This window comes from Aquarana catesbeiana, linkage group LG01, assembly GCF_042186555.1.
Source record: "Aquarana catesbeiana isolate 2022-GZ linkage group LG01, ASM4218655v1, whole genome shotgun sequence".
NCBI lineage: Eukaryota > Metazoa > Chordata > Amphibia > Anura > Ranidae > Aquarana > Aquarana catesbeiana.
Window position 1 is genome coordinate 92,089,325 of NC_133324.1, and position 576,716 is coordinate 92,666,040.

General features: G+C 42.3%; 3 protein-coding genes across 3 annotated transcripts; 1 reads left to right on the forward strand and 2 right to left on the reverse strand.

The window, feature by feature from the left end:
* Positions 1–41,037: 41,037 nt before the first annotated feature.
* C7 (complement C7) lies at positions 41,038–142,586 on the forward strand. Its single transcript, XM_073621727.1, has 18 exons — positions 41,038–41,185; positions 53,617–53,663; positions 62,618–62,693; positions 68,741–68,882; positions 75,147–75,288; positions 79,536–79,677; positions 85,547–85,684; positions 88,430–88,673; positions 93,856–93,969; positions 96,756–96,922; positions 111,678–111,906; positions 114,809–114,986; positions 119,075–119,162; positions 122,293–122,425; positions 130,129–130,320; positions 134,334–134,421; positions 139,276–139,457; positions 142,186–142,586. Exons 1-18 carry the CDS (start codon positions 41,180–41,182, stop codon positions 142,356–142,358), a joined length of 2,481 nt encoding a protein of 826 aa, XP_073477828.1. The 5' UTR covers positions 41,038–41,179; the 3' UTR covers positions 142,359–142,586.
* A 16,361-nt stretch (positions 142,587–158,947) lies between these two features.
* On the reverse strand, positions 158,948–284,546 carry C6 (complement C6). The gene is made up of 18 exons (XM_073621741.1): positions 284,392–284,546; positions 281,463–281,617; positions 276,469–276,625; positions 266,936–267,080; positions 254,663–254,795; positions 252,266–252,413; positions 246,708–246,908; positions 233,978–234,218; positions 228,502–228,624; positions 215,348–215,514; positions 211,090–211,315; positions 206,643–206,814; positions 178,870–178,981; positions 171,608–171,740; positions 169,227–169,418; positions 166,289–166,379; positions 163,140–163,378; positions 158,948–159,917 (listed from the first exon to the last, which is right to left on the reverse strand). Exons 2-18 carry the CDS (start codon positions 281,603–281,605, stop codon positions 159,742–159,744), a joined length of 2,799 nt encoding a protein of 932 aa, XP_073477842.1. The 5' UTR covers positions 281,606–281,617; positions 284,392–284,546; the 3' UTR covers positions 158,948–159,741.
* A 27,362-nt stretch (positions 284,547–311,908) lies between these two features.
* PLCXD3 (phosphatidylinositol specific phospholipase C X domain containing 3) lies at positions 311,909–523,005 on the reverse strand. The gene is made up of 3 exons (XM_073621754.1): positions 522,574–523,005; positions 403,462–404,170; positions 311,909–316,940 (listed from the first exon to the last, which is right to left on the reverse strand). Exons 1-3 carry the CDS (start codon positions 522,674–522,676, stop codon positions 316,787–316,789), a joined length of 966 nt encoding a protein of 321 aa, XP_073477855.1. The 5' UTR covers positions 522,677–523,005; the 3' UTR covers positions 311,909–316,786.
* Positions 523,006–576,716: the final 53,711 nt, after the last annotated feature.

The following is a 576,716-nucleotide window of genomic DNA, read 5'->3' on the forward strand; positions in this document are numbered from 1 at the left end:
GGCCTCCCATATAAGCTGGGGTCACATGCTGCTAGGAAATTCTGACGGTGCAGGAAAAAGGAGAATTAAGTTTTAGGTAGCTGCCGCAGGGCGTCCCCACGTGGGGGGCACGCCGAGCACGGAGGAGGGCTGGAGGAGCTGATAGGATGTATTCTTGGAGAAAGATCTTCACCGTGGAGTTGGTGTCAAGCTGCTGTGACCGGGGAACACAGGACTTGCACTTTGGAGAAGGTCAGTGAAGGAGAAGCAACAGTAAGACTGATGAGCGTAGAACAAAGTTCTGTGACCGGGGAACACAGAACTTACCCTTTGGAGAAGGTCAGTGTGAAAGAAGCAAAAAGAGAATTGTTGAGAGTAGTGCAGAATGCTGTGGCCGGGGAACGCAGCGTTTGCAGTTATGGACTGGCTGGGAACAGTAGTCCGCTTATTACCGTGTGCTATGCCGTACAGGAGAGGTATCGAGTATCTCTGGCCTGGTAAAGCACTTTGGTAATACCATCCAAAAGACTGTGTAGCTACCAAATTCACTGAGCCGTCGGGGAGAGGTATTGTATGCCTCTGGCTTATTGATTTGCTAAAGCAGTACAGTAACAAAGTACAACCAGCAAACTGGGGTTATTCAGAGTGGTCCCTTTTTGTCTTACTGGAAGTGATGAGACAGGAGTCTAATGCCCTGTACACACAATCGGACATTGATCGGACATTCCGTCAACAAAATCCATGGATTTTTTCCGACGGATGTTGGCTCAAGGAGGAGTGGAGCAGTTGTGCATATTATGTCCCAAGCGCAACATACCCACAGCTGGAGTCAGCGTCTGGGCCCGGTGCGGAGACTGTGGGAATCCACTAACCCGCATAGGGCCATTGCAGCAAGAGACTAAGTACTGCTCTACAAGCCTGCTGACAGGACTGTGCATGCCGCAACTGCAAGTGACCCGGAAGGCCGGAGAGGGCCATGTGTCACCTACCCCAGCAGTGAAGGAACTTTCACCAGGCTCGTCCATCCCTGAGTTCCAGGACATAAAAGGGGAAGAGGATGTCGGGAAGACCTGTGGCCTGGCCAGAGGCCCAGAGGTTGCAAGTGCTAGTGTGTGGCCTTCGGTTGATCTCTCTGAAGAGCCTGCTCCGAGTAAGACCCTAGCTGTACCCATCCAGAAGGCACCGATGTTGAAAGAGGGGGATCCCTCAGGTGAGCTGGATGAGGTGAGTGAGAGCCGGGTTATAGACTGGGGATCGCCTAGAGTGCTGTAACGAATTTGGTTCTCTGGAGAAGTTGTTTGCTTGGTCCTCCCCGGAGGAGCTTTCTTCCAGTGATGAGGAGCCATGGGTTACAGAGGACTCTCTATCCGCCAAAACCCCAGCTGAAGTAGTGGAGGAAACTTGGGTGGTCTTTGTGTGTCGGTGGCGCCTTCCCACCGTAACCCTATAGAGGTACGCTTGATGAAAGCAAGAATTGGCCTTGCTGTAAAAAATTGCAATGATATGCACCTGTCAAACAGGTGCAGAAACATTGGTCTTTGGGTGTTAATTTTGCCCATGAAACCTATACCAAAAACATTCTTCCAGATGAAATGATTGAACACCCTCAAAGCTAGGCAGCCTCGAAGTCCTGCAGAGATTCCACATCCCAAAAAGACTTAGTCAGTGACATCGGCATCAGGGGCTTCATAGCTGGTAATCCAGGACTGATTCATTTTTATAAAAGTCAAATGGTCCACGGAGACCGTTCTATGATCAGTAACAAAACCTCCTGCAGCACTGAATGCCCGTTCTGAAAGCACGCTGGATGCAGGGCAGCCCAACAACTCAATAGCATACTGAGCAAGTTCTGGCCAGTGGTCTATTCTCATGACCCAGTAAGTCAGTGGATCGTCAGCTGGAAAGCTCTCCATCTCTGTTTTGGCCCTGAGGTAATCGTCCACCATGTGATGCAGACGCTGCCGATGGGATGTGGAAGCTGACAGCCCTGGGCGGCGAGGACTAAACAAATTCCGAAATGCCTCACTTAGACGGACGCCTTTTCTAACGCTCCTCTCTTGACCAACAGAAGACTCAAAACAACGTTTTCCACCACACTATAACCTACTGGAGTCAGGAAAAACATTCAGTAAAATCCTCTTTAACGTGTCCTCAAGAGATTTTATCTTCTGCACTCTCTGTGTGGATGGGAAGAGTTCTGAGACCTTTCCCTTATAATGGTGGTCATGGAGGGTTGCCAACCAGTAATTATTCTTCTCCTTTATGTCACGTATTCTTGGGTCCTTTCGCAGGCTTTGAAGCATGAAGTTGCCCATGTGCCTCAAATTTGCAGAGGCTTGAGAAGCAGACTTCTCAGGGTCACTCAGGATGACAGCATCTGGAACTTCCTCCTCCCAGCCACGTGCTACTCCCAAGGGTCCTGGGGTTGGAAAGCCATCGCTTATAGATTGACGCATGTCTTCCTCTTATTCGAAGCCTATGAAAGTGCCAGGTTCCTCCTCCTCCCCTCTCTCCTCCTGTGTGTTCTGCGACATAGGAATGATGGTGTCTGGATAAAGTGGGCCTTGAAAGGAAAGGAAGTCCTCCTCTTCCTCCTGCTGCTCTGCCTCCAGTGCCCTGTCCATAATGCCATGCAGAGTCTGCTCCAGCAGAAACACAACAGGGATTGTGTCACTGATGCATGCACTGTCACTGCTCACTATCCTTGTGGCCTCCTCAAATGGTGACAATACAGTGCATGCATCCTTAATAATCAGCCATTGGCGTGGGGAAAAAAAGCAGAGGTGGCCTGAGCCCGTCGTCGTGCCGTACTGGCACAGGTACTCGTTGACAGCCCTCTGCTGCATGTATAGCCGCTGCAGCATTGCCAAAGTCGAGTTTCACCTGGTGGGCATGTCACAAATCAGGCAGTTTATGGTCTGGTGGAATTCCCGCTGAAAACAATATGGCGTTAAACTGGCAGTAACGCACACAAAATGATATGGCGTTAAACTGGCAGTAACGCACACAGAAGTAAATGGCGTTAAACTGGCACTAACGCACACAGAAGTGAATGGCATTAAACTGGCAGTAACGCAATCAAATAGACGTGTTCAACTACACTGACGCTATCTGAACTGTCCCTACTCTAGCTATACACTAATGTCAAGATTACTGACATGGTCTCACTACACTACACTGAAACTATATGAGCTGTCCCTACTCCACACTAATGTATGTATGAATGACATGGTCTCACTACACTACAGTGAAACTATCTGAGCTGTCCCTACTTTAGCTGCACACTATGCAAAGCTGAATGATGGTCCTCCTCACTACACTCACACTTTCCCTAGACTGACACTAAACTAATATTCTACACTGACAATTGAAGCAAAATAGCACAGTATACCACACTAACTAACTGATAACACTGAACAGAGCCCTGTTCTATCTCTCTCCACACCAAAATCACACTGAAAATGGCTGGCCATTGAAAGAATACTTTTGTACTGTGGGGCGGGAATGAGCCATGATTGGATAAAGTCATGATGACAGTGTCCAATCATGACTCTGACAGTGCTCTGTGCCCTGATTGGCTGAAGCTTTCACTGCTTCAGCCAATCAGGGCTTGCAATGCACTGTTCAGCACCGCAATGCATTGTGGTTAGCATGCCGAACCGTTAGCCCATCCCTACTCAGGACCTGGTAAAGGCGATCTCTCATGGAATCAGTGATGCCCCTTTTTTCCAGCTTACTGGGTTTCTCTAGCAGCTGTACCCTCCACGCAGACATGGCAGCCCCGTCTCTCTCTCTGACACTGCAGCAAACACTAACAGCAGGTAACCCTCCAACTCAGCAGCCCAATCATTGGTCACTTCTTACATGCCACGTGAGACTGCCCAGAGCCCAGCCCCCCCCCCCCCCCCGCCCCCTGCAGGGCCCTGTCCATCTGAAACTTGTAGTCCCAACCAGTCCTTACACTGAAAGAACTAAGGGTGACGGTTAAGGTTCCTGTGTGTCCTAGTCTTGACTTACGCTGAGGGTGAAGGCTGGGGGGAGCCTGTCCTGGCTCAAATACATTTAGTATAAAGGAAGGAAACATCCTAGAATGCAGCACACCTTCACATGTTTCACCCCACCCACGGGGCTTAATCCATGACCTCCATGATTAAGTCCCATGGGCAGGGTGAAACACATTGGGGGGGGGGGTGTGGCCTGGATGGAGCCAGGATTAGGCTACTTCTACTATACTGACTGTCACCCCATCCAGTCCATGGCTTGCCAGAGAACGTCTCCTGGGGACTACATCCCTCATAATTCCAGACAGCTCCCAGCAGTCTGTTTTCTCTCCCAGGCTGTCCAGCAGCCAATCACAGTGTCCTCTGCTCTACCAGGCAATAAGCGGGGCTTCCTTCTGGCTCACTGTGATTGCATCACAATATTACCAAAATGTCCTCTTTCTCCTTCTCTCCCCTAAACGACCGCTCATCTACTCACTAGCGGTTGGGGAGAAGAATAGAAACTGTGTGGGTGGCATCAACATTAGTAATCACACCCCAGTTCATGCGACGATGGGCGGGAAGAGCCAGGCAGAAATTTCTCCTCTGAACAGAGCCTGAATTCTATCAGATCCAGGCACTGTTTGGGTATTCTGACAGCCACAGCGCGGGATTCGTCCTTCCTTGCTGTTAATATGAATGGGGGAACCTGTTACATTTCTTTCATTCAGCCCGCAGGCTGAACAAAAGGAATCAATGGGCATGGAGCCAGCTTACCTCTACATGGACTAATGTGGAACCAATGCATTTATTGAGTAAACAAGACTATTGTATCAACTGGGCCATTTGGGACAGCTATGTTAGTATTAGTGGAACCAATAATCCATTTAATTTCTGTTTTATAGTAACTTTTGTACAATTTTATTTTATGTAAAAAAAATCTTGTTTTAACAATAATTTTTATGGTTGATGGTGTGACACTGTCAAAGTTACAGCAGCCTTTCTCCGAAATAGACATTTTGTGCTGCCCTGCCTATTTCCTTTCCTTCTCCTACAAATACAATTTTATATTTTTAAAAAAGAATTTGTGCTGCAAAGCAGAACGTCAGCAAGTCTCACCTAGGTGAGAATTTCTTCCCGCACCTTGCTCCTGGTTTCCTGGGAATGTGTGCATCTGCAAGGGTTTCCCATACACAGGCAAAGACTACCAGGTTAGTCTAAAAATTTGCCTTTCTTTGTGCAAGCACGGTAAATGCGGATGTCTCTCTCTCTTGCTTGCGTGGAGGTCATTTGCAGCCAGGATCGGCGCGGGCCACATCTTAAAGGTCCCACATATCAGAGGTCAAGTGAGACTAAGAATTATTTGTTTATGGGCATCTCTAAAAAGGCAGTCTCTGAATAACAGGATTTGAAGCCCACTTGGAATTTATAATGAAAAGCTCTACCCTAGGTGAGCCCTCACTTTTTGGCTGCATTATACCATCTGGAGCTGACTGCATCTCCCTTACTCCCCTTCCACACTGTGGTTTGAGCATTCCATGCCTTCTGTTCTGGCCATGTACCAATAGGAATCCCCTGAAGAAGCTGTCGACGAAATGCATAGTTATTCATCGGTGTTGGTACAGTATAGTCTGTTAAGGTCCCGGTTGTTCCAGTTGAGACAAAAGTCTTTATTACTGGGACATGGTGTCCAAATAAGAGTAGATAAAAAGTAATAGCTGAGTGTTGAAATCATGCGCTGGGAGAATACTTTACTTTCATGGAGAAATATCAGAACACATCTTTTCCGCATGAAAAACAGGAACTAACCACAAACAAGTGTACTGCACTTAGATGGACAGTACATCCTGTCATATCATAGAATACACACTATAACACTATAATACTACAGTGCCATCTGCTGCATAGATAGGTATAATGCATACAGTATTTCCAGTTTATTAGCAACCATGCTGTTGTTCGTTCAACATCCCTTCTCAACAACATGTGCTTTGTCAAATTACATTCAGCCACTTCTGGATATAATTATGACGTTCCTTCAACAAAGGCTTGGCGAGTGCATCAGCAGTCATCTCCTCTGGTGGGCAGTATTGAATGTCAATAACACCTTGCTCTTAATTGTCCCTCGGTAGGTGGTTGGTTCTGGGATTGAGCCTTTCTGATTGCGTAAGCTTTATACATCCCTTGTTGTCTTCAAAAATGGGAATTGGTTTTGACATGTCTATCCCAATGTCAGTTGTTTGCTTTCTGCTAGACCAACTTATGGTTCCTTCACCGTACTGGAAGTTGAATCCACTTGTGGATTTGCGGTCTGTGCAGTCCCCAACCAATCAGCATACACATATCCGACCAGTTTTGGAGTGGATGTTACTGGTAACCGTACCTTCATCTGCATTGTTCCTTTGAGGTATTGCATCACTCTCCTTATTGCGTTTCAGTCATGCTGACAGGGCGCTGAGACTTTGCTGCATAATATGCCCATTGCCCACTGCTGCGGCTATGTCTGGTCTTGTCACAGTGGCAACATATAGCAGTTTACCGATTGCTCTGCGATACATGTCATTGTTGGGTAGCAAGTTTTATGCTTCATTGCTCTTTTGATAGCCTGGTTTCATAAAAATGTTCACTTCCTTTGCATCTTGCATATGGAATTGTTCCAAAATTTCTGAGATTTTCTGAGATTGGTTGAGAATATAACTTCCATCTTCTTCTCTTTCTATTTGGATTCCCAGATAGTATCTAATATTCCCAAGCTTTTTGATTTCAAAATTTTCTTTCAGCTTGTGAACTATCTGATTGTAATCCCCTTCTTGTTCAAAACAGGCTACAATGTCATAGACATAGATAAAGATGTATATCCATCTGTCTTCTTGATTCTTGGAGTAGAGACAGGGGCATGCTTTACTTCTGGAGAATCCCTCTCTGGTAAGTACTTCGTTCACTTTCTTATTCCACATCCTTGCAGATTGCTTAAAGCGGAGTTCCACCCTAAAGTGGAACTTCGGCTCATCGGATTCATCCCCCCCTCCGGTGCCTCAATTGGCACCTTTCAGGGGGGAGGGGGGTGCAGATACCTGTATAATACAGGTATCTGCACCCTCTTCCGGGAATAGCTAGCCGCAGCTAGCCGCAAATGCCCGCCCGCCCCCGTTGTGTTCTGGGAAATACACAGTTCCCACAACACAACGGGGACCAGTGTAGACGCGCAGTGCAACCCGTGCATGCGCAGTAGGGAAAAGTCAGCAGCTGCAGTATTTGTAGCTGCTGGCTTTTAATATTTTTTGTTTAAGTGCACCTCCTCTTTAAGACTGTAGATGCTCTTCTGAAGTTTACACACAAGGTCGTCTCCTTGCTCAAACCCTAGTGGTTGCTTCATGTAGAGATCTTCCTTAATGTCTCCATACAGAAAAGCAGTTTTAACATCTAGGTGTTTGACTTGCATGCCCTTCCCGGCTGCAACACTTATGCCACATACACACGATGGATTTTCCGATGGGAAATGTTGCATGTGAGCTTGTTGGCGGTAAGTGTGTATGCTCCATCGGACATTTGTTGTCGGACTTTCCGCCAACAAATGTTGGCTAGCATGCTTTCAAATTTTGCACCAACAAATATGTGTTGTCGGATTTTCCGATCGTGTGCACACAAGTCCATCAGACAAAAGTCCAAAGTACAAACACGCATGCTGGGAATCAAGGACGAGCCGGAAGTGCTCGGTCTTGTAAAACTAGCGTTCATAATGGAGATGTCACATGGCTATTGAACTTCCTTTTTTTTTCAAGTATAATTGTTTTTTTTATTAACGCCCAACGTGGGCAAAGACAATGCAATACATGCATACAACGTCACCATAATAAACAACATTATGGAGAGAAGGAATAGCAGGTTTCATATGCACATTTGATCATATAGTTTCGTTACAGATATTGCATCTTTGTTAGGTTGATATGAGATGATGAAGTATACATTAATACGAACATTACATATGTATATTTATCTGTCCAAGGGATAAGGTAAGGAGCCCTAGGGTCCTTTCATCTTCTTACACATTACACATATTGCTTTCCTATTCCCTCCTCCTTTTTCCATCTCCAACCTCCAGCTGGTGTACTATTTGTGTGCTTGCATTAACAACCAAAAGAAGGGAAAGTAAGAAGGGGGGAAGACACAAGGGAAGGGGGTGTGTGGAATGAATGAAGGCGAGCGGGGGGTAGATTATTAGGGTGGGACAGGTTAGGGCCCTGGTTGATTCAAAACGACCCCAGGGTTTGGATGTACTAAGGTGTCTGTTCAATTAGGAAGCTCTGAGGGCAATGCCCTCTGAGGAGAGAATGAATTGTTTCCATATCGCCCATGTCTTGTTATATTTTTCCTGTTGGTGTCTCGCCGAAAGCACCAGGTCTTCCAGCTTACTGATATCTTCTATCCTCTGAATCCAGCTTGCCACTGTTGGCTGTGTTTGGTTTTTCCAGCAGAGTGGAATACATGCTTTGGCAGCATTTAATAGGTGACACACAATTGACTTCTTGTATAATTTTGCCGACATGGTAGAGACGTGAATTAGGAAAAAGGCCGGATAATCCGGGATATTGTACTCTGTAAATTTCTGACTGATTTCTCTAATTTTGGCCCAGAAAAACGTAAGCTTAGGACAGGACCAAAACACATGTAGTATCGTGCCTCTATGTCTCAGACATCTCCAGCAGATTTCCGTCTTCTCTGGGTATCGGATATGTAAACCATGTGGGGTGAGATACCACCTTGTTAGGAGCTTGTAATTTGTCTCCTGTACTTTGGTACAGATTAAGGTGAACATAATTATGCGTTGAACCTGGGCCGACGTAAAAGTGTGGTCCAGGTTTTTTCCCCACTTACTGATAAGTTCAACGTCATGTCCCCTGCTGGAGAGATCAAGAGGCTATACATCAGGGACAACACCTTCGGAAGGGTGTCCTCTGTCGCACAGAGTTTCTCAAATGTTGTTAATGGCTTATTAAAACGTTGTGGGTTAGGTATAGACGTGAGGAAGTGTCTTAATTGGAGAGCGGTCCAGAATGGCAGCTTAAATAGACCTGTGGCGCCTGTAAGTGTTTCTATCGAGGCCCAAGATTCGTTTGTCAAAAAGTGTTGTGCCATTGTGCGGTTAGCTGTGTAAAGCCTGTCTCTGATTTGGGGATCCATCCCGGGAGGGAATTGAGGGTTTCCTATAATGGTAAATAGTGGTGATTCAAACGTGGAGAGCAAGTGTGTAAAACATGCATGTGAGCCAACGCGGATTGTTGTACCTATAGTTGGGTTTTTCTTCAGATTTGGTGGCAGGTGTTCACAGCACCAAATCGCACTTCCTAGCGGGACTTGTGTTTGGGCTTGTTCCAAACATGTCCATAGTTTACATTCCTGGTGACGGCACCAATCAATGACCCTGCCCAAATGGGCAGCCTGATAATATATCCGCACATTGGGAACCGCCAGGCCCCCATTTAACTTAGGGAGGGTATTTTGCTTGCGTCTATCTAGCAAGGTTACTCTGTGGTATAAGCAAGGAAGCTGAGATTTCTGCAGTGTGTAAATGTGCTTTTACTATACAAAGATGCTGTACATACAAAACTATTACAATCTTAGGAATACAGTACAAGACTGACAGATATCTATAACAAGCAAAATGCCTATCAAATGAACAGCCTATAGTCTATATCGGTACAAATACACTTAAAAGTTACTTATCTTCTGTTATTGTATGTTCGTGATCTCCATTGGCAACGATGCTTCTTGGACACCAGGCAGTGTTCTTGTATCATGAGTGGCAGCTTCTGATCTTCAAAGCATGATGGTGTGTGTGTCTGTGTGTCCCTACTCACCCCTTTTATGTGTCAGGCTGTTTACCATAATTACCAAACAACAGAAAACATACCTGTTTACTGTAGCTGTAGAAACAATTAACTGTTGCAAACTGTCAATTCAATACACAAATGATATCTACGTACCATTGTCTAATCAAGCCAACACCTGACAGTAATCTAACAGTCATTATTTCAGTTTGAGAGCTGAAAGAACCTCAGACAAGTACATTTCTTACTTGTTTACTGTAGCTATAGAGACAATAGTCTGTTAATTGAACTGTCAATTGAATACAACAATGATATTTATCCCCATTGTATAAAACAGCATTTGTTTGAGAAATCTACTTAAGCCAAAAACTGACAATATCTCTATGACCAACCACTATTGTGTAATGTTATGTCCCATGTATCGTAAGTCTGATTAATAAAAAAAAAAATCATATTGTAACAAACGCAACACAGAGGGACAGAAGGGCACGGGGTAAGCGTGGTTTCTTGTTTGCCCAAATAAAGGTATTAAATTGTGCATGTACCTTTTTAAAGAACTGTAAGGGGATTGAGATTGGGAGTGCTTGTAGTAAGTATAGAAATTTGGGTAGGATGCACATCTTGATCAAGTTCCATCTGCCAAACCATGAATGCAGGCCTTTTTGCCACGAGTCTAGCAGGGCCTGGGTCTTGATCAGCAGGGGTGGGAAGTTTAGGTCGAAAGTGCGAATTAAATCAGCTGGGACCGAGGTACCTAGGTATGTGAGGGCGGAGGATGTCCATTTAAAATTAAAGCTAGATCGAAGAGTGGGCATGAGGGTAGGTGGTATCCCAACCCCCATCGCCTCTGATTTAGTATAATTCATTTTCAGATTAGTTATAGTTCCATAAATGTCGAATTCACGGAGGAGGTTCGGGAGTGAGATAGATGAATTTGCGAGGGAGAAAAGTAAATTGTCAGCATATGCTGAGACTTTATATTGATTGTCTCCAACCGTGATGCCTTGAATATCTGGATTCAGTCTGACCTTGCATAGAAATGGCTCTAGGGATAGGGCAAATAAGAGAGGTGATAGCGGACAGCCCTGCCTGGTTCCGTTTGTAATCTGAAAGGGGTCTGATAGGATGCCATTCGTTTTCACCTGTGCAGTAGGAATTGAGTAGATTTGGGTAATCCATTTAATCATAATTTCCCCTAGCCCGATGTTCCTGAGGACCGCAAACATTTAGGGCCAGTGGACTCGGTCAAATGCCTTTTCAGCGTCGGTGTTGACAAATATAGATGGTGTATGGGTCTGATTAGCTATATGAATGAGGTTCAGTACTTTCGTTGTTCTGTCCCTGGCTTCCCCTGTGGGGATAAACCCCACTTGATCTAGATGAATTAGGTTTTGCATCTGTCGGGCTAGTCGGGTCGCCAATATTTTAGTGAACAGCTTAAGGTCAATGTTTAGAAGGGAAATGGGTCTGTAGTTACTACTTATGGTCGGGTCTTTGCCGTCCTTCGGTATCACGGTAATATGTGCCTTTAAAGTGTCTCTGGTGAGGGCCGCTGTCTGTCCCAGGTCATTATAAAAAGTTACCATATGGGGGCTAAGAGTCGGGAGTAGGGTCTTATAATATTGCAGGGTGAATCCGTCTGGGCCTGGAGCTTTACTTGGTTTGGTTGAGCTGATTGCTAATTCCAGTTCTTCTGGAGTGATCAGGGTATCTACAGTAATTCGGCTTTGTTCTCGGAAGTCAGTGTGGGTATTTGAGCGGAGGTTATGTAGTCTTCTATTATTGAAGGGGTACTTGATGGGGTTTCGGCAGATTGTATAGGGTTTCGTAGTAATCTCTAAACACTTTAGATATTTGGTTTGGTAGGCTGACTTTGAATCCATTCGGGGTCCTTATGTGAGGGATGTAAGTTTGTGTTTTAACGTCTCTGACTGCGCTGGCTAAGACCTTCCCGTATTTGTTCCCAGATTTGTATGCTGTAAGGCGGCATCTTTGTAGCGCCGCTTTGGCTCTGTAACCAAGGAGGTCATTAATTTAATTGAAGCCAGTTCCTCTTCCAGGAGGGGGCTGGTGGAGAGTTTATGCTGTAATTCTACTGTACTTAGTTTGGATAGAAGCCACTCTAATTGTCCCTCCCTTTCCCTCTTAATACGGGCCCCATGCTTTATAAGGATTCCCCTTATTACTGATTTATGGGCCTCCCATAGTACTGCTGGGCTACTGTCTTCAGTGGTATTTGTTTGAAAGTAACAGGTTAATTCCCTGTTAACTTCTTCTAGTACATCTGGCCTTTGTAGGAGACTTTCATTTAAGCGCACGTTTTATGTGAGGGGGTATTAGATAGTGCAGACCACGTCCGAAGGCCAATAGAGGAACTCCTCGTGGAGTTGGCTGTGAGGGATTAAAAAGTAATCTATTCTCGTATAGATTTTATGAGGGGGGGAGTAGAACGTGTAATCTCTTTCTCCCGAGTGTTGAAGACGCCAAACGTCAATCAGCTGGGCCCCGTGTAGGGTTTGGGCAATGCGTTTTCGGGAGCTTGTTGGGATTGAAGAAGAGCCCAAGGAGGTGTCTACCGCTGGGGTTAGAGGGATGTTAAAGTCTCCCCCAAGGATCAGTAGACCTTCTCTGAAGTCAGAGAGTTTGGAGAGGGTACATCTTAGAAAAGTGTCCTGATGCTCGTTGGGGGCATATATAGTCGCTAATGTCAATTGTACGTCACCTATAAGACCCTTGATAAATGCAAAGCATCCCTCCTGGTCTAACATGGAGTCTTGTAGGGTCCAAGGTATTCCCCGGACAACAAGATGGAAACTCCTCTGGATTTAGTTTTGTTGGTAGAATGGTATGTTAAGGGGAGAATGTATTTTTGAGGACCGGGAGTTTGTCTTCCTTAAAGTGAATTTCTTGAATGAAGGCCACATCTACCTTTGCCTGTCTTAAGTCATTCATTAGCATGCGTCGTTTCTCTGGTATATTTAGGCCTTTTGCATTAATGGAGTATAGCTTTAGGCCGTCCATCGTCAACCAGGGCTGCCGCGGGATACAAAGAGGGGGGGGAGGGAACTAATAGGGAAGGACCGGGAGGGGGGGGTATGGGAGAGGGTATAAGTGGGAAAATATAGTGAGGCGTTACTCAATAAGGGCCCTCAGCCCTGTCTCTATTGGTGCGTCTTTTTCGTGGGCGCCGCTATGTCACCGTAAAAAGGTGTTTAACAATAACTGAAAAGCCAAAAAGATTAAGAATAAGGGAAATAAGAACTAACGGAATTGGGGGTGTTGGGGGACAATAGTACTATTATTATTAGCAAGTATCACGCTTGCATGTGCACAACTCATCCGTTTCTGGACTAGAGTTGTGCCGGCCTATTTGAGAGAGTGACTGGTTCAAGCGGCGAGGAGGTGCTCCCTCCCCCGGCCCGTCCAGCCCAGCCTTACGATCTGCAGTTTCAGGGTTGCTGTATTTCCCCCAATAACGGGGCTCCACCCTTCATACCACCAACCCCTGGTCAGGTCCACTCCAACCCTCTCTTCCAAACCCTTGAAGGGGGGGTTGACATGAAACCAAGTCCATTTCGTGGCTGCACCTTTGTTCCACCGGCCTATAGGAGTGTCCCGACAGCCGGGAGATACAGGAATAATAGGCATATAAAACATTTCTAACATTTCTAATCTGTCAGTTGATCCCATTAAGCTTCCTATGTGGGTCATAACCAACAGGAAGTCGGGAAGACCTGTACCAACAGTTATTTATCACTTCAATAAGGCTTAGGTTTAGAGGTATTGGATTACATTCAATAAAAGGCATAACATGGCAACATTTTTTCAAACTTGGACAGAGAAACTTAGGAACAAGAGATCCGCTCCCCTTCTTAATATACAGGGAGTCAGGTCCCCCATCCCAACCCCTACACCATCCAATGCTGTCTGAGCCACACCGGACAGGGGCATAGGCCTCTCTCACCTCTGTGGGTCCCATGTCCTTCTTAGATACAGTTGTACCTCCGGGACTTCTCCACATACCTAGCCTCAATGTGTGTGGTTCTCGGTGACCCGTCCTTCTGGTGTTGTCTGTGTAATAGACGGAGAGGACACCCTTATGTGGCAGTCCTTTAAGAGGTAAATGCAATAACTCTGTTTGCGGCCATTATCGTATAGTGTCCATCTATAGTGTTCCGGCCGGCATCTATGGGATCACTTTTTTGAACTTCCTTTTTTGAGCTCACCATATGTCTTGTACGTCACTACGTTCGTAATTGTTGGCCAACATTTGTGTGACCGTGTGTATGCTAGACAAGTTGGAGACAACAACCTTCGAACAAAATTCTATGGTTTTGTTGTCGGAAAGTCCGATCGTGTGTACGGGACATAAGAGGCGCTCTGATGGTGGAGTGTTTTATGACGGGAGCAAATCTTTCATTGTAATCTTCACCAAATTTCTGAGAGTAACCCTTGTGGATATTCCCTTCTGCGTCTGACTTTATTTTGAAAGTCCACTTACTTCCTTTAGTTTTGCGGTTAGGAGGGAGCTCTGTGAGTGCCCAGGTTTTATTTTCTTAAAATGAATTTAATTCTTCTTCTGCTGTCTTTCTCCATTTATTGGCTTCACGTTTTGGCAGTTTTTTCTATGTCTTTCAAGGATGTTGATTCAAGTATGCTGTGTGTTTTGACAGTGTGTGATAGCTTACGGGGTGGTATCCCCTTGGTATTCAGAGTGGATCTTCTGACTTCAGGTGGTTCAGCAGGATTGGGTGGGGAACTTGATTTAGACATTGTGAGTTCCACCTCTTGTTCTGACTCCTGCAAAGGTTCGCTTTGGTTGACCTTTTCTTCTGGTTTGCTTGGCATATTCACTTCACAGCTTTCAGGGATCAGTGTTTCTGGTGATGGGCTCTCATCAAAATAAAAGTATGACTTATTGTCACTTTGTCAGTCTTTGGGTGTAGGATTCTGTAACCCTTAGTTTGCTCACTGTAGCCTACTAGAATGCCCTCTATGGCTCTGTTCTCCAGCTTGGATAACTTTTCACTTGGATTATAGGCATATGCTTTACATCTAAACACTCTGATGTGCCCTATGCTAGGCTTTGATCCATGCACATTTCAAATCGAGTACTTTTAATGGCTCTTGAGGGTAGTCTGTTCTGTATGTAGGTTGCAGTCATGACTGCTTCTCCCCAGTGCTTGTGAGGTAGGTTGGCATCCAACAACATGCATCTGGCCATTTCTATAAGATTATGATTTTTACTTTCTGCTACACCCTTTTGTTCAGGAGTGTATGGTGTGGTTGTCTGGAGTACTATTCCTTGTCCTTCAGGTATGAGGCCAATTCTTTGCTTATGTATTCTCCCTCATTTTCGGTGTGTATTATTCCTGGTTTGCGTTGGAACTTGTTGCTAGACATGGCAACGAACTCTTGAAGTTTCTCTGATGTTTCATCCTTGTGTTTCATCAGATAAGTAGTTGTGTACCTGGAAAAATCATCAATGAAGGTCAGTAGATATCTGTTCCCGCCTGACGTGGGAGTTTTCATTGGACCGCATACATCACTGTGTATGAGCTGCAGGGGGTGGGTAGTTTTTTTTTTTAGATGCCTGTGGAAGGGGAGCATGTGTGGCTTTTGCTTCAATACAGCATTTGCATTTCATGAGCACTTTGCAAGGTGCTATTATCAAATCTTCTGATAAGCCTCTCTTTGTAATGTCCTGTTTAGCTTCTGGACTTCTGTGCCCCAGCCGCCTGTGCCATAAGTAAATACATTTGCTGTGTAGGTCATCAGAGACTCTATTGGTTTGCTGGTCTGTGGTGATGAGCCTGTATATGTGATCATCCAGTTTTCCTTTTGTGAGGAATCGCTTATTATTGTGAATTGTGCATTCATCACCCTGGAACTTAACTGTGAGTGCATTGCTTGTAAGACTTCCAACTGATAGAAGGCTACCTTCTAGTTCTGAAACATACAGCACTTTCTTTACAGGGATACTGTGCTTATCTGCTTGTGGTGTAATGCAGTTCAGGAAGCCCTGGCCTTTACCTTCGGATGTGATGCTTTTCCCGTTTGCTAGGAAAACGTTGTCTTTTGCACTGTAATCAATGTTTGTGAAGAAGGTCTCATCACTAGTCATGTGGCTTAAATCTATGCACCAGCCGCATGGCTTGCCGCTCTGTGTTACTTTAAAGGTGCCTTTAAAGGATCTTCTTACAGCGAAAACAGGCTCTGCTTTCTTTGTTGTGCTTTATACCCTTGTACATCTTAAGAGCTTTGTCATCATGGTGCATATTTTCTTTCCTTCTGTCATATTCATCAATTAACTTGCCTTTGACATATGCTAGTGTCAGCTCATGCTCAGGTCTGGTTTCTAAAGTGTTAATGAGAGCAGAGGAGGAAGGCTGCAGAGGAGCAGAGCAACAATATGGTTATCTTTGATGTCCTCTCCGATGGTACGCAGCTGCTCTATGATCTCTAGGATAGCATTCACGTGGTCACACATTTGCTGGCCTTCTTCTAGTCTCAAATGAACAAGTAGTATTAAAAATAAATACAAATGAATATAAAAAATGTGTAATCAAATAATGTTCAAATGTTGATATAAATTTTCAATCAAGTCCAAAAAACAACCACCACCGACGATTCTTCAATCAAGTGCACAGTGATGAAATAAATTCAGTGACAGGAATGGAAAGTGCCATCTCCCACCGGTTTAGGCAAACATCCTACTCACCAGATTCATCAGACACCCATGACAGGTGACAGATAAGCAGAAAGATGTATCCATCCATATAGATGCCTCGAAACCAGCGAAGTAAAGATGTTGCCACCAATGCAGACACCTCTCACTGAAGTCTCCACATAAGTATCTTGTAGGAACATGCAATCATTGACTAATGTTTTCCGGGGCTCTCAGGGCTCACAGTTCACACTGTGTATGCTCCGCCCATTTCCTCTTCTCTCCACTAACATCACTTTCAACTGCCCTTAGTGGAGTAGAATGTTTGCCTAAACCGTTGGGAGACGGCACTTTCCATTCCTGTCACTGAATTTATTTCATCACTGTGCACTTGATTGAAGAATCGCCGGTGGTGGTTGTTTTTTGGACTTTATTGAAAATTTATATCAACATTTGAACATTATTTGATCACACATTTTTTATATAATTATTTGTATTTATTTTTAATACTACTTGTTCATTTGAGTGCGGTATGAAATTAATTATTAATTTTCTTTTTTACCATTTGACCTTTGGTTATACTACGAGCTGCTCTATATTTGGTTATATTGATAATTGTGGTGTCCAGGGTGCACGGCTTAGAGGTTTTCACCTTTATTTTACACCTTCTTCTAGACTCATCTTATACAACTTTCTTAGTAAAAACAGCTTACTGTTTAGACTTGAACGCTCATGCAGTTTCTGTAATGAAGTCCACATGCCTTTGGCCGTTTTCTCTGTTCTTATGTGGATAAGCTGGTCATCTTCCACTAGTAAGCTTTTAATTGCTTTTGCCTGTCTGTCCTTCCTATCCCATTCCTCTGTCTCTCCGTCTGTGGGTCTGTCTGTATTCAGCACTTGCCACAAGTCATCCTTGGTGAGAAACATTTCCAGTTTAAACTTCCATAGCTGGTAATTGGCATTGTTCAGCTTTGCAATTGCAAACTTCACATCTGAACCGCTTGCCATCTTTCATCTACTTGCATATAGTACTGACAGACTTGCAGTATCCTCTCCAGTGCCTGCTGGGTGCGCTGGGTGCCTGCTGGGTGCTCTGGGTGCACTGGGGGTGCCTGGACCCATAACCTATTGGCTGAGTATTGAAATCATGTGCTGGAAGCTTCTTAGATGCAGAGAATACTTTACTTTCATGGAGAAATATCAGAACACATCTTTTCAGCATGAGAAACATGAACAGGAACTAACCACAAACAAGTGCACTGAACTTAGATAGACGGTACATCCTGTCATATCATAGAATACACACTATAACACTATAATACTACAGCGCCACCTGCTGCATAGATAGGTATAATGCATACAGTATTGTCAGTTTATTAGCAACCATTCTGTTGTTCTTCCAACAAAAAGGACCATCTGTTGAGCTTTAAAAGAGAAGTATGGGGTTGGGGTTTTTTCCAGTACCACACTTACCTAGGTGGATGCAGCATCGGTCCCCTGGCGCCTCTACACTTAGAACCGAGTGATCGAACACAGCCGATTGCTCGGTTCTGACAGCTCCATGAGCAGAGAGCTGCAGACTGTCAGTCACAGCTCCCTGCTCTGCCCCCCCCCCACCCGTGCTCACTGGAGCACTGGGCTGTGAGTGGCCAGCTCAGGCTCTCAGCGGCTCCCTGAGAGGCTGAGCCGTTCGTCGGTCCAGGGATCTGGCGGATCCCGACTTCCGACTTCGTGATGACATGGACCCTGGACCGACTTCGGTGACGTCAGCAGAGAGCGAACTTCAGCCCACTCTCTGCTGAAAACGGGTCATAGGAGTGCAAAATGGGTTGAACTCCAGTCAACCATAGGAGAAGTACAGCCAAACTTCCCTGTTAAAAACTGCAAGATGCAAAGTGCAGTAACCTATTTTAACCAATCAGAAAATATTCTGCTGAAATAAACCCACTCCTTGTGAACTCTTACTGGTTTATTTGGATCACTGCACTGTTATGCCGTGTACACACGACAGGACTTTCCGGCAGAAAAGGACATTCCGATCGTGTGTGGGCTTCATCTGACCTTTTCTGTCCAAAAATCTGACGGACCTTAGAAATAGAACATGTTTCAAATCTTTCCGACGGACTCGATACCTATAGAAAAAAACGTTCGTCTGTATGCTAGTTCGAAGGATCAAAAACGATGTAAGGGCAGCTATTGGCTACTGGCTATTGAACTTCCTTTTCTAGTCCGGTCGTATGTCATCACGTTCAAAATGATCGGACTTTGGTGGGATCGTGTGTAGGCAAGTCCGTTTTGTCGGAACTCTGTCCGAACTCTGTCCAAAAGTCCTTCGGAGTTCAGTCCGACGAGAAGTCCGCTCGTGTGTACGCGGCATTACTGTTGTTTTAGATAATGTTCAAGCCACTCATAAGCCATGGGGGCCATCCATAAATATGGGTTTAAATTGCTTTCAACACCCAACCTACTGATTTTATATTGATCTCTTGGGCTTGCCATCTGTTTCCAAACCTTAACCACTTGAGCCCCGGAAGGATTTACCCCCTTTCTGACCAAGTCATTTTTTGCGATATGGCACTGCATTGCTTTAACTGACAATTGCGTGGTTGTGCGACGTTGTACCCAAACAAAATTAATGTCCCTTTTTCCCACAAATAGAGCTATCTTTTGTGATATTTGATCTCCTCTGCGGTTTTTACTTTTTGCGCTAATAAATATCCCAAAAAAAATTAAATAAAAAGTTTCTTCATCAGTTTAGGCCGATATGTATTCTTCTACATATTTTTGGTAAAAAAAAAAATCGCAATAAGCATATATTGTTGGTTTGCGCAAAAGTTATAGCGTCTACAAAATAGGGGATAGATTTATGGCATTTTTATTTTATTTTATTTTTTTACTAGTAATGGCGGCGATCTGCGATTTTTATTGGGACCGTGACATTGCGGCGGACAGATCGGACACTTTTGACAGATTTTTGGGACCATTGACATTTATACAGCGATTAGTGTTAGAAAAATGCACATTTAACACTAGGGGGCGATCAAGGGGTTAAATATGTTCCCTCAGTGTGTGTTCTAACTGTGGGGGGATGGGACTGAGTTATGGAGGAGACCGATCGTTGTTCCTATATACTAGAACAACAGATCATTCTCCTCACCCCTGCTAGAACGTGGATTTGTGTGTTTACACACACAAATCCCTGTTCTCGCTCTGTCAGGAGCGATCGCGGGTGGCCGGCGGCCATCGCGACCGCTGGGCACGTGCATCGGCTCCTTAGGGAGGTGGCGGGCGCGTGCACGCTCCCCCTATACTCCCTAAAATGCCCGCCGTACCGCTACAGCGATTTGTACAGGAGTGCCATTCCGCCACCATCAATCGACGGGGGGCAGTCAGCAAATGGTTAAAAATAATTTGTCTGGTGTGCATCTAGGAACAGATGAAGATGTTATTGATGTTGAGGGATCCTCTTTGGACATTTGAGGAATCATTTCATTTTGAGGGAATACGAGCCTCCCAGCGCTGGTGGAAAACCTGCATACAAAGCTGTTTGCTTGGACCTGGCTGGTTATTCTACATAGGCCAGTTTCATAGGAAGGACAGAAAAAGCCAGATTTATGGGGATACAAGGGAGAAGCTCAGATTGCTTCCGTGCTCAGGTGGCAAATCTTCCATGTATCTGCCTTGGGTACAGCTGCAGAAATTGCCTGTCTATCCTGCCTCTTTATCCAATTTAATATTGATACCTACGTAAATCACAAAATCCCTGAAAATACCTATCTTAGTAATTTTTCATTCCGTGACAATCTGGGGTCATTAGATAGTTAAAGCCAAGCTAGCCTCTAAGTTTTCACACATGCTTAAAATATAAAATAGGTCTGGTTGCTCCGCGCTTACAAAAATATTGAAATGGAAAATCTCTTGCAAGTGCAGACAGATTCAAATCATGAAAAAGAAACGTGAAAAAGACAAACCGTGTTTATATAATGTTCATTGTAATGTACCCAAGTCAATTACAATTATGTAGAAAAAGAAGTTCAAAAGCTACAAAACTGCATCATGTGCCATTAAGTTCCAGAATGGTAAGTGTTCAACAAGCAAAGTCTATAACTGGTACTGATCACCATTATGACTGTAATTGTGTCATGGACAAAGGCAGCAATTGGTGGAATTGGACTTTAAAGTAATTTCAAAAGTAATTTACAAAGTTTTAAATCTGAAGTTTCATTAAAAGAATACATGGGCTCCTGTCATAGGCGTGTGCACAGGGTGTGCCAGGTGTTACATAGTTACATGGTAGGTGAGGTTGAAAAAGACACAAGTCCATCAAGTCCAACCTATGTGTGTGATTATATGTCAGTATTATATTGTATATCCCTGTATGTTGTGGTCATTCAGGTGCTTATCTAATATTTTTTTTAAACTATCGATGCTCCCCGCTGAGACCCCCCACCTGTGGAAGGGAATTCCACATCCTTGCCGCTCTTATGCCCCGTACACACGGTCGGACATTGATCGGACATTCCGACAACAAAATCCATGGATTTTTTCCGATGGATGTTGGCTCAAACTTGTCTTGCATACACACGGTCGCACAAAGTTGTTGGAAAATCTAATCGTTCTGAACGCGGTGATGTAAAACATGTATGTCGGGACTATAAATGGGGCAGTAGCCAATAGCTTTCGTCTCTTAATTTATTCTGAGCATGCGTGGCACTTTGTGCGTCGGATTTGTGTACACACAGTCAGAATTTCCGACAACAAGGTCCTATCACACATTTTCCTTTGGAAAATCCGACCGTGTGTACAGGGCATGACAGTAAAGAACCCTCTACGTAGTTTAAGGTTAAACCTCTTTTCTTCTAATTTTAATGAGTGGCCACGAGTCTTATTAAACTCCCTTCCACAGAAAAGTTTTATCCCTATTGTGGGGTCACCAGTACGGTATTTGTAAATTGAAATCATATCCCCTCTCAAGCGTCTCTTCTCCAGAGAGAATAAGTTCAGCGCTCGCAACCTTTCCTCATAACTAATATCCTCCAGACACTTTATTAGCTTTGTTGCCCTTCTTTGTACTCACTCCATTTCCAGTACATCCTTCCTGAGGACTGGTGCCCAGAACTGGACAGCATACTCTAGGTGCGGCCGGACCAGAGTCTTGTAGAGCGGGAGAATTATTGTTTTATGTGTCTGGACACACCCTAATCACCCCATGCACATTAGTATTATCGCTCTGTGTGCCAGCAGGAAGATGGGAAAGATCTCCCTTTTACCAGCTCTGCCTTAAGAGGAGTGTTTATGCTCTTCTCTTTCACCTTACATTGGGTGATCAATGTTCCGGGGTCATATATATACTCACCGGCCACTTTATTAGGTATACCTTGCTAGTACCGGGTTGGTCTCCCTTTTGCCTTCAGAACTGCCTTGTTTGTGGCGTAGATTCAACAAGGTGTTGGAAACATTCCTCAGAGATTTTGGTCCATATTGACATGATAGCATCACGCAGTTGCTGCAGATTTGTTAGCTGCACATCCATGATGCAAACCTCCTGTTCCACCAAATCCCAAAGATGCTCTATTGGATTGAGATCTGGTGACTGTGGAGGCCATTGGAGTACAGTGACCTCATTGTCATGTTCAAGAAACCAGTGGTGAGATGATTTGATCTTTGTGGCATAGTGCATTATCCTGCTGGAAGGAGCCATCAGAAGGTGGGTACACTGTCAGTCAGACTTCTGTGTTTACAAGTGATAGTGCTGAGCAGGGAGCAAAGGGTCTGAGCCAGAGGTGGTGGAACTGAGTTCCACCAAGTTCCAGCAGAAAAAAAGCCCTGACTTTCGGCCACATTTGGAAAGGAAGTGGAGGGGAAATTTGTTGTCTGATCCCAGTTACATATTGTGAACGAAAAGAAAGATCTGGGCATCATTAACCACTTTAATGCCAGACATTTTCACCCCCTTCCTGCCCAGGCTTTCAGCTTTCAGCGCCGTCGCACTTTGAATGACAATTGCGCGGTCTTGCAACACTATACCCATATGACATTTTTATCATTTTTTTTCACTCAACTAGAGCTTTCTTCTTGTGGTATTTAATCACTTCTGGATTTTTTATTAGTTGCTAAATAAATAAAAAAAATGCCCAACATTTTGAAAAAAAACCCCGAAAAATGTGTTTTCTTTGTTTCTGTTATAAAATTTTGCAAATAAATAATTGTTTTTCAGTCCACAAACTATGGTATATATACTGTATCTGAAAATTGATCAATCCTGATGTACTGAGGGCCTATCTAATTCCTTGAGGCCCTGACAATGGCAGTACAAATACCCCCAAAATGACCACTTTTTGGAAAGTAGACAGTCCAAGGTCCATTCAGTAAGTGGCATGGTGTGTTTTTTGAAGTTTTTCATTTTTTTGTCACAATTGTTTTGAAAATGAAGACATTTTAAAATTGTTTTTTTTTCACATTTTCTAAATGTTTTACATACTGTCACTAGTGCAGTAGAGCTTTATCATATGGCTTTATATATTTTTTTAACCACTTGGCGACCGCCTCACGCAGATATACTGCGTCAGAATGGCACGGGCAGGCAAAATCACGTACCTGGTACGTGATTGCCTTCCTGTGGGCAATCGGACCCCCCCAGTGCCCGAGGCGGTCGGCTTTGGTCTGGGAGCGATGAGAGGTGAGGGGGAGACCATCCATTCGTGGCCCCCCCTCACGATCGCTCCCAGCCAATCAGAATCATTCCTCTGCTGCTGTATGCTAAACAGCAGCAAAGGAAATGATGTCATCTCTCCTCGGTTCGGTATTTTCCGTTCCGGCGCCGAGGAGAGAAGACTTCACTGTGAGTGCACAACACTACACACACAATAGAACATGCCAGGCACACATTACACCCCCCATCACCCCCCGACCCTCCCCGATCACCCCCCAATCACCCCTCCCCCCCCCCCTGTCACACTGACACCAAGCAGTTTTTTTTTTTTTTTCCTGATTACTGCATTGGTGTCAGTTTGTGACAGTTAGTGTGGTGGGGCAGTTAGTGTTAGCACCCTTTAGGTCTAGGGTACCCCCTTAACCCCCCCTAATAAAGTTTTAACCCCTTGATCACCCCCCGTCGCCAGTGTTGCTAAGCGATAATTTTTCTGATCGCTGTATTAGTGTCACTGGTGACGCTAGTTAGGGAGGTAAATATTTAGGTTCGCCGTCAGCGTTTTATAGCGACAGGGACCCCCATATACTACCTAATAAATGTTTTAACCCCTTGATTGCCCCCTAGTTAACCCTTTCACCACTGATCACCGTATAACTGTTACGGGTGACGCTGGTTAGTTCGTTTATTTTTTATAGTGTCAGGGCACCCGTCGTTTATTACCGAATAAAGGTTTACCCCCCTGATCGCCCGGCGGTGATATGCGTCGCCCCAGGCAGCGTCAGATTAGCGCCAGTACCGCTAACACCCACGCACGCACCGTACACCTCCCTTAGTGGTATAGTATCTGAACGGATCAATATCTGATCTGATCAGATCTATACTAGCGTCCCCAGCAGTTTAGGGTTCCCAAAAACGCAGTGTTAGCGGGATCAGTCCAGATACCTGCTAGCACCTGCGTTTTGCCCCTCCGCCCGGCCCAGCCCACCCAAGTGCAGTATCGATCGATCACTGTCACTTACAAAACGCTAAACACATAACTGCAGCGTTCGCAGAGTCAGGCCTGATCCCTGCGATCGCTAACAGTGTTTTTGGTAGCATTTTGGTGAACTGGCAAGCACCAGCCCCAGGCAGCGTCAGGTTAGCACCAGTAGCGCTAACACCCACGCACGCACCGTACACCTCCCTTAGTGGTATAGTATCTGAACGGATCAATATCTGATCCGATCAGAACTATACTAGCGTCCCCAGCAGTTTAGGGTTCCCAAAAACGCAGTGTTAGTGGGATCAGCCCAGATACCTGCTAGCACCTGCGTTTTGCCCCTCTGCCCAGCCCAGCCCACCCAAGTGCAGTATTGATCGATCACTGTCACTTACAAAACACTAAACGCATAACTGCAGCGTTCGCAGAGTCTGGCCTGATCCCTGCGATCGCTAACAGTGTTTTTGGTAGCATTTTGGTGAACTGGCAAGCACCAGCCCCAGGCAGCGTCAGGTTAGCGCCAGTAGCGCTAACACCCACGCATGCACCGTACACCTCCCTTAGTGGTATAGTATCTGAACGGATCAATATCTGATCCGATCAGAACTATACTAGCGTCCTCAGCAGTTTAGGGTTCCCAAAAACGCAGTGTTAGTGGGATCAGCCCAGATACCTGCTAGCACCTGCGTTTTTCCCCTCCGCCCGGCCCAGCCCAGCTCACAAAAGTGCAGTATCGATCGATCACTGTCACTTACAAAACACTAAACGCATAACTGCAGCGTTCGCAGAGTCAGGCCTGATCCCTGCGATCGCTAACAGTTTTTTTGGTAGCGTTTTGGTGAACTGGCAAGCACCAGCGGCCTAGTACACCCCCGTCGTAGTCAAACAAGCACTTCAGTAACACTTGGTGACGTGGCGAGTCCCATAAGTGCAGTTCAAGCTGGTGAGGTGGCAAGCACAAGTAGTGTCCTGCTGCCACCAAGAAGAAGACAAACAGGCCCGTCATGCCCATAATGCCCTTCCTGCTGCATTTGCCAATCCTAATAATTGGGAACCCACCACTTCTGCAGCGCCCGTACTTCCCCCATTCACATCCCCAACCAAATGCAGTCGGTTGCATGAGAGGCATTTTTATGTCCTCCCGAGTACCCCTACCCAACGAACCCCCCCCAAAAAGATGTCGTGTCTGCAGCAAGCGCGGATATAGGCGTGACACCCGCTATTATTGTCCCTCTTGTCCTGACAATCCTGGTTTTTGCATTGGTGAATGTTTTGAACGCTACCATTCACTAGTTGAGTATTAGCGTAGGGTACAGCATTGCACAGACTAGGCACACTTTCACAGGGTCTCCCAAGATGCCATCGCATTTTGAGAGACCCCAACCTGGAACCGGTTACAGTTATAAAAGTTACAGTTACAAAAAAAAGTGTAAAAAAAAAAAAAAAAAAACACACAAAAAAATATATAAAATTTAAAAAAATAGTTGTCGTTTCATTGTTCTCTCTCTCTCTATTCTCTATTGTTCTGCTCTTTTTTACTGTATTATATTCTGCAATGTTTTATTGTTATTATGTTTTATCATGTTTGCTTTTCAGGTATGCAATTTTTTATACTTTACCGTTTACTGTGTTTTATTGTTAACCATTTTTTTGTCTTCAGGTACGCAATTCACGACTTTGAGTGGTTATACCAGAACGGTGCCTGCAGGTTTAGGTATCATCTTGGTATCATTCTTTTCAGCCAGCGGTCAGCTTCCATGTAAAAGCAATCCTAGTGGCTAATTAGCCTCTAGACTGCTTTTACAAGCAGTGGGAGAGAATGCCCCCCCCCCACCGTCTTCCGTGTTTTTCTCTGGCTCTCCTGTCTCAACAGGGAACCTGAGAATGCAGCCGGTGATTCAGCCAGCTGACCATAGAGCTGATCAGAGACCAGAGTGGCTCCAAACATCTCTATGGCCTAAGAAACCGGAAGCTACGAGCATTTCATGATCTAGATTTCGCCGGATGTAAACAGCGCCATTGGGAAATTGGGAAAGCATTTTATCACACCGATCTTGGTGTTATCAGATGCTTTGAGGGCAGAGGAGAGATCTAAGGTCTAATAGACTCCAATTTTTTCAAAAAAGAGTACCTGTCACTACCTATTGCTATCATAGGGGATATTTACATTCCCTGGGATAACAATAAAAATGATTAAAAAAAAAAAAATGAAAGGAACAGTTTAAAAATAAGATAAAAAAGCAAAAAAATAATAAAGGAAAAAAAAAAAAAGCACCCCTGTCCCCCCCTGCTCTCGCGCTAAGGCGAACGCAAGTGTCGGTCTGGCGTCAAATGTAAACAGCAATTGCACCATGCATGTGAGGTATCACCGCGAAGGTCAGATCGAGGGCAGTCATTTTAGCAGTAGACCTCCTCTGTAAATCTAAATTGTTAACCTGTAAAGGCTTTTAAAGGCTTTTAAAAATGTATTTATTTTGTTGCCACTGCAATTTTAAAGCATGTCATGTTTGGTATCCATGTACTCGGCCTAAGATCATCTTTTTTATTCCATCAAACATTTGGGCAATATAGTGTGTTTTAGTGCATTAAAATTTTAAAAAGTGTGTTTTTTCCCCAAAAAATGCGTTTTTTCTTGCAAAAAAAATAATTTTTTCATGTAAACAAAAAGTGTCAGAAAGGGCTTTGTCTTCAAGTGGTTATAAGAGTGGGTGATGTGTGACATAAGCTTCTAAATGTTGTGCATAGAATGCCAGGACAGTTCAAACCCCCCCCCCAAATTACCCCATTTTGGAAAGTAGACATCCCAAGCTATTTGCTGAGAGGCATGTCGAGTCCATGGAATATTTTATATTGTGACATGAGTTGCGGGAAAAAGACAAATTTTTTTTTTTTTTTTTGCACAAAGTTGTCACTAAATTATATATTGCTCAAACATGTCATGGGAATATGTGAAATTACACCCCAAAATACATTCTGTTGCTTCTCCTGAGTACGGGGATACCACATGTGTGAGACTTTTTGGGAGCCTAGCCGCGTACGGGACCCTGAAAACCAAGCACCGCCTTCAGGCTTTCTAAGGGCGTAAATTTTTGATTTCACTCTTCACTGCCTTTCACAGTTTCGGAGGCCATGGAATGCCCAGGTGGCACAAACCCCCCCCCCAAATGACCCCATTTTGGAAAGTAGACACTCCAAGTTATTTGCTGAGAGGTATAGTGAGTATTTTGCAGACCTCACTTTTTGTCACAAAGTTATGAAAATTGAAAAAAGAAAAAAAAATTTTTTTTCTTGTCTGTCTTCATTTTCAAAAACAAATGAGAGCTGCAAAATACTCACCATGCCTCTCAGCAAATAGCTTGGGGTGTCTACTTTCCAAAATGGGGTCATTTGGGGGGGTTTTGTGCCACCTGGGCATTCCATGGCCTCCGAAACTGTGATAGGCAGTGAAGAGTGAAATCAAAAATTTACACCCTTAGAAATCCTGAAGGTGGTGATTGGTTTTCGGGGCCCCGTACGCGGTTAGACTCCCAAAAAGTCCCATACATGTGGTATCCTCATACTCAGCAGAAGCAGCTAAATGTATTTTGGGGTGCAATTCCACATATGCCCATGGCCTGTGTGAGCAATATATCATTTAGTGACAACTTTGTGCAAAAAAAAAAAAAAAATGTGTCACTTTCCTGCAACTTGTGTCAAAATATAAAATATTCCATGGACTCAACATGCCTCTCAGCAAATAGCTTGGGGTGTTTACTTTCCAAAATGGGGTCATTTGGGGGGGGTTTGTGACATCTGGGCATTTCATGGCCTTCAAAACTGTGATAGGTAGTGAGGAGTGAAATCAAAAATTTACGCCCTTAGAAATCCTGAAGGCGGTGATTGGTTTTCCGGGCCCTGTACGCGGCTAGGCTCCCAAAAAGTCCCACACATGTGGTATCCCCGTACTCAGGAGAAGCAGCCAAATGTATTTTGGGGTGCAATTCCACATATGCCCATGGCCTGTGTGAGCAATATATCATTTAGTGACAACTTTTTGTAATTCTTTTTTGTTGTCATTATTCAATCACTTGGGACAAAAAAAATTAATATTCAGTGGGCTCAACATGCCTCTTAGCAATTTCCTTGGGGTGTCTACTTTCCAAAATGGGGTCATTGGGGGGGGGGGGTTTGTACTGCCCTGCCATTTTAGCACCTCAAGAAATGACATAGGCAGTCATAAACTAAAAGCTGTGTAAATTCCAGAAAATGTACCCTAGTTTGTAGACGCTATAACTTTTGCGCAAACCAATAAATATACGCTTATTGACATTTTTTTTACCAAAGACATGTGGCCGAATACATTTTGGCCTAAATGTACGAGTAAAATTGAGTTTATTGGATTTTTTTATAACAAAAAGTAGAAAATTTCATTTTTTTTCAAAATTTTCGGTCTTTTTCCATTTATAGCGCAAAAAATAAAAACCGCAGAGGTGATCAAATAACATCAAAAGAAAGCTCTATTTGTGGGAAGAAAAGGACGCAAATTTCGTTTGGGTACAGTCTTGCATGACCGTTAGCAGTTAAAGCGACGCAGTGCCAAATTGTAAAAAGTGCTCTGGTCAGGAAGGGGGTAAATCCTTCCGGGGCTGAAGTGGTTAAATAATTTTTTATCAATTGTTTCCTTTTTATTATTTTTATTGTACGTACTGTGACCAGAGTAATATAATGTTACCATAGTAACACGGTACTACTCTAGGGAGGTGATCAGGATTTTTTTTACACACTATGATTGCTTATAGCAGTGAATTTCACTGTTATTAGCAAGCATTTTTACTAAATGAAATATATTCATTCAGCGTGTAATGCTGTAATTAGCTGTGATTGGCCACAGATAATCACATGGTACAGATGGGCTGTGAGTGGCACTGTCTGTACCATGTGATCTCTGTGACCAATCACAGAGATCAACACAATACTACACAATGAATGGCATGAATTGAAGGGACTCATTGTTTACAATTGTCATGTGATCTGCTGTGATTGGTCACAGCAATCACATGGTACTGGCAGCGGGCCGGTACACTGATCTGTGGACACAGCGGGTGACAGATCATGTTGAAGCTCATGCCATCAGGCCCACGCGAGGCACATTCTGGGGAGGACACTGTATGACATCCACCCAGAACAGTAGGGCTCCAGCTTGGGCATCATTTTACAATGGCCCAGGCGGGAAGCAGTTAAAATGTATCCATGGTCAATATTTAAAATACTATCTTAAAGTGTTTGTTACCCCAACATTTCATATTCCTGATATGTGGCTGCTGTACCATGAACTTGTATGAGAAAGTATCCTGTTCTTTTTATATTGCTTCCTTTGTGTAAAATCCCTGGTTGTTCCTGCCAGTCCCTCTACAGTCTTGGTAAAAACTGACCACACTAAGCAGGAGAGCACAACGTGGTTGGTTCTTTAGCTATGCTGGGAACTCAGTGTACTCTCCTCCAAGGATCAGACTTGTCCTGACATACCCCCCTGCACAGCCATTCATTGGAAGCTCCGTGTACTGCTGCTTCTCCTCCCCCCAGCTCTTATGCAGCTGAGAACAGAAGGAATGTGATCACTTATAAAAAAGGGAAAAGGGTATTTCTAATTTTTTTTTATATCTATACACAAATGTTTTGCATTTGATTTCTATTTTAAACTGAATGGGTTGTTTTACAAGGTGATCGTTTACAACCACTTTAATTTCCACCTTGTATTTCAATTATCTAGCTTACACCTGTTAAAAGAGAAGTGTGGGAGTAAAAAAATCCAACATACATACTCACCTAGGTGGATGCAGCATTGGTCTGATGCTGCATTTGTGCCCTGCCGCCTATAAGACTGAGAAGACTGAGAACTGAGCGATCAAAGACTGCTGATTGGTTCTCGGTCTTTAGTGAGCAAAGGTGATGGCTGTCAGTCACCAGCAATCTGCTCTGCCCCTCCAGTGCTCACTGGAGTGCCGGGCTGTGCAGGGGGTGGGAGTGCCTTGCTCAGGTTCTCAGCAGCGCACTGAGAGGCTGAGCCAGCTGCTGCTCAGGCATCTGGGTGGATCCCAACATTAAAATCGGGATTCCTCCAGAGTCTGGACCGGCTGAGTGACATTAGCCAACAGCGGACTTTAGCCTGCTGTCGGCTGAATATGGTTAATAGGAGAACAGAATGAAGTGCACTCTTGTGACCCATGGAAATATGGCCAAAAGGTTTAGAATAAGGGGTATCTACAGGTGGCTAATCCAGCTCTATACCACAAGGTCATCAACCCAATAATGTATACATAAATGAAGAAATTTGAGAAAGGTGGGTGTTTAGTGATGGCCTTATGGCATAACTGGGCGGCACAGGGGTGTAGTGGTTAGCACTTTTGCCTAGCAGCAAAAGGATCACAGGTTCAAATCCCAACCATGACACTACCTGCCTGGAGTTTGCATGTTCTCCTTGTGCCTTGCTCTCATAAATTGCACAAAGTATTCTAAAACTTCATAATTTTATTACAAAAGCATTAAAATGACATTTAATATCAGGTGAATAAAATACACCCCAATGCATATAATCAACCATGTAATTAACCGTGTTAATGTAGAGCTGTCCTATGTATTTCGAGGTCACAGCTACTTCTTCGGGGTTTCAGCCTCTCATCGTCTGACTTAATATCTGCTGACGGGCCCATCACATCTCTTTAAACCATGAGAGGCATATATACTAGAACCCAAAGACAGCAACCCCTGGAATTGGAACAAACCCGGCAACAACCTCCAGAGAGTACATACTTTGCATATAGAGGAAGACTGAGAAATTACTCCAATGTTCCTAGTGCTGAGAAGGGAGGAGGGAAGGGCCCTGGTATCTTCAATCAAAGCACAAAGGTCATACAACAAGGCTCAGGAATAGTGTAGTTCTATCAGAGAAAAAAACATCTGCAAGTCATCCAATAGGTAGATGGTAGAATGCACAAAGGGTGCCTTGGTCTCCCGAGGACCCGATCCCCCAGCTTTGTGCATTTTATAAGACCACAAGACCGTCACTAAACACCCACCTTTCTCAAATTTCCTCATTTATGTACTATGTGATATGTAGTCCTTAGAAATGGAAATTAAACAGCAGAGGAGAAGCTGCAAAGCATGAAAGGAATGCAGGAATTTGTGGAAAGAGATGGCCAGCAGACTGGTGGAACTTGGAAGGAAATTTTTCAAGAAATCTTATATTGGATTTTCAGATATAACTATTGGTTGTATTGCTATTACAATGCTGATGTCTCTATCTATTTATCTATCTATCTATCTATCTATCTATCTATCTATCTATCTATCTATCTATCTATCTATCTATCTATCTATCTATCTATCTATCTATCTATCTATCTATCTATCTATCTATCTATCTATCTATCTATCTATCTTATCTATCTATCTATCTATCTATCTATCTATCTATCTATCTATCTATCTATCTATCTATCTATCTACCTATCTATCTGCCACAAATTGTCCTGGCGTGGGGGGGGGCTTTTGGGTGACTTTGTCTACCCCTTGCTTGTGCTATCTAACTGCAAATTTCAGGGCCAAATAACTGGATTGTATGGATTTGGTCATTATTACAATTGGTAAGTTGGGTCAGGGACCCAACAATGTGCACAGGTATAGTCAGCCTAACAGATAGGGCGAAGTATAACGCTTTCATGAAATCTCTGTATCCTGGTCCTGTGTTATCTCTAGATTTATGTTAGATGACCCCTGGCTGTAGGGAATTTATCATAAGGCAAGGACATGTTCCAGCCCCCCTCCCTGTTATTCCAGTAAATGATAAAGAAGGTGAGAGGTCACAGAACTGGTATCTGTCACAGGAAACAGGCAATAGACTGTACTTCAACTGTACAGAAACAGAAAGGCAATGTCTGAACATAAGAACTGTTGTAAAATCTAGTAAATAACAAAACATTAGCTGTAATTCAATGCATGACCCTAACTGGTGTAGACTGACAATATAGAAGTAGAGGAAAAGGAATGTTGAGAAATTCCCTTAAAAATAGAAGTTGATTTAACAAATTGGCTTCGTAAATGTAAATAGGGGACATTTTTATAAGGGGACTAACAAGGCTTGGGCCCACTAAACTGATGGCTCAGCATCAGAGCATGTCAATACAGTTTGATTCCTCGATTTGTGATTTCACCTCTCTTGGATCCCAGGAATAGTGAACAAAATATTCTTTTCTAGGAAAACATATGTAGATGCTGTTCAAGTATGTGCATGAATGTGTAGTTGTATAAACAGAAACAATGCAAGGGAATGATGACTGTTAGAGACCCATTTTAGTGAAAGTGACAGCGTCACCCCCATACACCAAACGCCAGATATGTACGTATACTTACCCAGCCATACTCCTTCACTGCTTCCTTGCACTACTGGAGGATTTGCTAATGGAGTGGAGCTTCCAGGCATGAAGGAGCACATGACCTCCTCTATGTGGCAGTGCTCGGGCCTGAGCAGCCAGTCATCAGGCCTGAATACTGTCATGTGTGGTGTGTGCCATGTGGTCATCCCTATGTTTAAGTTCCGACCACTGAAGCTTGGACAGGCAGTAATGCCTCGTACACATGATCGGACTTTCCAACAACAAAACCGTGGAATTTTGTTCGAAGGGTGTTGGCTCAAACTTGTCTTGCATACACACGGTCACACAAATGTTGGCCAACAATTACGAAGGTAGTGACGTGCTAGACGTGCGACGTGGTTTTTCAGCTCTTTAACGCCACGCTTTGGGCTCCTTCTGCTAATTTCGTGTTAGAAGTTTGGTGAGTGTTGATTCGTGCATTTCAGTTTGTTTCTGAATGGCCGTTCGTCAACCAGCCATGTTGCGGAATAGGAGGAGATAACGTGTTATTTATTATTGGCCTTGGAGTTATTGCTTTGACATTATTTTTTTTGGTTGAATAATGATTTGATTTGGTTAATTTTCTCTATTTTTGGATGCATAGAATGCACTTTTTGGTTAAGTTCTATTGGCAGATAGCATGTCTAATTTTATTTGTTTTCTTTTTTTTAATGCACAATAAAAAAAATGTGGAGAATGATACTTGGCTATGTGTTTTACTTCTAATGACAGTTGGTGTCCCTTGTTAATTTTACATTGTATTTTTTAAAATGTAACTGCCTACTCCCAGTAGGCAGTTACATTTTAAAAAATACAATGTAAAATTAACAAGGGACAACAACATAGTTGTATCTTTGTTCTTAAAAACTACGGGATAATGGTGTTGTGGTTACTTGCACAAATAAAAAAAACAAAAAAAAACCCATAATAATATTTTTCTTGATATCACTAGAAAAAAAAAGCCTTTGAAAATTCGTTTGCCATAACTCCATCAGTATCACCGGAAAAGCAGCTTCAATATTATCCCATTGAAGAAGAAGAGAATGTGCGCTGCATTTGGAGATTTCATAATTTGCCACGTCACAAATATTAATTCTCCATTACAAACGCTAGTTTACAAGACCGACCACTTCTGCTTCCGAGAATGCGTGTTTGTACTTTGGACTTTTGTCCGACGGACTTGTGTACACACAATCGGAATGTCCGACAACACACATTTGTTGGCGGAAAATTTGAGAGCATGCTAGCCAATATTTGTTGGGGGAAAGTCTGACAACAAATGCCCGATGGAGCATACACAGGTTTGGACTTACCGCCAACAAGCTCACATCCAACATTTCCCGTCGGAAAATCCGATCGTGTGTATGCGGCATTATGCTACAAAAACAGTGCATGTCTGGAAGTAGATGGCCAAAAGTGACATTGGGGTTGATTTACTAAAATAGGAGAGTGCAAAATCTGGTGCAGCTCTGCATAGAAACCAATCAGCTTCCAGGTTTATTGTCAAAGCTTAATTGAACAAGCTGAAGTTAAAAGCTGATTGGCTACCATGCACAGCTTCACCAGATTTTGCATTCTCCAGTTTTAGTAAGTCAACCCCTATGTCACTTTAAGTCCCAAAACTTACATCGTATAAAGTCCACTTAGCATTCCTTTGTTACAGCTATTACATGCAGTGCAGGTCATATTCTCTATGGTTAAAGCGGGGGTCCACCTACATCAGCCTAAAAAAAAAAATATTAAAAGCCAGCAGCTACAAATACTGCAGCTGCTGACTTTTAATACCTGGCCACTTACCTGTCCCAGGGTCCAGCGATGTCGGCAGGCGACGCCGAGAACCCACTCGGTTCTCGGCAGCTGCCGCCGCCATCCTAGGTGAGGGAATCAGGAAGTGAAGCGTTGCGGCTTCACTTCCCGGTTCCCTAATGCTCATGCGAGAGTCGCGCTGCGCATCTTAACTGGTCCCCGCTATCTCCTGGGAGCTGTGTGTTTCCCAGGAGACAGCGCAGAGGGACAGGAAGAGGCATTGACACCCATGGGAGTCTATGCCGGAAGTGGGTGCAAATACCTGTCAAATACCCTGAAAGGTGCCAAATGTGACACCGGAGGGGGGGAGGGTTCCGAAAAGCGGAAGTTCCATTTTTGTGTGGAACTCCGCTTTAAGCCAACAAAACTTATCACAGAGCACCAACGCTCTAATCTGTGTATACACTGTCAGACCCTAGACAAGCTGCAGCAGGGAGAAGAACAATTTACATCTAATGTCTGCTTTGAGGTTTTAAACCATATTCCACCTTTCTGACCATGTTTCATGTTACACCCATATTTAGGGTGCAACATGAAACATGATCGCATTCCACAGCCTATTCATTCTTATAGAAGTGAATAGCATGGGAATTACCTCATCAGTATGTTACTGCTCCTTCATTGTTCAGTCACAAGCTGGATTGAGTTGGCGACAGAATCTTAGCTGCAGCAGAGAACTGTGAGGTCACTGACCTGCCAGTGCTGTCAATTAGGGGTGCTGCGAGTACAGCCCTTGCTAAATAGAATTTCAAATCCTTTGCAGTTAATAGAGTTCACATATTGGGTACATATTTCAACAGTGTATTTATGTAATTAGCAGTTGTTATGGAGTTCCTCTATAAGTGTTAACTCCCAAAGTCCTTTACCTGTAAATTCAAAGCTAAGCTAATCTTTATGTGATCCTTCAGGAATTGTCATTACTCTCCCTGAAGGAGATCCCAGTCAGGCCTGTCCTCTCTATTTGGCAGATTTACTTGGACAAGAGAGAGCACATTAGTGTGTATGGTGTGCCATAGTACCTTGGAGACCTGGAGGTTGGAAAGTCTTGTCCTTGATTCAGAGATAAGTAGTTGGTGAATGTGAACTAACCATGTAGCCAGGCTTTGTGTTCCCCCACCCTGAGGAAGTACAGTATGTACCATTGGCAGCACTCCCCTTCAAGGTCATCAAGCATGTGTTCATGAGACAAGGTCTATATTTGAGAGTTGAGAGAAAGCTTCACTCTGAAATATTTTACTTCCAGTCTGCTGAAACCATTGTCGTTGCAGTAAATGACACGGAAGATATCACTATCGGTGACATGAACAGCAGTAAAATCTAGCAAGGGTTTTATGCCTTCCCGAATCCATCTAAATTTAAAAAAAAATGGTTTGGCTAGATACAGTGCACCCAGAAATTATTCACGGCGCTTTACTTTTTCCACGTTTTGTTATGTTACCGCATTGTTCCAAAATGGATTCCATTAATTATTTTCCTCAAAATTCTACAAACAATACCCCATAATGACAATGTGAAAAAGTTTGTTTGAAATCTTTGCAAATTTATTAAAAATAAACATGAAAAAAATCAAGGTTATTTACAGAGTTGTAACGTAGCCACTCCCTTGTTATCTTGACTGTGTGCTTAGGGTCATTGTCCTGTTGGAAGATGAAGCACTCTGGGGTCCAGAGTGCTCTGGAGCAGGTTTTCATGCTCCATCCATCTTTGCCTCAATCCTGACTAGTCTCCCAGTTCCTGTCACTGAAAAACATCCCCACAGCATGATGCTGCCACCACCATTCTTCACTGTAGCAATGGCATTGGCCAGGTGATGAGCGGTGCCTGGTCTCCTCTAGACATAACGCTTGCCATTTAGGCCAAAGAGTTCAATCTTTGTTTCATCAGACTAGAGAATTTTGTTCCTCGTGGTCTGAGAGTCCTTCGGGTGTTTTTTAGCAAACTTCAGACAGGCTGTCATGTGCCCTTTACTGAGGAGTGGCTTCTGTCTCGCCACTCTACCATAAAGACCTAATTGGTGGAGTGCTGCAGAGATGTTCTTCAGGAAGGTTCTCCTCTCTCCACAGAGAAATGCTGGAGGTCTGTTAGAGTGACCATTGGGTTCTTAGTCACCTCCCTGACTAAGGCCCTTCTCCTCTTATAGCTCAGTTTGGCCCGGTGGCATGCCCTGGTGGTTCCAAACTTCTTCCATTTACGAATGATGGGAGGCCACTGTGCTCATTGGGACCTTCAATGCTGCAGAAATGTTTCTTTACCCTTCCCCAGATCTGTGCCTCCATGCGAATCCTGTCTCTGAGGTCTACAGGCAGTTCTTTGGACTTGGTTTGTGCTCTGATATGCACTGTTAACTGTGGGGCCTTATATAGACAGGTGTGTGCCTTTCCAAATCATGTCCAATCAACTGAATTTACCACAGGTAGACTTCAATCAAGTTATAGAAACATTTTAAGGATGATCAGTGGAAGGAGGATGCACCTGAGTTCATTTTTGAGTGTCATGACAAAGGCCGTGAATACTTATGTACATGTGATTTTTTTTATTTTTAATAAATTAGCAAACATTTCAAACAAACTTTTTAACGTGGTCATTATGGGGTATTGTTTGTAGCATTTTGAGGAAAATAATGAATTGAATCAGTTTTGGAATAAGGCTGTAACATAACAAAATGTGGAAAAGGTGAAGCACTGTGAATACTTTCCAGATGCACTGTATACATAAGTAATGCACATTCTATCACCTGTGACCTCATGCCAATACTGCACCATTTTTGCTAAGTCCTTAGCTGCAGAAACAATGCCAGATCTTTAAGAAATACCCATAGTAATATTTCTATTAACAATGCTTGTTTGTAATAAAGAAAATCCCTTCCTCATCAAGTGTTTTCTTGTGAAATTTCTATCTCCATTGGACTGTAGCCACGCATTCATGGCTTCTATTTTCATCTGTCATCTGTCAGCATTATTTGAAGCTGACTGGTGATTGTGTCTCCTACTGAAGAGGCTCCAGGGGTGAATAAAAGTTCTATGTTGTAGTCAGGGCCATTCATCATAATCCAAAAGATCTATTAAATGGTGACAGTTGACATGACAAAGCTGATCTCATCTAGTTTATGCATTCATCTCTCACGACAAGTTACAAAATCTTACAGTGAATTGTTTTATATTTTCATTGCATGTAAACATTAACCTGCACTGTACATGATGTCGGAGAGGCCACGACCGGACGAGCAGCAAAGAGGAGTGGCTTTGTGAGACCAGTTGTGCAACAGCTAGAAATTGAGGAATAATGTAAGTTTTCCTAGATATTCTTTACCCCTCTAGACAAAATGAGAGGGAGGGGACCCCCTGCATTGTTTAAATTGCCACCTCTACCACTTAACACCTAAATTATTTAAACTGCTTAAACTGAAGCTGATTGAATTAAATTGAAATTGTCAGAAAGTTTCTGTGTATATGGCCAATATGCATGCATTTTAGAGAGTTTTCAGGATATTTCTACTTGTTGAATTAATTCAGTTTAAGAATTTAAAGTTTTTTTGTCAATGATAAACCTTAAATAAATATTATTTCATTATTTTAATAAGATCTATCATTAGAATTGTTATTTTACATTTTTGTCCAATATGTGACAAATTAGATGTAGTACTCTGTCCCATGTTTTCAAGTGCTTTCCAATTTCTAATTTTGAAAACTGACCTGCATCTCTTCCTATCTGCAATGGCTTCTTTCTGGGTTCGCAGGCTTCAGCTATCTGTTTGGCTGAGTCGGCGATAGCATCACTCTCGCGCATGCGTGCGGGAGTCGCTGTTTATATCACGGCTCTGTAGGAACGGCATGCGTATGCCGTGCCTTCAGAGCGCATTAACCCGATACATCACCAGCTGTATCTAAACGTAAACATAAATGTATTTTATTGGGATTTTATGTGATAGACCAACCCAAAGTATCACATAATTGTGAAGTGGAAGGAAAATAATAAATGATTTTCAAAATTTTTTACAACTAAATCTGTGAAAAGTGTGGCGTGTATTTGTATTCAGCCCCCTGAGTCAATACTTTGTAGAACCACCTTTCGCTGCAATAACAATTGCAAATATTTTTGGGTATGTCTCTCTCCATCAGCTTTGCACATCTAGAGAATTACATTTTTGCCCATTCTTCTTTGAAAAATAGCTCACGCTCTGTTAGATTGGATGATTGGTCTTGCCACAGATTCTCAATTGGATTTAGGTCTGGACTTTGACTGTTCCATTCTAACACATGAATATGCTTTGATCTAAACCATTCCATTGTAGCTCTGGCTGTATGTTTAGGGTCATTGTCCAGCTGGAAGGTGAACCTCTGCCCCAGTCTCAAGTCTTTTGCAGACTCTAACAGGTTTTCTTCTAAGATTGCCCTGTATTTGGCTCCATCCATCTTCCCATCAACTCTGACCAGCTTCCCTGTCCCTGCTGAAGAAAAGCATCCCCACAACATGATGCTGCCACCACCATGTTTCAAGGTGGGGATGGTGTGTTCAGGGTGATGTGCAGTGTTAGTTTTCTGCCACACATAGCCTTTTGCTTTTAGGCCAAAAAGTTAAATTTTGGTCTCATCTGACCAGAACACTTTCTTCCACATGTTTGCTGTGTCCCCCACATGGCTTTTTGCAAACTGCTTCTTATGGCTTTCTTTCAACAATGTCTTTCTTCTTGCCACTCTTCCATAAAGGCCAGATTTGTGGACTGCGCGACTAATAGTTGTCCTGTGGACAGATTCTCCCACCTGAGCTGTGGATCTCTGCAGCTCCTCCAGATTTACCATGGGCTGCTTCTCTGATTAATGTTCTCCTTGCCCGGCCTGACAGTTTAGGTGGAAGGCCATGTCTTGATAAGTTTGCAGTTGTGCCATACTCTTTCCATTTTCGAATGATGTATTGAACAGTGCTCCGTGAGATATTTAAAGCTTGGGATATTTTTTCATAACCTAACCCTGCTTTAAACTTCTCCACAACTTTATCCCTGACCTGCCTGGTGTGTTCCTTGGCCTTCATGATGTTGTTTGTTAACTAAGGTTCTCTAACAAACCTCTGAGGGCTTCACAGAACAGCTGTATTTATACTGAGAATAAATTACGTACAGGTGGACTCTATTTACTAATTAGGTGACTTCTGAAGGCAATTGGTTCCACTAGATTTTAGTTAGGGGTATCTGATTAAAGGGGGCTGAATACAAATGCATGCCACACTTTTCACATATTTATTTGTAAAATATTTTGAAAACCATTTATCACTTTCCCCTCACTTCACAAATATGTGCCACTTTGTGTTGGTCTATCACAAAAAATCCCAATAAAATAAATTTACATTTTTGGTTGTAACATGACAAAATGTGGAAAATTTCACTATATGTAATACATTGCAGCTTACCAGTCCTTAGATGTAGTAGCTGCAATGGTTATCTTTTTAGGCTTAGAACATTTTCAGCAAGTACAGAAAATACCTGTTGACCTTTCCAGAAATGCGCCATCCTTGTCACTTGCACTGAAGACAGAAAATGTTATGTCATCTTTCTTATGTAAACTACAAATGTCCATGTAATGCAGATATATTAGTAGTAGAGACAATCGTGTCACAGTAGAGGGGTAAATGTAGCCACCAAGGGACAGGACGTGTCTTATTTGCAGGATTACCAGGTATAAATAAAGCAAAATAAGTCTAAAATAAAGAAAATGAGTGCAGTCACCATATCTATGGACTGGTAAGCTGCAATATATTCAGTTTTTGTTTATTTATCATAGGTATTTGTATAACAGTGACAATTTACGCAGCACTTTACATTCACATCAGTCCCTGCATTCAAGGAGCATAAAATCTAAGGTCCCAAACTCACATTTATACATACTAGGGTCAATATACCTACCAACATGTCTTTGGAGTATGGGAGGAAACCCATGCAGGCACAGGGAGAACATGCAAACTCTAGGCAGGTAGTGGCATGGTTGGGATTTGAACAGACCACCCTAGTGCTGCCAGACAGGCATGCTAACCACTTATCCATGGTGCTGTCTGTTTTTGTATCTAACTACACTTTGAATAGTCATAACTGTGATTATCACTTCCACCTGGCAGCACTAGGGTGACCCTTTTTAAATCCCAGGTATGGCACTACCTGCCTGGAGTCTGCATATTCTTTTTGTGCCTGCATAGGTTTCCTCACGCACTTCAAAAACATGCTGGTAGATCAATTGGCTCCTGTCTAAATTGACACTAGTATGTATATGTATGAATGTGAGTTAGGAACCTTATATTGTAAGTTCCTTGAGGACAGGGACTGATGTGAATGTAAAATATACAGTATGTGTAAAGCACTGCATAAATGGACAAATCTATATAAGTACCAATAATAAATAGGCTGTAATTTTATTGACATGACTGAAATTAAAATTCAAATGTATCATCATTGCGTAAAGTATGTCTGACCTTGATGACACCATGACTGATATGGGGCATCTCTACAGAGGAGGCACAGACAATAATAAGAACCTGACATGGGTTCTTTCCCTTCCACACTTTATCCAAAACTAAAAAAATCCATTTTGACAATACATTTGCCTTTTTACCATCCAAAACTTTTTTTTCCACTGTATATATGTTCTGAAACTCACATTTGGTGTTCTCCCATCTCTGCATTAATGGCACAGCAAACACCATACTGAGAACCTCTGGGTGGTATTAAAAACAGGGGCCAAATGGCACATCTGAGGAAAAACAGGGAAAAGTGGGTGGTGATATCAGTGAACAGGATACAACAAGGGATTATCCCTGACGGGAAACACAGCATGCACTTGAGATGTGAAACTCACATGGAAGGGAACTTCTGAAAGACTTCTCAGTTTATTCAGATTGAAGATTTCTTCCAAACATGAAGGTAAGAAATTGGACAACCAGCTTATTGTTGATGTAGATTTGTGCATGTATGGGGCGTTTTTTGTAGGAAATGTTCATAAATGAGAGACTAAAGCCAAGGCAATTCTGTAGTTTGAATATTTTTTTGTAGAGGCTATGCTTTTTTTTTTTTTTTTTTTTTTTTTTATTAGTGCAAATCATTTTCTAATGAAACTTTTTAACTATTTGTTGGGGTAAAGAATTATATTTTTAATAAAGCAGAATTTCCTAAGTTTAGTGAGTTAGTGTGTTGTATGAATGGCTCCCAGTGCATGCAAGTACTGTCCATCTATCTATCCATTTATCCATCCTTCCCTCCCTCCACGTTATCCGTCCAGCAATTTACCCATCCCTCCATCTTTCCATCCCTCCCTCCATGTCATCCATCTCTCTCTCTCCCTCCATCTGTCCATCCATCCCTCCCTCCATGTCACCCATCTATAAATTCGCCCATCCCTCTATCTTTCCATCTCTCCCTCCATCTATCCATCCATCTATCCCTACCTCCACGTCACCCATCTATAAATTCACCCATCCCTCCATCTTTCCATCCCTCCATCCATCCATCCCTACCTCCATGTCATCCATCCATTCACTAACCCCACCCTCCATGTCATCCATCCACCCATCTCTCTCTCTCCCTCCCTCCATCCATCCATCCCTACCTCCATGTCATCCATCCATTCACTTATCCCACCCTCCATGTCATCCATCCACCCATCTCTCTCTCTCTCCCTCCATCCATCCATCCATCCCTACCTCCATGTCATCCATCCATTCACTTATCCCACCCTCCATGTCATCCATCCACCCATCTCTCTCTTTCCCTCCATCTATCTATCCATCCGTCCACCCACCCATCCATCCCTCCATGTCATCCATCCATTCACTTATCCCACCCTCCATGTCATCCATCTACCTCTCCCTATCTCCCTCCATCCATCCATTCATGCATTCATCCATCTAATTAGATCTTTACCTACTGTAAATATACACATAATTTAAAGTGTCTCTGTCCCTTAAATACAACTGCTAGTAAAAGATGTACCCGCAAAGAAGAAAGAAAACTGTGCACACGTTTTTTTTTTTTTCGCATCTCAGTACTACAGATCTCCTGCAACATCTTTGCATCAACTTTATGTCTACATGTATGCATTCCAACAGCTGCTGCATGTAATAGATCAGGGCAGGTTTTCTGATAGTGTATTATGCGTTGACATGGCTGTTTACATAGCTCCCAACTGTCCCTGATTTGGAACAATGTCCCTCTGTCCCTCATTCCTCCTCATGTGTCCCTCATATTGGTCTGATCTATATAGCTATATATAAAATGCACTATTTATCTTTCAAAAAGTTTCCCAGTGCTAAATCTTTCATCCGATTTCTAAATTGCTGCATTTGTAATTGTCAAAAGCCAATAAAAAGGAATAATAGTGGTTAAAAAAAGCACTTGTGGGTTTAACAAATAATTTTTTTTTTGTAGAATTCTCCTTTAAGGCTGGCCCCTCTCTTCAGGCTGCCTTGCGTATTTTTGACAGTTTTGGTGGACTCTCGGGAGTTAAGATAAATTGGACCAAATCAGTCCTATTTTTTATAGATGATGGAGTTAACTCTGGACCCCTCTCCTCCCCACTACAAAGGGTTAGGGAATTTAAATATCTTGGAGTTGTGATCACTAGGAATCTCTCTGATTTTATTGTAAGAAACCTGGCCCCTGTTCTGAACACCCTACGTTCGAAATGTGCTGCCTGGGAGAATCTTCCTCTGAATCTTCTGGGTCGCATTAGTCTCCTTAAAATGGTGATATTGCCCAAATTTAACTATCTGTTTAGGAATTGCCCGGTCTGGGTCCCCGCCTCGTTTTTTAGGGAGATTGACCGTATAGTGGGTTCCTTTATTTGGTCGGGGAGAAACGCTAGGTTGGCACGTACTACGTTATGTTTACCTACAGATTTGGGCGGACTTGCCCTCCCAAATTTCCAGTTATATTTTTGGGCAGCCATGTTGGTGACGGTGCACTGGTGGTTCCAGGGTTCTAGAATTAATGTGGCAACCTGTCTCGAGGCGAATATTCTGGGTTCCCTGACGGACCTTCGGAATTTTCCCTATAGAGGACCCAAGGCATATTGTGAGGTCCCTGGGCCTACTAGAGCAACTTGGAGGGTATGGGAAGCGGCTAGGCGCAGATACTTGAGACCTGGCCAATTGTCTCCAGCTCATCCCCTATGGGGGAACCCACGACTTAAACACTTCCGTATGATACCGGACCCACAGGTGTGGGCCAGATATGGTGTAACCTTGTTGGAACACGTAATGTCTGGGGGTCAACTGCTCTCCTTGCATGAGCTTACGGCTAAATTTGGACTGCCCCGTTGGATGGGGTTCCGGTACCCACAGCTGAGACATGTGGCCAGGGCTCAATTCCCGCAAACTCCCCTGTTACAGACGGACCCCATCGAAGATCTCCTATCCCCTGGAGACTTGTCTAAACCCCTATCCTCTCTATATAATGCGTTGCTGGGAAGAGATTCCCCTAAGATTAATAAATTATGGGAAAGATGGCGGGCCAATATCCCGTCGCTGGATAGGGAGGGATGGGAGGACTGTCTAGAGTATGGCCCGAAATTAGTGATAGCATCCAAGGACAAACTGATTCAAGTTAAATTTATACACAGGGTCTACTATACCCCGCAGAGACTCCATCGCATATTTCCTGAGAGAGACCCCATGTGTCCTAAATGCAAAGTCCATATAGGCACATTTATACATATGTTCTGGGAGTGCCCAGTTGTTGCACTATTTTGGACTAAGATCGTAGGTGAAATCAACTCCAGATTGCAGACCTCTATCCCGCTCTTGCCGGCCATGGCGTTGCTGGGGATACATGATGATGAGCAGAGGCCATATCATCTTAAATTACTGATTTCCTTCCTTCTTTTCTATGCCAAAAAAGAAATACTCATGAAATGGATAGATTCTTCCCCTCCATCCTTTTCAGCCTGGGAGACACAGATTGAGGTAGTAATCCCCATATTTAAAATGACATATATAAACCGTGGCTGTCCGTGGAAATTTGAAAAAGTTTGGGCTCCGTGGATGGCCTCTTAGAGAAACATTCAGTTACTACGTTCATTTGCCCCAATAGGGAAGGGTTTTGGAGGGTGGAGGGTGGACGGTACTTGTTGAGAATGGTAATATTAACCTTACGTATTGCTTGCGGGTTTTGCATATTATTTTCCCTATCCTCAAATATGTACTCCACGTATGTAATGTATTGTACTCTGTTGAATGGTATTCTGTAACTCTGATTATCTATTACAATAATAAAGCACCACTGTTTTTGTTTAAAAAAAAGAATTCTCCTTTAAGGAGGGCATGGCAGGGGGGTGTGTCCTATGCTTACATACTTTTGCTAATAGGTGTCCCTCATTCCCATCATAAAAAGTTGGGAGGTATGTGTTTATAGTCCCCATTAGGACAGCTTGTGACAGGGTGACAACACAAGAGAACAGAGTGTTGTCACCCTGTAACAGGAAGCATCTGAACAGGATCACCAGGCATTATCTTAATAAAAGCTACAAAATAAAAATATTTAAAATGACCATTGAAATGACATTAACATGTGCCCACTGTATATGGGATTTTAGTGACTAGGTTTACTTCTACTTTAGCTATTTCTTTGTACAATCTGTGAAACATATGCGGGGACAGCACTGACTGCTTATTTTGAGAAAACTATTTCTAGAAAGTAATTAGCCTAATTAAAATACTTGAACTGAACAAGCTGAGCAAGTACTTTACTTATGTATAATAGGCAATATTATTCTGTTGATGTGCCCATGTGGTATGTAAATTTGCTTTATATGCCTAAATTCAGTACAAATATAACCTGGCTGGTACCTTCAGTTTGCACACAACTGCTTAAAGTAGAATTCCGGGGTTTTTCTAACTATGCTTAAAAACTGCTCACTCCCCACTCCTAACTCCTATACCAGGGATATGCAATTAGCAGATCTCCAGCTGTTGCAGAACTACAAGTCCCATGAGTAGGGATGAGCGCGATGTTCGAGTCGAACATAAGTTCGACTCGAACATCGGGTGTTCGCCTGTTCGCCGGATAGCAAATAATTTGGGGTGTTCCCGGCAAATTCGAAAGCCGCGGAACACCCTTTAAAAGTCTATGGGAGAAATCAAAAGTGCTCATTTTAAAGACTTATATGCTTGGTATTGTCATAAAAAGTGTTTGGGGACCCAGGTCCTGCCCCAAGGGACATGTATCAATGCAAAAAAAAGTTTAAAAATGGCGGAGCTTTCAGGAGCTGTGATTTTAATCATTCTTAAAGTGAAACAATAAAAGTGAAATATTCCTTTAAATTTCGTAGCGGGAGGTGTCTATAGTATGCCTGTAAAGTGGCGCATTTTTCCAATGTTTAAAACAGTCCCTGCACAAAATGACATTTCTAAAGGGAAAAAAAGTCATTTAAAAGTACTTGTGGCTATAATGAATTGTCGGGTCCTTTAATACAGATAAAAGTCATTGAAAAAAACGGCATGGGATCTCCCCCCGTCCATTATCAGGCCCATTGGGTCTGGTATGAATATTAAGGGGAATCCCGAACCAAAATTTATTTTAAAAAATTGCGTGGGGGTTCCCCCCAAATTCCATACCAGGCCCTTCAGGTCTGCTATGGAAATTAAGAAAAAAACGGCATGGGATCTCCCCCAGTCCATTATCAGACCCATTGGGTCTGGTATGAATATTAAGGCGAACCCCGAACCAAAATTTATTAAAAAAAATTGCGTGGGGTTTCCCCCCAAATTCCATACCAGGCCCTTCAGGTCTGCTATGGATATTAAGAGGAACCCCGCGCCAATTTTTTTTTTAAAAATGGCGTAGGGGTCCCCCTCAAAATCCATACCAGACCCTTCAGATCTGGTATGAATTTTAAGGGGAACCCCACGCCAAAATTTAAAAAAAAAATGGTGTAGGGGTCCCCCCAAAAATCCATACCAGACCCTTGTCTGAGCACGCAACCTGACAGGCTGCAGGAAAAGAGGGGGGATGAGAGAGCGTCCCCCCCCGAACCGTACCAGGCCATATGCCCTCAACATGGGGAGGGTGCTTTGGGGTAGCCCCCTAAAGCACCTTGTCCCCATGTTGATGGGGACAAGGGCCTCATCCCCACAACCCTTGCCCGGTGGTTGTGGGGGTCTGCCGGCGGGGGGCTTATCGGAATCTGGAAGCCCCCTTTAACAAGGGGACCCCCAGATCCTGGCCCCCCCTGTTTGAAATGGTAATGAGTACATTGTACCCCTACCATTTCACAAAAAAAGTGTAAAAATGTTTAAAAAATCACAAGACACAGCTTGGGGACAAGTCCTTTATTCAAAAATAAATAAATAAAAATGTCCCACGAAGTCCATTCATCTTCTTCTCTCGCTCCGCCGACCGACCGAAAAAATAAATAAAAAAGATCTGCCTCCATGGGAGGCACCCGCCCTCCCTCCTATGACGCGTCCTCGCAGGTGATAGTTCTTTTATAACTGAGGGCAGGGCCACATGGTGACGTACCCGGGTGACCCCGCCCCCCTCTGACGCACGGGGACTTCCCAATGGCTTCCCCGTGGCGTCAGAGGAGGGCGGGCCACCTGCTTATGTAACTGGGTGGCCCCGCACCCCTCTGATGCCCCTGGGAAGTCCCAGTTATGATACACTGGGATGTTGGGATGCCAATAAAGTTCATGTGCGCGTAAAGGCAGGCAATACAGTGTATATGTAGATCTATCTATCTATCTATCTATCTATCTATATGTATAAAATACCTTTTTTTTCTTTATTTTTTTATAAGTGATCACATAATTTCTGTTTTCAAATGGATAAGGGGTTTGGAGACATGGGGAGGTGAAAAAACAGTTTACCGATCTTCCCAGGGAATGGCTTTGCAGGGGGGCATGTCAGTACAAGTCTGCTCATTGGAGGGCAGGCAGGCTCTTTTCCCAGCACAGCCAGACTCTGACCACACTGAGATAGATGTGCTGTCATGTTTAGCATGGTCAGTTTGAAATAGGAAAGCAGGGGGACTGGCAGGATTACCAGGGAAGAAATACAAAGAGAACAGGATACTTTTTAACACAAGTACATAGTACAGCAGGCACATTAGGAATATGAAATGTTGGGGTAACATATTGTATAAATATGTTTTCATAGATCATATTCATGATATCATGGAAGGTCAAGCCCCAATAACACAGTGAAATCAGATAACAGAGGTCTGCACTCTGCAGAAGCTTTTTTGGCTAATAAAAGTAATAGAATGCATTTTGTGATGTCTGCTTTTAAACGGGGCTTTTACTTTATAAACTTTAGTCCTGCTCTGTTCAGATGAAGATGTATGGAAATTCATATATACAGTGTCTTTACATTTTTGTAAATATTTTATTCTATCTTTTCATGGGACAACACTGAAGAAATGACACTTTACTACAATGTAAAGTAGTGAGTGTACAGCTTGTATAACAGTGTAAATTTGCTGTCCCCACAAAATAACTCAACACACAGCCATTAATGTCTAAACAGCTGGCAACAAAAGTGAGTACACCCCTAAGTGAAAATGTCAAAATTCGCCCAAAGCGTCAATATTTTGTGTGGCCGCCATTATTTTCCAGCACTGCCTTAACCCTTTTGGGCATGGAGTTCACCAGAGCTTCACAGGTTGTCACTGGAGTCCTCTTCCACTCCTCCATAACAACATCACGGAGCTGGTGGATGTTAGAGACCTTGCGCTCCTCCACCTTCCATTTGAGGATGCCCCACAGATGCTCAATAGGGTTTAGGTCTGGAGACATGCTTGGCCAGTCCATCACCTTTACCCTCAGCTTCTTTAGCAAGTCAGTGGTCGTCTTGGAGGTGTGTTTGGGGTCGTTGTCATGTTGTAATACTGCCCTGTGGCCCAGTCTCTGAAGGGTGGGGGTTATGCTCTGCTTCAGTATGTCACAGTACATGTTGGCATTCTTGGTCCCCTCAATGAACTGTAGCTCCCCAGTGCTGGCAGCACTCATGCAGCCCCAGACCATGACACTCTCACCACCATGCTTGACTGTAGGCAAAACACACTTGTCTTTGTACTCCTCACCTGGTTGCCGCCACACACGCTTGACACCATCTGAACCAAATAAGTTTATCTTGGTCTCATCAGACCACAGGACATGGTTCCAGTAATCCATGTCCTTAGTCTGCTTGTTTGCAAGCTTTCTTGTGCATCAACTTTAGAAGAGGCTTCCATTTGATGCAGTGTGCGGCGTATGGTCTGAGCACTGACAGGCTGACCCCCCATCCATTCAATCTCTGCACAATACTGGCAGCACTCATACGTCTATTTCCCAAAGACAACCTCTGGATATGACGCTGAGCATGTGCACTCAACTTCTTTGGTCAATCATGGCGAGGCCTGTTCTGAGTGGAACCTGTTCTGTTAAACTGCTGTTTGGTCTTGGCCACCGTGCTGCAGCCCAGTTTCAAGGTCTTGGCAATCTTCTTACAGGCTAGGACATCTTTATGTAGAGCAACAATTCTTTTTTCAGATCCTTCAGTTCTTTGCCATGAAGTGCCATGTTGAACTTCCAGTGACCAGTATGAGAGAGTGAGAGTGATAACACCAAATTTAACACATTTAACACACCTGCTCCCCATTCAGACCTGAGACCTTGTAACCTTAAAGAGCCACATGTGTCATGAAGATCCTGCCAGTAACAGGCAGATTAGACCCATCGGTGCACAATTGCGGGCGTCTATGTGCACGCGCACATGCACTCGTTAGTGTCTGGCGGGTTATTTAAACCTGTCTGGCACTTGCATCAGTGCTGTTTGCTCTGCAGCTCTGTGTATGTGTTCCCTGAAAACCTAATATCTGCTCCTGTTTTGAACCGGTTTGCTTTGAGACTATTCCTGTTATCCTTGGCTTTTTTGACGATCCCTCTGCCTGCTCCCTTTGTACCTCTGTTGCCAGCCTGCTTTCCGACCCGGTCTGTCTGACTTTCCTGGACTTCCATCCAGTCTGCTGGGCCTGTCTGCTCAGCCATCCAGGCTGTTCACCTGTCTGCTGATCCATCCAGTCTGCTGGACCTCTCTGCTGAGCCATCCAGGCTGCTCACCTGTCTGCTGATCCATCCAGGCTGCTGTCCCATCTGCTGAGTTGTCCAGTCTGCAGTTCCTGTCTACTGATCCATCCTGTCAGCTGTGCCGGCCATCTGATCCTTCTGCTGTTGATCCTGCCAGGCACTCATACCACTCCGCACTCCTGCACCCCTGTTACCACTACCAGGGGCCCTCGAGTCGGAGGCGTAGGAGAGGCCATCCTCTGCAATTCGGGCTCATCCTTTAGGTACGTAACACATGACACCGGGGTGGGAAAATGGCTAATTGGGCACAATTTTGACATTTTCACTTAGGGGTGTACTCACTTTTGTTGCCAGCGGTAGACATTAATGGCTGTGTGTTGAGTTATTTTTTACACTGTTATGCAAGCTGTACATTCACTACTTTACATTGTAGCAAAGTGTAATTTCTTCAGTGTTGTCACATGAAAAGATATAATAAAATATTTACAAAAATGTGAGGGGTGTACTCAATTTTGTGAGATATATATATATATATATATATATATATATATATATATATATATATATATATATATATATATATATATATGCAGTATATGTATCTCTTTTTTTTTTTGATCAGCCATCAAAAAAAAACAAAAAAAAAATGAGCAGATTCCCCCATTCACGCAAGCGAGATAGATGGAAGAATCCTCCCCTCTGAGCTATTGTATTCTGACAATGGGACTCCTCTGCTGTCAGAATACACCGATCAACACTGCAGCTAACTGGCTGCAGGCACTGATTGAATGAAAGTTTTCCAACTTTGGATCATTAGATTGACTTACTGTATCTTTAGCGGGAACGGTCATAGATGAATCAAAATTCATCCAGTCTCTGCTGAACCAGCCGAATTTTGATTAACCTTCAGCCAGTTTTAGAGAGAGAGTCATAAAGGAAGTTAATACAGCTGAGCTCTCTCTTTAGAAAACCATAATTCTCTGTAAAATTACTTTCATAGGTGCACCCTGTATTTATTGTTTGTAAAATAAAGAATTTATATTAATAACAAATATTATACAAAATATCAGTTTTTTTAGAGTTGTTAAAAGAATAATTTACAAAAATTAACCCAAAACCATGAAATTTTTATTGTAACTGCTAAAAATATTTATGTGGCTCTACATTTCATGTTAGATTTAACTCTATGAATGATTGCATTGCTTATTTTTAAACACTAGTTAAAAGGAAAGGTAGTGATATAGCCCTAAGCGAATGGCAAATGTCTGCTCTCATTTTATAACATTTCATAAACATGATAGAGTTTGTTTGCTGTGGGCAGCACAACAATTTTTTAGAGCACCCGAGTGTCTAACTTATTTATATTTTTACGTTTCCCTTTTTCTTGTCTGTAAATACGTCCAAATGTGTCTTTTGCACATGAAGTATTATTGATCTGTATGTTTTTCTTATCTCAGATGATTTAAGTATGACTGAGAGTGTAGCAAGTGCTTTTTAGCTTAAAATGTGTCCAACTCTCGTATATAAGAAAACTGGGAGGGATGGATGCAAGAATGCATTAGACTTCACTTACTGGTATGTTTCGCATGACCCATGGCTGCTATGGGGTGTGACGGAGGACTTGGCTGTCCTCTCTAAATTAAATTGCCATGGGGCTCACTCTAGAGGACAAATGATCTTCTCCTAATGGTGCTTACATAGTTCCAATACCAGTGCCACTTGGCAAAGTCAGGAGAGGTACACTTATGCAAGTCAGTAACCACTGTGACCAATACTCATGCTTTCATTGAGCCAGTAGAGGCTTTCTTTTTACCCCCTGACCATCCATATAAGAAGTCATTTTCTTCCTACTAACCACCAATGTAAGGGAATTCCTCCACTCACTGACCACTTATGCAAAAGGGAATTCCTTCACCCACTGACCACCAATGTAAGGGCTCATTTACACTTGCTTCAACTTCAACACACATTATAGAGCCTACCACTCCAACATGCTTTTTTGATGTGTTTTGATGCTTCAGCGGTGCTTCGATGATGTTTCGGTGGTGTTTCAATGATGCTTCAGTGGTGCTTCGGTGATGTTTCGGTGGTGCTTTGGTGATGCTTTTGTAAAGCTTTAATGAAGCTTGACAGATGCCCTGTGTGTATGTCGAGATCTCAAACCCGCTATACCTCCAAAACAAAGCTAAAGCTGAATTAAAGCCTCTCAAAAGCTGCAGGTGCTTCAAGCGAGCTTCGTCAAAAACTTCTATGGAGGCTTTGAAGACGTTTTGAAGCACCACTAAAGAGACATGGGGTAATATTTTTGAAGCGAAGCCGAAGCATAGCAAAAGCAAGGTGTAAATAGGACTGTAAGCAAACCATTTTATGTAGCGACAGGGGCTTTGACTGGCTTTCAGAGAGCTTTAAAAAGGTGTGTCTGAAGCCATATTTTGAAGCAAGTGTAAACGAGCCCTTAGGGGGGTATTTATCTACACACTGACCATTAACATAAGAGGCATTTTTCCACCCACTAACCATCAATGTGTGGGACACTGCCCACCCACTGACCACAAATTTTAGGAGGCAATGACTGACCAATATAAGGGTTGTTTTTCATCCACCAACTACAAATGTAAAGGACATTTTTCTACCCACTAGCACACAATGTATGAAACATGCTACCACCCCTGACCACTAATGTAAGGAGGCATTCTTTCACCCACTGAAGTGTCCAGTGTACAGGGTATTCTTCCAACCATTGGCCAACAATGTGATAGGAATTCCTTAAAGCAATGACCAACCGCCTAAAGCCTCATACACACGATCGGATTTTCCGACGGGAATTGTGTGTTGACAGACTGTTGCCGGAAAATCCGACCGTTTGTACGCTCCATCAGACAATTGTTGTCCGATTTTCCGCAGACAAATGTTGGATGACAGGCTTTCAAATTTTCCACGGACAATGGTCTGTTATCGGATTTTCCGAGTGTGTGTGCACAAGTCTGTCGAACAAAAGTCCAAAGTAAAAACACGCAGTCTTCCATCCCCTGAATGTATGTAATATAAGGGGCATTTTTATACCCACTAACCACTAAGTGGGGGGCATTTTTTTACCCACTGACAAACAATTTAAGCAACATTCTTCTACCCATTGACCACTAGTGTAAGGGGCATTTGTCCACTCAATGACCACCAATGTAAGGAGGAATTCTTCAATCCACCAACCACCAATGTATACAAGTATTCTTCCCATAGGTGTGCACAGCCTATTGCATTAGGGTGTGCACCTCAAAGCTCAAACACATACATGTGTATATAGCAGTGGACGATGTCAGTAGGGCAGTGGATGGTGTTCGTAGTTTTTATATTTATTATTTTATTTTTTATTATTTTTTACAATTTAGTTTTTTAATTTTTTTACAATTCTTTTTTAGGAGCCTCGTTAGGGGGCTTTGCTGAAATATCAGGGGTTTAAACAGGAGGAATATGTGCCACACAGGGTGATTAGGGTGTGCCCAGGCACACCTGGCACACCCTGTGCGCACGCCAATGATTCTTCCCCAACTTTGTGTGTTCCTAAAATTAGCAACTGTACATGTACTATGTGTCCTATCTATTGTTCTTAGGTGTGCTATTTTGTATATTGTATTTTGCTACTCTGTACTTTTAAATATTTGTATATTTTTTATACTTTGGTACACTTTCTTAGCTATCCCTATACCTCTCACCAGTACCCGCACAACCCCCAGGGCAGTCTTTTCCAAATTCTTCCCCCAAATGGCCAACAATGTAAAGGGGCATTCTGCCTCCTACTGATCACTAATGTAAAGGATATTTTTCGTTCTCATTGATAACTGACCACCAATGTTAGGGGCAGTCTTCTTCCCACTAACCATCAATGCAAAGGGGCAGAGAATAGGCTATAACCTTCCACTAAAGGGTTACTTTGGTTGAAGATTATTATTAGTCTCCCAACAAATAATTTTTGCAGTTTCCAACTGCCACAAGCTGGCACTTGACAATGGAGTTAAATGGGCCTGAAAAAATTACTGTGTTAGAATGCATTGTAAATAAGAAAAATGGATGGCTAATTGGTTTCTAAGCAAATTGTCTCTAATTTGTGTGTCTGTCATGCCATGTAAATGTGATGGGGAAATTGTACTGTAGACTCCATATTTTGATGTAAATGGTTCTTTATACTCTTAAAGCACTGCAAAATGTGTAGAAATTATAATAATATACATGCATGAACTAAATAAATAAACCACTGCAATGAATAAATACAGAAATGATAAATGTTTCTATTATTTACAGGGGCTGCTGTTTCTTCTCGCATCTCTGTTAATGGTCTGCATCATAAGGTATGTGATGTTCCACTAATCAAAAATAGGATTTCTTTGTGACTTTTTTTCTAAAATTACATTAAAGCAAACATGTCATACAATTAAAAAAACTGTGCTAGGCAGCCTCCGATGCCTCAAGTTAGTCATATCACCCCCATATTACCCCACCACCTCGAACCTTCCTGCAGCCCCCAGATACCGACACTAACGAACATTGTCCATGACTGCAATCACTATCATACAGTGGCAGATCCCATATTCTTGAAACGTTTTCTCCACTTGACCTCTGGAAGATTTACCCCCCCCCCTTCATGATCAGGCCATTTTTTTGCTATACGACACTGTGTTACTTTAACTGAAAATTGCGCGGTTGTGCGGTGCTGCACCTAAATAAAATATATGTCATATTTTTTTCCACAAATAGAGCTTTCTTTTGGTGGTATTTGATCATAATTTTTTGCGCTATAAACAAAAAAAGACAAACAATTTAAAAAAAAACAACATTTTTTTTTTACTTTCTGTAATAAAACTGTCAGCAACCATTAACCAGACCGAGACAGAAGTACAGTAAAATCACACTTGTTTATTAAAGTGGTGTTCCGGCCGAAATTATACGTTTTAAATAAAAATACCCCTATAATACACAAGCTTAATGTATTCTAGTAAAGTTAGTCTGTAAACTAAGGTCTGTTTTGTTAGTTTATAGCAGTAGTTTGTTATTTTATAAACTTACAGCAGGCCGTGGCCATCTTAAGTCTGGGCATCTGAAGCCAGACTGTATTTCTTCCTGGATCTCATCCTTGCAGATCTCGCACATGCTCAGTGCAGCACAAGCAGTGTAATAGGTTTCAGGTCAGGTTTCCATAGCAACGGCAGTGTCAGAGGAAGTTCCCAGAAGGCATTGCAAACAGGAAATGATGCGATGGGCCGCAGCCAGGGAAGAGGAATTGAAAAATGAATACAGCTGATATACAGTAAGTGCTGAGAAAAAAAAAATATATATATATCCAATTCGTTTACAGTGCACAGTTTAGTGAGGGATGCTGAAGAGTTGGAAAAGTGGGTGGAACTCCACTTTAATAAAAATAAAAAGGTAAATAGAGTAAGCGTAGTCAAAGCATAGCCAGAGTCCAGTAACCGGATCGGGTAATCAGCCAGGCCAGAAGTCAGGGATCCAAGTAGAGGAAAGGCAAGCAGGATAAGGAGCCGGAAGGGATGTCAGCAAAGCCAGTCTTTAAACAGGAACACAGGAGATTTCTTGTGATGTGACCAAGGCGAAGGTAGGAATGAAGTGAGCTGGAGATCTTTAAGTAGGCGGGACTGACGAGCAGATCCACAACAGCTGGTTAACTGTGGAGAGAGATGAGAGCTGGCAATTAGCCAACAGCTGAGCGGCCAGCTCAGAGAAGGAAGGGCTGAGCCAGCCCTGACAAAAACATATCCAATAAAAAAATGAAAAATAAAATAAAATGTCTTCATAAATTTAGCCCAATATGTATTCCGCTACATGTTTTTGGTAAAAAAAATCCAATAAGCATATAATTGGTTTATGCGAACGTTGTAGCTTCTGCAAACTATGGGATATATTTATGGAATTTCTATTTATTTATTTATTTTTTATACTAGTAATGGTGGCGATCAGCGACTTGTGGGACTGCCATATTGCAGTGAATAAACGGACACTAACTGACACTTTGCGGGAACCAGTGACACTAAAACAGTGATCAGTGCGAAAAATATGCACTGTCACTGTACTAATGACACTGGCTGGGAAGAAGTTAAATATCTAGGGCAGTGATGGCGAACCTTGGCACCCCAGATGTTTTGGAACTACATTTCCCATGATGCTCTGGCACTCTGCAGTGTAGTGGAGCATCATGGGAAATGTAGTTCCAAAACATCTGGGGCGCCAAGGTTCGCCATCACTGATCTAGGGCGATCAAAGGATTAAATGTGTGCCTATCCAGTGTTTGTGTTTACTATGTGTGCTGCTTTTACTAGGAGAAGACATAGATTCTAGTCCCTGCTTTTCAGGAACACAGAATCCATGGCTTTCCTCCTGTCAGAACCAGGATCTGCCTTGTTTACATCAGATCTCAGTTCAGCATAGTTTACTGTGATCGGCGGGTGCTGGAGGACATCGAGGACCCGACACCCGCAGATCGGCTTCTGCTGTGAATTTTCACAGCAGAAGTGGCCCGCTTGCATGCGCACGCCCCCTGCAGGTGGAAGTCCGGAATTACATATACAGTATATACGTGATCCAGCGCACAGCCGCCGCCTCGTAGAAGTAAAACTGCTATAGGGCGGTCGCTAAATGGTTAAACAACGCATAACTAAAATTCCTATTCATTTTGGATAAGCATTTTATTTGCAAATGATATTATATAACAAAACAAGCTGAATAATAAACAATAAGAAAACAATATGAGCAACAAATATGTAATTTTGATTAAATAGCAAACGATTTCAGCAGCAAAACTGAAAATAGATCACATCTGTTTTATTCAATGTTTCCTTCACTCGGAGTGAACTTGTGACAGCGATGGTGTTTCTGGGGATGTTTAGTCATAAACGATACAGCTAATTAGTCAGAATATCTTTTTTTGTTTATTATTGGCATGTTAGCATTAGCTCTAATTAGAAAGTATTAAGCCTGCTAATGATAATTAGTGTTGTTTTTGCAATGGCAGGCTGTTTAGAGGCAAAAAACAGCGATGTCAGTGTCAGCGTGTCAGAAAGCCATTTTATAAGAAAATATTCAGCAACATATGTTAGGTTTTTCTCTTGAGTACACTCAGCTAGCATAGCATGGTACATAATCAGCGTGTGATAATATATATATATAAAAAAAAAAAAAGTTTACATTGCTATAAATATATAACCCTAGAAAATATATGGGCAAATCACGAAAACGTATGTGGATTTAAAAAAAACCTATGACCATCAACCAAAAGACAAAAATAAATCAATTAAAACCTGCATCCCCAAGACATGAAACCCATCATTAATCCAGAGGAAGGAGAAAAAAAATCTTATGAAGCATGATCCAGCTTGTTCCAGCATGCAAAAAAATGCTTCTATTCCACCAGGGTTAATGTATTTTTCTTCTGATGTATTTTTTTTATTGAAATCAATAGATGGTATCACAACGCACATCAACACACAATGACATGTGTTAATGTGTGTTCTCCTATGTTTTTAACACGTGTTGCAATGCGCTTTCTATTGATTTTTAAAGTGCATGAAAATGTATATCAAAGCATGTTGATGTAGATTGTTATGTGCTGAAATGTGCCATGACGTACTGATGTATGTCAGCCTGCGTCAACGCATGTCTTAACAAATTCTGGTGAGTTTCTACGGCTTTCAATTGCAACTACATCAAGGAAAAATCAATTTTTGTGAACAGGCCCTTAGGCAATCGGAAGTTTTCTGGTTCAATATTCAACAGTATTGTTAATAATTAAATATTAATAGTCATTTATAATTTTTTGTATTTAGGAACACATGAAGCCTTTTTGAACAATCTGTTGATCTGTAGAATTCTGTGAAAGTTTATCCCAAATGTTCACAGGTCTTTCCATTTGTGAGGGCTAAATCCTCTTTTTCTCTATCGGCACAAATAGTGCCCCATGACATTATACCTAATGTGAATAACTTTGCACCAAGTTTACCATGTGGGCCATTTATGTAGGTAAAAATGGTAAACATAACCCCCTTTAGTCACCTCTTACCATGGAGGATACATTCAGTTTACTTAAAGAGGAGTCACCCCACCAAAAAATTAAAAGTCAGCAGCTACAAAAATTAAAAGTCAGCAGCCACAAATACTGTAGCTGCTGACTTTTAATATTAGGACACTTACCTGTCCATCGATCTCGCGATGTCGGCACTCCAGCTGATTTTCCGATCAGCTCTTGGGTGCTGCGGCCGCCATTCGTGGTTATGGAAACTGGCAGTGAAGCCTTTGGGCTTCACAGCCGGTTCCCTACTGTGCATGCGTGAAGCGCGCTGTGCTTTCTAACTGGCCCGGTGGTGGAGGAAGGAGGAAGGGTATCGAGGTTGCCGTGGCACAGTCTCCCAGAAGTGGGCCCCCCCCCCCGAAAGGTGCCAAATGTGGCACCGGAAGGGGGGGATTTAGATAAGCGGAGCTTCCACTTTTGGGTGGAACTCCGCTTTAATCTTCTCATAGCTTGAGTCATCCATGTCCCTTTAGTTTAGTTGCCCTTCTTTGCAGTCCCTCCAGTTTCTCAACACCCTTTTTTTGCGAACTGGTGCCCAAAACCATAAAAACAGTATCATTGTAACCCATAATTTGAGATTTGTTAAGCGGACCTTGCGCTGCAGCGGCAAGGTCCTCTTATATTAAAGGACTCCCTAATTATCAGGAATGTGTAGGGCTCCTGCTACTTCATAGCTGCTGGTCTCATTCCAGTATCCTGGTTTTGGCTTGTGATAATGTCACACTTACCCTTAGCGCCGGTGGTCAGGTGATATACCCATTACTCTGACCATTGGCAAATTACACAGGGTTACAAACAGTTTCTACTTGATAACATCTCCTGCCTATCCCCTTATCATAGGTTATCCTTAGCTTAGACTCCATAACCCGTACATAGATTAGGCTACAGGGGAGATTATGACCCGCCACCAGAACTGCATTAAAACTACCAAACTACTGGCCCACCTCACAGTTCCAGCTCTCCCTACCTGTTATGCTGACTTTGCTGATGTGTTCTCTAAAAAGGCTGCTTTTGTTCTTCCTCCTCATCAGCCATATGATTGTTCTATAGACCTCCTGCCTAGCACTACCCCTCCTAGAGGCCGAACTTACCCTCTGTCACTACCTGAGACCCAGTCCAAGAAAACCTATTGCAACATATTGGGGTTTTGTACCTCAGTGATAGTGTCAAAACAGTGAGTTTACTCTATGCCAGAAATAGTTTTCAGGGCTTTCCTGACGACTTTTGTTTAAAAGAAAGTCAAAAGTTCATACAGGTATGTCCAGGGGAGGGCTGTCAGCCTTAGGCCTGGGGGGCAAGTCCAGTCAAGTGGCCCATTGAACCACCGAATCAACTCACCATCCATGCCCACCTGGTTTTAAAACGGATATTGATGTTATGAAGCAAGACAAAAATTAGTGCCCATCAATGCAGTTTGATCAGTGCCCATCAATGCAGCCTCACCATTGCCCATCCAATGCAGCCTCATCAGTGCCCATCAGTGCAGCGTCACCAGTACCCATCAGCACAGCCTCATCAGTGCAGCTTGATCAGTGTCCATCAATGCAGCCTCACCAATGCCCATCCAATGCAGGCTGATCAGTGCCCATCCAATGCAGCCTCACCAGTGCACATCCAATGCAGCCTCACCAGTGCACATCCAATGCAGCCTGCAATGCAGAGAGAGGAAAGCTGCCGGATTCACAGAGCAGGGATCTCCTGCTTACCGAGCGCAGCCTCTGTCATACGAGGTCCTGCCTCCTGGACCGGCTCCTATGATAGACGTCTCCAGTGTGCTGTCTATCATAGGAGTCAGTCCAGGAGGCAGGACTTCGTATGAGAGCAGCTGCCGGGTAATCGGGAGATCCCTACTCTGTGTATTCCGGCAGCGCTCCCCCTCCCCTTCCCCTCTGAGGCAGCCCAATGGGTCCAGTGGGACCCATGGTAGGGTCAGCCCTGGGGGCCACCTCTTTTCCCCAGCTTGCGGTGCACCCATCCAGGATAGGTCCTGCAAGGTGGGGACAAAGTTGGTCCCAGGGACAGTGTCCGGGGACTGTTCCTGGAAACTGGGGACGTCTGGTCACCCTAGGCTAGTGGCCAGCAGGCCCCACATGCCATGGCCAGCAGGACCCACAGGTCAGTGGCCGACAGGACCCACAGGTCAGTGGGCGACAGAACCCACAGGTCATTGACCGGCAGGACCCACAGGTCCGTGGCTGCTCTCAGCAGGACCTACAGGCCCGCAGGACCCACAGACTATGACCAGCTCCAAGCAGGATCCACAGTGTTAAGGGGTATTTTAAGGTTACTGGGTGGGCACTGGTGCAGGCTAAATGGGGTGTATAGGGGCGATATAGATGGGATGTGGGGGTCAGCTGGTCCTGGGGATGTCAAGGTTTATCACCTCAGCGATGGCAGCTGCCAGTGCCAGCTCAGCAGATCCTTGCATGGCCTCCTCCAGTCCTGGGGGGGGGGGGGTGATGCTTCTGTCCTGGGGTTAAGTAAAATTGCAGTCCGAGCCAGTCACGTGGGTCCCAAGTCCTGACTCCCTGGTGTGCCCTGCCTCCAAGATCCTGGAGTTGTAGTTTCCTGGCTATGCTGCTTCTCCTCCTAAGGGAGCTTGAGCATGTGCGGAGTAGACTACAACTCCCAGAATACAACAGCGTGCATCAGCTAGCTGGCAGTTGGCCGCCGCGGCCGTGCCCTGCCCCCTGGCCTGACTGCTTTCAAGAAAAAAAAATTGTCAGTGGGCATCCGCTTGCCATTTTGCCATCAAGTTAGGGTGGCCTGGGGGCCCTGCCCCCTGGCCCAGTCCGCCCCTGGGTATGTCTTCCCATGCAGGGGGTTCTCACCATCAATACAAAAAAAACATAACATTCAGCCTCCTGGGCCTCTTGGCAGCTTGGTACCTCTTGGTCCTCCTGACCATCAAATTTGTCCCAGTGTTCGTGCACAGACGCTGTAACTCAGCACTGTGTCTTTCCTTGCATCACCCGTGCTGCTCTGTCTCTCATGAACTCTCTCTCTCAGGCTCGGGCCTTGGTCTGTCCTGACCTGGACAGCACGGGGCATACGAGCACCTCTGACTGCTCACTTCACACACTGCCCCCCTCGAGAAGGTGGGGCCGTGAGCTTTAGCTCTGGCTCTTATATGAAGCCAGAACACACCCGTGGCTCTAGTGTGCTTGCTTCTTACAAAATCTGGTGTAAAACACCATATTAAACAGTGGCACATGCTCGCCCTGCCACACTATGTTCAGAAAAATCTGGAGAAGGGGTTTATTTGCCTGTCCACGTCCCCTGCAGGGGCAAGGTTCTTTTTCATATACTTAACAGTGGCACGGGCTCGCGCTGCTATTTTATGTTCATGAAAATTTGAAGAAGGGGTTCATTCACCTGTCCACGCTCACTGCAGGGGCGGGGTCCTTTTTCATAAAGAAAAAAGTTGGATCCTTACAGCCCTATATTGATTACTGTGGCCTGAACAAGATCATTATACCTAAAAAGTATCCAGTACCGCTCATTACTGAGCTCTTTAGTCACATTCAGGGAACTCAAATTTTCACCAAATTGGATTTAAAGGAAGCTTACAGTTTGATTTGCCTTTGTGAGGCTGACGAGTGGAAGACGGCTTTTAATGCTCGTGAAGGTCACTATCAATACCTTGTCATATCATTCGCTCTGTGTAAAGCAACAGCTGTCTTCCAGGAATGACATTTTTTGCGAGTAGTTGGGCCAGTTCGTTCTGCATTTGGATGACATTCTGATTTACTCTTCCTGTCTCAGTGATCATTATAATCATGTCTGTGAAGTCCTGTCAAAATTCCGGCAACACTCTCTATAGGCAAAACTTTCTAAATGTACTTTTCATGTCTCTAAAGTACCATTCGTGAGATATATACTGTCCAACACTGGGATTTGCATGGATCCTGCCCAGGTACAGGTTATCACCCATTGGGATTAGGCTAAAGATATAAAAGCAGTGCTTTGCCTTATGGGAAAGGGGGCTGCTATAGGTGAAGAACACAGAAACCAGCTATAGTGCCTGACCACCTGCGCTAGGGGTAAGTATGACACTAACACAGTGGATGAACATGCATGGGAGGGAAAAAAAAATAGATGCTTACTTCACCCCTGACCTTCTTCAATGGTACCTAAGTGAAGGTAATGTATTTCCTCTTTCCAGGTCAGATCTTGGAGAATCTTTAGAGAAGACAATCCTACACTATGCTGTATACATACAGTCAGGGCTTTTTTTCTCAGAGAATAGGTACAGGAACTCCCCCTTTCCAAGTCACCCTTTGTCCACGCCCCCTGCCCACCTCCGAGCACCGTTCCTTGGTTCCACCCTATACCCACCTCCCAGTACTGCCCCTTTTAGAGAATACAAAACCAAGTACCATTTGTGGTACTTAGTTATGTGTATGAAAAGCAGTCAAATAGATTCCCTGCAGCAAGCAACAATAGACCTCCACTTCCCCAGCAACAATAGATCCCCCCCAGCAACAATGGATCACCCACAACTAAATACCCACATAGCTACAATAGACTCCTGGCAGCAACAACCAATCTACTGGCAGCCAGCATCAATAGACCCCCCCCCACAGTAGATCCCTCCCAGCAACAACTGACCCCCCCGATTCCCCGGCAGCAACAATAGACCTCCCAGCAACAATACCCCCCCTGCAAAAATAGATCCCTTCCAGCGACAATAGATCTCCCAGCAGCCAGCATCAATAGACCCTGAAGCACACCCCAGCACCCACATACATTCAGTGTTGGAGGTGCCGGAACTGCATTCCCCTGCGTTTCTGCTGAAGAAAAGCCCTGCATACAGTACATTTTAAACTCAAATATATACTGTATGTGGCTTCTGTTTGTTTTTTTTAAAAAACGCAATAAAAACTGTTTCATGGTCAAAAGTTCTAACCCATCCTCACTATACTAAAAATTTGTTTTTTTTCTGTGTCCCCTCCCTAAGAGATTCCTCCTAACTTCCTGTCCCGTAGGTTTTTTGCATGAATTCTATCTATAACGTCTTGGTGATCTATAAAGAGAAACTCCATCACAGCAGATATTTCCAGTAATACTTTGATGCATGACTATGTCAAAACTATTCATATCATGAAACAGATTGACTCCATGTATGGTCTAAATAGCATCCAAGCTGGTATTTCTTTACAGGAAGTTCTTAAAGCTTCACGACAAACTTGTTGCAAAGTAATTCCCTGCATTATGTCTTTTCAGTGGTGAGACAGCAGTGAACTGCAAATGGAGCTCCTATGGACCATGGTCAGACTGTGATGGGTGCACCAAAAAACAGGTTTGTTCCTACAGTCATATAAATTAGGTTCTGGAGCAAAAGAGGAAGTGGTTCAGTGGTTTGAACAATGGCAGCCTGGGAGGAATCCATTAAACCCCTGCTGAGCAGAAACTGTATTTTTCAAGAGGGGGTAATGTGGTAGAAAAAAAAAAAAAAAGTGGTTTTAGGAATCTCTGTAGTAAGGTAGAATTTTATAGTTCTGAGTGACACTTAACTGCATGTATGAGGTAATTTTCACAGAGTACGTGACTCCTTATATTGCAAAATGGATGCTTTCCCTCTCTATCATCCACCCAGGAACATTGTGGGAATATTTAATCAGAGAAAGCATTCTCCAGGAGGATAGAAAGTCTACAAACAAGAATAGGTATTTGGTAAAACTAGAAAACCACTCATCTAATGCATTTATTCTCAAGCCTGTGCGAACTAGACTTAAAGTGATTGTAACAATCACCTTGTAAAACAACCCATTCCATTTAAAATAGAAATGAAAGGCAAAACATTTTTGTATAGATATAAAAAAAAAACATTATAAATACCTTTTTTCCCTCCTTTTATAAGTGATCACATTTCCTCTGTTCTCAGCTGCATAAGAGCTGGGGGAGGAGAAGCAGCAGCACACTGAGCTTGCTAGTGAATGGCTGTGCAGAGGGGCCATGTCAGGACAAGTCTGATCATTGGAGGAGAGTACACTGAGTTCCCAGCAAAGCTAGAGAACTGACCACGATGTGCTCTCCTGCTTAGTGTGGTCAGATTTGTCCCCTAGGAAAGCAAGGGGACTAGCATGAACACCAGGGATTTCACATAAAGGAAGCAATACAAAGAGAACAGGATACTTTCATATACAAGTACATGGTACAGCAGGCACATATCAGGAATATGAAGTGTTGGAGTAACAAACACTTTAAGTGCTACAGGGATATCAGGAATATGAAGTGTTGGAGTAACAAACACTTTAAGTGCTACAGGGATATCAAAAAGCTAGAGTAATAACCATTTTGCATTATAACAAGGCTTGGGTTATTCAATAGTAACTTAAAGTGACACTAAACTCACATTATTTTAATAAAATAAAATAAATGCAATATGTCTAATGCCGCGTACACACGAGCGGACTTTACGGCAGACTTTGCCCGGCGGACTTTTCGACGGACTTTATGACAGACTTTCTGAATGAACGGACTTGCCTACACACAATCCACCAAAGTCCGTCGAATTCGTACGTGATGACGTACGACCGGACTAAAACAAGGAAGTTCATAGCCAGTGGCCAATAGCTGCCCTAGCGTGGCTTTTTGTCCGTCGAACTAGCATACAGACGAGCGGACTTTTCGACCGGACTCGAGTTCGACGGATAGATTTAAAACATGTTTCAAATCTAAGTCCATCCATCTTTTGAGAAAACAAAGTCTGCTGGAGCCCACACACGATCGAATTGTCCGACGAAATCCCGTCTGCCGGGCAAAGTCTGCCGTAAAGTCCGCTCGTGTGTACGCGGCATAAGTATAAGTAGACTATACCTTCTATCTCTCACTCAAAAAAGAAGCCTGAAAACAACGGTAAGAGAGTAATGCCGCGTACACACGGGCGGACTTTTCGACTGGACTGGTCCGACGGTCTATCCAATGGACTTTCGACGGACTTCCGACGGACGTTTGAACGAACGGACTTGCCTACACACTATCACACCAAAGTCCAATGGATTTGTACTTGATGACATACGACTAGACTAAAATAAGGAAGTTGATAGCTGGTAGCCAATAGCTGCCCTAGCGTCAGTTTTTATCCGTCGGACTAGCATACAGACGAGCGGATTTCTCGATGGGAACTGGGTCCGGCGGAGTTATGATGTAAAGATTTGAAGCATGTTTCAAATCTAAAGTCCGTCAGATTTTCGACTGGAAAAGTCCGCTGAAGGTCCGATGAAGCCCACACACGATCGGATTGTCCGCCGGACTCGGTCCGTCGGACCAGTCCGGTCGAAAAGTCCGCTCATGTGTATGCGGCACTAGAGAGAGTTTTTAAATAAAAAGAAAGCCTAGGTACTGTATACTTCATATTTTGGAACAATTGATGTATAAAAAAATAAATAAAATGTTTGGTGTCACTTTAATTTAACAAGGGGATCAGAGATAAGCAGTTTAACAGATAAATCAGACACATCTGTGATTTTTAGAATGTATCTGAATATAATCATGTAGATTCATTCTATTAATGACTGGAGAATAAAACCATCAACATTACCCGATTCCTGTATTACTTTATTCTCCATACAATAAATAAATCCGTCTTGCATCACCTGAATAATAACCTAAATACATTTAGGCGAATAATACGAATTTACCTGATTTGTGAATCAACTTGCCAATCCCTAATTGTAACTGAATATTAATAAGCAAATATACATGGTTAAAGGGTTTGTAAAGGTTCGGGGGTTTTAAAAAAAACTTGTCCTAAAATCCGACCGTTAGTACGCTCCTTCAGACAATTGTTGTCCAACTTTCGGCCAACGAATGTTGGATGGCAGGCTAGTAAATTTTCGTCAGACAACGGTCTGTTGTCAGATTTTCCTATCGTCAGTACACAAGTCCGTCACACTAAAGTTGAAAGTACAAACAGGCATGCTCAGAATCAATGCTCACCAAACACGAAATTAGCAGAAGGTGCCCAAAGGGTGGCGCTCAAGAGCTGAAATTCCTTGTAGTACATCACTATGTTTGTGTTTCTTGGCTGACAATTGTGTACCGTTAGTATGCAAGACAAGTTCCTGGCACATGCCCTTTGGACAAAGGTCTGATGCTCTGTTGGCCAACAATCTGATCTTGTGTACCAGGCTTAACTTGGTTTGAGAGTGTTTTGCAAGACAAGCAAATTTTTCAATAAATTTTGACTTGATAAACAAGTGATGTCTTAATATAAGAGTACCGTCATGTCACAACTGAGTATAAAAGAGAAGAGAGGTGCCCCTAAGTGTAACAATACATTTAATGACGGTACAACATTTAGCAACTCACATGGTCGATGATTAAAAGAGGCACATCTAAGTATGCCGGCATCCGGGGTAAAGCTGTTGACATAGACCGTCCTCCTCACTGCCATCGATGTCATCCCTTCCACACTGCGCTCCATGAGTGCTTCAAGCCTCACTTTCAGATCGCTCTACTGCAGGGTAGTCACCATTACAGACTGACAGCGTTGAGATCCATATTGCTACACTTAGAGGAGCCTCTCTTCTCTTTTATACTCTGTAGCTCCTGCTGGATTTTACTTCTAATGCCGTGTACAGACTGGCGGACTTTTCGGCATCAAAGGTCTGACGGTCTTTCCAATGGACTTTCGACGGACTTTTGATGGACTTCCGACCAACTTTCAAACGAACGGACTTGGCTACATACGATCACTTCAAAGCCCGACAGATTCGTACGTGATGACGTACACCGGACTAAAATAAGGAAGTTGATAGCCAGTAGCCAATAGCTGCCCTAGCGTCGGTTTTCGTCCGTTGGACTAGCATACAGATGAGCGGATTTTTCGACCGGACTCAAATCCGTCTAAATGATTTGAAACATGTTTCAAATCTAAAGTCCGTCTGATTTTCGACCGAAAAGGTCAGTCGGAAGTCCGATGAAGCCCACACATGGTCGGATTGTCCGACGGATTCCTTCCGGCGGACGAGTTCGGTCGAAAAGTCCACCCGTGTGTACACGGCATAATCCTCCTTGTGGAGGCTTCCATTTGTGGATGGACATTTTATGGTTACATAACCTATCACATTGCTGTAATATTTTTATATGGCCTATAAGCTAATGGACTTATGAATAAATGGTTGTGGAACGAATCATCTGAGTTTCCATTATTTCTCATGGGGAAATTTTTGATATACAACAAGTACTTTGGATTACAAGAATTGTTCCGGAACGAATTATGCTCACAATCCAAGGTTTTACTGTATTGTTTCTTCTAGGCAAAACATCTGAACAGTTTACCTTAATCCACTTAAAGACCGCAATATGTATATATACGTTTTGGTTTTGAAGCAAATTACCAGGGCTATGGCTGCAGCTGTCAGTCATAACCCCAGTATTGCTTTTTTCAGCCAGCAAATTCTGTTTCATTTCTGGCTAATTAATCGCTGAATCGCTTTTAGAAGCAGTGGGGCGGGCCTAGGACATGATCAGTGATTTTTTAATGCTGACAAGTCTTTTCTTTACATTCAACTGTCAATGGAGAACCCCACTGATAGCTGATGACTTATCGATTGTTAAGGACGTGGTGTCTGCCCGCTCCTTAACATCCAGTTAAAATCATACGCATTCCTTAAATACCACATGTCTGGACCTCTACCTAATTACCGCATGCATTTAATTATTTATTTCCTTCTGTGAATTGAGTTTAATGCCTGTTCATACGTTATTTACCGAGTATTTTCAGGGTTTTGCAGGAAATACTTCAAAATGGTATAGTGAATTGACAGTTTCAGGATCGCATGCGATATCTAGGCAAAATGTGTCTGGACACCTACTGTAAATACCGCATGTGAGATGCTTTCGTGAATGGAGCCCAATATTTTTGTTACTTTCTGCTACAAAACATATCCAATAAAAAATAAAAAAATAAAATTTCTTCATAAATTTAGACCAAAATGTATTCTGCTATATGTCTTTGGTAAAAAAATATCCCATTAACTGTATATTGATTGGCTTGCATTAAAGTTATAGTGTCTAAAATGATGGTATATACACTGTGTGCACAATTATTAGGCAAGTTGTATTTTTGAGGATTAATTTCATTATTGAACAACTACAGTGCCCCTGGTCAATCAAAAATGGTAATAAACCTCAAACCTGAATATTTAAGAAAGTAAAAGTGAGGTTTCGGCTTTCTTAGGAGAATATCGATGTGTGCACAATTATTGGGCAACTATTATGCCCCGTACACACGGTCTGATTTTCCAATGGAAAATGTTCGATGGGAGCTTTTTGTCGGAAATTCCGACCGTGTGTAGGCTCCATCTGACATTTTCCATCGGAATTTCCGTCACACAAAATTTGAGATCTGGATCTCAAATTTTCCCACAACAAAATCCATTGTCGGAAATTCCGATCGTGTGTACACAGTTCCGACGCACAAAGTTCCACGCATGCTCGGAATCAAGCAGAAGAGACGCACTGGCTATTGAACTTCCTTTTTCTCCGCTCGTCGTACGTGTTGTACGTCACCGCGTTCTTGACGTTCGCAATTTCCGACCAACTTTGTGTGACCGTGTGTATGTAAGACAAGCTTGAGCCAACATCCTTCGGAAAAAAAACATGGATTTTGTTATCGGAATGTCCGATCAATGTCCTATCGTGTGTACGGGGCATAAGTGTGCAGAATTATTATATAACTAAATGAAAAACAAAAATGTTTCCATCTCACTTGTTTTTTTTCCAATTTGTTAAAGTGAGAATAATATATAAACAACTCAAATTTTACAAATAATCTCTGCTGAGCAGGTGGGTGACAGGTCTGTGTCCACTCCGCTGTGCAGAGTGGACACAGACACAGTCCTGCTCTCTTCTATGGTGAAATCAGATGGAAACGGACAGGCGGTCCGTTTCCATCTGTTTTGATCTGATCCACGGGACAGATGGAAAATAGGACAAACATCCATCTGTTTTTGGCAGACAGGATCTGATGGCGGTGGGTGTCAGCGGACACATCCGCCACACCATAGAGGAGACTGGAGGGTCCGATCAGGTCCGCCTGAAAAACTGACAGGTGGACCTGATCGGCTCAACTGTGTGAAAGGACCCTTACAGGTCTTCTGTCCAGGGCTACAACCTTTTGTCACATGACTCTACTGTGTATATGGGGATACTGGCATTTATAATATAAGAATTTAGCTGGTTGGACAAAAAAAGGAGCAGTTAGTAAACATTAGATTATAGCCATATATTTGGCTGGTATGTTATGTATCCTGGGTTAGGGGAAATGGAGACTTTTATGTCTAATATAAACTACTAAAATAACAAAGTCTGGTTATTTCTTTTTCTTTTTCTGTGCAGATTCGTACACGTACAATTGAAGTTTACGCCCAGTTTGGAGGTATAGAGTGCAGTGGAAGCTCTTATGAAACCCGTCCTTGTGTTCCCACCAGGGGCTGCCCTATAGAGGATGGATGTGGAGACAGATTTCGATGTTCATCAGGTAATTTTCTTTATTTTGATCATTAAACAGAAAATGCCGTAGCTTACATATGGTAAAGCAAGACAGTCAGTGCATAAATATCTAAGGCTATAAGTTACATAAGTCCGTGAGCATGTTCCCTCATTACATCCCAGCATTGTATTGTAAATGATTCAATTGTAAGCAATTAGTATACCTTTCACGTGCTGCCTCATCTCCCCAATCATCCATGACAGATCATGTGTCCAATATAGGTTTCAACTTTATGAGACAGTTCCCCCCCACCCCCCCACAAAACACACACACACACTGCCATTAGGTATTATTGCTGCACTGTGTGGGTGGAACCATAATTTCCATAATACTTGAAAGCACCAGGTATCTCCCCAGGCTCCAGGTGAGCATATTAGGGTGAGGGGGGGGGGTACTTTCCTTACTGAACCCTATGTATTGCAAGCTTACTGCGTAGCCAAAGCTCCTGCTAGATGCTAGAGGCGAACATTGCCTTGTTCATGGAGCTAGTTCTTGCTAGATGTTGGGAAGCTTCAGAAGGCTACACAGCCCACAAGTTACATAAATCCATAATCTTCTTCCTTCTTCTAAAGCAATCTTATAGTACTTGTCTTTAACATGCTCTCTTGCCTCCACAATTCTCCATAAGAACTCCTCCAAAGTCCTATGTAAGTTTCAACTTTCTGAGACAATCAGAACTTACACAAGCCTATGTACACCCCCCTACCCACATGTGACAGTGTTTAATTATAGCTATTGGCTGCCTAGGCATTAATTGCTGCGTTGTAAGGAGGCAACCATATGTTCCCCCATGCTTGAAAGTACTAGGTATCTTCTCAGGCTCCAGATTAGCAGATCAAAGTGCAGGTGGAGTGCAGGGAAGGTAAGTACCCTCTTTCTATGGTACCTTCAGTATTTCAAACCTGTTACTTAGCTGAAGCTCCTGTCAGGTACTGAAGGCTGACATTGCCTTGCTCTTGGCGAAAGAGCTATGTCTTGTCAGACATGTGTGGGATGCTTCAGAAATGTTCTCTGCCCAAGAACTAGCTCTATTTCCAGAGGTCAGCCACTATCACCCTCCAGCACTGGAATCCAACCAAATAGACTTGGTTTAATCAAACTTGCAACAAGATTTAGGATTCTAGCTTCCTGAAAATTGCTTTTACATCATCCTAACACATTAGACTGGTGGTTTCTACCTAAGGAGACCTCTGTCTCTTGGCTTAAATGGTATTGTCCTTAAAAAATGGAAATCCTGTTTATATGGGAGCTCTCCATGTCATCTATGGCACTACACACTATGAAAATCTGATATTGGAGCATGACCACAAACTACATTGATGATCTATGAGAAGCCCTTTATTTTATTGTAAAATCCAAAGTGACAAAGAATGGCGCCAAAAAAATTACCAAAATTAATGAGTGAAGCTGCTCCTTTAAAAGTAGATATCCACTCAGGTGAAAAGTGAAAAAAGTGTGGAGCTACCTCAAAAAACAACCAATTGGTTGATAAAGTGATCTAGTGCACTCAACAAACAAATCTAATACCTCTAATAATAAAACAAAAATATATATATAGAAAACAATATAAATGGTAAATAAGGGAAGTCAGATCACCGTGATGATCCGTGAAAAGCTCAAATTCTCATAAAAGTGATAAACGGGACAGTCCACCTAGCAGTGTGCATGGGACAGTCCCTTTATTTTATTGTTACACCAAGTAGTGTAAGTAACAACTGGATGAAGAGAGGTTTCAGGAGGTGTTCCATGTTTTATATGGAAGAGTCCTAATCAAACAGGACTCAGTTCTACATTTCCAGATAAATTCAGTTTGCAATTATGGCACTATAAACATATTACGGTAAACAAAAAAAAAAGAAACACTATGTTACCATTAACTATCAAACTAAACTGATTTTCCAGCACATAGAAAAGGAAGTTGTGTTTTGATCATTCCTAGTATAGTTATAACGCAACTATTCTTCCAATGTAGAAATTTTGTGCAATATTTTTGCATTCATTTAAATTGAGAATTTAATGAGACTGTGGATCTAGGCCCAGGGCCACCTTTAATATTGATTTGACCCTGGACAAACAACATCCAAAAAAAACCCACAATACTACCCACAATACTACCCCCACCCCACAGGACCTCCTCCCCTATACTACCCCCCATTATTACACAGGACCCCTTCCCCCTACTACCCCATTGTTACACAGGACCCCTCAATACTATCCCCATCATTACACAGGACCTCCTCCCCTATACTACCTCCCATTATTACACAGGGCCCCTTCCCCCCTACTACCCCCTTTATTACACAGGATCCCTACCCCCATCATTACACAGGACCCCCTCCCCCCATACTACCACCATCATTACACAGGACTTCTTCTCCCATTCTACCCCCATCTACCTCCCTCCGCATTGCCCCCCCCAGCGGTTTTACCTTGAAAGTGTCCAGAGAATGTCAGGTGTACAGCTTGCCAAACCCTCTGGTGAAGAAGTTCTTCAGTGGGCCGATGGTATGCGGCTTGTTGGACATGGTGAGGGGGAGGGGTCAGTGTGACTGTGCCCGGGACTACCAGGTACTCTCTCTAAAATAAGGTTTGTCTTACTGAGCTGCCCAATCACTGCGTAGACTGCAAACATATCTCCCAACCAATCACCAAAGCCCCCCACCATTCAGTTTTATCCTCATCTCCTGAGTCATAGTCAAATCCACTTATCAGCTATTTGCGGGCAGAGCGGGCTCAAAGGGCAGATGCTTTGGCCCCTACAACAATGACTGGGCCTGGGGCAGCTGCCCCTTTTGCCCTGCGTTAAAAATGACCCTGGTCTGGTCTATATGAGCTTCTACTGTATATCATACATTTGTTGGAAACTATCAGTCATAGCAAGTACATGTATTTTCAGTATTTAAGTTTATAGTTTTACTTCTTGACTCTCTAACTATTAGACTATTCATAGCCTAATAAGGTTTAACCACTTCAATACCAGGCACTTTTAACTCTTCCTGCCCAGGCCAATTTTCAGCTTTCAGAGCTGTCACATTTTAAATGACAATTGCACGGTCATGCAACACTGTACCCAAACTACTTTTTATCATTTTGTTTCCACAAATAGAGCTTTATTTTGGTGGTATTTGATCACCACTGGGGTTTTTATTTTTTGCTAAACAAATAAAAAAAAAGACCAAAAATTTTGAAAAAAAAATGTTTTTCTTTCTTTGTTTCTGTTATAAAATGTTGCAAATAAATACGTTTTCTCTTTCCCTGATGGGCAATGATGAGGCTGCACTGATGGGCACTGATGAGGTGGCACTGATGGGGTGGCACTGATAGGCACTGATGATGAGGCACTAATATGCAGCACTGATGGGCACTGATAGGCGGCACTGATATGCAGGATTGATGGGCATTGATAGGCAGCACTGATTGGCACTCATGGGTGGCACTGATGGGCACTTATAGGTGGCACTTATGGGCACTGATAGGTGGCACTATTGAGCACTAATGGACACTGATGAGTGGCACTGATGGGCACTGATGGATGGCACTGAAAAGCAGCACTGATGAGGAGGCACTGACAGACATTACTAATGGGCACTGATTGGCATCTCTAATGGGCACTGATTGGCATCTCTAATGGGCACTGATTGGTACATCTAATGGAACTGATTTTCATCCCTGGTGGTCATGGGTGAGCATCCCTGGTGAGCACAGGTGGGCATCCCTGGTGGGCTTTAGTGGGCATCCTTGGTGGGTCTGCACTGATAATCAATGCGCTTATTATCAGTGCAGACCCCCCCCCCGTCAGGAGAGCAGCCGATTGGCTCTCCTCTACCCGCTCCTTGTCAGAGCAAATAAAGGAAAAGCTGATAAACTGCACTTCCTGTTTACAATGTGACCAGCTGTGATTGGACACGGCTGATCACGTGGCAAAAAGCCTATGTCATAGGCTCTTTACCAAGATTGGAGATGCGGTGTGTCAGACTGACACTTCACTCCATCGATCACCAAGCTGCGTGTGAGTGGCTTATCCTGCTTGACATCATATGACGTCCAGTCAGGATAATGAAACCACTTTGCGGCTGTCATCAGGGCCGGTGCTACCACCAGTCAAACTAGGCAGCCGCCTAGGGTGCTATGCTGCCTAGGGCGCCTGGCCACTGGTGTTCCTACTCTCTTCTCTCTGCAGCAAGCAACTAAGTCTCGGCATCAGCAGGCAGCCACAGTTCTGTTCGCACATAGTCTCAGAGGCGCAGAGGTGGCGGAGGACTGTGTCTGTGTCCTGACTCCCGAATTAATGGAAGCAAGCAAACATTCATTGATGGGTGCTAGTAGGCTGCATTGATGGGCGCTGGTAAGGCTGAATTTGATGGGCGCTTCATTAAAAAGGTGGAGTATACATGGGCATGGAAAAGGGGGTGGAGTCAGGGGTGGAGCCAAGGGGGGCGGCAAAATTAGCTTTCGCCTAGGGTATCAAAAATGCTTGCACCAGCCCTGGCTGTCATATTGCTATATGGTGGACGGGAAGTGGTTAAATAAACACAAGATTGTAGTATTGTTCTGCCAGACAAAACTGTAATGTTTTTGGGTGTATACTGTATATAAAATGTTTGTTTCACAAATAAACATTTAATACAGGTTGCACACATGACTCTGGGCTCACATAGCTTTATGGGGCTTCTAAAGGGAGAAAAATATTCATATTCAATATTATAGAAGTGAAAACATTTTTTTTTTGCTTTTAAACTTCTAAACTTAAAGACAAAAATATTGCTGCTTAGCACCTTAATTGGTGACCCTGGCAGTTAGAGGCAGCAGTGACTTAGATTGGGGGTCTCTACAATTTCTAAACAAAGGGACAGTTTACGGTCCTTCAGACTTTAGAGGGGCTGGACAATGGCCAGTGGGAGTAATGTCCTGGCGTCAGTGGTAGTGAACAAGGCCCGATTTTTGGTATTAGAGAAATAGTGCCCAGTTGTACGTGTCAGTGGAAGGAATACTGACTCATGGTTGGTGTCAGTGGAAGGAATACTGACTCATGGTTGGTGTTAGTGGGAGGAATACTGACTCATGGTTGGCTTCAGTGGTAGTGAACAAGGCCCGATTTTTGGTATTAAGAAATAGTGCCCAGTTGTACGTGTCAGTGGGAGGAATTCTGACTCATGGTTGGTATCAGTGGGAGAAATTGTGTCCAATTATTGGTATCAGTGGGAGAATTTGTGTCCAATTATTGGTATCAGTGGAAGGAATGTTGCCTCATGCTTGGTGTCAGTGGGAGGAATACTGCCTCATGGTTGTTATAAGTGGGAGAACTATTGACTCATGGGTGGTGTCAATGGGAGGAATATTGACTCATGGTTGGTGTCAGTGGGAGAAATGATGTCCCATTATTAATGTCAGTGTGAGGAAGAGTGCCCCACGGGATGAATAAAAGCAAGCAAAGGGCCACATCTAGCCCCAGGATGCAGTTTGGAGACCACTGGCTTAGATGATCTCACATTGCACATGTACAGCATATACATCTATTGCCCCATACACACGGTCGGACATTGATCGGACATTCCGACAACAAAATCCTAGGATTTTTTCCGAAGGATGTTGGCTCAAACTTGTCTTGCATACACACGGTCACACAAAGTTGTCGGAAAATCCGATCATTCTGAACACGGTGACGTAAAACACGTACGTCGGGACTATAAACGGGGCGGTGGCCAATAGCTTTCATCTCTTTATTTATTCTGAGCATGCGTGGCACTTTCTGTGTCGGATTTGTGTACACACGAACGGAAATTCTGACAAGGGATTTTGTTGTCAGAAAATTTTATAGCCTGCTCTCAAACTTTGTGTGTCGGAAAATCCGATGGAAAAAGTCTGATGGAGCCTACACACGGTCGGAATTTCCGACAACACGCTCCGATCGCACATTTTCCGTCGGAAAATTCGACCGTGTGTACGGGGCATATGAGTCTCAAGTCACAGAATTGCACTTCTGCTTTTCAGAAATTCAAGACAAATGGTAAATCTTTCAGGGCACTGTTTAGGCACAAATAACATTTTAAATGGTTCTTATAAAACAGCATTTTTTCCTGTTCTTAGTTGAGGTCCACTTTCATTTTTTTTTTTTTTTTTTTTTTTTTGAGGATGACTTTTGCTAAATGAATTGGGGAATAGTGGAGACACTTTGTGGTGTGAAGGGAATAAGAATGAAAGGATTCTATAATAATTTATGTAATATGTAATGCAATTTTTATTGGCTTTAAGGTCAGTGCATTAGCCAGGCTCTGGTATGCAATGGAGATCATGACTGTGAACAAGATAGCTCAGATGAAGCCAACTGTGATGTGCGTCACATTGTTTGCGATACTGACAAATATGCTCCAAACACAGAACTTACTGGAACAGGGTAAGGAAAAAAAATGTATTCCTTCTTTACATAGTTACATAGTTGGTAAGGTTGAAAAAAGACACAAGTCCGCAAGTCCATCAAGACTTTATGACAATGTTTTTGAATGACATTAGGCATACCTCCCAACCATAGGCGTGCACAAGGGGTGTGCCAGGTGTGCCTGGGCACACCCTAATGCTGGAGTTGGCAACCCATAAATTGTGGGCAGGTGACAGGTACGCCGCGATCCTTACTTGCCGACCCCCAGAACCTGGACAGGATAGGCGGCTGAAAGTAGAAATTAAGGGACCGATCTGTATTTTCTTCTGCAGCAGCTGAAAGTAGGCTTCTCCTCCTCTTCCTCTTGCCGATATTCAGCTGCCACGGGAGGAAAATACAGGGGATTGGTACCAATGTATGCCACCCCTCTTGTCCCAGTTCCTTTTCTTTCTGCTGCCCAGGTCCGGTTAATATGTCACAAAGGCATATGTGTTGGAGCTTTGAGGTGCACACCCTACTACAATGGGCTGCGCACACCTATGCTCCCAACTTTTTGAGATGGGAAAGAGGGGCACCTATCAGCAAAAGTATGCAGGCATAGCACACACCCCTTGCCACGCCCCCTTAAAAAAACAAGATTGGTTAAACCCACAAGTGCTTTTTTTTACCACTACTATTCCTTTATATTGGCTTTTGGAATTTACAAATGCAGCATAGATAAAAAGTGAGGAGGGGGGGAGATACAGAGGGACATTGCTCCAAATCAGAGACAGTCCCTCGAAATCAGGGACAGTTGGGAGCTATGGATTAGACAGGCTGTGTCATTTACACAGCCTAAAGTGTATATATATAAGCAGACCTGATTTTAGTTCTACAATATTTAGGATAGTACCCTGTCATTATTTTTTTTGTCTGTGGGTTCCTTTAGGGAGATTAGATCTCCCCCCCCCTCATATTCTGGCATTTAAAGTGGTGTTCCGGCCGAAATTATACTTTTTAAATAAAAATATCCCTATAATACACAAGCTTAATGTATTCTAGTAAAGTTAGTCTGTAAACGAAGGTCTGTTTAGTTAGTTTATAATAGTAGTTTGTTATTTTATAAACTTACAGCAGGCCGTGGCCATCTTAAGTGTGGGCATCTGAAGCCAGACTGTATTTCTTCCTGGATCTCATCCTTGCAAATCTCGCACATGCTCAGAGCAGCACAAGCAGTGTAATAGGTTTCAGGTCAAGTTTCCATAGCAACGGCAGTGTCAGAGGAAGTTGCCGCCCCTTCCCAGAGGGCATTGCAAACAGGAAACTATGAGATGGGCCACGGCCAGGGAGGAGGAAGTGAAAAATGAATACAGCAGATATACAGTAGGTGCTGAGAAAAAAAATTTAAAAATATCCAATTCGTACAGTGCACAGTTTAGTCAGGGATGCTGAAGAGTTGTAAAAGTGGGTGGAACTCCACTTTAAAGTGATTGTAAACAATCACCTTGTACAACAACCCATTCAGTTTAAACTAGAAATGAAAGGCAAAACATTTTTGTATAGATATAAAAAAAATTATAAATACCTTTTTTCTCTTCTGTATAAGTGATCACATTTCCTCTGATCTCAGCTGTATAAGAGCTGGGGGGAGGAGACGCAGCAGCACACTGAGCTTCCCAGTGAATGGCTGCACAGCAGGAGCATGTCAGGACAAGTCTGATCATTGGAGGAGAGTACACTGAGTTCCCAGCAAGCTAGAGAACTTACCATGGTGTGCTCTCCTGCTTAGTGTGGTCAGTTTTGAATTGAAAAGCAAGGGGACTAGCAGGAACACCAGGGATTTCACATAAAGAAAGCAATACAAAGAGAACAGGATATTTTCTCATACAAGTACATGGTACAGCAGGCACATATCAGGAATATGAAGTGTTGGAGTAACAAACGCTTTAAACTGGCCATACGTTATATGATTTCCTTGTTCAGTTTACTTTAGATTTACCTTAAACTATGTTGTACAAGGGCCTGTCTGATTGCATACAAATTCAAAGTGTTTAGGTTTGACTTCATATTATATGGTTTTGGTAAATCTAAAGGAAAATTGTATGAGAGAATTGCATAATGTATGGCCAGCCACACCACAGAATGAATGGAAAAAAAAAACAAATACATTTCTCTATCCACACAATCAAGGAATCCTCTCTATTGCAACATTGTATTCTGACAGTGGGACTCTCCACTGTGAGAATACACTGATCAGCGAGCTGCTTGCTGGTAGAATGAGGATAATATTCCGACAAGCCTATCCAACAAAAGACAATCTACGATCTGACATCTGTCAAACAGGCACAGCCATATATAGATCGAAATATGTCTGGTTCTGCTAAATCAGCTGAATTTCGATCCTTCTATGGTCAGATTTAGTGATTGGAAAAGGTGGCCCTATTAGAGGATTTCCAATCTATTCTTTTTCTGGTGACAACTGTAAGTACTGGTTCACACTGCTGCGCTGCGAATTTGTTCCGTTTTTTTGTCCTGTGTGAGGTGCGATTTTACAGCGAATTTACAGCTATTTTAACGCGATTTTACCGCAAATTTCAGGAGTTGGTCATAGCTGCGATTGATGTTCTAGCCAATGGAATCATAATGGAAAAAGAAAAAAGGTGTCCGATGTGTCCGATCGGAGCGTGTTGTCAGAAATTCCGACCGTGTGTGGGCTCCATCGGACATTTTCCATCGGATTTTCCGACACACAAAGTTGGAGAGCAGGAGATAAAATTTTCTGACAACAAAATCCGTTGTCGGAAATTCCGATCGTGTGTACACAAATCCGACGGACAAAGTGCCACGCATGCTCAGAATAAATAAAGAGATGAAAGCTATTGGCCACTGCCCCGTTTATAGTCCCGACGTACGTGTTTTACGTCACCACGTTCAGAACGATCGGATTTTCCGACAATTTTGTGTGACCGTGTGTAGACAAAACAAGTTTGAGCCAACATCCGTCGGAAAAAATCCTAGGATTTTGTTGTCGGAATGTCCGAACAAAGTCCGACCGTGTGTACGCCCTATTAGTCCGTAGGGTTCAATATTGAGTTGGCCTAACCTTTGCAGCTATAACAGCTTCAACTCTTCTGGGAAGGCTGTCCACAAGGTTTAGGAGTGTGTCTATTGTAATGTTTGACCATTCTTCCAGAAGTGTATTTGTGTGGTCAGGCACTGATGTGGACAAGAAGGCCTGGCTCGCAGTCTCCGCTCTAATTCATCCCAAAGATGTTCTATCGGGTTGAGGTCAGGACTCTGTGCAGGCCAGTCAAGTTCCTCCACCCCAAACTCACTCATCCATGTCTTTATGCACCTTGCTTTGTGCTCTGGTCCAAATAATTTGGTGTACGAGGGATTATGGTGTGGGGTTGTTTTTCAGGGGTTGGGCTTTGCCCCTTGGTTCCAGTGAAGGGCACTCTTAGGCCTCATGCACACGTTTTTGAACCTTTTTACAGCAGCTTTTTTTGGCTTCAGACGTTTTGTTCTACAGCCAATAAACTCCCCATCATGTTATCCTATGTGTCCATGCACCCATAGGCTGTTATGAGCAGTTTTTGGCTGGGGTGTTTTTTGGCTTTAAAAAAACCCCCAAAACTAGTGGGTTCTGAAAGGAGTTTTCCAGCTGATAAATGCAGATAAATGCTCAAAAACGCGGCTCACCAGTGTTTTTTAACATTTTTTAATCCATTAAAACTCACTGCAAAGCTGCTGGCGTTTTTATAACATTATTTTAACGTCCAGTGTGCATGAGGCCTAAAGTGTCAGCATACCAAGACATTTTGGACAATTTCATGCTTCCAAATTTGTTGGAACAGTTTGGGGATGGTCCTTGACTGCGCACCAGTGCACAAAGCAAGGAATTTCGAATAGAATAAATTCTAATAGATTAGAATAGAAAAGAAAATAATAGAATAGAATAATAATAAAAAAAACAATAAAATAGAATTGAATAGAAGAAAATAGAATATAGCCGTCTTCTAAAATGCCAATTAGAATTTTCCGAATTCGGTCAAATTGAATTCAATTCAATCGAATTTGGAAAATTTTCATCGAATTTGAAAACGAATAAAGGAAACGAAGCAAAACAAATTCCCAAAATGAATTTAACGAATTTAACTAAACAAAATTATTTAAATAACGAATCGAAATGAAATTAAACACATTTTTTCATTCTGCACATGTCTACTTTATGTGCATTATGACAGCTTCCTTATGTTTTTAATGGTGTACAAAACTTGTTTCAGATTTGATGTTGTCACACAAACACGCAAAACAGGCAGTGTGATTCACACAAAGAGTTTTGGTGGAAAGTGCCGGAAAGTCTACAGTGGTGATAACAGAGAATATTTCAGGCTAAGTGAGAATGTCCTCACTTACACATTTAAGGTAAGTCCATTGGGAAGTAATCATTTTTAGCAAAGTAAAAACCCTTAATACTACATTTCCCCCCAGAAAAACATGCAAAAAAGTTTTTTACCCCCCACACACCTTAAGATGGGTATTTTAGACTTAAAACTTACATAAAATCCTAAGATATTAAATATTTTCTGAAAGCAGAGAACGTGTAAAATAAAAACATGGCAGTTGCATATTTTTATGTGGCATTAAAAGTCAGGGTTCTCTCAGGGTCCAGAAGAGAAGTCTGCCCTGATGAGGTCACCACAGGAGGATCAATGGGGATCAGCGGGTGCAGGCAGATCTGCATAGCTGGATTATCAGTTCCCCCGCAGCCAGAAATGGCGCCAGCAATAGTGATGTAACATTCTTTTGCTTCCGCTGTGTTATGAGATACCTAGCTAACAGGTGAGAAGCCTCACTTTCGCATTCACTGCATGTACTGCTAGTAATACAGATATAGCGCCCACCAGTTTGGGTGAGTGCTACAATAGTGAGTTTAGTGTTAAAATAGGCTAAATTTCCCAGAATCTCACTCTGCAGTGTAATCTGGTGGGGGTCTGATTTCTGGGGAGGTTTAATAGTGTAGAAGAGGGTGTGACCCCCTGCACTCTGCTTGAACAGTTTCCTTTGTTTTCTGGGGGCTGGCCTAGAAGACAGAAGGAATATGAGTGTGAGTGACAGGTAGCTTTTGGAAGACGTCTCTGGACCAATGGTTAATTTGTTGGGACAGGGGCGGGACCTCTATTTAAGGCCTGGTCACATGCTTCCCGGGGTTCTTGTTCTGCATGGGAAGTGAGAGGGGCCTGGTGGAGGATGTAGAAACCAGGAGGCTTCCGTGTGTGCTCTTCCCCCTCGGGGGGAGAGGGATCTGTGGCCTGGTGTGGATATGGATGGGTGGAGAAGAGACCCAGGAGTCAGGATACAGACACTGATATAGCACTGACGCTCTTTCCAGTGAAAGGAGAGGAAAAGCCAAGCTATGCGGATGGAGAGGAACTGAAATACTTTCTTCCAAATCGCTGCCAATACTGACAACCAGGAATGGGTGAGGATTTTCCGTGTGCAACATGGATCATTACTCAGAAACACAAGTGAGTGTAACCCAAAGGGAAACAGTACCTAGGAGAGACTTTACAGCAGGGGTTTCAAACTGGCGGCCCTCCAGCTGTTGCGAAACTACAAGTCCCATCATGCCTCTGCCTGTGGGAGTCATGCTTGTAACTGTCAGCCTTGCAATGCCTCATGGGACTTGTACTTTCGCAACAGCTGGGGGGCCGCCAGTTTGAGACCCCTGCTTTACAGGGATCGGTGTGTGGGTTCAGGGTAATGGAGCTGGGCCTTAGAGAACTGATACCCTTGGGGAATCCAGAAGTCACCTTCTGAATGTTATTCGAGGAATCATTCAAGAAGTTATAATCATAGGTGCTGCAAAAGTCAGGAAGTGGGGGTAAAGAGGAAGAAGGAAACATGCATCGCACAAGGGAATATTATTCAAGATGGAGGTCTACTACTCGGGGCATATATAATCTGAGAATAATATTGTATTGCATATCATCCAACCCTGCTGAGAGTTATTCAGAGTGACTCTTCAGTATAATGCTGCATTATTCAGAGTGACCTTTCAGCATGATGCTGCATTTCATATGGAAACCACAATAAACTCGTATATAGTTTACTTTCATTTGACTGTCTGCATATTCTATATTGTTGAGGGGTAGGGGGATGGCAAAAGCTCCAGGGCAGAACGAACTAACAGCCGCTCCCACGGGAGTAGGGCGCTTCCCAGAGAATGTCAGAGTTTCCTGGATTTCAAAGAGGGCAAATTGTTGGTGCCCACTTAACTGGTGCCTCTGACTGAAGTTGCCAATTTATTTGTGGTGTCGTAAGGTACAGTAGCAAAGGTCATGGCGGCATATACAGTTTCCTCGAAAATGTCTTCTGATAAGCATAAGCACGGTCGACATGGTCAACTGACCGAAAGAGACAAAAGGACATCGCGCAGGATTGTGAAAGGGACTTTTACATGAAGAGTGGTAACAGATTCCATTATCCACCATCCAAGACTTACAATGTATATGTCAATTTTCAGGAGAATTCAGGCAGTCTTGGATGCCAAAGGCAGGCCAACCAGGGTCATATCTACCACGAGGCAAACAAGGCATTTGCCATTGGGCGGCATTTTTCTGCCCCCAGGCAGAAGCGACATTTTGAGCAGTGGTGTCGCTATGTGGGTGAGAGGGGTGCTGACCCAGAGGGGTGACAACGGGCCACCCATGGACTGACTGTTCGATGACGGGAGAAAAGCGGAAGCAGGAGGCGACAGTGGCTACAGCCTCCAATCCCAAAAATAGCTCACTTGGCAGAGCAGGTCGGAGTCCCAGGCTGTGATCGTTCCTAGGCAGCCTTGCTACACACGGCTGGTAAAAAGGAGCCAACAGGCTGCGGGAAGGTGAGAGTCCAGTGTAGTTTTTTTAGGGGGGGATGGGACAACCTCCTGGGGTAGTATGGGGGGATAGGGGAGCCCCCTCTCTTACTAACCCCCTCCCACCCCCTTCTCTCTCTCTGAGCCCCCTCTTTCTCTCTCATCCCCCTCTCCCCCACCTCTTCCCCCCTCTCTTTCTCTCTCTCAACCCCCTCCCTCTCTCCCCCTCTCTCCCCCACCTCTTTTCCCTCTCCCTCTCACCCCCGCTCTTCCTCTCTCTCTCACCCCTCCTCTCTCTCAACCCTCCCTCTCTCTCTCACCCACCCTCTCCCTTCCCCCCACCTCTTTCCTTCTCTCTCTCTCACCCCCTCTCTCACCCCCACCTCTTTCCCCATCTCTATCTCTCTCAACCCTCCCTCTCTCTCACCCCCCTCTCTAACGCCCCACCTCTTCCCCCATCTCTCTCTCTCAACCCTCCCTCTCTCTCTCACTCCCCCCTCTTTCTCTCTCTGTCAACCCTCCCCCTCTCTCTCACCTTCCTCTCTCTTTTTCCCCCCACCGCTTCTCTCTCACCCCCCTCTCTCCCCCACGTTTTACCCCCTCTCTCTCTCACCCCCCTCTCCCCACACCTCTTTCCCCCTCCCTCTCTCTCTTACCCCCTCTTTTTTTGACCCGCCCTTTCTCTCTCACCCCCTCTCTCTCTTTCTCACCCTCCTATCTCTCTCTCACCCCACCTTTGAAGAGATGGAGCTCTAATAAGCCGAGGTGGAGCCTAAAGAGGAAGGTGTGGAGTTAAAAAATGAAGGGGTGGATCTTAAACAGGAAGTGGTGGGGGCACGATTTTAGTCTTGCCTAGACTGGGTCCAACTCCATATTAGGTAACGATTTAGTTCTTTTACCATACTTGTTTCCATAATTTTGTCCAACCCCTGTATTTGACCATAAAGAAACACTAAATGGATGAGAAAATGGAGGTGGTGGTGGTGGGGGGGTTAGGTTTTAAATTCATTTACATAGACATTTATTATTTAGGGTATGTTTATCAGAGTCAGAGCTAATTACATCAGAACAAATCAAAGATATACCTACTACTTACTACTACTTATACCTACTTAATGAAAGGTAGCAACAAAAAACAAAAGGAATGTAAAATGATCAAAGATCATAACATACTAAGATTTAAAAAAAAGCAGCCTTAATATGAAATGCTAATAATACAATTGTGAGTGAAACATATTTATTCACATATAAATATGATTGCTAATCCACATAGATGGACTCACAAAAGTCTAACTAACAAATTAGGTGATCCATAAACAATTGCTGAAAGTTACACCAAGAACTCAGGACACATGACTGAAAGTATGATAGAACCTTCACCCTACAAATATAAAAAATAATCCATAGTCAATAAATACTTAAAAAGTGACTTATAATGGAAAATAAAGCTAATGACTGTTCTTAAAAAAATTCCCTCCCCCATCCTCCTACCTATCCTACATACCCTGCATAAATAAGATCTTTGTACTTATCTTTTTTAAACTGGCCTGGTCATGTGATCACAAATGGACCAAATAAAATAAATTCATTGTTAGAGTTAAAGTATTACTAAACCCAGGAGCCTGCATTCACTATATCTGGTCTCCCACAGTACACAGAACATGGAAATACTATTATTTTAGTAAATATAAACTGCTTAATACCTTTTCTCATCAGCAGTATATAGCAGTCTTGTGACTTCTATCAGTGTCTGGCTAAGCACTACTTAAAGAGGAACTGCAGTCTGCTCTCATAATTTGTAATAAAAACATCTTTGCCATTCTATAGCTTCCCTCCAACCACTTTGCATATTATTTTATATATACTGTGATTCTGTGCTTTCCAAATATGCTGCAGAAATCTCCCTTTACTGAGTCTGGCTGTAGACATTTTAACTGTGGGCAGCTGAAGCTGCTGCCTGTTCACTTCCTGGATTTACACAGACACACACAGGAACACCGCCAGCTCTGCAGCCCTGCAGCTCTCATTGGCCCTCTAATGACTTATCCCCCCTTCCTTCCTGACAAACTCTCACGAGAGTAAGAGAGAGAGCTGTGCATGATGTCATAAGCCTAGGTTTTTTACCATACAGGAAACAGGAAGTGGGATGTATAAGGTATTTACTGGCAGAAAAAAATGTTTTACTATCCAAAGTTAAAACAAATTAGGGCAGAAGATTTAATAAATGGAAAGTTGAAAAAGTTCCTCTTTAAAGCTTGTAGGAGGAGTTTTCATTCTCTCCTGATTGTCCTATGAGGCTGCATGACCCCTGACTTTCTGCCTGGACAGTGCTGTGCTGATCACATGCACCCTCCAAAAAAAAAAAAACTCTAGCAATACACACCAAACTGAGCATGTGCAGAGTGCCTCCAGGGACTCTGTTCTATCAGCAGATGGGTTGGGGACAGTAAAAGAAGGGGAGGATCAGAGCAATACACACCAAACTGAGCATGTGCAGAGTGCCTCCAGGGGCTCTGTTCTATCAGCAGATGGATTGGGGACAGTAAAAGAAGGGGAGGATCAGAGAAGACAGGATCAAACAGCCTTTTTACACAATACAGAGGACTAACCCCTTCGGTTCCACAGTGAGTATAATAAGCATGCTTTACTGCATATACAGACTGATTTTACTGTTGTGGGTTTAGTAACACTTTAAACAAAAATAAACATTCAGTTTAAGCTGTTTTAGGCCTCATGCACACTTGAGCTTAAAGGGGTTGTAAACCCTCGTGTTTTTTCACCTTAATGCATCCTATGCATTAAGGTGAAAACACTTCTGTCACTGACCATCCCCCCAGCCCCCCCCCCCCCCCCGTTTTAATCACCTGAGCCCGTTCGTTCCCAAGGCAGAGACACGCTCTTCCCCTCTGCCCGTTGTCTTGGCCCTTGATTGGATAGATTGATAGCAGCACAGCCATTGGCTCCCGCTGCTGTCAATCAAATCCAAGCCGTGTTTAACACTTGAACATTTCAGTAGCCCTTATAAATTAATATTCTAGCCAATGAAATAAATGAACGCCTAAGGATGGGTTCACATATGAGTCGTATGCGGCTCACAGCAGGGGTCCGCTGTGTCCTCGTTCACCGTTTCGGACCTGAAACGGACCAAAAGACGCGCAGCGTTTGTGTGTAAAACGCACCGGACCCACTGCAGAGATATGTGAACCAGCTTCATAGAGAGCCGCTCAAAATTTCCTACTATTGCGAATTGGATGCGGGGATCCCGCATCCAATACGCAATGGTGTGAATCCAGCCTAAGCGCATCACATGCCTAAACGCATTTAAGAAAGCCCCAGTGTGCATGAAGCCTTAAGATAATTGGTCAAGTGCTCCTTTTTCATTATTTGTGTTTCACTTTGTATTTTGTAACTCTTCTTGTTGTTGATCTTTGACAGGTGGAAGCAAAAAATGATTTTTCTCATGACTTTTATGACAGCAGCTGGTCCTATGTAAAAACGACTGAGTCCCATACAACATCTAACTATGGATATAAAGCAGATCACTCATCTAGCTTTACCTATTCAAAAGAAAAGGTAACAAACCATAAATATGAACTGCTGTACATAGATGCATTTGATATCTTAATGTGGCTTTGTAAACAGTCCTCACCAAGTTATCCTACAAATACACAAGAGAGACAATATTTTTTTTCTATGTATCGAGATAAAGGTTCTAACTGTGTAAAACGTAAAAATTAAATAATAAATACATTTATGAGGACTATCCTAAATATTGCCCTGCCCCTCCCAGGGAGCATTTGCTTAGTTTCTATGCCATTTTACAAGTGGCTAGCCTAGCTGCTTACATCAGGGTAAATATGGCGGAAGGAATGTGTGTGTGTGTGTGTGTATGTTAGGGGGGTTAGAATATATCTGTTTTTTTCCACTTCATAACTACATGTTAGTATAGTACATTTCATAAAAACAAGAAAGGGTCCACTTTATTACGTAAAGTAGAACCAAAGGCATACATTTTTTTTTCAGCTTGGGTAGTGTAAGGGAGGGTTATAACCCCTGTCAGTTTTTTGCCATCTGAAGATCTGAAGGGAAGATTTTCCTTCACTTCCTGTACCATAGCTGAAACAGGAAGTGAGAGGAAATCCCTTGAGGGAATCCTTGGTTGTCTCCAGGGTCATCAAGACTCCATTGGAAGATTTCCCCTCCACTCTTGTGCTGGGGACAATCCAAAATGTACAATTTTCTTTTACTTTCACTTTTGGTGATTACAGTAAACATAACAAATAGGGAGGGAGAATTTCCCTAACGCACACAGACAGCATTAAAAACATTACAAGTGTTCTAATTCCTCTCCACTCTACCCAAAACTAGCAAAAAACCTTTAGGCCTTTCACACGGGCGATCCGATTTCTTCATGTGTTCAGTCATTTTTTCTGTTAAAAAATCAGATGAAAAATACTGAGCTCCTCCTGGCATGTGGCCTGGTATGGTTTAGGAGCAGAGAAGGATCTGGTATGGAATTTGGGGGGGACCCCACGCCATTTTTTAAATTTATTTTTAGTGCAATTTTTGTTTCACAATTTTTAATTTAAAGTAACCCTTGAAAGGCCCCCCACTACAAATGATAAATGCTTGTCTTAGCTATACTTCCTCGCTCCTGCAGGCTTCCTCCCAGCTGCATGATCAGTCCCATGGAGTCGCTTATGTTCCCCATCCCATCGATCGCAGGCAGTCTGGCTTCATCATGTACAATGCAGGACAAGTAGTCCATCGTTGTAAGTGAGGACACTGAGGGTCTGCTAACAACTCATAGTGCTGGAGAGAGGTTGCTTCTCCGCAGTCCAAGGACCACGGTTATGGAACGCTCTACCTACTCACATCCGCATGGAAGAAAACCATCAGGCCTTCAGGAAGAAACTCAAGACCTACCTCTTCTAAGAAGCTGGACAACACAGGAGAGATCTAGCGCCTTGATGCGATTCAGTTCGCATGTGCAGCGCTATACAAATCATTCATTCATTCATTCATTCTCTGTGCCCCTAGACAATCGGAACATTTAACCCTTTTAGTGCCGAGGGGGCCCTACTGCAAGGGTAGTTTTTTTCGCAGAGTTCAGCTTTAAAGTAGAACTATAGGCAAAATTGTTTTTTTTTTTTCATTTTGGATAGAGCAAGGGGGGAGTTTATAACCCATGTAAGGTTTATTTTTGCCATATTTGTCCCATTGGGGAGATTTACCTTCACTTCCTGTCCCATAGCTAAACAAACAGGAAGTGGGAAGAAACCCCTGCAAATCAAGGGAATCCTTTGGGGACCCCCAGGTCACCAGGACTAGTGTCTTTACTGGAACATTTTTACATTTCTAGGGCAACCCAACATTTTCACTTTCAATAATAATGGAAAACAGGACAAATGGGGAGGATGAATCTTCCCTACGGGGACACAGGCAGCGATAAAATCTGACAAGTGTTCTAACCCATCTCCACTCTATCCAAAACTAAAAAAAAAAAAAGTTTTGCCTTTAGTTATACTCATAAATATGTTTTGCTGAGATGGACTGATTGTCGTTGGGATGTGTTGCTATAGATATATATAGAGCAGAATAAACATCTGCAGCAGAGCCTCTCTGAAGGTCTGAAACACAGCCATAGTTCTACAATTCTTACTTCCATTGCAAAAACATCTACCCTTGGCAGCCAGTCACATAATCAAATGCCTAGGTCTTGACCGCTGCTAAAGGGAAGGGTCGCAAGTTCTCACTGACAGATTTTCCTCATAGAGGACCAAATGCCTGGACCATTGACCATGTGATCAGCTACTGTGAGATCCCCAATCTGACCAGAAGTCATTGGAACCCAAACCAATTTTGCATTGTGTCAGTTAATTTGACATTCATTCTATGCCTATCTTAATACGTTTGCATTGTTTTGTAAGAGCATATAAGGTTTTTATCAGGTACACTGTTTTAATTCACGGTATTTCCTGCTTATGCCATTAGTGGCTGCCATCATTGCTACAGGAGGTAGTAATGGAAAACATCAATAATGGCTAGGCCATGCAGACCATTGCTCCTATAGTTCCAAAATAAAATGCAAATTAACATTCTCTCTGCAGAAGCATCATACTAGGGGGGGGGGGGGGGGTTAATTTTCTACATTCTGCTGTGTTGAACTGTGAAATATAACAAGGTGGGCAATATAGTGAGGGGTGTTTTATATGGTGAATAATCCACTTTAACTCTTTTGTTGAGAAGCAAGGAGAATTCTACAATAAATTTTCTGCCAATATTTGTTATAATTTTATTCATGCTTATTCTCTACAGAGTTACCAGCTCCTGGTTATCAGGAATTCTGTAGAAGTTGCACAGTTCATCAATAACAATCCAGAATTTTTAACACTTGCTGAACCATTTTGGAAAGAACTTTTCAACCTCCCCTCAGTGTATGAATACAGCGCTTACAGAAAATTCATAGAAGATTATGGAACACATTTTATGCAGTCTGGATCTTTGGGAGGAGAATATGAATTTAGATTCTTCATGGAGACTGAAAAAATTAAACAAAATGGTAAAGTTTAATTTACATTACTATTCATAATAAAGTTAGTGAGGCCAGAATAAAGTTGGGCTACTTTATTACTGTTATGGGTCAGTAACTCAGAGCATATGAAGACAATAGCTTTGCAGGACAGTCAGGCAGGTAACATTTTTAGAAGGAGAGGTCAGCCATAATAGCATACATATTGCCCTTACTACATGTTTCCTTTAAAGCAGTGATCGCATTTTGGACCTCATGGACAACTAAAATCACAATTCTGAATCCCGTGGCTCTCTAACATGAATTTTACATGCCTTATACACACACTATTTAGTCTCTCTGTCCACCTCCCCCTGTATCTCACTGCTGCCTTATACACACAATGCTCCGTCTCTCTGCCCCCCACCCCCTGGATCCCACTGCTGCCTTATACACACAATGAAACAAAATAAATACAGTGCTGGCAATGTGACCAATATTACCAAAGTGGACAAATAAACACTGTACAATGACATTATGAACATGTATAAGTGATACCTATTATATAAGTGTTAAGCATATATGAGTGAATTTGTAGATAATGCAAAAAAATGAATAAAAAAATAAATAATTAACAAAAAAATAAAAAACAAAAAACACACATGTGTGAATAAACAAAAACAGTCCCCGCTGGTCAATAATGTTATCAATCCTTCAGCCTATGATATCAATCAGTCACCTGATATGCTGATATGCTGTGATTCAATGAAGGCGAAGGGGATGACTCTGAATCATAATCGGATAAGTAGGATAAGTGCTTCAAGGTGCAGGATTTCATATTCACCCAAAAAGACAAAAAGAAAAAAAAACCTATGGTGAAGTACTGTGGAGACAGGATATCAAATGCGCATAACAGCGCTACTCACGAGAGCAAGGTGGTAAACAGGCATTCAGAGAAACTTCTGCATTCGCCCCGCTGTAAGCGTGCGTGCCACGGAGACAGGAAGCTGGTTTAGAACGTGAGCCGGATATTGGGTCGATGCGTTTCGTCCCTCCTCCAGGGCCTCATCAAAGACATTGTCTTTAATGACGCCCTGGAGGGGGGGCAAAACGCGAACAGGAAGGAAGCAGACAGGAAGCAGCGTCACTGGTTTAGAACATGAGCCAGATATTGCGTCGATGCGTTTCGCCCCTCCTCCAGGGCGTCATTAAAGACAATGTTATGTTGACATAGTGTCATTGTACAGTGTTTATTTATCCACTTTGGTAATATTGGTCAAATTGCCAGCGCTGTATTTATTTTGTTTTATCTATTAAGTATCAGTACTTTTTTACAGCAGAGGCAACACAAAAATATTTTTCCACTTCAGGTTAGTCGCTAGCTCTGCATATATTGTTCATTATACACACAATGCTCCGGCTCTCTGCCCCCACCCCCTGGATCCCACTGCTGCCTTATACACACACTGCTCTGTTTCTCCTCCCCCGCCCTCCCACCCCCCCTAGACTCTGCATCACACTGCTGCCTTATACAGACTCATCATTGGATCCCACCTCCTTATCCAGCCATGTGCTCGAGCTCTGTGCTCCCTCCCACAGTTTGTGATCAGTGCTGCCATTGGAAGTCCCCTCCTTCTTTACCACCCGCTCTCTGCACTACTCGCGGAGCCTCCCTCTGAGTTGACAGAAGCTAGAACTACAGAGGAGGCAATGGTATCCATCAACAGTATTGACTGTCAGAGCACATTAAGAACAACATGTAAAACAAAATTGTGTGGTATACATCCACCACAATATTGATTTGCTACTTAACCCCTGGGAACCACCAAATTTATCTCGTGGACCATCAGTGGTTAGCATTAGGGATGAGCCGAACACCCCCCGGTTCGGTTCGCACCAGAACCTGCGAACGGACCGAAAGTTCGCACGAACGTTAGAACCCCATTGAGGTCTATGGGACTCGAACGTTCGAAATCAAAAGTGCTCATTTTAAAGGCTAATTTGCATGGTATTGTCCTAAAAAGGGTTTGGGGACCTGGGTCCTACCCCAGGTGACATGTATCAATGCAAAAAAAACTTTTAAAAACGGCCGTTTTTTCGGGAGCAGTGATTTTAATGATGCTTAAAGTAAAAAAAAAAAAAGTGAAATATTCCTTTAAATATCGTACCTGAGGGGTGTCTATAGTATGCCTGTAAAGTGACGCGTGTTTCCCGTGTTTAGAACAGTCCCTGCACCAAATGTCATTTTTAAAGGAAAAAATCTCATTTAAAACTGCTTGCGGGTTTAATGTAATGTCGGGTCCTGGCAATATGGATGAAAATCAGTGAGACAAACGGCATGGGTATCCCCCAGTCCATTACCAGGCCCTTTGGGTCTTGTATGGATATTAAGGGGAACCCCGCACCCAAATTAAAATAAGGAAAGGTGTGGGGCCACCAGGCCCTATATACTCTGAACAGCAGTATACAGGCTGTAGGTTTGTTGTTAAGTAGAATCTCTTTGTAATTTTGAACGGGTACATTTTTAACGTGTTTAGCTCCAGCCAAAAAATCTTTTTTAAGCTTTTTGGAAAACATAGGGAAGGGTTATCACCCCTGTGACATTTGTTTTGCTGTCTTTCCTCCTCTTCAGAAGATTTCACCTCACTTTTTGTCCCAATGGATTGGAAAGCATCAGTGGAAAGGAGAAATGTTTTTCCCATATTAACTCTTACAGGAGAGAATTTCCCTTCCTAGGGGTAGATTTATTCTCACTTCCTGTTGTCTCCTTCCGTTTACTAATAGGATCAAAAGAACACCAGCAATTTTCTTCAGGTAGCTGTATTTACTGTAACAAGACAAGCCTGCCTGTCAGTAATAAGATAACAGGAACGGATCTAGCTGAACACTGTGAGCAGGACACACCCCACTAGCTTGTAGGTTTAGCTGAACACTGTGAGGTGGACGCACCTCACTAACTTGTAGGTTTAGCTGAACACTGTGAGCAGGACGCACCCCACTAACTTGTAGGTTTAGCAGAACACTGTGAGCAGGACGCACTGCACTAACTGAAAATAGTCTAGCTGCCTGACTGTGGTACTAATAGGATCAAAAGAACACCAGCAATTTTCTTCAGGTAGCTGTATTTACTGTAACAAGACAAGCCTGCCTGTCAGTAAGAAGATAATAGAAACGGATCTAGCTGAACACTGTGAGCAGGACGCACCCCACTAGCTTGTAGGTTTAGCTGAACACTGTGAGGTGGACGCACCCCACTAACTTGTAGGTTTAGCTGAACACTGTGAGCAGGACGCACCCCACTAACTTGTAGGTTTAGCTGAACACTGTGAGCAGGACGCACCCCACTTACTTGTAGGTTTAGCAGAACACTGTGGGCAGGACGCACTGCACTAACTGTAAATAGTCTAGCTGCCTGACTGTGGTACTAATAGGATCAAAAGAACACCAGTAATTTTCTTTAAAATACTGTAACAAGACAAGCCTGCCTGTCAGTAAGAAGATAACAGGAACGGATCTAGCTGAACACTGTGAGCAGGACGCACTGCACTAAATGTAAATAGTCTAGAAGATAACAGGAACGGATCTAGCTAAACTGAATACAGTGTATATATATATATATGCAACACCTGGGATGCATATATATACACAATACACTTTAAGTGCAGCTAACTGACTGACTGTCCTGCCTAATCTAGCTAACTCAAATGAAATGACACTGTCTCTCTCTCTCTCTAAGCACACCGGAACACACTGCACAGGGCCGCCGTGCAGGCGGCCTTATATAGTGTGGGGCGTGTACTAAATCCCCTGAGCCATAATTGGCCAAAGCCTCCTTGGCTTTGGCCAATTATGGCTCTCTGTTAAGGCGGCGCTGTGATTGGCCAAGCATGCGGGTCATAGTGCATGCTTGGCCAATCATCAGCAAGCAATGCACTGCGATGCCGCAGTGAATTATGGGCCGTGACGCGCCACACGAATTTGGCGCGAACGGCCCATATCGTTCGCAATTCGGCGAACGATCGAACAGCTGATGTTCGAGTCGAACATGGGTTCGACTCGAACACGAAGCTCATCCCTAGTTAGCATCAAGTGCTCTCTCCCAGCATGCAGATAAAAATTATGTTTAGGCATGTTTTATTAAATGTAAAGAACTACTGTAATTAACCTATGGTTGTCTGATGTTTATATAATGTATGTCCTATTATCAAGCGCTGATCTACAGGAGTTGCTGAGTGTTCAATAACAGTAAAAGAAAGGGTCACAAAATTCCTTATTATATTCAGGATAACAAGACCCAAGGGATAAAGATGAATGAAACAGTTTTAATTTCCCTTAACTTTTAGTGAAAATCTGGAGATTTTGTCTAAATTTAGCAAAAAGGAGTCAATATGAATTTGGTGTTTGGTGGTCGTTAGGGTACAATATTCTTTAAATGGCTTATAAGGGTTATGGAAGCTCCTTTGAACAAACCCGGACCTGTTCTTGTGCCGAAACTAAAACCAAAACCTGAAAATTTAAATTTTTTCACTAGAAAAAACAGACAGCAAAAAAGCTATAAAAACAAGTAATAATACTTAATTAACAGTGCACATATTATTTATCAAAAACACAAAAAAGGAAAGAAACACAAATGCAAAGAGAAAAAAAACAACACGTGTTTTTTTAAAGTGCCAAAATCTTTTACCGTAGCTAATCCCTGTTAAGGAACAGGGATATCTAATTGAGTGGGGAATAGATTACAATGGGTGTATAGGAGGGCAGAGAGTTTAGAACAGGATTTCTCAACTAGGGTTCCATGAAACCTTAGGGTTCATTCAGAGGTTGCAAGGGGTTCCTTGAGAAATGAGCAATTTCTGCCTCTCAGATAAGTTCCCATTGACACCATTGATTTTTTAGCTACCTGTAAGGTGGTAATTCTTCCCGATGACCACAAATGTAAGGAGCATTCTTACCACTGACCATCACACTAATTTACTGTATATGAGTTGTAACCCAACACCATCCAAATTGTTTTTCTACTTTTGGATAGAGCGAGGAAGGGTTAGAAGCTCTTTCAACCCTGTATTACTACTTCAATTCAAGTATTGCGCATAATTAAATTAAATGTTTATAACTCAATACTCAAGGTGTATAGGGGTGACTGTCATCCACAAAAGACTTAGAACTGTTTTTGGTTTCTTTGTCTGATTTCATTTTTTTATGGAGTTCTCCTCTGTGTTTCCTCTTTCCCCAGGTGTGACAATGAGTGATATGACTAAATGTACTTCATCCAAAGGAGGATTTTTCTTCTTTAGTTATTCCACATCAGAATGCAAAAGGACAGCTGAAGTGATAAAATCTTCATCTGGTGCGTATATGTATCAAAACATGGATCTGAGTTCTCATTTTTATATGCACATGAAATGTCTGTTTTTTTGGGTAGATACAGAAATTTATCATGAGTATCTGGCACAGACAAAATGTTCTTTCACAACAGCACTTTTTTACTGATATTTCCTGTTAGTAATCACGTACGGCTTAGTGTCAGCAGTTCTTCCTGATCACTTCTGTGGGTGGCGGAAGGGGGTCCCACCCGGTGGCTTCCCTGAACAGAGAAAGAGGAACTGAACAGAGTAGTTTGTCACTTCCATTTCCGCCCCTTTGTTTACCTGACCACCAGTAGCCAGAAAATCAGCTGATTAGACCGATCTGTGTCTGATCGGCTGCATGGGAGGCTAGAGGAAAGATTTAGGATTTAATAGACCCCAAATCTCTCCATAAAGAGGACCTGTCACAGCCCATGATGTCACAAGGGATGTTGTTCATCCCTTGAGATAGCAAAAAAGTTAGCACAAAGAAAGTGTAAAAAAAATTTTTGTATAAAAAAAAAATTAAAGTACCCCCGTCCCACCGTGCTTACATGCACATGTGAATGCATACGTTGCTCTTGTGCGCATATGTAAACGGTGATCGCACCACACATGTGAAGTTTTGTCGCAAATGTCAGAGAGAGAGTAATAATTCTAGCACCAGACCTCCTGTGCAACTCTAAACTGGTAACCTGTAAAGGCGTTTAAAGCGTCGCCTATGGAGATTTTTAAGCACCGTAGTTTGCCGCCATTCCACGGGCAGACGCAATTTTAAACCATGACATGTTAGGTATCTATTACTTGGCGTAACATCATCTTTCACATTATACAAAAAAATGAGGCTAACTTTTGTGTTTTGTTTTTTTTTTAATTCATGAAAGTGTTTTTTTCCCCAAAAATTTGTGTTTGAAAACCTGCTGTGCAAATACTGTGACATAAAAAAATTTGCAACACCCACCATTTTATTCTATAGGGCCTCTGCTAAAAAAATATATATAATGGGGGTTCTAAGTAATTTTCTAGCAAAAAAAAGTAGATTTTTACATGTAGGAGTAAAGTGTCAAAATTGGCCCAGATGGGAAGTGGTTAAATCAGTATCTTTTGCTAGAAAATTACTTACAACCCCCAAACATTATATACATGGTATTTGCGCAGCGATTTTTCTAACACAATTTTTTTGGGGAAAAAAATACACTTCTAATGCAAATAACGCAATATATAACTCAATTTTTTGGTAGAATATAAAAGATGATGCAAGACATGTTAGATACCTAACATGTCATGCTTTAAAATAGCTCACGCTCGTGGAATGGCGACAAATTACAAAACTTAAAAATCTCCATAGGCCACACTTTTTACAGCTTACCTGTTTAGAGTTACAGAGAAGGTCTAGTGCTATAATTATTGCTTTTGCTATAACGTTTGCAGCGATACCTTACTTGTGCATGCATATGTGTGAAAGACTTACGTATGCGTTTCAATGGAGGTGCGTTACATTTTTTTTTGTAACTTATTTTATTTTTTATTTTTACACTGTCCCTTTATTTTTCTTAATTTTTTATCACTTTTATTCCTATTACAAGGAATGTAATCATCCCTTGTAATAGAAATAAGGGATGACAGGTCCTCTTTATGGAGAGATCTTTATGGATAGGTACAGCAAGGGAGCACTGCCATAGGATAATGTAAGTTGAATTGTAATGTTGAAGCTGGCTATACACCAGTAGAGTTTTGTTTGAAAATGTTCATTTTCAGAACATTTGTGCATTTTTGTAATCATTAGTGGGGTGAAATCAACTCTTGTTTTTGACTATAGTGATGAGAAAATACGAAGAAGCAGCATGGATTTTTTCTCTGGAATAAACACACTTTTAACAGTGAATATGTTTTGTTTCGGAAATTCCATTCATTATAAAATCAAATGTTAAAAGCAAATAAAATTTTGAAGTACAGTACATTGGAACACCCATTCATCAAATCTCTGATGGATTTATCAAATGTACTGAGGAGGTTTATTCACCCAGCCATTTGTATGAAAATCTACTAGTGTATGGTCAGCTCTATGCTTGATTCACAGTTCAGCAGTTACTGGCTTCTCTGACAAGACCCTAATTCTCATGACTGCTGAGGCGCAATGGGCCTAGGTCCCAATTAACGTAATACAATGGGATCAAATCCCCCACCACCCTTGCCCTTTACCCCATTAAATAAGACACTTACAACCATTAGGTTGGAAAGGGCAAGGCTACAGCTTTATTAAATTCCAACACATAACATGTGAACACATTTAACCAGTGCCAGTCACAGTCGTACTGTGAGCACTCACCCACAAGAGGGAAGTGGGGCCTGTCCTTACCATAAGTGCTGGACAGACAGCCTACTTCCAATTTTCCATCAAGGGCATAGCCCATTACAGCAACTTTAACTGCTGGCAAGGTCAAGAAACCGCAGCAAGCTGTGGCATACTATATCAGATGAAAAAAGGGGGTGGGAGGGTGGGCAGCTCTTCCAAACGACTCTTCTGAAAGACCCAGAATTCCCTGGGGCACACGTTCCCTGAGCTCAGGCCCATCCCATCCCCATGTTTGAACCAATCGTTCCCCTTGCACCTGGCTATGCCCCCCATCAGTCAAGGCTCTCTTTCCCCAGGGAGGGGGATCAAGAGGCCTTCATTTTTGGTTTGTTAGAAAAAAAAACACTCTTCTTCTTTGCTGTATTCCATCACACAACATGCATTGACACACTGACACACAAGTGAATTGATATTGTTGCTTGTTGTTTGAAGGTTCCAGTGGCCAAGAAGTTCGTGGTCAAGCAGTTGTGAAAGGTGGGGAGCCAAAATTTATTGGTGGCCTGGAATATTTCTCCATGAACAATCCTGCAGACAATCAAAAGCGCTATGCTGCCTGGGCTGGCTCTGTAACAAATCTTCCAACTGTTATTAAGTATAAGGTCAGTACTATTTGTATGCATTACCTCTCAACCTAACGCACTGCTCATATTAAGACATCATCTTTTATCGAACCAGGCGAACATCATCATTTAAGAAGCTCAGACAACATAATTTTTCAGAATAAGTGTTATGGGTGAAAAGTAAAGATACAGTAACTATTGATGTATGGTCATTTTAAGACGGCAAACATTGATAAATAACTTGAGGCTAGCTTAGGCAAATTAAATATTAATCGAGAGATCGAGAGACTCAAGAGTGATGAATGACAAGAATGACTGATGAGGCAAGGAAAAAAATGAGTATGAGCAGGAGAGAATGAATTCAGAAGTGCTGAAGATTGATGATTGACAGGACATGATTGGTGAGGAATGAAAAAGGAGTGTGTACGAATTTAGAGTACTAAACAATTTTCTTTCTTTGAACATCATCAAAAACGACTGCTTTGGTCAGCTTTATTACAGCATTGTTCATTGTGAACAGTACAAGTTTGCAAACTTTTAATGTTCATAAGCATTCTGTACCAGGTCTTCTGCTTGTAGTTCCAGACCAGAGTGATCAACACAGATCCGGGAGCAATATAGTACCTGTACAAACTTTGGTACTTCTCAAGTTCCCAGAGTTTCCAGAGTCATAAACAGTATTATTAATATTATATGGCACCCCTTTCCCCCAGTGACTTAAAGTGCTGTTGGAACAAATGGTGAGGTAGCCATCTTGGGCAAGCTCAATAAAATATTATACTACAGCTAATTTCAGACAGGAGCCAATTACTATCAGCATGTCTTACGGTGTGGGAGGAAACCAGACCATTGGAAACGCATGCAAGCACGAGGAGAATATGCAAGGCAAGGCAGAAGACCTGGACCCATGAGAACACCAGACTTACTTGGCAGTTGTAGACCGCTACATACCAACCAGTTCCTAAAGAAAAAAAAAAGAAACTCATTGATAAATAATAAATGAATATGAAAGGACATTTCATTAAAAGAATCCAGTGAGCACAAAACAAATGCCCTCCAACACTCAACTAGTGATCTAGTTTACATTGGGCTTATTCTTGTTCTAAAATTGTAATAAAGGCTGAGGTCTTGTCTACTGTCCAGCAAGAAAAAACACAGCTGTGGCACCTGGGATTCGTGATGTGAAGATCCTCTTATGCCGCGTACATACGACCGGACTTTCCGGCAGAAAAGGTCCAACAGAATCATTCCGTTTGACATTCCGATCGTGTGTGGGTTTCATCTGACTTTTTCTTTCTAAAATTCTGACGGACCTAGAAATAGAACATGTTTCAAATCTTTCCGACGGGATCAGGGAAAACTGCTCGTCTGTATGCTATTCCGACGGACCCAAAACGACGCAAGGGCAGCTATTGGCTACTGGCTTTTGAACTTCCTTTTTCCCGCAGAATGGTCCCGCAGCCTTCTGGGACCTGTGATGTGTCACAGAAGGTTGCAAGTGGGGAGAGAACTTCCAGTGGATCACTGTGGTGATCCAGCTGGAAGTGAGAGCGGGTACCAGTCAAAACCAGGCACCCACTCCCCCACCCCCAAAAAAGTGCCAAAATTAGAAGAGGAGGGCATAGAGTGGAACTGCCCCTTTAGGGTGAAGTTCTGCTTTAAGGTTAAACCACCCATCCAAACATTACTAACGATCTTCCTTTTTTGGCATCATCAAAGAAACTTTGATGGTGTGACAAAATTACAACATGCCCCACAAGTCCCCCATCCTCTTCTTATACTTCAATTCCCCAAGCGTACCACATATCATAGCCATACCACACTACTACCAAAAGGGCGTGGGTTGGCCAAATTGCTCACCTCTCTGTCTTTTCTCCCTTAGTTGTACCCACCTCCTCCTTGCTTCCTTAACCTTTTTCCCACCCATCCATGCTTTACCCTTTTCCTACCTTCCAGCCCACCCTGTGATGTGCCCTTTCTCCTATGTGCTCGGGGCAGTCCTTTCTCTACACATGACAATGGTCTCATATATACATCGTGTTTTCTCATTCCCTTTTTGCTGGACTATTTCCAGAGTAAATTATTTATGTAGTGAATGAGGTTTTTTTTTATGTGGGATTCAGGAACAATGGAGACAATAGAAGATATTTTAAGCCATACACCATCACGCGTGCCTTCATTTCAGCAAGCGGCATATGACAGTACCATTTATCATGCCTTACATAGCCAGACATTTCAACACCTTTTGCATTTGGGAATATTGGAGACAAAAAGTAATTAGGGATCTGACAGAAATAGTGATGACCTTTCTGTGTGATCAATGATATTGCTTGAAATATGTTTATCAATGTTATTATCATTCCATTCACATCTCTTGCACATTGCTTGCTTGTCTTGTTGAGCCTGATATAATCTGTGAATGGTTTAGGCCTGACAATGATTTTTAGTGACTTGATTTAGTCACCCTTGCCTCAGTTAAAGGGAAACTATACAACAGTGTCAGTGAGCACACAATTCAGGTTATCACTTTACAGATTTACTGCAAGGAACTTGTTAATGTACCATTCACCTTTGTATGTGCTTTCGGTGTCATATTTTTAAGACATTTTTCTATATACAAATTGAAACCATTCCCTCTAGTGGTTATCTTTATATTAGTGTGATCAGCATCTTTGCCGAAAGGCTCCAAGATTAGACATGTGCAATTTGTTTCGGTCCGAATATAAATATGGTTATTGGGAGATTCGGATGTATCTGAATCTCCGAATGAAATTGTAACACATTTAGTTGAAATTCATTTAATTTAGTTTCATATATTCGTTTTCTAACAAATTCCACATTTTTGGAATGATTTGAATTCTGATCAGTTGAAAAATGATCAAAGAAGAATAGCTGGTTATTAAGGAGCGGGCCGGGAAGATGGCTTATCAGCTGTCAGCGGGCTTCCTCACTGACAGCTGAAATGTAAACAAAAGAATGCCGGCAATGAAAAATTCTGAAAAAAAACAGCGTCCAATCCATACCAGGCCCTTGGGGTCTGGCATGGTCTTTAAGGGCAACCTCACACCAAAATTTAAAAAAGAAACGGCATGGGGTCCCTCCAAATCCATACCAGACCCTTATCTGAGCAGGCCAGGAAAGGGGGGGAGGAGCGAGTGCCCCCCATCTCCTGAACCATATCAGGCCACATGCCCTCAACATGGTGGGGGCTTTTGCAGAGTCCCCCTTACCCCAAACCACCTTTTCCCATGCTAATGGGGACAAGGGCCTCTTCCCCACAAACCTGGCCTGTGGTTGTGGGGGTCTTCGGGCAGGGGGCTTATCAGAATCTGGAAGCCCCCCAGGTCCCAGCCCCCCCAATGTGAATGAGTATGGGGTACATTGTACCTTTACCCATTCACCAAAAAAGTGTAAAAAGTGAATAAAGACACTACACAAGTTTTGACAATTCCTTTATTAAAAAATAAAAAAATAATATCCCCCAAAGTAGAGCCAATGTCAATCATGAAGCCCGCCCACTGCTGGACCGGAAAAAAGAAAAAAAAACCCTCCGGTGTCATCAAAGGTTCCCGCTGTCTGCTTTCTAGGCCGTCTGACAGTTCTTAAATAACTAAGGAGCAGAGTCACCTGATGACGTAATTGAGTGACCCGCCCCTTGTGACATCATTAACCCAGCATGCCCCGATCAATGACTTTGCAATGGGGCGGGGGCACCAGGTGGCTATTTAAGAATGGTCAGACAGCGGGCTTTCCGACCTGCTCCTTAACAACCAACTATTCTTTACACAGAATTCAAATTGGTTAATCATTTTTCAACTGATCCAAATTCTAATATGAAAATTTGGAATATGTTAGACAATTAATAAACAAAATGAAATGAAATGAAGCCAAATGAATCAGCGAAACAAAATTGGTAACATAACGAATCTATCTGAAACGAAACAAAATACATTTTTCTGTTCTGCACATGTCTATCCAAGATAAATTTAGTTACAGGATAACCTAGAAATTGTGTTTTATTAAGTAAATCATGGGCCTGATACATAGATTAACAATGAGAAAAGAGAAACGGCAAATCACATTCTCTCTACTGAACTAACAAGAAGGAACTACAGCAAGCTGTATTACCGTGTTTCGCCAAAAATAAGCTCGGGTCTTGTGTTAATTTTGGCAATCAAAAACACAGTAGGGCTTATTTTAGGGGTAGGTCTTACCATGTAATGTGTTGTCTTCTCCCCCCCCTCACCCTCCCTGCCTGTCAGTGTGAACCGAGTTAAAATGCTTCTAAAATCCTATAATCCACTCTATTACAGTAGTATATATTGTACAATATGTGTGTTTCTGTAATATACTTGTGCCAAATACCTTCATTATAGCGCCGCTCAGCGCTTCCATGACCCGCTGGAGTTCTCTTTCCCGCTCTAAGCACTGCAGAGGGGGGGTAAGATCCCCTGCTAACAGCTGGGAGAAGAGGAGGAGTGCAGCGGGAGGTCAGCTGAGTGCTGAGTGGCGCTGTTCCGAAGGTATTTGGCACAATTTTATTACATATTAATTTTATTACATATTAACACACATTGTACAATATATACTTCTAAAATAGAGTGGATTATAGGATTTTACAAGCATTTTAAACTAGGGCTTATTTTCGGGGTAGGGCTTATACTGCATCCCTCCTGGAAAATAACGCTAGGTCTTATTTTTGGAGGTTGGTCTTATTTTCGGGGAAACACGGTATTGTGACTACAGTCAATGGAAGCCTGTAGAGAGCTCATATTTATAGTAATGCAATGTGCATATGAGTCTCACTGAGCAAAACCTTTCCAGGTTAGGTTTACAGGCTCTGGAGCACAAAACTTCTCCCAGAAGGCTTATTCTGTAATTGATTTTCTTGCAGTAGCTGATTAGCAATTATGCAGAGTGCACTCCGTGACCAACAGATGGCCACAAGATGTAGCAAGTTCTCTATAATAAAATAAGATCATTAAATATGACATGATAAGTGTTCAAATGTAAAATCCATGTCAAATTAATGTAAGCTAGATTAATTACAGAAAATAAGTCATATAATAGTTCCTTAGTGAAGAACTTTACAATAATACTCAAAAATGTGGTTATCAGTCATGCCAGTGGGCCACATCTTTAAATTATAGGCTGTTAACATACACAAAAGTTTGTGGACACCTGGCCATTATATCAATATGAACATGTCAGACATTCCATTCCAAATCAGTAGACAATAAGAAGAAGTTTAATTACTATTTGAAACTTTGCGCTAGATAACCATGAGCTAATATAGGAATGAAAACAATTTACATGTTGCACGTCCTTAAAAAGGCATTTAACAAAGTGAAGAAATCCAAACACAGAACAGTGCAATTGGTAACAACCAATACAGTGAAAAAATGTGACAAGTGACCTCCTTAAACAAGGCAGTGACAATTCTAACATAAAAAGTCCAACTCCAGTTGACATTCTTTGTGACCAGTATTCAATTGTGCCATTTTCAGTAATCCCCCCACCAAAGCAAATCCAAGACTCTTACCAAAAACCCTGGACCTCCAAATATTGAGGTCACGAGTGCATATGTGTCATCTAAGAAATCCAGCCAAAGCCACTTTAATGCCCCATACACATGGTCGGACTTTGTTCGGACATTCCAACAACAAAATCCTAGGATTTTTTCCGACGGATGTTGGCTCAAACTTGTCTTGCATACACACGGTCACACAAAGTTGTCGGAAAATCCGATCATTCTGAACGCGGTGACGTAAAACATGTACGTCGGGACTATAAACGGGGCAGTGGCCAATAGCTTTCATCTCTTTATTTATTCTGAGCATGCGTGGCACTTTGTCCGTCGGATTTGTGTACACACGATCGGAATTTCCGACAACGGATTTTGTTGTCGGAAAATTTTATCTCCTGCTCTCCAACTTTGTGTGTCGGAAAATCCGATGGAAAATGTCCGATGGAGCCCACACACGGTCGGAATTTCCGACAACACGCTCCGATCGGACATTTTCCATCGGAAAATCCGACCGTGTGTACGGGGCATAAGCTTTCCATAAGATTTTGGAGTTTGTGTAAATGTGTTCCATTTTAGCCAAAAGAATATATGTGAAGTCATGTACTGATCAGTGGCAGCTGTTTTTTTTTGTTTTGGGGGGGTGGCAAACACCCCCCCCCCCGGGCCACCGGTGGAGCGGCACTAGCACAACTGCTATCTACCCCCCCGGCGCGGCACTAACACACCCCTCCCACCACCCCCACCACCCGCTGTCCTTACCCTGGATGTGAGAGCAGCAGTCAGATGTGGCCACCTTCCAGCGTGGCGGGCTCGGGGGAAATCTGCTCCGGTGTCCTCTCCTGGAGAAGCTTCCACGGTGTCTCCTCTCTATTCCTCTCCGATAGGCATCCAATAGGATCGCCTGACATCTTGGCCAATTGGGAAACAGGTTTCATACCTGCTTCCCGATTGGCCATGAGAAGGATCTGTGTTGCAACAGGGAATTTTTAATCTGTTGCAACACACCTGGGTGGGCTCCAGACGCAATGCTCTGCGTCCCTAGTCCATCCTATTTTGAATATATATTGAACAGTGCAGCGCTGGACACACAAACAAGTAAAGTGGTAATCTAAGTAGTACTGATATAATCAATGTGTATAATAAAGTATTATTAAAGCAATAATAAAAATCCACCAATATATTACTATCGATCAATACATATGTTAGTGCCAAAACTAAAGAATAGTGAAAAAGTTCAAATGAAGTGAAGAAATAAAAAAAAAGTCCAAAAATGATTGTGTGAAAAATGTGAAATCCAAATGCGATACTCCACTTGATAGTGCTGCCCGTCACCAGGTGAAAAAAATGGAGGCTTACCAGAAAGCCCGCGACCGCCCTTACTCAGGGGGGTCAGTACAGGCTTAGTAGATCACCGTGGATGTGCCGACAAGATCACAGCTGATGGCCCTCTTTGCTCCTTCCTGGATAGCTCATCAATGGCAGCAGGGGACACTCAGGACAAAGGTGGTCATCGGATGACTCCAGCAGTGAACGCTTCAGCGGGGGGTAAGTCATATCAAAACAAAAAAGGGGACTCCCATAGTGCAGAAAGCCAAGTAGCATTTATTTAAAAATGGACATACAATGCATAAAATCGCATATACGATGCGCATAAAAAGCCCTGCTGTCATACTGCTACTGCTCCCGGGACAGATGTTTTATAGGACCCTCAACCATGTGTATTGTTTGATTTTACTTGGAGCTGATTTATACGTATTGGGGTTATTTGTTACATCTGGGGAGCTATTTATTTAATTATATGATATTATTCTGTTATTAATTAATTTATAGACATGTATCTTGCATCTACTCCTGAATAGTGGTCATGAGCCATGAAACGCATCGAGTTACTGGATGCAATGAGCTCTTGGATACAATATGGCATACTACCATGCATCAATATTTGTACTGCATATGTTAAAACAGTTGTATGACTTTGAATGAATTTATATTGTTACCATATTTATCTATTACATATTATAAATCAGCTCATTACTATTTTTAACTTGTTTCTTCGATTGTTAATTCATTGCTCCATAAATAACTACAATCATGTGCATCCATTACAATTTTTATATGTGAAGCGGCTCATTTAAAGTCCAGAACCTTTTGAAATTGTCTACATATATACAGTATCTCACACAAGTGAATACACCCCTCACATTTTTGTAAATATTTTATTCTATCTTTTCATGTGACAACACCAAGAAATTGCACTTTGCTACAATGTAAAGTAGTGAGTGTACAGCTTGTATAACAGTGTAAATTTGCTGTCCCTTCAAATACACTCAACACACAGCCATTAATGTCTAAACCGCTGGCAACCAAAGTGAGTACACCCCTAAGTGAAAATGTCCAAATTGGGCCCAATTAGCTATTTTCCCTCCCCAGTGTCATGTGACTCGTTAGTGTTACAAGATCCCAGGTGTGAATAAGAAGCAGGTGTGTTAAATTTGGTGTTATTGCTCTCACTCTCTCATACTGGTCACTGGAAGTTCACCATGGCACCTCATGGCACAGAACTCTCTGAGGATCTGAAAAAAAGAATTGTTGCTCTACATAAATATTGACCTAGGCTATAAGAAAATTGCCAAGACCCTGAAACTGAGCTGCAGCACGGAGGCCAAGACCATACAGCGGTTTCAGTCCATGACTTTGTTTTGTTTGTTTTATTGAGGGATATGAACTTGGATAGGGATCGGAAATGATGGGATGCCCACTTGACTTCAAACTTCAGGGGCAACTTCTATATACAGTCCTCTATACAGCTCCTCTTCTTCCTCCAGTACTCACTTGCTTGCAGAAACCCAGCTGTGTCACCTTGTTACAATTTGGTAGTAAAGGCCCATTACAGGCAGGGACTCGCAGATCCTATACTTGAAGATAGGGTGACACAGCTCACACTTTCCCAGCAATTCCTCTCTGTGGTCACTGATCCCAGCACTACCAACCTGCCTGGCTGCAGATGCTCCTTTAACTAGCCCTCCTGGATAACTTCTCTACAGTCCACCAAGACTAGCACTCTCTTCACAGTTCTCCCAGACTGAACACTCAACAGCCCACCCAGCTGACTACTCAGGAGATCTCCCAAACGTGCTGACCTGCTGCTGCTGTCCTCTCACTTGCTCCTGTATCTCCAGGAAGGATTTCCTCCATGTGTTGTGGGGGATCCTTCCAGCACCCGAACCCCAGACCCGAGTTTACTCCCCCCAGACTAGGGGGCACCATGCGGGGGCCTCCGACAGCCTCCTCAGCACTCCATCTCCATATTCCACCCAACTGCCCCTACTGGCATGACTCATGTCTATTTATGAGGTGAGTCTGACCCCTGCCAACCCATTTGCTAGGGATTGGCTGAGAACCATAAATCATAAATATGCATGGAAGCCCCTCCTTACTCTCACCCTCCAGTTCTGGAAATTTCTACCAATTTTCAGACCAGGGGGAAGTGTCAGAGAGAGCTGCCCGATGAGTTATTCAGCCTCCCTGAGTCACTAAACCCTGACCCAGATTCGGTCCAGGCCTGGCTCTCAGGCAAGCCAATTTGCCTACTCTAACAACTGAACTATATACACCTAGAACACTAGCTAGAGGGTACTACATAGAAAATAAGTTGGATAGTCAGATGCCAAGCATTTAAGATGCCACTATTCAACAGTTCTGTCCATACCACTGTCCTGGGGAGTCTGGCAGATGGATGCAGTAACCTACGCCTAGTAAAAGTGCTTTTGAGACCTGTATATTCATTTATATGGGTCCAGTATTCAGGTGAGCGGGTATTTCTACTGGTTGTGGAGCACTCTGATTATGGTGGAGCACAGAATATAGGATCATCACATGATGCATGGATATTTTATCAGAGAACTCTTTCTGATTTATCATATTGGAAAATACACTATATTGTCAAAAGTATTGGGACACCTGCCTTTACATGCACATGAACTTAGTTGGCCCACCCTTTGCAGCTATAACAGCTTCAACTCTTCTGGAAAGGCTGTCCACAAGGTTTAGGAGTGTGTCTATGGGAATGTTTGACCATTCTTTCAGAAGCGCATTTGTAAGTTTAGGTACTGATGTTGGGCGAGAAGGCCTTTTCTCGCAGTCTCCCCTCTAATTCATCCCACAGGTGTTCTATCGTGTTGAGGTTAGGACTCTGTGCAGGTCAGTCAAGTTCCTCCACCCCAAACTCGCTCATCCATGTCTTTATATCTTATATCTGCTGTGACTTTGCCTTCACTAGCAGGAAAGTTGTTCTAAAATTTGTCAGCTTGTATTTTTGCGCATCTGTCTTGACATATGGTGCTGGTGAGTTCATCTGTGGAAGGCAGATATGATTGTCAGCTTCCTTCTTAAGGACAATCACAACAAAGTGAGATGCTGCAAGGTGATGGATTTCTTGGTTAATCATTAAAAATAAAAATAGCAGCAAATCCTTAAAGGAGTTGCGTAGGCAAAATGTAAAAACATCTCAGTACATTGCAGAGAGCTAGTCATTGTCCATTGCTACCTAAAGAAGTAAAGCAAAGGCTGAATGTGTAATGACATTTTTTTCTCCTCTGTGTAAATTAATTTCTAATTGTGAGTGTTAATTTCTATCTGCACATATAACTAACATGTTGAAAATATTCACGTACATTTTTTTTACAGTAAAGTGACCCTGTCTCAACCAACATCCCCCTGTAAAAAAACACATTGGGAGGGATTTACTGAAACGGATGCACATAGAATCTGGTGCAGCTGTGCATAGTAACCAATCAGCTTCTAATTTCAGATTGTTCAAGTAAGCTTTGGCAATAAAACATAAGGCCGGGTTCACACTGGTGCGACACGACAGCCGTCCTACTTTGGAACCGACTTTGCCCTGCGACATACGTCTGACTTTCAATGAACGGGGATCCGACTTGGAACCCCGCCAATACCAGGCACTGTGTTTGGTATGAATCTTGAGGGGAAACTCCACTCCAAATTTTAAATAAAAATCCGGCATGGGTTCCCCCTCCAAGAGCATACCAGGCCCTTGGGTCTGGTATGGGTTTTAAGGGGAACCCCCCTACACCAAAAAAAGGCGTAGGGGTCCCCCACAAATCCATACCAGACCCTTATCCGAGCATGCAGCCCGGCCGGTCAGGAAAAGGGGTGGGGACGAGCGAGCGCCCCCCCCTGCTGAACCGTACCAGGCCGCATGCCCTCAACATGGGGGGGTGGGCGCTTTGGGGCAGGGGGCGCCCTGCGGCCCCCCCTCCACAAAGCACCTTGTCCCCATGTTGATGAGAACAAGGGCCTCTTCCCGACAACTCTGGCCGTTGGTTGTCGGGGTCTGCGGGTGGGTGGGCTTATTGGAATCCGGGAGCCTCCTTTAATAAGGGGGCCCCCAGATCCTGGCCCCCCACCCTATGTGAATGAGTATGGGGTACATCGTACCCCTACCCATTCACCTAGGAAAAAAAGTGTCTATAAAAAACACACTAGACAGGTTTTTAAAGTAATTTATTAGGCAGCTCCGGGGGTCTTCTTCCGACTTTGGGGGTCTCTTCCTTCTTCTCTGCGCTCTCTGGCCTCTTCTCCGCGCTCTCCGGTTCTTCTCCCAGTCTCCGTTATCTTCTGCCAGGCTCCTCCGCTATCTTCTGCTCTTTTGCCGCTCTTTTGCTTCTCCATCGTGTTCTTCCCTCCGGTCTTCTTCCAATGTTGACATGACGCTGTCTCCCGCTGTAATGCCGTCTGCGAGGTGCGCAATGATTTATATAGGTATGGGGCGTGGTCACCGGGTGATGTCATTCTGTGTCTCCGCCCATGCCCCGGGTGGTAACGTCATAATGGGCGGAGTCACCAGATGATATCACCCGGTGACCACGCTCCATACCTATATAAGTCGTTGCACACCTCGCAGACGGCATTACAACGGGAGAGAGCGTCGTGTCAACATCGGAAGAAGATCGGAGGGAAGAAGACGACGGAGAAGACCGGGCCACCGCTAGTAAAAGAGCGGCAAAAGAGCAGAAGATAGCGGAGGAGCCCGGGAGAAGAACCGGAGACCGGGAGAAGAGGCCGGAGAGCCCGGAGAAGAGGCCGGAGAGCATGGAGAAGAAGGAAGAGACCCCCGAAGTCTGAAGAAGACCCCCTAGCCTAATAAATGACTTTAAAAACCTGTCTAGTGTGTTTTTTTATTGGTGAATTCTAGGTGAATGGGTGGGGGTACGATGTACCCCATACTCATTCACATAGGGTGGGGGCCGGGATCTGGGGGCTCCCGGATTCTGATAAGCCCCCCGCCCGCAGACCCCAACAACCAATGGCCAGAGTTGTCGGGAAGAGGCCCTTGTCCTCATCAACATGGGGACAAGGTGCTTTGGGGTGGGGGGGCCCATGTTGAGGGCATGCGGCCTGGTACGGTTCGAGAGGGGGGGCTCTCACTTGTCCCCACCCCTTTTCCTGACCAGCCGGGCTGCGTGCTCGGATAAGGGTCTGGTATGGATTTGGGGGAGATCCCCATGCCTTTTTTCGGTGTAGGGGGGTCCCCCTTAAAATCCATACCAGACCCAAGGGCCTGGTATGCTCTTGGAGAGGGAACCCATGCCGTTTTTTAATTTAAAATTTGGCGTGGAGTTCCCCCTCAAGATCATCAGAGCACAAGTCGCATGCACAAGTCGGATCATGCATGCAAGACGGCGATCCGACTTTGATCCAACTTCAATGATAGTCAATGGGCTGAAGTAGGATCAAAGTCGGACCAAAGTAGTACAGGGAGCATTTTCAAAGTCGGACCGACTTGTGTCGGACCAGTTAAGACGGCTCCCATAGGGAAACATTGGTTTTCACACATCATGCGACATGAGCTCCCAGTGTTGGAGCATTTGTCACACTAGTGTGAACCTGGCCTAAAAAAGCTGATCATTTACTATACACAGCTGCACCAGATTATGTGTGTGCACCAGTTTAAGGAAAACTCTCCCATTGAGCCCAGATTCACACTGAGCTGCGGGAATGAAGCTGAACTCGCACGATTTCACTCCCGCATGTCAGTCCCGATTTCGGCCACGATTTTAGAGGCATCTGTGCAGGTTTCTGCACAGATGTCAATGTAAAGCGCAGCCCGAAATTGCAAAAAGTAAAACAGAAACTACTTTTTTTTAAATCCGTGCGGCGCCGCAAATGCAGCGTCGCACCGATTAGGACGGTGCCATTGCCGGCAATTGCCGCCGATTTGACATGCGTTTTGACATGTCAAATTGTACCAATGTGAACCAGGGCTGAATACTTTTTATTATATCTGGCAACAGGTCCATTCTTTGCTGTCTTGCATAGCGATGAGCACTGTTCCTATTTCTTAGGTTTGTTAGATATCATGTCACCCGCTGGGCACTGTGGTTGGTTTCTCTCACTGGCTGCCACATCATCACAGAACAAAATATACACCCTATGAGGGTGGATCCCTCATGACTACCGCTACACGATTTACATGCTATTCCTATCTTCTGACAATGTGAGTTTGTTTTTATTCTTTATTTTAAATAAATCCAAGTTTAAACGTTATCACGCTATGTGAGTGTTTTTATCCCTCACATGCAACACAAACTATTCGCTTGGCTTATGGTGTATCCATTGATGAGGAAGCCGTGCTGATTTCTTCCCCCTTTCTGTGTGGTGATGACATCTGACCAGATATAAGCCCTTTTGACCTGTATGGCATATGCTATTTCAGGCCACTATTTCTGGTAAGCCTCCATGATTCCTGGTGACGGTCCTGGCACTGATTTCAATCTTCTGTACACTTCTGGTCTCCCTACGGTCCATTTATCTACTAGGTTGCCGGGTCTAAACAATCCCTCTGCATGCTCAGGAGACACCTGTTTATCATCGCCTATGCACTGTTACCACAGACTTTTTGCTTTTGTTTTTTTCACTTATTGTGATATGGACTTTATATTTAATACCATTTTGTGATGTTTTTTTCACCTACCATTTGATTTAGTGAATGTTTATAAGTGTTATTATTTTGTTCACTAGTTACATTCATTCACCTGGCACTTTTTGGTTCACACTGAAATGTTTGCTTTGAAGTCACTTAATATTTAAGATTTTTCCACCATTCTGATTTATTTATTCATCACTTATTTACGGAGCTTATAGCGCCACACTTTTGAATTTTCTATATACACCCTATGAGCACAAGTGTGTGTACATCCCTCCAAATAATTGAGTTTAGTTATTTCCAGTAAAGGTTACTGTTAATGCTACAGCAACACATTAGACAATTGTGTGCCTCCAACCTTTTGACAACAATTTGGGGAAGGCCCTTTTCCCTTCCTGTATGACTGTGCACCAGTGCACAAAGTCAGCTTCATATATATATATATATATATATATATATATATATATATATATATATATATATATTGTGGTAGTGTAGTACCCCACCAGTGTATGGACGCAGGATTCTCAACCAGGCAGGTTGAAGGGCTCCAGTTTATTTGCTTATTTGGGAGGAAACTGGCTTTTCAGTTTCCTCATTATTTACTAAAGTCCAAGTCCACTTTGGGACCTGGAGATCGGGGATCCCAAGTCCTGGGTCCGGGTTTTGAGATCCACCAGCATACTGACTGGTCAGGTGTGTGCTGGGCTATTTTTAGACACCTGACCATGGTTCTGGGATCCACCCTCCCGAGGAGTCCAGGCGAGCAAGGTAGTCCGTTATAGAGCCAAGAGGGCTGAAGCATAAGCCTGAGCAGCGGTGCTGCTCGAGAGCCAGGTGGCTTGGTAATTTTTGTTTATTATTACATTACTGCTGTGAAGTTGAAACCCCTATGTGGGAATTCTGGATGGACATTTTCTTTCTTTAATAAAAGGGGGCCTAGAAGCCCTTAAACGGCATATCTGGCATGGACTCCACACACTAGGGTAAGCACTACACTGAGCTAAACAACCCCCAATGTTACTATATATATATATATATATATATATATATATATATATATATATATATATATATATATATATATAATTTTTTTTTTTTTTTTTTTTTTTTTTTAAACTACTAAAGAGTTCTACTAAAGAGGGGGTTTCATACATGATTAATAATTTATTTACGAAACTATAGATTTACTTTAAATGATAAGGATATATTGGGGTAAACTGATTCATTCTTTAAATGATAAGGATATTGGGGTAAAATGATGAATTCTGAACATATAGATGGCCATTGCACAGAATTTATTTCCATTTGTTTTAAAGCTTACTCCCTTGTACGAGCTGGTAAAAGAAGTGCCTTGTGCATCAGTCAAACGAATCTTTTTGAAACGAGCCATTGAGCAATATATTGGAGAAGCACATTCATGTCGCTGCAAGCCATGTAAAAACAATGGACAACCAGTCGTCAATGGACGAAAGTGTGAATGTTACTGTAAGCCGAACACCTATGGACAGGCCTGTCAATATGGGACCCTGACAGATGAAAGCCCAGGTATGAAAATTATAGTGTATAGTCAGTTCTTGGCTGTAGTTCATTTTTTAGATTAGTAGATTCTTTTTCTAGTGGTTGTCTGTATGGGTGGCCATAGATAAGCCTAAATCTCCACAAGAACCATGGACAGAACAATATGAGGCCACCCTAAGGGCTTGTATAGATGGGCATATGCATCACGCTTTCTGGTGCATTCTTCTTGCATTTCAGATCAGTTTGAGAAACTACTTTGTTCCATATTATTTCCTTCTCACGTGAATTTGACCTGCAATACACAGCTCACAACATTTAAAGTCATTCTGCAATTACCAGCCAAACAAGACACAGATCCAGATCTGGCCTGTCCGCAGGTACCACAATATCCATACAGTAGAAGACAATTCAATTATTAAATTCAAATAAGGACTATTCAATTAAATAAATATAACAGCTGAGGAATTCAAAGGAACAGTGCCTCTCAAAGCTGTTATGCGTGCCTTTAATCTGTGGTAAACCAGGTGCCTTCCGGAGAACCTTCAGGAGAGCTTGTCTTTACTCAGCAAGCACCCCTCTGACACTTTTCATCCAGGATAGGTTTAATCATAGAGATAGGGTGAAATGTGCCAGAGGGGCATGCCCATAGCTAGGGACCATCCAGGAAGCCAGCTTGGCTGAATAAAATACTAACAGAGAAAATTAGTTCTAGCATGAACAAAAGCCAGTGTACACTAAACCCTAATATAAACTGCTTAAGAACCTGCACCTGCCATGACATTAGCCCAGTGATGACAGCATGGTATTTTGGCATAGCCTCTAGACAGTTTTTCCAACATTGCCTCTTAGGAGCTCAGAAACAGCCCTATAATGGCAAGCTAAGCTGGAAATTGGGAGCATCAATTATAATTGCTGGGTTGTCTACGCTACATATTGAAACCCACATTGTAGCACCATACTTTCAGCATGCATGGGTGTTCCTATTACTGCTAGCTGCGGGGTTTCCTGTGGCACTGCTCTTTAAAAATCTGGGTTTTAAACGTTAAATTAAACCTGAGATATGGAGCTGCCATTGCCGACCTCCTGAAAATTCTTGTGTGCTACTCTGGCGCTCCGTTTTTATTCCTTTGTGAGCCACTGACCCTTATCAAATATGAAGATCAGGAGTATCGTTGTCTTATCTGCATACTTCTGGGTTAGTGACTCAAAGTACTAATTGGGGTCAGCATGACAGCCAGGAAACAGGCATTAGCTCAATCAAAATTAAACAATTGCAGCCTCTGTCTCCTTCAGGAAATATTTCCCTAAAGCGGAGTTTTCCTTAAAAAAAAATAAAAAAATTAAAGTCAGCAGCTACAAATACTGCAGCTGCTGACTTTTAATAATTGGACACTTACCTGTCCCAGGGTCCAGCGATGCGGGGGAACGAAGCTCCGCTCGTCGTGACTGGCCAGGCAATCATCTGGGACCTGTAACGTGTCCCAGACCATTGCCGAGAGGGAGAGGGGAGAGGTTAACTAGCTTCTGGCAAGTCAGGGGTAACCTTCCCTTAAAGCGGAAGTTCCAGTTTTGGGTGGAACTCCGTTTTAAGGAAGTTTTCAAAGTAATTATTGAGATAGGATACAACGGTCACATGGTATTCTAGGACAGTATGATACTGTGGGGTTGATTTACTGAAGGCAAAAAGACTATGCACTTTGCAAAGTGCAGCTGCACTCTGCAAGAGCAGTTGCTCTAGAGCCGGGGTCAACAACCTGTTGAACGCGATCTACCAGTAGATCATGGACAGGTGACTGGTAGATTGCTGTCTGGACTTGCTGACCTACCAAGAGGCGCATAAGCCACTGCCTCCCATGTAGTGCTGGCTCCTGTCCCATGTGGTGTGATAACAACTGCACTCCAACTCTTATCCCTGCTAGCGGTCTCCAGAGTGGTACCAGCAGCAGGAAAGAAAAGATCTTCAGATCAGTGTGAAGCAATACACTGGGCATAATAGTATAGGGCTGCTTTCACACTGATGTGCTGCAGTTGGGGGGCGATTGCAGAGTAGCCCCATTTACTTGAAAATGTCAGGATTGGCAGGCGGTAGCACCCACCAAAAACAACAGGGGGTTTAATTCCTGCTGTGGCATGTGTAGACTTTTGGCTGCTGCCTCAGCAGCTAAAGGGGGTGGGGGATTGGGGGAGGCCAAACCGTGATTAAACAATACCACCCCCCCAACTTTATGTGTGAATGAGCCCTAAGGTTGCTGCTGCCGAATGCAACTAAGGGCTCATTCACAAGTGAAGCAAGCATTGCTCCTCCTCTGAAAAGCAATCTGAGTGTGTTAAACAGGTGGCGGGGAGGTAATATGTTACTTCCTCACCGCCTGAATTAAACCCATGATTACGTTACGTGTAATGCATGCGATTGCGACACAGTAGTACGGCAATTAAAGGTTTAAATCAGGTGTGAGGAGGCGACACTGTGCCCGGTGATCTTGACTTCTCCCATGTTGTTCAGATAGATCTTCACCTCTTTAAGGTTGCCTACCCCTGCTCTAGAGCTTAAATGAGCAACAACTATGCTGACTTCCATCATCCAATCTTGTGCAAGCAAAAATGCAGTTTTTTTTTTCTTGCACATGATTGGGTACTCTTTGCAAAGTGAAGCTTTACCTTGTTTACTAAGCTCTGGAGCAACTGCACAAGTCTATTTGCCTTTAGTAAATCAACCCCTGAATTTGATTGTCTAAGATTTAGTGTTCCTAGAAATGGTTTTGAAAGGATAGTAATTTGTAAGTGCAACCAGTTTGTACACGCAATCAAACTCAAACTCATATACTGACTCATACATGATATATATATATCATATATGACTCATACTTATTAAGTATGAGTCATATACTCTCAATTTCTGTATATCTCACTCAACGTCCTATGATTGAAGGAGTTGTTCATGGTAGCTGGAGCTGCTGGTCGTCCTGGAACCTCTGTCGTGGAACCTCTGGAAGAAGAGTCCGGAACAGGGTCTGTAACAATCCAGCACCCAGCGGAGGAGGGAAGAGCTGTATCGGAGACTCGATAGAAAGCCAAAAGTGTGAGGAGGATGAGCTGGAGCACTTACGGTTCGTTATATATGTAATTCTTTGTTCATCATCTCAGAAGAACACTGGTACCTGACATTTTCTAACCCTTCCAAAACGTAATCGGTTAGCATTGTTACAGTAACAATAAAGTAGAATGGGGCAAAATTTAAAGGGTAAGTTCACCTTTTCACAAACAATGAAAAAGTGAAATAACACTGTACACCCTAACACCCCCCCCCCTCCACTTACCTCCATTTACCTCCATGATTATTAGCGTTCACTGCCCACTTAGCTGGTGCAGGTCCAGGGATTTTAAAGCTGTGGTCTTCTTCCAGGACAGATCAGAAGGATTCTGATTGGTCATGTGCCTGCACGTGACTGCTTTGACCAATCAGAATTGCTCTAATCTGTCCTGGCGTCCCTAAGGAAAGATAGGGAAGAAGACCGTGGCTTTAAAATCCTCAGAAACCTGCACCAGTTAAGTGGGCAGTGTAAGCTAATTATCCACAGAGGTAGGTGCAGTGGGGACTGGGCAGAAGGTGGTGGTGGGGAGGGGGGGGGGGTGTACGGTGTTAGTTCAGCCTTTCTCTTTTTGGGTAAAGGTGAGCTTATTAATCAACACAGCATATGCCTTAAAAGTATACTCTTTATAAGTACTCTAAAAACAAAGTGATTGTATACGATCACCTTGTAAAACAACCCATTCAATTTAGAATAGAAATTTGTGTAGATATAATAAAAATTATAAATAACTTTTTTCCCTTTTTTTATAAGTCATCACATTCCCTCTGTTCTCAGCTGCATAAGAGCTGGTGGGGGAGGAGAAACAACAGTACACTGATCTTACCAGTGAAAGGTTGTGCATGGGGGGGATAAGTCTGGTCATTGGAGGAGAACAAGGCTGAGTTCCCAGCATAGCTAGAGAACTGACCACAGTCTGCTCTCCTGCCTAGTATGATCAGTTTTTAATAGGAAAGCAGAGGGACTGGAAAGAAAACCAGGGATTTCCCACAAAGTAGGCAATACAAAGAGAACAGGATACTTTTTCATATAAGTACATGATACATATCAGGAATATGAAATATTGGGTTTACATACTCTTTAACCAGAGGAAAAAAAATAAAAAATAAAAAAAATATCTACTTTTTGTCAGTGCACTTCCCTTGTAGTACTATGTTTACTACAAAATGACAGGTCCACTTAAATTTTATTGAGGAATTCAAGATGAAAGGTAGATTTTTTTGGAGTACTGCTTAGGTGCAATTACCATTAATGACATAGCAAGTCTTCACTTTTTGATTCCAGGTCCACTAACAGATTCCCTTCAGGGATAATTGTTAGCACCAGCCGTTGCTGTGCATGTTATATGTCACATTAAAATATATACCTAGGTTCACGTTCTTCATTGCCCTGACCAATGGATGTGTATTGAATGAATGATGTACTTGCCAAAAAAGTGTAAAAAAATAAAGCAATACAAATGTGTTAATAACAGAAACATGCCTAAAATCTGATTACAGCTCTCAGACGATCAGCCTGCATCTGCCATGTGCTAATATTTGTTCTTTCCAAATGTCATCTCCTTGATAAAATGCTCACCTGTTCTGACAACTGTCATTGTCACTTTGTCAGCAAATGGACGCTGACTTTTATCATCTACAAAATTAGGAGCTTGCTTATTACCGATGAATATTAGGCAAATTTATACAAAGGTCACTTGTTCTCTCTCTGCCAACCTAGCCTTTGGCGTTGAATATTTTATTCTTGGATCCTGATGTATTAGCATTTTTTTTTTTTTTTGGTCAAAAAGTATTGAACAGCATTTCTTAACATAATTATAGTTATATTAGGAAACATTTTTATAACAAAAGTCTGTCAGTTCATAGGGAACATCGTGGTTTAGCCAAAATTTGTTTCACTGCAAAATTATCAATTTTAGCTTTTGTGGAAATTTCACCATTGTTAACCTCAAATTTTGTCATGTAGTCTGCAAAATTTGCTTAAAATACCCACATTTCCTATCAAAGCCATGTGATCATCATGTCTTTACTGACATAGTGATGCAGTTCTCCGAGAAAAAGATTTGGTGAAGCACAAACTACCAGGGTCGCAAAGGTCGCACTTGCGACCGGGCTCTGGTGCACCGCCACTGTTGGGGGGCCCCAGCGAGGTTTCTAGCCGCAGGGCTCTGAGCTGAGAGCGTCTCCCTCCCTCCTCCTTCGCACAGATAGGAGAGGAGAGAGACGATCTCCTCCACCCACCCCCCTCTCTTCCTGTGTGCACCACTAGAAGTTTGTGAAGCTAATCAGCTGAATATGATCAATCAGCTGCTGGGCTTCACACTTTCTGCAATGCAGACAGGAGAAGAGGGGCGGCAAGAGAAGGAGCAGATCGGCTCTCTCCTCTTCCATCTGTGTGATGGAGGGGGGGGGGACTGTCAGTGCAGGCTCTGGGCTGTATTAGGGAGTTGCTCTCAGCTCAGAGCCCTGCTCAGGAGGCACTGGTGAACAGCACTGCTAGGCTACACTGATGGCTACTGATAGGTAGCACTGATAGTCGGCATTGATGAGCACTGATAGGCGGCATTGTCGAGCACTGATAGGCGGCACTGATAGGCAGCAATGATAGGCAGCACTGATAGGTGGCACTGAGAGGCGGCACTGAGAGGCACAGATAGGCGGCATTGATGAGCACTGATAAGTGGCACTGATAAATGGCACTGATAGGTGGCACTGATAGGCAGCACTGATAATCAGTGCTATGATTATCAGTGTAAACAATGTACTGACAGTTTTGCCGGTTAACAGCTCTCCTTTCCTCACACAGACACAGTGTGGAAGGAAAAGACTGCTGGTAACTGGCAAGTCTGTTTACATGGGATCAGCTGATCACATGGTACAGGGCAGCTGTGATTGGCCCTTTCCTGTGATTGGTGATCAGCTGTGTCTGAAGGGCACAGAAGTCACAGAGCATGCTGGTTGCGCACCCGAGGGGGCACGCAGGAGGCAGAGTTATTTTAAAGTTTACGATTTTGTGTTGGGCTGCATTCATAGCTGCCTTGGACCTAATGCGGCCCATGGCCGCAGGATGGACACCCCTGCTATAGGGGGTCCTGTGACTCCTCTAAACGGGCTGTGAGCCTCCTCTCCAGTCAGTTTAGTTGGTCTCTTTCTTATAATTTTTTTCATGCTTTAAACACTGAAAAATTGTTTTAACTTGCTTTTAACACATCTTCCCTTGTTTAACCACTTGCCGCATGCCCGCCGTCAAATGATGGAGGGGCGGTGCGGCTCTCGTTCTGGGTGGGCGTCATATGACGGCGCACCCGTATGGCCACATCCGAGGGGGGCGCACAGCGTGGCGGTCACGCCGTATGGCCGTGACGCGGCTTTTTATTCATGTGATCGACTGTGTCCAATCACAGCCGGTCACATGTAAACAAGGAAGTGCTGATAGTCAGCACTCCTCGCCTCACACTGACAGAGTGTGTGGCGAGGAGAGCCGATCAGCGGCATCTCCTTGCAGGGGACAGTAAGAGATGTAATTAGGGCACTGATCATGGCACTGAGAAGGTCATTCTTCTACTCTGCTCTTTTCTTCTATCAGCATGTTCCATTTCAGCACATTCTCATGTAGCACACATGATTGGCTCCCAGTCCTGACCCTTTTTTCCACAGTATGAAGTCTGCTGCACAGTGAACAGTGAACTGCAAAAGCCTGATAGCACATAAATACTAGATAGATAGACCCCCCGTTTTTGGTCTGGATGGGCGTAGAATATAGTCACTTTAAGCAAATTAATGTTAGCGCTGGCATAATGTTATATAACAGGGATATGCAATTAGCGGACCTCCAGCTGTTGCAAAACTACAAGTCCCATCATGCCTCTGCCTCTGGGTGTCATGCTTGTGGCTGTCAGAGTCTTGCTATGCATCATGGGACTTGTAGTTCTGCAACAGCTGGAGGTCCTCTAATTGCATATCCCTGCTATATAATAATAATACTGCTACTATTACTACTACTACTACTAATAGTAATAAATTGTAAAAGTAATTAATCATAATGAATTGCTTGGTAACTGTAAGTAATACAGTCATTATACCTAATGTGTTTTCACTTGTCTGCAGAACTATAGAGCCTCACTGCTTTGACATCAACATTTTACCTACTCAGTTCTGTCCTCCTCCTCCTTCTCTGTGGAATGGCTATATCTTGGTAAGTACAGCTGTTTTGTGTACTTTTAGGGCTCACTCACATGGGTGGCCAGTGACGGTAAAAACAGGCCCCTCGACTGCTTGCCTTATGCTGCAACAGCAGCCGGACAGAGTTGTACACATGCCGTGGCTGCAATGCTTTGTTTTGTGGTTGGGCCAAAAATTATACTCCATTTCCAGTTTGGCAGGCAGTACTACTATTAAACACGACTCATTCAGGTGAAAGGGGCTGCATAGCAACTGCCTTGCAACAGCACGCAATGCATGCAGTTGTGGCATGGTGGTGTGGGCTTTCCAGGGTTAAAACAGGCAATGAGGAGGCAACATATTACCTCCTAGCTGTCTGTTAACTGAGACAGCAAGGGCAGTGGACAAGATGTGTGAACAATGTCTTTGTTCCATTGTTTCTGTCAAAAAGGCAACTCTACTTAAGTCAAAACCAGCCATCACTCTTTTGCTGAGAAAATTCTCTTCTTCATTATAGTTAATATGAATTAATTCAATTGGAGTTTTCTTTTCTGGGGATTTTCAGAGATTTGAAAATTTTGTTGAAATGTTTCTTGTGTAGCACCCTGGTGTTTAGGTAGGGTTGCTCTTAAATTTACCTCCTAGGTTTAGCTACCTTGGCTAATTGTTGAGGATCAATTGATTTTACTGTAATGCCCCGTACACACGATCGGACATTCCGACAACAAAATCCATGGATTTTTTCCGACAGATGTTGGCTCAAACTTGTCTTGCATGCACAGGGTCACACAAATCTTGTCGGAAATTCCGAACGTCAAGAACGCGGTGACGTACAACACGTACGACGAGCCGAGAAAAAGGAAGTTCAATAGCCAGTGCGGCTCTTCTGCTTGATTCCTGGTGGCTTTAGATATGAGAAGGCCAATGCAAGGTCAGATTATGGGTATATGGGGTATCTCAGCCAATGGGCAGGGGTTTTCTTAAATCCCTTGGCCTGCTGAGAGAGCCTATATATTTGGGTGGAGTCAGGTGATCGGTGTTCTGTGTCACCTGGATGGCTGTCTGGGTGGACTTGTGTTGTACTACCCGGGCTGCTAGGCCAGAGATTGGGCCTATCCCGTGCACATCTGGCTTCTAGTCTGTCTGAGGGCCTATCCAAAAGTGAGAGAGCAGCGCAGAGTTGGGACTCTGGCTTGCAGTCCAACCAGAATTAACGGTTCTGCCGGCTGGAGAACCCATCTGGGACAGAGGTAGAAGGGAAGCTGTCGCCACTTCCCTTCTACCAACCACCTTTTTACCAGGGACCACAGTGAGTAACTGAAGCAAGTAGCGGAGCAGCATTCTCACCAACCGGGGATGGTGAAGAGTCAGGAAACTTCAGTGGGTATCAAGCCAGGGACCCAGCCAGCGGAAGTGACACTTGCAGAGCAGCATTGTGTGTCAAGCCAGGGACCGAGCAGGCCAGTGGGGTGAAGCTTGAGTGGTATCTTGAGTGCCAAGCTAGGGATCCAGCAGGACTAGCAGGGGTGACGCTTGGGGAAGATACCACCGTGAAGATTGGAGGAGCTCAAGGGATTCAGTGTCAGTGAATCATCTAGTCTAGTGAGAGACTGGGAGCTCAGTGGGCTGAAGAACTACAAGAAGTGATTGTAGTGGAAGTGAAAGAACTTTTACCCTTTGTGTTAGAAAATGTTAAAAACTGTTGCCATAGGAGACAGCATTCCTACACATGCAGATGTGGTGTCTTGCTGGATGCCTTTCCCTGCATAGGTGTCTTCCTGTTGAAGTCTCGGAGTCTGCCAATTAGTCTTGCAATTACCTAAGGGTGTCCTGGCCCTAACCCTCTCTCACCCAAAAAAGTTTAAGAGAAATAAACTCTCTTTTGCATTCAAGAAGTGTCTGTTTTTTTTACCTCTTAAAAAAGAGGTCCATAATTTAATTTTATAATGCCCTTTTGTATTAAGAAATGTCAGAATGAAGTTGAACTCCAGGTTCATTTTTGTCTTGGTTACCTTTAAATGCAGTTTTCCATTCCTCATCTCGCAATCCTTCAATCTTCTTCCTCTCTGTGTGACCAGTCCCCTAAAGCTGATTCTCTTTTGCGCTCTCACACTCTGTCTGGCGTCATTGCATACAATGCAGGACCAGCAGTCGTGCATTATGAGTGAGCACTAGAGTTGGGCCGAGCGTCCCCGGTTATGTTCACACCAGAACTCACGAACATGTAAAAAGTTTGGAGCCGAGCCACAAACTCTATTAAAGTCTTTGGGATCTGAACTTGAAAAATCAAAAGCCCCCTTTTTGAAGGCTTATATGCAAGTTATTGGCCATAAAAAGGTTATGGGGGCTTGGGTACTGCCACGGGGGACATGTACCAATGCAATTTCTTTTTTGAAAAAAGATTGTTTTTACAAAAGCAGTGATTTTAATGATGCTTAAAGTGAAACAATAACAAAAAAAAATTCCTTTAAATATAGTACCTGGAGACCCCCTTAGTCTGCCTGTAAAGTGGCGCATCTGTACCATGTATAGAACCTGCTGCAGCAAAACGAACATTTTTAAAGAAAAAAAAATGACATTTAATTAGCCAGCAATACAATACCATTGCCGGCAATACAAAAAAAACAAAACAAAAAACGGCATAGGGCCCCTCCCCATCCACACCAGGCCCTTTGGGTCTGGTATGGATTTTAAGAGGAACCCTATGCCAAAAATGTTTAAAAAACAGTGTGGGGTCCCCTCCAAGATCCATACCAGACCTAAGGGTCTGGTATGGATTATGAGGGGAACCCTAATGCTAAGATTTAAAAAGCGTGCAGTGCATTGTAGGGCCCTTGGCGGGCAAACATCCCACTGAACGCCCAGCAAATGAGGGTAAACGGGCGATATTTGGGTCAAACTTATGCTTGGTCCGAACAGCTCGCCCAACACTACAGCCCAAAGTGCAGAGGGGAAGAGGTGAGTGCTACCTGTTAAGATAGTGAGGCATAAGGTAACTAAAGCTGCTCTTTAATGGTGCCCTGGACAAAATTGAGCATTTAATCCATGCAGGGCAAGGGGAGTGTTGAATTTTTCCTGAAATACAGTTTTAAATTCCTAGCACTCAAATCACGAGAAAGCAATGACTGAGCCTCAATATTCCTTCTATCTGGTTCTCCCAACAGGATGAGGACAATTCGCACTATGTTGGCAAACGTATTGTGTACACATGTAATAGTGGTTACACACTGGAGGGTGAGGCTTTTGCTGAATGTAAAGAAGACCTCCAGTGGCATGTTGGTGCCATGAAATGCCAAAGTAAGTAGATATTGAAAAGAAGGGGGGGAATTTGGGACTTTATATGAAACAAGACACTGAGGTAGATTAAATCAATCAAAATGGTAAGAATAATTTATTGGCAACATGAGAGGAGGTAGTAGAGTGGATAACATTAATAGTAGATAAATATGTAATTAGCAGAATTAAAAGGCATGATACAATCATAGCACAATAAAATTCATAATACAATAGCATTGTTACATATAATTAATAATGAACCAACAGTACACTCCAAAGTAGCTATATAATATTAACCAATATATTTTTTTGATGATTTAAACAAATCAAACCCATATTGGAATCATGGTTATTGTGGCATAGCATCCAATCGTGAAAAATCTCGACGCGTTTCGTGGATCGTTTCCACTCATCAGGAGCAAATATATATTGGGGGTACCTATGATAAACAATGAATCAATAATCAATGGTAATTGATTATAGTAGGAAGAGAAGGAACATAAAACAGTAGTCCTAACAACTCTTACCTATAGTATACAAGAGGATAGATAATGATATTGTTGATAAAAAACGTAGATATTCTGAGGTGAAAATTCATCCCCCCGGGAGCTGAGGTAACAAACAAGACCGATATGCAGGCCAGGTGGAAAAGTGAACGACCATGTTGGAAGGGGGTCACCTTACCATAACCGAGGTAATGGGGGTGAGCCCAGGAAACTGGTGAAGAACACAATAGAAGAGGTGGTGTTAATAGGGTAGAGCGTGGAGCAAAGCTAGAAGGTAAGGAGTAGGGGAAAGGAAAAGGTGTGTGGACACTGGGATAAAAGCCAAGGTAAAAACCCCAAGGTGAGAGTGGAAAGGACTGCCAATGTGACACATGAGAGGTAGCAAACCACCCTAGGTTGAGAAAAGAACCTAGAAAAAGAATTAACCTAAAGTGCCGTAATAGAATAAGAGGTGAAGGATTACCATGTGGAGTGAGCCTTGGTGAAAAATGAGGCAGGGAGCAATCTCCGGAAAGGGGTGTAGTGGTGAGGGGAGCCCGCAGCATCGTCAAGTATGGATACCAACGTCACGCTGAGGATTGCGCAACTCATGGGAAGAGGGCAACCCCGTCCGAGCGACCCGCGCTCATAAGAAGGCGCCCGGCATCCCACGTGTTGTGCGCCGATGAAAAAAACAGACACGTAAGCGTATGGCGTCACTGATGACGCCGGACGTCAAGCGTGTGGGCGTGGCGTCGACGCACAGCGGGAGCGAGCCAGCGATCCCATGACCAACCGGCCAGGAGATTGGAGGATAGCCGCGGTGTGCGTCGCAGCTCCCGGAAGTGGATGGGATCACCCCCTTCTTAGAGGTGGTTGCCTTACTGGAAGAGTACAACAACCCAGGAATGATACCAGTATAGCATGTATCTATACTGACTGCATTGGATGATATGACAGAAAATAACCAAGTGGTAAAATAAGATAGACCAGTGGGTTGTTTCCATCCCTATTAAACTTAAGAAGAAATTAAAAATAGGTGGGACTTTATATGAGCCGTGACCATCCAGTACACCGGTCTCCATCCCTAAATATTATTGAAAAGAAGGGGGGGAATTTGGGACTTTATATGAAACAAGACACTGAGGTAGATTAAATCAATCAAAATGGTAAGAATAATTTATTGGCAACATGAGAGGAGGTAGTAGAGTGGATAACATTAATAGTAGATAAATATGTAATTAGCAGAATTAAAAGGCATGATACAATCATAGCACAATAAAATTCATAATACAATAGCATTGTTACATATAATTAATAATGAACCAACAGTACACTCCAAAGTAGCTATATAATATTAACAAATATATTTTTTTGATGATTTAAACAAATCAAACCCATATTGGAATCATGGTTATTGTGGCATAGCATCCAATCGTGAAAAAGCTTGACGCGTTTCGTGGATCGTTTCCACTCATCAGGAGCAAATATATATTGGGGGTACCTATGATAAACAATGAATCAATAATCAATGGTAATTGATTATAGTAGGAAGAGAAGGAACATAAAACAGTAGTCCTAACAACTCTTACCTATAGTATACAAGAGGATAGATAATGATATTGTTGATAAAAACCGTAGATATTCTGAGGTGAAAATTCATCCCCCCGGGAGCTGAGGTAACAAACAAGACCGATATGCAGGCCAGGTGGAAAAGTGAACGACCATGTTGGAAGGGGGTCACCTTACCATAACCGAGGTAATGGGGGTGAGCCCAGGAAACTGGTGAAGAACACAATAGAAGAGGTGGTGTTAATAGGGTAGAGCGTGGAGCAGAGCTTGAAGGTAAGGAGTAGGGGAAAGGAAAAGGTGTGTGGACACTGGGATAAAAGCCAAGGTAAAAACCCCAAGGTGAGAGTGGAAAGGACTGCCAATGTGACACATGAGAGGTAGCAAACCACCCTAGGTTGAGAAAAGAACCTAGAAAAAGAATTAACCTAAAGTGCCGTAATAGAATAAGAGGTGAAGGATTACCATGTGGAGTGAGCCTTGGTGAAAAATGAGGCAGGGAGCAATCTCCGGAAAGGGGTGTAGTGGTGAGGGGAGCCCGCAGCATCGTCAAGTATGGATACCAACGTCACGCTGAGGATTGCGCAACTCATGGGAAGAGGGCAACCCCGTCCGAGCGACTCGCGCTCATAAGAAGGCGCCCGGCATCCCACGTGTTGTGCGCCGATGAAAAAAAACAGACACGTAAGCGTATGGCGTCACTGATGACGCCGGACGTCAGGTGTGTGGGCGTGGCGTCGACGCACAGCGGGAGCGAGCCAGCGATCCCATGACCAACCGGCCAGGAGATTGGAGGATAGCCGCGGTGTGCGTCGCAGCTCCTGGAAGTGGATGGGATCACCCCCTTCTTAGAGGTGGTTGCCTTACTGGAAGAGTACAACAACCCAGGAATGATACCAGTATAGCATGTATCTATACTGACTGCATTGGATGATATGACAGAAAATAACCAAGTGGTAAAATAAGATAGACCAGTGGGTTGTTTCCATCCCTATTAAACTTAAGAAGAAATTAAAAATAGATATACTTTACTTTCTACATGTTCTAATCAAAGTTATTCTTCTTGATTGGCCAAGGCATTGTAATTACTGTTTTTACTTGATGTATTTAGCGTTCAAAAAAATATTACACGGCTATGTAAGCTCATGAGGGTGACTGGTAACATCTAGCTGCCTAACCAAGTCTTAAAAAGACAGTTCTGCAGGGTGAAAATTATTATTATTTGAATGCTGCAGAATAATGCCCATGTATCAACTACAGGCTTCTTGAGACTCCCTATGGGCATCAGATATCAATGAGTGGTTGGCAGTAGTGGATGCAAGCTAGTCATAATGGCACTGTCCTTTACTGTGTGCTCATTACCACGTTTATATTCCGCGACTGCTGCTGAACTATTAGTTAGGAAACCTAAGAAAAAAATCTTGAAACAGTTTCAAAGCTAAGCAAAGCACTTTTTTAAAATAAAATTTGAGATGAGTATGAAATGGTTAAAACACAATTTTTTTCCTGTCTGTGTGCCACTGGGGTCCCAGAGTCACAAAAAATCAAAGGAGATCTCCGCAAAGTAAGAGGCAACACAATGACATAGTGGCTGGCTAGGTTAATTGGCTCCTGTCTAAACTGGCCTTTGTATGTGTATGTATGTGAGGGAAGCTCCTTGAAGGCAGGGACTGATGTGAAAGAACATTATGTAAAGTGCTGTGTAAATTGACAACACTATGAAAATACCTGCAATAAGTAAATAATAAATCCTCTGTAGAATAATTGTAACTGGTGTTCCCATTGGAAGATTTCCACTCACCTCCTGTTCTGGCAGCAACCATAAAATTTTTGATTTTTTCCATCACTTTCTGTCCTGGAGACATTGGTCGTGAGGACAAATAGAGAATGTCACTCTCTCCAGTAAAGACTCAGACAGCAATAAAAACCTGACAGAGGTTCCCTCAATATTTTCCACCCAAATTTATTACAACTTAACCGATTCCCGACCGCGGCACATCGATGTACGTCAGCAGAATGGCACGGGTGCCGGTAACCGTAAATCCCTTCGTAATTCCAGGCTAGCGGGCGTGCGCCTGCCGCGTGCCTCAAGAGTGTGTCCGTGGGTCACATAGTTACATAGTTAGTCAGGTTGAAAAAAGACACAAGTCCATCCAGTTCAACCATAAAAAAAAAACAAAAAAAAAATATCGTACAAATGTCCACCGATGACCCGCGATCACGACGAGGAGAGGCAGAGCAGGCAAATGTAAACAAGGCATTTCCCTGTTCTGCCTAGTGACATCACAGAGATCTACTGTTCCCTGTCATCAGGAGCAGTGATCTCTGTCATGTCCCTGCCAGCCCTTCCCCCCTACAGTTAGAACACACCGGGGGAACACATTTAACACCTTGATCACCCCCTAGTGTTCACCCCCCTCCCTGTCAGTGACATTTATACAGTAATCAGTGGCTATTTTTAGCTCTGATCGCTGTACAAATGTCAATGGTCCCAAAATAGTGTCAAGTGTCCGATCTGTCCGCCACAAAGTCGCAGTCCCAATAAAAATTGCAGATCACCACCATTACTAATAAAAAAAAATTAATAATAAAAATGCCATAAATCTATCCCCTATTTTGTAGGCGCTATAACTTTTGCGCAAACCAATCAATATACACTTATTGCGATTTTTTTTTTTTATACCAAAAATATGTAGAAGAATACATATCGGCTTAAACTGAGAAAGAAATTTGTTTTTTTAAATATATTTTTTGGGGATATTTATTATAGCAAAAAGTAAAAAAGATTACTTTTTTTTCAAAATTGTTGCTCTTCTTTTGCTAATAGCGCAAAAAATAAAAACTGCAGAGGTGATCAAATACCACCAAAAGAAAGCTCTATTTGTGGGGAAAAAAGGACATCAATTTTGTTTGGATACAACATCGCACGACCGCGCAATTGTCAGTTAAAGCCACACAGTGCCGAATCGCAAAAAATGCTCTGGTCATTAAGGGGGTAAAATCTTCCGGGGCTGAAGTGGTTAAAGGAGTTTTTTGGTCACAGCATACAGCATTGTAATAACAATACAAACAATAGTTATATTTGGCAATCCAATATAAACTTACTTGAAAAATCTAATTTCATGTTGTGAGTGCTGCTTGTCTGCTGGCCTTCTTTCAACATTTTCCTGGATTCCCTGAATGCTTTACATCTTCTCCTCTGTTGTTTAACCGCTTCTGAACCGGCCCACGTACATTTACTGCGGCAGGGCGGCCCGGGTGCGTAAAATCGCGTACCTGTAGGTGATTTCGTGCACAAGGTTTAGGGAGCGCACGTGCCGCTGCCAGAGTGCTGCTCCCGCTATTATTGGACACAGCGGGAGCCAACCAGCGGGTCCGGCGGCCGCGACCCTCCGATCGTTCACAGGAGAGATGGATCAGCGGTGTGCCGATGTAAACAAAGCACACCGCTGAATCACGATTTCTCTTTCCCTCCAGTGTATCCAATCCCCCCACAGTTAGAAACACCTCCCAGGGAACACATTTAACCCCTTGATCGCCCCCTAGTGTTAGCCCCTTCCCTGAAAGTGTCATTTATACAGTAATCAGTGAAGTAATCAGCGCTAAAAATCGCTGATCATCGCCATTACTAGTAAAAATCTATCCCCTATTTTGTAGACGCGATAACTTTTGCGCAAACACACCAATATACGCTTATTGGGATTTTTTTTACCAAAAATATGTAGAAGAATACATATTGGGCGGCACAGTGGTGTAGTGGTAGCACTCTCGCCTAGCAGTAAGAAAGGTCACTGGTTCGAATCCCAACCATGACACAACCTGCCTGGAGTTTGCATGTTCTCCCTGTGACTGCGTGGGTTTTCCTCCGGGTACTCCGGTTTCCTCCCACACTCCAAAGACATGCTGGTAGGTTAATTGGATCCTGTCTAAATTCTCCCTAGTATATATGAATGTGAGTTAGGGACCTTAGATTGTAAGCTCCTTGAGGGTAGGGACTGATGTGAATGTACAATGTATATGTAAAGCGCTGTGTAAATTGACGGCGCTATATAAGTACCTGAAATAATAATAAATATTGGTTTAAATTGATGAAGAAATTTGTTTTTTTACATTTTTTTTTCTGGATATGTATTATAGCAGAAAGTAAAAAATATTTTTTTTTTTTTTCAAAATTGTCAGTCTTTTTTCATTTATTTATTTATTTAATTTTTACCACTTCAGCAAACTCTATCAAGAGACTTATTCAACTTTACGTTCATTTACTGTCTCCATCTCGGTTTCACATCATTGTGGTATTTTTCCCTAAACTTTATTCATTTTTCAGTTTCTTCTATTATCAAACTATAAAAAAAAAAACCTAATATTAAATCTTGGTTGATAGCGTTGCCCTTTATATCTGTCCTTCAGAGATTCAATTCTTATCCCTGCCCCTTTTCTCCATCCTTTTCTCCATCCACCCAAGGGGGTGGGAAGATGGAGTCTTTTTTTTTGTTTATAGCGCAAAAAATAAAAACCGCAGAGGTGATCGAATACCACCAAAAGAAAGCTCTATTTGTGGGAAAAGGACGTCAATTTTATTTGGGTACAACGTTGCACAACCGCGCAATTGTCAGTTAAGGCGACGCAGTGCCATATCGCCAAAAATGGCCTGGTCAGGAAGTGGGTAAAACACACCACCTGCCACCTCCCCTTAAAATGAGTTTTATACAAAAAAAAAGTGATCAGGTAAACCCACAAGGGCTTTTTTTTACCACTACTATTCCTTTATATTGGCTTTTGAAATTTAAAAATGCAGCAATTTAGAAATTGGATGAAAGGTTTAGCACTGGGAAACACTTTTTGAAAGATAAATAGTGCATTTTATATGCAACTATATAGATTAGACCAAAATGAGGGACAAATGAGGAAGAAAGAGGGACTTTGTTCCAAATCAGAGACAGTCCCTCAAAATCAGAGACAGTTGGGAGCTATGCTGAAACCTCTTCCCTCAGAAACTCTGAAGTTCAGAGGGCAGGCTCTGTGAAATGTGTGACACAGTAGTGCCTACTTACAGGACATAATGAACATGAGAAGTTCTGGACAGCCGCACTCAAATAGAAATCGCCTTTATTCAGTAGAAACAATAAAAGTACATGTATGCCACAGCAAGAAGAGGGAAGCTGACGCGTTTCACACTGCAGTCAGTGCTTAATCACAGCTATGTTAGCTATGATTAAGCACTGACTGCAGTGTGAAACGCGTCAGCTTCCCTCTTCTTGCTGTGGCATACATGTACTTTTATTGTTTTTACTGAATAAAGGCGATTTCTATTCGAGTGCGGCTGTCCAGGACTTTTCTCATGTTCATCGTTGCAAGCATTGCTGGCACCTGAGGCTTCCAGTCTGGTTGACCTCCTTAGAGCGGTGATTTTTTCCTTCCTTACTTACAGGACATAGTGACTACATATCACAGAATTCAAGGAAGTAAATGTGGGGGGATCTTTACAAGGTAAGTTTATAAACTTCAAGATCATTCTGATTAATAGGAAGGAGTAGGCTAGAGCTAATTGAAATGTGATGTGGAAATTAATATATGATTTGAAATGACCATAGATGGATTTTTAGGGCTCTCTTGTATCTGTCCAAACTATTTTCAACATAGTTATAACTTTATTTAAAACCATTTTTGCAGGACTTGCGTGTTCTTTGCCTCGGCTTCCAAGTGGCATGTCGGTTGCCCCGGAAAAGGGTTCCTACCAAGTCGGAGATAAAATAAAACTCTCATGCCAACAAGGCCTGAATTTAGAAGGTCCAGTGATCGCTTCATGCAGTTCAAGCCTGACCTGGAATCCTGATATAAGAGACATCCAGTGCACAAGAAAAGGTTAAGTGTGATGCAACCTATTGGTGTCATTTGGCCTGACATTCCTTAATTAGTTTAAAGTGTACGTTATGACCAGATACAGTTTGATAGGGAGTGATAGGTGTCCCGGGAGCTGCACATCCAAAGGGGGAATGGCCTGGCGGGGTCCAGGCTGAGACCGCCATTCACTATCACATAGCAGGCTTTGACCTAATGTGCGGCTCTCAGGACACCTATCACACTATACCATTGCCTAGAGCCATAGACAAGCTCCCTTCCCAGCCAGCACTCACAGCGGTGGGCACATTCCCACACAGCATGAGTGGCTCACACACATATCTTGGTTACCAGATAAACTTTGCTACATGCTAGTGAACACAACTTTAACAAATGGTAATATGGTAATGTAATAATGTAAACCGAGCTGAGACATTTCCTAGCTTCCTCAATCTCCAGTTCTGTTACTGCTCTCCTGATATTGTAAGGGTGGGCCTACTCCACTATTTGCATTCTGAAATAAAATTAAAATCCAGAAGTAAGAGTGGGCCATCCTTATAACCAGGGGCGTTGCTAGGCCTACTAAAGATATGGGGCTAGAGCCCATAGCAGCGAAGTAAAGAAAGTCATACGCTTGGGCGGGCATACACATGTATATAATAAAAATGTGTGTGTGTGTGTGTATATATATATATATATAGATAGATAGATATATAGATATCTATCTATATATCTATCTATCTATATATATATAGATCTATATATATATAGATATATATATATATAGATCTATATATATATATATCTATCTATATATATATAGATAGATATATATATATATATATATATATATAGATATATATATATATATATATACAAGAGGTGATGCAGAGGCTGCGGACATGGTACAGAAGATGTCAGAGGCTGCGGGCATGGTACATGGGATGTCAGAGGCTGCGGGCATGGTACAGACCACCTCCCTCCATCAGTACAGACCCCCCCTCAGTACAGACCACCCCTCCCTTAGTATAGACCTCCCACATCAGTAGAGACACCCCCTCAGTGCAGCCACCCCCCCTCAGTGCAGACCCCCCATCAGTATAGACCCTCCTCAGTGCAGATCCCCATCAGTATAGATACCCCCCTTCAGTGCAGACCCCCCATCAGTATAGGCACCCCTCTCCCCTCCCATAGCCCCCTGCACATGTCCACCTACATACTGTATAGTAAAAATGTACAGACCTCAGAACAGCGCTGACGGATATACTGTACACAGTGGTGTGTCCCTCGTGATCCTCCTCCTCCTGTGTGGATGTAAACAGAGAGGAGGGGAAGGCGCCCCCCCCCCCCAGCGACACCACTGCCTCGGGCTCCCACTGTGTCACTCAGGTTACGTGACATCACGGGTTGCTAGACCTTGGCTGGCTCTAGTAACCAGTACAGTGGCAGAACAAAAGTAAAATGGCTGAGATGTTAGTTATCTGCACGGCGCCCATATCCGCCACTGATGGCATCGCTTCCCCCAGTGAGAGACTCGGGGCTATGGGCCCCAGATTCGGGGCTATAGCCCCAATAGCCACCCCCTAGCAACGCCTCTGCTTATAACCATCTTAGAAGTTGTGCAGACCTGAGAGTTAAAGAGGAAGTAAACCCTGATGGGTTTTACTTCCTCTTTTGCTCGATGCAAAGCCTGCAAATAAAAAGCATAATGGGCCAGTATGCATCCCATACTAGCCCATTATGTGCCACTTACCTGCAAAAGAATCCGGTGATGTTCCCTGTGTAGGCAGCGTCCATCTTCTGGCCCCTCTTCCTTCTGGGCCACGGACTCCGGCTCTGTGATTCGCTGGAGCCGCGTGACGTCACTCCCGCGCATGCGCACGGGAGCCGCGATTAACGGCACAGGCTAGGGAAGAAATGGCACTTAGTTTCGTTTCTTCCTCGCGCCTGCGCCGTTGGAATTTTCGGCGGACTACAAGTGAAATAGCTCCTATACGGCGCACGTTTAGGAGATATTGCCACTACCTATAGGTAAGCCTTATTCTAGGCTTACCTATAGGTAGAAGTCCAAAAAGTGGGTTTACAACCAGCAAACTCACCCATTCCTCCATGTCTCCATGCTTTATTGGGTTGAGAAATCACTTTGGAAAACACCCACTTAGCATTTCTAGCTGCAGCCATCTTGAGTAAGGACAGATGGTTCTTGAAGAATTTACTTCCTGGAATCCATCTGTCCTTAGCTCAGGCATGCAGGCAGGAGGTTGTGCTCAGCTGAGAAGCCCCTTCTCCCCTCCTCCAGATGAAAGAAACTAATGCTCATGAAGGCTCCTGAAATCTAATGCCGCGTACACACGACTGGACTTTCCGATGACGAATCATTCCATCGGACATTCCGATCGTGTGTGGGCTTCATCGGACTTTTTACTTCAGAAAATTCTGACGGACCTAGAAATAGAACATGTTTTAAATCTTTCCGACAGAATCAATTCCTATTGGGAAAACTATTCGTCTGTATGCTATTCCGACCGACCAAAAACGATGCAAGGGCAGCTATTGGCTACTGGCCATTGAACTTCCTTTTTCTAGTCCCGTCGTACGTCATCACGTTCTAAACGATCGGACTTTGGTGTGATCGTGTGTAGGCAAGTCCGTTTCAGTGGAACACCGTCGGAGCTCCGTTGAAAAAAATGTCAGAGTTTCTTTCCGACGGAAAGTCCGGTTGTGTGTACGTGGCATTAGACATCATTTTGGCCTAGGCCAGAAACCAGGAAGCAACTGAAGAAATTAAAAAAAAAAAGTTTAAAATATAACATGCCTTCCTATCTATTTACTAATGCTACCAGCATAGGGATTAGAATACTTAATTTTGATTGAGAGTGTTTAGTTCTACTTTCCACCTGCTTTAATGGGGGTAGGACCTGGACCCTAAATATGGGTGTAACATGTAACATGCTCCAAAAGGTGAACTTATCCTTTAAGGCTAGGTTTACACCTGCAGTTAGGGACAGTAAAATCATGCAGTGTAGCCACTTTTTTAATGCCCACCAACCACTCCCCAGAAGCTGCAATAGCAGTGGATGGGGGTGTACACATGCTGCGGCTGTGATTTTTCTGCATCACAGCATGGCAAAAGTCATTCACACCCCCCCCCCCCCCCCCCCCCCCGTTCAACTATGTGGCGCTGTGCTATGTAAATGAGCCCACCCAATCAGCTCACCAAAAAGTATTATTACAATTACAGTTTGCAAATTATATAAAGTTATCTATGGCCAATCTTAGCCTGTTTAAAGTGGTAGTAAATCGCATTAAAAAAAAAAAAAAGTCAGTTTAAGTCATAATGTGTTAGTGTGCATCGTATACTAGCACAAATGACAGACTTACCTGAAAACAAAGCCCCCCCAGCGGCGCCCTGTCACAGCTGAAGGTGCTGCCATCTTCACCTGGTCTTCCTCCTGGGTTCATGGGCTTGGGCGATATGAATTGGCGAGCCGGCGATGATGTCACTGTGCATGCGCACGGGAGTTACTGTTTACAGCACGGATCTGAAGGAACGGCACGGGTGGCCATTACTTCAGAGCGCACGCCCCAGTGACGTCACCGACTGCATCTAAAGTAAATATCTACTAAACGGCGCATGTTTAGGAGATATTTACTGTACCTATAGGTAAGCCTTATTATAGGCCTACCTAAACATCATACATGGGAGTTTACTCCCACTTTAAGGAATAATAAAGAATGGGGAACAGAGGGGATTGTGTGAGGTGGGTTCTCTTTCCTTATTAAACTATAACACTGCTAGGGGGTGCTGGAGCCATTGCAGCAATATTTTGTTACAATAAAGTGTAATGTAGGTGAATAAAAGGTGACTGATTCGAGTACCCCTGGCAGTGTTCTAGTTTTTCTCAATACCTGTCATTGTCACTTTTCCTGGATCGCTTGACATGCATATAAACGTGAAGACATATAGAAAGACATAAAAGAAATAAAGTGGTATTTGTTGATAACCTTTATATGGCATTATATTTTTACTCCTGCAGTCACCCCAAAACCAGATGAAATAAAATGCAAGCCATGGGAAAAAGTCCAGGAATCTAAGTGCACTTGTAAAATGCCAGCTGACTGCGGGTAAGATTACAACCTTTTCTGGGACCAAATTGTCTAGCAGTAAAAAGGGTCGCTGGTTTGAATTCCAACTTACGACACTACCTGCCTGGAGTTTGCATGTTCTCCCTGTGCCTGCGTGGGTTTCCTCCGGGTACTCCGGTTTCCTCCCACACTCCAAAGACATGCTGGTAGGTTAATTGGCTTCTGTCTAAATTGGCCCTAGTATATGAATGTGAGTTAGGGACCTTAGATTGTAAGCTCCTTGAGGGTAGGGACTGATGTGAATGTACAATGTATATGTAAAGCGTTGTGTAAATTGACGGCGTTATATATGTACCTTAAATAATAATAATAAATACCAGCCTTGTGATATCCTTCCTATTAATAACACTGACCTCCTTTTTACCAGCCTGGCCAGTAAAATGCTAGCCAGTGGTAATCCTAAGGCCCTTTTCACACTGGGGTGGTGGGGGGCGTCGGCGGTAAATCGCCGCTATTTTTAGTGGTGCTTTACCGTCATTTTAGCGGCCGAAAAAGGGTTAAAACCGCCCGCAAAGCGGCGCTATGCTGGCGGTATAGCCGCGCTGCCACGTTGATTTCAATGGGCAGGAGCGGTGTATACACCGCTCCTTCAGCACTCCAAAGATGCTGTTTGCGGGAGTTTTTTTTCCCTCCTGCCAGCGTGCTGCTCCAGTGTGAAAGCCCTCGGGCTTTCACACTGGAGACACAGCAGCGGCGGTTTCAGGTCGGTTTGCAGGCGCTATTTTTAGTGCAATAGCGCCTGCAAAACCGCCCCAGTGTGAAAGGGGCCTTAATGCATACAATATGTACATTCCATTCAGGTGTGACTGGATAGTTTGTGGTCTTTATTTAGCTTTAATTACCTTGTCCAAGGCCAACACCTAACAGGAAGGTTAGGGGTCAGAGGTCAGTCTCTCATGGTATCTGGGGTTGATTTACTAAAACTGGAGCATGCAAAATCTGGTGAAGCTCTCCACAGCAACCTATCAGCTTCTAATTTCAGCTTGTTCAATTAAAGCGTTTGTTAACCCAAAAAAATAAAAAAATGCTGCTCCTGTTCCTTTAATGTGCTTGCTGCAGCATGGTGCTTTTGCTTTTTTTATTACTTCTCTGTATCTCCTAAAATACCTGTTTGATCCTACCAGGTCCTGGCTTCCTCCCTGAGAACTGACTACGATTATCATGGCTGCTTAGCCAAGATACCGTGGTCAGAATGTGTGTCTGCATCATCTGCAGGTCTCCTCTCTCCTCTGTGCCTGTCTTCATCTCCCCCCTCCTCCAGGAATCAAAGTTATGTTTTAACAACATAGATGTGTGGTTGTGTACTGTCTGCAATGTTTCTGGTGGGTTTACACATCATTTTTATTTGTTGTTTTGTCGCTGCACGGCCAAAGGGGGAAAGATCACAGATTCCTCTTCTGACGTATCTTCCATACATCAGAAGGAATCTGGGCACCTCCTACTCAGCTCCCTCGGTTCTGAACTGCAAATAACAGGGGACACGTTACAGAGATTATAACTACAGATTACAGGTATTTAAAAAAAAAAAATGACATGCTGCACTGCTTAGGTGTCAAATGTGTGATAAATTTAGGGCAATTGGGTTAACAACCACTTTAAGCTTTGAGAAACAAACCTGGAAGCTGATCGGTTACTAATAGAGCTGCACCAGATTTTGCAGTTTCCAGTTTTAGTAAATCATCCCAAGGTCAACTTTGGCTCCATGTCAAAATGCCACATTACACGTAAAAAAAAAAAAATAAAAAACACTTATAAGTCTGACAATTGGGAAATGTCTACTCCCAGATGGCTTTACTTTTGGATTTTACAATATATTTGCCTCCCTCCTTATTTTCCTTCTGGCACACACTTTCACTTCCATTGATGCAGTTTACCCCTCACCCCAAATGCTAGCTGCTGGCTGGCCTGGTGGATCAGGTATATCCTCCAAGAGTAGGGGTCAAGAGGCTTCCCAGTAGGTCTGTGTTGTTGAATACAGGGGTGAGGGGACTGGGTAAAGTAAATAGACATAGCTCCCAACTGTCCCTGATTTCGAGGGACTGTCCCTGATTTGGAGCAATGTCCCTCTGTCCCTCATTCCTCCTCATTTGTCCCTCATTTTGGTCTGATCTCTATAGTTGTATATAAAATGCACTTTTTTATCTACCAAAAAGTGTTTTCCAGTGCTAAACCTTTCACCTGATTTTTAAATTGCTGCATTTGTAAATTCCAAAAGCCAAAATAAAGGAATAAAAGTGGTAAAAAAGAGCACTTGTGGGTTTAACCAATCTTGTTTTATGTGTACAGTTCTACTTTAAGGGGGCGTGACAAGGGGTGTGTCCTGTTGGGAGTTATGAATAGATTATGACGTTCCATTCCATCAATGCAGTTCACCCCCCTTTACCCCAAATGCTAGCTGCTGGCTTGCCTAGTGGATCAATGATATCCTCTACAAGAGTAGGGGTTAAGAGGCTTTCCAGTAGGTCTGTGTTGTTGAATAGAGGAGTGAGGGGACTGGGAAAAATAGATAGATTATGAGGTTCCAGTCCATTGATGCAGTTCACCCCCTTTACCCCAAATGCTACCTGCTGGCTGGCTGGCCTGGCAAAATCCTTCTTTCTGCAGCCACCCTTAAGCTATATAACTTCTATATACTCCTACCTTAAATGGTAAGGTCACCTTTGTACACTTTTTTTTTCTAAATTCCAGCTCCCCTATGCACCAATATAGCATTTGTGTACTTTTTTTTGCAAAAATATCAAAGCTTTCCATTAAATCTACAGTCGCTTACTTTTCTTGTCCTAATCCATGTTTCCAGACGTTTCCATTCGTAATGTCTTCTTCCTGATCAGACTTTACGTCATGACACAGGAAGGAGTTGACCAGCTGACCTCATTAGCACACACCCTGCATCATCCACCCTCCCATTCCCAGGTGCACATTTTTAAAATGAAATGCAATCAATCAGTGATCACCCTTCTCACTAAATACACTATAGAATCTGATTGTATATTGTGTATGGCCATGTTTATACACCTAAAATTACTAGTTGTGCTTTCAGTGCCATTAATTGTTAACGGCACACCAAACACAGAAGCAAACACACATTTTGCCTTGTGGAAAAACGAAGGGCAAATGCTGCAAAACACACAGTAAAAAACACACAACCCACAAAACGCCAAAATGTCCCATTAACCACATGTAGTGCAGCCAATTGAAATCAACAGGCTGCCCTATGCGTGTCACAGGAAAAACGAGACACAAAACGTTCGCTCCCACTATGCTAGATGCTAGGGGCACGAAATTGGTGCGGTAACACAAGAACAATGAGGCTCCATTCATATATGTGCATTTCCTTGCATTTTAGAAATGCGCTGCAACAAAAATCACAGCAAAAAACGCACCAAGCTCCACTCTAAAAAAACGTTCTGAAGATTCTTTGGGGGGATTGTTGTGTGTAGGGTAGCCCATTCAGGTGGATGTGCTGCCCTATGTGTGATGAGTGAAAATGCTCCTAAACGCCTCCCTTCCTTGCTAAAAAAAAAAACAAACAAAAAAAAAAAAACGTATGTGGGAATGCGAGTTCCCGCTATGCAAAGCTGTGAACGGGATTTGACAGCTGAGTGTCTCTGTCCACTCCCTCCTATGTACTTGCATAAAGATGGGCATACACTATGCAACCTAATTGTATATTTAGTGAGAAGGGTGATCACTAAATGATTGCATTTCATTTAAAAAAACGTGCACCTGGGAATGAGAGGGTGGATGATGCAGGGTATGTGCTAATGAGGTCAGCTGGTCAACTCCTTCCTGTGTCATTACCTAAACTGTGATCAGGAAGTAAGACATTACTAATGGAAACATCTGCAAACATGGATTAGGACAAGAAAGGTAAGTGGCTGTAGATTCAATGGTAAGCTTTGATATTTTTGCAAAAAAAAAAGTACATGAATGCTCTGTTGGTGCATAGGGGAGCTGGAATTTAGAAAAAAAAAGTGTACAAAGGTGAACTTACCGTTTAACTGCAAAATCCTTTCCAAAACACTACCCAACCACATCTCCCTTTTATTACCGCACTTAACACATAAGAAACAGGTGGGTTTTGATGTCATGGAACACTTAAAACAAGCCATTCACAAGAATACATATATATAAGTTATATTTAAGAGATCAAACATATATTGTTCCATCACAAAATGTCTCTTTACACAGATGAACTGTCCCTCTATATTCAACAACATCCCCAGTAGCCTACCTTTGATCTTCACTGAGTTTTAAAGATTCGGCAAACTCACGCATTTCAAAGTAAACATATAAAAAATGGAAGTCTTAAAACTCTCTCTCCTGTCACAATCCCTTGCTATTTAAAAAAAAATTTCTCTATTCAATATAAGACTGAAAGCATTACAAAGATTTGCAGAGACTTCAGCTCCTGGTGTGCACAAAATAAACTTTGGTTTATATCCTAAAAAAATGCACACTCTTTCTAAATGTTTATACATATTTTAGACAATACCCATCAATCCACCTAAAACCTTCTTTCACATCTTAAGATCGCTGTTCATTAAATTTATCTGCAACTTTGTTTTTTCTCGATTACATCATAAACTTCTCTGCAAATATACTGTATACTAGTCTTGGTTGAGATACCGGTTTTCTACTTACTGTTAGGTTGACTATGAAGTTTGCAGCCAGGTCATTTAATGCTGCAGTATGGGTCATGCAGGCTGCCTTAGATATTAGCTAGTGTGACCGTCCATAAAACTGGGACTTGTTGAACTTAAATTTTAACACCATGACATTGATGACAGCTGGAATTGTGTGACATTTATGCATTATCTGTTTGCTTTCCAGCTCCTCTCTGAATATATGTGCCATAGATGGCCGAAACAGCAGGAACGTTGCACTCACAGTCTGTAAGATGCATGCACTGGAATGCCTGGGGAGGACATACACGCTGACCACAGATGATAACTGCAATTTCCCCAAAACAGATAAGTCATGTGGCTCATGCCACCTATGGGAAACCTGCTCTGGTGAGAATTTCCTAATTTTTTCACTTTGTACGGAAGCAAAAACAGCAAGCTACCAAGGGAGAATTAAAAAAAAAAAATACAACAGGACACAAGAAAAAATTTCTCCAAAAGTGAGGAAAAGATACACCTTTGACATTCATTACTGGAATAGCTGTACCCATTGTGGGATATCCCCTCTGCTTCTGTGACAACTCAAAAATTTTCGGTTTACCCTTACTTTCTTTTGTGTGACAGCAGTCACCAGTAAAGAAATTGCAAGTGAATTAATTACCTTAGTGGGGACATAGCTATAAAAACCTGGCAGAGAAATGTATTTTCTGATATAAAGCACATTTTGTCTAAAGTTCCACTTTAAACCTCCAAGTGCTGATCTTGTGTTTGCACACCAGACCCAAAGGGTCTAATATGGATTGGGGGGAGGCTCACACTGTTTTTTTTGTTTACATTTTTGTATTGCTGGCAATTGTATTGTTTTGCCGACAATTTAAATGTAATTTTTTTTTCCCCTTTATATATGTCATTATTGCTGCAGCAGGTTCTATACACGGTACAGATGCACCACTTTACAAGCAGACTAAGGAGACCCCCAGGCACTATATTTAAAGGAATTTTTCATTTTTATTGTTTTTACTTTAAGCATCATTAAAATCACTGCTCCTGTAAAAACAATCTTTTTTTTTTTTTTTTTAATTGTTGCATTGATACATGTCCCCCAGGGCAGTACCCGGGCCCCCATACCGTTTTTATGGCAAACAACTTGCATATAAACCTTCAAAATAGGGACTTCGGCCCAAAACTATTATTGGGTAGTAAATATGCCTGCCTGTATTCATGTACACTTATGAACAAATGGCTGTGGATACCTGACCATTACACCTATATGAGCTTGTTGAGCATCCTATTCCAAAACCATGGACTTTTATATATAGTTCACAAAAAAAGATAGAAGATACCCTGTGCCAAATAATTAAAGAAAACTAGAAAATAAGCTGCCACTTTACTAAGTGTGACCCACTTGTGTAAACAAAACAAAACCAATAAAAAAGGGGCTCTGTGCACATACATCAAACACAAAAGCCTATGCGTCAAATAATCAACAGATAACTCATAAATAAAGGTGCAATGTGTTACATGTAATCCCATAAAAATATTTTTGTGAAAATCCAATATCAGACTTCTTATAGTGAAAAAGTCATTTTTAGAAGATAATGCCACACCGTGTGAAAAAGGCAAACAATGTTTCAGCAAAATGTTAACTGGATAGCTTCCTGATGACGTCAGAGAGATGAAATGCATAGAGGCGGATAATTCCGGTCATCGGTTCCAGTATGTCACATCTGGTGTGGGAGATCCAGTCTTTGGAAAGCACGTTGGCTGCATTAGCAAGCGGAGCAGCGACATTGCATGCTTTCTGTTATATACAAGCTGGACAATTTGGTGCCGAGCTGGGGCACTTTTAAATGTGAGAGCAATATTGATATGTTTTATTGTATGGTGATTTTTCCTATATGTGGATGGTGCATTGAGGAGATTTAAGTGGGTGTGTGTCACCAAAAACTGAACTCTGACCTATGAGAAGAGAGCAATCCTGGTTTATGAATAAAGCGCTTATTGACCATTTAGTGATAAGAGGTCAAAGAGGTCTGGTGAGTGAGCATTGTTTTCCCATGTTACGTGGTATGGATGCATGGCAGTGGAGGATAAGATTTCATATGTGGCACTATGTTATATACTAACTTTTTTTTGAAACATAAATATTTAAATCTGTGACCACGTGAAGAAATAAACCGTGGCGCTACCTACAAAACTATTTTGTGTTTTTTGTGTTTGATGTACTGTATGTGCACCCCTTTTTTTATTGAGTTTTTTTTTTTTTTTTTTTTACTATAGAGCCCCCCCCCCCCCCCCCCCAATCTGTATCCATACAGCCAAAAAACATTTATGAAGTCATGTACCAATGTTGGATGAGAAGACCAGGCTCACAGTTGGCATTCATCTCAACAGTATCGTACTCTGTGCAGACCACCTGAGTTCCTCCACACCATCTCATAAACTTATGGGGCTGACACAGCCATGTGGGAACAGAAAAGAGCCTTCTCTAAATTGTTGTCACAAGGTTTGGAGTGCTTCTCCTATGGATCAGAGGAGTGCAATTCCTTTGCTCTCCTATGACCCGTTTTCAGCAGAGAGCGGGCTGAAGTCTGCTTTCTGCTGACGTCACGGATTTCGGTCCAGGCACCGACCACGGAGTCTGGATCTCCCAGGTGCCTGGACTGACACCCGTCTCAGCCTCTCAGCAGTGTTCAATCCCTTGGTTCTCAGTGCAGAGGCGCCGTGTGAGAGATGCAGCATCGGACTGATGCTGCATCCACCTAGGATGGTATGATGGAGGGGGGGGGGGAGTCCTTTACTTCTCTTTTATTTTCCAAATCATCTGTGTATGCTGTAGCCTTAACAGTACCCTTCACTGTTAATGCTGAAGAGACATTTGGAGAGGTGTCCCCATACCATAAGCTATATAGTGTAAGTGTGGGCAATATGCAAAGGAAGAGTGTGGCTTGGGTGGTTCCTAAAACATCTTCCACGAAACAATTCTTTGCAAATTTTCTGTAGATTTCCACAGTTTATTTTTTATTTTGTTAATATTTTTTTTACCTTATAGCACTGGAAATCTGGTATTTAGTCTAGTTTACATTGTGTTAATTCATCCTTCTCCTTGTGTGTCCAGATGAAACAAAAATATGTGTCTGCAGAAAAGCTGGGAGCTGCCATGATCAAGGAATCAGCATTTGTGTCCTAGTGAAAGGCAGGAAGCAAACTCTGAGTGAATGTGACGCTGGAATCCTCAGATGCCAAGGGCAGGATGTGGAAGTTGTCAGCACGAGTCCCTGTGATGAGTAGAGGAATCTCAGTACTGTGTCGCTGCGTTTTTGTCCTGCTAGAGAAAACGTCAAAGCAACTCAGCACTTCAGCCGCTCTACGGCTCCTTCATGCCTACAAATGCCATTGAATTATGATATTGCTAATATGAAATGTAACATCAAATTCAAGCTGTCAGGTCTTGTGTTTGTGTTTTGTAAAACAAATGAGTTTTTTGTACCAGCTAAAAATAAAACCCTTCCGTTTGTATTCGGCTTTTACCTAAATAATAAGCACAGAGCGTTCTGTTTCTAGTCTCCAGCATCATCAAAATGGCTGATTTCCATTTCCAGCAATATCTTTTTGAGAGATAACTTTACACTATGAAATCTGTATTTTGGCTTACTGCTTGGCATGCTTCATCACTGGCTGTCTATCAAACAACAGGTATGAGAGATGTGAGAGAGAGGGCCAAGTTGGTATTAAAGCAGTTTGGGTTTTGGGACTCCTGAGGTTCTCTAGAACAGCTGTTTTCAACCAGGGTGCATGCCTAAAAATCACCCAAAAATTGTATACAAGCCGGCGTGTGGATGAAGCCTACCTTTTAGTTACACAAATTTATGGGTTTTCATTGTGCATCATTACAACCTTTTAGCTGCCGGCATCCTAACGACCAATGGCATCATCAGTTGATAAGGAGGATCTCAGTCGCCTGCATGGCATCCTTGTTTGACCTTCCTGTGACCCTCTCCATCAGCTTTGGGGTCACATTAACTGAGTGATGGAGAAAAACTGAGGGAGAAGAGAAATATTGGAATATTAGTCAGTACCACTTTGCAAAAGTGTATTTGCTTTGGAAGAATAAATCACCTCAAACGTTGGGTGTCCTACGTGTATTGATGTTGCTGCATTATGTAAAACTATTAGAAAAGTTTTTACATTTTAGAATGGGGTGCTTCAAAACTGTCCATAATTTGTAAAGGGTGCCTTGATTGTAAAAAGTAGGGTTGCACTGATACCGATACTAGTATCGGTGCCGATACCGAGCATTTGTAAGAGTACTTGTACTCGTGCAAATGCTCCGATGCTTGACCCGATACCTGGGCAGTCAGGGATGATCGGTGCGGCGGAGGGAGGAGTTACAAGCACCGATCTCCCTGTATAGATTTCAATAAAGCAGTAGACAGCCACTTCACCGATCACCCCTGACTGCCCCCTGTGTCCTTCTCCGTTCCTCCTCCAGTCCCCCCCCCTGTCCTCCGTGCTCCTCTGGTCCCTCTCCGTGTTCTCTGTGCTCCTCTGGTCCCCCTCAGTGTCCTCTGTGCTCCTCTGGTCCCCCTCCGTGTCCTCCATGCTCCTCCGGTCCCCCTCCATGTCCTCCATGCTCCTCCGGTCCTCCTCCATGTCCTCCATGCTCCTCCGGTCCCCCTCCATGTCCTCCGTGCTCCTCCGGTCCCCCTCCATGTCCTCCGTGCTCCTCTGGTCCCCCTCCATGTCCTCCATTGCTCCTCCGGTCCCCCTCCATTTCCTCCATGTTCCTCCGGCCCGCCTCCATGCTCCTTCAGTCCCCCTCCATGTCCTCTGTGCTCCTCTGGTCCCCCTCCACGTCCTCCGTGCTGTTTTGGTCCCCTTCCATGTCCTCCATGCTCCTCCGGTCCGCCTCCATGTCCTCCATGCTCCTCCAGTCCCCCTCCATGTCCTCTGTGCTCCATCGGTTCCCCTCTGACTTCCTCCGGTCCCCCCCTGTCCCTGATCTGTCAGGATGAAGAGTGGAGGAAGGAGCCGGTGTATCTGTAATTTACCGGCTCCTTCCTTTTCTAAATGCACAGAGTCAGTGATCACTGACTGTCCATTCATAACTGAGCATCGTAAACTGTGTTTATGATGTCTCATTTTATGGATGAACAGGAGCCGCTGTCTCCTCTCCATTCATTTTCAGTGCAGCTGAGGCTGTAGTGAAAGGGACTGGGAAACTGTGTCCATGTCCTCCACTGCTCCTCCAGTCCTCCTCCATGTCCTCCATGTTCCTCCAGCCCCCCTCCATGTCCTCCATGCTCCTCCGGTCCCCCTCCATGTCCTCTGTGCTCCTCTGGTCCCCCTCCACTTCCTCCGTGCTGCTCTGGTCCCCCTCCATGTCATCCATGCTCTTCCGGTCCCCCTCCATGCTCCTCCGGTCCCCCTCCATGTCCTTCATGCTCCTCCGGTCTCCCTCCATGTCCTCCGTGCTCCTCTCGTCCCCCTCCATGATCTCCATTGCTCCTCCGGTCCCCTTCCATGTCCTCCATGCTCCTCCGGTCCCCTTCCATGTCCTCCATGTTCCTCCGGCCACCCCTCCATGTCCTCCATGCTCCTCCGGTCCCCCTTCATGTCCTCTGTGCTCCTCTGGTCCCCCTCTATGTCCTCCGTGCTGCTCTGGTCCCCTTTCGTGTCCTCCATGCTCCTCCAGTCCCCCTCCATGTCCTCCATGTTCCTCCAGCCCCCCTCCATGTCCTCCATGCTCCTCCGGTCCCCCTCCATGTCCTCTGTGCTCCTCTGGTCCCCCTCCACTTCCTCCGTGCTGCTCTGGTCCCCCTCCATGTCCTCCATGCGTCTCCGGTCCCCCTCCATGTCCTTCGTGCTCCTCCGGTCCCCCTCCATGTCCTTCGTGCTCCTCCGGTCCCCCTCCATGTTTTCCGTGCTCCTCTCGTCTCCCTCCATGTCCTCCGTGCTGCTCTGGTCCCCCTCTGTGTCCTCCATGCTACTCTGGTCCTCCTCCATGTCCTCCATGCTCCTCCAGTCCCCCTCCATGTCCTCTGTGCTCCTCCAGTCCCCCTCTGACTTCCTCCGGTCCTCCCCTGTCCCTGATCTGTCAGGATGAAGAGTGGAGGAAGGAGCCAGTATATCTGTAATTTACTGGCTCCTTCCTTTTCTGAATGCACAGAGTCAGTGATCACTGACTGTCCATTCATAACTGAGCATCGTAAACTGTGTTTATGATGTCTCATTTTATGAATGTACAGGAGCCGCTGTCTCCTCTCCATTAATTTTCAGTGCAGCTGAGGCTGCAGTGAAAGGGACTGGGAATCTGTGTCCTCAGTCCCTTTCTCTGTCTCAAAAGGAAGATATCAGGGGTCTGTTTAGGCCCCTGATATCTCACCAAAGCCACCCCCCAACAGGGCTGATTAAAAAAAAAAAAAAATAATAATAGTAATAAAAAAAAAATTATAAATATTTAAAAGGCAAAATTGTAAACATTTTTTTAAATTAAAAAAAAAAAAAAAACCACTGACACCATCCACCCCATCCCTAAAAAAGAAGGCATTGTAAAAAAAATAAATAAATAAAAATTTAAATAATTTAAAAAAAGGATCGCTAGTCAGTATCGGTGAGTACATAAAAAAAAAGTATCGGTACTTGTTCTCGGTCCTAAAAAAGTGGTATCAGTGCAACCCTAGTAAATAGGTTGAGAAACACTGCTCTAGAACATGGGATCTTGACCTTTTTATGATTACAGACTCCATTGGCTTATCTGAAATGTGTATATACTTCCTTCATCAGATGGTGTTCCCGTTAGGGAGATTCACCCTCTTTATTTGTCCCATTTACCATTATCATTGAAAGTAAAAGAAAATCACAAATTTTGGGTTGTCCCCAGAGACATAATAGAGGGGAAATCTTCCAATGGGGACACTAGTTCTGGTGACCTGGATGTCCCCAAGGAATTTCCTTAATTTGCAGGGATTTCCTCTCAAGGGAAATCTTCGCAATGGAACACATATGGTGAAAAAAAAATCTGGCAGGGTTATAACCCTCCCTTACTCTATCCAAAATGAAAAATAAAGTCTTGCCTATAGTTCTGCTTTAACTCTATTGGGTACCATTATAACTTCAAAAGACGTCATTAGCTTGATTTTACTTTAAATATGGATAGCTTGGAAAAGAAGAGCTGATAATAATATAATAATCGTGGGGATTTGATCATATTTATAGATATAAAAACGATGAATCTGAAATAGTCTAGCAACAACTAGTAACATTTGTGCTGTTTTTGCACAATCAATCGGCAGGGGAGTCATTCAGAAAACATTTTGCATTTGAACGCACTGTTCTCTGACTGGACAAGATGGAAATAGTGATGTCACAGCCCCGCCACTCCGTCTCTTTCGAACAGAGAGCGCTTTGCAAAATGCAAACTGTTCTCTGAATGCCGTCTGTACCGAGGAAGCAGCCTCCTGTGTTTACAGCATCAGGGGGGTACCTCGGCACGAGACCTGGAAGCTAGTAGATGCAGTGCCTACTACAATGATTTCCATCTTCCACGGGGATGCCCCCTTCCACAGGGATGTAAAATCTGCCATGCCTAAACTTCAGCTTTAAGTGACCCAGTCAATCTAGGAAGATATGAAAAAACAATCCCCTAAGCTAAAGATACTAATTAGTGATTAGGCCTGCCGCTGCTGTACATGACATAAGTCAAAACATGGGGAAAAAAAGTGTTTAAGTACCACAGCCTGAATAAATACAATAAAGTGCAACTGTAGTGCATACAAAATTAAGTGCAAAATTTATCCAAAAAAACAAACAAAATATATGACAAGCATGTAGCCAGTGAAAGCTTAACCGCTTGCCAACCTGCGCACACAGATGTACGTCAGCAGAATGGCACAGGCAGGCAAATGGGTGTACCTGTACATCCCTTTAAATTTGCCGCCTATCGAGTGCGCGCCCGCCGCACCCTGCGGGAGCATGCCCGCGGGTCCCGGGAACCCGATGTTTGCCGACGGCCCGCGATTGCGGTGTGGCGAGGCAGAACGGGGCAATGCCTTGTTTACCTGTACCCATTTTTTCCTTGTGACATGACAGAGATCCACTGCTCCCTGTCATCGGGAGCAATGATTGCTGTTATGTCAGTGGTAGCCCATCCCCCCCACAGTTAGAATCACTCCCTAGGACACATTTAACCTCTTAATCGTCCCCTAGTGTTTAACCCCTTCCCTGCCAGTGTCATTTACACAGTAATCAGTGCGTTTTTATAGCACTAATCGCTGTATAATACACTTATTGCGATTTTTTTACCAAAAATATGTAGAAGAATATATATAAACTGAGAAAGAAATTAGTTTTTTTATATATTTTTGGGGGATATTTATTATAACAAAAAGTAAAAAATATTGTTTTTTTTTCAAAATTGTCGCTCTTTTTTATTTTTGTTTATAGCGCAAAAAATAAAAACCGCAGAAGTGATCAAATACCACCAAAAGAAAGCTCTATTTGTGGGAACAAAAGGACGCCAATTTTGTTTGGGTACAACGTCGCACCACCACGCAATTGTCAGCTAAAGTGATGCAGTTCCGAATCTCAAAAAATGCTCTGGTCAGGAAGGGGGTAAAGTCTTCCGGAGCTGAAGTGGTTAAAAACGTGCAAATATCTATAAACTTCTAGTTGGAAGTTTTCTTCCACAGGTGCTGCTGTGTTAAAACTAGTGCAAATCAGTATTAAGCATGTGACCAGTGAAAGTCCAAAAAAGACGTGCCCATAAACATATAGCAGTTCTCAGTTGATAAGTTCCTTTCTCAAGTTCCTTTCAAAAGTGCTGCTGTGCTAAAAAACATATGATGCTGTAAACAGGTGCATACAGGATCCACACCCCTCCTTACGGTTGAACTCACCAGATCTAATGGACCCCCAAGCAGTACTGCGTTGCGGGTCAAGTAGGCTTAGTATGGTGAGCGGGGTGATGGAAACGCCAACTCCTGGGTGCGATCCTTCCTGGGGTGTTTTTAGGAACAAACATATGGAGAAATAGCTCGCATAGTAAAGTACGTCTTGTTTAATTCATTAAAATCAATCTTTACAGAGTTCCAATCATAAAATCAATCTTTACAGAGTTCCAATCATAAAATCAATCTTTACAGAGTTCCAATCATAAAATCAATCTTTACAAGGTTCCAAGGTGGAGGGCAGTCGGATGAACATCAATTACCAGTCCAATAATCAGTAGGTTCTCTCACAATTGCAGTTAGGTTGTATGATGTTGTATGAACTGGTATTTGATGTTCATCCATTTGCCCTCCACCTTGGAACATTGTAAAGATTGATTTTATGAATGGAACTCTGTAAAGATTGATTTCAATGAATTAAACAAGACGTATCATGACGAACTTCACTATGGGAGCCTGTTTCTTCCTTTTATTACCCCATGGATGTTTGGAGATTTGACGACACGATCAGAGTCCGGAAAAACTTCCGTATTTGTCTGACTCTTCTGCACACATTGATTACCTGTAATGGGTGTCATGGTGATCTGGTGAGTAGGATGTGTGACAGGTGTTGGTGGATCACGAAGATTCACTTTCATTACTTTAAACTGATTCATCACTTTATTGCTTGGACGTTGCACTATTTATCTACAATTTACAATTGCAGATAATCTTTTGTAGATTATATACAATTTTTTGGACATTTTTTGATGGATATAATATTCGATTTATGTTATGCATTTGTACTTTATTGTATGAAATCATTTGGTTATTGTCACTTTTTGGTGACATCCTATGTTTTGTTGATATCACAGATCACATTATGGTATAGCATGTAGCACTTACCTTATGCTGCGTACACACGAGCGGATTTTCCGTCAGAAAAATCTTGGATGGTTTTTCAGACGGGATTCCGCTACGCTTGTCTTCCATACACACGGTCACCAAAAGTTCGCTGAACTTTCGACCGCCAAGAACGCGGTGACGTACAACACTACGACGAGTCAAGAAAATGAAGTTCAATGCTTCCGAGCATGCGTCGAATTGTTTCCGAGCATGCGTAGGAATTTTGCACGTTGGAATTGCTACAGACCATTGCATTTTCGGATACAAACTTTTTACGACCGAAAAATTGAGAACATGCCCCCAATCTTTTGCTGGCTGGAATTTGGCCAGCAAAAGTCCAATAGAGCATACACACGGTCGCATTTTCCGACCAAAAGCTCTCATCGGTCTTTTGCTGGCCGAATTTCCGATCGTGTGTACGCGGCATAAGAGAGCGCAGTTCAATTAATTAATGATTTTCTTTCCTAATTACAGCTGTCACTGTGCCTCTCTGTGCAATCACTGTGCATAGAGATAGAGAAGCAGGCTGCAGCTGTCACTGTGCATTAGAGTGTGTAAGGAAAAAAAATGTTAAAGTTGGTCGGTGAGATCAGGGTGATGGGGAGGAATATTTGCCCAGGAAAGGACTTTAAAGTGGTGTTCCGGCCAAAATGATACTTTTTAAATAAAAATACCCCTATAATACACAAGCTTAATGTATTCTAGTAAAGTTAGTTTGTTATTTTAGAAACTTACAGCAGGCCGTGGCCATCTTAAGTGTGGGCATCTGAAGCCAGACTGTATTTCTTCCTGGATCTCATCCTTGCATATCTCGCACATGCTCAGTGCAGCGCAAGCAGTGTAATAGGTTTCAGATCAGGTTTCCATAGCAACGGCAGTGTCAGAGGAAGTTGCCGCCCCTTCCCAGAAGGCATTGCAAACAGGAAATGATGCGATGGGCCGTGGCCAGGGAGGAGGACATGAAAAATGAATACAGCAGATATACAGTAGGTGCTGAGAAAAAATAAAAAAAATATCCAATTCGTTTACAGTGCACAGTTTAGTGAGGGATGCTGAAGAGTTGTAAAAGTGGGTAGAACTCCACTTTAACCACTTAGTGACCGCCCAACTGTTCCAGGGCGGCTGCTCTATGCCAGACCACCTAACTAGTACGTGATCTGACACTTCTGAGTCTAGGGCACGTGTACGCTGCCAGCAACCTGCTCCCACTGAGATTGAACACAGGGGGAGCCAATCAGCGGGCCCAGCAGTCTCGATGTCCGCCAGGACCCGCCGATCGTTCTGGAGATGAGCAGAACGGCGGTCTGTCCACGTAAACAGGGCAAATCACCATTCTTTGAGTAGGGAAGGTAGAGATCCTGTGTTTCTGCTAAGCAGGAACAGGGATCTCTGCCTTCTCACAGTACAAGCACATCCCCCACACAGTTATCAGGCACTACCTAGGAACGCATTTAACCCTTTGATCGCCCCTAATGTTAACCTCTTCCCTGCCAGTGTCATTAGTACAGTAACAGTGCATATTTTTAGCACTGATCACTGTATTAGTGTCACTGGTTCCCAAAAAAATGTCAAAAGTGTAACATAGTGTCTGATTTGTCTGTCACAATGTCACAGTCCCACTATGAGTCACTGATCACCGCCATTACCAGTAAAAAAAAAAAAGTAGGCCATAGTTTGTAGACGTGACAACTTTTGCGCAAACCAATCAATATATGCTTATTGGAATTTTTTTTTTTACCAAAAATATGTAGCAGAATACTTATTGGCCTAAATTGATGAAGAAATTAAATTTTTTATATTTTTTTATTGGGTATGTTTTTTAGCAGAAAGTAAAAAATATTGTTGTCTTTCAAAACTGTGGTCTTTTTTTTATTTATAGCGCAAAAAAATAAAAACCGCAGAGGTGCTCAAATACCACCAAAAGAAAGCTCTATTTGTGGGAAAAAAGGACATACATTTTATTTGGGTACAGCGTTGCACGACCGCACAATTGTCAGTTAAAGAAACGCAGTGCCGTATCGCAAAAAATGGCCTGGTTAGGAAGGGGGGTAAACCTTCCGGAGCTGAAGTGGTTAAGGCAACCAGTGTCATCAGATTTTTTTTCACTTGCTGTTCTTTATCAAATAAAGTAAGAAACATTCTCCCAAAAGGGAACACAGATACCTTACTAAATGTTTGGACTTTTAATATCCGCAGTAAAAACTGAATTTCTATGTCATTATACTTGTTACATTGATATCAATTACTTTTACTAATATAGCATTGCAGAGTGTAATAGCATATTGAAAATTACAGGATTAGCATACATATTTTCTAAGATACTGTAATTATGGAAAGTTAGATTTACTGTATCCTAGGACTAAAAAGCAGAACAAAATAATAATATAATAAATAGAAGTAATATTTATTGATCTTTCGAGTGAGAAGCTAGATTGTATCAACAGATGGCATGGATAATGCACGCTTATTATTTCTATTGAATAAAAAATAGTTATAAAGTGTGACCGGCTTAACACAAGCTGTTTCAAGCTAAAAAGCAGCTAATGTGTATTATTAATCTCTATAGAGAACATTTTTATCCTTTCCACAAGGCTTTTTTTAAAATAATGTTCCAGAGCTTGTCTGCATTAAAAAACACAGTTACAAATCAGATAAAACAATTGGATTTGGTACTTTCAGTGAAAAGACAGCTTGTGTTAAGGTGGAAAAGCCTGAATTGTTATCGTTGTTGGTTATCAGCATAAATACACTAAATTCATTCCAGAGTGGCAAAGAAAAAGCCATATCTGAGACTGGCCAATAAAAGAAAAAGATTAAGATGGGCAAAAGAACACAGACATTGGACAGAGGAAGACTGGAAAAAAGTGTTGTGGACGGATGAATCCAAGTTTGAGGTGTTTGGATCACAAAGAAGAACGTTTGTGAGACGCAGAACAAATGAAAAGATGCTGGAAGAATGCCTGACGCCATCTGTTAAGCATGGTGGAGGTAATGTGATGGTCTGGGGTTGCTTTGGTGCTGGTAAGGTGGGAGCTTTGTACAGGGTAAAAGGGATTCTGAATAAGGAAGGCTATCACTCCATTTTGCAACGCCATGCCATACCCAGTGGACAGCGCTTGATTGGAGCCAATTTCATCCAATTTCCAATTTCATCCTACAACAGGACAATGACCCTAAACACACCTCCAAATTGTGCAAGAACTATTTACAGCAGAAGCAGGCAGCTGGTATTCTATCGGTAATGGAGTGGCCAGCACAGTCACCAGATCTGAACCCCATTGAGCTGTTGTGGGAGCAGCTTGACCGTATGGTACGCCAGAAGTGCCCATCCAACCAATCCAACTTGTGGGAGCTGCTTCTAGAAGCGTGGGGTGCAATTTCTCCAGCTTACCTCAATAAATTAACAGCTAGAATGCCAAAGGTGTGCAATGCTGTAATTGCTGCAAAAGGAGGATTCTTTGATGAAAGCAAAGTTTGATGTAAAAACAATGTTATTTCAAATACAAATCATTATTTCTAACCTTGTCAATGTCTTGACTCTATTTTCTATTCATTTCACAACGTATGGTGGTGAATAAGTGTGACTTTTCATGGAAAACACAAAATTGTTTGGGTGACCCCAAACTTTTGAACGGTAGTGTATATATATATATATATATATATATAGACACAGTATCTTACAAAAGTGAGTACACCCCTCACATTTTTGTAAATATTTTATTATAGTGGTGTAGTGGTTAGCACTTTTGCCTAAGCAGTAAGAAGGGTCGCTGGTTCGAATCCCAACCACGACACTACCTGCCTGGAGTTTGCATGTTCTCCCTGTGCCTGCATGGGTTTCCTCTGGGTACTCCGGTTTCCTCCCACACTCCAAAGACATGGGGGTAGGTTAATTGGATCCTGTCTAAATTGTCCCCAGTATGTATGAATGTGAGTTAGGGAGCTTAGCTTGTAAGCTCCTTGAGGGTAGGGACCGATGTGAATGTACAATGTATATGTAAAGCACTGCGTAAATTGACGGTGCTATATAAGTAACCCCTTTCCGCCGACCGAACGCATATATGCGTACTCGGCTTTCTGGGGTTATACCGGGATGATGCCCGCAGCTGCAGGCATCATCCTGGTACCGTTGTTTTCAGCGGGCGATCGGCTACCCGAATATAACAACCGATGCGGCTAAAAGCTGCTCGGTTGTTATACCGGAGGAGCGGGAGGGGACATCCCCCCCCTCCCGCCGCCTCCCGCCGCCTCCCGCCGCTGTTACCGGGCCTCCCGTGCGATCGGGAGGCCCGGTGTCCGTTCCGCTGCCTTCGGCGGCTGGGGGCGGACTGGAACGAAGCTGCGAGCGGCTTCGTTCCAGCCTTCTTCTTGTAAATGCGGAAGCGACGTCATGACGTCACTTCCCGTTTACTCGGCTGCCAATGGCGCCGAATTTAAAAAAGTACACAGTATTCAGAATCGCCGTTTTCGGCGATCTGAATACTTTGAAGTGTAAAGGAGGGATGGGGGGTCTTTTAGACCCCCCATCCCTCCATAAAGAGTACCTGTCACCACATATTACTGTCACAAGGGATGTTTACATTGTTTGTGACAGCAATAAAAGTAAAAAAAAAAAAAAAAAAATTTTAAACACAATTTATAAAGTACAAAAATAAATAAATTAAAAAAAAAAAAAAAAAAATTTTAAAGTGCCCCTGTCCCCGCGAGCTCGCGCAGCGAAGAAAACGCATACGGAAGTCGCGCCCGCATATGTAAACGGTGTTCAAACCACACATGTGAGGTATCGCCGCGATCGTCAGAGCGAGAGCAATAATTCTAGCCCTAGACCTCCTCTGTAGCTCAAACCTGGTAACCGTAAAAAAATTTTAAATCGTCGCCTATGGAAATTCAAAGGTACCGTAGTTCGTCGCCATTCCACGAGTGCGTGCAATTATAAAGGGTGACATGTTTGGTATCTATTTACTTGGCGTAACATCATCTTTCACATTATACAAAAAAATTGGGGTAACTTTACTGTTTGGATTTTTTAAAATACATGAAAGTGTCACTTTTCCAAAAATTTGCGTTTAAAACACCGCTGCACAAATACCGTGTGATAAAAAATATTGCAACAATCGCCATTTTATTCTCTAGATTCTCTGCTAAAAAAATATATATAATGTTTGGGGGTTCTAAGTCATTTTCTAGCAAAAAATACGGATTTTAACTTGTAAACACCAAATTTCAAAAATAGGCTTAGTCATGAAAGGGTTAACTGAAATAAATAAATAAATAAATAAATAAATAAATTATATCTTTTCATGTGACAACACTGAAGAAATGACACTTTGCTGCAATGTAAAGTGGTGAGTGTACAGCTTGTATAACAGTGTAAATTTGCTGTCCCCTCAAAATAACTCAACACACAGCCATTAATGTCTAAACCACTGGCAACAAAAGTGAGTACACCCCTAAGTGAAAATGTCCAAATTGGGCTCAATTAGCCATTTTTCCTCCCCCCGGTGTCATGTGACTCGTTAGTGTTACAGGGTCTCAGGTGTGAATGGGGAGCAGGTGTGTTAAATTTGGTGTTATCGCTCTCACTCTCTCATACTGGTCACTGGAAGTTCAACATGGCACCTCATGGCAAAGAACTCTCTGAGGATCTGAAAAAAAGAATTGTTGCTCTACATAAAGATGGCCTAGGCTATAAGAAGATTGCAAAGACCCTGAAACTGAATTGCAGTACGGTAGCCAAGACCCTACAGTTTAACAGGACAGGTTCCACTCAGAACAGGCTATAGTCAACCAAAGAAGTTGAGTGCACATGCTTGCTGTCATATCCAGAGGTTGTCTTTAGGAAATAGACGTATGAGTGCTGCCAGCATTGATGCAGAGGTTGAAGGGGTGGGGGTCAACCTGTCAGTGGTCAGACCATACACCGCACACTGCATGAAATTGGTCTGCATGGCTGTCATCCCAGAAGGAAGCCTCTTCTAAAGATGATGCACAAGAAATCCTTCAACAGTTTGTTGAAGACAAGCAGACTAAGGACATGAATTACTGGAACCATGTCCTGTGGTCTGATGAGACCAAGATAAACGTATTTGGTTCAGATGGTGACAAGCGTGTGTCTCGGCAACCAGGTGAGGAGTACAAAGACAAGTGTGTCTTGCCTACAGTTAAGCATTGGGGTGGGAGTGTCATGGTCTGGGGCTGCATGAGTGCTGCCGGCACTGGGGAGCTACAGTTCATTGAGGGAACCATGAATGCTAACATGTACTGTGACATACTGAAGCAGAGCATGATCCCCTCCCTTCGGAGACTGGGCCGCAGGGCAGTATTCCAACATGATAACAACCCCAAACACACCTCCAAGACGACCACTCCAAGAAGCTGAGGGCAAAGGTGATTGACTGGTCAAGCATGTCTACATACCTAAACCCTGTTGAGCATCTGTGGGGCATCCTCAAATGGAAGGTGGAGGAGTGCAAGGTCTCTAACATTCACCAGCTCCCTGATGTCGTCATGGAGGAGTGGAAGAGGACTCCAGTGGCAAGTGAAGCTCTGGTGAACTCCATGCTCAAGAGGGTTTAGGCAGCGCTGGAAAATAATGGTGGCCACACAAAATATTGACATTTTGGGCCCAATTTGGCCATTTTCACTTAGGGATGTACTCACTTTTGTTGCCAACGGTTTAGACATTAATGGCTGTGTGTTGAGTTATTTTGAGGGGACAGCAAATTTACACTGTTATACAAGCTGTACACTACTGTGCTCACTACTTTACATTGTAGCAAAGTGTAATTTCTTCAGTGTTGTCACATGAAAAGATATAATAAAATATTTCCGAAAATGTGAGGGGTGTACTCACTTTTGTGAGATACTGCTAATATATATATATATCTAGAGATAGATATAGCTATCTCTAGATATAGATATATATCTATATCTATATCTATATCTATATATATATATATATATATATATATATATATATGTAGTTCCTGACAATCCCCTGTAACATCATTGTGGCCTCTGATAGTCTCTTAGAAGACCAATCTTCAGGAGCAGTCCCTATCTTATTTTGCATAGTCAGGGGGAAGGGGACTATACAAAGAATAGGGCAAAGGATTGAGTGCCCTGCCCATGAGATTTTTGCCTTGGGCCTCTTTAAAATGGCCCTAATATATCAAGGGGAGAGAGTTGAAGTGGGGTAAAGATATGGTGAGCTCAGCCATGAGATCTTTGCCCTCAAACTACATAAAATGGCCTGGGTGAAGAAACCTAATAAGGTAGGGGGGCAGGATTAAGGCTGGGTTCACACTAGAGATCACAGCAGGCGTTCCGGTGCGTCTCCATTCAACATTTCAGCCCAAAATTTTGGGCTGAATTTGGACCTGAAACAGACAAAAGACGCACAGGACTCCTGTGCAATTCACACTGGAGCCGCTTCGGAGATGTGTGAACCTGCTTCATAAGCATAGGTGTGAACCCAGCCAAAAGGTGGGGTAAAAGATTGGGGACCCACCCATTAAAAATTTGCCTTAGGACCATTTAAACTAACCCTGGCTCAGATACGTAATATGCCAAGAGAGGGATTAGAAGCATGGTAAAAGATTTCAGTGCCCACCCATGAGATGTTTTCCTTATTCCTACTTAAAAAGATGCTGGCAAAGATATCTAATATGGCAGGGGGCATGGACAGAATGTGGGGTAAAGGACTGGCTGCAAAACTGGGGGGTTGGGATTAGAACTGAGGAAAACAATAACTGAATATGGTGCAGCACTGGTAGAAAGCACAGAAAGTTTTCAGCACACTGGAATTCTAGCCTTACCAAAAGGTAAAAGGGAGTTAATAGTGAGCTAAGTTCATTGTTAAAGTACAACTATAGGCACATTTTGTTTTTCATTTTGGATAGAGCAAGGGAGGGCTATAACTAGTGTCAATTTTTTTTTTCACCAACTGTATCCCATTGCAGAGATTTCCTTTCACTTCCTGATCCAAAGCCTAACAGAAAGTGAGAGCAAATCCCTCCAAATTAAGGGAATTTCTACAGGATCCCCAGGTAACCAAAACTAGTGTCTCCATTGGAAGATTTCACCTCTATTACTTTTTTGGGGACAACCCAAAATTTGGGATTTTCTTTTACTTTCACTTTCAATGATAATGTAAACAAGACCAATACAGAGGGTGAATCTCCCTAACGTGGGCACATGACAGTAATAAAAAATGACAGGTGTTCTAATCCATCTCCACTCTATCCAAAACGTAAAAAAAAAGTTTTGCCTTTATGTATACTTTAAGGTTTACATTTTAAGGCGAAATAATGTAATGCCTCCCCCAAAGCAGCTGGTTGTTTGGGTTTTTCCATTCCTGGTGTTGATGAGCCCCTAAATGGTACCACACTCCCTGATAAGAAATGGGTTCTTTACCCTGCTGGGGTACAACATTCAGCTGGTTGAAACAAAAGCAATAGCAATAAACAACATCAATTTATACAGCATGTACCAGTAACACAGATTGCAACAGATTTATGAACTATGAGTTTACCGAACCCCTGGAATAAGGAGGCAGAGTTTACACCTCTAGGTCTCTGGCCTAAGGAATTGCCCTAATGGGAGATACACAGGGTCTTTTAAAACGTATAGTCCCTGCCTACCTCCACTGGCCACTGGTCTGTCCTTGGCTGGCGTTGGAGTCCAAAGTCCTTGATGTAGTGCTTCAAATGGATTTTCTAATTTCAGAAAAATGGGAAGGAGCTCCCTAAAGGAACGAGTTCCAATTATCCTGATATGAGGACAGCTCTATCTCTTTAACTAGGTAGAAGACAAAACCAGCGGCCAAGAGGCCTCTCACTACTCTGGAAATTTTGTATGGCAATATTATTCCTTCCTAGGAGTTCACTTATCTCCTATACATAGTTCCGGCTGTCATACACTTCTCTCCTGTACATAGTGCCCACTGTTATACCCTCCACATTCCTCTGCTGTTCATACTACCCACTATTATACACTCATAGGAGTTCACTTATCTCCTATACATAGTGCCGGCTGTCATATACTTCTCTCCTGTACATAGTGCCTGCTGTCATACCCCCCACAATCCTCTCCTGGCATGGAATATAGGGTGAGTACATGGATTGAAAACTGGCTACAAGGGCAAGTTCAGAGGGTGGTGATAAATGGGCAGTACTCGGAATGGTCAGGGGTGGGTAGTAGGGTCCCCCAGGGTTCTGTGCTGGGACCAATCCTATTTAATTTGTTCATAAACGACCTGGAGAGGTAAACAGTTCAATCCCTGTATTTGCGGACGATACTAAGCTAAGCGGGGCAATAACTTCTCTGCAGGATGTGGAAACCTTTCAAAAAGATCTGAACAAATTAATGGGGTGGGCAACTACATGGCAAATGAGGTTTAATGTAGAAAAATAAAGCATTTGGGTGGCAAATATATGAATGCAATCTATACACTGGGGGGAGAACCTCTGGGGGAATCTAGGATGGAAAAGGACCTGGGGGTCCTAGTTAATGATAGGCTCAGCAATGGCATGCAATGCCAAGCTGCTGCTAACAAAGCAAACAGAATATTGGCATGCATTAAAAAGGGGATCAACTCCAGAGATAAAACAATAATTCTCCCGCTCTACAAGACTCTGGTCCGGCCGCACCTAGAGTATGCTGTCCAGTTCTGGGCACCAGTCCTCATGAAGGATGTACTGGAAATGGAGCGAGTACAAAGAAGGGCAAGTATGTACTAGCCCCACCAAAGCCTCATTGAAGTCGGTACAACAGGGATGGTTGTACTGCCTTATCAGTGGCCCTATACATACCAAAGCATTATATGACCTTAATTTTTATGTGGAACATATAAGAGAGGTGAGAGCATTGAGGTGGCACATGTGGAAGTCCATTCATTTACAGCACTAGAGTTCTGTTGGGTTCGTAGCATGTCCGGCGGAGAATATGGGGACATATTTGCACTTGATTTATTTATATATATGGAACACACGATTATTATAAGTTATAACGAAAGGCAACACAGAGACTATACACCTGTACAATAAGGATTGTATTTATTGTTTATTTAATTTTCTTTTGATTTATTTGCACATATTGATTAGTTGTATTATATACAGGTATGACACAAAATAAGGTACACCACACATTTGGAATAGTATAAGTAGTGGTTTATTGGCTATATTTGATATTTGCTTATGGTGGCGATACTCGCTTCAACATTTTCATCCAACCAATGTGTGATCAAAATAATCGAAAAGCCATAACTTCCCTTACAATGGATTCAGACTCAATATCGTTAGATCAACCAAGTTGATTGGTCAGGATGGAAAATTATCATTTTGCATCGATCAGAAGCACTGAGATACCTTACTCATAAATATGATCGTATTTTGATCAACCTGATTATGAGATTGCATGGTGGAAAAAGAGATGTGATCAATAACGTACATTCGTAAGTTGCGATTATATCTTAACTATTGATCAAAATCCACTTTCCCATAAGTAGCATATCGGTCAAAATGCTTTGTAAACTATAGAACGATTATTCCTACTGACAGAGATGAATCTGAAAAGAAATGAATCATTTATGGAAGCGTGAATGGCCACCATTAAAATAATTTGAATCCCATCAACTCAATACGGCTACAATCACATCAAGTAATCCCATCAATTGAAAGTATTGTTTCTCAGAAAGAATCACAGGTTTTCTGTAATTGTTCTGGAATAATGTTTAGTGGTCATCTTAAGTAGAAATAGTGCTTTGTAAATTTTTCTTTAATATCATTACTCATAAGATGTTGTCTTAGGTGGCCTACAATACATATACAAGTATTTACTGGTTACTGAGTACATGCCCCATTGTGCACTACATCAACTTTCAGCTTTGAGCACTTAATGGTTCCCAGTCCACATAGGTTGACGGTTTTCTTCCTCCCAGAAGAACCTGTCTTGATGCAGAACAGCTGTTCATTATTTTCAGGGCACTGATACGGGAGCAGGCAAAAGCACTGTGAGTCTGCCAAGAAAAAATGAGATTGATTAGAAGTTGTCCAACAGTAGCAGAAGAACGATGAAGCACTGCAATAAGTCATGTTTAAATATCTGTCTTAACAAACTGGGAATATTCCAGAAATGTACACCTCATGAGAAATTAAATGCATCTGTCTGAATAATAAAATATTATGATGAGATTACATAAAGCGGTGGTCCTCAGCCAGTGGCTTGGGATCACATGCATCCTTCAGCTACCTTTAATTCTGATCCCATTTGCTCCCAGCATCTGCTCCATGGCATCTGCTGCATTGGATTATAAACTTTCCATAAGCATGAAGTCAAGCAGAAGTTAATTTAATTAAAGACTTAACAGTATTAATAACTTCAATGTTTTGAGGGCTGTGTTTTTACATTTAGTGTAGATCACCACTGCCTTTTACGTTGAAATGTTGCTAATGACATGATAAATGGAGGAAACCACTTCAACAGAGTATAAAATAATATACGTAGAAGCATATACAAAATTCCACTATCAGATGTCAATAAATGTTTATAATTTCATTAATTGGCCATTAAAAACTGGACACCTAGATACTCAACTTTTCTTAAATCAAAAAATGACAGCAATGTCATACCTCCTCAATGAAAAGCTAATGTGTATGACTTCATTATCTACAGCAATAGAATATAATTAGTGATTCATTGTAATGTAATGTAAAAGTTTATGGACACCTGACCATCGCGCCTATATGAGCCTGTTGATCATCCATCCTATCCAACCCCATAGACCCATAGACATACCAATTGTGCATTAAAGTGGAATTAAACTCCACTACCAGAGTCCAAGGTTTTTGCCAAGCTGTGCATACTTGTACATTATGAAAAACTTCCCTGCCAAAGCATCTCTTTACAGCACTGCAATGCTTGCCATGTCCCTCATTACTCTGCCACGGACATTAAAATCTTTACCCAATATTCTTCTGGGTTCGGCCTTTTCAATCATCTTGATTGGGTAGCCCAGAATGACGTAACCACCGTGTATATACCAGTGGCGGCTGGTGCTCAAAAATTTTGAGGGGGAGGGGCAAACAAACTGAAAAATTCTGAAAAAAAAAACATTAATTGCAGCTTCACAGTGCTCATCAAACGCAGCCACTGTGCCCATCAATTGCAGCCACTGTGCCATCAAACGCAGCCATTGAGCCATCAAACGCAGCCACTGTGCCCATCAAACGCTGCCACTGTGCCCATCAAATGCAGCCACTGTGCCATCAAACGCAGCCATTGCGCCATCAAACGCAGCCACTGCGCCCATCAAACGCAGCCACTGTGCCCATCAAACGCTGCCACTGTGCCCATCAAACGCTGCCACTGTGCCCATCAAACGCTGCCACTGTGCCCATCAAATGCAGCCACTGCACCATCAAACGCAGCCATTGCGCCATCAAACGCAGCCACTGTGCCCATCAAACGCAGCCACTGTGTCCATCAAATGGTGCCACTGTGCCCATCAAATGCTGCCACTGTGCCATCAAATTTTGCCACTGTGCCCATCAAATACTGCCACTGTGCCATCAAATGCCACCACTGTGACCCCCCCACCTGCCTGCCCGGCACTTACCCTGTCTTGGTGGGGCAGCGGGTCACGGCTTTGAATGGTGTCCTCCATGCATCCTCTCCCATCCTCTCCTCCCATCCTCTACTCCTGATAGGCGTCCAATCACAGCGCCTGTCGTTTCAGCCAATCAGGTGACGGGTAACAGACCCGAGCACCTGATTGGCGGAGAGGCAGTTCAATGTTAGGAAAGCAAATATTCATTCGCTGTTCTAACACACCTGGGTGAACTGCGAGCGCCAAGCATGGCGCTTGCAGGTCACCTTTTTTGACGCCTATTAGAGACTATGGCTCTAATCAGGTGCTTCAAAAACACCCCCCTGCTATGCATGAATCTATCCATTGGTCATAGAGGGGGTGGCTGGAGAGAGGGGGCGGCGCCCGTGCGCCCTTATGGACGCACTGCCACTGGTATATTGTGTATATGCAACGGTGTTAATATTTTATTATTTAAAATTACAGGCACTTATATAGCACCATCAATTTTACGCAGCACTTTACATGCTGTATATATGTAATACATCTCAGCCCCTTGCACGTGCTGGGATTGTACACTAAGTTCTACATGCACAGTGTACATGTAGAAAAAATATTGCTGGGAGGCAGGTAAGATGTCAGCAATGTTTGCTAAATAGCGATCTGAATAGCTTTTTTTCCACTTTGATATGGAGTTGTGTCCACTTTGAAGGTAATATGGTCTCCACTCCTTTGGGAAAGCTTCCCACAAGATTTTGCAGTTTTGTGTGTCTGCAGGAAGGAAGTTGTGCCTATTCAGACATAGGAACATTTGTGAGGTCAGCTACTAATGCTGGATAAAAGACCTGGCTCACAAACAGTGTTAAAATTCATCCTGAAGGTGTTCAGTAGGGTTAAGGTCAAGTCTGCATGCAGGCCATTCAAGTTCCTCTACACCAGTGGTTCTCAACTCCTGTCCTCAGGGCCCACTAACAGGCCAGGTTTTAAGTATTACCTTGGGGAGATGCAGACTAGAATACTGCAATCACTGAGCAGCAAATTATATCACCTGTGATGTATTTCAGGTATCTTGCAAACCTGGCCTGTTAGTGGGCCCTGAGGACAGGAGTTAAGAACCACTGCTCTACAGCTAGCTCATCAAACCATGTCTTTAGGGAAATGGTTTTGTACACAGGGGTGCTGTTGTGCTGGAAGAGAAAAGGGTCTTCTCCAAAATGTTATCCCAAGGATGGAAGCTCACAAATGTCTAAAATGTCTTTGTATGTTGTAACATTAACAGTATCCTTCACTGAAAGTATCTGAACTCAGTTTGGATGGGTGTCCACAGAAGACTTTTATAATGTAAATTTTAGAAAAATGTGGTTTTCTATAAAGCCCAAGCGTAGCCAAATCTTTTTTTTTTTTTTTTTTCATTTTGAATAAAGTGGGGAAGGGGTATAATCTCACTGAGGTTTCTATGGCGTCCATGGTTCTGTAGAGGAGATTTCAACTTCCTGTCTCAGTGACCACACCAGAGGTAAACACAAATTCCCTGGCTACAGAAACAACAGCAAACCTGTCATGAGTTTTCACCTTTCCCCACTGTGTCCAAAAAAAAAAATTGGCTGGAATTGTGCTTTAAAGTGTGAACTGATATATCACATTGAACTGTACCTGTACATCGCTCCCAGTCATAACAGAAGTCATATCCACAAGCCTCCCTCTTTATGCTGTGGCTAGACAGTGATATCCTGTCTCGCATCCAGTTTAGGTTGACATCGTTGCATGGTCCATTATCTAGAAAGTGAAGCCTTTTTCTCCCCAGACACTTTTCAGCCAGGAAACGGCAACGTGGCATAGTGACATCACTATCAATATCTTGATCGTAAAGGCAGAGATCTTCTGTGTAGTGTCTAGACAAAGGAAATTTGGGTTTATAAGGCTTTGTGCACGATTACATCCCATCCTACAAGAGACATGATATTTCCTGTTCCCTATTTACCCATTAAAAAAAATTAAATGTTGGACTTTTTTTTTTTTTTTTAATATCTTGTTATATCTTGTCCAACATAAATTCTTTGACATTTGGGAGTCTTTTATTCAAACCTTAACAATTGACACCTAACAGTCAATAGCACAATGCTTTTAAAAGACCCAGTGGTATCAAACTAGACTAATAGCTAAAAACCCTCCAACTGAAATCCCACTCCCACCTTCACTTATACCTTGTGCCTTGTTGAAAGAGCCCCCCCTTCTTTTTAAAATGACAGACATAAAAATGACCACCACCTATGCTCAGTGTTTAATACTAAGTCCTGGACTCTGTGTTATTAGCTTAAACCCTCCCGTTATTTCACCTTGATGCATCCTATACATTAAGGTGAAAAAACTTCTGACACTGACTGGCCCCCCCCCCCGTTTTACTCACCTGAGCCCTTCGTTCCCTCGGCGGAGATGTGCTCTCCCTCTCACCTCTCTGCCCAGGGTTCACGGCTCTTGATTGGATAGATTGATAGCAGTGAAGCCATTGGCTCCCGCTGCTGTCAATCAAATCCAAGGATGTGGTTGCTGGGGGCGGGGCCGAGTCCGGCATTCTGTGTCTATATGACTCTCCCAGGGGGTTTACCGATTCGAGGAGGAGCCAGCAGAGCCGCCGGGGGACCCCAGAAGGCAATGATCGGGGCCACACTGTGCAAAACGAACTGCACAGTGGAGGTAAGTATGATATGTTTGTTATTAAAAAAAAAAAAAAAAAAAAGGGTTTACAAACCCTTTAATCACATGCTGTACTGCTAAAGTGACTGTTGAACAATACTGCCTCCTTGGCCAAATGTTGTGGCCACTCTTAATGTTATATGCATTCTTGTTTAATTTTTTTTTAATTAATTATAAAAAAATAAGGACATTTTTTTAACAGACCTAGGAGTTTGGACAATCTTTACCTCAGATTGGTACTTTTGAGAAGTATGACATAGAACCAAAAATGATTTACTGATTTAGGGTAATTCATTTAGCAATAAAACATCTCTATTATTTTTTATTATTAAATGATTAATATCTGAAAGGTCATAGTATTATGCCCCCCTGATCCCCTAATACTATTTCTGATAACCTTCCAAAGACTAAAGTAGAAAATGAATTATGTGACACATACAACAAGGACATAAAAAAAAAAAACCTGATTGCCCCTCTTGACATAATACCTGCTTACCAATTAGGAACCCTTGTGATGGCCTGGGTCCCCCTGAATCCTGCTGCTTGTGCTCACCCTCTCCTTCTTTTTTATCCCCCCACCCTTCCATGTAGCTTCCTTCTTCCCGGTTCTTTGTTCCTCTTTTCCTCGTTGTTTTCCTTCCTTTTCCTTCTCTCTGATATTGACCACTGGCTGGCTCCAAGCTGACATCACTTTATTGACCATTAAAAGGTTTTCACTCTATGCCATTACGGTACATCGTCAACTTGTATACACCCATGCTGAGGTTTAACAATTTCTCTGCTGTATATTTCAATATTTTATTATCTGAACCTTTGTTGGGGCTGTGACCCAATATTCTTCTGCTATTCTGCTTGCTTGTTGTTTTGTCAAGGTTAAAAACAATAATGTAGTGGTCTCCCTGACCTCTAAGGACCTGATGGTAACCCCCAGAGTCAGGGAGAGCTGACATTCCTCCTCAGAGTGCAGGTTATTAAGAATAATGGGTGTTGTGCAAGATGGAAAGATGGGCACCAGTCACTTTTAAAAATGAACAGAGTTTTTATTTCTCTTAACAGGAACAGGGGAGAGAGGGTTAGGGCACAGGATACCCTTAGGCAAATGCAATAGCGACTTGGCAGACTCTGTAGACAAAAATAGAACTAGGCAGACAGCAATACAGAAAAAGGGACTTTAAGCTGATTGCAGCGATCTGTATTTGTAGCAGCTGTCTCCTATAGCAACAACTTCACTCACAGTATCCCCCTGTAGATCTTCAAGCTTAGCTCCCAGCTGCCTGCTGGACTTCTCAAGCTTCACTCACAGCTACCTACAGTATTCTTCAGCTCAGCTCACGGTCTCCCACTGGACTTCTTGGATTCTCAGCTACCGGCTGGATCCCTTGAGCTCAACTCACAGCTACCCACTGTATTCTTCAAGCTTCACTCACGCTACCAACTGGGCTCCGGGACTCACAACTACCCACTAGATCCCTCAGACTTGACTCACAGCTAACCACTGTACTTATCTCCAAGCTTTACTTACAGCTACCCGCTGTACCCCTTTAGGCTTTGTTCACAGCTACCAGCTGTATTCCTGGATGAGTCTCTACTGAAGCTTTTCCACTTACTTCACTGTCCCCGGCTAGTGAAGCATCTGCTCTGGTACTCCTTCAGAACTCCATCCCTTTACACTTGCCTCCGGCAACAGGAGTGGTCGCCCTTCTGGCAACTGCTTCTCCTTTACCTCAACTAAGGGAAAGGACTTGTGTGTTTGCCTGCAATTCAGCTTTTAACAAGTGCCGCTGTCAATAGCAACTATCCGGGATTGTCAATATTGCTGTTCCTGCTACCCAGTTACCCCAAACCAGTGCTGGGGCAGACACTTGTACCAATTCTGCAATTCAGTGACTTTAAAATATGTGCCGTCCCCCGTGGCAACCACGGCAGCCGATCGCGCCCATGGATTACAAATATGTCCAGCCCTCTGTACGGCGCTCCATGGGGCACCGAAAAAAAAAAAAAAAAAATGTATATATATATATATATATATATATATATATATATATATATATATATATATATATACATATGTATATGCTCTAAGATCTAGCAGAGATTGTACACCTTACCCACAATCCTCTTCTGGGGACATGCAGACACATTCAGAGCCAACTTGCTTTTGTCCTGGTTTACAGTTGTCTTGATTTACCTTTGGCAGTGCTGAATAAAACAATACACATTAACGTTGTTAGTAAAACTGACACGTAACATGGTTAAGGTTGTCCTAAACGGGGAATTCTGGTTTACCATTTTACAACACCAGAAACGTGTCTGAACTGTGATTTTGTAGCATGTGCTTTGCTAAAGTAAACTAGTCACAAATCTAGGCAACTCTAATTATGAATATGTTTAAATATATTATTATATATTATTAAATATATTATATTAATATATGATCAAATAATGAAATAATGAAATAAGATTAAATGTACATGTAGTGCTCACCCCCGATAGGGCTGATTATTTTGTCCCAGATTCTTTTCCCAATATTTACAACACCAGCCAGGCACTCAGCAACATCCACACTTCTGGCTCAGTGAATAGTCTAGGACAGGGGTCTTCAAACTACGGCCCTCCAGTTGTTCATGAACTTCAATTTCCATCATGCCTAGTCATGTCTGTGAATGTCAGAGTTTTACAATGCCTCATGGGAAGTGTAGTTCTGCAACAGCTGGAGGGCCGTAGTTTGAGGATCCCTGGTCTAGGACTTGCCTTTTTTAACGTTTATTTCTGAATAACTTCGATAGGGCACAGGGAGTTGTGGGATACTCCAGAATGCTGAAGAACAGCGATTGGACATTTTTCTCTCTGCAGTTATTTCTCAGAACAGCCACTTTAGCAATTGCTATGGGAAAAGACAGCACTGGGGCACCATAAGCAGTGTTCCAGGACAGGCAAGCCTTAGTATTAGTCCAACCTTAAAAAAGTCACGTGTCGGGTGACACAACGCGTAGGAGGAGTCAGTGACGTACAGCATTGAGGCTGTTTAACAGCTCAATACTAGTGGTGTGAGGACTCACCGCGCCCCAAGCGGCTGATTGTTTCTATCCATGCAATTACTATCCAGGTTCATGTGAGTGTATCCAGTGAAGTTTTTCTATTCTAAAGCACTCCATACTTCGTTCATTGCGCAATGATGTCTCTCTTTTTCTGATTTATTTCATGTACCCCTGGTAATTGAGAACATTCATCTAAACGCCTTTTTCATCAGTATAAGGGAATTTTGTAAACAGACTTATTATTGGCATCTATGGGAATTTTTCAGCAGCCTATACAAGTGCAGCATATAATCCTCTGTAATTAAGAAACAGCTATCAATATATTGCATTAAGCTGTAACAATATTATAAGAGGAGTTTTCCTTGAACAGACTAAATACTGGACGGTATATATAGTAGTCATTCATTTTTTACAGGTGGAAACCTGCGGATCATTTATTTATTTATTGGTGGAGCCTATGATTATGATTAAGTGGCTATATGTCTTCTGACCACACTATATTTTATGTATGTCTTTTATTTTATCACTGACAATGAGGGATTGATCCATTAAGCATTCTGCATGGGATTTAATATTGATTGGAAGGTAAATTTTAGCGCAATACAACATTTCATCTAAGTTACTCACTACAGTTGTCTGAACACTTTTAAGTTTTGCAGCTTTTATTATTTGGTTTTCTTCCAGTCACAACTTGAACTTGAACATATTCACAGTTTTTGCAGTTTTCAGCAATAGTTTATTTAGTCACATTTAAATCCATTTCAGCACTTTAGTACATCATTGAAAGCCTTAGTATTAAAACACCAGGAGCTAAGAGCAGCCACAGTCACTCAGATCCTGTACTCAGGTCTGTGTTCACAAGTCCTTGACAACTTGGATCCCTCCCTCTAGTGTCAGGCAGACATATCCTTAGTGGAATTTCCAGACCAGATCCCTGGTGAACTCCCCTTCCTAGCTACAAAGGATTCTAGCAGTATAGGCCTCCCAGCTTTGTCACAGCTGGAACCTCGATGACAGCAGGTCGAATTTGTATCTGAGCTGCCCAGAAGGGCAGCAGCCCCTCAGGCTGGGAACTTCTTCTCACGGACAAGAACAGGGCAGCTCTAGTCTTCCTGTTAATTATGCTCACTCCCAGCCACCATCTGGGCACCCTCTCCCAGGGATGGGCGAGATGACATAAATATTCAGCTGCTGATTTGCTTCATCCAGTCCAGTTAATTTTTAGAACTATCCAGAAGACAGGGGAAAGCCGTCACACCCACAACCAGTGAAGCCCAGAGCAGATAAGAGCAATCACACACTGCTCTACTGAGAACAGAGGAAGAAAAGAACTAAATTACCAAACCAATCTAGCAACCTTTGTCGAGAGTGCTACATAAAGAAAAAGTAGATCCAGCAATAAAGGCACTTTTCCTTTAAAAGTCTTGCTTCTCATACCTCCCAAGTATCCTGGTCAAGGATGCTGTCTATAAAAATAGGACCAATAAAAAGTTGATAGAAGCAGAAGCGAGATAGAATAATAGAAGCAAGGGGGTGACAAAGCTCAACTTTTACTAGAAAGGTGAAGATTTGCATTTGAATTATTTTAGCAGCCTGTATCTTTAGACCACTAATCATTTTGACATGTGGTTATCATTGAAGGTAATCTCTGCCTATGCATTTTCCATAAATGTTCAGTTCGAATTACCCAGGTTTATGACTGCTTTACATTCTAATTTTGTAAATCTATTGCTGAACACTGTGTCGTTTTGCTAATTTTCTGCCATTTAGGTCTATTCATAACATAGGCTATAGAGGCAATTCTCAGCATTGCAGTAAATCAAGCTTTAGAAAACCTATATTTGTAGCCTACAGTTTGCGCCTACTACCGGTAGCTGAAAATGGCAAATTTAAAAATCCATATGCAATATTTCCTATCTGCTTGACTAGAATTTTTTTAAAATTATATTTCTTGACCAAAATACGTAAATAATGAAAATATACAAAACATATTACTGTCCCTTTTTACCTTTTTCGCAGTTGAGTTCCCCCTGAATAGGTGGACTCCACTCGTAGTTGCTTCCACATGTGTAGCGAGTTTCACCAGTGACAGTAAAGCCAGAAGGGCAGCTTAAATTAATCACTTCACCGACTTTATAATCTGACTTAAATCGGGATATTGAAACATCAAGAGTGGCTGCTGGTCTAGGACATGTTGTTCCTGAAAGATCAAGTTTTGAAAATGATTAATAACTGACAAAAGGGTACCTCTTGGTGTAAACAATGAGTCAGCTTGGAGTTGTACATGAAGGGGAGAGACACTCATGGGGGACATACCAGACAAGTTTTCATCTTTATCAGTGTAGAAGAAAAAAACATACATTATATGTTAAAGTGGTAGTAAACCGCATCCAAAAAAAAAAATCAGGCCCCGGGCAGTTTAAATTATAATGTGGTAGTTTGCAGCGCATACTAGCACATTATGACAGACTTATCGGAAAACGAAGCCCTCCAGCGGTGCGCTTCCCCTGCTGAAGGCGCTTCCATCTCAGCCAATCAGCTATCTGATTGGCTGAACCGGCGATGACGTCACTCCTGCACATGCACATGGAAGTCGCTGTTTACGGCACGGCTCTGAAGGAATGGCATGGATATGCCGTTCATTCAGAGCACATGTGCCAGTGACGTCCGTGGCTGCATCTAAAACTCAATATCTCCTAAACCGTGCACATTTGCCTATAGGTAAGCCTTATTATAGGCATACTTATAGGTAAAAATCATACATGAAGCTTACTCCCACTTTAAAAAAGAGGGAAATTGAGACATGTGAAGGTGTTTAATGTACTATCTGATGTGTATAGGGAAAATAAGGATGGACTGGTATAACTGGGTAATTTTTTACACTGACATCCCACCAGCAACTGGAACACTATGCAGACAGGGTATAAGCTGACCCGATTCCACAAGTCCCTTGGATGACTGAGGCATTGTTTTTGTAGTGATGTAAACTGTTACCAGAAAGCATTGTACCATTCAGTATTTCTAGACAATATTTATCCCTTTGGTTATTCTTGTGGCCAGTGACCTCATATTTGTGTGCCCAATGAAGTGAATTATGGGGTGTATAGTTCTCTTTGAGCCTACTGCTATGCATCCAGGTACCCTAAGACTACACATCCCAGGGATCATTACGGTGGCATGAAGGTTGCTGGGAGTGATGATAAAAGAAGTGAGAAGCCCGCGCAGAACTCTCTTTCTCCTGGGCCTGACGCAAGACGGACCTCTCTGTGTAACCGAGAGAGAGGTCGCGGCCTACCACACGGAACACTACTTGCACCTCGAGGCCTAAGAGGCCTAGTTCTGTTATCCGCTGTCGAACATCCTGTTACTAACATAATTTGGATTGCCTGTCCATTGCAGTGGTTGCGTGGGGAAAGTCACTACCAAAGACCGAGACCCGCTGCCCGAGTGTCGCTACAAGTGTTCCTGTCCAGAAGACCTCAGATCGATTTGGGTCGATATATCATCAGGAGATTTGCTCTTTTGTTAGAATAGCATAGGCTGTCTATATTACATCTATCTCAGTGTGGCCACATAAGTAGCTAACTGAAACATCCACTAGGAGGTGACTTTGAATCTGAATATATTGTACACTTATGTATAAAGTATTATTCATTGTTTAACCATTGTTGTGTCTTTGGGAGGAATTTGTTTGCTGAGTGGGCGCTGTTTGTTGCTGATGGATACGCTTCAAATTGTCACTCGCCTCACCAGAAACAATGTGCTCATCCAGACAGCAAGGGAGCAATATGTGATACCAAGTGAGTATACATTCTGCTGTGTACTCTATTGCTGATGCATTGTCATTGGCGAGTCACTAGTACGTTGTTGTAATAGTATTACTACTGTGACATTACCCTGAGTCTTCCTGTGCTATATTTATTAATGTGCCTTGAATGAGTGCATGGTGCGACTGTCTCTTTTAAAGGGACAGATGAGAGGCCCTCCACTGTCAAAACCGCCATGCGAGTTGCTGGGCTGGAGCCTAATAGCATGCATTTTCTGTGAGCTCTCCCCTGATTGTTATCAGAGTATTTTAAATCCCCCCCCCTTTTGCTATATTTATTAGTGCTAATGTGCCTTGATTGTGCTTCCTGGTGACAGTGCCTCTTTAATAGTTAAGATGATATTTTTGTAACAAGTATGTTATGTTTAGAATTTAAGTTTTTCCTGTATGGTGAGCATCATTTCCTCTTATACATGTCCATTCATTCTACTTAGCTATAAAATTGTAAGTCATGGATTAATGAAATGGCAGTAAAACGTGTACAATGTAAGTCTTTCTACCCTGGTCTAAATTTCCATATAAATTAATACAATAAATCCCGGACAAGAGAATAAAGCACTTACTAACACACTTGACACGTTCCTGCTTCCATGTTCCATCTGGAAGACATCTCACAAATTGATACCCCGATAGTTCATAGCCAGTGAAGCACATTATTTGAATCTCCTCTGCAACTTTGTACCACCTCTTTTCATTCTGTCCAGAAAAAAAAAATTAAAATTCAATGTATGTATTATTTTCTACATTTGTTACTTATTTATTATGTATTATTTTATTATTAACATTTATTATTTTATTAATTATTATTATTTAATTACTAACATTAAGGTAACATTTAAGGTCATTGCAGAGGACAATGGGGCACTCTTTACATCTGGAGGAAATGAGAGTTCATCTCCAAATATGGAAAGGTTTTTTCACATTAAGAGCTGTGAAAATGTGGAATAGACTCCCTCAAGAGCTGGTTCTGTCCAGCTCAGTAGATTAACAAAAAGTGTGGGATATCCCACCCTACTTTATAGGTAATGATATGTAGCTTGTCTTGTGATGGATGGCTGCATACAACCTAATTGTGTTCCCACAATGTGAATCAAATAATGAGAGTGTATGTTGTTGCACCTAGTGCCCTTAGTAGTGTCAGTAAAAAGAATTGTGTTTATTTATAAAGTTCAAACAAAATCTGAACCCTTCCTCCTTAGTGTCCTTGGCGAATAGTATTGGTGAATACACAAATATAAGTGGATCATATATAAATATCAATATAAAATCAAACACTGGTTCCTGGATATAATTTAATACAGTGAATAAAATGTGAAACCCAATGTGTACTGTGAAAAAAATCACAACAAAATGGCATAATCACAAAATCACAATATCGTAATATAGTCGCATAAACTGGAAAAAGTCCTTAAAAGTGCAACATATATATGCAATTTATAAGTGAGTCCAAAATATTACCAAGCGCAAGTCCAGAGTCTGAAACCTTCCTCCTTAGTGTCCTTGGTAAATAATATTGATGAATACACAAATATAAGTGGATCATATATAAATATTGATTTCATAAAATCGAATACTAGTTCCTAGATACAATGCCTTGAAAAAGTATTCATACCCCTTGACATTTTCCACATTTTGTCATGTTACAACAAAAAACGTAAATGTATTTTATTGGGATTTTATGTGATGGATCAACACAAAAGTGGACATAATTGTGAAGTGGAAGGAAAATGATAAATGGTTTTCAAATATTTTTTTACAAATAAATATCTGAAAAGTGTGGTGTGCATTTGTATTCAGCCCCCTTTTCTCTAATACCCCTAACTAATATCTAGTGGAACCAATTGCCTTCAAAAGTCACCTAATTAGTAAATAGAGTCCACCTGTGTGTAATTTAATCTCAGTATACAGTAAATACAGCTGTTCTGTGAAGCCCTCAGTGGTATGTTAGAGAACCTTAGTGAACAAACAGCATCATAAAGGCCAATGAACACACCAGACAGGTCAAAAAATTGTGGAGAAGTTAAAAGCAGGGTTAGGTTTTAAAAAAATATCTCAAGCTTTGAACATCTAACGGAGCACTGTTCAATCCATCATCCGAAAATTAAAAAAGAGTATGACAGAACTGCAAACCTACCAAGACATGGCCATCCACCTAAACTGACAGGTCGGGCAAGGAGAGAAATAATCAGAGAAGCAGCCAAGAGGCCCATGGTAACTCTGAAGGAGCTGCTGAAATCCACAGCTCAGGTGGGAGAATCTGTCCACAGGGCAACTATTAGTCGTGCACTCCACAAATCTGGCCTTTATGGAAGAGTGGCAAGAAGAAAGACATTGGTGAGAAAAAGCCATAAGAAGTCCCATTTGCAATTTGCGAGAAGCCATATGGGGGACACAGCAAACATGTGGAAGAAGGTGCTCAGGTCAGATGAGACCAAAATTGAACTTTTTTGCCTAAAAGCAAAACACTATGTGTGGCGGAAAGCTAACACTGCACATCACCCTGAACACACCATCCCTACCGTGAAACATGGTGGTGGCAGCATCATGTTGTGGAGATGCTTTTCTTCAGCACGGACAGGGAAACTGGTCAGAGTTGGTAGGAAGATGGATGGAGCCAAATACAGGGCAATATTAGAAGAAAACCTGTTAGAGTCTGCAAAAGACTTGAGACTGGGGCTGAGGTTCACCTTCCTGCAGGACAACAACCTGCTGCACTAGGCGCAACAACATACAGCTCAGTAGATTGTTTTTAGAAAGGCCTGGATTCTTTCCTAAATGTACATAATATAACTGGGTACTAACATTTAAGTTGATGCAGGGAATATCCGATTGCCTCTTGGGGATCAGGAAGGATTTTTTCCCCTGCTGGAGTAAATTGGATCATGCTTTTCTGGAGTTTTTTGCCTTCCTCTGGATCAACTGTGGGTATAGGATTGTATATTTTTTTTCCCCTTCTTTTGGTTGAACTGGATGGACTTGTGTCTTTTTTCAACCAGACTAACTATATAACTATGTAACATTTATTATTTTCTATTATTTTATAAGAAAATTATACAAAAATTCTATTACTTTTAAAGCAAGCCCATTGTCATATTAAACCTACCAAGCTAGCTTTACCTTCCCAGCTGAACTCCGCTCTAATTCTGAAAAATGGGCCCCAGAAGTCCACTTTCGAGGAGTTCTGGGTTTCCAGCAGCTCCAACTGGTTCCCCCTGCTGACTTTCACATGTTTACTGCATCCTATAATGGGCGGAGGTCAGCAGGAGAAACCAATGAGAGCTGCAGAGGACCCAGGACTCCAGAAAGTGGTGGGTTTCCTGTGGACTTTACAAGAAGATTTCTCTGGATCAGAGCGTTGTTCAGCAGGAGAGATAAGTATGTTTTCTCTTATTTTATAAGGATAGTTTACTTTGGCATGTTTAGGAAAGCAACAGGGCCACTTTAATTGTTGTGAGAATAACTTTGAATTGTTGTCCTAGGAAAATGTGTAACATTTCCAATATTTCTAATGTTCAGCCTAATGCTGTTCATAAGACACAAGACAAGTAAAAACTAAAGAAACCGTGAAAAAGCATTTGTGTGTTTAAACCTTTTTTGCACATTAAAAGGTACAGAAATCTTAAGGGGGAATTTATAGTTTGCCATTCTTGTGCATTATGTTAATGTGCGTTGCATCAATTGATCAATTGTTATCCACTTGCCTACAGGGCACTTTCACCCTCTTGCTGCCCAGGCCAATTTTCAGTTTTCAGCGCTGTTGCAGTTTGAACAACAATTGTGCGGTCATGCAACACTGTACCCAGACTAAATTTTTATCATTTTTTATAGACAGATAGAGCTTTCTTTTGGTGGTATTTAATCACCAGTTGTTTTTTTATTTTTTGCTAAACTGACAAAAAAAGATCGAACATTTTGAAAAAAAAATGTTTTTATTAGTTTATGTTATAAAATTTTGTAAATAAATCATTTTTCTCCTTCATTGATGTGCGCTGATGAGTCTGCACTGATATGCTGCAGTGATGGGCACTGATAGGGGGCACTGATAGGCGGCACTGATAGGTGGCACTGATGGGCCCTGATAGGTGGCACTGATAGGCATCACTGAAAGGCGGCACTGTTTGGCACTAACAGGCATCACTGATGGGCACTGATTGGCAGCACTGGTGGTCACTGTTGGGGCTGCACTGATAATCAGGACACCGATGGTCAGTACCCTGATTGTCAGTGCAGATGTACCTTGTGTGGATTTGCCGGTTTTCGACTCTCCTCTCCTCGCGCTGTCAGCGTGAGAGTAGGATTGCTGATAACCAGCAAATCGTGTTTAAATTTGTGATCAGCTGTGATTGGACACAGCTGATCACGTGGTAAAGAGCCGCTGTGATTGGTTTTTTACCCTGCTCTTTGATCACAGATCACTGCCGATGTGTGTCAAAGCCCTCATTCGTTGAGGCAAACTATTAATTTTGAATGGACTTTCAACATGCAAGAATGGACCAAAAAACACTAATGCAGCATCTTTTTGAAGCAGTGCACCACAACACATTGTAGTGCATTACTATAGAGTTGAATTACTAAAACTGAAGAGTACAAAATCTGGTGCACAAAAGCAGGAAAATACATATCTGGGGGGCGTTCTGTAAACCATCTGTGATAGCCATATTGCATTGCATTTTACAGAAAAGGACAGCACTGCAGAAGAACTGCTTCCGGACTGCCCGACGTACATTTACTGCGGCAGGGCAGCCCGGGCGCAAAATCATGTACCTGTAAACAGTGGGAACCAATGGCCACCGTGACCCACCGATCGTTCACAAGAAAGACGGATTAGTGGTGTGCCTATGTAAACAAAGCACACCGCTGATCTGTCAGTGTGGAAAAGTGAAAGATCACGTTTCAGCTAAGCTGAATCACGATCTCTCCTTTCCTCCAGTGTAACACTACCCCCTACAGTTAGAAACACCTCCCAGGGAACACATTTAACCCCTTGATCACCCCCTAGTGTTAACCCCTTCCTTGCCCGTGCCATTTATGCAGTGACCAGTGCATTTTTATAACACTGATCACTGTATTGGTGTCACTGGTCACCAAAAAGTGTCACTTAGGGTCAGATTTGTCCTCTGCATTGTCGCAGTCCAGATTGCTGTCATTACTAGTAAAAAAAATTATAAATAAATAAAAGTCTCTAAATCTATCCCGTAGTTTGTAGACACTATAACTTTTGCACAAACCAATCAATATACGCTTATCGGGATTTTTTTTTTACCAAAAATATATAGCAGAATACATATTGGCCTAAATTGATGAAGAAATTAGATTTTTTACAATTTATTTTTGGATATGTATTATAGCAGAATGTAAAAAATATTGTTTTGTTTTTTTTTTTTCAAAATTGTCGCTCTTTTTTTGTTTATAGCGCAAAAAATAAAAACCGCAGAGGTGATCAAATACCACCAAAAGAAAGCTCTATTTGTGGGAAAAAAAGGACATTTATTTTATTTGGGTACAGCGTCCCACGACCGCGCAATTGTCAGTTAGAGCGACGCAGTGCCGTATTGCAAAAAATGGCCTGGTCAGGAAGTGGGTAAAACCTTCCGGGGCTGAAGTGGTTAATAAGGAAAGGGAATTTTTAATAACAGTCAATTACATTATGATGTTGTGTCACAATTCTATACACTATATTATTTTCTTTTCCATTTGCTACATTTTTCCCACGAAAGTGTAATTACCCTTTAATTGAACAAGCTAAAAGCTGATTGGCTACCATGCACAGCCGCACCAGATTTTGCACTTGCAATTTTAGTAAATCAAACCTTATGTGTTGTGATGTGCTAAAACACATGTGGGGGGGAAATGTACTAAAACTGGTGCAGCTGTGCATAGTAACAGCTTCTGGGTTTTATTGTCGAAGCGTAGCCTCCCTGGCGGTTTTCCCGAGTGTGGCTCGGGGTTAAAATTCAGGACCATTAGCGGTAACCCCGAGCCACACTCGGGATTACATCACAGGATCCTGGTGTGGCTTTACTTACCTTGTCCCCGGGATCCTGCGATATCCCCCGCTGTGTCTGCGGGCTCCGTCCTCCTCCGAAGCCTCTCCGTGCCAGGCTCCGTTCCCTGCGAGCGGCGTGACGCACGGGGGCGGAGCCTGGCGGCAAATTCAAAAAAGTGTAAAATCGTAACACATACAGTACTGTAATCTTACAGATTACAGTACTGTATGAAATTATTTCACATCCCTTTTGTTCCTAGCGCTTTGTCCAATGCCCTGCATACAGTTTTATGTTATATATACTGTTCTTTCTGCCTGGAAACTGGAGATTGTCCATAGCAACCAAAAAGTGTCCCTTTACATCAAAAGTGGCTTTAGACCAGCTAGAAAACAGTGATAGTAAATTAGAACACTTGCAGAATTGAGCGATAGTGAATCGTGGGGAAATTTTATTTATTTATTTATTTATTTTTTTTAATTATTTATTTTTATTTATTATATTATAATTTATGTTTTTGTGTTACAAACTTTATCATACCCGGGATATCTACTAGACTCTTGTTTGGACAGATTTAAGTGTGTTATTGTTAAGAATTACAGACCTACAATATAAAACGCCAAATTTCCATGCAAAATAATTGTACCGCTTTCAGCACCTAAAATCTGAAATAATCATATCGCCAGGGAGGTTAAAGGGGTTGTACATCCTATGCATTAAGGTAAAAAAACTTCTGACAGTGACCAGCCTCACAGCCCCCCGTTTTACTCACCTGAGCCCCTTCGTTCCCTCGGCGGAGACACGCTCTTCCCTTCTTCCTGGGGTTCTCAGCTCTTGATTGGATAGATTGATAGCAGCGCAACCATTGGCTCCTGTTGCTGTCAATCAAATCCAATGACGCGGGCGCTGGGGGGTGGGGCCGAGTCCGGCATTCTGTGTCTATAGACGCAAATGCTGGACTCGGGAGCGCGCCCGCAAGGTAACTCCCGGGAGAGAGCTTCTACTGGGGGGTTTACCGATGCAAGGAGGAGACACGAGAGCCACCGGGGGGACCCCAGAAGATGATGATCGAGGCCACACTGTGCAAAATGAACTGCACAGTGGAGGTAAGTATGACATGTTTGTTATTTAAAAAAAAACAAAAAAAAAAAACGAGGGTTTACAAACCCTTCAACTGAACAAGCTGAAGTTAGAAGCTGATTTGTTACAATGCACAGCTGCACCAGATTCTGTGTGCACCAGTTTTAGTAAATCTCCCCCATGTATGTTGGATCTGTTTTGCCCTAATGCATTGAGGTGCCATTTAAAATGAATGGCAATACAACATGCACCTCGACACACTGCATTACAAAAAATGTTTTGCACCCTTCTGCTCTCTTAAATATACAATTGAAAGCATTTTGTTATATCTGTTTGATCAGTGCAAAAAAAAAAAAAAAGCTTGCAATTTTAATCCAGAAAAGGCTCTGTGTTGCCAGTACACAACAGGAAATTAGGAGCTGAGTACATTTCTGGCAGATCAACAGGTATTTTTCTGTAATTCAGGGTTTTTAATTGAAAAAAGAAAAATGGAACAATGTGCATGTATTAAACAGATGTACAGCATATGTTTTCTTTAGTTCTGCCTTTACATACACTTTAATTTTTCAAGGTGTAAATGGGGGAAAGGCAGCAGTGTGTTCTTTGCCCTCCTACTTCTCAGCGCACAACATTGGTAGGTATGCTTGCTGCGTTAAGGTATTGTCCACTTGAGGCTGGATTATAAAACTTTACATTTTTTTCCAAATCATTAATTTTAAATTTAAAAAATGTGATTTTATTGTACGGATATATTATCTTACCACAAATAGTCCATTCTCTGGTGGCTCTGGCTTGGGACATCCACTGTCTGGATCTGGGTGAGTTTGGTCCACTTCCTTTTTGTCCTCATCATCATTAATGCACAGAGCTCCTCTAGATAAATAATAAAACACATAATATTAAATATTAACCGTAAAGTGTGTCTATAGACAAAACTTTTTTAGTTCTAGATTTTGCTAACATTTATTGAATGCACCAACAAAACTATAAAAACCACTATTGCGCTACAACTGTACTTATTCCACCAACAACCCCTTAAAGTGGGAGTAAACTCACTTGGTTGATATCTACCTATAGGTAAGCCTATAATAAGGCTTACCTATTAGGTAGTGTAAACATCTCCTAAACATGGACCGTTTAGCAGATATTTATTGTACATACAGCCAGTGACATCACTGGCACATGCGCTCTGAAGGATCGTGAACTTCGGCCCCCACGCACATGCACGGGAGTAACGTCATCGTGGCTCCTGCCAGTCACACAGCCAGAGTCCGCGAACCCGGAAAGAAAGACAGGTGAAGATGGAATCGCCTGCAGCTCTGACATCTCGGCGCTGGAAGGGCTTTGTTTTAAGGTAAGTTTAACATAATTATTATGACATTACTTTGCAGGGTAAAAAAAAAACCTCCAGTGGTTTACTACCGCTTTAATCAAGAGCTGCTGCAGCCACCCAAGTGTGCTCCCACATCAACCTAGATGGAAGCAAATAAAAATCATCCTAAAAATATTTGTGTCTCATTAAAACCCAGTATATATTCATAAAAATACTCATAAATAAACATAACTCATAAATGCAAACATAAACAATCTCTATCACAATACTCATGTAATCAGCGCAGCAAACAAAATACAAATTTTCACCAGTGTCGTTACTGTTAATACAACACCAGTGCAAGAAATATATTCTAAAAATGATGTGTAGATCACAATATGTAAAAACCATACAATGTACCCCTACTCATTCACATGGGGGGTGGGATCTGGGGACCAGGGTTGTGGAGAAGAGGCCCTTGTCTCTATTAACATGAGGACAAGGTACTTTTGGGTGTGTGGGGGGGGGTGTTTTGATATGTATTTTGGGGGGGACCCCACACCATTGTTTTTTAAAAAATTGGCATGGGGGGACCCAATCCTGTTTTTTTTACTTTATTTTTCATTCTTTTTTTACATTTAGCTGTCAGTGGGGAAACCCGCTAACAGCTGATGAGTCATCTTCTGTTGTTATGGACGCAGTGGTCAGTTTCCCAGTTTGCTCTTTAACAACCAGCTATTCTTCACACAGAATTCAGATTCTGTCAATACATTTACGACCGATTTGAGTTCAAATCGTTCTGAAAATTTGAAATTCTTTAAAAAAATGAATAAAATAAATGAAACTAAACAAAGTCCAAAATGAATTCATGAAACAAAATTAGTAACATAATGAATTTATCTGAAAAGGAACAGATTTTTGCATTTTGCACATGTCTATGCCACGGTACATATCCTGTGGTGGGGGGGCACATGTAGGCACTGTAACATACATGTATGTCATGTGCCTGCTCTGGCTTTAACCACTTCAATACAGGGCTTTTATACACCCTTCCTTCCCAGACCAATTTTTAGCTTTCAGCGCTCTCACACTTTGAATGACAATTACTCAGTCATGCTACACTGTACCCAAACCAAATTTTTATCATTTTTTTCTCACAAACATAGCTTTCTTTTGGTGGTATTTAATCACTGCTGTTTTTTTTATTTTTTGCAATATAAGAGAAAAAAGAGAGAAAATTTTGAAAAAATAACACTTTTTTAGTTTCTATTGTAAAATTTTGCAAATAAGTAATTTTTCTTCATAAATTTGGGCCAAAATGTATACTGCTACATATCTTTAGTAAAAATAACCCAAATTAGTGTATATTATTTGGTCTCTGTGAAAGTTATAGAGTCTACAAGCTATGGTGCAAATCATTGAAAAATGATCACATCTGATCACACCTGATGTACTGAAGGCCTATCTCATTTCTTGAGGCCCTAACAAGCCAGGAAAGTACAAATACCCCCCAAATTACCCCTTTTTGGAAAGCAGACATTCCAAGGTATTTAGTAAGAGGCATGGTGAGTTTTTTTAAGTTGTATTTTTTTCACACAATTCTTGGAAAATTTTTTTTTGCACAAAATTGTCATAATAACAAGTTATTTCTCTCACACAGCACATGCATACTTGCAATGACACCCCAAAATACATTCTACTACTCCTCCTGAGTATAGTGATACCACATGTGTGAGACTTTTAAACAGCCTGGCCACATACAGAGGTCTAACATCCAACTAGCACCGTCAGGCGTTTTACGAGCATAAATTGCACATCTCATTTGATGACAACCTATCACAATTTTGAAGGCCCTGGAGCACCAGGTCAATGGAAACGCCCACAAAATGACCCCATTTTGGAAAGCTAACACCCCAACGTATAATCTATAAGGCATAATGAGTCTTTTGAACGGTTCATTTTTTTCCAGTAGTTTTTGGAATATGTGGGAAAAAAATGAAAACGCATTTTTTTAATACAAAGTTGTCCATTTATAAGATATTTCCAACACATAGCATGTACATAGCAAAACTGACACCCCAAAATACATTCTGCTTCTCCTCCCGAGTATGGCAATACCACATGTGTGAGACTTTTACACAGCCTGGCCACATACAGAGGCCCAACATTGAAGTAGCACCGTCAGGCGTTCTACATGCATAAATTACACATTTCATTTCTCAACCACCTATTACAGTTTTGAAGACCCTGGAGCACCAGGACAATGGAAACGCCCAAAAAATGACCCCATTTTGGAAAGCTAACACCCCAATGTATAATCTATGAGGCATAATGAGACTTTTGAATGGTTCATTTTTTTCCAGAAGTTTTTGGATCTGTGGAAAAAAAATGAAAACGCTTTTTTTTTTTACACAAAGTTGTCCATTCATAAGATATTTCCAACACATAGCATGTACATAGCAAAAATGACACCCCAAAATACATTCTGCTACTCCTCCTGAGTATGGCGATACCACATGTGTGAGACTTTTGCACAGCCTGACCACATACAGAGGCCCAACATTGAAATAGCAGCTTCAGGCATTCTAGGAGCATAAATTACACATCTCATTTCTCAACCACCTATTACAATTTTGAAGGCCCTGGAGCACCAGGACAATGGAAACGCCCACAAAATGACCCCATTTTGGAAAGCTAACACCCCAACGTATAATCTATGAGGCATAATTAGTCTTTTGAATGGTTCATTTTTTTTCCCAAAGTTTTTGGAAACTGTGGAAAAAAAATGAAAACGCTTTTTTTTTACACAAAGCTGTCCATTCATAAGATATGTCCAACACACAGCATGTACATAGCAAAAAGGACACCCCAAAATACATTCTGCTACTCCTCCTGAGTATGGCGATACCACATGTGTGAGACTTTTACATAGTCTGGCCACATACAGAGGTCCAACATCCAAGTAGCACTGTCAGTTGTTTTAGGAGCATACATTACACACAAATTCCTGCCAACCTATCACATTGTTGAAGGCCCTTCATATTTTTAACACATAGCATGTACTGTACATACCAATTACAAACCAAAATACATTCTGCCGAGTAAAGGGTAAAGAAAAGATTACTTGCGGTTTTAGTAGTGCAGTGGTCCACAGAGAAGAGCAGCAGGCAGGAACGTGGACAGGGACAGCAAAACAGGCAGCAGGCAGGAATTGTCAGTACAGGTAGAGATGTCAGCACAGCCAAAGCATTAGTCCAGATAGCAGGCAGGGATGTGGTCAGCAGCAGCAAAAGGATCAAAGGATTGTCCATGCAGCAGGCAGGAAATACTGTCCATAGTTAGTACATGCAGCAGGCAGAGGTATGGTCAGCACAGCCAAAGTATTTGTCCAGGGAGCAGGCAGTACCATCAAGCTTAGGGCATTGGTCAGGAAAGAATGAGGACAGGGGTAGAGGCTTCTCCCACCCAAATTGCTTTGAAGCCTCCGGGCAACCAGACCCTGTTATGGGAACACAGAAAACCAAAAACTGGCTTTCTGAACTCCGAACACTATTCTGGAGCCCCTCACATATGTGAGACCCCTGTGTAGCAGGGTGAAAGATCAATCCAAGGGGCAGGCAAAAACATGGTCAACAGGCCGAGGTCAGTGCAGGTAAAAGGCAGAAATAGACAGCAGGCAGAGGCATTGGCGATACAGTCCAGGGTCAGGTCACATGAAAGGCAAAAACATGGCGGAAAAACAATGCAGACGGTAGGCAGAGGCATAGTCGAGAAACAGGCCAGGGTCGGTTCACATGGAAGGCAATGATATGGTTGGTTGAGGAAGGGAAATATTCAGGACAGAAATTAAAAACAGGGAAATGGCAGTATTAGAAATATGGACTAATAATTTTCCAGAGTGTGATATCGCCTGAAGCATTCTCTGATGCAAAGGCCAGGTTGGGAGGGACAGTCGGTACAATGGAAGCTGGTATCTTTCCTAATTCCTTTTTTGGTGCACACCCGACATTTTTTTTGGCGTCGTCTTCCAGATCCTGTTAGTGGAATATGGTCTTGGAAATGGCGCTCATGTAGTCTGCTGACAGAATCGGAGCAAATGCTTTCTGGGGTGATACTTGCTGATAAATGAGGGCAGTGACAATGTCTTCAATAAACTTTATGAAGGTGGTGGGTGTTTCTGTTGATTTTTGGTAGATTATGAAAGAATTTAAAAGGGCCAAATGAAAAAAGTAAATTGCGACTTTTTTGTACCAGAATAGGGATTTTCTTGTTGAAAGATAGGGCTGCAACAACTGATTGTTTAAATCCACCCCCCCCCCCCCCCCATGTATTTATTGTACTCAGTGATACAGGTAGGCTTGCGAATGGTACCGCGTCTTCTGTGAAGTTCCACCGAGGTGTCATCGTGGATGGTGGACATGATGTACACATCTTTTCTATCCCTCCACTTCACAGCCAACACTTCTTCGTTCCTCAAGCTTGTCGATTCCCCCCTTTGAATGTTTGTGGTGACAAGACCCTGTGGGAAGCCCTTTCATTTTTTTTATTGTTGTACCACAGGCCAAAGTTTGTTTGAGATATAGGTGGCGGAGAAGGGGCAAACTAGTGTAATAGTTGTCCATGTAAATATGGTACCCCTTTTGGAGGAGTGGGAATGCCAACTCCCAAACAATTTTCCCACTTATTCCCATGTACGAGGGACACTCAGGGGGCTGGAGCTGGGAATCTTTGCCTTCGTACACGCGGAATGAGTGCACATAACCGGTGGCGCTTTCACAAAGCTTGTTAAGCTTCAAGCCGTACCTCGCCCTCTTACTGCGGATATATTGCTTGATTCCCAGCCGGCCTGTGAAATGCACCAGGGATTCGTCCACAGATATGTTTTTGTCAGGGACATAAACTTCGGCAAACTTCTGGGAAAAAAAATTAATTAGGGGGCGAACTTTATATAGTTTGTCAAAGTTTGGGTGATTTCGGGGGGGGCACTGTGAGTTGTCACTGAAATGCAAGAAGCGCATTATGATTTCATATCGGGACCTGGACATGGCTGATGAAAAAACTGGCATATGGTGGATGGGTTTGGTAGACCAATACTTATGAATTTCATTTTTTTTTTTGTAAGCCCCATGTTGAGGGTTAGGCCTAAAAACAATTTTAGCTCCACTACTGTCAGGGGTCTCCATTCAAAAGGGCGGGCATAGCTGGAGCTGGTTGCAATGAATTGTTGGGCAAAGAGATTAGTTTGGTCCACGATTCCTTAAATGAATTAGTCGGGGCTGTGCTGTAAAAGGGGGGATCGTGGCTGACCCTGTGGTAGAAGGCAGCCACAATGGGTTTGCCAAGGAATCTGGAAGATGGGTTTGGGACCTACTTCTTTGGCGTGAACTTGTGCTGGGCCTTTCCTCCTGGGGTCTAGCAGCGCTTGTACTGGGCCCCTTCTCCTGGGGTCTACCGCCACTGGCACTGCTGGTAGCTGCCTGGTGTTCAGACCATCGTCTTTTTGGACGGACTGCTTCCTCCTCTGATTCGGATCCTGATGTGCTGCCTTCGGGGGGCTCATATTCCGGACCAGAACCAGAATCTGAACTGAGCGGTGAGAGCTCCCCGTTGCTCTCACCGGTCAGACTTAGTATTTGGTATGCCTCTTCTGGGGTGTACACCTTTCTGGACATAGTGGCTGACTGGCTGGTGGCAGGTACTCTGGTGGCAGGTGGTGAGGTGGCGGGTACTCTGGTGGCAGGTGGTGAGATGGCGGGTACTCTGGTGAGGTGGCAGGTACTCTGGTGGCAGGTGGTGAGGTGGCAGGTACTCTAGTGGCAGGTACTCTGGTGGCCGGTGGTGAGGTGGCAGGTACTCTGGTGGCAGGTACTCTGGTGGTGAGGTGGCGGGTACTCTGGTGGCAGGTGGTGAGATGGTGGGTACTCTGGTGAGGTGGCAGGTACTCTGGTGGCAGGTGGTGAGGTGGCAGGTACTCTGGTGGCCGGTGGTGAGGTGGCAGGTACTCTGGTGGCAGGTGCTCTGGTGGTGAGGTGGCGGGTACTCTGGTGGCAAGTACTCTGGTGGCAGGTACTCTGGTGGCAGGTACTCTGGTGGCAGGTGATGAGGTGGCGGGTACTCTGGTGGCAGGTGATGAGGTGGCGGGTACTCTGGTGGCAGGTGATGAGGTGGCGGGTACACCTGATGGACAGGTACTCTAGATGACAGGTACTCCTGATGACAGGTACTCCTGATGACAGGTACTCTTTATTTAGGGGGGGCAATCTGGGCACAGTAGTACATATGTAATAGGTAACTCACTGTTAGCTGATCTCTTCTCCTCACACTGGATCGGTGTGTGAGGAGAAGAGCCCAGCAACAGCAGTTACTCACAGTGTTTGTGTTTACATTAGTGACCGGCTGTGATTGGACACAGCCGGTCATGTGGTGAAGAGCCATGTCATTGGCTACAGTGATCGGGGCTGAGCTGTACCCAGGGGAAAAGCCTCAGCCCTGATCACTGCTCTGCGCGCCACCGGAGGCACTAGGAAAGATGATACACGCCACTTCCCAATGCCGCTCTGCATTGACAGATCCGCCGCTCCGCTGCCCGCCGCTGCCCGCCGCCGCCGCTTCAATACCACCATCAGGGGGCTTTGTCCCAAGGGACACAACGGCCCGACTCCGGGGGCCCGCAGTAGCGGCGGAAAGCCGAGGCTGTCATATGACGTCCACCCAGGATGGGAGATCCCATCTGTGGACGTCATTTGACTATGGCCGGGTATTGAAGTGGTTAAGGGCTCACGGTGTGCCCCCTGCGATACTTGGGGCCCGGTGATCATGTGATCGCTATGCAATCATATGGTTACAATGTCAACTAAGTTGTTAACAGCTGTGTTACCTATGCTGTGATTGGTCCACGGCCAATCACAGCACCCCTGTATCATGTGATTAGCTGTAGCCAATCACAGATCACTAGTGATCACAGCTGTCATAAATTTAACCAATTCATGACAGTAGAAAACTTTGCTGTTACAATGATCTTCATTGTAACAGCAAAGCGTAAAATAAAAAAATTATCCTTGATCATCCCCCCAGAGTAGTGCAGTGGAACTATGGTGACACTGAACTACTCTGATGAAAGTATGTAAAAAAAAAAAAAAAATTCTAAAATGTAAAAAAAAATAAATGATCACTGCCACATTATTATTATTATTATTATACAGGGTTTATATAGCGCCAACAGTTTGCGCAGCGCTTTACAACATGGGGGCAAACAGTACAAATTACAATACAGTTCAATACAGGAGGGATCAGAGGGCCTTGCTCATTAGAGGTTATGGTCTAGAAGGGAGGATCAAGTGAAACAAGAGGTAACAGCTGTGGGTGATGATCAGATGGAGAAAATTAAAATAAAGTTTCTAGGTGTTGGTAGGATAGGCTTCTCTGAAGAAGAGGGTTTTCAGGGATCGTCTAAAAGCTAATAGAGTAGGAGATAATCAAAGAGCCAGAGAGCAGAAGGTCTTGAGAAGAACGAAGAGAACAATAAGGTTGGTATTTTGAGACTAGGTCAGTTATGTAGCTGGGGGCAGAGTTGTGGATAGCTTTGTAAATAGTTTATAATTTTTTTGCATATGATGATGATCTACTGCATTAGTAACTACGGTATATGTAAAATAAAAATTGGGAAAACATTTTATTCAATTTCTTAATTTTCAAAAACAGTGTCACAAAAAATTACAACTTCAAAACACTCACCGTGCCTCTTACTAAATGCCTAAGGCTGTCTACTTTCCAAAAAAGGGTAATTTGGGGTCAATTTGCACTGTCCTGGCATTTTAGGGCCTCAAGAAATGAGTACATCAGAATCAATTATCAAATATATACAGTGCCTTGAAAAAGTATTCATACCCCTTGACATTTTCCACATTTTGTCATTGTACAACCAAAAACTTGAATGTGTTTTATTGGGATTTTAAATTAACACAAAGTGGCACATAGTTGTAAAGTGGAAAGAAAATGAGAAATGGTTTTCAAAATTTTTTACAAATATCTATCTGAAAAATGTGGCGTACATTTGTATTAAGTCCACCTTTACTCTGATACCCCTAACTAAAATCCAGTGGAATAAATTGTCATCAGAAGTCACCTAATTAGTTAAAAAAGTCCACCTGTGTGTAATTTAATCTCAATATAAATACAACTGTTCTGTGAAGCCCTCAGACGTTTGTTAGAGAACCTTAGTGAACAAACAACATCATGAAGTCCAAGGGACACACCAGACAGGTCAGGGATAAAGTTGTGGAGACGTTCAAAGCAGGGTTAGGTTATATAAAAAATTTCCCAACCTTTGAACATCTCACAGAGCACTGTTCAATCCATCATCCGAAAATGGAAAGAGTATGGCACAACTGAAAACCTACCAAGACATGGCCGTCCACCTAAACTGACAGGCCAGCAAAGGAGAGCATTAATCAGAGAAGCAACCAAGAGGCCCATGGTAACTCTGGAGGAGCTGCAGAGATCCACAGCTCAGGTGGGAGAATCTGTCTACAGGACAACTATTAGTCGTGCTCTCCACAAATCTGGCCTTTATGGAAGAGTGGCAAGAAAAAAGCTATTGTTAAAAGAAAGCCTTTGAGAAGTCATGTGGGGGACACAGCAAACATGTGGAAGAAGGTGCTCTGGTCAGATGAGGCCAAGATTTAACTTTTTGGCCTAAAAGCAAAACGCTATGCGTGGCAGAAAACTAACACTGCACATCACCCTGAACACACCATCCCCACCATCAGTGGCAGCCTGTCCATAGGGGGCACCTAGGCGCCGCCCCCCCCTCCAGGCAGTCACAAAAAAAATAAAATAAATAAATAAATAAATAATTTTTTTTTTTAAAGCTGGCCCTTTTTTAAAAAAAATACAAAAAAAGTCCTTAAGTGCACTGTGTTCAGATGCCGGACACAGTGCACTTATGGGAAGCACCACGTCTATGCAATCACAAGATTGCAGATGTAGCGCTTCATTTTCGGGCATTTAGCCCACCTTGCGGCACTTTCTGAAGCGCCGAGTAGCTTCCGCCCGGCGCTAGTATCTATTACTATGGCCGAGTGGTTTGATTGACATCTGAGTATGATGTCACTTCCTGTTTCTCTCTCCAATTGTGCCCAGGAGAGAGGAAACAGGAAGTATGAGAGGAACGGACCTCTCCACAGGAGACACCGCTGGAGAGGACAATACACAGCAGGGTAAGTAACCGGGGGAGGGGGGTTTGATGGTGACACATGCTGCTGCAATTGGTTGGACACAGGCTGCATTTTATGTGACACAGGCTGCATGTAAGGAGGGACTCCGCTGGGGGCACCTGATATAAAGAGGGACTCCGCTGGGGACACCTGATGGCATCTGGTGGCAGGTGACGTGGCTAGTGACACACTTAGGGCTCCCACTGATTCTGCATTATGTTGAGTTGAATGATTTCATTTTATATTACAATGTAATAATAGAAATAATGCGCTTCAATCATCCTGACACCATAACAACCATGGGCTGATTGAAGCGCTAACACCAGGTGTTTGGAGTATCTTTATCTGCTGTTTGTTAAACTTTCTAGAATACACATATATCTAATGTTATGTAGGATCTGGGCCTGCTGTCCCTCCATCCCTCTCTCCCTCTCCCTCCATCCCTCCTTCATCTCAGACACTAACCACACCACCTTAGAGCCATGCCCACTATTTCGCTGAAACCACACCCATTTTCACCAAGTGGGAGGGGTTAAAAAGGAAGGGTGAGGTCTGGCGCCCCCCCATCCTAAAACTTCACCAGCCGCCACTGCCCACCATGAAACATGGTGGTGGCAGCATCATGTTGTGGGGATGCTTTTCTTCAGCAGGGACAGGAAAGCTGGTCAATGTTGATGGGAAGATGGATGAAGCCAAATACAGGACACTCTTAGGCCTCGTACACATGGTACGAAAATGAGAAGGGAAAAGCCTGAAGACGAGCTGTCTGAGGATTTTCGGATCGTTAGCACAGTGCATTCGACAGACAATTTTACTTTTTTATCAGACAAAAGCTGGAAGTGCAGGCTATAAAATTTTTGTCTGATGTGAACTCAACGTCTGATTTTTGGATGGTCAGTAGAGAAATCCGTCACAAACATGCATGCTTGGAATGACTGGGAAATGTTCGGTCTTGTAAACTACTATTCGTAATCTAGAATTAACATTCATGGTGCGGCAATTGATGAAATGTCAAAATTCTCATCGTCTTTAACCACTAGCTGCCCGCCCACTGTCATATGATTGTGGGACGAGGCAGCTGTTGTTCTGGGCTGCCGTCATATGACGTGATCACCTTCCCAGGCCACTAGGGACCCGAAGCGCGTGCCCGGCGGCTGCAATGTCTGCTGGGCACCCGCGATTGCCCAGTAACTGAGCAGGACCATTGATCTGTGTGTGTAAACACACAGATCCACGTCCTGTCAGAGGAGAGGAGACCGATGGTGTGTCCCTCACATTTATACAGTAATCAATGCTTTTTCATAGCACGGATCACTGTATAAATGTGAATGGTCCCAAAAATGTGTCAAAAGTGTCCGATATGTCTGCCGCAATATCACAGTCATGATAAAAATCACAGATTGCCGCCATTACTAGTAAAAAAAATAAAAATAAAAATGCTATAAAACTATCCCCTATTTTGTAGACCCTATAACTTTTGCACAAACCAACCAATATAAGCTTATTGCAATTTTTTTACCAAAAATATGCAGAAGAATACATATTGGCCTAAACTGAGGAAAAAATTTGTTTAAAAAAAAAAAAATTGGTTATTTATTATAGCAAAATGTAAAAAATATTGTGTTTTTTCAAACTTGTCCCTCTTCTTTTGTTTTTAGCACAAGAAATAAAAACCACAGAGGTGATCAAATACCACCAAAAGAAAGCTCTATTTGTAGGGAAAAAATTATAAAAATGTCATATGGGTACAGCATTGCATGACCGCGCAATTGTCATTCAAAGTGCAACAGAGCTGAAAGCTGAAAAATGGCCTGGGCAGGAAGGGGGTGAAAGTGCCCAGTATTGAGGTGGTTAATGGGATAATAATGAAGCTGCTTTGCATGTAGTTATGCTAAACGTATAGTAAAAGGCATTTGTTTTGTACGATCTGAAAATCGGGAATCAACGCTCACCAAACTTCTACTAACATGAAATTTACAAGAAGGGGCCCAAAGGGTGGTGCTTGAGAAATGAACTTCCTCTATATACCATAGTACGTCACTACGTTTGTGTTTGTCAAACGACAATTTGTGCATAGTTAGTATGCTAGACAAAATCCTGCACACGTCCTTTTAACAAAAATCAGATGCTCGGTCGTCCAACAATCAGATAGTGTGTGCGAGGCTTTAGAAGAAAACCTGTCAGAGTCTGCAAAAGACTTAAGACTGGGGTGGAGGTTCACCTCCCAGCAGGACCCTAAACATACAGTCAGAGCTACAATGGAATGGTTTAGATCAAATTCATGTGTTAGATTGGCCCAGTCAAAGCTCAGACCTAAATCCTATTGAGAATCTGTGGCAAGACTTGAAAATTGCTGTTCACAGACACTCTCCATCCAATCTGACAGAGCTTAACCGGTTCCCGACCGGCTCCTGTACATTTACGTCGGCAGAATGGCACGGCTGCGCAAAGTAACGTACCCGTACGTTACTTTGAATTTGCTGCCGGCGGCGCGCGCCTGCCGCGATCTCCGTGAGTCGGGTCACGGGTCCCGCGGACTCGATCGCCGCGGGCATACCCGCGATCACCTCACTGAGAGGATGAACGGGGAGATGCCGTTCTAAACAGCATCTCCCCGTTCTGCCTAGTGACAGTGTCACTGGATCTCTGCTCCCTGTTACCGGAGCAGAGATCAGTGACGTCACACACACAGCCCATCCCCTTGACAGTTAGTAATCACTCCCCTAGGACACACTTAAACCCTCCCCGCCCCCTAGTGGTTAACCCCTTCACTGCCAGTGCCATTTATACAGGAATCAATGCATTTTTATAGCACTGATTGCTGTATAAATGACAATGGTCCCAAAAATGTGTCAAAAATGCCCGACATGTCCGCCATAACGTCGCAGTCACAATAAAAATCGCTGATCGCCGCAATTACTAGTAAAAAAAAAATTATTAATAAAAATGCCATAAAACTATCCCCTATTTTGTAAACGCTATAATTTTTGCGCCAAGAAATCAATAAACGCTTATTGCGATTTTTTTTTTTTACCAAAAATATGTAGAAGAATACGGATCGGCCTAAACTGAGGAAAAAAATGTTTTTTTATATATTTTTTGGGATAATTACTATAGCAAAATGTAAAAAATAATGCGTTTTTTTCAAAATTGTCACTCTTATTTTGTTTATGGAGCAAAACATAAAAATCGCAGAGATGATCAAATACCACCAAAAGAAAGCTCTATTTGTGGGAAAAAAAGGATGTCAATTTTGTTTCGGAGCCACGTCGCACGACCGTGCAATTGTCAGTTAAATCGACGCAGTGCTGAATCGCAAAAAACGCTCTAGTCAGGAAGGGGGTAAATCCTTCCGGGGCTGAAGTGGTTAAGCTATTTTGCAAAGATGAATGGGCAAAAATTTGACTTTCTAGATGTGCAAAGCTGGTAGCGACATCCGCAAAAAGACTTGCAGCTGTAATTATAGTGAAAGGTGGTTCTACAAAGTATTGACTCAGGGGGGCTGAATACAAATGCCCCCCACACTTTTCACATATTTATTTGTAAAAAATGTTGAAAACCATTTATCATTTTCCTTTAACTTCACATTTATGTGCCACTTTGTGTTGGTCTATCACATAAAATCCCAATAAAATACATTTACGTTTTTGGTTGTAACATGAGAAAATGTGGAAAATTTCAAGGGGTATGAATAATTTTTCAAGGCACTGTATACCATAGCTTGTAGACTCCTTACCTTTCACACAAACCAAATAAAATACACTTATTGAGATTTTTTTTTTACCAAAGACATGTAGCAGAAGACATTTTGGCTTAATTTTGCGACATAATTTGATTTTATTGTATAAGTTTTAACAAAAAGTAGTGACTATTATTTTATTTTTTTTTTAATGTTCAGTCTTTTTTAGTTTATATTGTAAAAAAAAAAAAAACCCAGTGGTGATCAAATATGACCAAAAGAAAGCTCTATTTGTATGAAAAAAAAATGTAATTTGGGTACAGTGCTGCATACCCATGCAATTGCCATTTAAAGTAGAACAGTGCTGAATAGCAAAAAATGGCCTGGTCATGAAGGGGGTAATACCTTCCAAAGCTCATGTGGTTAAGGATTACATTGTTATCTGTTTAATTGTACAGTCAATAGAAATAAAAACCTAACAGTAGTTTTAACCCAGTGGCCAAACTACCAGGGTCGCAGAAGCCGCACTTGTGACCGGGCCCTGGAATTCTACCACCGTGGGGGTGGGCATCAGGCAGTGTTGTCAACCTCCCATTATTTTAGTTACAGTCCGAATAAACAGCTTAATTTCTCCCATCCGTAGGACAGGAAAAATAGTCTGTAAATGTAGAGAGCAGTGGCTGCAGCTGAGCCCAGTGTCTATGAGAACCCAACGAGCACACCCCCCCTCGCTGCATGGACAGGAGAGCAGAAAGGTATACCACCTCCTCCTCCTCCTGCTCCTGTTCCTCCTGTGTCTGCCTGGCCCGCCCACTCTCCTATCCCCGGCGTGCAGCTCTGCCAAAGAGAGGAAGGATGTGTGGGCTGGAAATATGAAAAACAGCAGCCAGCTACCCATTCCCAGCTGTATCAATAATGCCTGAGTCACTAGCTACCAGCCTCGGCCCTTGGGTGAGTGAGCACTGCAGTAAGCTGTGATTCTCATTCCAGTTCAGAGGGGTAGTGATAAATGGGGAGTACTCAGAATGGTCTGGTCTTGAAAGTGGGGTCCCCCAGGGTTCTATCATGGGTCCAATCCCTTTTGAATTTATTCATAAACGACCTGGAGGATGGGATAAGCAGCTCAAACTCAGTATTTGTGGACGATACTAAGCTAAGCAGGACAATAATTTCTCCACAGGATGTGGGAACCTTGCAAGGAGATCTGAACAAATGAATGGGGTGGGCAACTACATGGCAAATGAGGTTCAATGTAGAAAAATGTAAAATAATGCATATGGGTAGCAAAAACATGAATGCAATCTATACACTGGGGGAGAACCTCTGGGGGAATCTAGGATGGAAAAGGACCTGGTGGTCCTAGTAGATGATAGGCTCAGCAATGGAATGCAATGCCAAGCTGCTGCTAACAAAGCAAACAGAATATTGGCATGCATTAAAAAGGGATCAACTCCAGAGATAAAACAATAATTCTCCCGCTCTACAAGACTCTGGTCCGGCCGCACCTGGAGTATGCTGTCCAGTTCTGGTCTTCAGGAAGGATGTGCTGGAACTGGAGAGAGTCCAGAGAAGGGCAACAAAACTAATTAGGCAGGCATGTCCAAAGTCCGGACCACGGGCCAATCGCGGCCCCGCATTCCGGTTTCGGACAGCTCGCCTGGTAATTTTGACCTGTATATCTTTTTGTGGCCCCCAACGAATCCCCAAGCACCGAGGGGCCACAAAAGTTTTATATGCTGGCTTCCTTGAAGGGGACGGGGAGGGGGCGGGATGAGTGCCGTACATACAGGAGTATTTCCTGTTTACATGGCGGCCTCTGTAAAAGGAAGTCCTATCTCCTGCGTTGCCATTGGACGACTGTTCTGTCCATCATAGGAGGCGGGGCTTTCTATTAAAAGGCTGCCGAGAAAACAGGAGTTTCTCCTGTATGTCTGTTGGCACTCGTCCAACCCCCTCCTTGTCTCCTCCAAGACTGCAGATGGACATGAATCAGGCTGCACTGATGGCAATGTGGGTGCTGCATTCATGACAATGGGAGTGCTGCATTCATGGCAATGGGAGTGCTGCATTCATGGCAATGTGGGTGCTGCATTCATGTCAATGGGGGTGCTACATTCATGTCAATGGGGTTTGCTGCATTCATGGCAACGTGGGTGCTGCATTCATGTCAACGTGGGTGCTGCATTCATGGAAATGTGGGTGCTGCATTCATGGCAATGTGGGTGCTGCATTCATGGCCATGGGGGTGCTGCATTCATTGCAATGTGGGTGCTGCATTCATGTCAATGGGGGTGCTGCATTCATGGCAATGGTGGGGCTGCATTCATGGCACTTGTGAGGCTGCACTGATTAGACTACATTGATGGGCACTGACCCTTATTTTGCTTCACAGTTCTTTATTTAAAATTTAAGATTTTTTCCTGAAACTTCCTTTTTAAAGAGAAGGTGCATGTTATAAGCCGATAAATACGCTATATACAAATAACACGCCCAAGCTCATCTCTTCACCACACACAGCCACAAAGGCAGGAGAATTCTTGTTGGGCAGTGTATTAGTGCTCGGACGAACACACTTAGACCGAATTCTAATGGTTTAAAGAATGTCAGGCAAAATGGTCGCCCTCACGCATGTTCACTTCATCAAATCTGGCCCTCTTTGAAAAAAGTTTGGACACCCCTGTAATAAGGGGACTGGAGGATCTCAGCTATGGGGAAAGACTGCAAGCACTGAACTTATTCTCTCTGGAGATGAGACGATTGAGAGGGGATATGATTTCAATGCACAAATACCATACTAGTGACCCCACAATAGGGATAAAACTCTTCCGCAAAAGGAAATTTAAAAAGACACACAGCCATTCACTAAAATTAGAAGAGAACCTTAAACTGCATAGAGGGTTCTTTACTGTAAGAGCGGTAAGGATGTGAAATTCTCTTCCACAGGCAGGGGTTTCAGCAGGGACCATAGATAACTTCAAAAATTATTAGATAGGCACCTGAACAATCACAACATACAGGGATATACAATGTAATACTGACATAAAAACACACACAGGTTGGACTTGATGGACTTGTGTCTTTTTTCAACCTCACCAACTATGTAACTTTGTATAACTGAACTGAACTGTCCTTATCTCCCTACTTCTCCCCCCCATCTGTCTCCCTCCCCTTCTCAAACTTCACTTCCAGTTACAGTAGCACTTAGGCAGCCCATGCATTAATCACTTTTTTTTGTTCAACCATTAGGCCCCTTTCACACCAATGGACCAACCGGGTCCGCCTGTCAGTTTTTCAGGCAGACCCAATCGGACCACCCATTGCTCACTATGTGTCTGCTGACATGCACTGGCATCCGATCCAGTCTGCTTAAAATAGATAGATGGAGATCTGGATGACAGTCGGATGGAAACAGACAGGCAGTCTGATTCCATCTGACCACCCCATAGAAAACAGCGGGCTGTATCCGTGTCCATTCTGCATAGCAGAGCAGACATCGACCTGTCACCCGCCTACTCAGCGGAATTAGCAGAGAGATTCCCTGCTGAGCAGGCAGATCCACTTGATGGGGTCTGCCCCGTCTGAAAGAGGCCTTAGGTTGAATGAAAAAAAAATATGATCAAATTCTCTACACATTCTAGATGGATGGGGGAATCCTCCCACTGTGGACCAGTGGCGAAACTACCAGGGTCACAAAGGTGGCACTTGCGACCGGGCCCTGGTGTTCCACCATCATTTGGGTTTCCAGCCTCCTCTTGCTGTCCTGTCCCTGCTATTGACATTGCTGGTCTCTGTCCCCGTGGCAGCGGCGGCAGCGCATTAGGATACAGTGCTGGTTACTTTATAAGGCTGATGGGCCCATCTGCAGGAGGGCCAGCACAATTGGTTGTACACAGCTGAGCCTCCTGTAGATTTCCTAGCAGTGGTAGCGCTACATAACCTTCTCTGATGACTTACTAATCAGGATGCAAACCAGGTCTATCTAATAATACATATGAGAGTGGTTTTACTGATCAGAGCCCCCACCTTACTGGCAAGGAGCCCACATGGCTGCTGAAAATATGGTTGATATAAATGTGATTGTACTCTTGATTCTAATAAATACTGTGTTTATTAGATCCAACTGGAATCATCACCTTGACATGTCAACAGAGAAGGCTATGCTTCATAACTGCTGCTTGGTGACCGGCAGGGGGGCTCAGCTGTCTACAACTAATAGTGCTGGCCCACCGCCCGCATGCACCCATCGGCCCATAGTGTAGCACGGGGTCCTAATAGACTGCCACCACTGCCATAGAAACAGAGACGCCAGACCAGCGCTGTCAATAGCAGGGGAAGGACAGCAAGAGGAGGCTGAGGACCCCCATGGTGGTGGAGTGCCAAGGCCCGGTGACAAGTGCGACCTTTGCAACCCAGGTAGTTTTGCCACTGCATTGGACTCATATGTTGTTCCCTGGTGTGCTGGTGACATATCTCTTACTTTCTGCCACCATGGGGGGCCCCCAAGATGGTAAGAAGGGGGTCCACTGCAGAACATGTGAAAGGGTCCTGCTGTGGAACTGTAATAAAGGGCTCTGCAACAGGACTAAAGGGCCACGGAACCAATGGGGGGGGGGGGGGGGGGGGTGTCAGGGGGGCTCTTCAAGGTTTCTTGCACCAGGGCCCTGAAGGTTCTAGTTACGCCTCTGTTCTAACTCTTCCCCACCTGTAGCCTGTAAACCAAGCAGATACAATCTGACAGGAAGCATGAATGAACTACCAAGGCACTCCACAGCGCTTGGGGAGGGAGAAGAACCATGTTAACTGTCACAGCGGGGATCGGGGAGGTGCGGGGGCTGGTCCATTTGCAACATCTTACATGTTACACCTTGAAAATGGGTGTAATATGTTTTGAAAGGTGAACTTGTCCTTTAAAATTCTGTCAAAATTAAAAAAAGTATCATGGACAATTTGCAACTGTGTTAAAACTTTAATATAACGTATTAGCAGGTGTTAGGCTTTCATTTATTTTCAATGATAAAACAAAATTGTGCTTCCAGGGACCAAAGCTAACATACTGCTTTAAATTACCCAAACACTGCTGATTCTAACCAGTACATGCACTCGTCTTTCCAAACACTGAGCGGGCAAGAAGCCAAGCAAAAAGGAAGCAGAGGAACCAGATGTAATAAGTTTAATCTTTATTCATGATCTCTAGCTGATGTTGGTCCGATACTTTCCAGAACAGGCTGGAGGGTGCAGACTTCAGTGTATGGATTTTATTTATTTATGGATTTCAATATAAATACTGCCTCATGTTGGCCCCCTGGGCATTTAAAACCCATAGAACTACCAAGTTCAGCTACTATCGTATTGTTTTGTAGATCTAGATAATCTAAGATGATTTGAAAATGTGCAATGAGCGAGGTAAGTTAAACCCTGCTTAATACAGAGGAGAACACAAGATTAAAAGAAGAATCCACAAAATTTAAAATAAGACAAAATTTACTGTCTAGCTGCATGATGTGTCTACTTTATCTGTTAAAGAGCCAAACCAGGCAAAGTCAGTTTGTATACTGTGCACAGGGCTGGGACAAGGAGGGGGGCAGGAGGGGAAGCTTCCCCAGGCACTGTGTTCTTATGTGGGAAGAAGAATGCCACCTCCCATACAGCTTGCAACTGGCTGCCAGAGACCAGGCTGAGATTGTACTGAGTGTTCTCAGCTTTCTCTGTGGACCACAGAAATTCCTCCCCTGTGGGAAAGATGGAGAGCTGAAAATGTTATTTAGTCCTGTCAATGCTGCTCCTCCATAGATGCAATAGGTAGTAGGGTGAATGAGCATTGTCACCCTAGGACAGGTAGTGTGTTACTGGCAGAATCACCAGATGACAATATATATATATATATATATATATATATATATACACAGTATCTCACAAAAGTGAGTACACCCCTCACATTTTTCTAAAAATTTTACTATGTCTTTTCATGTGACAACACTGAAGAAATAACATTTTGCTACAATGTAAAGTAGTGAGTGTACAGCTTGTATAACAGTATAAATTTGCTGTCCCCTCAAAATAACTCAACACACAGCCATTAATGTCTAAACCGCTGGCAACAAAAGTGAGTACACCCCTAAGTGAAAATGTCCAAATTGGGCCCAATTAGCTATTTTCCCTCCCCGGTGTCATGTGACTTATTAGTGTTACAAGGTCTCAGGTGTGAATGGGGAGCAGGTGTGTTAAATTTGGTGTTATCGCTCTTACTCTGTCATACTGGTCACTGGAAGTTCAACATGGCACCTCATGGCAAAGAACTTTCTGAGGATCTGAAAAAAAGAATTGTTGCTCTACATAAAGATGGCTTAGGTTATAAGAAGATTGCCAAGACCCTGAAACTGAGCTGCAGCATGGTGGCCAAGACCATACAGCGGTTTAACAGGACAGGTTCCACTCAGAACAGGCCTCACCATGGTCGACCAAAGAAGTTGAGAACACCTGCTCAGTGTCATATCCAGAGGTTGTCTTTGGGAAATAGATGTATGACTGCTGCTAGCATTGCTGCAGAGGTTGAAAGGGTGGGGGTGGGGGGTCAGCCTGTCAGTGCTCAGACCATACGCCACACACTGCATGAAATTGGTCTGCATGGCTGTCGTCCCAGAAGGAAGCCTCTTCTAAAGTTGATGCACAAGAAAGCCAGCAAACAGTTTACAAACAGTTGGCTGAAGACAAGCAGACTAATGACATGGATTACTGGAACCATGTCCTGTGGTCTGATGAGATCAAGATAAACTTATTTGGTTCAGATGGTGTCAAGCGTGTGTGGCGACAAACAGGAGCACAAAGACAAGTGTGTCTTGCCTACAGTCAAGCATGATGGTGGGAGTGCCATGGTCTGGGGCTGCATGAGTGCTGCCGTCACTGCAGAGCTACAGTTCACTGAGGGAACCATGAATGCCAACATGTACTGTGACATACTGAAGCAGAACATGATCCCCTCCCTTCGGAGACTGGGCCGCACGGCAGTATTCCAACATGATAACAACCCCAAACACACCTCCAAGACGGCCGCTGCCTTGCTAAAGAAGCTGAGGAGAAAGGTGATGGACTGGCCAAGAATGTCTCCAGACCTAAACCCTATTAAGCATCTGTGGGGCATCCTCAAACGGAAGGTGGAGGAGCTCAAGGTCTCTAACATTCACCAGCTCCGTGATGTCATCATGAAGGAGTGGAAGAGGACTCCAGTGGCAACCTGTGAAGCTCTGGTGAACTCCATACCCAAGTGGGTTAAGGCAATTCTGGAACACAATGTTGGCCACACAAAATATTGACACTTTGGGCCCAATTTGGACATTTTCACCTAGGGGTGTACTCACTTTTGTTGCCAGCGGTTTAGACATTAATGGCTGTGTGTTGAGTTATTTTGAGGGGACAGCAAATTTACACTGTTATACAAGCTGTACACTCATTACTTTACATTGTAGCAAAGTGTCATTTCTTCAGTGTTGTCACATGAAAAGGTATAATAAAATATATACAAAAATGTGAGGGGTGTACTCACTTACTTTTGTGAGATACTGTATATATATATATATATATATATATATATATATATATATACAGTATCTCACAAAAGTGCATATACTCCTCACATTTTTGTAAATATTGTATGATAACTTTTCATGTGACAACACTGAAGAAATGACACTTTGCTACAATGTAAAGTAGTGAGTGTACAGCTTGTATGACAGTGTAAATTTGCTGTCCCCTCAAAATAACGCAACACACAGCCATTAATGTCTAAACCGCTGGCAACAAAAGTGAGTACACCCCTAAGTGAAAATGTCCAAATTGGGCCCAAATGTCAATATTTTGTGTGGCCACCATTATTTTCCAGCATTGCCTTACCTTCTTGGGCATGGAGTTCACCAGAGCTTCACAGGGTTACCACAGTATGTGTATATACAGTCAGGTCCATAAATATTGGGATATCGACACAATTCTAATCTTTTTGGCTCTATACACCACCACAATGGATTTGAAATGAAACCAACAAGAAGTGCTTTAACTGCAGACTTTCAGCTTTAATTTGAGGGTATTTACATCCAAATCAGGTGAACGGTGTAGGAATTACAACAGTTTGTATATGTGCCTCACACTTTTTAAAGGACCAAAAGTAATAGGACAATTGGCTACTCAGCTGTTCCATGGCCAGGTGTGTGTTATTCCCTCATTATCCCATTTACAAGGTGCAGATAAAAGGTCCAGAGTTAATTTCAAGTGTGCTATTTGCATTTGGAATCTGTTGCTGTCAACTCTCAATTTGAGATCCAAAGAGCTGTCACATATGCAGAAATGTGACTAATTTTGTCATCTTTAGCTTTAGTAAATAAACACCTAACAGAACAAAAAATCAAGCAAGTTCCATAACTGCTACAGTTTCAGGCTAGGCATATTAGCCCCCTTCCTCGGGCTGAAACAAGTCAAATTCATTACAGAAAATCTTAAACATATAGAAACATACTCAAAAGGAACCAATTAAATCATTAACACATAATTACAATAATCAATATGTCAATCATATGTCAAATCTTGAGTCTCAGGGTTTTATATTTGTAGGTGGTGACTTTTGCTATTGCCCATTGTTGTAATTGCTGTGTTTTTGCACTTTAAATAAAAATAGAATTTATAAAACAAAAATAATCTTGATTCTCAGGAGTTCTATTCCTTCCCCATTAGTAGATGACAAAAGGCCACCTATTAAAAAATACAATATAAATAATTTATATCTAAAATGATACATAATAATATATAAATAAATAGATAACTATATAAGAGAGATATTATAAAAACCTTCCTATATATAGCAAACCAAACTCTGAATTTAGTCTGCCTGGCTGTAAAGTACCCAAATGATTCATCCAATACAACTCTTGTTTATGTAATTCCCTATCTCCTCCTCATCTATTGCAGGGAATATCATCAATTACCATACTTTTACGTTGGGCCTCAGTATGTCATTTGTCTAAAAAATGCCTAGGTATAGGTAATTGGACCCATTTGTCTTGAATTGAATACTTATGTCTTGCAATCCTATCCTTAATTTTTTTGTGTAGTTTCCCCTACATATAACAATCCACATGGACATTTGATGATATAAACAACAAACGAAGACTGGCAGGTGTAATAAACCCTCATTTCTATATTCATACCTGTATGTAGATGTGTAAAATGTTTTCCTTTAATCATAGAATTGCACTGTATGCAGCTCAAACAGGGATAGGACCCATTATTCCACAGTCCCAAAAAAGGTGGTGGAGGGTACAATAGGACAAAATTGGTCAGATCCGGAGTTTAATATATAGGAAAGGAAGATTTTTATATAACCGCTTGGTTAGATCTGACTAATTTTGCAATTCTATGATGAAAGGAAAACATTTTACACATCGACATAGAGGTATGAATATAAAAATGAAGGTTTATTACACCTGCCAGTTTTCGTTTGTTGTTTATATCATCAAATGTGGATTGTTATATGTAGGGGAAACGACACAAAAAATTAAGGATAGGATTGCAAGACATAAGTATTCAATTCGAGACAAATGGGTTCAATTACCTATGCCTAGGCATTTATTAGAGAAGCTGCATACTGTGGTAAATAAAAGAAAAAAGGCGCCTCTAAGTGCAGAATTAACATTTTTAATATCCCCAAACAGGATTAAAAACACTTACAGAATCAAGGATAAGAAGAGGCATAACATGGATGTATGAAGCAGGTGATCCAGCATCAGGAGGTCCCAGTGTATCACAGCTTTCCAGGGATAATGATATGCAGCAGCAGAAGGTCCCGGGATAACCAGCAGGTGAACACCCGAGGCTCTGGGAACACTGGTGAAGCAATCGTGTCATCTGAGTCAGCGAGGAGCATAAATTCGGGAAATGATATCAGCGGGAGGGGACAACAACCAGCATGGACCGCAAACAGGAAATAGGTCATCAAAATGGGACGCGTTTCAGAACTACTGACTGGTTCCTTCTTCAAGCCAATGGCCAATGGCTTGAAGAAGGAACCAATCAGTAGTTCCGAAACGCGTCCCATTTTGATGACATAGTTCCTGTTTGCGGTCCATGCTGGTTGTTGTCCCCTCCCGCAGACGTCATTTTCGGGATTCATGCTCCACGCTGACTTAGACGACGCGATTGCTTCACCAGTGTTCCCAGAGCCTCGGGTGTTCACCTGCTGGTTATCCTGGGACCTTCTGCTGCTGCATATCGTTATGCCTGGAAAGCTATGATACACTGGGACCTCCTGATGCCAGATCACCTGCTTAATACATCCAGATTATGCCTCTTCTTATCCTTGATTCTCTAAGTGTTTTTAATCCTGTTTGGGGATAATAAAAGTTTTAATTCTGCACTTAGAGGAGCCTTTTTTCTTTTATTTGTTTTCTATTAGCGATTGCTCCCCTCTTTGAGTGCAGCCCTAAGTTTTTGAAGACCACTTCATCCGTCCAATAAAGACATTATCTGCCTGGTCCTGACATTCTGAGCGCCCTTGACATACATTTTATCTGCATACGGTGGTACAACTTGAATTTATGGTAATTGATGGTATTCCCCACAATAGATGAGGAGGAGATAGGGTATTACAATTAAAAAGTAGATGTGCATTGGATAAATCATTTGAGTACTTTACAGCCAGGCCGACTAAATTCAGATTTTAATTTACATCTTTTTTTGTGATAAAGCAGTATAATAAACACGATGGGGTATTTTGCTATGTGTAGGAAAGTTTTTATAATATCTCTCCTGTATAAACGTATCTATTTATTTATTTATCATTATGTATCGTTTTAGATATAAATTATTTATATTGTGCTTTTTGATAGATGACATTTGGGAACCTTTTTTCATCTACTGATGAGGAAGTAATATAACTCATTAGCTTTCACTACGAGAATAAAGATTTGACATGTGATAGTATTGATTGATGCAATTATGTGTTGATGATTTAATTGGTTGCTTCTGAGTTGCCGATCGCCCACAGTAAATATATACGTCATTACTTTGATGTTAAGTACTGGTGTTATGGCAACAAGCTAGCTATCATTTTTTACTGAGGACGATTCGGCGTCGGATAAAAGTGGTCCCGCAGGCGCATTCACCATGGAATCACTTTTAAAGCTTTGTGAGACAGGTGTCCCCCCTCTTGCCGCTTCCCGGTCGTTTCCGAGCTTACCGGAGCCATCGATAAGCCCAAAAACTATCCGATAAAGCTGTTCGCTGGGCAGGAAGTTGAGTGAGGGCAAGATGGCCCGCATTTAGGGGCGTAACTACCACCATAGCGACCCATGCGGGCGCTATGGGGCCCGCAGCCGAGTGGGGCCCAGTGAGGATAAGAGCACCGCCGGCACAGTCTCCCAGCCAGGGGAAGAGAGAGGAAAGGAAGAGGCGAGCTGTCCGTATCAGCAGAGAGCTGAATTGCCCGATGTAAGAGCTTTCATTAGAACTTCCAGTGTTCCCGGGGCTCACGTCACATAGCTCCACCTTTTGGCCCGGTGCCTTTGATAGACAGAACGCCGATCCAATGCAGGACATGTGACGTCATCAAAGGCGTCGGGCCAAGAGGTGGGGCTATGTGACGACGAGCCCCGGGAAGACAGGAAATTCAAATGAAAGCTATTACAGCGGGCAATCCCGCTCTCTGCTGATCCGGGTGGCTTGCCTCTTCCTCTGCATAGGTGGGGCTGTATGGGGCACAGGCAGACCAGGCTGTATTGGGCACAGGTCACGCTGTATGGGGCACAGGTCACGCTGTATTGGGCACAGGTCACGCTGTATTGGGCACAGGTCACGCTGCACTGGGCACAGGTCACGCTGCATTGGGCACAGGTCACGCTGTATGTGGCACAGGTCACACTGCATTGACACTAGGGCAGCTGTGGGGGGGGGGCTATTTGCAGGGGGGCCCCATACAACATTTTGCTATGGGGCCCTGCTATTTCTAGTTATGCCCCTGCCCGCACTCATCTCTATGCCCTTGGAGGACCGGTGGAACCTCTAACGTCACTTTTAGTTCTCAATCAAAATCAAGGTCAAAATGTAAAAAAAAAAAAAAAAAAAAGTTTTTTTTCTTTTGCTTTTACAGGTAAATGAGAGCAGGAATAGAGTGAAGCCAAATTAAGTCCAGCATTAAAATCAACAGTTTAATAAAGTAAAGACAAAACTCACGAAATAGATGATTAATACAGGCACAATTCATTAGGGGTGGTCAGTCTCAGAGCCTCACCGAGCTGTCTAGGTATCGTAGCAGCCGTGTACACTGGCTGTGTCATTGAGGTAGTAGCAGGAAGCGGCTGGACGTCACCGTAACCAGCGTGGAATGCAAGATGGCGTTGGGCCAGATGTGACGTCACTACGGAGGGCGGGCTAGTGGGCTGACCTCTACACATGATTTTTGTGTAGAGGTCTGTGCAGTCAAGCGCTAATACACAAAAATGATGTGCTCACATTTACAGCAGAAGCTTTGAAATGCGTTACCGCCCACTAATATGTCTGTACACCAGCACTCCCTTCGTAGTGACGTCACATCTGGGCAGACGCCGCTGTAACCAGCGTGGAACAGAAGATGGCATCTGGCCTGACGTGACATCACTATGGAGGGTGTGCTAGCGTGCTGAAGTATTGGTGGACTTCCTACTACTACCTCAGTGACAAGGCCAGTGCACAAGGCTGCTATGATACCTAGACAGCTCAGAGAGGCTCTGAGACTAAGGACTCCCGATGAATTGTGCCTGTATTACTCATCTATTACCATTTGTCTTTACTCTATTAGACTATGGCTATTAATACTGCACTTAGTCCGGTGCCCCTCTGTTCCTGTTTTCACTATACAGAGTTGTCTGCTTCACTCCGAAGGTGTTGCCACCAGGTGCTGTTTGATTACCTTCCATTCCATGGACTTTATTATAGACTTTTAATGGACTCATTTCCTATATTATGATGTCTTGTTGATTTATTGCTTGTAACACATCCCTCTACCACCACTATACACTTTTTTACTTTGATACATTTTTAAGGTAAATGAGAGCTCTGGGGTCTTTTTGACCCCAGATCTCTCAATAAAGAGGACCTGTCATACGTATTTCTATTACAAGGGATATTTAAATTCCTTGTAGAAGGAATAAAAGTGATAAAAAAATAAATAAATAAATAAAGGGACAGTGTAAAAATAAAAAGTAAAATATTAGAAAAATAAAAAAAATGCTTGCACACAGAAGCAAACACACACACACGTAAGTCGCGCCCACCTATGTAAACGGTGTTCAAGCCACACATGTGAGGTATCACTGCGATAGTTAGAACGAGAGCAATAATTCTAGCCCTAGATCTCCTCTGTTACGCTAAATAAGTAACCTGTAAAACATGTTTAAAGCGTCGCCTATGGAGATTTATAGGTACCGTAGTTTGTCACCATTCCGTGAGCGTGCTCAATTTTAAGGCATCACATGTTTGGTATCTATTTACTCGGTGTAATATCATCTTTCACGTTAAACAAAAAAATTTGGGTAACTATTGTGTTTCTTTAAATTCATTAAAGTGTATTTTTGCCAGAAAAATTGCACTTGAAAGACCGGTGCGCAAATACTGTGTGACATAAAATATTGCAATGATCGTCATTTTATTCTCTAGGGTCTCTGCTAAAAAAATATATAATGTTTGGGGGTTATAAGTAACTTTCTAGCAAAAAATACTAATTTAAAGCAGAACTGTGGGATATTCAAGATTTTTTGTAATGAGTTTGACTTGTTCCAGCCTGTGGAAGGGCAAGGGCACTAATATGTCTAGCCAGGAACTGTAGCAGTTATGGAACTTGCTTGATTTTTTTTGTTTTTTTATGGCTATTTAAATAAATCTTTAAAGTGCAGCAATCCAGGACTGTTTCTTCTATATAAAACGGCCATGGGAAAGCCTTATTGCATTTCACTAGGAAATTCTATTGAGGCTGTTCACTGCAAATTATATATATATATATATATATATATATATATATATATATATATAAATTTCAGAACCAGCCCATGTTCTACCTTCAATTTAACACCTTAACGTCAATAAAAAAGTGTATTGCACGAATTACAACTGAAAAAGCACCCTCTTCCCCATTAAAGTATTGTGCTTTGAAGAAAACAAGAAGATGAGACTACTTGGAGGCCAGGAACCTAGACTGACATGCATGGCATGAATCTTTGTGTGTGTTTTATGAAGGTTTAGTGTTTTCTGTAGAGAGAAGGGCGACAATTTTACAAAAAGTTGGATTTTAGTTCTGTAGTGCACTTATTGACTTACTTGTCTTCAAACAGAGAAATAGTGCATGGATCTTCTCCAGTCTGTGGGCCCTCGCATGGTTTTCCTCCATTGCTGGGAACAGGATTGTTACATTGCCTGGTTCTTCTTCTAACTCGTGAAGAATCACATTCACTCCAAGATGACCAGCAGTTCCATGAACCATCAACTGCAACTGTAGGAATTAAAAGATCAGAATGAATCACTAATGGTCAATATATCACAGGTTTAATGCATGAAAGCACATCTTAATTTACAAACAATCCAACTTAAGGGGTCATCTGTCTCAACAAACCACAAATGAATAATAATTACAAATGATCATAAGTAAAAAATTTAAAATTTAAATTTAAAAAAAAAGAAGAGCAGTAGAAAACAAAGTATAAATTATCACAAGAAAAATAAAGAATAATTTCCAAATGTTAGTTAAGAGACTAGACATAAGGTGCTGAAGTGGCTGGAGCAAGGATGCCTCCTCTGAACAGGCTCGGGAACCTGAAGCTACAACACACAAAAGGAGGATAGAGGGATGCCAATCAACCTTATAATGTAGCATATACATTTAATTGGAGAAGTTAAAGTGTTACTAAACCCAGGAACCTGCATTCACTATATCTGGTCTCCCACAGTACACAGAACATGGAAATACAAATATTTCAGTAACTATAAACTGCTAGATACCTTTTCTCATCAGCAGTATACAGCCGTCTTGTGACTTCTATCAGTGTCTGGTTAAAGCTTGTAGGAGGAGTTTTCATTCTACTCTGACTGCCATATGAGGCTGCGTGACCCCTGACTCTCTTTCTGGACAGTGCTGATTGGCCCTGTGCTGATCACATGCACCCTTCCAAAAAAAAAAGAAACAACTCTCTAGCAATACACACCAAACTGTGCATGTGCAGTGTGATTCCAAGGCTCTGTTCTATCAGGAGATGGATTGGGGACAGTGGAAGAAGGAGAGGATCAGAGAAGACAAGATCAAACATCCTTTTTAAGACATGGGGAGAATTAACTCCTTAGGTTCCACAGAATGCTTTACTGCATATACAGACTGATTTTATTGTTGTGGGTTTAGTAACACTTTAATAAAAGCAATGGTAATGCACTCACAAATGTAGGTGGATTTGGGCATGTCAAGTACTGAAGATGCTGGATCGTGGTATATGCTACACTATATGGTTATTTGGCGCCCCGCTTTCCTCCTTTTGTGTGTAACCCAAAAACAAAAACTTTGCAGCTTTCCAGTGGGAGGTGGGAGCAAGCTGGAGTAAACTCTCTCCTTTTTACACCTGTGGTTCTCATCATGTGATTATAGCTGGCAGACCTTTAAGCCTCATTTACACTAGCTCAGCTGCGTTGTTTTACCACCCCTTAACCACTCTCCTTTTAGCTGGAAAGACAGCGAACGGGTAACTACATATGCCAAGACTGTGATGCTTTGCACACAGTGTGACAAAATTATCCCTGTTGTCGCATTCAGCAGGCGGTACTGTATACTGCATTCAGCTGTATGGCTGTGCCCTCTTTGCAGCACCCTAGTTCTGGGTAGTGCGATAAATGCTTCCTCACTGCCTGTCAAATGCTCTCTGAAGTGCGATCCGCCCTTCAATGCTAAGTGTAAACTAGCCGGTACCGGCTCACGCCGATATACGTCGCCACTTTGAAGAGGAATATCGTTGTTATGGCAGCAGCTAGCTACCATAACCCCGGTATCCTCTTCTTCAGTGAGCGGTCCGGTTTCAGATAAAAGTGGTCTCTGCGGCGGATTCGCCGCAAGATCACTTTTATCGGTGGCGAGAGGGGGCCCCTCCTGCCGCGCTCCGGTGCCCCTCCTCTGCTTACCAGGGCCCTCGGTAGCAGCGGAGGCGATCGGGTCCTCTGCCTGGCTTGGAGACGAGTGAGGGGAAGATGGCCCCCACCCGTCTCCATACCATTGCAGGGCGGAAGCAACGTCAAAACGTTACTACCGAGCATAGCTCTTAAAGCAACATTTTATTTTTTTTTAATGACATTTATTTATTTATTTATTTTTTTAATTGCATTTTAGTGTAAATATGAGATCTGAGGTCTTTTTGACCCCAGATCTCATGTTTAAGAGGTCCTGTCATGCTTTTTTTCTATTACATGTGATGTGTACATTGCTTGTAATAGGAATAAAAGTGACACATTTTTTTAAAAAAAGAACAGTGTAAAAATAAAAAAATAAAAGGTAAATAAATAAGAAAAACAAAAAAAAAGTTTTAAACGCGCTCCATCCCACCGAGCTCACATGCAGAAGCGAGCGCATACGTGAGTAGCGCCTGCATATGAAAACGGTGTTCAAACCACACATGTGAGGTATCGCCGCGATCGGTACAGCTAGAGCAATAATTCTAGCCCTAGACCTCCTTTTTTAAATGTCGCCTATGAGATTTTTAATAGTAAAAGTTTGTTGCCATTTCACGAGCGACCGCAATTTTGAAGCGTGACACGTTGGGTATCAATTTACTCGGCATAACGTTATCTTTCACAATTAAAAAAAAAAAAAAAAAACTGGGCTAACTTTACTGTTGTCTTATTTTTTAATTTAAAAAAATTTTTTTTTTCCAAAAAAAGTGCGCTTGTAAAATCGCTGCGCAAGTATGGCGTGACAGATATTAATGCAACGACCGCCATTTTATTCTCTAGGGTGGTAATCATAATGTTGGTAACATCGGTAAGAGCATAGAGTTGCTGCATCCAAAACGTGATGTTTAGCCACTTCTGAATACAGCAAACTAGACGCAGATTCGGTCATCTGAATGTAGCTTTAGTTATCCCTTTGAGTTAGTCAGTGTAATGACCCATCATGTATCTTAGAGAGCAAAGCCAAGTACAAATTGGCAATAAAGTTTTCTAAAGTATTTGAACAAATTTACCTGGCCTGGAGAGAATTGTTTTTTTTATTTTATTTTTTTTTTTAGCATGAAGCTGATATTTTCCCACAAGCAGCTTCCAACTGTCATTCCTTTAATACAAATGATAAAATCTGCCCCAGGAAGACTTCAAGTGAAAAAACGCTTAGGGCGGGTACTGGAGGTGTCGTCACCACGCTAGGCCAGGTCTCTGCTTGCAGTGATGGCGGTGTTGGAGCGAGCCCGCTTAATTGGTGGTGGATATTTCACAAGGTCTGGTGGAACAACATACTGCATAAGAAGATACAAGTACATTAACCACTTGCTGACTGCCTAATGTACATATACTGCGGCAGGTCGGCTCTATTGCGTGAAATCACATACCTGTACGCCATTTCGTGCAAAAGCCACTAGGGGGCACGCGCGCGTCACCAGAGACGCTGATTGGAAAGAGGGGGAGCCAATCAGTGTGCCTGGCGGACACGATGTCCACCGGCTGTCCCTGATCATTCCTGAGAGAGGCAGAACGGCAATCTGCCTTTTAAAACAAGATAGATCGTCGTTCTGACAGGGAAGAAGATAGAGATCTTGTGTTCCTGCTAAGCAGGAACAAGGATCCCTGTATTCCCCCAGTCAGAGCAACCCCCACACAGTTAGCAAGCACCCCCTAGGGACACATTTAATTCTTTGATCGCCCCTGGTGGAAACTCCTTTCCAATCAGTGTCATTAGTACGGTGACAGTGCATATTTTTACCAGTGATCACTGTATTAGCGTCACTGGTCCCCAACAAAGTGTCAAAAGTGTCAGGTGTTCGATTTGTCCGCCGCAATGTCGCAGCCCTGCTAAAAATCGTTGATCGCTGCCATTACTAATAAAAAAATAAATAAAAATGCCATAAAAATATCCCATAGTTTGTAGATGAGATAACTTTCGCGCAAACCAATCAATATACGCTTACTGGCATTTTTTTCTACCAAAATTATGTAGCAGAATACATATTGGCCTAAACTGATGAAGAAATTAGATTTTTAAAATTTTTTTATTGGATGCGTTTTATAGCAAAATGTAAATATATTTTTTTTTCTTCAAAATTGTCGCTCTTTTTTTGTTTATACTGCAAAAAATTAAAACCGCAGAGGTGATCAAATAAGAAAGCTCTATTTGTGGGGAAAAAAAGGACATCAATTTTATTTGAGTACAGCGTCGCACGGCCACGCACTTGTCAGTTAAAATAACGCAATACCATATCGCAAAAAATGGCCTGTCATGAAGGGGGTAAAACCTTCCGGGGATGAAGTGTTTAAAGACAGCCTGTTTTTTGGATCTATTATTAAGTTACACACGGAAATGAGTTTGAAATTCATTTGGGACTTTTTTTTTTATTACTATATTTTTTTTTATTACTATATATTTTTTTATTACTATATTTTTTTTTACTTTTTTTCGTTAAGGCTGGGTTCACACTGATACGAATTGAATGCGGCTTTCATTTCACAGATATAAATGATAAAATAGCCTTTCATCTGAATAGCTTCTATAGACCATAAATATTGCAGAGTATTTACTACCACCTACCCGATTTGTAATCCGGTGCCTTTTTCTCACAGCTCTCCCCGTATGTACCAGGCTGACAAACACACAGACACTCTGTATCTACTAACACCGTTCTGGCATTATTAGGGCACGGGATACACTTGCATGGATCAAACCTTTCCAGATACTCATTAAAAGCCTTCAGCAGATTGCGACGTTTCGTCACCGCACAGGGAAATCCAGCAATTAAATCCACAATGGGCATCAGCTGTAAGAATCATTAAAATGTTGTGAATTACCAAATTTGTTAACAAATAGTAACATCTATACAAACTAAACAAATGGAAACGTTATTAAATACAATTATAGACATGTGCACTGCCAAAAAATGTGTTCATTTTCGTTTCATTCGTTTTTTGCGTTTTTTTTTTTTTTTCGTTTTTTGGGTCATTCATTATGATCGCAATTCGTAAATTTGAAAATTCGTAAACTTGTAAATTCGAAAATTCGTAAATTCGAAAATTTTTAAATTCGAAAGTCCAAAAATAAGAAAGAAAATCCTAAAATTCAAAAGAACGAAATCTGAAAATTCTAAATAATAACTAACTAATAATAATTAACTATTAAATGATAGGTATTGGAATTTCCTTTCAAACTTGACTGTTAATGAACGTAACAAATACGGATTTATCTGAAGTTACGAAGCATCTGAAAAAAAAACGAATGCCGCATCTAAACAAATGGAACGGAACGAATTAATAATAAATATTAGTAATAAAAAGTTTTAATTTTTATTACTATTGTTATTTATTATTAATAATGCGTTACGTTCCATTTGTTTAGATGCAGCATTCATTATTTCGGATAATTCGTAACTTCAAATAAATTCGTGTTCGTTATATTCACTAGCAGCCGAATTTGAAAGGAAATTCCAATACCTATAATTTAATAGTTAGTTATTAATTCAGATTTTCGAATTTTCGGGCTTTCGGGTTATCGAATTTAGAATTTACGAATTTTTGAATTTATGAATTTTTGAAATGACGAATTTATGAATTTTCAAATATTCGAATTGACAAATATTTGGAAAAATTCATTGAACGGGTTTTCGTTAATTCGGATGTTTCCGAATTAATGAATTTGGTCAAAATTCATTAAAAAACTAATTCGGAACAAAACGTATTGCACATTTCTAAATTTGAATAAAATTGAAAGAAAAGAGTAAAAACACAATACTAATACTCTTTGGCCTTGTGCACAAGGATGCTTAGCAGCTGCTATGTGCTAAAGTGTAAGCTCCTGGTGCTTTCTGGAACCTAGGGAGGTGAATGTGCCAAAAACAGCTTCCTATACAAGGGAATGGCTGTGCACGGCCATGTTTGGGTAAAGGCCGATGGTTTATGCATGTGCATTCACGTACAGTGCTTCTCTCTGAATGCCCACTTTCATCTTCAGGGAGAAGTGGAATGTGCGTACGTATGGGTAAATACTGATAGTCTTTCTGCAGAGGTCTGACATGACCTCTGCTCTGTAAGTACCATAACTCTCCAATCAGCAGGGAGTAAGAAAATTGCTAAATTTCAATTGTATAGGTGTCAAGCGTGTGTGGCGGCAACCAAATGAGGAGTTCAAAGACAAGTGCCTACAGTCAAGCATAGTGGTGGGAGTGTCATGGTCTGGGGCTGCATGAGTGGGCTGCAGGGCAGTATTCCAACATGATAACAACCCCAAACCCACCTTTAAGACGACCACTGCCATGCCTAAAGAAGCTGAGGGTAAAGGTGATGGACTGGCCAAGCATGTCTCCTCAAACCTCAAAACCTCAAACAGAAAGTGGAGGAGCACAAGGTCTCTAACATCCATCAGCTCTATGATGTCATCATGGAGGAGTGGAAGAGGACTCCAGTGGCAACCTGTGAAGCTCTGGTGAACTCCATGCCCAAGAGGGTTAAGGCAGTGCTAGAAAATAATGGTTTCCACACAAAATATTGACACTTTGGGCCCAATTTGGACATTTTCACTTAGGGTGTACTCACTTTTGTTGCCAGCGGTTTAGACATTAATGGCTGTGTGTTGAGTTATTTTGAAGGGACATTAAATTTACACTGTTATAGAAGCTGTACACTCACTACTTTACATTGTAGCAAAGTGTAATTGCTTCTGTGTTGTCACATGAAAAGATGTGAGGGATGTATATATTAGACATGTGCAATTAGTTTAGTTACGAATTAGTTTTTTAACGAATTTTGACAAATTCGTTAATTTCCGAATTACCGAATTTTTCAGTTTCCGAAATTCCAAAATTCAAAAATTTGGAAATTTGAAAATCCAAAAATAAGAATGAAAATCTGAACATTCGAAAATCTGAAATAACTAACTAACTAATAATAAATATTAAATTATAGGTATTGGAATTTCCTTTCAAATTTGGCTGTTAGTGAACGCATTTGAACAAATTATCTTAAATAACAAATGCTGTATCTAAACAAATGGAACGTAACGATCTAATAATAATAAACAATAATAATAATAAAACCTTTTTATTATTATTATTTATTATTAATTTGTTCCATTCCATTTGTTTAGATGCGGCATTCATTATTTCGGATAATTCATAACTTTAGATAAATTTGTATTCGTTACATTCACAAACAGCCAAATTTGAAAGGAAATTCCAATACCTATAATTTAATAGTTAGTTATTATTAGTTAGTTATTATTTCGAATTTTACTGATTTTCTTTCCTTTTCAAAGTTTCAGATTTTCGAATTTCTGAATTTCCGAATTCCGAAAATTCGGAATTTGAAAATTCGGAATTCGAAAATTCAAAATTCGGAAATTTGGAAATGTGAAAATTCGAAAATTCGAAATTCGGAAATTCAAAATTCGGAAATTCTGAAATCCAGAAATTCGGAAATTCTGAAATCCAGAAATTCGGAAATTTTCGGATTTTAGAATTCTGAATTCTGAATTTTTGAATTTCTGAAAAAAGCAAAAAAAAAAAACGAATAAAACGAAAATGAAAACAAACTAATTTTTTGTCAGTGCACATGTCTATTATATATACACACTCACTGGCCACTTTATTAGGTACACGTGTTCAATTGCTTGGTAACACAGATTGCTAATCAGCCAATCACATGGCAGCAACTGTATTTATTTAGGCATCTAGACGTGGTGAAGACAACTTGCTGAAGTTCAAACCACGCATCAGAATTCGGAAGAAAGAGGATTTAAGTGACTTTGAACGTGGCATGGTTGTTGGTGACAGACGGACTGGGCTGAGTATTTCAAAAACTGCTGATCTACTGGGATTTTCACACACAAGCATCTCTAGGGTTTACAGAGAATGGTCCAAAAAAGAGAAAATATCCAGTAAGCGGTAGTTGTGTGGATGAAAATGCCTGGTTGATGTCAGAGGAGAATGGGCAGACTGGTTTGTGATGATAGAAAGGCAACAGTAACTCAAATAACCACTCTTTACAACCAAGGTATACAGAATACCATCTCTGAACGCAGAACACTTTGAACCTTGAAGCAGATGGGATACAGCGGAAGATCACACCAGGTGTCACTCCTGTCAACTAAGAAAATGGAAACTGAGGCTACAATTCGCACAGACTCACCAAAATTGGACAATAGAAGATTGGAAAAAATGTTGCCTGGGCTGATGAGTCTCGATCTCAGCTGTGACATTCAGATGGTGGGGTCAGAATTTGGTGTAAACAACATGAAAGCATGGATCCATCCTGCCTTGTATCAACGATTCAGGCTGGTGGTGTTATGGTGTGGGGGATATTACCTTGGCACACTTTGGGCCCCTTAGTACCAGTTGAGCATCGTTTAAACACCATGGCCTACCTGAGTATTGTTGCTGACCATGTCCATCCCTTTATGACTACAGTGTACCCATCTTCTGATGGCTCCTTCCAGCAGGATAATGCACCATGTCACAAAGCTCAAATCATCTCACCACTGGTTTCTTGAACATGACAATGAGGTCACTGTACTTCAATGGCCTCCATAGTCACCAGATCACCATTCAATAAATGACCTTTGGGATGTGGTGGAACAGGAGATTCGCATTATGGATGTGCAGCCGACAAATCTACAGCAACTGCATGATGCTATCATGTCAATATGGACCAAAATCTCTGAGGAATGTTCCAATGCCGAAAATTTGTGGTGAGTAATACCTCATGAATACTGCACAAACAACTATCAATATCTTTTCACTGTTAAGGAGTTTGAAAGTAAAGAGATGGCACATTGCTACAGTAGAAACCCCTCTGACTCTCACCTTAAAATCCACTACAATTGGGTTGTCAGCTACAGATGCTTTCCAGTCTTCATAGCTTTGATTCTCAGGGTAGGAACCTTGTTTCTCATAACCCAGCTTAGCTGTAAATTTAGATTTGCCGCCTTTGACAAAGGAGATAGATTTCTCGGATGACTGCAGAACTGATCCTAAAAATGGTGAATAGATTTGCAGAGTAAATTAACAGGTTTATAATATTAGAAAAATGCATATATGCCATGTCCTCCGACCTGACTCAATCCACCATGAAGAATTGTTACCATACATGAAAACTATCTGACTATCCACATCAAAAGAGGGACTTTAATTCGCCCTCTGATGAAGTTTGAATGCTTATGCAGATCTTCAGCAGCAATCCCTGGGCAATATCGAAGCTTTATGAAATGCTAAGAGAGATGACCTACAGAGAAAGCCCCCCCCCTTTCCCCTTGAACAGGCTTGAGAACAAGCTCTGGGAAGGCAGCTATTGGAAGATGAATGGACTAATTTCGTAAGGCATATATTCTAATGCACTCTCTATCCCTGTCAAATCATTATCAGGAGAAAAACGTAGGCAGCAAGGTCCCAGGCCTCCAGAAACCTAATGGTAACCTCCAGAGTCAGGGAGAGTTGACATCCTTCTTTGTAGAGTGGGTTACTAGGCATAGTGGGTGTAATGCAAGATAGAATGATTGGGCGCCAGTCACTTTTTGAATGCGAACAAAAGAAATCTATTGTCTCTTAACAAGAACTGGGGGAGAGAGGGTTAGGGCCTGAACACCCTTAGGCAGATGCAATAGCAATTGGTAGACTCCGAGACAAAATAGGCAGACAGCTATACAGATTGAGAGGTTGAGGGCCTTTAAGCTGGTTGCAGGACTGTATTTGTAGAACTGCTGTCTCCTATGGCAACTGAACTTGTAGGTTGACTTCAACACAGATCTGTACACATATCAGACTTGGTACCCTCGTTGTGTAGGACCTGGCTTCCATCTCTAGGCCTCTCGCTGTAGCTTATCTCACTGAGCTCCCAGTCTTCTCACCAGACCTTCAGATCCCAGCCGTCCGCTGGATCCCCTTAGCTCTTCCACAGCTAACCCGCTGTACACTCCAAGCATCACCCACGCTAACCCGCTAAGTACCTGGCTTGGCTCTCAGCCAACCCGCTGAATCCTCTTCTAGTGTCACCCACGCTCACCCGCTGGGTCCCTGACTTGAACGCTGAAGCTTTCCCAACTTGTTCACCATTCTCGGCTAGTAAAAAAGGCTGCTCTGGTACTTTTTCAGACTTCACAAACCTGTAGTTGTCCCTTACTGGGGACGGTGTCCCCTTTATCTCTGACCTCTGGTTCTCACTTGCCGCTGGTAACAGGAGTGGTCATCCCATGTGACAACTGCTTCTCCTTCACCTCTGGCAACACACGGTTCACCATCCGGCTGAACCTCTGCAACGATCAGGCTCCCTTCGGGCTGAGACTCTACACATGTGGCTAGGCCTCAGGCTTAGGCCTAACCTTCAGCTGCTGCTTCACATACAGCCCCCAGGTCTCAGTCTTGAGCTAAAAGAACACTGATCACCTGACTCATTCCCCTTAAATAGACTCTCCCAGCATGCTTAGCAACAAATATGATTGGCTGAGAAATTATGTCTATTCACAACCTGAACTCACTGTGGTCTTGTCATTCTAATGCCAAAGACAGCAGTACCACCTATTGACAGAAGAGAGAAATGCATCCGATTCAGGCTTAGGGCAAAGAAGTCAGTGGATACAACTAACAATTAGCCAGGCTAATTACCACCTAGGATAACTGAATTTGTTAGCAACCCTGCCTAATACCAGGGTGCTACATCCTCCCCATGCCAAGGAAAACTACGTCTCGGAGTTTGCAGAAAAAAAAAAAAATACTCTCAAGCCTGAAAGTGGATGTCCAGGCAAAAACTGGGATAGGTGGGGTAACAGGGAAGGACAAACAAAGTATCAATACATGTGGCGTACCACATGAAGTAGGTATACATAACATATGTGCATAGGCAAGTGGCAGTTCACTAAATAGAAGACAGTAGTTACAGTTTTACTTGTGGCGTACCACCCGAAAAAGTGAGGGAAAAATACAATAACAGTAGCCTTATATCCTAACTATCTATCTACTATATACACCTGTAAAGAAAAGAAAGTTTAGCATTGTTATACAAGCTGCGGTCATTGTCTCTCCTTAGCCAAGGAAGACGCGATGGGTGCCGGAACACCTGAAAGAGAAGAAAACAGCATAGAAACACATCCTATTCCTATAGCAATACAGTACAAACACATCCTATTCCTATAGCAATACAGTACAATATGTACATAAGTAAAGTTTGTTCACTCTCAGCCAAGAGCAATAAAGTGGTGCAAAAATGAACACAGTAATATAGCTCAATATACATTTTTATACTTTAGCAATGACTATACCTAAACGTATGTACAGTTGAAAATGGGCCCCACCCCCTCAAGGGTGCCACCCCTTTTCCATAGCAATACTAAAAAATTAATTTTACTTAGCAATCTACATTAACCCCTTCCCGCCGACCGTACGCAGATGTGCGTACTCGGCTTTCCGGGGTTATACCGGGATGATGCCCGCAGCTGCAGCTACCGTTGTTTCGAGCCGGTGATTGGCTATCCGTATATAACAACTGATGCGGCTAAAAGCCGCTCGGCTGTTATACCCGAGGAGCGGGAGGGGACGCCCTCCCGCCGCCTCCCGCCGCTCTTACCGGGCCTCCCGTGCGATCGGCAGGCCCGGCGTCCAATCGGCTGCCTCCGGCAGCTGGGGGTGGGCTGGAAAGAAGCCATGAATGGCTTCGTTCCAGCCTCCTAATTGTAAACGCGGAAGCGACGTCATGATGTCACTTCCCGTTTACTCGGCTGCCAATGGCGCCAAATTTTAAAAAATACACAGTATTCAGAATCGCCGTTTTCGGCGATCTGAATACTTTGAAGTGCAGAGGAGGGATCGGGGGTCTTTTAGACCCCCGATCCCTCCATAAAGAGTACCTGTCACCACCTATTAATGTCACAAGGGATGTTTACATTCCTTGTGACAGAAATAAAAGTAAAAAAAAATAACTTTTTTTTAACACAATTTATAAGTATAAAAATAAATAAAATAAATAAAAAAAAAATTTTTTAAAGCGCCCCCGTCCCCGTGAGCTCGCGCAGCGAAGAAAACGCATACGGAAGTCGCGCCCGCATATGTAAACGGTGTTCAAACCACACATGTGAGGTATCACCGCGATCGTCAGAGTGAGAGCAATAATTCTAGCCCTAGACCTCCTCTGTAACTCTAACCTGGTAACCGTAAAAAAAAAATTCAAGCGTCGCCTATGGAAATTCATAGCTACCAGAGTTTGTCGCAATTCCACGAGTGCGTGCAATTATAAAGCGTGACATGTTTGGTATCTATTTACTCAGCGTAACATCATCTTTCACATTATACAAAAAAATTGGGGTAACTTTACTGTTTGGATTTTTTAAAATTCATGAAAGTGTCCCTTTTCCAAAAATTTGCGTTTAAAACACCGCTGCACAAATCCCGTGTGATATAAAATATTGCAACAATCTCCATTTTATTCTCTAGATTCTCTACTAAAAAAATATATATAATGTTTGGGGGTTCTAAGTAATTTTCTAGCAAAAAATATGGATTTTAAGCTGTAAACACCAAATTTCAAAAATAGGCTTAGCCATGAAAGGGTTAAAATATTAGCAAAGCTGCAATCAAGACTCACACAGGTTGGCACTCTCACACCACCTAGTGGTCAGTATCAAAGAACAGTCCTTGTGTGAATTTAATTCGGTAATCCGTGTTTCAAGGTGAGAACCTGACTTTTTGCCACAGAATATCCTACCTAACTAACTAAACACCCCCAGTGTCCTTGGTGCCCCAAGTCCATCAATCTTCCCACTGGATGTGCAGATACACAGCAACAACTTTGCCCAGCAGTTTCCCTTCTTCATAGGGACAGGGTGCATGGCTGTATACAAACAGCACTTTAGCCATGCCAACATGCAAGGGATCGTAATTCTTGAAGAACTTGTCCATCTTCATGGTCAACAGGGTCCCCTTGCAATTTAAGGATATCTCAGTCTGTCCTTAGCACACCCGGGGACTGAGAATAATTATTTTTTAGATGGCACAGATGGAACAAATGGTACCACCTTGTAAAAGATGTTCTGTCGTCTTCCAATACCTGCTGGAGATGCCACCTAAAATTGCAAGAGCTAGCTCCATATCTGGTGGAGCTGCACAAAAAAACATTTTTGCGTTCAATATTCCAGATATATAATGAAATGCAATTAACACATTTAAAAGGCACACAGAACTAGCTTCACACTCCGTTCTCCTGGACTCTGTGATCAGTAAAAGGAGATCTCTTGAGACACTGTCTAGTAGCAGCATGCACCACAATATCCAGACACTGGAAAATGGCCATCATACCACTGTTCTCTGCCTGAGCTGCAATAATGAATGACCTCATGCATATAGAGCCCAACAGCAGGTGATTTAGATTGCACCGCAACACTTAGTTGGGCTGGGCCATTTTCAGATCCTTCCAGGTATTACGAGACTGCTTGATATCTTAACAAGCTTACTATTTGGTGTCAATGTGGTAGTTATACACCTAGCACAAACAGTGATCTCGGTCACGTCTTCAGCCCCTACACCCACAGCCGACGTGACCTATAGGCAAGGTAGGCGCCGGCTTAGAGCACACATCAGTTGGGGGCACGGCGCTGGCATGCCGCTGGCGATGGGGGATCATGCAGGAGCTGCAAGCTGAGATGGAGGAGTTCAGGCGTGGGGTGGAGAGGCAACTGGAGGATGTGCTGCGCCTGGCGGGGCCCCTCTCCTGGTCCATCACAACCTGCAGTGTGAGAACTGGACGATGCAGGAGCAGATGGACAAACTCACCTGCCAGATGGAACTGTAGAAGTACTGAGCCGAGAGGCGGGACTGAGCAGGAATGGACAGACCAGGTACTCAAATCCGGCAAGGCAGCTCAGGTCAGTTCAATGAGTGGGCAACGCACATCAAAGGGGGGTATAGATAGCGCTAGACTATTTTGCGCTCTTTCTATACCGTAAAGAAAGTATATTTCAGAGTTATAGAAGTGTAGAAGCTTTTTTTTTTTTTTTTTTTTTTTTGGTGGGGGGGCGCAAGTAGCTGGTCTTGCCTAGGGCGCAAAATAGTCTAGCACCAACACTGACTACACCCCTGTTACTGTTACTGTTAGGATTGCGGTCACCGGACCACTAGGAATCCATTGGAAGGGTTCATCCGGTAGGCTAAGATAATAGGCTGGGGTATGGGGATGGAGGATTTGGAAATGTATGGAAACAGGAAGCGGGTTGGGAATGGGAAGCGCGGGCTCAAGGAGCTTGTGATAGACCTATCCGTTGTGTGTTGTTAGTAAAGAAGAAGAGGAGGGGGGATGGGGAAGAAGAGAACTGTATAGGGGTAATGTGGACTACAACTCCCCTGCCTCCTGCTATGCTCTGTGTGTCATTGTGTAACCCTAAGACAAAAGATGGGCGTATTCGTCTGTTGTTTGGAAATGTTGCCAACAAGCCCAGATTTCCCGAAATTTAGTGGACGTGTCCTTGGATTGATGTATTAATTCCTCCATTTCTGCTACTTTAGCTATATGCTTGAACCAATCAACGTTGGTTGGGGGTTTGGAGGATTTCCAGAGAGGGGGGATGCACATTTTTGCGGCATTCAATAGATGTAGAGTTAGGGAACGGTGGTATTCTTTTTTGGGGATAGAGGAGTGGTGCAAAAGCATTTGTGCTGGGGTAAATTCGATCTGATAGGTGGTTATGTTAGAAATGATGCGGTGGACTTCCTTCCAGAAAGGTTGGATAGATGGACATGACCACCATATATGGACTAAAGAGCCTTCTCCCTCAGAGCATCTCCAACAGTTGGAGGGTATGGTGGGGGAGATTTTGTGTAATCTGGTAGGAGTTTTATACCACCTAGAGAGGACTTTGAAGCCATTTTCTTGTGCCGACACGTTAATTGTTCCCTTATGAATATAGGTGTATATGTTTTCCCATGCTTCCTCTGACAGGTCAATTGATAGATCCCTCTCCCAGTTGCGAGTTGCTATGTTGGATTTAGAGTTGAGATCAGAAAATAGGAGAGAGTATATTTCTGAGATTACATGTCTTTGTGGTTCTGTCTTGGTACACAAGATTTCAAATGGCGTGCGTGGTCTGGAAAAATCGGAGCGTTTATGAGTATGGTTGAGAAAGTGTCTAATTTGGAAGTATATCCATTGTGGGAATGTTCGTCCAGACGTTGGTGTGGGTAAATTGGGAAGGGGCAGAAAGGTATTTCCAGAGAAGAAATATTCCGCATGAACATTGGAATGGGGCCAAAAGTCTGCAATGAACGTGTCCGAAAGGCCGGCTGGAAAGTCTTGATTATTTCGGATGAGCGTCATTGGTCCTTGCTTGGAAGAGATGCGGTGATACCGGCAAGCCTTCTGAAAGATTTGCAAGGTGGTGCCTATTAATGGATGTTGTTTGCAGGTCTGAGGGACAGTGCTTGGGGTGGTCCAGGGAAGCTGTCGGACTGGTATTGGGGAGAATTCGTTTTCAATTTTTGTCCAAGCTTTCGTGTGGTTGTGGACGTTCCAGTCGACTATTCTCATCAGTTGACAAGCTATGTGATATTTGGCTATGTGTGGGAGCCCAATACCACCTTTTAGTTTGGGTAAGGTTAGTCTTTCGAAACTTAGTCTAGGACGGCCTTTGCCCCACAGGAAGTCACTACAGGCTCTACGATAGGAGGAGTAGAAGGTTCGTGGAAGATTTATGGGGACCGTTTGCAACACGTATAATAATCTCGGGAGGATATTCATTTTAAGTATGGATGCCCTACCAAACCAAGAGAAGATTCCTGTCGACCAGGCCTTTAGGTCTTTCTGAATGCGTTGGAGAATTGGGAGATAGTTTTTGGAATATAGTTCGGATAAATGAGATGGAAGATTAATACCGAGATAGGTAATTGCATCCCGATTCCATTTGAAAGGGAAATTAGATTGGCAAAGTGCAAGTGTTTCTTTTTGTAAGGAAATATTTAAGGCTTCTGATTTAGTGAAGTTGATTTGAAGGTTCGATAAGGTGTTAAATGTAGTAAAGTCTTTAAGTAAGTTGGATAAGGTAACGTGTGGGTCAGTTAGGAAGAGGGGGATGTCATCTGCGAAGGCAGCGAGATTGTATGTATTACTTGAAATGGGCACTCCTTTAATGTCTGGGTTAGACCTAATTCGCTGGAGTAATGGTTCTAGAGTCAGGACAAATATTAAGGGGGATAGTGGACATCCTTGGCGGGTCCCGTTTGATATGGAGAAGGCATTCAACAGGCAACCATTAACCCGGACCCTTGCGGTTGGAAGGGCGTAAAGGGCCATAATGAACTGTAGCATGCGGTTCCCTATTCCAATCATTTTTAGCACTTCTGACATGTAGTCCCATGCTACCCTGTCGAATGCCTTCTCCGCATCCAGGGAAAGGAAGAACCCTTGCTTTTGGGAGGAGGTCAACCATGTATGTATGTTAATTGCCTTGATTGTGTTGTCTCTTGCCTCTCTTCCTGGTATAAAGCCAACCTGATCTAATGAGATGATATCAGGCAATAGAGGCAGGAAACGGTTAGCTAGGATTTTGGCATATATTTTGAGGTCAACATTTAGCAAGGAGATTGGGCGGTAATTAGTCACTAGTGACAGGTCTTTATTTGGCTTAGGGATCACCGTGATGTGTGCTGTCAGAAGGTCTCGTGGAGGGGGGTTTTCGGGAGATAGGGAGTTGAATGCAGTCAGAAAGTGAGGTTTAAGAGTGTCAATGAATGTATTATAGTATCCCGTCGTCAACCCATCTGGTCCTGGACTTTTCCCAGGTTTCAGTTGCTTAAGAACCGTGTTTAATTCCATGGATGAAATTGGTTGCTCTAGGTCATTAGCCGTCTCAGCGGACAGGGAATCGTCCTTCTGTGGGCTAGTGGGGTGTAAGTTGTACAGTCGAGTATAATAGTGGACAAACTGAGCCACTTTTTGGTCATTTGATATTATTTTATGGCCCTTCTCGTCAGTGAGGGAATGGATGGTCATGGATGCCTTCTTTGCTCGAAGAGCTCTTGCAAGATGCTTACCGGACTTGTTGCCATATTCGTAGAACATTTTCTGGAAAAGTATGTAGTTTCTCTTTGTTTGTTTGTTTAGTGTCTCTAGAAGTTCATTTCTAGCTTGGATCAGGTCTGGAAGGGTCCCTAGTGCTTGGGATGATTTTTGAGCACGTTCTAACTCTTGTATACGGATGGTCAGTTTTGCTATGTGTGCTTGCTTTTCTTTTCTTCTTTTACTTGAGATCGCTATGAGTTCTCCACGTATGGTACTTTTATGTGCCTCCCATCTCATCATAGGAGATATGTCTGGGGAGTCATTCTCTTGGAAGTATAGTGCAATGCGCTCACTTATGCGAAGTGTGGTGGCGTTATCCGTGAGAAGGGATGGGTCAAGGCACCAAATTTGGGATCTGGGGGGGCTGTCTGTAAATTCTAAAGTCATGGATATGGGGTGGTGATCCGAAAGGTACATGGGTTCAATGGAGGCAGCGGTGAGTAATGGTAGGTCTCTTTGTGACAGGAAGAGATAATCAAGTCTGGAATGTCGGTTGTGAGGAGCCAAATAGAATGTGTAGTCCTTCACATTTGGGTGAAGCGTACGCCATGAGTCGTGTAGTGCTGATTCTTGTATTTGTGTTTTAATTGCCCAAAGCGCTTTGTACGGCATGAAGGAGGTGCCTGCCGATGTATCGAGTAGAGGGTTACGAGGGACATTGAAATCTCCTCCAAGAACAAGAAGGCCATCTTGGAATGAGGAGAGTTTTTGCAGTGTGGATCTGAAGAATGAGACTTGTCCTGAATTGGGGGCGTATATATTGGTGAGGGTGATTCGCTTGCCATATAAAGTGCCTTTTATGAATATGTATCGAGCTTCCTCATCGGTGCGCGTATCAGTAATTTGAAACTGACAATGTTTCGCAATGAGGATAGATACCCCCTTAGTTTTTGCAGTGCGATTAGTTGCATGAAGGGAGGTTGGGAATCGTGAGTTTGAAAGTTTAGGGATGGAGTCTGTACTAAAGTGTGTCTCCTGAAGGAAGACAATGTCAGCTTTATTTCTGTGTAGGTCAAGTAGCAGCTGAGAGCGTTTTTCTGGGAGATTAAGGCCTCGTATATTTAAAGATACGATCTTGGTTGATGATTTGTTTAGTTTATGTGTCTGTCGCGGCATTGTATGGAGATGGATCAGGTCTCAACGTGTTAAATATCCGGTATAGATATTTGTTGTGGTAAAGTAGAGGCACTACGGAGGAGGAGGATTGGGTCTAGGAGGTAGAAAAGTGGTGTTTGGCGTCGGGATGTGTGGAATAGTCTGGTAAGGAAAAGAAGCGTGGGGAGAGGGAATGGGAACGTCTCGTGTAGGAAGTTCAGTAGGGGGTAGCCGTGTGAGAGTGTTGAAAGAGCCTATGAGTATAGGCGGTCTTTTCCGGGGAAAAGCAAGATCCTGCTCGCTAATCCTAGGATACTATGTAACCGTATCCAGGTATGACCGGAGTGGTTCAGTGTTGGGCGGTGAATATAGAATTATTGGTCAGGAGGAATATTGTTAGTAGTCACTGAGTGGGGAGTAACCAGAGATGGCGGAAGGTGTTGAAATCTAAGGAGGGGTTGCTACCCGCCGACAGAGAGGGAAGTATAGTATGTGAAAAGAGGAGGTCAAGGAAGTGTAGCATTTACGTTGTGATGTATCATGGAGACCATGCGATTAAGCAGTTGCGTGATAGGTTATAGGATTGGGGTGAGCTGACACAGTGGAAGAGGATGGTAGTCCCTTTAAGGGGCATGTTGTAGGTCTGAGAGTGGGGGGGTATTCTACGATCTTTTGCAGTATACATGTGGTGTTTGAGGATGAAGTAGGGGCCCTCAAGAGAAAGTAAAACCGCGGAACATAACTTTGCATTAAACTCATTAAATGTATCAACAGGTTATAACTATAAGTCATAAGAAGCAGTGCATGACAAACCGTGGAAAGATAACATTGCACTACCGATTAAACCTTTATCCCTTAGGGTTGGTATGATAGGCATCCGCCTATCTTTCCCAACTCGCTGTAGTTCCTACCTGGGTGAAGGAGGGAAGGAATTTTGGCCCAACTTATGGACCCATGTTGGCACATGTAGTGTGCATATCATCTAGGGCTGATAGTGCTCACTACTGGTTGGGGCAGTGGGAAAGGGGAAGCGGAGAGAGGAGGCAATAGGTGGGTGTGATAGGAGGGTTTCTAATCACATTTTCTGTGAATTCCAAAGGGCCCAAGCTTTATAGCATAAGTGCGCTATGGCTATATTGTGATGTCTGAACCATCCATCAAGTAGATTACGATAGGTTACCTGTAGATACTCAACATTGCCTAGAGCATACCCTCTCATATGCTTTTAACCAATCGTCATGGTATTTATGTAATCCATTGTCATTGGGTGAAGCACCACGGCAGTATGGGGAGTGATTGTGGTGCTTCAAAATGACAGGAAATATATATGTTTTATCGTCGGGGTACATATCTTTTCGTTTAGAATGTAGGTACTAAGGTGGTATGCAATAATTCCCCCTCTGTATGACATCTGAGGTATGAACGTTCACACACCAGTGGAGGGTCGGGTATTTGAAAGAACGCGGTCACGTGAGGTGTAGACTACGTCTTATGAGTTTCAAGGGGTCATTTCACTCGTGTTACCATTTGGTATAAAGTGGTCGATGTGATGATCTGCTAGGGTTGTCCAATCCCATTCCTTATTTCAGGAAATGGTAAAAGGATCGTGTCCCCACAGATCATCCCCCCCCCCATTTCACCCAACCAGGGTGGGCAAGTGGGATATCGGGCAGGTTGATACACTGCTGATCACCGACGACAGTGCCTACATATATTATTCTACACTGTATACCTGTATATCCATGTACCCATACATACACATACTCACCAATATCGATATACATATACCTATATATATATATATAGATATATATATATATACACACATACACACATATATATATATATATATATATATATATATATATATATATATATATATATATATATATATATATATATATATATATATATATATACTTATATATACACATTTACACACATATACATGCACACATACACACACATATACAAATACATACATACACATACACGTACATACATACACACACACATACACACATATATACATAATGAAAGAGAGGGGGGAGAGGGTTAAGCAGGGGGAAGCACCTAGAGAAATGTGGAAAGGAGAAATCAGAGAAGAAGATAATAAGGTGGTGAAGGTTATTTGCAGGAATGACAACCTTCTGCTTTGAATGGGATTGAATATATATATAGGATCGTTCCATCTATAGTCAACTCAGTACTCAGCCACTATTGTTTAGAGAGTCCTGGGCTGATACGATCACATCGGCAATGTCAGGTGTGATCCGTGCGTGCAGACTTAGAGGCAGAGAGTGGCACAGTTATGTGCTTTATGCTTTACGGTGGCAAGAGAGAAAGTTCAGCAACCCAGCTAGGACCGATTAATATGGTAAAGGGCATGCAAGTCGGTGCAGAAGGCAGGAAACAAGAAACGCAGTGGGAACAAGAGAATTCTTGAGGGTCAACTTAGATGAGCTTGGTGGGATCCGTCTTCATCGATTAACAGTCACGACGTGCTCTCCTGGATTGCGGTGCTTTAGTTGGGCTGAATCCATGATTCGGGCCCGGAGCTGAGTGGTGAGCCCGGGTGTCAGACGGTGAACGTCTTCTTCTGAAGCGCTGTGCCTGGGTCTCCATGGGTTCAGTGCTGGTTGGGGCATTTCTTGTCCCAGGGGGACGGAATTCCGCATACCATTCGGGAACTTCTGTGAAGGGGATCTCCAGTGTGTCGCAGAAGTGGCGTAGATCTTCCAGCACTCTCAGAAGTGCTGATCGGCCTTGGAAAGAGGCTGACAGGGCAAAGGGGAACTTCCATCTGTATGGAATCTCCTTGTTGCGCAGGACTTCCAAGAGGGGGCGCAGTTCTCTTCGGTGTTGCAGCGTGATGTTCGACAGGTCTTGGAACAACCGAATGTCTGTGCCATTATGTGTCAGCGGGGTCACATTACGAGCTCTTCGTAAGATTTCCTCCTTAAGCTGGAAATCAATGACCCAGCAGACCACATCTCGAGGTGGATCTGAATCTCTTCCTTTTGGACGGAGGGCGCGATGTATGCATTCCATACCTATTGGTGTAGTGGGGGGTCTCTCCAGTAAGGTGTTGAATAAGCCTGTCACTTCTGCTTGTAGACGGGCTGCATCAATTGATTCCGGCAGGCCTCGTATGCGGAGGTTATGGCGTCTGCCACGGTTATCCAAGTCCTCCATGTGGTGCTTAAGATCTCTTAGTTGCATAGTGTGGGTGTCTAGGACTTGGCAGGAACAGCGGAGCATGGATGTATGAGTCGCAAAAACTTTTTCTATGTCTTGTACCCTGCCTGCAATCGATTGAATGTCAATTTTAAGGTCTGTGATTGCAGCTGTGAGTGCTGCTGTGAAGGTATCCTTGATATCCGTTGCCACCGAGTGTAGATCATGCAGGCTGGGTTGTGGCTGTGGAGTGAGGATTACTCCACCCGCGTCTGAGGAGATCTGCGGGCTTGGTCCTGTCACTAGGCCTGCTGACTGAGACGAACCGCGTCTGGGCGCCATATTGCCGGCTTGTGTCCGGAACATTTCCGGGATATTTTGGCCAATCCTTCCAGAATTGCCTCGAGGAGACCTAGAGCAAGAGGCGGAGGAGCTGCGGGAAGAGGTCCCCGTGAAATACGAGAGCATATGGTGTGAGAAACCTCCGTTTCTGTCAGGTAAATCTCTCTGTCAGCGGGAGCTCATAAGTTATGCTGCCATCTTCCGCTGAAGCCAGGCCACACCCCCCCCCTTTTTAATAAATTAAAAAAAAAACCTAAATCAACTGGTTCATATGAAACATACACCTAAAATGTTTTTCTAAGACTTTATTTACCTCCATAGCGCACTGACATCTTGTTTGTAGTGCAGCTCTCCCTCACCGTCGTCCATCTCCAAAACAAGACCCGTCTAGTTATTTCAGTTCGCAAACACTCCTTTGATTCTTCATCTGTCATACCTAGAAGAAAAATGGAAACAAATAATATATTGCACTTGAGATTAATCTGCAAGCACCAAATATGAAAATATAATCTAAAGATATATAAATAGAAAATTTAATGCACTGCCAAATATTATAAATAATTAAATCCAACAATAGATATATATGTGCACATGAACCTATCATATTTGTATCCACGTAAAACAACTTAGTGCCTATGTGAACATAAGAATACAAAGTTGTGATTGTAACCTGGACTGTAGCATATAACTGCTGCAAAACATATTCCTTTGTTGCTGCTGTATTATCCTTCTGCAGTGTGGGCAGGGTTAAACTGAATTTTTATTATTGCAGACGTGCAGCAGCTATCATTGAGGAGACAACTTTGCAATGCTGTCTATAGAGTGTCTCCAGTGCAGGGGACAGCCATCTTCGATGAGTCTGTATCAATCCTGGAGGATGGTGATTGGTTGATGCAACAAAGCAAGGAGAAATATGTTGAGACTGCCCATCACACAGGTCCTTGCCTCAGAGACCGGGAATCTTCTCCATGAGAGGGTGTGAAGTGGATGCCTTGTGAGATCAGACTGTACTCGAGAGTACTCGTACCCAGGGCTTTTTTTCAGCAGGAATGCAGGGGAACGCAGTTCCGGCACCTCCAGCAATGAATGTATGTAATGGCAAGGAGTACTGGGGTGTGCTGGAGGGTCTATTGATGCTTGTTGCTGGGTAGATCTATTGTTGCTAGTGGGGGGGTCTTATATTTTTAGGGGGGAGCAATTGTTGCTGGGAGGGATCTACTGTTGAGGGAGAGGTCTATTGTTGCTGCCTCCTAGAGGGTCTATTGATGCAGTCTGCTGGGACATCTGTTTTTTGCTGCTGGGGGTCTATTGTTGCTGGGGTGGTATTTTGTTGTGTGGGGGCTCTATATTTGCTGGGGTGAGGTCTATTATTGCTGGGGGGTCTACTGTTGCTGGTGTAGGGTCTATTGTTGCTCACTGCAGGGGATCTATTTTACTGTCTTTCTTTGTTACTATTAACAAATTCTGTGCAAATCACTTAGTAGCAAAAATGATACTTGGTTCTGTATTCTCTAAAATGTGCGGTACAGGGGGGCTGCTAGGAGGTGGAACCAAGGAACGGTGCTCAGGGGCGGGTAGGGAGGAGAAACGAAGGGTGAAGGTCAGAGTTCCTGCACCTATTCTCTGAGAAAAAAAGCCCTGCTTGTACCATTTGTCAGGAAGGAAAAGAGGGTCTCGGCAAAATTAAAAGAGAGACTTCACAGCCACTCCTATCCATGTCTGAGGACTTGAACTAAGTCAGAGCACATGTCTGTACACCCAGAAGAGTGCGTTCTGGGTTTGGTAGGGGACTAATATTGCACAAGTTAATCTGTTGTCTGCTGACACCTGCTATGTTTTCTTCCAGGGCCCCAACTTTGCCAGCCAATGTTTTTTGTCATTTACTGGCCACTGGGATAAAATGGGGACTGTTATAGCAAATTAGGGCAGTCTTTAAGTAAAGTAAGTAAAAGCAATTCAGTTAAGTTAATAACTGGTAATCAGAATACTGTAGGTGTTTACCATAACTCTCAGAGTATTGCTGTTGTCTTGACCATGATGGACCCAGTCACTGCTGCCAAATGGTGTGAAAAGAAGAATGACAGGCTAGGGCTATGTGTAGTTTGGGGCCTCACTGGTGTCACCTGGACAAACAAACAGATCCAGCAAGTGGTATCGACCTTGGTACCTGACTGGAAAAAAAATTGTGGTGGATATGAAAGTTGATCAGGCAACCTGTTGCACTTTTTTCAGAATGGAGGAGAGGAATCCCAACAGGCTTTCAAGGTGATAGCTTAAAGCTACAGGGGGATCTTAAAGTTTAGCTTACGCCGCCAAGTTTGCCAAACAGACACCCAGAAAGTTCCAGCTCCATAGTGTCAGAATCAGGAGTACCAGCTACTGCTCTAACCCCATCTTTAGGGTTCCCCCCACCTTATTTTTCACGATATGGAAAGGTTAGTAGATCTATTCTGTAAAAGTCCTTGGTAAGTCACTCAGTCTGAGAACTCCTGCTTCTAACGTTTTTCGAAACTTAAAAAAAGACAAGCCAGGCTGCACGGTGTCGAGACGGCACTGGGAGAGAGAGCGGCAGGAGAAGACGGCTTGGGGGGGGGGGGGGGAAACAGCTCAGAGCTATTTTACAATAAAGGACTTGTCAAAAACGACGATGTACCCGATACCCATTCACATGGGGGGGAGGGATCTGGGGGCTCCCTTGTTAAAGGGGGCTTCCAGATTCCGATAAGCCCTCCACCCGCAGACCCCGACAACCACCGGCCAGGTTTGTGTCGGGAAAAGGCCCTTGTCCTCATCAGCATGGGGGCAAGGTGCTTTGGGGGGACCCCAAAGCACCCACCCCATGTTGAGGGCATGCAGCCTAGTACGGTTCAGGGGCTCGCTCCCCCCCTTTCCTGACCTCCAAGCTGCATGCTCAGATAAGGGTCTGGTGTGGATTTTGAGGGGACTCCAAGCCAATTTCTTTTTTCATTTTGGGGTGGGGTTCCCCTTAAAATCCATACCAGACCTGAAGGGCCTGGTATGTACTGGGGGGGGATCCCACACCGTTTTTTTTCATTTCTTTACATCTATATTGCCGGGAGTTAGCAATACATTACAGCCGTGAGCAGGTTTAAATGACAATGAGCACAGCAGGGTTACAGCCCCAGGAAGTCAGCACAGCACAGGGATGGTGGGAGCCCCTCATAATGAGCACAGCAGGGGTACAAACCCAAGTCAGGGCAGCACAGGGATGGTGGGGGCCCTTCATAATGAGCACAGCCAGGGATGGTGGGAGCCCCTTATAATGAGCACAGCAGGGGTGCAGCCCCAGGAAGTCAGTACAGCACAGGGATGGGGGGGAGTCCCTCATAATGAGCACAGCAGGGGTACAAACCCAGGAAGTCAGGACAGCACAGGGATGGTGGGAGCCCCTCATAATGAGCACAGCAGGGGTACAAACCCAGAAAGTCAGCACAGCACAGGGATGATGGGAGCCCCTCATAATGAGCACAGCACAGGGATGGTGGGAGCCCCTCATAATGAGCACAGCAGGGGTACAGCCCCAGGAGGAAGTCAGCACAGCATAGGGATGGTGGGAGCCCCTCATAATGAGCACAGCAGGGGTACAGCCCCAGGAGGAAGTCAGCACAGGGATGGTGGGAGCCCCTTATAATGAGCACAGCAGGGGTACAGCCCCAGGAGGAAGTCAGCACAGCATAGGGATGGTGGGAGCCCCTCATAATAAGCACAGCAGGGGTACAGTCCCAGGAAGTCAGCACAGCACAGGGATGGTGGGAGCCCCTCATAATGAGCACAGCAGGGGTACAAACCCAGGAAGTAAGCACAGCACAGGGATGGTGAGCGCCCCTCATAATGAGCACAGCAGGGGTACAGCCCCAGGAGGAAGTCAGCACAGCACAGGGATGGTGGGAGCCCCTCATAATGAGCACAGCAGGGGTACAGCCCCAAGAAGTCAGCACAGCACAGGGATGGTGAGCGCCCCTCATAATGAGCACAGCAGGGGTACAGCCCCAGGAGGAAGTCAGCACAGCACAGGGATGGTGGGAGCCCCTCATAATGAGCACAGCAGGGGTACAGCCCCAAGAAGTCAGCACAGCACAGGGATGGTGGGAGCCCCTTATAATGAGCACAGCAGGGGTACAAACCCAGGAAGTCAGCACAGCACAGGGATGGTGGGAGCCCCTCATAATGAGCACAGCAGGGGTACAGTCCCAGGAGGAAGTTCCTCCTGGGGCTGTACCCCTGCTGTGCTCATTATGAGGGGCTCCGCCCATCCCTGGGCTGTGCTGACTTCCTCCTGGGGCTGTACCCTTGCTGCGCTCATTATGAGGGGCTCCCACCATCCCTGTGCTGTGCTGAGTTCCTGGGTTTTTAACTTCATCATAATGAATAATCGTAATTATTACGACAATAATAAAACGATATTAACGAACATTCTTATTTTGTCCGATTCTGAATCTCCCATCGACTACCAGTACCAGTCTCCCACTCCCATATTAAAAAAGGTAATTTTCCCAACCCTCACTCAGCAGCAGAAAAAAACCTCTGATTGGTCAACAAAACAAAAATTCGGAAGCATAGCAATTTGTGTTTCGGATGCTTCCGAATGTATGAATTTTCGGAAATTCGTATGAATTTTCGATTCGTACGAAACGAATCGCACATGTCTATCAGGAACCTCTCCCTGCCTCTAATCACTGTCCCTGTCTGACGGGTGACATGTCCCTACACTAGCCACACACAAAATGCACACCAAGCCTGTTTGCCAGGGCTTTAAATAGGCTCTGCCTGACCCAAAATGGCTGCTAGAGTCACATGGGGTGATAGGATCTTATTGGATAGCTTCCCCAGTGACCCTGGAAACCATAGAGGAACCATGCTCCTCCTGACTTGGGCCATTCCACTAAGCTACAGTTACTTGTGTATTTCTAAAGACAGTTATTGGTTGTTTGTTAACCCCAACATTAGCACCCTTGCAAAGAAGGAGCCCCAAGACAGACACCCATGAAGAATGTAAAGGGGAGAACCATATGGCATGAGAATTAAGAAGGACTCTTCAATCCATGGCTGATCATCCAGGAGCATCTGTAGGGGAATTAGACCCCAGTAAGGATAGGAGTGTTTCCATTAGTGCTGATTGTTGTAGTAGTGAAGATGGCAAGAGTAAAGGAGCAGGTAGAAGAATGAGGCAGTGAATGTTAGGAGAAAATAGGCATCTTTGCATGCGTGTTAAAAATAATTGCCTTAATGTATTAATTGACTGGGCAATTCATTTTTCAATAAACTGTCCTTAGTAACTAAGGACAGTTGTCAGTATTCACTTGAATGCATATGAAATACGGAGTGACATGGAGTCTTGGATCACCCCTATATATTCCCTTCACACCTTCATCATGGGCTCATCCTTTTATCCAAACAATAGAAGGCAATTGGGTAGAAGAGCAACACCCATTTACATGTTCTGCAAAGAACAAATAGGTTGGCCACATGGCACAATCACAAGACAATGTAGGCATGAGTAGAGTAACAATAGTGAGCATCAAAAAAGACCAAAACTGTTTGCTTGCCTAGGAATACACAATAGTCTGTGCCCTTCGCTTCTGCTATTGCTTAAATCAGTTGAATTGTCAGCAGAAAACTATTTCACAACAAGCAATAACTCATTCCTGGGCAGTCTTATAAAAATCAATATACTTATATTTGCATCACAAAAAAAATATAAGTCTTTTTGTACAGTGTTTCATCAAGGTAAGAACTTCCATCTCCCAGCTGCCCTGTAATTTGATTACCTGAGTTTTTCAGTTCCTCTGAGCTGTACTGGAAAAGAAGGTCATACAATCCGCCCATTGAGCCCTGGCTGATGTAATGGGTGCCAAAATTATCAAAGATCCTGCTGTAGAGAGGATAGTTGTATTCCAAGGGCAGGTGATTGAGAGCCTTCAGGAAGACATCCGATAGCCAGAGATTGTCTTTCTTCAGAGCAAATTCTGACACTGAGATGACTTTATGAATCCTAATAAATTTGGAATTCTATGAACAAAACCAGACCAACAATAAACATATCTTCTTAAGATGAACTGTCAATTTTATATCATACGGACAAAGAATTTTACATTGTTAATGAGCAACATCAGCCAACAGTTAAAAAGAAAACTCTGCCAAAAGATGGCTATATATGCTTTTCATAATTTTGTGGTGCAAGGAAGGGTATGAGGAACAAAAAAAGTGTAGGGCTGGCATGACAGGGTGGAAGGGGAACCAGACAGCACAGAGTTAACATGTTCAAAAGGGATGTAAGAGGTTTACTTATGTGATTGGTGATAGGGAAGAGTGTAGGAGATTAGACTGCAGGGAGGGGTTGGACTGTAAGAGTCAGAGTCTGGAAGCCATCAGATGAACATCCTCCCCTCCGTCCCTGGTATTGGCTATGAAGGCAGGAGGTGTGTAGTTATTATGGTGGCAGTTGGGACCCCTTGAGTGGAGTTTTAAAATCTGTTTGTGGGATACAAGTGGGGAATGGTTGCTATGGTGTCCTCTGGTTGGGTGTGGTCCAATAATAGGGACCAGGTAGTGGTAGACCTGTAAGGTCCATGGGGAAGTGTGGTGTTTTACAGCTGAGGGAATGTATATTTTCTTGTAATGTTACATTTTAATTTATTTGTTATTTATTGTTATTTTTGTTTAATAAAAAGCCTGACAGACATTTAAAGCCTTTGTAACCATAAAAAATTTTTAAAAAGCGGATCCTGTTCCTTTAAAGCATGTTATACAGCACAGTGCTTGTGCTGTGTAATTTGGTCCCTTGTATCACCTGAAATAGCTGGCTGAGGGAAGCTGAGGGTTCTGCCTCCCCCTATAAACTGACCATGGTTTATCATGGCTGCTGAGTCCTGACACCATGGTCAGTTTTCGTGCCTCCATCATCCGAAGCTTCCCTCTGTCCTCCTCTCCCCCCTCCCTCCCTGCCTGTCTGTTCCCATCACTCCCCAGCCCTCCCCTCTTGCTGGTAAAATAACTGACCGTGTATACAATCCCCTCTGTTATAGTAACTGATGTGCCCCAGTGTATGTTTTTTTGAAAAAATATGCCGCTATATACCTTATTTTATAGCGCAGCTCGGCGCTCACATGGCCGGCTGCCTCTTTCCTCCTCTCCTCCTCCTGGCTGACGTCAGCGGGGGTTTCTCAGCCCTGCCTGCTGTAGATGTCATACCTGGAGAGGTGGCCAGTCATGTGAGCACCGAGTGGCATTCTGAAATTAGGTATATAGTGGCGTATTTAAAAAAAAAAGAAACATACACTCGAGCACATCAGTTACTATAACAGAGGGGATTGTAGCATACAGGCTCAGTGGCTTAACAACCACTTTAACTCCACTTTGTGTTAAGTGTTTTATTGGGGTTAAGGGGTGGTGGAGTTTTGGAGGGTTGTTTAAGAGTTTTAGGTGGTGACTAGGAATGGGCTTTATGTTCGGGTTGAACATGAGTTAGACTCGAACATTGGCTGTTCGTCCGTTCGCCGAACAGCGAACAATTTGGGGTGTTCGCGGCAAATTTGAAAGCCGCGGAACACCCTTTAAAAGTCTATGGGAGAAATCAAAAGTGCTAATTTTAAAGGCTTATATGCATGGTATTGTCATATAAAGTGAGGAGAGCAAAAACCCTCATTGTTGTATTTAGTATTTCTCTAGAGAGGCCAAGAGGTGGAGCAGTGGCATACAGCCAGAAGTTTTGCAGGTTGGATAAGTAATGGCACCTATGCAGTCATGACTAGGGTAGCTCAGAGGTCACCACTAGGGATGAGCCGAACACCCCCCGGTTTGATTCGCATCCAGAACATGCGAACAGGCAAAACAATTTGTTCGAACACGCGAACACCCTTAAAGTCTATAGGACACGAACATGAATAATCAAAAGTGCTCATTTTAAAAGCTTATATGCAAGTTATTGTCATAAAAAGTGTTTGGGGACCTGGGTCCTGCCCCAGGGGACATGTATCAATGCAAAAATACGTTTTAAAAATGGCCATTTTCTCGGGAGCAGTGATTTTAATAATGCTTAAAGTGAAACAATAAAAGTGTAATATTCCTTTAAATTTCGTACCTGGTGGGTGTCTATAGTATGCCTGTAAAGAGGCGCATGTTTCCCGTGTTTAGAACAGTCTGACAGCAAAATGACATTTCTAAAGAAAAAAAAAGTCATGTAAAACTACTATCGCTACTATCACTACTACCTCGGGGGTGTCTATAGTATGCCTGTAAAGGGGCGCATGTTTCCCGTGTTTGCAACAGTCTGACAGCAAAATGACATTTCTAAAGGAAAAAAAGTCATTTAAAACTACTATCACTACTATCATTGATTAAAAACGGCATGGGATTCCCCCACAGGGGAACCCCGAACCAAAATGTAAAAAAAAAATGCATGGGCGTCCCCCTAAATTCCATACCAGGCCCTTCAGGTCTGGTATGGACATTAAGGGGAACCCAGCACCAAAATTTTATTAAAAAAATGGCGTGGGGGTCCCCCTCAAAATCCATACCAGACCCTTCTGGTCTGGTGTGGATTTTAAGGGGAACCCCGCGCCAAAATTAAAAAAAAATGGCATGGGGTCCCCCCATAAATCCATACCAGACCTTTATCTGAGCATGCAACCTGGCAGCCCGCAGAAAAAGAGGGGGGATGAGAGAGCATCCCCCATCCTGAACCGTACCAGGCCACATGCCCTCAACATTGGGAGGGTGCTTTGGGGTAGCCCCCCAAAGCACCTTGTCCCCATGTTGATGGGGAGAAGGGCCTCAACCCCACAGCCCTTGCCTGTGGTTGTAGGGGTCTGTGGGCGGGGGGCATATCAGAATCTGGAAGCCCCCTTTAACAAGGGGACCCCCCAGATCCCGCCCCCCCGTGTGAATTGATAATGGGGTACAAATGTACCCCTACCATTTCACAAAAAAAGTGTCAAAAAGGTTAAAAAACACAAGAGACGGTTTTTGACAAGTTCTTTATTAATCTCTTCTTCTTCCATCTCCTTTCTTCTGGTCTTCCTTCGGTGTTCTTCTTCTTCCTCCATCTTCTTCTTCCTCCATCTTCTTCTCCATCTTCTTCTTCTCCATCTTCTTCTTCCTCCGCTCTTCTCGTCCCGCATCTTCCTCCGGCTTCTTCTCCGCTCCGTCCGCACGATCCACCTCAGTGGGAGTCTTCCGCTGTGTGACGCTTCGGTTCTTCTGACACTTCTTATTTAACAGAGGACAGGGCCAACCGGTGACCCTGCCCTCCTCTGATGCACGGGGACTTCACGGAAAATTCCCTGTGAATTTCCCCGTGTTGTCAGAGGGGGGTGGGGTCACCCGATTACGTAAATGGATGACCACGCCCCCCCTCTGACAACATGGGGAAAGACACAGGGAATTCTCTGTGAAGTCCCCATGCGTCAGGGGAGGGGTCACCGGGTGGCCCTGCCCTCTGTTATATAAGAAGTGTCAGAAGAACCGAAGCGTCGCACGGCGGAAGACTCCCACTGAGACGGATCGTGCGGACGGAACGGAGAAGAAGCCGGAGGAAGATGCGGGATGAGAAGAGCGGAGGAAGAAGAAGATGGAGAAGAAGAAGATGGAGGAAGAAGAAGATGGAGGAAGAAGAACACCGAAGGAAGACCAGAAGAAAGAAAATGGAAGAAGAAGAAATTAATAAAGGACTTGTCAAAAACCGTCTCTTGTGTTATTTAACCTTTTTGACACTTTTTACCAATTCACACGGGGGGCGGGATCTGGGGGTCCCCTTGTTAAAGGGGGCTTCCAGATTCTGATAAGCCCCTAGCCCACAGACCCCCACAACCACGGGCAAGGGTTGTGGGGATGAGGCCCTTCTCCCCATCAACATGGGGACAAGGTGCTTTGGGGGGCTACCCCAAAGCACTCTCCCAATGTTGAGGGCATGTGGCCTGGTACGGTTCAGGAGGGGGGGCACTTTCTTGTCCCCCCCTCTTTTCCTGCGGCCTGCCAGGTTGCGTGCTCGGATAAGGGTCTGGTATGGATTTTTGGGGGAACCCCACGCCATTTAAAAAAAAAAAATTGGCGCGTGGTTCCCCTTAAAATCCATACCAGACCTGAAGGGTCTAGTATGGATTTTGAGGGGGACCCCCACGCCATTTTCTTTAATTTTGGCGCGGGGTTCCCCTTAATATCCATACCAGACCTGAAGAGCCTGGTATGAAATTTAGGGGGATGCCCACACATATTTTTTTTAAATTTTGGTTTGGGGTTCCCCTGAGGGGGAATCCCAATGCCGTTTTTATCAATGAACTTTTATGTGTATTGCCGGACCGACAATTCATTTTAGCCGGCGCTAGCGATAGTAGTTTTACAGTAGTTAGTAGTGATAGTAGCGATAGTAGTTTTACATGACTTTTTTCCTTTAGAAATGTCATTTTGCTGTCAGACTGTTGTAAACACGGGAAACATGCGCCCCTTTACAGGCATACTATAGACACCCACCAGGTACGAAATTTAAAGGAATATTACACTTTTATTGTTTCACTTTAAGCATTATTAAAATCACTGCTCCCGAAAAAAAACATCAGTTTTTAAAACTTCTTTTTGCATTGATACATGTTCCCTGGGGCAGGACCCAGGTCCCCAAAAACTTTGCATAGATGCCTGGACATCCTCAAATATACATTTCCACCCTATTCTGATACCTGCTGCCGTTGTCACAACTCTAATGCCGTGTACATACGACCGGACTAGTAGTTTTACATGACTTTTTTCCTTTAGAAATGTCATTTTGCTGTCAGACTGTTGTAAACACGGGAAACATGCGCCCCTTTACAGGCATACTATAGACACCCACCAGGTACGAAATTTAAAGGAATATTACACTTTTATTGTTTCACTTTAAGCATTATTAAAATCACTGCTCCCGAAAAAAAACATCCGTTTTTAAAACTTCTTTTTGCATTGATACATGTTCCCTGGGGCAGGACCCAGGTCCCCAAACACTTTTTATGACAATAACTTGCATATAAGCTTTTAAAATGAGCACTTTTGATTATTCATGTTCGTGTCCTATAGACTTTAAGGGTGTTCGCGTGTTCGAACAAATTTTTTGCCTGTTCGCATGTTCTGGATGCGAACCAAACCGGGGGGGGGGGTTCGGCTCATCCCTAGTGGTGACCTCTGAGCTACCCTAGTCATGACTGCATAGGTGCCATTACTTGTCCAACCTGCAAAACTTCTGGCTGTATGCCACTGCCCCACCTCTTGGCCTCTCTAGAGAAATACTAAATACAACAATGAGGGTTTTTGCTCTCCTGAGAGCCCACATTCTCCACTTACCCATGAGAAATAATCTTAATGGTCACTCAGCATCAGCTTAACTTTTGGTGCTATTTTATTTTCTCTGATTTTAATAAAAAGACTTCTTAGATGAACTAATGAATGCTTTTTTTTAATCTCCAAGGAATATACAGTTGAACTTGAAGATATTTCACATATTTGTTCAGGGTTCCTTTTTAATATGAAAATTGTGTAAGGAAAAGAAGCCTCTTATCCTCTAATGTTCCTAGGACTACAGGCCCGCTTAAAAGTTTGATAAGTAGTGGTTGTGTGCTCTGCACTCTTGTTGGGAATAGATAAGAGGCTTACAGTCAGTGAAGGCCACCTTCGACTTCAGTTTCAATCTACTTAAAGAGATTGGACACCACAGACATAATACAATACAGCTAGGATTTATAAAGCACTTTTCCTCCCTTAGGAGTCAAAGCTCTTTACACTTTCCAAGTTTATATGATCAGTATAGTCGAGATGTAAGATTATCAGCTGTGTGTGGCAACTCAATACGCAGACACATTTCAGGAAAGTACAATGCTTGAATTGAACAATTATTTCATGACTTTTCAAAGAATACATTTGTGAGCTAAATGTAATTTTATAAATCTATCTGGATTATCACTTTAAAGTGGTACCCCAGCTATAGGTTTAATTGGTTTTGACTTTTTTGGGATATAGATATAACCCCTGTCAATTTTTATTTATGTATTTCTTTTGCCATCTGTGCCTCATTGAGTAGATTTCCTTTCCCATCCTGTTCGACAACCACAACAGGAAGTGAGAGGAACACCTAGCTGTAACCAGAACTAGTGTCCCCATTGGAGGTCTCTCTAGTGCTGTTCTGGAGACAACCCAAAATTAGCTATTTTATTTTACTTTCACCCTTAGTTATAATGGTAACCAGGACAACTAAATAGAGTCAATCTCCCTTCAGGGATACAAACAATTACAGGCAATTGAAAACTAACAGCTGTTCTGAAAAAAGGGTTCAAACTTTGCATAGATGCCTGGACATCCTCAAATATACATTTCCACCCTATTCTGATACCTGCTGCCGTTGTCACAACTCTAATGCCGTGTACATACGACCGGACTGGTCCGACGGAACGAATCCGTCGAACAATCCGACCGTGTGTGGGCTTCATCGGACCTTCAGCGGACCTTTTCTGTCGGAAATCAGACGGACTTTAGATTTGGAACATGTTTCAAATCTTTCCGACAGACTCGAGTCCGGTCGAAAAATCAGTTCGTCTGCATGCTAGACCGAAAGACTAAAACTGACGCTAGGGCAGCTATTGGCTACTGGCTATGAACTTCCTTATTTTAGTCCGGTCGTACGTCATTGGGTTCAAAACAAACGGACTTTGGTGTGATCGTGTGTAGGCAAGTCTGTTGTGTCGGAACTCCGTCGAAAGTCCTTTAAAAAGTCCTTCGGAGTTCAGTCCGTCTAAAGTCTGCTCGTGTGTACACAGCATAAAGGGAACATGATGCTTCTATTGTGGGAATGCCCTCCAATTGAGGCTTTCTGGGCTAAAATCTTGTAGAGAAAAATCTTATTGTAAGAGCATGATGACACAAATACCTTTCTTACCTAGAATGCTTTGCTCTCTATGATTCTAGGCTCAATCTCGCTAGCCTAGGAAGATGTTCTCTGTCTTTTTCTCACTGCTGCAGAGCCGTTATTCCCAGATACTGGAAATCAACAACCATGCCTTGTGGAATGGGTCTGAAAACTAGGTATTATCTGGGATTTGGAACACCTGCTGTCAGAGGATAACGATAGATCAGAACAATTTATGGGCTTCTTGGTCTATGTTCTTACTTGTACTTTGATTTATCTGCCCTCTTCAAGTAATACAGTGATGCTTTGTGCCTCTTTGCAGCCTTGCAAACTGCCTCTATAATGCCTCAGAATTACAGAGATGTCATTTGCAGGCTGAGGTTTACGCAGACTGGTCTGTACTTGGAAAGCCACATCTTGCCATTGTGTCTATTCCACAGTATTATGAATATTTTTATTTTCCTCTCAAATTCAATTTACTGATCCAACTCATCAGTTCTGTATTAAACCTACAGCCTGCATGATACAACATCTAATATCAATGCATATCTACATCCTATACTGTTTTGTTCTGTACTGTTCCTATTGCATTGTCTAAAATGTCAAAAAAAGGTATGTATAAAAAACCTAAGAGGGATTTTTATCAATCACTACTCTAAAACCAAAAAAAAAGTTTTGCCTTTAGTTATACCTTAAGTCTGAATTTTGGGTATATTTAAAACAGTAAGGCCCCTTTCACACTGGGGCGGTAGGGGGTGTCGGCGGTAAAACAGCGCTATATTTAGCGCTATTTTACCGAGGTATTCGGCCGCTAGCGGTGCGGTTTTAACCCCCCGCTGGCGGCCGAAAAAGGGTTAAAACCCCTCGTATAGCGTGGCTATAGCCGCGGTATAGCCGCGCTGTCCCATTGATTTCAATGGGCAGGAGCGGTTTAGGAGCGGTGAATACACCGCTCCTTCACCACTCCAAAGAAGCGGCTGACAGGAGATTTTTTCTTCTCCTGCCAGCGCACCGCTTCAGTGTGAAAGCCCTCGGGCTTTCACACTGAACAAACAGCGGAGGCTGTTTAGGGGCGGTTTGCAGGCGCTATTTTTAGCGCAATAACGCCTGCAAACCGCCCCAGTGTGAAAGGGGTCTTAGTGAGCAATTAGAGACATAGGATAAAGGTATTAGACCACTTTCACACTGAGGCGCTTTTCAGGCGCTTTCACGTTAAAAACAGCGCCTAAAAAGCTCACAAAAACTTATTTCCATTAAAATCAATGCATGTTTTCACACTGGGGCAGTGCACTGGCAGGGCTGTGAAAAAGTCCCCTCTCCATTGAAATGAATGGAAAGCTCTTCAAAAGCGCCTGAAAAGCTCTTCAAAAGCGCTCAGTGTTTTTACTGGCAGTTTAGAAGCGCCTCAGTGTGAAAGTGGCCTTATACTGGCCTTTATGTAGACATTTAGAACCTGGATGAAAAGGTAACACTGTGAAACACTTTTTTGAAAGATAAAAAGTGCATTTTATATACAACTATATAGATCAGATCAAAAAAAGGGACAAATGAGGAGGAAAGAGGGACAGAGGTACTTTGTTCCAAATCAGGGACAGCTATGGATAAATGTACCTGTATGTCATAACAAGGAGATCTGGAGACACTCTGATTCTAGGTTACATGAGCTAATGCCACCACAGTTGGAGAACTAACATCACCTAAATCTTTATTTAGAATTATTGAAGACTCAATTGGCCTGGTGCCACAATGCAGAGCTGCTACCCCTATCAACAGTCATCTGTATTAGTATCACAATTTCAAACATAATAACTACATGAAGTACAGTATGTCAGGCTGCGATGCAATAAGATACCATATGGCAACTATTTGTCAATGTGCCAGTTATATTACCTAATGTGTAATGAGTTAACTTGCAAAGCATTGCCTGCTGCGCTACCGCTACGACGCCAAGATGCAACATCTAGAAAAGTATAATAAATATTTTCCCTTTTGTGCCAACAGTTTGATTCTAGGTGTACTCACACAACACACTATTCCACGAACAAACATTCACAAGATGTGCAGGGGCAGCACTAATTAGAATCCAGCTAAAATGCTCTAGCAAGTGGTCCAAAACATTTTATTATATTCTGGAAAGCATTACTGACAGCTAGCAGTGGGATGTGTGGGTGACTGTGTGCCACCTTGGCCATGGCTTATTTTGGCAATCCAGAAACCCAGCCTTGGGTGTGCAATTTGGGCACAGATGGGTCTTTTGGAGACAGCAGACAGTGGCACGGTGCACCTATATACTGGGGGGGGGGTTAGTATCAAACAGCATGATGCATAAAGAGGTTTGATCCATACTCATCAGCCTTTAACAGGGCTTTTCATCCCCCGTTTATTTTTCTGCATCAAAGTAATAATGAAGACACAGTGGTAAGTCCCACATAAAGTTCATTCAGGACTTCAATCCTCCTCAACTTCCCATCAGCTAGTTTTAAAATGTATATAAAGGCATTCAATTGAGGTGGGAACTAGATGAGGAGATAATTGTCTGAGCAGCCACCCGTCAGGGCCGGTACAAGGGGGGGCAGAAGGGGAAGATGCCCTGGGCGGGACCATTTATTGGAGGAAGAGGGCGCAATAGAAGCGCCAGTGAACTGGCCGCACTAAATAGGTAATTGACAACATGTGCTGAGTGCGCTCCTGCACCCAGCACAAGCCTGAGACCAGCCTCACCCCGCCTCTCACTTCCCTATCAGGCGGAGTTTCTGTCCTGCATTGGAGGTCCGCTGCGATTTACCCTCAATCGCCGACAGCTGGCGCCTGACGGGTAGATCAAGATGCATGCAAAGAAGCGCAGGAAGCATCTGTGATAAGTTCGCTCTGATGTCACGCTGCTCCCCAGCGGCCCCTCCTCTCTTCTCGGCCATCCCTATTTGCTTGTGACATCATCTGGGATGGACGAGAAGAGAGGAGGGGCCGCCGGGGAGCAGCGTGACATGAGAGCGAACTTATCACAGATGCTTCCTGCGCTTCTCTGCATGCAGGCTAGTAAACAATGTGCCCCTTAATGTGCTATGTGCCCTGATGTGCCCCATGATGTGCCCCATAATATGCCCTGATGTGCCCCATAATGTGCCCTGATGTGTCCCATAATGTGCCCTGATGTGTCCCATAATGTGCCCTGATGTGCCCCATAATGTGCCCTGATGTGCCCCATAATGTGCCCTGATGTGCCCCATAATGTGCTCTGATGTGCCCCATGATGTGTCCCATGATGTGCCCTGATGTGTCCCATAATGTGCCCTGATGTGTCCCATAATGTGCCCCATGATGGGCCCTGATGTGCCCCGTGCTGTGCCCTGATGTGCCCCATAATGTGCCATGTGCCCCATGTGCCATTATGTGCCCTGTGCTCCGTGCCCTGATGTGCTATGTGCCCTGATATGCCCCTGTGCCCTGATGTGCTCCGTGCCCTGATGTGCCCCATGCCCTGATGTGCTATGTTACCTGATGTGCCCCATGCCCTGATGTGCTTGGTGCCCTGATGTGCCCCTTACCTTGATGTGCTCCGTGCCCTGATTTCCCCCTTTCCTGATGTGCTATGTGCACTGATGTGCCCCGTGCCCTGATGTGCCCCGATGTGCTTGGTGCCCTGATGTGCCCCTTACCTTGATATGCTCCGTGCCCTGATTTCCCCCTTTCCTGATGTGCTATGTGCCCTGATGTGCCCCCTGCCCTGATGTGCTATGTGCCCTGATGTGCCCCATGCCCTGATGTGCTATATGCTCTGATGTGCCCCGTGCCCTGATGTGCCCCATGCCCTAATGTGCTTTATGCTCTGATGTGCCCCGTGCCCTGATGTGCCCCATGCCCTAATGTGCTATGTGCCCTGATGTCCTATGTGCCCCGTGCCCTGATATGCCTTGTGCCCCGATGTCCTGTGCCCTGATGTGCTGTGCTCTGATGTGCCCCGTGCCCCGATGTGCCTTGTGCCCCGATATGCTGTTCCCTGATGTGCTGTGTCCCGGTGTGCTGTGCCTTAATGTCGTGTGCCCCGATGTACTGTGACCTGTGCCCTGATGTGCTGTGTCCTGATGTGCTGTGCCCTGTACCCTGATGTGTTATGCCCTGATGTGCCCTGTACCCTGATATGCTTGGCTCTGTGCCCTGATGTGCTGTACCCTGATGTGCTGTACCCTGTACCCTGATGTGGCCTGGTGTGCTGTACCATGATGTGCCGGGCTCTGTAACCTGATGTGCCTTGTGCCCTGATGTGCTGGGCTCTGTACCCTGATGTGCTGTGCCCTGATGTACTGTGACCTGTGCCCTGATGTCCTGTACCCTGATGTGCTGTGCCCTGATGTGCTGTGTCCTGTCACTCCGATTAGAACAGTTTAATTGCACTGAATAGGGCGTGACAAGTTTCCCCAGTGTGAACCACGTCTAAGTCACTGATCGCCACCAATACTAGTATATAACAAATTCCCAGTATAGATCCCATCGTCTGTAGGCGTTGTAGCTTTCACAGCGGCGGGGGGGGGGGTGCAGTTTTCCATCTTTGCCCTGGGCACCGGATGACCTTGTCCCAGCATTGCCACCCGTATCATAGCAATGATGAGTATTGCAGTCCACGTTTGGTTCCCATTTTGTTGGCTGTATGGGGATACCAATGTTTAAAGACAAATCTAATCAAAGCTTTTTTTATCAAGCTTGTATTGGTTTTCTATGCTTCAATTGTGGAAATATTGGGATTCATAGGAAATGTTACCTTAGCTTGATAAATGAGGTGAAGTTTTGATGATTTCTATCATCTAGTCATGTGTATGCAAAAATACAGTCTTTAAAAATGTTTCTTTCAAGTGATTAAATATTTTCTGCAAATGCTTTTTTATCATTTATTCAGCAAGTTAAAATAAAATTCCCTTGCAAAGTGAACAACCTATTTGTCTTTAGTATGCCCAACCCCACTGTCTCACTTTCTGTCCCTGTAGCACTCATATAGTATTCCCAGTTCTATTGCTGGCATATACTCAATAAACCTGTACTATGTTTTTATTACTGGCTGTGTGGCGCTTCATCTAAAGTCCCAATGGGCAAAACTCTGCATTTGTTCATACAGTATAAGAAATGAAAAGGGGGGGGGGGGTGGCAGTCGTCACCAGGACAGAAAGACACAGACTGCAGTAAAAATCTAAACTTTCCTCACTATGCAATTTTTTTTGTATTTTTGGTTTTGTCTGTGTCCCCATTGATAAGATTTTCAATTATTTCCTGTATTGGCAAGTGAGAAAACTCCCTAATAGAAACAGATAGCAGTAAAACCCAACAGAGGTTCAAACGTTTCCCTGCTTTATCTGAAACAAAATTAAAAGTTTTTGCTGGAGTTAGGCTGAGTTGATGGACTATTCTTTGGAATAGGAGCAATTTGATTAGTATCTGGGTCAATTTACACTTTAAATCAACTACATCACCCTTCTTTCCTTTTATGTCTCTGAGAATTCTGACCATCCCGGGTTTGATAGAATAGCACACCTCCACTGGAAAAAAGCTTTTCTTAATATCATTTTAGGATAAAGCACCATCATTTCTAATATGCCAAGCCATATACTGATGTCCATATTGTCGTGTACCATATAAATGTTGTATACCTTTTTGTAAGATGACGTGATAGCTTCCTTAAAGGATGAACTTGAGGTCCTCCTTGAGTTACGTTTGCTACTAAACAGGATTGGAATTCTAAAAGTGCTACCGCTAGACGCCTGGTTATGGTCTTGAGTTCTGATGTCTTTGTTAAAATCATTCAAACTGTTGTAGAAATCAGATACAACGTCATCTTCCTCATTTTTCTCCTGTGGGAAAAATAGTACAGCATATTTACTATCATTTAAGAAATGTTTATCTCATTCCCACTATAGCTGCATCAAAGGTCTCACCACCCCATATTTCAGCTGAAGGTAGATGTTCATGGTTTTAATTACCATGTTATTATAAGCATAATTAAACCTATAATTTAGTTTGCCAAAGCACTATGTATTATAGACATTTTTTCATAAAATACTATTTTCTACCTTTTCTTCAACCTTTTTTAAATCTCAGTGCTGATATTGGCCTGCATCCTCTTTCAGCCACTTCCAGTCTACATGCATGCACCCCAGAGCTAAGTTTTGTGGAAAACTATCAAATGACAGCGAGCTGCAGGCCTAATCAGCTGTAACCACACGTAACAAATGGGTGGGGAAGCCAGTGATATCATTGACCTAAGATGGCCACATGTCCATATTAGGTCAATTATGTCATCAGCATCTCCCAAGCTTTGTAAAATGTACCTGTGTGGGCATTGAAACTACATGACATCAACTGATTGGGCCAGCTGCTTGTTGTCATGTGAGAGTTTTCTTTAGGTTCAGGAACCTTAGCTCATCCTTACCCAAGACCAAATTTCTGGCAGCGGGAATGGAGAACCATGCCTCTGTAATGTCCACCCACACAGTTGCCTTTAGTCACCAACAGGGGTGCATGTGAAGAAGTAACCAAGCTGATGTACAATTAGGGACAGTTTTCACCCCGTAACAGGAGGTGCCTGAACAAGAACCTTCAATGAAAGCTCTCCAGGAATTTTTTTAATGTAAGCTGCAAAATGAAAGTTGTGAAGTGCACCAAGTTGACACTTTATCACTGTAAACCTTCAGTATTAGACATGTCACTATGTTGCCAAAAGCAAGTGGACGACTGATCATCACACCTACACTATATGGTCAAAGCATGTGGACACCCCTCAAAAGTATTGAGTTCAGGTGTTTCCAGTGAAAGATATTGTTAAGCCTAGAGCACACAAAGGCAATTGAGAGCTTCCAAAGTTGTGTTAACAGTTCAGGGATGGCCCTTTTTTGTTCCAGTATAACTCTGTGCGCAAAGCCAACTCCATAAAGACATTGCATGAGGGGTCTTCAAAAAGTTTCCGCACTTTTTTATATTTAATAGAGTTAAAAAAGGTGCAGAAACTTTTTGAAGAAACCTCGTATAATGAGTTTGGTTTGGAAAAACTCAAGTACTGAACACTTTTGGGACAAACTGAAACATCGATTGTGAGCCACGTCTTTCTGTCAAACATCAGTACCTGATCTCTCAAATGTTCTATTGACTGAATGGGCAAAAGTTCCCACAGACACATGCCAAAATCTTGTGGAAAGCCTTCCCAGAACAGTGGAGGCAATTAAAGCCACAAAGGAAATTGACTTTGTCAGACCTGATTTGATTGGAAAGGTGCATGTTAAAAAGCTGTCATACTGATACAAGCTGAAGTCCCTTAAGCCCCGTACACACGGGCTGAATATCGGCTAGTATCGGCCAGTTCAACAGAATGTGCGCCTTCTGTTGAAGGGGCATGCCCAAAAACCTTCTGCCGGTCGGTATCAGATCAGCACTGGCAGCCAATGGTTGCGAGAGCTGACCAGTGTGTTTTGGCGTAGAGGCTGCTCCCCTGTCAGAACACAATAGCTCAGCGGGGAGATTGCTGTACTAACATCGAATAGTTAGTACAGGGAGCTCCTCCCAAGCTCTTCAGTTGTTTTTTTTTTGTTCGGCCCGCTGGGTTGAACGAAAAAGGAAAACTGTCAGTGTGTACCAGGCATTAGTCACTGACTTGGAACAATACATACCTTTACTGCATGCTTGTTCCAGGTCAGGTCAAGGGGCATTGAATATTGCAATTTATTGTACATTGTAATTACTAATTTATTCATATGTAGATCAAAGGGGTTACCTTTGATATGCATATGACATCACTTAAAGAAATGTTAAAAGTTTTAAAAAAAGTTGTTTGAAATGCAATGGGGTTGATTTACGAAAACTGGAGGGTGCAAAATCTGGTGCAGCTGTCCATAGAAACCAATTAGCTTCCAGTTTTTTTGTCAAAGCTTCATTGAACAAGCTAAAGTTAGAAGCCGATTGGCTACCATGCACAGCTGGACCAGATTTTGCACTCTCCAGTTTTAGTAAATCATTCCCAATATATTCCTATTTATTAACCCTAGTAACCCTCAGTTAATTTTAAACAGCCCTTATTATCTCTCTTTACCCCTTTTCCCCTTAGCTATTACACAGGCCAACACATGATTTGGTGCTTCGAATTTTAGACCTGTTCCTTGGTATATTTGACCCGCTGAATGCAAAAATGGAACCATTTTTTCCCTGTGTTTTGAGATACAGCATAAATGCTATATACAACTCTTCACTATGGTCGCCCATCAAAAATAGGACAGGATATTTTAATGTAGTGTTTTATTTATTCTCCTTCTAGATCGAAAGAAACACATAAAAAAGCAGCCATAACCTCTACAATGCTTGATCTGCAAAAATGAAACGATGAGTGGTAATATGCACATACCTCCTATATGATCATAACTATAATACAGTAATAACTTACACTTCCGAATCCAATGTTTCTGATGTAAAATTGCAATTAGAAGTACATAAACACTCACTATATCTGCCAACTTATATGCAAAAACACAAACTAGGTAACAGAAGAATAAGTTAATCAACAAGATCTTTTCAAAAACTAAAGTAAAAAAATTATATAAATTCGACTATATCTAAGAAACTAGAGCTAATGCAGTCTAGCCAATGCAATTTTCCGAACCAAATAACCCCTAGGACAGGTCTAAAAAGCAAGGCACCATGAAAAAGATTTTTTTTTGGTAGGGAGGGGATGAATTAGGGAGGCTGTGTTATTTTTCTGCAGAATTTTTTTATTTACATTTTTTGCCATCAACATTTAATTGATTTTTTTCATTTTCACTTGTTTTGATAATTTTTTTTTTTTTGCAGTGTTGCAGTGGGCAGCAATGTAGCTTAGTGGTTAGCACTTCTGCCTTGCAGCACTAGGATCACTGGGTCCAAGTCCTGGTGAGGACCCTATCTGCATGGGGCTTGTGTGGGTTTTTATCGGATTCCCCCTACACCCTAAAGACATGCATATAGGTTAATTTGCCTTAGTACAATGTTTTACTGAATGTGCCCAAGATGGCTGGCTTACCATTTGCCCCAAAAGCAGATGATGTGCTTTGAGACCCAAGGGAAAAAAAAAACTATTGAAATAATGAATTTAATTTACAAAAAAATGATAAAAATGTTAATTAAAACTAGAGAAGATTGGACATAAAAAGATTTTTACGCTTATTAATTAGGAAGACAGGTCTCGGGGTTTCAAGATCTCCAGCTGTTTTAGAGCATAAGATTGGAATCTATTTAAAGTACAGTAATATACTGTACTTCCATATGAATAATTAAAGTACACTACAAAATCTGCATGTAAATATTTAATTCTTTGTAACTAGCTTAGCCTTGGCTAGATGTGGGGTCAAACTGACACATCAGGTCATCTCAGCATTAGAGTTGGGTGAGCTATTTGGGCTGAGCAAAAGTTTGCTGCAAACATTGCCCTGCAATGCACTGCGCGCTGCACAGTGAATTCTGAGCACTAATTGCTCAGTAAATTCTGAGAGCCCCCCCCCCCCTCCTGAACCATATCAAGCCACATGCTCTCAACATGGGGGGCTGGGTGCTTCGGGGCAGGGGGCTCTGCTGGTGGTTGCGGGGGTCGTCAGATCCCGGCCCCCCCATCTGAATGAGTATGGGGTACATAGTATCCCTACCCATTCACCAAAAAAGTGTCAAAAAGTAATAAAAACACAGACAGTTTTTGACAATTATATTAAATACAAAAAAAAACAGTGTACCCCAATGTCCCCTTGTTAAAGGGGGATTCCAGATTCCGATAAGCCCCCTGTAAGCATACCCCCACAACCATAGCCCAGGGTTGTGGGGATGAGGCCGATGCAGGTAAAGGGATGCTTACTATTTTTAATTGGCTGTGATCACCCAGACTGTATTTACCATTATTATATTTGTGGCCCAGTGCCTAAGGCAGCAGGGTTAGAGAGGGCACCACCAAGCAAGTGAGTCAAAAGACCCATGAGACCCATGAGAAGACCCATGTGTAGTGGACCTGGATTGGGCAGGTGTTGGCACCAAACTGTGCAAGTACAGTCCCAGTTCTTCATGGATAGTGCATGGATAGTGCATTCACATACCTGTCTTTGTAGCAACCATCTTGGACACATTTCTCCCAGCTAGAGGCTTGCTCACACATTCCCCGGCCTTAGGCCTAACACTTGAAATGTCCACAAACATTTTCAGCACTTTACTGCAACCTCACGTTTCTTCCATGACATATCACATTAGACATACTGACAGGACTTTGACGAAGAATGTCACTAGCATCAATAAACATTCTTTTGCAGTAGAGCACAACTCACATATTATAATTCTCTTCTTTTTTTTCTCTCTCCTTTGGAGCACCATAGATTTGGGACCACTTTCCCAGGGTATACTAAATTCCTCATCCTTGAGCTATCCACCGTCGAGTCACAGGACCTACAGATGAGAGCCAGGGGTGACAAGGGCCACTCACATTAAAGGAATCTGTTGCAGGCCCCCCAAGGCCATACACATTACACTGCAGGACCTGCTGTAGCAGATCAGGGCTGAGGAGCTGACTCCAGCTTCCCCCCACATGTTCTGTGCCACTTGTCCCTGAAGTTCAGCCCTGCAAAGGGCCCTTTAAATTAGCATAGAGGACTACATCTTTGCAGCTCTGGAGTTTCCTACTCCCATACCCTAACTGAATGGACCGCACTCATGGCTGGGTTTTATATGGGCACTAACTTCATCTATGACATAGCAACAGGAAGACATTTAATGTTGAAACGCGTTGACGTACATTTTAATATGTATCTGTTTTTAAACATTATGTACCAATAAACTTTTTACATTTTATTTTGTTGTAATTTTTTACTTGGTGCCCATCCATTAACGTCTCCAGTATTGCCAGTATTGCCAACATATGAAGCATTAAACCAACCCTACTTGCTCATGTCCATGGTCTGTACAGTTCATCTGTAGACCACATGCTGCCTCTAACAGCCATATTATACACACACACACACACACACACACACACACATATATATATATATATATATATATATATATGCACTTGAGGTTTGCATACATGTGGCATTAATTTAAAGGGTTTTTGAAACCTTAATGCATTCTTCAGATAGAGTGGTACTCCGTGGCAGGGGATTGTCAAAGCAGGAAAATATAATCTTTTACTGATTATTTGAGAAAATGCACATCTTACCTGAAATTTGAAACTTTCCAGGTTGAATGCGAGCCTATAACCTTTCCGGTTTGGCCCTGTGTCGTTTACATAAACTATGTTACGCTGTCCACCATAGAATGAGTTGTCGAAAATTTCCCCTGCACTCTCACCGGAGAGGTAATTATATCTATAGAAAAAAAAATTAAAGAAAATTAGCATAAGTTCAATGCTGAGTATAAATGAACTTATAAAAAAATCAATTTTTACACAATTCATTTAATGTTTGTTGGAGGATGATTATGGTAACTTGTGTTTGAACCTATAAATACAACATAATCCATATGTAATAGTCAGTGACATAATCTTATTTCTTTCACCTCTAGAAATAAGGTGCTTCTAAAATATTCTGTGTGGTAAAGATTTTTCCTTCTGCTGTGCTTTGGATTGGATATTTTACCTGTATTGCTGTACAAAAGCCATGTGCTAGAGTGTAAGCCTATTACACAGAGTCCTTAAATGACCTGTGAGTTGGTGGTTCCTGAGAAGGAAAGTTTAACATTCTTGCCCAGGTTTTCCCGCTATTTTCAGTAAGGTTACTGCTCCCTACAGGTCATATCATATATATAGGTGGTAAACTTGCAGGAATGGATGGCTCCCGCGCGCATGTGTGGCCGGAGCCGCAAACCTGGAAGAAAGGCTGAGGGAACATGTCAACTCCCTCAGCAATGACGAGGCAGCCCTGTGGGAGCCTCGTTCTCATGTATTTCATAATGAGCTAGTATACAGTGCCTTAAAGGTTTTTGTTTTCTTTTTTTTTGTTTTTTGTTTTTTTGGACATACAACCGCTTTAAGAATGTGTTGAAGATGCTATCAAGTACTGCTCAAATGTCTCATCTAACTACTTAAGTACATATTTTTGATGTTCATCTATTTAGACTGGTCTGAGGTCTCTAAAGGGGTGCATATATGGAGTATCAAAAGAACAGGGCTTACAACAGGGGACTGGGAGGTTAGAGAAGATACAGTAAAAATGTCTAACATGCAGAGAAGCTGTCCTTAGGAGGCTATATTGACATTCATAATGACTACAATATTTGTGCCATATGCCATATGCCAACGCAGCCAACCACCCAGGAAATGGGTGACATGGTCATGGTGACGGATACTCTGGTAATGAAGGGGTGTTATGCTTGATCCCCTCACTAGTGACTGCTTCCCTTCCTGTTGGGATCAATCTTGTGGCACAGAGTACCTAGGGACCTAGCCTGGAGTCATGGTGGAAGATGTAGTGAGGCCCGGTAAGAGAACAAGCATGGAGCTATGGAGAAGTATGTTTCCTGTATCCAGTAGTAACATGCAGAACATTGTCACTGGGAATGAGGTGACTGGACTGCTGAGTTGGTGGAGACCAGTGCATGCTCTGCTGTACCAATTCAGAAATGCTGCACACCTGAGGAGAGGTGATACATACATAAGTTGTGTCCATAGTGCAGTAGTGTCAACAGTGTAAGAAGTATTGCCATGGATTACAAAGTGGTAACTATGCAATTTGTCCAGCTTTCTTCTAAGTTTGGAGTGCCTCCTTAATGCTGAATTCACATGACTGCGGCTCCCGCCTGCTGTACAGGCATTAGCGAGTGATGTTCCACAGTGTCCCCACTAAGGCACTTTAACTACGGTTCACAAGCCTATATCTTTTGAAATCTGAAAAACATAAAAGGTTATGTATACAACAAGGGGTAGATCTTCAGTACATCTAAAATAGGCCAGTCCCTCTTCAGTGCTGGTTGGTTAATTGGATGAAGCTACTAGTTCCAGCACACAGTAGACCTAAGCTTTTTTTTTGCAGAGATGTGTATGCACTGTAACTGCTTCTTGGAATCAACAGTTTGAACTTCTGGGACTGGATAGATGCCTCAGCTGTCAGAGGTCATGGCCTTCCTAAAAACTTATGGGAGATGTTGACTTTTTTGAAGTAACAACTGAGGGTAGAAGGGCGACTTCAGAGGTATGCAGTGTGAACAGCTTCTAGTGGAACTGAAGGTGGGGAAGCCCTTGCCAGAATATTCACAAAATATATGCCCCCTCTAGCAATGACAACTTTGCCTTCCCTAGTGCTGCTTCATTGCTGCTATCTTCTCTGCCTCTTCTTCTGCGTTTGGCAACTTTTTTTGCAGACTGGAGTTACATTATGGCTCTACTCTTTACATCTTACAGATGTGCCACAAGTAATGTACACACAAAATTGCTAGAAGAAAGGGAAAACAGTTTTGCTTGCATCGCAAACTGATTTATAATATATTTTAAAACTGGTGTATCATCTTTATACCACTTTCAATTTAAAAGCTTATAAAGTGAATTAATCTTTCATAGTTTACAGCAGGCACCCGTTGCTAAATCCACTTAAGATATCATTGGTTGTAGATTCTGTATTACCCATTTCCCATAATCTGAGCTCCAGGTACGGGTTCAAAGGTCCTTCCTGTTTTTTTTGCACATCCCCTTTCATCTGAATTATCTCCACAGTCATTATCGCCATTACATTTCAGTTTTGAGTCAATGCAGCGCCCTGTTTTAGACACAAGAATGTCAAACATTAAGACAGGATTGTTTTCTGAAAAAATTTTCATCTATGCATATTTTTTATTACAGGTACTTATATAGCGCCATCAATTTATGCTGTGCTTTACATATTTTTATTATACATTTACATCAGTCCCTGCCCTCAAGGAGCTTTCAATCTAAGGTCCCTAACTCACATTCATACATACACATACTAGGGCCAATTTTCAATCCAAAGCATGTCTTTGGAGTGTGGGAGGAAACCCACGCAGGCACAGGGAGAACATGCCAACTCCAGGCAGGTAGTGCCATGGTTGGGATTCAAAATGACAACCCTAGTGCTGCTAGGCAGAAGTGCTACAGAGTGCTCAACCTTTTTTTCCCCTTAAAAGCAAGGAATAAAATTATGTTTAAACTCTTTATTAAGTTTCCAAAAGATTGAGGTACAAAACAACAATATCCATGATGGACCAAAAGGTACAAACATTTCCAAAGAGGGCAAACATATGCATACCCCGGACATACATGTCACATGGAACTGGTGCATCCGAGCTACTACCCCCTGTGCAATGCCTGGTGAGCCTCAAGAACACAGCACTCAGTTTGTGAAGTCTCTGTAAACCTCCATATAATCCATGCAAAAAAGGAGAAAGGCTGGTGCCATGGAAGTCAACTAAAACACTGTTTTATTATTGAATGTGAACAACAGTCAAAAAGGAACCAACGCGTTTCGGACGTTTTTGAGCCATGATTAAGGCCTGATGGCCGAAAAGCGTTGACTTTCTTTCTGACTGTTGTTCACATGCAATAATAAAACAATGTTTTATCTGACTTCCATGGCACCAGTCTTTTTCCTTTTATACATGTCATATACATTAAAGCCAGTAGCAACCAATAAATAAATAAATAAGTAAATAAAAAATGGGCAGACTCAATGGACTACTCAGTCTTTTTCTGCCATCACTTTTCTAGGTTTCTATGTTTCTAACCATAATATTTCAGTTAGAACATAAAAGAAAGAAAGAGGAGAGACAGCAATCCTCATTTCGGAAATAATCAAAATGCATACTGGGTAAGATAATAAAAGCTAGGCAAACAGAAAACAATGTGTTTCCCATATATAATATAAAGGAGGTAGAGACTGCATATGTGAATGTCCAGAAGTTAAATGACCTCTATGTCCGAGATGATATCCCTAAATTGTGGACCCCAAAATGAGACAACCTGAGGAGTGAAGAATAGCAAAATATGTAGGAGAAAGAAGAAGAGGAAAGAAGGGAGAGGAAAGGAAAGGAAAGGAAAGAGAAGGTGGGGGGATGGGGATAATGACCAGTAAAGGATAGTAAAAGGTGGCCTATCCTTATAACAGAAATAGAATAAAGTTATGAAAGCCAGAAGAGAATTTTTTATAATAAATGTTTAATTTGCAGGAATTATTATATTTTGAAATCACAGTGAAATTATATTAACTTTACACCATTTATAAAATCTTATTTTTGTCACAAAAACTACTTATCTATATAAAGTCAACTTAACAAACTTGTAATTATTTGGTTGGGATTTGTTAAATCCTATTAGTCTACTGAGGAAATCTGATTATCCAAGGCTATACTATCTCTGAAGGATCTGTCTGTTCAGCATCCTTTCCAAGAAACATCAGAGGTGATTGTAGTAATTATCGCAAAAGAAACAGATGAGAATGTGCCTTCCTTGTGCTGACCAGATGTTGGCACCAGTCTCTGAGGGTTATCACTTTGTAATTGCTCCAAGTAAGCAATTTGTTTTCTAAAGCCACATATTTTAGCTAAAATAAAATTGTGTGTAAAGAACATTGTGAATACACACCTCTTCCAAGAGTGTGGGTCTCCTGGTCCCTCACAGTGATTTGTGGGACACCAGGAGGTTGACTCTTCCGACTGTCCTCCTGCTCCCACACCAATTCCCCCTGCAGCCCCTACATAACTACTTTGTAGGTAGGGGGTTGCAGGAGGTTTGTGAGGTAGGGCAAGTCCCAAACTTGCCAGCTGAAGAAACCAGTGCTTGTGGTTCCTCATGCCAACCCCTATGTCACTACAAGACGTGTTGGGTGATGTAGGGGCCAGCAGGACTAATCCCAAGGCACTGTGGGGGGATCCAGGAGATCAGCACTCTTGAAAGTGTTGGTTTATAAATAGTCAACTGGCAACTACTTTTCATTACATTGACAACGGGCAGCAGGAATGTATTAACTATGCTCTTTGCAGGGGGACCTTTTATTCACAATTAGATTTTAATGATAGGGTGAAGTAGTATTAAACCCATAAACAAATATTTTATACTCTGCAGCTTACTAATCCTTAAATGTGGAGGCTGTGTTAGTTGTCTCTTTTCCCTCTATTTACACCTGGTGATCCAACCAGTAAGGCTGGCCATACATTATACAATTTTCTTCTACAATTTTCCTTTAGAATTACCAAAACCATATAATAGTAGGTCAGACCAAAACTCTTTCACTTGCTATGCAATCATATGATTTGCATTACATGGTTGAAGGTAAATCTAAAGGAAATTGAATAAGACAATTGTATAATGTATGGCCAGCCTAATACACTTCCTGTCTTAAGGTGTCTCCACTCTGAATGGGAGAACAAAGGAGACACCATTGGACAGCAGCACTGGCAATCTGTGGAGAGGGTGGTGTTAGATTAGCAGATTTAGATGGACTTAAAGTGGTGTTCCACCCAAAAAAAAAAAAATGCATGAATGTGCCTAAAAAAAATTTTTTTTAAATTTCGAAAAAAATTTTTTTTAACTTACCTCTAAATGCCTGTTGCTAGGGGGTCCCTCGTAGTCTGCCTCTTTCAGTGCCTGGGCTGGTGACATCACTTCCCCTCGGCGCAGGAAGGGCTCAGCTCTGTTCCCTCCCTCTTGTTAATCATCTGGGACACATTACAGGTCCCAGGTGACTGAGCGGCGCCCACAGTTGCAATGCCGGCGCCGCCGAACGGAGGGGGAGACGAGCGGGGCTTCTATCCCCCCGCATCGCTGGACCGTGGGACAGGTAAGTGCCCGATTATTAAAAGTCAGCAGCTGCAGAATTTGTAGCTGCTGACTTTTAATTTTTAAAAAAAAATGGGAATTCCTCTTTAAAGTGGAAGTAAACCCTCCTATCGTTTTCATCCAAGGAAGCTGCCATCTTGGCCTCTGTTTAATCTCCAACTGCCATGATGCTGCGCATGTGATCAGTTATGACACCAGCCACTGGATGGTTTGGCAGTTTGGTTGAGAGCACACCCAATGTGACAGTTACGTTCCCGGCATGTGCCGCAAATGTAACAGTTTTTTTACACTGTTAAATCTATGGGTTTACTTCCGCTATAACTGACAAATTAAAGCTGAACTCCAGCTCACACTTTTTAACCACTTAAGCCTTGGAAGGTTTTACCCCCTTCATAAACAGGCCATTTTTTGCTATTTAGCACTGTGTTACGTTAACTGGTAATTGCGCAGTCATGCGAGGCTGTACCCAATTTAAGTTTTTTTTACACAAATAGAGCTTTCTTTTGGTAATATTTGATCATCACTGGGTTTTTTATTTTTTGCGATATAAACGAAAAAAAATGATAATTTTGAAACAAATACTTTTTACTTTCTGCCATAAAACATATCCAATAAAAACATTTTTAAAAATCGAATTTCTTCATAAATTTAGGCCAAAATGGTTTTTGCTTTGATAAAAAAAAACCTCAATAAGTGTATATTGATTGGTTTGTGTGAAAGTTATATCATCTACAAACTATGGTATATACAGTATAATATATATATATATATATATATATATATATATATATATATATATATATATATATATATATATATATATATATATTAGTAAACAGCAAGTTATAATGGGACTGCGATAGTATGGCGGGCACCGCCCACACGGCCACGTCTTTCCTTCACACAGCTCTGTCTTTGCGACTGTTGGCTTGTAGTTCTCAGTGAACTTCCACAGCGCTAGTACATTGATTCTTTGTCAGATTGTATCTGTTTGCCCGTACAGGATGTACGAGATGTACGGACACACAGATACACTGGCAGATCTGCTGGAGACCTGCATGGCACCAGCAATCTTCTGATCGCCGGTGCAGTGCTTTACAGGCTCAAAAAAAAAAACAAATAATAAATGCACTTTTTTTTTACCTGCAAAAACGTATTATATATTTAAAATATTATTTTTTTTCTAAAAAGTTAACTTATCCTTTAATAGCCATGTAAGACACAGATAAGATCTTTAAGCCGTTTTTCTTGCCCCTTTTTCACTCAAAGACAATGAAATAAGACTTGCTTAGTCTGAAGTTGCTGATAATTGACATGAAAGAATAATCTGCTTATTTCTGATGAGAAAGATGTAATTTATCAATCACCTACAGGACATAATTGTTGTACAAATGATGTACACACTGTTGAAATGTGATGATAGTTTAATTAGAGAATGTTTCAAGCTTATTTTCTACACCTGTAAGTAATTAAGAAAATGTGTTGTTTTAATTAGTTAATGATTTCTTATAGAATAAAAAAAAGATTATCTATTTAAAAGTAGAATTGTGGCCCCCATTAAAAAAATCTCTGCTGCAGCACTTACACTATATTGCTAAAAGTATTGGGAAGCCTGTCTTTACACGCACTTGAACTTTATTGGCATCCCAGTCTTAGTACATAGGGTTCAATATTGAGTTGGTCCTCCCTCTACAGCTATAACAACTTCAACTTTTCTGTGAAGGCTGTCCACAAGGCTTATGAGTGTGTCTATGGGAATGTTTGACCATTCTTCCAGAAGTGCATTTGTGAGGTCAGGCACTAATGTGGATGAGAAGGTCTGGCTCGCAGTCTCCGCTCTAATTCATCCCAAAGGTGTTCTATCGGGTTGAGGTCAGGACTCTGTGCAGGCCAGTCAAGTTCCTCCACCCCATACTCGCTCATTCATGTCTTTATGAAGCTTGCTTTGTGCACTGGTGTACAGTCATGTTGGAACAGGAAGGGGCCATCCCCAAACTGTTCCCACAAAGTTGGGAGCATGAAATTTTCCAAAACGTCTTGGTAGAAGAGTTCCCTTCACTGGAAATAAGGGGCCAAGCCCAACCCCTCAAAAACAACTCCACACCATAATCCCCCCTTGACCAAATGATTTGGATCAGTGCACAAAGCAAACTCCTAAACCTTGTGGACATCCTTCCCAGAAGAGTTTTAGCTGTTATAGCTGCAAAGGGTGGGCCAACGCATTGAACCCTATGGACTAAGACTGGGATGCCATTAAAGTTCATGTGTGTGTAAAGGCAGACGTCCCAATACTTTTGGTAATATAGTGTATGTAGGAAACCTGCTTTAGCTTGCATGTCCCTACTAAATTCTGTTTTTGCATTAGTAGTTGCCTGGGCTTTGTTTAACTTTTTCTGAGCTCTGCAGGTTTTTCCTAAGATTGGGGTGTTGGTTGCTTATGCCTGCTACTATTGATATGTTTCAGCAGTAGACAGAGAGGGAAGAAATACAGTACCTTGAAAAAAAGTATTCATGCCCCTTGACAATTTTCCACATTTTGCCATATTACAACCAAAAACATAAATGTATTTTAATAGGATTTTATGTGATAGACCAACACAAAGTGGCACATAAGTGGAAGGAAAACGATAAATGGTTTTCAAATTTTTTTACAAATAATTATCTGAAAAGTGTGGCATGTATTTGTATTCATCCCCCTTTACCCCTAACTAAAATCTAGTGAAATCAATTGTCTTCAGAAGTCACCTAATTTGTAAATTGAGTCCACCTGTGTGTCATTTAATCTCAGTATAGCTTCAGCTGTTCTTTGAAGCCCTCAGAGGTTTGTTAGAGAACCTTAGTGAACAAACAGCATCATGTAGGCCAAGGAACACATCAGACAGGTCAGGGATAAAGTTGTGGAGATGTTTAAAGCAGGGTTAAGTTATAAAAAAATATCCCAAGCTTTGAACATCTCATGGAGCACTGTTCAATCCATCATCCGAAAATGGAAAGAGTATGGGACAACTGCAAACCTACCAAGACATGGCTGTCCACCATTGACAGGCTTTGAAAGGAGAGCATTACTTAGAGAAGCAGCCAAGAGGCCCATGGTAACTCTGGAGGAGCTGCAGAGATCCACAGCTCAGGTGGGAGAATCTGTCCACAGGACAACTATTAGTTGTGCACTCCACAAATCTGGCCTTTATGGAAGAGTGGCAAGAAGAAAGCCATTGTTAAAAGAAATCCTTAAGAAGTCCTGTTTGCAGTTTGCAAGAAGCCATGTGGAGGACACAGCAAACATGTGGAAGAAGGTGCTCTGGTCAGATGAGACAAAAATTGAAATTTTTGGCCTAAAAGCAAAACGCTATGTGTGGCGGAAAACTAACACTGCACATCACCCTGAACACACCATCCCCAGCATGAAACATGGTGGTGGCAGCATCATGTTGTGGGGATGCTTTTCTTCAGCAAGGACAAGGAAGCTGATCAGAGTTGATAGGAAGATGGATGGAGACAAATACAGGGCAATCTTAGAAGAAAACCTGTTAAGAGTCTGCAAAAGATTTGAGACTGGGGCAGAGGGTCATCTTCCAGCAGGAGGACAACACCCCTAAACATACAGCCAGAGCTACAATGGAATGGTTTAGATCAGGGGTCCTCAAACTTTTTAAACAGGGGGCCAGTTCACGGTCCCTCATACTGTTGGGGGACCGGTCTATAGTTTGCAAAAAATATGAGCAAATTCCTATGCACACTGCACATATCTTATTTGTAGTGCAAAAAAACAGGAAAAAAACAATACAATATTTAAAATAAAGAACAATTTTAATCAACATAAACTTATTAGTATTTGACAGAATCCCCTCATCACAGACCCCCCCCATCACAGACTCCTTTCCATCACAGAGCCCCCCATCACAGACTCCTCTTCATCACAGAGCCCCCCATCACAGACTCCTCTCCGTCACAGAGCCCCCCATCACAGACTCCTCTCCGTCACAGAGCCCCCCTCACAGACTCCTCTCTATCACAGAGCCCCCCCATCACAGACTCCTCTCCATCACAGAGCCCCCATCACAGACTCCTCTCCATCAAAGAGCCCACCATCACAGACGCTTCTCCATCACAGAGCCCACCATCACAGACTCCTCTCCATCACAGAGTCCCCCATCACAGACTCCTCTCCACCACAGAGCCCACCATCACAGACTCCTCTCTATCACAGATCCCCCCATCACAGACTTCTCTCCATCACAGACTCCTCTCCATCACAGATTCCTCTCCATCACAGAGCCTCCTCATCACAGACTCCTCTCTATCACAGATCCCCCCATCACAGACTCCTCTCCATCACAGATTCCTCTCCATCACAGACTTCTCTCCCTTACAGAGCCCCCCATCACAGACTCCTTACCATCACAGAGCCCCCATCACAGATCCCCCCATCACAGATCCCCCCATAACAGATCCCCCCATTACAAATCCTCCCCCATCACAGATCCCCCCACCACAGAATTCCCCCACCACAGTCTCCCCATCACAGATCCCTTCATCACAGACTCCCCCGCATCACAGAGCCCCTTAATTAGAGCTCCTCCCATCACAGATCCCCCCATCACAGATCCCTTCCATCATAGATGCCCTCCATCACAGATCCCCCCATCATAGATGCCCCCCATCACAGAACCCCCCATCGATATTACACTGCCGCCCTTTCCATGAGATTGCAGCATTCATCCCTCCCCTCTGCTAACTTATTCACACAAGACAGGAAGCATGACAGGTCCGGACTTTTCAAGTGAAAGGCAGGTGATTGATTGTTGGGACCGCCCCTCTGTCAAGTAATCAATCACCCGCTTCTTAACTTGAAAAGTCCCACCCTTTGTCTGGACCTGTCATGTTTCCTGTCTTGTGTGAATAAGGTAGCAGAGGGGAGGGGGAGTGCTGCAATCTCATGGAAGGGGCAGTCGGCGGGCTGGGTAAATCACCCTGATGGGCCATTTCCAGCCCACGGGCTGTAGTTTAGGTACCCCTGGTATAGATCAAAGCATAGTCATGTGTTAGAATGGCCCAGTCAAAGTCTAGACCGAAATGCATTTGAGAATCTGTGACAAGACTTGAAAATTGCTTTTCACATCTTATCAGCGGAAACTTGCCTCCTTCCTATTTCTGTCAGCCAAAAGAACAATTACCCAAGCCTAGAAAAAGCTATCTGTCCCCTTTCAGGGGGTGAAAGATCGCATGACCGCGTTGATGCTTAACGAAACAGATGTCGAGCATCCGCGGGGACACTCATGTGCCAAGTTCCTCAAAATTTGGGAACCATGGCTGTCATATGCCTTTCCTACCCCCCCCCCCCCCCCCAGCTAGTCTGGACCGCCTGTGACGGACAGTCCAGATGTTCCCGAGCACTTCCCTTTTTCCCATCTCCTGGTCCCCATCCTTCTGGCCTCCCTTTCTTTCCCAGGCTTCCCTATGCCTTCTCTAGCTCCCTACTCACTAGGTGAGCAACCTCCCTCTCTTTAGCTTCACCTTTCTACCTAACTTTCCTCTTTTTGCTGCTCCTCTTGTTAGTTTATCCTTGTTAGGGGTGTTCCGTAGTTATGGTGGGACTCCTAGATCCTGACGGTAACATTCACACTTAAATTTACTACTGTTGTGTTAGCTCTCATTTTTTTGTTTGCGTCGCTTTATTTTTGCCCTTCTTATGAGCTAATACCTGTTCCAACTTCAATGCTAGCCCCTGCATGGGCAGAACTTTTTACATATTAACCACTTGTCAAAAACGGAATAAAAAACTATTGAAACAGAAAATTGCTGTTCACAGACGCTCTCCATCCAATCTGACAGAGCTTGAGTTATTTTGCAAAGAAGAATGGGCAAAAATGTCACTCTCTAGATGTGCAAAGCTGGTAGAGACATCCCCAAAAAGACTTGCAGATGTAATTGCAGTGAAAGGCGGTTCTACAAAGTATTGACTCAGGGGGGTGAATACAAATGCACGTCACACTTTTCACATATTTATTTGTAAAAAAATTGAAAACCATTTATCATTTTCCTTTCACTTCACAATTATGTGCCACTTTGTGTTGGTCTATCACATAAAATCCCAATAAAATACATTTATGTTTTGGTTGTAACATAACAAAATGTGGAAAATTTCAAGGGATATGAATACTTTTTCAAGGCACTGTAACCTCTGAGATATGAATACTTACCCTTTCCAGCCAATAGCTAAGAAATGTATTCAGTGGTGTGAGCTGAGGGAAGGTTATAAATGTTTGGAGCAAGCTTCCAGGGTGTTCTTTTCTCTTCTGGGCTCTGCCCCATATGGAGTCAGTGTTAAAGGAGATGTATGGTAATTGAAAAAAAACAAACATACTCACCAGTATGGCTGCAGCATCGCTGTGATGCTGCAGTTGTCCCCCTCGGGCTCTCAACCCGAGATTTGAGAAATCATATGACTGCTGATCGCTCAGTTCTCGGTTCACTCTGAGCAGAGAGTGGTGACTCTCAGTCACGGCTCTCTGCTCTGCCCATCCAGCGCTCACTAGAGCACTGGGCTGTGGAAGGGGTGGGAGCGGCTGGTTCTCGCTCTCAGTCTCATTCTGAGAGGTTGAGCCAGCTGTGGATCAGACACCTGGGTGGATCCCGACAAAATGGTCGGGATCCTTTCAGAGCCTGGAGCGGTTCTGTGACGTCAGTTGACAGCAGACTTTAGCCCACTGTGGCTGATTCTGTATGTACTTTTGCAATCCTGTGGCCAACAAGAGAGGTATGGCCATTATGGTTTTATTTACTACCTGTGTCTCCACTGTAGAGACTTACCCTCTCTATCTGGTGAACATTGTCACTAAGACAGAAACGTGATAGAAAATCCAGAATTTTACAGTAGAAGCGAGTATAGGGGGAATTTCCAACGTGGACATCTGCTTCAGTGACAGCTGTCTAAAAGGGAAGTTCCCTGGGAAATTTTGCCAGGAAAGGGCAGAGTGTGAACCATTCCATAAAGAGACATTAAACCACAAAACAAAAATGTAATATATTACAGCTTCCTAGATGTGATGACTGCACTTGTTTTTTCCGTTATTTTTTACCTGGTATTCAACCAGTAATGCCCTGTACACACGGTCGGAAAAAGTGCGATCGGATTGTGTTGTCGGAAATTCCAATCGTGTGTGGGCTTCATCTGACTTTTTCCGTCGGAATTTCCGACACACAAAGTTTGAGAGCAGGATATAAAATTTTCCGACAACAAAATCCGATCGGTTAAGTACCGATCGTGTGTACACAAATCCGCCGCACAAAGTGCCACGCATGCTCAGAATAAATTAAGAGACGAAAGCTATTGGCTACTGCCCCGTTTATTGTCCCGACGTACGTGTTTTACGTCACCGCGTTCAGAACGATCGGATTTTCTGACAACTTTGTGCGACCGTGTGTATGCAAGACAAGTTTGAGCCAACATCCGTCGGAAAAAAATCCATGGATTTTGTTGTCGGAATGTCCGATCAATGTATGACCGTGTGTACAGGGCATAAGTCTGAATTTTTTTCAAGACCACTCTGCCCAGCAAAAGTGTCAGTTGAGGGTTGACACAAACCATTTACCACTGACAGAGGTACTTAAAATGACCACCTTTTATTCCTTTATCCCCCAAAAAAAGTCTTAACAGGAGCTTGGCCTTAGTATGTTAGTCAAGTACATCTAAATCTGCTAGTGCATCAAACACTACCCTCTCCTCAGACTGAAAATACTGCTATCCAAAGGTGTTTCCATTGCTCCTCCAGTGAAGTGGATACACCCTAAGACAGAAAGTGTGTTATTGGCTGGATAACGAGGTGAAAATAAAGATAAAGCATGCCTAAAAAATTAATCTAAGGCAGCCACCACATTTAAGGATTGGTAAGCTGCAATATATAAAAGTCAGATTTTTGATGCTCAAAGCGATACATTGTTTTGCATAGAATTTTGGACTTTTTATATTGTAGGCCTGTAATTCTTAGGAATAACTCACTTAAATCTGTTTGAAGTTTGAAACATGAAATCATAAATTATAATATAATAAATAACTATAAATAATTATAAAAAATAATAATATAATAATAATACATTTTATTCAATAATGTAATCAAATCAAAAACACTGAAATTTGCTCAGTTGCAGAATTGTCATTACTTTCAGTGTCTGATGACGAATTTCCCCGCGAATCACTATCGCTCAATTCTGCAAGTGATTCTAATTTACTATCGCTGTTTTCTAGCTGCTCTAAAACCGCTTTGATGTAAAGGGACACTTTTTGGTTGCTATGGACAATCTCAAGTTTCCAGGCAGAAAGAACAGTATATATATCATATAAAATTGCATGCAGGGCAAAGGACAAAGCACTGGGGACAAAAGGGAGGTGAAATGATTGGATACAGTGATGTAATCTTACAGATTACAGTGTGTTATGTGTGTTATGTATTGTGTACATTTTTGAATTTGCCGCCATTGCTGCCAACGCTCTCAGGGAACGGAGCTCGGCACATTGATAGATCGGGCGGGTTATCCGGTGGAGGTACAGTGGGGGGGACATCGTAGGATCCTGGGGACAAGGTAAGTAAGCTGTACCAGGATACTGCGATGCGATCCCGAGTGTGGCTCGGGGTTACCGCTTTTGGTACTGAAAATTAACCCCGAGCCCCACTCGGGAATACCGCCAGGGAGGTTAATACCACTTTAATGTGACACTATCATTAAAATCTAATTGTGAATATAAGGTCTCCCTGCAAAGAGCAAGAGTGCATAGTTCTATAGGCTCAAGGTTTTTTACCTTCAGGCATTCTAAAAGGGTATGATTACTTCTGAAGGATATTTCCATTTATATTTGTTCAACTTTAGAACTAGAGGGAGCAACTAAAAGGTATTGATGATATTAGAATCCAGAAGTGCTCAACCTGGAACCCTCAAAACCATTTCCCAATAGATTACTATCAATTACATATAATGGGTAATAATCTAGGAACCCAAAATTTGTTTTTAATAGGAAACCATTTAAGATCCTGAACTAAAATTTGCCTACCTACTGTTTACTCCATGACATTTTCAAAAATGTACAAATGATAAAAATACATGCAGGCTTACCTGTGCTACATTTGAACTTTTTGGTGCAGTCTGTTTCTTCAAGGTGGCAAAGTTTTGTTGGGAAGCATGGACGGGAATCTGAGAGCAGTCCCTCACAGCTCTGTCCTCCAAACTGGGACGGCTGCTCCAGGGAACGGACACGAAACTGAAAATGCAAATTTTTTTGTGGTGAAGTACAAGTTAGCCAAATGATCCTAGTATAATTCTTAAATAAGGAATACAATAAAACATTTAATCAAAGACCTGTAATCGTATTTTGATTATGTACAAGTGTGTGATGTAGCACTCATATGTGATTGATACGTTGTGTAGGTTCTCCTCGGTCACTTCAGTTGGAGGCAGGTCATTACAATGGATGTTTGTTTTGCTACTCCTATGAAAAGGATCCTTGTGCCGGCCCATTGTAAATGCTATTTAACCACTTCAGTACCTGGCACTTTTACTCCTGCCCAGGCCAATTTTCAGCTTTCAGCGCTCTCACACTTTGAATGACAATTGCGTGGTCATGTAACACTGTACCCAAACACATTTTTTATCCTTTTGTTCACACAAATAGAGCTATTTAGTAAGAGGCATGGCGGGCTTTTTGAAGCTGTAATTTTTTGTTATAATTGGAAAATGAAGAAATTAAACAAAAAAGTTTCACTTTTTTTTTTTAACATACTGTCACTAGTACAGTACAGCGTCATCATATAACTGGTGTGGCAAGGATTAGGGACATTGACTAGTGACAGTATGAAAAAAAAAAAAAAATATATATATATATATATATATACATATACATTTTTTTTTTACATTTTTTTTTTTTTATCAGACCGTGACCAGAGCAATATAATGTTACCATAGCAACATAGTACTGCTCTGGGGAAGTGATCAGGATTTTTTTTTTGCACATTTTGTTTGCTTATAGCAGTGCATTACATTGCTATAAGCAAGCATTTTACTGAATGCAACTGATTCATTCAGTCTGTTTTGATTAGCTGTGATTGGTCAAAGGTAATCACATGGTATAGATGGGCTGTGATTGACCCTGTCTGTACCATGCAATCAAATTAACCCATCACAGCTAGCGACACAATTGTGCATGAAAGGAAGCCATCCATTGTGTACAACTGTCATGTGACCTGCTGTGATTCGTCACTGCGGTCACATGGTACTGGCAGCAAGCCGCTACACTGATCAGTCATTGGCTATGTCCCGTGGACATGGTCGGTGACAGATCGCACTGATGCATGGCCCCGTGGCGATCGGCACTTCCCAATAGGACGCCATATGACATCCACTCAGGATAAGAAAGCCACCGCCCGCCTCTCATTTGTCTATTGGCCACGCGCTGAATTTCATTTTCCCAATCAACATTGATTACTTTTAATCCTCATGCTGCTAGCATTAGTAAATAGACAAGGAAGTATATCGTGTTTACTTGTTTTAAACATTTATTTTTACACTTCAGTTACAGTGCCTTGAAATAATATTCATACCCCTTGAAATTTTCCACATTTCGTCATGTTACAACCAAAAACGTAAATGTATTTTACATGATAGACCAACACAAAGTGGCACATAATTGTGAAGTGGAAGGGAAATGATGAATGGTTTTCAAAATGTTTTACAAATAAATATCTGAAAAGTGTGACACAGTAATCAGCCCCCTGAGTCAATACTTTTGTAGAACCACCTTTCACTGCAATTACAGCTGCAAGTCTTTTTGGGGATGTCTCTACCAGCTTTGCACATGTAGAGAGACATTTTCGCCCATTCTTCTTTGCAAAATAGCTCAAGCTCTGTCAGATTGGATGGAGAGTGCCTGTTAACAGCAATTTTCAAGTCTTGCCACAGATTCTCAATTGGATTTAGGTCTGGACTTTGACTGGGCCATCCTAACACATGAATATGCTTTGATCTAAACCATTCCATTGTAGCTCTGGCTGTATGTTTAGGGTCATTGTTCTGCTGAAAGGTGAACCTCCTCCCCAGTCTCAAGTCTTTTGCAGACTCTAACAGGTTCTAGGATTGCCCTGTATTTGACTCCATCCATCTTCCTACCAATTCTGACCAGATTCACTGTCCTTGCTGAAGAAAGGCATCCCCACAACATATTGCTGCCACCACCATGTTTCACTGCAGGGATGGTTCAGGGTGATGTGCGGTTTTCTGCCACATATAGCATTTTGCTTTTAGGCCAAAAAGTAAAATTTTGGTCTCATCTGACCAGAGCACATTCTTGCACATGTTTGCTGTGTCCCCCACATGGCTCCTCACAAACTGCAAATGATACTTCTTATGGCTTTCTTCTTGCCACTCTTCCATAAAGGCCAGATTTGTGGAGTCCACGACTAATGCCGCGTACACACGAGCGGAATGTCCGACAGAAAAAGTCCGATGGGAGCTTTTTCATCGTGTATTCCGACCGTGTGTATGCCCCATCGGACTTTTTCCGTCGAAAATTCAGACGGACTTAGAGAACATGTTCTGTATTTTTCCGACGGAACAAATTACTATCGGAAAAACCGCTCGTCTGTATGCTGTTCTGACGAGATTAGCAGAAGGAGCCCAAAGGGTGGCGCACTGGCTATTGCACTTCCTTTTTCTAGTGCCGGCGTACGTGTTGTACGTCACCGCGTTCTTGATGGTTGGACTTTGGTGTGACCGTGTGTATGCGAGACAGCTTGAGCGGAATTCCGTCGGAGTTTACTCCGATGGCAAAACCGCTCGTGTGTATGCTGCTTTATAGTTGTTCTTTTGACAGATTTTCCCACCTGAGCTGTGGATCTCTGCAGCTCCTCCAGAGTTACCATGGACCCCTTGGCTTCTCTCTAATTAATACTCTCCTTGCCCAGCCTGTCAGTTTAGGTGGATGGCCATGTCTTGATAGGTTTGCAGTTGTGCCATACTCTTTCCATTTTCGGATGATGGATTGAGCAGTGCTCCGTAAGATGTTCAAACTTGGGATATTTTTTTATAACCTAACCCTGCTTTAAACTTCTGCACAACTTTATCCCTGACCTGTCTGGTGTGTTTCTTGGCCTTTTTGATGTTGTTTGTTCACTAAGGTTCTCTAACAAACCTCTGAGGGCTTCAGAGAACAGCTGTATAAATTACACACAGGGGGACTCTATTTACTAATTAAGTGATTTCTGAAGGCGATTGGTTGCACTAGATTTTAGTTAGGGGTATCAGAGTACAGGGGCTGAATACAAATGCACGCCACACTTTACAGATATTTATTTGTAAAAAAAATTGAAAACCATTTATCATTTTCCTTACACTTCACAATTATGTGTCATTTTGTGTTGGTCTATCAAATAAAATCCCAATAAAATACATTTACATTTTTGGTTATAACATGACAAAATGTGTAAAATTTCAAGGGGTATGAATACTTTTTCAAGGCACTGTACTGTAAATGCTACCTGAATCATCTGCCCTCACTCAAGATGGCTATGACCTGAAAAATGCTAGGGGGTGTTTTTCTAAGTGATTTTCCAGCAAAATAAAGCATGGGGACATGGATGGAGGGGGGGGGGGGTGCTTTGAATATTAAAAATTAATTAAATTGTGTTTTTGGTTTGTGGTGCTCAGATGCAGTGAAGATTTGCTTGAGGCTGGGTTTACACTAGCTGCGGCCACGGCTCACAGCAGGGGGTCTGGTGTGTCCCTGTACAAATCAGGTCTGAATTTTTGCCTAAATTTGCAGCTGATTCAGAGCCAAAGATGCACAGCACCCTTTTTTTTGTTGACCATGGTCGCCCCAGAGCTGTGTGAACCGGCTCCATTGAGAGACGGTCACAATCTCCTGTCATGCCAATTGGATGCGGGGAAAACCACATCCAATTCGCATAAGTGTGAACCCAGCCTTAAAGGATATGTCCAGATATCACCAAAATTTAAATCCAAACCTACTTCTCCCCTCTAAAGCATGTCAGTGCAAATAGAAGCGAAATGGCCCTGAAAGCAACCTGCAACAGCCCATCTACACAGACCTCTAGTGATATCTGATGTGTACAGATGTTGTGTAAATGCACTTTTGGTGTTGGTTACAGTAACTGCTGAAACAAGTCTGTTTGTGCAATTCTATCCATTATAAATTGAATTGTAGAAAGGCCTGTACAATGTATATAATTGTGTTTTTCTATATAGGTTTGATGACATGGAACACCGCAGTACAATGTTGGTATAGTGGGTGCTACCATATAAATCTAAATCTATATGTCCACCGTAACTAACTTTGGTAAAGGTAAACCTGCAGGATCTCTGTAAGCAATATTCAGGAGACAATGAAGTAGCTTTGTAGCTTCTACCAAATGAGCTTGTGATTTTACTAAATCAGCAGGGTGATATATATTGGAGAAGACACAGCAGGATATAATGCAGGCAGGCAGTGATGGAACACCCTCAGACTTCTTGAAACAGAAGTTTGGGAACATATGGAAGTTTAAATCCTGCTGTTTTACTATATGTCATCCTACTAACTCAGTAAAGCCATAAACCTGATTGGTGAATGCCAGGAGTGTTGCCATTATCTTCTGAAATTCCAAAGTTCCTATGGTTTATATTCTCGTTGAGTGCTAGCCATAAACCTTTAGGTGACCTCCTTGTTTCAACTTGGTGCAGTGAGTGTGGCATAATAAATCTTTGTCGATTTTTTAAGACTTGACTACAAAGACAGCACAACTGTATTTTTGTTTGTATTGTTTCATTTTTAAGTGTTTATTTTAAATTGTTAATGGACAGCTTAGAGTGTCTTATGTTTCTGTAACCGTTATTGCTATTGTAATATACATCCCTGTAAGAAGTCTTTGGTGGTATGAGATTGTTAAGTTTATCATTGAGCACCTTTTAAATCTGTTACTGTCTTGAAATTATTAAAGCGGTAGTAAACCACGACAGTAAAAAAAAAAAAAAGACACCTGCAAGGCATTTGCATAGTGCCTGGGGACTCACAGCCTGTTCTCTGTTACAGGAAGCGGAGCCAATTATGTCTTGGGCTCAGAAGAATCGAGCCTACAGCTCAGCGGTGTATGTTCCCAGAGACGGATTTTCTTACCAGAGTCCACAACAAATGGTCTCTACATGTGGAGGTTTTCAGGTGAAGATGCCCCGATGAATCATTGGAAATGCATTCCTTCCAGTCCTGGTTTTCTACGAAGACTCCGAACAGGGGTTGCGGTGTTAGTGGCAGTGATGCGTTATCAGCCTATTAGGTCATTGTTCCCCTTGCTGGCACAGTTCAGCTTCTGGAACCCAGTTCACCTTCTCTTCAGGCCAGGCCTTCTGTCACTGAGTACAATTCTACATCCATGGTTGTATACTAGAAGAATGAACGCAGACAAAGTTAATGGGAGTATCTGGTCAAAGTTGTTCAATACATGTCTGCTGCTGACAGATCATGTGGTGATCTAGAAGTTTTAGATATTCTAGGCTTCTTCCAGTTGGATTTAGTTCTGGCTCTATCGATCAGCTCCCTCAGAGTTCAAGTGTCAGTTTATCGGCCTCTACAGGTGTTTTCCAGTCTAGGCATCTTTCCTGTCCAACAATTCTTCAAGGAAGCAGCTAGGCTCAGACCTCGGAGTAAGCGGAGATTTTCCAATGGAGTCTCCCTCTTGTTCTCAACTCCCCCTTGGGAATTGGAACAGAGTGTTCTAGGTCTGTCCGTTAGAGTCCCTTCTGTCAAGTTTGCCTTTTCCCAGTTATCACGTTGGCATAAAAAGCCTTAGAGATTGGTTAACTGGTCATGGAGAACTTTCTTACATTCTTTCCAGTCGAGCGGTGCTGTTACCTATGCCAAGAAATTGTTCTACCAACCTTATGCTGCGTACACATGGCAGAAAAGGTCAGACGGAATCATTCCATCGGAAATTCCAATCGTGTGTGGGCTTCATCGGACTTTTCCTTTCGAAAATTCTGACGGACCTAGAAATGGAACATGTTTTAAATCTTTCCGACGGAAACAATTCCTATCGGGAAAACCGTTTGTCTGTATGCTATACCGACGGACCAAAAACGACGCAAGGGCAGCTATTGGCTACTGGCTATTGAACTTTCTTTTTCTAGTCCCGTCATACGTCATCACATTCTAAACGATCGGACTTTGGTGTGATCATGTGTAGGCAAGTCCCTTTCAGTGGAACTCCGTCTGAACTTCGTCGTAAAAAACGTTAATTCCGGCTAAAAAAACGGTCATGTGTATGTGGCATTGGAGTTCTAACTTGCGTGGGAGAAGGTGCGCTGTGGCTTAGTTGGTTAAAGCGCATTTCTAGTAAACAGGGAATCTTGATTTGACTTCCAGCAGTGCCTTCCTTCAATTTTAGGAATCCCCCAGATATTGTAAAGTCATATCTACATACAGCTTCCTACAGGCTTCAGAATGCCTGTTCATTCTTTTGCAAAAAAGGACAGAGAAACCTGCCTCATCTAGGGCGATTGTGGCACGGATTGTCATGGATGTTGTGTTTCTTTAAATGCAACTCTATGGTGCATCTCTGTTGTGCTCTCTTCCTGTGTGGTGTTTCCTGTTCCTGCTGGTTATTATTCAATGAACATGACTTCTGTACAGTAATGGCTTGTGCTGAACATAGCTTCTGTACAGTAATGGCTTGTGCTGAACATGGCCTCTGTACAGTAATGGCTTGTGCTGTCTTTACTTATATCACATGAAACACAAATTTCCTAGGTCATTCAACAGGCTCACAGAGCCAAGGGCTTGGCTCCTTTGGAGGTAGTGTCTGCTCACTCGTCCAGGAGTGGGTCTACATCTTGGGCAGCTTTGTGTCATGTAGCTCCCGAAGTCATTTGCAGTGCGGCTTCCTGGTCGTCTATGAACACGTTTGTGTCCTATTACTGTGCTGAACCAGCTGCCCTAACTTCAGTTAATTTTGGTTTGCAAGTACTGTCTGTTGACGGTGTTAAACTTTCCTTGCTCAACATTGTTGGCTGTCTCTGACAGCTCTCGGTCATAGATTATGAGTGGGAACCAGCGGGATAGGCTCCCGATCATGTGACTGCTGTGAAAGCCAAGCTGTGCCTCAGAGGATTAAAGCCCAATTAAAGAACCGCCAGGAGGTGGCATGAAGAGGTTAAGGTATGGCTAGAACCCTTGTTAGCTTTTTATTGCATTCTGTGTCCCTGTTGCAAATTTCCCCTCACTACTTGACTGGTAAAACCATTTTTACCGTAAGAGTAGGTGTGGGGAAATCTCTTACAGAGTCCCAGATAGCAGTAAAACTCCAGAAGAGGTTCCACCATCCCTCTCACTTAATCCATTTTTTCGGCTGGACATACACTTTATTCCACACAAGAACATTTTAGACAATTGTACACTTCTCTTCTTGTTCCATCATGACCATCCCTGTGCACCAAGCCAGGTCCATAAATATTTGGTTTGATGAGTGTGCTGAGAATATACTCTAGTGGCCTTCAGAGAGCAATTTCCTCAACCCTGTTGAACACCATTGGAATGCCAACTGTGAGCCAGGCTTTCTCATCCAACCCTTGACCTCATAAACGCCTTGTTTGGCTAAATGGTCACATCTTCCCATAAACACTCTCCAAAATGTTTTGTAAAGTCCCCCCCCCAAAAAAAGTGTATATATACAGTAGGTGTGATGGTAAGGTATCCCCAAAGTTTGGCCATATAATGCACTGGAAAAAAATGCTGGAGAGTTTGTATATTCTAGAAAAGTTATCTGCAAAATGTATTTTGTGGGAAACATGTGCAACTTTAAGGAAAAATTGCCCATAATTGCTTTGTAAGTGTGCAGAACTATTGTAAAGATATTTTTGATAAAAGAAACAGTTAAATAGCCATTTCATCCTTTATAAATAGGTTTCTTAGTATAGTCTGAGAAGGTGCTAAAGTTGCGAATAAGCAAAGCAGATATTTCCAGTGTTGTTGGGGAAAAAGGGTGTTTATCCTAGAGATGACATAGTCTACAAACCAAAAAAATAAAATAAATGAGAAAGCCACAAAATCATCAGCCTGTGGCTTGCTTTACCCTGGCCTATAGAGCTCCTATATATTTTAAGAGAACTTTTGCACCCCAAGTTTCAGTTCCTGCACAGTTTGAGATGGGTAATACTGGGAGAAACTGGACAAACGTCATTAAAAGGTGCTTAGCCAATGACCTGTCTGTTATCATTTAAAGAACAGGTCCACAAATATGGTATTGTCTACCGATTTAACATATCTATTGGACAATCGTGTTTTTTTATTGTATCACTTTTCACTGTTTTTCTGGCTTGGTTGGCTCACTTTGTAATACATATATATGCAATACTGACACATAATCACACACATAGGTTGGACTTGATGGACTTGTGTCTTTTTTCAACCTCACCTACTATGTAACTATGTAACTATATACTGGGTGCAGCAGGCAACCTGCAAACACCTATTAGACATTATTGTTATCATCAAGTGGAACATAACTGTATCTGCCCACCACAATTTCAAAACGCTATTTATGGTAATTCATTTTTAATATTCAGAGCACACTAATTCATCCATGTCTCCTTGCTTTATTTTGTTGTGAAATCACTTTGAAAAACACCCCTCTAGCTTTTCTTGTTGCGGCCATCTTGAGTAAGGGTAGATGATGTATGTGGGATTTATTTCCTGGAATCCATCTGCCCTTAGCTCAGACATGCAGGCAGGAGGGTGAGCTTAGCTGAGAAAGCTCCCCCCCCCCCCTGATAAAAGAAAAAAATGCAAATGAAGACTCCTGGGAAGTATGACATCTATGACATCCTTTTGGTTTAGGCCAGAAAGCAGGAAACAACTGAAGAAATGTAAAACAAGTAAATATAATATACCTTCCTATCCATTTAGTAGGGCTAGTAGCATAAGGCTTAAAAACAGGTAATGATGATTGAAAGACCTTAGTTCTGCTTTAAAATAAGGATTGATAGGAGTTATTGTAAACTAACATGCAAAAACATGCAAAAACAACAGCAGTGTGTGAGACATCTATGATTTTTTTGTCATTGTTCGGAGAGTAAAAGTAAGACTACATTAGTAGTAAGATTTAGTTAAAGGAGAAGTCCAGCCTGAGCTTTTTAGGCTGGGCTTCTCCTCTGGGTAACAGGAGTGCAATTTGTTTTGCACTCCTGTGACCCATTTTCAGGGGAGAGCAGTCTGAAGTCCGTTCTCCGCTGTCGTCATTGCCATCATTCGAGGCAGCACGTCATTCCGACTTAAGACGTCTGGATCCGCCAGCTGCCTTGACTGATAGCAGTCTCAGCGAGCCGCTGAGCCGCCGAGACGGCCACTCTCCACCCCTCCACAGCTCAGCGCTCCAATGAGTGTGGAGGGGCAGAGTGGAGAGCTGCTGACTGACAGGCAGCAGCTCTCCACTTGGGGAGGTGAGATAACCGAGCCATCAGTGGTGTTCATGGCTCGGTTCTCAGTGCAGAGGCGGCAGTGGACAACTGCAGCATCGGTTTGATGCTGCATCCACCTAGGTAAGTATGAATATACAAAAAAAAAGAAAACCCATACTTCTCTTTTAAGATGTAGAGCTTTTCAAGGGCCATACCTGCTTTTTGAGACATGGGTCACAATCAGACCAAGGTCCAAAGTCGCCAAGTCGACAATTGATGGCGCACGGTTCTTCATTACAAGATCGGCTTTCATATTTTGTGCAAATTTGTTCGCAATTATTCTTCCTGTAGTGCTCATCATAGACTATATTTCTGTAACCAAAAGCAGCATATTAATAACTGGCTTTGTTGCAAACACATATGTAATTTTTTACAGCCATATATGATATAAGAATATTTTATTATTTTTGGTATATAAATACTATTTTAGGGGGTGGTGGGTTCTGTTGTTGTGTAGTGGGACAGAGGAGGTGAAGCTGAAGTTATTGTGTGGGGACAGGGGAGGTCAGTAGGAACTAAAGACGTTTCAATGGGAAAAGTATAAAGCTAATAATATAAGGCTCAAGCAGTAAACTAATGAAATTCATCAATTGTAACACAAACAGAGGTTTCAACTAGCTAGAATCCGGGAAAAATGTTTTCTGTTTCCTGGAATGCGTTTATAGAAAAAGCCACACATGATAATTTGAGCATACACAATTGTTGGGCATTCCTGATCTTTCTAGAACAAAATATGGGTGTGTGCAGAGCTACTAAAGGGAAAGAAGGCCCTTCTCGGTATTGTTCATTTTGTCTACAAAAATATTTTCGTCTACTTAAATATGACTAAAACTAAAACAATTCAGATGACTAAAATATGACTAAAACTAAAATGGCATTTTATTCAAAAGACTGACTAAGGCTGAATTCATGTATGAGCCACATGCGGCTCACAGAAGGGGTCCGGTGCGTCCTGGTTCACCGTTTCAGGCCTGATTTCAGCCCGAAATTTGGGCAGGATTCGGAGCTAAAACGGACCAAAAGACGCACGGACCCGCTGCGGAGATATGTGAACCGGCTCCATAGAGAGCCAGTCAAAATCTCCTGCTATTGCGAATTGGATGCAGGGATCCCGCATCCAATTCGCAATGGTGTGAACCCAGCCTTAAACGTAATCAAAATTTGACTTCAAAATTAACACTGCACTACCACATAAGACTATGTAGAGGGCATCTACTAAGCTGATGAAAAAAAAAAATAAGAAAAAGACTTTTCCTATTTGTATTTAATGTTGGTAATATATTCAGGTAATATGTGCAATGGCATTATAGCCAATACAGTTTACTTTTTTTTTTACATATATATTTTAAAGTTGTCAAAAAAAAAACAATATTTTTGTTTGTTTATGAAACTCGGTTTTAATTTATAAAGACGATATATATCAGAATGGGTAAATCTGTGTCTGTAGTGCATGTTCAAACTTTAATACCATAAATAATAACATATTATTAGATTTTTACTCCAGGAGTATATATTGAGTTTGGCAATTCTAGAGAAATGCTTAAATAATGCATTACAATTTAACTAAACCCATTAGATTTTAGTTGACCAAAATACAACTAAAACTAAAACAATTCAAATGACTAAAATATGACTAAAACTAAAATGGCATTTTAGTCAAAAGACAATTAATAAAGCTAAATCGAAATTTGGCGTCAAAATTAACACTGCTTCTTTGCGCTTTGCTCACACCAGTTGTTACAGATCCATTTTAGTGGGCAACACTTCAGGGACTCCAGGAACCATTGGTGTAGATGTAGAGTTTTCTTTCCTCATTGGATGAGAGGTCACAGAGAGGGATCAGATGAGACTGAAGGATGTCATCATCTGTACTTTGCAGTTGTACTGTACAACCCTTGCTATATGTAGTGAGTGGCTGAGTTATAAATACTTATCAGCCCAGCCAATCGCTTGACCTAGTGGTGTGAGTTGTGGAGGTGATAAATATTTAGAACAGCCTCAACTGAGTTCTTAGCAGTGGTGGCCGCTCTATTAGGGGCATGTGCTTGGCCCATAATCTACATGCAGGGCGCTGGACATATGGGTTTCAATGGGTTTTTTTTTAAGCACATGATTGGCTTCAAAAAAGGGTGTGGTCGGGGCACAGAGCACTGCACCCTGAGCCCACCCAGTTGTGTGACATTAGCAAAATAAATATTCGCTAATGTCTTCCTGCTTCTCCTCCCGAACAATCAGGAAGCAGGTCCTGAGACCCGATTGGCCATGGAGTCTTAGGACACCCAGCCAATCAGGTCTCAGTACCCACTTCTTGTTCGGTAGTGAGGAGAAGCAACAGTCCCTCGGCAAGCTGGAGCAGGAGCAGCATTGGCCTAAGACTGATCGCCGCCTTCCCGGCTCCATAGAGCTTGCACTGGGCACCATCCTCCTAGCAGAGCCCATAGCAGCAGATTGCAGTAGCCCGAATGACGAGGATGAGCAGTTTGCTGTGCCCCCCCCCCAAAAAAAAATATTGAGCACCAGCCGCCACTGGTTCTTAGTTATCTGGGCTCCTAACTATAGGGACATAGTGCTGAGTTCTGTATCTCCTGGTCTTTGGATGACCATACACGGTTGGAATCTTGGACGGTTCAGCAGGAACTGGCTGAGAGTCAAACCATTAATGGGCAGGCTGAATGTTCCAAGGTGATCGATCGATTAACTTGGTTACAAACAGCCTGCCAGATTCATTTGCGATGATCGTAAGCGGTGCTATAGCCGCTAGCAGAAATCACTTTCTTCTCTTGGCCCAATGGCATCCCCTGCCCCATGAAACGCAAACTGCGTCAAAGCTACAGCAAGTCTCTTATCCCCTACTGCAGTGGGGTTGATGGGAACCAACACTTAGAGGAGCATTATTTTGCTTTTCGTATTTTTTCCTTTTGTTTATGATATATATATATGCGTATTTCCATGTCTTATCAATTTTAACCTGTACAACAATAAATATTTTTTGATATTTTTTTACACCATTGGTACCATCAAAGTCCTTCCAATTTAGTATGTTAGAATTTTTTGTGTAGTCTAATTTCCAGGATGAGGTACCGGACATTCACTGTCCATTATTTGAGGGCTTTCCACTGAGGCCCTCCCCCCTCCCGTCTTTTTCTGGTACAAGATGCTGGCCTACTAAATGATGAGAAGTGCTTCAACATAGAGGAAGCACTTGTGCCTTTTCCCCAGTTGAAGAGAGGTGGTGAGTGACTAGCAGAGGGAGGGTTTATTCTAAGCTGTCCTGCTACCAAGATACTCCAAGAACCTTTGACACCCTAGTAGCTTATAGTGATTATAAAGGCTTGTTTTTTTTTTTTTTTAAATAACTAACATGTTATATTTAACTCCTCTGTGCAGTTGGTTTTGCACAGAACAGCCCAGGTCCTCCTCTTCTTGGGTCCCTCTTTGATGCTCCTAGCCCCTCCCTCCTTTGAGTGCCCCTCAGCCAGCAGCTTGCTACAGGGGGCACCCAAGCCAAGTCAGAGCGCTGTGTATCCATTCAGACATGGAGCCCGACCTGGCCCTGCCCCCTCTCTCCCCTGATTGGCTGACTGACTTTGATTGACAGCCACGGGAGTCAATGGCACCACTGCTCTGTCTCAGCCAATCAGGAGGAGTGTACTGGATGGCTGAGGGGATCGTGGACATCACTGGAGAGAGAAGGAGCTCAGGTAGGTAATTGAGGGGGTGCTGGGGAGGCTGCTATACACAGAAAGTTTTTTATCTTAATGCATAGAATGCATTAGGATAAAAAACCTTCTACCTTTACAACTCCTTTAAGATCTGTGAGTTGACACAAGCCAGCATTGTCTGTAGGAACACAGAAAGGTTTTTTGCACATTAGCCTGAGCTTTAAGACTGGGTGCAGTTGGGTATGCTGACTATTTTCCACCATCCTTCCCATATTCTGCAGTCAGCAATAAATAAGCTTAGATTTGTTCTACAAAGTGATTGGCACCCAAGTAATTTCCCTTAGCGCCCTAGAAAAAGAACCAGCCCAAGTGGATATGCCTAGATCATTACAGCTATGTAAGAGGACTGGGACATCTCATTGAGGCCTTTAACCGCTTGTCGACCGCTTCACGCATTTATACTGCGGCAGAAGGGCACGCTCAGGCAGAATCACGTACCTGTACGTTTCCCTTTAAGAGGCGGCGCGCGCGCCCGCGGTAAGCTCCGTGAGTCGGGTCGCGGATACCCGCGATCGCCTCATGGGGAGGAAGAACGGGGAGATGCTAACCTAAACAAGCATCTCCCTGTTCTGCCTACTGACAGTGTCACTGTTCTCTGCTCCCTGTCATCGGAGCAGAGATCAATGACATGTCACATACAGCCCATCCCCCTACAGTTAGAAACACGCCCCTAGGACACTTTTAACCCCTACACTGCCACCTAGTGGTTAACTCCTTCATTGCCAGTGTCATTTACACAGGAATCAGTGCATTTTTATAGCACTGATTGCTGTATAAATGACAATGGTCCCAAAAATGTGTCAAAAATGTCTGATGTGTCCGCCATAATGTCGCAGTCACAATAAAAATCGCTGATCGCCGCCATTTAAAAAAAAAATCACTTATTGCGTTTTTTTTTACCAAAAATATGTAGAAGAATACGTATCAGCCTAAACTGAGGAAAAAAATAGTTTTTTTATATATTTTTGGGGGATATTTATTATAGCAAAAAGTAAAAAATAATGCGTTTTTTTCAAAATTGTCACTCTTTTTTTTGTTTATAACGTAAAAAATAAAAAGCGAAGGGGTGATCAAATACCACCAAAAGAAAGCTCTATTTGTCAGAAAAGTAGGACGTCAATTTTGTTTGGGAGCCACGTCACACGACCGCGCAATTGTCAGTTAAAGCGACGCAGTGCCGAATCGCAAAAAGTGCTCTGGTCAGGAAGGGGGTAAATTCTTCCGGGGCTAATGTTGGAAGTCATCTGCTGTGTGGCCTACATATCTAGCCTAAAATGTCTGAACTTTTTAAAACCTGTTTATGTCGTTTACAGTAGGTAACGCTTTATAGCAAAAAGCTAACTCTTTATCACTTGTTTTACTCTTCATTGCTATGGTGGTTAGTAAGTGACTGTAAATTTCAGTTACATGAACCATTCGGAACTTACCGAGAGCGGCTCTGTGTTCCATAAGCACATGTTCTGGTACATGCTGACCAAGAGCCCCATGGGTAATGTTCACAAAAGCATGAAGAGGCCTCTGCTACAAGGCAACTTATGAGCAAACTCAAGAGGCAGACCCTGGACGCCATCAACGATTAACACTGAAAATGAGAGATATGCAATACATAAATTACAGCATTTTCTTTAGCTTTTTCAGCATTATAATTCATACAGCGGTATTGTTTCATGAAACTAAATGTGTTGCATATTGTAACCAGTCACACCTTGTTTCTATTATTTTTCTAATGTAGAATATCTTTTTTTTTTTTTTAACCAACAGCTCATAGAAAGACATCTGAAACAACATTTTTCAAATTTCCCTACTCTCTTCTTACAAGCTGTACCTGTAAAGTCATTTTACAATAATAACTGTGGTTTGACAAACCAATGTACCATAGTTCAAAATGGCAGCTGCTCTGTTCCCGGAATAAACGTTATTGTTCACAGCACAACCTGCATAGGCTGCTTGTTTTAGCGCAGTTGTGGTCAACTTTCTTGATATAGGGGGCTTCAAGTTCAGCCTCTTACATTACAAATAGCCTGAACCAAAGCATGCGTGATGGAAAAGTTTACTTTTAAATTTGATCCTTTGTTCTGAGGTTTATGTGTATCTGTGAGACTGTCATTTATGAATTAGCAAGTAGGAGCATTTTGTGGGTACAAATTCTGTGGCATATGTGTGTAGTGTACAGAGCGACTAGGCACAGATTCTGTTTAATCATCCCCCTTTAAGCCCCTCCTACTTTTAGGAAAAAACCTGTTCTCTGCATCACCTGCTACTGACTGACCCCTGAACTCTGCCCCACTTACTACTGACCCCTGAACTCTGCCCCACTTACTACTGACCCCTGAAATCTGCCTAACTTACTACTGAACCCCTGCACTTTATGCCCCATTAAGCCATGACTAATATTTAGCATAATGGGAACCACACCCAATATTTGCTGAACACTTTCGCTTTCACAAGCAGGAGAGCTGAACTTTTGATCTTGCACACAGGCCCAGAGTTTTCAGATGACACCCCCAAACATAACCCTTCTGAGCAGGTGCAAAGGGCACCATCTTGCGTCAGTCTTGCAATTTGAGATAGCTAACTCCCACTTACGCAGGAAAAAAAAATCATCTACGGCCCTGGAGACTGCAGATATGCAACAACAAGAGATGGTCTGCGACTGTAAATATGCTCTAGGAGTTGTGAGAGATGGCGAACATGCTGTAGGAGTTGTTAAAGACTGGGAATATGCTTCACGAGACATAAACTTGACCATACCTCCCAACATTTTGAGATGGGAATAAGGGACACCTACTAGCAAATGTATGTAGGCATATGACACGCCCCCCTGTCATGCCCCTTAAAGGGGACATAACCAAAAAAAAGATGAATTAAATCCACAAGCGCTTTTTTGACCACTAATATTCCTTTATATTGGCTTTTAAAATTTACAAATGCAGCAATTTAGAATTAGGATGAAAGGTTTAGCACTGGGAAACACTTTTTGAAAGATAAAAAGTGCATTTTTATATACAACTATATAGATCAGACCAGAATGAGGAGGACAGAGGGACATTGCTCCAAATCAGGGACAGTCCCTCAAAATCAGGGACATTTGGGAGCTATGACTTGAGACACATTACATAAGACTGTAGAGATCACTGTTTATACACTGTCTGTCTGCAGGGGTGCCAGGGAATGCACAAAAAAGTGCCAAAAGGCATGAGGGGCAACAGGGTTCTAGTGTGTTTCACCCTGAAAAACCTAACGTCCTGCAATTAAGCCCTTTAAAGTAAAACACATCAGAAAGAGCAGTCTATGCGGGATGTGCTATGAGCAAAAAAGTTAATTGCAATAAAGTTTACTATGATTTGCCTTTACTCTGCACATTTAGAAAAAAAATCCCCAAGGCATTTAACAGAAGATATGCATGCTACTAAGAGTGATAACAAAAAATAATAGTAATACAAATTCCAAGCCCCAGAATCCTGAGCAAAAGACACTTAACAATAGTTTCACATTCTGCTGTCTGTATTTTTAGAGTCCTGCAATCCAAAGCATTTAGAACAGGGGTCTCAAACTGGTGGCCCTCCAGCTGTTGCAAAACTACAAGCCCCATCATGCCTCTGCCTGTGGGAGTCATGCTTGTAACTGTCAGCCTTGCAATGCCTCATGGGACTTGTAGTTTTGCAACAGCTGGAAGCTTGCCAGTTTGAGACCCCCGGATTTAGAGTTTTTCTTGATCAAGCAAATTTACCAATATCCACTACTACTCTTCATGTCATTCTAGCACATCCTTCTGATCACAAAGTATATAAATCCATGTATGACACCATAGAAATGATGTTATATGTTCATAAACAACAAACTGTACACCATGGCTGAACAGAATGTGTTGAAAAAACTAACTGTAGTCCTGACCGTGCTTCATAATTGGTGGAAAACCCTAATTAAAACAAATGTAACCACAATCATTACATCTCATATAAGTTTTAAATCGTCATGTAATTTTAAAGGTTGCTTTCATTCTTTTTATGTTTTGATTAAAAGAAGCCCCATTGATCCTGCCGACACATTATTAAAGCGGGAAGTGGTTGAAATAGGCTGGAGGAGACCAGCCTTGCTTAGATGCATAAAACAATGAAATAAGGGTGAATATGGTCCTTAGTAATGAAAAGAAAGATAAAATATACAGCATCGGGTTATGATATACAGTGTTTTAGCAAACTGTCTTCCAGAAGAGGTTAGACATACTTTATGGCAGTTTAGATAACTGTATGATACATCATACATTTAAGCCATAACATTACTGCCTACAATTTTATGAATACTTTCATTGTTCTTTAAATGTGTTTAGGTTATTTTTGTGTTAGCATCCCTTACCTTGGCTCCTGTGACTCTGCTATCTGTGGAGTAGATTCCCTTAAAGTAAAAGTCCAGAGTTTTATTTACATTGGTTAATTTTATACCAACCTCCACTCCCCTCATCCATTGAAAAGCAAATTGAGTATTTTGAAAACCATTGTTTGGTTCCATTATCTTTTAAATCAGGAGTCTCTGTGTAAAATCCAAGCTGGTTATAGACTTTAGATGACCGGGTGGGGGGTGGTGGTGTCTGATGCCACCCACAGATGGGACAGTCCTCAATAAATCAGGTAAAAATCATGTTTGTGGCTTCTATAGTTTTTCCAACTTCAGATATCTACTTCTTTAATGATATAGTAAAAAAATTAAATTTCTAAGCTTGCGTGGACATACAGGCTTTTCTGCCAAATTTTTGCCATGATGCATTTCATTAAAGTAGCATGTTTTTGCATTGCCTACCATAATGTACCATACAAATACATTGTGACATGACCAATCTAGATATTTGGCATGTAATGATCACATTCATATTTCAACCCTGCAAACATGTTGAATTTTGATTTGTTGTAGTCATATTCTGCTTAGGCCCCATGCACACTGGGGCTCCTCTAAAAACTTTTCTCCGAGCAGGAGAAAGGCAGCTTCATTAGACTAAAAATCAACAATGTATTTAAAGCCCAAAACTTTCTTTCTAGTTTTGGATGGAACGGTAAATGGTTAGCACCTCTATCAGGTTTTTATTAATCTCTGTGCCCTCCCCCACTGGAAAGATTTGCTTCACTATTGGTCCTGTCAATCATTGTCTCCAGTACATAGTCACATAGTTACATGGTTAGTAAGGTTGACACCAGTCCATCCAGTTCAACCTGAGTGAGTGTGGGTGCGTGTCTACAATTGTTCCTATCCCTGTACATTGTGTCTCATTAAGATGTTCCTCCTATTATATATTATTTATCACACATACATTGCACACTCACATCAGTCCCTACCCTCAAGGATCCCACAATCCAAGGCCCCCAACTCACATTCATATACTAGGGCCAATTTTGGACTGAAGCCAATTAACCTACCAGCATGTCTTTGGAGTGGGGGAGGAAACCGGAGTACCCGGAGGAAACCCACGCAAGCACAGGGAGAACATGTAAACTCCAGGCAGGTAGTGTCATGGTTGGGGTACGAACCAGCGACCCTTTTTACTGCTAGACGAGAGTGCTACCCACTACACCACTTTGCCGCCAAACAGTACAGAAAGCTATAGGAAATCAAGGGACAGGAGGAGAGGTGAAATCTTCCAATAGGGCAATTGTCCTAGTGGAAGCTGTCTAAGGGCTCATTCACACATGCAGCTAATATAGCCGCTCCTTTGAAAAGTGATCTGTGGTGGTCTTATTCGATAAGTGATCATGTTCGACATTGGTAGTCCCTGGCCGAAAGCGACCTGATTGGGTCAGAGCTGTGACTCATTTCCCTCCCGCATCCTATCCATTATCTATTATCCCAAAAGGCACAGGTTAGTTTATACTGAATATAGAAAAGGGAGACAGTCCAGAAAGGATTCTTCAAAAAGGAACAACTGGTAATAACAAAAATAATTGATTTTGTTGAAAAAAATTCCACCAATAATTATTCAAGTAAAAAACACCTCAACCACATGAATTAAAAATATGATAACGTTATCAAAACACAGATGTTGAACACATGGTAATCTAAGCATACAAAATATCTTTGTTATCCAATGAACAGTCCAATAGAACCTCACCAGAATCCTCCCTCTGAAGCCTCCAGAAGAGACTCTACGACTACGGTCCTGTTGGTCTATTCATTGGATCAGAAAAAGATATTTCTTATGGGATGTTTCTACATTTTTTATTGAATACAGACTTCACAAGTTTGGACTTTTCCCTGCTGTGGCTTTATAATCAAGGTTAGTACTCTTATTGAATCTGTTACTCTAAAGGAGTAACTGTTGGGAGGGTTCAAGCCTTGCAAAGACAAGGATTTTGCCACTCAACTCAATCAAAAGCAGCTGCCATCGTCTGTGTGTCATTTTACTTGGTCCCTTACATCTTGATTCAACTCTGTATTTCTGTTGTGAAGACCAATGTTTTGGGGACAAGTCTTGTATTGTCACATTGAAAAAGGGGGACCTGCAATTATAAACAATGGTCTTTATCATGAACAGTTGAAAGACAGAAGTGGATTGCTGGCCAGCATGTATTTCCTTTATGTGATCAAAGCTACTACTTGTATTAAATCTACTTTAATTCTAAATGTTTTTGTACAGGCAGTCCCCGAGTTACGAACATCAGACTTACATACGATTCACATACAAACGGAAGGAGACAACAGAAAGTGAAAGGAAATCTACCCCTAGGAAGGGAAATTCACTTCTGTAAGAGTTATTATGGGAAAAAGGTGTTTCCACTGATGCTTTATCACCAATCCTTGTTTCCACTACAACCCACAACCCCTGAACAGGGGCTCAGACAGGAAAACAAACATTCCAGGGGCGTTAACCCTTCCCTATGCTATCCAAAAAAACCTAAAATAAATTGGTTTGGCTGGAGTTACACTTAAAAAATGTATCTGTTCCAACTTACATACAAATTCAACTTAAAGTTGTAGTAAAGCCTTTTTTTTTAATTTACACCCACAGGTAAGCCTTTAATAAGGCTCACCTGTAGGTACAGTAAATATCATCAAACTGTTTAGGAGATATTTACTATGTCACCAGCGCATGCGCACTGCGCTCCCAATAGATGGCGTGTCATCCATAAAGAAAGCCGCGGCTGTGACTCCTGCGCATGGGTAGGAGTGACGTCACCGCTGCTCAACCAGACAAATGGCGGCTGCCTGCGAACCTGGAAGGAAGACCGGGTGAACATGATAATCTTGTCAGGGGTAACAGCGCTCGGCTGGAGGGCTTCGTTTTCAGGTAAGTCTTTCATAATGTGCTAGTATGCGATGCATACTAACACATTATGACATTTATTTGCAGGGAGATTTTTTTTTTGCGGTTATGTCTTGTTACTATCTTGTTTGTAACCTGGGGACTGCCTGTATCTGTATATATTACCACTGTCTACAACATTTTACCATTTCTGTCTACAGAGGAGAGTATTACAATGTCATACATATAATAATACTAATAGCTTGGGGGGAACACAGAGATACACATCCTGCCTTTCTAAAATGTTGCTGACTTCGTCCCATACAAACCTCATAGATTTATCTTCCCCTTATCTGTCTTGTTTACTTGAACTGTCCTAAACCTCCCGTCCTGTGAATTCCTGTATTCCGTCACTGGTCAGCAGTATTTCCTAACAGTTCCAGTAAATATTTGCGGCAAGCCAGGCATTTATCAGGCAAGCCATTTCCTATACTGGCTGTCATTGCCGGGCCTTGATCATCTGTTTAATGGGGCCCTCACTTGAGAGTTTGTGGAAATTACACTGATCAGGCGAACTCGCTTCTTGATACTGTTCTTCATTTATTACATTTTAGTTCAACTTTATATTTAACCACTTGCCTATTGGCATATTTTCAGCTTTTCGGTGCTGTCACATTTTGACTGACAACTGCACCATCATGCAACAATGTACCCAAATAAAATGTTTATATATTTTTTTCAACCAAATAGAGATTTCATTTGGTGGTATTTAATCACCACTGGGTTTTTCATTTTTTTGCTAAACAAACTTAAAAAACTATAATTTTGAGTATTTCTTAGTTTCTGTTATAAAATTTTGCAAATAAGTCATTTTTCTTCTTCACTGATGGGCACTAATAGGCTGCACTGATTGGCACTAATGAGGCAGCACTGATAGGCACTGATAGGCAGCATTGATGGGCACTTATAGGTGTCACTGATGGGAACTGATAACGAGGCTCTGATAGGCTGCACTGATTGGCACTGATGGGCACTGATAGGCAGCACTGATGGGCACTGATAAGGAGGCTCTGATAGGCGGCACTGATGGGCACTGATAGGCAGCACTGATGGGCACTGATAGGCAGCACTGATGGGCACTGATGGCGACACTGATGGGCACTGATAAGGAGGCACTAATAGGTGCCACTTATAGGCAGCACTGATGGGCACTGATAGGCAACACTGATGGGCACTGATAAGGAGGCACTAATAGGCGGCACTTATAGGCAGCACTGATGGGCACTGATAGGCAACACTGATGGGCACTGATAAGGAGGCACTAATAGGCGGCACTGATGGGCACTGATAGGCAGCACTGATGGGCACTGATAGGCAGCACTGATGGGCACTGATAGGCGAAACTGATGGGCACTGATAATGAGGAACTAATAGGCGGCACTGATGGGCACTGATAGGCAGCACTAATGGGCACTGATAGGCGACACTGATGGGCACTGATAAGGAGACACTGATGGGCACTGATAGGCGTCACTGATGGGCACTGATAAGGAGACACTGATGGGCACTGATAGGCGTCACTGATGGGCACTGATAAGGAGACACTGATGGGCACTGATAGGTTGCACTGATGAAGCTGCAGTGATAATCAGTGAACTGATGGTCAGTGCCCTGATTATCAGTGTAAACGATGTCCTGACAGCCTTGCCAGTTAATGGCTCTCCTTTACTCCCACAGACACAGCGCTAAAGGAAAGGAATGCCGATAACCGGGCAAGTCCAATTACATGTGATCAGCTGCGATTGGACACAACTAATCACATGGTAAACGGCCGCTGTGATTGGCCCTTTACCCCGATCTGTGAATCTGGCTTGGATTCAGTCTCATCTAACCCTCTGAACAGCAGAGCTCAGACAGTGAGAAGAAGGAGAAGCACTAGCAGTTAATCATATACAGTATGTTGTATGCATTTTTGCTGACAGCATAAGAGAGCAGAGTGAGTAGAGAGAAAACCTGTTCAGTCTGCTGCTCTTTCACTGTCCAACCACATGCTAGGGAGGTGATCCATCAGTATTGCATAACTTCAGTAAAACAAAGTGAGGCCACCAGGCTGGATATGCTTTCTGGCAGGGCTGTGTAAATCTCAGGACTGGATGCTCAGAAATAAAAAATCCTTTGTTTGCGTATTTAGCCATTTGTCTGTAGTTTGACTTTAACGAAAAATAAATAAATAAAAATAAGAAATAATAATAAAGCAAGATGATATTTGACAGCTATGTGGATGCAAAAATAACTAGAAGAAAAACAGTTGTGATGAGAACGGCCATTTTCTTATGCTGACACTTTACAGAAAGGTGGAATTCCAGCTTCCAAGGTACCCTTGCCCCTTGCCTTGCCTCTTTGATATAAAGATCTCTGTTGTTGCAAAAATACTGTATGCATGCCTGCATTTGTTCCAGGTAAACAGTGAATTAGCTAAGCTTTTAAAATGCCTTAAAATTGTTGCGTATCACAGTATCAGATCATGTCCTTGCCTGGTGTGCGAGCAGACGGAGCGATGTGGTTGCTAGGCAACTTGGGGATAACAGTGAACGACATGAGGGGACCACACTGCTACTTTGACATGATGGAGTGAAAAGACTTAATTGTCCTCATGAGCTGTTAACCTTTTCAGATTCATATTTCAGGAATGTCTAAGAAATGAAAAGGTGTTCCTAAGTATAATTAATGAATACATTAGATCCCGGTAATGTTTCGCAGTAGGCGGGGGTGCCAGATTGGTAATTACTTGTGAAATCCCATTGTTTTATAGACCATTTGAACTTTCTCCATTCTCTAATATTCATGTTTTTCTCTGTGACCTGATGGAGATTTTGTTTCAACTTCACTGAGATTTTTTCAGTAAAATTTAGATAACTAAAAATGAATAAAATAGGATATAAATGATTTAGGAAATAATAAAAAATTAGAAATGGCCCAGCTTCAGCTAAAACTGACTTTTTTTAAAATGGATAGAGTAGAGAAAAGAACCCTGTAAGTTTTTTTCTCTTTTTTTTTTTTTTTTTTTTTTGGCCTTTGTCCTCTTTAACCACTTTGCATCTAAGGCAAATTTTTAATTTTTTACATTCATTTTATAATCAGCATTTTTTGGTAGAAATTACTTAGAAGCCACAAACATTAAACCAGAGGCCCTGGAGAAAAAAATTGTGGGCGTTGCAATTTTTTATGTTGCGCAGTCGTTCTTTTCAAATTCAAAATCTAGGGTACCTAAAAAATATTCATTGATGTTTAAAATCTTTTACAGGTTATCAATTTGGAGTTAACTGTGAATTATGGCCCTAAAAAGCCCCTATGTGATAGCTTTTGTCAGGTAAGAAGTCCTCTTTATGGAGATATCAAGGGTCTAATAGATTGCCAATCGCCACTAATCTCAGCTAATCAAGCACAGATAATGCCTGATTAGCTGCTTTCCCAACTAGAGTACTTGGGGAGTGACAAGTCTCAACCTGGAAGAGAAGGAATCCTTGTCACTTCTTGGTTCATTAGTCACAGAAGAGATTGGGGAATAAATATTCCTCAATCTCCTCTGGATCTAACTATTGGTCCTGAAGGAACGGGAGAGCCCTCGAACCACCACGGATGGAGACGGGGAAAGGGGGACTCACTCACTTTTCACTTTCATACCACTTTTGTTATATAGCCGATCACCAGCTGAAAAATTATGCCAAAGTCATGAGTACAGCTGGTTAAAGAGATTTTATTTATCACCTCCTGTAGAGATGGGAAGTGATTTCAAGAAAAAAAAAAGGGGGATCACATAGTTGCATTGGCTATATTTATTGGGCTTTTGCCTCCACTATTCTCTTAAGACCCCTTTCACGCTGGGGAGCTTTGCAGGCGCTATAACGTTAAAAATAGCGCCTGCAAAGGGCCCTGAAAGAGCCGCTGCTGTTTCTCCAATGTGAAAGCCCTTCACACTGGAGCGGTGCGCTGGCAGAATGCTAAAAAAAGTACTGCTAGCAACATCTTTGGAGCGGTGAAGGAGCGGTGTTTACACTGCTCCTTCACCGCTCCTGCCTATTGAAATCAGTGGGGCAGCGCGGCTACAACGCCGGCATAGCGCTGTAGCAGCGCTTTGCGGTGGTTTTAACCCTTTCTTGGCCGCTAGCGAGGGGGTAAATGCTCCCCACTAACGGCCGAATAGTGCCGCAGAAATTGACGATAAAGCGCCGCTAAAAATAGCGGCGCTTTACCGCTGACGCACCCACAGCCCCAGTGTGAAAGGGGCCTAAAAGTGGTTGTAAACCTCAGACCTGAAATATGAGCAAAGCATACCCTTCTATAGTGTGTACTTGTCTCAAGTAATTCACTAAGTGTCAGTTCTCACTGTTGCTTTGCTTCCCTGCTATCAGCACGAATCACTTTTGATTAGTTTTTCTGACACCAAAAGAAACAAGGTGGCAGGGGAGGGCACAGTCTGTGATTGACAGACTCATCCCTTTTCCTGTGTGCGGTGTGTGTGTGTGAGTGTGTGTGTGTGTGGGGGGGGTCCCTTCCCTCCAATCAGCTCTCAGAGCTGTCCTTACTGACCTCTGCAAAGTGTAACTTCAGCTCTCTGTACCCTTATTTTCTGACAGCTCAGACAATCTGTGTAAATTCAGCAATTTGAATGGCTATAGAGAAGACTGCAGATAAACAGGTACAACTTATGTAGGAAGATTTGTTTCATCTCTGTGTATCACCTGAGGCCAGTCTCTTCACTGGGTATATGTACAGTGCCTTGAAAAAGTATTCATACCCCTTGAAATTTTCCACATTTTGTCATGTTACAACCAAAAACGTAAATGTATTTTATTGGGATTTTATGTGATAGACCAACACAAAGTGGCACATAACTGTGAAGTGGAAGGAAAATGATAAAAGGTTTTCACATTTTTTTACAAATGAATATTTGAAAAGTGTGGCGTGCATTTGTATTCAGCCCTCTTTACTCTGATACCCCTAACTAAAATCGAATGGAACCAATTGCCTTCAGAAGTCACCTAATTAGTAAATGGAATCCACCTGTGTGTAATTTAATCTCATTATAAATACAGCTGTTCTGTGAAGCCCTCGGAGGTTTGTAGAGAACCTTAGTGAACAAACAGCACCACGAAGGCCAAGGAACACACCAGACAGGTCAGGGATAAAGTTATGGAGAAGTTTAAAGCAGGGTTAGGTTATAAAAAAAATGTCTAAAGCTTTTAACATCTCATGGAGCACTGTTCAATCCATCATCCAAAAATGGAAAGAGTATGGTACAACTGCAAACCTACCAAGACATGGCCGTCCACCTAAACTGACAGGCCGGGCAAGGAGAGCATTAATCAGAGAGAAGCCAAGAGGCCCATGGTAACTCTGGAGAAGCTGCAGAGATCCACAGCTCAGGTGGGAGAATCTGTCCACAGGACAACTATTAGTCATACACTCCACAAATCTGGCCTTTATGGAAGAGAGGCAAGTGGCCACATCATGTTTTGGGGATGTTTTTCTTAGCAGAGACAGGGAAGCTGGTCAGATTTGATGGGAAGACGGATACAGCCAAATACAGGGCAATCTTAGAAGAAAAGGACAGGAGGACAACGACCCTAAACATACAGCCAGAGCTACAATGGAATGGTTTAGAATGATCAAAGTATATTCATGTCTTAGAATGGCTCAGTCAAAGTTCAGACCTAAATCAAATTGAGAATCTGTGGCAAGACTTGATAATTGCTGTTCACAGACGCTCTCCATCCATACTGACAGAGCTTGAGCTATTTTGCAAAGAAGAATGGGCAAAAATGTCACTCTCTAAATGTGCAAAGCTGCTAGAGACATCCCCAAAAAGACTTTTGTAAAAAAAAATTAAAAACCATTTATCATTTTCCTTCCACTTCACAATTATGTGCCACTTTGTGTTGGTCTATCACATAAAATCCCAATAAAATACATTTATGTTTTTGGTTGTAACATGACAAAATTTGGAACATTTCAAGGGGTATGAATAGTTTTTCAAGGCACTGTACATGTACGCCAGGGGGCGCTGTGTTCTGGTGTCTTGCCGAGAAAGTTCCCCCGGCGGATACGGACCCCCCTGTACTGCGTAGGCGCTGCGCTTGCGCAGTACGAATGACTAGGAGCCGCCAAAAATAGCCGAAGCTGAAAAACTTCAATCAGCTGTATATGGCGCCTGCGCCCTGAGTCCAGGTTCAAGCCCCACCATCCAAGTGGATCTAGAGGGAGAATAAAAAAGTGCCGAGCGCAGCGAGGCCGTGCCCGAAGCACGGCGAGCGAAGCGAGCCCACGGGGGCCCTCTTACAGGCGCCGTGTACAGCTGATTTCTATCCTATTCGGCTTCAGCTATTTCCGCCGGATCCTACTGCGCAAGCACTGCGCCTGCGCAGTACAGTGGGGTCCTTATCCGCCGAGAGGAACTTTCTCGGCAGAACAGCGGCAGCAGTATAGACAACTTCCCATCTGCTGCTGGAATAAAAGTCAGGCTGAGTGTTTATTTGCCATTCAGGAGAAGCCTTGTATTTTTATGAATGAATACAAGGCTTCCTTAGATTGGCTGATTGGTGGAGAGGTGGGCGGATGATGTCATGATTGACACCTTGGACAATCAGAGGAAACATTGTATTTATTGATAAAATTACAAGGCTTCTCCTGAAAATTGGAGGGGCACTCAGCCTGATTCTTTTTAATTCCAGCATCATTACGTGATGAAAAAGTTCAGCCAGTTTGGCCCAAATAAACTGTTTACAGGGACAGGAAAGCTGGAATGATACTTTAAATGCAGTGCAGGAATTTAGCATACTTTATTGCAGATCTTTGCTTGCTTCTGTCCAGCAACTATAGAGATAAATTAAAAAAACAGTAAAAGCTATAACAATCCGCCCCCCACCCATACAAAATATGGGTTAAAAACAAAATGGTTGTAGGTAAAATTGGGGTTAAAGGGTGCCAAGGGAAGTGCAGGAAGAGGAGGGTGTGGGTGTGTGAGTGGAGCTAAGGACATCTACATACATAGTTACATAGTTACATAGTTACATAGTAGGTGAGGTTGAAAAAAGACACACGTCCATCAAGTCCAACCTATGTGTGTGATTATGTATCAGTATTACCTTACATATCCCTGTATGTTGCGGTCATTCAGGTGATTATCTAATAGTTTCTTGAAGCTATCAATGCTCCCCGCTGAGACCACCGCCTGTGGAAGGGAATTCCACATCCTTACCGCTCTTACAGTAAAGAACCCTCTACGTAGTTTAAGGTTAAACCTCTTTTCTTCTAATTGTAATGAGTGGCCCCGAGTCTTATTAAACTCTCTTCTGCAAAAAGTTTTATCCCTATTGTGGGGTCACCAGTACAGTATTTGTAAATTGAAATCATATCCCCTCTCAAGCGTCTCTTCTCCAGAGAGAATTAGTTCAAACGCTCGCAACCTTTCCTCATAACTAAGATCCTCCAGACCCTTTATTAGCTTTGTTGCCCTTCTTTGTACTCGCTCCATTTCCAGTACATCCTTCCTGAGGACTGGTGCCCAGAACTGGACAGCATACTCCAGGTGCGGCCGGACCAGAGTCTTGTAGAGCGGGAGAATTATCGTTTTATCTCTGGAGTTGATCCCCCTTTTAATGCATGCCAATATTCTGTTTGCCTTATTAGCAGCAGCTTGGCATTGCATGCCATTGCTGAGCCTATCATCTACTAGGACCCCCAGGTCCTTTTCCATCCTAGATTCCCCCAGAGGTTCTCCCCCCAGTGTATAGATTGCATTCATATTTTTGCCACCCAAATGCATTATTTTACATTTTTCTACATTGAACCTCATTTGCCATGTAGTCGCCCACCCCATTAATTTGTTCAGGTCTTTTTGCAAGGTTTCCACATCCTGCGGAGAAGTTATTGCCCTGCTTAGCTTAGTATCGTCTGCAAATACAGAGATTGAACTGTTTATCCCATCCTCCAGATCGTTTATAAACAAATTAAATAGGATTGGTCCCAGCACAGAACCCTGGGAAACCCCACTACCCACCCCTGACCATTCTGAGTACTCCCCATTTATCACCACCCTCTGAACACGCCCTTGTAGCCAGTTTTCAATCCAGGTACTCACCCTATGGTCCATGCCAACGGACCCTATTTTGTACAGTAAACGTTTATGGGGAACTGTGTCAAATGCTTTTGCAAAATCCAGATACACCACATCTACGGGCCTTCCTTTATCTAGATGGCAACTCACCTCCTCATAGAAGATTGGTTTGGCAAGAACGATTCTTCATGAATCCATGCTGATTACTGCTAATGATATCGTTCTTATTACTAAAATCTTGTATATAGTCCCTTATCATCCCCTCCAAGATTTTACATACTATTGATGTTAGGCTAACTGGTCTGTAATTCTCAGGGATGTTTTTTGGGCCCTTTTTAAATATTGGTGCTACATTGGCTTTTCTCCAATCAGCTGGTACCATTCCAGTCAATAGACTGTCTGTAAAAATTAGGAACAACGGTCTGGCAATCACCTGACTGAGTTCCCTAAGTACCCTCGGATGCAAGCCATCTGGTCCCGGTGATTTATTAATGTTAAGTTTCTCAAGTCTAATTTTAATTCCGTCCTCTGTTAACCATGGAGGTGCTTCCTGTGTTGTGTCATGAGGATAAACACTGCAATTTTGGTTACTGAAGCCCCCTGATTCACTCGTGAAGACTGAGGAGAAGAATAAATTCAATACCTTTGCCATCTCCCCATCCTTTGTAACCAGATGTCCTTCCTCGTTCTTTATGGGGCCAATATGGTCTGTCCTCCCTTTTTTACTGTTTACATACTTAAAGAATTTCTTGGGATTTTTTTTGCTCTCCTCCGCTATGTGTCTTTCATGTTCTATCTTAGCCGTCCTAATTGCACCCTTACATTTCTTATTGCATTCTTTATAAAGTCTGAATGCTGAGGATGATCCCTCAACCTTGTATTTTTTGAAGGCCTTCTCCTTTGCTTTTATATGCATTTTTACATTGGAGTTAAGCCATCCAGGATTTTTGTTCGCTCTTTTAAATTTATTACCCAATGGGATACATTGGCTAATGCCCTTATTTAATATGCTCTTAAAGCAAACCCATTTCTCCTCCGTATTCTTTGTTCCTAATATTTTATCCCAATTTATGCCTTTTAGCAAGGTTTGTAGTTTAGGGAAGTTGGCTCTTTTGAAATTCAGTGTCTTTGTATTCCCCTTATGTTTCCTATTTGTGTGATTTATACTGAAACTAATTGACCTGTGATCGCTGTTACCTAAATTGCCCCGTATTTCCACATCTGTGATCAGGTCTGTATTGTTGGTAATCAGTAGATCCAGTAATGTTTTATTTCTAGTTGGTGCGTCTACCATCTGACCCATAAAATTGTCCTGCAAGACATTTAGGAACTGGCGAGCCTTAAATGAATGAGCAGTTCCCTCCGCCCAGTCTATGTCTGGATAATTAAAATCCCCCATTATGATAACACTTCCCATCCTTGCTGCTAATCCAATTTGTGATAGGAGATCCGTCTCCACTTCCTCCTTCAGGTTAGGGGGCCTATAGCATACTCCCAGTATTATTTTCCCCTTAGCTTCATCCCTTTGGAGCTCTACCCATAAGGATTCCACCTCCTCTCTAGCTCCCTCAGTGATGTCATCTCTCACATTCGCTTGTACATTATTCTTGATATATAGGCATACCCCTCCCCCTTTTTTACCCTCTCTATCCTTGCGGTATAGGGTATACCCTTGAATGTTTGCCAGCCAATCATGAGAGCTGTTGAACCAGGTCTCTGAAATTCCCACAAAATCCAAATCCTCCTTGTACAACAGTATCTCTAGTTCACCCATCTTGTCTGCCATGCTCCTGGCATTGGTGAACATGCCACATAGTTTAGACCGGTCGCATATTGTCCTCGTATTGGGTGTTTCAAAATTGCAACTAGGACTTGCTACTATACTCACCTTGTGTTTTTGTGCTTTGGTTAACCTACCACTAATGCCCCCAACACTACCCTCTGGAATATCATCCGCGCTGGCTATCACTGTCTCTGGACCCTCCCCCCCATCGCCTAGTTTAAAAACCCCTCTAACTTTTTGACCATCTTCATTCCCAGCAGATCTGCACCCTCCTCATTTAGGTGCAGTCCGTCCCTTCTATAGTACCGGTTACAGTCCTCCAGGAACCCAAACCCCTCCTTACTACACCAGCTCTTCAGCCACTTGTTTACTTCCCTAATCTCCCTCTGCCTTTCTGGTGTGGCTCGATGTACCGGTAGTATTCCTGAGAATACTACCTTGGAGGTCCTTTTCCTCAATTTAGCACCTAAGTCCCTAAAATCTTTCTTTAGGACACTCCATCTGCCTCTGACTTTGTCATTGGTGCCAACGTGCACCATGACAGCCGGGTCTTCCCCAGCCTCTCCCAGTAATCTGTCTACAAGATCCGTGATGTGCCGAACCCGAGCGCCCGGTAGACAACATACTGTTCGGCGCTTCAGGTCTTGGTTACAGATTGCCCTCTCTGTCCTTCTAAGAAATGAGTCCCCTACCACCAGAATCTGTTTTTCCTTTCCCTTTGCTGCCCCCCCACTCTCACTGGAGGAGTTCTTCCCCTGGCAGCTAGGAGAGTCCCTCATCTCCAGCAGTGCTGGTCCCTGACTGGTTTCCCCAATGACACTCAATGGAGCGTACTTATTGGGATGCTCCAGTCCTGGATCGGCCTCTCTGGCACTTCCCCCTCTACCCCTCCTGACTGTCACCCATCTACTAGTGCCTGCGCCTCTTTGTCTCCACCCGCCTCTGTGCTGGCCCCTGCCGGCACCTGCCGTGTACATTCCTGGCTCACCTTTAGTATGGAGGGACTACATCTAATAATACATCTGAATGCCCACACTCAGTGGCATCACTAGGGGGTGGCTACTGGGGTTATAGCCCTGAATCTGGGGCCCATAGCCCTAAGTCTGATGCCCTGTTATAAGGCCGTAGCAGGTGCCCACACAGGATGACATTTCTGGGGGAAGGATGATGATTTGTTTAACACAGCGATGCTGCGGGGCAGGGTGCTGCCCAGAACAGATTGGGGATGAATCTAGTCCCCCTGCTCTCATTGAGGACTCGTACAGATCACGCCCAGCCAATCTTCCTGAGATGCCTGTTCTCATCAGTAGGAAGTTAGCTCCGTGCTGAGTGTTTAGCCCTACCCCTCCAGGAGACCCACAGCCAAGCTACTCACACTGAACTGCTGAAGTGGTTATTGACATTCCTTTCCTCATGCTGACAGCGTGAGGAGAGGAGAGCCGATAACTTACTTGTGTTTAAGGGACATCTACACTGATAACCAGGGCACTGATTATCAGTGCCCTGATTATCAGTGCAGTCCCTACAGTGCCCACCAGTGCTGGCAATCAGTGCCCATCAGTGCCTCCTCATCAGTGCCACCTATCAGTGCTGCCTATTTGTTTCCATCAGTACCACCTATTAGTGCCCATCAGTGCCACCTATCAATGCCCGTCAGTGCTGCCTATCAGTGCAGCCTCATCAGTGCCCACCAGTGCCACCTCATTAGTGCCCATCAGTGCAGCCTATCAGTGCCCATTAGTGCATGTTTTTGGGGTTTTTTTCAGTCTTTTTTCGTTTATTTAGCAAAAAAAGGAAAACCCAATGGTGATTAAATAACCCCAAAAGAAAGCTCTATTTGTGTGGAAAAAATAGTGGAATAATCTTCCTTTAGAGACACATCCAGTGACAACTGTCTTTGAAGAGATCTCTCTTCCGGTTGTGTCATGACAGGATATGAAGGAAAATCTCCCAATTGGCACAGCAAAAAAAATAAAAAAATAAAATGTAGGGGTTTTAATCATTCCCTCAGGGTTTTAATCCCTCCCAACCGTATCAGTAATATAAAATGCATGAGTCACCAAAAAGATACAAGTACCAATTTTATTTTGACTCTTCACTGAATACAAATTTTTACATGAATGCACATTCTTCTCATAGAAATTCACATGTACGATCAATAACAGTGGCAATTTTTACATACAGTATACATCTTGTTTGAAGTTTCACATACATTTTCCTAAAGAAAAGGCACAGCCTTGTTTACCAGAGATGCACACACTCAAGGACCACTTGTAACTGAGGCCAAGCAGAACGGTCACACCACACAAGAACACAAAATGATAACACAGCAATCCAAGTTACTATTGATAGAAGGCCATATTATGAATAGGGAAACTTACCCAAACGTAACGCTTTCTATATAGCACGTTTTATTTTGGTGGAAATGTACAGTAGTTGTGCCTTGGAGAACTTTCAAAGTGTACCAAACAAAGGGACGCATTGTTCTTTGGGAAATGACATGTTATGGCCAATGGACTGTGCCAACATGAGCTTTATTCACTACCATGCATTGTACATGAGCTGGTGGAACAGGTATGACTACTAAAGATATCTCATGGTCTGAAGCTTTTGTAGCCATTTATAAACATGGCAAATTTACAAGTATCAGGGTTTGGTAATCTAATCAGATGACAAGGTCATAATAAAGAATGCATTCTCTAGTTCCCACAGCCCCTATATCTGATCAATTTACATATACAATAAGGAATAAGTATATTGCTGCAAAGTTTGTGTTAGTTTATATCTGCTTGGAGTTCAGGTATTTTTTGCACCTAACCTTATAATGTGCTGTATTATATTTTTTTGGCAAATACAAGTAACATTTATTTCCTCCTATCTGCTGATAAATACTGCATTCATCTGATGTGTTATAGCAGCAAAACGATTCAGATTCCACACAAGGCACACTCTGTATCAGTTGGTTTATTAAAGTAGTGTATTTGTAAACTGGATTAAGTGAACTTGTACTCCATTTTTAAATATTTAAAGTAAATGTCTTTTATGACCTAGAAAAGCCTCTTCTGTGCCCCTTTCTGGTTTACTTTCATTATGTCATTGTTTCATGCTGGGGTGCGGGATCCTCGGGAGACCCAGACTCATGGCATGTCTGGCTGAGTCTTTGTTTGGGGGAGTATCTCCTATGACTTTACTGCGTCTAGGTAGTCATACATACGGGAATTTATATGCCACTGTTGTCTGCTGAAGATAGCAGGATTTATCTGTGCATAGAGGTTGTTGGATCCCTCAGATACCTCGTTGAATCAGATTCCACCATTCATAGCGATGTCATTTTTGCACCTATTTTTTTCTCAAGGGATGACCTCAATAGTCTTACATTTTGGAGGCACCGTCCATACTGTGTGAACACTTCCCATCCAGGTACGGATGCCTCAGATGGCCATTAGATTTTGATTAAATTACACAACAACCAAGCCTTGAAGAAACAAATATATATATCAACCGCGAAACATGTCGGCTAATTGCTTGCTTTAATGTCTTAATTACTGTCTTTTTCCACAGGGGATTTGATCCCCTTTCCTTCTATTTATGTGTTTATATTTTGTGTGTGTATATAATATATATATAAGTGATATATATATATATATTTGTATGTCTTTTCTATCTATAATAAATTTCATATTTTTTGTAACTCCCTTCTCATTGGCCTGCCTCTCCATAGGCTATCCCCTCTTCAGTCTATCATGAATGCTGCTGCCAGACTTATCCGCCTTACCAACCGCTCAGCGTCTGCCAACCCTCTCCTCCAATCCCTACACTGGCTCCCAATCACCCAGCGAATTAAATTCAAAATACTAACCACAACATACAAAGCCATTCACAACTCTGCCCCGAGCTACATCACTAATCTTGCCTCCAAATATCACCCAAATCGTCCCCTCCGCTCTTCTCAAGACCTCCTACTCTCAAGCTCTCTCGTCTCCTCCTCCCATGCTCATCTCCAGGATTTCTCCAGAGCCTCTCCCATCCTCTGGAAATCGCTACCTCCACCTGTCCGGCTATCCCCTACTCTTGCTACTTTTAGGTGATCCCTGAAAACTCATCTCTTCAGGAAAGCCTATCACGTCTCTAACTAATCTTTTACCACTTCCATCAGCTCATTCCCTCCCTTTGATATTGTAAAGCGCTGCGTAAACTGTTGGCGCTATATAAATCCTGTATACTAATAATAATAATAATAATATATGTCTGGAGTTGACCGTTTAACACCCACAATTCTTTCTCTTCCTCCTCTACTATATAACTAGGATTGGTACTCCATGACATATTTTTTTTGTTTAAACTATATGGGTGGGTCTTGTCTACATGTTCATGGTTCTAATTTACTCCACTATATATACTTTCATTATGCCCCTGTTGCTTAAGCTTCTTGATGGACAAAATATAATCGTCTGTTGTTCCTGCCAGCAATTATTTCTCCAATTTCTGTAACAGGGTGAACAGTACAGTTACAATACCATTCAATACAGGAGCTGATCGTTAGAGCTTACACTCTAAAAGGGAGGGTCAAGTGATATAAAAACCAATAACTGTGGGGGGATAAGCTTATGGAAAAAATAAAAGTACAGTTGTTAGGTGGGGGCAGGATAGGTTTCTCTGAAAAGAAGAGTTTTCAAGAATCGCAAAAAGTGGATAGAGTAGGAGATAGTTGGACATATGGGGTAGGGAATTCCATAGGATGGGAGAGGCTCAGGAAAAGTCCTGGAGGCGGGCATGGGAGGAGGCAGAGGTGGGGGACTCGAGTCACATGACTTGACTCGAGTCAGACTTGAGTCACCTGTTTGAGGACTTGCGACTTGCTTGACAAAATTAAATAAATGACTCGACTTGACTTTGACTTGTCACTAATGACTTGCGACTTGACTTTGACTTGGGCTATTTGACTTGCAATGACTTGCAATGACTTGGCACCACCAGTTCTGTGTCTTGGCCTAGGCAAAAGCCGCCCCCCCCCCCACAAAAGAAAGCTCCCCCCGAGTCCCGGCTTCTGGGTAGATCAGTATTTTGACTTAATTTGTGACTTGACCAAAATAAATGACTTGACTTGACTTGCTTGACTTCTAGCAGGGACTCGACTTGACTTGCTTGCTTTTCGCCACAGTAACTTGGGACTTGCTTATGACTTGAAGGTTAAGACTTGAGACTTGCTTGTGACTTGCACATGTGTGACTTACTCCCATCACTGGGAGGAGGTGACAATGGAGCTAGAGAGCAGGAGGTCTTGGCGGGAACAAAGAGAACAATTTGGTTGGTATTTTAAGACTAGGTTAGTGATGAAGGTGGGGACGGCTTTGCAGAGTTGTGGATGGCTTTGCAAGTTGTTGTTAACATTTTGAATTTAATTTGTTGGGTGAGCGGAAGCCAGTGGAGGGATTGGCAGAGAAGGGTAACATATGCTGAATGATTGGTGAGGGGGATGAGTCTGGCAGCAGCATTCATGATGGACTGAAAGGGGGATAGCCTATGTAAAGGTAAGCCAGTGAGGAGGGAGTTGCAGTAGTCAAGCAAAGAGATAACCATGGATTGAATTAGGAGCCCTTGTGATGCCATTGGTTAGAAGAGGCATATTTTGGAGATATTGCGGAGGTTGAGCCAACAGGCTTTGGAAAGTGATTGGATGTGGGGCCTAAAGGAGAGTTTAGAGTCCAAGATTACACCTAGCACCTTGACATGCATGGATGGGTTGGTGGTTGTGCCAAGTCAGAGGAAGAGGCATGTGGGGGAGGAAATATTATGGGCTTGGTTCTGTATAGATTGAGTTTAATGAAGTGGTGTGACATCCATTGATATGTCTTAGAATGAACTTTAATGTGGAGCTAAACTCTGCGATACTTCCCTTACTTCACCGGTCCAATGTTGGCCAGCACAGAATGACATCACTCCTGCACCTAAAGCTGCTCAGTTTGTTACAGGAAGTGGAAAATAGTGGATCAACTGGCAGGATCAACAAGTAATAAATCATAGTGGTCTATTCATTAAAAAATTGCATGGCTATTCCTCCAGCGAAACTGCATGTACATTCGTTCTGTGCAAACTAACCAGCTGTTATGAGAATGGGACAAAATTGAATGTACCTAAGCTAGATTCTCAAGGTCCACCAGTCCCTATGTCACTACAGACCACAGTATGTAGGGGCTGGCAAATGGAACCACAGCGTGCAGTGAGATACCTTGAATTTAGCACACCTGCTGAAGAGTTACATCTTAAGAAAAATCTTCAACACCACAATGTTAGTAACCATTAGGGGTCATTCACACTGTGTGCAGTGACCTGTGTTTTTCCACAGTGGATAAATGCAGACCACCACTTAGGACACATAGAAAACAATTTCACACCATATTGCTGGCATAATATGCGGCACAGTAACTGCTTAAAAAGTGTTAGCTGGAGTTGGGCAGGATCAACATGTCATAATTTATTTTTAAAAAATGCATAGCTATTCGCCCAGCGAAACTACATGTACATTCGTTCTGTGCAAACTAACCAGCAGTTGTGTGAATGGGGCAAAAAATGAATGTTCTTAAGCTATTCTCTTCTGGTTGAACATTCTTTGAATATTATTGGCAATACTAAAAAGAAGTCTATTCATAGCGAACTAAGGAAAATACCACATTATGGTTGCACAATGGAGCTCAGGATCACACAAAATAAATACACCATAGTAAGAAGAGATGTCATCTCTGTAATTCTAGAGAATAAGGCAATTAGAAAAAAATGGGGATCACATAGTTGCAATGGTTACATTTATTGGGCATTTGCCTCCACTATTCTCTTAAAAGTGGTTGTAAACCTCAGACATGATATATGAACAAAGCATTTCCCTCTATAGTGTGTGCTTCTCTCAATCCAAAGCACTAAGTGTCATTTCGGTCTGCTGCTTCATCCCTCTGCTATCAGTATGAATCACTTCTGACAAGTTTTTCTGACACCAAGAAAAAAATGGTGACAGGGGAGGGATTTACAGCAGTTTGGCAGCCTTAGCTCTGTTACTGTGTGCTGTGTGAAGGGGGGGGGTGTCCCTTCCCTCCAATCAGCTCTCCTCCTTTTTTTTCTGAACCCTCAGACAAGCTTTAAATATTCAGAATTTGGAATGGATGTACAGAAGAGAAGACAACAGATAGACAGGTACATCTTATGTAGGGGGATTTGTTTCATCTCTGTGAATCACCTGAGAGCAGTCACTTAACTGGGTATATGTAAGTGTTTACAATCACTTTAATTATTACATTGTATCTCTTCTTACTAAGATATATTTATTTCTTATGATCCTCTGCTCCATCTAGTGGCCATAATGTAGTGTTTTCCTTGATCTACTCTACCTTCGTTATGAATAAACAGATCTGTACTACAGCCCATAATATTTGAAGACCACTCAACCCGAAGAGAAAATAGCCCAAGTTTTATCAAGTTTGCCATCCAGTTTCCCTGAAGTAATAGCTATGCAATTTTTTCAAATAAATACATCTCTATGCATAAGTAGATCATATATTTAATATTTTTTTCCCCCCATAGTTACAACCATAGCTCCAGCAACTGCCATTAATTGTCCATTGTGTCACCATTTATGGCCTTTGGGGGAGTTTCACTGGACAATAAAATGGCAGTTGGCTGAAAGCTAAATCAGAGAAGAGCACAGAAAGGTTTTTCTGGCCAATAAATAAAATAATAGGCATCATATAGTGTCTGCTCCTAGACAGAATGTTTACAACTTTAAATAAAAAAAGAGCGCAAGTTGGCTTTCATTGTTCTATCTGTTTTAACATCTTTCACTACTGTATCAGAAATAAAGACATCTTTTATCCACTGTTCATTAAAAAAAAAAATATTTAAAAAAAAAGTTTAGATATAACAGTTCACACCATTCATTATAGGTCCATTTCCATAATTTAAGGCAGGTTGAACAAGACTAACCTTTTCTTTTAAGATACATTTTATTTTCAATACTGAGGAAAAGGATATCAATAGTATTTACAAGCAAGACAGCCAACTAAATTTACAAAACTTTAACATTTGTACGGAATAAAGAGTAGTTCACTCGCATGGCATAGCTGAGGTGAGGTTTCTATTAATACAGTCAGCAACATCAACACATAAATACTGCAACATCATCATATGCATAGAAAAATAAAATCAAAAGTTACAAAATATAATAAAAGCTAAAGTAAATCAGTTTCTATTATACCTTTTTTTTGTAAATTAATACATAATAATGAGGAATGGGAGTTGTAGGTAAACTGTGCTTTAGAGTTCAGCTATCATCTTTTTACAATGTAAATAACACGTACAGTTAATAACATGTTGCTAATTACACAGGCAGGTACTGCTTCCTGCTCCCCCATCATTGTGCTGTACTGCCGTTAATGGTCAGGTCAAACGTGATTGCGAATGCTAATTGCATTCTCTGATATGCAGCTGATCATCAAATTAACAAATCTTTATATGAAATAAAATAATCAAAATAGAAAACAGCAAGTAAAAATATGATAATTTTACTTCCATTCAGGTAAAACATATAATGATCTCAAGAATGTGTACTAATGGGAAAAGCACTATGGCTACCCTTAAATTTCTATCTTAGTTATGTTTACAACTTGTGTCCTCTCAAAGGGGTGATTTACCAAAGGTACACTGGTCCACAAATTAAAAACTGTTCTCCGCTTTCATTTAAGCCTTCCTCTTTTATCACTTTATATTCATACAACACTTTTAAAAGGTTAAAGGAGGTGTTAAACCTAAACCACAAAACCAACTAAAGACCTCTGCCTATCCCCCACCCTCTGTGTTCCACTCCATGTGCATACATTGATTTCTTTGCCAACAAAACACCACCCAGTGTGTCTAGGAAAATGAGCTTTTGGAAGATGTAGTTCTGGGGGTGTGCTTATGTCAGTAGAAAATGAGCACATATAAGGTGCCCCTATAATAATCTTACAAGTCTGGTGAGGATGTTGCATAGGGTTGCCACCTTTTCTTCAAACCCAAACACTTTAGCGGCGCACAGCAATTTTTTTTTATAGTATAAACTATACATATATTTTGCAATTAAATAACATTTCTAATTATATGAAGTTAATCACAAGAGTTCCCCTTTACATCTGAATCCACAGAGTTCCCCTTTTACATCTAAATCTACAGAGTGTCCTTTTTACATATGAATCTGCAGAGTTCGCCTTTTACATCTGAATCTGCAGAGTTCCCTTACACTGTAAGGGGTGACTCTGCAAACTCTGATGTAAGGGAGAACTCTGGAGACACTAACATAAGGAATGCTCTGGTAACCCTGATTTAAGGGGGAACACTGAGTACTCTGATGCACGGTGAGGACTCTGATGTAAGGGGAAACACAGTGGCCTCTGGTGTAAAGGGGAACTGTGATATAAGGGGTGCTCTGAGAACCCCGATTTACCTTAGTGTACTCACTCAGAGGCAGGAGAGAGAAGGGGGAGACTGCATGGGATTTAATGCACTATATGCAATTTTATCCCTCCCTGTTTGTAAGTAGTTTTTACCTTTATTAAAAAGCTTTGAACTTTACTACACTATGGGGGTTATTTACTAAAGGAAAATCCACTTTGCACTGCAAGTGCACTTGGAAGTGCAGTCGCTGCAGATCCGAGGGGGACATGCAAGGAAAATAAAAAAACAGCATTTTAGCTTGCACATGATTGGATGATAAAATCAGCAGAGCTTCCACTCATTTCAGATCTACCCCTTAGATTTAGAGCGACTGCACTTCCAAGTGAACTTTCAGTGCAAAGTGGATTTAACTTTCATAAATAACCCCCTATGAGTTCCTCCTTGTCTTTCCCTCTGATTGAGCCCACTGATGATTCGTTTGGTATGTGACAACCCCCCCTGGAATCTCGGCTCATGCTATTCATCCATCCCTCGAGGTTATTGGGATAAGGTGCAGCCAGATTCCCATCCTGGAGTCAAATTAGCTGGTAAGCAGCTTGTCAGTGAGGTGTGCACTTTCTGGGTGTGAAGAGGGTTCTCAATCACGCTGGAGTATTGAATCCTGCTAAACACAGAAGTGTATTGATGAACTTTGCTGCACAAGAGCACTTTATATCTTTGATGGACTTTTTTGGATCTTCTATGAACTCTCTCTAATTTAAGTAATTGATTAATTTTGCACACATGGATTATGTATATTGATTTTTCACTTGATTGGATGTTCTGTTATGGATTTATGCACTTTTTATGGATAGCGCAACACTTTCAGTTTGAATAACATTTATTAATGCCTGGATACAAACTATAAAGTGAAACTCTGGGTTACTCTAAAACATCACTATATTACCATATTACAAAGGAATAAGATATTCCTGCTTATTAATATCCCTGTAGACAAATCGATCATTTAACCCTTGCAGTATAGGGGGGGTACACTGAGAAGGTACATTTTTTCCCTTTTGTTGGGCTTTAGTCCCACTTTAAAGTGCACCTGTGCCCAGACTATGGACAATAAATGATTTACATATTCAAAAAAGTAAAAGAGCTTTAAGTCAAGCCCTCACTCACTCATCCAACCACTAATATTGTGAAATTATTCTTTTTCAAAGATCACTACAAAGATCCAAAAGTCTGGCTTCCAAGATTTCTTCTCATAGAAAAAAATCTAAGATTTCCATTTCTGGCTGGGTTCACATATGTGCAGCTGCGGTTCCCAATATGGGGTCTGGTGCGTGTCTGTTCACAGGTTTAGGTGTGAATCAGGTCTGAATTTTTACCTGAATTCGCACCCGAACCGGACCCAAACCCGCACAGGACCCTTGTGGAATGCGGCCCGCAGCTGTCCTGGACATGTGTGAACCGGCTCCATTAAGACCTTGGAACACTCCCAAGACATGCAAATTGGATGCGGGGAAACCCCCATCAAATTCGCACATATATGAACCTGGCCTAAAAATTATATTCTGTACAATGCTTATAGATTCAGAGATGAATGAGAGAGCGTTTTATTGTGTGCCTATACTGCTTACTCAGTAGTGAACCTGGGCACAGATTTACAGCAAAGATATTTTTTTGTTTGGCTTTTACTCATGCAACATGTTTTATTAACAAAAACACAGAAACTCCGCGCTTAGGACTAAAAAAGAGGAAAGAAGGTATGCAGCCTCCCTTAATAGACCCGTAAGGGGGCTAGTTTCTATAGGTAAATAAAGGATGGGGTGGATGGCGCTCCCTTTTAAGGGGGTATGTGAACTAAATGTGCAACACCAATAGTAGTATGATAATAAACACATATACAGTATAGTATAAATAGCCCCCCTATAGAAAAAACTGATTCAAAGTAATCATACAGTGAAAAAAAGTCATTCAGTGAAAAAAAATCAGCAATAAAAATCCAATAAACAGATATAATGAATAAAACCATCAATAAGTATTAATGACAACAGCATATATGCTGATGTGATCTGCAGTGCTGAGCTAGTGCAGTCCGTGCAAAAAAATACATATATAAAAACCATGTATATAATAAAAAAACAAAAAAAAAAAAAAAAAAAGGTGAAAAAGTCTACAATGCTCCAGATAATGGGTTTAGCAGAAAAGTGTATGTTGCAACAAGTTTCAAACAGTCTGGTGACTCTTGTGCCAAAAAATAAACCGGTGACTTCTGTGCTCCCCCTATGGCTCCCCACTCACCAGCTCCTTATACGTCTCTTCGAGACGGCTCTTCCTGGTTACCACACGCATGATGTAGTGTTTTGTAGCTGCTATTCCCATGTGGGAAGTACTTTTATTTTATGGGTTTTTAAATAAAAGCATTTTTATTCAAACCTACTACACTATGGAGTGTTATCTCTTCATATGAGGACTCATTCCTGGAAATCCCTTTCCTGGATATGGTGATAGAGGCTGTGATGAACAGATGATCGATCCGGGAGTCCTGGGATAGTGGAAGCAGGAGCCATTGTCAAAGGGACCATAGGGAACCATCTGGAGAACCTCCTATGATATTCCATATTGCCTGTCACCCCTGCAGGGGTATAAGGAGCTGGTGAGTGGGGAGCCATAGGGGGAGCACAGAAGTCACCCGTTTATTTATTGGCACAAGAGTCACCAGACTGTTTGGAACTTGTTGCAACATAAACTTTTCTGCTAAACCCATTATCTGGAGCATTGTAGACTTTTTCACCTTTTTTTTTTTTTTTTTTTTTATTATATACACGGTTTTTATATATGTATTTTTTTGCACAGACTGCACTAGCTCAGCACTGCAGATCACATCAGCATATATGCTGTTGTCATTAATACTTATTGATGGTTTTATTAATTATATCTGTTTATTGGATTTTTATTGCTGATTTTTTCACTGAATGACTTTTTTCACTGTATGATTACTTTGAATTAGATTTTTCTATAGGGGGCTATTTATACAATACTGTATATGTGTTTATTATCACACTACTATTGGTGTTGCACATTTAGTTCACATACCCCCTTAAAAGGGAGCACCATTCACCCCATCCTATATTTACCTATATAACATGTTTTATTAATTAGAGAGCATTATACAGTCAGAAATGTCTACATTTTTCAAGATATTAAGATGTAAATAATGTAAATTAATGTTTTAATAACTTGTTTTTAATCCTTATTAATAAAACAAGTTTTGATTTTTTTTTTTTTTAATTTAGTGTTTTTTTTTGGGACAAGTGAACATATGCTAAATCACCACATCAATTTTGGTAATTTAAAGTGGTTTTAAAGTCACATGTATTAATTAATTTGATTATTTCTGTTTTAGGTCCCTGTTCAGTACAGTGTGTATTTTCCTAAGATTATAATGCTAAATACCTTTTTTGCAGAGCCCTGCTGTGCAGTCATGTGACCGCCCTCTGCTTTCCTTCCCAATGTGAGTGAGTAAAGTGGGAGGGGCTGAGATTTCCCTCTGATGAATGCAAGCTGGCAAAGGGAGGTCACATGACTACACAGCAGGGCTCTGCAAAGAAGGTATTTAGCATTATAATTTTAGGAAAACACACACACACTGTACTGAACAGGGACCTAAAACAGAGAAGATCAAATAATTAACACATGTTTCTTTACTTTACAAGCACTACAGCAGCTGCAGGGAATATAGTTACACAGGCATGAGAGGGGAGGAGAGGGACAGGGAGGAAATTGGCTCTCACACAGACTATGGAACTGACAGGGAGAGAGGGAGGGAGAAAGGGGGAGACACAGAGACGCTGAGGAGATAGCTGGATGACGAAGGCACATAAACTGACCATGCTATCAGAGATCAGCAGCCATGGTAAACATGGTCAGTTTACAGAGGGGTAGACAGGAACAGACAAGATCAGCCAGGTATTGTACAATATAGAAAGGGACAATTGACATGGAAAATGCACTATGCTATATCTCATGCCTAAAAGGGACAGGAGCATGTTTTTTTTGTTTTTTTTTAGGGTTACAACCACTTTAAGTATAAGTTGAAGTTTATTATTTATATTTCCTATATACATTTCTAAATTTAAAAACATTCAAAAACTAGTTTTCTTCTTTCTTTTGAAAGAATAATAAAATATTCATAGCACACAAAAGCCGAACAGCATTATTCTAAATACTATTACAAGACAATTTAAGTAAGATCTTCAAATATATGTAGCAATACCAAACTTATTTTGCTTATAAAAATAAAATTGAAAGTGAAATTATTTTACATAAAAAGGAATTTTATATTCAACTTAGAAAAAAACCTAAAAAAATGTACATTCCCATTAACTAAAATATAAAGTAAGTAATGCAAAACATTGTAATGTAAACAATGTGCACAATACAATGCATTGTAAAAAAAAAGCTAAATAAATGAAATGATTAATTACCAAATAAAAAAAAAACAGTTGTATAGTTTTGCGAATTATCACATTCCTTTTAGAATTTTGCTTAAGGCATCTAAAAAATTTAGTGTTTATCATTTTTTAAAGCAAATTTCTGTGTAGCACTTTCGTTATTTAAAATCAAATGCTCCTACATAATTTAATTAATATCATTAAAAATATGAACAAAGTTTACATTTTTTTTCTGGGTCTTTTTAATATGTTTAAAGCTGCATTAACAAATAAATAATTGTATATACACTACTGTAGCAGAATGTAAGCCTGAATGAAATCAATGCAAAATATAACTAGAAGAAACTAAACAGCCAGTTCTTGTTTTCACCGACAAAAATGTTTGACTTACAGATACAAAGAACATGAAAATAATAATGAAAATAAATGAAGCAGTCACAACCATCAAGATTTTCTGTTTTACAGCTGTCATGGAACTTTGCTCCTAAATGTTTAACTTACTATGTATTTACATGTAAGCAGTTTGTGTGTTAATTCAATTTTTTTTTTTTTTGGTAGCATATTTAAACACCAGAACAAGGTATGATCATTCAAACATAGTTTGTTCCTTTCATTCCATCAGTCTATTTATGTCCCTTTGTTTTTCCAAAGATCTGATTCTAAGTTTGTGACAGTTCTCAAATTCACATAAAGTAATGCAGTGATATATAGATTTTTGGGTTTTCAGTTTTGTTGATGTAATGTGCTGATGCTAACTGTACTAAAATTTAATTTAAATACATTAACTTATTAAACAGATTTTTCATAAATATAGTCTATGTAGCCATCAGGGAATGGTTGTCATATGAATAAGAAGGGCATTGTACTATGGTTAACCAAATATATTTTCAACCTTTGCTAAAAAGAATGTGCAGAAATGTGCATAGTAATCATATTTAGCACCTGGTGTATTTGTGGCTATTCTATATGTTTTAATAATCCAAGTCATATATGCAGTCTATGTGTAAGTGTTACTCATTTCACATTCTTCTTCCCATTTTTTCTGCATTTGTCAATCCCTAATCATGATTTAATTACTCATCAAATATTAGAGCTAGAATCTTAGATGAAAAATAAAAAGCAATCGTAAAAAAATTATAAAAATAGAAATTTATATATTATATATGTTTAATTAACTAAATTATGCATATTGCAGATATTACATTTAGAACATTATAATTTTAAATATTAAAAGTAAAATGATGTCATTTAATTTTCTGAAGTTATATGAGAAAACAATATTTAATTAAAATTCAATTCCCTGTTCCCATAATATATGTCTGTGTTTTTCACAATGTAAAAATCAGAAACTGTTACTGCAAGGCAAATAAAATAATGGCTTTCTGTATTGTGAACAATGATAATGTAATTTTTATACATTTTATGACATATCCATCCCTCCAGCAGCTGAATGCCAGTTTCTCCCCCTCTCCCTGCCACCGGCTTTCAGCTGCTGGAGGGAGAAATACAGACACATTGCATTGTTCTGTAATTGTCCTCCTGTCTCGCCGCGATGATCCCCCTCCTGTGGGCTGACCACATATAATTTGCGGCTGTGTGCCAGGGCCCCCCTCATTCCCCTGCAGTGCTGCCTTCTTTCCTCTCCTGCCGGCTGCTGCAGGTGCACAGGCGCATGGAGAGTGGGGGAGGGAGCCATTAAATATGTCATTTACCGGCCCCTTCCTTTTCTGAATTGGACACAGTGGGTGATCAGTACCGATCGCTCCTGTGTCCATTCATAACTAAGCATAGTATACTACGTTTACTATGCTTCAGTTTCTGAATGAACAGAAGCCTCTGTGTACCTGTTCATTCATCTTCAGTGCAACTGAGGCTACAGAAAAAGGAATTGAAGAATCTGTGTCCTCAATCCCTTTCTCTGTCTCAAAAGTGAGATGTCAGGGGTATGTTAGACCCCTGATATTTCCAAACCCCTCCCCCCCAACAGGGTTGTAAAAAAAAATGTAAAAATTAAATAGAAATACATTTTTTAAATTGTAAAAATGTCTTTTTATAAGTCAGAAAACATTATTTAAATTTTTTTTCATTTTTGTAACTCAGGAGAGGGTGGGGGCTGTTAGGTAGGCTGTACAGGGCCCTGTGATTTCTAGTGGAAGCCCTGAATATCCATGTTCACTCCTTTCCCTCAGCAAGTTAGAACAATGTGCTTGCCTGAAATATTTTTCACAGTTATGATAACAGGGGCAAAACAGAAGTAAAGATGACATTATTGTATTACGTGACATTTTGCAAAGTACACAAATAAAATCACAAATAATAGCTAAATACCTTTGACGCTAAAAGACAGCCAAGTTGTAGACTCGAAAAATATATACACTGCATAAGTGTTTAGTAATATGCCATCTGCCTTTCTTCGTTGAAGCTGAATTTTGGGGGGAAACTATTTCACTTTTGCCATGGGTCTCCCTCCCCACCCATATCATCCTGTACAAGGCAGGACCAACAGGCCTACCTACATTCCAGAATGGAGGAGAGTGAATAAGGCCAGGGTACCATGAAATTAGGTAAGTATATCACCTTATTCATCATCTGAAGGGAAACCCACTGCAAGTGTAAACTCCCCCCCCCCCCCCAGAGTTCAGCTTTGAGTCCAGTAATGAAACATGCTATCCTCAAAAAATAAAAACTCCCTATGATATGAGGCTTATTACATTAGTACTTATTATTTTATACATGTAAAAAGAAGAGATGAATAATTACAAAACCTGTTTTTTAACTTTTTCAAAGGATAACTTTCATGGAACCTCTCTGTTTATGTGGGATATAAAGAAGAAGTCTGCTTTTCTAACGGTATAAGTAGAAACACCCTTAAAGAGAACATGTGGGGGTTCCTACCTCTCAAAACAGTCCTCCATGTTTACAGCAGGTAAATATTGACTGTGCCCCAAAAACAGGGGTGCAAGTAGCAGCCACAGTTTTCTGGTCATGTTTCTGGTCCACCCTCCTCCTGCCAGCTACCAAACGCAATGGCCTCACTGACCAATAAGGAGAAGCAAAGAGTAGAAGAATAGTAGGCTAGACATGTGACCAGTATTTGCATGGTTTTGGGAATCCTGGTCCACAGTTAAGAAGATATAACCAATGAGCAGGGACCTAGAGGTGCTTACTCTAAGGAATGATGACCACCAAAAATCCCAAACATGTTCCCTTCAAAAAGGATAGCTGTGCTTAAGTCTTAAAAGGAACTCCAAGAAGATCCATTAAACATTTTGGGAAAAGTAATTGCAATGGGGTATTCAGACACATTACACTTATCCCCCCAAAAGATTTTGAATTAATCTTCCTAGGGTACGTGTACAGGATACCTGTATCCTACCTATATTTACGATCACCATAAAAAAAACATTATCAGCAAACTTCACTGCTAAAAACTGAGATCAGTGACATCATAAATGAGCGATTAAGTCACTTGGGACTTAGAATACCACTACAGATTTTATTACACATCAGTTTAACATCAGACATAATGCAAAAACCTACTAAACCAAGTAAGCAATTAAAAACATAAAAACTAGTAATTATCTGGACAACTACACATTAAACTACAGAAGTACTGCCATAAACGTAAAATGTTACATAGAAAAGGTCAGTTACTGATACAAGTATTTTCTTGGAGTGCCTTTTCCCCACAAAATTTGGATAAAAAAAGATGTGCAACATTTTTTTATTTTTTATTACACATATAAATATGTTTAAAATACAGAAGTTAATTGTGTTAGCAGCTTTAGTTCTGCAATCAACTGGCTGGTTAATGGTGGGTAATGTGACATAGATTGCGCATTAGCGGTCATTCTTGGATTAATCTTTTCACATAAACATGAGATATGTGCAATAACAAAAAATACAAGGAGCAGATATAAATTCTCCACAGGGATTATGTGCCTATTCCCTGTTTAGTACATAAGAGCACAGCTGCTTCTCTTCAAATTTAGGGGTGGTTGACATGTTTCCGAATCCCCTTTAAAGTTCACATCGGAAAAGCTGCAGTTGTACCTGAATTAAAAGAGCAGACATGCAAATTTTGTCATTGAATGGATTCATTTTCAGGGTTGACTAAAAAATGCTTTAAAAAAATGTAATGAAAAGTGACATAAGGGCCAGCAGCAGGAACCACAGAAAAAGGTGGAGGATGCGGGCATCTAACACATCTGAAAGTTTTTGAGGTGTGTAGTTCTTTCAGGCATCTTTTCTCAGTAACAGAGCAAAGATTCTATAAATGGGTGCCAGGACAGGTAAGTAGGAGGTGTTTTCTTTTGCAGTTTAAAAAAAAAAAATTCAGTGACCAAGATTAATTCCAAACAATAGAGATTTCTCCATTTTGAATAGTAAGACTGAGTTTAATACTCAACTTTGCCTTTACTACTCTTTAAGACCCCAGTGAGGACACCTGCTTCTACCCCACTACCTTGACTGTTAAAAATTTGAATTTTCATGTCAACTACCACAGTCAAGAAAGATGATAGCACACTAGGACCTTAGTGAGAAGACCTGCTTATAGCCCACCACCTTGACTGTAAAAAAAGTCTGGATTTTCATGTCAACTACCACAGTCTAGGAAGATGATAGCACTTTAGAACCGCAGTGAGGAGACCTGCTTCTACTTCACTACCATAGCTGTAAAAGTATGGATTTTCAGCTCAACTACCACAGTCAAGGAAGGAAATATATTAAAAACCATTTACTGATACTTCAACAAACGTACTGTAATGTAACTATGTTGAAACATCAATAAATATATTTAAATGCATATCCTGCTGGTATATGCTATTATCTTCATGGATTGTTGTATACTTAGCAGTAAGGAGATGGATTGGGTACTGCAGTAGCTGTGGTGGGCAAGAGTGGATTGATGTGAAGGAGTTACTGTTTGAACATACCATTAGCTACTATAGTCACTGTTCTTGGTGAGGTCCTTAAACACCAGGAAATTCATTAGTCACAGGGCAATGAAATTATGTATTATGTGATATCACTTTCAAAGGTGACAGTGGTAGCTTAGCTGAAAAATTGGGTTTAGCCTATTACAGGTTTGCTTTGGCATGGGATCATCCTGGCCAGAAGCAGCAGAAAAGACCTGATGGCCAACCAAACCCTGTTCTAGAGCACACAGAGGAAAACATCCTTTTAATGAAGTTACTATTAAAACAGCTAAATAGCATCCAATTGGTTCGTTTTTTAGGTTTATGGATGACAAACCAAGTAGCCTTTAGGAACGGGTATTAACATTATTTACATAATTATTACATTAAAAGTAAAATAAAAATATATGACAAAAACACTTGCTTTATCCATGAATTAGGATTGTAGAGTTTCTATTTTAAAATGTATTTACGGTATGTACACATGACTCAATTATGATCAAACTGTGACTCATACTAGTAACTATCGTATACCGTTTTTTGTATACTTTGGTTTAAAGACAAAATTCCACCAAACAAAAACGAACAGGAATTAAAGAAATGCCCTTTTGCTTTGAAGTTATTTTTTCCATTCTTATTTCAGTGGTACATATAACCACATTTCTTTTCTCAAAACTTATACCAGACTGAAATGACTATTCCAAATGTTTTCTATCTACAAGACCCAAACAGCTTGGAATCTTAGAATGTGATTGGAAGAGTTCTGTGTTTTGCAATAAAACATTTCAAAGACAAATACACTGCAGCATTTCATGTGTGTATAGCGGAATATGTATTGCATCATCAAGTAGTGCTGTCTTCTTCATCCAAGAGATAGTTCAGCTTGATGACTGTGCTGATAAAGTCACCTAACTCTACGAAGTCCGCTGTAATTATATTGATCCCACTTTCACCGGGCTTTTGCGTCCGAACCCATTGCATCATGGAGGGAAGGGCACTACAAATAAAAAAATAAAAAAAAGAATATTTAATTACAGAATAAAATACAAGACTCAGGCAGAAAGTCTGGCTAATACAGTTTTTTTTTAATTCTGCAGTTTCCAATCAATCATTTCCAGCTCACTAAACAGAGGTAATCATGTTGTTCCACTATCAAAGAAGCAGGCTGTAGGCAGAGAAATTAAAGAAGTTGCTGCATTTTTGTGACCTGTCTGGCCTTATGGGCGCAACAAGTGCTTATATTATAAAAATGGTTAGCCTCTGATTCAGCAGAGAAGTTATAATTTTTCATAATGTTTTCTTTTTAAATTGTCTAAAAAAAAAATCCTAGTGTCCTTGACTTTCTGATAAGATTCTGATCCACCCCAAGATTCCTAGTATCCCTGACTTTCTGAAAAAAAAAAAAAACCTCTGAATAACCTAAAGATTTCTAGTATCTCTGGCTTTCCGAGAGATTCTGAGTGACCCCAAGATTCCTGGTGTCCCTAACTTCGCGGGAAGATTCTGGGAAACCCCAAGATTCCTAGTATTCCTGACTTTCCGAAAAGACTCTGATTAACCTAAAGATTTTTAATGTCCCTGTCTTGCCAAGACATTCTGTGTGACCCCAAGATTCTTGGTGTCCCTAACTTTCCGGGAAGATTCTGGGAAACCCTGAGATTCCTAGTGTCCCTAACCTTCCCTTTGGACTTTTGAGGATAAGAGCTGGTGCAGATTATCAAACAACGTCCAATGTATAATCACAGGGCCTAGCAGTTTAACCTATTTGTATTATAGGACCTTCAGACACATCCTGATATCCCTATAAATATCAGGTCCAGATCCTCTTGAGGCAAAGGTTTGCTGAACTTGAGAAGATGCAAGCCCATAGCACTTATAAGTGCAGACGTTAAATTTGTTAGTGAATTGACTGTTAATTTTAGCTCCAAATCTCACCAGCTATGACCGAGTGACTTTATGCCTGGGGGCTTGCCACTGGTATCACCAGAGGGGCTATGAGTAATATTCAATAGTTATTAAATCCTATATATATGGTATTGCACTGGGAGAAGGATTGGATTTTAAATTTAGTCTGTCTTTCCTAGTTTCTCCCTCCCATCCTTCCCAATCATCATCATCATGCAAAGACATTTTTAAACAAATCCTTTCCATTTTTAATACACATCTTATTTTAGACCCAGTGATGTCACTGGGTCTAAAACAGAAAACACAGTGATGACCCAAAGATGTAGACTGCATTTCCATGCAGACCGACCTAGGTAATGTCCACGTGTGATGCTGAGTCTCCATGATTGAAACAAACTGAAATCCATTAAATGAAATGGGCTAACTAGGGAGAATAAGGCTGGGAAGGAAAGGGCTTAGGCGATGCTGGATGTCCTCCAGCCAGGAAATGAAGCGGACTCTATCTGACCTAAAGCTCAGTGTGCAATGGAATTGGAGTAAGTAGTTTCAGCAACTTACTGAAGGTAAGGCTGGGGTTTGGCTTTAAAATGTATGTTAGGTCAATAAAAACCATATTCAGGATATCTAGGTCTAATTCACATAGATGTTTGCAGGCATTTTATATGCCTAGAAAAATATTCCAGGTGTTTTCTTGCGCCGCAGCAGGCATGTACTGCCTGCCATACAAGTGAATGGCTGTATGCAGCTGTAGTCATGTAAATGCTGATGTTTCTGTGGAGCGGTGTTTAACCGCGTATGTGCGTATAATGTATTTCCTGAACACAAAAGTTTAGCATTTTGGAAGTACGTTGCACATGCAGGGGTAAATGCTGATGCACAGGAGCATTAAGCTTTACACTACTCTGTTCATGTACAGCCATTCATTGCATGCACCAGCTGACACTTCCTGGGCACAGAAAGTACAGTAATTAGGATAGCAATTGTTCATGTGTATGAGGCTAATACATGCAAATGCTACCAGTGCAGAAAAACCCCTGTTGATTCTGCCAGAAGTTTAGTGAGCTCCAAACTATCTGTACACTCAGCTGCACTGAATCCCAAAGCAGTAATGCATGTCCTGCTTAGTTCACCTCTGTTGATAACAGAACACCTACCCTCTATGTTATAGAGATTAGGAAAGGGAGGTGTTTTGTAGTGTTAAAAAATTACTGTGCTAGAGTGACAATGTTGCTCCTTAATAAAACATTGAGTGAGCGTTATCATCCTAGGACAGGAATTGTGTAGCTGATAGCATCAGTAGGTGAAAATAAAGGAGAAAAGTAAGAATAAAAGAGCAATGCGGCCACCACAACTAGGAACAGGTTGTAATGGAATAAATTCTTGTTTTTAGATTTAGATACTCTTTAATGCTCTTTTTCCTAAAGCTTTTCCCATGCACTGGGAAGTATGTGGACTGGTTGATTTACTAAAGGCAAATAGACTCTTCACCTTGCAAGGAAATTAAGGAATTAAGCTTGTTCATGTTGAATTTTCACTTAGCTTAGTAAATATGACATTGCTCTGCTGATCTCTATCATTCATTATGAGCAAATAAAAGTGCTGTTTTTTTTATTTTCCTTGCACATGATTGGGTATCCTCTGCAATTGAAAGTACACCACATTCACTAAACTCTGGGGGAAATTCCCTTGCAATGGGTAACTTCCTTTGCAAAGTGAACAGCCTATTTATCATTAGTAAATCAACTCCCATGAGTTTATAAGGTACATAGACCCTTAGTTACTAAAGTAATGGAGCATGTTCAAATTACAAAGTGAATTTTCACTTTGCAAGGGCATTTTCCCTTAGCTTACTAAATGTGGTGAAAATCTACATTGCAAAGAGTCCCCAAGCATATGCAAGGAAAATGTTAAAAACAATATTTTTGCTTGCACATGATTGAATGAAGGAAGTCAGCAGAGCAACGTCATATTTACTAAGCTAAGTGAAAATTCAACATGAACAAGCTTAATTCCTTTAGTAAGGCATTGTCTCATTACATCCCTTTTTTTGTGCTTTTTGACAAATATTATAATATAGTATAGTAGTTTATAGCCCAGTTCACATTGATAAATAACCTTTGTCTATTTACTGGCCAAACCTCCTCTCTGAGGAGCCCAATAAAGCGTCTACTGAACTTTTTTTGAAACAGTTTAGTGTGCCAAAGAATTGTTCTTCATCATATAATTCCTGATTAGAACAGCAGAATCCTTCCATTCATGTAATAACGCCTAGTCACTCCAGTGCTTCTGGCCTCAGAGCTGGCTGTCAGGAATTTGATATCATCAGAAGTGTATACTGACCGCTCCTGCCTATAATCACTAGATCCAATACACTGATGGTGTCCTCAGGGGTGGGGTATAGAAATAGAGGAGCTGCCCAACCTAGCTGCAGTCTAATCCTAGCAGTCTAGCTGCCTAGCTTGTATCTCCTTTAATTGTGCTCTGCAGAGGGGACAAGCATTGTCCTAGGAGGAAGTACCCATATGTTCTCCTAGCCAAGCCACTCATGCGAGCCCTCGGGGGCATGCAGCAGTGTGATATGTGATGGTTTTGGACACAGCGCATCACATATCAAGGTACAGGGATGCTGTGTTTGGCCCTGTACCATGCGATTGCTGTGTCCAATCACAGCAATCACAAATGCAAACAGAAGCTGCATATTGCACCATCAGCTCTATTTCTCCTCACACAGAGAGCACATGTGAGGAGAAGGTGAGCCGATCTGTGCCTGTTAGTGAAGATCTGTGCGTTACAAGTGATTTTACAGTCAGAACACACACAGTTTAAACAACTACCATGTGTGCAGCAGTAATAGAACAGAGCATGACACCAGATACTGTTGCCCCCAATGTCCCTCCCAGATTGGCTCCTGTATAGGAGACTGCTTTCCAAATCTATCACACCTTACCACAATATTAGTGAAGGTATGGTGAAGATATTTCTCATGCCTACCATTTTCATGTATCTGATGTCATATGTACTGACCATTTGCCTGTTTTCTCAACCATGTTTCTGCTTGCTGCCTGGACCGACCATTTGCCTGCATACTGACCATGCCTCTGCCAGCTGCCTGAACTGACCTTGGCCTGTTTGAGGTGTATTTCTATGCATGCCTATGCTGTGTGTTAGAAATATCTTATAACTTTAAAACTTTGTGTAAAAAATACATTTTAATTTTCTTTCCACATGTGACAAAAAAATTACATTTTCAAAAGTCTCATTATGCCTCTTAGAAAATACGTTGGGGTGTTTGTTTTTCAAAATGTGGTCATTTTGTGGGTGTTTGCACAGTTTTGGTCTCCAAGGCCTCCAAAGAATGTGATAAGTAGTCAAGAAATCAGATGCAAAATGTATGCCCCTGGAATGCCTGAAGGTACTCCTTGAGTTTTGGGCCTTTCTATGTGGCTAGGCTGTGAAAAAGTCTCACTCATGTGGTATTACCATACTTGGAGGAGTAGCAGAATGTGTTTTGAGGTGTAATTCTAAGTTGCCTATGCTGTGTGTGAGAAATAACTTGTTAAAATGACAATTCTGTGGAAAAAAAAACAATTTTATTTACTGTCATCATTTCCAGAAAATTGTGGGAAAAATTAAAACTTCCAAAAACTCACCATGCCTTTTACGAAATACCTTAGACTGTCTAATTTCCAAAATGGGGTCATTTGGGGGTATTTGTACTGTTTGTACAGCATTTTTGGGCCTCGAGAATTGATATAGGCCATCAGTATATCAGGCTTGATCAGTTTTCAAATACTGTATGTATACCATACAAGCTGGGGCTTATAGGCTCCACTATATGAGGCGCACCAATTTGTAGGCTTCATTTTATATAGGAACTGCTGTCAATGTGCCTGTCTAAGGTGGGGGTAGAACAATAATATTTCTTTAGATAACACCTTAATTACAGGGAAAAACTGTAACAAATAGCATTTGCAATGTGTTATACCATGAAGATTTAGTTGAAGTAGATGTTACAGTAGCTCAGAATGTATACTGATTGAAAATACACTATCATTTCCAAGACTAATTTCCATGGTTTTCATACTGTCTATTCATGTGTTAATATCTGTCAAACTCCTAATGATATCCGAATAAATCTTGACATGATGTTTGATTTCATGCCTTATTAAAGTAAAAAAGAAATGGAAATGTCAAGCAGTCTTAATTTTGTGTCAAGGCAGTATTCAAACACTACTTTTACCAGTAGTGTTAAACGTAGTCCTATCTCAAACATGTCCTTAACTGCACCCTAAAACTAGGCCTAATCATAGTCTAAAAGTTGAACCTCATGTAATCAGCTAAATATTCAAATAAATACCTCTATCAGACCTGTTTCACCTGATAAAGGATTTGTATTTCTGTGACTCCATTTCCGAGATTGACACAATTCTGCTCCACAGTACGGCCCTATTTAACAGGGAAGGAGACCTGACCTTTTTACTGTAGCCTAATCTTTACTATGTTACTTTGCTCTCTCCACCAAACAGCAAATTGCTCATCTCAGAAGTTAAACAAAATACATTAATGATTGCAAAGCTGCACCTATTTCTGTAATTTATAACTGTCTGGAGTTCAGCCTTAAATATGGAATTTTTCATTGCTTGTTTCTTAAGGTGGCAACACCAGAGCTCATCATTATAATTTATTCGCTACTTAGTGAGCTACTAACACAGAGCATTGCTTTAAGTCAGTGAATCAACCTATAGTATAGGGATAATAAGGATGACAGCCAAATACTGTATGTTTCAAATTCAATCTGCAATTGTAGCTCCCTTATTTATATACCAGAAGGTTCCCTTTAACCATAGCATTAAAGTGTAATTCATGGCCAGATTGTGGACATTCAAATATTTGCATACCCTTATCAAGTAGTAAATGGGCTTTAAAACAAGCCCTCACTGACCTCTTTAGCTGCGGGTAGTGCGAAGCAATTCATCCTCAAAGTCTACAACAAAAGCACCTTCACTACTTTCAGCAGCTCAGCTAATTATTTTCATTATTCTCAGCCATTGATGTGGGCAGCCTATTGCATTAGGGTGTGCACCCAAGAGCATAAACACACACGTGTGTATATCAGCAGAGCAGTGGACGGCACCAGTAGAGCAGAGACTGGTGTCAGTAGGACAGTGGACGGTGTAAATAGTTTTTATTTTTATTATTTTTAAATTATTTTTTACATTTTTTTTTTTTTATTATTATTATTTACAATTTTTCTTACATTTTTTTTTTTTTTTTTACAATTTTTTTTAGGAGCCTCGTTGGGGAGTTTGGGTGAAATATCAAGGGTCTAAACAGAGAGAAAGGGACTGAGGACAGAGCTTCCCCAGTCCCTTTCTATGCAGCCTTTGCTGCACTGGACAGTGAACAAATGGGAAGTGCTCTTTGCTGAGCGGCTTCCTGTTCATTCATAGATTGGAGCATAGTAAGCATAGTTTACTATGCTTCACGTAAGAATGTCACAGGAGCGATTAGTACAGATCACTCACTGTGTTCAATCATCCTTCCATTCTGAATCACCCTTCACAGGAGCCAGTGGGAGAGGAAGGAGGGAAGCTGGTAGCACTATAGGGGAGAGAAAGGGGACACCAGGAAGCAGGGGGAATCAGAATCACATTGGGTGATTAGGGTGTGCCCAGGCATACCCAGCACACCCTGTGTGCAGGCAATATGTTCTCAGCAGTAACTTGGCAGCCTGTCAGCCTTCTAAGCTCTAATGTAGCTGGTACACTGGAAGACAGGTGGGGAAACAGAGTGCTGAGACCCAACTTGAACGACTCCAGTGCTTTCTTTGTTAAATTTAAGGATGTATTACTTTAAAGTGCCTAAAGCTATAGAAGTCAGCGATTGCTTTTTTTCAAAGTTCATTTATGTTTTGTGTATTTGGAGGTTACGGAATTTTTTAGGTGCATGTTCAATAAATCATGAAAATACTATTAAAATATATAAATGTTATTAATAACCATTAAAAGGTAAGTGTTTCATAAGAACAACACAAATGCATTACAAAAAAATCATACAATACAGCCCTTGTAGGTATAGCATGATGATATGGTTACCAACATGTTTCTCCCTATAGCTGGGCCTTCCTCAGGGATTTCTGTCCTATTGAGTAACAGAGAAATGAAATGAAATTTATGAAATTGTTAACAATATATGTACTTGTTAGAAGGCTCTGTTACTCATTTGGACAGCATTCCCTGAGGAAGCAACAGCTATAGGGCGAAACATGTTGGGAAACATAGCATCATGCTGCACCTACAAGGAGTGTATTGTAATGCATTTGTGTTGTTTTTATGAAACACTTACCTTTTATGGTTATTAATAAAATTTACATATTTTAATAGTATTTTCATGATTTTTGAACATGAACCTAAAAAATCCAATAACCTCCTAATACACAGTTTGACTCCTAATACTGTTGGTATATTGTCCATAAGCTGAGCTATTCCTTCCTTATTGTTTTATTAAGAATATGTTATTAATTGCCCAAACATGGCCATAGGTTTAAAGCTGACCCTAGAGAAGCTGATGTCTGTCTACAATGACAGACATGAAAATATATGCCTGTCTACTGCAGTGCTGTTACTCATACTTTTCTCTCTGTGTGTTAATACGTGCTTCATACTCCCGGAGGTGTGCTGACAGCCCTGTGATTGTTTCAGCACACCTCCGTGGAGGTAGTTTAAAAGAAGCAGTTCACTTTTACCGACTGCAGCAACTACACAGCGTCCCTGCGACACACACATTGAAGAAATGGATTCTGGACAGCCGCACTCTGATAAAAGCCTTTATTGTAATGAATAGTCAATGTTCATGTGACAACAGAAGCAGGACAAACAGCTGACGTGTTTCACAACATCCTTGTTGCTTAGTCATAGCTAAGTTAGCTATGACTAAGCAACAAGGATGTTGTGAAACGCGTCAGCTGTTTGTCCATCTTCTTTTATCACATGAACGTTGACTATTCATTACAATAAAGGCTTTTATCGGAGTGCGGCTGTCCAGAATCCATTTCTTCAATATTGCTCGTGCTGAGCCTGCACCTGGCTTCCACTTTGAGCACTTTGAGTAAGTTGTTTTCTTCAGTACACCACCTGGAGCGGTTCACCCTTTTGTTCCTGTGACACACACACTTGGAACTATTATCCTACAGTGCAGGGATTGATATCACAGGCCAACTCTGGGGGACAATGGTGGGCTCTGAGCTCAGAGACTTTCCAGGAGAGCTAGTGGCACTAAAAAAAGCTAAAGTGCCAAGGTAGGGAAGGGCAGAAGTTTTGCTGGCATTAGGCTCTTTAAGCCTAAAATAACAAATGGGCACCAAAATTTGCAAATGGTGGTCTTGGCACCCTAGGCCATGGTTATGTGGCTTAGTAAGAAATCTAGCCCTGTGTAAGATCTCCCACCACCTATGTACCACCTTTCCATATATTCCTGTGTACATTCTGCTACTGGATGGTGACAATAAAAATGCCGTAATCATACATAGAGAATTTACTTGGACTGGGGAACTAGGAAGTTCAATTGAAAGGGAAATCACCAGCTGACTATATGGGTCTTCTGGACTGAATGTACAGTATTGACACTTAGGGATGCACCAATACCAGTTTTTTAAGACCAAGTACAAGTACTGATGCTTTTCCTCAAGTACTCGCCGATACCAATACCTATTTTTTGTGTCATGTGACAGTTTTCTTTAATGCTCGTTCATACCATACACGCATGAAAACTGAGGAGAACTGCAGAGATTTCACTTGCAGAGATATGAGTTTTACATCAGTTTTAATGTGGGTTTCAGTGACTTTTTACAGCCTGTTCACGTACTGTATGAGTGGTCCAGCCGTAGTGGGGTTTTAAAAAAAGTCCTATTCAATTTCAGTCCAGTTCAGATGCGATTTCTAATCCCATACACTACAATTCGAATTGGAATTGCACCTGTACCACCAAATGAAACCGCAAACCGGCCCAAGTCGGTTGAACCAAGTCTGAAGGTATCAGTTTTTGTATCAGAGCATTTGCATGAGTACAAGTACTTGTGTAAATGCTTGGTATCGGCACCGGAATCGGTATCCATGCAACCCTATTGCCATTTTATGATATACAGTGGGGACGGAAAGTATTCAGACCCCCTTAAATTAAGATTAAGATATAGACAGGTGTGTGGCTTTCCTAATCAAGTCCAATCAGTATAATCAAACACGGCTGGACTCAAATGAAGGTGTAGAGCCATCTCAAGGATGATCAGAATAAATGGACAGCACCTAAGTTAAATATATGAGTGTCACAGCAAAGGGTCTGAATACTTAGCACTATGTGATATTTCAGTTTTTCTTTTTTTTAAAATCTGCAAAAATGTCAACAATTCTGTGTTTTTCTGTCAATATGGGGTGCTGTGTGTACATTAATGAGGGAAAAAAATGAACTTAAATGATTTTAGCAAATGGCTGCAATATAACAAAGAGTGAAAAATGTAAGGGGGTCTGAATACTTTCCGCCCCCACTGTATGTGTTTAAAAGGTTATTTTTAATAAGAGAAGAGCAGAGTGATTTTGAAAAAACTTATCTAGACACAAATTTACAGGTTTTGTAGAATTTTACCAGCAGATTGCAGAAACTCTCTGACTCAAGTCCACAGAGACTAATTTGGTATCATACAGACACACACACCCTACTAACACAGACAGAAACAGATCCATAAAGTACAGATTTTGCTATCCAAGAAATTTTGCTAAAGTTTCTCTAATTTAGCTACTTAAATTAGTTTTTTTTTCTAAGGAAGGTAAAATTAGTAGTTTAATTTAATTCATTTTGTGATCTTTGTATTTGACTTTTTTCTACCTTTTTTGTGTATTTGATCTTTACTTGTGCGTTGCCTCTTTCATTTTATTTTTTTTAACTTGTTTTCATTTTTTTTTCTTTCTGGAAAAAAAATGTAAAAATAACGGGGCTAATAAGGAGCTATGTTGGCACAAGAACAGGCCCAGAGTAGATTGAAATGAGCATCTGTTCTGTGTATTCTGGGAGACCAGTGTAATGGAAATGTGTATGTTCTGTATATAATTGTATTGTATTTTGTATGTATTGCACACTGCCCTCACTGTGCACACAGCACTAATAATGTTTTCAGTAAATGTTTACATTCTTTCGAGTCCTGATTAGAATTAGCCTGCCTATGTAACGCCCCTTGTTACCATAAACGTACAATTGTAATATTAATGTGATACCTACGTAATCATGTGCATAAAAACTTTCAATTGCGTCATAATAAAGCAGAACAGTTATTTGGAAAGATGCTGAGTGTATCTTTTGTGTCTATTCCCTACTGCAGTAGTTATTAATAATTTGGAACCACTAATCAATATGAGGATAGGAGTTGCCTATCATCAATTCAGCATGGCGAGCCAGCCAGGAGGGGATTCCAGGTGACCCTGAGTATCCGAAACGAGGAGCTTGAGACGATCTGGGAATTTCTGATAATCAGCCGGCTGAGGTAAGCCTTTTGCTTACATTTGAGTTATCAGACTTCCTTGATCGGTAAGGCATTTTCGGGACAAAGGGTACCTATTTTACACCTTAATCGAACTGTATTGATTGGTGGTTATATGTTATGTTGTCCCTGTCTATTGTCCATCGGAGTGTTATAGATAAGAAAGGGAAGAATAGTGCTGTTCACAGATATATGTAGTAAATCTGCTAGATAAAGTAGTTTAGAGGCAAGAGGGTATAGGCACATGTAGAGAAGACTGGCCAGTCATTATGGGCATTGAATTAAGTAAGGGAATGAAGGGTAAGAGACCCTCAAAAATGCCCAGCGCAAGAGGAGCGCTATATATGAACCAAAGGTGCAGTTCCGCCTATACTGAGCCCCTAGATTAATGGTTAAAGTGGACAGGGTTCCACAATGGGTAACTGGGTTACCAAAGTCCACAGGGACTAAGAATCATGCAGAGTAAACAGCTAGAGAAACAGCTATCTATGTGAGCAGGATGGATCAAGGGTGACAATAACACTAGACAGAAAGGAACATTTTCATGTGAAGTTGTGGGATGAATTTGGGGTCAGGCACTACAACTAGTAAAAGTCAGAAACAGAGAAATGAGAGTTAAAACAGAATACTTTACATGTTGTCAGAGAGGGAAGATGGGATGAGCACTCTGGCTGCCTGTCTGATCATAGAAGCTAGATATAAAATATATCTGAACAAAATAAGGAAAGCAGAATTTAGGCAGGGAAATATTAAAGAGTTAAAAGAAAGTGAGAGAATGATAAGCATGTGTTGTGTACAAATGGGAAAATGTAAGCGGTTTTAGAGAGACAGTGGTGTATGTGTGTGCGAATGCTGGGACCTTTAGTTCTATTGCTTGTGTGTGTGTCATGTACACAGATGTGACCCACTCCTTTGTGCTCTCCTGAAAGAATGTCCCTGAGAGGTCAGTGATAAGCTGGAAGGACACCATGCCAATTCCAGTTTTTTAGACAAAACATGTGCTGGGTTAACGAATCTAATGATAAACAATGTGATCACAATTATTTTTTGAATCTGTTTTCCAAACATGGTAAAATGAAGGTTACATTTAACCGTGTATTACACAAATTGAATATCCTTTGATAGTGGAAGCAGTGCATTTAAAAAAGGGAAATTAAGTAAAATTAAGTAATAATGAGTATTCATTTCTAATATGAGTTTAACAATGTTATTAATATAGATATATTGAAACTGGTTTAGACAACCTTTGGTTGGAAATGAAATCCAGGTTATTGGGGAAATTTGTAAAAATGGGATTAGTTTAGATTAAGGTAACAATTTTTGTAATTTTACTCAATAAGCTCTTATTGAGAGAAAAAAAGATTAAGATGAGGTTGTTATTTGGAATACAGCTGCCATAATATTTAACAAAGCCAAGATGGATGGGATACATAAGAAGTTTTTCTACAAAAATGACATTTTAAGGTTCTTGATAATAACTTGATGTGTGGTCCATGATGTGAGAGTAATAATAAATAAAATTTAAATATAACAGTCCCATCACATCAAGTCCACACACCCTGTTAGGATAGATGCCACCTGCAGCCAGTTGTTTTATAGTTTTTGATGCTTTCTGGTCCATCATACAGATTCTTGGTCCTTTTGTTTTTATTTATTTTTATTTTTGAAATCCAAAGCAGAATGTGTGGATTGTGAAATGATGTGCCCCTTTTCCTTGTAAGTACTGTGGTATAAGCAGAAGAATATTTTGGATTAATGGACATCTCTCCATGACCGCAGGGTATTGTTATCATTTATTATAATATTGCCAGGAAAAAGTTGTCTTTTGAAACATGAAACTGGAGTTCTTACACAAACAGCGTGATAGAAAACAAGCCATTGTAATATATTTATGCAAGCTGGACCCAGTAATAAATGGTTCACCCCGATATATCAGAGCTGTAGCTTTTATGAAAAGGTGCTATTAGACAAAGTTAGATATTGTTTTGGTCAAACATTTAATTTTTAATGGTCCCACATTCTGCGCAGCAAATATACAGCTAACTAAATGTTTGTCTAATGAAAGGTTTAAAATATGAGTTTGTTTATGTACAAATCTAACAATGAAAAATGCGTACATTTGAATCAAGACACCTTATTGCCTCTATTGGAGGAGGCTGGAGACAAAGGAAGACACACGTGTTAAATTGATGGTGTAGGAATCAGCTGCTGTGAGCCCAGTGCGGGACACACTCCCTGAAGACCCAGATATTACATGTTTTGTAGATTTGAGTATGCAGTTTATCACCCAGAAGGATACTCTGTATTCAAAGTCATTGGATCCTTTTTCCCCAGGTCAAGAAGCAGAGCTCCATGTTTTAGCAAAGTCTGTGAGCTATAAAAAGAGTGTATATTTATATAGATAGTCAAGATATAGAGAGCTTTTGGTTCCATTTAAAGGGCCAGAAGTTTGTTTTTACTTCGGCAGGTAAACCAACCAAGCATGCCAAGTTAATTTGATTGGCTGTTTTCAGCCTTCCAGGTTCTTGCTGAGGTAGCCATATTAACTTTCACACATGGAAGCAGACCAGGTGACTAAGGATGCTGCATTTACAGCCCCGGACACTTGATGGGTCTGTGCAACTCACAGATTCCACCCTAGTTCTGGCCCAGTATAGCTGGGATTAATAATTCAACTTTAAGGACCCCAGAACAAGAAGAACAAGTGGTCCACAGGGGGCAACTTCTTATGAAACAGGACTTTGGAAAAGGTGATCATTTATGTCTGCCAGCCACTCTTTTCCCTTCAGCTTGACACATGGACCGTGTCATTGGTCACAAGAAGTTATGGCTGCCTTAGTAAATGAGCATGGGATAGAGCCAGGGTTCTCCACAGTTGTTTTTATAATATACCACTTCTTGTTTTACCTGTTACCAAAGGTGTTACCAAAAGCTGAACATCCCTTCCTGAGATTACAAAAAAGATATATCCAGATGCCCAAGTCAGGATCTTACAAGTATGCATTTTGTCTGTATGGACATGTTTTCTGGATGTCCAGTGGCAAATGCTACTGCAAAGGCCACAGAAAAAGTGTTATCAGAAGTAGTTTGTAAATATAGAGTGCAGAAAGTACAAAGAGTAACAGAGGAAATCATTTTTTATAGGAGAGTCCTTACTAGAAGTTTTGAGGTTTTATTTTTACACCCCTTACTGTCTACAATATAGCGGACAAAGTAGAGTAAGAAACTAGAAAACTTTTGCCTGAATGTTTTCTTATATTTTATGAAGCCCCTAAGGGGATGTTGGACTTTCTCCCTATGGGATTTTGTTTGGGTGTGTGTTACTCACTTGCTTATATTTTGTCTCAGCAGCTGAAGTCCTCCATTCGGATCTCACAGAGAATGTTGCTGATCTTTTAAGGTTTTTGACAAACTAATTTATGTGTTTTCTCCCCAATTCCAGATCCTAAAAGTTTGGAAGGATCTAAAACTAAAGCCAGGTGACTTGCGGATTGTTAAGAGACATTTATATATAAGGAAATGTTTGGAGACTCAATACAGCATCTATTTCATGTACAGTTTTTGCAAAACTTGAAGGAAAAGTCACCTGGATCCACACCAGACACTGCAAAAATGACTAAATTAAAGAAATCTCTGTTTGATTTGTTTCCCTCTTGTGATCACAGTCTAGGGTACTTTTTGATTCAATTACTTTAATTGTAAGGGATATTTATATTTGAAAAGTAGTTTATCCATGTGTGAAGTCATATTTGTCTTTTGTACGTCTTCCATTTTATGTAGAATTGTCTGTGTTTACATATGCTGATAAGTCAGCATGCCCACAATTCAGCTAGAAGGCCATTCTGGCCACAGGAGTGTACAGCCAGTACTCTGTAAATATGTCTTATCAATCATTTGTTTTTCACAATGAAAAGTCATTTTGTAATGAAAAAGTTGCTCAGCTATTATTTTCTCCACAATGGAGTTTTTTTTTTTGCCTCTTTGGCCAGGACTACCTAAAACTAAGCGTGTGGAGGTTCCAGGTTAAAGGTGATAGCAGGTATGGTTAGTGATCAAAATATTGATCAAAAGAGGGGAGACTGTAATGGAAATTTGTAAGTTCTGTATATAATTGTATTCTATTTTGTATGTATTGCACACTGCCCTCACTGTGCACACGGCACTAATAATGTTTTCAGTAAATGTTTACATTCTTTTGAGTCCTGATTAGAATTAGCCTGTCTATGTAACGCCCCTTGTTACCATAAACGTACAATTGTAATATTAATCTTATACCTACGTAATCATGTGCATAAAAACTTTCAATTGCGTCATAATAAAGCAGAACAGTTATTTGGAAAGATGCTGAGTGTATCTTTTGTGTCTGTTCCCTACTGCAGTAGTTATTAATAATTTGGAACCACTAATCAATATGAGGATAGGAGTTGCCTATCATCAATTTAACCGAGTCACCAGTTATAGTGAATGCAAGGTCCTGGGTTTAGTAACACTTTAACTTCTCCTTTACCATTGGCTACAGTGCATTTCAACAAAACGGCAAATCTGTGCTGAAATATTTTTAATTTTGCTGAAACTATCAGTTTTGCTCATCCCTTAGCCTCTATTCAGACCTATGCAGATGCAACAGTGCACGCATGTTTTTTGCATGTTACATATAGGACAGTCTATTCATTTTAAGGGCCTGCTCTATGTACGAAATTCGCACAAAAGAAGAGCATGATCTTTGTTTTTTAAATCACACAGTGCCAAAATACCAAAATTTGTCACTATGATTTTGGTGCATGTTAGCAAGGTGCATTGGGGTGCCATCATGGCGGCCCGTAATACAGGGCGCAGGAGCGCTGCCCCCCATCCATATGTCCAGTTCCCTATTCTACATGCGGGATGCCAGACATATGGATTCCAATGGGGTGGGGGTTTTTTTGTTTTTTTTTTAAGCACATGATTAGAGCCAGAGGCTCAAATAGGCTTCAAAAAAAGGGTGCGCTCGGGGCGCAGGGCACTGCGCCCGAGCCCACCCAGTTGTGTGACAAAATGCTATTGTCTTCTTGATTCTCCTCCTGGCCAATCAGGAAGCGGGTCCTGAGACCCATCACCCGATTGGCCAAAAAGGAGAAGTGATCCTATTGGCCTAGGAGGAGGACAGAGGAGACACACGGCGGAAGCCGCCATGATGCCGAGGGGGAGACGCAGGGGAAGTCACCGCCTGTCGCCCAGGGAAAGTGCTGCCCGCAATCTAGATGGGGTAAGTGGGGGGCGGGTGACCCGACTGATCGAGGGGGGGTGGTGTGTGTGCGGGTGACCCGACCGAGCGGGGGGTGTCTGTGGGTGCATTGTTTGCCCCCCTCCAAAAAATATACCACCAGCCAATAATAATCAATGACACCACTGCGTGCGTGCAGACGGCGTGCATGTTTTTTTTGTGCGTTGTACGATTTTGCAGCCTAATTCTTAACAATCTATTTTAAAATGTAAGAATGTCTTAGAAACAAATTAAACTCCAGGGTTATGTATAGGAACCCGCTTTAATTACATTTGCATTGCCAGTTCTCACAATACAATGGAGTCTCCTCTAATATTTATTATCCAAAACAACTTTTTTCGTGATGCAGATAAAATGACGTGGTTTGCGGCTTTTGTAAACAGATTAGAAAACCACTTTACTCTCAGCGCTACAGAGCAGCTGAAAGCAGAGATGGAACCCTATGCCAAAAGGAGGTTATTTCAAGCCAATTCTGAAAGCATAAAATCCTGCGGAGAATCAAATTACTGAATCCTAAAACCACAGAACCCCACTAGAGTATCGCTAAATACATTCAATCTGACATTGCACAACCTCAATGGAAGCTGACTGATTCTTGTCTCTGCATGACACACCTTTGTAATCTGCTAGGCTTTTGATTGAAAATGTTATGATGGAATAAAAAAAAAGAAATCAATGCATCATTCAAATCAGTCAGACGCAACTTAGTATTATGAAAAGTAACATGTCGTTTTGCAGCTTATTCCCCGTCAAACATTTTTCTAAGTCTTCTGTTCATAAAAAATTGCACAATCCACTAACATAAACCAGAATTTGGATATGAAAGTTGAACTCCAGAAAAGCAGCTTAAAGCGGTTGCAAAAAAATTAAAAAAATCCCTGCAAGGCAATGTGATAATGTGCTAGTATGTGTCGCATACTAGCACATTATGAGAAACTTACCTTAGAATGAAGCCCTCCCTCGTCGCAATGTCAACAGTGGGATGGCTGACATCTTCCCCCGGTCTTCCTTGCGAGTTTGCGGCCTCCGGCTGCATGAGCGTCCGGGAGCGCAATGACGTCACTCCTGCGCATGTGCACGGTAAGCCGGACCTTCAGAGCGCATGCGCCAATGATGTCATCGGCTGCATGCAATCTGAATATTTCCTAAAGTGTGCACGTTTGGAGATATTCAACGTACCTGCGGGTAAGTCTTATTATAGGTTTAGCTGTAGGTACAAATGGTAGTACAGAGTTTGGGTGTAGACAGAGCGGAGGCATACTGGAAGTGACACACCAGTGCGAGCTCGCTGCTCGTGGAGCAAATACACGTTTTATTGCGGCAGCAGCCAAAATGGCTACGTTTGACAAAATGGCTCTTGTTGGAAAGTCCCTAGAATTTCACCGCCTGCAAATAACCAGGTCACCAGCCCCCACTTACCTCCTTGTAAACAGTGTGTAACGGTAGTTTGTATCAAGATGAGTCAGATAGGTAAGGGATGCTATCCATATATAGTAAAACTGTAAATACTACTTACTAATTGGCTTAGAGTTGTATAAGGAAACATAAGTGTAAAGGAAATGTATATTGTGATGAAATTGTTGGTATATACGCTGTGACCACCCTCTATACAAGCTAGAGAATAAAAAGATTTGTTTTCCTGAAGTCTGTGTCCGGAGTCCATTACTGGTTTCCCAACACTGTTTGCTGCTACATTATCTGTACAAAAGTGAGTATTCACGCTGTTTTTTAAAACTCATTAAACCTTTTAAACGATACTGCACCACGGGGAGTTTTTTTTCTATTGCCAAATAACTTGGACTACACCGGTAGGGACCCCTAAGAACAACATAGAGGAAGCATCTACTACCATAGGGATACATCACCCTGATGGACTATAGGAGGACCCCTAGAGGCAGGACGAGTTACACCAAGGAATAGGATATCATTCTATGCTGTTACCTTACTGCAGAAGGGTGAGAGGCATATGAGCATATAGGTATCACAGCACTAGGAGGAAGAGACACCAGAGTCACTTTCCAATGGTGAAGGGATACACTCATTTATTCTTTTTCCCAATTTGCATTGAGAAAAAATGGACTTTTTACCTTCATGTGTTTGCATTTTATTAGTCACCATTTGTAATTGCACCTTTATTTAAAGCGGAAGTAAACCCATCATTTAACAGTTTAAAAAACAGTTACATTTCCGGCACATGCCAGGAGTTTAAAACTCCCAGTGGTTGGGTTATCAACCAAACTGACAAACCATCCAATGGCTGGTGTCATAGCTGATCACATGTGCAGCATCATGGCAGTTATAGATCAAACAGAGGCCAAGATGGCAGCTTCCTTGACTGAAAACAATAGGAGGGTTTACTTCCTTAAGTTTACTTAACTGCTTTCCGACCAGCCGCCGTCATTATACTGCAGAAGGTTGGCACGGCTACGCGAATTGCCGTAGGTGTACAGCGGCTGCTTTAAGAGCTATAGGAGGCACGACGCAGCAGCCGATGCGCACGGCCGGTGGCTGCGATGTCTGCCGGTGACCCGCAATCGCTCCTCACAGAGCCAAAACGGAGATCTGTCATTGTAAACAAACAGATCCCCGTTCTGTCAGGGAAGTAGGGAGAGATCTGCTGTTCCTAGTAATCAGGAATAGCGATCTCTCTCTCTCTACTCCCAGTCGGACCCCTCCCCCCACAGTTAGGAACACCTCCCTAGGGAACACTTAACCCCTTGATCGCCCCCTAGTGTGAACCCCTTCCCTGCCAGTGACATTTATACAGTAATCAGTGGCTATTTTTGGCACTGATCTCTGTATAAACTTCAATGGTCCCAAAAATATGTCAAAAGTGTCCGATCTGTCCGCCGCAATGTCGCAGATCCGCTAAACACCGCTGATTACTGCCATTACTAGTAAAAAAAAATAATAATAATAATAAAAATGCCATAAATATATATATCCTATTTTGTAGACGCTATAAATTTTGCGCAAACCAATATTTATATTATGTGTGAAAGGAGAGGTATCTACAGCAGTGGGGTTTATTTGGACTTCCAAAAATATAGACAGGGTCACTTTTAATCATAATTTTATTACTTGGAGTTCAGTTAGCACTAATAATAATATAGCAGCTTTTAGGATTTCGCTGTTATAATACGGAATATCGTTTCTTTCTATTTCTATTACTGTCTACGTTCCAGCCTGCTAAAATCGTATACTGCAAACACTAACAATAGACCATTCTTTTAGTGAAAGTATTAGCCAAAAGATATAATTTTGGCTAATAGAAAAAAAAAAAAAAAAAAAAAAAAGATGAGAATGTTTTCTATCGCTGGTAAAGGCAATGATATCCAATGTGAGCCTCAGCATACCCGCTGCTGGGTAATCTATAATTAATATCAGCTCATTATTTCCGAATGCTGGTGCCTGTGTTAGAGCATAAATCCTAAGTGCCATTATTGACTAATGCAGGATGTATTAAAAGCCACAGTAAAAAAAATAAGGCTTTATTGCCTGAAACTGACAGCTAAGGGTGAATTACAGTGGACCTCATTTATTATGGCCTACGCAAGATATCTTCTGATTCTCAGAATTCTGTGTCTTTATGCCTGAGTAGCCATCTAAGTCATTCTCGGCATAGATTTTTAATAAATGCATCATTATATTTAATTGTGACATTATTCTTTCCATGCAGGCATAAATCTGATTTTGGTAATAAAGGAACATATTACAATGATGTAGTTCTGCATGTGACCACTAGAGGGAGTATTCACAGAAGCTGCAATGTTGGCCCAACAAAGCACACCAAATTTCTACACTGTCTCTGATTTAGATCTCCCTACACAGCGTCAATTCACAAAGCATGTTATAATTATTCTATTGATGGTTATGACGTGGTGTTATGCATGTAGAAAGCAATAATACTAAAATACCTCTATATTCTGGCAGAACTTACAATTAGGAATCAATTAAAAGAAAAAAGGAGCCACAAATATGGAGATAAAATTTAAAATAATCTGAAATAGAAGACTTTCAATAGTTTAAAGTCTACTTCACCCTTGAAAAATTATGACTTTGCAGCCATTTATCATTTTGTCTCATGAATTTAGAGCAGATGTTGTACTAGGAAGCAATGCTGGCTCATTACCATAGGTGTGTGCAGGGGGTGTGCCAGGTGTGCCGGGCACACCCTAATCACCCCAAGCGCATTAGCATTATAACTCTGTGTGTCGGTGGGGAGATGGGAAATATCTCCCTCTGACCAGTTCTGCCATTAATAAAGTGCTACCATACCTCTGTGTGTGTGTGTAATATAGATATACACATACATACATACATACATGTGCATGTGTGTTTGAGCTTTGTGGTGCACACCCTAATGCAATAGGCTGCGCACACCTATGCTCATTACAGCAAGGCCCTCTCCTCTTTTATAGACCTCAATATTATACACCGATCAGCCATAACGTTATGACTACCCACCTAATATTGAGTAGGTCCCCCTTTTGCCACCAAACCAGCTCTGACCCATTGAGGCATGGACTCCACTAGAACTCTGAAGGTATGCTGTGGTATCTGGCACCAGCAGCAGATCCTTTAAGTCCTGTAAGTTGTGAGGTAGGGCCTCCGTGGATCAGGCTTGTTTATCCAGCACATCCCACAGATGCTTGAGATCTGGAGAATTTGGAGGCCAGGTCAACCTCACAAACTCATTGTTGTGTTCCTCAAACCTATTTTGAACCGTTTTTTTCAGTGTGGCAGGGTGCATTATCCTGCTGAAAGTGGTCACTTCCATCAGGGAATATTGTTTCCATAAAGGGGTGTACCTGGTCAGCAACAATGTTTAGGTAGGTGGTACGTGTCAAGTAGAAGCCACATGATGTCAGGACCAAAGGTTTCCCGGAAGAACATTGCCCAAAGAGTCACACTGCTTCCGCTGGCTTGTCTTCTTCCCATACTGCATCCTGGTGTCATAGTTTCCCTAGGGAAGCAACGCACACGCACCCAGCCATCCACATGATGTAAAAGAAAACATGATTTATCAGACCAGGCCACCTTCCTCCATTGTTCCGTGGTCCAGGTCTGATGCTCATGTGCCCATTGTAGGTGCTTTTGGCTGTGGACATGGGACAGCATGGGCACCCTGACCAGTCTACAGCTACATAGCCCCATACATGACAAACTGTGATGCCGCTTTTTTTCTGCTTTCAACACAATGTCAGGGACAACATGTTTACTTGCTGTCAAATACATCCCACCAACTTTCAGATGCCATTGTAAAAAAAATAATCAATGTTATTTACTTAACTTGTGAATGATCTTAATGTTACTGCTGATCGGTGTATATGCACAAAAATGAACTCGACGGGAAAAAGTCAGAAAATTACGCCCATTATACCTAGACAAGGGTATGATCACTATCCTTCTACTGAGATCCTAGGACTAATGAGAATCTGAGACCTCTGGAGAAGACGCTCATGCACTGTGCTGGAAATAGGACTTATGGGATTTGGTACTTAGATGTTTCCAAGAACTCATCAGAAGGACCCTTTGCAGTGCGAAGTAGGGGGAAAGATGTTTGTTCAAAGTTTTTCCCCAAGGATGCATTTTTGTATATACATCATACTGCGATTTATAAAGGGGTGGGGGCCTTTGTGTAATAGGCAAATCTTGCTTTCTATCATACACACAAACCACCTCAATTTCAGTGTTGCGGTCCCTAAATTAGAACAAAATCTTGCTGATATCAGCCTCCAAACTGCACAGCACCCGTACGAGGGAGTTGGAAAATCTATCCATACTTCCTGTTTCTGATCATGCGATGAAAAATGAAGGGGGGGGGGGTCTGATCTAGGATCTGAAGAAGCATCTAAAGAGGGGAATGATTTGAGGCCTAAGTGCTAAAGGGGGAAGATCTGGGGCTGAGTCTGAAAACTAAGGGGGGTATGATTTGTGGCTTTAGTGTTAAGGGGGTCTGATAGTTAAGGAGGACTGATTTGGGGTCTGAAGAGATGTTTAAAAGAGGGGTTGAACTTGGGTCTAAATGTTAAGGGGAGACTGATTTTTTTCCTCCAACGAACCAATAACACTAGGCATTTTTTCCAACTGACCAATGATGCTGATCGTGTTTTCTCCAAGAGACCACCAACAGCGGGGCATTTATTCTTAACCCCAATGACCACCCACATTGGATCATTTTTTCCCCCTTTCACTGACCAACAGTATAGGGGGCACTATGTTACATAATTGTAACCACTGCAATCTTTATGTTGTGCTGTATCAACATAATCCTGACCAAAATATTTGTTGTTTCAAAAGTTGCTGGCTACTAAGTAGCCCTCAAGTGTTTTAAAAAAGTAGGCTCAGGCATAAAAGGTAGGCCTAGGCATAAAATAATATGTAATGAATGAGTTTTTAGAAATTATATTTTGTCCTAAGGTGTAGGTGTGTCTGTAAAAATTCTTGCTTGTTGCAAAGTAATTACAGAATATGTATACACATGTATACTTTGCGTCGGTTCAGACACTATTAAACTATGCCCTTTCTTAACCAGTGTGAAAAACAATAGAGCCCATTCCCCCAACACCGGAGATGGCTCTCTTACATCAAAAATTAGACAAAATTCCTAAACAGTTTTGTTTTCTAATTGTTTAAATTCTTACTGCAGCCCATATGACTATAACATATCTCTGGAAAACTAATATAGCCCCTAATGTGTCAGAAACTCAAAAGAGTGCAAAATTCTGTCCAACATGAATGGACACTAGCATATGGTACAGATTCTATACAAAAAATGTTATAATAATTGGAATTGTTGGTGCTGCAGATTGAAGAGATACATAATCTGAAGATCACAATTGGATCTAGTCTCTTGAAATTCTTAAGTCTTGGTAAAATATGGTGTCTATGTTATGTTTTCTTTTCTTTATTTTGTTAACCACTTTTCTTTCTGTTACCCTTCAGTTTTAGAAAAGAATAACTCCCCAACTGGGCAAAAGAGTTATAGTTGATAACCTTTCTGTTTATATGATGATTTAATGAATGAACCAATGTAACCTGCAACTGTTCAATAAAAACAAATTAAAAACCAATAGAGCCTTCCTCAAGCAGAGGGTATCTTCATACTGTATCTTACACAAGAATCTGAAAATTAAAGGGGACTTTATAAATTGAGGAAATTAGTAAAAATTAAGGATTAAGTACATTTCTGTCATGTCAAAATACAGTATCTCATAAAAGTGAGTACACCCCTCACGTTTTTGTAAATATTTTATTATATCTTTTCATGTGACAACACTGAAGAAATGACACTTTGCTACAATGTAAAGTAGTGAGTGTACAGCTTGTATGTAACAGTATAAATTTGCTGTCCCCTCAAAATAACTCAACACATGGCCATTAATGTCTAAACCGCTGGCAGCAAAAGTGAGTACACCCCTAGGTGCAAATGTCCAAATTGGGCCCAATTAGCCATTTTCCCTCCCAGGTGTCATGTGACTCGTTAGTGTTACACGGTCTCAGGTGCGAATGGGGAGAAGGTGTGTTAAATTTGGTGTTATTGCTCTCACTCTCTCATACCGGTCACTGAAAGTTCAACATGGCACCTCATGGCAAAGAACTCTCTGAGGATCTGAAAAAAAGATTTTTTGCTCCACATAAAGACAGCCTAGGCTATAAGAGGATTGCCAAGACCCTGAAACTGAGCTGCAGCACAGTGGCCAAGACCATACAGCGGTTTAACAGGACAGGTTCACTCAGAACACGCCTTGCCATGATCAACCAAAGAAGTTGAGTGTACGTACTCAGCTTCATATCCAGAGGTTGTCTTTGGGAAATAGACGTATGAGTGCTGCCAGCATTGCTGCAGAAGTTGAAGGGGTGGGGGGTCAGCCTGTCAGTGCTCAGACCATACGCTGCACACTGCATCAAATTGGTCTGCATGGCTGTCGTCCCAGAAGGAAGCCTCTTCTAAAGATGATGCACAAGAAAGCCCGCAAACAGTTTGCTGAAGACAAGCAGACTAAGGACATGGATTACTGCAACCATGTCCTGTGGTCTGATGATACCAAGATAAACTTATTTGGTTCAGATGGTGTCAATCATGTGTGGCGGCAACCAGGTGAGCAGTGTTTTGCCTACAGTCAAGCATGGTGGTGGGAGTGTCATGGTTTGGGGCTGCATGAGTGCTGCTGGCACTGGGGAGCTATATGTACTGTGACATACTGAAGCAGAGCATGATCCCCTCCCTTCAGAGACTGGGCCACAGGGCAGTATTCCAACATGATAACAACCCCAAACATACCTCCAAGATGACCACTGCCTTGCTAAAGAAGCTGAGGGTAAAGGTGATGGACTGGCCAAACATGTCTCCAGACCTAAACTCTATTGAGCATCTGTGGGCATCCTCAAGCGGAACATGGAGGAGCACAAGGTCTCTAACATCCACCAGCTCTGTGTTGTCGTCATGGAGGAGTGGAAGAGGACTCCAGTGGTAACCTGTGAAGCTCTGGTGAACACCTTGCCCAAGAGGGTTAAGGCAGTGCTGGAAAATAATGGTGGCCACACAAAATATTGACACTTTGAGCCCAATTTGGACATATTCACTTAGGGTTTTACTCACTTTTGTTGCCAGCGGCTTAGACAGTAATGGCTGTGTGTTGAGTTATTTTGAGGGGACAGCAAATTTACACTATTATAAAAGCTGTACGCTCACTACTTTACATTGTAGCAAAGTGTAATTTCTTCAGTGTTGTCACATGAAAAGATATGATAAAATATTTACAAAAATGTGAGGGGTGTACTTACTTTTGTCAGATACTGTAAAAAGTAACACTATATTGTTTTCGAAGAAAAATATACTGTACTTTTTATTATTGAAAAGCAGGCCTTGTGTTCCAGTCAACTGTTAGGGCTCGTTAACATTTTACGTGCCAACTTTTGGGCCACATCCTCCTGATTGATGGCAGCCCATTCTTGCATAATCAATGCTTGGAGTTTGTCAGAATTTGTGGTTTTTTTTTGTTCACCCGCCTCTTGACCACAAGTTCTCAATGGGATTAAGGTCTCGGGAGTTTCCTAGCAATGGACCCAAAATTTTGTTTTTTTTTCTGTTCCCCAAGCCACATAGTTATCACTTTTGCCTTATGGCAAGGTGCTCCATTATGCTGGAAAAAGCATTGTTCCTCGCCAAACTGTTCTGGGATGGTTGGGAGAAGTTGCTCTCGGAGGATGTTTTTGTATCATTCTTTATTTCTAAACAAAGCTGGCCATACACATATTTTGTTTGAAATTTTTTGTTTTAAGAACATTTGATTCATTTTTTAATCATTAGTAGGGTCAAACCAACGTTCATTTTTGACCTCAGTAATGAGAATATCCGAAGGAGTGGGATGGACATTTTTTCTCGAATGAACATATTTCTAACAGTGTATATAACTTTCTTTTGAGAAAATCTATTCATTCCGAAATCTAAGGTCAAAGGAAACTAAATTCCACCACAAGGTCCCTGCACTTTAGCACTTTTGATGTTTAAGAAATTAATTAACTACATGAATATGTTTACACAGGCAAAAAAAGACTTTAAAAATATACACATCAGCTGTCTTTATTTTAGGCATACTGGTTTTATAGCTCTTGAGTAAGGATGAGCCGAACACCCCCCGAGTTCGGTTCCCACCAGAACTTGCAAACAGGCAAAAAATTTGGACGAACACACGAACACCATTAAAGTCTATGGGACACGGACATGAAAAATCAAAAGTGCTAATTTTAAAGGCTTATATGCAACGTATTGCCATAAAAAGTGTTTGGGGACCCGGGTCCCAGGGGACATGTATCAATGCAAACAAAAGTTTTAAAAACAGATGTTTTTTCGGGAGCAGTGATTTTAATAATGCTTAAAGTGAAACAATAAAAATTAAATATTCCTTAAAATATTATGCCTGGGGGGTGTTTATAGTATGCCTGTAAAGTGGCGCAGTTTTCCTGTGTTTAGAACAGTACCACAGCAAAATGACCTTTCTAAAGATAATTCAAAACTGATCGTGGCTGTAATGAATTGTCGGGTCTCGGCAATATAGATAAAACTCATTGAAAAAAAGCAGCATGGGTTCTCCCCCTCAGTCCATTACGAGGCCCTTTGGGTCTGGTATGAATATTAAGGGGAATCCTGAACCAAAATTTAAAAAAAAATTGCGTGGGGGTCCCCCCAAATTCCATACCAGGCCCTTCAGGTCTGGTATGGATATTAAGGGGAACCCTGTGCCCTTTTTTTTTTTATTTTTTTTTTAAATGGCGTAGGGATCCCCCCAAAATCCATACCAGACCCTTAAAGTCTGGTATGGATTTTTAGGGAAACCCTTAAAGTGTCTCCTATCTTTTTTACTATTTTTGACACTTTTTTTGTGAAATGGTAGGGGTACAATGTACTTGTTACCAATTCACATGGGGGGAGGCTGGGATCTAGGGGTCCCCTTGTTGAAGGGGGCTTCCAGATTCCAATCAGCCCCCTGCCCACAGATCCCCACAACCACCGGGCAAGGGTTGTGGGGATGAGGCCCTTGTCCTCATCAACAAGGGCACAAGGTGCTTTGGGGGGCTACTCCAAAGCACCCTCCCCATGTTGAGGGCATGTGGCCTCGTACGGTTCAGGAGGGGGGCCACTCTCTCACCCCCCTCTTTTCCTGTGGCCTGCCAGGTTGCGTGCTTGGATAAGAGTCTGGTATGGATTTTGGGGGGACCCCTACGTCAAACTATTTTTTTTAATTTTGGCACAGGGTTCCCCTTAATATCCTTACCAGACCTAAAGGGCCTGGTATTGATTTTATGGGGGACCCCCACGCAATTTTTTTTCCAATTTTTGGTTCTGGGTTCCCCTTGATATTCATACCAGACCCAAAGGGCATGGTAATGCACTGGGGGGGGGACATATTTTTGGTAAAAAAATTGCAATAAGCGTATATTGATTGGTTTGCGCAAAAGTTATAGCATCTACAAAATAGGGGATAGATTTATGGCATTTTTATTATTATTATTATTTTTTTTACTAGTAATGGTCTGCGATTTTTATCGTGACTTTGACATTGCGGCGGACATATCGGACACTTTTGACACTATTTTGGGCCCATTCACATTTACACAGCAATCAGCGCTATAAAAATGCACTGATTACTGTATAAAGGTCACTGGCACGGGAAGTAGTTAACACTACGGGGCGAGCAAGGGGTTAAATGTGTTACCTAGGGAGTGATTCTAACTGTGGGGGGAGAAGACTGACTTGGGGAGGAGACCGATCGGTGTACCTACCTGGTATGAACACACGATCGGTCTCCTCTCCCCTGACAATACATGGATCTGTGTGTTTACACACACAGATCTACGGCCCTGCTCTGATCGCAAATGCCTGGTGGTCATCGTGGCTCCTCTGTGACATGGCGCGCGCGTGCCCCCATTACTGCCGGGAAGCTGGGGACGTCATATGACACCTACCCAGGATGGGAGATCCCATCTGTGGACGTCATATGTCTATGGGCTGGTAGGGAAGTGGTTAAGCATTATTAAAATCACTGCTCCTGAAAAAACGTCCGTTTTTAAAACTTTTTTTTTTTGCTCTGATCCGTGTCCCCTGGGGCAGGAAACCGGTCCCCAAACACTTTTTATGACAATAACTTGCATATAAGCCCTTAAAATGAGCACTTTTGGTTTTTCATGTTAGTGTCCCATAGACTTTTTAACGGGGTTCTGCAGCTTTCGAATTTGCCGCGAACACCGCATAACGTTCATTGTTCGCCGATCGTCCAAACAACCAAAGTTGGGCCCGAACTTATGCGCGGGATGAACCATTCGCCCATCCCTACTCTTGAGAGTTGCCTGGCTTTCGCTAAGTGTGTACAATTTTCATATGTGAGCTAGCCTATATATATATATATATATATATATATATATATATATATATATATATATATATATATATATATATATATATATGGAAACACTGAACAAGATATAAAAAGCTGTTTCTGTTTCTCTATTCAGCTGTCATTATGACTGCTGGATTCCGATTTCTGAGCCCTTATGGTGGTCATGGAAACAGTTTTTTTTTTGTTCAGAATTCCATAATTCATGACCAGAATTTGCTGACATCAGACATGTCATGTGCAGTAAAACTGTCATAACACAAGGCACACAATTAAAAAGAAACAACGCTATCTAATTTGAAAAGACAAATATAATAAGCTTTTCTGTCACCGTGCATTGTTCTTACATGGATGTAACAAATGGATATATGCATATACATAAGTTCATGTAACATATTCTACCAACAGCTTTTTAACTATATATTGACATGGACCTTCTGTGGTTGATTTACAAATAGACTGTGCACTTTGCAAGTGCAGTTGCACTAATTTCTCCCAAGACGTAATAAATATGGGGAATAACTATGCCGATTTCCATCATCTAATCATGTGCAAGCAAAAATGCTCTTCTTTATTTTCCGTGCACCTGCCTGGATATTCTATACAAAGTGAAGCTTCACCACATTCAATAAGCTCTGGGGAAAATGAGTGAAGCTGCACTTACAAAGTGCACAGTCTATTTGCCTTTAGTAAATCAACCCCACTGTCTACTGTGTCTATGGGGGTTATTTACTAAAGGCAACTCCACTTTGCACTACAAGTGCAGTCGCTGTAGATCTGAGGGGGACATGCAAGGAAAATAAAAAACAGCATTTTAGCTTGCACATGATTGGATAATAAAATTAGCAGAGCTTCCCCTCATTTCAGATCTACCCCTTAGATTTAGAGCAACTGTACTTCCAAGTGCACTTGCAGTGCAAAGTGGATTTGCCTTTCGTAAATAACCCCCTATGGGTTCCTCCTTGTTTTTCCCTCTGATTGAGCCCACTGATGATTCGTTTGGTATGTGACAACCCCCCCCTGGAATCTCGGCTCATGCTATTCATTCATCCCTCGATGTTATTGGGATAAGGTGCGGCCAGACTCCCATCCTGGAGTCAAATTAGCTGGTAAGCAGCTTGTGAGTGGGGTGTGCACTTTCTGGGTGTGAAGAGGGTTCTCGATCACACTGGAGTATTGAATCCTGCTAAACACAGAAGTGTATTGATGAACTTTGCTGCACAAGAGCACTTTATATCTTTGATGGACTTTTTTGGATCTTCTACGAACTCTCTCTAATTTAAGTAATTGATTAATTTCACACACATGGATTATGTATATTGATTTTTCACTTGATTGGATATTCTGCACTTGCAGTAAACTTGTAGTGCAAAGTGGATTTGCCTTTCGTAAATAACCCCCTATGTATCTCTTTTTAAAAAATTGTTGATTTGATGTTTTTAATTATTTTTAATAATACAATAATACAAAATATACATTATATAGCCTTGATACTTCACAGAGCTCCAGAGAGAACAGTAAATCATTCATACGAATCTATATCTGATGTGGGAGGTCCCTAGGAGAGGCACGAGATCCCACTGCAGGAACTCTTCCATAATTTGCAATTGCAGCACTAGATTTTGCCTGTTCGTGGTCCTTCCACCTGTTCTTATTGCAAGACGTCTTTTGAGCATACTTGTCTATACTCCCTGGGTTCCCTGGCCATATTTCTTCGCTTTACACCTCTTTTAATGGTTGGTCATTTTGTTGACCCTTTCCTATGTGATGCAATGGGAGTGAGATCTTGGATGTAGTATTGGGGGGGGGGGTGACTGGAGCAATGCCTGGACAACAATAGCAAAACGCTCATTCAACACTACGGTACTGGGTCCCGGCTAGGCTTGCAGATGCTTATACTGGCAGCAGTAATAGATGTTTTCAGAATTGTTGTCAGCATGGTGATGGCCTAGATACTGTACATGGTGGTCATGCCTACGTCTGATCAGCTTCTGGTTTAGGGTCTTTGGCCTACTGCAGACATTATTTCATGTGACGGTCCATAAAGATGCCCGGCTGGCTCTTTTACATTACATATACCGGGCCTTTTTACACCACAGCAGAAACTGGCCTCATACCTTTTTATTTCTGCCAAGTGAACCATTGCCCATGCCTGGAAGACTCCATCTGTTGCTTTCCAGGGGGTGAAAACCAGGATGGCCGCTCTGATGGTTAATGAGCAGATGTCCAGTGTATTGAGGGATTTGCATGCAAAATGTTTGAAAGTCTGGGAACCGTAGATAAATGACTACTTTCTGTTTCTACCCCCGACTAGCTATGGTCGACTATAAACCTTGTTTGTACAGGTTCCGCATCCGTGGTACTTGCCCTCTCCCAGAGCCTCTCTCTCCCTCCTTCCTCTTTGTCGCCCCTTCTTTTCTTTCTTTGTTTCCTCGCTCTCCCTGATATGATGGTTATTAATTAACCTCCCTGGCGGTATGATTATGTCAGATTTTTGAATCTCGCAAAAAATTTGGCGTTTTATATTGTAGGCCTGTAATTCTAATGCCGCGTACACACGGTTGGACTTTTCGGCTACAAAAGTCCAACGGACGCCAACGGACCAAGTCCGGCGAACAATCCGATCGTGTGTGGGCTTTCCCGGACTTTCAGCGGACTTTTCCAGCCGCAAACCTGACGGAGTTTAGATTTGGAACATGCTTCAAATCTTTAAGTCGTAACTCTGCCGGACCCAGAAATCCGCTCGTCTGTATGCTAGTTCGACGGACAAAAACCGACACTAGGACAGCTATTGGCTACTGGCTATCAACTTCCTTATTTTAGTCCGGTGTACGTCATCACGTACAAATCCGTCGGACTTTTGTGTGATCGTGTGTAGGCAAGTCCGGTTGTTAGAAAGTCTGTTGAAAGTCCGCCAAAAGTCAGTCGAAAGTCTGTCGGATGGGCTGTCAGACTTTTGTAGCTGAAAAGTCCGACCGTGTGTATGCGGCAGTAGGAATAACTCACTTAAATCTGTCCAAACAAGAATCTAGTAAACAACTCAGGTATGATAAAGTGTGGAACACGAAATCATAAATTATAATATAATAAATAACTATAAATAATTATAACAAATAATAATATAATAATACATTTTATTCAATAATGTAATCAAATTAAAAAAAACTGAAATTTGCTCAGTCACAGAATTGTCGCTGTCGTCACTTTCAGTGTCTGATGACGAATTTCCCCACAAATCACTATCGCTCAATTCTGCAAGTGATTCTAATTTACGATCGCTGTTTTCTAGCTGGTCTAAAACCACTTTTGACGTAAAGGGACACTTTTTGGTTGCCATGGACAATCTCAAGTTTCCAGGCAGAAAGAACAGTATATATAATATAAAAGTGCAGGCAGGGCACTGGACAAAGCAGTAAGGACAAAAGGGAGGTGAAATGATTTGATACACTAATGTAATCTTACAGATTAAAGTGTACTGTATGTGTTATGTGTTTTTTACTTTTTTGCCGCCGGGCTCCGCCCCTGTGCGTTGCGGCTCTCGCAGGGAACAGAGCCTGGAACAGTAATACATCGAGCGGATGATCCGGCGGAGTACACAGCGGAGGGACATCGCAGGATCCTGGGGACAAGGTAAGTACGCTGTACATGGATGCTGCGATGCGATCCCGAGTGTGGCTCAGGGTCACCGCTTTTGGTAGTGAAAATTCAACCTGAGCCACACTCGGGAATACCACCAGGAAGGTTAATGAAGACTGCTGTCCTCTGGGGACAGCGCAGCGTGGCCTTTGATATCTACCTAATTTTTAACCTAGTCCTCTCTGGTAACAGTTTACTGTTATGTTACCTATTATGTCTTCACACGCTGTTTCCTTACATGTTCCTTCCTGACATCCTGTCCGAGTGTCCGATGTCGCCCCTACATGGGGAAACCATGGCTTGTTATGATTTCTTGAAATTCCAATAAAAATATTTAAACAGAATCAAATATTTGAGTGGTAGACACTGGTGTGCAAATATTAAGGCAACATTCTGTCCCCCTCCATATTACCTAATATTAACTAACCTACTGTAGTATTTTCGTCAGCTTTGACATTTCCATATCCATAAGCATGGCCATATAAGCCGTGCACTATATGGGGGATATATGCTTTTTGGAGGCAGAAGATTACACAGTCTTATTTGAAAGGTTGCACTGCATGTTTTGTGTCCTTCAACCATCATTAAATTGCACTCATCAACACATGGACCTTGGTTAATATTAGTTGGCAAATGCTAGCCTTGGATATATATCCATATGACAATGATTTACATATAGAATTTTTGGTTAACTAACTGACTGACTTTATTTCTTGTTCAGGGTTGGAGTTTTAAGACATCTCACACAGAGGTCATTATTACCCTTAGCATTTTTTACTTCCTTTATTTCTTGAGAAAGAAGGTGAAGAACAACTTCAGGCATCAACAATTCCACATTATATACACCACAGAAATATACGTATAAAAATATTCAAAAGAACCTGAACTGTTTTTATCTTGACTGGTTTTAACATTATATATTGAAGGTAATGGTGAAAGGATAATACACTATATTACCAAAAGTATTGGGGCGCCTGCCTTTACACACACATATGAACTTTAATGGCATCCCAGTCTAATGCCCTGTACACACGGTCGGATTTTCCGACGGAGAACATGCGATCGGATTGTGTTCTGAATTTCCGACACACAAAGTTTGAGAGTAGGATATAAAATTTTCCGACAACAAAATCCGATCCTTTAAATTCCGATCATGTGTAGACAAATCTGACGCACAAAGTGCCAAGCATGCTCAGAATAAATTAAGAGACAAAAGATTTTGGCTATTGCCCCATTTATAGTCTCGACGTACATGTTTTACGTCACCGTGTTCAGAATGATCGGATTTTCCAACAACTTTGTGCGATCGTGTGTATGCAAGACAAGTTTGAACCAACATCCGTCGGAAAAAATACGATGGATTTTGTTGTCGGAATGTCTGATCAAAGTCCGATTGTGTGTACAGGGCATTAGTCTTTAGTGTTCAATATTGAGTTGGCCCACCGTTTGCAGCTATAACAGCTACAACTCTTCTGGGAAGGCTGTTCACAAGGTTTAGGAGTGTGTCTATGGGAATGTTTGACCATTCTTCCAGAAGCGCATTTGTTGGACGAGAAGACCTGGCTCGCAGTCTCCGCTCTAATTCATCCCAACAGTGTTCTACCGGGTTGAGGTCAGGACTCTGTGCAGGACAGTCAAGTCCCCCTCCCCCCCAATCTGCTCATCCATGTCTTTATGGACCTTGCTTTGTGCACTGGTCCAAATCATTTGGTGGTAGGGGATTATGGTGTGGGGTTGTTTTTCAGGGGTTGGGCTTGGCCCCTTAGTTCCAGTAAAGGGAACTCTTAAGGTGTCAGCATAGCAAGATATTTTTCGACAATTTCATGCTCCCAACTTTGTGGGAACAGTTTGGAGATGGCCCCTTCCTGTTCCAAAATGACTGCGCACCAGTGCACAAAGCAAGGTCCATAAACATCAGTGCCTGACCTGCACTTCTGGAAGAATGGTCAAACATTTCCATAGACACACTCCTAAACCTTGTGGACAGCCTTCCCAGAAGAGTTGAATCTGTTATAGCTGCAAAGGGTGGGCCAACACAATATTGAACCCTACGGACTAAGATTGGGATGCAAGCAAAGGTTGATGTCAACCATGACCTTGTACCTTGACATTTCCAATCGAGAACAGCTGATGTCAAGAGAGAAACATTGTCGCTCATCATAAATCTCCCCTGCAGGCTGTGCAGAAAAGCTGGCCAAAGGTGGATCAAAAGGCTGTAGCAGCTGGGTCATTGTCTTTCTTGTATGAATTTTGAATTTTGTCTGCACATAATCTCATTTACCTTGCAAATGCAAAAAAAAAAAAAAAGTTTTAATTTTCTAATCCCAACTGTTCGGACTCTTTTTAACTTTTAGGTAATCTCAGTCAGCCTTAATTAAAGCAATATTAAACCCAAAATGTATTATATTGCAGCTCACTAATTCTTAGATGCCATGGCTGCATTTGTTTTCTTTTTAAGCTTTCTTTCCTTTATTTTCATCTGGTGATCTGGCCAGCAAGTCTGTTGTTTTTCATCAGAACAAGCTCTCCTGCAAATGTTTCAGCTGAGAGTGTTGAGACATACCATTGCTTGATCATCAGCTTTTAGTTATTCATGTAAAACCTTTATCCCAAAAGGAAAAAACTGTTGCTGTAACTGCTTGGGTAACTGCAGTTTTAGCTGCAATTTGGATTACATTTGTTAGAGTATTTAAATATGCTGGTACATCTAACACTCCCCTCCCCCCAGACTGACAATGCTGCTGTCCAAAGGTGCTCCCTGTGCTTCTTCATCCAGAGTGTAGTCACTCTAATACAGGAAGTGTGTTACTGGCCAGATCACCAGGTGAAAACAGAGGGAAATAAACCTAAAAAAACAATGCAGCCACCCAGGGCCGTTTTTAATATTGATTGGACTCTGGTCAAAACTTTTCTTGAGGCCCCCCCATGCAGTTTTGCTCTCCACCTGCTCTGAGACATACAATAAATAGCAGCTTGACTCAAAATCAGCTTACTGAATCCGATCAGGCAGCTATTGCGATTGGTTGCCAGAGGTTACAGTGTATCATTACCGCTCACTGACTGGTTGCTAGAGGTTACAGCACACATTATGGCTCACTGATTAGTTGCTAGAGGTAACAGCACATCAATTCTGCTTGTTGATTGGCTGCTGGAGATTACTGTGGATGTGACCTTGGGGGGGCATGATATACATATCAATGCCGCCAGCCGCCGCTATTTACATATGAATGATGCCGCTATTAAGATATGAATGCCGGTAATTTACATGTAAACACAGGGTCTGCAGGTGAGTCATCTGTACACAACAATAGGGCAGAGCTGGGCAGCATTAGTAGCAGCACTTCACACTGAGATATTGGGACACAGCACAGGACTAAAACCTCAAGGGACGAGGGAATTTAAACCAGGATAGTTGGCAAGTATGAGGCAGCTGCTTTGGGCCCCACAACAATGACAGGGCCCAGGGCAGCTCCCCTTTTGCCCTGCCTTAAAAACGGCCCTGCAGCCACCACATCTCAGAATCGGAAAGCTGAAATATATTACATTTTTGGTTTTGGGTTTAATACCACTTTAAAAACTTTCTACCTTTAACTATTAGTTTTTGCTGATTAAAAAAAAAAGGTTACCATGCATTTTAAGTTTTTTTAAACTTTTCTTAATTTTTTATTTTTTTTTTTATTAGCAAGTCATTACAAATACACAAAAAAAGAACACTTTATTTAATGTTTTATTAGCATTGCTTTTTTTTGTACCAGAAACGTAATTTTATTGTTATTTAAATGGGACAAATTACACAATAAATCTAGCAAATTTTACAAATTTTACCTGTAGTTAGTTGTTCTTTTAACCACTTGCTGACAAGCCGCCATCATTATACTGTGGCAGGTCAGCTCATTCTCGCAAATCTCCGTAGCTGTATGTCGGTCTGCTTTACAGCTATAGCAGGTGTTCCCGCTGCGCGGCTGGGGAGCTAATGCGCGTGACCGCCGGCCACCCGCGATCGCTCCACAAAGTGCCAGAACGGGGATTTGTCAATGTAAACAAACAGATCCCCGTTCTGGCCGGGAAGTACAGAGTGATTGTCTGTTCCTAGTGATTAGGAACAGCGATCTCTCTCTACTCCCAGTCAGTCTCCTCCCCCCGCAATTAGACACCTTCCAGTGAACACATTTAACCCCTTGATCGTCCCCAAAAAATGTCAAAAGTGTCCGATCTGTCCGCCGCAATGTCACAGTCCCGCTAAAAATCGCTGATCACTGCCATTACTAGTAAAAATTTATAATACAAATGCCATAAATCAATCTCCTATTTTGTAGACACTATAACTTTTGCGCAAGCCAATCAATGTACGCTTATTGGGATTTTTTTTACCAAAAATATGTAGAAGAATAAATATTGGCCTAAACTGATGAAGAAATTTTTTGGGGGGGAAATGTTTTATAGCAGAAAGTAAAAAATGTTCTTTTTTTTTTTTCAAAATTGTCGCTCTTTTTTTGTTTATCGCCTAAAAAATAAAAACCGCAGAGGTGATCAAATACCACCAAAAGAGAGAAATCTATTTGTGGGAAAAAAGGACTTCAATTTTGTTTGGGTACAGAATCGCAATAAAAAAAAATCCCAATAAGCGTAAAAAAACAAACAAAAAAAACCCCCTAGTTTGACCAGTATTCGTTTAACCACTTAAAGACCGGAAGATTTTCTCCCTTAATGACCAGGACATTTTGTGCAATTGTCAGTTAAAGCAACACAGTGCTGTATCGCAAAAAATGTCCTGGTCATTAAGGGAGAAAATCTTCCGGTCTTTAAATAGTTAAACGAATATTGGTCAAAATGGGGGGGGGGGGGGTTTTGTTTGTTTGTTTTTTTGTTTTAAGCTTTCCTTAGAATACACAAAATTTATAAGAGAATATTGACAAAGTAAAACCCTGTCCCCCGCACCCCCCCAAGCAAAAAAAAAAACAAAAAACAAGCATGTGTTACTTATTAAAATATCATAAGCAATAATTAATCAATAGGTTTTTAGCTGAAATGTATGATTTGATCTAGTCCACATAAATGGTGTACAGGTGTGGAAGCTGAAGTGGGTAAATTATGAGTAATACCCTTGTTTTTTTGAACCTTTATAATGTCAATTCCTTTTCTTTTAAGATGGCATTGCTATGCTTCATAAAATGCTATCTAGGAAGATTCAACCTATTCGATGCACTTGCTTTAACAATGTATTTATAACAGCCCTTTGCAATTTCTGTCTACACTTGTGCTCTAGAGATTCCTTCTGCCAAACTCTGACTTGGCATAAACGTTGCCAACTAATCACGCCGTGAAATGAAAAGCTTTTTTGTTTCGCTGTATTGGTACTTTTGGAACAAAACATGAGGAAAGCTGGCAGGACGCATCCAGATGTCTCTGAATACATTTTATAGAAAGTCCTATAAATAACCTTAGAGCAGTTCTGAAACTTGTTCAGAGGAACACTTTTGTGGAGCAATGGTATTAGAACTGGCGGAGCAGACAGTGCGTGAAAACAATTCTATTTCTTGTATGTATAAGCAGAATAGGCTTGATGACTTAAGTTCTAAATACAGAAATGTACTGTGTGCATCAGAGGCCAATCCACCCAAAAGAGACATCTTAGATGTGTGCCTGGTGGGCTTAAACTGATGGACACCCCAGCATTCAGATGTTTGTGGCATACCAGATTCTACTCCTGTGTACTGGGGGTTTTCCCATCCACTCTGCGGAGCATAAAGAGCAGTGGCGGCTGGTGGGTTCTTGTTTTGGTGGGGCGGCAAACAAACAACAAACTCCCCCCCCCCGGCAGTGCGGCAGCAATGAAACAGAACCCTCCTGGGTGATCCAGCACTTACCCGCTCGTGTGGCGGGGCTGTGGGGTCCTCTCCTGGAGTGCAGGCAGGGGCCGCGACGGCTGCGGTGTCCGCTCCTCCAACTTCCTCCGCCGTGTGTCTCCTCTTCCGCCAAAGCGCTAGGCATCCAATCTAATAATTTTTGGTGTAGTTCTATGATTCTTATTTGTCTACCAGGTCACCGGAATTGACGTCATGTTGTGTTTAGGTTTATCCAACCATTAATATGGCGTCTAGTCTCTCCCATGGATTGTGCTTTATACATGGGAGCGACATGTTTTTCCCAACCAACAAGATGGCCGCTGTGCTTTTTTTGATTGGTGGGAGCAAGGGGAGTGTACTTTCTCATTTGTTATTTAAGGCAGTTAGTTGTAATCGGAAACCAGGTCCTTAGATGACGCCCTGTGGGAGGGCGAAATGCATTGACGTGACGCCATTTCCGGTACGATTGACGTCACTTCTGGTCTCGTGGAAGAGAACGGCATCCACGGCGTTTGCTGTACTCTTCTCAAGTTTCATGCCTATTTTTAACTTACGTTTGTAAGTATGCACATTTCATGCGCAATAAATATCGGTTCTTAGCATACTTCACTATTAGTCCCTTCTCTTCCTTTTGGGTACCTGGTTTTATGGCTGAGAAATCATTTTGAAGGATTACTTATCATCAAGTCACATCATTGAATCTGCCATTATTGAATTTGCCATCCTGTGGACATCCTTTGGATATCGTTATAAGCCTGTATTGACTCCCAGACTGAAAAGCTGGGTGTCGTTGTGATCTGGTGAGTGGGGACACATGTGGGGGTGTCTTTGTATGCCTGAAAAAGTTTTTCTGCAGCTTTTTTTCTGCAACATTTTCTCTGCACTTTTTTGCACACCAGATGTGAAGAATTTTCTCAGTTTTTTATGGACTTTATGTTTTTGTTATTTTCACTTATGATGGGTTTGTGTTTGTGAGCCCTGTATTTATGTACTTTTATCCAATAGGATCACCTGACGCTTTGGCCAGTCGGGAAACAGGTCTCATAGACCTGCCTTCTGATTGGCAGGGAGGAACTTTAGTGTGATAATAGCAAAAATTCATTCGCTTATCGTTACACAACTGGGTGGGCTTGGAACGCAATGCTCTGCTCTTCGAGTCGACCCTTTTTTGAAGCCTATTAGAGCCTCTAGCTCTAATCAGGTGCTTAAAAAAAACACCCCGCCGCGTTGGAATCCATGGTCCGGCGCCACTGATATGTAGATCAGAGGGCCGGACACATGGATAGGGGACGCGGCGCCCGTGCGCCCTCCATGGATGGGCCGCCACTGATAAAGAACATTTACTTACTTTTCACTCTGCTCTATCCCACCACAAGAAGTACCTGCTACATTCAAATACAGTAAAACCTTGGATTGCGAGCATAATTAGTTCCGGAAAACATACTTGTAATCCAAAGCACTTGTATATCAAAGTGAATTTCCCCATAAGAAATAATGGAAACTCGGATGATTCTTTCTGCAACCATTTATTCATAGGTCCTTCAGTTTATAGTCCATATAAAAAGATTATAGCAATGTGATAGGTTGTGTAACCATAAAATGTCCATCCACAAATGGAAGCCTCCACAAGGGGATTAGAAGCAAAATCCAGCAGGAGCTTCAGAGTATAAAAGAGAAGAGAGGCGCCTCTAAGTGTAGCAATATGGTTACATTTAATGAAGGTGCAGCATTTAGCAACTCACATGGTTGATGATTAAAAGAGGCACATCTAAGTATGCAGGTATCTGGGATAAAGCAGTCCACATAGACCGTCCTCCGCACCGCCGGCTCTCACCACTGTCAGTCTGCAATCATGACCGGGAAGACTACCCTGCAGTAGAACGATCTGAAAGCGAGGCTTGAAGCGCTCATGAAGCGCAGCGTAGAAGGGACGACGTCGATGGCGGTGAGGAGGATGGTCTATGTGGACAGCGTTACCCCGGATGACTGCATACTTAGATGTGCCAGTTTTAATCATCAACCATGTGACTTGCTAAATGTTGTACCTTCATTAAATGTAATCATATTGCTACACTTAGAGGCTCCTCTCTTCTCTTTTATACTCAGTTGTGACATGACGCTACTCAAGTTCAAGACATCAAGACATCAAGACATCGCTTGTATATCAAGTCAAAATATATTTTAAAATTTTGCTTGTCTTGCAAAACGCTCTCAAACCAAGTTACTCTTAAACACCCGACACTCCCCCTGCCCCACTACAATGCAAGGCTTAATGCCCGAGTGGCCAATTGACAGGCCCTAGCGCTGTTACGTGGGAGCTGGTGGAGTTAGCAGAGCCCCTGTTTAAAGTCCAGTTGATTGGCTGCCAAACAAAGCTGCTCCAGATTCTGTCTGCTCCAGTCTTAGTAAAATTAGTGGTGTACCAAAATGAAAATTCTGGACTGAAGTTGAAAATTCAGTATGCACTTAGCCAAAAACTGAAACCCAAATGAACAGTTTTTACCCTTTATTTTTTTATGTAATGGATGTGGCTGGTGTTTTTGCATTAAAGTTAATGGGATGCAATATTTGCATTGACATCAATTGGATGTGATTGTGCATTGGTTATTACTGTCTTTGACAGCTCGGTCACTGGGTTGGGAGCATGCAGTAAGTAGAGGTTTATTAATACATAACTGCATTATTTGGTGTTTTTTTTTTTTACATGTGTTAAGTTTTAATGCCAACTAGACTGATAACTGTGAAAATAAGATCACAAGACTGGTAAGTCCTAATTCGTTTTTCTCCTGTTTCCCTTACTAATGCTCTTTCTTTTGCTGTTTTTGCAGCTTTGCACATGTCAAGCATTGGGTTATACATCCTTCTAGCCTTGAAGCTTGCAGCAATAAGATGAAACCCAATCAAAGAAGGAGAAAGTCCTGAAAGGCCAGCCAATAGCAAGTGAGCTGAAGTGTGCTCAGACGACATGCATCCTGTGCATTCTGAGTTCAGAGCTCCTTGGCTGCACTTCAACAAAAGGCAGAAAATTGTTGTGTAACAAGCCCAAGTAAAAAATAATCATCTGTTTCTGCCACAGGTTTTTTTATACTGCTTTTACTGCTGACATTATCCTGACATTTATTTTTAGATGCAGTCACATTTAAAATAGCAAAATATACATCAAATACACACTGATCTCCAGGATGGGAGGTGAAGAACATAAGAAAAAGTCTTCAAAAGAGGGAAATGTGGAGAAACGCATCACCAGCTAACACTTCTCAAGCTGGAGAGGAAAGTTTAAACAGCCACACAAAGGATGACAAGTCACTTGTACTGGAAAAATGGATTTGCTGGGGTATGCCTGCATATGATCTTCCTGGCTTGTTTACTCATCCTTCCAACATTTATGTCTGTTAATGGCTCGGTATAACTAATAATACAGGGGAGATTTCTTGTGTCTACAGCTTCAGAGACTGCACAGCCATCATTTTATTGTACAGCTGATTGGTAGTCATTTTTGTGTAGCCACCATGGTTATACACTAAAAATTTGCTTTAATTGATCTCAATGTACCCTAAATTTACTATTGCCTATCTGGAGCGCACTCCACTTTTCTGAGGTATTCCCAGTCTAGCATGGCAGGTGACAGTAGGACTCACTGTACTGTGATGTGCAGAGAGCAACCTACAATACACTTTCTTTAGAAGCACTAGATGGAAAAGATATCTTTAGAATTATGTGTTGACATTGACTATGTATACTAGTAGTTCAAAGATTTGCAGAGGGAAGGGTGGCAATGCTGGAGGCAATTTCAGTAATGCTGCATCAATGTTCTAGTATTCATTGCCTTTTAAGAATCCGCCTCTTGCAACTCCCTGTACAGTAGAGCTCAAAGGGGCAGGGGCAGCATCAATGACAAGGAACATGCTGGTTGAAGGAAAGAGCCAAGTGAGCCGTGGGGTTAGTTTGTCAGTCTGCTGCTCATACTTTTTTCCTCCAGTCACAGGCTAGGGGCAGGGAGGTTACCAAACTGTATTGCTTAGAAAAGTTGGGTCACCAGCCGTGTTCTGCTGTGTGGCAGGGCTAGGTAAATCTCTGCACTCGGGAGAGATTTGGGGATGGGGGGAGCGGGTACCTGATTTTGACAGGTACCCACTCCCACTTCTACTCTGACCATCCAAGGAGATCGGAAGTGGAAGTTCTCCTCCCATCTCCTTCCCTGAAGTCTTCTGGGACACGTGAGAGATCTCAGAAGACTGAGGGACCATTCACATGCACAGTGGGCACCCAGCTGTAAAGCTGCAAGCTGTCACAGCCGGGTGCCAGCAGTTAAGATGCTTGCTCCGAAGACAGAAGATGAGAGGTGAAAACGGCTGGGGTGAGCACATCGCTGGATTGTGGGAGAGGTGGGTGGCTGTTTATTAATAGTCAGTACAGTTTTTGTAGCTGCTGACTTTTCATTTTTACACGGACTGGTGCACCTCTTTAAATACCATTTAGAAACCAACCATGCACTTGTTTCATTTTAACTTGGTTGATTCTGATTGGCTGCTACAGGTTACTTAAAGTAAACCAGTCATAAGAAGAATAGGAGTGCTGACATTGTTGTCTAGCTGTGTAAACTTCAACAAAGCTTGCTGAAAGCTCTGCAAATGCTTTGTAAAAGCTTGCTGTTTTCACTGCTCTTAGGCTTCATGTACACCTTAGCTCCTAAACTTTGTTTTGCCAAAGCTCCTAAACTCAACTCTATAAAAGCCCATGTATTAATGTACATATAGGCTTTTAGGATTGTTTAGGAGCGGCTGTGGTTAGGGGAGGTTCAACCTCCCTCAACTTCCCTCTCCTGAACTTGGAAGAATAGGAAATCGCAAAACACAGCAAAACAACGTCAAAATCAAAACCGCATTTTTGCAGGTTCCTGTGGCCATGGTACATCATGGCCAAGTGTATATGAAGCCCTATACAAGCTGAAGCCTTTGTGAAACAAGCATTAGGCATTGACGGTTGTCAGCTGCCTCCACTGCTTTCAATGATAAAAGTTAAAGTATTGCAGTGTCAAAAAGCAAAAAAATTACCTGGTCGTGAAGGGGTGCAAATCTTCCAGAGGTCAAGTGGTTAACAGCACCTAATTTATGGAGTGTTGGTGAAGCCTTTATAAAAGAAAATAACTAAACCAATATAAAGCAGCTGATTTGTGAAAAATACAACCAAATTGTCCCAAAACAATTCCTGTAATTAGTGTATAGCGTATGTGGCTGCCCCATTGATGTCTTGCCTGATGGCCTTTGATAGGTCTACAGGAAGCCTCTACCTGATTGTTCGTCAGGAAGCTCCTGCATGGAGCTTCCTGAAGACGACCAATCAGGTTGAAACGCGTAGAGGCTTTGGTTATGTGAGTGTGTCGCAAATTCTGCTGATGTCATTTCCGGGCCAACTTCCGGTATCAGAAAGAGTGGCAGTCATCATCCCCTTGCACACACAACGCTGTATACACCAGGTGCCAGGTTATAGGGCACTGCAGCAAGTGAGTACATTTTTGCATACCTCATTTAAATTATAAACTTATTAGAGCGAGTTTACGCTATGAGCCCCTCTCCCTATCATCCTTCTTTTTGAGTGCTACTGTCGAGGTACAGTGTATAAGAACTGGTGGAATACAAATGGTACAGACCAACCAGGGAACTGCCCTACATGCGTTACTGACCATACTAGAGATAGTTACATAGGTTGAAAAAAGACACAAGTCCATCTAGTTCAACCAAAAAAAAATACAATCCCACATACACAATCCTCCACCCACAGTTGATCCAGAGGAAGACGAAAAACCCCAGCAAAGCATGATCCAATTTGCTACAGCAGGGTGAAAAATTACTAATAGACAAAAAAGGGGCGCACCAGCCATGTGCATTATCTTTTTGTAAAAGTATTTATTGAATAAAATGAAAAAAGAAATTACTCACAAGCGGTTGTGGAACAAGGTGCAATGTGAAGAATGCACCGACTAGCAGCAAACAGTTCTATGATGAGCGAAACCTTCCAAAGGTCGTGGAGGAACACACAAGCATCACTACCAGCTGACACGTTTCAAAGGGAACATCCCTTCTTCATCAGAGCTCAGCAGTGAACCCTCCTTCAGCAGTCCCTATATATATAGTGCCAGAAAGCAGTAAATGGGGGTGGGCATGTGGGGCCCCTCCCAATAAACCCCTCCCTCCCAGGCTCCTCAATCATATGGGCAGAAATGTAAATGAATAAAAAACTAGAAATCGAAAAATAAATAAATGAATAGATATCAAATGTGGATAAATAATACCAAAACAGGGCTGCCCATGATGGGAACATAGCAAACCCTTGGTGGTGAGTAGTGGCGTACTGCGCACATAAGGTGCAGAGTGACATGAGCCATGTAAACCTATTTAGTAGGGGGACACCACACATAGCTAGCAAACGATCATGTGAGAGTAAACACTATACCTTCAATAGCCTCTCCAATCCCAGTACATATGGACAGTCGCACCGCAAGGTATGCAGTACGCCGATCATTTACGGATAGTTTTCCCATCTTGGAACGCACGCTAATGCGTTAGCGTTCCAGGCAAGAGGAAGAGGCGGGATACGCGTCACTTCCTCCGCGTCAATCGTCGCCCGTCAATGACGTAGGCGGCAAAGGACTGCACTGCGCCATGTTGTTGGGGGCAGACTTCCGAGGAGTCATGGCTAACAATCCATAGGAGCCACCCGACGTCAGCCTGACCATGCAGCAGCCTTGCAGGCAGCACCTAAAACAAACCAGAGGCCCCTTAGGAAGAGCAAAAAAGCAAAACAAGGGGGCCTTTGCAAAATAATTATAAATAGTACGGTATAAAAAGGGTAATAAATAACAAAGGAAGGGATGATTAGTAAGTGATGGATAATTCATGGTAATGAAAAATAATAAATAATTACATTAAATAATTACCATCTGAACGCATAAATGAAAAATTGCTTCCTGATCCTCTGAGAGGCAATCTGATTTTCCCTGGATCAACTTTACCTATAAATGTCATTACCTAGTTATATTATGTACATTTAGGAAAGAATTCAGGCCTTTTTTAAAGCAATCTATTGAGCTGGGCAGAACCACCTCCGGTGGGAGTCTATTCCACATTTTCACAGCTCTTATGCCGCGTACACACGAGTGGACTTTACGGCAGACTTTGCCCGGCGGACTTTTCGACGGACTTTATAATGGACTTTCCGAATGAACGGACTTGCCTACACACAATCCACCAAAGTCCGTCGAATTTGCACGTGATAACGTACGACCGGACTAAAACAAGGAAGTTCATAGCCAGTAGCCAATAGCTGCCCTAGCGTGGCTTTTTGTCCGTCGAACTAGCATACAGACGAGTGGACTTTTCAACTGGACTCGAGTCCGTTGGATAAATTTGAAACATGTTTCAAATCTAAGTCCGTCCAACTTTTGAGAAAACAAAGTCCGCTGGAGCCCACACACGAACAAATTGTCCGACGAAATCCCGTCCGCCGGGCAAAGTCTGCCATAAAGTCCGCTCGTGTGTACGCGGCATTACTGTGAAGAAACCTTGGAGATATTTGGAGATGAAATCTTTTTTCCTCTAGACGTAAAGAGTGCTCCCTTGTCCTCTGTGATGACCGTAAAGTGAATAACTCAACACCAAGTTCACTATATGGACCCTTATATATTTGAACATGTTGGTCATATCCCCCCTTAATCTCCTCTTCTCAAGAGGAAATAGATTCAGTTCCTCTAATCTTTCCTCATAGCTGAGCTCCTCCATGCCTCTTATCAGTTTGGTTGCCCTTCTCTGCACTTTCTCCAGTTCCCCGATATCCTTTTTGAGAACTGGTGCCCAAAACTGAACTGCATATTCCAGATCAGTCTTACTAATGATTTGTACAGGAGCAAAATTATATCTCTCTCTCTGAAGTCCATACCTCTCTTAATACAAGAAAGGACTTTGCTTGCTTTGGAAACTGCAGCTTGGCATTGCATGTTATTATTGAACTTATGATCTACCAAAACACCCAGATCCTTCTCCACTATGGATTCCCCCAGTTGTACTCCCCCTAGTATGTATGATTCATGCATATTTCAGCCCCCAAGTGCATAACTTTACATTTATTACATTAAACCTCATTTGCCACTTAGCTGCCCAATTAGACAATTATATTTGGTCAAATATATATGGTGAGTTTGAGGCCATGTGGGCCACCAAAAGCACTGTGGAGTGAAGCACCCAGTTATGTCCATAAGGAGCACTGACACTTTAAATCGAATATTCACTATGGGGCTATAATATTGGATTTTTGTTTGCATTATATGCAAGCTTTACTAAATTTGCATATCTTATGCTTTGTGACATGCTTTTCAGAGGGTGGTGATAAATGGGGAGTACTCGGAATGATCCGGGGTGGGTAGTGGAGTCCCACAGAGTTCTGTGCTGGGACCAATCCTATTTATCTTGTTCATAAATGACCTGGAGGATGGGGTAAACAGTTCAATCTCTGTATTTGCGGATGATACTAAGCTAAGCAATAACTTCTCCGCAGGATGTGGAAACCTTGCAAAAAGATCTGAACAAATTAATGGGGTGGGCAACTACATGGCAAATGAGGTTTAATGTAGTAAAATGTAAAATAATGCATTTTGGGTGGTCCTAGTAGATGATAGGCTCAGCAATGGCATGCAATGCCAAGCTGCTGCTAACAAAGCAAACAGAATATTGGCATGCATTAAAAAGGGAATCAACTCCAGAGATTAAACGATAATTCTCCAGCTCTACAAGACTCTGGTCCAGCCGCACCTGGATTATGCTGTCCAGTTTTGGGCACCAGTCCTCAGGAAGGATGTACTGGAAATGGAGCGAGTACAAAGAAGGGAAACAAAGCTAATAAAGTGTCTGGAGGATATTAGTTATGAGGAAAGGTTGTGAGCACTGAACTTATTCTCTCTGGGGAAGAGACGCTTGAGAGGGGATATGATTTCAATTTACAAATACCATACTGGTGACCCCACAATAGGGATAAAACTTTTTCGCGGAAGGGAGTTTATCAAGACACGTGTCCACTCATTAAAATGAGAAGAAAAGAGGTTTAACCTTAAACTACGTAGAGGGTTCTTTACTGTAAGAGCGGCAAGGATGTGGAATTCCCTTCCACAGGCGGTGGTCTCAGCAGGGAGCATTGATAGTTTCAAAAAACTATTAGATAAGCACCTGAAAGACCACAACATACAGGGATATACAATGTAATACTGACATATAATCACACACATATTGGACTTGATGGTCTTGTGTCTTTTTTCAACCTCACCTACTATGCAACTATTTAACTATGACATGCACGGTTTATTTGAAGTTTTATAGTATAAATACATTTTGCAGAGAATTCACAAAAACATCTGCTATCCGCCTCAAAGTATATAATTTCCTCTACATCATTTCTGCTCCCCAACACTTTCATGGACATTTATCAAGCACTCTTGAAGTTTTTCAATGCTTCAAAACGCAACAAAAATATGTCAAAAACACGTCATGAATGCTATAGGCGCATTATTGAGCATTTCTCCGCTATTGGGGTACTGTATATGTATATGTGATGACAGACTGTTGGCAGAAAATCTGACCGTTTGTATGCTCCATCGGACAATTGTTGTCGGATTTTCTGCGGACAACTGTTGGATGGCAGGCTTTAACATTTTCAGCGGACAAATGTCTGTTGTCGGATTTTCCGAGCGTGTGTACACAAGTCTGTCGGACAAAAGTCCAAAGTACAAACACGCATGCTCGGAAGCAAGGACGAGCCAGAAGCGGTCAGTCTTGTAAACTAGCATTCATAATGGAGAATTAACATTCGTGACGCAGCAAATTATGAAATGTCCAAATGCAGCGCACAATTCTCTTCTTCTTTAATGGGATAATAATGAAGCTGCTTTGCTGGTGATACTGATGAAGTTATTGCAAACAAATTTTCAAAGGCTTTTTTTTCTAGTGATATCAAGAATAATATTACTATGCTTTTTTTTTTCCTTTTTTTTTTTTTTTGGTGCAAGTTACCACAACACCATTATCCTGTAATTTTGTAAAATCAAAAGATACAACTATGTTGGTGTCCCTTGTCAATTTTACATTGTATTTTTTAAAATGTAACTGCCTACTACCAAATTGTAATTTGAAGTAAAACACATAGCCAAGTATTATTCTCCACAATTTTTCTATTGTGCATTAAAAGAAAGCAAATAAAATTAGACATGCTATCTGCCAATAGAACTTAACCAAAAAGTGCATTCTATACATCCAAAACTATAAAAAATATACCAAATCAAATCATTATTCAACCAAAAAATTTAATAAAAGCCTCATGCATGTGTCCTGCTTCTTAATATAGGGAGTCAACAATGCCAAGAGTTGGTGAAATCAGGGTGCCGTCATCCGGAGATAATTCCAAAAATTATCTGGATTATTCTCCTGGAGCTCCCGCAGCAAAGGCATATGACATAATTGGTCACCATTAATAAAGCAACCAATTTTTGGTCCAAGAAATCTTCCTTCTCCTGTTCCTGGACTGGACTTGGGTCAAAGCAATAACTCCAAGGCGAATAATAAATAACACGTTATCCCCTCCGATTCTGCAATATGGCTGGTTGACGAATGGCCGTTCAGAAATTAACTAAAAAGTGCAAAATGAAAAGCGCAAAATGAAAAGCGCGAACTGAAAAGTGCGAAATGAAAAGCGTGAAATCAAAAGCACGAAATGAAAAGCGCAAACTGAAAAGTGCAAAACGAAAAATGGAAACTGAAAAGTGCAAAATGAAAAGTGTGAAATGAAAAGCGCAAATCAACACTCACCAAACTTCTATTAACACAAAATTAGCAGATGGAGCACAAAGGGTGGCGCCTGACAACTGAACGTCCTCTTTTTTGGCTCGTAGTACGTCTAATACGTCACTACGTTCGTGTTTGTTGGCCGACAATTGTGTACTGTTTGTATGCAAGACAAAATTCAAGCACACGCCTTCGGACAAAGGTCTGAGGTTTTGTCTGTGGAAAATCCGATCGTGTGTACAAGGCTTAATTCTCTTTTCTCAGCAGTAGTTCAAGTGAACCGGTCACCTTGACTGCTCATTGCAAAGTAAAAGTTTCTCTTTTAACGCTCGATTTCTCTAATTTCTCCTTTATTTTCTGAGCTGCCCAACTTCCAATATTTATGTGTTACTGTACTAGGGCTGCTCTACAAAAAAAGATTCTCTTTAAATGAATGTTCAATAAACAGTATAAAGCTTTGATCATTCTTAATATTTAACCTATAGTGAGTCAAACCCAAAAAATGTTTGATGACCCCCCCCTCATGAGCTCCTAAATATTACAATGGCAAAGTGCTCGATATTGCAATAAAATATATCACTTTCTTAAATGCACATAAATAAATGTGTGCAAAACGTTATCAGGTGACTAAGATGTATCCAATAATTCCTTTTCAAAAAATAGAATAAGCTCCAAAAACTGGAACTTGACCTGCTGGAACCCTGAGTATAATCCCCTGTGTAAGCTCTGTGTCAGAGCTTACACATAGTAAGGTGCTTGGCCTGCCTTCGGCCTGGCTATTGTCTACACAGGAACTACATAGAGAGGGAAGGGAGAAGGTAACATGTTCAGGTTTAGCCATTAAGGGAGAGTAAAAAAAGTATAAAAAAATAGTATATTGATAAAAAATATGTAATAGAATGCACATAAATTACTTTTAAGGAGACAGTGGGGTTGATTTACTAAAAGCAAATAGACTGTTCACTTTGCAGGGGAAGTTGCACTTTGAAAGTAAATTTCCCCTTGCCTAGTGAATGTGGTGAAGCGCTACTGAATTATATCGTTCAATAATATGCTGTTCTTTTATTTTTCCTGGCATGTGATTGGGTATTCTTTGCAAAGTGAAATTTCACCACATTCACTAAGCCCTGAGGAAAATTCCCTTCAAAAGTGCAACTTCACTTGCATAGTGAACAGCCTATTTGCCTTTAGTAAATCAACCCCAATAGCTAAAAACGGGTACTCACTGAAAATTTACAACATCTTCCTTTTAATTTCAAAATGTGATTTCCTTACAAAGCAGCTAATCAGCTATTAGCTCAAGAAATTTAAAAATAACAGCAAAGCAAATTACTTTCTAAAAAATCTAGAGAAATATTTTTTTTTTTGCTATCTAACTTACAAAGCACACTGGACTTTTATTTGATATTAGGTCCTTAAGCAGCCCAGATTAGTATGTCATAAAAAATAACGCTTAATGAAAAAAAAATCTATGCGGAATCTTTTCTGTTTCCTTCAGAGCGAATGCAATTTCTGCTGTTAATGTGTTTGAATTAACCCCGTCTTCGCACAAAGGACCGAAGAGCCACTGTCTGAAACGTTCAACATCTCAAGTCACTGCCCCCTATTAAAACAAGAATTGTAGATGTCTGGATGAGGTAGATGAATTAAGTGACTGATGAGCAATTATTTGATGGTTTGTTTCACTGAATAATTCCCCTGTGCCCCACCTCTATGTATGTGTTACATGTCTGCGCAATCACTGTTGTCTGATTACATCTCTTATTGTACTGACTGTCTGCAGGTCCTGCGGAGCTTTCCCTTGTAGTGGTATAATGTGTTTGTCTTCTGTAGGGCTTATAATAAAACAAAACTTTAGGGAAACATAAAAATACCTTTTAGTCCACCTACATATTCATAGAAAAAACATTAAATGTACACTATAATGTCAAAAGTATTGGAACGCCTGCCTTTACACGCACATGAACTTTAATGGCATCCCAGTCTTAGTCCAGAGGTTCAATATTGAGTTGGCCCACCCTTTGCAGCTATAACAACTTCAACTCTTCTGGCAAGGCTGTCCACAAGGTTTAGGAGTGTGTCTATGGGAATGTTTGACCATTCTTCCAGAAGCGCATTTGTTGGATGAGAAGACCTGGCTCGCAGTCTCCGCTCTAATTCATCCCAACGGTGTTCTATTGGGTTGAGGTCAGGACTCTGTGCAGGACAGTCAATTCCTCTACCCCAAACTCGCTCATCCATGTCTTTATGGACTTTGATTTGTGCACTGGGATGGCCCCTTCCTGTTCCAACATGACTGCGCACCATTGCACAAAGCAAGAATGTAAATCACGTTTGTAAACCCAGATAGCATAAGTATCTGAATCCTATTTGTAAATGCAGCTAGTATAAGTACCTGAATCCTATTTGTAAATGCAGCTTTAAAGCTGGGTATACAAGTTTCTTTTTTTTTTCGAACAAAAAAAAAAAAGAAAGGAAAAGTCAATTCCCTATTCACACAAGCGATGTGGGGACTCCTCTGCAGAACCCACTGATCAGTGCTGCAGCTGATTGGCTGCAGTGGCTAATCGCATGAAAGTTTTCCAACAGTTGATCTACAGATCGACTTCTGTCGACCAGGGAGGGCCACATATAGATCGAAATTTAGCCAGTTTTGGTTGTATCGCCTGAATTTCCATCCATGTGTACCCGGCTTAAGTAAATAAACTCATGTTTATACCATTTTTCTGTTGCAGAGAGCGACTGCTAGGTGCAGCGGAGTCAATTCAGATCAGAGGTTGTGGAGTAACAGGAACTGACTTCTTTATTGGAACATGACTAGCAAGAAGTACACAGACAGGAAAAAGAAACCAACAAGTACAACACTATATACAGGAAATACAACATATTATAGAAAACTGCACAGCACAGCATACCACTGAGCATTAGCGACATCTATTGTCCTGTTTGAGAACTGCAGTCAACAGGCTAAGCTGAAAGCTGTTGTACCTCCAACACCCTTTCTCAACAGCTAAGGCTTAGTCTGTTAAACCTATCTTCTTTGTAAGCCTTGAATGTCTTTCAGCGGTCAGGGGCTATGTAAAGATATCTGCTGTCATATCCTCGGTTGGGCAATAAAGTAACTCAAGAAGACCTTGCTCTTGAAGATCCCTAAGAAAGTGAAACTTCACATCAATGTTCTTGGTTTTTGAATTAACTCCTTCCATGTGCGCAAGTACAAGGTATCCTTGATTGTCCTCATAGATTTCTGTTGGTCTCAACTGTGGTTGACCTAAGTCTGTAGATGACAGTGTAACAGAGAGTTGCTTTCTACTAGTCCAACTGATGGCACCACCTGACAGAAAGAATAAGTAGCCACTGGTAGATTTTCTGTCACTGGTGTCTCCTGCCCAGTCAGCATCCACATATCCTGTTAGGGAGGGTGCTTTCATCACTTGCTGGTAACTTTAACTTGTAGTGCGAAGTCCCTTTAAGCGAATAATTCACTTTACAGCAATCCAGTCCTTTTTACTTTGCATCGAAACCTTTCTGCATAGGATTCCAACAGTTGCTGCAATGTCCGGCCTTTTTAGCAGTAGTAAGGTACAGCAATTTCCCTATTGCTTTTCTGTATTGAGTATTAGTAGGTAATGAGTTATCTTGACAATTCATCTCCTTTAGGTAGTTGGTTTCCATGGGAGATTTTACCGGTTTGGCGTCTTCCATTCCAAATGTTTCAATTATTTCTTGTATTTTGTGCCTTTGGTTCAGAAGAAAGCTGCCATCTTCCTCTCTCTCGATCTGGATACCGAGGTAATTCTTTATGTTGCCAAGATCTTTGGTGTCAAAGTGCTGATTTCGTTTTTCCAGTATTTCTGCTTCATCCCTTTCTTGCTCAAAACAAATCAGGATGTCATCCACATAAATGAGCATATAGACCCATCGATTTGCCAATCTCTTTGTGTATAAGCAGGGGTCTGCTTAACTCCTTAGAAAGTTTTGATGTGTAAGCACTTCATTTATTTTTATATTCCAAGCCCTGGCTGCTTGCTTTAGACCATATATACTCCTGCGAAGTTTGCATACTAGGTCTAACCTTTGTTCATCTTTGAATCCTGGCGGCTGTTCCATGAAAATTTCTTCTGTTAAATCGCCATGTAGAAACGCGGTTTTCACATCAAAATGTTTCACTTGCATTTTCCTTATGGCGGCTGTTGTCAGTAAAGTCTGTATTGTAGTGTGCTTGACTACTGGTGAAATGTCTCATCATAGTCCTCTCCGTATTTTTGAGAATAGCCTTTGGCTGCTAGTCTTGCTTTGTACCGTTCAATTGTGCCATCTGCATTGTATTTCACTTTAAAAGTCCATTTACAGCCTATGGCTTTCCTTCCGGGTGGTAATTCTGTAAGTGTCCATGTTTTGGTGTCATGCATGGATTTCATCTCTTCCTCAGCAGCCTTTATTCATTTGCTTGCTTCTTGTTCTGGAAGTTGAGATATGTCTTCCCAGCTCGCAGGTTCGTTGATACTGGCAGTACTTGCTTTGTATGAGAGACGTATAAGTGATTTACCTTTGTTTTCTCTTGTTGAACGTCTCATTTTTGTGTCTGAGTCTTCTTGTTTCTGCTCTTCAGTGCTGGCTGAGTCTGCACTTCAACTGTTTGTTCGGAAGTTACATAGATGGGCTGGTCAATGTCAGTTTTCTCTTCTATTCTCACTTCTACTGTTGTCATTACATTGTCTCTTAAATCTTCAGCAAAAAGTTATGCTGTTGCTAATGGTAACCTTGTTGTTTTTGGGATTTAGGATTCTGTAACCCTTGACATTGTCACTGTATCCAACAAAGATACCTTCAAACGCTCTGTTCTGGAGTTTGGTGTGTTTTTCTTCAGGTATGTAGATGAATGCTTTGCATCCAAAAACTCTTATGCCGTGTACACACGGTCGGACTTTTCGTCTACAAAAGTCCAACGGACGCCGACGGACTAAAGCTGGCTGGTAATCCGTTCGTGTGTGGGCTTCTCCGGACTTTCAGCAGACTTTTTCAGCCTCAAATCCGACGGACTTTAGATTTGAAACATGCTTCAAATCTTTACGTCGTAACTACGACGGACCCGAAATCCGCTCGTCTGTGTGCTAGTCCGACGGACAAAAACCCATGTTAGGGCAGCTATTGGCTACTGGCTATGAACTTCCTTATTTTAGTCCGGTGTACGTCATCACGTACGAATCCGTCAGACTTTTGTGTGGTCGTGTGTAGGCAAGTCCGTTCGTTAGAAAGTCTGCTGCAAGTCCGCCGAAAGTCCGCCGGAAGTCTGTCGGACAGGCTGTCGGACTTTTGTAGACGAAAAGTCCGACCGTGTGTACGCGGCATTAGGTGTTTTACACTTGGCTTCTCATTGTGCCATAGTTCATATGGGGTTTTCTCCACTGTTCTGGAAAGAAGTCTGTTCTGCAAATATGTAGCTGTCATGGCTGCCTCACCCCAGTATTTTTGTGGTAGTCCAGAGTCTGTCAGCATACATCTGATCATTTCAGATCATTTCAGTCAGAGTTCTATTCTTTCTTTCAGCTACTCCATTTTGTTCTGGTATATACAGGACTGTCTTTTAATGTTCTATTCCATTCTGTTTTAAGTACTCTTGTATCTTACCTCCTGTGAATTAATCTCCATTATCGCTCCGAAGTATAAGAGGCTTCCTCTGAAACTTGTTACTGGTCTTTGTTATATAGTCTTTTAATTTGTTGAAAACTTCACTCTTGTGTTGCATTAGGTAGTTACCTCCAGGTGTGGGTGGGTTTAGGGGACCACACACGTCACTGTGAACTAAGTCAAGTGGTCTTGAAGCTCTTTTCTGACTGACTTTGGGAAGTGTTGCTCTTGTCGCTTTGGATTTCATGCAACATTCACACTTACCAGTAACTGGACAAGGGGATACTGTTAGATCCCTTGTCAGATTCCTCCTTTGTAGTTCCTGTATGCATTCTGGGTGTCTGTGACCTAGACGTCTGTGCCATATATGTATACAGTCATTGTGCTTGTGTGTATATAGTCTCACCCTTTCCTTCACTGTGTCGAGGTGATATAGATGATCATCCAGCTTGGCACTTGCTATTGTCTGTTTGATAAAATTTGGTTAATAAACATTTGGCTCCTGTGGCCATATAAAACCCATGTCACTGTCTGTGTCTTTTTTTTTAATTGTAAGGACCAAGGTTGACGAATCCTTTAGTCAAGATATATATATCTATATATATAGATATATACAGTTGTGCTCATACGTTTACATACCCTGGAAGAATTTATGATTTCTTGGCCATTTTTCAGAGAATATGAATGATAATACAAAAACATTTCTTTCACTCATGGTTGGTGTTTGGCTGAAGCCATTTATTAGCAATCAACTGTGTTTACTCTTTTTAAATCATAATTACAACAGAAACTACCCAAATGACCTTGATCAAAAGTTTACATACCCTGGTGATTTTGGCCTGATAACATGCACACAAGTTGACATAAATTAGTTTTAATGGCTATTAAAGGTAATCATCCTCACCTGTGATCTGTTTGCTTGTAATTAGTGTGTGTGTATAAAAGCTCAATGAGTTTCTGGACTTCTGACAGACCCTTGCATCTATCATGCAGTGCTGCAATGACATTTCTGGATTCTGAGATCACATGACCTATTACAAATGACAGCTGTGAGGAGATCACATGGCCTATTACAAATGACAGCTGTAGGCAGATCACATGACCTGTTACAAATGACAGCTGTGGGGAAATCACATGTGCTGTTACAAATGACAGCTGTGGGGAGATCACATGACCTGTTACAGATGACAGCTGTGGGGAGATCACATGACCCAGTGCTTTGCTTCTGTGTCTCCTTAACCACTTTGCGCCCGTAGGGCGTCCTGGGACGTCCTCGACTTTGCGGGGCTATATCTGAATGATGCCTGTAGCTACAGACATCATTCAGATATCAGCTTTTTCCGCCGGCGATTCTCTACACCATAAGAATGATCATAGCGGCTGTTCCACCGCTTGATCGTTCTTACAGGTGGCGGGAGGGGACAACCCCCCTCCCGCCGCCCTCCGGTGCTTGTACCGAATCACCGCTTCCATCGGTGAGTCGGACACAGGATCCGCCAGCCCCGGATGGTGATTGTAGAGATTTCCGGCGGACCAGATGGTCGCTGGAGTCTCTATGATTGTTCGGAGGCCAGGTGCGATGTTATGACGTCACGCCCAGCCTCTGCATTAAAAAAAAACGGCGCCGCTTCGGCTGGGAAGCCGTGATCGTTTTTTTTTGTTTTTTTTTTATTTTAGGCTTCCCAGCCTAGAGGTGAGATGTGGGGTCTTATTGACCCCATATCTCACTGTAAAAAGGACCGATCGTGCCATATTCCTATTACAAGGGATGTTTACATTCATTGTAATAGGAATAAAAGTAATCAAAATTATTTTTTTTTTTAAATGTCAAACTAAAAAAATAAAAGTCAAATTAACAATAAAAAAAAAAAAAAAAAAATTAAAGTGTCCCTGTCCCCATGTGCTCGCACGCAGAAGCGAACGCATACGTAAGTCCCGCCCACATATGAAACCGGTGTTCAAACCACACATGTGAGGTATCACCACGAACGTTAGAGCGAGAGAAATAATTCTAGCCCTAGACCTCCTCTGTAAATTGAAACATGTAACCAGTAAAAAATTTTAAAGCGTCGCCTATGGGGATTTTTAAGTACCAAAGTTTGGCGCCATTCCACGAGTGTGTGCAATTTTGCAGTGTGACATGTTAGGTATATATTTACTCGGCATAACTTCATCTTTCACAATATGCAAAAAAATTGGGCTAACTTTAATGTTTTGGGTTTTTTTTTACGCATGAAACTGTTTTTTTTCCAAAAACAACGCGTTCGAAAAATTGCTGCGCAAATACCGCGCGAGATAAAAAGTTGCAATGACCGCCATTGTATTCTCTAGGGTCTTTGCTAAAAAATATATATATATAATGTTTGGGGGTTCTATGTAATTTTCTAGCAAGAAAATTATGAATTTTACATGTAGGACAGAAATGTCAGAATTGGCCTGGGCACGAAGTGGTTAAACTGCCCCACAATGGACATTGATATTCATAAATGAAGGAGTTGCACTTGCAGGACATTAGTCAAGTACCTTCTACTCTGTAAATATCTAATATAGTAAGAAATTAAGGGCTGCCACCCACAGAAGCCGTATTTTTTCCTTTTTCATTTTGCTCTACAAAGATGCCAGCTCTGACCTGACCACCTGCTATGGACAAGACTTTTCCTTTATGTTCCTCCAGTTATGCAGAATATCACTGATGTTCATAAACAGAACATATTTTAGCTGGGCACTGTGGGCAGCAAGAGGTCTTTTCTAATGTAAATAGGAGGGATCCAATCTCCTTTTATGAAGCCGGTTACTATGGATGTGGCTGACTGAGCACAAAGCTTGCAGGGTTTGCTGATTTATCTACAAAGGAGTACAAAAAAAAAAAGACAGCAAAAAGGAAATAACCGAGATATTTTTCCACAGTGATGTTTAGTAGCTTTTTTAGAACTTAATATGACACAGCAGCACAAGGAACAAAAAAGCAATATAGCCAAAGCTCTGAAACCGACAACTGGAGTGAAACATTGCCACATAATAACTCTAATAAAATGTGGAGAAGAATTTTATTAAAAAAATTTTCAGCTTTACTTTGTTACACAACTCATCCTCTCTTAAGTCTTTTATACAGATGAAATCCAGGCAAAAATGAAAACCCAGCAATAAGAAGTGTTAGTCCCATGAAGGATGTGGGTCAAGAGCTGTATTTGGGGTGTCTACAGATAGGGCACCCCCTAGATATGTACAGTATACTAACCCAACCATGCTTCCACACCACCTATCCACACAGCCAGAGCCCTTGCTAGGCTTCCAGGTTTGAGAGAACGCATGTTTTGCAAAAAAAGAGTGCATTTATTTTTAATTTTTTTTAAAGGTGAACTTATCCTTTAAGTACTGCAGCTCACCTAGCACAGGCTGGTTGGATTTTTCATTTTCGCAACAGGTTTAGTTTGGGCTCAGTTGCTGTGGTTGCTGTATACCCGTACTTGCCTGGAACTGCACTTTAAAGATAAATTATGGGTAAAAATACTGTATTTAAATATATTCCTTAATACCCATAAATTGATATAAAAATACAATGATTTTGGTTCACCACAGACACGTGCAGTTCGTTTAGTTCGGACAAATTTTTCGTTATTCAATAGTGACGAAGTTAAACAAATCCGAAATAATGAAATAAAATTTTTGGACGAAATTTGAATATTTTTCGAATCAAAGTCGAATCGTTTTCGAATCGAATAGCTTTAAAATCGAATTTAAATTTCAGAAGAGAATAAAATAGAATAGAAAATAAAGGAATAGAATAGAAAAGATTATAATGGAATATAAAATAATAGAATAGAAAATAAAAGAATTTAATATAATATTACAAATTACAGCTGTGAGGAGATCACATGGCCTATTACAAATGACAGCTGTAGGGAGATCACATGACCTGTTACAAATGACAGCTGTGGGGAGATCACATGACCTGTTACAAATGACAGCTGTGGGGAGATCACATGTGCTGTTACAAATGACAGCTGTAGGGAGATCACATGACCTGTTACAAATGACAGCTGTGGGGAGATCACATGACCTGTTACAAATGACAGCTGTGGGGAGATCACATGTGCTGTTACAAATGACAGCTGTGGGGAGATCACATGTGCTGTTACAAATGACAGCTCTGGGGAGATCACATGACCTGTTACAAATGACAGCTGTGGGGAGATCACATGTGCTGTTACAAATGACAGCTGTGGGGAGATCACATGTGCTGTTACAAATGACAGCTGTAGGGAGATCACATGACCTGTTACAAATGACAGCTGTGGGGAGATCACATGACCTGTTACAAATGACAGCTGTGGGGAGATCACATGTGCTGTTACAAATGACAGCTATGGGGAGATCACATGTGCTGTTACAAATGACAGCTCTGGGGAGATCACATGTGCTGTTACAAATGACAGCTCTGGGGAGATCACATGACCTGTTACAAATGACAGCTGTGGGGAGATCACATGACCTGTTACAAATGACAGCTATGGGGAGATCACATGTGCTGTTACAAATGACAGCTGTGGGGAGATCACATGTGCTGTTACAAATGACAGCTCTGGGGAGATCACATGACCTGTTACAAATGACAGCTGTGGGGAGATCACATGTGCTGTTACAAATGACAGCTGTAGGGAGATCACATGACCTGTTACAAATGACAGCTGTGGGGAGATCACATGACCTGTTACAAATGACAGCTATGGGGAGATCACATGTGCTGTTACAAATGGCAGCTATGGGGAGATCACATGTGCTGTTACAAATGACTGCTGTAGGGAGATCACATGACCTGTTACAAATGACAGCTATGGGGAGATCACATGTGCTGTTACAAATGACAGCTGTGGGGAGATCACATGTGCTGTTACAAATGACAGCTATGGGGAGATCACATGACCTGTTACAAATGACAGCTGTAGGGAGATCACATGTGCTGTTACAAATGACAGCTGTAGGGAGATCACATGACCTGTTACAAATGACAGCTGTAGGGAGATCACATGACCTGTTACAAATGACAGCTATGGGGAGATCACATGTGCTGTTACAAATGACAGCTGTGGGGAGATCACATGTGCTGTTACAAATGACAGCTGTGGGGAGATCACATGACCCAATGTTTTGCTTCTGTGTCTCCTTAAACTGCCCCTTCTACTCTGTAAATATCTAATGTAGTAAGAAATTAAGAGCTGCCACCCACAGAAGCCGTATTTTTTCATTTTTCATTTTGCTCTACAAAGATGCCAGCTCTGATCTGACCATCTGCTATGGACAAGACTTTTCCTTTATGTTCCTCCAGTTATGCAGAATATCACTGATGTTCATAAACAGAACATATTTTAGCTGGGCACTCTGGGCAGCAAGAGGTCTTTTCTAATGTAAATAGGAGGGATCCAATCTCCTTTTATGAAGCCGGTTACTATGGATGTGGCTGACTGAGCACAAAGCTTGCAGGGTTTGCTGATTTATCTACAAAGGAGTAAACAAAAAAAGACAGTAAAAAGGAAATAACCGAGATATTTTTCCACAGTGATGTTTAGTAGCTTTTTTAGAACTTAATATGACACAGCAGCACAAGGAACAAAAAATGGATAATATAATAGAGTAAAACAGAACAGAATACAAAATAAAGGAATAGAAAAAATGTAATAAAATATAAATGGATAGAATAGAATATAAAGGAATAGAATAGAAAATAAAATAATAGAACAGAATAGAGTAAAACAGAATAAAATAGAATAGAAAATAAAAGAACAGAACAAATAGAATAGAAACTAAAGGAGTAACAAAAAATAGAATAGAATAAAATAGAAAGAATATAGCCATCTTATTAAATTCAAATTTCAAATAGAATACATTTGAATTCAAATAGAAAATAAAAGAATATAACAGAATAGAATACAATAGAAAATAATAGAATAGAAAAGAATAGAAAAAACAATAGAATAGAAAAAAATAGAAGGAATATAACTTTCTTCTGAAATGCAAATTTCAAATAGAAAAGAAAAGAATATAATAGAGTAGAAAATAATCGAATAGAAAATAAATGAATGGAATATAATAGTGTAAAACAGTACAGAATAGAAAATAAAAGAATAGAAAAAAATTGAATACAAAATAAAGGGATAGAATAACAAATAAAGGAATAGAATAGAAAATAAAAGAATATAATAGAAAAGAATAGAGTAAAACAGAACAAAATAGAATAGAAAATAAAAGAACAGAATAAAATACAAAATAAAATAAAGGAATAGAATAGAATAAAAAAAGAATAGAATAGAATAAAATAGAAAGAATAAAACCATCTTATGAAATTCGAATTTCAAATAGAATACATTTGAATTCAAATAGAAAAGAAAAAAAGAATAGAATAGAATAGAAAATAATAGAATAGAATACAAAAAATAGAAAGAATATAACGTTCTTCTGAAAATAGAATCTTGAATAGAATAGAAAATGAAATAATAGAAAATAGAATAGAATAGAAAGAATATAAGAATATGACCATCTTCAGAAATTCAAATTTCGAATAGAATAAATTTGAATTCAAATAGAATAGAAAAGTGGCAGGTTGCAAGCATGCTGAAGAATCTGGGCACAAAATACACAGACTGCTACATCACACTATAATCAAACAGAAAATACCGCGCTGTGAATGAATTAAAAGAAAAATTACAAATAATTGAATGTGAAATAAAGAATCGAAAAAAAGCTGCTGCTAAAAGTGAGATACACACATACGAAAATAGGACAATAAGTAGCAGCGCTAAATACATTATATATTGCAAAACATACACCAGTGATATTTAACAGTGAGCAGTATAGAAACTGGAAAAACTAAAAATAAACGTCCATCATCATAGGTAGGCAGTGCTCAATGTTTAGCCAGACGTGTTCAATAAAGTTCAGATAATGAATTTCATCCTCCACCGCACCACCAGTGATAAACCGTACAAAATGCTTGCTTACCAGACGGCAAGCTATAAGAGCTTGCGACCTATACCCGGCCAGGGCCTTTATCCAATGGAGAGCCACAAGGACAGATTCCAGGCATAACCCTTCTAGATGGTCAGCATAGGGACTGCCAAACTCGCCAGTCACAGACCGTGATTAGGATGGAATATGGTGGTATTCAGATGTTCCCAGAACGAGAAAGGATCATCATAGCATAATACTGATACTGATGTTCCGAAGTATTAAAAAGGAAATCAGCTGGCCGGCTTGTACGAACACCCATCCCTCGAACAGTCCACGCGAGACGTCAGCACGTCAGCTCCTCCCAACGCGCGTTTCGTCATACAATGACGTCGTCTGGGGCATGGGCGACGCACTGACGTGTCGCGTATAAAAGCCAATAGAATTAAACCAAGCCTCGATGTGAGTCCAGACCAGGAAACCATCTAGCGTTCCACATTAAAACATGGCACAAGTCCGGATCCACCACATTAGGTGCTGGAAAAGTGATCTCCTACGGCGGGTCAGGCACATAATAAAACAAAACCTAAAGATGTTATGATCATAATCAACCATATAGAATGACTAAAAATTGGCAAGTATACGGCACCAGTCATATTTGACTTCTGTACCGAGAAAAAAACAATATTAAAACCTAAAAAAAAAACTGCTTAGGAGTACCAATAGTTTCTAAAAAAAAGAAATAAAATAAAAATTGTGTAGAGGACAAGAGAACCAAATTAGACCTAACGGATTAATATTGAATGTTTACTAGTAAATAATAACAGATAGCATATCCCTGTGAGCAATAATACAGAAAGTTATCATTCAATCATACCCTGTCTGAATGTATTGCTATAAGGCCTGTGTGAGCGGACCACATATTGCAAATTAGTGACCATTATCCTCCACTAGGGATGAGCTTCGTGTTCGAGTCGAACCCATGTTCGACTCGAACATCGGCTGTTCGATCGTTCGCCGAATTGCGAACGTTATGGGCCGTTCGCGCTAAATTCGTGTGGCGCGTCACGGCCCATAATTCACTGCGGCATCACAGTGCATTGCTGGCTGATGATTGGCCAAGCATGCACTATGACCCGCATGCTTGGCCAATCACAGCGCTGTCAGTAGAGAGAGCTGTAATTGGCCAAAGCCAGGGTGGCTTTGGCCAATTATGGCTCAGGGGATTTAGTACACACCCCACACTATATAAGGCCGCCTGCACGGCGGCCCTGTGTAGTGTGTGTTCCGGTGTGCTGAGAGATAGAGAGAGAGAGAGACAGTGTCATTTGATTTGAGTTAGATAGATTAGGCAGAACAGTCAGTCAGTTAGCTGCACTTACAGTGTATTGTGTATATATATGCATCCCAGGTGTTGCATATATATATATACACTGTATTCAGTTTAGCTAGATCCGTTCCTGTTATCTTCTATCTAGACTATTTACATTTAATGCAGTGCGTCCTGCTCACAGTGTTCAGCTAGATCCGTTCCTGCTATTTACATTTAGTGCAGTGCGTCCTGCTCACAGTGTTCAGCTAGATCCGTTCCTGTTATCTTCTAGACTATTTACATTTAGTGCAGTGCGTCCTGCTCACAGTGTTCAGCTAGATCCGTTCCTGCAATTTACATTTAGTGCAGTGCGTCCTGCTCACAGTGTTCAGCTAGATCCGTTCCTGCTATTTACATTTAGTGCAGTGCGTCCTGCTCACAGTGTTCAGCTAGATCCGTTCCTGCTATTTACATTTAGTGCAGTGCGTCCTGCTCACAGTGTTCAGCTAGATCCGTTCCTGCTATTTACATTTAGTGCAGTGCGTCCTGCTCACAGTGTTCAGCTAGATCCGTTCCTGTTATCTTCTAGACTATTTACATTTAGTGCAGTGCGTCCTGCTCACAGTGTTCAGCTAGATCCGTTCCTGCAATTTACATTTAGTGCAGTGCGTCCTGCTCACAGTGTTCAGCTAGATCCGTTCCTGCTATTTACATTTAGTGCAGTGCGTCCTGCTCACAGTGTTCAGCTAGATCCGTTCCTGCTATTTACATTTAGTGCAGTGCGTCCTGCTCACAGTGTTCAGCTAGATCCGTTCCTGCTATTTACATTTAGTGCAGTGCGTCCTGCTCACAGTGTTCAGCTAGATCCGTTCCTGCTATTTACATTTAGTGCAGTGCGTCCTGCGCACAGTGTTCAGCTAGAGCCGTTCCTGCTATTTACATTTAGTGCAGTGCGTCCTGCTCACAGTGTTCAGCTAGATCCGTTCCTGTTATCTTCTAGACTATTTACATTTAGTGCAGTGCGTCCTGCTCACAGTGTTCAGCTAGATCCGTTCCTGTTATCTTCTAGACTATTTACATTTAGTGCAGTGCGTCCTGCTCACAGTGTTCAGCTAGATCCGTTCCTGCTATTTACATTTAGTGCAGTGCGTCCTGCTCACAGTGTTCAGCTAGATCCGTTCCTGTTAAATTCCTACTGACCGGCAGGCTTGTCTGGTTACAGTATATAAAGCTACCTGAAGAAAATTACAGGTGTTCTATTTGATCCTATTAGTACCACGGTCAGGCAGCTAGACTATTTACATTTAGTACAGTGCGTCCTGCTCACAGTGTTCAGCTAGATCCGTTCCTGTTATCTTCCTACTGACAGGCAGGCTTGTCTGGTTACAGTATATAAAGCTACCTGAAGAAAATTACAGGTGTTCTATTTGATCCTATTAGTACCACGGTCAGGCAGCTAGACTATTTACATTTAGTACAGTGCGTCCTGCTCACAGTGTACAGCTAGATCCGTTCCTGTTATCTTCCTACTGACAGGCAGGCTTGTCTGGTTACAGTATATAAAGCTACCTGAAGAAAATTACAGGTGTTCTATTTGATCCTATTAGTACCACGGTCAGGCAGCTAGACTATTTACATTTAGTACAGTGCGTCCTGCTCACAGTGTACAGCTAGATCCGTTCCTGTTATCTTCCTACTGACAGGCAGGCTTGTCTGGTTACAGTATATAAAGCTACCTGAAGAAAATTACAGGTGTTCTATTTGATCCTATTAGTACCACGGTCAGGCAGCTAGACTATTTACATTTAGTACAGTGCGTCCTGCTCACAGTGTACAGCTAGATCCGTTCCTGTTATCTTCCTACTGACAGGCAGGCTTGTCTGGTTACAGTATATAAAGCTACCTGAAGAAAATTACAGGTGTTCTATTTGATCCTATTAGTACCACGGTCAGGCAGCTAGACTATTTACATTTAGTACAGTGCGTCCTGCTCACAGTGTTCAGCTAGATCCGTTCCTGTTATCTTCCTACTGACAGGCAGGCTTGTCTGGTTACAGTATATAAAGCTACTTGAAGAAAATTACAGGTGTTCTATCCCAGCTTAGTGCAGCTACAGGCCATTAGTATGTCTGGAAGGCCAAGAAGGAGAGGCAGACAGTCACAAGCCAATAAGAGAGGGCAAGCAGGCTCTGTGTCTAGTGCTGGTCGTGGAGACGGAGCATCCTCATCAGCACGTGGCCATGGGACACGCTTGGCCTTTTTTTCGGCAGCTGGCCATGTTGAGCCGCAACATGCGGAAGACTTGGTCGAGTGGATGACCAAGCCGTCCTCATCCTCCTCATCCTCTCTCACCCATGCCCAGGGTGCTTTGTCTGGCAAAGCAGCGGCCTCTTCCCTCAGCTCAATGTCATCAGTGACTCCTTCCCTAGCTCCACCATGTCCTCATGAGGATTCCCTCGAACTGTTTGACCACAGTGTTGGGTACATGCTCCAGGAGGATGCCCAGCGTTTGGAAGGCTCTGATGACGATACTGAGCTCGATGAAGGCAGTAACATGAGCGCGGACAGAGGGGGTGCCCAAGAAGGACAGCAATCTGGCAGTCATGCTCCCCCTGCTGCAGCATACTGCCAGGTTTGCTCCAGTGATGAGGAGGGAGGGGATGATGAGGTCACTGACTCAACGTGGGTGCCTGATAGGAGAGAGGAGGAGGAGGAGGAGGAGGAGGAGGAGGAGGCGGCAGCACATCACCAACGAGGCAGGATGCCCTCCAGGGGCCAGCCTAAGGGCAGCACATTGACTGCATCACACCCCAAAGCTCCACATGTGCAGGGCGCTGCAGTCTCTGCGCGTTATTCAAAAAGTTCTTTGGTGTGGGCCTTTTTTGAGACGAGTGCATCAGATCGCACCGCTGCTATTTGCAACATATGTCTCAAGCGTATCTCGCGTGGCCAAAATATCTCCCGCTTGGGTACCACATGCTTGACCAGACATATGTTGACCTGCCATGCAGTTCGTTGGCAAGCGTATCTAAAAGACCCACACCAAAGAACAAAGAGGATCTCTCCTTGCTCCTCATCAGCTGAGATTTCCAACCCCACTAGACCTTCAGTCCTCTCTGAGACCTGCAGTGAGAGGAATGAAGGTGTAGAATTAGGTGTGTCACAGCCAAGTACTTGTGGGCAATCTGCTTTTGGTACACCGACGTCAGATTGTACCAGGCAAATTTCCCTGCCCCAGCTGCTGCACCGCCGAAAGAAGTTTGCTCCCAGCCATCCACATGCCCAGCGGTTGAATGCTAGCTTGGCAAAATTGCTAGCACTTCAACTGCTGCCTTTTCAGTTGGTAGACTCTGCCCCCTTCCGTGAGTTTGTGGAATGTGCGGTTCCTCAGTGGCAGGTACCCAAACGCCACTTTTTCTCACGGAAGGCGATTCCGGCTCTCTACCGGCATGTGGAAGGCAATGTCCATGCCTCGCTGGACAGGGCGGTCAGCGGTAAGGTGCATATTACCGCTGACTCATGGTCCAGCAGGCATGGACAGGGACGTTACCTAAGTTTCACGGCGCATTGAGTGACTCTGCTGGCAGCTGGGAAGGATGCAGGACAAGGTGCAGTAGTGTTGGAGGTTGTTCCGCCACCACGCCTCCAAAATGCTGATTGTGACACACCTCTCTCCTCCACCCCCTCCTCTTCTTCTTCCTCCATGGCCTCTTCCTCGGAACCAGCGGTGCTCCGTAGGCGTTCAAGGGGCTACGCAAGTACGCAGGCCAAAAGATGCCATGCGGTGCTTGAGCTGGTGTGCTTGGGGGACAGGAGCCACACTGGGGCAGAGGTTCTGTCAGCTCTGCAGGGGCAGGTTCAGAGGTGGTTGACGCCACGCCAACTTAAGGCAGGAATGGTGGTTTGCGACAATGGCACCAACCTCCTCTCTGCCCTCCGACAGGGACAAATGACCCATGTGCCCTGTTTGGCTCACGTCCTTAACTTGGTGGTGCAGCGGTTCTTGGGCAGGTACCCGGGCTTACAGGATGTCCTGAGGCAGGCCAGGAAAGTCTGTGTGCATTTCCGCCGGTCATATAATGCCAGTGCTCGGCTGACGGACCTCCAAAAGGAGTTTAACCTGCCCAAGAACCGCCTAATCTGTGACATGCCCACCAGGTGGAACTCAACGTTGGCCATGCTGCAGCGGCTGCACACGCAGCAGAGGGCCATAAATGAGTACCTGTGCGACTATGGCACCAGGACAGGGTCAGGGGAGCTTGGTTTTTTTTCCCCACGCCAGTGGGCCATGATCAGGGATGCATGCACTGTCCTGTCACCATTCGAGGAGGCCACGAGGATGGTGAGCAGTGACAGTGCATGCATCAGTGACACTGTCCCCCTTGTCCACCTGTTGGAGCACACGCTGCGTGGAATAATGGACAGGGCACTTGAGGCAGAACAGAGGCAGGAAGAGGAGGACTTCCTTAGCTCTCAAGGCCCCCTTTATCCAGACAGTGTTCCTGCGTGCCCGCCGATCACACAGGAAGAGGACGAGGAGGAAGAGGAGGAGGAGGAAGATTGTGTCAGTATGGAGGTGGAGCCTGGCACTCAGCATCAGCAGCAGTCTTTAAGGGATCAGTCCCAAGAAACACATGGACTTGTACGTGGCTGGGAGGAGGTGGCTGCGGACCATGTCGTTCTTAGTGACCCAGAGGACTCCGGACCGAATGCCTCAGCAAACCTACGCTGCATGGCCTCCCTGATCCTGCAAAGCCTGCGTAAGGATCCTCGTATTCGTGGTATCAAGGAGAAGGACCAATACTGGCTGGCAACCCTCCTTGATCCACGTTACAAGGGTAAGGTTGCGGACCTTATCTTGCCATCGCAGAGGGAGCAGAGGATGAAACATCTTCGGGAGGCCTTGCAGAAAGGTCTGTGCAACGCGTTCCCAGAGACTGGGAGGTTACAAACTCCTGTTTCTGGACAACGTGTTGCTGAGGCTTCGGTCAGTCAAAGAAGGAGCGGTGGAGAAGGTGGCCGTCTGACCGATGCGTTCAGACAATTTTTTGGTCCGCAGCCCCAAGGTATGATCGGTTCCAGCAACCATCGCCAGCGTCTGTTTTACATGGTGCAGGAATACCTAGGGGCAAGATCAGACTTGGACACCTTTCCCACCGAAAATCCTCTGGGTTACTGGGTCTTGAGGATGGATCACTGGCCAGAGCTTGCACAGTATGCAATTGAGCTACTGGCCTGTCCTGCATCCAGCGTTCTTTCGGAACGCACATTCAGTGCTGCTGGAGGCGTGGTAACCGATCACAGGGTGCGTCTGTCCACCGACTCGGTCGATCGGCTGACCTTCATAAAAATGAATGAGTCTTGGATCACCACCAGCTACCAAGCACCTGATGCTGATGTAACCGAATAATTTTTTTTGAAATCTCAGATCCCTTCAAAGACTGCCTATGCTGATGCTGAGTGACTATCCCTGAGTAATTATCCTCTTCCTCCTCAATCATCACGCTGATAGCTTGTAAGAACATTTTTGGTTCTGTGCGCCACCACCAGTGCCTAAGGCACAATTTTTCAGCCCCTGTTTAACAGGGGCGTGTAATTACAATTTTTGATGTAATACTTTGCAGCAGGGCTCGTTCCTGCATTCCAACTAGAGTGTCTGTGAGGGGTTGCAGTGTTGTGGCACCAGCACCAGTGCCTAGGGCCCAATTTTTCTGCCCCTGTCTAACAGGGGCGTGTAATTACAATTTTTGATGCAATACTTTGCAGCAGGGCTCGTTCCTGCGTTCCAACTAGAGTGTCTGTGAGGGGTTGCAGTGTTGTGGCACCAGCACCAGTGCCTAAGGCCCAATTTTTCTGCCCCTGTCTAACAGGGGCGTGTAATTACAATTTTTGATGCAATACTTTGCAGCAGGGCTCGTTCCTGCGTTCCAACTAGAGTGTCTGTGAGGGGTTGCAGTGTTGTGGCACCAGCACCAGTGCCTAAGGCCCAATTTTTCTGCCCCTGTCTAACAGGGGCGTGTAATTACAATTTTTGAAGCAATAATTTGCAGCAGGGCTCGTTCCTGCGTTCCAACTAGAGTGTCTGTGAGGGGTTGCAGTGTTGTGGCACCAGCACCAGTGCCTAAGGCCTAATTTTTCAGCTCCTGTTCAACAGGGGCATGTAATTACAATTCTTGATCTAATATTTCACAGCAGGGCCCTGTGAGGGCTTACAGTGTTGTGGCCACAGCAACACCTAAGGCCCAAATTTCTGCTGAGTATATAGGGCAGGACCCTACTTTCAAACATCTAACTTACAAACGACTCCTACTTGCAAACGGAAGGAGACAACAGGAAGTGAGATGAAATCTACCCCTAGGAAGGGAAATTCTCTCCTGTAAGAGTTAATATGGGAAAACAAGTTCTCCTTTCCACTGATGCTTTCCAATCCTTGTTCCACAAAAAAACCCAAATTTTCAAAAAACATTTTTCATTGGGACAAAAAAGTGAGGTGAAATCTTCTGAAGAGGAGGAAAGACAGCAAAACAAATGTCACAGGGGTGATAACCCTTCCCTATGTTTTCCAAAAAGCTTAGAAAAGATTTTTTGGCTGGAGCTAAACACGTTAAAAATGTTCAAAATTACAAACAGATTCTACTTAACAACAAACCTACAGTCCCTGTCTTGTTTGCACCGCCTGTATACTGCTGTTCAGAGTATATAGGGCCTGGTGGCCCCACACCTTTCCTTATTTTAATTTGGGTGCGGGGTTCCCCTTAATATCCATACAAGACCCAAAGGGACTGGTAATGGACTGGGGGGTACCCATGCCGTTTGTCTCACTGATTTTCATCCATATTGCCATGACCCGACATGACATTAAACCCGCAAGCAGTTTTAAATGAGATTTTTTCCTTTAAAAATGACATTTGGTGCAGGGACTGTTCTAAACATGGGAAACACGCGTCACTTTACAGGCATACTATAGACACCCCCCAGGTACGATATTTAAAGGAATATTTCACTTTTTTTTTTTTACTTTAAGCATCATTAAAATCACTGCTCCCGAAAAAACGGCCGTTTTTAAAAGTTTTTTTTGCATTGATACATGTCCCCTGGGGTAGGACCCGGGTCCCCAAACCCTTTTTAGGACAATACCATGCAAATTAGCCTTTAAAATGAGCACTTTTGATTTCGAACGTTCGAGTCCCATAGACGTCAATGGGGTTCTAACGTTCGTGCGAACTTTCGGTCCGTTCGCGGGTTCTGGTGCGAACCGAACCGGGGGGTGTTCGGCTCATCCCTATCCTCCACCCACCATGCATGTAACCATTAGTAGAGGAAAAAATGTCACACCATTATTACAATAGCGAGGTCAAAGATGATTTCCTCTGGCCCACATGGAGTCTGGCTTGTATTAAACAGTTAGGTCCAATAACTGAACCTATAAAATACATAGACTAAGATATCAAATTAACATAATATCAGACAAAAATAAGAATTCATCACAAAGGATATAAAAATAAGAATATATAGGAAGTACAGGTGTATAATCCTCCCACAACCACAGGCAAAAAAACGCCCTCATGAATTATCTATAAAGGCATTTGTATCAATATCCACGTTGAGCCCATATGGGATATAACATTTCATTTTATGGATCCATAGAATCTCAAGTCTAGAGATACTCCTGACAAGAGAGCTACCCCTCCAATGAGGACGATATTTATCAATCCCCAAGAAAATAGTATTGGAGGGATCTTTGTTGTGTGTAGTTAAATAATGTTTGGAAACTGAATGTTTTGGCAATCCATTTTTAATATTGGTAATGTGCTCATTAAGTTTGACGGAGAGGGGTCATCTGGTCCTACCCACATACTGTATCCCGCAAGGGCACTGGAGCAGATAGACGACCCCCTCCGTCGAGCATGTAATGAATGGCTCAATTTCATGTTCCATATGTGTACTATGAGCAATAAACCTGTGGGTGCGTCTTTGTGTGCCTATATTAATAGAGCACACTCGATATCTGCCACATTTATAGTATCCTGTCAGATTACCAAAAAAACTTGGTTTCGTAGTAGGGGGGTCCAAGACATTGGGAGCCAGTCTGTCTTTAAGACACATCACACTATGCATCAGTTTCTGTTGATGAAAAGTCCGCCCAGAAGCAGAGCCGAGGATGCGCCCATATCTATTGCCGGATTCCTCTCTATGGCAGCAGCACATCCCTTTCCATCCCTCTCAACTTTCTGCAATAGGAATGAGGAACACCTATAAGCAAAAGTATGTAGTTATAGGACACACCCCTTGCCACGCCCCCCCCTTAGGTCCTATGCCTGCATACATTTACTGATAGGTGTCCCTCATTTCCATCTCAGAAAGTCGGGAGGTATGCTGTTGTGCCTTCCAGGCTGTAAACCTGCCCTGCACCTTGGTGGGACGGTTTAGCTCCCTTTCACACTGAGGCTTTCAGACGTTTTAGTGCTAGAAAAAGCACCTGTAAAGCACCTGAAAACTGCCTCCCAATCATTACGATGCTTTCACACTGGGGTGGTGCGCTTGCGGGACGTTCGGAAAAGTCCTGCAAGCAACATCTTCGGGGCGGGTTGGGAGCGCTGTATACATCGCTCCCAGAACGCCCCTGCCCATTGCAAAGAATGGGCAGCGCTTCCGAAGTGCCTGAAAAGCGATTCAGGAAGCGCCGCATCACAGGAGTTTTTAACCCATTTTTTGGGGTTAAAAGTACCTCGCTGGGGGCCGAAAAGCGTCGCGTAAACAGCTAAAACAAGCGGCGCTTTACCGCTAACGGCCGGTGCTTTCAGTGCGAAAGCAGCCTTAGTGAAAGTGAAAGTAAATATCCGACATATCCGAATATGTCAGTAATATATACTGGGACTTTTCGGGCTCTACATAGATATATTCCACATACACACTATGGGGTTGGTTTACTAAAGGCAAATAGACTGTGCACTCTGCAAGAGCAGTTTCTCCAGAGCTTAGTAAATGAGGTAAGGCTTCACTTTACCAAGAATACCCAATCACATGCAAGGAAAATAAAAAAAAAAAACAGCATTTTTGCTTGCACATGATTGGATGATGGAAGTCAGCAGAGCTTCTGCTCATTTACTAAGCTCTGGAGCAACTGCACTTTGCAAAGTGTGCAGTCGGGTTGACTTACTAAAGGCAAATGGACTGTGCACTTTGCTAGTGCAGTTGCTCCAAAGGAGCTTTGTGACATGGTGCATTATCCTGCTGGAAGGAGCCATCAGAAGATGGGTACACTGTAGTCATAAAGGGGTGGACATGGTTAGCAACAATACTCAGGTAGGCCGTGGTGTTTAAACAATGCTTAATTGGTACTAAGGGGCCCAAAGTGTGCCAAGAAAATATCCCCCACACCATTACACCACCACCAGCCTGAACCATTGATACAAGGCAGGATGGATCCAGGCTCTCATGTTGTTTACACCAAATTCTGACCCTACCATCTGAATGTCGCAGCTAAAATCGAGGCTCATCAGACCAGGCAACATTTTTCCAGTCTTCTATTGTCCAATTTTAGTAAACCTGTGAGAATTGTAGTCTCAGTTTCCTGTGCTTAGCTGACAGGAGTGGCACCCGGTGTGGTCTTCTGCTGCTGTAGCCCATCTGCTTCAAGGTTCGATGTTTTGTGCATTCAGAGATGGTATTCTGCATACCTTAATTGTAACAAGAGGATATTTGAGTTACTGTTGCCTTTCTATTATCTCGAGCCAGTCTGCCCATTCTCCTTTGACCTCTGACATCAACAAAGAATTTTCCTCCACACAACCTCCGCTCACTGGATATTTTCTCTTTTTCGGACCATTCTCTGTAAACTCGAGAGATGGTTGTGCTTGAAACTCCCAGTAGATCAGCAAAACTCAGACCAGCCTGTCTGGCACCAACAACCATGCCACGTTCAAAGTCACTTAAAAGGTAACTCCACTTTTGTGGGGAAAAAAATTAGCAAAAAAAAAAAAAAATAATAATAATATAGAGTATACAATTGTGACGCAAGTCATATTGTTATTGAATGTTATTAAAAATGACCTTTCCTTTTCAATCTGCAGCTCTGTCATTTTCTATAAAATGCAATATGGCTACCTGGAGGTGTTCTGTACACAGAATGTGTACAGTTCGCCTCACAGAAATATAATTTCCTGCTTGTGTGATTGGCTCACTGATCTTCCTAGAAATCTGCACTAAGATACAAATCAGTTTTTAGGCATCCCCTGCAACAAAAATGTCCTTTTTTTGGTGAGATACTCCTAGTAGGAAATCACGTCTAAAGGGATGCAGACCCAGCAACTTTCCTCATTAGAGGCCTGCAGGTGCAACAGCAAATGAGAACAGAGAAACACACAGGGATTTCTTCAGAATAACAAAAGGTAGGAATCTGCAACAAAGTTTGTTAAAATCCCCGCAATGTACAGTAGAACGTTGGTTTACGAGTAGCGCAGTTAATGATCTTTTTGAAAGACGAGCAACTATTTTTTAAAATTCTGACTCAGTTTGCGAGTGTTCTCTCACAAAACGAGCAGAATTCAAGCTAATGGGCGGTGCAGTACCGCATTTGGCCAGAGGTACGGGGGCGTCGGGGACACTCAGAATGGTTCGGAACCGTTCAGAAATACTTGGAATGACTCGGAAATACTCAGAAACACTTAGAAATACTCTGTTCCCGAGTGTTTCAAAGCCTTTCTGAGGCTTTCCGAGTTCAGCCGAGCTGTCCCTGAGTATTTCCGAGGCTCCCCGGCACCCCCCCACCTCTGGCCACATGTGGTATTGCATGTAATAGAAGTCAACGCGGAATTAATTATCTTCGTTTCCATTGACTTCTATGGGGAAACTAGCTTTGACATGCGAGTGCTTTGGATCAAAAGCATTCTCCTGGAACGGATTATGCTCGTAATCCAAGGTTCCACTGTACATAGAGGGGAGGGTTTTTTTTCTCAACAAAAGTGGAGTTACTCTTTAAATCCCCTTTCTTCCCCATTCTGATGCTCGAGTTGAACTTCAGCAAGTCCTCTTTACCAACGTCTGGAGGCCTAAATGCATTGAGTTTCTGCCATGTGATTGGCTGATTAGCAGTTTTTGTTACCAAGCAATTGAACGGGTGTACCTAATAAAGTGGCTGGTGAGTGTATATATTAAAGAAAACACATGCACAGAGGCAAAGTGCCGAAGTTGTATTGCGATGGATTCCTGAACAGTGATGGAAGATAGATGCAAAGGATATATTACAACTGCTTCCCTTATTTTAGAAGGCAGATCACATATTCACCTGCTCCGTACAGTAAAATTCTGCTCTCATTACCCAATCAACCCCCTACAGTTGATAGCAGTTGACTAGAATATATACAGCAGTCAGTATAATGAGAGTAAAAATCTAGAGACACAGCAATAGTTCTCACTGCCCTGAGGACTTCATCTTCGCAGCAAACAGAAGGTAACAAGGTCACTAAGACCTCCACACAGCTGTGAGCATTCTATATACAGCGCTTAGAAGGAAAGGAAACCAGTTACTTTTTAACTTTCTTAAGTGTTACTAAACCCAGGAACCTGAATTCACTATATCTGATCTCCCACATTACACAGAACATGGAAATACTATTATTTTAGTAAATATAAACTGCTAAATACCTTTTCTCATCAGCAGCGTATAGCAGCCTTGTGACTTCTATTAGTTCCAAGTAAAGCTTGTAGGAGGAGTTTTCATTCTCCCCTGATCCTCTGTTTGGACATGTCCGGACAGTGCTGATTGGCCCTGTGCTGATCACATGCACCCTCCCAAGAAAAAAAAACAAAAAACTCTCTAGCAATACACACCAAACTGAGCATGTGCAGCCTGTCCCCTGGCTCTGTAAATATCAGGTTCTTTTTTGGAGACAGCAGAAAAAGAGAAGGATCAGAGAGACGGGTTGATTTGCTAAAGCCAAATAGACTGTGCACTTTGCAATGCGCAATTGAACTCTGCAAGTGCAGTTGCTCCAGAATTTTGTAAATGATGTAAAGTTTCACTTTGCAAAGAATACAAAATCACGTTCCACAAAAAAAAAAAAAGCAGCATTTGTGCTTGCACATGATTGGATGATGGAAGTCACCAGAGCTTCTGCTCATTTACTAAGCTCTGGAGCAACTGCACTTGCACAGTCTATTTGCCTTTAGTAAATCAACCCCACAGGATTTATACACAATGCAAAGTATTAACCCCTTAGGTTCCACAGTGAGTATAACAAGCATGGTTTACTGCATATACAGACTGATTTTACTGTTGTGGGTTTAGTAACACTTTAATTCACTTCTTAGGAAACAGACACATATATAGAGTAAAAAATCTTCACAAGCATTTATAATAACCCCTGCCTACCTATACAAGGTAAACCACAGACTGGAAGCAGGAGAATTATTTTTGTGAGTAACAATTACAAAATATAAATTCAGGGTATCGTACAATCCAACCTACTGAGAACAGCTTTTTAGTACAAAGAATATAGTAAAGAAAACATCCCTGCCATGTCCCCATTTATGCGGACCACTAAGAATTTATATGAAAAATAACTGATTAACCACTTACCTACAGGGCACTTTCACCCCCTTCCTGCCCAGGCCATTTAGCAGCTTTCAGCGCTGTCGCACTTTACATGACAATTGCGCGGTCATGCAAAATTGTACCCAAATGAATTTTTTTATCTTTTTCTTCACACAAATAGAGCTTTCTTTTGGTGGTATGTAATCACTGCTGGGAAAAAAAAGTTTTTCTTAGTTCCTCTCAGTAAATTTTGTAAATAAGTCATTTTTTTCCTTCACTGATGGGAACTGATGAGGAGGCACTTATGGGCACTGATTAAGTGGCACTGATGATGAGGCACTAAGATGCCACACTGATGGGCATTGCTAGGGGGCACTGATATGCGGCATTGGTGGGCACTGATAGGCGGCACTGATGGGCACTGATGGGTGGCGCTGGTGGGCACTGATAGGCAGCACCGATAGACAGCACTGATGGACACTGATGGGCGGCGCTGATGGGTACTGATGGGCAGCACTGACGGGCGGTACTGATGGGCACTCATGGGAGGCACTGATGGGCATTAAAGGGCAGCACTGAATAGCAGGCACTGATGGGCACTGAAAGGCTGCACTAACTGACATCACTTATGGGCACTGATTGGTGGCACTTATGGGCACTGATTGGTGGCACTGAAGGGCACTGATTGATGGCACAAATAGGCACTGATTGGTGGCACTTATGGGCACTGCTGGGGCTTTGCTGTAATCAGGACACTGATGATCAGTGTCCTGATTACCTTGCCCAGGTCTCCTCTGCGAGGAGATGCCACTGATGGGCACTCCTCGCCACACACTCTGTCATTCACAGTTCTGTATTTACATGTGACCGGCTGTGATTGACACAGCCGATTACATGGTTATAGAGCCACGGCCACGACTCTTTACAGAGATCAGGGCTGCGCTGCGTTCGATTGGCGCGATGTGCACCCCCCTGGTGCGCAACAGCGGCCGTTCCGGTGCGCCATCATATGACATCCACCCAGAACGAGAGCTGCACCGTTCCTCTATCATTTGACGGTGGGTGGTTGGCAAGTGGTTCAACACACACATGCTTTTCTTTCACCACTGCTTTTTCTTTATACTTCCTTTTGGAAATATGAAAATTCTATCATTTAGGGCAGGGGTATGCAATCTTTTTAAACAAAGGGCAAGTTTACTGTCCTTCAGACTTTAAGGGGGCCAGACTGTGGCCAGTTGAAGTAGAAAATGTTGGTATCAGTGGAGAGAATTTTTCTCCCTCATTGATGTCGGGGGGGGGGGGAGTGATGGCCTCTCATTGGTGTCAGTGGGAGGAATGGTGCCCCCTCATTGGTGTCAGTGGGAGGAATGGTGTCCCAAGGGTGTAATAAGGGCAGGCAAAGAGCTGCACCTGTCCCTCAAGCCACAGTTTGGAGATTACTGATTAAGGCCCCTTTCACACATGCAGGCTGTTTGTCCGTATTTCATCCATCTGTTGACGTATGAAAAAACGAACATTAAAGGCATCTCTATGGAAAAACAGATGTAAATGGATAATCATCCATTTACTTCTGTTTACATTCGCTTCCGTCAACATCCATGTTTTGGATTGGATCAAAGTCCTATTTTTCTTCTGTTAAAAAAAAAAACGGACGTAAATGGACAAACGGTCAGTTTTTGCATGACGAAGTGGCTCTGAGACTCAAGTTGTTAAGGACTCTAGGTGGCAGATGTAAAATTTTGTATAAAACTTTTCCTAGTTTAATAGTAATTTTTGTTAAGGAAGAAGAACAGAGGGATTTGGTTCCAAAAGGGCAGTTCCTCCAAATGAGGAACAGTTGAGAATTATGGAGTAATGCCTTACATCAAATAAATATTTCAAGGCACAAAGGACTTCTGCCTGGTGGTTTGCCTTAACCCTCCTGGCGGTATTCCCGAGTGTGGCTCGGGGTTAAATTTCAGTACCATTAGCAGTAACCCCGAGCCACACTCGTGGGCAAATTCAAAAAGTACAAAATACATAACACATACAGTACACAGTAATCTTACAGATTACATTACTGTATCAAATCATTTCACATCCCTTTTGTCCCCAGTGCTTTGTCCAGTGGCCTGCCTACAGTTTTATGTGATATACACTGTTCTTTCTGCCTGGAAACTTGAGATTGTCCATAGCAACCAAAAAGTGTCCCTTTACGTCAAAAACGGTTTTAGACCAGCTAGAAAACAGTGATAGTAAATTAGAACACTTGCAGATTTGAGCGATAGTGATTTTTGGGGAAATTTATTTTATTATTATTATTTTTTATAATTGTTTATAGTTATTTATTATATTATAATTAATGATTTCATGTTTCAAACTTTATCATACCCGGGATGTCTACTAGTCTCTTGTTTGGACAGATTAAGTGTGTTATTACTAAGCATTTACAGGCCTACAATATAAAACACCAAATTTCTATGCAAAACAATGTACCACTTTGAGATTTAAAAATCTGACATAATCATACTTCCAGGGAGGCTACAGGGGTCTTTTGTACATTAAAAACTTGTAAAAAAAAATCTATCCAGCTACAAAATGTATCATTCTAAAATGATTTTATCTATTTAGATCCACAAAAGATCCAAACTAACTGTTAAATTCCTTTCATTTAGTCTAAAAATCATGGCTTCATCTTTAAAAACAGTATTTATTTGATAATGACCACACTTTCAAAAATATGAACAATTTGTGCCTACCAATACCCTGTGTATAGAAGTAACATTAATTTTCTGCTTTCTGTCATGTTATTGTTTAACCTTGTTTTGAAAAACTTTCTTTTTCTTGATACTAGATACCTTTACTGCATTATATTTCTATTAACCCATTATTTGGCTATACAATGCTGTTACTGTTCCTGATCTATGTCATTACCTTTTGTCATATATGATACTCTGCTACTATGGCATAGATAGTTAAGCCTGGTAACATTTACTATGTTTTCTCTGTGTATTGTTGACGACTTCATTGCATATAATGGTTGTAATGCATATTTTTTAATAAAACTTGTTATTGTTAAAAAAAAAACAAAAAAAAAAACATTGTCTTTAAATGTTAACCTGTATGCAGGGAATGGTGGGAATTTAATTGAAAAAAAAAATTCTTATAAGAATATTACATACATGAAAAAACATTTGTGCAAACTGTTCAGCTATACAGCGACCTTCTGGGCCTTAGGGGCACATTTATATTAGATGTGAAACAGACAGGTACTGGGACCTCTTCCATTGTCATGTAAAACTAGAAATGGCTCATTTCTATCTGTCAATCAATATAAATCATAAGTAAAGGGTTAGACCACTCAGGTAAGCGATTCTCCCTTAGGTCCGAGGCACGAAAGCTCCAATGTGACGTTCTATGTCTCCAATAATCTTAGTCTGTGAAATCAACAACGCAAAATATACCATAGTGAACATTTATGCTCCCAACACCAGACAACTCCAGTTCCTCTGCAAGCTATGGCGAAATATAAATAAACACAGACAAAGACATACATTTACAGTGGGGACGGAAAGTATTCAGACCCCCTTAAATTTTTCACTCTTTACTATATTGCAGCCATTTGCTAAAATCATTTAAGTTCATTTTTTTCCTCATTAATGTACACACAGCACCCCATATTGACAGAAAAGCACAGAATTGTTGACCTTTTTGCAGGTTTATTAAAAAAGAAAAACTGAAATATCACATGGTCCTAAGTATTCAGACCCTTTGCTCAGTATTTAGTAGAAGCACCCTTTTGATCTAATACAGCCATGAGTCTTTTTGGGAAAGATGCAACAAGTTTTTCACACCTGGATTTGGGGATCCTCTGCCATTCCTCCTAGCAGATCCTCTCCAGTTCTGTCAGGTTGGATGGTAAACGTTGGTGGACAGCCATTTTTAGGTCTCTCCAGAGATGCTCAATTGGATTTAAGTCAGAGCTCTGGCTGGGCCATTCAAGAACAGTCACGGAGTTGTTGTGAAGCCACTCCTTCGTTATTTTATCTATGTGCTTAGGGTCATTGTCTTGTTGGACGGTAAACCTTCGGCCCAGTCTGAGGTCCTGAGCACTCTGGAGAAGGTTTTTGTCCAGGATATCCCTGTACTTGGCCGCATTCATCTTTCCCTCGATTGCAACCAGTCGTCCTGTTCCTGCAGCTGAAAAACACCCCCACAGCATGATGCTGCCACCACCATGCTTCACTGTTGGGACTGAAATGGACAGGTGATGAGCAGTGCCTGGTTTTCTCCACACATACCGCTTACAATTAAGGCCAAAAAATTCTATCTTGGTATCATCAGACCAAAGAATCTTATTTCTCACCATCTTGGAGTCCTTCAGGTGTTTTTTTTAGCAAACTCCATGCGGGCTTTCATGTGTCTTGCACTGAGGAGAGGCTTCTGTCGGGCCACTCTGCCATAAAGCCCTGACTGGTGGAGGGCTGCAGTGATGGTTGACTTTCTATGACTTTCTTCTATCTCCCGACTGCATCTCTGGAGCTTAGCCACAGTGATCTTTGGGTTCTTCTTTACCTCTCTCACCAAGGCTCTTCTCCCCCGATAGCTCAGTTTGGCCAGACGGCCAGCTCTAGGAAGGGTTCTGGTCGTCCCAAACGTCTTCCATTTAAGGATTAAGGAGGCCACTGTGCTCTTCTTATGTGCAGCAGAAATTTCTTTGTAACCTTGGCCAGATCTGTGCCTTGCCACAATTCTGTCTCTGAGCTCTTCAGGAAGTTCCTTTGACCTCATGATTCTCATTTGCTCTGACATGCACTATGAGCTGTAAGGTCTTATATAGACAGGTGTGTGGCTTTCCTAATTAAGTCCAATCAGTATAATCAAACACAGCTGGACTCAAATGAAGGTGTAGAACCATCTCAAGGATGATCAGAAGAAATGGATAGCACCTGAGTTAAATATATGAGTGTCACTGCAAAGGGTCTGAATACTCAGGACCATGTGATATTTCAGTTTTTCTTTTTTAATAAATCTGCAAAAATGTCAACAATTCTGTGTTTTTCTGTCAATATGGGGTGCTGTGTGTACAGTAATGAGGAAAAATTAACTTACATGATTTTAGCAAATGGCTGCAATATAACAAAGAGTAAAAAATTTAAGGGGGTCTGAATACTTTCCGTCCCCACTGTATCTGCGGGGACTTCAACATTGTTCCAGATGCCTCCGTTGACATCAAAAGCCCCTCGCTGAAAAAACCACGCACATCAGCTTTATCATCTTTCCTACATCAAAATGACCTGTTTGATATCTGGAGATGTCAACACTCTCTAGAAAGAGATTTACATTTTTTTTTCAAAACCCCACTGCACATATTTCAGAATAGACCTGTTCATAGAAGACAAACAGCTCCTACAAGAGATTCTAGCCTCAGAAATACACACCATCTTGTGGTCCGACCACGCACCTATTTCCATAACACTGGGAGAGAAAGTCAACAACCCATCCTTCTCCAATTGGCCCAATGATCCTTGGTTGATACCTCCAACATCAGCGAACACCTAAGGGACTTCTTTGAAATGAATGCTTCCTTGGACATTGATCCATTCCTACTATGGTCCACACACAAGGCATCCTAATCAAACTTAGTTTCAAGGCCAAAGGCCAAAGGACACAGCAGCTGACCGAATTGTTAGACACAATCAACACATTAGAATTAACAAACAAAGCTAACCCTACGCCACACACTAGTGACAAAATATTCCAGGCTAGAAATGCCCTTAGGACACTCTTGTCAACACAACATGCCAAGTTACTACAAAAATTATGGGCTAACTTCTATGCATCAGGCAACAAAGCAGGCAAATTACTTGCAGCGTTACTTAAGCAACGTAGAACCAGACAAAAGATCCCATATATCCATCAAAAAAATATGCATTCAATACATATACAAAAGTGCATAATCATGTGCATCAGTGCAAATTTTTAAACCATATTAAGAATCCATATAATTGATGCAATGATCACCCAAGTGTTGATAAGCATTGGAAATTTGTTGATAATTGAATATGAAGTGTCAGGTCCACCGTCACCAAATATAAAAGCTGGCCGCTTACCAGAGACCCATGACCCCCCGCTACAGAGGGTCTGGGTAAGCTGTTAAGGAATAATCATTCCGGACCACCATCAAAAAAACAGGATAACTCCGCTGTGTTGAAAGGTTGGGGGCCTTGATGTCAGATGGATCAGTAACGGGGCGGCAAACCCTGCTCTCAGTAGGTAAGCTGCAGTTCCTAGTTGGGCCAGGAGTGGCGCTCTTGTGTGGACAGCAGGTAGGTGCTGAACCTCTCCCCGATCGGGTCTCCTCTGTCACTGTACAGGACACACACACACACTACATCCACGGATCGGGTCTCCTCTGTCACTGTACAGGACACACACACACACTACATCCACGGATCGGGTCTCCTCTGTCACTGTACAGGACACACACACACACTACATCCACCGATCGGATGTGTGTGTGTGTCCTGTACAGTGACAGAGGAGACCTGATCGGGGAGAGGTTCAGTACCTACCTGCTGTCCACACAAGAGCGCCACTCCTGGCCCAACTAGGAACTGCAGCTTACCTACTGAGAGCAGGGTTTGCCACCCCGTTACTGATCCATCTGACATCAAGGCCCCCAACCTTTCAACACAGCGGAGTTATCCTGTTTTTTTGATGGTGGTCTGGAATGATTATTCCTGAACAGCTTACCCAGACCCTCTGTAGCGGGGGGTCATGGGTCTCTGGTAAGCGGCCAGCTTTTATATTTGGTGACGGTGGACCTGACACTTCATGTTCAATTATCAACAAATTTCCAATGCTTATCAACACTTGGGTGATCATTGCATCAATTATATGGACTCTTAATATGGTTTAAAAATTTGCACTGATGCACATGATTATGCACTTTTGTATATGTATTGAATGCATATTTTCCATGAGCAATTATATATGCTCTATATATTCACGTGAATTTCTTTGCACCTCATGTTGGTCAATTGTCATTTTATCAGTTTGTTTTTATTAGCGCAGTTTCACATTTTTTCACTTGGTTTAATTTATGTTTGTGTTACACATAGGGATTGCAGCTATACAATTTGTTTATATTTTACCTATGTGCAGTTTTACCTTTTTTCTTTTCATATATCCATCACCCTTCATATGGTGGCAAATTTTACCACCCTAAAGACATCACAAACACTTTCCAAGCTTATTATAGTGCATTATACAATCTCAAAGATGAGCCCGAAATGACTCAACCCACAGATTCGGCCATCGCAAACTTTCTAGAGTCCCTACACTTACCTGAACTGACTAAACACCATCTAGAAAACCTCAATGCTCCCTTCACAGTTCAGGAAATTGAAAAAAGCTATCATATCACTTCCAAATGGCAAAGCCCCGGGCCCAGGTGGCTTTTCGGAAACTACTAAATATTCTATAATATTTTAGCCCCACTTACACACCAGACATTCAATGCTGTTGTGTCCTTGGGCACATTTCCAAATGAGATGCTTACTGCTAACATCATCACCCTTCCTAAACCAGGGATGAAGACGCTAACCACACAAAAGTTCCGCCCAATCTCACTACTAAATACAGATCTTAAATTATATGCGAAAACAGTGGCACAGGGACTGGCCCCCATTATGCCCCAATTGATATATCCCGACCAAGTTGGTTTCACACTAGGAAGACAAGCACCTGACGCTACTCGTAAGATCATTAATCTGCTACATTACACTGAATCAAAGAACACCCCAGCCTTGTTCCTAACAATAGATGCAGAAAAGGCCTTTAATAGAATCCACTGAGGATATCTGCGACACACTCTCACAAAGTTTGGTTTTCAAGGTAACATTCTTTCCGCTATCACGGCCTTATACACCACACCCACAGCTAGAGTTTTCTCAGATGGAGTTCTCTCAGATGCCTTCAAAAATTCCAGTGGGATGGGACAAGGGTGCCTTCTCTCCCCCCAGATCTTCACCCTATTAATTGAACCATTGGCACAAACGATACGTAACAATGACTCCATTTCAGGTATTCCCATAGGAGGCCACGAATACAAAATTACGTTATTTGCAGATTATATCATTTTGACTCTAATGGAACAGGCTTCTTCCCTACCAGCAGTTTGTGATATACTGGATATGTTTAATTCTTGTTCATATTATAAAGTCAATGATTCCAAGTCAAACATTCTCAATGTAAGATTTCAAAACTCTACCAAACTTCTCCTGCAATCCAAATTTCCCTTCCAATGGGTATCACCCTCTATGCCATATTTGGGCATCTCCCTGACCTCCTCTTCCTCAAAGTTGTTCACACACAACCATGTTCCCTTTTTAAATACATGTAAACAAGCTTCAAAACATTAGCAAGCACTACCTTTCCTGGGCAGGCAGAATGGCGGCATTTAAAATGATCACACTCCCTAAACCTCATTACCTATTCAGAGCTTTACTGATTAAGCTTCCACCATCCTTTTTTAACATTCTTAAGAAAATTCTAAGCACATACGTTTGGCTTACTAAGAAACCACGCTGCAAATACGCCATCCTTATCCAACACAAACATACAGGTGGCATGGGCTTTCCAGATATGAAAGACTACCATACAGCAGTGATATTGGACCAACTTAGACATTGGATTACACCTGTATTTAATAAACAGTGGAGGCATATAGAGCAAGCAAGGGACGACTTGAGTTCATTCCTTCTTGCACACTCTATATCAAAAACTCACACCAAACTGGACCACCCAACCATATCAGCAGTAATGTTAGCGTGGAAGCTTTTCCACAAAGACACTGATGTTGAAAATACTAGCAAAGGTATTGCTGTACCTCTGGAATTATTCATATTCATATTGCCTGATATATCCCTCAAATACTGGTCGACACTCAGACGCACCCCATTAACAACCCTGGTGCAAAACCACAAACTCCTCCCATTCTCAGCCCTTCAAATCAAACACAACATACCCTCTCTACCCTGGTGGGGTTGTTCCCAAACAGGCACCCTACCCCATATGCGCCTTCTAGAAAAAAGTATTTTATTTTATCTCTGAGGTCACAGGATGTTCAACATCTCCTTCCCCAGCTCTGGCTATACTCAGTATAGGAACCAACACTTTCCTACATAATCACAGAACCTTGGTCATGCATATATTGTTTGCAGCTAGATTAATGATCACACGTAAATCAGTCTGGCTCCATTGTGAAGTTCAATAGCGCATGGGATGCATGGCTTCAATTTCAAAGAGACATTGGTTAGACTATAACTTACAAAAATGAACAAACTTCTTACTTAAAGTGTTACGAAACCCAGTAATATGAAAATAGTTAATCCACCTCCCCACAGTGCCCACAGCTTATAAACCTTCTTTTTACATTAAAATAATGCCACGATATACCTTTTTGGATGATCTGTATACCACGGTTACATGAAAAACTGCACAGTTTCTCCAGTGCTGAGGGTTCAGGTAGGAGGAGATTTTTACTACAGTTTGTATACACGCCCACATGTGTGATGTCAATATCAAGTAACCTGGCTAGTTCTGAGAACAAGTAAATGTTCTCTCTAGCATAAAAGACACAACTGAGCATGTGCAAGTTGGCTACCCTGCCTGTGTTCCCCAGATAGACAGTGCAGGAGGGGGAGGACTTGTGCATACAGGATAAAACAGCCTTTTTACACAACGCAGAGGATTAAACCCTTAAGTTCCACACTGAGTATAACAAGCATGCTGTCCTGCATATACTGATTTTACTGTCGTGGGTTTAGTAACACTTTAACCTTAAATGATGATAGTTTGATAACTATGCTGGTTTCCTCCCCGGGCGAGTCCATACAATTACCAAAAAATGTTCTGCAACTGTGTTTATGCTCTTTCTTTTTTTAACATTATTTACTATTCACTAATAAGACTATGCAGTGTAAGTCTGTATACCATTTTGTTATTGCTACTTTCATGTTTCTGGTTTCTTTTGCTTCTCAAGAAACTCAATAAGGAATATACTACAATATAAATCATAAGTATACAATGAATACACAATCATAAGTCAGTCAATACAAATAATTTCAAAGAAATAAGTGTTTTTACTTGACAATATATGAGCCCCCAACCACTGGTAAATAGCTGGGGGCTTGAAATTGGTCCATTTGTTGACTGTCTGCCTTTGATTACACAATACTGATGCAGCGGTCTTTAGACAGAAAAACACAGCTAACACCGGTGTCAATAAAGTAGAACTGTTTAGTAGGTCATGTGAACTAACATGCTAAGATTAAATTATGTAACCCAGAGCCAAAACACCTTGGGATCTACCTATCCTTAGAGTTTAAATCCACTTTAAGAAAACGTTTAGCATAGCATATTTTGATTTGACCCTAAATCTATAAGGCATGCTACACAATGAGCATTGATAGGTTTCCTCTATGGAATAACTGTTCTGGATGCCCTCTCTGTATGGCAAAATGCTGCTTCATCTATGTGTCATTGGTTTTTACCAGTCTTCTGTTCTGAAAACTTCTTGAAATCCATATATATTTATTCGTAAATATAAACTGGATTAAGAGACTTATATAGTTTAGGTATAATACTCCTTAGAGGGAAGTCCACTGAACAGATTTTTATGGTGGGGATTTGGATTAAAAATAAGACTCTCATTTTTATATTCATTATTCAAACTGACTGGATGTGTCGCTCCTGAAATACCCACACTGATTCCTTTTAGTTCCTACCTAATATCCAGTTTTTTTTCCCAACAGCCTCAAATATCAGTGGGGTTGATTTATTAAAACTGGAGAGTGCAAAATCTGGTGCAGCTCAGCATAGAAACCAATCAGCTTCCATTTTATTTGTCAAAATTTAATTAAACAAGATGAAGTAAAAAGCTGATTGACAAAGAGGACCTATTGTCCCATTGCAGGTTCAGACAGACCACATGGCAGAAGTGATCAACATGGAGCTTTTATAGAACTTAAGAGCAGTTAAAAATCAACTGTACCCAAAAAAAATTTCACTATACTTGGTATAATGGGGAAAACTTCAATGCACATTGCAGGACCCCAGCACAACCATGACAGACCATGGCAAATGTTTAATTTCTAGAATCGTTAATGGGGTAGATAGTGCGGCATTTTTTTTTGTCTTGTTTCTCAAAACATGCCTCAGTAGTAATGCATGATTTTTAGAAATCTTAGGCAGACACTGTCATTTTAACAGCAACAGTGTCCGCACATAGCCCACTCCTCCAAGCATGTATGCTTACCCAGCTTTTCGCCTACCAAATACAGCATCCCCACCTATATATGTTTCATTGTCAAATGGTGTTGGAAATTAGATAGAGGGTGTTGTCATAGCCATGTGACTGTGTTCGGGCCTGGAGACTGGCCATTAAGGCCCAAACACTGTCACAAGGCTCATGTGTTCCACTATACATGTAAGCCTCTGGAAGTATCTTTTTAATGATCCAAGGTGGGGTTAGATTCCCATGAATGCTATTTAGCTATCTTTATTACTATCAGCAAAACATGAACTGGTGTTGGATAACATTGCTCTACTTAAGGCGGAGTTCCACACTTTTTCTAGTTTATTAAAGGTCAGCAGCTACAAAAAGTATAGCTGCTGACTTTTAATAAACAGACACTTACCTGTCCTATGGTCCAGCAATGCGGGCGCCCGGAGTCACGCTCCTCTCCCCCTCCTCTCTGTGATGCTGTCATAGCAATTGTGGGCACCCAGCCGTGACAGCTTACGGCTTCATGGCCGGGCACACACTGCACATGTGCTCTGCTATTTGCCAGGCAATCTTCTGGGACCTGTGACGTGTCCCAGAAGATGGCTGGCAGGGAGGGGCCACCTAGGGCGAGAGGAGGAGTCGCCTAGGCGGCCAAGAAGAGGAAGGAGGAAGTAGGACAGGAAGTCACACTAAAAAGAAGATACACACTACCCCCCCCCCCCCCCCCCCAAAAAAAAATGACATGCCAATAGTGGCATGTCAGGGGGTGAGGAGTGCTTAAAGCGTAAGTTCCACTTTTGGGTGGAAATCCGCTTTACCTTAAGATCTCACTTTCATGTATATATGTATAACTGGAAATGGCATTTCAAAGGTGAATTTTACGATCATCTTTAAACAAGAAATCAAACTTTTTAATCTTTTTCTTACCGTTCTGTTATAGTTTCCCTTAGTCCACTGGTAACCCCTTTGACAACAGTACTAGCTTTTGGTGTTAATACCACCTGAGAAATAAAAAAGGTGCCTTTCTTCCTCCGTTCAGTAATAGACGACTGTAGAAACTGAATTAATTTTTCTGTGTCCGTGGTATTAGCCCATGGGGCTGGCATCATCTGCCCAGGCCAGAGAAATGGAACTTCTAGTGCCACTGGACTGTGGTAGAACACCAAAATTTGGTAGTTCCGTTCCCAAAGATAATGAAGACTTACTTCCTGGGCAAAAATAGCTGGGCATGTTTTGTTCCCAAATATGTCCTTCAGCATCTGGACTAGATTTTCATGATGGTACTTTTGCATCCCATAAAAATGGTTAAAGTCCAAAAATACCACTTCCTTCGGGTGAGTGTTCAAAAAAGCATTGATTTGTTCAAGGCCTTCGTTAACTTTGGCACTAAATAATCCATGAGCGAAATATAACTCATTATCAGGGTCTCTAGGTTTCGTTGAAATTCGAAAGTCAAAATATCTTATTCCAGCTTCCATTTGGCTGGTAAAGTTCATTGTTTGGGTGGCCAACCACTTTCTCATGAGCTTTTTGGCAACTGTTCCAAACACAGATACAAAGTTCTGGACAGAGTCTGGCTGTTCTGGTCCAACTGGAGATGCCTCATCAATGTAGAAGCTGAAGGAGTCATGTGATCCTGAAATACAAAGAAAATCTGTAATTCGTAGTCAAAAGCAAAGAGTAAAAACATACCTTGAATGTTTGCACATGGCTACCATAAACCTCCCACTAAAATTTACAAGTGCAGGTTCAAGTTTGAAAGCTACTACTTGAATGTATGCTATAGACAACAGCCATACTTCTTGTTTTGCCTTTTTTTTTTTGTTTTTGTTTTTTTTGTTTTGCCATTTTTTTGATCAGCCCCAGAGAGCATTTATTTTTGCAGTTCTCACTCTGCTCTTTTACACTGACCCTCACTTCCCCCTCAAGACACTGAACTGTCATATGTTCACAAGACTCATGTAATAGGACCAATAGCTTTAGCATGTGCAGGTCTGCCCTCTAAAATTCTGTTGGACGCTTCACAATTAGCACCACAGGATGACTTCATACTCTAGCTGCTGGTTGGTAAATTAACCATTTCACAAGTGACAACTGAAGCAGCCCATGGGCCAATTCAAGACCAACTGCTGCCTGGAACATCAACTGTACTAAAATTTTAGAAATGTTACTGGTAAGCCAACTATGAAATAGATAGTACGAAATTTGTACTGAGAGAAAATCAATGAGGATGCCATTACTGCCATTGCTGCAGCATTTCGTTTTCTGGCTGCCGAGCTCATGATCTGTGACAAGTATGCTATGTACAGGGTCAGATCTCTTTACATGGTAAGTGATAAGAAAGTACTGAAGCCGCTTATTCTAATATTAATATTATTATTCTAAGAAATACAGTAAATATTCTAAGAAATTATATTCTAGGAATATAATATTCTAAGAAATTAATAGGCTAAGAAATTCTAACTGCAGCCTTGTATTTGTCTCTGTACAAGTTTATTTTAAGTACTAGTTTTGTGCCAAACCATCATGTGGTGAAATAATTCATAAGCAGGAGCTACCTGGCACAGGCAGTGGAGATTATATTCCAAATTGGGAATTTTCCTGCAAGTTTGCATGTTTTGAGGCAGTGGTTTAAAAAAATCCCGCCAGCTGTATTGTTGGTGTAGTTTCCAGCAAAATGCACCTTCTGGAGGCATAAATAGGAACACTAAAATGGCATGTAAATGCACTGTACAAAGAATGCAGACGTTTGAATGTATTCTGAAAGCTGAACTCTGGGCTGAAGAAAAAGTTACCCTCTCGGTGTTTCCCCCTACACACTGCAAAGGTTAAATGCTCATTTTGTCTAGGGAGATAGGAATAAGCACAATATTTCATTTATTCCTAATTTTCCCGGCAGCTGGAACTCTCTTATGCTCTCCAACACTTCCAGGATGTAGCTGGGCCCTCTGTATTCTCACATACAGTGCAGGAGGTTACAGAACTGCAAATAGTCAGGCAGGGAAGAGGGACAGCTTTGGAGGCTGGTCTTAGGAAGAGGTGGAAGCTTGTGGGAGCAAAGAATAAGGCAATTGTTTCATCTTATTCCTTTCCCCTAGACAAAATTAAAGGGTAACTTTTTCTCCATTTCAGAGTTCAACTTTCAAGATGAGTTTGGTTCTTTTGCTTCGTTTTCCATGCTTCACTGTTGTTCTTCTAATGAGTACATAGAAGGAGGGAACCAAGTTTGCCTTATTGTTTTGTATTTTAAGATCTGCATAAAATTTCACTTGCCTGTATCTCTGATTTACAGACCATTTTGACTGACTTAGGATATTATTTTGCTCCAAAAGACATAATGTAATCATAAATAGGCCCAAATGCCCCACATTATATGGACACCGCGTGGTAAATGGAATCTAATGTGGGACATTCAGGCCTATTCATGATTAAATTATGTCTTTTGGAGCAAAATAATATCCTATTGGGACCTTGGATTAAATGATTATGGTCCTGTAATTAAATATTATAAGTAATTTTAAGTTAATTGAATATTTTGAATGGAATTTATGTGCACGGGTCATATCCGGTTTGCCACATGATTTGCATAAATCCGTCTGTATGTATATAAGGGAGGAGCGGGTCAATATGGTGGGGAGGAGATTTATATTGAGTTAGCGCGGCGTGATCTCCAGCTTCTGATGACGTCATGTTTGATGATGAAACGCGTAAGGCTGGAACGCACGTTGTGCTACGTCACATTCAGGTGGAACGCACGCTGACTCCGGTGTGAGTCTTGCGGCTTCCACGGCCTCCACTGCATAGTGCAGTTGTTCGCACAGGAGGTTTAAAGACTACCCTTTAACATTTTATCTGTTACACTGTTGTAGCCCATTGAGGCTTTTAAAACACTATCGCTACAATTTTACACTATGAGGAGTTCGTCCTCTCTTCTTTCATTTAATACCACTGGTGACATCCAGTTTGGAGTGATATCCAACGTTGGGAAGAGGATCTCGAAGGATTTGCCTGAAAGACCCAAGGAGGATGGGGAGACCCAAAAAGCCCTTTATGATCTTTCCTGTCATAAGCCAGGTGGATCTACAATGTCTTGTGAGTGTGCATCTACACTTTATCACTTATCGCATAATCCATGTAGGAGGAAGCCTTTTCATTGGATGACTTAAAGAACACTAATTTTGTGACTTTGTTCAGTCACAATTGTTATTTATTATTCACTTTATGCACATGACTGTTTACACAAATTTTTATTTGTGGTTTTGTTTTTTGGCACTGATTTGTTTTCACACACATGTGTTGAGTGAGGGGTCTGTTTGCTAAGATAGCCCCCCCCACCGCTCAATTGCAACATTGTTTGCACATTATTTGTTTTGCATTAGGTTATGAAGTTACACATTGCCATATTATTAATTCTGTTATTTTGATGTTGGCAAGCGCTGTTTGCACATAGTGTTCTTTGTGCACAATTTTTTTGCATCCACTTTGAGGCTGGGTTCACACTGGTGCGACACGACAGCCGTCCTACTTTGGATCCGACTTTGCCCTGCGACATGAAGCCGGCATGTGTCCGACTTTCAATGTCCGACTTGGATCCCCGCCAATGCCCGGCACTGTGTTTGGTATGAATCTTTAGGGGGAACTCCGCGCCAAATTTTAAATAAAAAACCGGCATGGGTTCCCCCTCCAGGGGCATACCAGGCCCTTGGGTCTGGTATGGACCTTGAGGGGAACCCCCTACGCCGATAAAAACGGCGTGGGGGGTCCCCCCCAATCCATACCAGACCCTTATCCGAGCACGCAGCCCGGCCGGACAGGAATGGGGGTGGGGACGAGCGAGCGCCCCCCCCTCCTGAACCGTACCAGGCCGCATGCCCTCAACATGGGGGGGTTGGTGCCTTGGGGGAGGGGGCGCGCTGCGGCCCCCCACCCCAAAGCACCTTGTCCCCATGTTGATGAGGACAAGGGCCTCTTCCCGACAACCGTGGCCGTTGGTTGTCGGGGTCTGCGGGCGGAGGGCTTATCGGAATCCAGGAGCCCCCTTTAATAAGGGGGCCCCCAGATCCCGGCCCCCCACCCTATGTGAATGAGTATGGGGTACATGGTACCCCTACCGATTTACCTAGGGAAGTGTCAATAAAAAAAACCACAGTACACAGGTTTCAAAATTAATTTATTGGGCAGCTCCGGTATCTTCTTCCGACTTCTCCCGGTGTTCCGCCTCTTCTCCCGGGCCCCGCCGCTATCTTCTTCCAGCTCTATTGCCAGCGAGGGGCCCGGTCTGCTGCCACTGTCTTGTCGCCGCTGTCTCGCCGCTCCTTCTCTTCATCTCTTCTTCCGATGTTGACACGACGCTCTCCCCGGCTGGAATGCTCTCTGTGCGCTCTGCTCTGACTTATATAGGCGGTGACCCCGCCCCCTTATGCCGTCACAGTCTCTGGGCATGCTGGGACTGTGACGGCATAAGGGGGCGTGGTCATCGGGTGATGACCATGCCCCCTAAAACGTCACAGTCCCAGCATGCCCAGGGACTGTGACGGCATAAGGGGGCGGGGTCACCGCCTATATAAGTCAGAGCAGAGCGCACAGAGAGCATTCCAGCCGGGGAGAGCGTCGTGTCAACATCGGAAGAAGAGATGAAGAGAAGGAGCGGCGAGACAGCGGCGACAAGACAGCGGCAGCAGACCGGGCCCCTCGCTGGCAATAGAGCTGGAAGAAGATAGCGGCGGGGCCCGGGAGAAGAGGCGGAACACCGGGAGAAGTCGGAAGAAGATACCGGAGCTGCCCAATAAATTAATTTTGAAACCTGTGTACTGTGGTTTTTTTTATTGACACTTCCCTAGGTGAATGGGTAGGGGTACCATGTACCCCATACTCATTCACATAGGGTGGGGGGCCGGGATCTGGGGGCCCCCTTATTAAAGGGGGCTCCTGGATTCCGATAAGCCCTCCGCCCGCAGACCCCGACAACCAACGGCCAGGGTTGTCGGGAAGAGGCCCTTGTCCTCATCAACATGGGGACAAGGTGCTTTGGGGTGGGGGGCCGCAGCGCGCCCCCTCCCCCAAGGCACCAACCCCCCCATGTTGAGGGCATGCGGCCTGGTACGGTTCAGGAGGGGGGGGCGCTCGCTCGTCCCCACCCCCATTCCTGTCCGGCCGGGCTGCGTGCTCGGATAAGGGTCTGGTATGGATTGGGGGGGACCCCCACGCCGTTTTTATCGGCGTAGGGGGTTCCCCTCAAGGTCCATACCAGACCCAAGGGCCTGGTATGCTCTTGGAGGGGGAACCCATGCCAGTTTTTTATTTAAAATTTGGCGCGGAGTTCCCCCTCAAGAACATCTGAGCACAAGTCGCGTGCCAAAGTCGGATCATGCAAGACGGCAATCCGACTTTGATCCGACTTCAATGATAGTCAATAGGCTGAAGTAGGATCAAAGTCGGACCAAAGTAGCACAGGGAGCATTTCTAAAGTCGGAACGACTTGTGTCGGACCAGTTATGACGGCTCCCATAGGGAAACATTAAATTTCACACGTCATGCGACATGAGCTCCCAATGTCGGAGCGTTTGTCGGACCAGTGTGAACCCAGCCTCAGGGTTGAAATAGCAGCTGCAATCTATTTATTTGATTGATTTGGATAATTTGTATATAGGCGCAGGTGTATTGTTTAACACATTCAACCTATCCTGACTCTACTGATTTTGTCTGTGTCCCTATTGGAGATATTTGAAGTGAAATTGCCACAACAGGGACACAGACAGCAATATAAACTTAACAGAAGCTTCAACCCTTTATTACTGTATCCTAAACCAGATAAAAAGTTTTGGCTGCTAATAAGACACTACAGGAATTCTTGACTATACCGGACTCGGAAACATGGTGCAGAAGTGGAATTTTCTACCTATCACACTTACTGCCGGCACATTAAAGACATTCGATACATGAAAACTAGAATTTGCACTCTCGAATTGCATGTTTTTCTGATTTCTACAGGTCCGACATGCAATTTGCTCCCAGTTTCCAAACTCATTACCTAACCCTACTTGTAATCCTATAATGGACATAGTCAAAAGTGTAGATCCCCAGAAATTAATATCAACATTCTATAATATGCTTCATACTCTCTCATCCACTAAAATAGCTTACAATATAAAATCAAGATGGGAGGGAGACCTAGGAATCCTGGAAGACGAGGAATGGAGTGAAGCATTGGACTCATGCAAAGCTGTCTCACCCAAGCTATCTGACAGACTGACCCAAACATACATCCTACACCACGCATACCTCACATCTATAAGAATAGCAAAATTCACCCAGGGACAACCCCCTACATGTTTATTATGTAGTCGAGAAACAGACACATTCTACCACCTCCTGTGGTCCTGCCCCTACATATAGGGCTTCTGGAAACAAGTGGTAGATTTTCTTCATGACAATATGGGATCTCCGCTGACCCTAGACCCCAAACCATGCCTACTGGGTATTTTCCCAGACGCTGACACTGACAAATACACCAAAACTTTTATACAGGAGACCCTATTTTCTGCCCGGAAAACTATTGCTAAACTCTGGATGAGACAGGTTCCCCCTAGATTATCTGACTGGAAAACTGACGTTAATAGCACATTGCCCTATAAAAAATTTGTCTACATTAATAGAGGGTGCTCTGCAAAATATAACAAAGTCTGGGACCGTTGGCTTAATACAACTGACACATGTGTGTAGCACTGCAGAGCATATCTCCTTCTTTAACGTACCACCCTACTGGACCTGTACCATACAGCTCATTCTCTTCAAATCTGTAAAATACCAAATGATATATTGATACCCAAAAAGATCTACTGTATTGCCACATTGTAACATTCTTTATAATTGACTAGAGACTTCTGGCTATCACCTACGTGAGTAATATGTATAATAATTGTGCTGAACAAAAGACATAATGTTTGTGCATTGGAAAATTGTACAATTATTTTTTTGGGGAAATAAAAACGTTTTAATTAAAATTTTTGCTGTATATGTTTTTCTAAACAAATAACTAACTTAGTATTTTTTTTTTTATATATCTGTACTTTTTACCGATGTTCATAAGGCTTAGTTGCCTTTGTATTAAGGTTGCCAAATGAAAAACCTTTGAACATTTATTCTGAATTTAATATAACAAAACAAGCACCTACTGAACTCATCTAAAGTACTTACACATTTATCTGTGAAACTCCGGGAGAGATAAAACTTTCAGTCTTTAAAAGCTGAATGTGAAAATGATTCTTTAACAGTGAATTTTACCATAAGTGGTTTTATTTCTGTGTTCATCGCTGCAGTATAGCCGGCGGGAGTTTCGATCAGTAATTGCCGGGCATCAGTTATCTTGCCAGTGACTAATGATCTGTCAGGGCATGAAGACAAAGTGGGTATGTTGCATATCCCACCTCGGTAATCAGCACAGGCTGACAATGACATTCCAGATTCACCTGCCATAATAGATACAGAAGACATACTAAGCTATAGAGACAGGCAGCCCACTGTGACTGAAACTGAGATGTTCTCAGTGTACAAACACAACTCTTCCAAAGAGCGACTTCGAAAAAAAATCTTTTTATTTACACCTTTGTATTCTATCTTTCCGTGTATCTATCTAGAGCACAATTTTTCAACCTTTCAACCTTTTGTAAACAGCAACTCTTGAAATAATTTTTAGGTCTTGGGAAATCCTGCTTAAATCAATTCATTGGGAATCAGTGGAAAAGTGCCCCTTACATTGGTGGCCAGTGAGAAGAATGCCTTACAGACAGCTAAAATAATCATTGGTCTCATTCAGAAGGCTCTGCCAAGTTGCATTGGTCCCGGAAATATGCAGACACTATTAAACAGCAATCACTGGAGTAATCCAAGGGTTCCACAGAACCCAGGTTGTGAATGACTGCTTTGAAGGATTCCTAGGGTTCCACAGAGCCCTGGTTGAGAATGACTGATATAGACTTTGCAATAACATTTTTTTTAAAGCTATAGCATTCATTCTCTGTCTAAATGTAAGAACCTTACCAACCCTCATGGGTAAAGAACTTAAAGCTCAATTCTGAATTCCTTCCTCTGGTCCCTAGTTCCTTCCTCGTGGAGTGCTTCTGCCCAACCTGAGGGTGTATTTTTTTGTTTTTTGCTTTTTTAAATTCTTTGATTTTCAGTAACTTTATTGGTCCAGTCTTGTGAAATATATAGTCTTCTCCAGCAGTGGGTGGTCAGTACTGCTTTCTGCACCATGTGAATTAAGGGTGCTGTGATGTTCATTGCGCCCTGCATTTAGGACATGTCCTCAGCCTTCCAGGTTAAAGAGGAACTTTACCCCCTTTCGTAATTTTCTTTTTGTTCCCAACTTACCTTTTTTAAGTGGTTATTTTTAATTAAAAAAAAATCATGCACCCAGCAAATCCAGTGTTGTCCTGTTGTAATCTCACTATAAAAAGGCTGCTAGTAAACGGGCCTTTTTAGGTACTGATATATATGCTAATGTACAGTGTAAAATTACAATTGCATGATAAAATCACATAAAACAATAAGTAATTTCATAAGGAAATGGTTGAAGACAATTCAGCCATACACACAGATCTATATCTTTCCAGGTATCATTTATACAGCATAACCTCATTCATGAGTATATTGACAGATTTTTTTTTCCCAGGACTCAAAGTTTTCTAGGTTGTGTAACATGAGTATACCAAGAGCCTAATCTGTAAAAAGATATTTAGAAAAACATATGCAACTCTGTTACAGGAGAAGGCAAAAAGTAATATTGGGAAATATGGAGAATAAGAGCGAAGGTCCGCTTGAAATAGTTCTGTGTCATTCACCCTGGAAGACTGAGGGCATCTAGTGGGAGAAAGCTATTACTGGAAAGGACGTGAGTATTGCATGCAGAGTTTTATTTAATTATTTTCTACACCTCCAGAAGGAACTTTCCAAAAGAACATTAAGCCCAGAGTTGGGCACATCCTTCTTTTTTGGTGCTGAAAACACACACTATTGCTGCCAGACGGAAGCCTCATTCATCTGTTTCTGCTGTTTTGCTACTGTTGAACTCTAACCTACAAATTGGGGTACTAAAACCTTTCTAAGAAAATATTAGGCTGTATATTCTATGCAACATCCCTAAGTTCTTGTCTTTCCAAGTTTCCAAATAGCTCACCTCCATCATTTTCAATCACTGAGTTTCTGTTTTATTGAAGGCATTCCTCACCCCACCCCAAAATTTGAGAAGCACTGATTAAGAGAAAAAGGAAAGCTGGACATCTTTGTATCAAAGCTACATTTAGCTCTGAGCATAACACTTCAAATTATGCTTTGCAAACTATCAGCAAAATCCTGCTTATTACTGCCTATTTTCTCTCCCACTGTACGAAGTGACAGCAATCCAGTGCAGCAACAAGGCTATTGTCGAGATAATAAGCATTCATCAAAGAGTGAGACTAGGAGATGGTAAGCTAAATAGAGGAGCAAAAAAGAGTGGTTAGAACTGCCGCATTAGAGATGTGAAGAAGAGTAGGAAACAAAAATGGTACGAGAATATTTATTCAGTTCTACCAACTAGAAGGAAGAAGACTGAAAAAGGAAGAAGTCCATATGGAAATTGAAGATGATGCAGGGAGCAAAGGAGAGGAAAGAAATAAGGACAGGAGAAGGGGAAGAAAAAGCAAAAGAGTGAAGGACAAAGGGAAAAGAGAAGGATAGAAGTAAGGGCAGAGAAGGAAGCGTAATTGGGGGGAAGGGAAGAGAGAAGACTGGAGGGCAGGAATGGAGTGATGAATGGAAGGTAAGGAAAGAAGGAAGGATGTAGGAAGGTAGGGAAAGCGATAAGGATTCAGTGAAGATAGAGAATTGTGGAAGAGAAGATAGAAGAACCATGGAAAGGGAAGGAGGAAGGATGAAGGGAAAGGAATAGAGAAGGATAGAGGGAAAGTCAGAGAACAGAAGGGAAGAAAGAAGGATGAAGGGGAAGGAAGGCAAGATAAGAAAGAGGAATGGTGGAAGGGAAGAGAGAATGTGGGGGGGGGGGGGGGGTGAATAATGAAGGGCAGAAAGGGATGAGAAGGGAATGGAGGGAAGGTAAAAGAAAGAAGGGAGGGAGAAAGAAGAGAGTAGAATGGTAGAATGGGAAGAGAGAATGATGAAGGGAATGAAAGAGAAGAATAGAATAAAGGGCAGAGACGTTAAGGAAAGAAAAAAGAATGAAAGGAAAGACAGAAAGATGGACAGAAGGGAAGAGAAGTGAGAGGACTGCCTGAAAGGAAGGAAAGAATAATGGGGAATGAAAGGTAAGAAATAATGGTGAAGGTGTAAGAAGACTGCAGAACATAGGGAAGGAAAAGGAAGAAAGATGAAGGGTAGAGAAGAAACAAATATGGACAGGAAGGAAGGGTGGAGTTTTTAGAGTTCTAAATGTACTAATTTCTTGTAGTACATAATTAATTTCACAGGTGCTGCAGGATTTTACACCCCTTATCATATACATGCAAAAAAGCAATAGGTTATGCCACGTCCTGTGTAATTCTCAATTGCTATCAAGATCTCCAGACATGTTACAAACTTACCCACAAAACAGAAATGCTAACATAGATATACAGTAATAGTATACAATATCTCACAAAAGTGAGTACACCCCTCACTTTTTTGTAAATATTTTATTATATCTTTTCATGTGACAACACTGAAGAAATAACACTTTGCTACAATGTAAAGTAGTGAGTGTACAACTTGTATAACAGTGTAAATTTGCTAATAAAAACAAACACATACAGCGCTGGCAAAAAATATAACCACACCATAGATTCGATACTATATAAAAAAAAGTGCTCTGTGCAATATTCCTATAATATGAATCCAAAAATAACATGAATAAAGTGCTAAATACGTAGAATATATATGGATATACAATTAGTGCAAAACCCAAACCAATTACTAATTAATAGATTACTATTTGCTAGTTTAGCACATGTGTGAAGTGCCAAATGGATATGCAATTGGTGCTAAACACAAACCAATTGCTATTGAAAAACAATATAACTTATGTGCTAGAATAAATAAAATTAATAGTGGTTAATAGTCCCAAATAAATGCCATCAGCTAGACTGCTACACAGGGCTTTTGGTGGCGGTCTCACTGGAGAGAAAACAGCATCTCTTCAACCTATGCTGACAGTCTGTCTCCTGGAGTGCTGCAGTGTGATGCCTCTGATGTAGATGTACTAAAAATGGCTTATGATCGTAGCAAATAGGTCATATACTTGTAGGTGTCAACCATCGAATCAGACCCAAAAAGTTAAAGAAAAGCGATATAGTGAAGTATTGCGGAGAAAAAAATCACTTGCTCATGATAGCGCTACTCACAAGATACTTGGTTGCAAACAGGCATGTCAGAAAAACTTCCGCGATCGCCGCTGTAAGCGTGCGTTCCACGGGAACAGGAAGAAACATCACTGGTTAAGCGTGAGTCGGATGTTTCGCCGACGCGTTTCGCCCCTCCCCCAGGGCATCATCAAAGACGCCCTGGGGGAGGGGCGAAACGCGTCGAGTATCTTCTGAGTAGCGCTATGATGCGCAAGTGATTTTTTTTTTCTCCGCAATGATTCACTATATCGCTTTTCTTTATCTTTTTGGGTCTGATTCGATGGTTGACACCTACAAGTATATGACCTATTTGCTACGATCATAAGCCATTTTTAGTACATCTACATCAGAGGCATCACACTGCAGCACTCCAGGAGACCGACTGTCAGCATAGGTTGAAGAGATGCTGTTTTCTCTCCAGTGAGACCGCCACCAAAAGCCCTGTGTAGCAGTCTAGCTGATGGCATTTATTTGGGACTATTAACCACTATTAATTTTATTTATTCTAGCACATAAGTTATATTGTTTTTCAATAGCAATTGGTTTGTGTTTAGCATCAATTGCATATCCATTTGGCACTTCTCACATGTGCTAAACTAGCAAATAGTAATCTATTAATTAGTAATTGGTTTGGGTTTTGCACTAATTGTATATCCATATATATTCTACGTATTTAGCACTTTATTCATGTTATTTTTGGATTCATGATTATAGGAATACTGCACAGAGCACTTTTTTATATAGTATCACATCTATGGTGTGGTTATATTTTTTGCCAGCGCTGTATGCGTTTGTTTTTATTATTTAAGTACTAGTACTTTTCTTACAGCAGCGGTAATACACTCATGTATTTGTTTTAATTTGTCACGAGCGCTGCATCATATATATAAATTTTTCTTTTTTAGAGTGTAAATTTGCTGTCCCCTCAAAATAATTCAACGCACAGCCAATAATGTCTAAACGGCTGGCAACAAACATGAGTAGACCCCTAAGTGAAAATGTCCAAATTGGGTCCAATTAGCCATTTCCCTCCCCGGTGTCATGTGACTTGTTAGTGTTACAATGTCTCAGGTGTGAATGGGGAGCAGGTGTGTTAAATTTGGTGTTATCGTTCTCACTCTCTCATACTGGTCACTGGATGTTCAACATGGCACCTCATGGCAAAGAACTCTCTAAGGATCTGAAAAAAATTATTGCTGCTCTACATAAAGATGGCCTAGGCTATAAGAAGATTTCCAAGACCCTGAAACTGAGCTGCAGCACGGTGGCCAAGACCATACAGCGGTTTAACAGGACAAATTCCACTCAGAACAGGCCTCGTCATGGTCGACCAAAGGAGTTGAGTGCATGTGCTCAGCATCCTATCCAGAGGTTGTCTTTGGGAAATAGACGTATGAGTGCTGCCAGCATTGCTGCAGAGGTTGAAGGGGTGGGGGGCCAGCCTGTCGGTGCTCACACCATACGCTGCACACTGCATCAAATTGGTCTGCATGGCTGTTGTGCCAGAAGGAAGCCTCTTCTAAAGATGATGCACAAAAAAGCTCGCAAACAGTTTGCTGAAGACAAGCAGACTAAGGACATGGATTACTGGAACCATGTCCTGTGGTCTCATGAGACCAAGATAAACTTATTTGGTTCAGATGGTGTCAAGCGTGTGTGGCGGCAACCAGGTGAGGAGTACAAAGACAAGTGTGTCTTGCCTACAGTCAAGCATGGTGGTGGGAGTGTCATGGTCTGGGGCTGCATGAGTGCTGCCAGCACTGGGAAGCTACAGTTCATTGAGGGAACCATGAATGCCAACATGTACTGCGACATACTGAAGCAGAGCATGATCCCCTCCCTTCAGAGACTGGGCTGCAGGGCAGTATTCCAACATGATAACAACCAAACACACCTCCAAGATGACCACTGCCTTGCTAAAGAAGCTGAGGGTAAAGGTGATGGACTGGCCAAGCATATCTCCAGACCTAAACCCTATTGAGCATCTGTGGGCATCCTCAAATGGAAGGTGGAGGAGCGCAAGGTCTTTAACATCCACCAGCTCCGTGATGTCGTCATGGAGGAGTGGAAGAGGACTCCAGTGGCAACCTGTGAAGCTCTGGTGAACTCCATGCCCAGGAGGGTTAAGGTCAGTTAATATTACTCAGGTGCCAGGCTATCAGGGTACAGCTACGTTGGAGCCATCTATACCTCCACCCCAACAGAATTAGTGGATGACTTGCCTTTAAAGTGACAGCAAAGGATTACCTTAAGGCATATGAAATATTAACATCTGGTGAGTGTAAACCCTAAGGGGAGTGTGACTCACGTGGTGGCATCCTGGGTATGTGGTGCATGAGTGATAACAACTAGGATCACTGTAACAAAAGCTTCACCCAACTAAAGAAGTAATTTCACCTTTTTCCTATATGTTGAATCATAAAAAAGCTTGTCACATGTGGATGGACTGACATGAGCGCTGCTATAGCATTTTAAGGACATAAGATGTATTGGACTTTTTAAATGTTATTAGTTTTACTTGGATATATTTTTTTTTATAGTAGCTGCTGATACAACTAATATAAGATATTTTGTTTTATTTATCTTATTTAACATAATGGCAAAGATTTACTGCTATGTAGTTAATATCATCCCTTTGAAGAATTTTTTCTTTTGGCGCTGAGTGGCGTCAGTAGGCTGTCACTGTACACCTTTTCTGTTTTTATAATATTACAGGAAAACTGTCATCTTCTTGGGGATGTAAAATTAAAATGAAGACAGCCATTTGCCCTGAATCCACCTTTAATTACAGTTAATGGGGTAATTGATATGTTCAGTAAAGTTAAGACCGTAGACATGTTGAGTGTAGCTGCATAGTAAGGTGACATTTTAGAACCAGTATCATCTTCTGCTAGTCATATTTAACTGGCCAATCTTGACATTTAAAGAAAGACAAAGCAACATGGTTCATAGCCCCCAGCCACCCAGGATATCTAAAAATATTTTCCAGTTTAATGGTCCTTTAAATGTTTGCTGGAATAACATGAAATCTGTAATGAAAACTCTCAGGCAGCACTAAATGACAGCCATGCAAGGTCCACAGATACGTATTCTTCACTCAAATCAATTTCCAGTCAGTATTATTCAGGATTATGACCAACAGCAAGCTGAAAACATCTTCTATTTAGAGGATTCGGAGCACAGATAAAAATACTGAGGAGATTAGTCTAGTTCAGTAAGTAATAAGAAATTAAAGCTATACAAGCAGTGGAAAGGTAAGTACCAGTCCAAGACTAACAGTGAGCCTGAGTTATAATATAATACTAGAGCTTGTCACATTATTTCTAACTAAAATAAGCACAGAACCTTTTGTGTGATTAAAGCGTTACTAAAGGCAATTAAAAAAAAAAAACGAAAATAATAAACATGTTGTACACACGCGCTCTGCGCAATGGTACTGCACACAGTGGCCCCCAAACCTCCTCTTCTGGGGTCCCCTGCCAGTACTCTTGGCTCCTCCTCTTCTGTGTCTGCCCCAAGCACTTGCTATGGGGGCAGTTATGTGAGCTTGTACCCAAGCCAGGCTCTGTGTGTCCATAAACTTTGATTGACAAAGTAAAAAAACGTTTTGACTTTAGAATTACTGTAAGGTGTTTTATTTAATTTTTTTAAAGGGTACAACCCTGAAGACCCCAAATCTGTTTTTCATTTTGCTTGGCTTCATGCTTCCCTGTAAACTGGTTTCTGTAAACAGCAAATCATGGCAAGATGATAATTCTAAGCCATTACCTTGTAATTAGAAGCAGCCTTTTCAGCCTGCCACACATGCTCCTTCAGTTGGCCAATCGGCTGCATATCAGGTATTTGCATGCTTCCTATAGACCTGAAAGGCAGCCCATTGGCCATCTGATGGCGTATACAGATTGACAGCACTGCTGCTACTTATAAGCCAGTGGCTTAGCATTGTCATCTTGCAACAGTAAGTCCTGTTACTGGCAGGATTTCCAGAAAAGAGATTTTGAAACTGATGAAAAAAATTATTATTTGTGCAAAAAAAAACTGTATACAGTAAAGCATGATGCCAAACATTTTAAAAAATTGATTTGCAGAATAAATTATCGTTAATGGTTTATGAGAATTGGAAACTTTCATTTGAACTATCCTGAACCTGTTCTTGTGTCAAAACTGTCCCTCAATTGCCTTATTATGTTATATTTTTCAAAATAACAATGAAAAATACCACCTTATCTTTCCAGGATCACCACAGCGGGCCAAGAAGGGTCTAACCTGCTTTATCTTTGCCGCAGTCAGGGCTATAATACCCAGACATTGGAATGCTAATGTCATTCCCAGTAATAAAGAAAGGGTGTCTGAACTGAATTATATTATGCGTATGGAGCAAATGACAGCAAGCCCACAGGAGGAATGTCCAAAATTCATTGCTAAATGGCTTGGAAAGATTAAGGCACCTCAGATATTTTGAGACTGTACCTGTGACCTAGCTTCTCACCACATATGAATATAGGGGACAGTGAAGGAAGCCTGTAGGGAAGGGGTCTCCCCCTTTTTTTAAAAAAAAATGTTTTCTATTTTCTTTTTTTTTCATTTTTGCTATTTTTTTTAATGGTTGATGGCATGTAAATGCAAAGGTCTATGCACAAATATAGAATTGAATGGCAAACAGGCTTAAATTTAGTTTTTGTGTTTGCTGATGAAGCCAAATGAGAATTCCTGATGTTAGATTTTTATATGTGACTAAGTGTATCATAAAAAAAATGGTTCAATAAAGCTTTGAAAACTGAAAAAAAAAAGAAGGTTTGCTTTTGGGTTTAATACCGCTTTAATTGGAGTGTCTTTATCCCACCCCCAATCTTGGGGAAGAGTAGTGTTGGATGCACTTGACTAACAGATTAAAGCTGAACTCCTACTAATGTTTTTTAAGCAGTTACAGCAACAGTTTTTTTTTTTTGTTTGGGATAAAGGTTTTGCATAAATGAATAAAAGCTGACTATTGTAAGCACCCCTACCAATATTAAATGGTTTGTCTCAACCCAGTAACTTCCACTTTTTCTGGACAGTTTAGTTCAATAAAGGAAGTTAAAAATAACAGACTTACTATCTGGACTAACAGCTGAAACTAAAGGTAAAAAAGCCTAATAAAGGAACCCACTGCAACCACCACATCTGGTAAACTAAATTAGTTTCCATTTCTTGGTAAGCTGCAATTTATTACATTTTTGTTTTTGAGTTTAATGCCAAAGCTAAAGCCGCAGTATATAACAATCAAATCTGAAAACAAAAAACAAAAAACAGAAATACAAAAACACTAAATAAAATAAGATAAACCACCATAAATAGAAATTAAAAACAACCTTAAACCCCCTTTAAACAAATAAACCTTTTTTTGTCAAGCAATTTTAATCTAATTTAAAGGGATTGTAAAGTCTCATGGTTTTTCACCGTAATGCATTCTATGCATTACAGTAAAAAACCTTCTTTGCTGCAGCTACCCCAATAGCGATGTGCACGAGCCCAGCGGCTCCAGCCGCTGTCTCTGTCCTCATTGGATAGATTGATAGCAGCAGGAGCCACTGGCTCTCGATGGTGTTAGTCAAATCCAGTGACACAGGAGCGGGGGGCGGGGCCGAGTCCCGCTGTCTGTGTCAATGGACGCAGCAGGGTACCCTCATGAAAAAACGGCTCCCTATGGGGCACCCAATGAAGGGGAGGAGCACCGGCGGGGCACCCCAAAAGAGGAGGATCGGGGCTGCTCTGTGCAAAACCCTTGCATAGAGCAGGTAAGTATAACATGTTTGTTATTTTTCTAAAAAAAAAAAAATTTGAACCTTTACAACCCCTTAAATCCAAGCGGCTTGATAAGCATAATTTAATCAACAACAAATTCAGTATTTTGTAGTGAAATTCATTTCCCCCAAATCATTCTGGTTACATTTGATTTTAGGCCCCTTTCACACGAGGCGGACTCCGCTTCCACAGAGTCCGCCTCGGTCCGCCGGCTCAGCGGGAGATCTCTCTGTTGATCTCTGCTGAGTCAGCGGATGACAGGTCCCTCTCTGCTCACTGAGCGGGGAGGGGATTGTCAAGAGCCGCTGTTGCCTATGGAGAGATCGGACGAAAACGGACAGCATGTCCGTTTTCATCAGATCTCACCCGATCCGCCAGCGACGGATCCAAACGTAGAGGCATCCGTCTGCTTTTAGCGGATCGGACCGGGTCGGATGTCAGCGGACATGTCTCCACTGACATCCGTCACTCCATAGGCTAACATGGAGGGTCCGTTCAGGTCCACTGTCAAAACTGACAGGCGGACCTAAACGGTCCGACTGTGTGAAAGGGGCCTTACAATCTGCATTTTACTTTTAATTTACTGTGTCTGACTTGTCTTTCTCCCTGGCATGGCATACCTAAACAGGTGTGAGCCTGAAAAAAAAAACAGCTCAGCTCCCATAATGTCACAGAAACCTTTGCTTCTGTGGCACTGTGCGAGTTGTCAGTCCCCAAATGTATCAGTCAAAATCAGTGTGGTACTGTGCAGTGGATAGACAACATTTGTCGATAAGGGTGACTTAGGGAAAAAAGGGGTTGCAGGGGTATACCTTGCTGGTGCTTGACTTTAATGGCATGACAAGAGGCAAAAACTGTTTTGATACAAAATATATAATTTTACTTTTAGCAATTAAAATCCAAAAAGGGATATGAGAAAAAACACAATAATATAAAAACATCAAAGGGTTGTACTATGGTGTGATACAATAACACCTCTAACACCTTCTAATGTACTTATATCATATAAGCTTGAGGTGTAGAGGTAGCTCAATTAACTTAGTTAAAGGAAATGTATAATTTATAGACAAAATACCAAATTGTGTTTAATTTTTTAGTAAGCTAAATGGGATATTTAATAATTAGAGGGAGCTCTAGGTTTATATTCACATACAGTATCTGTTCACAGAGCTCAGTAGTTCAAGCTCCAATTTACAGACATACTTGTATGAGTCAGAGCAGCAACCCCTACCTCCATACTCTGTTCAGAGGAGGGCATGGAGTTTCACTCAGAGCAAGCGAGAGTATAAAGACAAACAGCTTCTGCTGTGCTCTCTAAATGCACATTATGCTATGTCGGTTATGTGTTAGTTCCGTGATGCAAAAATACACAAACATACAAACCTATACACTTAAAAAAAGCTTTACATTAAAATAGATCAAAAAACATTATAGTCTACCCCTAAAAGAAAGCTGTCATGAGATAAATACAAAGGCTGCCACTGCTGACTATTGATCTGGACTTAACTTCACTTGCTGTTTTCTTGTTCCAGGTCAGTAAGTCACATCTAGCATTTTCAGAAGAGAATCAGCATTGGTAGCTGACCTATATTCTTAATGGCAGGGCTGCTTTATAAAGACACTGTCACTTTAGCCATTCAGGGCTAAGAGAGAGTGTAATCTGCTGACTCGCAACCCAATAATACCTCCTTGGTGATCCAAAGAGGTAAGCCATTACCAAAACACCTGATGTAGGAGCCTAGAGAGAGCAATGGTGTCACCACCTCAGTCATGTGACAAAGTTTGGGTCCATCAATTGGCAGCTAGGCCCAATCACCTGCTCCCCCATTCCAACAGAACTGGCTATTATGCTCAGACTGCAATGAAGAAGGAGTGGCCATGGATCACGTGAGACCTATCAGTGTGTGGGAGTCATTTTGCCCTGAGTGAACAATGTGACTACTCCATCATTAACATTATACTCCCCTACCAACTTACAGATCTTTAAGTAGAATCCTAAATAAAACTTAAAAAGGGGGAACCAGAGTTACACCATCCTGACAAGACCAATAAAAATGGCCAAAGTTCCCGAACCCTAAAGAAGACCAAAAGATGTCAAAGCCAACAAAAGAATTTGCGGACATTGCATTGCTGAAGGGAAGGTATAGTTCCACCTTCATCAACTGGTCTAGGTGACCTGAGTGACAGGTAACTCCACATGCATTTTTTTTATCTTCCCTTTCTTTCAGCTTTACAGTCATCAACTGTTACAATCACTGCCTGTCTTAGAGTCTCAATGACAGAAGGGGAGGTGATGGGAGACTTCTTTAATGGGTACACATAAAACAGCAATAAAACTCTTAATTTTTTTTTTTGTTTTTAGCTAGTGATCTAAATATCACATGATATTACCATGCCAAGTTATTTAATGCAATCTAGTGTGATTTAATAAAAACACAGACAGTATAAAACGACTGCCATTCTTAATAAGACCAGGCGTGTCTGGATGTACATGCTGTTTAGAACATGGTGCTTACATCATGTCTGTCAATGTAATGGTACTACTGCACTACTAATGAAATAATACATGAAGTTTAATTCAATTAGATAAAAGGTTTCCATGTTTTTTGTCTATGACGCCTTAGTATCTAGATACGGATGATGATGCTAGACTAACTTCACTAGATTACAAAGCCTACTGTGGGCAGGCAGGCTATTTATTGTTGAAGACACATGCTATGTCTTCTCTGCATTAAAACAAACGTACCTGCCTGTTCACTATCTTCTTTAGAATGTACAAAGGGCTGAGCTTTACTTATATGTAACAACTCTTGTGCATGGGCGGGACTTAGTCAACCTGTGCCAGCCAATCAAGACAGTCAAAGAATCAGCACTTACAAGAAGCTGTGAGAAGATGTTGGCACCAGCGAGGAAGCTTCACTAAAGTGGAGCTGGGTATTTGTGGACTTTAGTTCAATTTTGAAGCGATGGCTAAGTGTCACAAAAAAAGAGAAAAACTTGCCCCCTGTCCTAATGAGCTAGTATGCAGGTATGGTTTGCGCTTCATATTGCCTACTCCATGGTGCCACTTCCGTCACAATTCCCGTGATGATAAATTATCAAAACCCATTAAAGCGGTAGTAAACTCTTGGAAAAAAATAGAAAAAGTTCCTTCCTGCAAGGCAATATGATAATGTGCTAGTATGCACAGCAGACTAGCTCATTATAAAATACTTACCTTGGAATTAAGCCCTCCAGTGACGTGCTCTCAAGGCTGCAGAAGATTCCATCTTCACCCGGTCTTTCTTCCGGGTTTGTGGGCTTGGCCACTTAAATGGCTGAGCTGTGATGACGTCACTCCAGTCTCGGCCACGGCACACAGCTCTGAAGGAACGGCATTGGTATGCATTCTTTCAGAACACATGCGCCAGTGGCGTCACTGGCTGCTGATCGCTAGAATATCTCTTAAATGGTGCATGTTTAGGATATATTCATTTTACCTACAGGTAAGCTTTATTACAAGCTTACCTGTAGGTAAAAATCAAAATGCGGAGTTTACTACCGTGAGCTTGACCAACCTCCGCAATTTGGTTGATTACTAAGTTGAAACTAGCCAAAAATGCATGCAGTTTATTGAAATATGAAATTTAAATTGACAGGAAGTGGAAAAACTTTGTCGTAAGTGAGCAGATTTTTCTGCCACGTTCAATTAGAGCAATTTTGAATTTGATACTTGCTGTCACTTTTTTATGACTTCTATAGCTTTGCGATTTCCACAAAAAAAATGAATCAAAAGTTTGATCATTCTATCAATTTGCTAAGTTTTTGGACAGTTTTAGGCACTTGTGTATTCCCCACTTTGACATTACACTGTTATATACTCCAGCTTTTATTCCCAAGGCCTCTCTTACTCTTCCGTGACTCTCAGGCCAGGTCCCTGAAATGTCCTATACCGCATTCAGACCCATCCTTCGCTACCAGGGGCTGCCATCACCTCCGCCAGTCACTTTTTTGGCAGGCTGGCTGCTATCTTTATTTGACACTTGATTTGTACTTTATACTTGATTTGTACTTGATTCTCCAGCAGCGGCCACACCTCCCATAAGGGTTAACTGACGTGCATGGGACACCTGTACCATATCTTTAAAGTGGTATGAAAACTGTACTACCACTTGTACCTACAGGCAAGCCTATAATAAGGCTAACCTGTAGGTACTGTGAATACCTCCTAAACTTGCACAGTTTACGAGATGTTCAGAGTGCATGCAGCCGATGACATGACCAGTGCCGGACCTTTGGAGCCCGTGCCCGAAACAACGGCTACCGTGCGCATGCACGGGAGTGACGTCATCGCGCCCTTGGTCACTCATGTAGCTGGAGGCCGCGAACCCGGAAGGAAGACTGGGGAAGATGTCAGCCGGTGACATTGCAGTGCTGGAGGGCTTCATTCTCACATTATGACATTGCCTTGCAGGGATATTTTTTTATTACTATCTGCGGTTTACAACAGCTTTAAGTAGAAGGGTCTCTCCCCCATTTGTAATTTATTTGTGTTCTTATGATACACTTGCATGCATCCCTTTCTATCTTCCGACCAAGCAGTAGTTCTCCAATACATAAAAATACCCTCACTGGTACCGATGGGAACATTTTTAATGCTTTTAGGAATATTTGTTTCTCAGCATTCTCAGTAACCCATAAAACATAAAGTAAACTACTTCTGACTACCCCCCGAGTCCTTCATCCTTAGACAGAAGAACTGTAATGGGTATCAATTTGCATATTTATTGAGCTTTCATGGGTGTCTGCAAAGATTTATGAATGTTCTGAGAAAGCTTATGAAACACTGCTGAATGCCTAGAACATGTTATATATACGCTTTTCCTAGAACTTTCATTTGAATATCTTCAAGTACCCAGGCTTTCTGTGAATGCTTAAAGCAAATGTAAAACCTTACTGAATGACAATTTAGCATGCTAAAGCACTGTGTGTCAAGCAACTTCCATGTATTTTTGTTTTTTGTTTTTTATAAACTGCTGTTTTCACCTTTTTTTCATTCCTTGTGTCATATCAGCACTGCTAATCTCCTGCAGGCTCATTGCAGCCAAATTATTTCGGCATGCACTCCAGCAACTGCAGGGTGTCATTTCTCATTGCAGATTTGGTGACAACAGTGAATCGGGCCTGTGCAACATGCTTTGGTACAGCGGCTCATAATTTAGCTTGCCTGCTAGAAATATATAAGAATAGTAGAGCATGGTTGGTTGACAGAAATCCTTGACAGGACCACTTCCCTTCTGCTGCAAGACTTGCAGTGGACTGACATGTAGGTTTGGATAGCCATAAGCAGGCTTTCTTCCCTTCCCGGTTGGGAGGTAAGGCAATCTCAATGCAATCTCTCATTTGAGAGCGGGACTGGGATACTTTCTAATGGTGCAAGTCTCTCTTCCTCTGAAGAGCTGTATACAGTTGTTTTTTTAATGTACTGTCATTTCTTTGAATGACTGTTGTTTTGTTTAAGTACGTTGCATAAAGTTATGAATATACTGTCTCGACCCTTTATTATTCTGTGTAATGGGTATAGCAATAACCCCTCAAAGAAAAAAACACAATGCAGCGATCTGTAAGAATGATCAAATAATTTCCAAAGTGGTGCTGTATGCATAAATGATGCTTGCTACCGTTAAGATGAACAGTGCTGTTTATTCCATAAAGTTAATAAGAAATAAAAATTGACAAAGTTTAAAATTGATATTGGTGAATGTTACCAGTGACCTCGGAGTGAATAGTAGGGGAAACAATCATCCGGGAGGCTTGCTTAGAGATGGTTTGAACACCAATCACCATCCAAAGGAGTGGAGGGGGTATCCAGTTCCCAAAGGGGGAGCGTACTGGCTGCTGGCTGGAACAGCTAGCTCCAAGGTGGATGCCATGGCTAGATGTTAACCAGCAGGAGGGATGGAAAAGCAGCCTGTATGATGGTAACGGCTCCAAAGGGAACAAACAAGCTGAGCAGAATCGATACTCCCAGTCTCAACTCAATGATGATATCCTAAGGATCCCAGAAGATCAATTATTCAGCCAGGTTCTACCACTGTGCGACTGCTGTTGTGTGTGGGTGTACCCCAGTTTGGCATCTGTCCTGCATACTTGCATATACACACAGAAAGCCCCTCTCAAGCTGCCTTTCCATCCCTCCTGCTGGTTAGCATTTAGCCACGGCATCCACCTTGGAGCTGTTAAGACCAGGCGTGTTCCAGCCAGCAGCCAGTACTCTCCCCCTTTGGGAACTGGATTCCCCCTCCACTCCTTTGGATGGTGATTGGTGTTCAAACCATCTCTAAGCAAGCCTCCCGGATGATTGTTTCCCCTACTATTCACTCCGAGGTCACTGGTAAAGTTCACCAATATCAATTTTAAACTTTGACTGTCAATTTTTATTTCTTATTAACGTTATGGAATAAACAGCACTGTTCATCTTAACGGTAGCAAGCATCGTTTATGCATACAGCACCACTTTGGAAATTATTTGATCATTCTTACAGAGCGCTGCACTGTGTTTTTTTCTTTGACTGTTGCATTTTTCCCATGCTGTGCTGGCTGCACTGAGTCTGATCCATTCATTTGGCTACCTCTCATCAGAGGTACATTTCTTGGCCCCAAGACTTGCAGCACTCCAGGTGTTCTGTGTGTTTTTATAGCAATAACCCCTGGAAGGGCTGCTGGAAATAGACCAGGTCTCCCTTACCTCTTCAGAGGCCAGGCCCAGAGACCAATTCCAGAGTACACCGACAAACAAAGGCTCAGTCTAGGGGTGGTTTTAAGATTTATTGTAGTATTTGAAAGAGGCAGGTAGAGAGATGAAGGTACTGGATACTTCAAAACACATGCAGGCATTAGAGGACAGATTCTCAAGAAAAGACCTTCATTAGCAGCCTTAGGTATTGCTGGAGGGACAGCCGGCTAGTCTGAGACTCTGTAAGAACAGTCACAGTCCTTGTAGCAACCTCTGACATCTAAACCTGAAGTCACATGCACACCTTGAGCACCAGGCAAAGGTCCTATTAACAATGTCCTACTCTATTTATGGACGCTTCTCACAGAAACCGGCAGGAGCAATCAAACACCAGGCTTAGGGAGACCTGACCATACCTAGAAAATAAATTGCTGGCCAGCTGGGTACAGCCGAGCCAAAAACTAGATTTATCTAGCCCAGGGCATAGGGCACAACATGGGGAATTACACTCAAGCATGTACTTGTGTCTAAAGAAAGAGTGGGACATAGTCTAAAGGCAAAGTGAGCAGGAAGGTAGACTTGAGTTCTGGTTAAACTAGGATGGACCTTTACTATAGTTTCCAGGGTTGAGGCTTGAATATTGCCATCCCATTTCCTATGGAAACTCTGGGGAAACTCCAGAGTGCCATGAGGGTATACAAACCATGCTAGGAAGAGTACAACTGGGAGAGTAAATGGTGGAGAAGGATCTGGGTGTTCTGGTAGATCATAAGCTTAATAATGGCATGAAATGCCAAGCTGGGTTTCCAAAGTGATCAAAATCCTTTCTTGTATTAAGAAATGTATAGATGCCAGAGAGAGAGATATAATTTTACCCCTGTACAAATAATTAGTAAGACCTCATCTGGAATATGCAGTTCAGTCATGGGGACCAGTTCACAAAAAGGATATCGGGGAACTGGAGAAAGTGCAGAGAAGGGCAACCAAACTGATAAGAGGCATGGAGGAGCTCAGCTATGAGGAAAGATTAGAGGAACTGAATTTATTCTCTCTTGAGAAGAGGAGATTGAGGGGGGGATATGATCAACATGTATAAGTATATAAGTGGTCTATATAATGAACTTGGTGTTGAGTTATTCACTGTAAGGTCATCACAGAGGACAAGGGGGCACTCTTTACATCTGGAGGAAAAGAGATTTAATCTCCAAATACGGAAAGACTTCTTCACAGTAAGAGCTGTGAAAATGTGCAACGGACTCCCTCAAGAACTGGTTCTGTCCAGTTCAGTAGATTGCTTTAAAAAAGGTATGGATTCTTTCCCTAATGTACATAATATAACTGGATACTAACATTCTTGTTAAAGAGGTTGTATTAGGTTTTCATAGGATAACAGTTTTTTCCTTTCTCTGGATCAAATATAGGTATAGGATTATGTATATAGGATTGTATAATTTATTTTTCCTTTTATTGGTTGAACTAGATGCATTTGTGTCTTATTTTCAACCAGACTTTATAACTATGTAAAAAGTATTGAAAGGGTTAACACTCCTGCACACGTACTAACTATACAACAATCTCTATTAGGAGAGCATTCAACAAGGTGATAATGCAGGAGAACAATTAGTAGACAGGGATAGAGCATTGTCATTGCATAACAGCAAATGCCTTAGTAGCAAGGATTTATTTTACTAAAAGCTGCAGATTAAGGCCTTATTCATGTGGGCGTATTTAAGTGTACACCAATGTGGGGGCTATGTTTGCCTGCACCAAAATGCACAGGTGTTCCATGCAGCCCTGTGCAGGCAGTCCCATCTAAGTCAGTTGGGATGCCAGGAAACATGTCATCCTGGTAACCGGCTTAGTGTACTGTTCCTTGGTGTCACTTCAGTCTACTCCAGGTGAGCGGCTGAGGACTTCAGGGTTCTGGTGATATCACTTCCTGGTTAGAGCCCCATGGAGCTTTCCCGACATGTCTAGCAGCCATCTACATTATCCCCCCTGCACTTGTTGGATGTCTGAATAGAGATCGGCACACTACATGTGCTCTCAGCCTGCTAACTTTCTATCACTGCCTGGGATTACTGCTTGGCACCATTTAAGATTTTGTGAAAAAGTGCAGTGCTACAAAATATAAAATTTGTTTTATATTAAGTTATTTAGTTTTACACTTAGGGTTGGTCAACTTTGTGCTTGCGGCTTTACCCCTGAAGCGTTCACTGTATTTACATTTGCTTGACCATGTATGATTTATTTGATAACTTCAATAAACTTGGCATCTTTCTTGGACATTATTGTTTTATGTGGAACTTCCTTTAGCCCAAGACTATGTGCATAAGCTTTGAGTTCAGCTATTACATTCTCTATACATGCTTTTCACACTGGAGTGCCTATTTAGGGTTCTTATTGCCATTTATCTGTTCCATACCCTAGTGGCCACTTTCAAGGCTGCCCAAAGTCACCTATGCACCTGGCTTCGCACCTTGTGCAGTTACAATTTACTTGCTTATGTTGGGATTCAGCACCCAGCCTTCTTTGTAGTTATTCAAATTAAAATGCAGACATCAAAAGTAAATCTCAACTAAATCCCTACAATCTATAAGCTTTAACATGATAATGTAATTTTAAAAGTTGCTTTTCTGTTTCAATCGTTTTTATTAATAGTTTTCAGAAGAGCAAAGAGTAAAAGATCACTTGGCAGAGTGGCGAATAATCCTTGCATGCTCTGTACATGTAACAAAAATGCCACATAAATGGTAGGGGGACAAAATAAAACATTGACAGTCAGGTTAGGTCTTCCATAAGGCCTCAAGTAAGCACATGAACACATAAACACATGTTAAAATGAAGAACAAGCGCCTGGCTATAAACTGAATATGGAGCATCATTAACATTGTGAACACTGGGAGGTATCCATCCAGACGACCGCCCAGTTAATCAAAATATGAAAAAAACCTAAGGACCTTGAGGTCAAGACCACATTAGAATGTAATCGCTGTAAATAGGTGATAAAGTCTTTGTCCCTTAGCCTATAATTTCTAAAGTACTACCCATTGCCAAAGAGCATAACGGCCCCATATGAGGGACTTAATTCTCCCAAATTTAAGCATAAGTAACTTAGGTAAGAAAAGAGAAAAGAAGGCTGTTAGAACGTGATGCCAAGGCTGGCAAGAATCAGGCTAACGAAAGAAGTGGTAAGAAGAGTAGAAAGGAAAAAAGGGTGAATCCGTCCAGGGATACTCTGTCGATCATACATAAAGTCAGTTCTGTACATCCAGGACCTGTAAATAAGCAATCCAGGGGGACCATATTTTGTTGAAGATGGATTGTTTATCTCGTAGGACACTCATGATTTTTTTTTATTCAACATGATCTACGTGAGTTTACGTTTCATTAATGATATGTCTATAACAGGGCTTTTCCATGCTGTCGCAATAGCGATTATGGCCGCTAGGAACAAAAAGTAAATTAAGGTTTGGGTGTGTCATGGGACATTTTCAATGGGCTTATTTAGTAGGGCGATACTTGCATCCTTAGTGATATTAACCATGGTGACGGTATGGGAAAATAAATGAATGGACCCTCATCCAAAAGTGCCGAACCTTCGGGCACATCCACTACACATGCATCATTGTGCCTAAATATCCATAACCCCTGAAGCAGGAGGCTGAGACGCCGGGTACATTTTTGACAGACTCTCCGGCACTAGATTCCATCTCGAGTGAACTTTATAGCCTGCTTCAATCAAGGCAACATTAACACAGGTAATGTTTATTAAATGTATTATACATTACACTTGAAAATGCAAGTCATACATTTTAGACAGAAGTACAGCAAAACAGGGTCTACAAATTATACTGGTAAGTTTATAAAGGCTTATATCATTTGGTATGTAAACTTCTAACACCATGGACAGACTGAAGAAACAATCCTCAAGGGAATCAGCATAATCCATGCAAGAATGAACCATACATGTTAAAGCACAATCTCACCCTTCAGTTTCAGCTTATATAAGAAGTCTTTTTTTTCCCTATATGGGGGGGGGGGAGAGGCTCCCACCAAGAAACCAAGGGAGTGAGAAGAGGTGGGGCCAATATCCACCCACTGACTCCAGTATCCTCGACCATCTATTAGCACTGCATAGCTGTTACCCCTCAATTGTTTCGGGGTAGAATTAAACCGTCAGATGTTTAGCCTCCACCCAAGCCGCCCATATCTTCTCAAACTTATGAGGACAGTTCCTACCCATGTATGTGAGTTTATACATTGGTAGTATCGCGTTCACCTGCGCCCGCCATGCTTTTGTAGTAGGGGGTCAGGCAGTTTCCATCTGAGCAGGATTTCTTTCCTGGCATAATAGGCTGCATAAAACACGAATAGCTTTGTGTGTTTAGTAGTTGCCAGGTTGTCTGTAATGCCTAGTAGAAACACAAGCGGGTCTACATCCAGGTGTAACCCTGCTACTCCATTTATATCTGACACCACCGCCCGCCAATAAGTCTGAAGGACCGGGCATGACCATACGACATGGAAGAAAGTTCCCACCGACTGCCTGCATTTGGGACAAACATCTTCTACTCCTGGGTAAATGTTGGATAACCTGTGCGGGGTATAGTACGCTCTGTGTAGGAATTTCATCTGGACAAATCTGTCCCTTGCTGAGATCATGAGTGGAATGCACTACTGCAAGCCTTCAGACCAGTCCTCTTCAGTCAGTTCAGGAATATCTAGCTGCCATTTAGTGAACAGTGGGGTCAATTTAGAGGTGTCTTTACAGGTAAGCCTGATATATATAGAAGACAGTATACGGTCAATATCCGTTACTGTAAGTAAGGACTCAACTGAGTGTGTGGCAATAACTATCCCATTGGGGAACTGAGCCCTGGCCGCGTGACTGAGCTGTACAGATCTAAAGAACATCCACGAGGGAAGATGATATTTACTTTTTAATTCTGTGAACGACATAAGGCGATCGTCTTTAAAAATATGGCGTATTGTCCGGATCTCGTATCTGGCCCATACCTGCGGGTCTGGGATAGATTGGAAATGTGGCAGTTTGGGATTACCCCATAATGGTGTATATGGTGAGACAGCATTCCGATTATTAAGGTAGCCTGACACTTGACTCCAAACCCTCACCGTCGTCTTCATCTGCGTAGTAACTCGAGGGCTGTATCTTGGTCCCCTGTACACTAGATTGCTAAGTTCTGAGTATGAACCAAGAATCGCCGCCTCTAAGTTAACCGCTGGGTTGGCTCTGTCCTGAGTAAACCACCAGCGCACAGACACTAATACCGCCGCCCAGTAATACTTCTTGAAATTTGGTAGGGAGAGGCCACCTTCCGTAAGCGACAGCTGTAAAGTGTGTTTAGCTATTCTGGGAGCTGCCCCCCCCAGACAAAAGACGTGATAGCCTGGTCCAATTTGACAAAGAAAGAGTTAGGGATGGGAACTGGGGTGTGCCGGAAGGCATACAGGAATTTTGGTAAGAAGGACATCTTAATTAGGTTTATTCTCCCTACTGGGGTCAGTGGAAGTGTTTTCCACACTGAGCATCGTTGGATAAAGCGCTGTAAGATGGGATAGACATTATCCTCTAAATACTTCTGTTGATCTAATTGTACCTGAATACCCAGATACTTGAACCGCGCTACCCTTTTCAGGGGGGTGGTTGAGCCTATCGGCCTAGGGACTCCCGACAGGGAGAACAGGAGCGACTTATCCCAATTGACCCGAACTCCTGAGAACGCCCCAAATTGGTTAATAATGGACAGAGCCGCCCCTAATGATTGCTGGTCATCTTGAAGGTATAAGAGCATATCGTCTGCGTATAACGAAACTTTTTCAGTCAGGGGAGGAAACGATATGCCTCTCACCGCCCTGAGAATCACCGCCAGTGGTTCAATCGCAAGGGCGAAGAGAGCCGGAGAAAGTGGACAGCCCTGCCTGGTGCCTCGGTGGAGTGGGAACGATGTAGACAAGACACCGTTCGTGCGAACTCTAGCCGTCGGACTTAAGTACAGAAGGCGTACCCATTTTACAAATTTAGGTCCCACTCCAAATCTAGGTAGAATATGCCATAAATATTCCCACTCCACCGAGTCAAAGGCCTTCTCCGCATCCAAGGAGGCCACCACGCCAGTCCCCCCCCACCAGTCGAGCTCGCAATCACCGTAAACAGTCTACGCAAATTGATATCTGTTCCCTTGCCTGGCATAAACCCAGTCTGATCACCATGGATTAAGGATAAGATAACTGTGTTGAGCCTGGTAGCCAAAACCTTTGCAAGGATCTTTGCATCCACATTAAGGAGCGATATAGGCCTATATGAGGAGCAAAGATCAGGGTCCTTTCCAGGCTTGGGAATCACAATGATAACAGCTCTAGACATGGAAGGGGGCAAGGAGTCAGAGTCGAAGGAGGCATTTAGGACTTCCAGCAGTCTAATGGCAAGGGTGTCAACATGTTCCTTATAAAATTCCACAGGAAATCCATCATCACCCGGGGTCTTTCCCGACTGGAGGGAGCCAATAGCCGTTTGGATCTCCTTGAGGGAGAGCGGAGCGTCAAGTCTCTGCCTAGCTGCTACCGACAGGCAGGGCAGCTCAATGGCTTCTATGTATGTCTGTAATTCATCAGCAGAATATTGTACTCTGGAAGAATAAAGGTCCTCATAAAATGAGGCAAAGCACCTGTTTATGTCTCTAGGATCAGACAGCAGCCGACCCGAGGCCTCCTTAATATTAGCCACAGAAGTCGTCGCCGCCCGCTCCCGAGACAACCATGCCAGGAGACGCCCGGTCCGCTCACGCTGCTCGAAGATCCGCTGCGACTGGTGCAGCATTATCTTCCTCGTGGCTGTCACCCGCAGAAGTGTCACCTCCCTCATTGCACACTGTAAGTCAACTCTACAGGTTTCATCCTTATTGGCAGTATACTGGGCCTCCAATCGACCAGCCCTGCGTTCAGCCTGGAGCAGTGCCTCGCCAGTCTGGCGCCGGGTGGAGCCTATGGCTTTCTGATAGTGATCCCTAGCATGAAATTTAAAATTTTCCCATGTAGAAGCAGGCGTGGTAGCAGGTGGATTAGCTGCCCAGTACTCCCGCACAGCCAACTCTGCCCCCGGAGTTATACGGTCATCAGAGACCCAATACCTGGACAATCGCCAAAAGGCAGTCGGCGGGAGCAGGACCCACGTTTAGTTTTAGTAGAATGGGGGAGTGGTCAGATATACCTCTAGGCAAATGGGAGATCTCCTGTACCTTAGTAAGAAGAGATCTAGTGGCAAAGATGAAGTCAATGCGGGACATGGCTCTATAGGAGGCTGATTGGCAGGTGTAGGATCTCAAGAGGGGATTCTTCCATCGCCAAAAATCCGTTAGGTCGAACGTGGATGCCCATTTAGAAAGCGGGGATTCCACAGACCCAACCGGAGCCAGCCTATCTACAGCAGGGCAGGGAGGCATATTAAAATCGCCCGCTAGGACTACATTGTCAGTGGAGCATCCTGCTATAAATCTAGCAATTTTATTTAAGAGTAACAGCGATGCTGGCGGAGGTATATAAAGTCCCACTATCACCATAGGCATATTTGCGATAACTGCATGCATTGCTACATATCTGCCCTCGGGATCCAAGTGCAGGTCCAGCAGTGTAAAGGTTAGGTTCTTATGAATTAGTATACTGACCCCTCTGGCATACGAGGAATAGGTGGCATGATAATAGTGTCCCACCCACGGTTTCTTTAAACTAAGGACTCGACCCCCAGTAAGGTGAGTCTCCTGTAATATGCAGATATCTGGCCGGTGGAGTTTAAGGAAGTTAAAGACTAAAGAACGCTTAACCCGGGAGTTTAACCCTCGGACGTTCCAAGATATGATTGTTACTGGGGCCATAATAATTTGGGGCAATATACGACAACCTGCAGGAGGAGTGCACTCAGATCCCTAGGCAGGGAAGTTAATCTCGTTGTCCATGACTCTACAATTGGCTTTGTATATGTGACCAACCAGTCATACACACCATGAAACCAGCATACCCCATATACCTGTGTGTAACTTAAATAACACCTCTTTTTAAACTTTAACCGAAACCCCCCCCCCCTCCCCGCACACCCCCCCAAACCAGAGCGTGCCTGATCCCAAAAACCAAACATGATCAACGATCAAATGGGGACATGAACCAGAGGGCCGGAAACAGTTAGCGCCCTCTCAAGTTACAAAGGTCTAAGTCAGTAGAAGATGCCGCCATCAACGGGATATGACGGAATTCCTTTATTTTCTCCCAGTTATCACCGGGGGCACATTCTTAAAATAACTCCCCCCTCCCCCTCAACAAAAAAGGAAGGCCCCCATTCCTAGAGTATAAAGCAGGAGGGAGCAGAGGTGACAGTGTCACGTAGGCAAAAGTAGAAAAACGGCCAGCAGGCGAAGTGGCAGCCTGAGCTTGCAGAGAATCAAAAAAAAAAAAAAACACTAAAACCCCCCATGAATGTCACCATCAGACGTCAGACGTGTTAGGATAGTTCTTGTTGTTATGTCGGCTCCTCTTGACTCAATAAAGTCAGCCAGATGGTGAAGGTCAGGGCAGTCAAGATGCTTTCAGGATAGGAGACGGGCGGCGCACCAGCTCCAATAACAGCAAGGGTTAAGCAGTGGAGAGTCTCCGAGCTAGGTCCGCCCGATATCCCGCCAAGCCCAATCCCCACCAAAAGCAAGTCCCGAAGTCCGACTGTGTGGAGAAGCAAAGGGGTTAACATAAGGCAGATCGTGACACTGTCCATGTGGCGGACAAGCCGCAGAAGCCAGAGGCAGAGTATTGGCAGAGAATAAGCAACATCAGCAGGTCATCTACCCCCCTAATTGCGGGGGAGAGTGTTCAGCCAATGTGAGGCCTCATTAGGTGAGGTAAAGAAGCGGACAGTCTCTCCATCTTGCACACGGAGTCGGGCAGGGAACAGCATACTGTACCGTATTGCTTTAGCTCTCAGGGCCTGCTTCACTGCATCAAACGACTTGCGCTGCCTCTGAGTGTCTGCCGAGAAGTCAGGGAAAAACATCAGGCGGGTCGCTTCGTGTCGAATGTCCGCCATCTTGCGTGCCTCGCGGAGTATCAGGTCCCGGTCCCTGAAGTTCAATAGCCGGAATATGAAAGTTCGGGGTGGGGTTCCCGGGGGGCCCCGGGTCGGCGGCATCCTGTGAGCCCTCTCAACGGCAAAGTGTGGCGAAAACGCTGCTTGGGGGAAAAGTGAGCGAAGTAGCCGCTCCGTGTAGGCAGAGGTATCGGAGCCCTCAGATCCCTCAGGCAGGCCGATTATCCGTAAATTGTTTCGTCTATTACGGTTCTCAGAGTCTTCGGCTTTGGCCTCCAAATGCTTCACTCTCACTTGCAGGGTGTGAAGGGAGGCCGAGTGATCCCTCACTGTGTCTTCTGTGTCTCCCACGCGGCGCTCCACCTCAGTGACCCGCTGCCTCACCTTCTCAAAATCCTGCCGGATAAGACCAATCTCTAGTTGCACGGTGTCAATTTTAGTGGTGAGAGTAGAGAGGGAGGACTGACAGCCCGTGATAGCCTGCATTAAGGCAGCGAAATTACTCTGTTCCGTAGAAGCCGTCTCAGGCCCCTCCGTCTGGGTCGCCATGCTGTGCACCGCCTCCACGTGTGCAGCCGCGCCTCCGGGATTGATGTGAGTGTTTCTCAGGCTATGTTGCTCCTGGCGCCGCCGGTTCCGTGTCCGCATCTGCAGGGGGAGATTAGGAGTCGCTTCAGATAGTTAAGGCAATTCAGAGGATGGGATAAAAGGACAAAATCCCCGCTATGGCTGCAGAGCTTCCTGACTAACCGTCCTACTCCGTCGCCATCTTGGCCACGCCCATCAAGGCAACATTAAGGATAACTTTATGGAATTGTGAACGCCATTTACGCCAGTTCTCCACCTCAGGGGCTATGGCCAGATACCTTTTCCATGCCACCTGGTAGGATAAGCTAGTGGTAGGATAATCTAGCAGTAGGATTGATAAACAATTTATTTAATATAGAGATGCCCCCCCACAGAGCAGCATCCTGCATGCACCTGTTTTTGAACATAGTTCGAACTGCCAGGTCAGATCTGTCCTTTTGTAGAGATTTAGGAAAGTGATAAATTGTATTAAAAGTTGCTTTTGATCTTTTCAAATATGCAACTTCCATTAAAAAAATGGATCCTGCCATTAAGGATATTGTTTGGACATCTGTTTTTTTAAAGGGTAACAACTATGATCCCACATTGTCATCTTATCTCATGCGCTGCTGGTAGAGTTGTGCTGATACACATTGCACAGGCATAGTCCACCATATTATTAACAGCACATCATGTAGAGAAATGATGAGCTGCTAAAGCTGGAAAGTGCATATAGACAGCAGGTTTAAAAATATGTTTCCTTTAAAAGACTCCTTTTAACCTATAAACAAACATTTGGAGGAAAAAAATGTTTTATACTCACCCTAAACACCCTGTTGTTATGTAGTCCTCGTAATCTGCCACTTCCTGGTCCGCGGAGCTCCTCGAGACTTCCTCCCTCGCCTATGTGGGCAGTACAGTACTACGTCCGCCGTTGAATGGCGCATGCGCGAGATCAGATTAAGAGGTTACCCAGCATGCACCTCTCCCAAGCTATTCCAGGCAGCGATCTCGATTGGGCTTCACATGCCCACATTCAGGATGGAAATGGCCACAAACAAAGGCATAAAAGATAATAGTAAGAAATTTATATTTTTTAACAAGCGATCCTGATAATTGTATAGTCATTTTGAAATTTCAATAATGCTAGTATCCAAAAAAAATAAAAACATTTTTTTCGCCGGAACTTCGCTTTAAGATCAGCAACACCGAGATGCAAAATACTTGTGTTCAGGAAAATACACCCATGCATGTGCGCCTGCAAGTATCAGTGTTTACATGCATATTCTTGTGTACAGCGTATTTTGTAATTCATTCCCATGGGCAGAATTACGCAGCATGGCTCCCGGGTGCCACAAATGCTGAGGTATTTTATGTTGTACGCCCATTTACCTGCAAATATGTGTATGTGCATGAGCCCTACATAAAAACACACAGAGGTCCATACAGCAGTCTGTAGTCCTCCATCTATGCCCAAATACCTGGGCAATTCTAAGGGCTTGTATATACCTCTGAAGAGTGATGTCACCTTCTCACCACCTATTTTAACCCCTAAAGGCCAAATACCACAGCACTGCAAGCACCTGTATTGCAGAGGATTGATTTTCGCATGATCCCGTTCACTGAATGGGTTTGCGTTTAGCAGGCGGTAATGCCCACCCAGCATGACAAGTAGCATACCTTTTGCATGTGTATACATGTCTTTGCAGTTTGGGAGGGGGCTTGGGGTGGCAGTAAAAACATGACTCAACTGCCTGTTTTTACCATAAACTAGGCCCAAACGCACAAAGCTCCAGCACTCCAGCAAGTGCCTCCACGCCTGTTGGTATAGTTATTAGTATTGAATAAATTATCAATTTCATGTGCATCTCCATCACCCATAAATCAAAAAACGTCCTTCCATCCTTACTTCCTTTCTTCAAGTGTCACATATTTTTTATGGTTTTATATTTGCTCCAAACAGTGCTTTACTTTCGCTCTTTGTAACAACAAAACATTGTAAAAACTGTGTTTGGAAAGGCCTGCCTGGAACATCAAAACTTAGACAGTAATAATTTGGAAAACCCAGCTGGCTCGTAAATGCTTTCATCCACATGTACCACTCAATCATAGTTACTTCTAACCTATAATAAGTGGCATACATGCTGTCCACCCACACAGTCACTGAAACTCTAAATACAGTATTTAAACCCAAATATTCTGAAAAGGGGAGAAGATAAGTCAACAGAAAATAACTTATTACAAATTAAAGAAAAAAAACACAAACAGAGGATTTCACGTTAATTAAAGGGGTCCTCCGGCAAAACCCTGAATTTGTACGACATCCCCATCTAGTCCCAACGCATATGCCTAAGCTGTGTTTTGTAACCCCCTGTAGATCAGTTGATGGACAAGCAAAGGTTGCCTTCCAATCAGCTCAGTTGTGAGCAATTTCGTGGCCTAAGTTGACTTTCAAACATCCCCCAGTTGTCAGTCTGGTAAGGATGAGCAACGCCTGAACTGCAGGGGTCTCCAGCTGCTCTGCAAGCTGGATGGCAGGGCTCTTTTTTTGCCCAAATTAAGTATTTTCATTTCAGTAAGTTCTTATACAATTGTGACAATAACTTTGTGCTTTAGAAAAGATATTTGCGGGAAAATCAGATTCCCCTATTATCCTAAAGCAGAACTCCTATAAAAAAAGATAAAATAAAAGAACCTTGTGCTTCAATACTTAAGCCTTGTACACACGATCGGATTTTCCGACGGGAAATGTGTGATGACCGGCTGTTGATGGAAAATCCGACCGTGTGTACGCTCCATTGGACAACTGTTGTCGGATTTTCCACGGACAAATGTTGGATGGCAGGTTTTAAAATTTTCCGCGGACAAATGTGTGTTGTCGGATTTTCCGAGCGTGTGTACACAAGTCCGTCGGACAAAAGTCCAAAGTACAAACACGCATGCTCAGCAAGGATGAGCCTGAAGCGGTCGGTCTTGTAAACTAACGTTCGTAATGGAGAATTAACATTCCTGACATGGCAAATTATGAAATGTCGAAATGCAGCGCACAATTCTCTTCTTCTTTAATGGGATAATAATGAAGCTGCTTTGCTGGTGATACTGATGGAGTTATTGCAAACAAATTTTTAAAGGCTTTTTTTTTCTAGTGATATCAAGAATAATATTATTATGCTTTTTTAATTTTTTTATTTTATTTGGACAAGTTACCACAACACATTATCCTGTAGTTTTTAAGACCAAAGATACAACTATGTTGGTGTCCCTTGTTAATTTTACATTGTATTTTTTTAAATGTAACTGCCTACTCCCAAACTGTCATTTGAAGTAAAACACACAGCCAAGTATTATTCTACACAATTTTTTTATTGTGCATTAAAAAGAAAACAAATAAAATTAGACATGCTATCTGCCAATAGAACTTAACCAAAAAGTGCATTCTATGCATCCAAAAATATAGAAATATACCAAATCAAATCATTATTCAACCAAAAAATAATGTTAAAGCAATAACTCCAAGGCCAATAATAAATAACACATTATCTCCTCCGATTCTGCAACATGTCTGGTTAACGAACGGCCGTTCAGAAACGAACTGAAAAGCATGAAATGAAAAGTGCGAAATGAAAAGCGCGAATTAACACTCACCAAACTTCTACTAACATGAAATTAGCAGAAGGAGCCCAAAGGGTGGCGCTAAAGAGCTGAAAAACAACGTAGTACGTCACTACGTTCATAATTGTTGGCCAACAATTCCTTACCATTTGTATGCAAGACAAGTTTGGGCCAACACCCTTCAGACAAAAGTCCATGTTTTTTTTGGCCAACAATCCGATCGTGTGTACGAGGCTTTACTGTTGTTTTGGAGCTGTGTAGAGCAGTACTTTTTTCCACCACTAGAAGTACTATGTGTTCAAAGTTGAAATACAGAGAGCATCATTCAGCCCACTTCCTCTGAGCCAAGGATGGCATGGACCTGCCTCCAGCCTGTGATAGGACAGTGAAGGAGAAGCAGCATAATGATGACCTTTTGGGCTCACATACACAGGCATTTAAAATACCACATTTAGATGGCACAGTGTATAGTTTTGTATAGTGTATAGTTTTTGTCTAAATACAGCACTATAGGAATCAATGAGGCACAAGAGAACAGGATACAACAAAGAGAACAGGATACTTTTTTAACACAAGTACATGGTACAATAGACACATATTAGGAATATTAAATTGGGGTAACATATTCTTTATTGAATACAGAGTTGCATACTTTATGTCTTTTATATCTGCCTGGAGTTAAGTTTCAAACCAACGCATGGCAGAGCCACAGGTTTGCTTTAAAGAGGAACTGCAGTCTGCTCACATAATGTATAATAAAAACATCTTTGCCATTCTGAAGCTTCCCTCCAACCACTTTACATATTATTTTATATATACTGTGATTCTGTACTTGCCAAATATGCTACAGAAATCTCCCTCCACTAAGTCTGGCTGCATCCATTTTAACTGTGGGCAACTGAAGCTGCTGCCTGTTCACTTCCTGGATTTACACACACACAGAGGCACACCTCCAGCTCTGCGGTCCTGCAGCTCTCATTGGCCCTCTTATGACTCATCCTCCCTCCCTTCCTGGCAAACTCTCACAAGAGTGAGAGAGAGAGCTGTGCATGATGCCATAAGCCTAGGCTAATGACCTGACAAGAAAGAGGAAGTGGGCTGTATAAGGTATTTACCCTCTTTATGTCACCCTAATCCCTTAATTATCAGTTGTTGAACACATGTATACTGTGTTCTATTAAGTAAAATGCTTCTTGACTTCCATTGTTCTTTTATTTGTCTACAGTATGTAGCGCCCTTTTAGCATATAATTCTAGGTAAATTCATCTTTTAGCTTCTTCTGTAATCAAGGGAGCAGTGATTGTTTGTCCTGGTCTGTTCTGGGCTTCAAATGATGGGAGTTTGATTGTTTCCCTCTGAACCTGGAAGTTTAGAAAGGAAGTTTCAAAAGAACCAACATGAATATTTATCATGCTTCAGTGGGTCCCTGGAGAGGAGTGCCCAGAAGGGGGCTGGAGAGGTGATAATCTGATAGGTAAACTAGTCTGAAGCACCGGAGAGCTGGGTTTCTTCTCCCCAGGAGGATTCCAAAGCTTGAGGGGCTGCTGCCCTTAGGCAGTCAATGGACTTTGTAGTGACTCTGTAGGCATCAGCATTGTCAGGGCTGAGGGCCTGGAAGGATCCTCTTAGACATTGGATGCAGGAACTCACAACAAGGGATCCGGTCTGTAGAAGGACTGTCTCACTCACTGGGCCATGTCCAGAGGAAGCTGGAAGCTGGCAGCTGTCCTGGAGACTTGTGAGTAAAGATCCTAAATTGAGCCCTGCGATTGTATAGTCTTCTGGAAATCGGATCAGCTACTAATACTTGTGCTGTTGTGAAAGGTAACAAGATACCAAAGATAATTGTCTCGTGGTCTTCAGCTGTGAGGCCTTAGGCTGTCCAATATTCACAGTTACCTAAGGAGAAGATTGTCCTCTAATAGATATTTGCCAATTGTTTTTGAGTATCCAACGCTCTGACCCCTCTCCCGCTTAAAGTTCTTCAAGCAATAAATCTTAAAAAGACATCCTCTAGACTTAGTTAATGGAGCTGGTGTGAATGGACTGGTGCTTGTGGTGGTGGGCAGCCTCTGTACTATTTGGGAAGGACCAGCTATAACCAGTGGACTCTACAGGGGTAGCACTAGATCTACATTTTAATTCCCTTTCTATTACAGTGCTGGTGCTCGGTACTAGTTACTAAGACACCCAGTGCTAGCACGTGGAGCAGAGGGAGAGATCTCAGCCTTGTGTATAGTTCCATATAGCAGGTTGCACCCCACACCTTCTCTGCCAGGGCTGTGTTGGGGAAGGTAGCTGCCCAAGGCAGACATTTTTACCCCCCAGTATGCTGCCTGTGTGTATGCCTACAGGCACTGTACTCACTGGCGCTGATGCTACACTGTTTACAGGATTCTTGTCACAGAAAATGCTCAGTTGCTCTGCTTGCCTTTATGGCCAGGACAGGCAGTGGCTGGGCAGGGAGCTTAGTAATGCAGAGACTGTGGTTTTATCAGGCTCAGTGTTATGGAGCTGCACTGAGGATGGAGTATTTTATGGGAACATTCTGAACTAAGTCCCCCCCCCCCACAACTATTCATCAGTGAATGCTGCCTGAGGCCACCTCCATTAGCCTCATTGGTGTCACAGCCCTGCTCTTACCTCTTGGCAGATGAACAGAGGGAAAGAGGGTACAAGAAATGTGAATATGTTGCAGATCACTAAATTCATAGTTGAGCAGTAGTCAAGGTCCATTTGAGGTAGGAGGACTCTTCCTAAACAGCTAGTGAGTGCCCTCCCTGAAAAAACAGTCTACTCCCCCCAACTTTCCCCCGGCATTGGCTCACAGCAGCAAAACTTGATGGTAAGCAGACAAAAATGGAAGCTCTTGACAGGTTTATGTGGATGTAGGCAGGTATAGGTTTCTTCCATCCAGTAGGTGGCACTGTGCCACTCTACAGATGGAGTGGAGTCTTGAGAGGGAACTGCTTTCTGAGGGACTCTGTAGGTGTCACAGAGCTAACAGCTGTCCAATCAGACGCTTCAACTTCTGGTGACCTCTGGCAGCCATCTTGATGTGGGATCTTATAAAGTAGCAAGCCCTCACCATTCAGGGCTTGCCTGGAGCATGTGGTATGTCAATGGCAGAGACTCTGCCTGTTACAGAGAGTGTATAGTTCCTGTGGAGTAGGGTCAGTACAAGGTCAACGCTTGTGAATACTGGATTAGTGGGGTGGGACTCTCCCAACAGGAACAGAGTGCCACCCCAGTTTTCTGACTACTGCCACCCCTTCAGTGGAAGGCCCAACCCAAGCCTGGTGAGACAAATTTAATTGTTCATGTGTTTGAATGCCAAAGACTACAGAAACTGTCTCATGGCATTACTGTTTACCTAAATACAATATACAAGTCAATTTACAACATCAAGAACTGTGTGTGTGATCGCTCTTAGAATGGGTATCCCAACCCTAGGCTCAGCCTCTATGCAACTCCTGGTTGTCTTATCATTAATTTAGATCATGTATTAGACGGGCAAGGGGAAGGTAGTTAGCGTTAGATTCTTTCTTCTGAAAAAGCTAGCTGCCTAGCAGTCTTGTTGATCTTCTGGCTCCAGTACTTTCTAAGTACCCTACCTGCAACATACATGCAGAAAAGCCAATGAGAAATCAGAACTGCTTATTTGCATATTTGTGCTAGTTAGTAATACGGGAAGTACTAAAAGCCCAACTGAACTTTGATTTTCTTTTCCAAAATTTTTTATTGAAAATTGTACATATCAAATTCCAAGGCAAAAGATTATTTACATGAGATAGGTATTTCTATATACAAAGTGATGTCTTAAGGTACTGGAGATATGGGCAAAATGATATATTCCAACAAATGTACTCGTATTTCTTATCTCTATATACTACAAGATAATGAACTACGAGAAAGAACCCGTAACAAAGAAAAAAAAAAAGAAAGGGTTAGCACATTCTTGGATCCCTGTCATTCCTTTAGACTTCATGAGGCTGAAGAGGAGGGATCCATAACCATGTGACCATGTGGCCAATGTCCATATCGGCATGTGATGTTACATGATTGGGGGAGAGGAGGCTAAACCATGAATCCTTGTTTTAATTTGAGTCTGGTAGAATCCCCACCATATTTCACGTACATCAATATACCATTTAGCTTACTGGTCCCTCAAACAGGATGCAGGGGAAGAAAAGAAAAGCCTGCAAAAAAGAAGGAAGAAAGGGGAGAGAAGAAGGGAGGGAAAGATAAAAGGGGGATGTGCACCCCTGTCATTCCAGGCATAACTATACGGATGCCTCATAAGCCTTCGGACAGATATTTTATCCAAGGATCCCAGACTCTATCTATGACGGGCTGCTTATCGAGTAATATCGCTGAAAGGCGTTCAGTGGTAATGATCCACGACAACTTAGTTCTCACCAAATCAAAGGGGTGAACTTTGATTTTAAATCACCAAAATACATTCAAAGTGCATCAAAAGAAAAGGTGTTCAATCTCTTATGACCTGTACACACGGTCGGATTTTCCGACGGAAAATGTGTGATAGGACCTTGTTGTCCGACCATGTGTGGGCTCCATCACACATTTTCCATCGGAATTTATGACACACAAAGTTTGAGAGCAGGCTATAAAATTTTTCAACAACAAAATCCGTTGTCGGAAATTCTGATCGTGTGTACACAAATCCGATGCACAAAGTGCCACGCATGCTCAGAATAAATTAAGAGACGAAAGCTATTGGCTACTGCCCAGTTTATAGACCCGACGTACGTGTTTTATGTCACCACGTTCAGAACAATCGGATTTTCCGACAACTTTGTGTGACCGTGTGTTTGCAAGACAAGTTTGAGCCAACATCCGTCGGAAAAAATCCATGGATTTTGTTGTCGGAATGTCCGATCAATGTCTGACTGTGTGCACGGGGCATTAGAGTTCATTTTCTTTAAAAAGTAGATACAGCCTGCGTAAAAAAAAGCCTGTTCCCTGCCAGCAGCTGCAGAGTGGGACGTCTGTGCAGCAACAGAGATCTAGCTGCAGAGATCCAACACACCACATGCTGAGACAGACTAATAGCTCTGATCTCTTTGTGTTTTTTGTAGCCCCAATAAAGGGGTATTTTTGCCCCCAGAAATGAGTTTTGTTTTCTTTTTTGCCACTTGTAGAAATAAAAAAAATAAAAAAAACTTTGAACCCCAATGACAATTGTTTGGTGCTCATTTTTGCTCAACTACCCTTGGATTTCTCAGTTTGGGTGATCCCTACTTCTCGGGGGAGCCTACTGATTTGTGGAGTGCTGCCAAACTCAAGTGGAAAGGGCTATTTCTACTAGCTGAAGATTTGAATGCAGCAAATGCCATAGAAGATGCCTATGAATGTCCATGTGAGTGAAACTTTCATGTTGCTTGCTGTATATCTTTTTATAATCTTTGTAAATAATACAAAAAAACAAACAATATAATAACTATTATTATTTTAACTTAAGATAATTTACAGGCTAAAATAAAATAAACATATCTCAGGGATTTCTTCAATTTTGCATTTTGTTTCTAAGCAGCTGAATAATATTGTAATAGCAATATACCTTTTTCAATAGCAAAAACATAATTTAACAAAAAGAAAATGCTTAGGAATGTTTCCCAAGAAATCCTGACTCATTCGGAAACAATACATTACAAAAGAAAATGGACTGTTTTTCAAGGAAGATTCAATTTATACCAATTCATTTCTCAGACCACCAAAGTACTGCCTGTACTGTGAAAATTGATTGAGACAATGTCGCGGTACAAGTACATTTATCATTTGTGATTTATTGTCCTTTGCCGTCAGAAAAGAGCTATAGAGTGAGCAATGTAAAATTACCTAAAAAACGGGGGCTGCCACTGTTGATTTCTCAACAGCACACCTCAACAAACTCGGTTTTCAGCACTTTAGAAACAAATAAATATGGGCTATCTGTGCCATGCAGCGCACTGCATTGTAAAAAATAGTAAATATCTGTTTTTGAGGTGTGCTGTCAGCACTTTAAAAATTAACTGGCTATTGCAGCAGATGAGAGATGTTAGGAACCGGTGCATATGGACAGGGCCATCAACAGGGGTACAGGCAATTTCCCACCATACCAGGCCCCTTTGGGTCAAGCAAGGAGGCTGTACAGCGCCCCATGGTTTCTTATGGCAGCCCTGGGGTGAATGTATGAAATAGCTTCTGCACAGCTCAAGGATTTCCATGATCGGTCAGGATGGAGCCCAGGAGGAGGACAAGGTGACAAACAGATGGCAAAGTGGGCGATAACGGGGCAAGGCAGGCACAAACACAGTGCTAACTGGAGGCAGCTAAGGGGGAAATGGAAACATGAGGAAACTGGGAGAGAGGTGAAGACATGGGGGTTGATTTACTAAAGGCAAAAAGACTGTGCACTTTGGAAAGTGCAGTTGCACACGGCAAGAGCAGTTGCTCCAGAGTTTAGTAAATAAGCAGAAGCTCTGCTGACTTTCATCAACCAATCATGTGCAAGCAAAAATGCTGTTTTTTTTATTTTCCTTGCACGCGATTGGGTATTGTTTGCAAAGTGAAGCTTTACCTCATTTACTAAGCTCTGGAGCAACTGCACTTGCAGCGTGCAATTGCACTTTCCAAGGTGCACAGTCTATTGGCCTTTAGTAAATCAACCCCATGGTGTCAGGTAGACAGTACAAGGCCTCATCATTTCTAATGGTGGCCCTGCACATAGCGTTTACATGCCAAAGCAAAAGCAGTAAATACCTCTCATTTTTTATTCTGTCTGTGATGTCTTTAATGTAACTAGTAACCCAGGCACTGAACCCACGTTACTGATATTCTTTCAGCTTCTTGGATAAAAGTTGCCATCGAGGGCTCCTAGACATTTTGGTATGTCATATTTTATAGGTTTCATATTAAGTGTTCATTTCATTTCTGTTCATTTCTGCATCACCGTTTGCCTGCCATTTAAGATGATAACTAGGAGATATAACACTTAGAAAAGATCACACAGAGTTAAAGCAAGTATAAAATGTGAAATGTCAGGTTCTATTTTGCTAAGATTTAACATTTTCTTCTGAGAAACATAATAAAAATGGCTGAAAATAAATACAACTAAAGCCAGGAGGCCAAGAGAGCACAAGTCTCATCTGGCATTAATTATTACAATGTATCTGAAGATAAAACATTTGCATTCCAGTTTTGGATGGAATTATTATTATTATTATTATACAGGATTTATATAGTGCCAAAAGTTTACGCAGCGCTTTACTATATAAAAGGAGACAATACGGTTACAATACAATAAAATACAAGAGGATTGAGAGGGCCCTGCTCAGAAGAGCTTACAATCTAATAGGGTGGGGCAAGTGGTACAAAAGGTTGTAACTGTGGGGAATGAGCTGATGGAAGTGGTAGGAGATTCGTTGGAGACAGAGTTTTCAGGGATCACCTGAAGGTAGCAAGAGTAGGGGTTAGCCGGACCAGTGGAGGTAGCGAGTTCCAGAGGATGGGAGAGGCTCTGGAGAAATCCTGGAGACGAGCATTGGAGGAAGAGACGAGAGAGCTTCAGAGTAGGAGGTCTTGAGAAGAGCGGAGGGGACGATTTGGGTGATATTTGGAGACAAGATTAGTGATGTAGCTCGGGGCAGAGTTGTGAATGGCTTTGTATGTTGTGGTTAGTATTTTGAATTTAATTCGCTGGGTGATTGGGAGCCAGTGTAGGGATTGGAGTAGAGGGTTGGTAGACACTGAGCGGTCGGTAAGGTGGATAAGTCTGGCAGCAGCATTCATGATAGACTGAAGAGGGGATAGCCTATGGAGAGGCAGGCCAATGAGAAGGGAGTTGCAATACTCACGGCGAGAGATAACAAGGGAGTGAATGAGGAGCTTGGTGGTTTCATTTGTTAAAAAGGGGCGAATTTTAGAGATGTTACGGAGGTGAATTCTAAAAACTTTTGACAACGATTGGACTAGGGGCTGAAATGAAAAGTCGGAGTCTAGAATTACACCTAGTACCCTGGCGTGAGGGGAGGGCCTGATGGTTGCATTGTTGATTTTGTTGGAAAAGTCATAGAGGGGGGCATGTGCAGGGGGGAATATTAATAGCTCAGTTTTAGAGAGATTTCGTTTAAGGAAGTGGTGCGACATCCATGCTGATATGTCAGTTAGTAAGTTAGTAATGCGAGAGGAGACTGAAGGAGTGAGGTGAGGAGTAGACAGATAGATTTGGGTGTCATTGGCGTATAAGTGGTATTGGAAGCCATGGGCGGTTATCAAGTGACCAAGGGAGGAGGTGAAGAGAAGAAAAGTGGTCCAAGAACAGAGCCTTGGGGGACCTCCAGAGAGAGGAACAATGTGGAGGAGGAGACAGAGTTGTAGGTGACACTGAAGGAGAGCTGTGATAGATAGGAAGAGAACCAGGATAGAGCAGAATCTCGGAGGCCAAGGGAATGTAGTTTATTGAGAATGAGCGGGTGGTCAACAGTATCAAAGGCCACAGAGAGGTCAAGTAGTAGGAGTATGGAGTATTGGCTGTTGGTTTTAGCAGTTAGTAAATCGTGAGTTTTAGTAAGGCAGTTTCCGTGGAGTGCTGCGAGTGAAAGCCAGACTGTAAGGGGTCAAGAAGGTTATTTTCACTGAGGTAGGAGCTAAGACGGTTGTAGACTAAGCGTTCTAGAAGTTTAGAGGTGAATGGGAGCAATGAGATGTTGTTTAGATTGGTTTAGATTGGTGGGGTTCAGTGAGGGCTTTTTAAGTATGGGAGTGATCTGCGCATGTCTTAGAGGGGAGGGGAAGGTGCCACTAGAGAGGAAGAGATTAAAGATGTGAGTGAGGAAGCATAGGACAGAATAAGAGGGTGACCTTAGTAGTTGTGAGTGAACAGGATCCAAGGGACAATTGGTTAGGTGGACATCTGAGAAAAGTTTTGTAACCCCTTCAGTAGTAGCCAATTCAAAAGAGGAGAGTGTTGAATGTGCTGTTAGGCCAGGTCTGTTGGGTGGGGAAGATGTACACACAGTGGAGGTGTCCTCACGAATTTCATCAATCTTGTCTTTAAAGTGATTGGCAATCTCTTGGGCAGTGAGTGAGTTAGTGGGTAGAGGGGGTGGGGGACGAAGCAGAGAGTTAAAGGTTGAGAAGAGCCGACGGGGACTGGATGACAAAGTATTAATAAGAGAAACAAAGTAGGCTTGTTTGACAGCATGGAGGCAGGAATTGTATTTTAGAAGGGCAGATTTATATAGGGTGAAGTCTTGCAGGCTTAAGGATTAAGGAAGAGTTAGATCCTTTGATACATTTTTACTGCTATCTGTGTCCCCACTGGGTAGATGCACCCCTCTGTTTGTCCTGATGACCATTGTTACTGACAAATCCCAAAAACGAAAGCCTCATACATACGATCGGATTGTTGGCCCAAACTTGTCTTGCATACACACGGCCACACAATTGTTGGCCAACAATTACGAATGTAGTGATGTACGACGTTGTTTTTCAGCTACTTCTGATAATTTTGTGTTAGTAGAAGTTTGGTGAGTGTTGATTCATGCTTTTAATTTCACAGTTTTCATTTTGCGCTTTTCAGTTAGTTTCTGAGCGGCCGTTCGACAACCAGCCATGTTGCGGAATCGGAGGAGATAATGTGTTATTTATTATTGGCCTTGGAGTTATTGCTTTGACATTATTTTTTTGGTTGAATAATGATTTGATTTGGTATATTTTCTATATTTTTGGATGCATAGAATGCACTTTTTGGTTAAGTTCTATTGGCAGATAGCATGTCTAATTTTATTTGTTTTCTTTTTTTAATGCACAATAAAAAAAAATTGTGTTTTACTTCAAATGACAGTTTGGGAGTAGGCAGTTCCATTTAAAAAAATACAATGTAAAATTGACAAGGGACACCAACATATTTGTATCTTTGATCTTAAAAACTACAAGATAATGGTGTTGTGGTAACTTTCCCAAATTAAAAAAAAAAAAAAAAAAAATTTAAAACCTGCTATGCAACATTCGTCCGCAGAAAATCCGACAACAATTGTCCGATGGAGCGTACACACAGTCGGATTTTCCGCCAACAGCCTGTCATCACACATTTCCTGTTGGAAACTCCGATCGTGTGTACGAGGCTTGAGAGTTGTACCCAGATCCAAAGGTAAGGGTAATTCTTCCAATCAGGGCACCTGTCTTGGGGATAGCTGTCTAACCCCCTAACCACTCCCCTAAGGCAGGCATACAGGGGCATTCATATGCAGTAGTAGATGTTCTGCATTGTTGATAGCATAAACAATACCCACTTTTGTGTTCAATGAGCAATGCCGCCTGTCGAACATGACCCATTTAAGTGAATGTCCATGTGAAATTGTTACTATCCTGTGCTGATTACAGTAACAACAGCTGTGGAGACACTTGCAGTTGGGGGCAGTAAAAACACAGTTGAGCCACCAGTAAGCTGCAAATGCAGCTGTACAGGGGTATACACCTGCAGTGGCCATGGTGTGGCAATAACATCCCTGCTGTTGTGTCCATTTGGAAGTACCACCCGCTGAACGCTACTCATACAAGTGAATGTCCTGCAAGTGACCCATTCAAGTGGTTGCGGCACAATGGTGCATGCTTTTAGGGGTTAAAACAGACAGTGAGGGGGTGACACGACACCTTCTCACTGCCTGTCAAAAATTCTGTGAAAAGCTAATGCTTGTGTAAACAATTCCCCTTGCTTTAGGTAATTTCCTATAACTTCTTGTTGCTTCTCTTTGACAGGAAGTGAAGGGAATATTTCCGTAAGGCAGACCATACATGGATCGAATTTTGAAAGAATTTTTCGAAAATCTTATCTAATGCGTACACACGAGCGGACTTTACGGCAGACTTTGCCCGACGTACTTTTCGACGGACTTTACGACGGACTTTCCGAATGAACAGACTTGCCTACACACAATCAACCAAAGTCCGATGGATTAGTACGTGATGACGTATGACCGGACTAAAACAAGGAAGTTCATAGCCAGTAGCCAATAGCTGCCCTAGCGTCGTTTTTTGTCCGTCGGACTAGCATACAGACAAGCGGACTTTTCCACCGGACTTGAGTTCGTCGGACAGATTTGAAACATGTTTCAAATCTAAGTCCGTCAAACTTTTGAGAAAACAAAGTCCGCTGGAGCCCACACACGATCGAATTTTCCGACGAAATCCGGTATGCCGGTCCAAGTATGCCGTAAAGTCCGATCGTGTGTACGCGGCATAAGACTCTTCGTTCAAATTTCTCACCTTTAATGGGCTGCAGCAAGAGCCAATTTTCGTGTGTCCATCGAATTTGAGTAATCGGGCATGTTGGAAATTTTTTGAAAAACAAACTATTTTCTAATCAATGATGGGAGAATCGTGGGGGAAATGTAATCGAAAAAAAAATGCATATGTGCAAGAAAAGAGAATTCAAGGAAAAAAAAGAAGATTCCCAGCCACGAAAGGTCTTTTGTGTAGCAACAGGAAGTGAAATTGAAGGCTTGGTTGGTGGAATTTCAAAATCAATGGTGGCACTATCGGATCACAAAATGCACAAAACTTTGGATTTTCAAAAGAAAATTCTTTCGAAATTTGACCATGTATGGCCAGCCTAAGGTGCACAAACCAATCCAAAACATGGGTATATATTAGCCTTTATATCCTACACTCTGAGCCTCCTCCTGGCCCTCAGTACCCCCCTACCACCACACATGGAGGTTCTCCTAGCTGTATTTTATGCTTTCTTTTATATAGTTATCTTTTTCCGATATTTCCAGGTTGGTCACAGGACCTGCAAGGTTCATTTTCTCTTTGGATATTTTCTGGCAGTTGGAAGTCATCAATGATGCATCATGCTAGCACAGCTCTCTGCATTATTACACTGTGAGTTTACGTGATTAAGCCCTGGGGGCAGGGCGAAACATGTTGGAGTCCTGGACTGGATGAATCAAGCTGAGGCTGCTTTTACCTTCTAATCACTCGGGCCCTGTGAGTTGTGCGGGGGCCGGGCTATCTCTTCCTATTTGTGCAGTATACTTTGGGTCTCGATGGACCTTTCCTCAGCCTGCACCCTCACTAGTCAGTGACATCCAACTCATTGGACCTTGCCAGCCACTGCAGGGGCCCCTAAGAATTTATTGTGGGTCACTGTGAGTTGAGGATGCCATGAGGACATTCCACAGTGGGCAGATCCATGATGCCCTGCACTCACCGCGTGTCCTCAGTCTTCTTGATTCCGCCTCCTTCAACCCAGACTGAGGACATCTAGTGGCTGAAAAGAATTACTACAAAGGACAGTGCCAGAGAGGAGGTGAGTACTGCAGACAGAGTTGTTTTTTTGTTTTACAGGTTGCTAGGGTACCATTTTTTTCATTTTTACCTAGATTTGGGCTTTAGCTTCCTTGCTAGTTTCAAATAAGTTAAAAATGCATTCAAGCACTGCTTGTTACCCAGAAAATAAGCCACTTTGCCATCCTTAAACATCCCCACAGGTACTCGTTACCTAAAATTTAAGACACAAATATGCTGGATTTTTGGGTAATCAATGCACTACGTCCTTTACTGATATCCCTTCTTTTTAACTAAAGTTATTTAAACAAGCCTGTAAAAAGAAATAATATGAAAGCCAACGAAAAATGTGCAAAAAATGATGGTAAATAACCTAACTGGAACATTTTAGCTTAGGACCTGACCGTATTACGCACACACACACACACATGCTTGCTTTACCAGCCATTTGTTACTTTTATTTGAGATTTGACTGTTTCCACAGCAACCTAAAACTTATTATATATTTGCATTCTTTCCTGGGGTCTATCTGTGAATAGAGAATGCTCCGCGCTATCATAGGAAGAAGCCTCTTGCCTTGATCCTTTGTTCTTGCTAGGGAAATACACAATTCTGAACATGAAAAGATGGTTGGATTTAACTCCTGTGATGCCTCCACCCTACTGGGGCCTCATACAGGACATAAAAAGAAACTGACAGGCAGGGGTTTATATTACAGGGACTGTAGCTACTCTAGCTGAGTCTAATAAATATATACTACTAGAATTTCCATGCATGAGCACAAATGGATAATTAGTATGTAGGCACACATAAATGCCTGCGATAGATTCAATTCCAAGTTATAATTCTTTGTTATACTCGCAGCCGCAAAAAAACGGAATCTGTAGATCTAATATAATGGGGGAACATTTAGTCTGATTTCATAGATTATAAGGCCAGTTATTCGAACTGCGGGAAAGGTACTCCAGTCAAACACGAACACTAGGTTTTAAGGATGACTTCACAGCACTCCCGTCCATTGCAGTGCTTTACTTCTCACACACAGTAACACATGTGCAATACGTTAAAGGAGACTATTCATTTTATATAGGCAGTTTATGAAAAACTAAACTTGTGTGAACGCAACGCACAAAATACTGTGCATTACTAAGAGTGGTAAATGGTAATGCATGGCAAAAAAAAAAAAAACATGGTCTCCTGAAGTTCTAAGTGAAACCTCCTCCCACTGACCACCATGTCACTACTATGTTCAGAAGTGATGTAGATGTGATTGGAGAGAGAAATCATTGAGTGTAACAGGAAACCAGGCGATCGACACTCCTGGAAGTGTCAGTTTACGAACAAATTTCATCAGGGAAGTCTTCTTTAAATGAGTGCCGTTGGTCAGTGTGGGTGACAGGGAAGGTAAGTATTTACTTTCTACAGGAAGAACTTTTTTGGCACTTTAAGATTGTTAAAATAATCTCTGTAATTGCAAAGGTGTAGTGGATAATATTTAGTTCCATATGGAGATGGTCATGTTGGGAGTGTCTGCAGCAGGAGCATTCTGATAGTAAAAAATGTTCTTTAAAGTGGTTGTAAACCCCCCCAAAAAAGAAAAACCTGCAAGACAAAGTCATAATGAGCATAGCATACTAGCTCATTATGTATTACTTACCTCAGATCGAAGCCCCCACAGCGGTCCTCGTTCACCGCTCCGGCCTGCGACATCGCTTCCGGAGTTACTTCCGGGTACCGCGGGCTCCACGAGCCGCGATGACTGCGCCAGTAACGGCACAGTCTAACTGAAGCAATGGCACGTATATGCCGTTGCTTCAGTTTGCTTCAGTGTGCACATGCAAATACAGGGGATATCTCCTAAACCGTTCAGATTTAGGAGATATCCAGGTTAGCTACAGGTAAGCCTTATTATAGGCTTACCTGTAGCAAAAAATGTGTTGTAAGGGTTTACAACCACTTTAAGATCGTACATTTTGCACCTCTCTGACCCTCATTGGCATGTGGGGTACCCCAGAGACCAGGTGGGCAAGCATTTTCCAAAGCTGACCAGTCACTTTAAGGACTTTTTATAGATTTTACTCCTCACAGTAACACATGGGCTAGAGGGTTAGGGATTCAGTACACCCTAACTAATCTGCAGGCTCACAGACCTCAATATAATCGAAAGGGCCTTTAAGCTGAAAAAAACAACCTTATCCAGAAGCAGTAATATCTCTAACAGCAGCAGTCCCAGTGATCCTCATGATGGTTTCCCAGACTCTTTTTAAGTTCCTTGTCCTGAGGATCTCCAGTGGCAGGGTCACCTCTGGTACTCCATCCCAGGCATCATTTCTCCTCTTTCCAAATTCATTTCTTCTGTGAGGCTCCCTGACCCCAGGGCTATCAGAAGCAGGACCACACTGGACAAGTACCTAGATTTCTTCTACTTCCAGGCATTTGCACCAAGCACATGCAAATCCCCCCTTGGTCCCTATCCACACAGCTGCATACAGCAAACCCTCCCCAGACTGCAGTCTGAGGGAAGAGAGAGCTCACAAGGTCCACCCCAAATATTTATGCTCTCCTCCAGAATGTATCAGTGGCAATACCTCTAGCAACCCACTGGTTAGCTTGACAGAACATACATATCCATATCTCATTACTATTGTGACATTACACTATTGCCAGAGGTACCGGTGACCGCTTTTGGCAGCAGGGAGGAACAATAGCAATACAGAGTTTAGGGCGAAATCAAATGAGTAAAGTATGGATCAGATTAGACTGTCTACCACTCAGCCAAACGAAATAATGGTAAAGAAAAGACTGCCAGCTGTGAGCACAAGGGTACTTTCAAAGGGTCTAAGAGATAGAAACTGTGTTTGGCTCTGCCAATGATAAACATTTTTAGTGTACTTTACTAAGCTATGGTTGTTGGCTGCTGTCTTTGGGCATGTTTTACAAATTTTTCCCTGTGCAGGAAATCAGGGGAATGCAATGGAAAGGTACAACACAGCAATAACAATCTGACAGAGATTCTAACTCTTCTCTACTCTACTGAAGAAAAGGTATTTTATCTTGCTGTGGCTCTGTTTCCATTGGTGAAATTTCCTATCACTTCCTGTCCCTGTCCTGGTTGTGCATATCTCTGTAATCATTGTGTGATTATAGTAAATACTAAATGAATATGCTTGTGTCATAGTTACATAGTTACATAGTAGGTGAGGTTGAAAAAAGACACAAGTCCATCAAGTCCAACCTATGTGTGTGATTATGTGACAGTATTACATTACATATCCCTGTATATTGCGGTCATTCAGGTGATTATCTAATAGTTTCTTGAAGCTATCAATGCTCCCCGCTGAGACCACCGCCTGTGGAAGGGAATTCCACATCCTTACCGCTCTTACAGTAAAGAACCCTCTACGTAGTTTAAGGTTAAACCTCTTTTCTTCTAATTGTAATGAGTGGCCACGAGTCTTATTAAACTCTCTTCTGCGAAAAAGTTTTATCCCTATTGTGGGGTCACCAGTACAGTATTTGTAAATTGAAATCATATCCCCTCTCAAGCGTCTCTTCTCCAGAGAGAATAAGTTCAGTGCTCGCAACCTTTCCTCATAACTAAGATCCTCCAGACCCTTTATTAGCTTATGTCATGAAAGACATAAGAAATTGGCAAGCTATTACTGGATGCATAAAAAAACAAAAAACGATTCCATAGTCAAAACCCAAGTTATAGCTGACAAGTTGCTTGATTTTGAAAATAAAGACATACCATACATGTGTAATGTCTATCCACATGGTTCAAGAGTAGTAAATGTGTTTTGGTTAAAAATTCACATCCCCCATTCATTTTACGGAATTTCATTTGAACAGTCTTTGGTGAACTGCATCGGTGCTCGAAATACCCTCCTGAGACTTGGGTTAAGCTTTTGTAATTGTAATATATTTACTGTAGTAATTTGTACATGCAATTTCCTATTTCTCATACGTAGTCATCCTGCTATAATAATCAGTAATGACAAATGAAAACACAAAATAAGCAAATCCCAGTACATTGCAATCCTCACATACCGGAAATCACAACAAGGATGATATATCAACATGTTCTTATTTGCCTATTCACTGCTAGTTATTTCCCTGTTCCCACCAATCAGATGGTAGGGTTGAATTTGATTGGTGTCTAGGAGGAAGCGATTCCAGTTCTTAAAGTGACACTAAAGCTACCTAAAAAAAAGTTGAAAATGAGATATTATACCCATTCATGCAGGGTCGGTGCTATCACTAGGCAAACTAGGCAGCCGCTTAGGGAGCACTGCTGCCTAGGGCGCCCAGCCACTGGTGTTCCTACTCTCTTCTTTCTGCAGCAAGCAACTAATGCCCTATACACACGGTCGGATTTTCCGACAGAAAAAGTGCGATCGGATTGTGTTGTCGGAAATTCCAATTGTGTGTGGGCTCCATCGGACTTTTTCCGTCAGAATTTCTGACACACAAAGTTTGAGAGCAGGATATAAAATTTTCCGACAGCAAAATCCGTTCGTTTAAATTCCGATCATGTGTACAAAATCCGACGCACAAAGTGCCGCGCATGCTCAGAATAAATTAAGAGATGAAAGCTATTGGCTACTGCCCCGTTTATAGTCCCGGCGTACGTGTTTTACGTCACCGCGTTCAGAACGATTGGATTTTCTGACAACTTTGTGCGACCGTGTGTATGCAAGACAAGTTTGAGCCAACATCCGTCGGAAAAAATCTATGGATTTTGTTGTCGGAATGTCCGATCAATGTCCGACCGTGTGTACAGGGCATTAGTCTCAGTATCAACAGGCAGTTTGCGCTCCGTTCGCACATAGTGTCAGAGGCACAGTGGCGGCGGAGGACTGTGTCCCGACTCCTGAATGAATGGAAGCAAGCAAACATTCACTGATGGGCACTGGTAGGCTGCATTGATGGGCACTGGTAGGCTGCATTGATGGGCACTGGTAGGCTGCATTGATGGGCACTGGTAGGCTGCATTGATGGGTGCTGGTGAGGCTGCATTTGATGGGCGCTTCATTAAAAAGTTGGGGTATACATGAGCGGGGCAAAGGGGGTGGAGTCAGGGGTGGAGCCAAGGGGGGGCAGCAAAATTAGGTTTCACCTAGGGTGTCAAAAATCCTTGCACCAGCCCTGCATCGTCTTCACTGCTGATCTTGGCTCTCTTCAAGAGCTATGGTGATTGACAAATCCACAGCTTCTGATTTTGTTGGATTTTTGGTCTCCCTGTGGTTCCTTCTGCTGTCCCCTACATTGCTACTGTGTCTGGTAGTGACATAGGGTCCAGCGGAAGCAAACACAGTTAGGGTGCCAGTGATCTGAAAGTGCATCAGATGTAGACTATTCTACGGAACCTGTAGTTCTTGAAGATTGGTTTCAGCAGGTTTTATAATAGGGAAATCTTTTTTTTCAACATTTTAGTTTAGAGACAGTGGGCTTGATTTACTAAAACTGGAAAGTGCAAAATCTGGTGCAGCTCTGCATAGAAACCAATCAGCTTTCATTTTTTTTTTTGTCAAAGCTTAATTGAACAAGCGGAAGTTAGACACTGATTGGCTACCGTGCACAGCTGCGCCAGATTTTACTCTCTCCAGTTTTAGTAAATCAACCCCTGTGTTTCTTTAATAGAAACACAATGGAGGAACTGACTGCCACCCCTAACAACTTTGAGGAAAAGCGTTAGGGAGACCCGCACTAATAGATACAGGGCCATTGATAAGGCAGTACAATTGGTCCTGTTTTTCTGGGCCCAGGCCTTATCAGCTAAACAGGGGGGCCCGGGGCAGCTTTATTGTTCATTTCTGCCTAAATGAACAAATTGATTTTACTAAACCGCCCCCACTCCTACATGCTCACCAGGGCTTAAATTACATTTCCCTGGACCTCATCATGGCAACAGTGGGGCCCAGGAGGTGGAAGCCGAGGATGAAATATTTTTTCTTTTTTGGGGCATAAGCGTATAAAATCAGTGCCGCTGTTTCACTGCACCTTGAGAAGTGGTGTAGGTGAGGTTGGGGGGCCTTGTCAGGAAGGCCTTATGGAGCCCCATGATTTCTACAGCAGCTCTGAAAGGATGTTTACATTCCATTCTGAGCCGGCCCCAAGCCAAACCTCTGATAAGTGGCGGCCCGTCCCTTAGGGGCACAGGGGCACCACCCCCCCTGTCCATGTGTCCAGCCCCCACTCTACATGTGGGGCCCCGGACGCATGGATTCCAATGGGTTTTTCTTTTGAAGCATGTGATTGGAGCCTGAGGCTCTAATAGACTTCAAAAAAGGGTGGGCTTGTTCAGGGGAGGGAGGAGGAGGGGTGATCAGAGTGTCATCTGTCCCCTAAGGTAAGAAGGCCTTCCGCCTTCCCGTCCGTCCGTCTCCTGTAGGGGGGGTGTTCCTGGTGTTCCCCGCCTTCATGTCCATCTCCCGCGGGGGGGAACGGCCCCCCTCCCCCAGCATCTCTTGCCAAGGAGGGTGGCGTTGGTTTGCCGCTCCCCCCAAATTATTGAGCACCAGCTGCCACTGCCTCTGATAGTCATTCCTATGCCCAAGGACCTTTAGTGGTACTAACTCCCTGAAGAGTGACGCTCTGGCTTTTTCCCTCGCCCTTTACTTCCCCTCTTTCCCTGCCTCCTCTTTATTTCCTCCCACAACCCTCCTGGTCCTGGTCCTTATTAGCCAATCCCACCTCAGATCTCAATATGGCTAACTCCTTCTTAAAGGTATTTCAAGTTCAATGTTATATTTTTAATAATTGGGTACTGTCAGTACAACAAAATACTAGTTTTCTCTCTGAACCTGGAGTTTATTTTCATTTATATTCCCACTGGATTAGGTATGCTTACTGTGGGACAAACTTGGTCTCTTTCATGTTTTCAGGTTATGGTAACTACTAGAATTCCAAAAAGCTTATTTGAAATTGAGCGCCACACACTTTTGGTTTTGCAGAGTTCTTCTAATAATTTTAATCCAATAATAATCTTCTAATAATTTTTTCCCACTATACTGGAAATGATGGCTTGCTGCAACTTTATCATTATTATTATTATATGTGATAAGCATTGCCATAATATATAAAAAAAATAGAAACACACAGAAATGCACAGAAACGGCCCAAAAGACATTAATGACTCTTTTTTTAAATACACTGGTATATTGCACATTACTGTAATCATGCACTGGGCGCCATTTTTAGTGAAGCTTATAAAGCTCCATTAATCTTTCAAAAAACTTCTCATTATGTATTCTTTATAATTATATATGTGCAAAGGGGGACCCATATTTTCTCACTACATACTCCAGGTCTCCCTCTTACCTTGCTATACAGTTGTGTGCTATTGCTCCTCTTTTTTAATCCAGAAGAGTTTTTAATAGTATTCAAATGTGCATAAAGTAACAATATTAATGCTGACAGACACGCACCTATGTTGAACATATTCAGTCAAAGGAATAAATAATATAATCCTAAAAGGATTACATCACACTGCTCAGCAGCAACTTCATGTGCAGGTTTAAGACATCCCCCAAAACATGTAATTTAACCACTTACAGACCGTAAGATTTGGCTGCTTAATGACCAGGCCATTTTTTTGCGATACGGCACTGCGTCGCTTTAACTGACAATTGCGCGGTCGTGCGATGCTGTACCCAAAATTGACATTCTTTTTTTCCCACAAATAGAGCTTTCTTTTGGTGGTATTTGATCACCTCTGCGGTTTTGATTTTTTGCGCTATAAACAAAAAAAGAGTGACAATTTTGAAAAAAAAAAAAAACAGTATTTTTTACTTTTTGCTATAATAAATATCCCCAAAAATGTTTTTTTTTAAAAAAAATTTCTTCTGCAATTTAGGCCAATATATATTCTTCTACGTATTTTTGGTAAAAAAAAAATCGCAATAAGCGCATATTGATTGGTTTGCGCAAAAGTTATAGCGTCTACAAACTATGGGAAAGATTTATGGCATTTTTATTATTTTATTTTTTTACTAGTAATGGCAGTGATCTGCGATTTTTAGCAGTATTGCGACATTGTGGCAGACAGATTGGACACTTTTGACACATTTTTGGGAGCTGACATTTATACAGCGATCAGTGCTATAAAAATGCAGTTTCCTGTTTAAATATCACTGACAGGGAAGGGGTTAAAACTAGGGGGCGATCAAGGGGTTAAATGTGTGTTCCCTGGGTGTGTTCTAACTGTAAGGGGATAGGATTGACTAGAGGAAGAGACATATCGTTTTTCCTACTTAGTAGGAACAAACGATATGTCTCTTCTCTCCTGACAGAACAGGGATCCCTGTTCCTGCTCTCGTGCAAGCAATCGGGCGCCGGCCACACACATCGGGTTCCCCGCCGTGAAGGGGGCGCGTGCTGCTCTTGCCCTTAAAGGTACAAACGTACCCACACGTCAATTTGCGGGAACGAATCATTATGCCGACGTTTATCGGCGTAGCCGATTGGCAAGTGGTTAAAGGATTTATGTATTTTTAATGTAGCCCTTTAACCTGGAAAAAAGGGGAACAAATCAGCGCAAATATGTATACAAATATCTGAAAGCGGCTGAACACCAGGGTCAAAAATCAAATCCCTGAGAGTGCAGCGCTAAGAATAATTTGACCCTCTATAACCTCTATAACGAAAGGGTCCTGTTGCTGAGGTGAGAGGCCATTTCTTGTGCTGGTGGAGGGATCACTTTTACCCACGAAGTTTCCAGGATGATGTCACAACACTTATGATTGCTTGTATTTCATGGACTATTTCTTTCATCATTATTATTCTTAGCGCTGCACCATCTGCTACATATAGCCCTTTAACCTGCATTAAAAGACCCTCTCCCCAATGAACATTTTTTTTTGCATTGATACTTGCCCCCATTGTGATGCCCAGCTAATTGGCCTTGAAAAAAGCCAGAAAAATTAATTAATTAAAGATTCAGCATCCATAGACTTCAGTGATGCATGATGCTCTGTTCGGGTTTTAGCAGACTTTTTGCTGGTTTTACCAATCCTCCTGCATTATCCTGCCATTATCATTGATGGCTAGATTCTTGTGTCCCTTTGACAACCGCTCCCCTCATTTCTTGTCCCACTGTCAAAGGGACAGGAGGTGACCCGAAGTTTGTTAAATGGAGTCACTGACCACCATTAAAACTTGGCAGATCTTGCTCATGCCAAGACCATCCAAAAAGAAAGATGGACAGTTATGGCTTGAATTAACAATGTATCCATGAGCCTTTGTAAGCTTGACCCGATATAAACCTAACCCCCTTAACCATCTAAATCTTCCACCTTTAGCCGAACCCTGAAAACACATCTCCTCAGGAAAGCCTTTTCAACTTGACTCTAATGCCCCGCACACACGATCGGACATTGATCGGACATTCCGACAACAAAATCCATGGATTTTTTCCGACGGATGTTGGCTCAAACTTGTCTTGCATACACACGGTCACACAAAGTTGTCAGAAAATCCGATCGTCCTGAACGTGGTGACGTAAAACACGTACGTCGGGACTATAAACGGGGCAGTAGCCAATAGCTTTCGTCTCTTAATTTATTCTGAGCATGCGTGGCACTTTGTGCGTCGGATTTGTGTACACACGATCGGAATTTCCGACAACGGATTTTGTTGTCGGAAAATTTTATAGCCTGCTCTCAAACTTTGTGTGTCGGAAATTCCTATGGAAAATGTGTGATGGAGCCTACACACGGTCGGAATTTCCGACAACAAGGTCCTATCACACATTTCCGTCGGAAAATCCTATCGTGTGTACAGGGCATTACAATCATGTGCCACTTGCCCTTCTTTATTAGATTTTAAGCCCTCACAAGTAGGACCCTCCTAACCATTTTGTATTGAATTGTATTGTAACTGTACTGTACCCCTTTATATTGTAAAATGCTGTGTAAACTGTTAGCACCATATACAGTCAATTCTGTATTATAATAATTATAAGTAATCTGAATACTCATACGGTATGTTCCCATGCTGAGTCCCTGCACCAAGAACCTACATCACCAAAATCTCAGCACTGGCTCGCCCACAGCCCTGCACACCCCTGTTTTACTTAAATCGGTCGTAGTAAGTATGTCTATTGTAGTAAAATAAAATTGTGATTTTTCTTTGATGGCAGCGGACAAGGTGAATGATTCAATGATCTCTTTAAAGAACTGAAAACTGTCGGTAGTTAAAAATGAAGAAAAGTAAATTGAATCATTTACCAGTTTGAAGCACATAAAATGCCGTTTATTTTAATCAATCAGTGTCTATTTAACTTCTAACTGAATTTTTTTTACTCTACTTTTCTCTTTCAAAAATGATAAAGAAAACTAATTACATACCGAGCAGCACTGTGACTATCTACAGACTTCTCATACCTGATTCATTTAACTTTAACGTTATCAGCTGACTATTCATTTATCAAGAAAGTCGCAACGGAAAGCTGGCTGTCAATTCTCATTTGTAAAGACAATTCCGTGCAATATTATAGGACGACTACTGCAAAACATTTGTACACAGCTAATATGAAGAGACTATAAGGTTGATTTACTAAAACTGGAGAGTGCAAAATCAGGTGCAGCTCTTCAGAGAAACCAATCAGCTTCCAGGGTTTATTGTCAAAGCTTTATTGAACAAGTTGAAGTTATAAGCTGATTGGCTACCATGCACAGCGGCACCAGATTTTGCACTCTCCAATTTTAGTAAATCAACCCCTATATACAGTGTTGTTCTAGGATTTAGTAATAGTAAATAATATTACTTTGTCTCGATCAAACCTTCCACTGTGATTGTCTTTACATTACCCGCCAACCAAGATATCCAGCAAAAGCAGAGGCAACCCTGGTTTGGAATAGCTTATAAAAGATGTGAGGGCGGTGGTCGCAGAAAGACGTGCGTATACTTTGTTCTCTTCGAGCATGCCACTTCTGTGCTCTCAATCAATTTACTCAGAGTTACCCTTCTTCGGTCACTGGGCAGCCAGTAATGATATAAGTTCCAGGTGAAGGTGCCAAGGGAATCATCATGTTAAGGCAACTTGGGCTGGTGGAGCTGAAGGAAGCAAAGCCCTGGAACCCTTAGTATTTTTGCTGGCAGCCAATGGACACTTTTCTCCTGCCAGTAAATGCCAGTAACGGTAAAAGGTTCCAAGTAAAAAATATGGCTGTGTCGCCCTAGACCATCCGACTGCCTGCTACAGTGTGTTTGGACGGTGCCAGTGGGTGTCGGGTCTGGTGGAGGAGGTGCATTACCATGTCGTGTGATGTCATGGTGCAAGGGAGCTGAGCAGAGTGGCTGGAGCCTCATGTGTGTCAATGCTGCTTCTCAAGCAGGCATGTACTGGCCATTGGAACTACCCGGTGGGACGATGGCTCAGTGGGCCAGTTTCATTGACAGCAGACCGCTGCCTCCCTCCAGTCCTCTGTTCCCCCCGCGGCAGAAGACAGGATTGAGAGTGGGGGAAGGAAAGAGCAGGGGAACGAGCGCCGAAGAAGGTTATGTTACAGCTGTGTGTAGTCGCCCTCCTTCCGGATCGTATGATGAGCTTCTCAGTGTCGACTCCTGAGCACCATGTCTGTATTCAGCCGCGCTGCATAACTAACCAGGGAAGGGAGGTGAGCGCTGCTGGGGAGGGGGGTGAGAGGAGCATATAGGGGATCAGAGCAGCATGGGGGGAGGAGCATATGGGGGACCAGAGCAGCATTAGGAGGGGGGGTAGGAAAGAGAGGAGCATATGGGGGACCAGAGCAGCATGGGGGGGTGAGCATATGGGGACCAGAGCAGCATGAGGAGGGGGGTAGGAAAGAGAGGAGCATATGGGGGACCAGAGCAGCATGAGGGAAGGGGAGATGAGCATATGGGGGACCAGAGCAGCATGAGGGGGGGTACGAAAAGAGAGGAACATATTGAGGACTAGAGCAGCATGAGGGGGGAGAGGAGCATGTGGGGGATCAGAGGAGCACGCGGGGGCCAGAGGAACATATAGGGGGATCAGAGGAGCATGGGGGACCAGCGGAGCACATGGGGGACCAGAGCAGCATGGGGGGGAATAGAGGAGCATGCGGAGCACATGGGGGACCAGAGGAGCATGGGGGGACCAGAGGAGCATGGGGGGACCAGAGGAGCATGCGGGGGACCCAAGCAGTATGGGGGGACCAGAGGAGCATGCGGGGGAGCAGAGGAGCATGCAGGGGACCAGCAGAGCACATGGGGGACCAGAGCAGCATAGGGGGGATAGAGGAGCAGCATGGGGGGACCGGAGGAGTACGGGGGAACAGAGGAGCATGGGGGAGGGGACAGACAGCTGACTTAACAGCTATGGCCTGGGAGTTTCTCACTTTCCTGCCTAATCTTGTCCCATTAGGGGGGGCACCAAACTGATTCTTTGCCCCGGGTGAAATAATCTCTAGCTTCCCCACTGGTACTGCCTATAAGAGAAATAATGTAGAACGGCTAATGGCTAGTGAGGGGGGGGCGGGTTTGTCTGGCCGGCATGGGAGAGGCATGTCAAAGTGGGCCAGTCTGGATGAAGTCCAGCGCCAAATTTTTGTCCCACTCCAGCCCTGCTCTCAAGCCATACCTGACGGTCGGGTGGTCATGACGTTCAGGTCCCAGACAGACCCTAACAGGATCTTTATTATAACAGCAGCCCAGAAGAAGGGGGAGTCCTTTGTCCCCCGAAACATGTTGGCTTTGTTCCATCACCTGCACCCTTATTAACGCGGTTTATGTCTCAAATATTGCATTTTGAGTGCTCCTTTACATTTACCTCCTCTGATCATGTGTCTGCGGGACTGTCAGTGCTGTTTGGACTGGAGTGGACTGAAGGAACCACCTGGCGTGGAGAGAGACTGTCACTGTGACTCAGGAGAGGACGTGTCGTGTCGGTGAGGTGTCATCATCATCTGTGCTGCTGCACACTGCTGTCAGTGTCACTGTGAGAGTCAGTTTCATGTGTGTGTGCCGTCCATTCTAATGTCTTGCCCTCCTGAGTCCTGTCCCTGAGCTACTTACTTACTATATTGAAAATAAAATAAGAAATATGTTTTTGCCTTAATATCTACCTTAAATCACATTGCTAATTGCATATTGCACTTGTTTGTAGCCTAAATGCTGAAGTTTGCACTTAAAACTGTAATTTTGTAACTTGTGGAAATGCCAGTAAAAACTTGGCTGTGCCAGTAAATTGTGGGTGTCGTGTAAGTAAATTACAGTCTAGTAGCTTGGCACACTGTCTGTCTGAAAGGTCTGACATATTTTTTTAATGAATGCATGCTACATACAGGTGCAACTTTACAAAATCGAATATGATCAAAAAGTTAATTTATTTCAGTAATTCAAGTCAAAAAGTGAAACTCATATATTATATAGATTCTTTACACACAGAGTGATATATTTCAAGCCTTTTTCTCTTTTAATTTTATTTTTTTTTAACATGAAGAGTTTATTCAGAATAGAAAAGGTGAAGCAGCGTACATAACACAAAGACTTTAGATTCATACAATGAAAAGTACAGGTTAATAACATAGTACAAAGCACGCCAAGAAGTATGATGATTACTCAGCTCAACAAATTATAGACTGGATATATAACTAAATGAAACACACTGTGCTGATTGAAAGGAAAATAAGAAAAGAGGGCAAGGTGGAGGCAGGGGATAAGGAAGGCAAGGGAACGGACAGGAAGGTTAGAAAAGGGGTGAGGGTAAGGAAGCGAAGGAGGTAGAGAGGGCGAGGAAGGAGGAGAAACTCAACAAAGCCCAGAAAGTTGGGTATAAAGAGCACAGCCAACAAGGAAAAGTTAACTCATGGGTCATTATCTCGTCTATAGGAGACCCAAGCATCTATCCAATCTGGCCATATTTTTTGAAACTTTCTTGGGCAGTCTCTATTAATATAAGTGGGCTTATATAGTGGAAAAACAGAATTCAACACTGTGCGCCAGGTGGAGACCAACGGTGGGGTAGTAGCTTTCCAATGGAGAAATATTTCCCGTTGTGCATTAACTGTGGCATAACAAACAATTTGGTATAATGGCTCATAGTCTGGGCAGCAAAGACATTTAACAGCAGTTTGGGATCCGAGGGTTAAGTTAGCAACCTGATTAATATCAGTGAGTGCCACCACCCAAAAGGAGCGAAGGGATGGACAGGACCAGACCATATGTGGAAGGGATGCCCCAGGCAGATCACATCTTTCCCTTCCCCTGACTTCTCTGTCAAGATCAATGGCGCAACTATCAGGCCATCCCCACATGCCAGGGTGCTAGGGGTAACCCTAGACCAGTGATGGCGAACCTTGGCACCCCAGATGTTTTCAGATTACATTTCCCATTATAATCAACTACAATGCAGAGTGCATGAGCATGAAATGTAGTTCCAAAATATCTGGGGTGCCAAGGTTCACCATCACTGCCCTAGACTCTGAACTGTCCTTTCAGGCTCACATCCAATCCCTGTCCAAATAATGCCGCCTCAACCTCCACAACATTTCTAGAATACGCCCCTTTTTAACCAATGACACCACCAAGCATCTAATTCACTCCATGGTTATCTCTCGCCTTGACTACTGCAACTCCCTCCTCATTGGATTACCTTTACATAGACTATCCCCCTTCAGTCCATAATGAATGCTGCTGAAAGACTCATCAACCTTACCAAGCATTCAGTGTCCTCCACCCCTCTCTGCCAATCCCTCCACTGGCTTCCACTCACCCAACGAATAAAATTCAAAGTACTAACAATAATTTACAAAGCCATTCATAACTCTGCCCCCAGCTACATCACTAACCTAAAATGTAAAAAATCAATCCCCCACGCTAAAGGTACTTATTAATGATTAGGCCTGCCACTGCTGTACATGACATAGGTCAAAACATGGAAAAAAAAGGGTATGAATACCACAGCACTGATGTCCTGAATAAATGCAATAAAGCGCAACTGTAGTGCGTGCAAAATGAATCCAACAATAAAAAAATATATCAAGTATGTAGCCAGTGAAAACTTAAAAAACACATACAAATAAGCATAAACTTCTAGTTGGAAAGTTCCTTTCACAGGTGCTGCTGTGCGAGAAATAGTGCAAATCAATATTAAACATGTGACCAGTGATGTTCGCCCATTTGCCCTCCACTTGGAACCTTGTAAAGATTGATTTTATTATTGGAACTCAGTAAAGATTGATTTTAATGTATTAAACAAGACATACTTTACAATGCAGGCTCTTTCTCCATATGTTTGTGCCTGAAAATACCCCAGGAAGGATCGTACCCAGGAGTTGGCGTTTTTATCACTTCGCTCACCATACTAAGCCTACTTGACCCGCAATGCAGTACTGCTTGGGGGTCTATTGGATCTGGTGACTTCAACCATAAGGGGGGGGGGGTGAATCCTGTTTGCACCTGTTTACAGTATCATATGTTTTTTTAGCACAGCAGCACTTTTGAAAGGAACTTGGGAACAACTGAGAATTTCTATATGTTTATGTGCACGTAATTTTGGAGTTTCACTGGTCACATGTTGAATATTGATTTGCACTATAACTAGCACAGCAGCACCCGTGGAAGGCACCTGTGAAAGGAACTTTCCAACTAGAAGTTTATTCTTATTTGCATGTGTTTTTTAAGTTTTCACTGGCTACATGCTTGATATATTTTTTGTATTGTTAGATTAATTTTGCACTAAATTTTGTATGCACTACAGCTACACTTTATTGTATTTATTCAGGCTGTCAAGCTGTGGTATTCATACCTTTTTTTTACATCACTAACCTAGTCTCAAAATACCAACCAAGCCGCTCTTTTCAGTCCTCCCAAGACCACCTGCTCTCTAGCTACCTTGTCACCTCCTCCCATGCTCGCCTCCAGGATTTTTCTTGAGTTTCTCCCATCCTTTGGAACTCCCTACTCCAATCTGTCAGCCTGTCCAGTAATCTATCCATCTTTAGACGATGATGAGCAGGGCCCTCTGATTCTTCTTCTACCAAATTGTAATGTACCTCTAATGTCTGCCTTCATTTTGTTAAGCGCTGCGCAAACTGTTGGCGCTATATAAATCCTGTATAATAATAATAATAATCTAGGGTACTGGATTAGAGGGGAAGATAGCCATCAACCTCTTCAGAGTGAAATAAGCCCTGTGTAAAAATTTAGGTTGGAGGAAACGGTCTCTGGCAGAGATCATTGTGGTCACATATGAAGATAAGCAATCCTCCCACTCTTCTGTCAGGTCAGGAAGATCTTCCTGCTACTTAGTAAGGGTTCTAGCTAGTTTAGCAGTGGATACTATGGACAGACCGAAATATATAGAATGATAGTTCCACGGGATCAGAGTCGAAGGTGAGAGGAGCAGGGAATTGTTGGCAGAAAGCATGACGTAGTTGTAAATATCAGAATAACATCCAATTTGGTAAATTAAAAGTAGCTTTAGGATCAGAAAAAGGACGTAACTTGCCACCTGAAACAATATGTTTTAATCCCATGACTCCTCTGGCCGCCCATATCTGAGGATCCGGAATGGTTCTCATATCCCGAAGAGCTGGATTACCCCATAGGGGAATATGGAGAGATAATGAGCCCTGGCCCTATGCCATACCGGGATGGTAGTACGCATCAAAATAGTAATCCCAGTATACAATCTCACCCCCCCAGAACACTGGACTACCAAGTGTGGAATAGAAACTCACAATGGCATCCTCCAGTGTAACTGCAGGTTTGTCATAAGGTTGAGAGAACCACCACCTTACTGTAACCAAAATAGCTGTCCAAAAATATTCTTGGAAGTTTGGTAATGATAACCCACCCTGTGTAAGGGGCAGTTGAAGGGTGGAAAGGGCTAGGCGTGGCTTCTTTCTTTTAATTTAGACGACTATTGCCGCGTACACGCGACTGGACTTTCTGGAAAACTAGGTCCGACGTTCTTCCCGACGGACTTTCGCCAGAGTTCCGGCCTGGTATGGATTTTAAGGGGGACCCCCTACGCCGAAAAAACAGCGTGGGGTCCCCCCCAAAGTCCATACCAGACCCCCGATCCTGAGCACGCAGCCCGGCCGGTCAGGAAAGGGGGTGGGGACGAGCGAGCGCCCCCCCTCCTGAACCGTACCAGGCCGCATGCCCTCAACATGGGGGGGTGGGTGCTTTGGGGCAGGGGGCGCCCTGTGGCCCCCGCCACCCCAAAGCACCCTGTCCCCATGTTGATGAGGACAAGGGCCTCTTTCCGACAACCCTGGCCATTGGTTGTTGGGGTCTGCGGGCGGGGGGCTTATCGGAATCCGGGAGCATGCTAGGACTGTGACGGCATAAGGGGGCGGGGTCAACATCACCCGGTGACCACGCCCCCTTATGCCGTCACAGTCCCAGCATGCCCAGGGACTATGACGGCATAAGGGGGAGGGGTCACCGCCTATATAAGTCACATCGGAGCACTCAGAGAGCATTCCAGCCAGAGAGAGCGTCGTGTCAACATCGGATGAAGAGAAGAGGGAAGAAGACAAGAAGACAAGAAGGCAGAAGTCCGGCCACCGCTAGCAAAAGGGCGGCAAAAGAGCAGAAGATAGTGGAGGAGACCGGCAGAAGACCCGGAGAGCGTGGAGAAGAGGTCGGAGACAGCGGAGAAGAACCGGAGAGACCCCCAAAGTTGGAAGAAGACCCCCGAAGTTGGAAGAAGACCCCCGAAGCCGGGAGAAGCCCCCGGAGCTGTCTCATAAATTACTTTAAAAACCTGTGTAGTTTTATTTATTGACACTTTTTCCCTAGGTGAATGGGTAGGGGTACCATGTACCCCATATTCATTCACATAGGGTGGGGGGCCGGAATCTGGGGGCCCTCTTTTAAGGGGGATTCCGATAAGCCCCCCGCCCCCAGACCCCGACAACCAACGGCCAGGGTTGTAGTCGGGAAAGAGGCCCTTGTCCTCATCAACATGGGGACAAGGTGCTTTGAGGTGGCGGGGGCCGCAGGGCGCCCCCCTGCTCCAAAGCACCCACCCCCACATGTTGAGGGCATGCGGCCTGGTACAGTTCGGGAGGGGGGGGGGGGCGCTCGCTCGTCCCCACCCCCTTTCCTGACCGGCCGGGCTACGTGCTCGGATCGGGGGTCTGGTATGGATTTTGGGGGGACCCCACGCCCTTTTTTCGGCGTAGGGGGTTCTCCTTAAAATCCATACCACACCTAAGGGCCTAGTATGCCCCGCGCTCTCCGCAATAGGAACATTTGTTTTTCCTGTTGCAGCGAGCGCGAGATGCAGTACTCTGCCCTTGCGTCGCATCTGGTCCGTCCAGCATACAGACGAACGGGCTTTCCATCAGGAACTGAGTCTGGTGAAGTTACGAAGGAAAGATTTGAAACATGTTTCATTTCTAGGTCCATCGGACTTTTGGGAAAAAAGTCCGCGGGAGCCTACACACGATCGGATTGTCCGGCGGACTCCGGTCCGCCAAACCAAGTATGCCATAAAGTCCAGTTGTGTGTACGTGACATATGGCTTTCAGCTAGTGAAGACCCAAAATTCAGTATCTCAGCAAATTAGAATATTACATAAGACCAATAACAAAAAAAAATTATTACAGAAATGTTGGCTTACTGAATGAAAAGTATGTCCATGTACAGTATAGTATGCACTCAATACTTGGTCGAGGCTCCTTTTGCATGAATTATTGTATCAATGAGACCTGGCATAGAGGCGATCAGCCTGTGACTGCCGAGGTGTTATAGTTATGGAAGCCCAGGTTGCTTTCATAGCGGCCTTCAGCTCATCTGCATTGTTGGGTCTGGTGTCTCTCATCTTCATCTTGACAATACCCCACAGATTCTCTATGGCGTTTAGGTCAGGCAAGTTTGCTGGCCAATCAGGCACAGTGATACCATGATCATTAAACCAGGTATTGGTACTTTTGACAGTGTGGTCCCGCTGGAAAATTAAATCAGCATCTCCATAAAGCTAGTCAGCAGAGGAAAGCATGAAGTGCTCTAGAATTTCCTGGTAGAGGGCTGCGCTGACTTTGGACTTGATAAAACATAGTGGACCAACACCAGCAGATGACATGGCTCCCCAAATCATCACTCACTGTGGAAACTTCACACTGGACCTCATGCAACTTTGATTCTGTGCCTCTCTACTCTTCCTCCAGACTCTGGGACCTTGATTTTCAAATGAAATAAAAAATTTACTTTCATCCGAAAAGAGGACTTCAGACAACTGAGCAACAGTCCAGTCCTTTTACTCCTTAGCCCAGGTAAGATGTTTCTGATGTTGTCTCTGGTTCAGGAGTGGCTTGACAAAAGGAATGTGACAGTTGTAGCCCATGTCCTGGATACGTCTGTGTGTGGTTGCACTTGAAGCACTGACACCAGCTGTAGTCCACTCCTTAAGAATCTCCTCCAAATTCTTAAATGGCCTTTGCTTTACAATCCTCCCAAGGCTGCGGTTATCCCTGTTGCTTGTGCATGTTTTTCTACCACACTTTTTCCTTCCACTCAACTTTCCATAAATATACTTGGATACAGTGCTTTGTGATAAGTCAGCTTCTTTGGCAATGACCTTTTGTTACTTACCCTCCTCGTGGAGGGTGTCAATGACTGTCTTCTGGACAACTGTAAAGTCAGCAGTCTTCCCCATGATTGTGTAACCTACTGAACCAGGCTGAGAGACCATTTAAAGACTCAGGAAACCTTTACAGGTGTTTTGAGTTGATTAGCTGATTAGAGTATGACACCATGAGTCTACAATATTGAACTTTTTCACAATATTCTAGTTTTCTAAGATACTGAATTTTGTGTTTTCACTAGCTGTAAGCCATAATCATCAAAAATAAAAGGCAGAAATGCTTGAAATATATCACTCTGATATATTGTGAATCTATATAATAATATATGAGTTTCACCTTTTTATTGAATTACTAAAATAAAATATATCCTTTTGATGATATTCCACTTTTTTGAGATGCACCTGTAATATTTAACACTTGCAGGCATCAGAGAAATTTCTGTCGACAATATTTTCATTCTCTGCTCCAGAAAGCACTTCTTCTTTCAAGCATCATCCAAGGTCAGCACCTACTTCATGGATGTCTCAACCAGTTTATAGATGACTGATGACAATATTCTGCCAGATTGTACTTCTTTAGTTTTGATCCATTGGCTGGCAGGATTGTGGAAGATGTGTATGCCTCACCTAGGTATCTTACATACACATGGTGAGGGGCTCCAAGATATGACAAAGTTTAGTTTTCTCAAATCTTAAAAAGTTATTTTCTTGGTCCTGGAGCTTGAAGGTTTTATAGATCTGTGGATAGGATAAAGCCTTCATTCCCAGGTCCACATCTTAGCTACTACCCAGACCTCAATAAAAAGGTACATTCATAACAGCTTTTCTTCCTATACAGTGATGTTGTGATTGGCCTACAGTTATCACATGGTACCTGGGACAATCACAGCACCTTGTACCACCAGATTACCGGTAACCAATCACAGATCACTAGTAATCACAACTGTTATGAATGTAACACAAACTGTAGCAAGCTCAGTAGCTGTAACCACAGCTGGTCTACACAATCTCAGGCTGCAGCGGGGACACAGACAAGGAGGGAGCGACAGTGAACAGCAGGATCAACTAGGTGTTTAGCATTCTACAGAAAATGAATGCTTTAGTGGCAAAGTGAGCATGAACACAATGTAATATAGCATGCACAATTTACACTTTATTAGGTACACCTTGATAGTATTGGGTTGGACCGCCTTTTGCCTTAATTCTTCATTGGCATAGATTCAACAAGGTGTTGGAAACATTCACCAGAGATTTTGGTCCATATTGACATGATAGCATCACACAGTTGCTGCAGATTTGTCGGCTGCACATCTATCATGCAAATCTTCTGTTCTACCACATCCCAAAGGTGCTCTATTGGGTTGAGATCTGGTGACTGTGGAGGCCATTGGAGTACAGTGACCTCATTGTCATGTTCAAGAAACCAGTGGTGAGATGATTTGAGCTTTGTGGCATGGTGCATTATCCTGCTGGAAATAGCCATCAGAAGATGGTACACTGAAGTCATAAAGGGATGGACATGGTCAGCAACAATACTCAGGTAGGCCGTGGTGTTTAAAAGATGCTCAATTGGTATTAAGGGGCCCAAAGTGTGCCAAGAAAATATCCTCTACACCATTACACCACCACCAGCCTGAACCATTTATACGAGGCAGGATGAATCGATGCTTTCATGTTTATGCCAAATTCTAACCCACCTCCCTCCATCCCTGTACGAACTGTAGCCTCAGTTTCCTGTTTTTAGCTGACAGGAGTGGCACCCGGTGTGGTCTTCTGCTGCTGTAGCCCATCAGCTTCAACGTTCGATGTGTTGTGCGTTCAGAGTTGGTATTCTGCATACCTTGGTTGTAACGAGTGGTTATTTGAGTTACTGTTGCTTTTCTATCATCTCGAACCAGTCTGCCCATTCTCCTCTGACCTCTGACATCAACAAGGGATTTTCATCCACATAACTGCCACTCACCGGATATTTTCTTTTTTTCGGACCACCCGGTCTATAGCAGAATAATGGCTGGGCGGTGGTTCGGTTATCCTAACTGGACATCATATGATGTTTTTCAGTATAACAGCTGGCGCGCAGCAGTGGGTGGTGCAGCGTGTCAATCTGGCACACCGCAACACCGATCTCGGTAATGAGGGTCTTTACCACGTGATCAGCCATGTCCAATCACGGTTGATCACAATGTAAACAGGAAAAGCCATGTATCGGCTTTTCCTCACTCGCGCCTGACAGACGCGAGTAGAGGAAAGCCGATCGGCAGCTCTCCTCTCAGGGGGGGTCTGTGTTGATTGTTTATCAGCACAGCCCCTCCAAGGATGCCCACTTCAGACCACCAGGGATGCCACCAGGACCACCAGGGACTGCCACCACTGACGACCACCAGGTATGCCACCTATGGCCACCAGGGATGCCAATCTGTGCCCAAAATCAATGCCAATCAGTGCCCACAGATGGTGCCAGTCAGTGCCCATCACTAATGCCTGTCAGTGGCTCCTTATCAGTGATGCCCATCAGTGCCATCTATTAGTGTGCATCAGTGCCGCCCATCTGTGTCCATCAGTGCCACCTATCAGTGCCCATCCATGCTCATAAGTGCCCACCTATCAGTGCCCATCAGTGCCACCCATAAGTACCCATCAGTGCAGCCTTTCAGTGCCCATCAGTGCCGCCTATTAGTGCCGCCTATCAATGCCCATCAGTACTGCATATCAGTGCCACCTATCAGTGCCCATCAGTGCCGCCTATCAGTGCCCATCAGTGCTGCATATTAGTGCCCATCATCAGTGCCCATCAGTGCCACCTCATTGATGCCACCTCATCAGTGCCCATCAGTGCCACCTTATCAGTGCCCTCAGTGCAGCCTCATCAGTGCCCATTAGTGAAGAAGAATACTTTTTTACAAAATGTTATAAGAGAAACAAAGAAAAACGTATTTCTTTCAAAATTTTCGGTCTTTTCTTTATTTGTTGTGCAGCAGTGATCAAATACCACCAAAAGAAAGCTCTTTTTGTGGGAACAAAATGATAAAAAATTTGTTTGAGTACAGTGTAGCATGACAGCTCAATTGTCATTCAAAGTGTGACAGCGCTGAAAGCTGAAAATTGGCCTGGACAGGGAGAGGGGGAAAGTGTCTGGTATTGAAGTGGCTAAATCTCCTTTCTTCCCCATTCTGATGCTCGGTTTGAACTTCAGCAAATCGTCTTCACCACATCCACCACGCCTAAATGCATTGAATTGCTGCCATGTGATTGGCTGATTAGCAATTTGTGTTACCAAGCAACTGAACAAGTGTACCTAATAAAGCGGCTGGTGAGTGTATAGTGATTTAGGTTCAGGCTGGGTTCACACTGGTCCGACAAACGCTCCGACATTGGGAGCTCATTTCACATGACGTGTGAAATTCAATGTTTCCCTATGGGAGCCGCCCTAACTGGTCCGACACAAGTCGTTCCGACTTTAGAAATGCTCCCTGTACTAATTTGGTCTGACTTTGATCCTACTTCAGCCCATCGACTATCATTGAAGTCGGATCAAAGTCGGATCGCCGTCTGGCATGATCCGACTTCGGCATGCGACTTGTGCTCAGATGATCTCCGCGCCAAATTTTAAATAAAAAAACCGGCATGGGTTCCCCCTCCAAGAGCATACCAGGCCCTTGGGTCTGGTATGGACCTTAAGGGGAACACCCCCTATGCCGATAAGGGTCTGGTATGGATTTTGGGGGGACCCCCACGCCGCTTTTTTGGCGTAGGGGGGTTCCCCTTACGGTCCATACCAGACCCAAGAGCCTGGTATGCTCTTGGAGGGGGTACCCATGCCAGTTTTTTATTTAAAATTTGGCACGGAGTTCCCCCTCAAGATTCATACCAAACACAGTGCCGGGCATTGGCGGGGAACCAAGTCGGATCCCCATTCATTGAAAGTCGGACGCATGCCGGCTTCATGTCGCAGGGCAAAGTCGGATCCAAAGTAGGACGGCTGTCGTGTCGCACCAGTGTGAACCCGGCCTCAACGACACTTTAATCACCTAGAAAGGTGACATTATATTCTTTCTTAACTCTAGCAGAAAAAGTGGTGTCACCCTCCTCATACATGTATTACAAAATGTCTAAACACAATTACAAATTCTTTGGTAGGTAACGCAGAATCAAGAATATAATCATGCCGATTTGTTACATTTCTTAAGACCAGCTTCATTTGCTTGAAATACATATTTTGTTCTATTGCAGGTTTGTTTCAACCATGTGTACACTCAGACTGCAGGCACACTGAATTATAGTACGTAATGCATTGGGGACAAAATAGAGATACTGATTTTATTGTAGTGAGATTTATCAAGCAGAAAAAAACTTTGGATCATTCCATAAAGCTTCTTTTAATATGAAAGCAGTCAAGTAATATTTGGCCTAGATAAAGGGATTTAAAACCCAATATACAGGGTTTTATTTAGTCATAAGGCACTAATCAGCCAGCACCTGGGGAATGATAATAAATTACACCAGCACCTAGGACATTTGCAATTACCATCTTTTTTCCTTCTATTTTTTGACTTGTTTGGCCACCTTTGACCAACTGAGAGCGAATTCAGCATCAAAATTAAAAGGATACAGGATGTAGATCAATAGGTATAAATATAAGCTGGTGCAGTGGTTCAAAAAATGTAATATTCATGCCTATGATATGAAGTACTTTATTTACAATTTATTATCTAAGGTAAAGATCAACTCCTGCCAAATGGCTAACTGTACAGTAAAATGAGACAGAAAAAGAGAGAGAGAAAGAGAGAAAACAGACCCTTCCGTGTTATCACTGACCCTTTGGTCGGTTCTCTGACTAATGTCCCCTTTACCAGAGCACTAAATGTTGTTGGATCATCTCCTCTAGACAAAGTTCCAGTTGTGACGTATTCTTTTCATTCTAAGAAAATACTTTTAACAGCATGCAGAGGAAGTGAGATTTTTTTTTATAACACATTCCTGACTGGAGCTTCTTCAGAATTTTATCCTGGAGTTATTTTGATAGAAGATTAAGGGGCTGATTAACGAAAGCCATGCGCCATCAGCAGAGGCGCAACGCACATTTTTATAGTTACCAAACGGTGCGCCGGGAATGGGAGAGTGCAATCAGTGCGCCACTATGGAATGGCGCACAGCATCTCCAATTCAAAATTAACAGAAGATGGAGGTGCCAATATTATAGGGTGATGTGAGGAAGTTTCGTAACAACTGCCCAAGTAGCCAAATATACCCAAAATAGAATGAGAAAGTAACTTTTTCAGAGCAAGCCTGCTGTGCCTGCAAGTACGTTTAGAACTGCGCAAGATCAATGTAAGCACTGCTCATGCGCAAGCGGCTCTTGCGCTCGTTCAAATACCCCTGAGTATGGGAACAAGGTGGTTGACTTTTGGGGTGCCCGAGCCCCTCCTGCCCCCAAGCATCCACCCCCTTTTCATGGGCTGGCTTGCTGTTTGTTTGGCTAGGGATTTGTTAGTGTGTGGGAGGGGCACAATATTTTTTTAGTTTGGGGTGGTATTTTTCCTGTGGGGGTTCTCATTTTAAGCCTTAACAGACCCTAACGGCCTAGTATGTATGTAGGGGCAGGCTATTTTTTGTTTTGGGTTAAAATCTTGCAGCTACAATGTATCTCACTGAAATATTTTTGATGTTGTCAATGTTTGTTGTTTGTAGGTTGTTAGTTTCACTTTAATTCAATTGTCTGTGCTGCATCGTTTTTCAAAATCTTCCTCAAGCTGTTGTGACTAAATGTTTAAATCCTTAAGAGACTGTCCATTTGTGGGCGCAGTCCTTTTAACTCCTGATAATTTCCTCTGCAAAATGGTCAGCCCTCAAAACCATATTCTGTTAGTGTCTCAAATTAACATACATGTGTTTTTTGATTTCCTTGCTCTTTTCCAAGTCCTGTTTTGTTGACTAATAAAACTTGGAGCAAATTTTTATGTTTTATGTGTTTTGTTAATAATTTGTTTTGCTAGGATAGGCACCAGGAAAGGAAAATTACAAAGAGGTAAGTATTCAATTTTTCATTTTACTGCAGTGGTTCTCAGCCTCAGTCCTCAAGTACCCCCGACAGGACATGTTTTGGGAATTTATCTTAGCTAAATAGCTGTCCATAATTCCAAGCCATTGATTCTGATTTAAAGCACCTGTGCAAGAGGAAGGAAAACCTGCAAACATGGCCTGTTGGGGGTACTTGAGGACGGGGTTGAGAACCGCTGATTTAGAGCACTGAGTTAAAATCTAGCTCAAGACAATCCTATTCTAATTGTGGCATTTGAGGAAAACCAAGTAAGTGTTAGAACCCCTGCTTGTCTTTTTTAGGTTGGGCTTTGTGTCCCTTTTCTGAAAATTGGCTTCACTTCCTGTCACATAGCCAAACAGGAAGTGAGGGCAAAACCATACCAATGTCTTTCCTTGGGGACACACAGGTCAATCTAACTAGTGTCCCCATTAGGCAAATTGCACTCTAGCACTTTGTTGTGTACACCCCAAATTATTAGGTATTTTGGGGTTTATTAAAGGCAAATCCACTCTGCAATACAAGTGTACTCGCTGTAAATCTCAGGGGAAGCACTGGTGATTTTATCATCAAATCATGTAGAAGCAAAGATGCTGTTTTTTTTTTTATTTTCCTTGCATGTCCCCCTCGGATCTTAACTGCACTTCCAAGTGCACTTGTAGTGCAAAGTGGATTTGCCTTTAGTAAATAAACCCCAAAGTATAAGATACCTAATAATTTGGGGTGTACACAGCAAAATGCTAGAGTACAATTTACCTAATGGGGAAACTATTTAGATTGACCTGTGTGTCCCCAAGGAAAGACATTGGTAGGGTTTTACCCTCACTTCCTGTTTGGCTAGACAGGAAGTGAATACAAAGGAGAAACTGGCAAAATTTGGGAGGTGTCTTCACCCTATCAGGGGTGCAGATATCCCCAAAAACTGGCAAGACTTCAAATCCCTCTGCACTCTATCCCCAAGCAAAAATAAGAAAGAATTTAATTTAGTTTAACTTTACAAAGACACATTCCTGAGTTCAACTGTGCTGCATGTCAATGGCCCATTTAGACCTTGTTTAATAGAAAACACCAGTTGCCTTTCACTAGAAACATTTGTTAGTCCAGTCCTGGAAATCTGCATCTTCTTTACTATTAATCTCCATAAAAATTGGGTTCCTGCAGCTAGATGTGCCAAATGCATCTAGCTGTGTGCGCGGAGGTGCTTACCCGTGGCGCATATCTGGTTCCCGGAAGCGGTGGCCATCACACAGGAATGACATCACGCCCCTCCAGGAAGTTGCTTGTACTGCTGCTAATTTCTTCGCACCACCATGCTCCACTCACTGTTCTCTAAAGAAAAGATGATCCTTATTTGCAAATTAAGATAATTTTTTATTTTTTCATGGGGTGGTGTTTGAATGGGTCATGTGTGTATATCTAAATGATTTGGCCTCAAAACACACACCTACTTCCTGTGTACAGATTCACTTCCGGGCCAATGTATATTGCTTTCTGCTTCAGTGTGTGTGCATATATAGATATATCTATAGATGTAGGTTCTTGTGTCCACCAGCAGAGAGAAGTTGGGTAGATGCCACACTCCCAATCATAATAATGGTCTAGCACAGGGGTCTTCAAACTATGGCCCTCCAGTTGATCAGGAACTACAATTCCCATCATGCCTAGTCATGTCTGTGAATGTCAGAGTTTTACAATGCCTCATGGGATGTGTAGTCCCTCAACAGCTGGAGAGCCGTAGTTTGAAGATTCCTGATCACACTAGCATGTCTTAAAAAAAGGTGTTTTTTTATGTGCCTTGTATAATGCCCAAGAAATATCGTTAGGAAAATACAAGTGGGTCGTGGCACATCTACATTCCAAATTTGGCACTTAAGATGGACATGCACTATGCAATCTGATTGGCCAATCTCTGTACAACTCGATATTTAGGCAAAAAAGGTAATAGAAAGACGCGCTTGAACAAATAATTCAAAATATAGGAAATCAAACAGGCTCTTGCACAAAATCTAATTTCTTTAGGTTCTAACTGACTGCAGTGTATGGTCACTTTTAAAGATCAAGATCGTAAAAAATGTATCAATTGGGTTTAGAAACACGTCTCTGTTCTTTGTAATGTATTGAAAGATTTGGGTAAAAAAAGAAAAAAAAACACATTTCAAAGATATATTAGAAGTGATAGGAATGAGATTAGCATCAAAAGATTTCATTAACTGAGAACACCTACTAATTGCCTAACAAGACACATCCAATGAGATGAAATGAACCAATTGTATTGGGCGTGCGCTATTATCAATGAGAAAACCGCAGTTAGCCTAGCGCCAGTTGCAGTTTACATATGCGGGTATTTATTATCGTTATTTGCGCTTCAATGTGCGCCGGTTCGCACGTTCAATTAATTACTTTTCCGGCGCACCGATTAATGTATGAACTGGTGCAGTGCCTTCTTCTAAGTAAATCAGCTTCTAAGTCTGGTCATGGGGTGAACTACATTTCTTATCCATGTGAATACACCCCATAAATTATTTTGATTAGATATATCTTAACATGTTTAGATTCATATATCTTCTAGAAAACTCTGTGGATTTCTACAAACAGGTGTATTTGTTTAACTATCATGTGACAATTTAAAACCCATCTCCTGACAAACTCTTTTTGGTTTGGGGAAGAGTTAACATATCTGTACAGAATGTCTAATAAAGCTCTTGGTGGGTTGACACTTGTTAAGCCGCGTACACACGAGCGGAATGTCCAACAGAAAAAGTCAGACCGAAGCTTTTCATCGTCTATTCCGATCGTGTGTATGCCTCATCGGACTTTTTTTTTTTTGAAAATTCTGATGGACCTAGAAATGGAGCATGTTCTAAATATTTCCGACGGAACCAATTCCTATCGGGAAAACCGCTCGTCTGTATACTGTTCCGACGGACCAAAAAAGACGCATGCTCTGAAACAAGTACGAGACGGAAGCTATTGGCTACTGGCTATTGCACTTCCTTTTTCTAGTCCCGTCGTAAGTGTTGTACATCACCGCGTCCTTGACGGTCAGACTTTGGTCGAACTTTGGGTTGACCATGTGTAGGTAAGATCACTTGAATGGAATTCCGTCGGAGTTCCGTCGGAGAAACCTTCGGAGTTTATTCCGTCGGCAAAACCGGTCGTGTGTACGCGGCATTAGCTATCAAAGCTTCCTACACATCTGCATTACATGAGAGCATCTGTATTGATCTCTCGATGTGGCGGGGTTACTGTGGGTGCTTTGGTGCCCTCTCACCATGGGCTTGACAACCAATTTTTTTTAATCCCCTCTGCTTTACCCCCATCCCTTTGTTTTTTTCCTTTTTTTCCTCTTCTCTTCCCCTTAAAGTGGTTCTAAAAGCATGAAGGTAAAAAAACCTTCTGTATGCAGCAGCCCCCCCCCCCCCATACTGAGTGTCTTGGCTCTCCGGGGACTGTCCCTCCTCATTTCCTGAGACAGCAGCAGGAACCGTTGGCTCCCGCTGCTATCAATCACAGCCAGTGAGCCCATGAGGAAAGAGAGGGGGCGGGTCTGAATGGACACGTAGAGCAGCAGCACGGGAGCATGCCTGCTTGGGTGCCCCTATTGCAAGCTGCTTGCTCTGGGGGCACTCGACAGGGGGGGAGGCCAGGAGCGCCGGCGGGGGACCCATGTAGAGGAGGATCAGGGCTGCTCTGTGCAAAATCGCTGCACAGAGCAGGTAAGTATGACATGTTTGTTATTTAAAACAATATTAATATCACTAAGGCAGGACAAGTGGCAGGACATTGTCAGTTATTCTACTACACTATATGAAGTTCTTGTTTTTGCTCGTTGTGATATAATATGAGTCATATTTTGAGTAGACGTGCAAAAATGTGTTTAGTTTAGGTTTCATTCGTTTGTTTTTGTTTTCATTTATCGGATCATTCATTATGATTGGCATTCGTTACTTTGGATATGTCGTAACTTCAGATGCATTTGTATTTGTTACGTTCACTAACAGTTACTTTAACCAAATTTGAAAGGAAATTCCAATAAAAAATGTAAATTGAATCTATCCCAAATTAACTGCTATGGCGCAGAGACCTGAATAGAAAAATTACTGACTTCAGCTATTTTACCTATAATTTAATAGTTTATAGTAATAAATAATAATAAAAACTACATGAATAGTTAATAATTTAATTACAATAGAAAATACGAAAAAAGAAATTATCCGAATGTAATCGGTTCGTTAAACTCGTAGGTTGAATCGTTTTTAGTTCTTTTGGATTTTAGTACTTTCAGATTTTCGTTCTTTTGGATTTTCATTCTTTCGGGCTTTCGTTCTTTTGGATTTTCATTCTTTCGGGCTTTTGTTCTTTTGGATTTTCGTTCTTTCGGGTTTTCATTCTTTCGGGTTTTCATTCTTTCGGGTTTTCATTCTTTTGGATTTTCGTTCTTTTGGGTTTTCAGTCTTTCGGAGTTTTGTTCTTTTGGGTTTTAATTTTTTCGGGTTTTCGTTCTGACAATTCGTTTTCGTATGCATTCGTCAAAAGAGTCTTTCATTCATTCGGATGCTTACGAATGAACAAATATGCAGAATTTCGCCCGAAAGCGAATTAGTAACGAAACTAATTGCACATGTCTAATTTTGAGAGTTATGTGCATCTATGATTTTCAGACTCGCTGTACTGTACTGCCTGTTTGTAAGCTGTACTAGGGTGGTCACGACAATTACTGTTCTTTATTTTCTTTCATTTGTGTATTTTTTGAAAAATTATTATATAATAGGTAGACAATTTTTCATTTCATCAATGACCTAATTGAAGAGATTTTCCCTCACCTCATTTCATTATTTACAGTATATATATATATATATATATATACATATACATATACATAGTATATAAAAATGTGTCTAATGCCCCGCACACACACAAATTCCGGCAGCAAAACTCCGATGTGAGCTTTTGGTCGGAAATTCCGACCGTGTGTATGCTCCATCGGACTTTTGCTATCGGAATTTCCGCCAGCAAAAGATTGAGGGCAGGTTCTCTATTTTTCCGTAGGAAAAAGTTCCTATCGGAAGTTCCGTTCGTCTGTATGCAATTCCGACGCGCAAAAAAGCACGCATGCTCAGAATCATCGCTTCGTATGGAACTTCCCTTTTCTAGTGCTGTCGTAGTGTTGTACATCACCGCGTTCTTGACGGTCGAAAGCTCGGAGAACTTTTATGTGACCGTGTGTATGCAAGGCAAGCTTGAGCAGAATTCTGTCGGAAAAACCATCCAAGGTTTTTCCAACGAAAATTCAAATCGTGTGTACGGGGCATAAGTCGGTTTGCTCCGCCTCCAAGTTAAAACAGTCTCTTTAACGCCGAGCTTAAAAAACATAGCTCAGCTGTGCATATTTCCTGTCCCCCAAACAGAAGCTTAAAAGAGGCCTTACAATAAAATTATATTATTTACTACATTTTTAAATGTATCGTTGGAAATGTTTTGTTATATCCGTTTGATACGCACAACAAAATACCTGCTGATCATGCCAGAAATCTTGTGAGCCGATAACTTCCTGTGCTTTCCGCCTCTGCGGTTATCAGTTACATTGTTCATGTTCTGTCTGTGAACTAGAGAACACCTTTCAGCCTGTGTTAGAGAGAGTATCTATGCACCTCCATAGATAAAGAACGATGAGTGAGTGATGTCACCCTAGGACAGGTAGTATAGTTATTAAGGCAGCGACCTCATCTAACGACTAGTAAGCTTCAATGAATTACATTTTTGTTCTCGGGTTTAGATATGGTTCAAACAAGGATGTTAATGGCATTCAACAGGATAAAGATGACCGGTAGGGAAATTTTTATTCTGAATATGATATGACAATATTCAATAAAAGATTCAATACAATATATGCATAAATATATAAAGAGAGATATGTAATACAAAATACATGCTATATATAGATAATATATATACACTATATTACCAAAAGTATTGGGACACCTGCCTTTACACGCACATGAACTGTGGGAAGGCTGTCCACAAGGTTTATGAGTGTGTCTATGGGAATGTTTGACCCTCTTGACTCTGTGCAGGCCAGTCAAGTTCCTCCACCCCAAACTCTCTCATCGATGTCTTTATGGACCTTGCTTTGTGCACTGGTCCAAATCACTCAGTGTAGGGGGGACTTATGGTGTGGTTTTTTTTTCAGGGTTTGGGCTTGGCCCCTTAGTTCCAGTGAAGGGAGCTCTTAAAGCATCAGCATAGCAAGACATTTTGATGTTCCCAACTTTGTGGGAACAGTTTGGGGATGGCTCCTTCCTGTTCTAACATGACTGCGCTCCAGTGCACAAAGCAAGGCCTATAAAGACATGGATGAGCGAGTTTGGGGTGGAGGAAGTTGACTGGCCTGCACAAAGTCCTGATCTCAACCCGATAGAACACCTTTGGGATGAATTAGAGCGGAGACTGCGAGCCAGGCCAACATCAGTGCCTGACCTCACAAATATGCTTCTGGAAGAACGGTCAAACATTCCCATAGACACACTCCTAAACCTTGTGGACAGCCTTCCCAGAAGAGTTGAAGTTGTTAAAGATGCAAAGGGTGGGCCAACTCAATTCATGTGCATGTAAAGGCAGGTGTCCCAATACTTTTGGTAATATAGTGTGTGTGTGTATATATATATATATATATACATATACATATACATACACACACACACACACACACACACACACACACACACACACACACACACACACACATTTTCTTGCCCTAGTAGCCCAGACTGTGAAATAAGAAATAAATCGAACTGAAAAGTACAGTTCCGGCGCTCTTTTGAAATATTCATAAGCTTAGTGACTATAATCGGGAACATATTATCTGAAACCTGTAAATGGTAAAAAGCCCATTAGTAGGAGACCTTGCTTAAAATCCTAGAACACCGGCTGAATCTGTAATGACTCACTTTCTGGATAATAGTCATAAGTTTTAGCAGATACGGCAAACAAAACGGTAAACAAAACACAAAATTGCCAGCAGTTTCTAGAAAAAAAAATCAATATAAGTTATTAACATAGAATGGTTGTGCTATTAGGTGCTCAGTAGTCCCTGTTTTAACAACGGCAGGACACACAGCAGGTCAGAGGAGTCTGCTGAGCCCATTATACCAATAGCCTGCATTTTTAGTTGTAAGGTTGCTTTAAGTAAAATTCTAGAATTAAAATGGAATATTTGTATCAGAAAAGATCACCTCTGTCTCCAGACCTCTCAATGAACACTGAATCCGAGTCATCACCTTTGTCCAATTAGCAGGGAGCTGACAACGGACTAATGGGGCGTACACACGGACGGACTTTCGATGGACTTTCAACAGACTTTTGACGGACTTCCGACGGACTTTTTAACGAACGGACTTGCCTACACACGATCACACCAAAGTCTGACAGATTCGTACGTGATGACGTACACCGAACTAAAATAAGGAAGTTGGTAGTCAGTAGCCAATAGCTGCCCTAGCGTTGGTTTTTGTCCGTCCGACTAGCATACAGACGAGCTGATTTCTGGGTATGGCGGAGTTACGACGTAAAGATTTGAAGCATGTTCCAAATCTACAGTCCGTCAGATTTTTGACTGGAAAAGTCCGCTGAAGGTCCGATGAAACCCACACTAGTTCGAATTGTCCGCCGGACTCGGTCCGTCGGACCAGTCCTGTCGAAAAGTCCGGCCGTGTGTACGCCGCTTTAGTAAAAACTGAACAAAGAAGTAGCAGAGGTGTGTATATAGTATCATAATGACAGCTGGCTAAAAGTAAAAATCTTTTGTATATTCACCTGTATATTTCCTCTGTATGCTTGGAGCTCCACCATAAACTGAATAAGATGGTACAATCAATAGCACAGCATTTTTAATAGGGCCAGGTTCTTGACTGCATAAATGTCAGAAAGGTAGGTTAGGGGGTATTTTGTTATGTTCTGTAATTTTATTACCTTCTTTTTTCACAACATATAGTATTAGTTTGATGAATTAGATCAGAATTATGATTAAAATGTATTATTATTATTCAGGTATTGTACTGTACTGTTTATAAGTACTGCAAATAATGGAGGAAGTCTTGAAATAGCTTTCCGGTCTCAGAGAACTCCTACTAAAAATTACTATATCTACAGCTGACTGTACATTAATGTAATGGTCAGTGGGAATAGGGCGGCACGGTTACGTAGTGCAGCCCTGCTCATTTAGGCTGCTGTATAGGTTCTTTATTGATGCGATAGCAAAATGCCTAAAAATTGCCCCAAGTCAGACAAAAATTGTCAATAAACCGGTGGGTGGACCAAGTGTGCTTGTTACATAAAGCCAAAGTGTTTTTTATTGATCGGCCTTACATCTTTTGACAAGGACAAGGAGCATGTTGAGTACCGTTGCATCTCCATGATTATGCCCTGGGGGGCAGGGCGAAATATGTTGGAGGCCTGGCTTGAATTAATCCAGCTGAGGTTGCTTTTATTTGGTAACCACTTGGGTCGGGTGAGGTATGCAGCGGCCAGGCTATCTCTTCCTATTTCTATCATGCTTTGCAACCTTTTCCCAGCCTTCACCCTTGTTAGCTTGAAGGAGAGGCCACTAAGTATCGGACCTTGTTAGCTTGAAGGAGAGGCCACTAAGTATTTACTGTGGGTCACTATTTGCATGGAGTTTGCATGTTCTCCCTGTGTTCATATGGGTTTCCCCTCATTCTAAAGATATGCTGGTACTTTAATTGGTTCCTGTCTAAGCTGACATTAGAATGCGTGTATAAATTGGTTATGTACATGTGTTATCACATTCTGCATGCCAGTCCCAAGCCAGGTAATTGGGGTTGGTTGAGGAAAGACCTTTGTAGCTACCTCATGGCAAATTCCACGGAAAAACAGTTTTCAGGTGTTTCAGACATGGTGCCCCAAGAGTTGGCCTGAGAGTCAGATAGGACTGAATGGATATACAGTACACATACAATGGGAAGAAAGCTCCTTACAGGTAGCCAAAATAATTGGTGAAACAATAGTCCCTTATCTGGGAGCCAGAAACTGCTTATTACTCAAAGACACTGTAACGACTAGCGAGGATCACTAGGGTTTCACAGAACCCTGGTTGAGCAAGACTCGGTTAAGTAAAATTTTTAAACCACTGTATTTCCTCTATACTGGCTTTACAAAATTACAAATCAAATAATTTAAAGGTACAATTACCAATTTAGAGCAGTATTACATTTTTGTAGTCCCAGAAGAATCCACCATTCAAAGCCCACAATCTGTTCATCTCTGTGGCTTCAGGTGCTGACTGGTGGAGCTCGCCAATGCTCCCCACATGAAATGAACAAACAAGCCAGCTACACATAACTTTATTATTCTGGGAGAAGAATACCAAGGAGACGAAGCCTCATTCAGACACGTTTTACCCAAAAAAATGGTGTTAATCATAGTCTTTAAGGATCTTGTTCTGAAGCAATAAAGCTTTGGAAAGACTAATGTCATTGGAGTGTGGCTTGCTTGTTTGTTCATAAAAGTTTTGTAGGTAAAATAGTTTTTTTTTACTTATTTTAGGGTCTATACAATGGAGGAGGAAAGAGGAACGGAGGGACAGTCCCTCCTCGTGAGGGACTTTTGGGGACTGGTATATTTGCAGAGAGTAGTTTGCCCAATCAACCAATGCCTGAGTCTGTCTTATTAAATGTGAGTGGGGTTCCCCTTTAAAAAATACATTATTGCTCCTCATGGCTTAAAACCGCTATCTATTACATGTGAGGCTGTGCCCATGAGTGCAGGACATGACACTACAGAACAATAAATACATGGCAGCAAAAAAAACTGCAGACTGTGTACATTGTCATGCAAAGCAAACAATTCACAGATCACTTGTACAGATCCATACATCTCCAAAATATACATCCAAGGAGAGCTATGTCTATGCCAGGAACACGTGCGCACAGCACAATTTATTGATGGTCTATTCTTAGCCTAAAATGAAATCAAAACATTGTATAACATTGTGGTATATTCGTTTATTTCAAGATGAATTATTGATTGTCTGAGTTACGGAGCGAATCCTTGCAGGGTTTGTAATGAGAGAAAAAGCCATTTCAAATGCAAATGTTGAGATAAATATACTAATGAATAAAAATAAGCATAACAATGGTTTTTAATGAAAATTAGATTGTTATTGCAGCCATCACAAAACATCCGCTCCCCGCCGAGACACTTTTAATCTATGCATACAAAATAGCAATGAATAGAAATGAGAGTTTATATTTATTAAGAGAGAAATTTCTTCTCCATATGAAAAGTTTGCACAGAGCCATTGCTTCTTTGGGAGATGACAAGTGTTGCATGCTCCCACTGGGGCACTGTTAGCACAGCTGTGTCTATGGAAGTCAAAGCTCTATCTATGTATGCAGAAAGCTCAACCTTATTCATTTTTTTCTGGACTAAAACTATCACTTTGTAATTTGTATATGATGTATGGAAAATCTAGCTGGCAGGACATATAAAATGAACAACTAGAAACCTATTTGTTATCATTATCTTCAGCTTTGAATCATTCTACTCTATCCATCAGCATAATCCTTTTTAATGCCCCGTACACACGATCGAACATTGATCGGACATTCCGACAACAAAATCCATGGATTTTTTCCGACGGATGTTGGCTCAAACTTGTTTTGCATACACACGGTCGCACAAAGTTGTCGGAATTTCTGATCGCCAAGAACGCGGTCACGTACACCACGTACGACAAGACTAGAAAAGGGCAGGTCCGAACCAAGCGCGGCACCCTTTGGGCTCCTTTTGCTAATCTTGTGTTAGTAAAAGTTTGGTGAGAGACGATTCGCACTTTTTCAGACTCGTGGCTTTCAGATTGTTTTCTGCCATTCAGTTTGTGCTTGTGGTTTGTATCTGCTCTTCAGTGCGTGCAGTGAGTTCGCATTGATTTATCATTGTGTTCTATCATTGTGTGCAGCCGACCGTTTTCTAGCCATGTTTCGTATGCGTACTCCTCGTAGAGTTCGTGCTGTGCGGGGGCTTGGTGTTGGGGTCCTGACCTTGACACAAGTCCAGTCCATGAACAGGGTGGGGAGGAGTTCATGGACCAAGAATTGGTTGCTCCAGCATGACCAGCTCTGTCACATGCCTTTGCTCCGTGAGATCCGTGAGAATAATCCTGATGATTTCAGGAACTTTCTCAGGATGACGGACCCCGTATTTCACCATTTGTTGGCTTTGTTGACCCCTTATATTAGCAGGCAGGATACCTGCATGAGGCAAGCCATCACTCCAGAGCAGAGGCTAGTTGCCACCCTGTGGTACTTGGCGACGGGGAGAAGCCTGCAGGACCTCAGGTTCTCGACAGGCATCTCCCCCCAGGCTCTGGAGATCATTATCCCAGAGACTTGTTCTCCCATCATCCAGGTCCTGCAGAATGAGCATATTAAGGTAAGATTTATCCTTTAATATCACATTTTATTGTATTTAATGTTTGATAATATATTGTATTTCTTTCGTCATTCCCTAATTATCATGATGGGAATATGCTGTGAATGTCCCCTTTGTCCTCATTCATGCTGGATTTTTCTGTAATTTTTTTTTTTGTCCTTCATACATATTTGCCTTCACTTACCTCCCCAGCATGGTCTCCTGGCCCTATATTCACCCCATGTAGTCACTTAACAATGTATTTTATCAGCTCAATAGTAGTGCTTTACCCCAAACTCACCCTAAAATGTTTTAAAATGTGATTTGTGCTTTAAATTCAGGCAGAGTGCCAGAGGCTTTTTTTGGGGGGTCCCCAAATCATTTGGAACCCTCCCTCCCCCCAACTGCTAAGTCAGCTGATACAAATTCTCTATCTATTCTCAATCATCTATCTGTTGACTTTGGCAAACCCATACACACTATACCCACCTCTTTTGTGGTCATATTTATGGATGAATTCCCCAAAGCATGTAGTGCAAGGGCCTGCCTGAATACTTTCAAATGGTACTGTTTAAAGTTTTTGTATCCTATTATTATCTTGATAGGTAATAGCAGAATATCCAAATGTGCTAAAATGTGTACAGTGTGTATTGATATCTTTGTATTATGACACTTCTTACCTGTCCAGTGGGCTGTCAATAGTGTAACTAAGGAGGGGCTGGCCAAAGTAATACACATTATTTAGGCATTCATCTCTCAATGAAGTGTAGAGGGTTACCTGTCCAAGAGCTCCCCCCCTAAAATGTTAGAAATGGCCCATGAGAGGGGGGGGAGGGGGAATCTGATAGGTGTACCTTATACTTTGGTCTTTAAAAACTCCCTCGAATAAATGTTATCTTGATGTTGGCCAAGAATGTTTGTGTCTAATCTGCTTTCCATGTTTATGTGCAAAATGACTAATTTTTTGTTGTTGTTTGACTCCACAGTTTCCTTCCAACCAACAGGAATGGCAGACTGTGGCCTCCCACTTTGCCCAGCGGTGGGACTTTCCTAACTGCGAAGGGGCAATTGATGGGAAACACGTCCACATCGTCCCACCACCCAACTCAGGGTCATACTATTTCAACTATAAGGGGTTCAATAGTATTGTGATGTTGGCGGTGGTGTCGGCTACTTACGAGTTCCTGTATGTGGACGTGGGGAAGAATGGCTGGATGTCCGATGGTGGAGTCATCGCCCAGACGGAGTTCTACAGGCGTCTCCAGAATGGCAGCTTGAACTTGCCACCTCCAGAAGACATTGTGGAAGGACTCCCATTCGTCTTCGTTGCGGATGAAGCGTTTGTGCTGGGGACCATCTTATGCGCTCATTCCCGATGAGGACCCTCACCCAGGACCAGAGGGTTTTTAATTACCAGCTGGCCAGAGCCAGAAGAGTGGTGGAGAACACGTTTGGAATCATGGCCAGCCGGTTCCGCCTATTTCTTACACCCATACACATGGCAGAGTACAAACTGAATCATATCATCCTGGCGTGCTGTGTTCTACACAACTTTTTACGGCAACATTCTGCCAACTATGTTGGCTTAGTTGGGCCTGAGGCCGGAATTCTAAATGAAACAACCCTGACAGCGCTTAAAAGTGGCCGTCCTGGCTTGCCCCCCCGAGTGCCTGTGATGTCCGGCTAAGATACCTTGAATACTTTGCGGGTAGGGGGGCTATCAATATGCCAGACAATGTCTGAAACCTTTTTCAAATAATACAAAAAAAATAACTACTAAAATCTTTGGTGACATTTACTGCTTGTGTTTCTTTTAGCAGACCCTGACAGAAATGTGGTGAGTCCTGAAAATGGCGTGATTGTGTAACATTACAAAGCACTGTTGGGTGTTATTTACTAAAGGCAAAGACACTTTGCACTACAAGTGCACTTGAAACTGCACTTGTAGTGCAAAGTGGATTTTCCCTTAGGAATTAACCCCCATTGTCACTGAAAACACCAATTAGAGCACAACAAAAGTTTTGGAGCGTTGAAACAATAATCCACACATTCTTGATTAACAATCTTTTTTAATACCAGCACAATCACATGTGCATTTAGAAAAGGTTTTTAAAACAAACCAACATGTATGTTGTATAACAATTTTTAGGGTTACATTAGAAAAAGTAGCAATGTTCATTTAAGATAAAACAGGCATGTGTAAAACCAACAAGAAAGACACAAATCTTGAACTTACAAAGTTCACATTTGGTAGAACTTGGAGGCAATATCAGACATGAGTACCGTATTTATCGGCGTATAACACGCGCCGGCGTATAAGACGCACCCCAAGTTTAGGAGGGAATTTTAAGGAAAAAAACTTTTAGGAGGTAAGTTTAAGGGAAAAAAACTTACATTTAAATGCCCATCATCGCAGCCTTCTCAGTGTCATTGAAGCCTTGTCAGTGCAGCCTTGTCAGTGCAGCCTTGCCCCAGTGCAGCCATGTCAGTGCAGCCTTGTCAGTGCAGCCTTGCCCCAGTGCAGCCATGTCAGTGTTGCCCAGTGTTCATTGCAGCTTTGTCCCAGTGCAGCCTTGTTAGTGCAGCCTTGCCCCTGTGCAGTCTTGTTAGTGCAGCCTTGCCCCTGTGTAGCCTTGCCCCAGTGCAGCCTTGCAATCCCCGCCGATTGTTTGCGATCGCGCCGACATACACATCCGAGTGTACAGATTTAAATATGGCGCCGGCGGACTCGGCGGAGCAGAGCGAGCGCCGCCGAGATCGAAGGGACTGGGCGGAGCCGAGAAACACATAGCCGAGAGTACTCGGCTCCTCTCGGCTCCGCTCACAGTCATGCCCAGTCCCGCCATTGGACCTGTGTTATGTCCATCATAGGGCGGGACTGGGTGTGACTGTGAGCGGAGCCGAGAAGAGCCGAGTACTCTCGGCTTTGTGTATCTCGGCTCCGCCCAGTCCCTTCGATCTCGGCGGCGCTCGCTCTGCTCCGCCGAGTCTGCCGGTGCCATATTAAATCTGTACACTCGGATGTGTATGTCGGCGCGATCGCAAAAAATCAGCGGAGATCGCCGGGGATCGGCGTATAATACGCACCCACAATTTCCCCCTGATTTTAAGGGGAAAAAAGTGCGTGTTATACGCCGATAAATACGGTATTTACAAACTGTGTTTGATATTGCGTTCAGATGGGGTGAAGTCACCCCAGAAAAAGCCAAATTTTGAAGATGCACACAAATTGCCGAATGTCAACATGTGCTAGCTGCCATCATGGGGGATCAAGGGACGTGTTTTTGGGGTGCAACCCCTTCCTTACAGCTACTTTATTATTGAGGAAGGGGTTGCACCCCCAAAACACGTCCATTGATCTCCCGTGATGGCAGATAGCACATGTTGACACACTGTGTGCATCTTCAAAATTTGGCTTTTTGCAAATATGTCAAAAAATGGTATACATTTTTGGCTCACAAAAAAACAAAGGGATTTGGATTTGTTTTAAACTCTCCCTAAAACATCAATGATGTTCTTCATTTTTTTTTAACATCATTGATGTTTTTCTGGTTGTTTTCCAAGTCCCTATTACACCCCATGATCTCCCCGATCAGGATCTGTGCACTTTCAGAGGTGATATGCCCTGGATCCACAACATCACGATCACCTAAAAAGATAGAAACAAAAACACACCATGTATTATAAATATGCCGGCATCCATATCTTACCTGAGCCTGTGGTCGCAGACACTCACCTGTTGTGGTGACAATTTCCACCACATCTTCCTCCTCCTGTTCTGCTTGGCTTGGGTGGATTTCCCCTTCTTCCAGAGGTGGGGGGTCTGTGGTCTCCTCGGATGAGGGGTGTCCTCCGAGTCTTTTATCCCCTATGTAAAAACAAATAGGTATACTTAGCACACAGATATTTGATGGCAGAACTATAAATATGAAACATTGCTTGGAAGTGGGGTACAATTGTCTATTTTGGCTGAGTTCCAAGATGTTGAAATTTTATTGTCCTTTGTCAAGCTTGAATGCTTACCTGTTTAGTACAAGCTTCACAGATGGAGACACTCCTATAGTATACACTGGAGCACCTGTGTGGGCCCCTAATAAAAAGGGTGTTCTTGTGTCCCACACTAGTGCTCCAGCGTCCAGATGTGTAAACAGCTGCTGAGTGTCCTCTCCTTACACAGAATCTAGTTTGCATTTCATTCTAGATATAAACCCATCTACACAACCAAATTATTTTCAGACAAGTAGGCCATAAAAAATGTTTTAAAATGCATATGGCCAAAACAATGGTGTGTTCTAGCTCGAACGAACAATGTTTCATAAGAACGAATAATGTGCCCATGAACATGAAAGTTGCCATTTTAAACTGGACAACAGTTAAGAAAAGCACATGGAGCAGCACGAATGTAATAAACATAATGAATAGGAACACAGGACAACTACTTACTTTTTTGCAGCACTCTCCGGATCCTTCTGTACTGCTCATGCTCCCTTAATTTGAGGTCCGACCACCGCTTCCTGAGCTGATCTTTCGATCGTCGTACCCCGAAATTCCGGTGCAGACTTTTGACCACTTTCGCCATGATCTTGGCCTTTCTGGCATTGGGGTTTGGGTAAGGTCCTTAATTCCCATCATAGCCGGCCTTCTTCAGGATGTCCAGCAGCTCCAACATCTCCCCAAAAGACATATTCGATGCCTTAAATCGTCTCCTTCTGGATCGGGACGTTTCTGGCTCCGCGCTTTCCTCCTCCTCCTCCTCGTTGGTATAATTATCTGACACCTGCTGTGTCTCCGCCATGTGCTCTTCCCCCACTGGGGTGGGGGAATAGACTAGAAAGAACGTCATGGGCGGGCGGAGTTTCACGCATACGCAGTGTCTATAAAGCGTAACGTACGATCTGTGAGCGGAGGAAGGAGTAACGGAGGCGCCGATCGTGATAGTGAAGGTAAGATTTAACATTGGGCCTATACTGCTTCTAGATTGAGGCCTGTATATGCACAAGTTTAGAAGACTTTAGGCTGACATTAGGGTTTGTCTTGTGTTGTGTCTTGCAGTGAAAATGGATCTAGTCAATGATCAGGACTTTATGCCAATCTTCATTGATATGTTCAGGGAGCTGCCCTGTCTGTGGCAGATAAACCACCCTGAATATAAGAACCAAACAAAGAGGAAGACAGCGCTGGATAAATTGCTGCAATTTGTGAAGTCGGTGATCCCCACGGCAGACATCACCTATTTGAAGATCCTAATCGGTGGCCTGAGGAGCACTTATCTAAGGGAGCACAAGAAGGTCCAGGATTCCCAGAGATCAGTAGCTGCAGATGACATTTATGTCCCCAGGCTGTGGTACTATGACAGGCTGCATTTTCTGGCAGGTCAGACTGAACCCAGGCTAGCACTCTCCACTCTTCCTTCCACGCTTCCTTCCCCCCCAGCTGAGGCTTCTGATGCCAAACCTGGGCCTTCCAGGCAGCAACATGTGGAGGAGCCCAGATTGAGCCAGGTATAGCATTCCTCTAAATATTTCTGGTTGTCCAATCAATGATGTTAAATAGATGTTAGTTAGGAGTACTAATTTATGATTGTGATTGCTGATGCACAAACTAAAACCATGCCCTTTTTTCATACACAGGGAAGTCTCAGCCAGGAGGTGGCCAGGCCAAGCAGGCTGCCTGATATCCAGGTCCCTCCCCAACACCTTCAAAGACAAAGTGGCAGGAAGAGGAGTAACCTGGAGGAGGCTGCAATAGGCCTCTTTTGGAAGGCTACTGAGGCCCTCAGAACACCCCACAGTGTGGAGGAGGATTTTGCTGGCATAACTGCCTGCAAAATGATGCAGATAGAGGAGGGCCAACAACTCCTATGTGAGTTCTTAATTTTGGAAGCTCTAAATAAGGGGTTGAGGGGCCAACTCACATGTGCAACCCACATTTGTCACCTCACCCATGGTCCTCCTCCTCCTCCTCGTCCAGGTCCTACTCCTCCTCCTCCTCTTCCAGGTCCTACTCCTCCCCCTGCCACATCTCCAACACCAGAGCCACAGCCGGGAAGGAAGCGTGGAAGGAAGACCAGAGAGTGATGACCCTGGGTTCAGTCTGGTCTGGCAAAATAGGCAGCCTCTTGTAGTACCACAGCCTGGGGACATAGATGTCATCTGCTGCTTTCCGGATCTCTGGGACTTCTGGACCAGACTGCACTCCCTTAGATAAGGACTCCTCAGGCCACCAATTTTGCCGTAAAATAATTGATGTCTGCCCTGGTATCCAAGGCTTCGCCAATTTCCACTGTTTCTTCAGCGTTGCCTCCCTCTTTGTTTGGTTCTGAGCCCTTAATAAAGGAATTTTTGTTTCAATTATACTCGCCTATGTGTGTTTTCCTTCATAAAGGACAGTTTGTTTGTGAGGAGGCAGGTACATTTCAAAAATACAATGTGAAATTAACAAGAGACACCAACACCAAGCAATCTCCTTGAGATTAAATAATACAAGATAATAATGGTGTTGTGGTAACTTGACACACAAAACACACACAAAAATATTCTGTAAAAAAAAAAAAAAAATTAATCTTGAAACAAATAAAAAAACCCAACAAAAAAATAAAATAAAAATCAGCCTTGAAAAAAATACAAAACCAAAATAAAATAACAAATAAAAAATTTTGTCAGATGTGACAAATCAAAATATATTGAGGGGATCACAATAAATAATAAAGAAATAAGTTTGTAAGAACTCTGTGTGAATATGAATAGCAAAACTAGTTCATTCTTCTAGCATTATAAAGAAGAAGAGAGTGCGCTGCATTAAACAATTTTTAACATTGCAGCCTGACGAAAGTGCTGTATCCATTCCAAACGCTAACTTTACCAGACCGAGCTGTTCCGTCTCGGAATTTCTTCTGAGCATGCGTGGCACTTTGTGCGTCGGAATTGTCCACACAAGGTCGGAATTGACGCGATCGGATTTTGTTGTCGGAAAATTTTATAGCCTGCTCTCAAACTTTGTGTGTCGGAAAATCCGATGGAAAAAGTCCGATGGAGCCCACATATGGTTGGATTTTCCGACAACACGCTCCGATCGCACATTTTCCTTCGGAAAATCCGACCGTGTGTACGGGGCATAAGGGTTGGAAAGGCACACACAGACCATCAATATTAAAGCGTATACAAACCTAAGAACAAAACTGAAAAATATTACCAGTACAGAAGTTATGAGACGAACACACCTGGGTTCAGTTCGAAGCAGGTTTGGCAAACATGGGTAAAGTTCAAGTGCCAAATCCAAACACTATTGAAATAAATCAGAGCTGAATGTTAACTGAATGTTAAAAAGACTTTATCTGGCCATTTTATAGACCAGTTATCTGCAAACCTTGGCCCGTGGGCCAGAAGCGGCCCTTTGCTTGCTGTTAACTATTTCTCCCTCTGTCATCAACAATGGGGTATTATTCCTCCCACTAACACCAATGATGGAGCATAAATTCATCCCACTGATGCCAATGATGGGGCACTGTTCCTTCCACCGACTCCAAAGATGGGCACTATTTCTCCCACTGACACCAAAGATGGAGCACTATTTCTCCCACTGACACCAAAGATGGAGCACTATTTCTCCTACTGACACCAACACCGGGGCATTATTCCTCCCACTGACACCAACAATGGGGCACTATTCCTCCTACTGACACCAACAATGAGGCACTATTCCTCCCACTGACACCAACAATGAGGCACTATTCCTCCCACTGACACCAACAATGGGGCACTATTTCTCTTACTGACACCAATGATGGGGCATTATTTCTTCCACTGACACCAAAGATAGGCACCCTTTCTCCCACTGAAATCAAAGATAGGCACCCTTTCTCCCACGGACACCAAAGATGGAGCACTATTTCTCCTACTGACACCAACACCGGGGCACTATTCTTCCCGCTGACACCAACAATGGGGCACTATTGCTTAGCATAGACAATCTGCGCTACCCTCAAACAGCTGAGGTATCAAAAAAATGTGAACAAATCTAAATTAGTGATAACCTAAAAGTGCTGCAACCTGAAAAAACCTGAATATACGGTTTTAGCAAAATATGTAAATGGGATCAGGTGCGCTACCTATGTCAGACACACTTATAAGAAGGTCAACATATAAAAAAGTCTCCTCTCCCAGTCGATGCCCCATACGGAGAAACGCAGCGTCGGGTGGAGCTTTAGAGCCCATTCACACAGGGACGACTTGTCGCCTCCCGTTCTGTGCTATGGAAAACCGTTCTAAGGGGAGCGACGCAAGTCGATCCGACTTAGAAAAAGGTTCCTGTACGACTTCGGTGGCGACTTGGGGCGACTTGCATAGACTTCTATACAGAAGTCGTTTTGCAAGTCGCCCGGGCAGTCGTGTGCAGGTCGCCTCGGTGAGGCGACCTGCAAGTCGTGTTGCTCCTGTGTGAATGGGGTCTTAGAATCTGACGTCACCACATACCAGCTGGCTGGCTTTGCCGCGGCTGTGTTGTTCGTTTGAAATTTTCTGCTCTGCTATATGATGTCAGCCATCCATCATTTGGAATAAAGGAATTTTATTAACTTGCTACACTATGGATCGCCTTTTTTTCCTCTTTCTAATTTCTCATCATACACTACGAGTGATCCCATTGAAACAAAGGTTGTAAGGAGAACACTGCAGCTTGCTGCACCGGCATTACGGCGCTCTGAACGGTCTGAGGAGGAGGGAATTTTGCTTGAAGTTTAAAATCAGCTGTTCCTGCCTGAAAGATCTGATACATCTGAGCCCTTAAGATCTCTGTAATAGAGGTCCTACATATCTGGTAAGCAGCTTTTTCTACCATTACCTGGCTTGTGGAAACATGTAATGAAGACTATATTCCTCATCTGAATGAAGGACTTTGTCTCAGTGAAAGTGTACACCACTGGGGGTCACTTAATAAGAAAGCTTATTAGCCTCCTGATGGACTTTGCACACAATTGATTTTTATTTCTTTCATTCACATTTTCACTCACTTTTCACTTTCAGCTTATACTTAAGGTTGACGTTTATATGTCGATTTTTATATGTTGACCTTCTTATAAGTGTGTCAGACATAGGTAGCGCACCTGATCCCATTTACATAATGGGGCACTATTCCTCCTACTGACACCAACAATGAGGCACTATTCCTCCCACTGACACCAACAATGAGGCACTATTCCTCCCACTGCCATCAACGGGGCACTATTCCTCCTACTGACACCAACAATGAGGCACTATTCCTCCCACTGACACCAACAATGGGGCACCATTCTTTCCACTAATACCAGTGATTGGACACTATTCCTTCCCCTCCTAACCACAGTGATGCTGTGTCATTTTTTTTTACTCCCACAGACCACCAAGGCTGAGGCATTTCCACTCCTAGTTTCCACTAGCCCTTTTTTTATAAAGTTTGGAGACCCTGTTTTAGACTAATAGGCAAGGGGTTGTCAAACAAATGGCATGGGGGGCTGGGCACTGCTCTGGTGGACATGGCCCAAAGGAAAACAATGATTTTAATGCCTAAAGTAAAACATTAAATGTGTCAAACTCAACTGAACAACATGCCTGGGGGATGCCCTAACCCTGTGAAGTGGGGCATCTGCGTGACATACAAACTACTACAGTAACACTGACATTTATAAAGAAAAAAATACATTAAATTTCCAGCAAAATGACAGCTCCTAGCTGCTTTGTTCTGTTTGTAAGCAGCTAGGGATTCCATTCATCTATACCAGACCCTTTTTCTAGATGAGGATCTGCTACAGATGTTAATGGGGGAGACTCACACCCAAAAAAAGCAGCACGGTGATTCCCCCAGGTCTAGTATGAATTTTAGGGGGACTGTATGCACAAAAAAAACGCTGTGCGGTCCCCACAAATTCATACCAGACCGTTCATGTCTGATATGGATTTAGGGGGAACCCCATGCAAATACAAAAAAAGTGTGCCCCCCCCCCCCAAAAAAAAAATCCATAGCAGATCTCTAACTGAGCAGGCAGCCTGGCTGCCCAGGAAAGGGGACAAGTGTGATGCCCCCTCTTGAACCATATCAGGCCACATGCCCTCAACATAGAGTGGCCCATGTTGATGAGGATGAGAGACTCCTTCTAACACCCCTGGCCTGGTGGTTGTGGGTGTCCATAGGTGGGGGAGCTTATGAGAATCTCAAATTTTTCGATAATAATAAGGGGGCCCCCAGGTAGAGGTACTCCTACTCATTCACAAAAAAATGCAAACAGTAAAAAAACACACACAATTTTTGAAGTACTTTACTAAGTCTCACGATGTACATCCATTATTAATCATATCATCCAACAATGTCATTGACCAAATATGGCGGGTGATGTGTTGGCAGGCGATGCCTCTTTTTTTTTCTTTTCGGCGGGCATCGAGCATCAAGATTGACGTGGATGTACATTGCTGGACGATGGATGCTTTTTTTTTTTGGGTCTTTGCTTTTTTTTGTCAGAAATTGTGTTTTTTTTTTTTAAGGGTGACGTCACTTCCCATTCATTTCACAGCTGTTGTCCTCTACAGGGCTTCCGCCGCTGGATATCGGGTCAGAGCAGATCAGATCGGCTTCCAAAAAGGTATGTATACAAATTTTTTCTTTACAGGGATACAGAGGTTAGTGTTATGGGGCGTACACCCGGTCGGACTTTTCGGCTACAAAAGTCCGACAGCCCGTCCGACAAACTTTCGACGGACTTTTGGCGGACTTGCGGCGGACTTTCTAATGAACGGACTTGCCTACATACGATCACACAAAAGTCCGACAGACTTACGTGATGACGTACACTGGACTAAAATAAGGAAGTTGATAGCCAGTAGCCAATAGCTGCCCTAGCGCGGGTTTTTGTCTGTCGGGCTAGCATACAGACGAGCGGATTTCTGGGTCCGGCGGAGTTACGACGTAAAGATTTGAAGCATGTTCCAAATCTAAAGTCCGTCAGATTTGCGACTGGAAAAGTCCGCTGAAAGTCCGGGGAAGCCCACACAGGATCTGATTGTCCGCCAGATTTGGTCCGTCGGCGTCCGTCGGACTTTTGTAGCCGAAAAGTCTGACCGTGTGTACGCCCCATTAGATCCATGTCTATAGAAGTAGGGATTTTCATTTTTGCATGGAATTCCACTTTAAAGTGGAGGCAGGGTGCTTTTACTGACACTGACAGATATACAAATACTGAAAAATGTTTTTGAAATTTCATCAACATGATAAAGATGATACTTTAGGGACCGATACATTTATTTAAATTATTTGAAAAAAACGTGTGTAACAGAATTACAAATCCTTTCACAAGTAGACCATAAGATGAGTACATAGTATAGTTTTGTATTTCGTGAAGTTGTTTTTGTCTAGAGTTTTGATTTAACATAAGGGGGTGTTTATAAAACATGCATCAGCAAAATTTACCTGCAATGAATTTTTGGTGAACATCAGAGTAACCATTAGGTGTCTGACAAGCAGAAGATTTCCTCCTTTTCTGGTTCTGGTTCCACTAGGGAATCAAAACGAATGCGCAGCTTTGAAAACATCCAAGTGAAAGAGCCTTGAGCTGTAAGGCTGGGTGATTTTCTCCTCTACATTCTACATAACATTCTACAAGGTGAAACATGCCATCAATCAGCACTGGGGCAGTCTGTAGCTCATCCGTAATCTTCTTAAACATAGGAATATATAATGTTTAACCAATCAAGCATGGGAATGGCAATTAAGTGATGCATGCAGATTTGTCTCCTGGTATTTTTTTTAAATGTCACCGAATTTAAGAGTTATGGCAAAAAAAAAAAAAAAAAAAATCCAAATAACACGCACACATGCACTGTGCTCTGCAGCTTTTCTAATACAAAATAAAACTGGTTTAAGAAAAATTATAAGCAAATGGGGCTTTTAAAAAACCAAAGGATGTCTGTATAGTATGTATACATCATGGTGCGTCTTTGTGTTACAAAGGGTGGAAATGGGTATGGCAGAGTATGTATGTATATATATATATATATATATATATATATATATATATATATATATATATATATATATATATATATATATATATATATATATATATATATATATATATATATTTATTTATTGTAGCAGAGAGTCCCAGAGAGAGCCAGAAAAAGTCCTGCATGGGGTTTATACGTCTCCCAGGCTTCTCTCATACACGTTCAGGGATCTCTGATCCACAACCCAGTTCGGATCTTGGTCCTCTCCCCCAGGCCAATTAAAACTCACCTGTGACAGACACCCTTCGCTCTACTGGAGTCAAGCCATCATTGCAAATCAGCGGTCTTGCTATCAGACAAGTTTTTTTGGTTGGATATTCAACACAGAAAAACTAAATATAACATAATGTAATATATAAAATAATGATTACACAGAGTTGTCACATATACATCACCCTCTCTAACATACAATACGGTATGATTTTACTGTGCAAATTTAAAGATACAGAGCCCCACATATGAACCCATTGGCTACAAACTGACATTTTTTGCACTACTAAATGGGTTTTAAACAAAATCTCCCATTGGACCAATACCTTTACAATACAGATGTGTCATACACACCCCCTTCTGTGATATCTTACAATACGGTATTATTTTACTGTGCAAATTTAAAGATACAGTCCCAAATATGAACCCATTGGTTAACTACTTGCCGCCCGTCCTATTACAGAATGATGTCGGCAAAGTGGTTTGAAAATGCTGCCCGGGCGTCACATGACGTCCGGCAGGATGCACCACGGTGATCGGGGATGACGCTTGTCCCTCGGAAACAGCGCATCCCCGATCAGGGTAAACAGCCAATGAAATTGGCTGTTTACCATGTGATTGGCTGTGTCCAATAACAGCCGTTCACATGTCAAAACAAAACTTGTTTGTTCCTGATGCGCGCTGCACGCCCCCCGCACGTGTCTCTTGGACATAGCCCCATCCCGATCAGGGTAAACATGAAATGGCTATTTACCCACGTGATCGGCTGTGTCCAATCACAGTCGGTCACAAATATAAACATTGTGGCGGTTTCCAGGGATCTCTCCTTCTCTCTCTTCACACACTGATCGTGTGAGGAGAGAGAAGGAGAGATCTGAGATCTGTCAGTGAAACATATTATTTTACATTTACTGTCTGCACAACACGCACCCCCCCACCAATAAAGAGAACCTGTCACAGCCCATCAGAACCTGTCACAGCCCATCTGGATCTGTCACAGCCTATCTGGATCTGTCACAGCCTATCTGGATCTGTCACAGCCCATCTGGATCTGTCACAGCCCAGCTGGTTCTGTCACAGCCTATCTGGATCTGTCACAGCCCGTCATCAGCACCGCCATCGGTACTGCCATCAGCACAGCCACCGCCATCAGCTCCGCCATCGGTACCATCTTGATATGACAGCCCATCTGTCACACAGGCTGCCATCAGTACCACTAATGTTACCGCCATCAGTACCGCCATTGGTACCATCTGGATCTGACAGTCCTTCTGTCACAGCCCATCTGTCACAAAGGCCGCCATCAGTACCGCCATCGGTACCTTCTGGGTCTGACAGCCCATCTGTCATAGCCAATCTGTCACACAGGCCCGCCTTCACTACCGCCGCACAGTCCCACCATAAGTACCGTCACACAGGCCATCAGTAACCTGTCAGTACCATCACACAGGTCCGCCATCAGTGAGCTGTCAGTAGCACCACCAGTTCCGTCACACAGGCCCGCCAAAAGTACCGCCATCATGTCTAGAAGAGTGTTTACAGATGAGGAGGCATATAACATCCTTACCATGTCGGATGATGAGAGCAGCAGGGAGCTCTCATTATCCGATTCTGGTTCGGAATACGAGCCAGTGGAGGGTAGAGGATCGGAGTCCGAGTCAGCAGAGGAAACCGCCCCTCCTAAAAGAGTAATGAGATCAGGACCTAGATCAGGACCAAGATCAGAACACCTGCCTACCACCAGCAGTGCCAGACCCCAGGAAGAGGAGCCCAGTACAAGTTCTGGGATTGCACATCCAGCCCAAAGAATCCAGGCCCAGTCCTACCTTCCCGATACCCTGGCAAACCCCTTATGGTTGCCTGCCAACTCAGGATCCGCTACAATCTCCCCTGTCACTGCACAGCCAGGTGTGCAGCCCAACACTTGAAATTTTTCACAATTGGACTATTTCTATTTGTTTTTCCCCGAAGATTTGTTGCAGTACATGGTGGACCAAACAAATCTCTATGCAGAGCAATTTATTGCTGCCAACCCCAATTCGTCATACTCCCGTATGTTCCATTGGCGATGTCTCACACTAGACTAATTCAAATTGTTTTTGGGCCTTACTTTTAATATGGGGCTTACAAAGAAAAACAAATTGTATGCCTACTGGTCAACCCACCCCATGCCCATATAATCTTCTGTCATGTCCAGGACACGGTACAATATGATTATGCGTTTCCTACATTTCAATGACAATTCGCAGTGCCCTTCCCAACATCACCCCAACCACGACAAATTATATAAGCTTCGCCCCTAATAAATTCTTTTACCAAACAATTTTCTGAAGTGTTTATCCCCAACCAAAATATTTGTGTAGACAAATCCCTTATCCACTTTACTGGCCAGTTGCATATTAAGCAGTATATCCCAAGTAAGAGAATCAAGTACGGGGTGAAATTGAATAAATTATGTGATCGAGCCACTGGATACGTGTACACATTTCATATTTATGAGGGCAAAGACTTCCAGCTCCATCCCCATGAGTGCCCCACATATATAGGAACCAGTGGTAAAATTGTGTGGGACCTTGCATACCCCCTGTTCATAAAAGGTTATGTAGATAATTACTACAGTACTACAGTAACTTGCCCCTTTTCTGTCACCTGTATCGTGAAAAAACCCTGGCCTGTGGTACCTTCCGAAAAAATAGGAAGGGCTTCCCACAGAATTTGCTATCAAAAGGGCTACAAAAGGGGGAAGTGGCATTTATGAGAAATGAGGAGGTGTTGGCCATGAAGTGGCGGGGCAAGAAGGATATTCACATGATGACTACCATTCACAATGACACCTTGGTGGAGGTTCAGACAAGACATGGCCACATAGTAAAGCCTGAATGTGTCCATGACTACAATCTGTATTTGGGGAGGGGGGGTGGATTTAAATGATCAGATGCTATAACCATATTTGTCAACCCGCAAGTCCAACTATTGGTATAAAAAAATTGCATTTCATCTGTTTCATATGGCCATGTTCAATTCATTTGTTTGCTATCAAAAATAACCCAAAAACCAACCCATCACCTACATCAAATATATTGAAAACATTGTCACTGCCCTTATTTACCAGCAAGAACCTGCCCCAGGAAGCATTCGCTCTGAAAGTGTGAGTCGACTTCATGAGCAATATTTTCCCTATAACATTCCCCCTGCAGAATCCGAGAGAAGATGCCAAAAGAAATGTTGTGTATGTGCAAGTGGAGGAGCTAGAAGAGATACAAGTTATTATTGTTCCCAATGTCCCTCCCAACCTGGCCTGTTTATCGGTGATTGCTTCAAAAATTATCACACATCCATCAGATATTAGTTCCCCTTATTAGTAACAGACTGCCATTTCCCCATTTCAATTACCTGTATGGATCATTTGCCTGTCACCATGTTTCTACCCTCCATGTTAACTGACCCTGGCCTGTGTACCGACAATGTCTTTGCATGCCATTTTAACCACGTTTCTGACTTCCACGTGCACCAACCTCAGCCTGTTTACCGATGATACCTTTGCTTGCTGTTTTATCCATGTTTCTGACTTCCACGTGCACCAACCTCAGCCTGTTTACTGACGATGCCTTTGCCTGACGTTTTAACCACGTTTCTGACTTCTACGTGCACCGTCCTCGGCCTGTTAAATCGACCATGTTTTTGCCTGCCACTTGGACTGATCTTTTGCCCTTCTACTTCAGTACACAGGGGTCTCACATATGTTAGGGGCTTCAGAATAGCGTTCTGAGTAGAGAAAATCAGTTTTTGGTTTTCTGTGTTCCAAGAACAGGGTCTGGTTGCCCGGAGGCTTCAAAGAGATTTGGGTGGGAGAAGCCTCTACCCCTGTCCCCTTGGCCCTAAGCTTGATGGTCCTTCCTGCTGCCTGGACCAATACTTTGGCTATGCTGACCATATCGCTGCCTGTAATGAACCAGGACTTTATGGACTGTGTTTCTTTCTGCTGCATGGACCAATACTTTGGCTGTGTTGACCATATCTCGGCCTGCTGCCTCTACTGACTATGAACAGTATTTCTGCCTGGACATCTCTGCCTGCTACCTGGATAATTGCTTTTGCTGTCACTGACCACATCCCTGCCTGCTGCCTGGACCGATGCTCTCCTCTGTGGACCACTGCACTACTAAAACCACAGGTAATCTTTTGTTATTTGGTATGTACATGTTATGTGTTAGAAAAATGAAGGGTCTTTTAAAAATGTGACCGGTAGTCAGGAAATTATATGTGTAATTTATGCTCCTAGAAGGACTGGAGGTGCTATTTGGATGTTGGGCCTCTGTATATGGCCAGGCTGTGTAAAAGTGTCACACATGTGGTATCAATAAACTCAGGAGGAGCAGCAGAATGTATTTTGGGGTGTAATTTTTGCTATGTACATGCTATGTGTTGGAAACATCTTATAAATGGACAACTTTGTGTAAAAAAAATGCGTTTTCACTTTTTTCCCACGTTTTCCGAAAACTTCTGGAAAAAAATGAACCATTCAAAGGACTCATTATGCCCCTTAAATTTTTCACTCTTTGCAGCCATTTGCTAAAATCATTTAAGTTCATTTTTTTTCCTCATGAATGTACACACAACACCCCATATTGACAGAAAAACACAGAATTGTTGACATTTTTGGAGATTTATTAAAAAAGAAAAACTGAAATATCACATGGTCCTAAGTATTCAGACCCTTTGCTGTGACACTCATATATTTAACTCAGGTGATGTCCATTTCCTCTGATCATCCTTGAGATGGTTCTACACCTTTATTTGAGTCCAGCTGTGTTTGATTATACTGATTGGACTTGATTAGGAAAGCCACACACCTGTCTATATAAGACCTTACAGCTCACAGTGCATGTCAGAGCAAATGAGAATCATGAGGTCAAAGGAACTGCCTGAAGAGCTCAGAGATAGAATTGTGGCAAGGCACAGATCTGGCCAAGGGTACAAAAAAATTCTGCTGCACTTAAGGTGTCTAAGAGCACAGTGGCCTCCATAATCCTTAAATGGAAGACATTTGGGACGACCAGAACCCTTCCTAGAGCTGGCCGTTCTGCCAAACTGAGCTATCGGGGGAGAAGAGCCTTGGTGAGAGAGGTAAAGAAGAACCCAAAGATCACTGTGACTGAGCTCCAGAGATGCAGTCGGGAGATGGGAGAAAGTTGTAGAAAGTCAACCATCACTGCAGCCCTCCACGAGTCGGGGCTTTTTTGGCAGAGTGGCCCGACGAAAGCCTCTCCTCAGTGCAAGACACATGAAAGCCTGCATGGAGTTTGCTAAAAAAACACCTGAAGGACTCCAAGATGGTGAGAAATAAGATTCTCTGGTCTGATGAGACCAAGATAGAACTTTTTGGCCTTAATTCTAAGCTGTATGTGTGGAGAAAACCAGGCACTGCTCATCACCTGTCCAATGCAGTCCCAACAGTGAAGCATGGTGGTGGCAACATCATGCTGTGGGGGTTTTTTTCAGCTGCAGGGACAGGACAACTGGTTGCAATCGAGGGAAAGATGAATGCAGCCAAGTACAGGTATATCCTGGACGAAAACCTTCTCCAGAGTGCTCAGGACCTCAGACTGGGCCGAAGGTTTACCTTTCAACAAGACAATGACCCTAAGCACACAGCTAAAATAACGAAGGAGTGGCTTCACAACAACTTCATTCCTGTTTTTGAATGGCCCAGCCAGAGCCCTGACTTAAACCCAATCGAGCGTCTCTGGAGTGACCCAAAAATGGCTGTCCACCAACGTTTACCATCCAACCTGACAGAACTGGAGAGGATCTGCATGGAGGAATGGCAGAGGATCCCCAAATCCAGGTGTGAAAAACTTGTTGCATCTTTCCCAAAAAGACTCATGGCTGTATTAGATCAAAAGGCTACTTCTACTAAATACTGAGCAAAGGGTCTGAATACTTAGGACCATGTAATATTTCAGTTTTTCTTTTTTAATAAATCTGCAAAAATGTCAACAATTCTGTGTTTTTCTGTCGATATGGGGTGTGTGTGTACATGTGTGTACATTAATGAGGACAAAAATGAACTTAAATGATTTTAGCAAATGGCTGCAATATAACGAAGAGTGAAAAATGTAAGGGGGTCTGAATACTTTCCGTCCCCACTGTAAGTATTGAACACGTCACCATTTTTCTAGGTAAATGTATTTCTAAAGGTGCTATTTGACATGAAATATTCACCACATGTCGATAACAACCCATGCAATTCATATATACAAAGAAAACAAAATAAATAAGTTCAGAAATTAACTTATGTGTAATAAAATGGAATGACACAGGGAAAAAGTATTGAACACACCAACTGAAATATATTTAATACTTGGTACAAAATCCTTTGTTGGTAATGAGAGCTTCAAGACGCCTCCTGTATGGAGAAACTAGTCACGTGTATTGCTCAGGTGAGATTTTGGCCCATTCTACCACACAGTCTTCAAATCTTGAAGATTCTTCTATGAACTCTGATCTTTAGTTCTTTCTTTAGATTTTCTATTGGATTCAAGTCAGGTGATTAGCTTTATTTTCTTTCTTTGAAACCAATTGGCTTTGTGTTTGGGATCAACGTCTTTCTGAAATGTCCATCCTCATTTCATCTTTATCATTCTGGTAGATGGCAGCAGATTTTTATCAAGAATGTCTTGGTATATTTTTCCATTCATCCTTCCTTCAATGACATGAAGTTTGCCAATACCGTATGCTGAAAAACAGCCCCACACCATGATATTCCCACCTCCAAACTTCACTGTTGGTATGGGGGTGTTTTTGGGGTGATGTGCAGTGCCATTTGACCTCCAAACATGGTGTGTATTATGGCATCCAAAGAGCTCAATTTTGGTCTTATCTGACCAGACTATATTCTCCCAGTATTACACAGACTTGTCTAAATGTTGTGTAGCATACTTTAAACGAGCTTCGCCATGCTTTTTCTTCAGCAATGGAGTCTTGCGTGGTGAGCGTGCATACAGGCCATGGCGAATGAGTGCATTACTTATTGTTTTCTTTGAAATTGTACCTGCTAATTTCAGGTCTTCCAGAAATCAAGGTCCATAAAGACATGAAGCGAGATTGTGGTGGAGGAGCCTGACCTCAACCTGATAGAACACCTTTGGGATGAATTAGAGTGGACACTGCGAGCCAGGCCTTCTCGTCCAGCATCAGTGCCAGACCTCACAAATGCACTTCTGGAAGAATGGTCAAACGTTCCCATAGACACACTCCTAAACCTTGTGGACAGCCTTCCCAGATGAGTTGAAGCTGTTATAGCCTCAAAGGGCGGGCCAAGTCAAAATTTAATCCTATGGACTAAGATTGGGATGCCATTAAAGTTCATGTTGCCATTAAAGTTTTCCGCTATGGGGAAATCAGATGGAAATGGACCGCCTGTCCGTTTTCACCCGATCCGATCTGCCAGATGGATGAAAAATAGGACCACCATCCGTCTGGATTCTGCAGACAGGATCGGATCGGGTAGCGACGGATGTCAGCAGACATGTGTCCGCTGACATCTGCTGCCCCATAGGGGAGACTGCAAGGTCCAATTAGGTCTGCTGGAAAAACTGACAGGCGGACCTGATCGGACAGCCCGTGTGAAAGGGCCCAAAAGGTTAAAAAATCTGCATACTAAGTAAATGATTGTAATCAGTAGCTGAATATGTTTAAAAAACTGGGGATTTAATATTTAATCTGGAAAAAAATGTATCTGATGCTGAGTTCAATTCAGTATTCTTAATGCTACATTTTATCCTAAATATTGTAGAAACTCTCTGGCACATGCAGATGCCAGGAAAGAGTAAATATTTTTAAAACAATTATTTAATTAAACCTAATCTCCAGTGAATGCAGAAAAAAAAAAATCAGCATCTTCGTCTGCAAACGCAAAAATCAACAGCTGCACCTTCCAGCTGCATGCAGTAATTTTAGGGCATCGCTCTTATCAAGCTTATTACCATATATTTATTAAACTGCAATTATCCTTCTACGGTGATAGAAGAACAGATTACGTTTCTTATCAGCCTTGGTTGTATCTTATCAAACACATCTGTCGCCTTTAGCTGAGATTTTCAACACACCTAAATATCACATAATAATTTAAAATTAGAATTACACAGAAACAATACTTGATGGTAGCGTAGCTTTTAACATATGTAAACCCAGGAGCAAAAATAAATCTTACCAGTCCTTGCATAAGTTGTGACTGCATTTGTTTTCTTTTTTTAGGCTAAGTACATTTTCTGCTAGTACACAAAATTACATTTTGATCTTCCGTGTCCCTATCAAGTGAAAAGGAATCTCAAACAATGTTGTTGCCCCCCCTGCCCTAAACAGGGGTGACTATTTAAACTTAGTTTTGTTTGGTGGTAGTCAGCCAGGCTGATTAATAGTCTGTTTCTTCATTTGGTTTTCCCCTAAGCTCGGTGGTGCTGTTGTTTCTCTCTGCTGCCAGTAGATGGTGCTGGCACCTCTGGCAATAAAGTGAGCTACCACAGTGTTCCTAAGCTATGAATATTTATGTTCCCCCTGAACATAATCTTATTGCTTTCACCTGACCATATTACATATCTAGGTACCTCGTCTATAATTAAATATTATGTACAGTAACAGGGAATGGGACTTTCTGTAGGCACCTCGAACATTAAGAATTTAATAAAAAGTATAATTCCTTATTTAATATAGGACACGATAGATTGGTCAGAGGAGATCTTATAGGCACCGCATCCCAAAATTATGAAAACAAAACACTTGGAGTGCTCTATTTGAGAGCTGGGATTTTTTAGTTGCCAATAACTTAAGTCATAATCGCAAGTTAAATTTAATCATTTTGTTTGTATATTTCATATTAAAAAGTAAGGAAAGAAATTGAGTACATTTATTGTTATGTACCACTATTTGGTAATTTGGATGTACACTTTTTATGTATATATACTTACATGTTTTTGTATTTAATTTACTTGTCCAGGTGTGGTAGTACATATTCCCTGAGGAAGCTCATCAAATGGCGAAACATGTCGGGATTTCTACACCATGACAAGCAACTGTAATGAACCTAATATGTGGATATCAAACAGGAATTATTTCCATGTTTTTAATGTGTCTATAAAAATGTATTTCCTTACTTTCTAAAATGAAATACAAATAAAATGATTGAATTTTAACTTGTGATTATGACTTAAGTTGTTGGCACCTAAAAAATCCCAGCTCTCAAATAGAGCACTCCAAGTGTCTTGTTTTCTTTATTTAATATAGATAAAAAGCTATGACATATAGTAAAAGATTAAAATAAGAATAAAGTGAGGGGACACTATACTCAAGTAAATAGTGCAATAGTAACTAAAAATATACAATATAATAATATTAAAACAAACAGATACAGTATGCTCCTAATAAAAGTGCATACAATTTATAAAGTGCAAAAAATATATAGTGCTTCATATAAAGTTCATTTGTGCTCTTCTTAAACAAAGCTTCTTGATTCTTCAATGTGAAGTGTCAATAAACCATCACCACCAATTTCATTTTCACCCAATGTGCTCTAGTGAAACTAAAAAGAAGGTCAAAAATCGATTAGATGCCAAGTTTCCTTATACTGTAGCTCTTCACATGTTACCCACACCTGTCATAGATTCATAGTAGCACTCCTTCACTTCGCCATGCCACCATAAATCAGAAAAAGAACTGAATAGTGTATTACCGTTTTATTAAAAAAATGTTCAAAAACATATACAAGCTGCTTACATAATAAAGTGCCCTCCCTGACACTAGAAATGTCTGCCGGTTGTAATAAAAGGATCACCGCAGCTCCACTGAAGCCTTGGAGTCGGCGTGCGTTCCACTTGCCGATTGCTTGGAACCAGAAGATCAGGACCTAGAAGTGACGTGACCAGAGATTACGCTTCGATGTACGTTTCGTCAAATGAGGTCATCAGGAAGCCATCTTCTTTATTTCATATAGATAAAAAGCTATGACATATAGTAAAATATTGCAATCCAATACCTCAAGGGTATACAACATATCTAAATTCCATCACACAGAGATATTTTCCGTGAAAATCTGTCAATGGTATTGAGCCTCAACCACCCCTGAACAACCAGTAGAAGGTTTCCACTGGTGTTTGATGGGTTAGAGAATAAATATTTGGGATGGACCTTGCAAGCTCTCTCTGCCCACCAGACTGCTGAGGAGATGCTGCTGAATTGTCTAATCTGCCATGCCTATAACTTGTGTGGGGCCTTGCATGTGCTCTGAGAGATGGAGTTAGGCCAGAGCTGGTCCTGCCTGGTCGAGGAGGAAGTTGAACCAAGATTGAGACACAGGAGGAGGACCCTGTTGAAGGAAGGAGCAAGGGAGAGGGTGGTTTTCTCACAGGGGTCTGGTGACTCTCTTGGGGGGATGCATGGAGGTCCTGAAGAATGCACAGAGGCATGGGAAAAAGTACACGGGGGGGGTCTGCTAGCCAGCTGGAGGTGTTACTTCTAGTGTTTCCACTGTCGGCTTAAAGGTCATTTACACTGTACAAGCTGGATATGGATCTGGAGTCTGTAAATGTTGCTCAGGGTATCTGCAGCCCTTTCCCTCTCGCTTTGTGTGTTGAGCAATGAAATCACTAAAAGACACTTAAAGTGACTCAAACCAAATTTTTCCACATTTTTTGCCATGAGCCTCCAGGGGTCAGGGTGTGCTACAATGTTATCAGCCTTTTCAGATATGATCTGCAAACTACAAAACAGCTTCCCCTCTGTAATGACAATAAGGAGAGGGAGAGATGTTTGTGTTCCAAGTCAAGAAAGCAGATTGGGAGTGGCAACTCTGCTCCTTCATAGATACAGTATGATTGAGTGTTGTTACCCTTTGACAGAAAGTGTGTTACTGGCAGGATCACCAGGTGAAACTAAAGAAAATAAAGCCTGAAAAGTGGAAACTAGTGTAGCCACTACAGATAAGTACCAGTAGGCTGTTATATATTACATTTTTGTTTTTGTGTAAGAAAAGTATTTTAAGAGTGTTCGTTTATTTTTCTACGATTAGAAGGTAAAGCCAATTTGTTATGAGAAAAATACTTAGGCTGCCATTGCTGATCTCCTAAAAAATACGAATTGCCTGGGTATGCCTGCCTTCAATGTTAGCGCCTGTATTTCGAACATGACAGGTGTACCTAAAATCAGATAATAGTCGGTTTAGGTACTCTGCTGGTAAGAATATCTATGAGCTTCATGTCTTAGCCTTCATGCCTGCATCAAGAAATAATGTGCAGTCCTACTCTTCCTGTTGGATTTTATATGTATTTTTTTTTACTATAGAGGATACAGCAGTAGGTGTAAGAACACCTATGTATCAATAGGATCGAGGCGTTGAGGTGCACAGTATCAGAGTTAGGGACTTTTTAAGAAAAAGAAAAAAGCCTTCTATTGACCAGTCTGCGTTTGAGTTACTCAATACCCTAAAAAAAAAAAAAAACAATGCCCCCTCAGCTCTTGCAGTAAACACTTAAAAGGGACCCGTGAGCTTTGTTATTATGTAAAAACTAAAAGTTCTTTCCAAAAGAAGGCAGCTGCCATTACCTATCAGTGCCCATCAGTGCCACCTATCAGTAGTCATCAATGCTGCCTATCAGCGCCGCCTATCAGTGCTCAATGCCTATCAATGCCACCTATCAGTGCCCATCCGTGCCACCTATCAGTGGTCATCAATGCCGCCTATCAGTGCCCATCAGTGCAGCCTATGAGTGCTGCCTATCAGTGCTCATTAATGTCCATCAGTGCCGCCTATAGTGACACCTATCATTGCTCATCAATGCCGCCTATCAGTGCTCATCAATGCTGCCTATCAGTACTCATCAATGCCCATCAGTGCCGCACCACTTATGCGTCCCACAGATCATTGCTCATCAATGCCACCTATCAGTGCTACGTATCAGTGCCCATCAGTGCTCATCAATGCTGCCTATCAGTGCTCATCAATGCCCATCATTGTCACGCCATGTATCAGTGCCACAGGTCATTGCTCATTAATGCCACCTATCAGTGCCCATCAATGCATCCTTTCAGTGCAACCGATCAGTGCTCATGAATGCTGCCTGCCTCCTCAGCACGGCTCTGAGCGGAGAGCGTCTCTCATACAGCTCAGAGCCAACAGTTCTCCCTGCTCCCCCTCCGTTATGGGATGACACAGCCGATCTGCTCCTTCTCCCCTCACCGCTCTACCGTATGTGTACCGCGGGAGGTGTGACAATGTTAGCTTCACACTTGACTTCCCGCAACGCACACACAGGAGAGGGGAGGGGAAGAAGGAGCAGTTCGGTTGTGTCATCCCGTGCGAGAGAGGAATTAGGGAGGGAGAATGGAGGGGGGAGCAGGGAGAACTGTCGGCTCTGAGCTGCATGAGAGATCCGCTTTCTGCTCAGAGCTGTGGGCTTAGCAACCCCGCTGGGGCCCCCCGACAGTGGCGGAATGCCAGGGCCCGGTCGCTAGTGCAATTGCTGCGACCCTTGTAGTTCCACCACGGTTATACATATTAAAGTGGTGTTACAGCCGGACTTACCTGTCCAGCGAGCCCGCGATGTCGCCCCCCCCGAGGCCGATCTGTCCATCTGATCGGCTGCCAGCGCCGCCATCCTTACTAAGGGAAACAGGCAGTGGAGCCTTGCGGCTTCACTGCCAGTTTCCTACTGTGCATGCGCGAGTCAGCGGCACTTTGTGAATGGCCCCGTTGGTTTCCGGGACACACACATGTCCCAGAAGACAACGGGGTTGCCGAAGAGGAGGAAGTGCCACGGAATAGGAAGAGGTAGATTAGGAAGACTGCCTAGCAACAGGTAAGTTAAAAAACATTTTTTTTCAAATGTTTTTATTTTTAATTTTTTTTTAAATATTGATGATGCTCTTTTTTTTTAGGGTGGCCCTCCACTTTAATTATGTAAAATGTAAAATATAATTATGCAATATCATAATGTTCCAATCTCTATTATTTAATTTCTTAGCAGTGTATTTTTTTAGGCTTTAAAGACTATTAAAACATTTTCATGTTCCATTTGGCATATCCTTTCTTAGATTCTACTTGTAGGAAATAGAATCTTGACTTGCGTGGTTTCATTGATATTTATGCCAGATTCTGATTCTTACAGGCAGAGATCCAGATAGAGATATACAGTGTTCCTTGGGAACAAATGTGTCTGGTTTGTTCAAAGCCTGGATGACACAAGACAGCATTGTAAGTTTAGAGTCACAAGAAGGTCGGGCAGATAACAATCTCCTAATGAAAGTCTACCAACCAATTTTAGAGTCCAGTGTTAACCAGGCTACAATGCACTAAATGTTCATAAACTTCTATAACCCATATTATAAAACCTTCAACTTTTATTTTAAATCTGTGAGATTTTAAAAGGTTATCTTATATGACCATAAAAAAACTGCATGGCTTCTTAGCTCTAGAGGTCCTGAAGAGACAGATGTTTTTGCAAAGGTGCCCACCTTTGCCAACCACAAATACTCTATGTTGGACTTGTCTTGTCTATCTTTTAGTAAATTATGGTTCCTCCCACTGCATGGGAAGAGGGGGGCTGCTCCCCCCACCAACCTCACTGTCCTACATAGTTTTGCCCACTTCCCATTAAAATCAGTTTCCTTCCTTGCTGAATGTGTATAGAGACCAACCAAAAGGTCATGCTAAAAAATGTCATAGCTTGAGAAAAAGGGACAAAATGTTTGAGGAAAGTTAAATGTTGTAAGTATTCTATAGAAATAAACTAATGGCACAGTGTAATTATTTGTAAGTATCCCTGTAACAACATGATAAATTAGTAAAGTAAAAATAAAAAGGTAAGTGCATATAAAAGAATCATTCCAAATATTTGCCCTAAAAATTATAAATGTAGAATTATCTATAAATAGTAATCACGAGTGACAGAGACCACCTTTTCAACTTAGCGCATGCACCCCGCAGTCTCATAGGCTGAAATGTATTCCTGTCTTTCTCTCTATTCATCTGCAGGTCAACGGGAATCAATTGTATCCTATAAGGTAGATGGGGGGTCATGTGCCAAGATGGTCTCCAGCACTCACATCTCTATGGAAACTTGATTCCTTGGCAGCTGCGTTGACTGTTGCATTGGGAGTTGATTTTTTTTTTTTGCTCTAAAATAATACAGAGGGCAGATTTATTGTTCATAGGTCTTCCTTCCCTTATTCCTTAAGCTGGGTGCTTTCTCAAGAATATAAATACATCAAAAAGACTTGACACTCGTATTGAACAAGAATGAGGAACCAGCTAAAAAACAAAAGTTCAATTTACTAGGGTATTTTCCATCATATGTAGTCGACCTTGACTGTTCCTTTCATATATGTTGCTAAACAGCGGTATGAAAACTTATTGCATACGTCATAGCAAAATTAACAGAAAAGACTATACTTAGTACCTCTCAGAAATACATGTACATTTCCTAATGTTTTATGATAACAGAAATTTTGTGTGCTCCTACCTTCTTTGACATGACAACACAGTTCTGAATTCCAAAACACATGGGGGTTGATTTACTAATACTGGAGAGTGCAAAATCTGGTGCAGCTCTGCATAAAACCCGAACGGCTTCCAGTTTTTTTTTTGTCAAAGCTTAATTGCACAAGCTGAAGTTAGAAGCTGATTGGCTACTATGCACAGCTGCACCAGATTTTGCAATTTAAAGTTTTAGTAAATCAACCCTATGGTGTCAGCCCTGCCAACTTTATTTCTGATACATTACAAAAAACACAGACCTCTTATCTCCTCCCCCCTCCTCATCTCCATAACTCTACTATGTGCACAGACATAGAGCATAGGAAATTATCAGTTCACACGCTTTATGACAAAAAGAGCAGGTATTTTTGTACTTATTAAACAGATACAGTATAAAAAACGAACTTTCAATGGCATACTGAACAGACCAAAATGGAGCAAATAAAAGAAGTTCATTTTTAGGGTTTACACACACTTACATGACAAGTAATGACCACCAACCATCATATGAGGATGTCTAAAAAGTCTTCTCCTATTAGTAGACTATTTCAAATAACTGGCGGCCCTCCAGCTGTTGTGAAACTACAAGCCCCATGAGGCATTGCAAGGCTGACAGTTACAAACATGACTCCCACAGGCAGAGGCATGATGGGACTTGTAGTTTTGCAACAGCTGGAGGGCCGCCAGCTTGAGACCCCTTCCATAGACACATTCCTAAACCTTATGGACAGCCTTCCCAGAAGAGTTAAAGCTGTTATAGATGCAAAGGGTGGCCCAACTCAATATTGAAACCTACGGACTAAGACTGGGATGCCATAAAGTTCATGTGTGTGTAAAGGCAGGTGCCCCAATGCTGACAATATAGTGTATGTATGTAAGGGATTATGTAATGCAAGGGCCTACCTAAGCAATGAATTTACACCTACTCAGGTAGGTGCCCACACAACACAGTTGTTGCTAAACCTAAAGGAAATTTACCAGGGGCAGCACGTCCATTAAGGGCGCACGGCCCCGCCCCCCCGTCCATCCTCCACCTCCCCTATCCATGCGTCCGGCCCCTTTCAGGACACCGGTGCATGAATTCCAATGCGGAGGGGTCTTTTTTTAAAGTACTGATTAGAGCCAGAGGCTCTAATAGGCTTCAATATAGGGTGGGCTCGGGTCGCAGAGAATTTTCATTCGCTGTTGTAACACTGATCCTCCTCCCGGCCAGTCAGGAAGCGGGCTTTGACACCAGTCCCCCGATTGGCCAAACAGACAGGCGATCCTATTGGATGCCTAGGAGGAGGAGGGGAAGAGCTGGAAGCCGCCACAGAGGACAGAACTCAGAGCCGAGCCGCTACATGCTGCCTGCCACCTGCCGCCATGGAGGAGAGGACTCAGAGCCAAGCCGAGCCGCTACATGCTGTCACCCGCCACAACGGGGGGGTAATTTATTTTTTTTACAGCTACATTATGCTTTGCGTCTTCATCTTCATGCCTCTCCTCTGGCCCAGGGCAGTCCTCAGATGATGCAGAGAGCTGGACTGACATTACCACCACTCTCTGATTCAATACTTTATCACTTTATGACTGAAGGGCACCTTGGTGTAGTGGGGGGGGGGGGTCATGGACTATGCTCTGATTGCCTGGTGTTAGGCCTTAAAGGAATCCTGTGCTTTGCCGCTTAGCTGAACAGAGTGGAAGGAGAGCAAAGAGAATGTAAGTAAGGAAAGGCGGGTGTGTTTTGATGGAGTGGAATAAATTTAATCTGTTTTTTTACCTTGCAATGCAAAAAGCACAGGTTCACTTGAAGGCTCCATTAGCACCTAGGCGATTTGAATTGCAGGCGGAATCACTGCGATTCTGCCCGCGCTTCCAAAATTGTGGCAAAATGCAGGACCCGTTTCCGATGCCATTGTGACATTTGTGCCATCATGGCACAAATCGCAATGCCAAATGCTCCTGGCTCTGTGCCAAGATTTGGTACATGAGCTTCTTGAAGTGTTTTTTGGAGTGGAGGGAGGCCCATTTAAATGCTCCACAAAAAAGCTAAAAAAACAAAACTTGTTGCAGCAGCTGTCGCTGCTCTACGCTCAGGTGTGAATGGAGCCTGAGACTAATGGGGTTTTTTAATGTAGGTTGTGAAGCTGTCATCCTGATCCTTGCTTCGTAAGCTAATGAGTCACTGGCATTGTACATTGTGACTCATTAGGCAGAGAAACCAGGATGAGGAAGCCAGTTAGCCCCAGACACAGCACTTTTAAATACTGTTACAAGCTAATGGGATTGTGGACCCTCTGGGCCAACTGAATATATGGTGAGAGTGTGAGTCCTGAAATGGAACAATGCATGGAGACTAAGGAGCCATCTACTAGCCACCAGTGCACCCCGCACTGTGGCTTTGCTATAGAGCAGCTCCCAGGTTGCAGCACATGGACATACTCATGCAGACGGCAGCTGATCAAGGAAAGAACCAGAACAAAGTACCAAAGTGATCAGCAATCTTGGAAATGGAGACAGGCCAAAGGCAGTGTACAAATGTAGCATGCAGGTACACTGTATTCAACTCCAATTTAATGTCAGAAGGGTGTAACCGATGGGCTGGGATCTGAGCCGAAGCCTGTCTTTCATTTACCTTACACTGGAGTGGAGTATAGTGTGTGGTGGCACCTGCATGCCATATTATATTTTGGAGCGAGATGTGCTCTATCTCTGTCAGCTACTGAATACAGTCCCAGTGTAAACTTGGGAGGCTGATACTTCAGGCTTGGAGTGTTATAGTATTAGTGTACAAATGTGGTTAGATAGGTGGCCAAGGTCGATAACCCAAGAGACAGGGACATGGGAACTCTAAGGGAGCACTAAGATGCTAGTTTAACAGGAACACATGGATAAAGATCTCTTGCAGCACTAGGGTGCTGGGAATTCAGTAGTAAGGGAATAACAGAGTCACTGGAGACACCAAGGTATAGGGATAGCTGGAGTTGCTGGGGTCACAGGAATGCTTGAGGACACTTAAATTCAGGGTCACTCGGAACACTAGACCAGGGGCCTGCAGCTAAGAACACAACCTGTTGTTTAGGAATCAAATAGGGAAAATGTAACAGTAGATTGAATACAGCAGGTAAGATGTGACGATATCTAGAGCTTCCAGTCTTATGCAGCAAGGAGATTGGACCAGCCCATATGTTTAAAGAACTAAAAGTGACAAAACAGCTTGATCTGTAGTGCTGATTTGTAGTTCCTTGAACCCAGCCTTGAAACCGATCTGTAGTTCCTCAAACCGATCTGTAGTTCCTCAAACCGATCCTCAAACCTCAAACTGAGCTGCTGATCTGTAAAACCACAAGTACCAGATCTGTGACAAATACCATGTGTGAAGTTTCCTTTTAAGGAATTGGTGGTGAAGCTCCCTATTTTATCTCCCTACAAAAAATGGGAGTTAGATCTCTTGGTATTAAACCAGTGACAGATGGGTGGAACTGGGAACCATGGGGCACAAATCTCTCCAGACCTGAAACCACTAGATGAGTCAACCAGTCTGCATCTGAGAGTGAGAATATATTCTCAAAATACAAAAAAAAAAAAAAAAAAAAAACAAAAACAAGCAATGAGTAGTTTATAACCAGCTATCCTTCTAAATGAATACTATCTAATCCCAAAGTCTTCTTTAGTAACCTTCACTTCCCAACAAATTAGTCAGCAATTTACTGCCTAATGTGTAAGTCATTGGAAGGGTTACAGAAAGTGCAATCCAGCTCTGGGCAATGGATTCACATTTAATTAATTCTACATCCATACATCATCCAACCGACCTCATACAAACACTTTCACTAGCATGCTACGAAAACCACGGCTTCTGTGTACAGTCTATTTTTCATTGTGCACCATGTGTTTTTTTTTAAAACCAATACTATTTGAAATCAATATCTCATGCCGCAGCTACATTTATATCTATTTACTGATCTGATGACTGACCTAGTGCACAAACCCAAAGGCTTTTTTTTAATAATCATTATTTGCAAGGCACCCCTTTCCTAAATAGCACGGAGCTCTATGAAACTTCAATTTACCAGGAGACTCGAGAAGAATATTAATGATTCAGGGACAGTCTGAATGTGAAGCAAAAAAAAAAAAATCATTACAGGGCTTTAGAATGTAATACAAAATGGAAATGATTTATTTCCTTTTGCAGGGTATATAAAGCTAACATCATAGCATTCTACTATATAAATTCTACACTGCAATATTCCATTTTGTACATTCAGTCCGCAAGGACATTTTGACAGGAAGGTCATAATGAATTTTACCCCAGATCTTAACTTTCTATGATCTAAAAAAATGTTGCTTGACATCTATGACAGTTACCATTTTCTACCCAGCTATATTAAAACCCATCCTTTATTAGGCTAATAGATTTATAAAGTTAAACGAATATACATTTAATGACAAATAGCTATTCATACACAGATATTGATCAATAGCTATTCACTGTTATAAATATTAGTCAATTATGGGAATGATTTATGAAAAGGTTGTTCCCCATAGCAGTCAATAAGGTAGAGGGACCATAGAGCTATCGTTCTTTATCCTAGACAAAAAAAAATATACACAAAGCATGGTGACTATGGTCAATACCTGCAGATCTCTTTCTCCTAGGGTTTAGAAACCATTGAGCCTCTTACAAATCCCCTCTAAAGTCCATTTTTACCAAACATATTTAGCCAGCCAATACAAATCACAAGGATTTTTTTCACTAAAGCAACCACATTTGCAGAAATAAGATTAAGAAAAGATGAATATGGATTAATCGTCAATGGTAACATTCTTTGCACCAACGTATCGGTCTTATTTAATATGGTAAAGAGCAAACCCACACTAGCAAGCAGCAATGATTTTGGTACCTCAAGACTGGTCAGTATTGCAATGGGTTACTGCATCCCGCACATGCACTTTATTGATCGTATATAACCCAAATGTACGAAGCCCCTCAATGTGAGGACAATGGGGGTTATTTACTAAAGGCAAATCCACTGTGCACTACAAGTGCAAATTACAAGTGCAAAGTGCATTTGAAATTGCACTGAAAGTGCACTTGGAAGGGCAGTCGCTGTAAATCAGAGGGGTAGATCTGAAATGAGGGGAAGCTCTGCTGATTTTATCATCCAAATCATGTGCAAGCTGAAATGCTGTTTTTTATTTTCCTTGCATGTCCCCCTCAGATCTACAGCAACTGCACCTCCAAGTGCACCTTCGGTGCAATTTCAAGTGCACTTTGCACTTGTAGTGCAAAGAGGATTTGCCTTTCATAAATAACCCCCAATGAGCCAATAACTACAGTCCAGTTTTTTTTTTTTGGAAGCAGAAGACTGTGGGAGCGGATACAAACCCACATGCTGCTGATAAAGTATCCAAGTATCTCAGCATAGATCACAGTGAATACTATAGCCACGTGTCTTATATTTGGACAAGATAGTGCCGTATTAAGGAGACTGGGAGTGTTAACATTAAGGGCCAATTTCCAAATATACATTGCAGGAACATATGCATTAACACAATGCATGGCATTTATTTTGAATAACCCCAGTTCACTAAGGTAATGCGCATCCGCTGTGGCAAAATATTTGTGACAATTATTTTTTTTTTTTTGTCTGTTTTAATTTTTGATTAATTATTGATTTTCACTGCCTTAATGCAACACACATTAACACGTGACATAACATGCATGAACACACCGCACACGTGAGACAAGGAAGACCTATATGTGCTAAGCCTCAAAGTGCATTAGACACATGCATTGTCTTGACAGCAAAGTTCCAAAGCCAAAGTGGGAAGTGGAAAAGGACTTACCTGGGATAGCTAAACTGGTGAGAGGGACTTTGTGGATCCTTTGTGGTAGAGTTGCCATCCAGTCAGCAAACTGCACATCACTCTTCCCTTGAGATGCAGCCATTGTGCTTGCCTGCTGCCTGCCTCCTCTGCCTGCCTGGCTCTTCTGCTTGCAGTGCTGGGCTCCAGTGCTGGTGGAGAGAGTACATGAATGTACACCACACCCACAGGATGGCGCAGACACATGCTAATTCCCCATCATTAGTCAGGAGCTTTTATTCCCTCAATGGAGCTTGCTGCTGTGTAGCTGGAAGGAGACGCTCTGTGTTTGCGAGCTCCTCTAGTATACAGTGTGCCAGGAATACAGCACTGATTATTGCAAGAGAGCCTACACTGGGCTTGTGAATGTCATATCTGCATTGCACTCTTCTGTCTCTATATTCTCTTACCCATTGCATGTAACAGAAACACTCATATTCATTTTAACTTGTAGAAACCTAAACATTATATATTTTATATTAAAAGCTAATGGGTTGGGTTACTCATAAAGCTTAAAATCTATGTAAACTCCAACAAAAAAATGTCTCTTATTTGCTGCCTTTTGGTCTTTTAAAGCGGAAGTCCGCCCACCGCTGCCAAAATTAAAAGCCAGCAGCTGCACATACTGTAGCTGCTGACTTTTAATAATTGGACACTTACCTGTCCTGGAGTCCAGCAATGTCAGTACTGCAGACAATGTTTCCATCAGCTGTCGGCTGCTGCTGCCTCCATTGCGAGTAAGGGAACCCGGCAGTTTAGCCTTATGGCTTCACGCCGAGAATCCTACAGCGCATGCACGAGGCACCGTTCCTCTCTCCTACTGGCCTGGCGGCCGGGGGAAGGAGGAGGGATCCCCAGCGATGACGCAAATACCCGCGGCTGAGGCTCCCGGAAGTGGGGACAGGATACCTGTTAAAGCCAGGTATCCTGTCCCCCCTCCCCCCCGAAAGGTGCCAAAATTGGCACTGGAGGGGGGGAGGAGTACAATGAGAAGAAGTTCCACCTTTGCGTGGAAGCCGCTTTAAATATAACATTTAAAGCATTTCATTATATCTTTTTGACACGTGCAAAATAAAAAAATTGCTGTTCGTCCAGAAAAAATTGCTGTTCGTCCATAACTTCCAGTGTTCTCTTCCTTATCAGTTAATATATTTTCCTTAACTGCGTAAAACCTCTCCCAAAATGATATAGAGGGGGAGGTGTTATATAGTCCTTAGTTACACACCCCCTTCCTAGGGTGACAATGCAGCTCCTCCTAGATACTGTATGGTTGTCACCCTAAGACAGGTAGTGCGTTATTGGCAGGATTAACAAGTAATGAGATAGAAGAAAAAAATTTCGGAAAAAAAAAGAAAACTAATTTGGCCACCACATCTAAGGAAAGGTAAGCTTCAATATATTTAAATGTTGTTCTTGGGTTTAGATGTGCTTTCATAGGCGTGTGCACAGGGTGTGTCGGGTGTGCCTGGGCACACCCTAATCACCCCATGCGGTGACGATTCCCCCTGCTTCCCGTCTCCCCCCTGTAGTGCTGCCAGCTTCCCTCTTCTCCTCTCAGGAGCAGGAAAGGGGCTGGTAAATAATTAATTAACCGACCTTCCTTTTCTGAATGAACACAGTGAGTGGTCTGTACCGATCCCTCTGTCTTCATTCTTAACTGAAGCATAGTAAACTATGTTTACTGCAGGCTGCAGAAAAAGGGACTGGGGAAACTCTGTCCTCAGCTTCTTTCTCTGTCTCAAAAGTGAGACATAAGGGCTCTGTTTAGACACTTTCACCAAAGCCCCATAATGGGGCTCATAAAAAAAATTGTAAAAAATGAATAAAAAATAATATTGTAAAAAATAATAAAAATTAAAAAAATGACTGACACCGTCCACTGCCCTGCTGACACCAATCTCTGCTCTACTGACACCGTCCACTGCTCTGCTGATATACATGCATGTGTGTTTGTGCTCTGGGGTGCATACCCTAATGCAATAGGCTGCACACACCAATGTGCCCTTTAGAGATTTTTTTGCCATTTGCCTTAAGGATTTTTAAGAGAAACATTCAACCCAATGCTTAGTTTAAATTACAGGACATTTCTGATAAAAGTTTAACCGCTTCAGCCCCGAGACATTTGACCTCCTTCCTGACCAGAGCACTTTTTGCGATTCGGCACTGTGCCGTTTTAACTGACAATTGCGCTGTCGTGCGACATTGCATCCAAACAAAATTGACATCCTTTTTTTCCCACAAATAGAGCTTTCTTTTGGTAGTATTTGATCACCTCTGCGTTTTTTATTTTTTGCGCTATAAACAAAAAAAGAGCGACAATTTTGAAAAAAGCAATATATTTTACGGTTTGCTATAATAAATATCCCCCCAAAAATATAAAAAAAATAATTTTTTTCCTCAGTTTAGGCCAATATGTATTCTTCTACATATTTTTGGTAAAAAAAAAAATCGCAAAAAAATGATTAATTTTTTTTTTTACAAGTAATGGCGGCGTTTTGCGATTTTTATTGTGACTGCGACATCATGGCGGACACATCGGACACTTTTGACACCATTTTGGGACCATTGTTATTTATACAGTGATCAGTGCTATAAAAATGCACTGATTACTGTGTAAATTACACTGGCAGGGAAGGGGTTAAACACCAGGGGGCGATGAAAGGGTTAAGTGTGGCCCAGGGAGTGATTCTAACTGGGGGGGGGGTGGGCTTCAACTCGCATGACAGTGATCACTGCTCCCGGGAGCAGTGATCTTTGTCATGTCACAAGGCAGAACAGGGAAATGCCTTGTTTACATAGGCACTTCCCCGTTCTGCGGCTCTGTGACATGATCGGTGGGAGACCACAGGACATCGAGTCCGCCGGTCCCATGGGCACAGTCACCCTATATGCGGCGCGTGCGCGCCCGCTAGTCCCGACAATTAATGGGGACGTACAGGTACGCCCATTTGCCCACCATTGCCATTGTGTTGACCTATATCAGTGTGCAGAGGTCAGCGAGTGGTTAAAGGAGTTCTATGGTCACAGCATACATGTTAATTTTATAATATCAGCATTGTAATAGCAATATAAACAATACGTACAGTATATTTGAAAATCTCCATTTATGTTGTGTTTTGCCTGTCTGCTGGCATTCTCTTTTCACAACTTCCTGGATTCCCTGCATGCTTTGCAGCTTCTCCTCTATTTTTTGCTTGCAATTTCTAAGGACTACATATCCCATGGTACATTGCTGTCTGCAAGCAGTGATTCTCGTACTGACTCCTCCTCCTGAGAAGGCAGGCTCTGTGAAATGTGTGACACAGCATTGCTACTCACAGGGCATAGTGAATTTGTGTCAAGTTGAAGAGTATTAGTAGTAGGCTAGAAGGAATTGTAATAAAAAGTGGAAATGAATATATGATTTCAAATTTTGACCCTAGATATGATTTAAAGAGTTTGAACAAATATTCTGGGCTTTAGTAGCTATCTGAGAGTGAAAGCAACCCAGTCACTATAGAAAATAAAAGTTGACCTAGCAGCAACTTGTTAGAGAAGATCAGTTGTACTTGTCTGTTCGGTGGTGATACTTTGCTCCATGATACAGCCATCACTGTTATCTGACAAGTACAGGTATGTTAGATGATGTGCCCCCCCCCCCTCAATGCTGTGGTTGCACCTACCTGGTGCTACCTCATTGCAGGTCGCAAATCTGCAGGCAGGCATGTACTGGCCATCGGGACTACCGGGAGTTTCCCGGTGGGCCGATGGCTCTGTGGGCCGGATTGAGCGACAGCCTGTCAAAGTAATGGCTGCACGGCCCGCACAGCCATTCATTTGAGCACTGCTGTACTGCAGGGGTGGACTGACCTATCGGCACTGTGGGGCCCTATGACACCTGCAACACTAGCACTGAAAGCAGCTGTAATAGGACCTCTCACAGCGTACTGTTCCCCGTGGGGCCCCTCCTTCGGTCCCATCCACCCCGGGTGCTTGTACATGACATCATCCGGGACGGACGAGAAGTGCGGAGGGGCCAGCAGAGAGCAGTGCGCCATGAGAGGTCTTATTGCAGGCATCGGGTGAGGCTGTGTACTATCGCCATCACTGGGGAGGGGGGAGCAGAAGCAGCCAGTACAAATGTAGGGGGCCCCATGATACTCTCCTGTTCCCCACCAGGCTGTCCTCCAGCCCCCACGCTGTCCCACTGTCCTGCAGCTCCCACGGTGTCCTCCAGCCCCCACGGTGTCCCCCTCTGTCCTCCACCCCCCACGCTGTCCCCCTCTGTCATTCAGCCCCCACGGTGTCCCCCTCTGTCCTCCATCCCCCACAGTGTCCCCCTCTGTCCTCCACCCCCACGCTGTCCCCCTCTGTCCTCCACCCCCCCCCAACAGTATATATACTGTTTTTGTGCGTGTTTGCAAAATTAAAGTGGGCCGGTCTGGATGATGTCCAGGGCCAAATTTTTGTCCCAGTCCAGCCCTGTCTGCAGGTAATGTCCATAGACACCATGCTTTGTGTATCATTTTGCCAGCACAAGATAAAGAATGAAAACTCAAAATCTTATAGCTTATTTCTGCTACAGGGAGTATATACTGTATATAACATAAACGTAGAAGTCATACCTGCATACACAAGTAGTATAACATATGCATCCAATAAATGGGGCGCATACAGGATTTGAGGGGTTCAGTCACAATAATTTTCTAATATTTGTTTAATATTTATAACAAAATGAAAAACTTTTTCTCTTGCTCTCTCTCTCTCTCTCTCTCTCTCTCTCTCTCTCTCTATATCTATATATATATATATATATGTATATATATATATATATATAAATATTTAATCACCTCACAAAAGTGAGTACACCCCTCACATTTTTGTAAATATTTTGTTATATCTTTTTCATGTGACAACACTGAAGAAATGACACTTTACTACAATGTAAAGTAGTGAGTGTCACAAAAGTGAGTACACCCCTAAGTGAAAATCCCCAAATTGGGCCCAAAGTATCAATGTTTTGTGTGGCCACCATTATTTTCCAGCACTGCCTTAACCCTCTTGGGCATGGAGTTCACCAGAGCTTCACAGGTTATCACTGGAGTCCTCTTCCACTCTTCCATGACAACATCACAGAGCTGGTGGATGTTAGAGATCTTGCGCTCCTTCATCTTCCATTTGAGGATGCTCAATAGGGTTTAGGTCTGGGGACATGCTTGGCCAGTTCATCACCTTTACCCTCAGCTACTTTAGCAAGGCAGTGGTCATCTTGGAGGTGTGTTTTGTGTCAGTATGCCCTGCGGCCCAGTCTCTGAAGGGGGGGGGATCATGCTCTGCTTCAGTATGTCACAGTACATTTTGGCATTCATGGTTCCCTCAATGAACTGTAGCTCCCCATTGCCGGCATGCTTGACTGTAGGCAAGAAAAACTTGTCTTCGCACTCTTCACCTGCTTGCTGCCACACATGCTTGACACCATCTGAACCATCTGAATACGTTTATCTTGGTTTAATCAGACCACAGGACATGGTTCCAGTAATCTATGGCTTTAGTCTGACTGTCTTCAGCAAACTGTTTGTGGGTTTTCTTGTGTATCATCTTTAGAAGAGGGTTCCTTCTGGGACGACAGCCATGCAAACCAATTTAATGCAGTGTGCGGTCTGAGCACTGACAGGCTGACCCCCCACCTCTTCAACCTCTGCAGCAATGCTGGCAGCACTCATACGTCTATTTCCTAAAGACAACCTCTGGATATGACGCTGAGCACGTGCACTCAACTTCTTTGGTCGACCATGGCGAGGTATGTTCTGAGTGGAACCTGTCTGTACAGTCTTGGCAACCATGCTGCAGCTCAGTTTCAGGGTCTTGGCAATCTTCTTATAGCCTAGGCCGTCTTTATGTAGAGGAACAATTCTTTTTTTCAGATCCTCAGAGAGTTCTTTGCATTGAGGTGCCATGTTTAACTTCCAGTGACCAGTATGAGAGAGTGAGAGCGATAACACCAAATTTTACACACCTGCTCCCCATTCACATCTGAGACCTTGTAACACTAACGAGTCACATGACACCGAGGAGGGAAAATGGCTAATTTGGCTCAATTTGGACATTTTCAGTTAGGGGTATATTCACTTTTGTTGCCAGTGTTTTAGACATTAATGGCTGTGTGTTGAGTTATTTTGAGGAGACAGCAAATTTACACTGTTATACAAGCTGTACACTCACTACTTTACATTGCAGCAAAGTGTCATTTCTTCAGTGTTGTCACATGAAAAGATATAATAAAATATTTACAAAAATGTGAGGATGTGAGGGGTGTACTCACTTTTGTGAGATACTGTGTGTGTATATATATATATATATATATATATATATATATATATATATATATATATAGGGCTTTTTTTCAGAGGGAATGCGGGGGAACGCAGTTCCGGCACCTCCACCACTGAATGTATGTAATTGCATGGAGTGTGGGGTGTGCTGGAGGGTCTATTGATGTTGGCTGCTGGGGTATCTATTGTCACTGGTGGGGATCTGATTTTGTGTGAGGGTCTATTGTTGCTGGTGGGGAATCTATTGTTGCTAGGGGGGGGGTCTTATGTTGCTGGAAGGGATCTACTGTTGAGGGAGAGGTCTATTTTTACTGGCTGCTGGAGGATCTATTGATGCTGGCTGCTGGGAGATCTGTTGTTGCTGCTGGGGGTGCGTCTAATGTTGCTTGGGTGGATATTTTGTTACTGGGTGTGATATTTTGTTGTGGGTGGCTCACTGTTGCTGCAGGAAATATATTGTTGTTGGGGTGGAGTCCATTGTTGCTGGGGGAGTCTATTGTTGTGTGGGGATCTATTGCTGGGATTCTATTCCTGGCTGCAGGGGATCTATTTTACTGCTTTTCTTTTTATCGTTAACATGTTCCATACAAATAATTTAGCAAAATGATACTTGGCTCTGTATTCTCTAAAAGGGGCAGTACTGGTAGGTGGGTAGTGGGTGGAATCAAGGGACGGTGGTCAGAGGTGGGTAGGGGCCAGAGACAAGGGGTGTCCTGTATATATATATATATATATATATATATATATACATACACACACACTATATTGTCAAAAGTATTGGGGCACCTGCCTTTACACACACATGAACTTTAATGGCATTCCAGTCTTAGTCCGTAGGGTTCAATATTGAGTTGGCCCAACCTTTGCAGCTATAACAGCTTCAGCTCTTCTGGGAAGGCTGTCCACAAGGTTTAGGAGTGTGTCTATGGGAATGTTTGACCATTCTTCCAGAAGCACATTTGTGAGGTCAGGCACTAATGTTGGATGTGAACATCTGGCTCGCAAGGTTGAGGTCATGACTCAGGACAGTCAAGTTCCTCCACCCCATACTCACTCATCCAGGTCTTTGCGGGTTTTGCATTGTGTACCGGTCCAAATGATTTAATGGAGGGGCAATTATGGTGTGGGGCTGTTTTTTCCGGGGGTTGGGCTTGGTCCCTTAGTTCCAGTTAAGGGAACTCTTAAGGCGTCAGCATACCAAGACATTTTGGACAATTTCATGCTCCCAACTTTGTGGGAACAGTTTGGGGATGGCCCCTTCCTGTTCTAACACCAGTGCACAAAGCAAGGTCCATAAAGACATGGATGAGCGAGTTTGGGGTAGAGGAACTTGACTGCCCTGTACAGAGTCCTGACCCCAACCCAATAAAACACCTTTGGGATGAATTTGAGCAGAGACTGTGAGCCAAGCTTTCTCGTCCACATTAGTGCCTGACCCCACAAATGCGCTTCTGAAAGAATGGCCAAACATTCCCGTAGACACACTCCTAAACCTTGTGGACAGCCTTCCCAGAAGAGTTGAAGCTGTTATAGCTGCAAAGGGTGGACCAACTCAATATTGAACCCTATGGACTAAGACTGCCATTAAAGTTCATGTGCATGTAAAGGCAGGCGTGCGAATACTATATTGTATATATAGTGTATATAACATAAATGTAGAAGTCATCCTTGTATACACAAGTATAAGTATAATTTATGCATCCAAAAAACAATACAGGATTTGAGGAGTTCATTTTAAAAAATCAGTCCCAATATTTTTTTAATATTGGTTTATTATTTATAACAAAATGAAAAGCTAGTTCTCTATCTATCTATCTATCTATCTATCTATCTATCTATCTATCTATCTATCTATCTATCTATCTATCTATCTATCTATCTATCTATCTATCTATCTATCCACAGTAGATGGATATAAATTAGCAATTGTGTTCACTTAGATGGCAAGTTTAACTTTTTTCATGGAAATTTTGGATTCTGGGTAATGTTAATGTTGACCTTTCCGTTAAAGTGTCCTTGCCGACTAAATGTAAAGAATGTAATTATAGCATGGTAAAAAATACAAATCAATGATATGATGTTAGTTTCATGCATCCTGAAAAGGATATAAATCATTCTAAAGCTCTTGCATTCTTTAGTAAGGTTTTTTTTCCTTCACATTTAGACTGTCTCTGAATCATTAATATTCTTCTCGAGTCTCCTGGTAAATTGAAGTTTCATAGAGCACCGTGCTATTCAGGAAAGGGGTATCTTGCAAATAATGATAATAAAAATAGCCTTTGGGTTTGTGTACTAGGTCGGCCATCAGATCAGTAAATAGACATCAATCCAGCCTTGGCATGGGGTATTGATTTCAAATAGCATTGGTTCATAAAAAAAAAACACATGGTGCATAATATAAAAATAGACTGTACACAGAAGTCGTGGTTTTTGTAGCACACTAGTGAAAGTGTTTGTGCGAGGCCGAGTGGACGATATATGGCTGTAGAATTAATTAAATGTGAATCCATTGCCCGGAGCTGGATTACACTCTCTGTAACCCTTCCAATGACTTGCACAGTAGGCAGTGAATTGCTGACTAATTTGTCGGGAAGTGAATGTTAGCAGAGAGGACTTTGGGATTAGCTAGTATTCTTGTAACAGTAAGAAGCTACTGATTGCCATTTTTTTAGCTTATCGGGTGTAAATACACATATTATTTTATAGACATAAATTTATATATTAGCTGTGTACAGATATTGGTTTCATGTGGGGAAGGATTTCTGTACCCCAAAATTCCCAGCTCTGCCAACCTGTTACAGGTGTTTCCAACTATTTACTGCTTGTGAAAGGGCAAAACTTCAGTTCATTGTTCTACAAAGTAAATGTAAACCCTAAGCAAATGGCATTTAGCTTGCTAAAGCACTGTGTATTATAATCAATTGCTAATTAAATAATGTTTTTCAACTTTTCTTTATCTTTAGCAGCCCATGGATTGTGTCATTTTCTTTCCTTCCACCATAGGTCAGTGTTGATGGGGCAATCCCTTCAGCTTCACTATTGTGTTCTGCAGACGGGGAGCCTTCCCTGCCTGATCACTCCTGGAGGCTTTACCTGTCAGCAGTGATTACAATCAATCTGACAGGCTGGTTGTGCTGAACTTGATCGATAGATCAACTGCAGTACAACCATGGACATATTGTCAGTTCCTTGCTGAGCCTGCCGAGATTTGATCCATCTACGGCCAGCTTTAGTACTGCTGATCTCTTGCAGCCACTTCCTGTCCACATATACTCTAATAATGGCTGTAGGTCATTTCTCCCAGTAGGTTTCCTGATAGTCACAATGGTGGACCATGCCTGTGTAATGTGTGCCACTCCACTGCAAGCCTGTGTGACAACACAGGAGCAAACTTGGCAGACAGAGACAGAATGTTGTCACTCCGGAAGCAATAGCCTAAACAAGGACTTTTATGGCAGGATCACCAGGTATTATTTTAATGAAAGCTAAAAATAGTAACATTTTTGAATATGGCTTATGAAATTACATTAATATGTTAAAGTGGATGTTACCTTAAAAAAAGGGGGGGATCCTGTTTCCTTATAGCAGGTTAAACAGCACAGTGCTTGTGCTGTCTAACCTGCCCTTCTGGAAGTTGTAAAAAACCTGGCTAATCCTGCCAGTTTCTGCCCTCCCTTCTGTAAACTGACCACGGTTTATCGTGGCTGCTGAGCCCTGACACGTGGTCAGTTTACGTGCCTCCGTCATCCCGCTGCATCTGCTCTGTGCTCCTCTGTGCTCTCCCCCTCCCCTCCCTGCCTGTCAGCTCAGGAGTCTGTGTCTCTGTCTCCACCCCCCACCCCCCTACCTGCTGCTGTTAGTAAAATACAAAAATTTTGCTGCCAGCCCCTCTCTTTTAAGCTTCCAACCAGCACTGTATAAGTGCTTATTAGAAACGATGCCTCTAAATACCTTTTTCTGATGCATCTTAAGGCTGGTCACGTGACTCCCGGCCTCTCTGATTCTCCGATCCAGGGCTACAGCAGGAGGAGCCAAGCAGGCAGCTCGGCGGTCACGTGACTCCCGGCTTACTTCAGAGGGAGAGCTTGGCTCCTCCTGCTGTAGCCCTGGATCGGATGTTCAGAGCAGATGATGGGAGTCACATGACCGGCCTGAAGATACTTTAGAAAAAGGTATTTAGAGGCTTTGTTTCTAATAAACACTTATACAGCACAGGACGGAAGCTAAAAAAAAAGGGGGCTGGCAGAGAATCAAAATGTAGGGTTACAAACCCTTTAATATCTGGGGAAAATACAGTACTGAGCAAAAGTTTTAAGCAGGTGTGAAGAAATGCTGTAAGTGTAAAAGCTGTAAATGCTTTAAAAAAATGTGTGTGTGTGTGTTTGTGTGTGTGTGTGTGTGTATATATATATATATATATATATAGTTTATTTTTTTCCAATTTAAAAACAGCAAAGTGAACAAACAGAAGAAAAATCTAAATTAATTCAATAATTCAATATTTGGCGTGACTTCTCTGGGCCCTTGGCTTCAAACCAGCATCAATTCTTACACTTGCACACTTTGTACACTTGCACAAAGTCAGGGATTTTGTAGGTTTAGAGTCAGGTGTTTGAATAACTTATTATGACAGACAGGTACAAATGATCATCAAATTCATATGTGAGTTGAAACCCAGTCATTAACCGAAAGAGAAACAGCTATGTAGAAAGCTTCAAACTGGGTAATGGCCCGTACACATGTTCTAAAAATCGGACGAAAAATACTGCTTTTGTCGCGATCGTAAAATAATCGTATCGTTAGTACAGAGCTTTCGCGAGCCGATCACGACAATTCATCCGATATTATTTGACCGGACAAGCACGAAAATTTTCCTCGTACGATACCAGATCGTACAATTTTCATTTAGTCGGTACAGTTGTCGTCCGAAAATACAATACAAATACATTACAACACATGACATCACTTCCGATTTTTTTTTCCTGTCGTACGAGAATTTTCAGGACTTTAGTAACCTATTCAATTTCTACTTGCGACTGTTAAGTAAAAAAAGTCGTACGATCTGACGTACGATATTTGGATTGTGTGTACGGGCCATAAGGAACAACCAAACTCTGCTACTAAGGTGAGGTTGTGGAAGACAGTTTCATATCACAGGTCATACACCATGGCAAGACTGAGCACAGCAACCGAAGTAGTTATACTGCATCAGCAAGATCTCTCCCAGAAAAGATTTCAAACAGACTGGTTTCAGGATGTGCTGTTCAAGCTCTTTTGAAGAAGCATAAAGAAACGGGCAGCGTTGAGAACCATAGACGCTGTGCCCTCCTTCTGCCTCTGAGTCCTATATCATCTTCATGACCTGCTATGGCTGTAGTTATGCACTGCAGTAAAGTGAATGGTTAGCAGAACTAACCAAAATATATACCTGGTCACTACAGACCAGTCAGCCTAACATCAATATGTACTGATTCAATATCAGTATGTAAACTATTGGAAGGAATCATAAGGGACCATATGTAGGCATTTGCTGATGAGAATAGTATCATTAGGAGTAACCAACATGGATTTAGGAAGATCCTTTCTTGCCAGATTAATCATTCAACAATCTATGGGAAGGTAATTTGGGATAGGCTGGTGGACATAGTGTATCTAGATTTCGCTAAGGCATTTGATACCGTACCCAACAAACAATTGGTTTACAAAAGGTCTTTTGGCATTGATGCCATGGTATATACCCAGATGGGAAACTAATTGTAGGAGTGTGTCCAGAGGGTAGTATTTAATGGCAATTCTGACCAATTCTGTTTAACTTGTTCATAAGTGATATACAAGTTGAAATAAATTGTTCAATCTCTGTGTTTGCTGATGCTACAAAGCTAAGCAGGGCAATAACTTCACAACAGCTAATAGCATCTTTACAAAAAGACCCAGTTAAAATAGAGGGGTGGGCAGCTATATGGCAAATGGGGTTCAATAAAGGAAAATGTAACGTACTGCACTTGGAAGCTAAAAATATGAATGTAAGTTACATGCTAAGGGGAGAACATGTGGGGGAATGGAGGATGGAAAAGGATCTACGGGGCCTAGTAGATGATAGCATGCAATGCCAAGTTGCAGCAAGCAAGGTCAGCAGACTGCTAGCATGCATTAAAAAGGGTATTTACTCAAGATATAAAATTATTATTCTACCACTTTACAAAACTCTGGTCCAGCTGCATCTTGAGCATACTGTCCAGTTCTGGTCACCAAGGATGTGTTCTGAACTGGATAGAATCCAGAGTAGGACAATAAAGCTAATAAAGGGGTTGGAGAACTTCAGATATGAGGAACAACTGCAAACATTAAAAATTATTCTACCTGATGAAGAGTTGCATAAGAGGGGATATGAGAGCGATATACACATTTTTTAATGGTATTTTTGAATGGCGACTCTAGCATTATGAGGACACTTTTTAATCTTAGGTCTCTAAAGAAAAAATGTGGTCAAACAATGAAGTTGGATGAGAAATGGTTCAATCTCTAACTGCGTAAAGAGTTCTTTACTGTTAGGGCTGAAAGGATGTACAACTCCATTCCACAATTGGTAGTTTCAGTGGAAAGTGTAGATAAGTTAAAATAACATCTGTATGTGTTTTTTAGCAAACACAATGTATAGGGATATGGAAAACAGTAATCTCACAAACACACACTCTCAGGTTAAACTGGATGAACTGGTGTCTTTATTCAACCTTAAAGAGGAGTTCCACCCAGGGGGCCGGTTAAAAAAAAAAAAAATTAAAAGTCAGCAGCTACAAATACTGCAGCTGCTGACTTTTAATTGGACACTTACCTGTCCCTGGGTCCAGCGATGCGGGGGATCGAAGCCCCGCTCGTCTCCCCCTCCGTTCAGCGGCGCTGGCATTGCAACTGTGGGCGCCGGGCTGTGGCTTCACAGCCTGGCACCCACTGCGCATGCGTGAGCGGCGCCGCACGCCGTGATTGGCCTCTCAGTCACCTGGGACCTGTAATGGGTCCCAGATGATTGACAGGAGGGAGGGAGGGAGCAGAGCGGAGCCCTTTCTGTGCCGAGGGGGAAGTGATGTCACCAGCCCAGGCAGTGGAAGGGGCAGACTACGAGGGACCCCCTAGCAACAGGCATTTAGAGGTGAGTAAAAAAAAAAAAAAATATCCAAATGTTTTTTTGGGGTTTTTTTTAGGATTTTTATGTATTTTATATGTATATGTATATGTATGTTTTTTGGGTGGAACCCCACTTTAACAACTATGTAACTATGTACCCAAGCTTTCCTCTTCTGTCATCCTATCCCGATTCCCTGCTAGCCTGCTCACTTTTCTGAAGTATATTATTGTGCAGCTTGAGAGCAGCATCAAGTACCTCTCAAACTATCTGATACTTGTTGGGCCTTTTTTAACCATATGGTTTAGTCATTTGCAGATTTTTTAGTCAATTCTTCCAGGATTTAGGTGGTCTCTAGCAGCCATTTTCTTTTTCCTTTTTTGACCGTGTGCTTCATCAGTAAATTTTCCAAGTCTGTCATCATCGGTTGGTACCTGGGCCGGTAATTAGAACCACAGTGCACACCTATCAGTCACAAGGGATTGAAATTGCTTGTGTGATTTAGGCTACACACACAACTGCAATATCAATTTCAGATGGAATGGCTGTTAAATATGATTTCCGTATACACGTTTCTTTCTTCAGAAAGCCACTAAGCAATATTTACCCAATTGTGCCATGTGACTTAAGATCCGTCCTACAGCAGTTTTATCGCTACAGGGTGGCACCTCTGTGCCAGAATCACACACACACACACACACACACACACACACACACACACACACACACACACATATATATATATATATATATATATATATATATATATATATATACAGTGGGGACGGAAAGTATTCAGACCCCCTTAAATTTTTCACTCTTTGTTATATTGCAGCCATTTGCTAAAATCATTTAAGTTCATTTTTTCATTTTTTCCTCAGTAATGTACACACAGCACCCCATATTGACAGAAAAACACAGAATTGTTGACATTTTTGCAGATTTATTAAAAAAGAAAAACTGAAATATCACATGGTCGTAAGTATTCATATACTTGTATAACAATGTGTAAATGTGATGTCCCCTCAAAATAACTTAACACACAGCCATTAATGTCTAAACCGCTGGCAGCAAAAGTGAGTACACCGCTAAGGGAAAATGTCCAAATTGGGCCCAATTAGCCATTTTCCCTCTGCAGTGTCATGTGACTTGTTAGTAGGTCTCAGGTGAGAATGGGGAGCAGGTGTGTTAAATTTGGTGTTATCGCTCCCACTCTCTCATACTTCTCATTGGAAGTTCAACATGGCACCTCATGGCAAAGAACTCTCTGAGGATCTGAAAAAAAAGAATTGTTGCTCTACATAAAGATGGCCTAGGCTATAAGAAGATTGCCAAGACCCTGAAACTGAGCTGCAGCATGGTGGCCAAGACCATACAGCGGTTTAAGGGGACAGGTCAGAACAGACCTCGCCATGGTTGACCAAAGAAGTTGAGTGCATGTGCTCAGCGTCATATCCAGAGTTTGTCTTTGGGAAATAGACGTATGAGTGCTGCCAGCATTGCTGCAGAGGTTGAAGGGGTGGGGGGGTCAGCCTATCAGTGCTCAGACCATACACCGCACACTGCATCAAATTAGTCTGCATGGCTGTCGTCCCAGAAGGAAGCCTCTTCTAAAGATGATGAACAAGAAAGCCTGCAAACAGTTTGCTGAAGACAAACAGACTAAAGACATGGATTACTGGAACCATGTCCTGTGGTCTGATGAGACCAAGATAAACTTATTTGGTTCAGATGGTGTCAAGCGTGTGTGGCGGCAACCAGGTGAGGAGTACAAAGGCAAGTGTGTTTTGCCTACAGTCAAGCATGATGGTGGGAGTGTCATGGTCTGGGGCTGCATGAGTGCTGAGGGCACTGGGGAGCTACAGTTCATTGAGGGAACCATGAATGCCAACATGTATGACATACTGAAGCAGAGCATGATCCTTTCCCTTCAGAGACTGGGCCGCAGGGCAGTATTCCAACATGTTAATGACCCCAAACACACCTCCAAGACGACCACTGCCTTGCTAAAGAAGCTGAGGGTGAAGGTGATGGACTGGCCAAGCATGTCTCCAGACCTAAGCCCTCTGTGGGGCATCCTCATACGGAAGGTGGAGGAGCGCAAGGTCTCTATACAACCACCCGCTGCGTGATGTTGTCATGGAGGAGTGGAAGAGGACTCCAGTGGCAACCTGTGAAGCTCTGGTGAACTCCATGCCCAAGACGGTTAAGGCAGCACTGGAAAATAATGGTGGTCACGCAAAATATTGTCACTTTGGGCCCAATTTGGACATTTTCTCTTAGGGGTGTAGTCACTTTTGTTGCCAGCGGTTTAGACATTAATGGCTGTGTGTTATTTTTCTTGTCAAAAGAAGTTTATTGAGTATACAATGTTATAAAGATACATAAAGTAAGTTTACAAGGATCTATAAAGTAAGCTCATTGTTTTACAGTAGGGTTTATATAGGTAAATATCATGAAATTTCAAATATTAAACATTGGGTTCACGTAAACCTAAATTAAAGATATATATCATTTCCTTAGTTACTTTTGTAGGTATTTAAATGATTTATACCTACTATACATATTGTTTACAGGTAGAGTGTATATAGGTCAAATAAATTCTGATAATGAGCTTTAATCGTAAGGTGGAGAAAAGGAAAGAGAAAGAAGAAAAAGGGTTGAAAGGTAGAGGTATGGTCCACAAGGTTGTCCCGCTCGTCAGTTTATTATTCTTTTTAGTTCTCTTTGAAGCCTTAGAATGGGTGTCTCTGTAAGTCATTTAATCTGTTACCATGGCAACAGGACAGAGTCATTGAAGTTTGACAGGAACTGTTGTTTTATCCAAGGATGCCAAAGTTTTTCAAATTTTGGAATTTGATTTTGATCGATGGCTACCATCTTAGCATGGGACATTGTATTATTCATTCTGTGAATTGTTTCTGCTAGTACCAATGTAGGAGATTTCCATGCCTTGGCCACTGTTTGTTTTGCAGCCGTTATTAGTTGGATCATAAGTTTGAATTGAGAGAGTGTTAACCATTCCGGTTTTAGATTAAGTAAAGTTAAATATGGATCTGGTTGTATTATTTTTTTAAATATTTTAGATGCAATCACGAAGACTTCCTTCCAGAAGGTTTGGATTACTGGGCACGTCCACCATATGTGTAAATATGTGCCTATTTCTGGGCATCCTCGAAAACAAAGAGCTGAGGTATTAGGTGAATATTTTGCCACTCCAGCGGGTACAAGGTACCAGCGAGTTAGGACTTTATAATTTGTCTCCAGTGCTAAGATGTTGGGTGAAGATGACTTAGATGTGAGCCATATGTTAGACCAGTCCGTGTCTTCTAAAGTTCGTCCCAGGTCCTCCTCCCACCTCTGAACGTAAGAGGGTCTATTAAGATTTGCTACTCCATATAATTGATTATAAAGTGATGAAATTGTACCTTTAGCAAATGGATCTTTTGTACAGATTGATTCAAAAATGGATAATTGGGATAATGGTGTATCCCCCTTTAGGAATGGTGTATAGAAATTTTTGATTTGGAGATATCTAAATATCTCAGAGTTTGGTAGATCATATTTTTCTCTAAGCGATGGGAATGAAAGGAATGATTTAGATGCTATGAAGTCATTTAGTGTCTGAATGCCTGATGTTGTCCAAGCTTTAAAAGAATTTGGGTAGATCCATGCCGGATAAAAGGCCGGATTTCTGATAAAAGAAAGGAGAGGATTGTGTGGAGATTGTAACTGATATTTGGTTTTTAGTTTATCCCAGAGAGATAAGAAGTGTTTAGTTATGGGATTATGAATTTTAAAGCGGTCTTTAGGATCAAGCCATAATAAATTTGATATTAATAGAGGGTCATTTTCTGAAGCCTCTATAAATACCCATAATGGGATTTCCTGTTTTGCATGGTATTTGGACAGACTGGCCAAATGTGCTGCTCTGTAGTAGTTAGTAAAATTAGGGTATCCCAGGCCTCCTTTATTTTTGGGAAGATGTAGTGTGTGTATAGGTATACGTGGTTTAGAAGAGCCCCATATAAACGAAGTTGCTCTTTTTTGTACTATTCTCAAAAAATAGGAAGGAATTGGAATAGGGAGGACTCTGAATAGATAAAGCAATTTGGGTAGAATAGTCATTTTGATTGCATTAATCTTCCCTATCCAGGATAAAGGAAGTTGCGACCATTGTTTTATTAGATTTGTGATCTGTCTTAATACAGGAGGATAATTGGTTGAGAATAAGTCAGAATGAGATGCTGTTAAATGAATTCCAAGATATGGGATTGATTTTTCTGCCCATGTGAATGGGAGTGCAGCCCTAGCCGGGATCAATTCCATGTTTGTGAGTGAAGTATTAAGCACTAGGCATTTCTTAGGATTAATCATAAGGCCGGATAGGGCTGCAAATCCATCAAGAGCTGGTATTAAGTTAGGACCAGAGACCTGTGGTGATGATAGAAAAAGTAATATATCGTCTGCAAATATACATAATTTGTGTGTAATACCTCCTACTTCAATGCCAGTTATAGTTTGGTTTGTTCTGATGTATTGGGCCATGGGTTCGAGTATAAGGGCAAATAATAAGGGAGATAATGGGCAACCCTGTCGGGTACCTCTTTCGATATTAAAGGCTTCAGATTTGTATCCAGCATATTTTATATAGGCTTTGGGTTTATTATATAATGCTTTGATCCATGTTAAAAAGTGGGGTCCAAAACCCCATTTTTGTAATGAATATTGCATATATTGCCAGGATACTGTGTCAAATGCCCTCTTAATATCGAGAGATAGAAAACATAAAGGGATTTTCCGTTTTTTAGCAATATGTGCCAATAACACTGCCCTGCGTATATTATCGCCTGCCTGTCTATTTGGCATGAAGCCTACTTGATCTCTATGTATTAATTTTCCTATAATGCTATTGAGGCGTTTTGCTATTATTTTTGCTAATAATTTAATATCGAGGTTTAACAGAGAGATAGGCCGATAATTCACACAGGAAGTATCATCAGAAAGGGGTTTTGAGATCATACAAACAATTGCCATTAGTGTTTCTTGCCGAAAAGAATGTCCATCTAGAAGTTTGTTAAAAGTTTCAGTGAGAATGGGAGAGAGTATTTCTGAGAATGTTTTATAGTATAAAGCCGAGTAGCCGTCTGGGCCTGGCCTTTTGTTAAGTTTTAGGTCTTTTATGGCGTTAGCAACTTCATCTATAGTTATAGGCTCATCCAAACTGCTTTTTTGATTCTGAGATAACTCAGGTAATGTTATTTTTGAGAAGAAGGATTCAGCCTCTGTAGGATTAAATTCATTGTTTGTCTTGTATAAAGTTGCGAGATGTGAGTGAAATTTATGGACTATTTTAACTGGATTACAAGTGTAAACATTTTTTGATAATTTCAAACGTATTGGTTTGAAAGATTTGTTAGTTGAATTTAATGCCCGAGCCAAATATGTACCTGGTTTGTTTGTATTCATGTAGAAATTGTGTTTGGAGCGTTTGAGGGATTTATCAACTGACTCAGTGAGAAATAGATCGTATTCCAATCTAGATTTTTCCAGATGAGATTTTGTACTCTGAGATGGATTATCTTGAAATGATATGTAGGCTGCATTAAAATTGAGTTCTAGTTTTTTTGCTAGATTTTTGCATTCCCGTTTAAATAGTGCCATTTGTCTTTGTATTGTACCACGCAAGACAGGCTTATGAGCTTCCCACAGTGTTATTGGGGAGATGTCTGTTGTATTATTAATTGATATGTATTCCTTTAAAGCTTGTTCAATGGCCATCTGATGTAGTGGGTGTTTGAGCATTATGTCCGGTAAGTACCACGTTGGGTCATGCGCTTTTGGTATGGCTGAGGCTATAGTAGTGTATACTGCATTATGGTCAGACCACGGAATCGGAATTATATCTGATGCAATAATTTCTGGTATCATTCCTATTGTTAGAAAAATATGATCTATTCTGGTGAAGGTTTGATGAGGGTGCGAGAAATAAGTGAATTTCTTTTTCATTGGTTTACTTTCTCTCCATGAATCTACCAGATTGTATTTGGAAAGAAGTTGAGAAAAAGGTAATCTAGAGGTTATTTTGGATGGTGTAAAAGGTGATTTATCTAGAAATGGGAGAAGGACCTGGTTTGAATCCCCACACATTATCACTGTTCCTATTTTGTGTGTATTAATCACTTGTAATATATGTGAGAGGAATGGTGTAGGTTGTTTGTTAGGAGCGTAGTAGGAAATCACCGTGATTGCTGTATCCATTATATAACCCATGAGTATCAGGTATCTACCTTCTGGGTCTTTAATTTCTGATGATAAGGTGAATGGTGTGGATCGGTGAAATGCAATTAGAGTTCCCCTTTGTTTGGTACAGGCAGAAGCCGTGTAAATTTGTTGATAAAAAGGAGAAATATATTTTGGAGTAGAATCTTTGGTGAAGTGTGTTTCTTGGAGGCATACTATGTGAGCCTTCTTGTTATGGAAAGTACGGAAGGCTTTGGTCCTTTTTTGAGGGACATTTATTCCCTGAACATTCAGGGAAAGTATATTCAGTGGTGCCATGGCAATAGATCAAATTGTTTTGACTTACTTTTTGTTATGCAGAGCTGACTGCGCAGATCAACCTGTGTGGACTGAAGAGATGAATAGATAGAAAAGAAACCAGTGAATTCTGGAGTAAAGAGTAAACAAAAAACATATGAGATTAGATGATACATTGTATAAATTTTTTTTTGCAAGTAATCACAATTTACCCGTGAAAGAGAATAAATATCTCTCTCAGGGGAATAAGTGCCTTCGTCACACTCCCACATAATATGGTTGGGAGAATGAGGAGGGCTAATGGGGGTACACGGATCTTCCACTTACAGGAGAGAAGTGCTATGTCAAAAGACATCAAAATGATGTTTCATTAATTGGAGTGCAGAATATAGTTTTTGTTGAAATTATTTATTCCAGGGTGGTTGTATATGGTTAGTCTTGCCCTAGGCTAAATAATTCAGTTAGAAAGGTACTGTTTATAACTTTGGTATTGATGAAGATAGTTTGAATTATTTTGGGATTTTAACCCTTTTAGAGTAAACAATTACATATTTTATTCATATGTAACTGCTTAGATATGTTAACTCATAAAATTGAGGTTGTATTGCTTCAGATTAGAATAAACAAAAACATAATTTTAGGAACTAGTTAGGTAATAATATATTTGTTTTAAGAAAAGAAAGAAAAAGCTTCCATTACTTCTGGATTATTGAACATATTTGTCCTAAAAAGTAATAAATCTATTGTTATTACCTGATAATATATAACTGAACATGAATTTCCTTATTTCACTTATATATTCTAAGGCTATATGAATCAGAAGTAATAAGAAATATAACTGGAATGTAACATGATCCCACACAGTGTGTGACTATCAGAATGCAGTTACATTCAGTTATAAATACAGGTTTTTTATAGAGAACCATCTCTTAGTATAATAAATGAAGAGATATCAGGAATTAGGATGTCAGTCCATTGAATCTTCTTGGTCCATGGATGATGTGGCATAACGGCCTCTTTTGTGAGAATGATGATTCCCATTTTGTTCTGAAATTTTCTGGGTGCTGCGTGAAGGTGAAGATGATGCCATTCTTCTGCGTGTGGGAGAGTTGCTGCTTGTGGGTTCTGTCAGATTTAATTTTAAAAGGGTTTGTTGTAGTTCATCTGCTGATCTGCTTCTGTAAATTGTACCTTGGTAGTTAAATCTGACTGAAAAGGGGAAGCCCCATTGATACATAATGTTGTGGCGTTGCAGTTCCATTAGTTGGGGTTTCATGGATCGTCTTTTAGTAATAGTAAGTTGGGATAGGTCAGCAAAAATTTGATAATTGTGTCCTTGAAAATTAAGTTCCTTTTTTTCTCTTGCAGCAATTAGTATTTGTTCTTTTGTTCTGTAATAATGAAATTTTGTGATTATATTACGTGGGGGTCCATCTTTCTTTTTGGCTGTGAGGGCTCTGTGTACTCTGTCCAGTTCTAAACGTTCAATAGGGATATCTGGCTTTAGTTCTTGTAATAGAGCAGTAATAGTAGATTGCAGGTCTGTCACAGTTTCAGGTATTCCCCTTATGCGCAAGTTTGAACGTCTGGCTCTATTTTCGTAATCTTCGAGCTTAGTTTGAAGTATTAAATTCTCTTTTTTTAATTGTTCCAATTCTGTTATATTTTCTTGGGTTGTAATTTCAATTTCCTCCATTTTTATTTCTAAGGCTGCGGTGCGGTTTCCCAGCTCTCTTATTTCTTTGGTTAGGCTTTTTGTTATTTGGTCTGAGGTTTGTTTTAAAGCCTTATGAAGCATCTTTTCAAACTGTAATAATATTACTGGGGATACTGAGGAGGCTTGTGGAGAAGTTTGTGAGAGGATTTGTTCTGTATCTGACTCAAATGGAGAGTCTTGCTGTGACATTTTCTGTCTGTGAGAGCGCCCTGATGCTGTATCTTGTGAGGTGACTGGAGCTGCTTCAGCTGCAGTGAGTGCCTGTGAGCTCTTTGTGAGGTGATTTTTATTTCTGCCACGGTTTCCTCCCAGTACCATATTTCCTGCCCAAACTTTCACAGTTTGTTCCCTGGGGCAAAAAGGTTCAAATGGATACCTTTTGAGCCTGCAGGCTCCGCTTTGTCCTTCTCTTCTCTCCTCAGCGGTGTGGAGCTCTAACAATGCATGTCTGCTCCGCTTGGCTGTGTGTTATTTTGAGGGGACAGACAATTTACACTGTTATACAAGCTGTGCACTCACTACTTTACATTGTAGCAAAGTGTCATTTTTTCAATGTTGTCACATGAAAAGATATAATAAAATATTTCCAAAAATGTGAGGGGTGTACTCACTTTTGTGAGATACTGTATGTGATCCAGTTCTTCAGTGTAGGGCCCGTAAATGTGTGCTGCCTGCTGCTCGCTCCTGCTGTGATCACACACAGTGGAAACCCAGCGGACTCCATGTCCACTGGCACCTGCCGATCTTCCAACAAAGAGGCAGAACAGTGGTCAGCCTATGTAAACAAGGCAGATTGCTGTTATGACAGGAGGTAAGGCATGGATCCTGTGTCTCTGTGAAGCAGGGACTAGGATCCATGTCTTCCCCTAGTAAAATCACCTCCCACAGTACATATAAACACTGGTTAGGCACACAGTTAACCCTTTGATCGCCCCTGATGTTATCCCCTTCCTAGCCAGTGACAGTGCATATTTTTAGCACTGATCACTGAATTAGTGTCATTGGTCCCCAAAAACTGTCAAACGTGTCAGTGTCAGAATGTCAGCCATAGACCCATTATAAGACGCTGAACCCCGCCATTACTAGTAAATAAATTAATAAAAATATCCCACAGTTTGTAGATGCTATAACTTCTGCGCAAACCAGTCAATACAGTATATGCGTATTGAGATTTTTTTTTACCAACAATATGTAAAAGAATTGATATTTTCAATTTTTTTTATTAGATGGGTTTTATAGCAGAAAGTAAAAAAAATAGTTTTTTTTTTAATTGTGTTTTTTTTGTTGTTTATAGCTCAAAAAATAAAAAAACATAGTAGTGATCAAATACCACCAAAAGAAAGCTCTATCTGTAGGGAAAAAGGACATAAATTTTACTTAGGTACATTGTCGCATGAAAGCACATTTGTCAGTTAAAGTAACGCAGTGCCGTATCGCAAAAAATGGCCTGGTCATGAAGGGGGGGGGGGGGTAAATATTCTGGAGGTCAAGTGGTAACCTGAAACATCAATGGATTCTTTGCCTTTTTTAAATATTATAAATATTGCATGCATATTTTTAAATATTGCGTTAAAATTTCAGAAAATGTAAATGGACTTGATTTTGAATCTGTAGATAAAAGGGGGTTTGAGCAGTTGCTTAGTTCTGAACACCAAGGACTTTTGCAAGTACCAACATTGACACCGGCACATCTTGTGTACTTGGAACTGTCCAACACAAACTGTCCATCTGGAAATAAGAAAAAGTGGCAGCTATGGCAAGGTGAAAACAAAATTAGAATCATGATATTGAAACAGATACAAACAAACCACAGCGGCTTATATCGATATGTTCCGAAAAAAGAACAGACAATCTCAATGTGAGTAAAGCACATGGACCAGATGGCTTACGTCTCGTTCTCAGAGATCTCAGCTCAACACTCTTTAAACTTTTTTAACAAATGGCACAGTATCAATGGACTGGAATACTTTGCTACTCTTTCTTACAAAGTGCTCAAAGTGCTTTCACAGTACCTTGGAAAATGTTTTAATGAGCAAGTAAGGGACTGCAGGAATCTAATTAGAAAATCCTATCTTAAAGTGTACCTGTATTGACCAAGAATAGAATAATGTTGAACTCCAACTTGTTTTTAATTTTTAATGCACTGCCCAGCATTACTTAAAACATAAAAAGCAGCTTTTTCTGAAAGCCTCACCTTATATCTGGGGCTGTCTCCTGCAGACTCCCTGCTCTGAGTTCCAGAACCACAGAAGAATGCTGCAGAGAGTGCTCTTACATTGCGTTATAGACACTGATACACAATGCACCTACACGGGTTCAACTGGATGGACTATTGTCTTTTTTCAGCCTTACCTACTATGTAACTATGTAATAATACCAATATTACATTTTGTTAGGCCTGGCCCTAACTAAAAGCATACGTGGATAAAATCATCATACATTTACTTTTAGTTATTATTGGAGGATTTACCTTAAGGCTCTGTTTCCACTACTGCGAGTTGTTGTGCGACTTGACACATGTGAAGTTGCATGACAAATCAAAATCCATGTATTTCAATTGTCCCAGGTCTAATTGGTGCGACTCAAGTCACAGCGACTCCCAAAAAAGGTTTTTGTACTACTTTGTTCCGACTTCGGTGCAACTTGTTCTCCCAGTCGCATGACATTGCATCAAAAATCGCATTGCAAAGTCGCACTGTAAATCGCGTGACTTTAGGGTCACAATAGTGGAAACCTAGCCTTAAGTGTTACTGAACCCATATCTTTATGGACCTTGCTTTGTGCACTGGTCCAAATCATTTGGTGGAGGGGGGATTATGGTGTGGGGTTGTTTTTCAGGGGTTGGGCTTGGCCCCTTAGTTCCAGTGAGAGGAACTTTTAAGGCGTCAGCATACCAAGACATTTTGGACAATTTCATACTCCCAACTTTGTAGGACCAACATGACTGCACAGCAGTGCACAAAGCAAGGTCCATAAAGACATGGATGAGCGGGTTTGGGGTGGAGGAACTTGACTGGCCTGCACAGAGTCCTGGCCTCAACCCGATGCGGTCATGCGATGCTGTACCCAAATAAAATGTATGTCCTTTTTTTCCCACAAATAGAGCTTTCTTTTGGTGGTATTTGATCACCTCTGCGGTTTTTGTTTTTTGCGCTATAAACAAAAAAAGACCAACAATTTTGAAAAAAAAAACAATATTTTTTACTTTTTGATATAATAAATATCCCCCAAATTTTTTTTAAAGAAATTTCTTCATCAGTTTAGGCCAATATATATTCTTCTACATATTTTTGGTTAAAAAAAAATCACAATAAGCGTATATTGATTGGTTTGCGCAAAAGTTATAGTGTCTACAAAATAGGGAATAGATTTATGGCATTTTTATTATTAGCAATGTTGTCGATCAGCGATTTTTATCGGGACTGCGACAATGCGGCGGACAGATCGGACGCTTTTTACACTTTTTTGGGACCATTGACATTTATACAGCGATCAGTGCTATAAAAATCCAATAATTACTGTGTAAATGTCACTGGCAGGGAAGGGGTTAACATAAGGGGGCGATCAAGGGGTTAAATGTGTTCCCTAGGTGTGTTTCTAACTGTGAGGTGTAGGGGACTCCCTAGAGGAGGAGCCAGATCGTTGTTCCTACATAGTAAGGACAGACAATCTGTCTCTCCTCCCCTGTCAGAACAGGGATTTGTGTGTTCACACACACAAATCCCCATTCTGGCTCTCGTGCCCGCGATCACAGGTGGCTGGCGGTGATCGCTCCCGCCAGCCATGCGCATCAGGTCCCCTGCCATGCAGCTGGCATGCACGTGCGCCTGCTACGCTCTTAAAGGGCTATATGGGTACGCCGTTTTACACAGCAGTGCCACTTTGCCGACGTATATCAGCGTGAGCTGGTCGGCAAGTGGTTGAGAGAGGTATGGACTCCAGAGAGAGAGAGAGAGATAATTTTGCCCCTGTTCAAATCATTAGTAAGACCTCATCTGGAATATGTAGTTCAGTTTTGGGCTCCAGTTCTCAAAAAGGATATCGGGGAATTGGAGAAAGTGCAGAGAAGAGCAACCAAACTGATAAGAGGCATGGAGGAGCTCAGCTATGAGGAAAGATTAGAGGAACTGAATCTATTTGCTCTTGAGAAGAGGAGAATAAGGGGGATATGATCAACATGTTCAAATATATAAGGGGTCCATATAGTGAACTTGGTGTTGAGTTATTCACCTTAAGGTCATCACAGAGGACAACTTGGACAGGACAAGGGGGCGCTCTGTACGCCTAGAGGAAAAGAGATTTCATCTACAAATACGGAAAGGTTTCTTCACAGTAAGAGCTGTGAAAATGTGGAATAGACTCCTGCCAAAGGTGGTTCTGGCCAGCTCAGTAGATTGTTTAAGAAAGGTCTGGATTCTTTTCTAAATGTACATAATATAACTGAATGCTGACATTTATAGGTAAAGTTGATCCAGGGAAAATCCAATTGCCTGCAGGGAGATCAGGAAGGAATTTGTTTCCCCTGCTGGTGCAAATTGGATCATGCTATATTGGGAGTTTTTTTGCCTTCCTCTGGATCAACTGTGGGTATAGGATAGTATACAGTATAGGAAGGTTTTCAATGTATGCGTGTGTGTCTTTTTTTCTCTAAGTTGGTCGAACTGGATGGGCTAGTGTTTTTTTCAACCAGATTAACTATGTAACTATGTAAAAAAACAAAAGACTTTCTGGCTGGATCACCAGGTGAAAATAAATGAAAGGAAGCCTAAAAAGAAAGAAAATGACTGCAACCATCACATCTAAGATATGACAAGCTGCAATATTTTAAATGTTTGCTATTAAGTTTATTACCACTTTAGTAATGAGTAAGCCAACTTACTAGGCTTGATTTAGTAGCGGAATAGAGAATGTTCACTTAGCTCAGTGAATACAGAGTACATTTTTTTTTTTATTCTGTTTATTTATTTATTTTTACATATAACATAAAAACAGTGAGATGTGCCAATGTGACACTATCCCTTCATGGCCTAACATCAGTGGCGTAGCGTGGGGGGTGCGGGGGGTGCCGTGGCCCCGGGCGCGAAATTTAGGGGGGCGCAATTTCGTGCCAGTAGTGTCACTACTGGCTGCCTCCTCCTAATTTCTTTTCCTGTGTCCCTAGCGCTCCGCCGCCATGTCTAGTGTTTTGCGCCCTGTGATTGGGCGTATGGGGGTCATGTGCGGCGTGGGGCTGGCCTATCCGCGATCACAGTCGCTCCTGAAGTCCCGCCTCCGCACTTGACCCCCATTCGCCCAATCACAGTGCGCCGGGAAAAATGAATATGGCGGCCGGAGCGCAGGGGAGACGAGAGTGTGAGCGCCGGGGCAGATGTCTTCTCATCCTCCAGACCGATGCAACACAATAAGGTAAGAAATAGATAAACGGGGGGGGGAGAGAAGAGCCAGGTGCCGTATATGTAGTGTCAGTATAGGAAGACTAGGCAGGACAGTATAGTGTATAGTGTAGTGGACAGTGTAGTATAGTGTATAGTGTAGTGGTCAGTATAGTGGTGTGGACAGTGTAGTATTGTGGTCAGTACAGTGTAGTGGTCAGTGTAGTATTGTGGTCAGTACAGTGTAGTGGTCAGTGTAGTATTGTGGTCAGTACAGTGTAGTGGTCAGTGTAGTACTGTGGTCAGTACAGTGTAGTGGTCAGTGTAGTATTGTGGTCAGTACAGTGTAGTGGTCAGTGTAGTATTGTGGTCAGTGTAGTGTAGTGGTCAGTGTAGTATTGTGGTCAGTGTAGTATTGTGGTCAGTGTAGTGTAGTGGACAGTGTAGTGGACAGTATAGTGTAGTGGACAGTATAGTGTAGTGGTCAGTATAGTGGTCAGTGTAGTGTAGTGGTCAGTGTAGTGTAGTGGTCAGTGTAGAGTAGTGGTCAGTATAGTGTAGTGGTCAGTGTAGTGGTCAGTGTAGTGTAGTGGTCAGTGTAGTGTAGTGGACAGTGTAGTGTAGTGGACAGTGTAGTGTAGTGGTCAGTACAGTGTAGTGGACAGTGTAGTATTGTGGTCAGTGTAGTGGTCAGTACAGTGTAGTGGTCAGTGTAGTATTGTGGTCAGTATAGTGTAGTGGTCAGTGTAGTATTGTGGACAGTGTAGTGTAGTGGACAGTGTAGTATTGTGGTCAGTGTAGTATTGTGGTCAGTATAGTGTAGTGGACAGTATAGTGTAGTGGACAGTGTAGTGTAGTGGTCAGTGTAGTGTAGTGGTCAGTGTAGAGTAGTGGTCAGTATAGTGTAGTGGTCAGTGTAGTGGTCAGTGTAGAGTAGTGGTCAGTATAGTGTAGTGGTCAGTGTAGTGGTCAGTGTAGTGTAGTGGACAGTGTAGTGTAGTGGACAGTGTAGTGTAGTGGTCAGTACAGTGTAGTGGACAGTGTAGTATTGTGGTCAGTGTAGTGGTCAGTACAGTGTAGTGGTCAGTGTAGTATTGTGGTCAGTATAGTGTAGTGGTCAGTGTAGTATTGTGGACAGTGTAGTGTAGTGGACAGTGTAGTATTGTGGTCAGTGTAGTATTGTGGACAGTGTAGTGTAGTGGACAGTGTAGTATTGTGGTCAGTGTAGTATAGTGGTCAGTACAGTGTAGTGGACAGTGTAGTATTGTGGTCGGTGTAGTATTGTGGTCAGTACAGTGTAGTGGTCAGTGTAGTATAGTGGTCAGTGTAGTATTGTGGTCAGTATAGTGTAGTGGACAGTGTAGTGGACAGTGTAGTGTAGTGGTCAGTACAGTGTAGTGGACAGTGTAGTATAGTGGACAGTGTAGTATAGTGGTCAGTGTACTGTAGTAGACAGTATAGTGGTCAATGTAGTGTAGTTCTCAGTGTAGTGGTCAGTATAGTATAGTGGACAGTATAGTGGTTAGTGTAGTTCTCAGTGTAGTGGTCAGTATAGTGGTCAGTGTAGTGTAGTGGACAGTATAGTGGTCAGTGTAGTATAGTGGTCAGTATTGTGTAGTTCTCAGTGTAGTGGTCAGTATAGTGGTTAGTGTAGTGGACAGTATAGTGGTCAGTGTAGTTCTTAGTGTAGTGGTCAGTACAGTGTAGTGGTCAGTACAGTGTAGTGGTCAGTGTAGTATTGTGGTCAGTATAGTGTAGTGGACAGTGTAGTGTAAGGGTCAGTACAGTGTAGTATAGTGGACAGTGTAGTATAGTGGTCAGTGTAGTATAGTGGTCAGTGTAGTATTGTGGTCAGTGTAGTGTAGTAGACAGTATAGTGGTCAATGTAGTGTAGTTCTCAGTGTAGTGGTTAGTGTAGTTCTCAGTGTAGTGGACAGTATAGTGGTCAGTGTAGTATAGTGGTCAGTATTGTATAGTGTAGTGGACAGTGTAGTTCTCAGTGTAGTGGACAGTATAGTGGTCAGTGTAGTTCTTAGTGTAGTGGACAGCATAGTGTAGTGGTCAGTGTAGTGGTCAGTGTAGTTCTTAGTGTAGTGGACAGTATAGTATAGTGGTCAGTGTAGTGTGTAATGGTCAGTATAGGAATCAGGTAGGTCAGTACTATTGTATTTGAAGGGACTTGGGGAGTGATAAAAGTCCGCAGGTTAGGGGGGGGCGCAAATTATTTGCCTTGCCCCGGGTGCTGACAACCCACACTACGCCACTGCCTAACATGGCCTAGGAATTGATCTAACTGACAAAGTCCAACTCTCTATTTCAACACTCATACAACAATCCATCCCTTACCTCCTTCCCTAAAGTCACAACTCAGTGTAATAAGTCCATTCAGTTTTCCAGGTCCATGCGAATATATGAAAAGCTATCGACACAGCTCATCCCTGACAAGTGGGACATTTAGTCATTGGTCCTCCTATGAGGTTTTCACCTTGTATGAGTCAACTTTCTATATGTCTCCCTTGTTAGCCTGCAGCATAAAGTACACTTTGAATACCAAATCATTTGCCAGGGAATTTTTTTTCTTTAAAGCAGGGGTGGACTGACAACTCATGGGGCCCCCAGGCAATAGGAGATTATGGGGCCCCCGGGCAATAAGAGAAGATTATGGGGCCCCCAGGCAATAGGAGATTATGGGGTCCCCAGGCAATAGGAGATTATGGGGCCCCTGGGCAATAGGAGATTATGGGGCCCCCGGGCAATAGGAGATTATGGGGCCCCGGGCAATAGGAGAAGATTATGGGGCAACCAGGCAATAGGAGATTATGGGGTCCCCAGGCAATAGATTATGGGGCCACACAGTATACACACACATACAGTATACACACACAGACTCACAATATACACACACACACTGAAAAGGTACTGGAAAGGCGGGGCAGCTATAATCTTGGGATTTTTAAAAAAACACAGATTTTTACATACTGTTCCTGGTTTTATTGAGGCTGGCAACCCTCATGGGGCCCCTTAGTGGCATGGGGCCCTCAGGCAGTGCCAGAGTGCCCGAATGGTCAGTCCTTCCCTGCTTTAAAGATTTTTGCTTGCACATGATTGGTTAACTGAAGTGAATACAGCTGCAAATAATTTCTTTTGCAAAGTGACCCTTCCATATTTTTTACTAAATCAACCCCACTGAATTGCATTTTGAGAAGAAGCAGCAAGCACAACCATAGTGCTGTACCGTAAAGAAGCAAGTAATCATCAAATATGAAAGTCCCCATAAGAATATACATACTGTACACAAAAAGAATTACAGAAATAAATAAATAAAGAACACACGGTGATTCCTTTTTTGAAAAATCAGTTATCAAGGGGCTTACAAAATTAAAAAAAGCGCTCTCACGGCAATACTCATCTGCTCTCATCTCCTCACTATTGCTATCCCCTGAAGGCTCAACTCTATTTTGAACCAACACCAGTCCTCTTCTAGGTTAAATGATGCATGTCCAGCACCATCCAACCGACTTTACCAGGCCATCATCTTGCCAGGCATGGCTCACAGGATTCCTGGATAGACATGTCATTAAATAGTACTCTATCCAGGAGTAAGCACTGCCGGAGGAAAACAGAAAGAACCCTTGATGTTACCGGACTGCCCTGAAGACTGCAGGAGAAAAAGGTATGTATAACTGGATTTCTAAAAAATAATGTCGGGAGAATTCAAGGAGATAACTTTAGCTATGCATAATATAATGAAATCTTATGTGCACACAGCACACAGTGGAGACTGTAAAAACCTTAGCTTGTAAATAGCCCTAGTGAACATCTGTGGAGGGGTATTGTACTCTGAAGGCGTGGATCTTTGTGGGCATGAACAAAAGTTCAAGAACAAGCTGGTGATTGTAATACAGATTTCAATGATAAATATTTGTACATACACGGCCGTTTTTGCTGCAACAGCATAGTGTACGAGTTTTTCTCAAGATGCTGCTTACAGTGCGTCCAGAAAGTATTCACAGTGCTTCACGTTTTCCACATTTTATTATGTTACAGCCTTATTCCAAAATGGATTAAATTTGTAATTTTTCTCAAAATTCTACAAACAATACCCCATAATGACAACGTGAAAGAAGTTTGTTTGAAATCTGCAAATTAATTTAAAAAAAAAATCACATACATTACATCTCAATACTCTGTTGACGCACCTTTGGCACCAATTACAGCTTCAAGTCTTTTTGAGTATGATGCTACAAGCTTGGCACACCTGTTTTAGGTAGTTTCCCCCACTCTTCTTTGCAGAACCTCTCAAGCACCATAAGGTTGGATGGGGAGCGTAACTTTCAGATCTCCCAGAGATGTTCAATTGGCTTCAAGTCTGGGCTCTGGCTGGACCACGCAATGACATTCACAGAGTTGTCCCATAGCCACTCCTTTGTTATCTTGGATGTGTGCTTAGGGTGGTTGTCCTGTTGGAAGATGAACCTTCGCTACAGTCTGAGGTCCAGAGCGCTCTGGAGCAGGTTTTCATCAAGGATGTCTCTGTACATTGCTGCACTCATCTTTCCCTTGATCCTGACTAGTCTCCCAGTTCCTGTCGCTAAAAAACATCCCCACAGCATATTGCTGCCACCACCATGCTTCACTGTAGGGATGGTATTGGCCAGGTGTTGAGCAGTGCCTGGTTTCCTCCAGACATGATGCTTGCCATTCAGGCCAAAGAGTTCAATCTTTGTTTCATCAGACCAGAGAATTTTGTTGCTCATGATATGAGAGTCCTACAGGTGCCTTTTGGTTCTCCTCTCTCCACAGAGAAACTCTGGAGCTCTGTCAACTCAGGCTGAGTGACCATCGGGTTCTTGGTCACCTCCCTAAGGCCCTTCTCCCCCAATTGCTCAGTTTGGCTGGGTGAAATAATAACAAGTATAGGCGCAACGACTCAGGAATCATAAATCTCCCAATGCAAGTCTGTTGTAAAATAAATGTTCTATATTAGAACTAATTAGTCTATACAGCATACACAGGCTAAAAAGTCTATGTAATAGTGCTGGAGGAAGTTGAAAAACCATCCAAAAAATGCAAGCAGGGCTGCCGCCAGAGTAGGACAGAAACCATATTCCAAGGGCTGTGAAAAAAACACAAGTGGAGAGGTGCCTCTGGGTGCAATAGTTTGAATTTGGCTTGAATCTCTTAATAATACACTGATATTTTAGGTGGAAGTAACAGGTATGGTATACAAATGTCAGGATGACGCTCCCAAGTTCTTTGCCATGTACATTCTTGCTGATCGCAGCTGAGGACAGTGGCTCTTCCGACAGGTGGATTCGCTGGCTCCGGAAGGCGGCCTCAGAGTGAGGCTTGAAGCGCACGGTGCAGCTGGCTCAGATGGGTGACATCATCAAATGTGGACGCGTTTCGCGAGCATGCGCACTTGAATGTGTTTACGCGCTCCTTTCTCAACAGACATCAGAGTTGCCTTTGATACTACGTTCCAATGTTTACACCTACCAGACTACTCACCAATATATTTTTGCATCTTTACGTCTAAGTAGGTTGTTTTTTTTTTTAATTGTTTATTTATTAAGTATATTCAAGTATACAGAAACAGAGTATACATTCTCATAGAAAAGTCATTGATAACAGTATATTCTAAGTAGGTTGTTTGTGACAGAGGGTTATATTTTTTATATTTATTTTTATTTTTGGATATATCCCAGGTTTCTCAGCTGGTCTATTCACTGTTGTGTTTTTGATTCCAGGTCCTTCATACTCCGGACCCCAGTACACACACAAGCGCTGTGCCTGGGCGCAGGACACAGCGCTTTTCAGCACCATCTTGGGCTAGCTTCTCTTCCCTTCTGGGGGGATACTTTTTTCCATACAGCCCAGGGGGTTCTAAATAGATCTTAAGTGGATACCTGCGAAAAGCCAGACATGAAGCTGCATTATTTCTGTTTTTAATTATATGGATACTTATATATTGTCAATTAATTTTAAGTAAGTGAATCAAGTTTATGCTTATGTTGAAGGTTTACTCTGGGGGTGGTGATACACTTGTTTTTACTAACTATTTTGCATTTTGTAACCCCTCAGATGTAATTTCCTATGTATGAACCCTGATGAAGGAAAACATTTCTGAAATGCGTTGGTTCAAGGAGCTACACTTATTTTCAAAGACGGTCTATTGTATTCATATTGCTGTTCACGTGTATCATTATTGTTCTTCATTGTCTTTTTGATATGAATTTTTTGCAAATAAAATTATATTTTTTCACACTGTGGTAGTGCCTTCAAAGTCCCGCCTTTGGGGAATCTTTTCTTTTCTTTTTTTGACTTATTGGGATGTGGCACACCCATAGAGAGTATTCGCTGTCAGGTCCTCCTCTTTAAACCTAAAAGCAAACATTTATTATATTGCAGCTTACCAATTCTTAGATGTGATGGTTGCAGCCATTTTCGGTTTTCTATTTTTTTACCTGGTTATCCAGCCAGTAGGCCTGTTGTTTTTCAAAAACAACAAGCTCTCTGCCAGGTGTATCAGTTACATGGGATGAGATAAACCATTGTCACCACTGGAATCCGAGGGGCCCCTCATAAGAAAGTGAAATTGTACAAGGCCTGTAAACTGAGGTTTGTAGAGCTGGATTAACAGAACCAGTGTCCAGATGATTCATCGGTGGAAATAATGCACGAGGCCATGGTGCAGGAACTGGCCTAACAACCCGATGTAAGGGAATGCTACAAACATAGGGTTGTAGGACTCTAAAGTAAGAAAGCGCATTTCTAGCCTTTGTAGTTTGTGGTAAGGTGCCCTCTTATGTTTTATTCATTTATGTATTGTTTAATAATTGATTACTTTAATAATCTAATCATGTCTAGGATAAATGAAAGCACACGTGGGAATATTGACAAGCACTTTTCCTTACAAACCAAATAACAAATGATTTTTTTTTTAAATGGGTATAATGTATGTGGTATATTTAAAAACTTTTTTTATTCCATTTTTTTTTGACAAAATGCAAATCTGATCAAATAAAACACTTTAAAGTGTTACTAAACCCAGGAGCCTGCATTCACTATATCTGGTCTCCCGCAGTACACAAAACATGGAAATGCAATTGTTTTAGTAAATATAACCTGCTAAATACCTTTTCTCATCAACAGTATATAGCAGTCTTGTGACTTCTATCAGTGTCTGGTTAAAGCTTGTAAGAGAAGTTTTCATTCAAATTTGACTGTCCTATGAGGCTGCTTGACTCCCGACTGTCTGTCTGGACAGTGCTGATCACATGCACCCTCCCAAAAAAAAAAAAAAAAAAACTCTCTAGCAATACATACCAAACTGAGCATGTGCAGAGTGCCTCCAAGGCTCTATCCTATTGGCAGATGGATTGGGGACAGTGGAAGAAGGAGAAGATCAGAGAAGACATGATCAAACTGCCTTTTTTACACGATGCAGAGATTTAAACCCCTTATTTTCCACAGTGAGTAAAACAACCATGATTTATTGCATATACAGACTGATTTTACGGTTGTGAGTTTTGTAACACTGTAGCCTCCCTGACAGTATTCCCGAGTGTGGCTCGGGATTAAATTTCAGCACCATTAGCGGTAACCCCGAACCACACTCGGGATTACATTGCAGGATCCTGGTGTGGTATACTTACCTTGTCCCCAGGATCCTGCGATGTCCCCCTGCGCTGTCTGCGGGCTCTGTCCTCCTCCGAAGCCTCTCTGTGCCAGGCTTTGTTCCCTGCGAACGTCACAACGCACGGGGGCGGAGCCTGGTGGCAAATTAAAAAAACTGTAAAAATCATAACACATACAGTACTGTAATCTTACAGATTTCAGTACTATATGAATTTATTTCACATCCCTTTTGTCCCCAGTGCTTTGTCCAATGCCCTGCATGCAGTTTTATGTTATATATACTGTTCTTTTTGCCTGGAAACTTGAGATTGTCCATAGCAACCAAAAAGTGTCCCTTTACGTCAAAAGTGGCTTTAGACCAGCTAGAAAACAGTGATAGTAAATTAGAACACTTGCAGAATTGAGCGATAGTGAATCGTGGGGAAATTTATTTTATTATTATTATATATATATTTTTTTTAAATTATTTATATTTATTTATTATATTATAATTTATGATTTTGTGTTTCAAACTTCATCATACCCGGGATATCTACTAGACTCTCGGTGGACAGATTTAAGTGTGTTATTGTTAAGAATAACAGGCCTACAATATAAAACGCCAAATTTCCATGCAAAATAATTATACCGCTTTCACCACCTAAAATCCGAAATAATCATACCGCCAGGAAGGTTAAGGTGGTTCTTCAGTCTATAGAGAAAACAAAAATAAAAAGTCAGGAGCTACAAATACCATGGCTGCTGATTTTTACTATAAGGACTCTTACCTGTCCAGGGGTCTAGTGCTGTCTTCACCGGAGCTGGTTCTTCACCAGTCTTCAGGTCCCCGGTAACAGCATGTCTATGTAGAAAGCTGGCTGTGACTCCTTGCAGCTTCAAAATTGGCTTCCCACTGCACACACATGATTTGCTCTGTGCTTTGTGAATGGTCCCACAGCCTCTGGGGACCTGTGACTCGTTCCAGGAGGTTGTTGGAGGGGAAGGGGGGGGGACTTCCAGTAGAATCTCCTAGGGGATTCTAGCAGAAGTGGGAGCTGGTATCTTCCAAACTTAGGTACACCCCCCCCCCCCAAACAAACCTCCAATACTGTTAGAGGAGGGGGAGAGGACTCTTAAAAGTGGAACTTGCCCTTTAGAGGGAGGTTACACTTTAAAGTAGATGTAAAACCAAAACCATTGTCAAAAACAATATAAAAAAATACTTGTTTTCATCTTTTTTCTTTCTTTGTTGCTTACTGTGTATATTTTAGTGACTGAGTTTACATACAGTATAGTTTAATAAAAAAAAAAAAAAAAATCATGATTTTGATTAAAGTGACAAAATTAAATCAATAAAAGAATCAATCTGTAAATATGATTGAAAAGTCCAAATGAATAAAAAGAAAAAAGATACACATTTGATATTTTGCGGCTAGTATTATATGCTTTAAATTGTATTTGTGTTGTCTTCTTTGCAGTTAATTATACAGTAACTCCAGTCATGACGGATCATCATGTGAGTCATTTTAATAAATACTGGCACCGCAGCAGTCACTTCAGTGTTACTGCAAAACATTACTGCTAATATTAATTGACTTACTGCAAGCAGACTGACATGTAGTCTACTCATTAACTCAATCCAAACATGCTGCTGTTGTCCATAGGTAGACAAGTCTTAGGCTGTTCCATGACAACGCAGAGCATTTATCGACATACCGTCCCTTTGTGTTTAAGTGTTTACAGGTACAACTAATATATATATATATATATATATATATATATATATATATATATATATATATGGTATTTTCATCACTGTACCTTAATTACAATTAACATGTACTTTTTCATTTGCTAAAAAGGTATTACTGCATGGATCCGATGAATGTACCACACTCATGTTATTTTATAGATTCTCCTGATTTGTTTGACTGTAAAAGGCAATTCAAAACAATTATACAATACTAGAATGAATGTGCATGTAGCTCAATATAAAATACTACATGATTTACATTATGTATGTTACTAAAGTAACATAATAAAAAATGATCAATAAATGGTGTATTACATGCTGTTCATACTCATTCAGGCACTATGAGATTTGTTTTCTATATTGTGCAAAAATCTGGTTGATCCTTCTGCTCTTCACCTCCCCCTTCTGTCTAAGTCCCCAGTTCAGTTAGGGATTTTGCAAAGCAGTGTTGGCAGCTCTGCACATGCTCAGTTTTCAGTGAGTTTCTATGCTGAGCATTTCCTCCCTATCACATCTGAGCAGCCCATGTGACTATAGAGTCACACATGTGGGCGTATACAGTGGTAAATGACAGCCCACTCCCTCCACCCTCCTCCATGCCTGCTAACCAGCTAAACACAATTGGGAGCGGGATATTACATGTGGATTGATGGAGGCTTCACTTCCCTCTTATTCTTTTATTCTAAGACACAGGCTGGATGGGGCATGACACAGCCTGTGACTGGCAGAAATTCGCCCACACCATGTTATTGCCAAAGAATAATAAAGATTTTATATCAAATATATTTTTGTATGATGATTTAAAACAGTTTATTGATATTAATCATTTATTTTTACTCTGTATTCCAAAACTGTTTTTGCTGAGACCAACAGCAGAGGACTAGAAGCTCCTCCTGCTTATGTTTCCCTGCAGAAAGGCTGGGAAAGGGCTGGGTCAGCTGTATATCGATTAGGAAAAAGGTACTTTTTTTTTTTTTATTAAAATAATTACAGTGCCATCATCCATAGACAGAAAGAGAAGGGGTAATGTAAATTAAACAGTGTGTGTTTATTATCACTTTAAGGAATAGACAGCACACCGTAAATACAAAACACAGAATAATTGCACCGCATAGTGCGGAACCTCATTACACCATCTATTTTTTTATATTACACTTCTGTTTTTTGCATATTTAACTAGATAAGCAGGACCCGTCACAGTACAGCAATGGTTTCAATTGGCCTCATGTGGTTATTAAACTGTATCTGCAAATATAGATTTCTAAGTTGTCTGGTGCAGCTAAGCCATTCATTGTTTGCCATCTGTAAGAAAATGATAGGGAGAGAATGAATCTGTTAACTGTCAAGTAATCAATGGGATTAGCTCTTCCCTTGAAGCACAATATGTAAGGATTCACAGGGAGCTGTCCAGCGCCGTGGTGCTGACATGGAATAGACTTCTAGTGTAACATTCAAAATTGGGCTGCTTGCGAGCTCAACCCCCTGAGCCTGTTCTTTTTAGCAATGAACACATATTATTCCAGCACGATGGTCCTGGCTGTCTGTACACAGATAATCCCAGAGATGTAATTACATTTAGCTGTTATGGAAAGTTTTCTACTTTAAGAAATTTGCATTTTGCGTTGTGGGAATTTATTTTAAGAAAGCTGGTATTATGGGGAAATAGAATTTAAAAAAAAAAAAAAACTTAACCTCCTCCTTTGAGATGGGAGTGAAGCGAGTATGAAGCCTGGAAACTGTCCTATTGAAAAAGACAGTACAGCTTGAGTACAGCAAAATGGGGCGATTTTACTAAAACCAGAGAATAAAAATCTGGTGCAGTTCTGCTTAGAAACCAATCAGCTTCCCTGTAGTGAGTGGAGCAGAGATTGATTGTTTTAGTCTGTTCTTAGTGTTTGATTTTTCCCACCTGCCACTGAAAAAAGTGTCCAGAGTATAGGGCAGGGAGATTAAGATGACCAGTGTAAATATTTACCATGCTCCAGCCAACCCCTGGAAGGAGGTGCCGAGAAGGTGGCCGGGGAGGTGATACATGTTTGGGGGGTCTGAGCAGAGTGTTCTTTTCTCTACAGTGAGGATTCTAGTTCTCTTGGGGGGCTGCTGCCCCTGGAGGCAGCCTCACTGTCAGGGCTGGGCTCAGAACTTCCTTCTCAAAGCTGACCGCTTAGCTGTCAGCTAATTGCCAGCTCCTATCTCTCCACAGTGACTCACCTGTTGATGATATCCTGCTCATCAGTCCTGCCTACTTAAGTCGCGCAGTCCAGATGATCTCTGCCTTCACCTTGGTCACATCTCTAGAGACGCTCTACTGTGTTCCTGTTAAAGACTTGCTTGGCTGACATTCCTTCTGGCTCCAGATCCTGATTGCTGTTCTACTACGCTCATCTCTGGCTCCCTTACGTTTTGACTTGTCTGACTATCCGTTCCGGTTCCTGAACTCTGGTTACGTTTTGACTAGGTTTACTCTGTTTACCTTTTTTATTATTATTATTATTATTATTATTAAACAAGTGTGATTTAACTGTGCATCTGTCTCAGTCTAATTCATGGTTTCTGACATTCACTTAGTCAAAGATTGAAGTCTGGGCCACAGCAGCAGCTGAGCTGAGGGCCTGGAGAAGATTGCCAAATGATTATACTTGCTGGAGGGCACTATCTTGAAGTCCTGGTCCAGAGAAGTATCTTTCTTGTCTCCCTCACTGAGGATCTACCTGTGGATGCTGGGTGGCAGACAGCTCCTGGGATATTGTGAGTAAAGACCCTTCTGTGAATTATTAGTTGTGCAAGTTCCAGAAGGAAACTAAGTGCCAGAAGCTTCTATGTGGACTGAGGCTGTTACTATAGGGTCCTAAATGTACTGGCCATTCCCTATTAAGTCCAGGAAAGGCAGCTTTAGAGAAGACTAATGAGAAGTTTGTCCTCCCATTATTGCTATTGATCATTTTGAAGTATCCTGTGACCTAAACCCCTCACGTTAAAGTTATTCAGCAATAAATACTAAAAAGTCATCCCCTAGACTGAGCCTGAATTGTTGGTGTGCATGGGATGGTGCTTGTGTGATTGGCAGCCTTTTACTACATTGGGGGACCTGGGTATATCCTCAGCATCCCCTCTAGGGGTCGCACTACATAATGGACTTGATTTACTAAAACTGGAGAGTGCAAAATCTGGTGCAGCTCTGATTGTTTCTATGTTGTATGTTTCTATCAGCTTTCAGAGGTTTTTTTTGTCAAAGAATAGTTGAACAAGCTGAAGTTATAAGCTGATTAGCTACCATGCATAGCTGCACCAGACTTTACAGATTTTAGTAAATCAACCCCCGTGTATCATGGAAGCTATGCCAGTTCAGTCCTACTCAACTTTAACATGTTGAAGAAGAAAAGTTCCACTTTCAGGTCATGATTTCTTTAAAGGAAAAGTATAGCCAAAGCTATTTAGCTGTGCTTCTCCAGGAGATCAGAGGAGTGTCCTCAGCACAATCCAGGCCCGGATCCACCCAGATGCATGGGCTGACAGCTGGCTCAACCTCTCAGTGAGCCGTTGCTCCCGCCCCCTGCACAACCCGGTGCTCCAGTGAGTGCTGGAGGGGCAGAGCAGAGAGCCAATGACTGTCAGTCACCGCTCTCTGCTCAGTGAAGACTGAGGACTGAATGATCAGCGGTCTCTGATTGCTCAGTTCTCAGTCTTAGAAGCGGCAGGGGACAAATGCAGTATCAATCTGATGCTACATCCAACTAGGTGAGTATAAATGCTTATTTCTTTTTTTTAAAACCCATACTTCTCTGTTAAATCCTTTTATAAACATAAACAGTGCTTTTAGGTGCTCCAGTGATGCTTCAGCTTGCGTTTGAATCGCTTTGATCTCCCTTAAAGTTGCATGAGCTGTATCAAATTATTTTTGCATTCATATTGACTTCTATGGAGAAGAAAAGCAGCTCTGGAGCAAAAAAAAAGGCTATGTATATGAGCCCTCTAACACTGGGGCGGAGGGGGCGGTAGCGGTAAAGCGCCGATAGGTTTAGTGGCGCTTTACCGCCGGTATAGTGGCACTTTGGTTAACCCCCTAGAAGGGTTTAAAAAGGGGTTAAAAGTGCCTGTGTAGTGCCGCTGCCGAAGTGCTTTGCAGGCGCTTTGGCAGCACTGCCCATTCAGTTCAATGGGCAGGGGCGGTGGAGGAGCGATGTACATACTGCTCCTAAACCGCTTCAAAGATGCTGCTTGCAGGACTTTTTCTAACATCCTGCCAGCGCATTGCCCCAGTGTGAAAGCCCTCGGGCTCTCACACTGGGGCTGCAGGGGAGGCATTTTTTAGGCACTTTACACGCGCTATTTTTAGCCCTTTAGCGCCTGAAAAACGTCTCTATGTGAAAGGGGTCTTACCGACCCATGCTCTCCAGAGCTAAACTACACAAAAAATTATCTCACCAACTTTCTTACCTCAAAAGGACATTTGCAGTCTACTCTTTTTTTTTTTCATCCTCCATAGCCCCCACCCACTTACTTACCTCATAAGTACATCTGCCTCCTGCTTCTAGTTACATCCTCCATACCCCCCCCCCCCCCCCCACCTATTTACTTACCTTTGGTTAGGAGGGCTGTAAAGTTACACTTTCATGTGATCCTTGTTAAAAAACACAAAATATGGACAAAGTTTTATCATTTTAAAATACAGGTATATATTTGTATCTATATGAATTTGAATCAAGATACTGTGTGCTATATGCCCTCGTCCTTGTAATTCAGTATACACTTACCAGCCACTTTATTAGGTACACCTGTTCAATTGCTTGGTAGCACAAATTGCTAATCAGCCAATCACATGGCAGCAACTCAATGCATTTAGGCATCTAGACGTGGGGAAGAAGACTTGCTTATGTTCAAACCGAGCATCAGAATGGGGAAGAAAGAGGATTTAAGTGACCTCGAACGTGGCATGGTTGTTGGTACCAGATGGGCTGATCTGAGTATTTCAAAAACTGCTGATCTACTGGGATTTTCATGCACAACCATCTCTAGGGTTTACAGAGAATGGTGGGAAAAAGAGAAAATATCCAGTGTGCGGCAGTTGTGTCGAGGAAAATGCCTTGTTGATGTCAGAGGAGAATGAGCAGAATGGGCAGACTGGTTTGAGATGATAGAAAGGCAACAGTAACTCAAATAACCACTCGTTACAACCAAGGTATGCAGAATGCCATCTCTGAATGCACAACACATCGAACCTTGAGGCAGATGGGCTACAGCAGCGGAAGACCACACCGGGTGCCACTCCTGTCAGCTAAGAACAGGAAACTGAGGCTACAATTTGCACAGGATCACCAAAATTAGACAATAGAAGAGTGAAAAAATGATGGTAGGGTCAGAATTTGGTGTAAACAACATGAAAGCATGGATCCATCCTGCCTTGTATCAATGGTTCAGGCTGGTGGTGTAATGATGTGCGGGATATTTTATGGGGGGCACCTGTGTTGGGGCATTCCCCAGTCCTGCTGCTGCGTCCATTGACACAGACTGCAGGAATCGGCTCCCGTGTCACAGGATTTGATTGACAGCAGCGGGAGCTGCTATGGATATCAATCTATCCATTGAGGACCCAAGACAGCGGCCGGAGCTGCTGGGCTCGTGCTCGTCGCTGGAACGATCGGGTTCAGGTAAGAAAAATGGGGGCTCTGGGGGGCTGCTGCAGCACAGAAGGTTCTTCACCTTAATGCATTCTATAAAGTGAAAAACCACGAGACTTTACAACTCCTTTATGGCAGTTCTTAAGGCAAAAGGGGGTCCAAACTGGGACTAGCAAGGTGTACCTAATAAAGTGGCCGGCAAATGTATATATACATATATATATATATATATATATATATATATATATATATATATATATATTGTGGATTATACTGGCTACAAACATATCTGTGAACCCCTAAACAGACTTATTTCAATGCGTTCGTTCGTTTCTCTTTTTTTATTTGATGTATAAATAAGCCTGTTATCTTGTAAAGTTAGCAGCATTACAACATGTTAGACCTCGCAGCAATGTCTGTTCTTTATTCAATAGATTCTAATAAGTCCCCGCGCTGAAAACTGACCCCATATGGTCAGAGGTAATTTTATGCCCCATCAACAAAAAACACTTATCAAAATAAGCAAACAACCTTAGCTGGGAAAAGACAGCCGTACATGCTGATAAGAAATATATTCTGTACTCCAACCATCTGGAATCATCATCTGTTATAATCACCTCCTCAGATGTTACAAATATAGATTGATTTTAAAACACCAATGGGGAAGCTCACTGATAAAGCAAAGGCTTGGGGGAAGCTTTGACGTGGGTCACTCTGAGAAATGTATTGATTGCTCTGGGATCTTATTCTATACAAAGCAATTGACTGTATTTGACAAAGATTAGTGACGGTTTAAAGCTTCTTGTATTTTTAAGACATAGCTTGAAAGAACAAATGGCAAAAAATCTGACCCATCATTTCAGTCAGTGAGCTGGTCATTTTCATTCATCAACCTTCATGAGACACCAAAGAGTACCCACCACTACACTCAGGGAGTGAGCACTGCTGCTATAGCTGCTGAGTACCCACCACTACACCCAGGGAGTGAGCACTGCTGCTATAGCTGCTGAGTAACCACCACTACACCCAGGGAGCGAGCACTGTTGCTATAGCTGCTGAGTAACCACCACTACACCCAGGGAGTGAGCACTGCTGCTATAGCTGCTGAGTAACCACCACTACACCCAGGGAGCGAGCACTGTTGCTATAGCTGCTGAGTAACCACCACTACACCCAGGGAGCGAGCACTGCTGCTATAGCTGCTGAGTACCCACCACTACACCCAGGGAGTGAGCACTGCTGCTATAGCTGCTGAATACTCACCGTTACACCCAGGGAGTGAGCACTGCTGCTATAGCTGCTGAATACCCACCACTACACCCAGGGAGTGAGCACTGCTGCTATAGCTGCTGAGTACCCATCACTACGCCCAGGGAGTGCTGCTGAGTACCCATCACTACGCGCAGGGAGTGAGCACTGCTGCTATAGCTGCTGAGTACACACCACAATGCCCAGGGAGTGAGCACTGCTGCTATAACTAGTGAGTACCCACCACTAAACCCAGGGAGTGAGTACTGCTGCTATAGCTTCTGAGTAACCACCACTACACCCAGGGAGTGAGCACTGCTGCTATAGCTGCTGAGTACCCACCACTACTACTGTACAGTCAGGGAATGACCAGTACCACTACATTAATTATTAGACAATCGTCAGACTCTAGGGTAGTGGTGGTCAACTTTCTTGATATGGGGGGGGGGGGAACCAGTGCGGCCCTCAACATCACTAAGGGGCCTCACATAAAAGTCAGTAAATATTCAACATTAGAGACAGCAGGCACGCAACAGGATATAGTCAAAGACTATGGATGCGATACAAGTGATGACCAGAGACTGTGGACACAACACGACAACAAGACATGGTCAGAGGTTGCACACATGATACAAGCGATTGTCACAGACTGCAGAAAAGATACAAGAGATGGTCAGCGACTGCCAACCTGAAACAAAAGATGGTCAGGGACTGTGGACATAATACAGGAGATGGACATAGTCTGCAGATATTGTATAGCAGATGATCAGAGACTGCAGACATTGTATAGCAGATGATCAGAGTCTGCAGACATGATACAAGAGATGGTCAGAGACTACCAACATGAAACAAGAGATAGTCAGAGACTGTGGACATAATACAGGAGATGGACATAGATTGCGGGCCTGGTGTAGCAGATGGTCAGAGACTGCAGACATGATATAAGAGATGGTCATAGACTGTCAACGTGCAAATAGAGATGGTTAGGGACTGTGGGCATAACACAGAAGATGGTCAGAGACTGCAGAAATGATATAGTAGATGTTCAGAGACTGCAGACATGATACAAGAGATGATCAGACACTGCCAATGTAAAGCAAGAGATCGTCGGTGGCTGCCAACGTGAAACAAGAGATGGTCAGAGACTGCAGACATGATACAAGAGATGATCAGAGTCTATCAACATGAAACAAAAGATAGTCAGAGACTGTGAAGATAACACTGGAGATGGACATGTATAAGAGATGGTCAGAGACTGCAGACATGATACAAGAGATGGTCAGAGACTGCAGACATGATACAAGAGATGGTCAGAGACTGCCAATGTGATAAAGAAACGGTCAGAGACTATGGCCATAACACAGGAGTTGGTCAGAGACTGCACACATAGTATAATAGTAGATGGTGAGAGACTGCAGACATGATACAAGAGATGGTCAAAGACTGCAGATATGCTGCAGGATTGACTCTCTGAGACTGTTAACATGCTATAGGAGTTGTTGGAGACTGAGGACAAGCTTTAGGAGAAATCTTCCATGAGACTGCTAGAATCACTGCTATAATAAGGCAATAGGGAAAAACAGATTCATGTATGTAGGGGCCACAAGGGCCCCACCAAAAAAGTGCCAAAGGGCTGCAGGTTGGGCACCAGGGCGCTAAGGTATAATGATAACAGGAGAAGAGAGCAGCAAAATTAATAATTTGCTTTTCCTCCGCTGTACAAGCATGGCCGTAAGGTGCCCTAGCTATGTTGCATAAGGGCAGTAAAGAATAGCCAGGTGATCTAATAGGGATGAACTGTGTGGCACAACTGTATAAATCTCAAAAATAGATGGACAGAAATACAAATCCCTTTGCAGGTAAAACATCTCCTATGTATGTTTTTCCACTATGAATTTAGCTGTTTGCCTGGAGTTCAGCTTGAAGGTGGAAAGCTCTCAGAGCTTAGTTTTCTGAGGATATGATTTTCATTCCATAGTGCAAGACCTTGGCTGCATAGCCTTAAGACAAACATACAGTATGTACCATCACTGGGGACAGAGTATGGCATCACAAGGATTATAGTTGAGAAGCAAGGAGAATGAAAATTTTACAAACAAAAAAAAAGATAAGAATGAGAGGAAATACTGGGACATATAAAATACTTAGCGGACACTATTATTAGATCCACCTATCTATACAGTAAAGCCTCGTACACACGATTGTATTTTCAGCAGACAAAACGTCAGACTTTTGTCCGAAGGGCGTTGGCCAGGAGCTTGTCTTGCATACAAATGGCAAGGAATTGTCGGGCAACAAACACGAACGTAGTGACATACTACGTGGTTTTTCAGCTCTTTAGCGCCACCCTTTGGGCTCCTTCTGCTAATTTCACGTTTTTGTGTTCGCGCTTTTCATTTCGCACTTTTCAGTTTGTTTCGGAACGGCTGTTCGTCAACCAGCCATGTTGTGGAATCGGAGGAGATAATGTGTATTATTGTCCTTGGAGTTATTGCTTTGATCCAAGTCCAGTCCAGGAACAGGAGGAGGAGGATTTCTTGGACCAAAAATTGGTTGCTTTATTAATCATGTCCAATATGTCATATGCCTTTGCCGCGGCAGCTCCAGGAGAAATATCCGGATTATTTTCGGAATTATCTCCGGATGAAGGCCCCCTGCTTTCACCAGCTCTTGACATTGTTGACCCCCTATATTAAGAAGCAGGACACACACGAGGCCTTTATTTTATTTTTTGGTTGAATAAAGATCTGATTTGGTATATTTTCTATATTTTTGGATGCATAGAATGCACTTTTTGGTTAAGTTCTATTGGCAGATAGCATGTCTAATTTTATTTGTTTTCTTTTTTTAATGTACAATAAAAATTGTGGAGAATAATACTTGGCTATGTGTTTTACTTCTAATTACAGTTTGGGAGTAGGCAGTTACATTTAAAAAATAAAATGTAAAATTAACAAGGGACACCAACATAGTTGTATCTTTGATTTTAAAAACTAGGGGATAATGGTGTTGTGGTAACTTGCACCAAAAAAAATAAATAAATAACAAGCATAATAATATTATTCTTGATATCACTAGAAAAAAAAAAGCCTTTGAAAATTTGTTTAAATAACTCCATCAGTATCACCAGCAAAGCAGCTTCATTATTATCTCATTAAAGAAGAAGAGAATTGTGCGCTGCATTTCGAGACTTCATAATTTGCCGCGTCATGAATGTTAATTCTCCATTACGAACGCTAGTTTACAAGACCGACCGCTTCTGGCTCGTCCTTGCTTCCGACCATGCGTGTTTGTACTTTGGACTTTTGGCTGACGGACTTGTGCATATACGCTCGGAAAATCCGACAACAGACATTTGTCCGCGGAAAAAGCCTACCATCCAACATTTGTCCGTGGAAAATCTTTTAGGCCAACAGCCTGTCATCACACAATTCCGTCAGAAAATCTGATCGTGTGTATGAGGCTTAAGACACATAGCCATCAACAATACATTCACATACTGTTAAGGCTTTTAAATGACACTGGAATTAAAGCGGTATTAAACCAAAAACTAAAAATTGTAATGCATTGCAGCTTAGCAATCATTAGATATGGTGGCTGCATTTGTTTTCTTTTTTTTTTAGATTTTTCTTTGCTCTGTTTTCACCTACTGATCTGGGTAGTAACATACCTCCTGTATTAGAGTGCCTCTACTCTGGATGAAGGAGCACAGGGGCAAATTTGGACAGCAGCATTGTCGGTCTGGGGTAGGGTTGCCACCTGTCCAGGATTCACCCGGACAGTTCAGGTTTTTGATCATGTGCCTGGGTTTTAGCCTGCCTGAAACCCGGACACATTATTCAGACTGGATTATGGCTTCCTAGCAGGGTTGCTGGCTGCAGTTGTCTAAACTCAGTGTTATACTCTTTCATGCTGCCCAAAGCCAGCACTAACAATCCCCCCCAAACACACACACTGACGGGAGAGGAGAGAGGGCTTGATCTGCACCTCTTCGTCCCGCCCCTACACCTCTGTGTCTGCCCACACTCCAATCCCTGGGGCTGTGCCTCAGAAAAGAAAAGCGGGGGCCGGAAATTTAAAGTCTAGCAGCCTCAGATACAATTGGATGAGAGGTGCTGACTGCCAAGGGGTGAGTGAACTCACCATCCATCCCTGTCTGTGACTGAAGTCTACCCCCTTCTCTCTCCTACCTCTGAGTGAGTACACTAAGGTAAATCAGGATTCTCAGAGCACCCCTTACTTTAGAGTTCCTCTTTACACCAAAGGCCACAGTGTTCCTCCTTACATCAGAGTTCTCAGTGTTCCCCCTTAAATCAGGGTTCTCAGAGCATCCCTTATGTTGGGGTCCCCAGTGTTCTCCCTTACATCAGAGTCTGCAGAGTCCCCCCTTACAGTGCAAGGGAACTCTGTGAGTTCAGATGTAAAAGAGGATCTCTGTGGACTCTGATGTAAAGGGGGACTCTTGTTATTAACTTCATATAATTAGAAATGTTATTTATTAGCAAAATATATGTATAGTTTATTTAAAACAATGCAAATATTGCCGTGCGCCGCTAAAGTGTTCGGGTTTGACTTGAAGAAAAGGTGGCAACCCTGGTCTGGGGGAGGGGAGTCTTAGATGTGCGAGCAGATTTAAATACACTAACAAATTGAAACCAAACTCCATCTAATACCTAATAAGCAAGTACAGCAACCTTTTGGTCCATTTGGAATCAATTTTTACAAAAATAAATTAAAAACTGACCACTGTAAGCACCCCTGTCAGTGTTACATGGTTTGTCTCAACTCCCTAACTGCTACATCTGCAGAACAGCTTGTTCTGTTAAGAAACTACAGACTTAATGGTCAAATCACCAGTTAAAAATAATAGAAAGCCTAAAATAGAAAGCTAATGCAGCCATCACATCCAAGAATTGATAAGCTGCAATATGATAAATATTTGCTTCTGGGTTTATTATGACTTAAAGTAAACCTATGTTTTGTCCATGCAAATCAAAGCAACAGGTTCACTTAAGGCTGGGTTCACACCATTGCAAATTGGATGCGGGTTCTCCACATCCAATTCGCAATAGCAGGAGATTTTGACTGGCTGTCTATGGAGCCGGTTCACAGATCTCTGCTGCGGCTCCGGTGTTCGGTCCGTTTCAGGTCTGAATTCAGCCAAAAATTCCGGCTGAAATCAGACCTGAAACGGTGAACGGGGACGTACAGGTCCCCTGCTGGGAGCTGCATCAGTATTAGGTGTGAACCCAGCCTTAATACATGGTACGCCCTGCTTTAAATGTTAAGTGTTATATTCTGTAAAAAAGGGAACACACATTACAACGCTTTACAAAAAACGCGCTGTAACGCGCATGCTTAAGCATTCATTATGGTGTGAATCTACCCTTATTGGCTGGATCACCAGGTAAAAAGTTATATCACAGGGGGACTGCTTTGTTAAAGGAGTTGTAAAGACAGAAGGTTTTTTTTAATCTTAATGCATTCTATGCTTTAAGATAAAAAACCTTCTGTGTGTAGCAGCCCTCCCAGCACCCCCCTTATTACCTACCTGAGCCCCTTCTCTCTCCAGTTATGTCCACAATCCCCTCAGCCATCCAGGACACTCCTCCTGATTGGCTGAGACAGAGAAGTGGTGCCATTGGCTCCCGTGGCTGTCAATCAAAGCCAGTCAGCCAATCAGGGGAGAGAGGGGGCGGGGCAATGTTGGGGCTCCATGTCTGAATGGCTACACGGAGCTCTGACTCGGCTTGGGGGACCCCTGTAGCAAGCTGCTGGCTGAGGGGCACTCTAAGGAGGGAGGGGCTAGGAGCAACAAAGAGGGACCCGAGAAGAGGAGAATCCGGGCTGCTCTGCGCAAAACCAACCGCACAGAGGAGGTAAGTATAACATGTTTTATTTAAAAAACAAAACAAAAAATGAGCCTTTACAATCACTTTAAGGCTTGATTTATGTCATTGTTGATTTTTGCATTTAGTACCACTTTAACTTCCAGTGCTTAACACCATAAGCCTACGTTCACATTGGGCCAATTTGGCATGCGATTTGACATGTCAAATTGCTTGGCAATTCGGCGGCTATTGCTGGTGTAATGGAAATTTGTAAGTTCTGTATATAATTGTATTCTATTTTGTATGTATTGCACACTGCCCTCACTGTGCACACGGCACTAATAATGTTTTCATTACATGTTTGCATTCTTTCGTTTTCTGATTAGAATTAGCCTGCCTATGTAACGCCCCTTGTTACCATAAACGTACAATTGTAATATTAATGTGATGCCTACATAATCATGTGTATAAAAACCTTCAATTGCGTCATAATAAAGCAGAACAGTTATTTGTAAAGATGCTGAGTGTATCTTTTGTGTCTGTTCCCTACTGCAGTAGTTATTATTAATTTGGAACCACTAATCAATATGAGGATAGGAGTTGCCTATCATCAAAATGACCAACTCAGCTTTGCCTGGGAGGGGTTTTAGAGGTGACCCTGAGAATCCGAAATGAGGAGCTTGAGACGATCCGGGGATTTCTGATAATCAGTCGGCTGAGGTAAGCCTTTTGCTTACATTTGAGTTATCAGACTTCCTTGATCGGTAAGGCATTTTTGGGACAAAGGGTACCTATTTTACTCCCCTTAAAACAATATGTTATGTTGTCACTGTCTACTGTCCATCGGAGTGTTATAGATAAGAAAGGGAAGAATAGTGCTGTTCACAGGTATATGTAGTACATCTGCTAGATAAAGTAGTTTAGAGGCAGGAGGGTATAGGCACACGTAGAGAAGACTGGCCAGTCATTATGGGCATTAAAGTAAGTAAGGGTAAGAGACCCTCAAAAATGCCCAGCGCAAGAGGAGCGCTATATATGACTCGAAGGTGCGGTTCCACCTATACTGAGCCCCTAGATTCATGGTTAAAGTGGACAGGGTTCCACAATGGGTAACTGGGTTACCAAAGTCCACAGGGACTAAGAATCATGCAGAGTAAACAGCTAGAGAAACAGCTATCTATGTGAGCAGGGTGGATCAAGGGTGGCAATTAACACTAGACAGAAAGGGACAGTTTGATGTTAAGTTGTGGGATGAATTTGGGGTCAGGTACTACAACTAGTAAAGTCATAACAGAGAAATGGAGAGGTAAAACAGAATACTTTATATGTTGTCAGAGAGGGAAGATGGGATGAGCACTATTGCTGCCCGTCTGATCATAGACGGTACAGTATGTGAAGTATGGTATTACTATACATTGGATGCAAAGAAAATCAGAACAAAATAAGGAAAGCAGAAGTTGAGCAAGGAAATATTAAAGAGTTAAAAAAGTGAGAGAATTATATGCATGTGTTGTGTACAAATGGGAAAAATGTAAGCAATTTTACAGAGATATTCGTGTATGTGTGTGAATGCTGGGACCTTTAGTTCTATCCCTTGTGTGTGTCATGTACGTAGATGTGACCCCCTCCTTTGCGCTCTCATGAAAGAATGTAGCTGGGATGAGAGGTCAGTGATAAACTGGAAGGATACATGCCAATTTCAGTTTTTTAGACAAAACATTTATAACAAAATGTGGCAGGTTAACAAATCTAATGATAAACAATGTGATCACAATTATTTTTGAATCTGTTTTTAAAATGAAGGTAACATTTAATCGTGTATTACACAAATTGAATATCCTTTGATAGTGGAAACAGTGCAAAAAAAAGGGAAATTAAGTAAAATTAAGTAATAATGAGTATTAATTTCTAATATGAGTTTAACAATTTTATTAATAATATAGATATATTGAAACTGGTTTAGACAACCTTTGGTTGGAAATTAAATCCAGGTTATTGGGGAAATTTGTAATGAATGAGATTAGTTTAGATTATGATAACAATTTTGTAATTTTACATTTATACAATAAGCCCTTATTGAGAGAAAAAAAAAGATTAAGATGAGGTTGTTATTTGGAATACAGCTGCCATAATGTTTAACAAAGCCAAAATGGATGGGATACATAAGAAGCTTTTCTACAAAAATGAAATCTTAAGGTCTGATAATAACTTGATGTGCGGTCCATGATGTGAGAGTAATGATAAATAAAATTTAAACATAACAGACCCATCACATCAAGTCCACACACCCTGTTAGGATAGATGCCACCTGCAGCCTGTTGTTTTTTAGTTTTTGATGCTTTCTGGTCCATCATACAGATTGTTGGTCATTTTGTTTTTATTTATTTTTATTTTTGAAATCCAAAGAACAAAGTGTGGATTGTGAAATGATGTGCCCCTTTTCCTTGTAAGTACAGTGGTATAAGCAGAAGAATATTTTGAATTTATGGACATCTCTGCATGACCACAGGGTATTGTTATCATTTATTATAATATTGCCAGGAAAAAGTTGTCATTTGAAACATGAAACTAGAGTTCTTACACAAACAGCATGATAGAAAACAAGCCATTGTAATATATTTATGCAAGCTGGACCCAGTAATGAAGGGTTTATCCTGATATATCAGAGCTGTAGCTTTATGCAAAGGTGCTATTAGACAAAGTTACAGACATTATTTTGGCAAAATATTTAATTTTTAATGGTCCCACATTCTGGGCAGCAAATATACAGCTAACTAAATGTTTGTCTAATGAAAGGTTCAAAATATGAATTTATTTTGTTTGTTTATGTACAAATCTAACAATGAAAAATGTATACATTTGAATCCAGCCACCTTATTGCCTCTATTGGAGGAGGCTGGAGACAAAGGAAGCCACATGTGTTAAATTGATGACATAGGAATCAACTGCTGTGAGCCCAGTGCAAGACACACTCCCTGAAGACCCAGATATTTAATTTTTTGTAGATTTGATCCTGGTTTTATATTGAGTAAGCAGTTTATCACCCAGAAGGATACTCTGTATTTAGAGTCATTAGATCCTTTTTCCCCAGCTCAAGAAGCAGAGCTCCATGTTTTAGCAAACCATGTGAGCTATAAAAAGAGTGTATATTTTTATAGATAGTCGAGATATCGAGAGCTTTTGGTTCCATTTTAAGGGCCAGAAGTTTGTTTTTACTTCGGCAGGTAAACCAATCAAGCATGCCAAGTTAATTTGATTGGCTGTTTTCAGCCTTCCAGGTTCTTGCTGAGGTAGCCATATGAACTTTAAAACTCACTCATGGAAGCAGACCAGGCGACTCTAAGGATGCTGCATTACAGCCCCAGACACTTGATGGGTCTGTGCAACTCACAGATTCCACCCTAGTTCTGGCTCAGTATAGCTGGGATTAATAATTCAACTTTAAAGACCCCAGAACGAGAAGAACAAGTAGTCCACAGGGGGCAACTTCTTATGAAACAGGACTTTGGAAAAGGTGATCATTTATATCTGCCAGACACTCTTTTCCCTCCAGCTTGACACATGGACTGTGTCATCAGTCACAAGCAGTTATGGCTGCCTTAGTAAATGATCATGGGATAGAGCCAGGGTTCTCCACAGTTGTTTTTATAACATACCACTTCTTGTTTTACCTGTTACCAAAGGTGTTACCAAAATCTGAACATCCCTTCCAGAGATTACAAAAAGATATATCCAGATGCCCAAGTCAGGATCTTACAAGTATGCATTTTGTCTGTATGGACATGTTTTCTGGATGTCTAGTGGCAAATGCTACTGCAAAGGCCACAGTAAAAAAGTGTTATCAGAAGTAGTTTGTAAGTACAGAGTGCAGAATCTACAGAGAGTTAGGCCCCTTTCACACGGGACGGATCCGTGTTGATCCGCCCCGTGAACATCCGCTCCGCTTTCCCCAGCTGAGCCCGGCGGATGACAGGGCGGGACCCGCACACTGTGCAGGGACCGCCCTGTCAGATCTCCGCTCTCCCCTATGGGGGATCGGAGAAACACGGACCGTCTGTCCGTGTTCATCCGATCCGCTCTGCAGACGGATAGAAAAATAGGATTTTCTTCCGTCCGCAGAATCGGACGAGAGAGGAGCCGGACGACATCGGGTGTTTGCGGATGTACATTCGCTGACACCCGCTATCCCATAGGGATGCATGTATGTCCGTATTTCATCCGAAAACGGATGGATGAAATACGGACATACGGTCCGCATGTGTGAAAGGGGCCTAACAGAGGAAATCATTTTTATAGGAAAGTCCTTACTTGAAGTTTTGAGGTTTTATTTTTACACTCCCTACTTGTTGGACTCTCTCCCTATGGGATTTGGTTTGGGAGTGTGTTACTCACTTGCTTATATTTTGTCTCAGCAGCCAAAGTCCTCCATTTGGATCTCACAGAGAATGTTGCTGATCTTTTAAGGTTTTTGACAAACTCCAGTTCCAAAAATTCCAATTCCAGATCCTAAAAGTTTGGAAGGATCTAAAACTAGGTGACTTGTGGATTGTTAAGTGACATATATATATATATATATATATATATATATATATATATATATATATATATATATATATATATATATATAAGGAAATGTTTAGAGACTCAATACAGCATCTATTTTATGTACAATTTTGCAAAACTGAAGGAAAAGTCACCTGGATCCACACCAGACACTGCAAAAATGACTAAATTAAAGAAATCTCTGTTTGATTTGTTTCCCTCTTGCGATGACAGTCTAGGGTACTTTTGATTCAATTACTTTAATTGTAAGGGATATATATACATATATATAATGTGATTTGAAAAGTAGTTCAGCCATGTTGAAGTCATATTTGTCTTTTGTACATCTTCCATGTTATGTAGAATTGTCTGTGTTTACATATGCTGATAAGTCAGCATGCCAACAATTAAGCTAGAAGGCCATTCTGGCCACAGGAGTGTACAGCCAGTACT

What these genes read in the sequence shown, in the direction of transcription:
- C7 (XM_073621727.1), top strand. An exon ending in TCCTCACTTACACATTTAAG is followed by an intron (nt 79,678 to 85,546) that starts GTAAGTCCATTG and finishes GATCTTTGACAG; the next exon opens with GTGGAAGCAAAAAATGATTT. An exon ending in CCTATGGGAAACCTGCTCTG is followed by an intron (nt 139,458 to 142,185) that starts GTGAGAATTTCC and finishes TTGTGTGTCCAG; the next exon opens with ATGAAACAAAAATATGTGTC.
- C6 (XM_073621741.1), bottom strand. Translation starts at nt 281,605, where the DNA reads ATGGCGTCCAGGGTCTGCCTCTTGAGTTTGCTCATAAGTTGCCTTGTA. An exon ending in GCTCAGATTATGGGAAATGG is followed by an intron (nt 252,414 to 254,662) that starts GTAATACAGAAT and finishes TTTTTTCTATAG; the next exon opens with ATATAATTACCTCTCCGGTG. An exon ending in GGAACGTGTCAAGTGTGTTA is followed by an intron (nt 169,419 to 171,607) that starts GTAAGTGCTTTA and finishes TTGATCTTTCAG; the next exon opens with GAACAACATGTCCTAGACCA.
- PLCXD3 (XM_073621754.1), bottom strand. Translation starts at nt 522,676, where the DNA reads ATGGCTGCATCTCAAGGGAAGAGTGATGTGCAGTTTGCTGACTGGATG. An exon ending in CACCAGTTTAGCTATCCCAG is followed by an intron (nt 404,171 to 522,573) that starts GTAAGTCCTTTT and finishes TTTGTATTTCAG; the next exon opens with GATCACATGACTCCTTCAGC. An exon ending in AGGGAAACTATAACAGAACG is followed by an intron (nt 316,941 to 403,461) that starts GTAAGAAAAAGA and finishes TTTTATTTGTAG; the next exon opens with TGCCCTTCCCTCCATGATGC.